General features: G+C 43.9%; 17 protein-coding genes and 3 long non-coding RNA genes across 46 annotated transcripts; 10 read left to right on the forward strand and 10 right to left on the reverse strand.

Annotated features, from left to right (window-relative positions):
• The first annotated feature begins 1379 nt into the window (after positions 1 to 1379).
• Positions 1380 to 13007, forward strand: phf11 (PHD finger protein 11). 3 transcript variants are annotated; one of them, XM_077537507.1, is made up of 13 exons: positions 1380 to 1543; positions 2456 to 2560; positions 2632 to 2765; positions 2837 to 2874; positions 2952 to 3028; positions 4792 to 4814; positions 7709 to 7764; positions 7944 to 8023; positions 8440 to 8527; positions 9562 to 9696; positions 9780 to 9851; positions 10270 to 10367; positions 10458 to 13007. In XM_077537507.1, the coding sequence occupies exons 1-12, from the start codon at positions 1433 to 1435 to the stop codon at positions 10344 to 10346; spliced, it is 996 nt and encodes a 331-aa protein (XP_077393633.1). In that variant the 5' UTR covers positions 1380 to 1432; the 3' UTR covers positions 10347 to 10367; positions 10458 to 13007. The 3 variants fall into 3 exon arrangements, with proteins under 3 accessions (XP_077393633.1, XP_077393634.1, XP_077393632.1); XM_077537508.1 differs by having other exon boundaries at positions 2456 to 2539; XM_077537506.1 differs by lacking the exons at positions 1380 to 1543; positions 2456 to 2560; positions 2632 to 2765; ... (1 more) ...; positions 2952 to 3028; positions 4792 to 4814 and adding an exon at positions 5131 to 6822.
• Positions 12371 to 26326, reverse strand: rcbtb1 (regulator of chromosome condensation (RCC1) and BTB (POZ) domain containing protein 1). 2 transcript variants are annotated; one of them, XM_077537504.1, is made up of 12 exons: positions 26116 to 26326; positions 23979 to 24191; positions 23522 to 23672; positions 23289 to 23449; positions 19004 to 19162; positions 18823 to 18930; positions 18596 to 18738; positions 16708 to 16898; positions 16526 to 16652; positions 16291 to 16442; positions 16094 to 16224; positions 12371 to 16026 (listed from the first exon to the last, which is right to left on the reverse strand). In XM_077537504.1, exons 2-12 carry the CDS (start codon positions 24102 to 24104, stop codon positions 15886 to 15888), a joined length of 1590 nt encoding a protein of 529 aa, XP_077393630.1. In that variant the 5' UTR covers positions 24105 to 24191; positions 26116 to 26326; the 3' UTR covers positions 12371 to 15885. The 2 variants fall into 2 exon arrangements, with proteins under 2 accessions (XP_077393630.1, XP_077393631.1); XM_077537505.1 differs by lacking the exon at positions 26116 to 26326 and having other exon boundaries at positions 23574 to 23672; positions 23979 to 24023.
• Positions 26327 to 27981: 1655 nt separating this feature from the next.
• Positions 27982 to 32738, forward strand: LOC144030492 (uncharacterized). 2 transcript variants are annotated; one of them, XM_077536855.1, is made up of 4 exons: positions 27982 to 28200; positions 28754 to 30293; positions 30419 to 30735; positions 32105 to 32738. In XM_077536855.1, the coding sequence occupies exons 2-4, from the start codon at positions 29587 to 29589 to the stop codon at positions 32458 to 32460; spliced, it is 1380 nt and encodes a 459-aa protein (XP_077392981.1). In that variant the 5' UTR covers positions 27982 to 28200; positions 28754 to 29586; the 3' UTR covers positions 32461 to 32738. The 2 variants fall into 2 exon arrangements, with proteins under 2 accessions (XP_077392981.1, XP_077392982.1); XM_077536856.1 differs by having other exon boundaries at positions 28754 to 28913.
• A 3524-nt stretch (positions 32739 to 36262) lies between these two features.
• kpna3 (karyopherin alpha 3 (importin alpha 4)) lies at positions 36263 to 57377 on the reverse strand. The gene is made up of 17 exons (XM_077536323.1): positions 57158 to 57377; positions 49563 to 49607; positions 47595 to 47684; positions 45863 to 45892; positions 45721 to 45773; positions 45543 to 45638; positions 45094 to 45179; positions 44158 to 44244; positions 43634 to 43803; positions 43370 to 43414; positions 42596 to 42727; positions 42382 to 42510; positions 40047 to 40151; positions 39835 to 39906; positions 39505 to 39667; positions 39328 to 39422; positions 36263 to 38341 (listed from the first exon to the last, which is right to left on the reverse strand). The coding sequence occupies exons 1-17, from the start codon at positions 57224 to 57226 to the stop codon at positions 38246 to 38248; spliced, it is 1563 nt and encodes a 520-aa protein (XP_077392449.1). The 5' UTR covers positions 57227 to 57377; the 3' UTR covers positions 36263 to 38245.
• Positions 57378 to 60472: 3095 nt separating this feature from the next.
• On the reverse strand, positions 60473 to 66447 carry spryd7b (SPRY domain containing 7b). Of its 3 annotated transcripts, none has more exons than XM_077536796.1 (6): positions 66409 to 66447; positions 65680 to 65725; positions 64887 to 65003; positions 63872 to 64038; positions 62884 to 62986; positions 60473 to 61349 (listed from the first exon to the last, which is right to left on the reverse strand). In XM_077536796.1, exons 1-6 carry the CDS (start codon positions 66430 to 66432, stop codon positions 61252 to 61254), a joined length of 555 nt encoding a protein of 184 aa, XP_077392922.1. In that variant the 5' UTR covers positions 66433 to 66447; the 3' UTR covers positions 60473 to 61251. The 3 variants fall into 3 exon arrangements, with proteins under 3 accessions (XP_077392922.1, XP_077392924.1, XP_077392923.1); XM_077536798.1 differs by lacking the exon at positions 66409 to 66447 and adding an exon at positions 65888 to 66180; XM_077536797.1 differs by lacking the exons at positions 65680 to 65725; positions 66409 to 66447 and adding an exon at positions 65466 to 65633.
• On the forward strand, positions 65831 to 68503 carry trim13 (tripartite motif containing 13). Of its 5 annotated transcripts, none has more exons than XM_077536794.1 (3): positions 65831 to 66341; positions 66740 to 66831; positions 67163 to 68503. In XM_077536794.1, exon 3 carries the CDS (start codon positions 67172 to 67174, stop codon positions 68324 to 68326), a length of 1155 nt encoding a protein of 384 aa, XP_077392920.1. In that variant the 5' UTR covers positions 65831 to 66341; positions 66740 to 66831; positions 67163 to 67171; the 3' UTR covers positions 68327 to 68503. The 5 variants fall into 5 exon arrangements, with proteins under 5 accessions (XP_077392920.1, XP_077392921.1, XP_077392916.1 ...); XM_077536790.1 differs by having other exon boundaries at positions 65836 to 66341; positions 67148 to 68503; XM_077536792.1 differs by lacking the exon at positions 65831 to 66341 and adding an exon at positions 66398 to 66565.
• Positions 68504 to 135412: 66909 nt separating this feature from the next.
• Positions 135413 to 137569, forward strand: gdf3 (growth differentiation factor 3). Its single transcript, XM_077536893.1, has 3 exons — positions 135413 to 135541; positions 135973 to 136311; positions 136645 to 137569. Exons 2-3 carry the CDS (start codon positions 136035 to 136037, stop codon positions 137475 to 137477), a joined length of 1110 nt encoding a protein of 369 aa, XP_077393019.1. The 5' UTR covers positions 135413 to 135541; positions 135973 to 136034; the 3' UTR covers positions 137478 to 137569.
• A 1304-nt stretch (positions 137570 to 138873) lies between these two features.
• On the forward strand, positions 138874 to 144026 carry LOC144030987 (alpha-2,8-sialyltransferase 8E-like). 4 transcript variants are annotated; one of them, XM_077537663.1, is made up of 8 exons: positions 138874 to 138892; positions 138982 to 139095; positions 139217 to 139231; positions 140658 to 140781; positions 141649 to 141699; positions 141805 to 141943; positions 142451 to 142656; positions 143255 to 144026. In XM_077537663.1, exons 4-8 carry the CDS (start codon positions 140684 to 140686, stop codon positions 143733 to 143735), a joined length of 975 nt encoding a protein of 324 aa, XP_077393789.1. In that variant the 5' UTR covers positions 138874 to 138892; positions 138982 to 139095; positions 139217 to 139231; positions 140658 to 140683; the 3' UTR covers positions 143736 to 144026. The 4 variants fall into 4 exon arrangements, with proteins under 4 accessions (XP_077393789.1, XP_077393788.1, XP_077393790.1 ...); XM_077537662.1 differs by lacking the exon at positions 138874 to 138892 and having other exon boundaries at positions 138903 to 139095; XM_077537664.1 differs by lacking the exons at positions 138874 to 138892; positions 139217 to 139231 and having other exon boundaries at positions 138903 to 139095.
• LOC144030988 (uncharacterized) lies at positions 139782 to 147063 on the reverse strand. 3 transcript variants are annotated; one of them, XR_013287400.1, is made up of 5 exons: positions 146682 to 147063; positions 146208 to 146301; positions 142429 to 142524; positions 141678 to 141866; positions 139782 to 140116 (listed from the first exon to the last, which is right to left on the reverse strand). It is a non-coding gene; the product is annotated as an uncharacterized LOC144030988 (long non-coding RNA). The 3 variants fall into 3 exon arrangements; XR_013287401.1 differs by lacking the exon at positions 146208 to 146301; XR_013287399.1 differs by lacking the exons at positions 139782 to 140116; positions 141678 to 141866; positions 142429 to 142524 and adding an exon at positions 145219 to 145697.
• LOC144030986 (uncharacterized) lies at positions 146849 to 152647 on the forward strand. Its single transcript, XM_077537661.1, has 9 exons — positions 146849 to 146865; positions 147224 to 147417; positions 148388 to 148533; positions 148781 to 148911; positions 150343 to 150467; positions 151092 to 151342; positions 151558 to 151646; positions 151712 to 151910; positions 152194 to 152647. Coding segments are annotated over exons 1-9 (1284 nt in total). The 5' UTR covers positions 146849 to 146863; the 3' UTR covers positions 152341 to 152647.
• Positions 152648 to 156218: 3571 nt separating this feature from the next.
• LOC144030984 (ecto-NOX disulfide-thiol exchanger 1-like) lies at positions 156219 to 174209 on the reverse strand. 6 transcript variants are annotated; one of them, XM_077537654.1, is made up of 15 exons: positions 173227 to 174208; positions 172331 to 172425; positions 170537 to 170712; positions 166258 to 166312; positions 165906 to 166028; positions 164514 to 164639; positions 163239 to 163445; positions 162359 to 162595; positions 161396 to 161608; positions 160374 to 160480; positions 159871 to 159973; positions 159704 to 159792; positions 158793 to 158907; positions 158596 to 158681; positions 156219 to 157286 (listed from the first exon to the last, which is right to left on the reverse strand). In XM_077537654.1, the coding sequence occupies exons 4-15, from the start codon at positions 166286 to 166288 to the stop codon at positions 157155 to 157157; spliced, it is 1569 nt and encodes a 522-aa protein (XP_077393780.1). In that variant the 5' UTR covers positions 166289 to 166312; positions 170537 to 170712; positions 172331 to 172425; positions 173227 to 174208; the 3' UTR covers positions 156219 to 157154. The 6 variants fall into 6 exon arrangements, with proteins under 6 accessions (XP_077393780.1, XP_077393782.1, XP_077393779.1 ...); XM_077537656.1 differs by having other exon boundaries at positions 165906 to 166025; positions 172331 to 174208; XM_077537653.1 differs by having other exon boundaries at positions 172331 to 174208.
• Positions 173288 to 177274, forward strand: lacc1 (laccase (multicopper oxidoreductase) domain containing 1). Its single transcript, XM_077537660.1, has 5 exons — positions 173288 to 174059; positions 175248 to 175426; positions 175492 to 175657; positions 176326 to 176542; positions 176809 to 177274. Exons 1-5 carry the CDS (start codon positions 173465 to 173467, stop codon positions 177008 to 177010), a joined length of 1359 nt encoding a protein of 452 aa, XP_077393786.1. The 5' UTR covers positions 173288 to 173464; the 3' UTR covers positions 177011 to 177274.
• LOC144030983 (TGF-beta receptor type-2-like) lies at positions 176688 to 185611 on the reverse strand. Its single transcript, XM_077537652.1, is given in 9 exon segments — positions 176688 to 177839; positions 178572 to 178699; positions 178774 to 178915; positions 179169 to 179306; positions 180172 to 180327; positions 180429 to 180862; positions 181054 to 181268; positions 181400 to 181559; positions 185399 to 185611. Coding segments are annotated over 9 exon segments (1572 nt in total). The 5' UTR covers positions 185448 to 185611; the 3' UTR covers positions 176688 to 177689.
• A 564-nt stretch (positions 185612 to 186175) lies between these two features.
• Positions 186176 to 205119, reverse strand: itgav (integrin, alpha V). Its single transcript, XM_077536409.1, has 32 exons — positions 204609 to 205119; positions 202380 to 202510; positions 201231 to 201322; positions 199591 to 199705; positions 199455 to 199516; positions 199339 to 199387; positions 198079 to 198201; positions 197962 to 198006; positions 196895 to 196938; positions 196756 to 196812; positions 196415 to 196467; positions 196273 to 196348; positions 196083 to 196212; positions 195912 to 196009; positions 194502 to 194595; positions 194375 to 194420; positions 194186 to 194293; positions 194044 to 194099; positions 192468 to 192622; positions 192021 to 192158; positions 191882 to 191949; positions 191663 to 191807; positions 189880 to 189972; positions 189632 to 189711; positions 189472 to 189552; positions 189056 to 189161; positions 188767 to 188925; positions 188574 to 188699; positions 188389 to 188502; positions 188219 to 188326; positions 188017 to 188136; positions 186176 to 187018 (listed from the first exon to the last, which is right to left on the reverse strand). The coding sequence occupies exons 1-32, from the start codon at positions 204791 to 204793 to the stop codon at positions 186926 to 186928; spliced, it is 3150 nt and encodes a 1049-aa protein (XP_077392535.1). The 5' UTR covers positions 204794 to 205119; the 3' UTR covers positions 186176 to 186925.
• A 3026-nt stretch (positions 205120 to 208145) lies between these two features.
• gtdc1 (glycosyltransferase-like domain containing 1) lies at positions 208146 to 214258 on the reverse strand. 5 transcript variants are annotated; one of them, XM_077537008.1, is made up of 10 exons: positions 213933 to 214180; positions 213094 to 213191; positions 212702 to 212895; positions 212455 to 212622; positions 212214 to 212390; positions 211087 to 211221; positions 210359 to 210676; positions 210189 to 210259; positions 209393 to 209484; positions 208146 to 209095 (listed from the first exon to the last, which is right to left on the reverse strand). In XM_077537008.1, exons 2-10 carry the CDS (start codon positions 213151 to 213153, stop codon positions 209030 to 209032), a joined length of 1281 nt encoding a protein of 426 aa, XP_077393134.1. In that variant the 5' UTR covers positions 213154 to 213191; positions 213933 to 214180; the 3' UTR covers positions 208146 to 209029. The 5 variants fall into 5 exon arrangements, with proteins under 5 accessions (XP_077393134.1, XP_077393136.1, XP_077393135.1 ...); XM_077537010.1 differs by lacking the exon at positions 213933 to 214180 and adding an exon at positions 213312 to 213926; XM_077537009.1 differs by lacking the exon at positions 213933 to 214180 and adding an exon at positions 213308 to 213926.
• A 420-nt stretch (positions 214259 to 214678) lies between these two features.
• On the reverse strand, positions 214679 to 228183 carry LOC144030905 (zinc finger E-box-binding homeobox 2-like). Of its 2 annotated transcripts, none has more exons than XM_077537571.1 (7): positions 227923 to 228183; positions 224676 to 224744; positions 222697 to 222860; positions 219768 to 219867; positions 217741 to 219389; positions 217251 to 217347; positions 214679 to 216288 (listed from the first exon to the last, which is right to left on the reverse strand). In XM_077537571.1, the coding sequence occupies exons 1-7, from the start codon at positions 227978 to 227980 to the stop codon at positions 215930 to 215932; spliced, it is 2496 nt and encodes an 831-aa protein (XP_077393697.1). In that variant the 5' UTR covers positions 227981 to 228183; the 3' UTR covers positions 214679 to 215929. The 2 variants fall into 2 exon arrangements, with proteins under 2 accessions (XP_077393697.1, XP_077393696.1); XM_077537570.1 differs by having other exon boundaries at positions 217173 to 217347.
• Positions 228184 to 229573: 1390 nt separating this feature from the next.
• Positions 229574 to 233621, forward strand: LOC144030203 (uncharacterized). Its single transcript, XR_013287210.1, has 3 exons — positions 229574 to 229869; positions 232950 to 233014; positions 233568 to 233621. It is a non-coding gene; the product is annotated as an uncharacterized LOC144030203 (long non-coding RNA).
• A 5792-nt stretch (positions 233622 to 239413) lies between these two features.
• Positions 239414 to 389958, forward strand: ttn.1 (titin, tandem duplicate 1). Its single transcript, XM_077537616.1, has 200 exons — positions 239414 to 239504; positions 241982 to 242185; positions 242909 to 243196; positions 243827 to 243864; positions 244399 to 244574; positions 244956 to 245106; positions 245666 to 245728; positions 245809 to 246070; positions 247257 to 247311; positions 247399 to 247581; positions 248613 to 248755; positions 249359 to 249501; positions 249986 to 250216; positions 250658 to 250899; positions 251612 to 251856; positions 252776 to 252940; positions 253016 to 253184; positions 254125 to 255821; positions 256591 to 256872; positions 257169 to 257435; positions 257845 to 258117; positions 258223 to 258486; positions 258837 to 259097; positions 259218 to 259478; positions 259769 to 260032; positions 260953 to 261213; positions 262104 to 262364; positions 263027 to 263287; positions 263409 to 263550; positions 263624 to 263792; positions 264048 to 264279; positions 264507 to 264791; positions 265268 to 265381; positions 265497 to 265685; positions 267555 to 267998; positions 269747 to 270211; positions 270457 to 270507; positions 270718 to 274344; positions 274616 to 274906; positions 274973 to 275073; positions 276210 to 276540; positions 276632 to 276757; positions 277518 to 277794; positions 277961 to 278144; positions 278762 to 278842; positions 279276 to 279543; positions 280363 to 280665; positions 281633 to 282808; positions 283110 to 283175; positions 283312 to 283386; positions 283544 to 283615; positions 283756 to 283809; positions 283957 to 283992; positions 284126 to 285493; positions 286817 to 287560; positions 287986 to 288036; positions 288288 to 288686; positions 290098 to 290376; positions 291311 to 291580; positions 291647 to 291786; positions 292118 to 292244; positions 292367 to 292633; positions 292743 to 293009; positions 293199 to 293462; positions 293527 to 293666; positions 293757 to 293883; positions 294726 to 294992; positions 295240 to 295506; positions 298009 to 298275; positions 299613 to 299752; positions 299897 to 300023; positions 300128 to 300270; positions 302236 to 302359; positions 302430 to 302696; positions 303347 to 303444; positions 303522 to 303690; positions 304185 to 304454; positions 304536 to 304802; positions 304889 to 305167; positions 305251 to 305659; positions 305735 to 305859; positions 305934 to 306200; positions 306287 to 306556; positions 306621 to 306920; positions 307001 to 307303; positions 307383 to 307570; positions 307646 to 307760; positions 307841 to 308128; positions 308220 to 308371; positions 308524 to 308671; positions 309825 to 310002; positions 310081 to 310202; positions 310322 to 310609; positions 310787 to 311083; positions 311170 to 311356; positions 311444 to 311559; positions 311638 to 311937; positions 312851 to 313150; positions 313257 to 313362; positions 313481 to 313677; positions 313744 to 314052; positions 314127 to 314405; positions 314906 to 315205; positions 315276 to 315578; positions 315704 to 315900; positions 315977 to 316160; positions 316311 to 316613; positions 317383 to 317682; positions 317994 to 318112; positions 318247 to 318424; positions 318516 to 318800; positions 318902 to 319195; positions 319282 to 319581; positions 319674 to 319855; positions 319993 to 320122; positions 320205 to 320395; positions 320493 to 320922; positions 321063 to 321368; positions 321443 to 321624; positions 321718 to 321847; positions 321946 to 322097; positions 322247 to 322394; positions 322468 to 322633; positions 322717 to 322868; positions 322957 to 323253; positions 323416 to 323715; positions 323794 to 324108; positions 324195 to 324343; positions 324519 to 324669; positions 324745 to 325026; positions 325132 to 325434; positions 325543 to 325845; positions 325924 to 326205; positions 326411 to 326598; positions 326677 to 326788; positions 327591 to 327893; positions 327975 to 328283; positions 328396 to 328677; positions 328800 to 329099; positions 329789 to 330082; positions 330173 to 333142; positions 333225 to 333545; positions 333648 to 333932; positions 334021 to 334326; positions 334441 to 334608; positions 335209 to 335427; positions 335516 to 335791; positions 335873 to 336172; positions 336370 to 336672; positions 336759 to 337058; positions 337160 to 337447; positions 337536 to 337838; positions 337966 to 338268; positions 338349 to 338654; positions 340088 to 340375; positions 340513 to 340803; positions 340889 to 341176; positions 341288 to 341570; positions 341652 to 341959; positions 342043 to 342147; positions 342233 to 342430; positions 342515 to 342811; positions 342899 to 343489; positions 343592 to 343894; positions 344002 to 361302; positions 361387 to 361683; positions 361867 to 362454; positions 362542 to 362844; positions 362925 to 363221; positions 363339 to 363626; positions 363727 to 364032; positions 364144 to 364446; positions 364522 to 364827; positions 364910 to 366673; positions 366783 to 367076; positions 367159 to 367443; positions 367535 to 367834; positions 367944 to 370010; positions 370102 to 370404; positions 370481 to 370786; positions 371128 to 371418; positions 371502 to 371801; positions 372577 to 372882; positions 373022 to 373324; positions 373500 to 373781; positions 373907 to 374500; positions 374608 to 374895; positions 375497 to 375796; positions 375878 to 376180; positions 376312 to 376614; positions 376708 to 377292; positions 377377 to 377679; positions 377856 to 378155; positions 378252 to 378827; positions 378920 to 379225; positions 379311 to 379916; positions 380030 to 385173; positions 385238 to 385418; positions 385472 to 385693; positions 388733 to 389958. The coding sequence occupies exons 1-200, from the start codon at positions 239414 to 239416 to the stop codon at positions 389023 to 389025; spliced, it is 84528 nt and encodes a 28175-aa protein (XP_077393742.1). The 3' UTR covers positions 389026 to 389958.
• Positions 389959 to 391769: 1811 nt separating this feature from the next.
• Positions 391770 to 408792, forward strand: LOC144030619 (kinesin heavy chain-like). 2 transcript variants are annotated; one of them, XM_077537063.1, is made up of 25 exons: positions 391778 to 392137; positions 394062 to 394149; positions 396262 to 396335; positions 396413 to 396517; positions 398360 to 398408; positions 398872 to 398927; positions 398996 to 399083; positions 399153 to 399277; positions 399352 to 399456; positions 400495 to 400643; positions 400907 to 401055; positions 401770 to 401939; positions 402011 to 402079; positions 402143 to 402349; positions 402430 to 402576; positions 402694 to 402882; positions 403759 to 403876; positions 404360 to 404436; positions 405557 to 405666; positions 405745 to 405846; positions 405914 to 405974; positions 406057 to 406125; positions 406191 to 406298; positions 407356 to 407572; positions 407641 to 408792. In XM_077537063.1, the coding sequence occupies exons 1-25, from the start codon at positions 391991 to 391993 to the stop codon at positions 407841 to 407843; spliced, it is 2982 nt and encodes a 993-aa protein (XP_077393189.1). In that variant the 5' UTR covers positions 391778 to 391990; the 3' UTR covers positions 407844 to 408792. The 2 variants fall into 2 exon arrangements, with proteins under 2 accessions (XP_077393190.1, XP_077393189.1); XM_077537064.1 differs by lacking the exons at positions 407356 to 407572; positions 407641 to 408792 and adding an exon at positions 406548 to 407314 and having other exon boundaries at positions 391770 to 392137.
• Positions 391836 to 392642, reverse strand: LOC144030623 (uncharacterized). The gene is made up of 2 exons (XR_013287304.1): positions 392363 to 392642; positions 391836 to 392131 (listed from the first exon to the last, which is right to left on the reverse strand). It is a non-coding gene; the product is annotated as an uncharacterized LOC144030623 (long non-coding RNA).
• Positions 408793 to 410743: the final 1951 nt, after the last annotated feature.

Here is a 410743-nt window from a genome sequence, read left to right on the forward strand (position 1 = left end):
TAAATAGGTGCGTTATAATTTTCTGTATAAAAGTTGAAATGTATGCTGAAGGAAAATATCAACTAAATTGTCAATTTAGTCGACTAAAATTGCTCTTTTTTTGTTGACTAAAATTGGATTAGAACTAAAATACAATCAGATGACTAAATTCTGACTAAAACTTCAATTAATTTTAGTCAAATAAGACAGTACCTAAAATTAGTTCAAATTCCTTGTCAAAATTAACACAATCGTCATTTATTTTTTATTAAATCTTCCTGTCTGTGGTTTATGATTTATCAGTTGGAGTAAGATAATATTCTTTTCATGGATTGTTATGTTTTCACATACAGTTGAATGATCCTGTTCACTGGAAAAGGTGCGTTGGAGCAGGAAAACATCCAAAACCTGCAGGACTCTGGCCCTCGAGGACCGAGTTTGGACACCAATGTTCTAGAGGCTTTGCAGATTGTTTAATTTTTTACAACTATTTGATTATATTTCCAGCAGTTTTCAGAAAGTACAAATAAGTAAACTATGGAGAAGAAATATTGATGTATTGATTGAAATATTGGTTCAACTATGACAGAGCGTTTGAAAAAGAATATTACTTGATTAATCTGTTAATGTATCTTGCTAAGTGTTATATTTATAACTGTAAATGTGCAAAATCAAAGCCTTTTTTTTCTGTTTATGAAAGAGATTGATTTATATTTTCAGTCCATTTCTACTTCCAAAAATAAGAAGGCTGTCAAGACCTTGATTTTCTGTTCTCATTTTGGTATTTTTAATGTTTCTTAGTTTAAGACCCCTGGCAACTTTTATTTTATTTTATTATTGTTATCTTTTCTTTTTTCCCCTTTTTCTTTACTGTTTGTGCGATGATGATTTTTTTGTTTTGTATTTGACATGTTTGGCTTTTACAATTTGGTCAATAAAGTTATTTAAAAAAAAACAAACGACACGATTATGCGACGGCCATGTTGGCAGGGGCGACGTTATCATCAAAGGCATTAAACTTAAATTCAAATCATAACTTGCTCATTTTCACCTTATTTTGATGAGGGTTTTTATTATTATTATTATTATTATTATTATTATTATTATTATTATTATTATTATTATTATTGTTTCAGCAATACAGAATGAAGAAAAGGGAAAACATCATTTATTTTTACTTATTACTGCCACACATAATAGTAAAAGGCGTTTTGTGCAACAGTATGTTGCACATATGCAGGCATGCATCCCTTTCCTATGATCAACACACGCACACACACAAGCGCGAACGTCTCTGCCCCGACTAGCTTAGCATAGCCGCAGGCATGTGGTTCAAAAGGGGCGTGTCTATCTAGTATGAGGCTGAGCATAGTTTACGACAGGTCGGCAGTGGGCGCGAGAGCTAACGTTTCAAATAGAAGCAAAACGAAAGTGTGTTGGACTACCGGTTAAAATGCATCCCAGTCAGAAGTTAGTCTGCGTGCTTTGTCAAAGGGCAGGAGAGACGGAAATAACCGCCGCACTGTTAACCAAAGACGATGTCACGGCCCACCAGAACTGTTTGGTAAATATGACAAATGCTCAACAAGTGTGTGATTCTGTTAGCATTCACAAGGAAGAAAAGTTCGCTAAGTGTCATATATCAGGAAAAGACTCGGCTTCTTCATTCATTTACCTATATGTCTATTATTTCCCCGAGCTAAATAAATGTTAGGCGAATTATTAACCTTAGAGAAATTTACATTTTGACACATTTTGTATTAGGTTACTGTTTTAAGTTATAACTATATATTGTTGTTTTGGTTTTGGTTTTTTTTAAATCAAATTCGACAAGTTACATGAAATTGGTGGGTATTCGTACTGCACATTGCTGTGAAGAATTACATTTAGTTTCTTGACTGCTGATGCAGCACACAGGGGAAATATAAATTATGACAGGATGTGGGCTGCATAACTTTGTGTCCACCCACTGACCTGGTGTCCACCCCACTGATCTGAATATATGGTTGGATAGCCGACAGGCCAAGACTTTTGAAGCCACTTAGCACTTTAGCTAAATATGTATAATATATGCCACAGGGAATTCAGTCAGGTGTTGCCTTGAGCCGGCAAGGGCGCGCTCTCCTCTCTCCTTTCCTGAAAAGCTGGAAGGCGTTCTCGTGGTCAAAGCATACTTAACATCCACTTGTTGACTTTTTGGGGAAGTGGTTCTGTTCCAAGCAAATGCAAAATATGACTTTCATTGCCATTATAACGGGAAGTGGGTGTTACAAAATACTGAAGAGGAAGTGGCTCGCTCACAGACATATTGTCAAAAATAAGCAGCTAATGATGATGTTTCATTTTAAACTTGATGCATGGGAAGATAATCGTAACCCTCTCCATACTAAGCTACTAAAAATAAATACATTTTCCATAATGTCTCCCCTATAAGCGTAATTACTAAACCTCATTGTTGTTTTTTTCTGCGTGGCAGTTGTTCTCTTCAGGTATTTACTGCAAGGATTCACCTCTGTTTGACGACCTCTTCGGTTTTGACGTGGATGATGTGAGGAACGAGGTGAAACGTGGAAGCAAATTGGTAGTTAAAACAATATTTTCTTAATAAAAACAAATCAACAGCACTTGAATATGATCAATTATTTCTTTCAGCTGTGTACCAAGTGTAGAAGAAAAGGTGCCACGGTCGGTTGTGAGGTGAGCAGATGCAAGAAATGCTACCACTACCCTTGCGCTATGGAAGACGTGGCCAAAAGCGTTGTGGATAACGCCAAAGGCAAATATGTGTGAGTCCAGTCAGCGTTTGCTGGTGTTCATCCACAAGATAAAATAACAAATGTTTTTGTACACCGGTCAGGCTGTTTTGCTTCAAACACAGCACACATGAACAACAGAGTAAGTCCTGGCCATCCGCCTTTGCATTGTGAACTGAATTTAACACGATTATAAAGGAATGTGTTTTTATTCAATAGGAAATGGTGACTCATCCTCGGATGAATATGATGTTGTCCCGTCTGGATCAGCAACTAAATCAAGTTCTGCAACTAAGGTTAGTTGGTTAGATTGACACTTAAATACTGATGCACTTTTATTCACATTACACAAATACTGCACAATTTAATGTGCTCTAACACAGGAATATTTCAAATATTGTATTATTGAAGAATATACTGTATAAATAAGATAAACTATCAAAGTCACAACATAAATTTTCTTTTCAATATGCTCTATGCGCCCCCACTAATCTAAACAAGACAATTTGATTAATATTAAAATGAATTAAGCAGTAAAATCAACCTGTTTTTGTCCATCTCTACAGAGGGCCAAAGATGTTATATATTAAAATTAAATACAAAATATATATATTTTTGTAGTTTTTATTTACATATATATATATATATATATATATATATATATATATATATATATATATATATATATATATATATATATATATATATATATATATATATATATATATATATGTGTGTGTGTGTGTGTAAATAAAAACTACAAAAATATATACATATTTTGTATTTAATTTTTGAATTGTATTTTTATATCTGTTTTTATTTACACTTTTATTTATTTATTTTTAGCATTTAAAAAAATATATACATATATTTTTATTTTTATTTATTTATTTTTTTGGTCCTCCATATATCTCAGGCAGCCATTTTGTAACTTGCTGTCAGCTGAAAATGACATCGCTGTTGCTCAGGTAATGACCAACCACGGCTCACCTGATTTCTGGGTTTGGTCATCAACATGATATTGGCAAGTTGAGCCGTTGGTTTAAAAAAAAAAAAAAAAAAAAAAAGTAATCATTAAAGATTCAAAAACACTTGAATATGAACAATTAAACCTGGTGAGCCGTGATTGGTCTTTACTTGACACACATACACTATGATGCCATTTTGTGATGATTAACTTCAGTCCTACCACCCTGAACACGTGAATCCATATGCATTGTGGATTATGTTATGTTTGCCTGTGGTCTTCAGTACTGTATTTTCATGTTTTGGATATATTTTCTTACTCGGAAAAGCATTTGATTACACTTTTTCTTTTTTTTTCACGCATTTATAGAAAAGCACACTGTTCTCTATCGTTGTGGCAAAACCAGGAGAAGTTATCAACCATTTCCGACTTGTATCCAGGTTAAATGTGACTGGGGGAAATCAAAGACGTGTTGTACAAATAATCAAGCTGGTTTTTGGTGCAAAAAGCAGAGACATATTTGTATAGTGCAATCTACAGACTACGTCGGTAATACTTGCCGTTGCGTGATGACGTCAGTTTTTAAAGGTGGAATTGAATTAGTTTGAAACAGCCTTGTAAAGATGTACCTGAAGGTGCGACTCTTGTTTTCGGTTGCCCCATTAATGCTGCATTTTGGAATGATCTTGAAAATTATCAAACGTGCAAAACAAAATACAGAAATGCATTTGGTTTGGACAGGAAAAAAAATTATCACTCTTATGCACCTCAACGTCGTTTGCAATCAAAGAAGTACCGTAAGTTTGTATAAGCTGTTAGCAGTGTTGTAGCGATTAGCGAGTGTTATTTAGCGTCTGAAGACTGACAATGGACGAACACGCGAATATTGCATCGGTTTCTTCACCAAAAGCAACCTCCCAGTCCATGAGACATGCAAAATGGCGGGCAACTTTGAAGTCTGTTTCGCCCATGCTGAAAAAAGTTCATGTACTCGGGACCCAGCTCGTCTCGATTTGTTGAGCACTCATTTCTATTTTTTTTATTTATTTATGATTTTCATGTTTTTACTCTGCCTCCCCCTTTTTAAAACAGAGACAGTTGATTCTCACTGACATGTAAGTGTTTCTAAAACTAGTTTTGTTTTGTTTTTTTCCTGTATGTGTGCTGTGTGATATATCGCAATGCATGGCCTGGCATGCTCGCTTGCAATCAGTTTAACACAGGGGTGGGCAACACTTGGTCTTGTAGATCATATCCAAACCACGGGACCATGTCGCCTATAATGCAATTCTCAAAAATAATATACCCTGATGGGAACTGTTATTAAAAAAAAAACAAAAAACATTTAAACCAAATATTCATAACATATAATGAGAATATGTCCATAGAGGACTTTAGGGAAAAGGTTCCCCACCCCTGCGTTTAATATCTTTGCATTAATATAGCATGAAGGGCACTGCTAATGTTTTCTCCAGATCTCCAACAGTTTACATAAAATTAAAGCCACAACCTTTGTTTCTTACTGACTGATATGAAATCAGACTTAAACTTTTCTGTTTTACGTCAAATAGTTATTTTTTCACTTTGCTAAATGCCAGAATGTGACTTTTTTCAGTATTGGTTTTTATTGCATTTTTATTTTCATGTGATTTGCAACAAATCACATGGTTAGCCGTGTGAGTAAACTGTGCTGCTGTAAACTGAGGCAGACAAATTCTTCAACTGTAACTACCAGTTCCAGTGAGGCGGCTGGGGTTGATAGGCCTTTTCTCACCTGAAGTTCGCTGATGCTGATTGCTGACCCAACTGTAGTAATTCCATAAATGAAATCAACATGCTTTTTTTTTTTTTTTTTTTTTTAATATTAACTCATCTTTTCAATTTTATCTACCTAACTGATCAATCATCATTGATCTTTTACCGCGCTGGGCAATTTTTTTTTGCCTTGACATATCAGAAAATGTTAAATACAGTATTCAGTTCATTTATTGTACTGCAAAAGACACTCATAACAAAGGAAAAAGTAACTACACAGTAATATTTTCTTAAAGGCTTAAATAATGCTAACAAAAAAATAATATTGCGACTTTAGTTCTAATATTTTCAGGCCATGGGTAGAGATGAGACACATCATATTTAAATTATGGCAGTACTTGACGACACCACATGGCATTTTTATTGCAAAATAGACCAGAAAACAACTAAAATTGAACAGTCCCATGTTACTGCAGGGTCACAGTGATTAAGTACATTGTTCAAAATTTGTCAAGATAGCGCTGCTTACAGTATGTCATCATGTTGATACTTAATAGTTTTTTTTTTAAAAATCCCAGGGAATTTGATTCCATTAATATTTGCACTAATATTTACGTCGAATCGAAGGAAGGATAATGATCAGTAGCTGGTGGTTTTGACTGTTCTATACTCCAGTCCGATAGGTGGCGATAATGCATGTTAAACGCTGGTTTGCAAACCGCACAATAAACTCAAGAAGAATCTTTCCGGCTTCGGCGACCCCCTGTACTACACCTGGCTGGAGCTGAGTAAACACGTGCTTTTTTTGTGTGCTTACTGGAGCCGTGAAAGAAGTAGTCGCGGAGAAACAAACATGGGGAAGGGAGTGGAAATTTTAAATGGACATTTTTATTTTAAAATTCTTCCAGACGGCGAAATCGACAAAAGAAAAGCTTTTTGTAGGCACTGCAATATTGGCTTGAGTTACCACCGGAGTACATCCAGTCTGAGATACCACCTGAATGCATTGCATACCGTTGATGTCAGAAATCCATATAGGGAAACAACGGGTGAACCCAATCTTTGGCTGACTCCGTTAGATGAAACGTGTGGGATAACGACAGAGAAACAAAGGCACGAGGATCTAACAAATGCCATAGCGAAGTGGTTAGCTACAGACTGCAGGCCGATTAGTGTTGTGGACGATGTCGGTCTGAGAAACGTTTTTAGAATCGCAACAAATGACCGCAAGTATGAGATTCCCTCAAGACACACCATAACAAAAAGACTACACATGTTGTATGAAGACGAGAGGACCGCAAAAAAGACAACTTCACATGAAGAGAGGACCGCAAAAGAGGCAACTTCACAACATGCACCCTCTGAAAGGTTGGGTTTTCTTTCACTGGTCATATTGTACCGAAGAAGACAACTTCTGTTCCCCGACAAAAGTAAAATGTTACCAACTAATTTGATATTGTCTTGGAATTGTATATATTTTTTTAGATGCTGTGAACGAACGCCACACGTTTTGCCGACGTTAGGTGCCCAACAAATAGCCTGACGTAAAATTAAGCACCGAACAGCGTGCCAAAACGCAGTAGTAATAGGGAATTTGCGACAATCATTCTTCCCAATCTTTTTTTTCTCTCCATTGTTTTCCCATTAAAAAAAAAAAAAAAAACTGAATGAAAACGTTGTCGAATAACCCGGTGGTGGTGCTATGCAGCTATGTCATAACGCGACGACTCTCTTGTAATCATAATCACGGATTTCTTATGCAAGTCCGTAGTAATAATGCAGTTATATTTTAGGAGACAACAGAAGTTAGAAGATTTAGATTCAGAAGATTTAATATCCTGGCAGTGTCGCGGTTTGACATATCAGTGAGTCCTTATAGAAATAAAGGTCTTTGTTCACAATTATGTCATTGTTTAAATGAAATTTTATGCAGTAAAAGTACTCGTAGATTGCAATTAGTGAATACTCGTACTGTTGTCGGGACAAAAAATATCAAACATCCCCAATCGTGTATAACAATGTGATTAATTTTCTTTGCTCTCGTGGATTATCGAGATTAAAACATTTAATCGCACATGCATGTATACTACCTTAGACCACGGTGACCCCCGCCCCCCAGCCCCACCCCCCAAAAAAAGAAAAAGAAAAAAAAAACAGTGCAGACCTTTACCCAATGGTCTACAGATACTGAAAGTGGGTAACATAAGTATAGAAAGAATTGTTTATGAATTGTTGCAACATGTGTGTGTTGCAGGCAAGCCAGCATGTCCTCCAAAAAAAGGAAGGTTATGTCAGATTCGTCAAGTTCAGGTTGTGGCTTTTTCAATTTCCTATACTGTAACCATAGTACTTTGCTTTGAAATTGTCCTCTGCCACTGTGACGCTCTGGTGTCCCTCAGGGATGCAGAGTCCCCCTGCCCCTTCTTTTGCAACAGTTGAGGGCATTATGTCGCCATGTTAATTGGATGCCATACCTTTTTCTTCCACAGGTGATGACGGGCCCCCTCAAATTTTAGCCCCCATTGAGGATTCCGATTTAGATGAAAGTTTCAACTTAAAGCCGTGGCAAGTGAGTAGTGTAATTTTAATGGCAGCTTCATTTGAAGATGACATTTATTGACGTAACATCCTTTCATTTCCTTTTCTTTTTCCTGCACTTTGGTCAGCGTGTCAGGTATGGTCATGAACACTAGGGAAGCTATGGAAAAGGATTATGTAAATAAGAGACAAAGAAGAAATTAGTGTGAGACAGTGAGGGGGGGAAAGTAGGTGAAACTGCATGACTGCTATGTTTCACTTCTACATGTTACGGAATACGTATGTGTGCTGAGGTACAAACAAAGATGAAATAGATCAGCTTCTTGCCAAACAAGGTTCTAAGTGTCAGCCTTAAACACACGATAGAATTCATAAAAGAATTTGTCGCAAAGTTTGCAACTGGTTTCCCTCTTCTCAGTTGTTGTTCTAATGCAGATGTTCCCGCAGGATGCCGATTCCCAAAGTCTGCTTAATCCTGAGGAGACGGCCACCGGGATGCCATCCGCCAGTGTGACAGAGGTGAAAGTTGAGAAAGGTAGAGTTCTGGGTAGAGATTTTTACCACGTTTTTTATCTGTATTTTTATTTATTTTTTTAGGCAAAAAAATAAATAATGAAATGGTACAATAAATTCAGAGAGAGAAAAAAAAACGTTTTTCCTTCCCCCCTCCCAAATACTGTTGGCGATATTTAAAAAAGATCACAATATTGTAAAAAGAAGAGCTCATACTAAAAAAAAAAAGCACAATATTGTGCTTTTGTGCATAACAACAATGCATATAAACCACTTACTATCTCTAATAACAATATTGAGGCACTTACTTGCTAATGCAAGCACACATTGATCGCTTCACAAGCAAATTAGGTTCCCCTTCATCTGACAATTAGCATAGATTTTAAACATAGAAGGCCAAAACATCCCTAATAAAAATTTAATTGCACTAATAAAATAGCCACTAGAGGGTGCTAGATCTGCAAATCAACCTGACTTTAACAGATGTGTTCCTTTTAAATATTGTGAACATGACAACGACGATATTGTGGCAGTTTTAATATCACGATATCACAATATTGCCCTTATCGTGACATTCCTAGTAAGCATATAATTCATACATGTACGTTAGGCAAGTTGTAAAATGTCTGAAGTCCTTTTGTTTGTTTAACAAATTTAAAACAATAAATAATAAATTACTAAGTACTGTAAATGTATAGGATCAAGTGCTGAGAAACGTTTCTTGGGAGGAGCAATATGGTGGCCTCGCGACTTTAAAAGTCTTGGCCTATCGGCTATTCAGATCACTGGTTTGTCGTCTTTGCTGATTGTTCTTCTCCGATTTCGGTTAACTCCCTATGGCAGCGCTACAGTGCCACTCCAGACTTGTCATATATAAGTCTTGAGACGGTTCTGTCTGTACAAGATTTGTTTCAGCAACGAAGCCAGCTTTGCTTCTGTATAAACAGGGCCTTGGTTTCCTGCCGGTTGATTAGAAGCACCTGTGGCCATAGCCAAATTTGAATTTGGCACCTCGGTATACCAAAACACCTGACGACCAAATGTAACATGTCACAGAGCCCAGCTTGGACGCTGCCACCTTCTGGAGACACTGCAACACGGCGGGATGCACGGACGCCATCTTCAGCGATTTCCTCACCAACATGACGGACGTCTCCCAGAGGATCCAGCAGGAGCAGGCCAGCCAGGAAGGTGAGCGGCGCATGTCGATGGGAGCGTTCGATGGCTTCGCGGCAGGCGTGACAAAGACGCGTGTCGTGTCGTTGTCTCTGCAGATTTCGACGTGGCGTTCAAAGTTATGATGGCTTCTGGGAAAATGACACAGCTGCTGAGAAAACAGCTCAAAGGTGACGTGGTTGAGATGTTAGCGACATGAAGTGCAACATGAGACTTCATCCACATTGCTATTTTCACATTCATTAAAATTTGTTTTTGCCCTCATAATTATAACTTTTAAAATGTTTTATTTCAAGCACATTTCAGAAAATCCAAAGACACTGAATAAAAAATTTGTGATTGATAACATGCACAGAAAAGGAGTAAAATTACCGTAGTTTCTGTAATTTTTGTAATATTATCCTCAGTTATGTTTTACCCAATTATGAATTTAATTACTTGCAGAAATTTTAGGAATTAATTTAGCTTGTTTTTGTTTTTTTTAAATCAGGCTTTTAATTTAGTATGACTTTCTTTTTTTTTTTATGTATGCATTTTTCAATGCCATTATGGCTTAATGTCACAATGTCCCTTTTGTGGTTTTGATAGAGATGGAGCAGAAACACGTGTTGGCGCAAAAGTCAGTGGCAACGATGCAGCAAGTCATGTCTTTGCTGAGGAGTTGATCGCCTCTTTGCTGCATTACGGTAAACAACGCATGTCTCATTTCAAATGTTTGACATGAGCATTTTTAGCATCCTATCGTCACTGCCATCTTTCTGTGTGTTTACTTCCAGAGCTTGTTTACATCACTGACCCCTGTCAAGAAACTATTTGGTCCTCGCTTGAAAACTCATCCTACAAACTTTATGGGGCTCGCTGCAGAATAGAATGGACTAGTTTGCGCAAGGAAGGATTGCGTTTCTGTATTCCTCTCGCACAATCTGCTTTGTAACATTTCCACACATCACACCTGGGGTCCTTTTCACAAAGCAGGTTTAGTGAGTCTGTTGACCCTGAAATGCAGGAAACTGTTTTCCATTTCAGAAAGAGAGGTAAGTGAAACCAGAGGAAAAGAGGTAACTCTAGCCTGTTTCATAAAAAGAAGTAACTTAAACTCTCGGTCAGTTACCGTAGTAACAGAGTCCATGAACCTAACCTGATCGTAAAAGGTTTATCACAATAACCCTCGGATTTCTCTGTCTCCGCCTCCTTTCAGCCACACACGACATTTCATTTCCTCATTCATTCAGTCAGGTGGTGAATTTGGGTGGAACATAGTCCGTTATTTAAAAAAAAAAAAAGAAGAAAATCAATAGGCCTATATTAAAACACTTTTTTTCATGAAGTCCTTTTGACAAATGATCCCGTTGATGAAGGTGCGCTCGAAAATAGAAAAGGAGAATTGTTGAACCAAATTAAGATTACAAATTGAATTGTTAACTAACAATGAAATTGCTTCAATTGGCAACATATAATTGAATTAAATTTCAGTAAATACATGAAGATTAATTATGAATTAATTAAACTTAATAAATTCACTTTGGATGAACACATTGAATAACATGATTGAATTAAATAAACCAAAGTGAATATGTTATGTTTAATTATGAGTTCATTCTGGATTAATTTAATTCAAGTGAATATATTAAGTTAAATGAACTCATAATTAATGAAACTTAATATATTCACTTTGAATTGATTTAATTCAATTGTGTGTTGCAAATTAGCAACAGCATAGTTGTGCAGAGAATTAAATAGTTGTCATGATGTAGTTGACCAGACAGTCATTGATGCGGTCTTTTTACTGTGGTGGTAACTCCGAATGGAACGACTCTGAGTTGATCAAACAAACTCAAATCAGCTGTCCTGGAACCGAAAATGCAGAGTTTCCTATCTTAGGGTAGGTCAACTCGCTGTTCAGGGTTAGTCTGTTTGTTGAACCTGCTTTGTGAAATGGAACCCTCAACTCCATCTGTTGCACACCTCGTTGACTTGAACATTTTCTCTCTTGCTCTCTGGAAAAATATCCTTTGGTGTTCCCGTAGGCACATTTGGTCAATCCAAATAATTTATTTTGTGGTTCCTCTGCCTTTTTATTTTTGTTGTAATTGGTAATTCAATATATTATTATTACTAATAGAAATCATACACATAACTTGTTTTTTTAACAATTGTCAGTACTGCAGAAAAAGAAAGAAAAAGGCATTTGTGTACTGCTGTAGATGAGGGAGATTATCTTGAATACAGCAATCAGTTATTTGCAAAGTCTAAAATGATAAATGAAAGATATTGCGGAACTTCAAATAGTGCAACTTCAATAGGAAGCCAGGAAAACATTATGACCAACAATTTTAAGAGACATGGCAAATTGTTGAATCAAAAAATGCCTGACTACAATAAAAAAAAAAAAAAAAAAAAAAAAAGTGTAATAATAGAGTGAAACTATGGAACGGGGCTGAGTATGGAGCTGAAAGCTGTAAACATCAACCAGTTTAAAAACAAATACACTCAAATGATCTTTTCAAAATAGGACGAAGTAGTTTCAATATGAATGTATTTTATTACTATATGGAACAAAGAAATGTATACTTGTATCAAAAAGTGTATGTCCCCTTTGGCCTACTGTTTTTTTTGTATTTTTGTCACACTTGAATGTTTCCCATCAAATACAGTAACTGTAAATATCAGTCACACAAGTACAACATGCCATTTTTTAAATGACGTTTTTTATTAAGTGAGAAAAAAAAAATCCAAATCTACATGGCCTTGTGTGAAGAAGTGATTGTGGGCCACAATCTTCAGCCGCAACTGCAATTGTGCATTTTCTTGAAGTGGCAATGTGTCTTTGACATCTCTGGAGATATTTTGGTCCACTCTTCCTTGCAGAATTTCTCAAATTCGGCAACATTGGAAGGTTTTCCAGCATCAACAAACAGCCTTTGAAAGGTTATGCCACCGCATTTCAAGCAGATTCAGGTCTGAGCTTTGACTAGACTACCCAACAATATTTCCCCTTTGATTTTGGATATGTATTTTTTTTTAATACCAAAAAAGGAGAATGTTATCCTTGAGAAATTAGTGTTTACTTTTATTGTATTTGAATGGTTATATTTGTTTTGTATATGGTAGGTTTTTTCTTTCCTTAATAGCCAAGATATCACTGATACTGTACATTTGTGTTACCGTGTAAAATATTACCGTACACATATTGACATTCATATAAAGTAATATAGTATCATGAGGTAGTGCTTTTACTTCATCCTACTTTTTATTTGGAATATGTACAACTTTTTGTTTTTTTGTTTTTGCCATGTTCAAAATAAAGAATAGAATTAAAAAATAAATTCAGATTCTGTTTAATGGTGTAAATAAATGCTCCAAATCTACTTTATGACCTTTTTAAAATAATGGAGTCTTGTTTCTTTTTGACAAAACACACAAACAAAAATAGTATGTATTAATTTCATATCTGGTAGAATGTTCTGTGTAAGGACGCTGCCAATTTTAGCAGAGGGTGGGGTGTCCAAAATATGACATAGGCCATTATGTTAAAAGGGTGACGATTTGTAACCCATTACTATAAAAATGACAAATGCAAAAATTACACATGCAAATATTTCCAGATATCTGCAATTCAGTAAATAATGACTATGAATGATATCAACCTTTGACCTGATCGTTCAGATGTCATTTGGTGCCAACAATGCTACCCTCGTAATCTGGAGATGGACCAATATAGGGGGCGGGGCCCTGTTGTAAAACTGGCCATTTTGTTGTGTTCAAAAGAGAACGGGATTCACACCTACTTCAGGTGGTCTGGTCCTTGCAGGTCACTTATCCTGCATGTTTTAGATGTTTCCCTCCTCCAACACACCTGATTCAAATAATCATCTTATCAAGCTCCAGAGAAGCCTGATAAGGAACCTAAAAATGTGAATCACGTGTTGGGAGGGAAACTTCTAAAACATGCACGATAACAACAAAATTATAACGTAACAAAAGTAATACTATACAAATGACAACTATAAAAATGGTCCAGTTAAATTCCTAAGTAAATAAATATGAGGAAATTGAATATTTCTTTCTTTGCCTCTTGTAACAGACCAAACGTGTGATAAACTGAGGTTCAATCTTGAAGTCAGTGCTGTGCATGTAAAAGTGTATAGAAAGCCAGCTGAAGGTTTTTGGACTGTTGCACTCTTTTCCCTGACTAGTAAGACCCTCAAGCTTTTTATTGGTAACCCACTGGCCGTTCAATATTCGTCTTAAGGCAACTCTGCTGTACTAGGATACTATTAACATAACCGCTTGGATATCAAATGTATGCTCAAAAACATGGAAATCTGGGCATTTGATATCCTAATTTGAATTATGTATGAAAACGAGTGCGCCTCAAAAAAAATAAAACAAGTTAAGCAGTTTGAGCACTTATTCAAGATCCTTCATATCCACCGTAAGATCTGTATACTCCTTGTCTTCAGTTCGAAAAAGTTAACGGACAAAGTGATGTTAGAACTATAGACTACTTAAAGGGATAGTGTGTAGGATTTTGTGCCATCTAGTGATAAACTAAAAGAATGCAAATGAAGCACACGCAATACAAGGTGCCTCAGAGAGATGACACTTTGACAGGCTACCACGATTACTACACTCGCAAAGTTCTTCTCCGGGTATCCGGAGCAGAAGTGTGGCAGCGAAACATGTCGGCCTCCTGGAAGGCACGGCGCAGCCTATGTAATCTTAACGACTAAAAATAGACCTACGATTGTATTTTTAAAAATGAACATTGATGTAATAGAACATATATTTTTTGCAGATAATTGAAATTAAGTCTTTGATCGCCAAAAATGTTGTATGACGTATGCTAAAATCCTAATGAATGCCGCCATAAATATTAATTGACGTTTACTGTTTTTGTGGGTTATTTTTTATTTTATATTTTTTTCTCAATGGGTAGTGCAACGTCTTTGTGCAGCACTGCCTTGTGAATTGGGCTTGTAAAAAAAAAAAAAAAAAAAATAATAATAATAATATATAAAAAAAAAAAAAAAAAAACAGCCACTAACTATGGCCAGCATTGTATCTCTTTTCAGTGGGATCACTATATCGCAAATTACAATGAAACATGACTGATCAAATCAAATAACATTTTCAAGGATTACAAAATTTATCAAAGAATTCACAGAGCGCCACTAAACAAAAAATATTAGTGTCAAAGTCACTATTTTGCACACAATGTATCTTTTCTCAATTTTCGTTCAATGTCACTCAAATGACCTATTTTCAAATGGTCATTACTAAAGAACAGAATAAGGTAGAAACATCCTTTTTTTCTAATGAAAGAATGGAATGAGATATTTCATTTGGTACCCACATTGTATATGTAGTAAAAACACACAATATACTGTTTGATTTTAAAGACGAGTTAAAATGCTCAAAATCGGCTAGCGCTGTCAGGGTTGTTTTTTGGATAATGTGCGGCAGTCAAAGAGTTAATTGTGGTATTTTCTTAAATATTAGTTCACCACTAGATAGCGCGAAATACCACACACTGTCACTTTAAATGTTTAATTATTAGGAAAAAAAACATGTTACTCAAACCCTTTTTATTCAAATTGCTACCCTTCTGGATTAAAAAAAAAAAAAAAAAAAAAAGTCAGCAAATAGATGGGGAAAATACATATGGAATCAGCTTGTTTACCAATCAGATGTAAAACAAACACCCGAATCAGACCAAAACCTGCTGTATTATAAAATATAATTACTGTAGCCAACTGTTAAATTAAGTCCTCACACCTTTGAGAACTTTTCAGAGCAACATGAAAATGTAAAAGATAAAATACCCGAAAATGGTGAAAATGACTTAAGGGGAAAAAAAAAAAAAAAAAGTTAATCACTGCATCTTTAACTTTGTGTTTAGACTGAGCATTAATTTGCTGGGTGCTAATTTTCATTTAAAATTCAGAACACTGATAGGATATCAAATGCTGAAACAGCTTGACAAGCCGTTTGAGCTTGTACGAGTACGTGGCTCTTAAGATGGATATGGCATAAATGCTCAAACAACTTTCCAAATAAGTGTTAGGGAAGACATTTGTATCAGCCCACATTGGTCTTAAGCGAAAAGTAGAAAAAGTGCTTCAAGTTCCTTGGTCATTTGAATAATGCACATCTTTGAAATCGGAAGAAATGTTTTTTTTTTTTGAATGACTAATTTCCGGGTCAGTACTTGAAGGCGCCGTAGCGGCTGGCTCGACATATGAAGGCCTTGAGCATGTCGCCATCCATCTGGCTGAAGGCGTCCGTCTGTGTCACTTTAGTCAGGTGGTTGATGCAAAACTTGAAGCAGAAATCCTCCAGATCCTGACAAACAATTGAAATATTACGGTACTCATTTTCTTTTTTTAAACCCGAGTGCACAAAGGCTGACCTCGGCATCGTAGCGCATGGCGGCCGACAGCAGCGTGAAGGCGTTCTCCACCGCGATGCCGTTCTTGATGATGTGCTGGCACAGACGATTCAGACGGTCCTCGCAGTACGACGTGGCCAGGTCCATAAGTTCTGCGCACGGAACAACACTTCAGTTCACAAACGGAGACCGTCCGCGTCCGCGTTTCAGTCTCTGACCGATGGCGTCCTCCGGCAGCACGTCCACGTTGTCGGTGTAGAGGAACTTCAGGAAGGAGCGATACACCGGGAAGGAGAACTGGTCGATTTCAATCACATCCTTCTTGTCTTCGATCCAGTGCGACTGGAACATGGAGCGGAAGTGTTCACACCTGAAGCGGCACGCATAACGGGATCACACCATTTACAAGACAAATGCCATCTTCTTCTTCTGTCACCCTGAAGCAAGTCTGACCTGATCTTGAGAAATGCTTTGTGGACATGGATGTATTTGCCGTCCACGCAGAACTTGAGGTCGGCCGTCCCCGGGTTGTCAAACTGCTTCTTGACAGACTGAGCCACCGTCAGGAAGTCGTCAAACTCTGAAAGAAGACGCGCGAGAATAGAATCCTTTTCAGTGCGTCCGTGAGGTCTCACCCTTGGACAGAAGCCTCCACGTGACCGGGGGCGTGGCAAAGCAGGCGAAGACGTCGTCGGTGCAGGTGAAGTGCGTGAGGTGGGGCAGCAGGATGGACTGCCCCCGGCACTGGCCCCACATGTACACCTGGCCGCTCCGCGTCTTGGCGGCTGACGTGTGCGTGGAGTGACAGGCGGCCACCTCCACGATCCTGAAGAGTAGACAGAAACAGGAGGGACGCCGTCAATTTAAAAAAAAAAAAAAAAAAATGAAATTGAAATGTGGACTCATCAGACCACAGCACATTTTTTTCCTATTTGCGTCAGCCTATCACAAATGTGCGCAGGCTCAGAGAGTATTAATACATATTTGGCAGAGTTCCCCAATTCTGGTCCTCAAGATCTGGAGTCCTGCAGCTTTTATATGTTTCCATCCACAAGCACACCTGATCCATAATAATCAGTTCATCAACATGCCTGATACCAATCCTGATCTTTAGTATCAGTTGCGTTGGTAGGAGGAAACATCTCAAACCGGTAAGACTGCGGCCCTTGAGGCTCTGTAGGCCCTCTCCTGTGAATCTCATATATATATATATATATATATATATATATATATATATATATATATATATATATATATATATATATATATATATATATATATATATATATATATATATATATATAAATTAATGACTAAATAAAAAATGAATAAATTAATATTAAAAAAGTCAGTGTCCAAGTTTTTAAGTCAGGGAAAAGAGATGAAACGTAAGATGAAAGTTTAAAAAAAAGAAAAAAAAATGCCAAAAATGCCAGAGAACTGAATTTAAAAAAAAATGCTGAAAAGAAAATGCTCAAAGTAACCATGAAATGTACACAAACAAAAGAAAGCAGAAAATTACCTTAAAATGTCTTTAGAATTTCCAGAAAGTCAGAAAACAAATGTTTTGTTTGTTTTTTTAAAAGGCACAAAAGAAAATGTTACAAGAATTATAAAATGTCCAAAAACCAAAGAAGAAATCCCAAAAATGACCATAAAATGTCCACAGAATTGCAAAGTCAGAAAATTGATAGTACAAATGCCAGAAAATAAATGTACCGGTAGTAGTAGTAGTAATAATAATAATAATAATAATAATAATAATAATAATAATAATAATAATAATAATAATGCAAAATAAATTTTTGAAAAAAAAAGTTTTTATTTTTAAGCTATGATGTGTCCACTACAGAGGACATTTTTTTAAACTTAAATGCTAGGCTCAAATACAGTTAAAATAATCCAAACAACACTTTAATGTGTTCTCAAGAGTCCTATAGAAAACATGCTAACAACATTTAAAGCCTAAATTTGTTCAATAAAAAGTGTTATACATTTACTTTTCCTCTTCCCTAAAAAGTGCTTGCATTGAGGGAAGCCATTTTCTTTTACGATGCAATCAAAAGTAGCAAAGCCCCACCCCCTACACATTTGGTATCATTGGAAAGCTTTGAATGTCCTATATAGAGCACACAAGGAGGTAATTCAATCGTATGCACTGGGTGGGAGATATTCAGGTTTAAAAGGGTCCACTACAGAGGACAAATTTGAATTGCTGGTAGTCAGGATGCGACATGCAGAAATGTCTAAAAATGTATGAAAAATTATAGACGCACAAAAAAAAAATGGAAGACGAAAGGTAGAAGAAAATGTATTGGAGGCTGCATTTTTTTTTTTTATTACGGTGCAGCTCTTGGGCTCGAATGACATTAAACTAACACACTCTTTCCTTGATCTCAATGTTAAATATTTTGTGGCTCCAGGCAGATTTTTGTTTATTTATTTGGCCTGAAATGTCTTTTGACAGTCAAGGTTGCTGAGCACTGAACCAGTGAGAAATAATAAAGGAGATGTTTCTCGCACCTTCCTTTATCGCTCATAATCTGCACGGGGACCAATTGGTTGATCTTGTTGCCTGTGCCTAGTTGTCCGTATGTGTTGGAGCCCCACGCGTACAGCACGCCTTCATCCGTCAGCGCCAACGTATGCGCATACCCGCACACGATCTGGAGTGGGAACACCAACAACCAACTTTAGGCACACGTTAAAAGGATGAAGATGTTGGCTTGAAATGATTGTGGCTCACTCACCTGTTGTACGTATATAGCAGGCAATTCCAAAATTCGGCAGGGAGACAGCTGGTTGCTGGTATTCCCAATTCCCAGCTGTCCGTTCGTATTGTTGCCCCAACCGTACACCTGCCCAAACGGTCGGGTGAGCGCGTCAGACCCGAACAACGTTCCAACGGAAGCACAAATGCGTCGTCGTCACCTCGCCGTTGTCCACCAACGCTATGGACCAGTTCTGGCCACAGACGATGCTGACCACCTTCTTTTTCTCAAGGTAGTAGGGAATGAGGCGCGGGTAAGACTGAAGGGCCATGTTACCGGTGCCCAGCTGGCCGCAGTTGTTGTAACCCCACGTCACCACCTGACAGGAAGGGGGAGGACAAGAGGAGTCACGTTATTGGGTCTACCTGTACAGATAAAAAATACAATAAAATAATGACTGTGAAATCTCATGTGAAATCTATAATACATGCGATCAATTTTTTTTAATTGGTTTTAGTTTTAGAAAGATTGACATTTAAGACAATTAATTGATAATTCATTTTAGGAAGTCAAGCAGGCTTTGCATTTATTCTCGAAGAAAAGTGAAACAAGCTTGTTTACTGCTAATAGTGCCTAATTTTCTGAATGTTTTCTGAGATTTGAAATCTGTCTACTTTAGATTGTCTTTTTGAATTAATTTCAGTAGTTTTGTAAAATTGTTATGTTTGCAAGTATGCCTTGACTGTAGTTGTCATCTGTTTTGTGTTGATGGGGAGGCATGACTGACAGACTGACTGATGGAAATAACGCATGTAGCACTTTAGTGTGAAGTACAGAGCACTTTCTCTTGTTTTTATTGTTAGTTAGCTGGAATGGTTTTTAGCTACAGTATTTATTATGTATGTTTTTTTTTATGTATTGGTTTTAATGCCTTTTTTTTTTTTAACTTGCTCATATGCCATTGAATTGCCCCTCGGGGACAAATAAAGTGTTTTTGAATTGAATTGACAAGTTTGACTTCTTTCTGCCTCCTATCATTTCTTTTTTTGAAAGAATTAAATAATTCAATTAAATGAACTTTGCCCATATATTTTGAACAATGAAACAATGTGACGTGACGTCAGCAGCCATTTTGCATTTGAGTGAGCCTGGTTTGTTAAAAAGTGATCAACCTTTTTGCATCAGTATGCGCAGAGTCATTTTTGTCTCTTGACAATTGCAAACATTTCTATTTCCACAATGCAAGTCTTCATTTCCATGATGCATTATATATATTGCTTTCTCCTGTGACTAGCATACAAACCAGGCATATTGTTGTAGTACCTAAACACATTTTATCACATTTTCAATTTAAAATAATCCTCACAAATCAAATAGCGGCAATCCAAAGTCCAATGCTTTTTAATGAGCGGCGGAAAAATGCTGCATTCGAGGAATTGTATCAGTTCCGACTTCAAAGCTTTCGAGGCAAACATAAATACAAGACACGTTTACGTGACGACGTGATTTGGAATGACTGTGTTAACCAGAACAACAAAGAATTTATGGAAATCAGCCATCTTTGTTGTTTACATTTGCTTTGACGGCAAAACTTGGACACCGAGTGGGACAAATCACACTTGAAAGTACAAACCCTCCTCGAATGTAGCACGAGGCCACCATTTTGACTTGCGATGTAATTTCTGATAAGATGCTAATTAGGGCTGAAGGATTATGGAAAATAATTGCGATTTTTTTTTTTTTTTTTTACCAAAAACGGCGATTGCGATATCATGTGCAATTATTTTTTTCAAAGTCCTTTTCAATTATTATTTTTTTACCCAAGAAAAAGTTAATTATAATAAACAATATCTGAGCTATTATATATTACAGGATCTTCAGATAAAGGCAAATGAAGCCTTTTAATATCAGTTGTTTTTTTTTCTACTAGTTACAATTTAACACTCAACATATCCAACTTTTCATGTTGCATGAAACATGACATGTAAACACTCTATTTATAAATAAATAAATTCAGTATGCGTATTAAAAAAATCAAATAAAAGTCACTTCAGTCACTAAACTCATACATGCTAAAGTGCAGGCAAAGTAAAATTATATGATTATATGACGTAACATGTCCGATTTGATTTAAGAAAACACTAGCATTCTGTAGCAATCCTTGTGGGTGGGTCACGGGTAGGGGTGTTAAAAAAAAATCGATTCGGCGATATATCGCGATACTACATCGCGCGATTCTCGAATCGATTCAATAATCGGCAGAATCGATTTTTTTTTTTTTTTTTTTTAGGATTCACACCTTGAGCATGGAAGAATGTTATATGAACGGCACATTAAGCCTTAATATTTTTATTTTAATGCTGTTCAAATGTGAAACAGATTGCAAACTGTTTGTGTACAGTGGCTCACGGTTATAAGCCTCAAGTTTTAGATAAATATATTCATACAAATCTTACAGTGTACATGTACAAATTTACTGATAGTATTTTCTAAATTTGAATGGAAAAAAATCGCAACAATCGACTTATAAATTCGTATCGGGATTAATCGGTATCGAATCGTGACCATTCGTATCGGGATTAATCGGTATCGAATCGAATCGTGACCTGTGAATCGTGATACGAATCGAATCGTCAGGTACTAGGCAATTCACACCCCTAGTCACGGGTTGGGTAGTTTCCTATGGTCTGGACGGTCCATGAAGGCAACACAGGATTTGTTTTGGTATGCTAAGCACGTTCAGAGCTGTTGTGTTCTGGCGTGGCTGCAGCTGACAGAAAGAGTTAAAGAGTTGTTTGTTCACCGCTTGGCCTATTTAGTTCACCAACGCTACAACACATGTACATTAAAAGTTGCTACGACGACGGCGGCGGCATCTAAACGGTGAGTAATGACAACCAATAATTTCGTCCCTCCTAATCTTCATTCATGAACTCGAACGACACAACATATGGCCATATACAGACCTATATAGCCTCAAAATATAGGGCAACTAAAATTTTATGAGGGCGGCACGGTAGTCGAGTGGTTAGCACGTCCGCTTCCCAGTTCTGAGGTCTCCGGTTCGAGTCCTGGCTCGGACCTTCCTGGGTGGAGTTTGCATGTTCTCCCCGTGCCCGCGTGGGTCTTCTCCGGGTACTCCGGTCTCCTCCCACATTCCAAAGACATGCATGGTAGGTTGATTGGGCGCTCTGAATTGTCCCTAGGTGTGCGTGTGAGTGTGGATGGTTGTTCGTCTCTGTGTGCCCTGCGATTGGTTGGCAACCAGTCCAGGGTGTCCCCCGCCTACTGCCCAGAGCCAGCTGAGATAGGCGCCAGCAGCCCCCGCGACCCTTGTGAGGAATAAGCGGTCAAGAAAATGGATGGATAAAATTTTATGAGCCGCTGTCGCACTCTTGTGTGTACAGTACAATCAGTTTACAAAACGGCAGCCGAAAAGTCATAACTCACAACGGTGAAGTGCTGTTTTAAAACCAACCTCAAACAGATTAAAATGTTAGACACTCATCTCGAGGTCTCATGAGAAAAAAAAAAAAAGTTCACTCACCAAAATGACGTGCACTTACGGCGCTCGACTTTAGTTACAGCAGTGACGGTCCTGCTCCCCCATTCTTTCCCTCCTTCCGCTCATTTCAATGAGTATTTAAACCGCAGCTTTCCGCGATTACGTAGTCGCATAATGTCAAACCGCGGTTTAACCGCAAATGCAATTAATCATACAGCCCTAATGCTAATCATGGAGCTGCCACCAGGCACTTTTAGGGCTGTGAAATTCATTTAAATTTAACTACAATTTCACTTATTAGACTTCACAATTACAATATCAACATTAGCATAAAAAAAAACAATAATACTAATTTTGAGTTGTTTAAATTTATACATTTTCCACCTTTTTAATACATTTTGCTTTATCTAAAAGGAACTTGCATAATTATAGTGTTTCAAAGAATTGTATTTGTCTTAATATTTTTTATGTTCAAACATTTTCTTGTTTTGCACCAAAAAAAAAAAAAAAGTAATTTATTCCCCAAAAAATAGTGATGATTAATATTTTCATCATAATCAAGCAGCCCTAACAGTTACTGTATAACAACAATGTAAGCGTAATTAAGTAGATTTTTTTTTAATGTCCTTAATTAGCGATTGAACCCGATTTCACAATGACTTTGTGTTGTTGACGTTAGTGCTTTTGTGGTTTGCAAGACACAGCAAGGACAGTGGCTCAAAAAAAAAAAAAAAAAAATGTTTAGGCAGCAGTTACGCTGCCGAGAATAACTTCAAATTAAATGCGACCAAGGCACAAATGCTCACCACAGCTTTTATAAAAATGTTATTTTTATTATTTAGTTTAGTGTATAGTACAGTGGAATGATTTTATAGCCATTGAGTATAAACATTTGCCCACAATTGCACAATTGATTCATTTTTTTGGATGTCACCAGAATTCTGGATATGACGATTGATCAAGTAATATGCTCGTAGTCTACACAAATAAAAGATCCTACCTCTCCAAGTTCACTGAGTGCCATCGAGTGGTGAGAGCCGCAGGCCACCTCGACCACTTTGTTGTTGAACGGACTAACCAACACGGGCGCTAGCACTTGGTTGGCGTTCCCGTTCCCCAGCTGGCTGTAGCCATTGTGCCCCCATGTAAACAGCTCACCGTCTGAAACCACAAAAGATCAAGATGAGTTGCGGCATCGCGACAGTTGACATGAGGACGACACGTTGGCGATACCCTCGGTGGCCAGCAGCACGTGCGGGCCGCTGCCGTAGCTCATGCTGATCACCTTTCTGCCGCTCAGTAAGTCCAGCTTCTTGGCTACGATAGTGCTCTGGCTGTCTCCAGTGCCCAAGCAGTTACTGCTGTTGAGCCCAAACACATAAACCTGCAACGCTCGGAGCAAATCAGACAATAAGAGATTACAGATTATGCAAACAAATAGCCACATTCATTGTTTGTGTTCAAATATCCGTGACAGGGTTCTAAAACTTTGCCTAACAATGCTAACTTAGCATGTTAACTGGAACTGTGTTTTCCATCAACGTTAGCATTAAAAGGTAGCAGTATAACCATTAGCATGACAACTGTGTTTTCCATTCCATGAGCTACTCTTAAGGTAAGATTGTTAATCACACAAGGTATAATTCTCTTTTTTCTATATACTTAGTTTGAGAGTAAATTCTCCACTCACCTCATCGTCACTGGTGATGAAGAGGGCCTCATTGCCGGACGCACCAAAAACACACACTTTACTTATGGAGGCCCGCTCCTGGGGCTTCAACAGATTGAAGAGGGGCCATTTTGCCACATCCACCATTTTGTCAGCTCAGCTGGCTGTGGGGAACGGTGCAACCCTCAGACAGAGGCCAACAGAGGGAGGCCCGGCAGGTGAAAGGCGCCTGTGCTGCAAACAGAAAAATGTCTCAATATATTTACAATAAACAACCATGCACAGATGAGCGTGGAAAAAGAACACAGAAGGGGTCAGCTGATCGGACCACAGATCAAACAAGAACGAAAGCGCTCACATGACAAACATTACTTTTAGAATACTGTATTTATATTTTAAATTCACTGCCTTTGACAAGTATACTTGTCAATTGTATTTTTTAGAGCGGGGATAAATGGGGGCTAATCTGACAATGCTCCACAGTAAATGTCAAACTTGGAAACAACTTTACTGATGCCCAACCACCGGTAGATGACATCATTGCCCCATTTTATACGAAATAAACACAGTTTCAGAGTCCATGAGAGGAGAAATGGCTGTATTTTGGCAAACCACATTTTTCTACTGTCAATTATAAAAGAACGGGAAGGGAGAAAATGTCTATTCTGTCATTTGGTAGATTTGGTTTATATAAAATTATTGAACGTAATATCACATGGGTATTGAAAATTTTGAAATTTTCAAAATGGCTGGCAGTGAATGAGTTAAAGTAAAAAAAAATAATGTAGCGGGAAATTTCAGTGTTCTAGGGAGCTGGAACGGATTACTGACATTTTATTTCAAAGGGGAACATGTATTTTATATAACGTCGCCATAGAACGACTCTTAAAGGGATACTTTACTTATTTAGCCATTTTTGGCAGTCAAACATTAATATTTTGCCTATAATAAACTTGATGTTTTCATTATTTTTCACGTACAATTAGTACCTTTAAAAACATATTTTGCAACTTGCTGTTGACTGAAAATGACATCACAAGGGCTTAGGTAACCAATCACAGCTCAGCTTGTGAATGTCACATGACCAAACCTAGAAAACAGGTGAGCTGTGATTGGTTACCTGAGCCCTTGTGATGTCATTTTCAGTCGACAGCAAGTTGCAAAATGTGTTTTTAAAGGTACTAATTAACATGCAAAAATAATGAAAGTATCAAATAGACAAAATATTAACTTTTTATAATGGGCTAAATAAGTGAAGTATCCCCCACTGTAGTAATAAAAAAAAATGTTGCAATATGGCTTGTCTGTAGTGCAGATTTTCAGCTATGGTTTGAATGCTAAACACAGGCAAAAGCAGTTCAATAAACATTATGTTTTCACCGTGTAAAAGGACATTTGCATTGTGGAAATATCCGAACTGCCAGGATGTTCGGAATTGTGAATCAAGTAGTAGCTCTTCGCATTAATTATAATTAGTAGCCAGAAGCAAGAGGTACTGTTACAAAAAGGATGGTGACCTGAATGTACTGAATTTGTGAAAATTTCACAGAGGGAGCCATCCCAAAGGGATCAATAAAATCAAGTCTAAGTCTAAGTCTAAGTCTAAGTTAATTGGGCGCTCCGAATTGTCCCAAGGTGTGCTTGTGCGTGTGGATGGTTGTTTGTCTTTGTGTGCCTTGCGATTGGCTGGCGACCAGTTCAGGCTGTACCCCGCCTACTACCCATAGCCAGCAGGGATAGGCTACAGCACCCCCCGCGACCCTTGGTGAGGAGCAAGCGGTTCAGAAAATGGATGTATGGATGGATGGATTAATGAATTTGACTGTATTCACATACGATCCCTTGTAGTCTTGCATGGTAGCGGGACACCGTTAGCGGATGTAGCTAAAAACACAAGCTGTTTGCGTTTGGGATTAGAAAAATATATATACATTTCCACGTCTTTGGCACGCACGCCGTCTATCTATGATGACAGGGGTGGGAGACAATTGGCCATTGTTACGAAAACACTATTCAGCAAACCGGCTGACACCGCAAGGCAAAAGAAAAAAGCCACTGACCGAGGGAGCAGTTGCTAGACTCATCCGCTCGCAAAGCGCCGGCTATGCTAGCTAGCTACTTAGCAGTCAACGAAGACTTGTTTTCGCCAAAAACTTACCTGTTGCAAATGTGCGCGTGAAGCCGCGGGCTCTAGGGAATCGGGTCTTAGGCTACGTTCTCACTTGCAGGGCGTGATGCCCAATTCGGAGTTTTTTGTTTGTTAAATCCAATCTTTTTATTTCACATTACAAAAACAAATGCGACTTCAAGGCGAACGCAACGCGTCGGTGATGTGACCCGCATGCGCAAAAAAGAGCACACGTCGAGTGACGTGTACCCAAAACAAACGTTACGTTGCAGAGTTTACGGAAGTATTAAAAAAAAAAAAAAAAAAGTTTACAAAGCCAATAGACATCTCTGGTGTGACGTCACGTTTTTATTTAAAAAATGTGGTGCAATAGATGTTTTTGTTAAGGCGCCAGTTAAAGTATCAAAAGTTTCATCAGCAGGTTTTGTTGTATTGAAACTGATTTATAAGCATAACTTTACTCCACATTCTGTTCCTATCTGGAGTAATAGATTTATCCTAGTGAAAAGAAAACCTTTGTTTTATCACGATTGGGTATTTGGTCGATCTTGCACTTAATGGATATAAGAGGAGAATTTCTTAGTTTTGATGATTTTGTCACTAAATTTGTTTTAAGATGTACAAAACAACAATATTCAGGGGTAATACATGCTACACCACAAGCTATGGTAAACATAGTGAAAGGAATGTTACTTTTTGACCAAAGAATACAATACCTACGATTCCATCACTCTTTATTGATGAGGTTCATTTTATCGATAACAAATGTACGAATATTGTTTTACGTGGTGGCCTCACACCCAAAATATTTGTATTGCCTATAAAAAGAGAAAATTTGTTAAAAGAATATACTCAAGAAATTAGTGTTAGAATTAGAACCCGTATCTTACTCTATACCCATATCACCGAAAGCTAAAGAAACACATTTTAGGGTGATGAATGATGTTTATCCTTGTGGGGAGTTGTTGAATCAGAGGTTTAAGGTTGAACAAATTTGCTGTGCCTTTTGTGGCTGTGATAATGAGACTTCGGAACATTTGTTTTTTTTTGAATGTGTGTATACCAGGATATTTTGGGAAGCATTTCAGAGCTGGATTTCAGAGGAGGACAATAATTCACCCACATTGGACTTCAGAGGAGGACAATAATTCACCCACATATTGGACTTCAGAGGAGGACAATAATTCACCCACACTGGACTTCAAGAATATTAAGTTTGGGATAGTAATACAAGACAGAAAAAAAGGAAATGATGCTCAATACTTTGATAATAAATGCAAAACAGTTTATTCACAGATGTAGATTTATCAAATGTCAACCTTTGTTTTTGATTTTTTTTTTATAAGGAAATTGAAGAGTTTGCAAGGACATTGAGAAGGATTAAGACGAAGCTAGCCTTTTTGGTATTTGATAACTTGAAGAAATTACTGTCTGATTAGACATTTTTAAATTTTTGTTTGTTTCGTTTAGTTTTGTTTTTCTTTTCCTTCTTTTTTTCTATTTTCTTCTTTTTTATTGTCTTGTTCGACAACACGGTTCTGTTTTGTGTGCTCATCAGTTTGATATGGATGTTTGTTGATTTTGGAATTAATAAAGGAATTTTAAAAAAGAAAAAAAGTGTGACGTCACGTTTACCACACAATACTTTTTACTTTTACTTGAGTAGATGTGTGAAGAAGGATCGCTACTGTTACTCCGCTATATTTGGCTACACTAAAGACGTTACTTTATTTTCTCAATTTTTCATTATCTTTACGAGACGCCAACCACGGTTCTGCCACATGACTGCGTTTCACCAATCAGACGTAGCAACAATAATCAAATGATGACTCCTAACATTCTACCAATCAGACGTAACAATGCAGTCACATGACGACAGGCGCCTGAAATGCTGTTTTTTGCATTGAGAACATGGCAGCAGCGGAGGCAGCAGTTTCCGAAACTGGCTCAGAAGAAAACGAAGCCGAACATCCTTGGCCTCATATAATAAACATGTTTATCTTACACGCCGTGCGGAATAACAGCTTTATAATGCGGTGTCTTATGTGTCTGCCGAAACAAACGGACATTTTGGCATATAAAAATTCCACATCGAACCTGAGGGAACATGTCGCGGTAAGTTTGACCAGAATTCTCTTTTTGCTGTATTTAGGCAGGCATTTGTCTTGTTAAGTGTTGAAAATGACCTTTTCACATAGACTTTTTTTGCAAACACTTTCTTAACTGTTCCCATAAACGAAACCGATCACGATACATGTTATATGGAGGCATGAATTGGCGGTAGTCACTCAGTGTCACAAATTATTAACAGTAAAGATAGTTTTGGTAGCTGATAAACAGTTGACTCCATGTAGTGCCAGTACCTGGTACGAAAACACATCAACGTTTAGCTGTACTTATTTAATGCAGCAATGTTAGCATATGTAAACATAAAAGATTTAGGTTAAAATGTGCATATTTCTAATTGTTCTGCTGGATGGGTATTTATTTCCTGAAAATTAGCGACCACAATATTTTCAGTGTACACTCAGATTTAATACATTAATCATCAGAAATCTTACTCTAATATAGTCAACTTAATTTAACTTTGCAAATTGAACTGAACGTGTGATTTCAATGGCTTACTCGCCTGTAAACTCATAGCCTGATGTTTTATGTGTGCCAACAGAGGGTTCACCCCAACAAAATGAAGACTTTTACAGATATAATAGAGTCCAACAGAAAACGACAGTCCTCTACTCTCAGTCATCTCAGTCAGCCCTCAGTCATCTACTGAACCACCTAAGAAGGACACACAACTCACAGAATTCCTAACTGACTCTCGGCGGGTAACACAGGCAACTTTTGATAAGCTTGTAATAACATTTGTATGTGAGGCCAGCCAACCATTTTCTGTTGTTGAGACAATGTCCTTCAAGAATATGATGGAAACCTTGCAACCTCACTGTACAGTAATGACAAGGCGAACATTATGCTTCGAAATACGGGAGGCTGCAAAGAACATGAAAAGCATAATCATAAAAAAGCTGAGTGCTGTGGACTATGTTGCTACCACAACAGACTGCTGGTCTGCCAGACAACGTAGTTACTTGGGAGTCACCTGCCACTGGATAGATGATGCCTCTTTAGAGAGGCATTCCGCTGCTTTGGCTTGTCGACCTCTTAAGACTGCCATTGACGGAAAAAGACGTCAAATAATGCATTTTTGCTGGGCTGGCAGTGAATGTGTTAAACACAATGTGCCAATATATTTTGTGATTATATTGCAGCCTCCTTTTTTCCTTTTTTTTTTTTTTTTTTTTTAAGGCAAATGTTGCTTAAAAATCCATCAATTTTGGTTACATCTCATCTTAAGTCATTGACTGCCATTGACGGAAAAAGACGTCAAATAATGCATTTTTGCTGGGCTGGCAGTGAATGTGTTAAACACAATGTGCCAATATATTTTGTGATTATATTGAAGCCTCCTTTTTTCCTTTTTTTTTTTTTTTTTTAAGGCAAATGTTGCTTAAAAATCCATCAATTTTGGTTACATCTCATCTTAAGTCATTGACTGCCATTGACGGAAAAAGACGTCAAATAATGCATTTTTGCTGGGCTGGCAGTGAATGTGTTAAAGGCTCACCCACATTTGATGTTGTTGCTGCAGCATTAGAGGAAATACATTCTGAGTATCACATCAGAAATAAAGTCACCAGGACAACAACAGACAGCGGTTCAAACATCTTGAAAGCGTTTCGGCTATATGCTGAGGAGAAAGAAGAAGCCCCTGATGGACAGGATGATGGAGAGTCTATCCTTGATGATGCAGCACAAGAAAATGAGTTTGAGGTTGAGCATCAAGATGTGACTTCTATTCTGAATGACAACACAGGTCTTGAGTACCAACTTCCAAGACACCAAAAGTGTGCATGTCATCTCCTCAATCTCATCTTAACAGTCGACACCACCAATGCTGGAGCTGCCAATGAAACATACAAAAGACTGTCTCGAGCTGCTTTTGCAAAATGTCATGCTTCGTGGAATAAAACCAGCAGGCCAACCATGGATTATATAAGAGTGGACCGCGAGTACAAGCTGAAGCTTCTTCGATGGGGTCAGACCCGTTGGGACTCCCTGTTCCTTTTTGTGGAAAGGGTTGTGCGCATTCAGAAAAAGCGAGGAGAGGAAGCGATTTGCAGTGTTTGCACAGCATTAAAGATAAAGATGTATGTTTACAACACTTCTAATGTTTAGACATAGACAACAATTGATGTTTGAATGCACAGTAAATACATTGCACTACAAATACCTATGAGTTTTTGTTTTGTTTTTTATGATGCACCTATTTTAGGTTCAATCACGCAGAAATGGGATTTTTGGCTGAGTACACTGCTGTGATGAAGCCTGTTGTCCTGGCCCTTAACCTCCTCCAAGACCAATCATCTGTGCACATGGGCTTCTTGCTGCCAACACTTTACCAGTTACAGGAGGACCTGAAGAGGCTGGAGCCATCTTGCAAAATATGTGGACCTCTTGTTGGTGCCCTGCGGGAAGGAATCCAGAAACGTTTCGGAGATGTCATGAAAGAACCTGAGCTGATTGCAGCAGCAATACTCCTACCAAGTTTACGAACTTCCTGGACCACAGACGAGAGCATTATCAAAGCTGGTAATAGGGCTGCACGATATTGGAAAAACATTCGATATGCGATATCAATATTATTGCAATATTTAACATGTACCTAAAAACAATGGCATTTTTATTATCTAATGAAAGAATTACATTTCTTTTATGTGGCAAAATAATCACACTCAGTATTCTTAATTCATTGTAATTACCTCTCAATAATGTTCACCTATTAGATGGCAATGCACATTTTCGTTAAGTACACTGCGTTCCAACTATGTTTTGCATTTGCATTATTAGGGTTGGAAAACCCATGGAACTAGGGGCGTGGAAACCAAATAAAAAGAGAGGGCGAGGAGGGGATTTTTTTCAAAGAGTGCAGTAGTGAATTGTATCAGTCAGTTCCTCTCCTGTAGGGGTGGGCGATATGACGATATTAGATCGTTAAGAACTTTAATGTGTTGACGATCTCATAAAGCTGACAGATCGGCGTCCACATTGCCCACAAGCGCACCTACGAGAATTTGTAAAATACGCGGACGAGCAAACGCTGTCGTAAACAGTGTTTTCTACTTTCCAATTCTGTGTTTTATTTACTTTGCTAACACATCCCAAACTGTTTTTGTCAATAGTTTATTGAGGAAAAAACATGTTCAACTTCTATTGTGGTTTTAACTAGTGCTGTTCATACACCGTTGGCACTCTTTACTGCCTCCTGCAGTCTGGGAGAATATCGACCACAGCTGCAATAATTGCACTATTTCAATTGAAACCTGTTTAGAAAGCTTAGTTGGCTTAAGATGTCTGTTGTTTTTTTTCTTTTAGGGTTTTATATACATTGTAAATATATTTCAAAATTTACAAAAATGTTCAGAAATGTGAAGTTTAGTCTAAAAATAAGTTTAAAAAAATGTGATAAAATTGAGATCGTGAATTTTTTTCAAAGAATCGTGATATGACATTTTTACCATATCGCCCACCCCTACTCTCCTCTCTCCTCGCGAGCTTTGAACTGACTGTCTTCTCTCCTTTTTTGTCATGTTTAGTAAATGTCAAACAGGTAAACCTAACAGTCTGACTGGTCAAATTCAGATAAAAGCACAACATTCCATATCAAACTTATTGCATGTCTTTGCGATATGCATATTGCATAGGCCAATAGCGATATTGATATTTTTTTATATATATTGTGGAGCCCTAGCTGGTAAATATGCTGGTTTCTGAATTCACTTGTGAGCTGCAAGACACTGATGAATGATCACAGTGTGTCAATGACAAAACCACAGGGTGGCAAGAGTTCAAATCTTAGTGAAGCCTTTTGTGTCAAACAGCAGCTTGGCAGCATATGCAGTAGAAAAAGTGAGAATAATGCACATACCTATGCATTTTTAAAATGTTTCTTTTTCCCCAGGCCTTGATTTCATCAGAAATCACCTAGACACAGAGCTGGAAGAGGTCAGCGCAAGCAGCAGCCTTTCTGATGAAGATGACTTCATTGCATCCATGGAATCAGGAAAACCAGATGCAGGAGAACTTGAGAGGTACCTTTCATGTACATCCACTGCAGGTGTGGATCTATTGCAAACATTTCCTCACATCAAGAAGCTTTCACTCAAAATCAACACTGGCCTTCCTGCATCTGCAGCCTGTGAGAGACAAGTTTTTAGTCATGCAGGGCTACTGTTTACAGCTCGACGGTCACAGCTTCACGACAAGAATCTTGAGAGTCAACTACTACTGAAGCTTAACCGTGACTTCACTGAGTGAAGCACAAGCATGTTTTTACCAAACATTTATATACACACACACACACACACACACACACTTTTTACTAGTTAATTGAGCTCTCTGGCATGTACACAAACGGCCATATTAAGTTGTTTTATACAGTTAAAACATTGAATAGATTTGGAAAATTGTTATTGTTAATGTGTTATTTTGTAAAAACAAAACGTGTTTTTTCTTTTGAAGATACCAGAATTTGCACATAGTTTTTTTGTCTGTCTGATTACATTGTTTTTAAAAAATAAATCAATGTTCAAGCAGTTACTCAGTACTTGAGTATTCTTTTCAGCGAATACTTTTTTTGTTTTTTTACTGATTTTTTTGGTGACCAATTTTTACTTTTACTGGAGTAATATTATTTTGAAGTAACGCTACTCTACCCAGTCCTGAAAATACTGTATGATCCTGTCACATCCTCCACCTCCCATGTCTAAATTTCATGTTCAGTTTGGTTAGTTTGAACTGGCAATAAAAGCCTGCGGCCTCCGCCCCATTTAGTCAAATCGAGGTCAACAAGATGGGCCAGTCATCTAAAACAAAACATGTTTTAGTACATACAACAGAAGTCCACTGTACAAATTAAAAATACTACACTTGCAATGTAGTAATATTCAATAGTATATTTTATTTTATTTCTTATACTGCTGAGAAAATACATGATATGGCAGGTCTTACCAAGACCCTGTTGCATTAAATTTTTGTTTCTTGCTATTTATCATTTAAAGACTTTCTGGAATTGTTGCAAACACATTTCACTTTACTCTTAATATTTCTACTTATACTTCTTAATTGTCCAATTTCAGTTTTATCGTTTAAGTTCTCATAATTTTCTTGCAACTGTCATTTTTCCCCTTGTAATATTTTAATTGCTTTTTTTTTTTTTTTTTTTAAATAACATGACATTCTTATTGTAACATTTTATGTATTAACATTGCCCCCCCCCCCATCTGTACTTCAATTTGGATTTTTTTATTCTTTCACGTGCAAATGACAACACTTGCAAGCGCTGAAGGACCCATCGGCTTGAACAGCAGGTTTTTATTTTGCTTCGGATCAGAAACACAGGTCATGTCCTGAGGGTGCCATGAGAAGAAATGCTATGAAAAATCCCCCTTGAATGAGGTACGTGGCAATGATGGCTTGTGGTGATGGGAGAGGGCAAACAAGTACGAAAATTGCGCTTGCATCACCAGCGTGTGAGGTCACATGTAACATCTGACGTGCTAATACTCCATTACAAAGATTTCCAAAATGTGGGGCGCTGCACCTTGAGAAAAATAAGAATAAAGAAAATCTTCTTTTTTTTTTTAAACTTGTAACATTAAACTAATTCAACCGTTTTCAATTTAAGAGAGATGTCAAACCAAACATTTTCTTAATTTAATCTGAATATATTTTATGCAGCCCCACTAGTCAAAACATCCCCCCCATCTCAGGGGGTGGCTATTTTGCTGTTGACTGAAATGACATCACAGCTGCTGAGGAAACGACCCATCACGGCTCACCTGTTTTTGGAAGTTGAGCTGTGATTGGTTGTTACCTGAGCAACTGTGATGTCATTTTCAGTCAACAGAAAGTGGCACCCCATGGATGGATAAAAACATGTTTTTATTTTTGTATTTTTTTTTTTTATCATGCTTAAGAGTTCAGATTTTTGGCCATGAATCTGTATTGCATCCTCTCCTCGAGTAGTGTGCGATCAGCCCTGACAGCGTTCCATGATACCAGTTCTGGTCTGGTTTTGGTCGAGAGTAAAGTAGTCCGGCAAGTTGGGTTGGGATCACGGAAATAAAGCGTTTTTTTCTTCTAAAAACAATTTGTGTTAAAAAAAAAGTGGTACATTTGCATAAAAAAACTTCACCCTAAAAAAAGAAAAAAGTCAAGACTCCATTACCGCCGGGCACTATTTTTCTGTTCGTTCGCATCACTGCACGACGCGCTGCATACAGCTAATAGACGTGCGCTAATCTACAAGTTGTCTTTTCGAAGGTGCGCCCATCAGCTGTATGCAGCGCGTCTATCAGCTGTATGGAGGGCACCGAGCAGCGATACGAACGAACAGAAAAATAGTGCCCGGCGTTAATGGAGACTGACTTTTATTAAGGGCGAAGTTTTGTGATGCAAATGTATCACTCTTTTGAACACTTAATTGTTTTTAGAAGAAAAACTACTTTCCTCTCGACCAAAACAGGACCAGAACTTGAGTCACGGAACGCTGTCAGGGATCAAGTCCATGCTGATCGCACACTACTAGAGGTGAGGATACAATACATATTCATGTCCAAAAATCCACACTATCCCTTTAACTCAAATTCTACAAATTGTGTTTTGACGAGTGAGGGCACATACAACATATTACTGTAAAAAACATTTTGTGGTTGACTTGATGGAGAACAGCCATTTTGGGTTTGAACTTTCCCACACGTTAAAAACCATTTTCTGAATCCATTAGTTTTAAAAATCAACAAAACGACAAAAACAAAAGGCACCGTGACTATTTTTTTTTCCAACTCACATTTGTCTTTAATATGCACAGGAGTTGAAAGCATCAATGAGCCACCTTAAAGAGAAGAGAGTTCAATCTAAAATTTATAAAAAGATATAAACAATCAGAGGCCAAAACGCTGTCTGTTGCTTTTCTTCTAGTATTCATTTAAAACAACTTTTTTTTTTTTCCTTTCAAGAGCAAGTAAAAATCTTGCAACAAACATAAGCTTGTATCCAATGTGGGTACAAGACAAACATAATTGTAAATCTTTAAAGTGGCTCGGTCTAGTCTGCTAGGTCATGACTGTACACCCTTTTCTCTAGATTTTTTTTGTTCCGTTATAAACAACTAGCACACATCCCTTCCCCTAATTAACCCTCCCCCAGCAGTTGTGATCAGGCCCTCTCAGTAGTTAGCAGCCGACCAGAGGAGTATTTAGTCTCGGGAGACAGAGCACATCATCAGCCCGACACCACTACGAAGAGAACAAAAAAACAAACAAAAAAGTCTGTTCCAATTATTAATAACCAGCATCACAATACATATGCAAGTCAAAACTAAAAACAAAAGAAATATTGCTTCAACAAGAAGAAAAAAAAAAGCCTCGGCAGCTATCTTAGACAGCGAGGTCATCATTGCTGTCATCCATCAAACGAGTGTCAGCTGCAGCAGCTTTTTACAGGCTTCATGTCAATATACTTATATATATTTATATTCAATAGACGGCAAGGAGAGATACACATCACATTTTTGTTTTGTACAAGTGTTCAAATCAAGTGAGCGAGATCTTCGGCCAAGAGTGGCGACGTAGTACTGTGAAGGTGCGCCTTCCCCTCCACCAAAGTCGTTTTGATTTTTGTTAGTGAGCAACAAATCCTGTCGACAAACCAGGCCGCATTCAAAAGGAACTAAAGAAAACTACCAAAACAAGAGTTAAAAAAAACAAAACAAAACAATAATGTCAAAATATGAGTATTAATGTAATTTGCTGAACAGTTGTAGTGATTTCAGGAGAAAAATGTTACGAGAATAAAGCGATTTGATATGGACAAATACCACTTTTCTTTGAAGCCATACTGTTGGGTAGGGAAAGAATATTTTGCATAACATCCAAATATTGTCCCAGATATCTGCTAATCTTTTCTTGTAACATAACATTACATTTTCCCCTCATAATATTGCAACATGTTCTTTGCTTTTGTTGTGTCACTTCACCACTTTTTCCACCCAAACAGAATTCTAGGTCCCCCCTCAATATTCAACTTTTTATTTTAATTTTTTTTTAAACTCTCCCCGTCTAATATTGCTAATACTGCTGATATTGCTTTAATCCCAGAATAGAATGTGAAACAGAAACTGTCGGAATGCTAGGAGACATTCGAGAATAGTTTTGAGTTTTACTTGGAAAAAGTTCAACATACAACTATAAACAAATTTGGACTTTTTTTATGCTGAACATTTTTACTTTATTACAACTTTTCTCTGAATAAAATGGCTTACTTCTTGACTTTTTATGTAATTTACATTCTTTTATAAGTTGCACTGTTAGACTAGTAGGACTATTTTGAGTAAAAAAAAAAAAAAAAGTTATAATTTTCGTATTGAGAATACAGTCCAAATCCAACGAAAATAGAAACGATTTTGATAGGGAAAAAAAGATGTATTACGAAAAAATGATAGGACTTTTTATTACAATATTACCATTTCATTCTAGTAGGTTTTCTTTCAACAGTATTGCCTTATATAGTTTTCCAACCTTTCCCCTTTTGATTTTAGGTGACTATTGGAATAGCTAGATTAATTTAAAAAGTCCACATTTTACAACTATTACTTGTACCTTTTACTTTATTCTCATAAATTAAAATAAAATGTTTTGCCACAGTTGTAATCGCACAAGAACAAAGTTGAAATGCTAAAAGGTACGAGAAGACAATTACTCTTAAAAAAAAGAAAACACTACGAAATTTGTACAACTTATACGCATAAAATTCTGACTAAATTTGTGAACCCTTACACTGTCTTCTCTTTTTTTGTAATGTTCCGACTTTTTGTTTCTTGTGGCTTTTTTCTCTTAACTCCCATTTCCTGTGACTGACCTTTTTTTCTCTCTCTTCCCCCCCGAGTGGCCCTAGCACTTTGTCCTACTCATAAGACTAAAACATGGCGAAGGTCCAAACAAAACGCAATTGCAAGCTCCAACCAGAAGTAACCATATCATCAACTAAAACTAAAACACACTTAAAAAAAAAGATCAGATTCAATTGAGGTTGGTTTTAGCAAATTTGGGTATAACTCCCCCCCTGACCCCCACCACCACCAACTTATACATTTCACATTGCAGGGGAATCATGAGCAAATAGGACGTCCAGTGCGGTCCAGTCCGAGGGGGAGACATTACAGCGGACACAGGAAGTCTCAGCACTTCCCGGTTACCTCTTTTCTTACTCTGCCGAGTCCTCCTCAGCAGGTAGTTCAGTTCCAAACAGGGGAAAAAAATAAAAATGATGGCAGTTACTTCACTTTAGTGGGGAAGGGCTGGGGGGGATGCGCCATTGAAATAATTCAATTAAAGTCACATTAAAAAAAAAGAAAAAAAAGAAAAAGTGACATCATGGAAGTCCCGTCAAGTCTTTCAGCCACCATTTAGAGCCCTTTCGCCCTCAGTGGAGTGGGGAGTGAAGGGGTGGGGATTTGTTAATCATGGCTTAGCTTTGCAATGTGTGAGGGAGGGTTACTTGGAGGGAGGGGGTGGGGCTTGCAGGAACCTGTGTGACCCTACATGGGTGTGTTTGTATGTCAAGGGTGTGATGGAGAGAGGGCACAAAAACAAGTTTAAAAAAACAAAAAAAAACAGCAGTATTTCTCCCCCATTTGTGTGATATAACGACTTCCGACTACTAACTAGCGTGTGCTTGTGTACATTTTGGCAATTACACGTTGCCGTTGATGCCGTTCCATCCTTCGTGTTTTCTGGTGTGTGATATGTCGAAGCAAAAAAATCAGGGTGCCAGATGGTGGCGAGGTGTTACCATTAAAAAAAAAAAATACAAAAAAACAATAACAACCCCCACAGTGCAGAGGTGGTGGTGGGGGCCATAAATCCCCCAGTGGTGACTGTGTGTATCCATGTTGAAGTCAATCCTTCCATATAAGGTCGCCAGATTTGAGGAGAAATAAATGAATGTGGTTGTGGGGAGGAGGGGAGTGGAGATTACAGAGTACCCGTGCAGCTGGTTGAAGCAAACATCCTGGCTTTTTTTTTTTTTTTGTCTTCTTTTCTCAGAAATTGAACTCCTTTGTTTGCATGTTGGAAGCGGGGTCGAAGTTGAAGGTTCCTCCTTGAGTGCTTTCTGGGATCAGGCTCGAATCTTCGATCTGAAAGGAGGAGAGGAAAGCCACAGTGAGCTCCCACGTGATTGGAAGAAGAATCTAGCAGCTAAAATGACCGTGGACATCAAGCAGTACGGTTCAGTTCACAAAAATTCCCTTAGTAAACTGGACCAAAACAATTAATTTCTTGTTGTAGTAGCATTTAAAAATGTAGAAAATATAGTATGCTAGTTTAGGTTGGCACAACACTGTTGCTGTCCACTGATTGATCATGTTTTCAAAAATAAGGGCTGGTCACGTAATTTTCAGATAATCAGTACTGGATTTAAAAAAAATAAAAAATAATCTGTGTAAAAAATGGTAAATGTTTTTTCATGTTCAATTGTTCTGAAGTGTTAAATGTTCAAAATGTATTTTTTGTGTTAGCAAAAGCATTCAATTCAGCATATTTATAGTATTTTGTTGAGCTAATACAAAGAAAACAACTTTGAAGTTGTTCATCTGTCAACCATTATTTTACTGATGTTTTAAGTTTTGACTTCTTTAACGTTATATAAAACAACTCACCTGTTTTGCCAGCTGCTGCTTGTTGCTACTTAAGTTCTTGTTACAACAAAATATATCTTCTGTTATAGTCAACCTTTACATCATACAAAACTACAGTATGCCAGTTGAGACTATACATCAGCAAATATGGTTATGTAACCTTGCTCTCGCAAGATGAATTCTTTTGAATTGAATTGAATTTTGAATTGATTTTTTTTTTTTATTTAATGGGGAAAAAGCATTTTACAAAATAAATGAAGACACTTTATCCTAAACGGCTATATTAGACATTTAGAATTTGTTTTTTTATGGGGAAAAGCATTTTACAAAATGAAGACAGAGTATTTATTTATTTATTTATTCATTTTGTTGATCTGTGGCTCAAATCCGTAATCCGATCCAAACCGTGACTTTTGTGATCCCGTTGCACCGCTAATAATAATAATAAAAACGTGTGGATTTTGATGGCTTTGTGTGAAACTTACGTCATCTCCTGAAAAGTACTGATCAATAATCTCAAAGGCTAGCTTGTAGATATCCTCATTTTCATGTTGCTGCAAGCTTTCAATCTTCTCCAAACCTGAGAAATTGGGAGAGAGAAGTCACGTGAGGGTGGGAAAGTACAAGGCAAAGCAAATCACAAAATGCCGCGCGCCACACACCTCCGCACTCCTCGATGATCTCGGCGATGGTGCTGGCTTCGTCGCCCGCCATGATGAGGATGTTCTTGAGGCCGTCCAGGACCACCTGCACGACCTGGGGGTCCTTCACCAGCATCAGGTTACAGAAGGGAGGGATGACGTTCTTCTCCACCAGGTACTCCACCTACACAGACACACCGCAGCCATACTAAGAATTACAACTTATGTGCTTACAAAAGTGGAAGGTCAGCCAGCATAGCCTATGAAGCGATCCTTGAAGAGTAACTTCAAGAGTTCAATTGAGTTACACGCTCCATCTTAAAGACGGGTCATTGTTTTAAAATAGCTCACCTGGTCTTTCCTTCCACTGATGGTGAGGTTGCTGATGGCCCACGCTGCCTCCTTCTGAGTGCCAAAGTCCCCCTGTGGAGAGGCAGGCTGTCACTATGATGTGTGTGACATGTTCATTCCTATCACTCCAATCAGCAGAGTGCAGTTGGTTCAACAGACTACAGCAATAATACTTCAATCCGTGACCAAATTTGGAATATAACAAAAGAAACCTGAGCCAGTTGGTGAATGATCATGGGGATGAGGCCAGCATCGATCACAGCCTGGACCTGCTGCTGATTCCCAGCTGTAATGTTGGACAGGAACCACACTGCTTCCTACAAACCACAAAAAAAAAAAAAAATTCTTATGTACAACAGGTTTTGTGCATAGATATCAGCAAATCTATTTTAAAGCTTTTTAATGCAACTTAAAACTAATTTAATACCCATGTTGTATTGCATAAACACACAAATATATATATTATAGGGTATATATTAGGGCTGTCACTCAATTACTATTTTTAATCATTATTAATGACGATTTCGATAGTTAATCACGTTTAATCACAAATTAATCACATTATCTGTTTTAAATGTACAATAACTCTTGACATAAAAGTTGATAAATATGGTTCCCAAATATAAATGTGGTATTCATTAATACAGTCATTTTATGCAAAGTAAAGTTATTTGAAGTAAAAAAAAAAAAAAAAAAGATATACTAAACAGTAGGGGTGGGAATCTCTGACATGAAGCCGATTCGATATGTATCTCGATGCCCAGGTTGCGATTCGATTGAAAAACGATATCTTTCAGAGCAGATTGGTTCGATACGGTTCAATTAAGTTTGGGAACGATACGATTTTCAATTCGATACGATTCTTTTCAATCAAAACTTATGTGCGGGCTTACATGATTTAAGCATGAGTGAGCGAGTGAGTGAGTTTGCAAAAGGCTGATAATTTAATTTGAAATATAAATATTTAACCTTTAAAAAGACAACAACACAAACACAATATGTGCACAGTGTGAAGTATTTCAGAAACATAAAAATTTGAGACATGAAATAAACCTACCGTCCAGCCAAAACAAATATGAAGCCACCTTATAGAACAATAAATCTATCAAACACATTTTGACCACTTAATATATCCAAAAATATTGCCCTTCCCTTTTATCAACAAGTTTTTATTATGCCATCACATTCATTTTTGGTTAATGCATGACATTTTTTTTCCTTTTTTCTTTTAATCTGAGACACGATGATGACCACGGAATCACCATTGTATGTTTTGTTTTTTGGGCTGTCGTTCATTTTGAGTTTGATGACGTAATTGCGGGCACGTCTCAGTTCTCCTATCTGCTGCTCATGCTAGTTGTAGACATTGACAGGGAGCCACAAACTGAGAAATGAGACGCTTGTAGAGTGCTTTTAGCTTAGCTTTAGGATATACCTGTGTGAAATTTGAATCCATGCATTGGATCGTCACGGGAGTTATTCTTTTGGGTCGCGTGCAGTACCCACACCGAGACATACAAGAGCACCGAGAGGACTCGACAGCCATGGGAAATATCGAGATGCACGGCACAGGCTTCTGCTACTGTCTTCAGCTGCATGTTGTCACTCGCTGAGCGCGCGCGCGCACACTATCCTGTGCTGTGTCACGAGCCCGGCGTTGACGGTGGGCCCCCCCAAAAGGTGCGTAATGTCTTTGCATTATGTTTATAACATCCGGGGAATGAAGCGTCTATGAGTGCTACTTTGCTAGCTCTCTGTAAACACGGAAGTAGCTTGAATAGTGATGCTACTGAAACGTAAACAAAACAAGTAGAGCACGGCGTAGAGCTCTTGCTCTTGTTATGAAAACCATAAAGCCTCACTCGCAACCGATTCACAGCCACGTGATTTACGGTCCACAGCTTTACAAGCAATGTATCGAAGGATTCCCGGCGGATTTTGTATCGACTGACGAGTCTGCTACCGGTCGTTTAGCTCCCCTTTACGAACGATGATCCGGTCAAATCGTTTTTTGTCCCACCCCTACTAAACAGTTAAAAGGAGGGTGAAACATTGAGTCATAGATTTGTGTTAAGGTAGTTTTCTGACACGAGATGAGATTAGAGTTTCATGACATTTTTTTTTTTTTTTTTTTTTCAAATTCACAGTAATTGTTATTTGGAACATGAAGCAACTCATGGACTACAGGCTATTTAGGTCATTGTAAATTATAACTAGTCACCAGTCCTGACGAATATGTATATTTTTATCACATGTATTTATACTAAATTGTGTTATAGTGCCTCCTTGCACAACATTGTATGTTAAATAAAGCATGAAAAACAATGCTTTTACATCAATTGGATTAAAAACATTTAATTCCTCTGGACAATGTATTTAATGCCATTTAAGGCCTTAATTTCAGCTAAATCTAATGACTTTTTAATGACCGGCGGAGACCCTCCCTGTTTACACACACAAGCGCTACCTAATGTCAGAGCATGCAAAGGTAACAATCCGTTGTGTGAAAGAAAAGCTCCTATTCTGTTACGTCTTTCCTTGTAGTACCTTATTGATCTTTTCTTTAGGGTGTGTGAGTAAGTTGGGGAAGTATCTGAGGACCTCGCAGTTGAGAACAACTTGCGTCTGCTCGTCAGTGCCGGTGACGATGTTTCCCACCGCTCGCAGAGCCGCCGTCTACACGTTGAGACACAGCAAGGGCAATATTTATTTATCCTATTATCAAGCAGTTTAATTTTGTCATCTGAGTCTGGAGTCTCACCTGCACTTTCACCTCCTGGTGGCTGAGGAGAGGCACGAGAAGCGGAACGACACCAGAGTCGATGACCATCTGGATCTGCTCGTTGCCACCGTCCGTTAGGTAGGACAATGCCCAGACTGTGTCAACAAGGATCTAAACGCATACAATATCAACAACAAATTAAGACAGTTACACACCGAACATATACATATTGAGTTCTCCGTTAAAGGGACAGTACACACAACAGTATTACAAGATGTAAAAAATAAATAAATAAATAAAATGTCACCAATTGAATGTCGCGCTTTCTAGTGTGCCCGCCTTGGCCACATGGGGGCAGTGTAACACACAGACAGACTGCACAATGAGGCATTATGAATCCCACTTGAGTCCGAGGCAGGATATGCAGTCAATCATATTTGCAGCTGCGCATACCCTGCCTAGAACTCAAGTGGCCTTCATAATAAAGCTTCAAAGCCCCTCTAACATCATTAGTACAGCACTAATATTAGTTGCTCTACGTGGAGGATAAATACTGTCAGTGTAAATTTTCCTGCAGGATTTGTTTCAATATGTTGCTTTCAGGAATAATTTGCTTGAGTGAAGTGAGTTAAGTTGAATTCACTGCCACCATACAGCATTCGTATCTCAAGCTTGAACTGGCAAGGAAGAGCAATCAAATAATGTTAAAAATGAACCAAAAATAAAAAGCGCAACTCTAAAAAATAAATAATAATAAAAAAAAAACTATACAAGTCGGACTTTGGAATATAACCACCCTTGCTTGCTACTTACATTTATGTCCGTGTGATGTATTAGCACACACAGGGCAGGCAAAATCTGTGTAGGAGGGCAGAGAGAGAGAGAGTGAAGAGCAGATTAGGAATGGGCTGAATGAAGTGGGAGGAGTCATTTCATCAAAATATGAAGGCAAAACGAGGCAGTGAATAGAAAACAACAAAGAGGAAGTAGCCGTCAAGAGTCAGGGTTCAAATGCTGCAACAAACTCCCCCGAGGTGGGACATGACGATCTTTGTGTGACTTATTCAAGCATCTTACCTCTTGCACCGTCTCCATGGGCGGAGGCGGGTCCTTATTGCGGCAGAGGTTGACGATGACCCACGTGACGTTGCGCAGGAAGGTGATGGGGATCGAAGGGTCAATGAAGGAGAGCAGTGGCTTGACCACGCCCAGGGAGATGACGTAGTCCCTGCACTGTGGCCCATCACCTGGACAGTGGAGGTTCAAAGGTCACACTCGCTCAATGACAATTTCAAGTGTTTACTCCGTTACGTTCTTTATCTGCATATATATTTTTTAATCCTTCACTCACTAAGTTTGAGCACTAGAAATGGGCTTTATATTATACCAAAAAAGTTTCTGAAATTTTGCAACAATATTTTTTATATAGTATACAAAATTCTTGATTGCTAGTTACGGGTAGCGCCAATTATTTACACTAGTTTTTTCCTTGACTAATATTGGGGAGGGAACAATATTTAAAGTACTTGTTGAATTAAATTAAATTAAATTAAAAAGATACTAAAAAAATATTGATTTTACTATTTGAACAGTCTACTGACCTATAATGTTTCCAAGAGCCCAAACAGCTTGTTCACATACGTTCTGATGAGGCGAGCGGAGCAGTCGCAAGAACAGTGGCACTGCACCTGAAGAAACACACGTCAACCTTGAGCACTCAGAAACAAAAGCATCGACCACATCATATTGCAGCAGCCAAAATCAAAAGCGCAAAAACTATCAAAAAAGAAAACTAGGGAGAGGCACAGCAAACAATCAGTCAATTCCTTTATTAAGAATTTTGTGACATCATGTATTGTCTATAAAAGGGATCACTAACGTGAACGTGGGAATCCGATGCCCCAAAGACCACATGGGTTGTCGAACAGCCTGCTCTAAAAATAGATCACCAGTAACTGGACATTGTGATTTATGAGCAATATTGTATACGTAATCATTTGAAAATGTTAACATTTGCAACGATTTATACCAATAATAGGGATGTCCCGATCACATTTTTTTGCACCCGAGTCCGAGTCACCTAATTTTGAGGATCTGCCGATACCGAGTCCCGATCCAATTTCTCGGCAAAGTATTAAGGAGGGGGGAAAAAAGTGCTTCAATTATTTATTTATTTTTTTGGAACAAAACCATCCCAGTAATTATTTTTTTTTTGGGGGGGGGGGGGGGGGGGGGGGGGGGGGCACAATCATATTTCTAAACAATATGCCACAGTCTCTCGTGTATATTCTGATGCACTTAATCGGCTAGGAGATCAAGAATTGGTCAAAACAAAACAAAATGACATATCCGCTCTCCCGGCCTTAAAGGGAGAAGCGCGGTCATGTGCTCCCGGTCTTTATGTGATGAGGTTTTGTGAACAAATTGTAGAGTCTAGATGAAATATCAGCAAAAACAAAACAGGTTTGCCAGGCAGTCAGCAGGCAAACACAAATAGCTGGGGAACACTGAGAGGGGTGGGTGTCGGGTCAACTTACTGGATTTAACCACAGCTTGAGTCTGTGCTGACGTCCCCGAGGCAATATTGGTCAGGGCCCAAGCTGCCTCAAACTGAAGAGAGGGGCTGTGGCGACATCAACACACAGTTAGGGGGACATTTGTTGTTTGGCAAACAGCAGGGGGAGGTTGACAAAAGGCAGAAAATTGTGCCAAAAGACAAACAAGCAATCCTGTATTGACCAAAGTAACCGCAACGGGTGCTCTATGTTAACATGACACTAGTTAGCCACCCCTCCTTTAAATTCTTCCAGTCCAGCTATTCCTTCTCTCATCCACAACGAAGACGAGGTCCTGGGAATTCTGGACCTCTGAAAGGGAGAATTGCTGTTATATTTGGCCTGGTCCTGCCAACTGGCCGCCGCATTTCCTCAACACTCACACATAAGCACGCTAATAACTCACATTGACTTCAATGTTTCAAACTCACTTGTCATCTCGTTCCAGGCAATTGACTAAAATGGGCAGGATGCCAGACTTTATCAAGTCATCAATGGGGGGGTTTCTGTCGCTGGAGAGCAATTTTCTGACAGACACAAGAAACACGCTCATGTTAAAAATTAACTGGTGTCACAACATGTACTGGCACCTCTGTGTGAATGTGTCACCTGGCCGCCTGCACGGCGCTGAGCTGGATGACTGCATTGTCACTGGTGGCATTCTCAGAGTGGGAGGAAAGAAGAGGGGTGTCATTGACAAACACGAGACGTCTCACGTGTACGTTTGACATGAAAGTAGGCCGGGTATTACCTGTAAGATGGCATCAAGCGTAACATTTTGCTGCAAAAAAAGGGGGGTGGGGTGGGGGGGACAAAAGATATTAAAGCAGGGATTCTCAAATTGTGGCGTGTGTTGTTTAACTCGCATGCAAACATGTATTGTTGTTCTTTCCGATTAAAACATTTTGATTGTTTTTTTGTTTTTTTTTACATGATTTAACATGATAACCATTATGGGCTCTAAACAGGCGTTTTTAGGATGAGTGCAGAGGAGAAGGGTTGCATCAACTCTGTCTGTATGTTGATGCTGTAAAATTTTTGGCAAAGGCTATATTAGAGAGCTGCCATCAAGGTCAAATGAAACTTGTGATTCCCATGCCTTTAAAAGAGGGAATCAGTCAAAGCCAATTTTAATTGTTTATATTATACCATCGCTGTCTGATGACAGTGTATGTTACATTAAAAATCTCACCATTTGCCATTTCTGCATGGGTGACTTGATTTGTCAATAAAATTACTAAAAAAAAAAAAAAAAACCTTCTATTCAAAGTCAGCAATAATTTGAGATCACCCCGAAAATAACTCATATTTGATATTTACATTTTTGAAGAACTACTTCAGCCTTATATGTACAGTTGTGCTTGAATGTTTACACACTAGGGGTATGCAAACTTATGAGTGCACTGTATGGTAAGAAAAATATTTGTAAGTGTCCATAAAATCCAAAACACTGTGTCAATTGTTTTGATATCATTAGAGGTTGAAGTTGACATGCGTAGATATGCACTTGTGAATTTTGGTGACGAATCATAGTATTTTTGTGCCATTAATTTATTTGCTCCCAAAAACATATAATGTATATATATATATATATATATATATATATATATATATATATATATATATATATATATATATATATATATATATATAATATGTTCTATTTTAAATGCATTAAGTGTCCTAAAGACGTAATTATACATTTTTTCATATATTTTTTTTTATGCTAGATCATACAGAAGGCTTTGGTGCAGTCTTTTAACTGCAGAGAATGGGTGGAGAATGGTAGTAATTACAAAAACGATCAGCAGGTGGCAGCAGTGTATAAGAGATCAACCAGGGCCATGTTGCAAACAAGCTGTTTCCCAGCAATTGCTGCAAAAACAGAAACAGATAGAAATATACTTTTTTTCCTGATAAAAGAAGAGACTTTAAATCTTTCTTTTGATAGGTTCCATGTTTTTTATAGTAATAGAACACAATATTCTGTGGGCCTGGCAAAATCAGTCAAAATCCAGTAAAACGGGATCTGAGATGGTTGCTTAAAGTGAAAATGGCTGGGAGTGAATGAGTTAAACAACATTTAACTTTAGTACATGTACAGTTGTGCTCATATGTTTACACACCCCTTAGGTATGTAAACTTACAAACAACTGTATATAATTTGAATTGGCGCCAAGGGAGATGGTTGTTTACAACACGGCATTATATAAACTGTGTTTTGATTGTTTCTCTGCAAACTTAAAATCTCAAACTTATAATGTAATTTTGTCAAGTGGGCACGGCTCAAATTTTTTTTTTTTTGTAAGGCATAGACAATGCCACAGTTCTTTCATTATTATTCAGTAAAATGGTGGACACTGAAATGACAGGGCCTCTGCTGTTTGCTGCAATCAATTAGTGCAGTCAATTTGCCTCGATTGCTTTATGAGGCAACTAATCAAAAATCAATTCCACATAATTGAGAATTGATCATCGTTTACCCCTTTGAAATCTGAGTCCACGTCAGAGTCCTCCAGACTTTCTTCCTGTGGGACGTTTCTCTTCTTCAGTAGGTGTTCGTCTCGTTTGTTCTGGCAAGGGGAACACAAGAAGTCATGAAAGGATGAGTGGGGGTGGAATGCGTTAATGCGTTCATGAATTCTTAAACGCCACAGCAAATGCAGGCCATCCTCAAAGAAACTGCTCTTTTTTTTTTTGCCTGGGGTACATGAGACGTCACAGTTGGAAGTTCCAAAAATATGAGCCTGCATCCTAATTGACTAACACAACACACACAGCCTCTACCGGTAGGAGGAGATTCCCTTGGCCTACATTCTCGTGCATCATGCCGCTCTGCGTCAGCGATGACTAATCAGCCTACTGCACTGTTTTGGTCCTGACCCGATCCGGCTATGTGGAATGTGCTAGACGCCAGACCACCACCTCAGCACTGCTTAGCCATGACGCTTTCATGTTTCTGTCACACGCCCGCTGCTCATTAAGTCCAAGTGCTTACTGACACACTTGTGCTGCCAATGCACACTCTATGACTTGTTTTTACTACAATTAACCAGCTGTTCTATACACCAAAATGGGTTGATGTAGGGAAGGTGACTTGAGTTCACCTGCTCCGCTCTGTAAGATCACACTGGGACAAATACACCGTTTGCAATTTGACCTGCCTTAACGAACAACATGCATTGACACAACGCAGCGTAAGACTCGAGTCCTTTTGTTGACATTTCATATAAACTGTTGCTAGCGCACTCTGATAGCATGATGCAGCAATTGCATGATCAATTTGAAATGTTCGAAAATACATGGAAAACTTGACAATATCAAAGTAACCAGGGGGCAAAACTTATAGAAAAGCCTTTGAACACAAATTAGATACAGTAATGTTTTTGTTTTTTTTGTTTTAAACAAAACAAAAAAGAAATGAAAAGAAAAAACTTGGATAGGCACCAATTCACCTATAGAAAATGGATGGATGGGAAAAAGTAACATAAATAAGTAATCACAAGTACAGCAAATGGACATACTTAATTACAAGTCTTACGTAACAAAACTTTTGTTTATTTTGTCGCCATACTTGAAGTTCCTATCTCGAGATCCAATTCAGACATTTCAATAAAAAAAATGTGATATTTAACTAGGGTTGTGCAATTGCTCGAATTTTCAATTACAGTTATTACATTCCACAATTGCAAAATCAGCATAATTGTAAAAAAAAAAAAAAAAGATTACCCGTAATACTAATTTTTATTTATTTATTTTTTGTACCAAAAAATAAATCAGCGTCCTACTGCACAGTGCACATGCTACACTCCAACTTCAACTTTCTGCCAACATAAATAAATAAATAAATATTATTATAAATAATTATTATAATAAATTGTTTGGTCCAAAAGGAACTTCCATAATTACAGTGTTTCTATTTTTTTATTGATCTTGAATATTTTTAAATCTTTAAACACTGTCGTTTTATAGCAAATAATTGTTTGAATAATCATAATTTCAATTATTGCCAAAATAATCGTGATTATTATTTCTCCCACAATCGAGCAGACCTACATTTAACCTTCAACAAAAATAAAAAATAAAAAAAAAATAAAAAAATGAAATCCTTTCTTCTTTTTTCTGGCTCTCTATCACAGTGGCTTGAAGGCAAGAATTGCGCTTTCAGAAGATGTTGTGATTCTTTTGGCTGAGATGCAACCTGTTGACAGATGCGTTTCCTTCCTTATAAAGTTTGGCGCCTCAGTGACAGGTAGTCATGAGTAATACAACGGCAGCATCGGTCACCAGACTTTTTCTTAAAGTGATATGCACACTGACATAAGGCTGACTCTTATAGATGTTACCGGACTCATCACTATTAAAAGAGCATCTTGGAGATGACAGGTTTCCACCTTTGAGGTGCCCCTTTACCTTCTTTGGTCATTTGCGTGTGTGTATGTGATTCTCACCTTTCTCAACTCCACCGTCACCTCATTCCGATGCCTTCGCATAGTCTGCAAGGAGGGAAAAATAAAGCACAGTTTAGGATAAATTGCCCGAAGAAGTGAACTCAACGTGGATAGGAAGTGCTATGTCAGAAACACAAAGCCCGTCAACATTGACCTATCCAGCGTAGCCGAACTGTTATTGAGCCAAGCCACCCATTTTACATTACAAAAATCTCACAGCACACCACTATTACACCAAAAATGTAACGATGATCTCGTCCCAAGTCACAACTCACAAATTTAGCTACTCACGATATTCACGGCACCCTGGTTGGGAATCACTGACCTACATATTGTTCAGTAGAAGGAGTACTTTGGGAAACGTTTCAAAGCTTTTTATAGTGAATGTGGATAAACCGTCTCGTTTGGGGATTCTTGTGGGTCACTATTTTATAATTCAGTGAGTGGTCAATAACACCTGAGAGCGAGCATTTGTTATAGCACAGAAGTGAGAAGAGACAAGTTGGAGCAATTGCTGTATTTGTGCATCTGTTGGCGTTTGCCGTTTCAGATCTTGTGACTCTTTCAAACGGTTCATGTTGCCTTCCCAAATAGCCTCTTGCATAACATCCTCAGAGTCAAAGCTCAGGAGGCTACAGAGGTGCCTCCCCACAAAGTAACTGAGCAACATAAAACAAGACTAAATTAATTGATGAGAAAATTGGTCAATGAAAACAAACAACGATTAATGTGTCAGTGTCAAAAGAAACCCCCCTTTTCCCCCCAGAAATGCACAGGGGCTAACCCTCTTGGCGGTCAAACAATCCATAGAAAGACACGGAGGGAGCATCGTTTTTGGTGAACGATTCGTCTAAACATCACAAATGTACCAAAAAACGTCCATAGTTATCATAGTTACTGCGACACACTAGAACCAGCCATTCTTAGCAAAAGCTGGATTTGCTTGGAGGGAAAGATCCGTATCTTCTTTCACCATCGGCCTGGTCAAAGCAAGCCACAACGTTCCCCCAAGTAACTTATCACAATATTTTAAATTATCTCCTTGTGAAGAAGAGCGCCTACACATGGGAGGACTTTGACGCCATCAAGAGCCTGGATTCTTCGAACTATTTTGTGTCTGGATGGGTGAAGGATGTCGGCTGCGTTCAACACGACAATGTTTGTCTCGTAGCAGCAAAAGTATGTTCGATTTATCTTTTGGTTGCCACGGGTTACTGGTGTAAAACGTTATTCATGAAATCGTTAGTGTCCGGATAAACTCGTCTTGCTGTATGTCCGCGGCGCCTCCCGGAGGGCAAAAATCCCATAACAAATGAATGTAGAGAGCTTGATTTTCGGCGAGCCTTTTCGTTAAAAGGTGGGAAATATGTCAAGTGTCATTAAAAACGTCCCGAGTAGGACACTACATTACTGTGAATTATTGAAACCAGTCGTTTGGAGCCTCTAGCTACAAAAGAATGGAGTTTGTTGGGGGGCAAAGTGGAAGTGGAAGCCTAAGGTACGTGTTATTTTTAGTTGAAACAATGTCAATCACTACTTTCATGGTGTAAATTGTCATTCATTAAATCATTTGTGTCCGTTCGAGTATCGAAGTCTTCGAGCTATCGTAGCTTGCTAGCTGCTAACAGACCGCACGTCGTTTACTACACATTCCTCAGCAGAACTCAAGCCCGAGTTAAAGTGTTAATTGTAATAATCGTGTTAAATCGTTAACTTTTTGTTCAAAATGACTTGAATAGTTGTGCAAAAAAAATAAAGTATGATTGTTTCACTAAAGATAATATGGCCAATTCATCACGTCTGCCTCGAATTTACAATCAGAGGTTAATGTTATGACCAGCTGTATATGAAAAAGAAAAACTACCTGATGTAAAATGATCTGAGCATATCCTCGTACTTTTTGTGGGTGCAAAGCAGTTGCGTCGTAGTTTTGCTCGCAGTCGCGCTAGCCATCATGCTTGTCTTTCACTCCTCACCGTCTTCTGTCTGGTTTAGAATCGCTGCCGGCAGCCGAAGGAATTATCTTATCTCTGTTTGAGCTATTAGAGCATCCGTCAGCTGCGCACAAGTTCACCATAGCATTGGTAGTTGATGTATCAACTGTTTGACCTACTTTCTAGCTCACACTGATTGTTTTCTAATTCACTCGCACGCCCTGACCACCACCGCTAGGGGCGCACTTCGTGACGTCACACTGGAAGGGTCTATTGTGTGAAAACAGAATTAATTGCAGTGTCCATTCATCTATTAGGTTTGTTTGTTCAAACAAATCGCCGCTTATTGGTTTTGTCCTGCCCTAAACAACACCTGATTGGTCCGACCTAAAAAAGGTCGGCTGCAAACGTATCAGCGGGAGTGGTACAAGATGTATTCTCCGGAGTTTGTGAACTCACAAATACCAAGGCAACAGAAAACTGAAATGAAACTGACAAATATGTTTACCATAACAATACCGGGGTTTCCCCCAGTGCTTTAAAAGCCTGGCGGGCCGCCTGGCTTTTTTCTTGTCCCCCACCAGGCTAAGCGACACCCCCACACCAGGCGTAGCAAACTTTCTGAGGGGGGAAACCCTAATGACTAGGGGTGTTAAAAAAATCGATTCGGCGATATATTGCGATACTACATCGCGCGATTCTCGAATCGATTCAATAATTGGCAAAATCGTTTTTGTTTTTTTGTTTTTTTTTTTTAGGATTCACACCTTAAGCATGGAAGAATGTTATATGAACGGAACATTAAGCCTTAATATTTTATTTCAATGCTGTTCAAACATGAAACAAATTACAACCTCTATAAGACTGAAATTTCAGATAAATAAATAATACATTTTCATATAAATCTTACACTCTACAAGCTTACTGATTAGTATTTTCTAAATTTGAATGAAAAAAAATCGCAACAATCGACTTATAAATTCGTATCGGGATTAATCGGTATCGAATCGAATCGTGACCTGTGAATCGTGATACGAATCGAATCGTCAGGTACTAGGCAATTCACACCCATACTAATGACCATAATTATCATCATATATGATCATAAGAGGTAGCATTCAGCTCAGTTCTGAGCTTTCTTCAAATAATGTTTACCTCTGTTGTTCAAAGAAATAAACAATTAAAGTAAATGATTAATCAAATCATCTCACGATAATGAGAAAACCACGCCGCACTGAACAAACATCAGTCACAGCAAAACATGCTGACTACACAACAATGAAGGAGAATGAGGGTGTGCTTCATTTACTTCTCTGCATACAGCCCCAGTTTTACACAACAAGAAAACCGACTGCTATAGCAACACAGACACTATGGAGCATCCACAGTTAAGGTATAACAACGGGTAAGCTAATGTTAGCATGTGGGTGGATCCTCTATGACCAGCCTAAGTTTATGTCACTCATATGCGATCCACTTGCCCTTGGAGACTACATTGACCAGGTATGAAAAATAGTTCCTTGTATTATCTGTTATAGCTCTGTCACAAACTAATCTTTTTATAATCGATTATCCAATAGGTTATTTTAGCGATTGATACGCGTCCGTCAGCAACAAACGTCCGTGCAAAATATTGGTTACAGCAACTTGCGGGAACTGCAAATATGGTTTTTACAATGATCAAAATAGTTTTGAGGCATACATTTTTGTGTCGACCAATTTTTGTGATTGACACAACCGAGTTGGTTGACTTCATTTCCCAGTTCTAATGTGGAAGGTACTATTTTGTATTCAGGCATGGTAGTAAGAACGGTTCCATCTCAACTTGAATTCACTGTAGCATTAAATTAAAGAGGAAAAAAAGCACTCTACTAAAAGTGAAAATATTTAATGCATTTTTTTTTTTTTTAAATTGTCCATTCGTGAGCTTGCACTAGCAGGACTTTTCCTGGTTCAGTTCGGCCCACAAGAAGATGGGATTGTACCAGTTTTGATTCTGCAACAGGGAGAAAGGTCTCACTGTGACTCAAATGACAAACAAGCAATAGATCTCGCCAACGAGTCAAGTTAAGTCAAGTCAAGTGTGGAGGGCAGTGGGCGCCATCAGATTTGTGGTCGTTTTCTGGTCTGGTTTTTGGCTAGTAAGCAAGTTTTTGTTCATTTCAAGCAGTGGATCACGTTTTTGTTACAGTAATGTACCTATTTTATAAAATTTATGAAGGTTTGAACATTTAGAAAATGTAAATGCATCAATGAGAAAAGTGTATGGTGAGGGGTTTTAGATACTTCAAAGATTTATAATAAATGTAAAACATAAAGCTAACTACTTTGCGGGTTTCATTTATTACGGGTATTTTTTGGAACTTAACCCCAGCGGAAAACGAGGAAACACTGTACATCAGACTCACGGTGTATTTTCATCAACAATAAAGTTTTGCATGGTTTATAAATCATGCTTGTGGAACTAAATGGTAAAAATGTCAATAAAAAGTCAAACTTCTTTTTGACAATTTAGTTTACAGTAACATGTTTTTAACCACTAAGTAGTGACATGCTTCTGTAAAAGTGCAACGTGCCAAAAAACATAACTTATTTTGAAAAGCAAATGAGGAAATAATGTCTTCAATGGCCGCTCGCCTCTTGCTTTTATACTTTTCCGTCCCCGCGTGACGTTCTATGACTGCTTTGCCCTGACTGCTCACATCCACATCATACCGGCAAAGTGTGCAGAAACCGTGAAAGGATTCTCAACTGCTTTTGGCCAGGAAATTGTGCACTTTCATCCAGTCAATATTAAAAGATGTCCGGCATTTTTGCTAGCACTGCCCATTTGCTGCTGTCAAAGAAGACGGCGAGGAAATAATGCAGTCAGATAGCCACACGTGGAGCTTTGTTTACATTCATTGAACCAATGATATACGAGATTGTTAACTGAAGCTACTCTTGGCCAATCACAGACCAGTTGTGACAAACGTGGGGCAGGACTGAAGTTGGGTCACATAAACTCAACCATTCATTTTCTTTAAGAGGACGACAAACCAGCATCCTGCTTAGGGTTGCACAGGACACAAGGGAATTAAGCATTTCAACATATTTGAGAGGCTCACAATATGACCTATAGTATACAGTAATAGATATTACCGAATTGTACACAACGCTGCATTCATGGTTGGATAGTTCATTCAAATTGTTAATGGTCTGCTGCTATGGAATTTCTGCAGGCAATGATATTACATTATTTATGTTCAACCACCGGGAAAGATTAGTTTTGCGTGTACGTTTTGCTTTTTCTTTGGCTTCTTTTGCATGACCAGCCAGGCAGGGTGTTACGTGGTTTTATGATAGCATCAGCGAGACACTGGAACAGAGGATTTAGTTTAGCTTCTTTAGCTATATCAAAGTGGTCAATAACAGTGTCAATCAAAATTGAGTGTTACTATCTACTTGGTGATACTTGCAATTAGCGAGAACTGATATTAGGTATCGAAACGATACCTTATTTCGAGGTACTCTCAAGATTTTTCACAATGGGCAGGAATCACTGTCTGGGCCTGCACATTCGGGTTTGGTCGGTGTAGTATTCGCAACTGTCATAAAACTAACTGTATTTCTTTCTTTGTTCACTTTATCGAAAGCGCAGCACACAGTGCCTGATGTTACATTTCTTTGTCGTGCATTCTTCTTCTTCTATCTAAGTAATGTATGTCATTTCGTCTTTGACCCCCAGTGTTCAGAGTGATGCGGCATCAATGAATTAAACTGAGATGGCAAACTTGTGTTGCCAAAACTCTGGTAAATTGGGTGGTATTCCTCACTAGCTCTTGAAGCGCAGGACGTGTAAAAAAAAATCATCAAATTTCAACAAAGTTATTTTATCCATTTTAATGGAGGACGAAAAAAATTAGATAGTTCCGATTGACAACCTGAAATTCTGAGCATTTCAACAATAGTAAATTAAATAAATGCTAGTTGCCGTTAATTACATAAGGATAAAATGCTATTGTGTAATATAGAGGTCATAAGGCTGCACGATATTGGAAAAAAAATGACATCTATAAGTTGTTTTTTTGCAATTTTTTTGTACTCAAATTTAGAAAATACTAATCAGTAAACTTGCACATTTGCACATAAAATATTAAGGCTTAATGTTCCATTATTGTAATATTCTTCCATGCTTAATGTGTGGCTCTAACTCTAAGAGGTTTTATTGAATATTTCTATCAAAAATGGATATTTAAAAATCGATTCAGCCGCATATTGAATGGATACAAGAATTGCGCATTGTAATATTGCAATATATTGGCGAATCAATTTCTTTTTTAAAAAACACCCCTACCTTTAATAATGCATTTTGCCACTTGCTGGCTTCTGAAAATAACATCACATGTGTTCAGGACACAGGTAACAACCAATCATGGCTCAGCTTGCGAACCTCAAATGACCTATCCCAGAAAACAGGTGACCCATGATTGGTTGTTACCTGAGCAACTGTGATGTCATTTTCAATTGACAGCAAGTAGTAAAATGTTATTTTATAGGTATTAATTGTACATAATAATGAAGTAATCAAATTAATTATTGACAAAATTAACTTTTACTGCTGTAAATGGCTAAATAAGAGTCCCTTATAAAGTTCATCATATTGTTGGTTTCTGTGTTTATCAAGCTTTCCAATGATACTAACTAGACAAGATAAAGACTAAGAAAGTTATGAAAGTTTAAAACCGCTTCAATTTAAAAATAAAATAAAGTAAAAAAATAAAAAATTAAAAAAAAAAGTCTCACCCAAAGCCCCCCTTATTGACTTTGCATGTCGTGGCGGGGCATAAACGTGTACAATTTCTTTAGAAGAGTCATAACTTTCGTAATATTTGTCTCACGAAAATGACGAAAATGATACCTATATCACAGGCATCGTCTGGAAATGGAGTGGTGACCGCATGTAAATCAATTTATAATTGTACACTACACAAACCTGTACAGTACAATATAGTATAAAGAATATCACTGTTTAAAATACAGAAACATCCGCATGAATGTAACCGTAGCGTCACAACATGTGATTAATGCTTAATCCCGAGGCTCGCTTTAGCTAGCTCACCTGGCTAGCTCAGAAGGAAGGGCGCGTTTGGATTTTTACCAACTTGGTGTTTGCAGTTCGAATAGCGACCACGACAAATGTATGCACGCACGCACGCCGATCAAATGTTCGGATTTCGAGCCGCTCGGTAATAAACTGTACGAACGTGAGGATCACTCCTCCAACCCGGCCCGCCCTTCGAGTGAGCCACCGGTGTCCCAGCCGACTAGCAAGCAGCGTTAGCCGACACTGACAGTTAGCTCCATCGCCAAGCCTACGATTTGCTCAGTTCCATCCCAATATGTCGCCATTTCCATTCAGTAGCAACGCTACCAGCAAAGCGACGATAATCCTACTCGGTCGACATGCGTGAAAATATCCAAATGGCAGGCCAAAGAAGGAACACTTTTTGACAGCGAACTCCACATGCTATCCGAGGTTAGCTCGCTTGGAGCCGGGGCCGGGCTGCTGCTACTGCTGCCGATACTCCTCCTCCTCCTCCTTTGAGCGAGGCCCAAAGAGAGCCGCTTGAAAACGACTCAAATGACCCACGAAGTCGTCGCACAGAGTCGCCGGCTCACCTCGACATCGCGCCCCTTGTTCTTAAAGCTCTTGATGCGGTGGTTTTCCAAGCCGGCGTTGTCTGCCATGTCTGTGCTCGTGAGTGTAGAGGCGGGAGGTGCGGAGGGGGAGTTCTCCGGCTTTCGGGATCTCCTCGAGATGAGGCTCAGGCACGGCAGCTCGTGTCCTGCTTCTCCTACTTGCTGCTGCTGCTGCTGCTGAGCTCCAGAGTACTGGGCGGGCGGGTGACGTCACAAGTCACATGACGGAAGTGGGCGGATTTGCGGGTGTTTGACGCCATGGTGCGTTTAAAATCTACAGTAAAAAAGACAACTTCGTAAAAACTTAAAAATATTTTTTGCATTTTTGGTGATTACAAATTTATTTTTATGATGTCCAATATTAGTATCACGTTATTTTCTTTACTATTTTAATTTTTTTAAATAACAAAAAAAATATATTTGTTCTGGCGGCACGGTAATTAAGTGGTTAGCATGTCCGCCTCCCAGTTCTGAGGACTCGGGTTCGAGTCCAGGCTCCGGCCTTCCTGGGTGGAGTTTGCTTGTTCTCCCCGTTCCCGCGTGGGTCTTCTCCGGGTACTCCGGTCTCCTCCCACATTCCAAAGACATGCATGGCAGGTTAATTGGGTGCTCCAAATTGTCCCTAGGTGTGCTTGTGAGTGTGGATGGTTGTTTGTCTCTGTGTGCCCTGCGATTGGCTGGCAACCAGTCCAGGGTGTCCCCCGCCTACTGCCCAGAGCCAGCTGAGATAGGCGCCAGCACCCCCCGTGACCCTTGTGAGGAATAAGCGGTCAAGAAAATGGATGGATATATTTGTTCTTAACATTGGAGAGAAAAGCATAATAATAGTACTGTACTGATGTGGGGCTATTTAATCAAAAGTTTTTAAGTTCAGAAAAAAAAAATTAACATAAGTCATTATTCATCATCTACCGCTTATCCGGGGTCGGGTCTTGGGGGCAGGAGCTTTAGCAGGGAAGCCCGTCTCCCCGGCCACTTCAACCAGCTCAACCGGCAGCATCCCAAGGCGTTCCCAGGCCAGCCGAGAGACATCATCTCTCCAGCGTATCCTGGGTCATCCCCGGGGCCTCCCGCCGGTGGTACATGCCCGGAACACCTCCACACGGAGGCGTCCAGGAGGCATCCGAGCCAGATACCCGAGCCACCTCCGCTGGCTCCTCTCAACGCGGAGGAGCAGCGGCTCGACTCTGAGTCCCTCCCGGATGACCGAGCTTCTCACCCTATCTCTAAGGGAGAGCCCGGACACCCTGCGGAGGAAACTCATTTCGGCCGCTTGTATCCGGGATCTCGTTTCTTTCGGTCACTACCCACAGCTCGTGGCCATAGGTGAGGGTTGGAACGTAGATCGACTGGTAAATCGAGAGCTTTGCCTTTTGGCTCAGCTCTTTCTAGACCACAACGGACCGATACAGAGTCCGCATCACTGCAGACGCTGCACGGATCCCAAGATACTTGAATTCCTCGAGTTGGGGCAGGATCTCATCCCCGACCCGAAGACGGCACTCCACCCTTTTCCTACAGAGGACCATGGTCTCAGATTCGGAAGTGCTGATCTTCATCTCAACCGCTTCACACTCGGCTGCGAACCGCTCCAGTGAGAGTTGTGAGGTCACGGCTTGATGAAGCCAACAGCACCACATCATCTGCAACGAGCAGAGATACAATGCTGAGGCCACCAAACCGGACACCCTCAATGCCTCGGCTGCACCTAAAATTCTGTCCATAAAAGTTATGAACAGAATCGGTGACAAAGGGCAACCTCGGCGGTGTCCAAACCTCACTGGAAACTAATCCGACTTACTGCCGGCAATGCGGACCAAACTCTGACACCGGTCGTACAGGGACCGAACAGCCCGTATTAGGGGGCTCAGTACCTCGTACTCCCGAAGCACGTACCCCCACAGGACTCCCAGAGGGACACGGTCGAACGCCTTCTCCAAGCCCACAAAACACGTGGACTGGATGAGCGAACTTCCATGCACCCTCGAGGATCCTGCCAAGGGTGTAAAGCTGGTCCGCTGTTCCACAGCCAGGACGAAAACCACACTGCTCCACCTGAATGATAGATTCCACTTCCCGACAGACCCTCTCTCCAGCACCTCGGAATAGACCTTACCAGGGAGGCTGAGGAGTGTTATCGCTCTATAGTTGGAACACACCCTCTGGTCCCACTTTTTAAAAAGGGGGGATCACCACCCCGGTTTGCCAATCTAGAGGCACTGTCCCCGATGTCCATGCGATGTTGTAGAGGCGTGTCAACCACACATCCAGAGTCTTCAGGTCTTCAGGAACACCGGGCGGATCTCATCCACCCCCTGCGCCCTGCTACCGAGGAGCTTTCCTACCACCTCAGTGACTTCGACCCCAGAGATAGGAGAGCCCACCTCAGAGTCCCCGGACTCTGCTTCCTCAAAGGAAGACGTGTCGGTAGAATTGAGGAGGTCTTCGAAGTATTCTCCCCACCGACTGACTCATGACGTCCCAAGTTGAGGTCAGCAGCACCCCATCCCCACGATACACAGTGTTGATGGTGCACTGCTTTCCTCATTATTGTTGTTATATGGTAATTTGAAATAATAGTTTCCTTTTATTACAGAAAATGCCCCCCCCCCCCCCCCCCCCCCCCACACACACACTTGACTGAGAAGTATTTTTCTGTTTTGTGTAATTTTCCAAGACCTTTCCATTGGATAGAAAGGCATAGTAGGACTGTTTTTGTTTTTTTAATCCAAAAGTTGTTTTTTGTGTGCATGTGTGTGTGCGGTAATATAACAAGTTGCTTCATATGGCTGTCTTTTATATGAGAATTCCGTTGCTTTTTGGTGCTTTTCTGTCCAGTTAAACAATGTTATACTTGTTATTTAAAAAAACACATTTTTCCTTTTATTGAGTTGAGAGAGTAGCAGCAGTATTTTTTAATTTTTATCTTTTTAATCAAAATATTCACAATTTAGTCATAGTTTTTTTGCAATTTAAAAAAATATTAGTTGGACAAAAACATGTTTCATGTTAATGTTCTTAAAATATTTGCATTCAAACTGAAATGTTTTTTGTCAAAAAAAAAAAAGAAGTTTTTTTTTATTTATCTGATGGTAGTAATTTTTGCTTTGGGTAATAGAACATAAAGTTGGCGTACAAAAATGTAGATGAGCATAAATTAATGGAGCAATAATAAATGTGTATGAGCATAAATTGAATAAATATAGCATAAATCAATGCACACGGCCCGTAAAAAAAAAAATCTCCCTACAATGAATAGTATTAGAAAGAAAACAAAAAAACAAATACTAATGATTCCTGCAGACACAAACGTTTAATCAATCAACAGTATTTGGATTTGCTTGTACAATCAAAACATTGTTAGTGCAAACAAAGACAAGAACATTGCTGGAAACTTCAGCAGCAAACCTGCAACAATATGAATCTTATATTCAGAGCCGAGCGGCACCACTTGTGATAATATTCATACTGAAGAATAAATATGCCATAAAAGGTTTCAAGATATACATATCAGGAAGAGGGTCTCAGGAGGTGTTTGTAGAAATGACTCGTCATTCCAATCTCAATATCGAGTAAATTACGTCATTTCATAACATATCACGACAAAAACAAAAATTGCCATATATTTGGTTTGGATGATGAACCTCATGAATTCAGGCAACTCAAAAATCATCAATCCATAATAGAAACGATCTGTGAATAAAATAAATACAATTACATGTCAGTGCAGGCCTTTTTAAACCATTACACATTCAAGAACATAAACAGAGGAATCCCCAGAAATGGCTTGAGATTCTGATATTCACTTTTGGGAATCCAGAATGGAAATCTAGGAGGCTACTGGAAGTATTACAATTGATCATGAATCCTGACTGGATCATTCTCCCCACTACCAACAGCCGTTGTATATGCGGACAATCAAAACAAAACATCCAAATCCTTCGGGGACAACTCATAAGATCATTCAGGAACAACGGAGCGGGATCGGCCAGAGATAATATCCAATCACAAATCTAAAGATTACATGTGACACGGTACGTGAGGGTGACGACGACAATGATAAAGGCGCTGGTTTAGAAGATTTGTTGTTCAAAGAGGATCTTCTCGAATCCTTGTGGAGGCGTGTGGTAGAAGTCACTGAACTGGCAGTCTAAGATGGCGCTGTCGTCCACTGCAACGGCAAACAAACAATCAAACAAACAAAACATTGTGACAAAAAAACTTAAGTGTGTCAACATTTGACAACACAAAATTGGTGGTGCAGGTTTAGTAGCTGTGACAAAACGTAAAAAATTTCTTTCCATAATGTTTTGTCAAAAGTGAACAGTGAAAAATAAAACCAAGTTAAATTAATAAAAAGCTAATTTAATGAAAAATAATCACAAATATTTAAAATAAATTTGTAATATATTTTCCACAGTGCAAGTACTCTTGCAAAGAACACACGTTAATTCAATGTAAACTTAATTTCATTTAAAATAATGACATTTAAATAAAGGTGTGAAATTTCACTTGATATTTTAAAACAGTAAAATACTTCCCTGAAATGTGCATGTTAACAAAAAGTGTAGGTTAAAAATCTAATGCCAAATAAAGTTAAATCCAGATTTAATCAAAGTTGTACATTTGCTGGCGCCGTGTAAATTTAATCCTTTAACCCATTAAGGCCTAAAGCGCCTGCCAAAACATGTCTCTGTTATTTTAATAGAATTCAATCACAACTTTCTTCTGTACTCACTTTAAGTGTGTACGCCATGGATGTACGGCACCACACTGCCCCCAAGAGGCCAAAATGCACAGAAACAGTCAATATCTGTTCTGTTTTTTCAGTTACTATTATTTTAGTTTATTCTATTCTTATTTCACTTATTTTTATTTTGTCATTGTCCTTTCAAGTTATATTATAAAATTGATATTTCAAGGATTCAAAGACTTTATTTTCTCAAAATTCAAGGATGCAAACATCCAAGGATTTTTTTTTCTTTTTGTCTTAACACATGAAATACAATCCCTGAGGTCCCAGGTTAGCCCAGTAAGTCACAAGACTTGTGAAAATAACAAACGATAAAAATAAGAAAAGAAAAGGTTAAGGCTGTACAGCAGTTGTAAAAAAGTAAGAATGGTTTTATTATTGACACAAATCTATACAATAACCTTGTATACTTTAATTTTTATATACGGACTTGTCATTCAACTCAGAGAATATTAATTGCTAAAGTAAAAGGAATTGGGGAAGGGGGTAATTTTATGCATTATATATATTTTTAATAAATATTTGGCAGATTAATCTGTATTTTCTTTTCTGGCAAAAATCTGTATCGGCCTAAAAAAAAAATGCATATCCAGTTTCCCGGTCTTAAAAGGCGAAGCACGGTCACACGCTCCCAGCTTTAATGGGTTAAAATGTGCAGACACTCACGTGAGGTCAGATTTGTTGTGCTTGATTTGAAGGAAATGTTGAATCCTTTCAAATTGGATGTAAGATGACAGCCGTAAAAAAAAAAAAAAAAAAAAAAACTGACAACATTATATTATACTGTAGTGAATAATTAATTTCTAAGTATGTAAGACATGCAAATAATTATGTTACGATGTACCACAACCAACAGAAAAGCAAAGGTTGCCCCAATGCGGCACTTCAAACTTCTGTCAAAAGGACTCTGTCAAAAATGTCTGATATTCTCCACAAGTGACAATGCACTTACCATAAACAACGGGGTACACAGTGCCTCGTATCCCCGATGCGGGACAATGCATGTTCTTTCCATTCAGATACAAGTTCATCTCCACATGATCATACGTGATGCCCTGGGGATGACATGATTTGAAGCATTGGGTACCACGTTGCAAATTATTTATACTTTCTCACAATGCATGCATATCCAATGTTTTCAATGCATAGTTGATGACAATGCCCTAGTGTCAAACGTACGGTCCGTGGGCCAGATCAGTCCCATCAGGGTGTCCAATCTGACCGGTGGGGCTAGTGAAGACATGAGCTGCAATTTTTAAACAAAATTAACTGTTGTTGCTAATTTTATCTACCAGAGGCGACACTGACAACCACTGAAAAGACATTAAGACATTTTCTCATGACATAATCTCTCAAGGCACATTATTCTGCCGTGGTACCCTGACTGGGAATCTCTGCTCTAGATGATGTCTCCATAATCTTGAACATATTATTATTAAAATAAAATAAAATAAAATAAAATAAAATAAAATAAAATAAAATAAAATAAAATAAAAACCTCATAGTTTAATTTGACTGTGGTATGTGCCCAAGAAAAGCATTGTCATATACGCCCACAAGGTATCACATCATTTTTAAACTGCAGCTCCCTCTGCTGGACTGGTGGGTCACTGCCCACAAATGAAGCAGACTGTCAAAGCTGAAAACAAATTCTGAACTGTTTCTATTAATTTTTTTTTTTTTTTAAATTGTTGTTACATTGTTACAAAACGTTCAATGTCCTAAATTACTATTACTTCCTCAACAGTAATGTATTTGTTTATAATTATGTATAATTGTGTTGCTTGCCCCATCCGCACTTCTCATCCTGTCACTTTGCTGGATATAAGCATATCGTAATCTCAGGACTAACACGTAGATCAAAATCGTGGCATTTTCATTTACGACGAGGTTAGTACTTCATTTATAAATACATAAACACGTTTCCAAATGGCACTCACCACTATGTCGCCCTCTTGAGGGAGATTGTTGGCAGGCAGGCGGTTCTTCTCTTCGCCGTTGTAGACGACACAGCCGTCATGTCTCAGGACGAGGCTGTTGGAGTCTCGGCCTAAAGGCACTTGATTGAGATTGGCTTTCTGCGTGGCCACGCCCACTCCCCACACACCTTGGAATATGAGCACAACAGACAGGAAAATCAGTCAATCACTGTGGATGGTACAGCAGACCCTTAAAAATCAAATAACCAAAAATGTCTGAAAAACAATTTTCTAACTGGTTCTAAATAAGAAATATGTCATTTTATAAACATTAACAAAAATATTCCTATTTGCACATTAATTGATACAATTGTAGGGCTAAAAGGTCGCACAAAAACGCAATTGTAATATTGATATGCTGATGACTGTGTATAAAGTCCCACAAACAAGTCCCCCTTCTTCACCGGATGAGCTCCTCTTTCCTCTTTCTCCGTTGTTAGTTATTGATTAATGATCAAGTCAATGACAAAAGAACGAAACATACACAGAAAAGCCAAATATGATTTGCATTGATATAGAGATTCACCTTCTGGCTATATACACCCGTAGCACATTTGACTTCAAAATTTGTTATTTTCCTGCTTTGCAAAAACATATTCATACATTTACACGTGTCAAATGGGGATTTCCACATTTGCGGCCCCTTCCCAAGGTTTCTTATTTGTCCTGATGTTTTTTTCCCCCTTGCCTTCTTGTGGTTAGATCAGTGGATGTCGTTAATATTTGTCAAGTGTGGGCTGTGGCCATGTGAAGCCCTTTGAGATTCTTTTGTCTAGTCAAAAAGTCACTTCCATGTAAGTTAGTCTTCTGGGCTTCCTTGGGGCTACAGTGGTAAACAAAAAAACAGAAAACAAAAAAGCAAAAAACACTACCTGTACAGTAAATAAATGATCAACAAATTGACCAGCATCAAACAAAGGTTGCACACACAACAACAACAAAATGAATGCTCTACATTCAATAGGTGAGGACTCACCAGTGGACTGGATCTTGAATTCAAAATAACTTTTGTTCTGGTGGAGAGGAGCGTTGGCCAGGCACGCTCCAGTGCCACATATCCTCCGGCCACTCTTCACTATGACAACATCTGTGCCTGCGATACAAAAGAGACAATCAGTCACTCCATCGGAATGCCTTTAAAACAAATGACAACTTAAGCAGTATCATTATTAAATGGCCCATAGGTGCGAATGTGTCTGTGAATGGTTGTCCTGCAATTGTACCCTGCCTTTCGCCCAAAGTCAGATGCGATGTGTCCAACACACCCGTGACCCTAATCAGGGTAGGCAGCATAGAAGATGGTGGATGGATAATTTAACGGGGAAATAGCAAGCAAAACTATAATCACAAAGAAAATATGTTCCCGATAAGGCAAACATTTGAGACGTCCAAATACATCCATGACGAGAAACGGCAGTTCAACGTGCTTAAAAGTGGAATCTGACTGAAAGCATTAAATATGAACAGGATGCTAGTGACAAGTTAGCTGAGGAGCAAAACACGCACGCGAATTTAGTGGCACGTCGGCATAAAAACCCACGAAAACGTAATTTACCCATGCGATGAGTATCTAACTGAACCGTGGGCATTTCTTTAAGCTGGATATGTCCCGATCCTCCATCGCCGCAGCAGTTTAGACAACACGTAAACATCGCCGCCATCTTTTACGCAAAAAACATTCAGCACCACTTCCGGAAACCGTCCATATATGAGGCCATTTCAAACCACAGCGACACCCCGAGGCGTAAATCGGAGTTACATCAACCTACCGCCCATCCAATCACAGTGGCAAGTTGGAACGGTAGGCAGTTGCTCCTGATGGCATGGAAACAAGGGAAGAAAAAAATCAGGGTCAAAATTTCCCACACGTGACTTTGTGACTATTGGATATAGCTGTTACATAACCATGTGTGGGTTACAAAGTGAGTTTGAAAGTAATGGGCAAATAAGAACGCTATCTGGGAATTCTGTACTTACACCTACTGCCAGCTCACTTTACAGCACTAACACGAGGATTGCGTCACAAAGTACTAATTCATAAAGACAACAATGCACAGTTTTTGATTGGAGTCCGCACACATCTACCACCATTTAAACGGGGAAGTCGACCTAAAAACTTTTTTTGTTTTACAATATGTTCTATGCAGTCCTATTAGTATAAACACGTATTCTGATTAATATTGCATTTGTGGAATCTGAGTTAAGTAGCAAAATTCAGCCGTTTTTATCCATCTTGTTGGGGGAGCTCATTTGTCCAAATGCCTTTTTCTTTGCTTTTGCCACTTTAAAGTCATGCATCGATTCTTTAGCTAACAGCCTATCAGTGATCAAATGCCACCCAAGGCCAACTTCATTTTGCATACACTCAACCAGGTCATTGAACTTATTGATGACAGCTGGTGTGTTTGCATCGTGCAGGATATCGTGACAGGTGAGCGTTTAAGCGTTGTTTGGTTTAATTTGCATATTTCATCACAATGTCGCACATGAACACGCACGTAGTGACAGAAGTAGGGCAGCATGAGAATGTGCACGACGCTAAAGTGGGGCTTAAACCCAAGTTGACAGTTTTTCCACGCTATGGCGTTTTGCATGGCAACAGTCCTTCCCGCCCCTTTACGTCACGCAGGGAACGTCGGCAAAAAGGCATCATTGGTAATAAACGTAAAAATGGTTATGAATGTATGTAAATTTGCATTTAAAAAATACATTCATTGTACATGTGTTTGTCGTAATTGACTAATTTGTATATTCGGTTATTATTTGAACAAAGATGAATTGGTGTTTGTTGTGTGTTTTATTATTATTTTCCGAACCTGGCGCGGAAAGGGTTGAACTTGAACCCGGAAGTATGTTGATGAAGTCTGCTCGGCAACAAGCGCCATGATTGCGTCGTAGAGCGCGCGTCTACACAGCAGCTGGTGAGTGAGCTATGCCTTTTTCTTTTTTTTAGCCCGCTTGTTACTATGCGCTCGCTAAATGTGCCACGGACACCGCGACGGGCTTCGTGACATCGATTGTCCGTCCACGGCGATGCTTTTCAGGGCTCGACGTCGGTCTGGGTTGTTTTTGACGCGTCCATTTTGATTTTTCAAAATTCATTTGGCCGAATGTTACGTGGCGTTCGACGTCTTGCCAGCGGAGACGGCATGTCACGCCATGCAAATGAGTTCCACTGTGGGGAAGCTCCAACGTGACACCTACTTTTTTTTTTTTTTTTTTTTTCCCTTTCTTGAGTGTGTGTGTTGACAGGAGCCCAACATGGAGCAGCTGGAGGAGGAGCTGACGTGCCCGATCTGCTGCGGTCTCTTCGAGGACCCCCGCGTCCTGCTCTGCTCGCACAGCTTCTGCCGAAGGTGTTTGGAGGCTCTCCTGGAGCCCCCCAGGGGTTCGTCTTTCTCCAGGTCGCCGTTCAGGTGCCCGACGTGCCGCAAGGAGAGCCCGCACAACGGCGCCAACAGCCTGCAGGTCAACTACTCCCTCCGCGGCATCGTGGAGAAGTACGCCCGGCTCAAGGTGGCGCCCAAGACGGGCGTGTGCGCCCACCACACGGCGCAGCCGCTCAACATGTTCTGCGCCACCGACCTGAGGCTCATCTGCGGCTGCTGCGCGACCGCCGACGAGCACCGGGGTCACCGCTTCTGCTCCCTGGAGGAGGCGTACGAGCGGGAGAGGCGCGCCTTCGAGGAACTGCTGCGCGGCGCGGAGGGCTGGCCGAGCGCGGGTGCCCTCGCCCGCCTGGAGACGCTGCGAGCCACCAAGAAGACGGCGCTTCAGGCGGTCAACGAGGACGCGCAGCGGGCGAGCGACTACTTCGACAAGTTGGCGGCCGCGCTGGAGAGCAAGAAGGGCGAGATCCTGTGCGACTTCGAGACGCACAGGCTGGCCGTCATGCAGGCGTACGACCCGGAGATAACGCGGCTGCGCGACACGCTGGACCGCCAGCGGAGCGCACTGACCGCGGCGGAGGCGTTCCGCGGCGTCACGGAGCCGCTCGGCTTCCTGCAGCACATGCACGACTTCCGACAAACGCTAGCGGCTCTGAAGGAGGAGGAAGAGAAGAAGGAGAAGCAGGAGACGCCTCCCGCTCGGACACCGCCGGAAGTCGGGCCGCTCGACGTCAAAAAGTGGGACGCTGTGAGGCTGGGTGACGTCGATAAAATGACGGTGCCCCAAGAGAGGTGGGAGGCGGCGGCTGGGAGGTCGCGCCGGTACAGGTGCTGGCTCGCCCTTGTCTTCTTGGCGTGGGGTCTCTTCTTGTTGACGTCCACGCTGATGTTTGTGGTGCCCGAAGCGGTGGCGGTGGCGGCGGCAGCCCGCGAGCACCTGTGTGAGGTGACCGGCGCATCCACGCGGGTCGTGGGCAATTTCATAGACACGGCTGTCACTTACATTGGCAGCTGTACGTTGATTTAATTGAAGAATAGAGCGTTTTTTATTTTTTTAAAAACACGTTTCTTCTTCGGAGATCACCTTTAAAACTCTACAGCCTGGATGCAAAATAAGTACATTCATTTCTTATACACTAATTATGTTCCCTTTTTCCCCATTCTTTAAGGTCTTGCCAAATAAAAGACAATCACACATTTTCAATGCTTGCTTGAATTAAATTGGATGTTACAATTGATTTTTAAAACAATATGTATGTATTCATCCACGCATGCATTTTCAAGGTGACACTCGTTTCATAATGTGGGATGCTTGAAATATCAAGAAACGAGGGTTGCAAAAACGTCATGAAAGCAGAAAAAGGCAGCTATCTTCCTCAGAAGTCATAGTTAACGTTAAAAATAATTGGTGATTAATTTACAAAAAAAAGAAAAAAGTCAGCTTTCTTCCAAGCCATAGTTAACGTTAAAAATATATTTGTGATTCATTTGCCAAAAAAATAAATAAATAAATACTATCTTCCCCACGAGCCACAACTAACGTTAAAAATATATTAATTTGTCTAATAGTCTATATCAAAATATGACACGTGGAAAAATTGCTTGGCCTTGTTGGTCATGCCTTATTCATTTGAAGTATAAACAAATGGCGGAAAAAATCACATCAAAGTATTTTTTTTGTTATATAATGCAATATGTTTTTCTTCTAATTACGTGGACGTGGTTTAGTATTTCTAAATACAATCTGAGGTTCCGTGATGTCAGCAGTGACACAAGCACACACACTCAAATATAGATGTTTATATATAGACCTCTGTTGCCAGGCAAATATAGCATGGAAATATACACACCACGTTTTACATTAATATTTAATATTCTAGTGGGACTTAAAATATAAATGGATATAAAACAATGCAAGAGTTTTTTTGTTTTGTTTTGGGGGGTTTTGCCCCTAAAAACAAACATGAATTATCGCATGGCGCTCAATGCACTTCAGAGATGATTAATAGAAACGTCAGCGAATTAAACAGAAAGTAAATATCTAAAACTATTTAGCAACAAATCACACTTTACACGCATTACATGACATCAAAGTCCTCCACAATCTCGTTTATGCCATTATTCACCATGTTGTGCCTTACATCACAGCGCACGATTAATTCTTGAACATGCTTTCCCAACAAATTGAGTGCAATAGCAAAACTACAGATTATAAATGCAGGACGTTGATTTCCTTCATGTCGCAATAATGCTGTCATGAGGTCCTTTTATAAGAACTTCCTCTTTAAATTCGCAATTACTGCGACGGGAAAAAAAAACACAAATAGGACCAAACAATTAATTTAGAATTAATATGAGAAAAAAAAAATCACCTGTATGTATACAGCGAGCAATTCTGTAAATGTATTTTTTAAAGGCCAAAATGAGGCCTGGATGCGCGTGGTCACGTGCAATTTCCCTCTTTATTCAGCACCACAAAAATGTGGTCCTTTTATTACTATTCGTGTCACATTAAGTCGAAAAAGACAAGAAAAACACCAAATGTATAGTATATAAAACTGGTCGCATGCACCTGTGGGGGGAAAAAAGGTTGCGACAAGTTGCCGTGCATGCATTAAAAAAAAGTCTGGCCAACACTTTCAATTCATGAACAACTATATGAATTAAAACCATAAATGCAAAAGCACAAAACAAAATACATCTAAAGCACGTATACGTTATTAAAAGCGATCTCTATATTAAAACCGTGAAAATTGGTCGTTCAGATAATTCTAGTGCGGGCGGGGAACCTTTTTCGAAGAGGCCATTTCAGTTTTTAATGAGTCAATGACTAAATTTACGGCGAGAGAAAAAAGAAAAAAGCTTTCGTACTCAAACAAATGTTCACTATCACATATTATGAGGACTTGTGGGTTTAAGTTTATCTGCATTTTTTTTGTGGCGTTAACGGAATGAGCCCAAAAGTATGGGACTGCTCACAAAACGTTGGACTGGAAGCCAGAACAGATCATAATTGAGCAGGGACGTAATGCCTTCTTGATTCTGTTGTAATAAGGCATTTGTACTATATTTCCTCTAACAATCGCCAGCAGGGTGATTTATTCACTCAACTGCTGTATTTTCGTAGCAGTAAAAATATTAGGGGTATGTTACAATTGATGGCAAGTTTCAAACATGGTAAGGCGACTATTATGGTAGAATGGGTGAAACAAATTAGTCCTAAACATGGACATACAACATGGTGGTGGAGCATTAAAGACCATCTCTGCATGTGTAAGATCATCTTTAACTCCACACAGGAAACTTGCTTTTCTATTTTTGTACCTCTTTTTTGGTTAGCAATAAAGTTCAAATGGGCTTCACGGTCATTATTCATATATCAACAATAGCTCCTATGAACTGATTATTATTATTATTACTATTATTATTTTTGATTGTTGGGAAAAGGGAAGTGTCTAATTCATAAGTGGAATAGTTTCTATTAAAAGTGGAAATATGAGGACATCAAAGACAAGACAACATCTGAATTCAGCATGTTTATTCATGGGAAACATTACTATGTTTAATAACAGGGTCTACTCCGATGGATGCGTTTGCCAGTGAGTGGTCATCTTTGCTTCAGCAGCACGATCAATACTGGAGACTTCGGCTGAGAGAGTCCACTCCAATATTTACGTGCTGCTACAGTCAAGTGACCTGGGCCGGTATACGCTACAAGTGAAGCGGCGGAGTGATGGGAGGTCTTCGCTGGAGGTGCCGGATAGGACGAGCGGGTCGGGCTTCACTGTGGCAGCACGGTATGGCCTGCATCTCAGTGTAACCCACAAACCATTCCGTGCTGCTACGGCACTGCCACAACAGTCGGCGTCTGCTTGAGCACAGTTGACACGCTTGTGTGGGGCCTCCAATCACGTGATGGCCTGAAACACACAATGACAAAATGGCATCAGTTACAAAATAGTTTAAAGTAGTACAAAAGTTCAGTTTGAACTACTGTCATGTAGGGGTGTTAAAAAAAATCAATTCGGCGATATATCGCGATACAACATCGCGCGATTCTTGAATCGATTCAATAATCGGCTGAATCGTTTTTTTTTTTTTTGTTTTTTTTAGGATTCACACCTTGAGCATGGAAGAATGTTATATGAACGGAACATTCAGCCTCAATATTTTATTTCAATGCTGTTCAAACATGAAACAAATTACAACCTCTATAAGACTGAAATTTCAGATAAATAAATAATACATTTTCATATAAATCTTACACTACAAGCTTACTGATTAGTATTTTCTAAATTTGAATGAAAAAAAATCGCAACAATCGACTTATAAATTCGTATCGGGATTAATCGGTATCGAATCGAATCGTGACCTGTGAATCGTGATACGAATCGAATCGTCAGGTACTAGGCAATTCACATCCCTACTGTCATGCATCGAGTCAAACGAGATAGCGTTTCATAATCGCAGTTCAGCATTCACAAATTGTGTCGTTTTTTTTGGGATCATTTATTTGCAAAAATGCTCATATATGTGCTTTATTTGCCGAATAGATTAAAAATAGTGCTTTGGTGCACCAAACTATATTGAAATGAGGGGAGGAGCTTCATTTCCTTAGGCCATAGCCTTGTCTAATAGAAAAAAAAAAGTGCTTTACTGCCATTTTACAAACCTTTTTAAATGTACCCGTCACCACTTGATGAGAGCTCACTGTAGGTGTGTTTTTACTTTTTCTTTGGCTTTTTCCTATCATATTCCAGAAGGGATCACTTAAATGCGGTAGTTGCAATGAAAGGAAAGCGATGCAAAGGAAGCAGCTGCACATTGGAAGGTTAAACATGACAATATGGAGCACTCTGCCATTGAAGTGTTTTGTTTTTATGTTTTAACATTAACAGTGGTTAGCTCATTACACATGCATGATGGTTAAGAATGTTAAAAATTAATTATTAATTCACTCAGTCACATTCAAGCGTCACCATACTGTACGAGTGTTAGAGGAAGAGAAGCTAAAACTAAAAAATATGCAAGCAGATTTGTATTTTTGTTTGATCAAGTTTGAGAATATTTCAAATGCTTGCAAACATTCATATTTAGCCTTTGTAAAGATTTTTTTCATGTTTTAACATTAACAATAATTTTTACAGATTGTTAAAATGGTACTGAAAACAATGCCTATTGACCCAAACAATTTCCTATGACAAAAAATATATATATATGAAAGCAGAGGTAAATCAAAACCCTTAAATATATCCCAAACGTTTCTCTGTAATTATTCATTTGCAAATGACCTTACTATAGGATAGATTTCATTGGTCAATGTAATATATGTAATGCAATGTTGGACGAGTTCTGGTAGAGTCATGTGACAAATTTCCAATGCACATGACATTTCAAGCTGCTTACAGTGTGTGCAAATGTGTCTCAAGTGCTGCCAAAAAAAGGATAAATGGGAAAAATATGCTATTTAGTTGTACAATTAAATTCCCCCCTCCTTCCACTCCTATAAGATAGTCGGTACTCTACAGCTCACTACAGAGTTTAAAAAAAAAAAAAGAATGGAAAAAAAAAAGAAAAAAAGCCGGGTCTATCTACATATGATATGCACTTGACTATGAAGACGCCTTTACGGAACAGTAAACCAATAACGCTTGTCGAGTGAGTGAGGCTGTGCTGTTACCAGCAGAGGTCTCAATGGACCTGAAATGAAGAGTCATTTTCAATAGACTTGATAATATCATCCTCTCCAACACACGCCAATGCAGGGCCAGTGCAAATGGATTCACAAGATCATAACTGCACATAACTTTCACTTAAGAAAGTCAAGGCCAACATTTCGACGTGTTGCAATTCAAGTACTATGAATGCAAGTAGTTCACGCATACACACTTTGTAAAATGATCATCAAGCAGGCGCATCATTTCTTGGCAAATAGATTTTTCATTCTTGTTATGTCCCGTTTGTTTATGTACAATTGAAGTCAATGTGACATGTTTGTCTTGATTTGACTGAAATGCTCCGGGTCTAACATTTTGAGTGGTGGCCAAGTTATATATATATTTTTAATATAAAATCTCAAGTTAGAGTTTGTTTCATATTTAGAGCCTTTATATATAGTGAGTAGTTTGACTTTATTTCAGCTTTATAATCTTGTGGTTAACATGCCTTTATACTAGCATGTCTTTAGAATGGTGACAGTCCGAGTATGGAACAAATGAATTGACTTTACATTGTTTCCGATTGCAATTCCATCAAGCAAAAGGTACCCACCTCCCTCTCCTGCTATTTCCCATGTCATAGATATTACAAAAGAAGAACCTTAACCGTCCAAGTCAGGATAATGAGTCTGCAAAACAATTGTGCTTTCTTTGTTAATTTCTTTTTCAATCCCAGAGGAGTGTTCCTATTATGGAGTCGAACCTCTCCCTAATTTGTCCCTGCCAGCCTTTTCAGGAAGCATGTCCAGACATGTCAGCCTTTGAGGCCGAGCCCTTTTAAGCCATTTACTACAGCTTCTGCTCGCCACTCAAAGGCCTCAAAGAGTCACCTGACCCCGCAGGTCAAGGGTCAAGTAACCCTCCGCACTCAGTTTGCGGGGTGGTGACATCGACGTTGTATGTCGTCTCCGGGAGCAAATGGGTTCGACTTCGCCTGTTTTCATCACGGCACAGGAATGAAAGGAAAGTTCAGTGATGGCAGTCGTAAAAATGTGTCAGAAATAGACTACACATCAATCTTCAACAAATTCATATATCCATACATCCATTTTCCAAACCGCTTATTCCTCACAAGAATAGTTCTTTTTTTTCCTATTTAGACTGGAACTTCACATGTCCTATAATTCAGAATTTGATGACAAATTTTGAATTGGGAAACTGACCCACTTTCATGCCGAGGTCATGCATGAGAACATCTAAAGTTATTAGGGCTGGGAATCTTTGACTGGCTCACGATTCGATTCGATTACGATTTTTGGGTCTACTATTCGATTCAGAATCGATTTACGATTCTCGATTCAAACGATTTTCAATTCAAAATTATTTGATTGACAAATGATTTCTGCTTCAATTTACATATATGCACAACATTGTCATGATCTACTCCAGTCTGCTTTGCAAGACAAAATGACAAATAGAGACATTAAAGTGTCTTTTTTTGTTTTTGTTTAAACATTTATTAATTTTGTATTGCAAGTGCCTTTTTCCACAAAACAGCATGTGGGCTACAACTGCCTTTCCCCCTTTTTCTTCATTTCTAATTTAAATAAAATCGATTTTTGGATATTAAATATCGATTTGATTCGATTAATAAATGAGAATCTCGATTCTTTTATGAATCGATTTTTTGGCACACCCCTAAAATTTATGTACTTAAAATTGGCCTTTTAATGTTTAATGTTGGGTGCGATTATTTGATAGAAACGATAGGATAAATGATTAAAAAAAAATTTTTAATAGTGACAGTCCTATATTATATTCAAACTGACTGGAGGATGGCATGAGTCTGTTTCTCTGTTCCTCAGAGATTTGATTTTATGCAAAAAAGATGTAGATATGGAACAGCACCTGCTACCGATTGAAAGCCATTCAGAAAAGGAATAAGCATGTAATTACTAAAATATGCTAACACACACACATCAACTACTTATCGGCAGTAAGCTCTCAGTCCTGTGACTTTAACAGCGCCAGTGATAGAAAGATGAATGAATGCGACATCATATTGCTTCATTATAAGGCACGTTTTCATGACTTTTTCTGCATCAAACACTACAATGTGTCTTTGGCTTTTGTATACTGCGAGACTGTTAAATTAAACAATAAAAACAGCAACTTTTTTACTTACAGCCAGCTTCAGAGTGAAGATGACTCTTTAGTTGAATAACATCACACATGCACAGAGTTTAAAAAAGAAGGGTGGAGGGGAGGGGGGTGTCATTGTGCTGCAACGGCTTACAAAATTCACGATATCTTTTCTTTTTTTTTCTTTTTTTATCAGGCCTTTTCATTACATTTCCCCCCCAAATTAATCAATGAATTATATCATTTGTACTCTTTATTAAAAATGTTTTTTTCAGGTAATTTTGACTTATGACTTGAACACTAACTTTAGTGAAATTATAATCGGGTGAGTTATAAAGAGGGCCCGACCAATTAATCAGCCGCCGATTATAATCAGCCGATTATTGGCCTTCAAGCATCGGCCAAAACTAGGGGTGCACCGATCGATCGGCCGGCCGATTTATCGGCCCCGACTTCCTTAATTTTAGAAGATCGGTGATCGGCCGATCCCTTAAAAATAAACCGATCTTTTCCACCAATCTCATCTCCCTCTTCCGAGGTCGGAAAAAGTCAGCCTCTGTCCTCTTCTGCTGAGATGACTAATAGGATTTTCATTTTTATTTGAGAGAAGTACTTTATGTGCAGTTAAAACAACCCATTTGTATTTTTCGCCAATATTGTTCATTGTTTTCCAGTAAAAGAAGATTGGAACACTGAAGGTATATGCTGCTTGTAATGAAAAAAATCGGTATCTGCAAAAATCGGGATCGGCAGGTCAAACGTTTTAAAAGATCAGAGATCGGTGATTGGCCGGAACATTGTGATCGGTGCACCCGTAGCCAAAACAATCGGCCAATTGGGCCAAATATTTTCCCCTTCAAACGTTACGGAAGAAAAATCAAGTCTTCGACGCTGTGAAAGTACACTGAATGCACCATTTTGCTTGCGTAGCATTAGTAACTAGCAAGTGTTTAGCGTGTTATTCTGGTAATTCTGTTGTCCCTAAGCATCATTTAAGTTGTTCAATGACACCGCAGTTGGAGTTAACTGTAAAACTAAATACACAACATTCAGAATTACAGCCACTCTATATTTAAATACAAAACATGCTTTGTTTTAAAAACATCACTAGCATAGCGCTAACAGGAAATTAGCAGATGCTAACAGGAAGTTAGCATCGACTTCGGGAGTGTTTTTCCTTGCTACCTTTAAAAAACTAAAAATAAAAATATTCACACACCAAGTAACATATACATACAGGTAATAATGTACATTTGTGATCAAAAGTTTACATACACAAGCTTCTGGTTGAATATTTGACCACTCCTGTTGACAGAATTGGTGCAGTTCATTTAAATTTGTTGGCTTGCTTACATTAACTTGTTACCTTAACACTGTCTACATGTTTCCAATGGGGTTTAAGTCAGGACTTTGGGAAGGCCATTCTAAAACCTTAATACTAGCCTGATTTAGCCATTCCATTTACCACTTTTGATGTTTGATTGGGTCATTGTGCTGTTGGAACACCCAACTGTGCCCAAGTCCCAACCTCTGAGCTGATGATTTTGGAACAAAATGGAGTATCCATTCCTTGAAGTACTCCATCAGAGAAAAAACAGTGTTATAGAAATAACTGGAAGCTCAGGAGAACTATATTATGTTGTGTATGTGTAAGTGTATGTCAACTTTTGATCACAACTGGAATATTTACAGGCATTGTTCCTACTAATCTGTAAAAAAAAAAAAAAAACACACAAAAAAACAAAACAAAAAACGTGTATGTTAATAAAGTTCAATCCCAACTCTCTTCAATATTTTTTCCCCTTAATTTAATTGTGTATCTTTATGCATCCACTGTGCCATACTGATCTATGAAACCAAGGTGCATACAGCAGGTATTTATTCTTTTTTATTTTTATTTTACTTTTTTGGTAGTTCTTCTAAGTTATACAGTATACAAAGTTGAGTTTTGGTAGCTGAATAAAAACCAAGTTTTGAAATAAATGAAAAATTGTGTTTAGTAAAGCAACACTAAGGAACTTTCAGTTTACGTTGATTATGGTGGCGCCATATGGACAAAAGCGTTATTGTTATGTCTGAAAGAAGACCACATTTCCTATGAGGACAATGTGCATTGCGTCGTTTTTTGTTGTTGTTTTTTTTAAGATCACACCAGTGAGTAAACCCTTGTTGTTTTTTTGACTCCTCAGACAAAACTTTTTAGTTGTTTTGTAGCTTCTACCAAGAAAGCAGTAATCGTGCGATCAAATTGGCTTCCATCTTTGTAACAAATGGGGAAACAGGGACGTGACGTATGCCATAAAGCATTCAGCATATTTGTAGTTTTTTCTGTGACAGTGTTCCAAGCATCCTCCTCAAAGCTGCTTCGTGCAAGTAAAAATGATACAGACCCCCTCAGGCCATGGCAAAGGTACCATTCAACTAGTTTTAAGTCGATGTTTCATCAGAAGTGTTACGAAAACATTTTATTAAGGTTGAAAAGTTCCTTAGTGCTACTTTAATCACCAATAAAAAAATAATTGTGATTATTATTATTTTGATTTTATGATTATTTTTATTATTGTTATTTTCCCTGCTATCAGTGACTGATGCAGTGTGTCAAGGTCATTTGATCAAATTCACCATTAAAATATTCGTCACTGCTATCCGTCGTGTCCGATAAATATTAACAACTTCATTTACAAGTTCATTTTGTTCCCTGACCATAATGTAAACGTTTTAAAGTAATATAACTACACCGGCGTCCGTCTACCGTAAACATCATGAGCACCTCCTACAGAACAGCGAGGTCTTGCGAGACGGGACATTCCGAGAATTGCGCCTCAGAAGCAAAACTCTCTTCAATGGAAAAACCGACAATTGGAAATTGTACTTTATCGAAATAGTACAATATTGCTTTCATTTTTGCGAAAAGGGTAATGGAAACGCACCTATTGTCTGTTTTATGTTTAAACATCAACTACAAAAGGCAGTAAACAACTTGAAGCAAGCATTTGGCGTCTTTTTTTATTTTTTTGGTGAAGAATCTGCTATCTGTGGTGAAGTTTGCTGCCACCATTTCGTAATCTAAGCTTGCCTGCAAGCCGAATTGTCACAGTACTTGTGAGTTCATAAACAACCGATAATGCAGCTAGTACCGAGCCCATTGCGTTTCACCGAGCCAAACCACTGGTGGTTCAGACCAATCACAAAGCAAGTGTGTTTGGGGGCGGGCTATAATGGCTGTGACGAAAACAAGGGGCCACAAACAAAACAACATCGCGACACCGGTGTATGCTGCAATTAATTCTGTTCAGGCAGAATTACCCACAGTTTCACTTTGGAAAGAAGAACAGCGAGAGGCACTTGGTGCAATTTTAGCTGGTATAGATGTTTGTGATTTTTATTTATTTATTTATTTATTTATTTTTTAATAACTACATTGACAGTTACGACATTTTCATCCGTTGGAATGATTGGTCAAAACAAAAATTTATATCAGTATTTTCTTCACACTTAATGAATGTAAACTTATTATTATGCTTAAGCAAAACTTACAACCCCCACCAACAAGTTTTCTCTACATTACTTCCATGGTGTATTGTAATATGTTGTTCTTCCGAGACCAATATATTCATTTTGCAAAGTTCCCACCTTCATTGTTTTTACAATAACTGCAACAATAGCACTGAATTAGTATACCCATATAGTCCAAATGAGTTTACTTTTCAAACTGACCAAATGTTTCAGTTATACAATGTATGAAGATGACAAGCAAACCTCGACCAGTGGGGAAGGTACTTATTAGAGATAGACCGATAATCGGTCGGGCCGATAATCGGGGCCGATATTTGACATATTGGTACATATCGGTATCGGTCTGTTTTATTAATCTGACGGCCGATATGAGCGATCCATTTAAAACTCCGTCTTTTCGCTTCGAATGCAGCCCAGAGCGTCTCTGTCTGTTATGGAGTCCAACTCCAGCAATGTAACGCCCATAGCAGCATTTGATTGGTTAGCCGTGCAAGAGCCAGAACCAATCAGTATTGTATGCCGTGTATCACAGTAGCCGGTCACACACGCACCCACAACGCGAGACACATGCTTCGAAGGTAAGTTAAAAGAGAAGAGACTCCGCCGATCGTTTCACCATGATAAGCTAAACACATTGAATTATGTTGTGTATTAAATGCAATATATGAATGGAGCTGCATTGCCTTGCATTGAATCCCCGCTAGCTAACAGTGGTGTGTTCAGCTTAGCATGTAGGCTAACACCCAGTAGTTAATTCGCTACTTGAACTACTCAGGGAGGGAATCACACACATTTTCACTTAATTAAGTAAATAATGTTTGTTAGAAAGGTTCCAAATATTAACAGTTGTCATTATTATATTGTCTAGTTCCATGTTAAGAGTAGAGTAACGTCATTATATTTACCTCTCGTGACGCACACATTGCATTCTGGGTCACGTCCACTACTTGTTGCATAGCGGTTATTATGCAGTGAGATGCCACAGTGACACTAAATAGCGTTTAGTTACTTTATATTGTGTTTATTTGTCGCACTGGTTTGCCATTGTGTGCCTTAAGCTTCGACGTCGATTTGATTGACAGCTCGTTGTGCACCTCGTTAAAGTCCGCTCCGTAACTAATTAAGTGTCTCAAACACCGTTTAACTACACGAACGTGTTCTCTTCCGTATGTTTGGCATTAGTAGAGAAGTGCACTAAAGTATAGTGTGCTTATTTGCTCGTTTTGTCTCTCTTTTCACGTCATGTCTGCCGTCATTTGGGACATTATGCTCTCAATGGATGCCACTAATATGTAACATCTACAGCCGTAGTCGGCTGCAATTAATGTTCAGTGATGTAATTTCGTTACGTGCATCATACTTTGAATAATGAGCTCATGTTTGGTGTGTTGTATAACTTTCTCGTGTGTTAGTAACTATTCATGTGGACAGCTAAGACAGTGCTTGTTAATGTGAATTAGCAATGTTGCAACCCAGTTATTATTTAGACAAGTACATCTGTGCCATTAAGTGATACAGTACAGTACAGTAGTGAGAGAATAGTGTGCCCATATACACACACGTGTCTATAAGTGTAAAACACATTAAACAGCAGAAAGTGGCAGCGGTCCACCGCAACAATGTCTGTTTAACCAAGTTATTCTTACTATTATTATAACCAAGTTATTTTACTCGACCTTTTTCTGCGTTGATTGGGGCATCCTAAGTGGCACTAAACTACATGATGAAGTGTCTTTTGACAGTTCTCTTGTAGAGAGGAGTAGCATGATATTGCTGTTCTTGATTTAAGATCCTCAGCTTATCAATACTGTCTATATGGTAACAATAACAATAATCATAATAAGGTCTACAAGAACTGTATGGTGTTCAGGGATGAATAGTTTTTCTCATGGAATTTTTTTTTTTTTTTTTTTTTTGCTGTAGTAATAAGTAATGCCACAGCTGATGCACATTTTGAATGACAGGGTTCCTCCTATTACTTCAAAATATAAAAATATAACATTTATAGAATAAAACTACAAGTATCCCAAATGCTATAAAAGGTAATGTCACATTGGCCCCCACATTTAACTCCCCCCGCCACCAACGTCTTATTGCAGATAGAAGGATGTAAAATGAAAAGTGCAGTGTGAGAATCCATTGTAAAGAACGGTTAGGGTTTGCATTATTCAAAAATTTGGTGCCAACATTTTAACTTTTACTGCAAATGAATATCGGCTTCAAATATCGGTTATCTGCCTCCTTGACTACCGATAATCGGAATCGGTATCGGCCCTGAAAAAAGCATATCGGTCTATCTCTAGTACTTATCCAATTTGAGGACTGAAATTTGGTAATTTTATTGAACACACAAAATTAACACTGTGGTTCAATTCACCAAACACTCCTAGAGAGGTGCTGAAAAGGGCTGATGTGGCAGAAATGCAAAATGCAATGAGAACGCATCTTGCTCCACTGTGATAGTGTTACCTCAAACGACCTACAATGGAAGGGATTCACTGACACAGCTTATGTAGACCCCCCCCCCTCCCACCCAATAAATAAATAACAAGAAGCACACCAAATGACACATCTACTTCCTCTCAGAAATATCTTAATTAAAATTTAAAAACAGACAATTGTTTATCAGATGCCACCTAATCACAAACAATAAATGATGATTTTGTTTTTTTTATAAATAAAAATAACTAGATGCACATAAATACAATATGAACTCTCAGTTATTAATAAAATTGTAATTAAAAAAAAACTAGAAGCATGTCAATTACAAACAAAGTCAGTGCTATGTAGTGTTCAATTACATAGTAGATTCTAGTTTTGTTGAGGTAAGTTAACTCTTCAGACATATTTCATTATGTTCCATTATGTTAACCTTGTCCACAGCGAATGTTCCTATTATTTCAGCAAAAGGAAGAAAAAAAAAATGTAAAAAAAAAAAAAAAAATGTTGTTATAATGATATGCTTGTACAACTTTCTGTGTATAATGGCAACAACAAAACTACAATCATTTCAATTGAGATTAACAAGAACATAAGAGGACGGCCTGCTACTTCCACTATCACAGCACTCGTCTACGAGGGAGGTGGTATACAAACATGACAACTTGTCCTGTACCTAGTACTAATGTAAGACAGACGTCGGCCAAAACAGGGCGTAAACTTTGTGCTGAGCGGTGCAGAAAGGAGGAAGAGTTACGGGGTGGGGTGTACAGTATGTGAAGGATGGGGATCACAACACATGTGAGCATGAGGGGGAAGAAGAAGAGAAGACGCACCAAGAAACGCGGGCTTGCGGTGGGGGTGGGAGTCCATTTTGCCGGAGGGGTCATGGAAGAAGAGAGAGTGATGAGTCACATAATGTCACACAGTCTCAAACGGCACCACGACGCTCGACAAAGACTGATGTAAAAAAAATAAAAAAATTAAAAAAATAGCAGAGAACAGGTAGCCAAACTGGAATACCACCACAACAGTTTTAATAGTCATTGAACTAAAGCATTAATAATCATCTAGTCATTTGAATAGACACACACACACACACCCAAAAGTCAAACAAAGCGTGCCGTGGAGTTCAAACAATCATCATACGAGCATCTAAGGATTAACTTCTTAAGTGTTTTTTTCTCCCTTTGGATATTTTCTTTTGTGTACCACTGTAAAGAGGAAAAATGTAAAAATCATAATAGGGAAATTACTCTGATTATTCAGTACAATTTTAACAACACTATTTTTTTATGGGTCCACAAACACCTTCCTGCTCTCTCTGCTTATTATGTAGCATCAAAGGCTGTGCAAGTTGTACGTTATTCTAATCTTTTAATACAGGGCTAAAAAAAAGGGAAAAAAAAATATGGCAACGGTTTGGCCTTAGATCAACAGTATTCCCAATTTCCCACTAGTATGCCACTTGGGAATTTAGATCAAATATCGGAGCAGATAATAAAGATCTATGATGGTGGCTGTATGACACTGGAACAGATCCATTCACTTCACATTATTTCCAATGGTGGGGGGAGAAATATTTTGAAATTCCAAAACCTGGAAGTCAACCAACAAGCAACATGTTTTAATGATTACCTACCAACCATCCATTTTCTTGTCTTTTTATTGTTTTGTGTCTGTTGTGCTCTTTATACTGTATGTGTTACATACTGTATACTACAAGATAACACATGATACTTTTATGCTGAAAATATTTGATAACCTTGCTTTGCAAAAGCTATATTAACCAGCATACACACAGAAAGTGATACACGAGGCTACTGGATTACTACATGATGTATTTAGGGGTGTGAATTGCCTAGTACCTGACGATTCGATTCGTATCACGATTCACAGGTCACGATTCGATTCGATACCGATTAATCCCGATACGAATTTATAAGTCGATTGTTGCGATTTTTTTTCATTCAAATTTAGAAAATACTCATCAGTAAGCTTGTAGAGTGTAAGATTTATATGAAAATGTATTATTTATTTATCTGAAATTTCAGTCTTATAGAGGTTGTAATTTGTTTCATGTTTGAACAGCATTGAAATAAAATATTAAGGCTTAATGTTCCGTTCATATAACATTCTTCCATGCTTAAGGTGTGAATCCTAAAAAAAACAAAAAAAACAACAAAAAAAAAATAGATTTTGCCGATTATTGAATCGATTCGAGAATCGCGCGATGTAGTATCGCGATATATCGCCGAATCGATTTTTTTTTTTTAACACCCCTAGATGTATTATTATTACTAAGGGCTTTGATGATACTATTACTATTTGATACATATTCTTCACAAGATTAGACCTGATGTTTCAAAGCAAAAAATGACAAACCCAAAGCAACAGATTGTGTCGAACTGAGAATAATATTGTTAATATTGAGTGACTCTGGCAGATTTGAAGACCACTGCTGGCTCGGCTGGGAACAACAACAACTGCCCAGCAGTTCATCAGAAGGATTTGAAGGATTTAAATATATGTACGGCATCATAATTCAAGTCATTTAATTGCCTAAGATTGCTACTGCTATTGTTTTGAAGTACATAGTCATAGACAGTGGTTTCACAGCTGCACTAGATTTCTAAAATCATGTGAACGTTACACTGGAGCATGACAGCACACACAAGGGTGCACGTGAGGGAGTAAAATGAATGTCATTTAAAGTTGCCTGGCCATCTTTTTTTTTTTTTTTTTGTTTTTTTTGTTTTTTTGGTAGGGTGAGTCCATGTGAATCCCCCCACCCCCCACAAAATATCAGATTTTACACTACAGTAATTTCCTCCTCCACATGCTTTTATGCTCTGCTAGGGGAGACGAATTACCCTCCATATCGCATTAAGTCATTTGCAGTACACTAAAGAAAAAAAACTTTTAAAAATTGATTTTTCTTAAATCCATACAAACTGAGTCAAAGTATAATTCTACAAATATTATTTTAAAAAGACTGACAACAACAACCACTCAAATCTATGCAATTCCATAAAAAGACAGAAAGGCCTACGATTATATAACATATTAAACCGATCCCCCTTTAGACGCTGGGCTAGGCAAACTAAAGCCCACGGGCCATATAAGGCCCGGCAGAGCATTTAATCCGCCCGGTGTACTATTCTACAAACAATTACAATTTCAGAGGCAGATTACTACCAGATAAATGCTCATACTTTATAACAAGAATAAACATTTGCTCAGATATTTCATAAAAACTATAATGGCTCCTGATAGGAAGGAGGATAAAATGGAGGGGATGGTTATATAATTGCAATTACACGTTTGTAGCATTCAAAAGTGAATTTTACTCTTCAGCCAATGGTTTTGAGTAATGGTGTTAGAGAAAACATTTTTTTAGATCTTTTTTTTTTTTTTTTATCTGAATACCGCAGGGGAAGTCATGCCAGTGGCATATAAGATAAAATTATTAGGAGCTATTTGGATGAACAAAGCACCCCAGGCAGGGTAATACAACAAATATATGTATGTGTAAAGATCACAGGGGAGGATTAATACATATTAATCAACGTCAACGATGAACTTTTCCATTCAATGGTCACATGAGACCCAAAGCGGGGGTAAAGCAGTCACATTTCAATAACAAAATGCGACTTTTGTCTTGTCAGGAGTCACCACAGCAAATCACTTCCAATACATGTTTTGGTGCAGTTTTTACACTAGATGCCCTTCCTGACAAAATCCATACATTTTTCTTTTTTTAAATCCAGGAATCCAGGTTTTGGACTGGCTGCAGCTGGTAATCAGGTCACTGACCGTAAATCAACTTCACCCTATCTGCATATACACCACTATACACCACCACTGCTATTTTAACAGTAAAACAACAAGAAATAAAACTACTACTCAAAATGCAATAGACCATTGTAAGATGATTAGTTTATTACAACAAATCTTCATTGATTTGCAAAGAAACTGGTGTTTGTTTTTTTAATGGTTAAATCTTGCCCAGGGGTCACCATCTTCGATGCTTGAGGGCCCTTTTCATGCATGTTTTAGGTTTCCCCCTTCCTCAACACACCTCATTCAAATGATCAGCTCATAAGCAAGCTCTGCAGAACCCTGGCTGAAACTATCCTGATCATTTCAACCAGACGTGTTGGAGGAGAGAAACATCTAAAACATGCAGGGAAAGGGACTCTCGAGGACTGGAGTTGGTCACCCTGATCAAGCCTTATCATTTTTTTCCCCCCTACAGCCTATAATGTATTTAATCGTACTATGTTTTTACACTTTAACCATTCAATAACAAAAGTACATTTAAACATATATTTTTTTTTAGAAAAAATGCAACAAATTGCAGAATTCTTAATAATGCATATACTATTCAGTTATTTACAATAAATCAATTAACCAATTATCCAACAATACAAATTAATTTAAACCAATTTGTCAGGAAAAATGCTAATTTAATGCAACAATTACATAATTCTCAATAATGTATATGATCAGTGGGCCGCGTGTGGCCCCCAGGCCATACTTTGCACACCCATGTCATAACACATTCTGACTATGCAAATAGCACACAAGTATTTTTTCTGACGCATTTAAAATGGCTAATGTTGAGTACTGGGGTGACTATCGTTTATAAAAAAAAAATAAAATAAAAAAAAAAGGAAAGAAAAAAAAGCCACTTTTGCTGACCCTGTCTGCGGTTGTGCGTTTTCCCTCCTAAAAGTGAGTGGAGGTTCCGGGCGCATTTGTTGACACTGCGCGGCTCCATGCGAGCGAGCTTGGCAGCTGTGTGCACCTCCCGATCAAACTGGCACCGAAAAAAAAAAAAATAAAAAATAAAAAAAATAATAAAAAAAAGAGGTCCAACTTTTGATTCAAAACTTTCACGAATACACTTCCCCGTCGAATACACGCAACCGCGCCCGCAATTCGGGTAGAGAAAAAAAAATACTCGGTGGAAAATGGAGCGCTGTGTTTTGCGCGTTCCTGCCGTGCCCCCACCCGCGCCACCCCTCGCTCCCGATGGATGCCAACACGCTAAGCTAACGTGCTAGTAGCTACGAAACTGGGCAAAAAAAAAAAGACTAACGTCTCCTCCACCGCGGTCGCCCTCCTGCTTCCAACACTCCCACCCCCAACTCCTCCGTCAAAACTCAAAATTAAAATGTCGTGCGGCGGCAATTACCTCTCTTTTCCTTCGGTACGCCGCTTCTTCTTCTCTCGCCCCGTCACAGAAACTATTTTATCATCCATACAAGAAGGCAAAGAAGCGGCGGTGGTGGCTGTTCTGTGTCTGTTACGTCCGCAGCATCCTGCTGTAAAAACACAGCAGCTGCTCGGGCGGTCGCTGCTCACTCGAAAATGGCGCCGAAAGATACACTCCTCATTCAAATTCGACAGACTCTGCCAGCCCTCCTATTGGCTGGCGGCGGGCAGCAGCGCTCGTCGCTGATTGGTCCGCTTGGAAACGTACTCTCGAGGCGAGCGAGAGACGAAGAGTGAGGGAGAGGGAAAGGGAGAGAGAGGAAAAAGAGAGAGCGAGCGAGCAAGGGAGAGGTTAACCCTTTCTGAGCCTCAACGACTTTTGCACGAACCCAACTCGGTTTATATGCACAGGGCCATCGCCGACGTTTTATATTTAGTATAGAGTAGTGATTCATCTACTCTAAATAAGGTATCAAAAAGAAGAAAACGCACTGCCCCACCAGGTGGCACTGCTTTTCTTACTCTCTCATAAACGTTTAATATTTAACATAGAGCCCTTTTCAAAGGAAAAAAAAATAAGGTATTGACTTAACGGCATAAAGATCACCTTACCACAAGACGGTACTCAGGTCGAGTCTACCCCTAACATAACAGTGTACTTTATATAAACATACAGTCATGGCATAATTAAATACAATTAAAGAATGCTTCAATTCAGTGAACATTGTGGTGCTTCTTCTGGTGTGTGCTTGGCCACCTGGGGGCAGTATAATACAGACAGTGAAAATCACAGCAAAATTAGCTGTTCTTTGCGGAGGATAAAGAATCTATGGCTGAGTATTGTCATATATCTACACGTATACTCCATGAGTTGTGTAAAAATGTCCGTTTTTAAGTGTTGTAACACCATGACACTGATACTATTTGTTTTCCTGCCTATTCCATTTTGTATTGTTAGTTAGCCATAAGCTTAAAGCTGCTCTATGTAGCAATTTGCCCAAAAATATCTTTCCAATAGCCTTTTTATTTGATCATGTATGACTCAAACAACTTCTAATTGGCAGAATAACACCTTAGCTGTTCACAATGGATACTCTTGCAAGCTTCTGGCCAATAGTTTTCAGACTGGATTCAGATTAGTATTTCCTGCCCTATGTCGGCGGATGTGACGTCATGTGCATGTGCATGTGCATGTGAAGAAGCCAGTGTGCAGTTTCACTTTTTGGCCACATGTGGCAGTAGCGATTTGAAATTCCATTTCCTGCATTGAACCAATTTAAGATAAACTGAATTGTTGACCAACTTAAAAAAAATGTTTCAATTGGTAACACACGATTGAATTAAGATAGTCCAAAGTGAATATATTACGTTTAATTATTTGTGAGTTAATTTAACTTAATACTTTGGATTGGAGTGACTTTCGATTAACTTAATTCAGCTGAATAAAGTTTAATGAACTCATAATTACATTAATAAATTTGTAATGTTAAATTGGTTCAACATTTCTCCTTTTAAGAGTGAAGGACATATGCTGTCAGAATGGTCCATTTTTCACCAACAAGCTCACTATATGTAGCTTTTTCCTCAAGAAAATGAAACTGGCATTCATTTTCAATGCTATCAATCAGTTTGGTTAGAGTTTCAGTCGTGATGGGCGGATCGATCCAAATATCAATATTATCCATACCAAGTCAGTATCAATATTGGCTCGAAACTGGCTCTATAATATCGATCTAGTAGTTTAGTTTCAGTTTAGTTTCGGTTTGCTGCGGTTTGGTCAAACAGATAACAGGCATGTCACAGCAAGCACAGCCATATGCGAAACCTAACAGGAAGCCCCCTCTCCGTCCTCCCCTCCTGTGTTTAGTATGACTGAGTTCATACTAAAACAAGCACAATATTGTAATAATAACATAAATATTATTATTATGTTTGATTATTATTATGTTATTATTACTGTTATGTTTTTAATGCACGCACACATTGATTTCCTCCACATATTGACTTGCTTTACGTTTCCTTTCATTTGACAATTAGTGTCGATTTTAGACATAGAAGGGCCAAAACATGCCTAATGTAAATTAAATCACACTAAAAAAAACTAGCCAACAGAGGGTGCTATAACTGCACAAATGGAAATCAACCTGACTTTTTGAAAAGATGTGCTGCATTTAAATATTGTGAACATGGTAACGACAATATTGTGGCAGTTTTAATATCACGATCGATCACATCGATCTTCGTATGTCACATGGCTGTAAAACGGCTGTTCTGATTCATGTAGTGATGCATGTAAATAGCAATCAGAATAGATGATCATGTCACATGTAAACAGCCTTTTTATTCCGTTTGGCCATTTGGTTTCATTCTAATCAGAACACAAGGCTCTATGACTAATATGACGATTCAGTTTGAGCGCAACCTCAGACAGTTTCACTGGTCAGATGTGACGAGACTCTCGGTAAATGTATTGATGCCATGAAGTTCATTCGTAAAAATCCATAAATTAACCGTGACACATTTACATTGCAGGGTTCAAAGCATGGGGAAAAAAGTAGAAGCTTGTAGTGCAGAAATTACATGGGAAGAGGCCCTTGAAAAAGTAATGGCATATTAAATCGCAATCGTAAATTTTATTTATTTATTTTTTTTTGGGGGGGGGCAATGATATTGTTTTTTACATTCGTTCAGCCTTAAAGTACTGCACACTCATCATGTATGAAATTAAACACAACGTCAAAACAATTAAAATATTTTGCTTCCTGCCTTTTTCTGAAAATGTGCCTGTGATCAACAGGTTTTTTTGCACTGCTGCCCTACTATTACGTAGAATTGGGCCATATTTGCATAATAACCCTAACCTTGCTCTGCAAGATGAATTCTCGCGGTATTTGTGAGTTCACAAACACCCGAGAATACATCTTGTACCGAGCCCGTTGAGTTCGCTGGTGTTTCTGACCAATCACAGAGCGACATTGTGTTTGGGGGCGGGATATGTAGCGGTGACAAAACCAGGAAGTGCAGACACCGTGGAAAACAAAGTAGTCTAATATGGATGAATGGACGCTGCAATTAATTCTGTTCTTGCAGAATTACTCACTGTTTAATTGTCTCAGTGTACATTCACATGACTGGAATGAGTTTAGTAGCCAAAAAAATTGAATAATTTTTTTAACGCCCTAAAATTATTATTATTTTTTTCTTATATGCAAAGATTTATTGCTTGATTAAAAAAAAAAAAAAAAACTGGTGATAAAGCACAATCCTGCATCAAAAGTCTGGGTTAGTTTCTTAATTTAATTGAGATAATTGAGATTTAATGTCAGCACTTTATTGCTGACAAATCGTGCCGGGGGCCATGTGTAGCTTGGGTATCTTGGCTTGTCACTCCCACAGCTGAGTCAGTGGTACAGGCGAGACGGGCATGTCCAAACTTAACACGCTATAGCACATTGAAAAATAAAGCACACTCAGTATCAGTCGGTCATCCTGTCAATGGATGATGCAGTTGATATTGAAGCACAGACCCGTCACCAGAAATAAATTGTAGGGGGGGCATTACCTTTTTTGGGGGGGGCACACTTTATCAACCTAAATCTAATGTTCATCAGGTTGAACAGCGGCATTGTGACAACTGCAAAAGTGTTCAGAAATATTTTCTGTCACTTAAAAGCGGCAGTTCATTCTGAAATCTCAAAGACAAACTGAAAAAAAAATGTGTCGTTCATTTTGCATTTATTCAACTCACAAGTTCATTTGAAACAAATCCACTCGTCACTTCTGTAAACAATTATGTCCGAATGAATGACTGCAACCCAGCCCCTTCTATCTGGAATTGGCTAGCAGTTGCCTTCATTTGCGTGATGGATTAGGGCTGTACGATATGGACAAAATTTCCTTTCATTTTTGCCAGACATCTCTATTCTTTGATCTTTGACTCAGCATGAGACTTCACATCATTTTACTTTTTTTATGGTGCCTTCTGTATTTTGTGTTATTTTATTTCTACACTTGTACAGATTTTTTTTTTTTGTATTTTATTTGCGTGTATACTTATCTACTTATATTTACTCTAATTAATTTTATTTTGTGTTATTTTTAGGGCTGTCAAAGTTAAAGCGTTAATAGATTAATTAATCACAGAAAAATGTCGCATTAATCACGTATTAACGCAGATTAATCGCACTATTTTTTTTTTTTTACCGCACTTGAGCCTTAAACGTAACCGCGGGTGGTTCCATTGAAGGCTGCGCGGGTCCGTGATTAGGTCAATGCACGGCATTTCCTACGCCTGTTGTTCCAAAATGAGCGGGGAGACTCCAGTTGGTGTGCTCGGTGGTAAATTTCGCTTTAAAAAACACCCCAACGGGACTTTAGATTAAACAAAAGTAATTTCTGTTTAATTAATAATTGCTTAATTGCACACAATTGATATGATGCTGTTACGTTTTGAACAATACACGCATGCATGCAATTGCGTACATGCATTTAATCAATGTTTGCAAATGACATTCAGATAATAAAATGCGTTAATGTCAAAATATTACGGTATTTTGTATTTATTTTTATATTAAGCAAATAATTTAGCTGATTAATCGTGATTAATCAAAATTAAAAAGTGTGATTAATCAGATTAAAAATTTTAATCGTTTGACAGCACTAGTTATTTTATTTCACTTGTGTCTACTAAAAGACTAATTTCTATTCCATGCACAGCACTTTGTACGCAGCAATTGATGTTTTAAAGTGATTTAGAAATAAGGTTGAGTTATGTCGATGATATACAGAAACAACATATGGGTTCAGTGAAAAACTAAGCAGAATATCAATCCAAAAAGATGTGTAAAGTGTTTTTTTTAATTAGAACTTAGTGACAGTCATCAACTTGAACAAACTTGGCAATAAAAAAAGAATTCAACTCACATTGTACTGCAACTGCTTTAGTGATAAATAATTTTATGCTCCTTAGTTGTTGTTGTGTATGTGTGACTGCTTGGGTCTGTTAACCGCATACTGTGTGTATTGCTACAATTCATCCGTGCTGTGTGGCTTGACTAATTAAAATAAAAGTTTGACACTCACTTGTAAACGTAACCAGTGGACTCAGGATTCCCAATGTCAACTGTGTCATCCTGGATCAAGGTTTGGCGTTTGGTGGCTCCCATTAAAGCGGCACGACGTGCTCACTGCTCAGTCTTTGTCCCAGCGCCAGCCGGCAAATGCGCACTATCTACCCGGAAGTAGATTTGGCTAAGGCACGTCTGCAGAGCGCGCGTCTCCCCCCCGCCCCACCCCATCCCTCCTGATCCGGATTGTCATTGGTCTGCTTAGTTGTCAATCACAGCCAAACTTGAAAGGAGGTATGTGGTTGGCTGGCACGCCATGCTTTACTTAAAACAGAAGACGCAAGTTTACGTGACTGATAGGACGAATACTTGGTGAGTCATCTTGCTAGGGCGGGCACGGCTGACTGACAGGGCGGGCACGGACCCCCAAGGCCCGCCCATGGCGACGGGTCCGTTGAAGCAGCTTCCCAAAAGTAAATGTTACAACAGTCAGAGTAGGCTGCTGTTGAATTGTAGACAAAACAGGAAATCTGGAGACAAATTTTGGAGCACAGAGAGACATTTTGAGCGCAAGTTTAATCTTTTAAAGAAGGTGTGGGGAACCTTCAGCCTACGAGAGTATTTGATAAGGCCCGCCAATGTAATTCTAAAAATAATTCCAGAGGAGGTTGGCACAGGCATATGTTTATGACTTTATTCTTGTACAATTATAACATTTCCTCTTAATAAACACAACTTTATTGTCAGAAAATTCCTTTTTTTTCTCTCTCTCTCTCTTAAAAATCGGACTATTCTTATGTGAGTTATACAACTTTTCATTACATTACATTACAGCACGGTGGTTGACTGGTTAGCACGTCCGCCTCCAAGTACTGAGGATTCGGGTTCGAGTCCAGGCTCCTGCCTTCCTGGGTGGAGTTTGCATGTTCTCCCCATGCCTGCGTGGGTCTTCTCCGGGTACTCCGGTCTCCTCCCACATACCAAAGACATGCATGGCAGGTTGATTGGGCGCTCCGAATTGTCCCTATAGGTGCGCTTGTGAGTGTGGATGGTTGTTCGTCTCTGTGTGCCATGTGATTGGCTGGCAACCAGTTCAGGGTGTACCCTGCCTACTGCCCATAACCAGCTAAGATAGGCTCCAGCACCCCCCACGACCCTTGTGAGGAGCAAGCGGTTCAGAAAATGGATGGATGGACTTTACATTGCTGGCGTCAGGCCGAAACCTTAGACCTCCTAAATAGTCACTTTTCAGGAGACCCCGAAAACGGCATGTTTGCTCAGCCAAGAGAGCAAGCCATTTTCAGCACTTTAGATAGCTCAGTAATGAGTAAAAATAACACCCACACGTGTGGACTGACTAATAGCATAGATTTGTGAAAAAATATTAAAGCTCCAGTGTGTAATAAGTGACCACTAGATGTCGTTATAGCATAGAATACAGCCGAAATTCATACATTTAGATGTACGCAGAAGCATGCAAACTACGGTGGCTCAGAGAGTCCCAACTTCCAAAGCCCAGCAAGTGACGCCAAAAGACTGAGTGAGCCGGATTTAGCAGCTAACAAGAACGGCTAGCGGGAGAAGCTCGTATAAAAAAAAAAGCTAGTAAAATCTTGGGAGAGCAAAGCAGAAAGTGACAAACGACGGGAGCCCGAATTGCGGGACTCAGTGATGACCACCTGCAGGACCCAGCTGTGGAAGGTAAGCGGCGGTCGACCCATTGGATCCGAAACTTGATGCATGCACCACCAGAGCTAACAATTCATATTGTCCTTTGGGCATCCGTAGCAGGAAGATGGCGGTGAAAATTGCAGCCTCTAGTAAGATGAGACTACAGTCATGTAAAATAATTAGTGATTACCAGACCTATGATTTTGTTAAATTCATTTGCTCCCAAAAACGCATAAATATGTTTTATTTTATATGTTTAGTGTCCCAAAGACGTATTTATACGTTTTTTTGTTTTTTTTGTTGTTTTTTTATGCTAGAGCATACAGAAGTCTTTGATGCAGCCTCACAACTGCAAAGAACGGTTGCACAAATGGTAGTTATTACACAAACGGCCAACAGGTGGCAGCAGAGCAAAAGAGATCAACCAGAGCCATGTTGAAAAAAAATGTCAATTACTCACAATTCGAAATAGATTTGTGAAAAATGATTAAACTTCGCTATATTCTAATGCTAATTGCTGCAAAACGGAAACAGATAGAAAAAAAAGATAGAAATATACTGTTTTTTCCTGATGAAAGAAGAGACTTCAATCTTTCTTTTGATAGGTCCATGTTTTTATAGCAATAGAGCACAATATTTTGTGGCCCTTTCAAAGATATCCGGGAGCAAACGGGATTGCTTCTGTGAAAATGGCTGGGAGCGAATGAGCTATAAAAAAAAAAAAAATTATGCGATACAATTTTTTTTTTTGTAATCTGTTTTTAGAATGAATGAATTATTAGTACGCCACTAGATGGCGCTATGGATCACTAACTCTATCTTTAAAGTTATTAAATTGTGATTTACAGTTTTGGCCATTTTTATGGCACAATTTAGGTATATGCAAGAGATGAGTATCTATTTTTTTTTTTCTAAAACATTTTAAACTGCTGAAATTACAACTGCGGGCAAGAAGTCAGAAGGTGCCCATTGTGCGTGTGTGTGTGTATGCTGTTGTAAAATGGACAATGGGACGAGGAGGTGGGGGAAAAAAAAAAGTCACTTGTTTACAGATAAACTGGTTTGCACAGGAAGCCAGCAAGGAGGAGCTCTGTGTTGTTAAACAGACATGTGGAGAGGCAGCGATGAGCCAGCAAAAACACCATACGGAAGAGCAACATAACGCTCACACGCGCACGTACACACTGTACATACACGTGCCTGCAGTCATATCTTTGAATCCACATTGGCACCACTTGCATATCAGAGCAGGAGAGTTTCATGTAAAAAGCCCCCCTTCCCCGCCCCCAGCGATTACACTGTGTCCACTCTCTATAAGTGACATTAACAAGGGCCGCTGTACGCCTCGGTGTCACTACGTTGAAAATGAACAAGATTAAAAGACCCTGGAGGTCGCGGGTGCCTGACAGTAGCCGGGCAGAGCGAACACTACTACTACACAGTCCGTCCCGCATTGTGTCAGCATCACATGAGCGCACACCGCCTTCCATTAAGCAGGAGATCCTTATGACTCACGAAAACACAAGTCACATGCCACTACACAAATGAACCATGCTACTCAGACGGAGCGCTTTATCCGTTGCCGCTATTTTGCAGGCCAAAACAAAACTGCATCGCCCCTGCGCTTGTCTCCCGCTATGTGCCAGCCTGAAAGGAGCCAGTGTTGTGTATCATTTTTTTCAATGTACAGTAGTGAGTGCTCAGCCACAAAGTCAGCATGCAAATGCGAATTCTTACTTCAATATAATCAGATTTGATGTCGTAAGTCTGCTTTGCGTGTTTGGGTGTCACACTCTTCTGCTTCTTAATATTCGAAGAGTGGGGGAGTTTCAGTGACCTTCACAACATCACTAGATATGGATGGGAAAAAAATCAGCATACAACTTTATTTTATTAACATTATGATGATTTTCTCTGCAAAAAAATACTTTAGGATTGACCTTTTTTTGTCATAAAATCACTTTTTTCTTGTCACGTTTCCGACTTTTAAAAAAAATAATAATAATAAATGTGACAATGCACTGTTCTGAGGTTGGGGGTTTGAATCGAATTTCCGGCCTTCTTGAGTGGTGTTTGCATGGTTGCTTGCTGGGTTTTCTCTTGGTACGTGGACTTCTTCCCACATTTCAAAAAGTATGCTTTGTTGGTCAATTAAAACTCGAAGTAGTCCCGAGGTGTGAATCTGACTGGAAATGATTGATTGTCTATACAGTATGTGCACTGTGATTGGCTGCTGACCAATCCATGCCAGGTGGGAGAGGCTCCAATACTCTTGCTACCTATTGGGGCTATAGAATGTGGATGGATGGATGGATGACTTTTTATCTTAAACTCATAACACATTAATCTAATAAGTTTACTTTTTTTCTAGTAATATTTAAAAAAAAATCAAAAATTCCACTGATGATATTACAATGTTTTTCTTAAAAAATAAATAAATAAATAAAAGTCTTTATTTTTGTAAGATTGTGACTTTTTTCCTCAAATTTTCCTGACAAACATGCCTTCCTTTTTTTCGGGCATACAATAGAATTAGAGATTACTCTGTTGGTTTGATTTGTTTGGTTCAGGCAGGTTTATAATTATAATTTTCATTTTTGAATTAAGTTAAATTATTTTTTAGAACAGGTTTGTTTGTTTTTTTTTGGGGGGGGGGTTGTTTCTTTATTATTATTAGTTTTCGGTTTTCTTTTTAGAAAATGCTTTGTTTTAGTTAGTTTTTTATTAGATTTAGTAAATGCTTATTTTCAGTGTACAGTTATTCCGTGTGCAAAATTGGGGAAAACAAACAAACAAACAAACAAACAAACAAACAAACAAACAAACAAGCCCCGCTTCTAAGGTGGATTTGTGGCTTCAATTCCTCTTGAGAATGAGAAGTATTAAACCTGGTTGCACTGTGTACAATTTTTTTTTGTATACGTATATATAGCTGTATGCTTATATTCATATATGAACCAAAAAAAGGAGAGTTGTTACCTAGTGTCGCATTTCGGGATGAGGTAGGAGCCATCTGTCAACTACGAGTGATGTAATTTGGTGGGGCTTTTTTATTGGATGATGAGAGTGATATTTTTTTATTTTTTTTTTACTTTAGTTATTTCGTTTTTGTTAACTAAAATTTGGTTGGTCACGTGTAAGCGCTAACTTCTAAGGCCTGGTTCACACCAAACAATAGGACCAAGACCACTTTGAAAGAAATTTTCACAACCAAGAGTGGTCTTCATCATCATTCATCAGTTGTGTTTGTTTGTATGTATTAATGTGAACAGCTGTTACACTTATTTTTTATTTTATTTTATTTTTTTTAACACATATATAGCAGTCAAGAATGTTTCTTGCATTTAATAAACATTTTGCAATAGGAAAAGTTTATCTCTGGAAAATGTGTTTGTCAATTAGGACAAAACAACACATCTTTGGGTGAAACTTTGGTAGTTCCTCGTGCAATTTCTCCTTGCGTGCACTGGCACAAAGGCGGCCCACTTGTTACAACACTGCTAAATATTCACCGCAAATGAGCAACACATTAGCGCGGCTTATTCGCCTTTCTTGGTCTTTAGAGAACACAAAGATCCCCGCTGAGGACTTTAGTGAGACCCTCCATTGATGTCTCCTTGGCTCCCCTCCCCCCTCCCTCTCTGAGACATCTGTAGCAGCTGCCCCCTTGTGCTCCTGTCAGCAGGCCAGTGTGTGCATGTGTGCGTCTACACACGCTATAGTGGAGGTGGGGTTGTCTGCGAGGTTAGAGCTGGGCGTGCTATCACACCTCCCCCTTTGGAGAGGTCCAGCCTGCACACTTGTGGGACATCACATTCATCAATGGCTAATAGTCTCGAGCAGGTCACCCTGAAAACACTACAGGGGCCTTTGACCTCTTCTTACAAGCGAGCCCCGCGAGGTGGTCCTATGCCGGGCACCGTATATGTACAAAAACAAACAAAAAATAATTTCCAGCAAAAACAAAACGGTGCTTTTACTTCATCCCGTGACAAATACACAGTGTAACATCAAGTCAGGGTGCTCCTAAACACAAGTCACATGCTGGGTCTGCGTGTTCAAATACTACAGCACAACAAGCCCTTCTCACTGACACGTTCACACACTACAAGGGGAAGCTAGTAGATTTTTTTTTTCATACAAATAAAGGTTCTTTCCACACTCAGGTTTTGTCAGCTTCTACTGAGAGGGATTCAAAGGACAACAGAAATGAAGATGATGATAATGGAGGGCAAAGTTTCCCCCTAATCAAACTGTTGATTTAGCTGTAATTAATTACTATACAGTGGACTCTGCACAGCTATTTTTTGCAGAGAGCATTTTTGGGGATTTATTGTTTTTCCCAATGCCTTTACAGTGAGCATAATTACGGGTCCAAAGTATAAACAGGCCCGACGGGTTACACGAACGACAGTTATTAACTGTTATAAAATTGGCAATAATTGTCTGGATCGGCTCACAAAGAACTGATGTAGACCACAACTCACACCCAGGCGCTCACATGAAGACTACCTGGCCAACCGCAATCCAGTTCTTGGTGTTACTCATCAGGCTATGCCCCTTAGTGGCACACATCTAACACAATGAATGAAACAACATGCACAGTATCAACACGGCTATATAAAACCTGCTAACTACTAATTCCTGCAGCATCTATAAAACACTAGAAGACAGTATAGTTCCCTCTCCAGTACAAGTCTGTCAAGTGTCCTCAGAGGAGGAATATTTCTACATTACAGTTAACCTCGTTTTACACTCAAAATGAGAATTCAAATCTCCTGTATCATTAGGAATGGTTTATGATGGCAGCAGTTTTATTAATTGACTTTACGTGAGCCTGTGGGAAAAGTTTGTTTTGAATTTAAAACTTGGACGCCAACTTGAATTACAGAAAGGATTTTGTTCCACTTTGGAGGTTCCACCATACAAGCACTGCGCATTAAGAACAAATACATCAGAAAGTTCTGCGGGAGGTGTAACTCCTCTCAGACATCGTTTCAAAACTTCAACTGATTTATTTGAGTTTAAAATCTCCAAAATGGAAGTTTACACCCTTGTGTGCTTCCATGCGTCTGAGGATTAACCAGCAAGTATCAGGCTGTTTGTCATGACGTTCATCAGGAGGACGTGCGCCAAAGAAGAGGAGGAGGGGGAGGTACGTGTCGAAGTTTACGAGATAAATGTGAACATCAAGTTCTGCGGGAATAACGGAATCAGTGACCTCGGTGGAGGTCTGCTCTCTCTGGATGCACTTCCAGTTCTCTTGCGGGTTTGACGCGAGTTATAAATAATCTTTCAATAGCTCACTTTGTCCATTACGTTTTAGCCTAAATTAGACATCTGTGTTTAGGTCATGACATGCAATATTTGTTTTGCAGCCCATAGAGCATCTAAAAAAAAAAATCCTGTTTTAATGTTGCTCCAAGCCCAGAAACCATTTACAAGCTAAACTGACACACCCGGTTTTATTGTAAGTGAAAGCGTACGCTCCTTTTGAAATCACTCAGCGGCATCATCGTCACGTTTGAAAACACTTCACTTGATTATTTGAGCTTTTTCATATTAAAACACATGCTGACATCATTGTATATTTACTTTTTTTTTCTTTGAAGGACTGCCCAATGTAAGAGCCCAGCTTCTAATTAGGGACTGTATGCAGTTATGATAATAGCATGATGTCATTCTGCGTCAAAGCAAACCTAATAGGATTCCTGTAGCCAGTCATAATGACTCCATGAAATGATCAGTCCATATGAATTGCTGCAAATGAGCAGCTAATACAACCAATATTCACTGCTATATTTTATAAAGATGCAAAAATAAACATAGTTGATGTTTAACTAAGAGTCACAACATTTAGGTAAACTCAATAGCTTATATGAATAAAAACTTTCTAACACTGCAGGCATTGTAATGACACTTATGGGCTAAATTGTGTTTACCGTCTGTGAAAGAGGATGTACTGCTAAATTGAAAAAAAAAAAAAAAAAAAAAAAAGCATATGTAAATGGTGGAAATGTGGGTTTTAGGTTTAAAAAAATAAGAGCATGATAGAAATTTGCAAATATTGTGTTTACTGTTTCTAAATAATTTGTTACATGCTGATATATTGCGAATGAATGATGGTGATGTTGACATTCTATTTTTTTTATTATTATTTGGAAATATTGGTATGAAGTTAAAAAAATGACTACATATCAATAGTGACACTTCTGGGGTAAATTGCTTTTTGTCTATAAAAGTCTACAGTGCTTTAGTAATAAATAATAAGAGGCTGGTAATCTGTAACTTGGATTTTCATTTGAGTTTGAGTTTTGAATTTGAGTTTTGAATAAACTAACAAACAAACAAACAAAAAAGACACTAGTGTCAAACTCAAGGCCTGGGCGGCAGATTTGTCCCACGACATCATACAGTATTATGTGGCCCATGAAAGCAAATCCTTTGTCTTGACCTTATGTTTTGTTACGTCAACATCTGTAAAGCACTGTCTCCAAACATTTGAGAAATTATTTATTTTTACTCAGTTGGCCCTATTTTCATGCCCAGCGCAAGTCTAGCGGCTAGTGCAAAGTGCAGTCTAACCGCGCATGGGTGGAGTTTTCTTTTTTCTTTTTGTATTTTCATACATGGGAGCTACTAGGGGCATTTGCACTGTTGTGGGAGTGAACACAGCTGTCTTAATTTCCAGCCAATGGAAGCGGCTTCTCGCTTTACCTTTAAATTCAGCACAGGAGAGGCACGCGGTCTACATGGTGTCAAGGACTCGCTGGAGTCCAAGCAGAAGATCAGCGGGCGCAAATAACATTTAATAGACATTTCAAGAAGATTACCACATGTGGATGATGCAAAGTTGGCTGATGTAAAATGAGCACGTAGTGACCGCCTTCCAAACGTGATTGTGCGTCCGCGTGTGACAATACCCCACCCACAGTTGTTCAGCGGTCGGGGGGGTACTTTTCAAAAGATAGCAAGTAAATAATTTGTTCAATTAATTTATTGCTATAATAATTAAGAGGAATTGATGTACTCTGTTGTCATATTTGTGAATGAAACGCCTACCTACGCCTTGATCAAATCCACCAAAATTGTTACACCACCTGCGCAACAACTTAGACCTGTTTTACCTAGTCTACTTTCTGTCACCAAATTGACAGGTGCACTGGGGCCATGTAAAATAAAACGCCCTTGGTCCGCCTGAACACCCAGAAAGGTTTGTGAAAATGTCTAAATGCGGTAAACTTACCCCGGCAAACAAGCATATTTTGTTATAAACCTCCATTTTCCCTGACTTCTGTTTTTAAAATAATATTTCATTTATTCATTATTTCTAACTTGACTTCTTATTTCAAACCTGGTTATCCATCAATTTGATGTAAGAATTTGATGAGGTAATAATAATCTTATTATAAAGACCTCAAGGGAAACTATAACTACAATATGACCCCTGACAAAATTTTGTTTTACACCTCTATGCAATATTGACACTATAACAAAAGTTTTGGTATAACGTGTGTGCCTTGTGTAAAAGAAAAAATAAAGCCATCAATAAATGCTGATAAGATGCTGACAATCTCTAATTTAGATATTAGATTAATTAGAAAATGTATTTAAAATGATACATGTGAAATAAATTGTGTTTTAATGCAACTCAAGCTGCCCTAACCAACAACAAACAAATCCATTCATTGTCTTCTTCCCGGACTACAAATTGAGAGCCACTGCGGAAGTCCCTCCTTCTCATCTCCAGGCCAGTACCTGGATGATGTAACCCCCTTTCCAAATATAGCGTGTTGCCGATGGCTGGCCGACTCTACCATTGGCCGTGGCGTCTGTCAATCACGTGACGTCACCTCGGTCGTGTTATTATTGTAAACAGCCCCGCTCTAAAGTGCTCCTCTCCCTCCACCGACGCTCCGCGTAGCCGACTACTCCTCGAGAGCCCCTTCCTTTGTTCGCGAAAACACCGACACGACGCAAATACTGACCGGCACCGCAAAGTTTCACGCACAGTTTCGAATCACGAACACCAAGAGGAATGATTTTTAAGAAAAGGTTGTTTGTTGCGTGTCGATATTGGAGCTCACGAGAGCGACCGTTTGTAAGCCGGCGAGTGCTGCTGGCGTGATTGACAATAACAAACGAAAAGCAAAAGAATTTAAACTACAAGTTCAACTCGTTTGGACATTGTCATTCTCTGTTATGTGCGGTGCATGCGAACACAACAAACAAACAAAAATTGAACGGGGCTGCGTGTTAAAATAATTAAAAACAAAAAGGTGCAACTTGTCATTCAGCACACGGAGTTGTCATACACTTTATCCTCAAATCGACACTTCGAAAAGTTAATAACAATATTAATAACACTAACAGTACTTACTTGAGCTATTGGATGCTTTGGTGGAGTGCTCGCTCCGCATCTTGCCTCTCCGCTGGGGTGACACCCTCCACGGCCGCCGTTCGCCGCTTCCTCCCCGGCAAGTTGAGTTGACAACACGCTCCCATTCTGCTGACTGGCGGGCAAGTGCAGCTTCAGCAATGCTTCGAGGAAGTTGTCCCTTTTGTTCCACTATTTTGCCTTGCGTCAATATTGCGAAAAAAAAAAGAGGAGGGTGGGGGTGGACGTGGAGGAGGAGGAGAAGGAGGGTGGTGATGGTGCTGGGGAGGCGGTGACACCTCCCTCCCCGCTCGCCTGCGTGTAAGAAGCAGCAAAACAACAAACAAAAAAGGGCAAACAAACACACAGGAGAGTTCACAATGAACGCAACACTGCTTTTATCATATTAACGCCGGTTGTGCGCATGTGTGGGACAACGAGGTACAAGGTGCCGAGGTCGGACGCAGTTGCGCGCAACCGGGCAGCGAACGCACCACCGTCGTTCATACCCCGGTTGTGTTACTCCAACAAAACTTTATGATGGGATAAAGGATGGCTGTGGGAACCATACGGCAAGTAACGCCTTGCCTTCACTTCCCCAAACGAGGAGTCCTCAATTGGGGAAGTCGAGAGAGCGAGCGAGAGAGAAACAAACTCGCGTTTCCCATTTTCGTTTGTGTGGCGTTCACGTTTCCCGGGGTTGCTCCCCTCCCAACTTACAACTTCTCGTATCGGCACCAAGTTTAATTGGGTCAATTTGGCACTCAAGTTGGGAGCGTCACTGAGAACAACAAACGCGTGTTTCCGGAATCTCTTTGCGTGCACACGCAAGGTGAACAGAGACGGCTTATAAGCAGAAATAGGATCATGTGGGTTCATCGGATAAAAGAGTGAAACGCGCCACCCCCTCCCTCGTCTATATGGTCTTACAGTGGCGTTGCGTCAGGAAGTTGCTGGAGTCACTGAGGTCACTCGTCATCAAGACATAACTCAAGGCTTCCTCTTCAACTACGGCGTCCATACGATAAGTAGCGCACTAATAGCTAGCATCATTTTCTAAATACAAGATGGGAGTTACAAGCGCCTGTAACCAATAATAAATAAATGAATTCAACAAGCACACTCAATAACTTTACAACTATCACACACACAAAAATAAAATAAATATTAAAAAAAAAAAAATGCTATGTTGTTTCCATAACCCACGTCGCTGGGTAGCCAAGGATTTTTGACATTGGATTTTGACCCACCAGATTGGGTAGAAAATTGGATTTAAGCAGGCTGAAGCTGGCTGGATGACTCAGTGGGTAACACCGCTGACTTTGGACACAATTATCAGGGTTCAAGTCCTCTTCGGGGCGAACAACCCGCCCATTGTGTCAGGAGGGGCATCTGGTGTAAAAACTGTGCCAAACATATGCGAGTGTTGTGCTGCAGTGAATACTCAGATTACCACCTATCAACAATAAATTCAGAATAAAGGAGAAAAGGGAGAGATTCAAACCCTGAAATTTAGGACTGCGAGGCAAATGTGATAAGCACTAGGTCCCCATTCTGCCCACAATCGCTGACTTTTGATTTTTATTTTATTTTTTAAAGCAATAACCCATAAATTAATTACATGAAATGAAAATTCATGTAACTTCTTCTTATTATTCTTCTTTCCACATGACAACCATTCTCCTGTAGAATGTTACACTATGGTGAAAAGTGCAATCAACTGTCACTCTGTCATCAACTCGGGCCACCATCCAAGATCAACATCATCCCCTCATTTATTAACTTGATGGATCACATGTCAAATAAGAGCTTATTGATGCGAACATCCTCTTGTGTGTTACGTTTACATTTGGGATATACGACTATCAGTGGTACTTGGCCATGTCCTGAAGTGGGTCATCCGAGAATCCTGCTTGGTGATTCAGAACATCGCTGCCCTCACAACTACACAAAGAAGAAGACAGAAAAAAGTTCTGTTCCTCACTTGCCAGATAATTAGAGACTATTTGCCCTATTTGGCCTCTTAAATAAACAGTTGGCCTTTTAGTGGTGAGTTACAAATTACACAAAAGGATCACCGAACCTCCCTGATTGTGCTTTTAATGGAAAATTGTTGTTGTGTGCTTTTAATGGAAAATTGTTGGTTGGTTAAAGGTCCTAACTTTTATATTTTGTAAAAATACCAAAGATTGAAAGTTGAAATTGTATCTTACTGTTTTTTTGTTTTGTTTTTTTAACCACACTTATTCCAAAGGAAGAAATATCTAATAATGTAAACAATGTATATACATATATATTAAATAAAAAATACAAATAAAATATAATGAACAAATGAAATATTAAACACTTAACATGGGGGTTAAATCAAACGCAGAGGAGATTGTATTGTAGGAAACTAAATGAATGAGTGGTGCTATCTTGCATCACAGGGTACGGTCGCACATAAAGCGGATAAGCTGACACACATACACGCTCACTCACTGCACAATGGTATACGCACAAAAAGCGGCCCACATTTACAAGGCACTTATGGGTCACTATCCACAGAGACAGCGCGTGGTCTTGTGATAACTCCCTTGTCCCATAAGGTATAGCACAATCGAACCTAACATGCAACACAGAAGCCTCTTTTCACCAGAATCTCGTCGGATTTTGTACAAAAATGTGTTCTAATCAGGACAAAAATGCAATATTGTATGGGCAACTTGAAATTCCTTAAAAAAAAAAAAAAAGAAGAAGAAGAAAATGCAGTGCTTCAAAGGGATGAGAAAAGTGTTTAATGGCATTTTACTTCAATCTAACTATAATACAACCACATAGACAAACTAGACTAAGTGCATTTTCTGGAGAAATTGTTGGGGAATGCTGAAAGCTGAATGCTAAGATTTGAATGCATGTAGAATGCTGATGAAGTAAATTGAGAGAAACAAACTGTGCCACTGAGCAGTATCAGACACCTGGTAATGATGATAAGTTGTAGGTATTACAGGTATGGAAGTGGGCGTGTAAAGTGATACTTATAAAAAGTTCAATGTCTGTCCCATTGAAAATGAATGGGGAAAAGTTGATATCAAACGTTAAATTGTGCAAATACTGTAAGTAATGTGGAATCAGACAATATATACCCCAGGAGGTATCATTATTTAAGCTAGTTGAAATTTGAACAGTATAAATTGGAAGTATTATGAGGGAGTTGTTACGCAGAAAAAAAAAAGTGTGGAGAATAAAAATCACATTAACATATGTGGGAATGCTTCAGTAATGCCATCTGTTGGATCCGGTGGGGCATTGCTCTACTTACCTTCTGCAATGCAAAATTGCCACAAAATTGCTCTACCGCACAATACAGCAGAAAAAGGACATGTATGTACAACAGGAACTTATATGGATGACTAACATACAGGACAATGGAAAATTTCACAATGGAATTACAGCACTTCTCTGTATTACATGTAAAACACCATCTGCTGCCCTGAAATGCACTGAACTTCTTTCTAAACTATCAGTAGATATAATGTTGAACTTCAACAGTAGGATAAAGCATGAATACCGTGATTAAATGGAATACGATGTCCTATTTGAGTCTCAATTGGTCTCAGGCACCAGTTAGCATGCTCACGCTAGCATCATAAAGAATCGCAGAGCAGAACACACAATGGACGGCTGCAGCTTGCTCATGAGTGAGGCTTATGACTAACATCGGAAGAGAGTAGGTGGACGCCCGTGCCAATGCAGCCAAACCAATGTTGAAGCTAATAGAGCACTGGAGTAAGAGGAAACTGACGGCTATACCACAAATAGTAGTACACGTGCGTATAAACATTTACATCTTCACGAGCATGTTAGCAAGTCATTTTTAAGAACTTTACACTTTCAACCTCCAAAATGTTATTGTGGTGAAAGCGACATTTTGTTTTCTAGTTGAAAACTGCTCCATGCAAAGCAGATGCTAAAATTCCTTGATCAAAGTGGAAAATATTGCCGAGCGCTATATTTGCATGTGTTAGTTAACAGAAGGCTAGCAGGCTGTCACAGTGGTTGGCACAGGGGTTGCCAACGTGATGTCCACGGGCACCAGGATGCCCTCAAAGACCACAAGTAGCCCCCGGGCATGTTCGAAAACTGGCTCACTAGTGATGGGGCATTGTGATTTTCTAGGAATGTTGTATAAGTAATTCCTGGAAAATTTAAACAATGCAAGAGATTCACTGAAATAAAGTGTTACATATTGGTATTTATCTGTTTCCGAATTAGTGTAAGATATCATCAAATCTTTTTAGAATTGATTATCCTATCGATGATTCCATTGATTACGATGACAACTCCCATTTTGAGGCAGGTTTTTTTGTGTCGAGCAATTTTTGTCGTTGACTTAGTCGAGCTAATCGATTATTTCCCCCCAGCCCGAATAATAGCTTATGAATACTGCAGTGCTTCTAAATTATTATTTGTTATGTCCCCCTTGGGGGTTGGTGCATTTTTGCTGGTTGGTCTGCCATCGGGAGAATTCTTTCTACTCACACTTTTGGAGATTGCTATCCACCCCCCTTTTGAGGATAGAAAATTTATTTTTAGTTTTCAAAATAAAGTTTTTCGTTTAAAAGAGTCCCATGTAAACAAACAGCCCCTTAACTCATTCGCTCCCAGCCATTTTCACAGAAGCAATCCCGTTCGCTCCCGGCTGTTTTACTGAATTTTGACTGATTTTGCAAGGCCCACAGAATATTGTGCTCTATTGCTATAAAAACTTCAAAACAAAGATGAAAGTCTCTTCTTTCATCAGGAAAAAAAGTACATTTCTATCTGTTTCCGTTTTGCAGCAATTAGCGTTAGAATATAGCTAAGGTTAATAAATTTTCACAAATCTATTTAGAATTGTGAGTAATTGAGCTTTTTTTCAACATGGCCCTGGTTAATCTCCTTTGCTCTGCTGCCACCTTCTGGCTGTTTGTGTAATAACTACCATTTCTGCAACTGCTCTTTGCAGTTGAGAGGCTGCATTAAAGCCTTTTATATGCTCTAGCATCAAAACACACACACAAAAATAACGTATAAATACGTCTTTGGTACACTTAAAACATTTTAAAAAAACATATTTATACGTTTTTGGGAGCAAATGAGTTTTAATATAAAGTAAGGGTGAATAAACTTTTGATTTCTTATTTGTGTTTGTTTGCAGTTCACAAATTCTTATAATTCGTTTTTCAGTTTCCAAATCGTTGTCATGTTAACGGAAAGCCAAAACATTTTTCCCCACTGTTTTACTTGAAACGACCCCAAGGAAACAGCTCCTTAATTCCTCTGACTAAATTTGAAAAAAAAAAAAAAAAAAAAAAAAACTGGATTGGCACATTTGTCTTTGATGTCAAGCAGGCCACATTTTTGTAATTGAAGGGAATTGGAAGTTTCCCTTTTCAAGCTCATTGTTGTGTAAACCAATCACTCATTTTTAGTTGAATGGAAAACACCTTAAGTCCCCTGATAAAGTTGGGGAAGTAATTGGTGATGCGCCATATTGGTGTCTGTTCGTTAACAGGCCACCAAAACTCATGTGGTGGTCTGGCGTGCAAGCACAAAGTGTAAACTGAAATGGGTTGATTCTGATTCTGTCCCGCACTTATCAATGCTTGTGTGTCACAATCACCCCCCAAAAAACTGTTCAAAAACTGACACTCGGCGCGAAACGGAGTACAGCAGCTCCATCTCCTCTGGTTATTTTGCTTAATCCGTGGCACCGACTCATGATCCCTCCCTCATTCCCTTCCTATCTCTCATCCCTGCTTCTCTCTGTCCCACACTGCGTGCCTCTCTATTTATACTGTTGAGTCAGTTTGACACTGACGGTCATGGCACACGGCGATAAGAAATACTGAATCATCCTGGGCGAAAAAAAAAAAAAAATCCGACACTCTCGTGTGTTTTCTGAAAGCCGACGTGTGCCGAGCGGAATGTTCTCAGCATCTTCCCGACATGGGGGAATGGGATGCTGGCTGTGAAGGTGTCAGGAATGGCGGGAGCACAGTGTGGAGCACAGCACAGCCAAGTGGACGACAATGGAAACATGCAGAGACACAGGTGTTCCTACCGACACAATCAGAATCAGAATCCTCTTTTGTCAGTGTGTTGATCTTGGATGCCTGAGTGAGGCCCTTAAATCACATACAAACCGTGTGACGTGTCTATGTGTGAGGTGGATAATGTGATGTGTTTGCATGATGTATGTGTTTTGTGTGCAGTGCCGCCGGTATTGATTCTCTTGCACTCTCGCTGCACTCGAGCATACTTCCCTCAGGACGGCAGCGCCAAATGGAATAACACTCCTCAAAAGAGACCAACGAGGAACGAGGCGGCCCGTCTAGTCAACAAAAGAGCGGGAAAATCCACCGTAAAAGTCACCTTTTCAAACCACATTGTCCCTTTATTCCCCATTCCCCTCCTTCTTTTACTCACTGGAGGATGCTAAACCATCAGGTCTCTTGGCTCCACTCCATGGGATGATGTCATTGTAGATGACATCACCATGCAGACACACACCCTCCCTCCCACCTTAATTTTTTTTTCCCTGAGAGGGAAGGTTCTGTTTGACACACACCCGTGATACCACAAGCCAAACTGCCCTGTTAGCACAAGCACTTGGATTGAGAAGACACACACACACACACAAAGGAGGTGTGGTGAAAGACTACGAGAGAGGGGGAGGGGCAATCACGGTATAAGTTAGTCTAATTACACAAGACTGGTGGAACCATGCGACCACAAAGCACACACTGTCATTAAGATTCAAACCAGTACGTTGTTAACATGCTTCTATTTGCAACGCCACTGTCTGGTGTCGAATTACGATAGGCAAATTAGGCTTCCAAGAGTGGTTTGTCAAGGTCTTTCTTTCTTTCTTTCTTTCTTTCTTTCTAACATCCATATGACAAATATGGGAAGAAAGTGGCAAGCTCAGCACTGTCTGCATTTTCACTAAATTGGACTGCAAATCTAATTACTTAACAGTTTGTTTAATCAACGGCAAAAACAAACAAGGGTAAATGGGGGTTTTACACAGGTTTATGTGCGGGGATATTTCTTGCCGACAACTGTAAAACCGTACCATTATTAGATAAAAATGACCTATAATGTATAATATGACCCTTTTAGGCAGAGCTAGGCAAGCATTTTTCCCCTCCTCTTTGCGGACTTAAAGATGTGTAAAAGGGGATGAATGGCAAATCGAGTAAAGCTGCCAAACAAAAACAATGTTAACAAAAGTTTTTTTTTTTTTTTTTTTTTTTTTTGTTGTTGTCAGGTTGCATGTTAGCTGGCAATTTCTTGGTTCATGCACCATTCTCGATGAAGTTATTCAGTACTACCCTATATTTGAGTAGTATTTGTGTGATAGCAGGCTACTTCCTGGTTCACAGAAAATAAGACGATGTCATCAGTGTATCATTTTTGTGTTTGCTGGCAGGCAACTTCCTGGTTCATTGAGGACAACGAAAAACGACTGATTCACACCATTTTTGATTTGGCAGAAGGTGGAATGTTTGTGAATTATCGGCAAATAAGAGAACATTTGTTTCTCAAAAGTGCAATTAAAAGTGTTTTAGTGAATTATGCATTGCTGCATTTTGTGTTTGTTAGCAGGTTACTTCCTGGGTACGTCTTTTGTATTGCACAAGAACTGACTGCGCATGTCAAACTTTTAACAAAATCTATACTGCCGTTATCTTGAACTAGATGTTTTGTCATGACACAACCAGAGAGTTAAAAAAATAAAAATAAATAAATAAATTATCCTACTCATCTGAAAACAGATATTCATCCTTCATCCATCCATTTTCTTGACCGCTTATCCCTCACAAGGGTCGCAGGGGGTGCTGGAGCCTATCTCAGCTGGCTTTGGACAGTAGGCGGGATACACCCTGGACTGGTCGCCAGCCAATCGCAGGTCACACAGAGACGAACAACCATCCACACTCGCAAGCACACCTGGTGCCAATTCGGAGCGCTCAATTAACCTGCCACGCATGTCTTTGGAATGTGGGAGGAGATCAGAGTGCCCGGAGAAGATAGATATACATCACATTTTAAATATTTTTATTATAACATTTAAATGTTTTCACTTTTATCCTTTTCAAAGTGACTAAAAGTGCCAAGTTTACTGACTAGCCGCCCACTAATCATTAAAGAATTGAGAAATTTGAAGGACAAATTATTTAAAAATGTGTTCACACGTTTTGGGGATTGAATGTGTTTGTGCCATTTTTCTCAGATTTCAAGTGTTCTTAATTGAAAGACAAGTGCAGGTCTCAGCAGGGCTTCAATGCATTGATTCACCAATTTGGTCAGGCGATGATGTCAGGAACCGGGTTATGGATGTTGGGTAGTTGGAAGAGGTGATATGTGAACAATGCTAATACTTTGGCTTGAAATATTACAGGATATCAAATGATAGTAAAATAATAATGCGACTAATGCTTGAAAAACCTTATCAAGCCGAGAGGCCTGCCTAGCTTGTCTCCCCTCCCACACACACACATACACACAACAGAGCTAAGGCAGCCATCTTGCTTTTAAGCCTTTTACCCAGCAGGAAGTGCACACATCTAAATGCAGTAGCCATACCTGGCCAGTGGGGGCATACTAAACATAAAATTACCACGATGGTCAAACCTTCAAAACAAAGCAGAACTAACACAAAGTTACAACTTGGACAAATGCTTATTTAAACTTAACTCATCTTAACCTCTTTACAAATTCATTAACTTATTAATTCCAAGCCCCCTTCGCGATAATGGCTCCAACAGAATGAGTTAAGTGTTGTGTGTAGTTTGAGGAGGGGAAACAGAATTTATATCATTTCAAAATAAAACTTTAAGGCTTCAAAAGTGAAATGCTTTGAACAATTTCAGGACGTACTGTAGATGACAAAAGTATTGTAGGCTTCTACCAAAATATCGATTACAGCAATATCACCGTGTCGTGAAAGTAATTGTAAGAAAAATCAGATGCGCTGTGATTCCAAACCAAATGTAGACGTACCACAGACTGATTTCCGTGGTATTGATTATCGCGTTATATCGTTCCATTATTGTTTGCAAAATAATTAGAGCTGTCAAACGATTATTTTTTAATCAGATTAATCACATCTTAGAATTTTGATTAATTATGATTAATCACTGATTTAAAAAGGCTTTTTTCCCCAACATATTTTGCCCGCTAAATTTGAAGCGCACCTGTTATGTGTTAATTTTTTCGACATTTAATGTTATGAGGACATCTTCAAAAATTTATATCCACTGCACACGCTCGTCCTGCTTTTTCTAATTAATTAATTATTAGCATAATTTAAATTGGGAAAAAATGACCTATGGCATATGTAAACATTTATTAAATGCTTTACTTTCATGCATGTAGTTATGTTTATTGCTCAAACTCCAACAGCTACCTTTCACGTAACCATCCGCTGTTGGCTAAAAAGGATCATCTGCGGTCAAAATTAATAGTGTGATTAATCTGTGGTAATACAATGATTAATGCGCTAATATTTTGTGATTAATTAATTAGTTAATGCTTTAACTTTGACAGCACTAAAAATAATGTCATGAAATCTATCTTGATATTACTAAAATCGTACCGGAAGTGACTTCTGTTATTCCCTCCCTCAAATGACACTACCATCTGAAACCACACAAGCCTTACTACAAACCGGTTAAACATTCTTAGCAAAGTATTGCAATTACATTAATAGCGCAACCAAGTGAGTTTTTTTTTTTTTTTTTTTGTTGCTGTTGTGACGATCCAATTTCCTTTAGAGCAACTTGTTGAGGAGTGCTGACCCGCTCCACCAACACATTTGTGTCATGACTAATTTAGTAGAAAGATCCTTCTCACCCTCTCGTCTCAGCGCACCAGAGGCACGCCTGGCCTTTATGGAGCACACTTGGCACGCTGGGAGTCGATGATGTCATCCGGGTGAATGGGCTTAACAACATGGGGATCAGCAAAGTGTGAAGACGGCAGGGACATGATGAGCAGGCGGAGATATTCCGGCTGTCCGTTCAGCAACAATAACAACATTTTGCTGCGTTTCCTGGGACACTGGTCCTAAATTACATTTTGCGAGGCTCAAAATATTGAGGCATGATTGCAGGTTTTCATAGGCGCTGCCGAAGGAGGTCTGGAGAGTGGTTTCGACTCTGCCCGGTTTTACACTGAAAAAGACAACCAATGCCGATGAAATGGTAGGATCTGATATTTAGGTATCAATACCTAGCATTTACTCCATTAATAAAACGTATCGAGAAAAGTGAGTTTTTGTGGTAATATTCGAGGACACCTGGTTGGTAGCTGGTTAACGTAATAAGTTCAGCAGATATGTATTGCTGCTAACTAAATTCTCCAAAAGCTAATTGATACTTTTAGGCATGTGTTAGGCAAGGTGAAAAACAAACAAACAAAAATCTTAATCTACATTAAAAGTCTTTACTTGTTGAAGGTGGCAGGAAAATTACATATACATAAATATACATATATACGTGAGCTGTCAAATGATTATTTAAAAAAAAATCAGATTTTTAGAATTTTGATTAATAAGGATTAATCACTTAATTGAAAAGGCCAATTTTAAAGAGCACCTGTTGTGTATATATATATATATATATTTTACATTTAATGTTATGAGGGGCCTTCAAAAAAATTTTATCCACCGCACACTCGTCCTCTTTTTCTAATCAGTTAATTACTTGCATAATTTAAAATCGGAAAAAAATAACCCCCAGTAGTTTGGCATAAACAAATATTCTGAATGTCATACACAAACATTTATTAAATGTTTTACTTTAATGCTTGTAGTTATGTTTATTGCTCAAACACAACCTGTGCTACCGTTAACGTAGCCATCCACAGTCACGCTCAAGGATCATCTGCGGTCAGAATTAATAGTGTGATAAATCTGCTTTAATACACAATTAATGATATATTTTTTTGTGATTAATTAGTTAACGCTTGAGTGCTTTCGTTCGCCTGTGTATTTATGCAGCACAACTGCAACATGCAATTATCTAGCTAGCTTTGCCTACACCACAAACATGTCTTACCCTCAGATAGTCTGCTGTTGTGGCTGCATTAGAGTGCCTCGTTGTTTAGACGAGTGTGAATATGTCAAGCAGACAAAGGCGGAAGAGCAAGGAGAGGGAAAATAGTTGTTTTTAAAGTCTTGACTTTGACAAGTAGCATGTGGACCAGGGCTTTGGCAGGTGTGGCCGCTTTAGAGTGCCTCGTTGCGCGCTGCAAGAAAGGCAAAAGATCAAGGAGGGTGGAATTTTCGAGAAAAAAAAAGTTTGACTTGATCCTTAACTCATTCACTCCCAAAAACGTATTTATACGTTTTTTTTTTTTTGTTTTTTTTGTTTTTTTTTTTTTTTAAATGCTAGAGCTTACAGAAGGCTTTGATGCAGCTTCAGACCTGAAAAGGTCGCTTAAAGCAATGGTAGTTATTACAAAAAACGGCCAGCAGGTGGCAACAGAGTATAAGAGAGCAGCACGGACCATGTTGCAACAAGCTCTTTTTCCCAGTGTTCTCAACAGATTTTTGAATAATGATGAAACGTGGCTATATTCTAATGCTAATTGCTGCAAAACATAAACAGATAAAAATATATCTCTTTTTTTTTCCCTGATGAAAGAAGAGACTAATCTTTCTTTTGGTAGGGTCCATGTTTTTATAGCAATAGAACACAATATCCTGTGGGCATTGCAAAATCAGTCAAAAACAAACAAACAATAAAACAGTGAAAACACCAGGGAGTGAATGAGTTAATGAACTAGCAGCCATTTTTCCAAGTCACATTAGTGGTATATAATTGACAGTTGAACGGGGTTGGATTTTTGAAGCCTCTTTTTAAATACTTGATATTTTTTAATCATTCAAATTTTGCAAGGGTACTGACAACACTCTTCTATGAGGGCTATTAAATTCAGATGACATTTATTTTCCCTTTCCAGAGACTTTAAGCTGAAAACAGCGTTTTCCTTCAAATGAATTAAAAACAAGCACTAATATTAATTAAGGTCACTTAAGAAGACAGCTAGGTGAAAAAAACACCAGTTGTTGTGGTGCATTCTGGGACTTAAATTTTCACTGCTACTCATACCTGTGTGACATGACAAAATATTTCCTGCAAGGTACTGTATATAGTCTTCCTTTTGTCTAAAAACGGCAATGGTACACAACCGGTTTTACTGCAGCTGAAGGCAAATGATTTGCTGAGTTGTGGGATGTCAATGTCTGTGCTATTCCTGAATGGTGAGGTTTGCAGCGTTGGTCATGGAGTTAACTCATCTGCCCGGTGAGTGTAGGCCAGGACCCCCGTCATTTCCACCTGCTCTTGCCTCCAGAGGAGATGGGGGGCGTAAAGGGGGGGGATAAAATTAGATGATGATCGAAGCTCAGCCGCAAAAGCAGATATCCTCCAGATTGGTGGGGCCGTCATCTTTCTTGCCAAGCATACAGGGAAGGCATGACAACAAATGTGTGCCCGCTTAAGTCCTTCTATACACTGAAAATAAGGTGCGGCCATCTACGCTTGATAAACATCTTTATACATCAAAGACTCTTTTTTTTTTTTTTTTTTTTTTTTTTTTTTTTTGGTCATCAATTGGAAACTCAATGCAGATAGCGGTCCGCCCAAAGTCTCCCCCCAATCCACTTTAGATAAATGTTTGCTCATGCAGGAATTGTTCAGTCTTTACATTCAACACAGTAATGGACAGTGTTAACACTTTACTAATTTGGCCCTCATTAACTCATTCACTCCCTGGTGTTTTCACTGTTTTATTGTTTGTTTGTTTTTTGACTGATTTTGCAATGCCCACAGGATATTGTGTTCTATTGCTATAAAAACATGGACCCTACCAAAAGAAAGATTAGTCTCTTCTTTCATCAGGGAAAAAAAAAAAGATATATTTTTATCTGTTTATGTTTTGCAGCAATTAGCATTAGAATATAGCCACGTTTCATCATTATTCAAAAATCTGTTGAGAACACTGGGAAAAAGAGCTTGTTGCAACAAGGTCCGTGCTGCTCTCTTATACTCTGTTGCCACCTGCTGGCCGTTTTTTGTAATAACTACCATTGCTTTAAGCGACCTTTTCAGGTCTGAAGCTGCATCAAAGCCTTCTGTAAGCTCTAGCATTTAAAAAACAAAAAAACAAAAAAAAAAAAAAAACACGTATAAATACGTTTTTGGGAGTGAATGAGTTAAAGTAATGACATTTTTTTAGATTTGAGTCAGAGAAAATGTTATGTCCCTCCAAACTGACAGCTACTGTTTTAAATGATCATTTCATCTTATCATACTGTGCTTTTTTTCTTTCCTTTCTTATGTTTTTATTGCTGTGCTTGTTTGAGACAAATAAAAATCAAATTGTTGGTTGGTAGTATTATGTAAAATTACCGAGAGATTTAAATCTGGAGAGGAGAAGAAGGGGACAGAAGGTAGAAAAAGACAGAGAAATGCAGTTTTATTGTTCATAACTCAGAATTTTACCTTTTTCTTCTTCCAGTGTGGCAACAATTTCAATATTATGAATTTGAGCACTGAAAAAAAAAATAAAAGGGAAAAAAAAAGTTTTCATCATAATGTCATGACTGTATTTTTGTAATTTGAGATTTTTTATTGATATTATTTTATTCTTAAATTATAACTTTCCCGCTAATATTACATTATTCCCATAATATTATAAGGTTTTATTATGACTTTATTCTATATACATACTTTTCATTGTGTAACTATTTTTTCCTGAGAAAATACTAAACATTACTTTGTGTATTCTTGAATCGACTTTTCCCTACAATTTTAGATTTTTATTTTTTTTTATCATAATATCAAACTGTTATTCTTGTAAGATCACAAATAATATTATGACTTGCACCTTGAATGAATTCACTAGTTTTTACAATATTTTGACAACCACTGTCTGTTAAACTTTTGTTTTTAATTTAATTAATTAATTTAATTATATAAAATCACAATATCATTTCATGCAATAATTTTTTTCCTTAAATATTATAACTTCATTCCCATAAGGTTAAGGTACACATTTTTCCTTCTAAGTGCACAATGTTTCTATCATGCCATTTGAACTTTTTTTCTGGAATTATTCCTACTTTCTTCATAATATTTACAATTAATTCTTGCAACATAAGGCATTTTTTCATCAAATATTTCAATTAAAATGTATTACTTACCTAGTTTCGCCCTGATGATGCTTGGTATAGTATACATCCAGATGTTAAAGTCCTCTTTGCACTATTTTTTTTCTTCTTTTTTTTAATGGGCAGGAAGCCGTCCTCAACACATGTGGTGTTGTACTCAGTGGAATGGTCATTTACGAAAGCTCACGTACTACAAACCACAGAAAATTAACACAGTGAGTTACTTTTAAAAAGGTTTGATCTGATTTGGTTTAAAGTCTAATTGAACGTTACATGTTTTCCTGGCATGGTCTAATATGAGAAGCTGTGGCCTGGCTTCTGTCAGAATGTTTACAAGCGTATTATTGGACATATTTAGTTCTAGATGGGGTTGCTCGCTTTATTTGTTCTGAGGCCAAATGACATCCTTATCGCATCTGTTGTATGTTTGTCTTGTTTATATCACGACTCGGGCTCCTTGAGTGTGTGTGTGCGGGTGCGCGTGTGTGTGTTGGTGTGTGCAGTCAAGCCTAAAAGCATTTAAGCGGGAACGGGAGAGGGTCTGGAATGGTGGGATGACATCATTGTCCATGATGTCATTTCTTCAGGGTGACTTTGGCACATGTGAGCTCGGCTGGTGAGGTCACATGTTCACTCAATATGCAATCCCTAATTGACAACAGCTCAGCAGCTCATCATCACGTCGAACTGAAATGACACAATTACAGGAGTGTTACAGGTGATATTATTGAAATGCAATTAAAGAAAGGTTCGGATTGAATGTAAAAATGATGCTGTTAAACAATAGGGGAAGTGTTGCAAGTTATTTGTTGCAGATGTTTGGTAAATGTCATAAATGCAAGAACAAATCAAAACTATCACTTTTTCTATATTTTCAAGTAATAAATATAAAATATCAAATGTTAGCAAAGTATTGTTTTAGTGAGTAAAAATAATGCAATAATTATGATCATCCAAATACTTGTTTTGCTTTTTTTTTTGGCTTGCATTAAAATGTGTAACTAACCTATTTTACTGACATACTTAAAAATAGTTAATCAATAATAATTATCAATCATTTTTTTTCCCATCAAAGAAGCACGTATAATAAGTATACAGGGTCACAAAGTTCCTTTAGAAATATTAATTTTTCATGAGCTGCACATTGCATAGAATACAGTACTGTATAAGCAAACAAACACAAAGGTGCATGCCATCTAGATAAACAACCTCAATAACCAAAGCTCCAATGTCAAATAATTTAAATACATAATTAATAAATTTCCAGTCATGTTGTGATGTTACGAATTTTACTTATAGTATGCAACATAACCTAATTTATTTGACCCTTCTCAATATAAAATGAAAATCAGTGATGTGGTAATATTTCATGAAATTAGTCACACTCTGTTTGCCTGCCAGTGGAATAAATAATAACACCCTATGACAAGTTGTGTACTGTAAAAAAAAACAAACATTTGGAGTGGAAAATATTACAGTGATAACAGCTCTCAGTATGATACAATTCACTTCTGCAGCACTGCTTGAAACATGTCACCGGCAAAAAATGAGGGAACAATGTATACAGAATAAAAAATAAATAAATAAATAAAATAAAAAAACATTCCCATAAGTGCCTTAACTCAGTAAAGGTTGGTGAAAACAGAAGTATGGTGCATTTGTAAAGTATTAACACATTTTATGTTGAAGCCTCTTCACAAAATGGAATAAATATTTTTTTGTCCCCAAAATTCAACACACAACAGCCCATAATGACAACGTGATTCCACCAAACACAGCACCAGTCATTCACGCCAAAGAGTTCAATAATCTTTGTCTCGTCAGACCGGGACTTTTTTTTTCTTCTTCTTCTCATAATCTGACAGTCTTTCAGGCTTCTGTCTGGCCACTCAAACAAACAAGCCTGATTGGTGGAGTGCTGCAGAGATGATTGTCCTTCTGGAACGTTCTCCTCTCGCCACAGCTGGAACGCTGACAGCGTGACCATCGGGTTTTGGTCACCTTCCTGACTTTAAAGATGCATTGTGGAGTTTAAAATGTTAAAGATTTTTTTGCTCCACCAATGCCCAGATGAGTACAAAGAGCCCTGACATTTTAACTGCGACTGCGCTGATCAGCGTGTATCATCTCTTTAGTGTGCGAAGGTGTATTCCTTTCCAAATCATGTCCAATCAACTTCATTTACCGCTGGTGGACTCAAAAACTCGAATTTCTAGGAAGCTCTCAATGATGATGAGTTGTAACATGATGCGCCTAAGCTCAATTTTGAGCTCTGAGGCAAAGACTGTGAATACGCATACATGTTTTTTTCTTATGTTTTTCCATTGCCATGTTTGGTTATGTGTAGAATTTAGAGGAAAAAAATGAATTTATTTCATTATGAAATGAGGCTGTAACATAATGTGGAAAAGGTGAAGCGCTGAGACGACTTTCCGGATGCACTGTTGAACATCTCTACATGCAATAAGTTTTGGAAACCTGACTAGAATGACATTGCCATATGGGGAGCGTGCAGGTGTCGAACTGCCGAAAAGGAGCTAACATTGCATTAGAAGCGGTAAAGAATTCAAGATCTGCGTCACATGAGCTGTACAAGAGGAGCTGCTGAATAGCTTGGCAGCAAAATTTAATACCAAGCAGTTATGAGTTAAAGGTTGGAGGCAGACATTTGTGTGTTGAATTATTGTGATTGACTTGACAAAAAAAAAAAAAATCGCCAATCTTTATATAAACATTAAGAACCATGACGTTTTTCTTTTTCAGCTTAACCAAGAAAAACTGATGTAATTGTTTTCAGCAGATGATTGCCGTTTAAAAAAAACAAACACTTGAAGTCAGTGCCTTATGGGGATCCACTAAACTTTCAGCAATCATATCAAATCAATCACTTAAACGGTAGTTGACCAGCTGAAAAACATATCCAGTCTGAAGGGTTACATGCTCCAAGCAGATCAGCAGAAGCTTTTCCATGTTTTTATCTCCAGCAGACTTGATTGCTATGATGGTCTTCTGAATTGACTCCCTCAAAACAGCATGAAACAACTGCAACTTATTCAGAACGCGGAAGCTCGAGTTCTAACCAGAATAAAGAGATCAGAACATAAAGGCTTTACACTGGCTCTCAGTCAGCTGTAGAATAGATTTTAAAATTATGCTACTGTTCTATAAATCACTGAAATAGTATACAGGTAATTGAATATAGCATAACTTTTGGAAAATCTTGTTGAACCCATTTTATGACTTCAACGGCCCCTTTGTAGACACCAAAGGACGATGATGTAATGCCAGAGAGTTCATGTATTTTTAATTATATAACATATTTCACACACAAGGTAACCCTAATGTGATTTACATAATTATCAGTACAACATTAAAAAGCATTTAAAAACAAAGAACTGAATACATTTATGTAAAAAAAAAAATAAAAAAAAAATAATAACAGTCGACTTAGTAAAATGATTAAAAAGTAGAGTGCAATCAAACTTTTTGAAAAATTAAGTTGCAGATGTATGTCTTGCATCCCTTTTAAAGACGTCTTACCATAAATAAAAAAAAAAGAGTGTTAAAAGACATTAACCAATGAAAAAGGTCAAAACAATGACAAATATATCAACTTTGATCAATGGAGTTGTTGTCATGAAGTGACATATTATTCCTTATTGACAATCCTCCTTTTGAAAAGTGTTCCAAAAATTTTTTTTTAAAAATGCCCAAATGTAATCCTTTGATTCTAGTAGAGCTGAGATGGGGTCAGCTGAGGTCTTGGATACAGTAATCAGAAATTTTGTTCAACTTTAGAGCAGTATTTTTCAAAAAATTTACAATTGCACAATCTGAGGAGTGTTCTATTTTAGAGGTTCTTTGTGTTTTAAAGCAGCTATATGGAGGACTTCCCCAAAAATATCTTATCAATAGCCTTTTTATTTGACCTTTTATGACTAAAACGTGTTCTAATTAGTAGATCAACATCTTAGCTGTTCACAACGTGTACTCCGACAAGCCTCTCGCCAATATTTTTCTGGAAGCATCCGGTCCGATTTGTTCGAATTTCCCGCCTTTTGTCTGTGGATGTGACGTCAAGTGCGTTCTCGTTCATTGTTTCCTGGAGTTGCGCCCCAAACACTCGCAGTTACTCCGTGGAAGGCTAAAATATATATATATATATATATATATATATATATATATATATATATATATATATATATATATATATATATATATGAAAACAATGTCATATGTCATGTGCCACGAAAAAAAAATCTAAATTTGATAGTGACCGACGCCGCAGTCTCCCTAACTACATATTGATGTCGGAATGAGATCCAATTAGTTGACGTCATTTGCACGTCATTTTGGAGTACAGTACAGAACTGGTCTTCGACCGACCAATGCAATATGATTTGCACGTCTGCTGGACGTCAATTGTTTAGTGGCATTCCGTGAATTGATGATTGACAGAAGTGGCCAGCTTTGTATAACTTTATAAAACATCTTACCTCTGAAAATACTTCTGAAAACATTTGAAGAGTCTTCAGTAATGAGGTCGTGCACGTACGAGCGTGCGGTTTGTTTTCGACCACAGGTGGCAGTAGCGATTTGAAATGTTAAATCTTCCATATAACCGCTTTAATCCCATAAATATACCTGTATATATGTAATTTGGATTAACCCCTAAATGAATTGAATAAATGCATCAGTGCATTAGCAAGCGCTCTCTCACGCGCATGCAAACACACGCATGGACCGCTCGAAGCAAGACCATCTATTCTCATTAGTACCCTGTTGCAGTCTGCAGAAGCCAAACTGACCGTGTGCCAATGTAATAAACTTCCTGCCATTACCTCATCGACATGATATCACACCGGTGTCTCATAGTGATGACATCACACTAGCAGACAGGCTAAATATATGGCCTTTAGCCTTGAAAAGTCAAGGACGAAATGCAGACGAATCTCAAGATTGGACCGTCTTGTTGAGTTATTTTCAGTTTATGAAGGCACATTGTTTTGATTTTTAAGTTTGCCTTCCATTGTTTAAATGGTGATTGTTCAACCTTTATCGTCACGGACGGTGACGGCAGCTTTTTAATGTATTCATTTTTGTTGACTGAGGTGAATGTTCGCTGATGTGCAGCCTTTACTGCAGAGGTGTCCAAACTTTTCATTTGAGGGCCACATACAGAAACTCAGAAGGACGCAAGGGCCACATAATGTTATGAAGAGAAATTGTGTTTAGTCCTAAAAATTGTACAAATAATTTATTTGTGCTTTTGCATATTTAGAAAAATGCTACAGTATATAAACCAATTTATTTGTAATATGGCAGTAGGGTTATTATAGTTTGGGAATTTTTCATTTTATTTTTTATTTTATTTTGAGTTTTTTTTTTTAATTTAGTGAGTTTTAATTAGTTTTCAGGGTGGTTCTGTTAGTTTTAGTTCTTTAATAAATGCTTAGTTTTAGTTTAGTTAGGTTCAGTATTAGTTTTATTTTTTTTATTTTTATTTTTTTTATTTTATTTTTTATTACTTGTGCGCAATATTGAAGAAAAAAAAACATGGGCGCAACGTCATTATTCTGGTTTATATCAAAATAAATCTACTAAAAATCACATTTAAAAATCATCCCCAAAGGCTCATGCATTAAATTAATTACCAAAAACTAAAATGAAGGACATTTTTGCTATAATTATAGTTTTATTTTAGTTAGTTTTGTAAACAAAATGTAGTTTCAGTTAGTTTTCTTTTTTTTTTAAAGCATTTTCGTTTTTATTTTATTTTGTTAACGAAATTGTTTTGAATTTTAGTTTTTTCGCTAGTTTTAGTTAAATAAAATAAACTTTAATAGCACTTGTGTATTTCGACACCCTCCCTTCTTACTTTGACCATCTCCAAACATTTTTGTTTTTATTTTATTTGAACTGACTCAAATGCCATTTTTAGCATGGCGCGGGCCACTAAAAAATGGACGTCGGGCCGCAAATGGCCCCCGGGCCGTACTTTGGACACCACTGCTTTACTGCATCGCTTAAAAATGATTGCGTTTAGAAGTCAATGGGTTTACTGACTACCCGCTAATACCTTTAGACTTGTTTTTAAGTTCAGTTGGGGAAAAAAATGACAGTTTTGACATAAAAAGCATAGATCCATCACAAGAACAATTTCACTAAAAGACTTATTTGAGTGGTTATTTTATGAAGCTGCTCCACCCATCCATCTTGTGAGGTAAGTTAAAGCCAATACATCTGGTACATGTCTCTGCTGCGGACATACTAGGCCTTTTCCTTGGACATATCATTTAGTATTTTGGCCTGTCACTCTCATCCACGGTCTGTTTTTCTCTTCAGACACCAGAACCTAAGAAGATGTAAAAAGGATTCCAGCGAAAAAGATACTTCACGTTATCCCCTCGGCATCGTTTGCAAAAGACGTGAAGACAGAGGTTTGGGATTAGAAACTTCAACGGCGCTATGAAAAGGTTTATCTGGGCAGTGGAAAAATGAAGTATTACATGAGTATACACGGGTAATACTGCACATACGGTGACATGTGTGCACTCATTTTAATAGACTTTTTTTTCTTAGTGTCCCAACGCACAGAGGAATGAGCCTACGGCTCTTGAAGAGGTCTGGATGATCATTTGAACTATTTGACTGCTAAACGTTATCAACCCCGTTTTGAGCATTTTAACTCATCTTACAAGGTAAACAGAATATTGTGCGCTATGACTACATAAACATGGTGGATACCACATGAAAGATCGCATTCCATTCTTTCATTAGGTAAAAAAGTATAGTTATACTTTATTCCGTTCTTTAGTAATCACCAATTGAAAATAGGTTATTTGAGCGACATTGAGTGAAAATAAGCTTTTTGTGGAAAAAATTTTATGCACAACAGTGACTTCAACACTAATATTTTTTGTCGAGTGACGCTCTGTGAATTAGATTTAATGTGACAAAGGCTTTGATCCTTCACACCATCCTTGAAAACCTTCTATTTGTCAAGCTAGGGGCGTGGGATGGAGGACCCAAATGCAGGGAGCAACAGAAGCAGGGATGCAGTCAAAATAGGGGATTTAATTAAGAAAATAAGGCAAACAAGGTAGTTGGCAAAAAATAACAATATTAACAAGGTCCAAAAACATAACCTAAAGCAACCAGAAACATGAGCTCAACATGGCATGGCATGGGTGTGACAGCGACAATGACTCCACAAGAACTGAAAGAAAGCAGGGAGCTAAATACACATGGTAACGAGTAAGGACGTAACGATATCCAAACATCACGATACGATATTATCACGATATGAAGGTCACGATACGATAATTTTCACGATATTGTGGGGGCGTTGGCGATATTTAAAAAAGATCACAATATTGTAAAAAGAGAGCACATACTAAAAAAAAATCACAATATTGTGCCTTTGTACATAACGGCAATGCATATAAACCACCTACAATCTCTAATAATATGGAGGCACTTATTTACTAATGCAAGCACACATTGATCGCTTCACAAGCAAATTAGGTTCCCCTTCATCTGACAGCGTAGATTTTATACATAGAAGGCCAAAACATCCCTAATCAAAATTAAATTGCACTAATAAAATAACCACTAGAGGGTGCTAGAACTGCACAAATGGGAATCAACCTGACTTTTTTTGACAGATGTGTTCCTTTTAAATATTGTCAACATGACGACGACGATATTGTGTCAGTTTTAATATCACGATATTGCCCTTATCGTGACATCCCTAGTAACGAGCCAACGAGAGACACCTGGGCAAGACACTAGTGGCTTGGGGAGCTGATTGGGCAACACAAGGGAGCGGGTAACACACACAGGTGGACGAGGTTAACTATGACGAGACATTGACAAAAAGAGATACACAAGGAAAACATGACCCATAAACAAAACCAAAACACAGACCATGACATCTATTTAATTAGTCTTCCATTCTTTAAAATCTAATTAAAATTGATATAGGTGAATAGGTGAAAGTGGTCAGAATCACAGATTAACATGTCAGGGCATAGTTCAATGGCTGAACTGCACCTAATCAAAAGGGTGAGATGCTTTAACTGTGAACTGCCTATAAGTGGAAGCGCTACTACTAAAATGGAACACTTTCCCAACTGCCTAACAACTCCTGATGAACGTTTCCTGCATTGACGGAACCTTAACGATCAGAGGCAGGGATACTGTAAATGAACTGGAATTCTGAGGTCTCTTAAACAAACAAATAAACACATATCATACACAAAAAGTCCTTATTCTAATTACAGCTCTGGATATGTGCTGAGCAGTCTCTAATTTCTCCCCGAGCAGAGAGACTCGCAAAGCCGTCTGCGGCCGACCGTCAGTCGGCAGATGTAATTACTGCATCATCTATGGTCGCTGCGAGCCTACAGTGAGAGCGGGAGGCAGTGAAGGACGGGGAGATTGATCCTTGTAAACAATAATTAGGGTTGTAGACGCTGTATTGGGGGGGACGTCCACTTGGTGGGACATGGTGCGAAGGGAAAAGGAAAAGATGGGCTGAGGGAAGATGTGAGAAAGGACAGGATGCCAAAGTTTGTACCACATTACAAGAATTGGGAATTTTATCTTAGGGTTTTGAAATTAATCAAAATTCAATTACAATTTCAACAAGACTAAGTGCAATTTCTGGAGAAATTGTGTGGGAATGCTGAAAGCTGAATGCTAAGATTTGAATGCATGTGGAATGCTTATGAAGTAAATTGAGAGATAAACTATGAAATTATAACCTCCTGGTTACTGGACAATGCGCTTTACCAATTGTGTATCAGACACCTGGTAATGATGATAAGTTATATGGATGGAAGTGGGCATGGAAAGTGATACTTATAAAAAGTTAAATGTCTGCCCCATTGAAAATGAATAGGGAAAAGTTGATATTAAATGTTAAATTGTGCAAATACTGTAACTAGTAACGTTGAATCAGACGATATATAACCCAGGAGGTATGACTTTTTGAAGCTAGTTGAAATTTGAACAATGTAAATTGGAAGTATTATGTAGGAGTTGTTACGTGGCCAAAAATTGTGGAGAATAAAAATCACAATAACATATGTGGGAATGCTTCATCATTCCCACAATTATTACACTCCACAATTACAAAATCAGCATAATCGTAAAAAAATTACTCATACTAATTTTTGAGTTCTATGTATACATTTGCACCTTTTTAAAATTTTAAAATAACAAATAAATTTTGCTTCATCCAAAATTAACTTGCGTAATTCTAGTGTTTCAAAGAATTGTATTTGTGTTTATTATTTTGTATTTGTTTTTTTAAGTTGAGACATTTTCTTGTTTTGTACCAAAAAACTCGTCCTACTACACAGTGCACATGCTGAACTCCAACTTCAGGTTTTTGCCAACATAAATATATAAATATATATTATTATAAATATATATTATTATAAATTCTGTTTGGTCCAAAAGGAACTTAGTTAATTATAGTGTTTCTATTTTTTTTTACATTGGTCTTAATATTTTTAAATGCTTAAATGTTTTCTTGTTTTGAACCAAAAAATAATTGTTTGAATAATTGAAAAAAATAATTGCTTGAATAATTATGATTTCAATTATTGCAAAAACAATTGTGATGACTATTTTTTTCATATTATTCCCATATTGGTCTAATAGCTTTTGAATCATTGGCTATACTGTACTGCAATCATTCTCTACAAACTCTACTCACCTGCTGATTAATGGTGGTCAGAATTTGATGTCAGCCAAGACCTCATGTGGCTCCTTTTGTAGCTTTTATTAATTGTAATGGGATAGCACATCTGAGGCATAGCCCTACTTCTTTCTGGCGTACAATATATCCAAAGACAATAAGTGAGTATAAAGTTGCAGATTTTCAAAATGATCACAGTGCCACAGTGTTGTCACTCCCATGTAAAAACATGGCTACACTATAACTATGTGGTTGGTAGCAACATTTAGATTCAATACGTGTATAATTTTTGGTTTTGAGACTTTTTTTTATTTATTTTTTAACCAAATGAAATAACATTCAGCCAATTCGGGGCCGAATTTAATCAGGTGTTGCGGCTCAGTTTGGATATGGGTCATGAAAGCAAATGGAATCGGATATTCCTCGATCGGAATCAGGAGGTTTTGAAATCATACAAACTGCAATAAAGAGAGAGATTGGATATACAACACCCTGAATGCTGGGATGCTCACACTTGTGTCATTGATTCTAGGGATGTAACAATAAGGGCAGTATCGTGATATTAAAACTGCCACAATATCGTCCTCATCATGTTCACAATATTTAAAAGCAACACACCTGTTTAAAAAAAAAAGTCAGGTTGTTTTCCATTTGTGCAGTTCTAACACCCTTTTGTTGCTAGTTTTTTAGTGCAATTTAATTTTCATTAGTGTTGTTTTGGCCCTTCTATGTTTAAAATCCAATGGTCAGATGAAGGGGAACGTACTATTCTTGTGAACAGAGTCAATATGTGAAGGAAGTCAATGTGTGCGTGCATTAACAAGTAAGCGCCTCAGTATTAAATGTTATTAAAGATTGTAGGAGGCTTATATGCATTTCTGTTATGTACAAAAGCACAATATTGTGGGTTTTTATTTTAGTATGACCTAATTTTTTTCCCAATATTGTGACCTTTTTTAAATATTGCCAACCTCACCACAAGCTTGTGATAATTATCGTATCATGAGTTTCATATTGTGATAATATCGTATCGTGATGTTTGTATATGGTTACATTCCTAATTGATTCTATTCAGCAAATTCTAACATAGTTTTCGGATACGGGTCAGTTATGTAAGTATGTACAGTATGTAAATAGACCAAAAACTAAATCGGCTATAGTAAACCAATATATCGCTGACGTTGGGACAAAACCTCATAAGTCATAATTTGGCAAATTCCATATATATATATATATATATATATATATATATATATATATATATATATATATATATATATATATATATATATATAATTATTATTATTATTATTTTATTTTATTTTTTTTCCAAAAATGTATACTACTGGTCCGTCCACACGTGTGAATGTTATTTTTACAAATTACTGATCAAACTAAAGTGTTGACTTGCTCTCTTTGATGATGTAATTTTAATGGTCATTGACAATTCAAACAGTTTCCTGATTAATAACAAAAAAAAAAAAAAAAACATAAAAAACAACTTGTTTTCCAATAGCAAAATTGAGATAAAGCCCACAAGAAGAGATACTGGAGTCCTGGCATCAGACACTGCAGCCACGGAAATAGCATTGAGCCAGAGGCCTCCCACAGAGCAACTGATGCTGGGAATTAGGAGTCACCACTTTCGGGTTGGTGTGTAAGGGGTGGGGGGGATTAGGAATTTACGGGAAGAAGTATCTCTCAAGTGAGACGATTGCCGAAAAAGAAAAAAACAACAACGTGGGAGCGTGCAAAGCATGAAGCACAACATCTTCCAAGTGAGCGAATGGCATTACACGGATTTTTGCATTCCCGACATTCCTCGCCGCTGCATTTCCAGTCAGCGGCGAGCCATGCTTGTTTCCAATGCTATGACATCACCCGGGGGTTCCGCTCTGCCTTCCACGTTCTGCCTGCCGCTCGCTCAACAATCCCACCCATATTTGGAAGTGAGAGGAAGGGAATCCCAGCTGATGACTCAAGGCCCCGGCTGCCAATGGGAATTCACTCCACATCTGTTTTTCAGTGTAAGGATGAATGTGTGTGCGTTTGTGTTATTGCTGTCAAAGTTAAAGCGTTAACTAATTAATAAATCACAAAAAATTATCGCATTAATCATTGTATTACCACAGATTAATCACACTTAATTTTGACCGCAGATGATCCTTTTTCGCCGACAGTGGATGGTTACATTAAAGGTAGCTGTTGGAGTTTGAGCAATAAACATAACTACATGCATTAAAGTACAGCATTTAATAAATGTTTACCCCCTGCTTATATAATGATGCATTTGAAGCAGATATGCTGCTTAAAGAGATACTTCACTTATTTAGCCCATTATAGCAATAAAAAGTTAATATTTTTTCTATAATTAATTTGATACTTTCACTATTTTTCCACATACAAATAGTACCTTTAAAAACACATTTTGCAACTTGCTGTCGACTGAAAATGACATCACAAGGGCTCAGGTAACCAATCACAGCTCACTTGTTTTCTAGGTTTGGTCATGTGACATTCACAAGCTGAGCTGTGATTGGTTACCTGAGCACATTGTGATGTCATTTTCAGTCGACAGCAAGTTGCAAAAGGTGTTTTTAAAGGTACTAATTGTACATGAAAAATAATGAAAATATCCAATTTATTATAGGCACTATATTAATGTTTGACTGCCAAAAATGGCTAAATAAGTAAAGTATCCCTTTAAAGTGGAAGTCAACCTTAAACATTTCTTAACAATAATATGTTATATGTGACCTCACAAGTCTAAACATGACATTCTGATTAATGTTACATTTGTGGAATATGAGTTATGGAACAATATCCAGCCGTTTTTATCCATCTCAGAGGACGGCCATTTTGCCACTTGCTGTAAACTGAAGATGACATCAATAGCGGGGTTTACAGCCATTTTTATTCAAGAAATGCAAAAATACACCTGAATCGAAATGCTAGATTTGAAAAAGGACCCAAAATTCGAAAAAAAAAAAAAAAAAAAAAAGTTTTTACGCTTGGAGGCGGTGGATTTTGAAACGTACTGAAAAAAGGAGAATACAAATTTTAGCTATGGAAACAGGTTTTGCGAATAAATGCTGACAAGGCTGGATACATGTAGCACGTTTTGAACAGATATTACGTCACATGTAGGTTTGCAGTCACAAAGCAATGGTGGACAATATAGCAGTGGCGAGCGGTCATAATAAGCTTATTAATGCGGTGCATGCCCACATGCCCAAGCCCTTCAGCCCTTCAATAAAATCATTGAAATTGTTTTATTTATTTTTTATTTTTTTGAAAGTCGACAGCGGATAATTGGCACGCACGAACCATCGCGATAAACGCGTCTCTCGCGAGAGGAAGCTCCGCTTTGTAAACCGGAAGGCCAACAGCTTGCGCACATGCGCAATGAGAAATAAAGTTGTGTTAGTCCGAGAGGTGGTTTCTGCACGTGCACTTTTGAATGGCAAAAAGGCTGACAGTTGAGCTGCATGCCTGACAACGTGCATACGCATAATTAGAAATGCCAGATTTCATGCCCGAGGAGTCTCCAGCGTTCTCGTCAGTCCTCCGCGGTCCTCCAGGAATACTCCAGCGAGAATATAATTTCAAGTGGTCATCCAACTGGAGTAATCATAACGAAAACGGGGAAGAATTTTGTCCCTCACTTTCAAGAAAGGACATACGAGAAGCATCAATAGCTAGCTGGCTGTCCACAGGTGAGCAAACTTTATTGTTAGTTGAAACCTCTTGCGGCTCTTCTCCGATGTCATTTATTTCCTTCTCCCGGGTTGAACCCACATCATGGTAACGAGCCACTTCTGAATTCTGTAAATTCCAACGAATTGGCAAATTGTGATTTTGTCATTTCACGCACCACGGAGCTGGTTACATTACAGTGTGTGCGTATCAACCTGCGTCAGTCCTGAATATTTCCGCTTTAATTTTATAGATACACAGCAGTATAAAATAATTATTAAATAATATAAATAAATAATAAAGAAAAATACCCCAAATTTGTGACACTTCAGCATGCCCACTCGAAAATGTCACTGCTCGCCACTGCAATATAGTAAGGTATGTTTGGGGAGAGGGTTAACAAAACAGAAATCTTTTTTTAATTACTTAAAGAAGCGAATATTGATGCAATTCTAGATGGAAAACAACAATGTAACGCTACGGTTTATCAAGAAATACAAACACAAACTCATACAACGTCACTTCCTGTTCTTCTACTTCGTTTAAATTACTGGTGGATCACATATATATGGTGTATACAGCCACCTATAGTGGCGGAGTCCACTCTCAATATTCGCAAAAGAAGAACAGATGGAGACGGGCATAAGTCACGTCCATTTTCAGTAAGTTCGCTTAAAACATTTGACACAATTGGATGGTAACCCCACTACTGTTGCTCAGGGCTCAAGGAAATGACCAATCACAGCTCACCTCTTTCTGAAGCTGCGTTGGGATTGGTTGTTACCTGAGACCTGAGCAACATTGATGTCATCTTCAGTCGACAGCAAGTGGCAAAATGGCCGCCCCCTGAGATGGATACAAAAAGGCTGGATTTTACTGCTTAACTCATATTCCACTAACGCAATATTAACCAGAATGCCATATTTAGATTAAAGGGGCTGCATAGAACATATTAGTGTCAATTATTTATTTTTTTTGGTGGGGGGGGGGGGTCGACTTCTCATTTAAAATAGTCTATATTCATTCAAACAAAATCATTTTACATTGTCGGAGAATGCAAAGCTTTAGGACTGAAGGCTTTGCTTGTGTCAACATTGAAAGTTGGATTCAGGTTTATGAAGCAACACCAAGATCTAAATTTGGATACGCATTGTTAACGTCTGCGTGCTGATGACAGAAGACACGGGTCTCTGGGGTTGTGTGTGGTCCGGGCTATCAGAAAAGGCTGCTGTTGTTCTCCCTGGCAGCCAGACACGCACACGCGCTCCCTCAAGCAGGCCCGAGAAAGAAAGAAAGCTTTCATGGAATATTCTCTTTAGCCGCACAGTCAAGTCGCATATGATACTCCCAGGACCCATAAAACAAGTTATTCACAGACAATATCGCGCCCACGCTCTGTTTGCCTCGGACTACAGGCGGCATAAATTCGGATTTCAACAAGGGATTGGGTGTTCTGAGAAAACGTTGCTAAAATCGGTGATTGGGCCTCTAAGGCAACTTCATTCTTACATCAAAAAGTCAGTGAGGGATGCACACTGAAAAACACGGTATCCACAAATATAATGCATTGGTACCTTGAACAAGTTAAGGACCTGATGTCACGAATGATGTCATTTCCACTAATATCAATCTTTTTTTTTTTTGGTAAAGAACTAAGTACCCTGAGAATGTCCCGTTTTCATTGCCAAAGTCGATATACCACCATGTCTTGGTGTGACATCAGAATTAGAGATCAGATCCCAGTGTGGTGTATTTGTTAGTCCAAAACTACAGAAAATAAAAGCTCCTTTCAGCTCGCAAAGAATTATTTTACCCTTTTGTCCTCAAAAACGATAATGGCGAGAGAATAAAAATGTTAGAAGTGAAGAAGAATGCACACCAGCAGTTATCGTGACTCCAGGCTCCAGGTGCCCGTTTGTTTATGGCGATCCCAACATACTAATTTGATCAGTGGCATATAGGAACAAGCTTATATGTGACACCAGAAGGCAGGTTCAGTTAATGCCACACTGACCATATTTTCCGCACTATAAGGCACACCTAAAAGCCTTCAAATTTTTTCAAAAGCTTTATATGCGCCTTATAATCCAGTGCGCCTTATATATGGATCAATATTGAGCCGCCACAGGTCTCGCTGTCAAGACGCGATCGGTGACCCTGCACGATCAGTGACGCGCATGCGCAGAAGATCCCGCCATCTTGGATCGCTAGCTAATACTAATACTTTACCTCAGAGGAAATAATAAAACAGCTGTTTATTCATTTTGGGAATGAATGGAGTTGTCAGAAACTGGTTTGTAATCTATTAATAAAGTTTGACTGACCTATCTGACTGTTTTGTTGACATTCCCTTTTGCATCTAATGGATGCATAACGTAACCCCAGCCTTATATATGGAAAATGTTTTAAAATATGTCATTCATTGAAGGTGCGCCTTATAATGCGGTGCACCTTATAGTGCGGAAATTATGGTAAGTTTCCATTGGATGTTTTGACATTTATGGCCACTGAGCAAACTAGTACAATTATGGACTTGAAGTGTTTTAAAGTACATCAACATAGTTAAACTTTACAGAATGTTCTGATTTGCGTACAAATTTGGGAAATGTCACCACCATAAGAGTGGGACTCCGAGTGTTTTGGTGCCTAGTTGGATATAAAGTTAAGTAGTCGTAGTAAGTAGAGATGTAACGATAACGGCAATATCGTGATATCGCGATATTAAAAATGCCACACTCTATCGCCGTTGTTAGGTCACGATATTAAAAGCAGCACATCTGTTAAAAAAGTCGGGTGGATTTCCATTTATGCAGTTCTAGCACCCTCTGGTGGCTAGTTTTTTTTTTAGTGCAGTTTAATTTTCGTATGGCACGTTTTAGCCCTTAGCAAGTAAATGCCTCAATATTAAGTGTTATTAGAGACTGTAGGTTGTTTATATGCATTGCTGTAATGTACAAAAGCACAATATTAGGTTTTTTTTTTTTGTAGTATGAGCTCTTTTTTTTAACAATGTTGTGACCTTTTTTTTTGTATCGCCAACCTCCCCACAATATGATAATTATCGTATTGTGATGTTTGGATATCGTTCCATCCCTAGTAATCAGTATGTGGATGAAGTGTTGCTTGTGCTCAGCCATGTTTAGCGCCGATACTGGTCTTGCCTTTTTTTTCCATTCCCATATAGGCTCTCAGCCGGACTAGTTTGTGCTATCAACATTTTTACTGAATGCATTGCCTGAATAATTAAGAGATCATATGCTGATCATCTATACCAGGGGTGGCGAGATCCGGTCCTCGAGGGCCGCAGTCCTGCAGGTTTTGGATATTTCCCTTCTTCAACACAGCTGATTCATGATCAGCTCATCAGCAAGCTCTGCAGAAGCCCGATAACGAGCCTGTTAATTGGAATCAGCTGCACTACGAGTAGGGAAATCTATAAAACCTGCAGGACTCCGGCCCTCGAGGACCGCAGTTTGCCACCCCTGATCTATACTAAATTATGCTCCCGACTTCGGGAATGAATGGAAACCGGCGTTTTGTTGTTCCCAAGGTGTGCAAGTCATTTTTAAAAGCAACGGCGGCTTAGGAGCGTTTAGAAAAGGGGGGAATAAAAACGTTCAAATAAACGCGTGACACGAAACCTGCTGCAACAAATAGGAAAATTATGACCAGAAGTAGGAGACGGGAGCACAGTCGGTTCTAAGTGAGAGCACTCAAGAATAACATGGATATAGGCGTAGTAAAAAATAAAAATAAAAAAAAAAATATATATATATATATATATATATATATATTAATGTGTCACTTTCTGTATCTGTGGAGCAAAAAAAAAAAAAAGTTCTACAAACCTAAAATAGTCTGAGGGACCCCCGCAGAATTTTATAAAAAGGGATGACACAGCTTACAATCATCTATTAGGCAGGAAAACACACATCATGCATCCTACACATGGAGCACACACAGAAACAAATGAATGGTGCAGCTGGGGGAAGAAGAGAAAAAAAACAAGTGACTCATTTGACCCATAGAAAACCAACAGGGAATTAACAGTCATATCCTGGGCTGAGTGAGAGAGCAAGCACCCTTAAGATGATAAATAACGATGCATTCTATTATTATTTACCAAGATTGCCTTTCATTTCAGAACAAAAGAATGTACAATACAATTTCTTTGTCCCCCACCCAGGGTTCACACCATGTTTGCATTTTTTCCAAACTACGGCCATCTTTTTTTTCTCCATAGACTAAAATGAAGATTTGATACGGACCGTGTTGTCCGCCTGAATAGTACAACAGTACAATCCTTATTCTACACTGCGTGGGAAGGCAAGAGAAGTGAAGTTGTTTCTCATCTCTCAATTCCTTTCTCAACCAGTCACACAGCATCAAGTCCGATTTGTACAGAATGCTTCTGTTCTGGTTGCAAATGTGGAGACAATTATTATGCTGCCACCAAGTACAGACGCATGCAGAGGCGATTCTTGTCACAAGCCATGCAGCGAAACTGTTTGGGGCCCCCAAGCCAGTGGCTTGGAATGGGCGCCATCTAGTGGCTCACTACAGTGTAGTGGCAGTTGCATTTTGAAAGCTCCATTTATTCGGCTGCAAATCGTACAAAAATAACGACGAGGAGCTATTCATCTGGGTTGTGTATGTTAATGTGAAATAAAAACGTTTACTCTTCATATTTTGTTTTGTTAATTAATTTAAGTAATGATAAAACACTGGTTAAAAAGGGGGCCACCAACAGACCTCAGAGACGGATGCATTCTAGTGGGATACAGGGCCACTGACCACCCCAAAATCCTGAAAAAATCATTGGACCTCATTCACTAACAGCATGTAATTGCGTATGCACAAATTTCTTCTTAAATTCTGCGCATGTGCAGGTCAATACCTTGTTGCAATGGCATTATAGGGAAAAAAAAAACATCAAATGTTTTTAGCATTTGGCCAATTTTTTACCAATACGCTTGCACGGCTTTACCAATACATTTGAACAAATTTGCAGTACTTTCGAGCAATGTAGGCTCGTCAAAACTGTTTACTTCATATTGGAAGTTCCATGCGCCATCATATTTAATATTTGTTTTATAACATCAATAATTTTGTTTGTTTTCACAAGAGAGTTTTGATTTTGACTTTTGAGAAATGCACAATTAACATTCATGAAATAATATTACAGTAGATCTGTTTCTTCATTAAAAAAATAAAAATAAAATCAATTTAGCTTTGTTAGAAGACCATTCAATCAATTTAAATTATGTTTAAACTAGGGTGGTGTCAAAATTAGTGCATTGATTTTGAGTTAATTTAAAGTTGCTTTAACACATCACCTTCCTTACTTGGAAAGCCTGAATTCCAGTCGCAACACAGCAGGCACGTCCACGTGCAAAATTTAGCAGTAATACATTTAATCATAATGCACATATTTGCGGAGACTGGGGTCAAGTTGTATTTTACAATTTCAAAAATGTGTAGAATTTCACAAGTTACTTCATGTAAAAGATTACATAGCTCTTAACTCATTCACTCCCAGCCATTTTCACAGAAGCAATCCCGTTCGCTCACGGCCGTTTTACTGGATTTTGACTGATTTTGCAAGGCCCACAGAATATTGTTTTCTATTGCTATAAAACATGGAACCTGTCAAAAGAAAGATTAAAGTCTCTTCTTTCATCAGAAAAAAAAAGTAAGTTTCTATCTGTTTCCGTTTTGCAGCAATTGGCATTAGAAGAGAGCTAAGTTTCATCAGTTTTCACAAACCTATTTAAAATTGTAAGTAATTTAGCTTTTTTTCTAGATGGCCCTGGTTGATCTCCTTTGCTCTGCTGCCACCTGCTGGCCGTTTGTGTAATAACTATCATTTCTGCAACCGTTCTTTGCAGTTGAGCGGCTGCATCTGTATGCTCTAGCATAAAACAAACAAACAAAAAAACTTATAAATACGTCTTTGGGACACTTAAAACATAAAAAAAACGTATTTACACGTTATTGGGAGCAAATGAGTTAATATGGAAAGAAAAATGCACTGAGCTGTCACCGTCTTACAAATGCAACTATGCCACCTAGTGGCAGATTAATGACCTTAACACAAGTCAATATCACACTCGTTTTTTTGCAGTACAGTACATATTTTTAATTTTAACTTAATTTTGTGAATTATTATGAAATTACTGTGTCAATGATTAAAAGATGCAGCACATTTCTATTATTTTAACATTTTTCCAGTTTAATGTTTAATGTGTTCCAGTTTAATGTAACAAGAGTATAAAAACGTGGAAAACAATGTATTGTACATTTTGTTGTACATTTAGAACAGATATAAAATTTGTGATTAATCGTGAGTTAACTATTGAAGTTATGAGACTAATTATGATTAAAAATTTGCAGAGGTGGGGTTGCGAGTGTTGGAACGCGGCCAGCAGTGGCCGGAAACGGCGTTGATGTGTAGAACCCGGAAGGCCGTGGCATCTACCCCATTGCATGCCTCTCAGGCTAAGCTCCTGCTGCCCGCTTGCTTATTCACTTGTGCAATAAAAGGTAGTAATTTAGTAGTCTTGCGAAGTGGGGTCTGCCTGAGGCACCATCGTAAACATGCTTCAAAATCGTTACATTCTTTTAGTTCACCACTAGCTGGCATTAATAAATTATATATATTGTAACTTTTAAGTTAAAAATAAAAAGTTATTAAACAATTTTTTTTTAACTTGTTTTAACATTGTGGCGCTCATTTCCCTAAATGATGGTGGGGGAAAAAAAAAAAGTTTAAAAATGGGATGACAATGCTATTTTAATCAATGGTATTAACTTGGCATTTGTATTATATTTTCTCACTTCGTCTGAATATTGGCCCTAGTTTTATCTAGAATTAGAATCTGTGACTCTTGAGCTCAAGGAACTGATAAAAAGTTTAGAAAACAAACAAAAGTCTTCCCTTCCCCCTCCCTCTAACACTATCTTATCGATCACAGCGGGAGGTCGCGCCATTTAAATCAAACGCTCGCGCGCGCAGCTGGGCCAGTCGTCACGCTGAATGAAGAACAACATGCGTGCCCTCCTGCTTCTCATCCTGGTCGGCGTGGACGCTGTCCCCCAGGAGCGGCGTCTCCTCGGCGCCCTGGGCCTCTCCGAGCGTCCGGCCGCCGCCGCCGACGGACTCACCGGGTCGCGGTCCCGGCGCCTCGAAGTCCCTCCGGCCCTGTGGAAGATGTTCCGGAGGTCGAAGCGCGTCCAAGCCGACGGGGGCGAGCCGTGCACGGTGTCCGAGTACGGCGTCCGTGGCAACATCATCAGATATGTGCAAGACCAAGGTAGTGGCACCAAGTCCATGTTGTTGTGTGGCTACAGACAAATGTAATTTATTAGCATGTTTGTTTTGTGTGTATATCCACATGTAGGCTACCTCAGTTGAGTCTGTGTTCCAAATATTTGTTTATCTGTGTGTGTTTGTGTCTCTGTTTTGTTTGTGTGTCCGTGATATATGTCCCTGTCACCATGTCTCTGCATGTTTGTGAATTGTGTGTCTTTGTCGGTTTGTGTGCTAATGCTAAAGTGTATGTGTAAGCACATGTTTAGCCACCTATGTTTGGGTGTCTATGTCCATTTGTGTGTGTAATTTAATTCCTGTGCGTGTGTGCATGCAGGCGGTGTAGTTCCGGGTTCCGACATGGTGTGCCCAGGCTGCGTGGACCAGCATCTGTTTTTCAATCTAGCTGCCCTCGAGTCATCGGAAGTCTTGTCTCTGGCCCAACTGCATGTCAACTTCCTGTGGCGGTCCGGGCCCAGGGGCTCGGGGAGGACAGCGACCCTCCTGCAAAGCGGTCCCACCATCAGTGCCGTTCTGTACAAGGTGGTCCGGCCCACGCTGAAAGGTGCCGACCCACGGGCCAATCGCCGCCTCCTCCTATCCCAGTCTGTCCGGCCGGGCCAGGAAGGGGTGTCGGTGACCTTGGACGTCACCTCGCTGGCAGAGTCCTGGCGCCGCCCGGCGCGCAATTACGGTCTGCTTCTGGAACTGCGGCCTCTGGACTCTGACCTGGGTCAGTCCTGGGCGGCGCCACCTGTGCAGGCCTCGCTGGTGGCGGTGTCGCTACACCCGCAGCAGTGCCGAACCCGGCAGCGGAGGAGCATCGACGACGCCCCGCCCCCTGTGTCGCCCAGCAACATTTGCAAGGCCCGACGTCTCTACGTGGACTTCAAGGACGTCGGCTGGCAGGATTGGATCATCGCACCGCAGGGTTACTTGGCAAACTACTGCCACGGCGAGTGCCCCTTCCCGCTCAGCGACAGCTTGAACAGCACCAACCACGCCATCCTGCAAACTCTGGTTCACTCGCTGGACCCGGGAAGCACCCCTCAGCCGTGCTGCGTGCCCGTCCGCTTCTCGCCCATCTCCATGCTCTACTATGACAACAACGACAACGTGGTGCTGCGCCACTACCAGGACATGGTGGTGGATGAATGCGGATGCCGATGATGAAAAGGCTCCCGTACCCCTCCACTCAAAGGCCTCGCTGCCAATTGTCAACTGCCCATTTTTAAATGATGCCAATAAAGTTTTGAATAAAATATTGGGAAAGTTGGAAATTTTTAATAGACAAGAACTTTGTGAAACAGAAATTATTCTCATTTGCTCTCAAAAACGTATAAATCCATTCTATTTTAAATGTAGTGTCTCCCAAAGACATATTTACACGTTTTTTTTTTTTTTTTGTTTTTTTTTTTTTTTTTTTAATGTTGGAGCATACAGAAGGCTTTGATACAGCCTCTCAAAGGCAGAGAACTGGTGGAAAAAAATGGTAGTAAATACAAAAAACATCCAGCAGGTGGCAGCAGAGTATAAGATCAACCAGAGCCGTGTTGAAAACAAATTCTAAGCAGATTTGTGAATAATGATGAAACTTAGCTATATTCTAATGCGAATTGCTGCAAAACGGAAACATAGAAATAGACTTTTTTTTTTTTTTTTTTTTTTTTTTTTTTCCCCCCCTCTCTCCTCTGATGAAAGAAGAGACTCTAATGTTGCTTTTGGTAGGTTTGGCAGGTGTTTTTATAGCAATAGAACACAATATTCTGTGGGTCTTGCAAAATCAGTGAGCGAAGAGGGTTGCTTCAGTGAAAATGGCTGAGAGGGAAAGCGTTCATTATCAGCATCAATATTTAGCATTTTGCAAAACATTATTGGCCCTTTAAAAAAAAAAATAAAAAATCTGACTGCTGATAGAATAAAAATAAAATAGTGCTAACTTTGTAAGTTAAGTTATTTAAATCTTTACTTAACTTTATAAGAGATGCTGCTGACTTGGAAACTATTTCCCCCCTTTTTTTTGTTTGAAATTAAAACAAATAAATGTGAAAATTTAACATGTCAGATTTTGAAATTTAGGGAAACGCTTTACTATAGATCAGGGAGTTATTTTCTTAAGTCTTCTTTTAACTTTTTAAGACATGCGCAGATGATTCTGGGTAGTTTAACTTTGTGTTAGGAATTTAAAACAAATGTTTCTAAGATTTTATAAAAACATTTTGCAAATCAGACATGTTTTAATTCACTAAACAAGACATTTCACCAAAGTTAAGAGTTGGAGTTTGTATTTTATTTATTTATTTTTTGAAATTTTGATGCCAGTATTTCCTTTCGAGTGAAAATAAATATCGGCTCCAAATCTCTCTCTCTCTCTCTCTCCCTCCTCCTCCCCCCCTCCCTCCCTCCCTTCCTTCTGCGACGGTGCGACGCAAAGGCTGCACCTACGATATTTATGCCACTGACGTGCAAGTACTCCAACGTGGCCCGGGTTGCGAGGGCCCTTTATTATTATTATTATTATTATTTTTATTTATTTATTTTTATTAACTTTTTTGACGCAACAAAGAAGCGGCGTGCCCGACGTGGTATGAAAAAGACAACATCAACACGCGATCAAAACATTCTATTAGTATTTACGATACATTATTATTAAATGAGTCTACATTGCATAAAGGCACTGGTGCATGTCACAACTTTTAATCGCCGACGCAGTCTGCATGGGTGAAGGAGCATGCAGTGTAGCCTGCTCCACCGGGGTATCGCGGTTGCATCGCCGGCTCGAGTTCAAGTATGTGAATGTAGCAATTTGAATTAAAAGTAGACAACTATTCATTAAGAAAACGATCCTGTATAATATCTCTGTCTCTTTGGATGACAATTCGCCGGTAACCGGACCGATGACAACATAGCTTCTGCTCCAGAAGGTATAGGATGACTGTTCTGTTACTTCCCTGCTGACTGGTGTGTTTCGACTTTTTTGGTTGCTATGTCTGTCCATCCATCCATCCATCCATCCATTAGCGGATTCGCTTATCCTCAGAATATTTATATAAATCAGTTGTGAATTACTGTATGTCTGCACTGAAAAAAAAAAAAAAAGGATTTTGTGACCTTGTAGATATTACCTTGGTTTCATTTTTTTTCAAGTATTCACAGTTAATTAAAAACATTAGGTATATTTCAATGTGATACTTGTTTTCTTCTGTGTAATGTATATACAGCAAATTTTGTAATACATCCATCCATGCATTTACTACCGCTTATCCGAATAATTGTAAAACATTTTGAATTAAATTAATAATTAAGATTTACTCAGTTAACGTGTTTAATTTTCGAAGTGCTAAAAACGAGTAAATTTTACTCGAGAGAGAGAGAGAAGTTTCAATATTTGGACATGTTTAAATGCTTAACATACATTATAATGCACGTTGTATATAATTGTACATTATTTATGTACACTAACCACTAATATATTAGTGTGCTTTTATTAATTTAATCATTATTGAATTATTTTTCCTGCTGAATGCCATTCAGGAAACAGATAATTTTTACTTGTGTATTATTCAGTTAATGTCTTGCTTAACACCCAAGTAAACATTTAAACTGTATAATTTGTCATTTCAATTTATTTTCAACAAAGACTGAAACTTCAAGTTTTCATTTTGTGTTTCCTTGCAATTTGGTTAATTTATTATACATACATCCATCCATCCATCCATTTTCTGAACCGCTTGCTCCTCACAAGGGTCGCAGGGGGTGCTGGAGCCTATCTCAGCTGGCTCTGGGCAGTAGGCAGGGGACACCCTGAACTGGTTACCAACCAATCACAGGGCACATAGAGACAATGTAATAATGTTTAACAGATTCATAAAAGCGCTGAAAAAAAGCAACACAACTACTGTATATGATGTAGTAGTAAATTAAGAACATCTCTTTAAATTCAAAGAAAAGAGCTGTCTGACCGGTTGACGTTATTTTATTATTTAAATCTAATGTACACAAAAGCCAAGGACATAGTATAGTGTTTAATGCAGAAAACTCCCACAAAACATTTTCCTAATATGATCGATGCTGTAGACGAGTTATGACAGAATCCGAATGTATTATACTGTGAGATAAATTAAATTAAAATGTATTGACAAGTCTGATTCTTTTGTTCTTTCATTTAAGTTGTAGTGAGGTTTATTATTATTATTATTAGTTTATTTATTGAGTGTGCCATTGTTCTTAAATGTGTTTGGGGCACACGTTAATTAATCTGATAGAGTAACTTTGTTAAGTACAGGTCAATTTTATTTCAATTTTAAGTTCAATACATTTGAATTTGTTTGCTTTCAAACATTTATTTAGATTCCTGACACAGTGAATCAGTGAGCATGATGAGGAGACGCATGGACTGGGTGTGTTCCTTCTTTTTCTGCCTGATCATCATCATCGTCATCTTCTGGCATGTCGGTTCCATGAACAACTGGAGGTATGCTCCTCCCATCGCTTTTGTTCCATTATACTGTATAGTGTCTGTCACATAAGTTATACTCCATCCATCTGTCCATCCTTTACCCAAACCACTCATCATCACGAGGGTCACGGGCGTGCTGGAGCCTATCCCAGCTGTCTTTGGGCACTAGGTGTCATGTCTGGGTTAAGTTTGAATTCATGACCTGTTAAGTTGGGAGGTCAAGTGTCTGTTTTGAACTGATGTAACAGTGATATAAACATCTAGCTTCAACTGGTTTTAGGCTGTGTGTTGTCAACCCTTTATCCTCTATGTGATGTAGATAGATTGCCATGGTGACTGGTGGAAGATCTTTTTAGAGTGGTGGTGCACGAGCTTAACTCCACGTGAAATTACTCTGCGTTGATCAAACTAACTCAAAACAGCTGTCCTTCAACCGAAACGCAGAGGGGTATATTCACTAAAGGTTTGCATTGCCTTTGCACGCCGCTAACCGGTAAAAATGGAGCAATCCGGAGCGCCTAATTCACTAAACACACGCAGATGGGTAAATCCGTCACTAAGTGTGCTGCCAACGAGATTGCGAGATTGAGTTTCTTATCTCAGGGTAGGTCAACTCACTGTTCAGGATTAGTCTCAGAATTTGTTAAACCTGCTTTGTTAAATGGACCCCTGGTAAAGCTCTATATAAATGCACTCTATTTAGCATTATGATCAAATTGGATTTTTCATTCTTTCTCTCTCTACACATATATACATACATACACACACATATATATATATATATATATATATACATATATAAAATGTAAGAAAAGAATGCATGTTTTATTTATATGTAACATGTCTCTCTTTCGTGTGTCTACATTTCATGATAACGTTTAGCACCGTGCCCCTTCAAAAACAAATCCTACCTGATCCAGCTGCGGACTTCCGGTGAGTGCAAACACTTGCACAAGAGGTCTCGCTTTTTCTTGCCATAGCAAGGCAGACAAAGCTGACATGCAAGGCAGCCTAAAACTACTGTTGGTGATGTCGCAGCTCCAACCTGAGTAACTGGACTCACGGGGTCGAGATGGCCATCATCACACAGGAGAACACACCTGTGGGAACCGTGATTAACTACTTAGACGACTGGATGCTGACCGTGACGCCGGATAGCCTCAAAACCTTTGTGAAGGTACACTGATAAATGTAAAATAAAGAATAAATTTAAACAACAAACAAACAAACAAACAACAAACCAATACATTGCTCCTATATTTGAAACAAAATTGTACCTGAATAAAATGTTTAAAAGAAAAACAAAATCTGAAAGATTAAATGCAGTAAAAGTTAAAACACCATTGAACTGTAAATTCTGTACCAAATAAAAAAAATTATATATATATATATATATATATATATATATATATATATATATATATATATATATATATATATATATATATATATATAAATAATCACAATAACGTAATTAAAACACACTTAAACTTCAAAAACAAAACATTTTTCAAAGCTAAAGTTCTCCAAATAAAGCTCGCCATTTGTCACTCCCAATTGAAAATGACCATGAAACTGTGAAATACAAGAAAATGTCACATCCAGGACCTTGCTGCTCATCTCTACAGTATGGAAATAACACATTGTGAAAACAACACTGACCTTGATGTGCACTGATTTCCAGAAGCATCCGTTCTCCAAGACGATGTACGACAATTGCTCCGTGGTCGGCAACGGAGGCATCTTGATCGACAGCGGCTGCGGAGAAACGATTGACTCGGCTCAGTTCGTGATTAGGTGCAATCTACCGCCGCTGGACGACGTGTACGCCAAAGATGTAGGCGTCAGGACGGACCTCGTCACGGCCAACCTCGACGTCTTCGAACGCAAGTAATTCTGATGGCATCTTTTCTTGTCACTTCTGCTTGTAAGGATTTCCAAAGAGGAAATATTGGAAATATAAGTAATCCTTTCTATGGTGGCCATCTTAAAAGTTACCTGCACAAGCTGTATAATTAGTTAGATTTCAACATTGTCGTCAAAGTGTAGAAATAACCGCACTGTTGGTTGTGAGCTTCACAATTGTACAACTTCTGATGTGTTCAACAATACTGCTTGGTTTGTTGTGATTCTATTGTGATCGACGATTTGGTCATCCTCCCCCATTCTAGTTAGTTATAGCAGATAGGAGGATAGTGGCCTCGGGAGACAAAACCGGACAAAAGACAACATAAACACCCAAAACTAAACCAAAATCCAGCCCTCCAAAACAGAAACATGACAGCGGCTTGGTTTTACCGGTAGCTTGATAAAAGTGCTGCTCAATTGCAAGGTCTGGCAGATGGACAAAATCTTGATGTGTGTGTTAGTTAGCAGCCACTTGTGCACCATATTACTCATCATGAGATGATTTTAGACTTCTGTGTCTCTGAGGATCAGTGGGCATCTTTTGTTGTCACTAATCCCACCAGCGCTTTCCCCCCCACAGGTACGAGTCTCTGTCGGGCTTGGGACCACAGCAGAAATTTGTGGAAGCAGTCCAGATCTACGGGAAGGCCCTGATGCTCCTTCATACCTTCTCCTACCGCTCCTGCACACAAGTGTCAATACGAGCGGCCCGCACCCTGGAAGACTTCAACAGTCCCATCCGTGCCATCTCATTCAACCCCAACTACGTGCGCAATGTGTCCCGGTTCTGGGATGCCAAAGGTCTCAACAACTATCAGCCCACCACGGGCATATTAATGGCCAGTCTGGCTCTGGAGCTGTGCTCCGAAGTTCACCTGTACGGTTTCTGGCCCTTTGACAAACACCCGGACGGACACATTCTCACCGAGCACTACTACGATGATCTCAAACGCTTACCCGTGCATAACATGCCCATAGAGTTTAAACTGCTGTCCACGCTGGGCAAGCAGGGTGTGCTCAGGCTTCACCTGGAGGCTTGTCCACCCAAGGAAAGTGCCTGACTCTTTTGCGCTGGGGAAATTTTTAAGATTTCATCATTTCTCTGCTTCATTTACAGCATAGCATTTTTGACTAACACCAGTTCTTGATGTTAGTATAAAATATTCAATCATTCATTCATTATTATTATTATTATCATCAAATAGAATTAAACAAGGGGTTAATAGGGTACACAAGAGTGACTTTTTTTCTGATCCTTTTGGAGCACTGCTACATGTGTTTTTAATTTGTTTTGTTTATCTATTTTTTTTTATTTATTTGGCCTTCAAAATAAACTATTCATTCAGTTTGAATCTGATTGGTTAATGCTGAACGCCACCACATCAGAGGGTGTGCACATTTGTGCTAGCTTCCATCCATTCTCTGCACCTGTGATTCTCAACGAGTGGGTCGGGACCCAAAAGTGGGTCGCGGACAGCTTACATAAAAATCCTGCAACTTTATTAATTCTTCACATATTACCATGAACTTTCAGACAATACTAATTTTAGCCTCTATACTGTTGGTCATTGCCATTATTCACTATTAATTTGGCATTTATTAGCCCTTTAATGTGAACATTAGCGTCTGTTGATTCGCCATATAGGTTCCAAGTGCCAGATGACATTTTTGAGTGCCAAGGATAGCTTCTCAGAAAACTGGTATTTTTAGAGATTCGGAAATCAATTTCTTCCTTCATTAATCCTCAAAATGCAGTTTTAGCCCCTATGATTTAATGAAATAACTCAAATAGCCTACACATATTATTCAGTAAGTGATGTTTGAAAAGGGGTATCAAAATGCTAAGGTACTTTAGTTTTGCTAACATGCGCTGACACGGTACAAGCTAGCATCTGTTACAAATCCATCTAAATTGCACTTTTTATCCGCAATCAACAGTATGTCTCCAGGTTTCATTTGCCTAGAATTGTCCTTAAACTGGATAATTAACTACCTAGCTAACTAGCAAGCTGACTGGCTAGAAAATTAGCCAGTAAGCTAGCAAACCATCTCCATGAACTGACACCTTACCGTTGTGGAGAGGTTTGTGTGACCAAATGATCCTAGGAGGTATGTTGTCTGGGGTTTTATACCCCTGGCAGGGTCGCACATGGCAAAAAGGTCGGAGGTGAGGGGTCAGACAAAGCACGTCTCAAACGAACCCTGTAGCGAGTGAAATAAATGGACTGCCGTTTCCCTTGCCCAGATGCAGGCCTTCCTGTGGAGCCAGGTCTGGAGGTGGGGCTCGTTGATGAGCGCCAGGTGGCAATACCTTGTCCTCGAGTATCATATCCAGCCTGTTTTCCATGTCGCCCATAGCCAACACAGCTGAGGGTTATCAGGATTCATGGCATGCAGAGCTTGCTAATTAGCTGATCATATGAAACACCTGTGTTGGCTGGATAAGGGGAGAACCACTGGTCAAGGGAAACAGCTGAGATTAAAATGTCTTTTCCCCAAAATCAATTGTGATAGACAGCGTCACTGCGTCAGGGGAACTGAAAACTGGATTGGAGATATTTTATATTTGCAACGAACACAATGCGTTTGTACGACATGGAGCTTTAGCGCCCTCTGCTGTAAACCAAAATACAGGGTATCATCAGGTTTAATAAAGGTGTTACATGCTATTGCTAAAGCTGAGTTCCAGCATCAGTGTGCGCTAAAATTCTAAATAGGCTACTAAAAAGATCAAAACATGCGTAATTATTATTATTATTTTTTAATTCGAGTCCAGGCTCCGGCCTTCCTAGGTGGAGTTTGCATGTTCTCCCCATGCCTGCGTGGTCTTCTCCGGGTACTCCAGTCTCCTCCCACATTCCAAAGACATGGTTGTCAGGTTAGTTGGGCGCTCTCAAATGTCCCGAGGTGTGCTTGTGCGTGTGGATGGTTGTTCGTCTCTGTGTGCCCTGTGATTGGCTGGCAACCAGTCCAGGGTGTACCCCGTCTACTGTCCAAAGCCAGCTGAGATAGGTTCCAGCCACCTTTGTGAAGAATAAACAGTCAAGAAAATTGATGGATTATCCAAGTTAATATATTATAGTTTGATTAATTAAGAGGTCATTAAGTTTAATTAATTGAGTTAATTAAACTTAATGTATTAGATTTGGATGAATTTAATTCAGTTGTGTTACACTCTAAAAAGAGAATTATTCAACCAATTTAAGATTAAAAATTGAATTGTTGACCAACTTAATAAAATTGCTTTAATTGGCAACACGATTTAACTAAATTCATCCGAGATTGAACTAAATTAACACAAAGTGAATAACTGAAGCATTGAAGCAGTTTTATTAAATTGGTCAACAATTCAATGTGTAATCTTAAACAATTCTTCAACAACAATCTTCAACAATTCTCTTTTCAGAGTGCAGTTGAAACAATTCTATTGGGGAGGCTATTATGCTGGCTCATGGAAGGTGTATACACTACACAGGATGGTGTATCGATCAGAATACAGGAGAATGCGTTATGGTGGTTTGTTGATTCTTTACTGGTTATTCAGGAGATGAGGGTACAGGTGGAGACAATGAGGTCGAGACAAGCGGGTTGAAGCAACAGGTGAAATGGATGTAGATGAAACAGAGTCTGAAATATCAGAATAACAATAATAAGGGGATGCACAATATTTAGATGTCACACAAATTATACAATGACATGACTAATAAGTATTTTTATGCCTTAGAAACTCCATAAAGGACAAACACAAAGAAAACATTGCCCACGCAATAGGTATTATATTTATACTGCTCAAAATGACCTACTACAGTCATTTAGAATTCACTTGAATGCACGTAAATGTTTTACTGGTCTAACCAATAACAGTAAAAAAGCCAGTTGGTAATGGCGACTGTTACAGAACTGTAGCGTCCCGCGGTTCACTTCTAAACTCCGTATATAGCCATCGAAACTAGCACACAAGTTGGAAATACACATAAACAATGCAACAATAAACATTTCTGACTTACTTTGTGGTCATGAACTCTGTCAAACGAAACTACGTACAACGTGATCAATCCGACTGCTACAGCACCGCTGTAGCCACCTGCTCTCTACTGAACTGAACTGCGCATGCACGCCCGACACATCGTCATACGTAATCGCGTAGTCACATGCCATGGGGAGGCACAACAATACAAAGTTCTGATTCATGTAAATAAACACTCAACAATAATACACTATTTCTAGGAGCCTTTTGTACAAATTCATTTAAGTTGGTCAACAATTATCCTTTAGAGTTCATAGCTAAGGTGTTCGTCACTACCAGATTGATCATTACTATTTGTTTGATGTGTTTTGTTTTGTTTTCTTCTTTTTGTTTACATATTGGAACTGTGCTACAACACTAAGTGTATGAAAAGTAACGAGTTTTGGCTGTGCTCGTCTTCAAAGCTTTGAAATGACGTCACACAAGTTTTTTTTGTTAGGTTGGACTGTACGTTTTTTTCTTTTATCTTTTTTTTTTCTCCCTTCCGTCTTTTTGTGACGTGGTATCGTGATCTGGAGACAGGAGGGCCTGGGAGCAGCAACGCAGTCAACAAGTTGATCCCCTGCTGCTGAGTCTGCTCCTGCTCTTCGCTGCTTGTCTCCAGTTGCTGCTGCGTTCGTTTCCGTCCGAGGGGGCACACAGTCGAGTCAAAGTTCCGAACATGAGGATTACAGTCACTTTCTTTGTCAACTTTGTCCTTGGGTGGACTTGTTCAGGTGAGAATGTACTTAACCTACTTAATTGACTTTGGATGAAAAATGGCTTTTCCCCCCGCTGTACTTTGTCTAAAAGTCCAATGAAGACTTAATTCAGAGGTCAACTCTATCATTGAGGTTTTCCTTTAAAACGGACTCAATGTTAGCTCTTTCGACTTTTTAATGGCAAAGGAATATATCATCGAAAGATCAGCAATTTTGAATTTTATTATAGAATTAACAAAAAACAAAAAAAATCACATATCGTGCACTGGCACACAAGTACGCGTCATGGAGACGCAACACGTAACCTACGTCACAAAGCTCGTCTTGTAAGCACTTTTCCTATATGTTCTGTTATCACATGAACCAATTGTAATTTGTTTCTTTTTAGTAACTTCGGTGTTTTGTTGGTGCATTTTTCGCCCATGGCTGCATGGGAAGCACTGGGAGCACGCAACTCTGGCTACAGTTATTAATGCTCTAAATTCCGATTTTCAATCGAACACACCGTCACAGTTCGAACGAGTCTTTTAACACACAATAAAATGTTTGCTCAATTTGAAAGAACATTCAGTTGTTTTCTAACTTCTCTCCTTAGCTAGATGCTTGACATGTGTACTCAATAGCTGAATTGAAATACTTTCAAATACACATGTCAATTGCTACATCTTTGTTTAGATCTTAGCCAACATTAATTATTTATTTATTACATTTTTTGGTTCCCGTCCCCCCAGTTCTAAAATACCATCTGTGCAAACTATGCATAGGCCTTGCCTGGTGGATCGGGGTCATATACTGTATTAGAAGTGTCTGTGCCCCATGTGACCTTAATTGTCCCATGTCGCTCCCTGAGGGCGCCACGTGAAATGGCTGAGATGTTGTCATTGCTGCAAGACAATCCCCTGGACTATAATTTTTCCTACATGTGCAATGAAAGAGATCATGCGTGGTGGATGTTGGTGTGTTTCTCATCGTGTTGTTTTTCCAGCGCTGTCCAAATGTCCGGCAGACTGGCGGCGCTACAAGGATCACTGTTACTACTTCTCAAACGACTATCAGAGGTGGCGAGAAGCTCTAAACATTTGTTACTCCAAGGGAGGCCTCCTGACCAGCATTTGGGACAGAAATGAGCAGGTGACGCATCCAACTCTCGCTCTCTCTACCCTATCTAATCTCTCTACTCGCTTTCTCTTTATTTTTTTCTCGCAATCTTTATCAATCGTGCCCTCTCTTGTTTTCTGTCTCCCATTCTCTCAATTTAATTCTTTTATTTATTTTATTTTATTTTTTTACTTACTGTTTACTTACTGTCTGTCTTAGGCGGTTTCAGTGTGAACCAGGCTCATGGAAAAGTGCCTTTTACTCTCTACCATTCTTTCAGAACTGGTTGCTTTCACAAGTTAACAGGGACGCGGTCAACTGGATCGGCCTGTTTCGTCCTTGGAATCATCATGCAGAAAAGTGGCATTGGTGGCAGTGGGTGGACGGAACGTTTTACTTTAAAGCAGTGTCGTAAGTGCCATTCCTTTACTCAGTGCTTGGAGCATGAAAAATCTATGTGCTTGAAATCTGTTCTGGGAGATGTCACCAAATTACTGATTATGGATTATTTTTCTGGATGAGGTTTATTTCAGATTTTGTTGTATGAATTGCGGAGCAATCCCGTGTCTGTTCAAATAATGACATGTTGATTTGACAGTGTAATAATAATCAGTGTCGTTTTCATCCCGGCAGTACAGCAATTATATGTAAGCGCACAAATCAAAACGATGTGGCCAGGGTCCACTTTCTGACATATTAGCACAGCTGAGGTGTCACCAGAGTAGTTTTAAGCCATGCATTACTTACTGCTCAGTTGTTGCTACAGATATTGATGATTACAATGCCAACTTTAAAGGACAACTGCATGCACGTTTTACAAGAATAAGGTCAACTTCTTATAGAATACAGGGAGTCGTCGAGTTACGGTGGAGTTTCGACTTAAAAAGGGATAGTTCGTTTTTTTTTTTTTTTTACATGAATCTGTATTTCATCCTCACCTCCAGTGTGTGCGATCAGCACTGACTTACCTCTGACAGCATTCTGTGAGACGAGTTCTGGTCCGGTGTTGGACGAGAGGGAAAATAGTCCAGCAAGTTGACTGGGGTCACGGGGGAAGGAAAGCGTTTTTCCTTCTAAAAACTATTTGTGTTCAAAAGAGTGATACATCTGCACACTAAACTCCTTTCTGAAAAAAAAGTCAGACACCATAACCGCCGGACACTATTTTTCTGTTCGTTCGTATCACTGCGCGTCGCCCTGTAGACAGCTGATAGACGCGCTGCAGACAGCTGATCCGCGCGCCTTCTGCCTTCGGAAAGACAAACAACTTGTAGATTAGTGCGCGTCTTATCAGCTGTCTACGGGGCGACGCACAGGGATACAAACGAACAGAAAAGTAGTGCCCGGCGGTAATGGCGTCTGACTTTCTTCAGAAATGAGTATTGTGATGCAAATGTATCACTCTTTTGAACACAAATTGTTTTTAGAAGAAAAACGCTTTATTTCGGTGACCCCAGTCAACTTGCTGGACTATTTTCCTCTCGCCCAACACCGGACCAGAACTCGTCTCACAGAACGCTGTCAGGGCTAAGTCACTGATGATCGCACACACTGGAGGTGAGGAGGAAATTGAGATTCATGTCAAGAAATCCAAACTATCCCTTTAAGGTCGAGTGCGCCTTAACTCGAGGGCTCGCTGTATTGAAACAAAATTCAAAGGAGGAAACATTGCAAGATGAAAGTCGGATTTTCTTGAGAAAATGATCATCACTGGCATTTGTCAAGACCAAATTTGTATTGAGGAGAACGTCTGTTTCATGAGGCGAACAGGAAGTGCAATTGCTATCCATCAAGGCAGGCTGCCGGCTAATTCCTTGTGTGAAAGTTTGTTGCCCGTTTCAGACAATGGGCTTCTGGTTATCCGGACTCAAGAGAAAGAAACGGATACTGTGCTGCAATGCAGCAAAGTGGCTGGGACAACAAGGACTGCAACTGGTACCTGGCCTACATCTGCAAGCGCCCTGTGGGTGAGTCCACACCTAATCGATTTGTGGCTGCGTTGCCTTAGCGTCTCGCTACAACGATGTGATTGCTAAGTTAGTAATGAGACGTCCCAGCAAAGTAGGACTCGTTCTTTTTTCCTGACACTTTCTTTCTTTTCTTTTGAGGAGCTTGAGACTGGATTCCTGGTCCATTCCAATCCAAATCAATGTGTTGCCACATTGACCTTGAAAAAGTGATAACTTAGGTGCTTTGCTAATTATGTGCTTTTAAAAGTAACTAAGTTACTTTCATAGTTACATTCAGCAGATACAGACAACCCAGCTTAACATAAAAAAAATTACACCGGGTTTTGTCACTTAATTGAAAGTACATTTTTGAATTTAGACTATTTGGCATCAAGCAGATGATCAAGGGCCCCCAAACAGTTTACTTGTTAATTTACCTCTTGATTGTTTATTCATAGGTTACTTTGGAAGCATGACTTCTTCATGCATGCCATCAAATGATTGCTTAGTAATTGCCAGAGTTCTTTTGAAGTCTTGTCATCCAGCTGATGGCAACTAGACTCTGCTACTTTGTAAATGACAAACATTTGCATGTCTGCTCGTGCTCTGTCCTTTCAAATGGATTGTTTTGTTTCCCTGCAGACGAGACCCCATGCCCTGCCTGTCCTCAATGCCCTGATTGTCGCTGCAACTTTCAACCAGTTCCTTGTCCTAATTTTACCTGCCCCCCTCTTACCTGTCCCACCTCCCCCGCCCCCTCCTACCTACGGATGTCGACCACCGCTCCACCGACCAATCGGGAGCCCGAGATCTGCACAAGCTCGGCCAGTGGGATAGCGTGTTCCTCTCGCAACGTCACATGCTCGTGCCTGCTCCCCATGCTTGCCAACTCGGTGAGTTGATGGTTTTTGCTGTGACTGTTGAATAGCATTTTAAGATGCCCGTGTTGTAAGTAAGATGACCTTATTCAGGTCATCTTGGGAAATAACTGTTCATATTGTCCACAAAAAGGATCGTATTATTATTATTATTATTATTATTATTTTATTGTATATTGTTTTTTCCGAATGAAATAATTGTCATATTTTTCTCAATTGTGCGTGCACAGCAAGGCGGATTAAGGGCTGCACTCGACGACGGTCTCAGCGTGAACCGCCGCATCGTCATCAGAGGACGAGCCAATCCCCAAGCAGAGAAGTAATAGGCCACGCCCTGACCCCTCCCCAGCCTGTTACCACAACGACTACATGTTTGTGCCGCAGGCTCGTCGTCAACCTGCTGGTGCGCGACCACGACGACAATCACGATGGCGAGGATGACGACGCGACGGCTCTGCACCTGAGGGTCAACTTTGAAAGCAGAACCATCGTGCTCAACTCCAGGGTGGACGACTCGTGGGGTGAAAAGCGGCAGGAGAACTTTCCAGAACAACGCCCCTTTGGACCAGGACTCGACTTCAAGGTCACACCACTTGATCCAAATGAATGTGGACATCCGCACTTTTACTCCCTTCAGCCTGTCAAATTATTAGAACAATCACCACTATATTTGGAAACTTTTTCTGTCATCTATGTTAAGGCCTAGCTTCCATCCATTATCTACCGCTTAATCCGGGGTCGGGTGTAATCCATGCAAAGGTTGAAGTGGGTCTAAGTCGAGATGTCCACATATGCTAATGTAAACCTGTAGAAACTGTACAATTACTACTGATTGAGTACTTAATTTCTGACTTTTCCCCGTCCAGATTGTCATCTGGTATGACGCCGACGCTTTCCGCCTGACCTTCAATGACATCCACCAGATGCATTACAAATATCAAGTTGAAGACCTGCAAAGCATCAAGTGGCTGGAGGTGTGGTCTGCGTTGCTGACTGGTATCCAGCTGATGTGACATCGGCATCCGAATGCTGCTTCCTGCCTGTTTGACCACTTCCTGTGTGTGGATGTCAAATAGCTAATTAGCAATTAGCTTAATTCTTTTACTACTCATTGTTGCCACCTTTTGTTGTTTCTCACTGTAGCTTAGCGATACAACGATAACATCCAGCGGTACAACTTCACGTCATGGAAGCCACACTACGATTGTGGTATAATAAGAATTGTGTTCCAATTAGTTAATTTCCACTTGTGTGTTTTGAAGTGATAAACTAAAACGTGTTAGAACAATAATAAAAGTGAACATTGAACATTTCAGTAAAGCCTGGTACACATTTTTTTCAAATCTTAAGAATTTTTTTTAATCTTTGTCACATTCTCCTCCTCCCGCAAACTGTCCCCCCCCCCCCCCCCCCTCCCACCCTCAAAATTGCCACGGTCTCTTTTTCTTCAAAGGCCCAGTCTGCCGGTTTCACTCAGGAAAATGCACTTTTTAAATACAGGATTTAAACAAATCACCACCAAAGATTAACAAACACAGATGTGTAGACTGAGAGAAAGTTATAGTGTGTACATCCTGTATTTAAAAAGTGCATTTTCCTGAGTGAATCTGGCAGACAGCGCCTTTAATCATGATTGGGCTTGGAAATGATCGGTAATTTACATCTGTTCATCTTAAAAACGTGTTACTGCATTCACAAAAATCAATACCCTCTCTCCAGAGATTTCTGCAAATTAGGGGTAGTGTTTGAATAATACATATCTTGCCAACTCATAATAGAGATGATGGTATAGCTTTCACAATTTGATTTTTCTTGGCACACTGGGTTGGAAATTTCTCAGACAAAACATGTCAAATACTTCCATCCATTTTCTGAACCGCTTGCTCCTCACAAGGGTCGCGAGGGGTGATGGAGCCTATCCCAGCTGGCTATGGGCAGTAGGCGGGGAACACCCTCAACTGGTTGCCAGCAAGTCGCAGATATTGTTAAATACTTCATTTAAAAGATGGCCAGCTACCCATATACACACACCTTTGGAAAACCAATCTTTGCCCCAAAAAAAAAAAAAGCCTTTGCACTTGACTTTCAATGAAGATTGAAATGTTTGAAAAACGGCAAGAATCACACATCTAGGCTACATTATGAAATCTTTTTAAAAGTCTGACAATTGTTTTGCTGCCAGCTTTCTTTAACGTCTTGACAGTCCATTTGCCATTTCTTTGCATTGCAATGGAGGCCACACAGCGAGCAATACCAAATGTGCCCATAAGATGGAGCCAGCCGTGCGCCATTATTAAAGCCAGCCGGCAGGCAGGAGAACAACCAGCTGGTGGTCGAGTCAAACGTGTTGTTGCCTTGAGGTCCCGGGCCGCATTCTGAAGCACTCGGCTGAGAAGCCGAACAAGTGAGAAAATGTGGCGGACGAGAGAGATGTCCGAAAAATCTCATTTCCTGGTGGGATATGCTCACAAAAGAACATTCTTTTGTTCGAAACGTGACTTTTCTCCAAGGAGTTTGGTGTTGTGTCCACAATACAACCTTTTCCAATCATATCCTCGTTTTAAAATTTCGTTTTAATATTTACTCAGTTTCTTTTTATCCTTTGTGGTGCCATTTTCTGCCAAATGAGTTTGATTTGCAATCAGGCCAAAGCAAACTTGGATGCTACTTATACTTTCCCTCCGACTTGAGAAACAGGCACCAAAGCAAAAGTCATTTTTATTGACAAGTTTGAAAGCAGTCAGCAATCAGACGCGACTTTCACAGGAAGTGACGTCAATAGGCAAATGAGCACCACCATTTTCCTTTGTGTGTTATGCTATATATTTCTCTTAAAGAAGTCAAGCCCCCACCAAAAAAAATAAATAAATTCTTGCCAATAATATGTTGAATGCAGTATTGTGATGAATATTGCATGTGTGGAACACAGCTGACTCAATCAGTAAGCCTGATAAGTTGATAACGCTCACGTTCATCCAATCAGGTGTGTTGGTGAAGGGTGACGTGGCTTCCTTAATCCTGCAGCTATAAGGTAACAATTGGAAATGTTGCTTTCTTCGGGACGTATTGACAGGTGCGTTATGTGCAAAAATATCCTTGACAATCACCTTTTTATTTGACCATTTATTTTATTTATTCAATTTGACCATTTATGACTCAAACATCTTTTCATGAGCAGACAAAACACATAAGCTGTTGACAACGGGAACTCCTGAAATCAAAAATCCATTCCAGACTGGATTCAGGTTGGAATTCCATAACTCTTCCTTGATTGATTAATTAATTGATTGATTGAAGCACACCAAAGCAGCGCTTTGTTCTGCGGAAGCAGAACGGGAGGCTCCCATAGAAAGTATATAGGACCCTTGATGACAGAAAAATGCCAACGGGTGCAAAACAATGTGGCAGTAGCACTAAAAACAACAGGTAAAGACAAGTCTACACAGGCAGCAAACAATTGTCAAAAAGATTCTCACAAACATTCGTGATTGTTAAAAAGGTCTTTACAGCAACCACATCACTCCAAAAGAGTCACACGAGTAGATACCACCCACCAGCCAAAACCATATTGCACCTTGCGCAATAAAAACTTAACATTTCAAGAAAAAGTCTCATTGGCTACAAAGAGAAAAGGCCCATAAAATAAATTAATGGGGGGAAGGGGGCGCAACAGTGACGCCCAACTCCCGATTGGGAACTCCGACAAAAGACAAACATTTGTCACTTGGCTGAATCAAAACAATCCTCTTATGAATCATAATGAAAGAAATCATGTCAACCTTTTGGACAATCATCCCCCCAAGAGTGCTTGCTAACTTGCTTCAAAAGAGTTACACAAGTAAAAGGCCAAATTGTCAGTGCAAAATATCAAGTTGCAGAGTAATTAGTAACGTCATGACAAGAAATGAAATGCAAATATTTACCGTCCCTGACAGTTGCGTCACCGACGAGTTTGCAAATGTTGTCAAGGTAGCACACAACAATCTCGACGAAAATTGTTTGCTGTTATTTTTGCTTCGGGCCAAATGCGCACCTGCAGCAATCAAACAATCAATTTGGCGTCTAATGAGTGCCACTCCCTCCTGCCCCAGGTCTCACAAGACCTGAAATTCGCCCCCAGGTCCTAAAGCCCACCACTCAAATGAGCAACACTTTGTCTGGAATGAAATATGCGTGCCGAGAAAAAAATCCAAAGTTTGAGGAGAAGGTTTACACTTGCAGTGTCGCCGGAATCATATCAGGCATATAGCCTATCAGGCGTTTTTTTTTTTTTTTTTGAACTTACATTTTATGGAGTTATTTTTTTTCAACTATCAGGCGTTTTTTTAATTTTAATTTTTTAATGTATTACGGCACCCCTAAATGGACATGGGAGAAGAAAGAAAAAATGGAAATATTTTTCTCGTCCAGAAGAGAAACTTTCTTGTTAGAACGAGAAAGCAGTATGCGTGCGTGGGAGACCTTCTTACTCAAAGTTTCACATCCTAACGAGAAACATCTTTCCATTTTTTTCCCTCCCTTTAGGGGCTCCGTAATGTATAGTCAAGCTTTTTTTTTTTCCAAAACCATTGTTATCGCCTCGGCCCCCAATGGAAAACCGGGGCTCCCTTTTGTCATCCTGGGGGCGGGCGGAAGGCCGAGGCCAGAAGTTGGCCTGCAGCTTACCTGCCGGGTTGTCGGTTAGGCAGGTGCACCAGGTCCCCTTCAGGCGTCCAATCAGCAAGCGAGCAAAACCCCTTCAAACAATTTTCATCGTGCAATCATTCGGAACAAATGACACCAAACATACGAGTGGACTGAGCAAAAGCTGAAATATTTGAAAAATAGGACACTTGCCAAATTGGGACGAGAGCAGCTTTCGACCAACAATTATGTACTTGACTTCTTGAAATGATTTTTCAATGCACATTTTTATTCATCAAACCTTTTGACAGCGTTTGGTCTGTAAAGGATTCCTTTTCTAGCTTGGACAACAACCGTGAGTGAGGAGGTCTTGACATGGGTCCTGTGCCCAAAACACTGCAAACAGGCAAACAGACAGAACAGATGTTCCATAGAAGGGGTCAGAATTGTTTGTTCCAAAATAAGTAATCAATTCCATAAACGCACGCGGTTTTTGATGTGATATTTCTACTTGTCAAGTGGGGATGATGAAACCTCTTCAAGCCATTCGCAATCATTTTGCAGAAATTAGGAAAAGATGGGATTTTCCCAAAGGAGATGAAAAGGCCCCTCCCACAATGCGTCCTCGTCTGGTGATCCCAATGAAGAAGTGAGCAGCAACAAAAGTTGCAAAGCGGCTGGCAGATGAGTTTGCTTGCAAAGATAGGCGTGACGGGCGTCGTGACCGGCAGCACAGCGCACGCACCCACACGGAGGCACGGATGGCTCTTACTAAGTGTACGCCCGCCCGCCCGCCGACGTGCCCATGTGCACGGCTGGATGCTAGCCGGAAATGCTCTCAATACCAGCACTTGGCCATCGGTTAAGATGATCGCCAAGATAGACAAACTGGAAACAAATGAATTGGGGCTTCCTAGAAAATCACAATGGGCCATCACTGCTGCACTTTCTTTTTTGCCAACAGGATGCACGTCACGTTTCCTTTCATTCAAGTCGAGCGCGCCACAATTCAGGCCAACGTGCAAGAAAAAAAAAAGTTGCCACACGCACGTCAAAATTGCACACAAAATGGACGCTCCTTCCGCAACGCAGCGCAACAAAGTGCAGCAAATCACAACGGACGTTTTTAGCCGGCTAGCGTGACGGTCCCAGCGGCGGGCGGGCAAGCAAACGTCGGTCGGCTGAGCGAGCGTCGGATGCCGCCTCATCCGGACTGGAGGCTGTCAAAGGCGCAGAACTTCCAGCGCTTCTCCAACGTGGCGCCGACGCCGCTCAGCTCCTGGCGGAACATGAGGGGCAGGCGGACCATAAGGCTCTCCAGCTCACTTGACGACACCTGGCACACACACACACAAACACGCAAACTTACTGTCAGCTTTCATGGATGTGTTTTGGTCAGCTTGTGCCTGCGCTTGCTTGCATGTATGTGTGTGTGTGTGTGTGTGTTTGTGTGTGCGTGCGTGGGTACCCAGTAGAAAAAGTCCACCAATTGGAATGTAAAAATGGGTGGAAGAAATTGAAGGAAGCTCCACCAGAATCATGTTTACGACAGTCAGTATCCGGACTTTTTTTGCAGACGCACGCACTGCACAGGAAATTAATGAGCTGATTGGAGCCAACAGGCAGCTGGGCTCCACTTGGACTGATGGGCTGTGTCATAAGATATATCTATATCTATATCCATACATACATACATACATACATATGTATACTAATGTGGACGGGACTCTATAGTGATGGAGGTGTGAGGGGAGAAGGTGTGACATTGCGAGTCAGCCACGCACTCTCGATTGTTGAAGTATCGTCTGTAAGTGACTTGAAAGACATGATGACTTGTGGAATGTCGATGGAATGACGTCACGTACGTGCCAACTAAAGGTCAGTTGGGGTTTGTTGACCTTAAATGGTCATCACTAGCGCGCTACAGCTAATTGCGATTGCAAAGTATTTGGCAATTGTGTTGGTGTCATGCATACGAGTACGTTCCATCCACTCAATGCAAATCCCACTCAACCGTCGTGGATTCCCCCCAAAAGTATTGTTATTCAGTCGAATAATCGATAGCTTCATTGATTTGAAAAAGATTGGACCTAACGATAATGGCAATATCGTGATATTAAAACTGCCACAATATTGTCGTCATCGTCATGTTCACGATATTTAAAAGCTACACATCTGTTAAAAAAAAGTCAGGTTGATTTCCATTTGTGCAGTTATAGCACCCTCCGGTGGCTAGTTTTTTTAGTGGTTTAATTTTCATTAGGGATGTTTTGGCCCTTCTATATTTAAAATCACTAATTGTCATTTGAAGGGGAATGTAATATACTTGTGAATATGTGGAAGAACTCAATTTGGGCTTGCATTAGATGATAAGTGCCACAATATGAAGTGCTATTTGAGATTGGAGGTAGTTTATATGTATTGCTGTCATATACAAAAGCACAATATCGTGCTTTTTTTTTTTTTTTCTTTTTTAGTACGAGCTCTTTTTTTTTTTACAATATTGTGGCCTATTTTAAATATCGCCAACCTCTTCACAATATCGGGATAATTATCGTATTGTGAGCTTCATATCGTAATAATATCGTATTGTGATATTTGGATATCGTTAAATCCCTAGTGTCAACGTGTGTGTATTGTGGTACCTGCGAGTCGAGCGTGCGCACGTATGAGCACAAGTATTCCAGGTTGGCCCCGAAGGGATGAACGTGCAGGAAAGCCGACACGACGCCTCAAGAAAAAAGCAAAGAAAAGACGTCACCGTGTCATCAACAAGAGTGTGACGGCTGCTGCAGAATGACATTTGCATACCAATCAGCATCTCATTTGCATACGGCCTTACCCAGGAGCAGAGCCTCCTTCTCCGACACCAGGACACTGCCTCCGGCTCCGCCTCCTGGGCCGCAGCCTCCTCCTCTTGTCTCTCGGTCGGCGTACGAGCAGTGAAATGCGCTGACCTAAAAGACGTGCGCGCCCGTCACTCGCTTGAAGCCTCGTTTGCACAAGTGCGCCACCGATCCACGCCTGATCACGGCCAGCGACGTTCAGGCTTTTCCGTCCCTCCCGCGTGTCTCCCACCTCCAGCACGCTCAATTGCGTCCGTGTGACAACTCGCTTGTTTCCGCGGCGCGTCAGCTCCTGCTCATAAATGTGGAATGACAGGACGCTACGCACGCCAACGTATGAACATCCGCACGCACGTGTTACAGGTTGACTGTTTGCCTCATATGCGCTAACGCAGCTGAGCTTATATTTTCACTTGCAGTCTGTCCTTAACATTTCAATTTGACAAACAAACGCTCACTTTTTCCTTTCATAGCCCCAAATGAGGGTCCCCAATTAGCATGTCCGCTAGCGCTGATCGACATTTCACTGATCGCATGTCGCGAAAGGTTAGCAAACAAATGCTAGCTAATGCTAGTGAACTTGTTGCACTAGCAGGGGCTAACCTTGCATCCATGAGAGCGCGAAAAAGACGACTCGCCCACGGCCAAAATCACAATTTCCTTTTTTGCATACTTTACAGCAGGCTACATGTGGATTAGACAGAGCGAGAGAGAGAGAGAGAGAGAGAGAGAGAGAGAGAGAGAGAGAGTTTTGTTTGTTGTCCCCCCCCCCAACACGTCTTGCAAGGCATTCGAATGGATTGATTTGCATTTTGAAGGATTCCACAAACTGGAGAAACGCATCAAATGTTGGCCTCAAACACTTTTTGGAGACGTCAGTCAAGTGGAAGGCGGGCAGAAGACGTACCTGTTGCACTGGCAGCAGACACGTGCCAGCTTCCAACCTCTGTGGCTCCGCCTCCTTCCTCAGAAGCTCCTCCTCCTCCTCAAAGGCATCTGGCCAACACACGTGTCAGTGTGCGCGGGTACACACGCACACACACGCAAATACACGCAGGACGACGTCGGGCTCACCATCTTCTTGTGCGCACATCATCTTCATCTTCTTCTGGAAAGGCCCTTCATCATCCTCTTCCTCATCCTGACGTCTGAGGGCTGACACCTCCTCACTGTCGACCTGACACAACGGCAACACTCGATCATCACCATCATCCTCATGTCATGACTTTTTTTTTTTTTTTTTTTTTCAAGCACTCATTCACTCTCCCAGGCGGAGAAGCGAACCCACACCAACCGGCACCGAAGGCAAGTGACGGTTCCACTCCTCCACCTGGAGCCCCCATTGTCATGACTTTCATCATCATCATCTTCACTTTCATCACCTTCATCCTCGTCCTCGCCATCATCATACCTTTGGTTTCACCGCACCATCATGATTACCATTTGGCGCATGCACATGTCTGCCTGTCGAGGGGTCAGGGGGCGGGGTTCGGGGACAGGGTCGGGGACAACTCATCCACCCACCGTGACGGTGGTCTCCGGAGGGCGTTCATTTGTTTGTTTGTCCGGCTACTAACCTGGCACTGCCTGGTCCATACGTCAATGTTCTTGCGCTGAGCTTTGCTGAAGCGGTCCCGAGACTTTTGTCGGCCCGACGCCACCAACACGGACCACACCTGCTCCACTTGGGCCCGACACAGGGAGGAGGGGGGGGGTGACACGTCAACAATCCATTGACCCCGGACCGGGCCTCCGCTGCGTACTTGCAAATGGACAACTGTGGCTGTGTGTACTTGCGCACGACAATACTTACTGTACACGTGCAAACACACTTCAACTTCCATGGGGAAGTTGCGTGACGTGTCATGTGACTGACAGCAACTTCCACTCGCAAGACTTTCTTTCTTTACTTGACACGTAACAGATGGATGCACAGATGATCAACACAATGAACAAATGGACGGATGCACGTCTGATGCGCCCAAGTATGCAACATACATTTTATATATATATATATATATATATATATATATATATATATATATATAAATTGCATCATTCCTGCTTGCATTGAATTGCATTTGCATACAACTCTGAGAAGGCAAGCATGTTTTGCTCACAAATGGTAAGTACATTTAGCAAAATAATACTTTTCCTTTCAACATAAATAAAATGAGTTATTATCCGTCCAAACAATTACTAAGCCTATTTAACCTTATTAAAAAAAAAAAAAAAAAAAAAAAAAAAAAAATGAAATGGAAATTCACCTATTGTGGGTCGGCATGGAACACAGCAACCGTGAAAAGGGAAACAACCCTACATATGTATTATATATATATATATATATGATACTTTTTTTTTTTTTAATGCAAGAAAAAGTGACCACTGTTAAGACCTCTTTTTAAGGGTAAAGGCTTGCTTTTACTGTTTAGCTTTCAATTGGGTTATGGTCAAGGTTAGGCTAAGGAATGGGGGGAGGCAATCATTTTGGGTGGTTGGGGTTCGGGGGAGGGGCTGGGTAATGCATGATGTCAATGAGAGGGCCCCACAAAGATAGCAACGTGAGGATGTGTGTGCGTGCATGCGTGCGTATTCTCACATTGCGCGAGGATGTTGTCGAGCGCGGCTCGGAAGTCGCTCTTGGCTTTGTTGAGGTTGCGTTGTTGCTGGCGCGCGTCCCTGCGCAGTCGGCGCGCGTGCGCGTTGGCGCTTTGTACGAGCGCGTAGACATGGTTGGCGCCGACGCGGTCGACTTCGCCGCCGTCCAGCCAACACAAAAGAACCGACGCCGCCCAGCTGAAGCCATGCTTGTCTATCGGAAAACACACACAAGTGCTTTTTCTTTGGCTTTTTTCCCGGCGAAAAGACGCGTGGGCGTACACGAGTCCTTAAGTGGTCCATGCGCCGCTTCCGTCACGGGAGCTTGCATGTGGACAAACGTGCAAATGTTCCCGCTGGGGCTTGTGCTCATTTGTGCGCCCGTCACACCACGTGCTCTCATTTCAATGACAACGGGCGCAACCAGGCGAAGGCGTGAGCAAGCGAGCGAGCGGCATTAGGGAGCTTTTAGGAGCCTTTCAGATGTGCGTGCGCCGCCCCATCAAAAGCTTCTAAAGCTTGCCAGCCGCCGCCGATGCAGATTAGCCACGCGTTACAACACAGCGTACAAAACACAACACATGCACGTGCGATTGATTGTGCACGCACACAATTGACTTGACGGAAGCTTTTGTGCCGATCGACTGCTAGCAATCGGACGCTCTGCTACCTTCGTCATCATGCCGCCACTCGTGAAGGAGGACTGCCTTGTCTTACGAGATCAGGGGTGTCTCATTACAGTCCCGGAGGGTCCTGCAGGTTTGAGACGTTTTCCTCCTCCAACACGGCTGATTTGGATGGTAAGGGTCATGATCCGGCGTTTGCTGAAGAGGTGTGACTATGACTCAGGTGTGTTGGAGAAGGGAAACATGTCAAATGTGCAGGCAAGTCCCAAAGAAGCTGGATTGGCCACCCCTGTACTCGATGGTCAATCCCCCGTTCACCAACGCCGGTCTCGCCTCACCTTTCAAGCGCTCGGCCAACATGGCCGCCTCGTGCTCCGAGAAGCGCGGCATGAGCGTCGGGGAGGCCGATGTCGGCGGGGGCAAGGCCTCGTCCCGATGCTGATGTCGTTTTTCTCGCTCTCGTAGTCTCTGTTTGCACTCCCATTCGTACAAGTCGTCCCGAGCCTGAGCAAAGTCCACGTGGATCTTGCCCGAGTCTTTCTTGTCCGTGCCCGAGGCCACGTGAAGGCGGTAACCTGGCCAGGGAAAATACAAACGTTAGCATCCAGGAGAGCAAAGTGCTCTGCATGGAAGAGAGCAAACAGCTTTTCAGCAAGCGCTTCTCAAGAAGAAGAAGCGCTTCCCATTCCCATCCCCGCCACTGACGAGCGAGCGAGCGAACGAGCGCTTGTTATGACGGATGCCGGTTGCCTACTTGGGAGTTTCCCCAAGCGACGCACGATCGTCAGAGTCAACACACGTCCACATTTAACTGAAAATATTTTGCAAACAACGTGGACAACAATAAAAGCGGAAATCATGTTTTTGTTCCCATCAGGTGGGTCCAAATCAGTTGTTGTCATGCGCATGGTCTGATCCGCATCCCGACTTTAGCCGTTGACTATCGTTTGACGCGCGTGCGTGCACGAGCTCATCTTGCTTGCAACAGATTGGAGCAACTGAAGTCCGACGCGACATTCCGGCCAAAGCAACCGGCTGACGTACACATCCTGCCTGGGACAGCAAAACAAAACTTCTCACATTTGGGCAACACTCGCTTCCTGCTTCAACTCCTTTTTTTTTTTTTTTTTTTCAAGCTCTACAACGTGGAAGGCAAGTTTACTACATTGCATGCTAGCTTGCGCTCATACAGACGTGTGTGCGTGCGTGTGACGTCACCTGACAGGCCGAGCGCTGCGTCCACCATGAACTCGTCGCTGAATCTAATGTGGCAAAAGTTCTTCTTGCTCTTGCGCAATGCGACGATGTCGCCGCAGGGGCTGAAGACTTCCCTGATGATGTCATCACCGGCGTTCTCCGGAAGCCCGCCCACAAACACCGTCTTGCATCCGGGAGGGCGTGGCCGGGTGGACGGTGGGGGCAGGTCTAGGATGAGCCAGCGTCACCATCGTTATTATGAACAACACAAATGTTAAGATCGTCAAAAGTGGAGATGATTGTAATATCGTTCGTGACAGCATAGAAGACGATCGTCATCACAAGATTCGTGATGATTGCAATACACAACGACGCTGTGCACCATTGTGAAGCCACTGAGATGCAAACTGGCCGCCAAGTAAAACAAAATCAAATCCCAAGTTTGAGCTCGAGTGTGACGAGCATGTTGTCGCATGTGCGGGCGTCACACGAATCACTGCGGCGTGTGATGGCGAACGGATGTCGACGGATATTCGCCAGCACGCCTGAAAATTGTCAACAGCTGTCAATAGGAACAAAACAAAATCGTCACATTAACGTCACCTTCAGGCAGCCCGCTTCCCTTTCATTCATTCATTCATTCATTCATTCATTCATTCATTCGTTCATTCATCCATCCATCCATTAATTCGTGTTTCCATTTGTTGAATGTTGAAATGGCTTGAAGAAACGTGAAGGCCGACGGACGCTCGCACAAGAAACTTTTTGTGCTTTGAAACTCCTTTGGCGAAGTTTTGCTAGCGAATGCGAACGTCACAAGTTGACTTTTGACTTGAGCGTTTGTTGAAGGTTGCAAACGCTTGTGACGACGTTCGCCAGACGCTTGCAAACTGTTCTGACACTCGCTAGCAAATGTTGAACATGTTGTAAGTTGATTTTTGCCCATCTTGATTGAAGTTGGCAGGTGAGAGCCAACACTGAATTTGTGTTCATTTCCAACTGCCAGAAATTGCTGGAAATTGTCGAGTGCAAAAGAAGAAGAAATGGATGTGAAGCTTCTAAATGTGCCGTGTGATCAAGTGAAATTTGATAGAAGTTCGGTGAAAATAATGCTGACGGACGACTAGGCTTCAGTCGACTGTGAAATAATGACGGATGGACAGACGGACGGCCGTCCTTGCCGCTGACAAGTGACAGTGCCACAAAATGGACTCACGACGCGTTGCTGTCATGTTGCACTCGAGTTAATGTGGCCTGGCATGCTCGCGGTCGTTCGGCGGCGGTTGTGCTCCTTACTGGGATTCTGTGGGAAGAGGGTGCATCGGTTGTGTCGGATGATCTCCTTGACGCTCGCCGGCCCGACGTCGGAGGGGTTGGCAGGCGCGGTCGCCGGGGCCTCGGACCTCGCCGGCAGCACGCGAGCTGACGAGTGAGAAAAAGGTGACACAAACGGGCAAAAAAAACAAGCAGCCACTTCCTTTTAGGTGCCACACAAGACGAGAATAATTCAGAGCGAAGAGACGGCGGCAAACGAAGAGGTGGATGAAATCGTCCGCCGGCGCTGAAACAAGAAAAAGACAAAAGCAAAAAAAAAAAAAAAAAAGGAGGCGGCATGCTGGCAGGAGAAAAAGGCCAAAAACAAGTGGCGGGAAGATAAACGAGGCGTCCCACAAAGAGCGAAAGGCTCGCTCGCCACGCCGGCGCTAATGATGACGAGCGAGCGGTCGCCGCAAAACACGCGGCGAGCGTTCATCAACACGCTGCGTGCGATAACCCCGACAGCTCAATTACTGCCGTTTGCAGCCGCCGTCACGTCACAACATCGTCAGCACGAGAATACGACAGGATGAATTCAAGACAACAAGATGAATGCAAAAAAAATGAGAACACAAACAATCACATGCAAATGGACTACAATCTTTATCCTCGGCAAACAACAAACGGAAAAAAAATACCCACAATAAGTAGTGTAGTTATGGTTGACATTTCTTGTAAATGTTTGAAAAATGTTTGAAGGCTGCAAAAGCCCTCACCACAACTTGATATACTTTTCTCATTGAGGATTTACGTTCTCATATTTCTCTCCTTTAAATCAATGTTCAAACCTTCATAAATTTGATCAAATAGGCACATTAATGTAAAAAAAAAAATGCATGCAAAATTGCACTCAAGAAATCGGCAAAACAGCAAGAGGGCAAAAAGTGAAGCGTGTTATAGCGAGGGAAGATTGTTTTGGAAGTTGACCGGAAGGAATGTTTGCAGGTGAATCTGCGGAAGTCGCAGTTGAAAGTCCTGCTTCTTCATTTCCTTCATTCGAGACGACAAACTTTTTTTTTTTTTGCACTCAAGCTGAAACTTTTCACTTCGAGTGAGCTGCGTGAGCTCTCGTGCAAATGTCACAAAATTGCATCCGACCTGTTCAGGTGTCGCATCGTCACAGGCGCCGGCAGGCCGCTTCGCTTCCCGTCCAATTAGCTTCTTTGACGGATTCATTAGCGAGATCCGAGGGAGGAGGCGGTGGCGGCGGCGAGGCGTGCGACGCGCGACACCTTTTGGATGGTGTTCGCTTTGACGACGACAAAAACATCTGAGCGGGCTCGTTAGCCGACGTGAATATTCATGAGCGGGCCTCGCCGGCGCACAACAAACAAACTCAAAATCAACGACGGCCGTCAATCAAAAGTGTACCTAATGAAGTGGCCGGTGTGCACAGGAAGTTGGACGCCAACAGTTGCTGCGGCAACACCGAGGTCACGCCCATGGGCGGCGCCCATGCAGAGCGGGCCGACACGCCGTTGGCTGCCGCTGCTGCTGTGTGGAAGTACACACACACGCACGCACGTGAGACACACATTCACAACTGCTGACGCACAACAGATTCACACTCACACAAATGACAACAAACTTGCACACACCCCATTGTGAACAACACACATGTACGTATATACACAAACACGTGCATCCATGTATACACACACAAATACACACACATGCACATGTCCCACACACGCATACCCATTTTGCAAGGTGTCGGACGTACCTGCAGCCAGGGCGCTCACGTGTGATGTCATCGATGAACGCCAAACATCAGCAAGCTTCACACAAAAACAAGAAGAAGAAGACGTCTTATGAAGATGATGAATTTCAATTGGCCAATCAGTGGCCATGCACGTCCATTCAAAATGGACGTGCCCCGACGTCGCGCATCTGCCAATGGGGTGGATGCCAGGGAGGAGGCGGGACTTCAGACTTGCAGGTTTCACACAACACATTTCCGGGGCATTTCCGGTTTCGAATTGCGACGCGTGTGGGTGATGTCCTGTTACTTACGCTTATGCCTTGTTGGAACGCGGCCAGCAGTGGCCAGAAACAAAGGCGAGATGTGAAATGGCAGCATTCACCCTGTGGAGCGAGCGGTCGCCTCCATCCTGACTGGGCGCCTGACAAACGTCAGCCATTTTGCTTTGAACCTCTTCTAGTCAAATGTGAAGGAAAAGTAGAATGTGTGAAAAGACGCACACACTTCTTTTTGCTTCCTTACACACGCACACACATTGCAGTCCAGGAAATGTGTGTGCGTGCGCCCATCCGTGAGATTGGACGGCAATTAGGCTTCATTAGCCGCTGCCCTCCAGCCGCTCATTTGTGGCCGCTAACGGCTAACGGGCAGCCGCAGGAGCCAAAAGATGAAAGCAAGACGCTGGTGGCCATTTTGTCATCTCCCTCCTTGTGGCGGGCGGCCTTGCGCCATCACGCAATGGGAGGAGCCATGTGGCTCCACCCAACTGGGGGCAGGCTTCACTTCCACAACGTCTGATGCCCATATAAGGGAGAGCCCTGATGACGGACGGACGAGTCTGCAGTTTGCTGTTTGATTTGGTTTGGTTTATTTGTTCATTTTTACCATATCGCCCACCCCTTGGGGCAGGCAATCGTTTTTCATGCTTGAGGTTAGGGAAAGATGCATGTGCGCGTGTGTGAAGTGGCAGATGGCACAGCAAGAAACACAGAAGGGTGCGAGCGAGTCAAGTGTGGCGTCCCGTTCACAAAAATGTTCATCACCAATTTCATCAACAAGCAGAAAAAAAAACATGGATCAACAAGATGCAAATCAAGTGCTCCCTAAATGGGAAGAAGCCCGTTTTGGTTGACGTGCATCCGGTCTTGGGTTGGGCGGATGCCCGCCCAAGAAGGTCGAATTGTTGCAAAAGTCTCCCTGTCGTGCTCAAGCGACAAAACCAACGAGCGACTTGAGCCCTTGCAAACGTGTCGGAAGATGCGGAAGCGGCAAAAACGACACGCTCAAGTCAAGATGGAGGCCGAAGCCTCAAATGGCCGTCTATTCACCTGTGCCTCACCTGAAAAGCTACAAAATGGCCGCCAGCCAGGACTTGCGCAATCAATCAATCAATCCTCTCCTTTCTCCTTGCATCCAAGTAACAAAACAAAACACAAAAGTGTCCTGCAATTTGATGATGACAAATGAAAGGCAAGAAAATGTCCGCCAGGAAACAAGCGAAATTGTGGTTAGTGAGCGCGGCGCGCCAAATGAGAAGTGACAGCGTGCACACGCGCTTGATGAAGGCTGGCGTGTGTGCGCGTTTGCCGACTGACGGGCGGAAGCGGCGCGCCGCTGTTCCTGTCGTGTCGCGTTAGCGTCAAGCTAAAGCGTCGACCCAGCTCGCCTCGCATCGGCGCTCGCAGGCGCCGCCGGCCTGACCCGCCGCCGCCGACACGCCTGTCGCCTCCTCGCCGTTCATCTCGCCTTGTCACGCCACGCGCGCACACGCACACACACACAGATCTATGCATTAAGAGTGAGAAATACACATAATGTGTGTGTATAAGGAATGTGACGGGAGGAGGAGGAGCCAATGGGAGGTGGGAGGACACGTCAAGGTTAAGCAAGCTCATCAATTATTCATCACACATGCAAAATGGTGGCAAAAGCATCTAATTGCAATTTTTGTTCCCAACATTGCAATTGTTCTTTAAAGGTGACTTTTTCCTATGACGATGATGATGACAATGATGACGATGATGATGACAATGATGACGATGATGATGAAGGCATCCTGTTGGACAGCATCACTTTTTTCATCCTCCATGTTTGAGTTTGCTTTGAAATTGTGAAGCGCACGTGACACATGCAAAAAAGAAACAACAAAAATCCCATTTGGATGCTTATGTGCCGTTTGGGAAGCTCCCAAATTTCCCATTGGCCACCTCGCCCATTTTGGAAGAAAAAAAAAAAAAAGCAGCACAAAATAAATCAAATAAAAAAAAAAATACTTATGTCCTTGACCTTATCTTAAACGTGAAGAGGAAAAGATTTTGATGTCATCATCATCATCATCATCCTCATCCTCTACACCGCACCAACATTTTGTGCAGGCTGCAAATGCACACGTGCACACGCGCAAGTGTGCGAGCGCGTGTGGCTGGCCGCTCGCCAGCGCGGCGGCGGCAGCGATGCTCCGTCAGTGCTGGTGCACACAATGCAGCACATACATCAGGATGGGAGGAGGGGGAGGGGCCAGGAGGAAAAGAGAGGTGGGGGGGGGGCAGTAAATGGAGCCAGGGCAGCAGGCGAGCAGAAAAGAGGTGAAAAAATAAACAAGATGGACGCCGAGCAGGACAAAAAACGACAGCGGGAGAAAAACGAGCACCTTGCAAGTGCAAGCGCACACGCACACACACGTTTGTGTTTGTGTGCTGTCTGATATGATCATAAGGGAATGTTGAAAATGTTTTCCTGCAAAAAAAAAAAAAAAAAGGAGCTGACCAGCACACTATGCTTGACAGCTCTCAGCCATTTGGCTCCGCCTCTTTGCAGGCGCCATATCAAAGTGATGGATATTGACGATGATGAAGGTTTCGTGGTTCGTTATGCTAATGAGGCGCTTGTTTCCAAAAGGAAAGGTCGCCCGCATTGTTGCCGTGACACCGCCACAACTTGTTGGCAACACAGACCACGCCCGCTTGTCATGTCATCTGCGGCGTGGGAGACGTCTGTCGCCGAGGGGGTGGGGCTTGTCACCTACGTCAAGCAACATCAATCAACAGCAACACATGCGTGTGCACGTACACATACACAAAACACACTTGCACTGCGCTCTTCAAAACGTACAATTGTACGTGAACGCACCACAACGTGGCAAATTTGGCATATTTTCAAAGACGACTTTCTCAGCGGAGACAACTTTTCAACATGGCCGATTCGTGGATGCTGACCAAATTAAAACCCTTAAAAGGTCGGCTGGAAGATTGTTTTTCAATCTGCGCTATCAGCTAGCGTACATAATTCAGCTTACAAGTCATTATTTGACACTTTCGCTGCTAAGACCACAATCTAGCTCGCTAGCTAGCAGGCTGTTAGCCACGTGCATTTTTTTTGTTTTGTTTTTTTAAGGAGCACAACAACGTGAACACGACTCAGTCGGAATGACGACTTTCCCACGTAGCGCTCGCTCATCTTTCCCACAAATTGGCTCTTTGCTTCCAAAAGGTCAAGGGTCAAAGTTCCTCCTCACACTTCTTTTTCTTTCTGCGTAGATTGCCATTGCGGCAAATACTCAAACGTCATCATGTGGTTCGGTCCCTCGCAATGCACAATACATGCCAGCCATTGACACTTTACCGCTTTCACATCATTTGGACGTGATCGGCGCCGTTTCCGTTTGGACGACGTTTGCAGGGACGGACGGGACACTCTTGATTTTTTTACAGTATTTCTTCACTCACGAGCTCACGCACACACACAAATATGGCCTCCCAGGTGGGGAAGCAACCCCACCCACGGCACCTACATGCAAGTCATGTGACGCTCGCACCACCCACAGCACATTTTTTTGCTTTTTAGATGACGTCACATGTGCACGCACGTCACGTCCCCGACGTACATGTGCACGTCACCTGTACGTGTGCGTGCTTGTTGCTCCTCAAAACGCTGAAAAAGCAAAAAAAATCTATATATATATTTGGACATTTGGAGCCCGCACGCGTTTCCATCAACACTTGAAAGCGTCAACATGAAAAAGGAAAACTTGAGGAAAAGCTTGAAAAAACAAAGATAGCAAATGTTCAATGCATGTATGTTGACAAGTCAATGTTGGAAATGCGAATTCAACATTTAAAAAAAAAATTGCTACTTTGCATAAAACAGGCGCTGTGCGTGCGCGTGCACGTACTCATGGAAAGCAGCGGTGCGCGCGCAGCGAAGAGGAATTGGAAGAGGAGCGCGCGGCCGACTCTCATTCAATGAGACGTTCATTGATGACGTCAAAAATCTTTTTTTGTTTTTGTTTTTTGCTTCTTACCTCCGCCAGGGACGCAACGTCGTTGAGATGAGGATGAAGATGAAGCGCGGAAACAGGAGCTTCCGCCGTGGAGGGGCTGCGCGCGTGCGCACGTCTGCCCGCCCGCCCATGCGCGTCCCCGAGGCGCCGCCGCGCATCCTCACGGAGACGTCGAAGCTTGTCGAGCGCGCACAAATCTGACAAGGAAGGAATGAAAGAAGCTCAAGTACAGCGCTGTCTTTTTGTCTGGCTTTTCATTCAGCGTGCTCCTCGCGGGATTTTCCTCCTTTCCTCATATTTACATAAACATATTTATTTGACTTATTGTATTTCAGTATTTTATTGACTGTTTTTTTAAGGGTTGGTTTTACTCGATTGTATTTGCATGATCAAATGTGCTGCAGAAAGAAAGTGGATTGGATCATCATCATCGTCTTTATGTTTTTGTCTGTACTGCCATTTTCAGGAAGAATTGAAACAAAAAATGTTTTCCACATTTGGACTTGTTTGAACAACAACAAGTGAACAATCATCAGCTGCACTTCAAAAACTACAGCAAGGGATCTTTGATACCACTTTTTTTCAGACCGATACCAGTTCAAGTACACGCTTGAGTAGTCACAGATACCAAGTAGCCTACCAGTAGTACTTTGATACATACAATTTGTGCCCCCCAAAAAACTGACAGCTCATTTGATAGAATAAAGCTCTTTTTTTTTTCCTTCAAAGTGCATGAAATGAACGTTCATTTTCTATTTTTTAAAACTTCATTCACAACAAAACATCAATGGACATTTGACAAGTAAACAGCGTTGACACATAATTTTTAAGTTATAAAAGGGAACAAAAGAATGAATTCCCTTTTCATCTGCAATTTGCCACGTCAACGCAACATTTCACATTCTTCTTATTTGCCAAACAGCAACAGCACTGACATCAGCAGTACCTTCAGATAAGTAAGGATGAGTATCGGCCCCATGCCCATACATGCTTTCGGTACTTATCCATCACTCATAATAACAACAACAACAACAACAACAACAACAACGATAAGAAGAAGCCAGTCGAGTCCAAAGCAATTAGAGTACAAACACACTCACAAGTCAAGTCATCAATCATCATTTTGTGCTGCTTGGATTGATTTGCCTTACGACTGGACAACAAAATGGATTTCCAGGAGAAAAAAAAAAAAAAAAGAGGATATATTGCCCTTTAAAAAAACAAAAAAAACAAAAACTGCAGGTGCATATCAGGCGTAATTCGGATTTCCATTTGCCTAAATTATCAACTGGACTTGCGCAATGAATGAATGAACGAATGAACGAATGAATGGCAAGCGGCATGTTGCTGCTTGGCATTGATAGCGTTGCAGGTTCTCATCCCATTGACACGCTTGAGCAATGCGCCAATTGTGACGCTAGCTTTGCGCTAATGTAGCATGCTAGCATGAAAAGCAGGTCAGCCACATGTTGACTTTACACTCTATCGCTTCAAAAGGCAGACAATCGCAATTAGCAGCATCAACTTGCAGAAGGACTTGGTCTGTTTTTGTTTTTTAGCTTAAAGTGGAGGGAAGGAAGGAAAGAAGGAAGGCTGGCCAGTCCGTTAAAGCAATTCCTTCCCGTTGCATGTTGACCACGTTAGCTTCTTGACGTCGTCTTACAATCAGCAAATAAACCGCAGGTGCAAAGCGATACAATCAAATACAGATACTAAAAGCCCAAGAAGAAGTAACAGAAAAAAAGCAAAGAAAAAGGAATTCGGTTGGCCTGACGAGAAGGAGAGAGTAAAAGAAACGCAAAGGAGCGAGCTCACCCTTCACGATGGTGGCGGGCGCCTATCCATCCCTTGTTCACTCCCTCCATCGCCGGCCCAACGCTCGCTCGACGGGAGGTCGGACTAACAGGAAGCTCGAAAAAAAAAAAAAAAAATGACAACATTAGCAAACAGATCTTCTTGAAAGGGGAAGTCAACCTTCAACATTTCTTTATCTTCCATGTCAATAATTTGGAAAGATTGTGTTAATAATTTATGGAGTTCATTAAGAAGCACCATTTGGATCCATCTGGGGTGGGAGGGGGAGGGAGGGCAGCCATTTTGACACTTGCTGTCGTTTGAAGATAACATCATGGTTGCCCTGGCAACGCCCAATCAGAGCTCACCTATTCTTGTCAGGAATGTTTTGGGGTTTTTTTTGAACGGATGGAAAGTTTTGGGTGTGCGTGCGTGACAAACGAGCCTTGCATGCTCTTGTGCTGGACAAACGTCAACTCTTACCTTGTTGGCGAAAGCGGCAAAACTTGTTGGAGTACAAATAGTTCAGTCGTGAGCCAAGCTGGCATGACCAGCAGCGAACACATGAACACACCTGCTGTCATTGGCTTGCTTCAGGTGCGGCTTGCGCAACAACGAACAGCTCCAACAAAATGCGTAAGAAGAGAAAGAAGGTGCAAAATGTGCGCGCAGTCGTCCTGCGCCATGTCAAATACGTCAAAGTGCAAGTTAGCTTTTGTTTTTTGTTTGGTTCCCCCCCCCCGGCCTTGGAAAGGGAACGAGGTCCGAGTGGACCGGAGCGGATTTTGGCCGCAACACAAGTGATATTTGGCGCCTCCTTCTGGTGGCTCGTTACCATAACAGGCCACAGACAGACATTAGCAAATATGAAAGTAAATCCCAAACAGATGATTATACATTTTGCCGTCTTTGCTTACTCGTGAGCGGGCGCTGAGTGACGCGTGTCCACTTTGAAAACTCGTCTTTGATTCGGAATGCTGTCATTTTTTTTTTTCATAGCTATTCCATTCACTTTGATCGCTTTTGGTTTTATTGGCCTATTTCCTTGTCAATAAGTGATTTTGTGAATCAGGGAGCGATCGCTGCTTTTGCTGGCCAATCAAGTGGAGTTGAGTTTGATGATCCGCATTCGCGTGGACTTTGACGGGGCGTCAAATGGCGGAAGAGGAAGCGAAAGTTTGCTCCTCTTTTTTTGTTTGGTACCACCGGCGCGCGTCCGCCCGCTCGGGTTCGCCGCTTGGACTCGCTGGTTCGACGCGCGTCATGAGCGCGACGTCGGCGGTGCTGCTGGATCTCGCGCACGCGTGCGGCTGCGGCTGCAGCGAGCGGCTGTTCCGCGAGGAGGCGGCCGCCGCCGCGCACGCGCATCTCTTCGTGCTGTGCGCGGGCACGGCCGGCGGCGACGTCGCGGAGGCGGCGGTCCGCGCGTGGAGCGGCGCGGGCGCGCGCGTGCTGCTCAACTGGCGCGCCAGCGCCGCGTGCGTGTACCGGCTGAAGCGGGCGGCGGACGAGGCGGGCGCGCTCTCGCTGCGCGTCATCACCAGCCCGCGGGGGCGCGCGCGGCTGCTCGGCTACCAGCGCGCGCTCTTCACGGCCCTCTACACGTTCACGTACCGGCTGGGCTGCGACGGCGGCGGCGCCGACGACGCACCTGCGGGCCGCGAGGTGGAGGATGACGTCGGCGCCCTGCTGCGGTCGCTTCCGGCGGTGGGCGGCGCCATCCGCGTGCTGACGTCGTCGCTGATCCCAGGTGAGCCTTCCTTCCTCGCGTCATGTCAAATCCTGGTCTGGCCCGGCCCGCTTCCTTCCACCTCATGCGTCACGTGATCAACGCACTTTCCAGTCTGCTTTTCACTGGGACGCTCCTCTCGTGGAGCAGCCTGTACTCACGCGCAATCTTTTCCAGTGCGGAAGACCTTTTTTTTTTTTTTTGGTGTGTGTGTGTCCACTTCCTCTGACGTCACTTGTTCTCTCTCTTTTTTTCTTTTGTCAATTCTGTTGAAGAGGGCCACTTGAGTGCAAGTTCCCAAACTTTTTAGGCTCGCTTGTGTACCACCAAAACCTCGCAAGACAATTCTTCCATGAAATTCTTTTCAATTTGTTTCAATTTGAACTTGTAATTTGTAATTTATTGTTTTCACTTCAAACATCAAAACAATTTGAAAATAAATCAAGATGTGCCTGACAAGTTAGCACCAAAAAAACAAACAAAAAACAACTGCAGTTAAACCGTCAATTGTGGAGAGTCTATGCCACGGGTTCCGTGATTTTGCACATTAGTTTGGTTCTGGTCCGGGTTGCGAAGCCGCAACCGAAGGGCACAAAGTCGGAAGCACAAGTATTTTGATGCAGCCCACACGTCGCAAACAGAACCGAAACCAAAGCTCATGTGCAAAAACAGTCCCGCCTCTTCCGTGGCATATACCCCATTGGACTCAATTTTGAGTGGGACCAAATCTACTCGCTTTTCGAGTAAAACCCCCGAGGTGGGCGTGGCCATTGACTGGAATTGATGATTGATGGAAGTGGCCACCTTTTGGCGTCTGCTTCAGCATTTTCAGCCAATTGCTTGATAACGGCAAGCCTCACAAAAATATCGAGAAGGAGCGTGTGTTTGTGTAGTCAGTCTGCCGTGTTGTTGTGGATCTGACGGAAGCGTGTGCGTGCGTGCGTGCGTGTTGTCCAAACAAGGACTTGATCTTGAGCAGCTTTGTGGAGTCCAGCAGGTCCACAAAGTGCAAACCTGATGGCTTCTTCTACTCAGCTGGTTTACCTACCAGTTGAGTAGAAGAACCTTCATGTGGCTCAAGACAACCTGCATGTGGCACGGTCTGGACCTGGTCTGGATTCCGCAACGCAGGTCTTGACACGTATCGGGAACAAGACAGGATAAAAGGACTTGACAGTTGTTGACTTCCTATCTTTGTGTGTGCGTCAGACTGCTTCGGCCACGGCTTCAGTACGCGTGGCGGCGGCGTGTCGCGCGTGCCCACCTTGTCCTCGTTGAACCTGTTCAGCAGCCCCAGGCGGCAGGACTCGGCGGCCCTGGTCCAAGAGAACCGGCGCCGTCTGGCCCTTCACGCCGGATTCTCCCCGCGCCCGCTTCACTTGCTCAAGGTGAGTCGTCTTCGTTGGCGCCTTGCGGCTCTTGTGACGACGTCGAGCCGACTGTCGCGGCGCAGGTGGAGCACGGCAGCGGCGTGTGGCTGTTGGGGACGAAAGAGCCCGAGCGCTACGATGCGGCCGTGACGGACCGGCCGGGACGGGTCCTGGCCGCGCCGGGCGCCGACTGCGTCCCCATCCTCTTCGCCGATCCCGTGGCCAGAGCGGTGGGCGTGGCGCATGCAGGTAGGCCAGGCCACACGCGTCCGAAGGGTCTTGGGAGGCAACATGCACGCCGGTCGCGAAATGATTTGTCTTTTGCAACAAAAGAAAACTGGTGCTGGTGCAGTCCGATCAAGTCTTGTCGCAGCAACCGATGACAGACGCTGGCTCGCAACCACGATGCTCCTCTGGTTTTGCATGCCTCTCTCAGCCAACACAGCTGAGGATGGTCATCGGGCTGATTTGCTGCTGGTTTGAAACACCCGTGTTGGCTGAGGGAGACATGGAAAACAGGCTGGTTCGGGGTGCTCGAGGATCAGGTTTGAAAACACTATTGGAAGACAGACGGTGGTTCTCAACCCGTCTACCTCTGGGACGCCCGTTTTCCAGCCAACTAATCAGCCTGATGACCATCCTCAGCTGTGTTGTCTGAGGGAGGGAGACCGGATAGGGGTACTCCAGGACCGGGCTTGAGAACCTCCGTTGTAAAACAAGTAGGCTAGTCCACTTGCAATCCTGAGGAAGAAACGAGCTGGAAAAGATTGACAAGCGGCGTCCGTCCAATGTTAGCCTGCATGCTAGCAAACATGCTAATCAACATTCTGGATGTTATTTGGATATGATGACAAAGTTAGCATGTTGCTAAAACTGGTTGAGTGCAAGGACGCTAAGCTAAGCGTCCACCCTTTTAGGCTGGAGAGGAACGCTGCTGGGCGTGGCCACGGCCACAGTGTCGGCCATGACGACGGCGCTGGGCTGCGTGCGCACTAACATCCTGGTTGTGCTGGGCCCCTCGGTGGGCCCGTGCTGCTTCACGCTGGAGCCAGAGCAGGCCGCCCGCTTCCGGCCCGAGTGCGTCCGCCGGACGCCCGCATGCCCGCCCAACGTCGACTTGCGACTGGCCAACAGGTGAGGACCTTGCTCCTCCTCTTCCTGCTCTTGGTGTTTATTCCTCTTGCTGGCGCTGATCCTCATCCTGCCCTTCTGCTGCTCCCTCACCCTCTTCCTGACCCTCTTCCCACTTTCCGTCCCTCGTCCCGATGCTCCTCCTGCACTCGTGCGTCCAAAGGCGAGGGAGGATGGGGATTGTTGGAGCCCCCAATCCCCCAATCCTCGCCGTCTTCGTCCCTCTCAGTGACCAGTGTCCCGTGTGTGTGCGTGCGTGCATTTGTCAGGCTGCAGCTGCAGGAGGCGGGCATCCCGCCGCATCACATCCAGGATGACGTCGGCGTGGCGCCATGCACATCATGCCACCCGCGAGACTTCTTCTCCCACCTGCGGGACGGGCCCCACTTTGGCACCCAGGTGGGCTTCGTGTGGATCAAGGAGGAGGCGGGAGCGCCGGCCGCCGCCTCGGAACCCCGCCCCCAACGTTAGACTGAAAAGAGACCATCTTCAATCATTTCTTTCAACAATTTCATTCTTCTTCACGTTTCATTCAAAAAAACTTTTTTGCCATCATGTCACATGCATTCCTTTGGCTACTATCATGCACATGATTATTATTATTATTATTATTATTTGAATCATCTCGATTTTTTTTTAATCACATCCTCAATTGTTTTCAAACGTGAAATTTTCCTCTCGTTTTGTTTTTTAATGTCATTGTTGATTTTATTATATCAATTTTGGTATGAAAAAGTGTTTCTTGTGTGTTATTATTATTATTTTTTTTGCTTTGAATACTGACATGATCATTTTTCATCAGGTCTATGTTGATTTGACATCTTTACTTTGAAATGAGTTTTTTTTTTTCATAATGTTGATTTCACTTCATCTTTTTTGTTTATTTTCAAGGTCTCTATTTATTTCTGATTTTATTTTGTTGTACTTGAAAGAAGGAAAGGTGTTTCCATTTTGACGGCGCTTTTGACTTTGGTGCGCACGCGCGTGCCGACTTGCCGCTCACGTGACAGCACCTGGTCAAAAGGTATCGAGAGAGCCGTGGTGCGCGCCGGCGCGATGACGTCATCGCCGTTGATGATGGCGTTGCCACGGAGACTAGCCCCTCCTCCCACCGAGTGCAAAAGTACGGCTGCTGGAGTAGCGACGTCCTTCAACACGGCGGGTCTTCCTCTTCCTCTTCCGGTTTCTGTTCCCGCCTGGCGAGGGCGCACATTCGCTCCAGCACACAGTGCGCGGTCAGACGTGCCTCGGGGTCGTGGTCCCAACACTCGGACACCGTCTGCCAGTAGACGCGCATCCCCTACACGACAGTCGTGTTACGTTAGCACCACACTTATTATACTTTGGGAAGTTTGCTGTTTACTTTATTTGGAGTTTTGTTTTTTTTAAATTGAGTTTTAATCCGTTTTCAGGGTACATCAGTTAGTTTTTATTCATTTGAGTTATTTAATAAATGCTTAGTTTTAGTTAGTTTCAGTATTAGTTTTAGTTTTTTCAATTCCTCACAAGGGTCGCGGGGGCTGCTGGCGCCTATCTCAGCTGGCTCTGGGCAGTAGGCGGGGGACACCCTGGACTGGTTGCCAACCAATCGCAGGGGCTCAATATTTAAAAAAAAAAAAAAAAAAAAAACAGCATGGGAGCGACATCATCTTTTGGTGCTTTTCTATTGGCTGCTGCTGGATGATGATGTCATGTCTGTGACACACTTGCAAACGTCGTTTTTCCGGTTCCTATCAAAATGAATTGACTTGAAATCACATTAAAAATCATCCCCAAAGGCTCATGCATTCAATTGATGAACAAAGACTAAAACCAAATACATTTTTACTATCATGATTATAGTTAGTTTTAGTTCATTTTTTAAACATCAAATATAGTTACAGTTAGATTTTGTGTTTAAAAAAGCCTTTTTGTTTTTATTTTATTTTGTTAATGAAATTGTTTTTTAAATTTTTTTCGTTAGTTTTAGTTTAGTCATTGAAATAACCTCGGTTAGCATGTTAGCATGGATCGCCACCACCGCCGTGCTTACCTGATGGCGCGTCCAATTGGGTGGGATGTCGGGACGGCGGTGCCCCCCGATGACCAAATGGCGCATAACGTCCACGCGCGGACGCTCGCCGACAGTGCCGCTGAACGGTGGCGAGTAGCTGGCCACCTCTGCGAGCGCAGACAAAAACAAAGATGAATGTCGGGTGGGCGTGTCCTCGGCGAGGTCCTATCGGCGCTTTTACCTCCGATGGCTCGGCATCGCGAGGCCATCTCCCAGAGGACCAGCGCCATGGAGTACACGTCCATCTGCTTGAAGGACTCGCCGTCCTCCAGGTTGACGCGCGACTCCAGCGCCTCGGGCGACATGTAGCGCGCCGTGCCCACCTGACAACACGCGGGACGGAGCGTTAGCATCTTGGGACAGCCTGTCCAACTTCCGTCGGCATGCGCTTGCAAGCGGAAAGGGGATTTTGCAACCCCCCCAAACGGATCCAAATTATTTGATCATGTGACAAGACGAAGGCAAGCAAAACTAGCAGCAGCATGCACAAAACATTTGCTTTTCTGCTGCAATCCAATCAGGAGTTGTAGGTGTCAAAGTGGATCGGCACGGCGCCCACTCGCCGCTAACACTGACCTGTCGTCGCCGGGCCAAGTCTTGGGCGTGGAGACCGTCGTGGAGGCGGATGGCCAGGCCCAAGTCGCACAAGGTGACGTCGCCGTCGTCCTTCAGCAGAACGTTGCGACTCTTCACGTCGCCGTGAGCCACCGCCACCTCAAACGCAAGACACGCCCCTTTCACTGACATGTGCAGCAAGACTGCAACAACATAACTTCAGTAAGGGGGGTAAACAGTTTCAGCCCCTGGATGGCAAACATTTGGACAAAAGATGTGCTCTTGCGCCTTTTTCTAAACCCTTTTCTCATTGGAGGGCGAGTGACACAACAACAAAGCGGCATCACGTGCAAGGAGACATTTTTTGTCCTTTTCACAACAACTGTCATCTGATTGTCAAAACAAGTTTGGTGTGCTCATCGTTCCAAAATTGCTCGATCAGATCCATCAAAGCAAATGTTGACCACTCACTGAATTTGTCTGCGTGGACTTGATTATTTTTCATCACCCACGCATGTCCCGCCCCCAAACACAATGCCGCTTTGTAATTGGTCGGCCTCGCTACAAGATGGATTCTCGGGGCTTGCTCAACTCACAAGAGTTCCTTCTGCTTGCACGCATGGTCAGCAAAAGTGTGCAGTTAGCCCGTGTTGTGCCATCTAGTGGTGACTTGTGAAATTTCAACAGTCTGTGCAAGTTCCCAGTTTGGAATCCCAGTTTTGGAAAAAATGGTCTGTAGGGCCCTCTACAGCAGGACATTCAGCTAACAAAATTGTGTGGCCAGCCCGAGACAACGAAAAAGTCGAGTGTATGGCTGGCACTTGATTGGCCATCAAACCCGTGTCTGACCATCAGCTTTTCCTAACATACAGCAACAAGCGCAGGCAACATCTTGTCGCGCGTCTGTCTTGTCTCCATCAATGGCGTGAGTTTGTGTGTGGCAGCACCTCAACGCGTTTTACGAGCGAAGGACGGAGGCCCACCTATGGTCAACCCGTGTCGGACGCTAACGAACGTGCGTTACCTTGGCCGTGTCACAGTGCAGGTGCGCCAGTCCTCGTGCCAGGCCGGTCGCCATAGTAACCAGCCGCTTCCAGTCCAGCACGTTGGCCCTCAGGAAGTCTTGCAGGTTGCCCAGCCTGTGATAGGCCAGCAGCAGCTAGTAGGCTCCGCCCCTCACCTGTTGAGCGGCAGATGTCCATTAGCGTGTTTGACTAGCATGCTTCTAGGCACATTTGGTCTTATCGTCATGCAACATGTATGTATGTCGTGACAAGTCACCTCCGCTCCCAAGAACTGGATGACGTTGCGGTGGCGCATTCCGCCATCGGCCAAGATGGCGCCCTCGTGCCTCCAAGAGGCCACCAGCGCGGCAGGAAAAACCTTCACCGCCACGACCGAGCCTCCGTCCAGACCCTCGTCCAGGAGCCTGGCCCGCCACACTTGCGCAAAACCTCCGCCGCCCACCGCCACCTCCAGGCGGACGTCCGGCACAGGCGCGCTAGACGGGGCTGCCGTCCTGAGAAGGTCCGCAGTGGTTTCTCCAACCCAATCGGGCCCAGGCAACGCGGTCGGTGGCCCCAAAGTTCCCTTTTTACGAGAGCGGCGTGTGCAAGCCCCGCAGATGGCAGAGACGATGACGAGCACCAGGACGGCCAGGACCAGGCTGACCAGGACCACCACGATCACGTCTTTGTCCCGTGCAGAAGACAAATCTGAAGAGATGAACTACATTCGTGATGTCATCATGACACATCAGCTATGTCCTGCGTTAGTATGTTTATTAGCTAGCGTCTTCTATGTTCATTATCATTTTTGCTAGCATGCTTATTGGTGAGTTTGCTGGCATAGGTGGCTAACATTGGCTAAAGCTAGCATGTTCATGTACACGCGTCGTGTAGCTCACCGTTAGCGTTACGACGGAAGATGAGTTTGTCGTTGCACTCGTGCTGCCCGCGGCAAGCGCACGCCTTCACGCTGCCGTCCGTCGGCGTCGCTCCAGTCATGTGACACTCGTGGGACGTGGAGTTGAGCACAAGCTCCGCCCCCTCTACACCGTCCAATGGCAGCGCGGGATTGTGACACATGGTGCGCACAGACACGCTGGCTTTTGTTTCGCGCCTACACACAAAAGATGCCGCCGCTGCGTTTTTAGCATGCTAACATGCTAATAGCTGGCGATGATGTTTGCGCACGTATCGGGAAAGCAGGGCCACTGGAATGATGTGGCGTGTATTAGCATGTTAGCTCACCAGAGGGCCACGCAGATGTCGTGCGGGGAGGCGCAGAAGGAGGACAAGGAGCAGTTGGAGAAGCAGACGCGGTGGGCGCGGCGGTCCGCGCACATGGGACGGCTGGCGTCGCACCACATGCACACATTGAAGTTAAGATGGCCGCAAAACGCCACCGCCACTAACCGCAAGAGCAACAACGTTAGTCAAGAGCGAAGATTAGCAAGTGAACATCAACACATCCGCTCGACAACAGTGCCAACATCTTGCGGCAGATGCAACTTGACCACTTCTCGTCTCCTGGCGGCGCTCTCGGCCCTGACACACTTTCAAGTTCAATTGTTTCACATCATCTTCTTGTGGATGTTTTTCCTGCTTCTTGCCTTTTGCCCAGCACTCGTGACGATGGGTTGTCTTTGACTGCTCTTGCCAAGTGCCAAGCGGCTCTTGTGACCGGTCAGAAGTGGAATGGTGCAGGACGAGCATGTGAGAAGTTGCCGGCTGTGACGTGCAGGTGACTTCCTCCCCGCCAGTCCGATGGGGACTGATGTCTTTTCTTGACCTTTTTGGGGGTGGTCTGCTGAAGCCGAGCTGAACGTGTTGCCTTTTATTTCTGTCTTCTTCTTTCTGCTCATTGCCGTCATCAATTTGGCAGAGTCGTGTGGCAGGTTACCCGCAAGCCCGATGGGACCTTCAAGAAAAGCAGGACAATTGAAATTCCATGTTGACGGAATTTCTGACAGCCGCCAAGGATGCCAAGCCGGCCTTTTCCCAAAGAGCGCCGTCCTCCGTTCTTGACCGTCTTGCAGGACGCCCGCTCGTGTGCCTTGTGGGCTGGCAGCGACTGACGATGTGACAGGTTTAGTAACCAGCTCAAAGATTTGGCAGCGAATCCAGCAAATGTGGATTTCTGCACAGAAACACAAAGTACTCGTTGACTCACCACCAATCGGCGCTGATGTAAGCAATTATGGAGGCACAACTGGAGAAGATGCGATTGGGTGGAGGGAGTGGATTGGTCGACAGGTGGAAACGAGTGGAAACACAAACGATAGATGCGGGAAGGAAACCGTGAACACAAGCAAAAGCAAACGGCAGACAACGATGACGGATTTGGAAGCCAAAACCCGATTAGAGACTTGAGCTGGACTATTGCGCGGCTGCAACCTTTCCACGGACTCGGGCTCCTCTAGGGCCCGTGTCCTTCACGTGATTGATGTTTCCCTCCTCCAATACAGCTGATTCAAATGGTCAGGATGGTGATGAGGCTTCTGCGGTGCCTCATTTGATTCAGATGCGTTGAAGAGGGAATCATGGAAAGCATCCAGCACGGGCAGTGCCCTGCCGACTGGATTTGGAGCCCTTTGGTCACAGGTTTGACTTTTGTGCAGTCAAACGCAGCAGCCATATGACATATTGCAACACCTCGTTTCGCTTCGGTGGTGTTCCTGCACGGATGTAGTGAAGAGCGGCAAAGAACAAGCAAGCGTTTTGGATCCAGCTCAACTTGTTGGGCTGAGCCATCTTTCGGACAAGACTTTCTGTTGTCTTCTGCCCGTCGATGAAAAGCAATTGACAAGTGCACGGATGACGGATTAATTTTTGAGTCACTTAGTTACTTTGACAATAAAGTAATCAGTAAAGTAACTACATTACCTTTTTTTAGGAGTAATCAGTAATCACATTACTTTTTCAAGTAATCTGTGACAACACTGAACGAGGCACACCTGGAGGAGACGCGAGTGGGTGGACTGGAAGAGTCTCCTCGCTGCCCGACATCCGTCCCACTTTGCTCCACTTTTGGCCTTTGGCCCAGCGGGATCATCTTTAGTCCCAAGACATTTGACTGGTGTCATTGAAATGTCCATTTTCTTGCGGGTTGAATTCATGTTTGTGCATCACGCTCAGGTCGGTCGTTTTTTTTTTTTTTAACTCCATCTTGTGAACACGTTTGTTTCTTCTTCAAGGTTCCATTTCTTTCTTGATTGGTGGGTGTCCTTTTTAAATGTTTTCCCCTTGTGGTCTGTTGCGAGTTGTTTGTTGTCGTGCGTCTGCTGCAACTTGACTCGTCTTTGATGCGCGTCAGCTTTCATCGGCTTTTCTTTCTTTTGTCAGACATTTCAAGAGCGCTTGTTTGTTTTGATGACTGCTCGTTATTGGGATTGAACGGCAGTTTTTGTGCCTTCAAATTTGTTTTTGTGGAGAAGCTGGCCCATGTGGACTCTCTTCTGGGCTCACAAGCATCCTGGAACTTCTTCTTCAGCACATTGATGTGTCCCACTTTGTCCTTCTTCTACTTGTGCGCACACTCACACACAGGCCTGTCTTGTCTGTTGGTCAGAGGGGAGCGACTGGCACTGAATTGCACAAAAACGTGTGTGTTCATGATGTGAATGTCATGTTTTGCTGGGGTGAGTGGATGAGGGTGGACCCAAGGACAAGTGGACACAGACGTGAAACAGGATTTAAGAACCAAAGGGGACACTTTATTGAAACGAGTTAGGATAGGTGAGGGGACGAGGACATGACATGGAGTGACTGTACTGGGCAAGAGGACTTGGACAGGACATGGCATGACTGGACTAGGCAAGAGGACGAAGACAGGACACACTTGGCTTGACGTGGACAGACTTGGCATGATGTGGACTGCCTTGGCTGCACCGACTTGGGCAGACGTGGACAGCCTTGACAGGACAGACTTGGAAGGATGTGGACAGACTTAGCAGAACGAGGGAGAGACACTTGGCTTGGAAACGTGGGGAAGACTAATGCTGCATTCGAGGATCGTCTGAAGTCGGACTTTTCCAAGCTCAAGGGGGCGTTCCCGTACACACTTCCTGGTTTGAACTCGGAAATTCCACTTGCGAAGTTGGAAGGGAAAAAAAAAAAAAAAAAAAAAAAAAAAAGGACCCTGACTTCACCGGCGGACTACAATGTGACATCACTCTGAATGGCAAAACACAATTTACTCGAGTATAAAACTAGATTGCTTTTTCATTAATAAATATTAACCATAACCATAACTTAATGTAATGCAACGTATGTGACAGTATTGCCACTATATCCCTGCATTAAATTATACGGTAAACTGTATGGAATGCTTATGAAATAAGATTAAAACAATAACTGAAGCAAAATTGCAAAAAAAAGTAGTTTTCTGGAGGTCAAATTGAGTTTTGAGGACCAAAATAAAAATTTTCTCCCTATCCGCCATTTTGGTCGTTTACTTTCACCTCGAACACTTTGAGGTCGGAACTGGGAAGTTTCAACTTGAATATTTCCGACTTCCGACCATCCTCGAATGCAGCATGAGACGAGGGAAACTTGACAGGAACTGAAAAAACTAAACACTGGGTTAACTAGACTGAGCTGAGGGATAACTTAACACACAACTTGGCATAGTTGAAAACAACTGCCAGCCTCTTAACCACAACTTCAGCATGGTCCCCTGACATAGACAATGATCCCACACACACACAAGACAAAGCCCACAGCCTAAATACACCAACACTAATGAGAAACACAATAGGGAGAGGGCCCTGATTGATCAACTCACACTGGGAAAGGGAATGACACACAGGTGGACCTAATCAGACATAACAAGACAGGGGAAACACAGGAACACAAGACAAATACACACTCACCAAAATAAAAAACCCAACTCAAACAAAACTGAAACATATCAGTGAAACGTTGTTTTTTTTGTCCTATCCAGTTGCCAGCGTTTGCATGTGTGACATGAAACGAGGCGAGCTCTCATCTCCACTTTTGTACATTCGCCGTGCACCAGAGCGCTCGTGTCCTCACAGAGCCGAGGACGTCGGCGGCTCGGTCGTCGTGTCGCGCATCGGATGAACGGATGCGCTACGCGTTTACTGGCAAGCCAGCAATGAAGGCAGACGCAAAGTCCACAAACGTTGACTGACGCCACTTTTATCCCGAGGGTAAAAAAAGTTGAGAAGGCGCGTCAGAACAACACAGCAACAACAAGAACAAAAATAGATAAGACACACAACTCACAGATGATGATGATGATGATGATGATTATGATGGTTTTCTTTCTCCACATGATGAAGAGGATTCAAGTGAAGATGTACAAATAACGCCGCCGTGTGTGTCCAGCTGTTTTTCATCCAGATGTGAGCAAGCCCCGCCCACACGGCCAGCCATTGGTTTGGCGATGTGACGAGCGCCACCCTAGTGGCTCAGTGACATCGACACAAGTCTGCAAGAGAGCTCATCACTAACATGAGCAGTTGGAAAAGTAAAAGCAACAAAACAACTTCACATTTCTGTCCTGTTGTTCTGTATAGAAATCATATATTACCGTTTTTTTTTTCATGGACATTGCTATGCTTCGAAAGACTTCCAAACTTTTTGTGGGGCCAGGTTGGGCGTGAGATGACTTTCATTTGTGCTACTTTGCTTCTCTCTGCTGGCCATTTAGCGTCATTGTTTTGTTTTGTTTTTTCCTTGCTGGAGAACTTGTCACGACGCCTCCAGCTCATCATTTGCTCTCGCTCGTTAACTTTCAAAAACGGGGGAAAAAAAAAAAAAAAAAAAAGTTTTCAAGCGAATTAAGGCAGCAAGACATCTCATTCAACTTTGTCGTTTGCCAGCTGTCCATTTGTGTACAATACAATTATGTCAAGGCCAAATGACAAGTTGAAGTAGGAGGACACGTGAGCGCAAAGTGTTGACAATGGAGTTTATTTTCAACAGCTGTCCATTTGTGTACAATACAATTATGTCAAGGCCAAATGACAAGTTGAAGTAGGAGGACACGTGAGCGCAAAGTGTTGACAATGGAGTTTATTTTCAAAGTCAAGTGACAACAACAGATCCATCGGCATCAAAGAAGAAAAAAATTCCACTTTTGGCATCCGACCGGCTTTTCTGCCGCCACCGACATTCAGTGCACCAAACGCTTTTGATAGCATAGACACAAAAAACAAATACAAAAACCACCTAAGAGATTGAAGGCCGATGGTAACAGGAAGTAGCCTGTTGCAGTGTGAGTCGTACCTCAACAACACCATTAGCCTAGCAAGCTAGCTTGCCCATGAGCAAGGTCAAGTATGTGTCTGCTAGCTAGCAAGTGATAAAAACAAAACAAAACAAAAAAAACAATAAATATTAAAGTGTAACTAAAGCAGACGTCTTTTTATTTTGAGTGAGCAAGATATTTTATGTGGCAGAAATGTTAAGACAGATCTGCAAATGGTGGCCTGCAGTTGTTTTTTTTGTTTTTGTAAGTCAGCGACAGCATTTGGAGAAATGTAAAAGACGTTTTGACATCTTGGTTTTAGTTGAACTTGAAAAGAGTTGTTCGAAAGCAAGTTTAGCAAAGAGCAGCAGCTAGCTAGAACCGCGATGACGACAAGCTGAGCTTAGCATGGAGGTTAGCGGTGGCATTAGCGGTAAGTCTGTGCGGATGCCAACAAAGTGCAAGGGGTCCGTGACGGCTCGATGCGCTCGCGACGCTAAGCTAGATTAGGTTAGGTTGGCTAGGCTGGGCTGGGCTACGCTAAACGAGGTTAGGCTAGGTTAGGTGTCGGTGTTTCCGTTCTCCTCGGGTTGCAGATGCTCCTTCTCCAGGCAGTCCTCCTGCGGGGGGCGCACTCGCTTGAAGAAGCCCAGCTGGACGCACACATGACACACAGCCGTTATTGGCACGTCTCATGCACTCACACACACGCAATGAACACCTTCAAACACGTCAGCAAGTGTTGCTGCTTGCTTTTCACGCCAGCCCCCAAAATGGATGCGAACATTTCAACTGTGCTCTTATGAAATCGTCATCATCATTATCAGTCCACTTTTGAGTGACAACCCGATCGTAACATCCCGAAAGCACGCCTTGTCATTTTGTGTGCTAACCCAAAGTCCCCATCGAGAGGCGCCCGCCACTGGGCAAGCATCTTGTGGCTTGGTGAGGGTGTGCATGCATTTGCGCTTTCCAAAAAGACAAGAAAAAGAAGTCGCACATTGGACACATTTAGGAACGCCAAATTGAAAAAAAGTGATGGGACTTCAAAGCAAATACATGTTGTGTCATCTGCAGTCACAACATTTTTGTCATTTGTATCCAAAATGTTGCTTTGTGCAAATTGCAGTTTGCTCGCCCAGCAAAAGTTTTGCTTTTGAAAAAGGAAGATGTTGTTGACAAGATCAACTTCAAAATCTGAAAAGGACTTCAATGTCTTGCTCCACTCTTATATTCAAGTTGTGCCCGTCCTAACAACAACATGACTCGTCAGCAACACGTTGTCGTCTTGAAATCAACTTCAATTGATGATTACGGACGATTAAAATAAAATAATGAACTTTGTGTTGACATTGTATCATTATGGCACCTGATGCCAGCATTCAACGGCAGCTCCAGCGCCTCCAATGCTAATGTGGCTAGCGTTGCTAATGCTAATCAAGAAGCTTTTGATGGCTTTTGCAACTTTGAAGCTGACACGCTTGGCGTGCTCATCACTTTTCAACTAAGCGGCCCATTTAGCTGGCAAAATGGCCACCGTGGTTTTCACGCCACATACACCAAAAACATATTTGGAGGATGTCTGTTAAGCACACTTTCAATGTAAGTTGATGAAAAAGATCCCTGGTTGAGTGTGTAAGGTTGATCTGACCTTGTACATGATGAAGATGAGCAGCGCCAGCAGCAGCAGGCCAGCCAGCACGGCCAGTGCCACCACCCAGGCCGGCACGGGCTGGGGCGCATCCGCCACCCACAGCACCGACACGCTCACCTGCCCAAGGTAACAAGGAATGAAGACACGTCGCCGGCGGAGGGAGGAGAGCGAGCGAGCGAGGGCGGTGGGCGGGGCTTACGCTGGTGCTGTTGGATGGCAGCGTGACAGGAATCTTCTTGTAGGGCATCTGGATGACGTTGAAGGAGGCGTCCGACACAAACACGTATGAGCGATTCTCGCTCTCCGCCTGCACGCACACACAATCGGGTCACGCTGTCCTCCAGCTTGTGCGTGCGTGCGCTCACTTACTCTCAGGAAGTTGTTGACGTCCAATCGCGAGTAGATGAAGACGATGGCGTTCTTCTTCCTCTCCAGACGGCCCACCTGGCAGCGGAGCTTGACGCAGGCCGCCGTGCCGCAGTCCTGCACACGCGTGCGCGCACGTCAGACCGCCGTCAACACGCCCGCTGTTGATGTCGGACGGGCGCTTTTACCAGCTTGATGAGGTCGTCGGTGGCGGCATCCGGCGTGTCCACGTCGCGCTTGCGTACACGTTTGCGTCCTTCCGTCTGGCCATCTCTGCCGCTGGCGTTTCTCAGCTCCGCCGACGGACTTTGGAACTGGCAGCCGGCGAACAAAACGCAATTGTTAAGCTGTCTGCGGCAATTGAGAGCAAGGCGGCCTTACAGTGACGTTGCGCCAGTTGAGCGTGACGTCGGTGGAGCAGTTGACGGGTCCTTCCGTGTCCACGTGTGTGATGTAGAGCAGCGAGACGTTGTTGGCGCCGTACGGCCATGCCACCTCCAGCGACGACAGACTCAGCGTGCTCGGACCGCCGTTCAGCAGCTGACCGGCAAAAACACAAACTCAGCCGTCAAGCCATATTATTCAGGAAAGTCCTCACATTGTCCACAATCACTTGCGGTAAAGATCAACTTTGCGCAAATCAAACGGCGACTGGCAAACGTCCTCCTACCTCGTACACGTGCACAATTTGTGGACCGATGTCATCGCCGGTGAGCGGCGGAACTTTGGCTTGCCAGTTGGCCATGGGAAGCAGCAGCTGACCGGGAGACGACGTGCTGAAAACACGCACATTGTACATATACATCAAGTCTGCACACCTCTGTTGAAATGTCAGCTTTCGGTGATCTAAAATTAAAAAAAAAGAAGAAAAAAAAGAAATCACCAAATGTGACGTGAGACTGACGTGAATGCGTGATTGCAAAACTTTTACCATCCATTTGATGCCGTCCAAGAAGCCAACTAGAACAGCTGAACTTTATACGGGCTGATGTTGGCTCCCTCCGCTCCCCCGTCAAGAGGGTGTGCACAGTTGTGCAAGCCATTTTTTTTTTTTTTGCTTTCGGGTGTGTTGACTTTTGCACTTACCCTCGTATGGAGACTTGGGCGACAACAATCAGTCTGGTGACACTGGACACTCTGGCGCTGGTGCTGTTGAACTGGTTGGAGCTGCAAACACGATACAAGCAACCATTTGCCAGCAACTCGCATTTTGCAATCGAGTTTTGCTCTCGTGTTTTGCTCTCACCTGACCATCTGCAGGTCAAAGCGCACGTCCGTGTCGTCCTCGGACAGCTGCTGGACGCTGAAGCGCAGCTCAGCCAGCACCTACACAAATGCAAAAGAGTTGTTTCTGGTCAAGCAGCACATTTTCAAACAAGTCCACTTGAAAAAGAAAGCAGGCAGGCAGGCCAGTGTCCTTCTGGAGTGATTTCAATGAGGAAGGAAGAAAAAAACGTGACGATGGAGGATTTTTTTGTTGTTGTTGCGTCTGACCTTGGTTCCGCCCTTCATGGGGTTTCCAAGGTCGCACACCACCATCTTGGTCTGGTTCTCCTTCTTGTAGGCGCACGATAGCCGGCTCAGCGTCTGCCGGCACAGGAAGGGACACATCAGCGCCATCAACTCGGGCACACCCATTTCCAAATGGCCCGTGAAAAATAAGCACGCAAAGGGCAAAGGTCACTTCCTGCAGTCGTTTCCGTGGCGCTCACAGCAAAAGTTGACGTTGCGATTCGCCAAACGTGATTTACTTCTGTAGCAAAAGGATGGCAACAACCACTATCATTCGGCCATTTTGCGTCTCAGCGAGCGGCCGAGGTTTGCGTGAGTCAATGATGTTGTTTTCCCGTCAGGGTTGCTTCAAGGTGGCAAAGATGCCCGCAAACAGTTTGAAGGTGCTGACTGGGACGGAGCTGCTGCGTTCAGACACTTGAGCACACAGACGCTCGCGCGCATCATAAGTTCAACACTCATTCATTCCACCATTTGTGTTCAATCAACACATAGGACAGCACACTCCTCTCAGCCGTTTGCCAGTCGCAGTTGAGCGACTGTCGTCTTGAAGAGTACATTTACACACAAGTCCACAACATGTTGCAGCCGACATGGGGTCAGCAACCCGGAAGTACGGAAATACGGCTCTTTTGTTGCCATTCCAAAGTCAGGTGACTCAAAAGTTTGTATTTGATCAATAACGTGCTTTTTGTCATCATTTAGGAGTAGACAATGTGGGATTATATTATATGAAAATCTACTGACTACCGAAATGATGAAAATGCCTTGTGAAGGAAATAATATGGGGTAGATGCCACAGACGTCCGACTTGTGGGTTTCCACACATCACTGCTGGCTGCGTTCCAACACTCGCACCCCCACCCCCATGCTCCAATGGGCGAGAGAGACACATTACACACTCGCACCCGTCGATGGGAACACGCAACCGAGGGGCACAAAGTCCAAAGCGCAAGTATTGGGACGCGGCCCACATGGTGCAAACTGGAACCGGAAACAAAGCTGATGTGCAAAAACACACAAGTCTGAAGTCCCACCTCCTCTGTGGCATATACCCTATTGAAATATAGATATGAAATGGTAGCATGTGATGGCCAGGGGGAGGGGCTAGGCAAACAAAAAGAGCCCTTGTTCAAAGATTCAGTTCGGAGATGTTGAGGAGGAAGGAGTGGAAACGTGTACATATTAGACAACTCAACCTTTGGATGTTACTGACAAACTACATTCAGTGTTTTTGTCAATCGATTTTTTGGAAATAGTATTTTGGACCTTTTTGACTGGGTTTTGGAACTTTTTTGGAAATGTCCACTATTGCTGCACTGTGCGAGGTTTTGCACAATAAATCACATTGGTACAAATGTATTATTTTTTTGACTAAGCCATTTATTTGGAGGAGGTTTAAAAAGAACACTGTCAATTGAAATGCAAAACGTATTTCAAGGCAAACCGCGGCAGCAGCAAACATTCAAATGTTATTCATGTGATTTGAGAAGGGCCGTTGTAAGACCTTTGCTCAATTCAACAGGCAATGACCTTTGACCTGCAAGACTTTTGGACCAGCACCACCGCCACTGATCCTCTCAAGCGTCTTGGCGTTGCCATCTCACCGCCCTCGGGCTGGCATTGCCATCCAACATCACGTGAGGAGAGGCAGCAAATCGGCAAAGCGCTTCCGCCTCCAGATGGCGCCATTCATCCACTTTTGACTTTCCAACTCGAATGGGGAAAGTCCAGCGGCAAGTGACAGCCCGAGCAGCCTCCTTACCTGACTGCGCACCACGCCGGTGAAGTCGGCCTGCTGCGGCGGAAAGACGTGCAGCTCCGCCTCATAGGCGCCCTCGCCGCGGTTCTCCGCCACGATCTCCAGCGTCAGCGCGTTGTCGTCGCCGATGGCCATCTCGGAACGGTCGCTGGCGAGAACGCGCAACGCGCATTTACAGACAGCTGCCCGTCACTTCTTTTCATTATGGCGGCGGCGTCACACCTCTGGACCGAAAGCCGCAGGTCCGGTTTGCAGACGTTGTCGTCGCCGCAGTCCAGCAGGATGTGAGCCTGGAGCCGGTGGACGCACGAGGAAGACGTCAAACCAGGAGTGCCGAGGGTCTTCCGGCGGCGGCGGTTACCTGTCGGGTGACGTTGGTGGGCGTGGCCAGGTCCAGGACGGGCAGCAGGCCATTGGGGTCTCGGGCGCGCTGGTAGTCCAACGTGTACTCCAGAACCACCGAGATGGGCGTGATCTTGTCGCGGAAGTCGCGGTCATCCTGCCGCCAAAAACGCAACGGGACGCCGTTCAACATTGTCTCGCTTCATACACAAATTCCTTTCCATCTTTTCATTTAATTTCAAAGTCACAATGATTATTGGCACAGTGATTGTCTGCACAAATGTTTTCCAAAGTAAAAGCCGATGCTTGCAAAGCTCTTATTTTGTAAGGTGATGGCTTTCGCAGAGAAACAAAGCAACAGGAGGCCATTTGACATTTGCCACCATTTGTGACAATCAATTCAATTGAAAATTGATTTGTTGTGGATGAAGCAGAAATGTGAATTTTGCAGCGCCAGCGATCGTACCCTGAGGAAGACGTGCTGCTCCTCGCAGGCGGGGCCGCCACCGTTGCTCAGACTCACGTTCTTGGCGTAGCTGACGCTCCGTCCGTGCAGGAAGAGAACTCGCTTGGCAGCTTCCTTCTGCTTCAGGCGGTCCAGGAGCACGTCCACGCCGAATGCTGCCCGTCGACAACAAAGCCGAGCGTCACGCGACAGGAAGTAGAAAAGGCCGGCGGGAAGTGACCACACCCCCAAGAGGAAGGAGGCACCGTCAATTCTTTCAACCGATGACCGTAACTTTTTGTTTTCCGCATGCTACAAATGAAAAAAGATGGTGATGTGGTATTGGCAGAGGACGACGTAGCAAATTGGCCACGTGGAGTTGCACCTTTTGCTCATTTGTCAACGCTCGTCACGTCAGACATTGTGAAAATCCCAGCTTGCCATTCAACTCATTCACTGTTAGGACCCAAGACAATCCAAAAATGAATGACTTCAATAGATTTACTGTCCGTCTGACATTCACTTTGTCGTGACATTCTGACAATGCACATGGCACATTTTTTGTTTTGTTGCAGAAAATCTCCATTTTCATGCAAACGTTCAAGGACCAAACGGCAAACAAATGATCAAACGCGTCACGCGCCGTTAGCGACGCTTCAACTAATGCGAGTCACGTGCAGTGCGATGGCGTTTGTGCTTGTGATGGATCAACTTTTTTTTGTTTGCGCATTCATCAACATCACAATCTGACAATCAAGCTTCACTTTGTGCAGCGGCGAGAGTCACAACACAAGCCTCTGATAATCAATTCAAACTAGCAGCCTTCAATGTCGAGCCAAACTAGCCGTTAGCTTGTAGCTAACTCTTTTGGACTTGTGTGCTAGCGTACACATTTATTTCTCACCGCTGATATCAATCAATTCAAACTAGCAGCGATCAATGTTGAGTCAAATTAGCAATTAGCTTTAAGAAAACTTTTTTGACGTGTCTGCTAGCGTCTGCATTTACTTCTCACCGCTGATATCAATTAATTCAAACGAGCAGCCATCAATGTCGAGTCATATTAGCCGTTAGCTTGAGGCTAACTCTTTTGGACTTGTCTGCTAGTGTCCGCGTTTATTTCTCGCCACTGCTATCAATCAATTCAAACTAGCATCACCCAATGCTGAGTCACCAATGTTGACTCAAATTAGCAATTAGCTTTAAGCTAACTTTTTGGACTTGTCTGCTAGCGTCTGCATTTACTTCTCCCCGCTGATATCAATCAACTCAATCGAGCAGCGATCAATGTTGAGTCAAGTTAGTCATTAGCTTGCAACTAACTTTTGGACTACTTTGCTAGAGTCCGTGTAGCTTCCACAGCAACGCCAGCGTCATCTTCTCTGCTGGAGGAAGCCACCCAAACATAATCGCAATAATCCAACAAACATTTTTGCTTGTTGTCAACTTTTTTGGACAATGTGCCCCAAAAGCTGTAAGGGTTGTTGGTCATCGCTGATGCAGGTAGCACCCCATAATGATAGTGCAGGCCAATCCACGCAACAGGAAGTAGAAAATACAAGCAGGAAGTGACAAATAGACAGAACCAATGACTCACTGAGGGAGGCGGGCGCCCCTGGCCCGCTGGCCTTCAGGCAGTACTTGATCTTGAAGCTGCAGATGGACAGCCGGCGTGCAGGCACGGTTAGGGCAGGACGGACAGACGCAGCGGTCAAACAGCCAGCCATTCAATCACTCACCAGGACACGGATGCGCCCGACCCAGGCAGAATGCAGCTCTTGTCGTCCGGGTTGATGATCTGCGGGCTGACGTCCAACGTGGCGTTGACGCTGATCACCGGCCGCGCTCTGCACGCACAAACCAACGTTGACTTGTTGGACATGAGGGAAGGGCCGGCGCGTGTCATTCGAGCGCCTTCCGGATATTACCTGTACAACACGGCCCGGTCGGCTCCAAACACTCCCACCAGTAAATCTGTCACAAACATTTACAGGTTGTCAATGTCTCATTGCAGCCACTTTGCGTGAATGCGCGCGTGTGCGTGCGCACGTGTACCTGGGTAGCCGTTGCGGTCTATGTCCGTGTTTCCCGTCATGGAGTAGCCGAAGCTGGCGGGCATGTAACTGGACGCCCATTTGCCCTGCAGGACCTGCCCACACGCACGCACACACACACACACACACACACACACACACACACACACACACACACACCAACTAAGATAAGATCTAGGCTAGTTAGTTTCGATGCTAACAGCTACAAACAAAAGCTCGTTTGCAGATGAGCTTCCGATTCAAATGCACGTCATGTGCACTCCAATATTCCAAACATAAGTGTCATCCTTTCACGTTCATATCTTGGAATTTCAATCAGAAAATCATCTTCAATCAAATCATCTTTTTTTTTTTTTTTTTGCACGTCTCAGTAGATATTGAGCTTCTTTCACCAGTTCATGTGAGAAGGCAAGTTGGAGGCACGCCCCTCCACCATGCATGGCATCATTCCACATTCGATATGAGCGGCCTGTGTCGCTCAAACATGATTCTCATAAATATTCCATTTGCTTGTCAAAAGGGAGCGGAGCGTGGCCTTTTCTTTTCTAAGACAGGGATCTGCAACCTGTACCTCTCCCTGTCAATCGCGAGGAAAAAAATTTTAAAAATATGTTTTTTACCTAAAATATTCTTTAAATGAACTCATGAAACTTTTTAAAATGACATAATAATGTACAAAAAAAACAACCCTAACATTTCCAAAAACAAAAGAAGGCAGAAGATTTTCCACAAAAAAAAAGTCAGAAAAAAAATGTTACAAAAATAAATAAGAAGTATCCAAAAACAAAAGAAGAATTACCATAAAATGTAAACAATTTGCCAAAAAAAAGTCAGAAAAATACATTTTAAGAAAAGTAGAAAAGAAAACGTTTGAACAAAATAGAATGTCCAAAAACACAAGAAACGTCCCAAAATTGATTAAAAAAAAAAAAAAGTCAGAATGCTGCTGTCCTATTTTTGTGTGGTGCAGCTCTAGTTAGGGCTCTCAGTATATTAGACCAGTGTTTCTCAATTCTGGTCCTCAGGCCCCCCTAGCCAGCCTGTTTTCCATGTCTCCCAATTGCAACGCAGGTGAGGATCGTTATCAGGCTTTTCCAGAGCTGGCTGATTTGCTGTCATTGGAATCAGCTGCATTGGGAATTGGGAGACATGGAAAACATCCTGGCTAGGGGGGCCTGACGACCGGAATTGAGCAACACTGTATTAGACTAACACCAACACCCGCTGCTTTCCTTCATCACCATTTGAAAAAGGTTCAGGGCGGTTCTTGTGACAGGAAAGCTTGCCGAGCTCCAAGACAAACGGAGCAGTCGGGTGGCGACAGACTTGAATGAATGACAACATCCGCAGTCAATTTCCGTCTTACGCACTTTTTTATATATTTCTATATAAATTATATAAAAACTTGTACCTGCGAGGGCGCCTGTGATGGGCCCTGAGGACCGCCGTTGTGGATGTACACCTGGCCCAGGTGCTCCGGACCACCGTAGGGGGCTGAGACGGCCACGTCTGGAAAAACACACGAGGCATCACGAAGTGCACTTGCATGTGCGTGTGCAAGTGCGCATCCGTGCGTGCATGCCATTGTATCCGTCCATGTTGAGATCTCCGAGAGCGGCGATGGACGATCCGTATCGGGCGTACACTTGGGTGCCGATCAGCATTTGTGGAGGCTGGAAGGAGAATCCTCCTCGACCCAAGAACACGCACACCTGGACACGCCGTCAACAATCAACACCAGGTGATGACGTGCGTGCATGCATGTTTCTTACCTGTCCCAGCTCCCTCAGCTTGCCGTCAGAGCCTCGGTCCATGAAAAGGGGCGCGCCCACCAGCAGGTCCAGCAAACTGAGCGCACAAGCGTCACTGTAACGTCAACACGCACACGCACACATACACACGTGCGACACTCACCCATCCTGGTTGACGTCGCTGGCAGCGACCGAGTGTCCAAAGTAGGCGGCCATCTTGAAGGGACAGATCCAGATCGGACGACATGAGCTCAAGCGCACGCAACACAAACACAAGTGCCGCGCATTTCACTTTCTTCTCATCACATTTTCTCCTCAAAAACATCACATCGATGCTTGTGCGTGCAAAAGATCCAACAAGAGCAACGTTTTTTCAAAGACTACAAGATCAAAATGAAACTTATTCAATCACACGTGGAACGAACGAGCACCTTTAAAAGTGCGGTCCGAATGTGCGGCCGTTTGGTCAAGGAGACACGGCGGCAAAGGAAAGCGCTCGCTCACCTGACTTCCTGTGAAGTTGACCATGGACTCCATGTTGTTGCCATTGAAGATGTTCACCTGAAAGACGACACCGGCCACGTCAACGCACGCTGGCAAACAAACGGCAAACATAAACAGGACGTGCGTGTGTGTGACTCACATAACCCAGCGCCTTGTCCCCGCGCGGCACACCCGTCACGTAATCTGAAACATCAATCAATCAATCAATCAATCAATTCGCTCCAAAACAAATTCAACGTTCGTCCTGGTCGGATGGCTGCCATCGTGAGGGTGGCAGGAAGGCAAAAAACGACAAAGGTGCTTCATTCGGCATTTTACGTTACAAAAACGATCCACGTGTGATTGTGGCTGTCATGGCAGAAGCTGCAAAACAACCAAAAAGTTTTGTCTGACCAGCAGACACTGATCTCTCTCTCTCTATCTCTATCTCTATCTATATATATATATATATATATATATATATATATATATATATATATATATATATATATATATATATATATATACATACATATACACACATATATATATATAAAGGGCTTCTTCAAAGCAGCACATACCGTCCTCTTATTCATTTTATTAATATTTTTTCTTATTAAAAAAATAGTGACCACCACGTCTCTGGCCTTTAAGTAACTGCCTCCAAGCTGTATATGTCTCATCTGTATGTATAGCATATAGTAGTCTGCTTGTGAGGTAGGAGGAGCAAGATGGCTGCCCTGTCGCTTCAACGGCTTGCACTGGCGTGTATGGGCTAGCGGCTATTCAGATATATATACAGGCCAGTGGAAGCAGAGATGAAAAATCCAGATCCAGGAAGTAAAAAGCCTACCACATGCAGCTTGGCTTTTGCGACACATGCTTGTAATCAACCGGCATGGCAAACGAGGTCAGTACATGCAGCTCCTGTGGCCAAAAATAAAACTTTTGACTTTCTTGACCGGCTTTTCCAATCTCTGCTGAGGAGACAGACCAAAAGACAAATGGAAGCCGGCCGCATAAAAGGAGCATCAAGGAACAAGTGTGTGCTTCTCCTCCTACAGGCAAAACACGAGCGAGCGAGCGAGCATTTTTCTGCAAAATCAAGCAAAAGTTGCTTGCAACTTTCATTTGGAGTCGTGCAGACTGGACCGATGGCAGGTGAGCCGGCGCGGCTCATGTGGGGGCCAAACGCCAACAAAATGTCCCCTGGAGGCAATGTGTTACCTTCTTTCCCGTCCTGGTTGAAGTCTCCCACCGTCACTGAATATCCTGGCCAAGAAAGGAGACGTGTCGTGAGCCCGTGCTTACTTTCTTGGTGCAGATCGACGCCATTTTGTTTACCGAGGTAGCTGTCGTCGTATTGGGCGCTGGCCGACTTGGTGGCAAGCGTGTTTCCGTATGGGTTGATGAACTTCTTGTCGAATCTGGCAAAGATTTCAGACACGTCGTCCGATATCAGCTGACCTGCGAGTGGAAAGACAAAAAAATAAATAAATAAAAAATAGTGACCGTGAAGGTCAACATTTGGAAATGTGCTGCCATCATTTGTCCCTCCTCACCACAAGGAGGCAAAGGTTCAACATGACATTTCCCTGGAAATCACCATGTCCCATCATTAGAAGAGGCCCGCTCGTCCTGTTGATCTCGGGGACGAGCGCGTTGACGAGAGGCTCGTCGGCGGCGAGTTCCCCACAACCACAAGTGGAAAAACTTCCATTTCTTACATGCTTTCTGTTGCAAAGCAAAAAGCTGTGCTTTGAGGTTTCGCCCTCTTGTGGGTGGACTTGGACAAGCCCTGCCTGCGGGGGTCAAAGGTGAGAGGCCAACGGTTCGAGTCAAGAAGCGGCCGCCCGACATTCCAGACAGCGCCCGCCTCTCACCTGGCGTGCACGTCTGGACTTGACTCGTCTGGCCAATCATGACTAAGCCAGCGAGCGCTTCTCCGACTCGTCACATGTGCAGACTTGACTCAAGGGCACACACACGCCCACTTTTTTTTTGTTGACTTGCCAATTGCAACACAAGAGCACAAAATGTCTCCCAGAAACGTTCAAATGTTTCTAATCGGGTCCATCCACGAAATCATGTGATTCTCAGCTCATCAAGAACAACATCTTTGAGCTGTTGACTGAATTGCTCATTTCAATATCATCTTCATACAAATGACAAAATCATGCACACAATTTCTTCTTTTTCATCTTGTCTGAAAATGGATGGAATGTCGGATGGGGACTCGGCATCGGCAGGTACTCCAAATCCAATGTGATGATGGGGACCTTTGTGAAAAGTTGAAAGTCACCTATCTTGGAGAAGTGACAAATGTTTGCTGATGTTTGACTTGTAGCTGTGAAGCAAAAGCGGTCGGCACCAACAAGGTGAGCTCAGGTCGGAACCAAAAGCAAAAGCAACAATTTCCCTTGTCAAGCGTGATGGAGTGACAAACGTGAGGAACAATTTGAAGGACGTTGGCACTTCTCTTCTGCCGCGCTGCCACCCAGTGGACAAAGTAAGAGGCAGCGGGCAGGACAAGCGTTCATTCGATTCCGGCGGCCAATCAGAAGGCAAATAAAGTGAAGGTGAAAAGCGGCTGATGTCACCCACCTTGCCAGTAGAAGCTTCCGGGTCCTCCCACTACCACTCGTTTGTCCATCTGAAACACACACAAGTCCCGTTAGCACCTTGGCTGGTTAGCACGCTGGCTGACTGGCTCTGCCCACCTTGAGGAAGTCGGCGCTGAAGCCCGCCTGGCAGAAGCCCTGCCCCTCCGGAGAGTTGGCGCCTGCACGGGGTAAAAAAGAAAACATCAGCACACCATTGGTGGACGGTGGCAGCGGCGGCGAAACAGGATCGCACTTGATCGACAGGGCGAATATTCCACCACCGTGTCGTCTTTCTTCAGGAAACACGTTCCCACCGGCTCGCGCTCAGACACGCCGAAGGTCGACCACTGGTAGAGCGGCGCGCACGCCTGCACACACACACACACACACACACACACACACACACACACACACACACACACACACACACACACACACACAAACAAAAACGCTTGAATGTTGGCCTGACAATCGCACAAGAAAGATTCTCAACATCAACATCAACATGACGTGGCCAGTTGGTGGCACTCATGTCGCATTTCACATTCAAACGCTTTGGACTAATTCACTTTTTTTCTGATCAGACATTTGTCAGGGATGTAATATTTGATAGGAACTTTGACCGGTTGGTTTATCTTGAATGATTGTTATAATAATAATAATAATAATAATAATAATGATAAGCAAGAGACTGCCTATTCTCCATTGAACGATTTAGTATCTGGCAGAAAGATTGCGTGCACAGCTGTTATATCAGTCTTACCTGCTGAACACGGAACAAGGCTTGCCCCACTCAAACCGGTCACTAGTCTTATACTACCTTGGCCGTTGACCCCAAGCCCAGCTTACGTGAAAATATGTGACCTGATGGTCTTCACTGGTTTATTCTGCTGAATAAATGTATAATGAATAAATAGATAGGAAGGCGCCAAGCCAGGACAGTTCACAGCAACCCAACGGCCCAGCTCAAGTCACCGATACAGGCCTCATCGAACAGGGGAGCCAAAACGATTGCATCCAAACACCCCAGCATGAAGGGGACCTCTTTCTTCTGACTCACATCAGATGATGCCATCTGAGATGATGCCATCTGAGATGATGCCAGATAATCAGATGATGCCAGATAATCACTTTTCTTCACACAAATTTCCTGATTGATTGATCAAAGTGATCATCTTCATCTTAAGGCTTACTCTCAAGTCTAGAAAAAAATTGATTGATTGGATCGTGTTGATTTCCAGACACGCTCACAAATGTTCATGCTAATAAATGTGTTGCCACAGTTAGCTTGAAAAAGAATAACTGACTTCCTTGACTGAAGACTTGACTTTGCAAAATCACGTCAAAGTAACTTCAAGTCAGATGACCATCAACAGATGACGACAATCTGACTGAACACAAAAAGGACTTTTTAACACAGACCTTTAAGAACATCCATCCATCCATTTTCTTGACCGCTTATTCCTCACAAGGGTCGCGGGGTGTGCTGGAGCCTATTTCAGCTGGCTTTTGGCCGGGGTAGACCCTGGACTGGTTGCCAGCCAATCGCAGGGCACACATAGATGAACAACCATCCACACTCACAAGCACACGTAGGGACAATTCGGAGCGCCCAATTAACATGCCATGCACATCTTTGGAATGTGGGAGGAGACCGGAGTGCCCGGAGAAGACCCACGCGGGCACGGGGAGAGCAGACAAACTTCACCCAGGAAGGCCGGAGCCTGGACTCGAACCCGAGTCCTCAGAACTGGGAGGCGGACGTGCTAACCAGTCCTCCATCGTGCCGCCCCTTTAAGAACACATTTTCTTTTTTTCATTCAAATTGGAATGAACGAATGACGAAGAAAGGATTGTTCGAGTGGCTGCAACAGTTGCGAGAGTGCGACTTACCAGGATGTGCTCGCCGTCTGAGCGCACCGAGGCGCCAAACCACTGCTTGGATTTGAACTCCATCTGCTCACCGTCCGCGTTCTTCCTGTCACCTGCAAAAAAACAGAGTCGGCCAACCGTCACACTTTGGAAAGTCCCGCCCTCAAGGCGCAGCAATGTAACCTTCTTTGATGGGCCTGTCCAGGGAAGTCCACCATTTTGGTTTGGAGCCCACATTTTGAGGCTCATTTGGCTCAGTGGCGTTTACAACAAAAAAAAAAAAAAAAAAGCGTGAAATGGAAAGTTTCACATCCATATTGAATTTGTGCGTTTTAGGGCTGCAGCTAACAACAATTGATTTTTTTATTCATGCTGTCATTGAAAATCGGGAAATGATTTCAAATGGACAGTTTGGAAAACGCAATGCAGGGCCACTCGTGCATCCGGCTGTTTCAAGCAGACGCCTGCATTTTTGGGGCAGAGTCCAAGTTGTCACGCGGCAAAGACAAATTCGTGCCGCTATGAGCAAGCCTTCAAAATGAAAATTTGTTCAGACTTGAGCTCCAAAAATGGCACAAGAGTTGAACTGCTCACTTCCTCTTATACTGTGACGCACGCACACGCAGCAATAATCCCAGATAATTCTGTTGAATCATGCAGGCAACAAACAAAGACTCTTTCTTTTTGCAAGACACGCCCAATCCGCCGACTTCCTGTGACAAAAAAACTGTCAATCATTTGCACCGTCCGTCCCTGTCAACAAACAACAACAACAACAAAACAGTTGAGCACTTCATTTTGGCCAAAGTGACAAGTGGAACATGTCCTTCCTTCAACAGATAAGAAGGCAAGTGAAGGATCTGCGGAAGTTTGGCTTGAGTGACGGACGGACAGAAAAGAACGTATGTGACCATGGTGACAAACGTTCCATGTGACGGAGGAAGTTGAAGGACGTTTGATTATCTTGTTGGCCTTGGAAGAATACACACACACAAAAAAAAATGCTTGGGGATTTCTTGCTCACCTAGCATGGGACACATTTGCTCAAGTTGAAAGAAAAACAGATTTTTTTTTTTTTTTTTTATACAAACTGAACGATGTGTAAACGGGCCCGCTGAAAATGTCACAAGCTCCATCATTCAAACGTTTTTGTTGTAGTTGCGAGCGTACCTGAGGAGTCGAAGAGGAGCTGGCGGCAGGAGGAGGCGTCGTGGGCGGCCCAGGGGCAGCTGAAGACGGCCCCCCGCTCCACAACATCGCCCGACGTGTTGGCCCGCGGTGCTCCGATCAGCACGTCTGACCTGAGCAAAGGGCACGTGACACGTTACAATCGTCAACACTCACGAGAAAGCCGCCCTTGCGTCTGCTGCAACAGTCGCCATCAGCGCAAAAACTTGCTTCTTCAATATGTCAAGTGGAGGTGAAAAATAAACACACGGCAACAAGTCATTTTCCAAACCAAGTCTTTCCTTGCCAATGTCACTTTTTGGGAAACACACGCATGACACAGCCGCGTCTTCCTCAGGTACCACTTCAACTTCCATCCACCCATTTTCTTGACTGCTTATTCCACACAAGGGTCGTGGGGGTGCTGGAGCCTATCTCAACTGGCTTTGTGCAGTAGGCAGGGTACACCCTGAACTGATTGCCAGCCAATCGCAGGGCACACAGAGACGAACAACCATCCACTCACAAGCACACCTAGGGACAATTCGGAGCGCCCAGTTAACCTGCCATGCATGTCTTTGGAATGTGGTTGGAGAGCGGAGTACCCGGAGAAGACCTACCACTTCAACTTCTTCCTGCCAATTGGGACGGGACAAAATCAAACGTTCATTGGGGGGTTTACTGGGAAGGATGCTTTCTTTTTTTTCTTTTTTTTTTCCTTGTATGTAACTGACCTCCCAAACAGGAGCGGTACGGGAGTGCCAATCATTGTCAACAGGAGCAGGAGGCTCGGACAGGACAGGAGTCATTTTAACTCATTCACTGCCTTTGACAAGTATACTTGTCAATTGTATTTTTTAGAGCGGTGCTAAATGGGGGCGAATCTGAGCATGCTCCACTGTAAATATCAAACTTGGAAACAACTTTACTGATGCCCAACCACCGGTAGATGACATCATTGCCCCATTTTATAGGAAATAAACACAGTTTCAGAGTCCATGGGAGAAATGGCTGTATTTTGGCAAACCTACATTTTTCTGCTGTCAATTATAAAAGAACGGGACGGGACAAAAAGTAGGGAGTCTATTCTGTTATTTGGTAGATTCGGTTTATATATAATTATTGAATGTAATATCACGTGAGTATTGGAAATGTAAAAATTTTCTATAATGACTGGCAGTGAATGAGTTTTAAGGGAGTCTTTTTTTTTTTTTTTTTGATCAGGGAGTGGGATGAGATGATGGAATGGACGGGAGCAAAAAGGCAGTCCAATGCCACCCTCTCGTGAATACCAACACCAGGTATCAATCAATACCCGGCCTTATTGCAAGGTATTTGGGCTGCACAGTATATCGAAAAAATATCGATATCGCGATATTGGCCCTTGCAATATGCATATCGCAAAGGCATGCAATAAGTTTTATATGGAATTTTATGCTTTTTATATGAATTTGACCAGTCAGATGCTAACTAAAACGTGCAGCGCCATTCAATAGTTGAAAATTATCAAGACATAATTACAATTAATTAACTAAGATTACATTAAGGTTGCTTATTTTGCCACATGAAAATTTTTTTTCTTTCATTAGGTAATAAAAATGAAATTTCTTTAGGTACATGTTAAATATCGCAATAATATCGATATCGCTATGTTCAGCAAGTATATCGCATATGTTTCCAATATCGTGCAGCCCTACAAGGTATCACTATACTCTCAATCTCTTGTGGCTGTTTTATGATGAGGAATTAGAAAATGTGAAAATTGAGATATATAGAGGTGTTTTTGGGGGGGAAGCTTATGTATCAAGAGGTGTCGGTGACTCATGATGAGTACTCCATTGGAAAAAATAAATAAATAAATAAATAAATAAATAAAAAAGCAATGACCATCAACAACCCCCCCCCCCCAACCAGCTGAGGCAAGTTGGAAAGCGTGCCTCTCGTCATGTGCCCAATTTTGGGCACGATTTTAACGGAAGTGAAGCGAAGTTTTCCCCAGATATTGGCGCGCATGCGCATAACAAGCCTGCCTGCCTCTCCTTCGGGTGGGGAATCGGGAATCAGAGCGAGCGAGCGAGCTTCCCCAAGCGCCTCCAAAAGCGCTTTGTTTGCTCCCTCCCTCCTCAACTTCAACTTCAACTTCGGTCAAGTTGAGCACACAAAAGCGCGACAACTTGTTGCCAGCAACCCGCAATGTTCCGAAAGGGAGGAACAAGCAGCAGCCTTTCTTACTGTTGGTTGTTGGGAGCTTTGAAGAAGTCCACCGAGAAGCCGAAGTAGCTGCCCGGTGGGCCGTCGTACACCGACGGCCGCTCGGCGTCCAAGTTGAACGAGGCTCCGCGCCGCGCGAGTGTGAGCGCGAGCACGAGCAGCACCGCCGGCGACGCCGGGGGGCGACCGCAGCGCCCCGCTGCCATAGCCCACCGGGGGGAAGGGGAGGGAGAATGCTGGAGTGGAGCTTTGGAGAACTTTCGTCGGCTGGCTGGCTCACGAGCTAGCGCGCGTCCTTCTCGAACGTTCCGCAGGCGGACGTCGTCGTCTCCGTTTTGGCGTCCGTGCGCCGGCGTGACGAGGCGGTCGCCTGCCGGGTCGTCGGATATTAGTGGAGGTCGGAGGAGCGGCAGGGGCACCCTGGAACAGCGGACGAAGATGTCTGTTTGCGCGACGTGCGCGTGCTCGCGAGACGTCTGACCCCAGAGCAGGCAGGGAAACGAGCTGTGACGTCACTCGGCGTCCGCCTACTCCCCGTCAAAATAAATCCTTGCCCACTCTTCACAATAAAACACCGTTCACAGCTTCCTCCATAGGCAGATACTCTACTTATGTCAAAATGACAATAAAAACACAAAACAAAACCATTTATTATTACATATATACACACACACATAATACATTTAAATTAGTTATTATAGTTCAAGTTACTGTAAAAAGTGTCACAAAAAAGCCAACATTTATTTATGAGACATGACAATTTCAAATTTTGACATATAAGTAGAAAGGATGCTATTTTTCCTCCCTTCGCTTTGCTCAAAGTCAATGTTGATGATGAGGATGCAACACTTGACTTACCAAGACGGAAGTGACGACACATAAGAATTTCAAATTAAACCACTGTTTGTTCGTAATCACTCTTGATAAAAAAAAAACAAAAACAAAAACGTACACATTATGTCAGGTTTCAACCTATCTATAGTATTGTGTATGTGAAGTGTTCATAATGTATCTATGGGGTATATGCCACGGAAGAGACGGGACTGTTTTTGCATATCAGTTTGTTTCCGGTTCGTTTTGCGACTTGTGGGCTGCGTCAAAAATACTTGTGCTTCCGACTTCGTGCCCCTCGGTTGCGCGTTCGCAACCCGGACCAGAAACAAACTGATGTGCAAAATCACGTCCCTCCTCTTCCGTGGCATATACTAGTGATGGCAAAATGAAGCCCCGTAAAGCAATGAAGCCCTGCAGTGAAATGCTTCACACACACGTAGGGGCTTCAAGATGATTCATTTCCTCGACTACGCCATCATGTGGACAGAAAAATGTATAACATGCTTGGTGCATGCAATAAAATGGTGGGGTGTAAATCATGCTCTAAATACAAAAGAATATATATTTGAAGAGTGTTTTAACATGAATTGTTCTGTTACTTTGTCTATGTTTGTGCTTATGCAACAAGTGAAAATGTGAAATAAGGAGGTAAATAAAGTGCTTATTCATTTTTATTTAAAAACAATATTTTTTCCGAAGTTTTTGGACTCAGGCGGTTTGTTTGTTTTTGCAGAGAATTTCACCTGCTTTGGAAAAAAAAAACTCTTTCACATGTTACTGATGAAGCAGGGGTGCATCGATATGAGATAGCAAGTTTGTATAGAATTGGACGCGTATATTTCTGTGATTCCCAGTACTGAAGGGGACTTTCAACTGTGAACAGAAAAATGTGAATTTTATGTGTTGTCACATTTTATTTTATTTTATTATTGGAATCTGTTAAAATAGTACCGTAATTACAGTGCATTACCTTCTAAGGTGAGATCTGCTCAAAGTGCTACAGTCCCAAACAAGGGAAAATCTCTTTCTTGCTGGTTCCATCGCAAAAATAAGCTCGTCAAATCGAATGCCAAAAGCAAAAAAAGTAGCGCAATAAGGGACCGGAAAACAGAAAAAGTGAAGGGGAACCCATAGCGTTTCTTTGCCGCTTTCATTTCGAACTACACTCAAACCTAGCGAATCATTTCCTGAATCAGTCACGTGGTACACCTGCTTCGTGGGGCTTCAAACGTCACCACGTACGTCATCAACACACACATTGACACGCCGTTCATGAACCACTCATCTACATTACTCGGCACACGCTTCAGGGATTCGACCCAAGAAGCACATCACTAGCATATACCCTAATTTCTGCCTGTGTAAATTTGCTTCAAATAAAATAAGCAGTTCCCGCTAATGCCAGAAGAGGGCGCCATTGCCCTGTGACAAGCGCCCGTTGTTGTTCATCCGCGCCACAAACTAATTAGCGTCACAACAGCAAGCACTTGGACATAACCAACAAAAATGCAATCATAACAATACTAATATACGTTTTTATTTTCAAATCAGCGGCTAGCCAACAGCGGGGCTAATGCTAAATGTTTAGCATGTGATGTTCCTAATCAAGCGTCCGGTGGGCCGTCAGCTTGATGAGGCCGCGATGAACTTTGACCTCAATTGACCTGGGTGTTGATGACGTGTCTGTCTGTCTGTAAGTCTGTCTGTCGTCGTGCTGGCGGGATTATTTGCGATGAGGTCGTAATTCCGCTTTAATCTGCTTTGAGGCGCCAAGTGGAATTTTTTGATGAGCGGCAAATCCTCCGAAAGCAAAACTTTGCCGTCGTCACCTTCCGTTGCACACAAGACAAGACAAAACGAAAAAGGGATCCTCCGCACACCCCTTTCAAAATACACGACTTGTGCTTGGGGACCAGTTGTGGCCACTCATGCTCAGTAATTAATGAGGCTGTGACTGACACATTCTCTTCCCCTTTCTTTAGTGTTTTATGTCAGGGTATGTATGTATGGTCTCGTGAGACCCGAGCAAATAATGAACTTCATTGTTTGCATCAACCATTCCGAGTATATATAATATCTTACTATCACGACTTTAGTAGCACTTGGAAAGATACCTTATGATAGATAATTTAGTCACATTCTTACATACGAAATCTGCATTTATTTATTTTGTTTGACACAATCTTTAAATATACAAATATGGCAGTAAAAAAAAAAAAATCAAATAAATACAAGACGTGAAGGTGAGGTAGAAAACCATTACGGGCTTTTCAAGGACCTCACCCCCTAAGAATAATAAACTAACATTTTCATAACAAAAATATGCTACCAATCCTATATATAGTCTCAACCAATATATCCTCAAAGTAACTCTGCTAGAAAAAATAATTCCATGGCAGTACACATATTAAATACGATACAATCAGTCAAGTTTCTGCAGCACCAAATCTCTTGGACATGAAAGCTTCCTTAAGTTTCATTTGATATTTACATCAAGAGATGGAATCTGTTACTAATTGTGAATTTGTATTCAATGAAAAGTGACCTCGAGATGCTGTAAGCACAAATTGTCTGCTTGAATATGAATGAACTTGAAAGTTTCAAATAAAAAATTTTTTGAGGCAAGTGTGAACCCCATGCACTTCAATTTGAAAAGAAATATACATATTTCAAGATGAACAAAAGTGGAGCGGTTGGGGCATATGTACCAATCTGACAAACGGCTTTTGCAGCAGAACACTTTTATGAAGATACGTACAAAAAGTACTGGCCCATACAATATTACAACAGGTGAGTTATGGATCAACTATACTATAATACAACGTTCAAAACAAGATGAATGTACAAACGTACCAATTTTCCGAATGATCCCACCGACATTTAGTTACCTTATTACAAGCAAAGCTAATATGCTCTTTCCAAGTCGGTTCCTCATTAATGAGTATGTGAAAAAATCTGGTTGATTTCGACACATTTAGAGGTATTTGATACTTATTGGTGCAAGCGGATGCCACACACATGCTGCTATTTCGGCCAGAGAGGAAGAAAAGAACGTGAAAAGTACACAGTGGAAAAGTCAACGTATTCAATTTTACTGTAGGTGTGGCAACGCAAGATGGCCGCCGCCGGAGCTCCGTACCGGTGCGTACTTCAAACACTGCGACGAGCATTCTAAGTATGCAGTTGGTCTTTTTTTGGGTGGGGGGGGGGTTGTTATCTGTAATGTCGTTTAGGAGGAACGTCAAGTGCAAAGGTCAACATGACAACAAATACGCTGCTCAACAGTTACTTTTCATTCCTGGACAAAACATTTTCATGATTTAAAAAAAAAAAAAAAAAAAAAGAATACATATATTTAATGAATACATATATTTTATATATTTGGTGACACCCTCAATGACAATGATAGTGCCTCTAACAACAATAAAATCATTTGGCCAAATTTGAATTTGAGCAAATTGTGACATGTGAGGTTCCAACCTCACCGACGTCAGTAAATTGCCAATTGTGAAAGGGGAAAAGTTTTTGTTTTTTGTACTTGCCGGCCAATCACCTTTCTTGATGATCACATGATCAAAGAGGAAGCACTTGCATAGAAGAGCGTCAGCTCACGTGCTGAGCAGACGTTGGTAAGCCCCCTTGAGGACGTCCCACGAGAAACGAGATGTGTCCACCTGCAAACAAAATGTCACATGACTGGCACGCTCCGGATTGACACGACATTTTTGCTTTGTGCTGCTACAGCGCATCTTTCTTTTCTTTTTCCAAATCATTCTCACAACTGAAATCAAACGACGATGATTCATCTTGACTCACGATGGCGGAGCTGCAAAAAAATGTCAAGTGGCCACCTCTGCCAGTCAGGACATCACAAGCTGTTCTCATCAGAAATGGTGACCTCTGACCTTTGCTCTAAAGTTCAATTCTTGTGGGTGTATGGGTGTGCGTGTGTGTGTGTGTGTGCACGATACCTTGAGTGTGTGCGTGCGCACCCGTCTTGGCTGGATGCAGAAGTTACGCAACTTCTTGAGTAGCTGCTGCGGAGTGGCGTACAGGTACTCCGCTGGGGGAAAAAAGGGGGCGGGGTCATTTCAGGTCATCGCCATCGGCTGGCTGGACAGCTCCTCATGTGGGCGGGGCTAACAATGAGTGTGTGTGTGTGTGTGTCCTTGTCACTGATCTGAATATATGACTGGCTAGCCGATTGGCCAAGCCTCGAGGTGGCGAGGCGGCCATATTGCGCCTCCTAAGAAACCTTTCTCGCCTTACCCCCCATACATTTACAGTACCCAAATTGGAGAAAATTTGAGACAGTACTTTGTAGAAACAGTTTTCAATTTATTAAACATAAACAAGAGGACTTCTGACATTTTACAACATGCCTAAATTACATGTATAAATGATATGCTTCATGATGTTTACAGGAGGAAACTTGTATATTTTTATGTAAGAATTTTAAGTGTAATTGAACAAAAGATGCCTCTGCCAAATATAATATTGGGGTCTAAGGAACTGAGCCATAAAAGAAAAGGGGTCCTTCAAAACCGGACAGACCATCCACTCGTTATTTTTTTTTTTTTTTACTTGTTAAAAAATAGTTAGCACCACGCCAAACCCTCCACCCCACCCCACCCCCACCCCTATACTAAGTGCCAACCAGCTGTATATGTCTCATCTGTACATGTAAACGTTTTGTCATCTCGCGAGATAGGAGGAGCAAGATGGCCGTCCTGTGACATAATATATTGAGATCAGTGGTGCTTGTACCTGGGAAGATTTCAGGGTAGACTAAAGCTTTGGGGCACAGAGGGTAACAACCACAGTGCACCGCCTCCAACCTGAACACGCACATACAATTATTGCTGATGGTTTTGACGAGGGCCCACAAGTATGTGAAAGGTTGTGAAGTGGCCAGATGAGTGTGCGTGTGGTCTCACATGGCGACGCCGAAGAACTCGTGTCGCGCGGTGGACAGCACCAGGTCGGCCTGGCACAGAACCTTCAGGTACCGCTCTCGGCACGCCAGCCCGCCCCAGTGGAGCACGTGCGGCTCCAGCGCAGGTCGGCAGCGGGAAAACACTTCTGGAAAATGACACAAGCGCATGCAGCAAACGCGCACGCCTTCATGTGTGCACATGTGCTTGCCTGGCACGTCGGTGAAGGTTTCCCCGAGTACGGACAAGCGGAAGTCCAGTCCTTCTTCTTTCAACTTCAACATGGTGCTGAGGAACAACTCGGGATCCTTGTCATGCTCCCTACACGCATGCACGCAAAAACTGATGAGTTTGGAAGCGAGCGTGATGAATAATTGGTGACGCTTGGTTGAGTGCAATGGCGGCGGCGTGGTGGCTAACGTGAGCCCACCGGCCCGCGAGTATCCAGGCCAGCGTCAGATTAGCGGCAAAGATGAGAAGAAGATGAAGTCTGGCGTGGGCTAATCCTAATTTCAGCTCAATAAAAGCGCCGGCGGTGGCGGCGGCAGCTGTAATCCAGCTGTGTTTTGCTGAGTTGCGAGCCGATTAGGGCGCCCCCGCCTGTGCTGCTGACATGAGAGGACGACAAAAACACGGCCTGCCGCCGCCGCCTAATCTCATTGGCGGACGTTGCTCACCTGCGCACGCCAGCGCTCAAATGTGGCGGCCATCTTTTGTTATCAATGTTTTACCAGCGATGAGGCCAAACGATGTGCAGCGGAGTCCCGGGAGAGTCGGGGCGGGTCTGCGGCGTCGTGACATCATCGGCGTGTGTCGGCGTCGCTGCTGCCGGGACTTCTGGCGGGAGTTTGTTTCTGGGAAGCAGCCTGAAAACAGCAACGTGCGAGCATGCACACACACACACACACACACACACACACACACACACAAATTATGACACGTATGTCAAGAATTTCAGGCAACATGTCCAAATAATCAAACGACAAAATCAAAGTAAATCCAGCAGGCAACGTCGAGTCTCAAATGAATATTTGTTGCCTTTTGTCAGCCAAAATGTTTTTGTGTGAGACAATTTACAAAAGAGATGAAAATGTTCTTTTCCTGGAAGTTGCGTGGACCTTCCAGCCGCCACTGCACGTTCATCTCCGTGCACGCAGCAGGTGGGTGGGCCGGCGTGTTGTTTGAACACGCACGCACGCCACCTGTGCTCAACGAGGGTAGCGCATTCACGAGGTTCATACTTCATATGAAGCCACGCCATCACTTTATACCTTCTCATCCTTTTCACACTCATCTGCAAACACGTATTGTTTTGGCTTGACGGACGGCCTCCTTCAATTCGGACCAATTGGAAAAAACAAACGGACAGCCAGGTGCTGTGGCACGTGCACACACACAACACACGTGGCAGGAACGCATACACACATACACAAATGAGCACAAGGATGATGATGTGTGTGTGTAACAACTTGAGTGGAATACCTCATCCTGGCTGACAAGCTCCACATGCGCGCGCACACACACACACACGTGAGGATGAGGATGTTGTGTGATGAGGTGCGGGATTAAGGAGGATGAAGGTGCTCAGCAGATGTTTTTGCGATTAAACTTGATCTTCTTTGATTAAAGAGCAAACAAGTGAGGCGGGAGGATAAGACGCGCGCGTCACACGCCGATGATGTCAGTGGCGGAGACAAACGCAGGACGAGCGAGCATGCGACCGGCGCTGAATCCCTCCCTGGTCAAACTCAGAAGCGGACGTGAAAAGTTGCGATTGGTTCGAACATCCCCAGCCAAGTAACCGACCAACCAATGTGGCGTCCGCGCACGCACGTCCCATGTTGATGATGTCACTGACCTACCAACGTCAGCCAAGTGCAGTGGGAAATGAAGAACGTGACACTTGGGCCGGATGACAGCCAGCAGGTCTTGGGGGGGCCGCCAGTCCGGGATCTTGTTGAGGAAGGGCGCCAAGTTGGACAGGAAGGAGTCCATGTTGAAGGCGGAGTTGAAGACCACCACGTCCGCCACCAGGCTGCCAACAAGACGTCACACGTGACCCACGTGATGTGCAGCCCAGCCAAGAACTCGACGCTTACCACGACAGAATCTGGTTGTAGCCGTACTGGAAGTCCCGATCCTGCTCCCTGCGTCGTGGGTACACCAACTGGTTCTCGTGGAAGTACACAACCTTTTTTAACCGGGCCAGATCGGGTCGAAGGGCTACCAGCTCGCACAGGTTCAGAACCGAACTGCAGAACAGAACCCTGCCGGCCACAGGAGACGCAGAAGCCAAAGTCAAATTCCAGGCAGTTTCCAGAACCTGGCCCACCAAGCGTGACCCACCTGTAGGTCGGGTTGGGCGGCACCTTTTGGCTGAAGTCCAGCGCCGAGGTTCGGGCCCTCCAGTGCCACTTCTTGGCCGGCGCGGTGAAGGCCACGCACGAGTCCAGGTGGGCGCTCAGCAGGTCCAGCAGCTGCTTGTGGGAACCCCCGTAGAAGGGTTCCAGGAGCAGGACCCGGGCGGGAGGGGGCGCGGCCTGAGCATGAAGACGGGAAAGTGATTGACGGGCGGGCGGCGGACGACTCCATTAGGGACACAATGGCCATGTCATTTGCGGCGGCGGCGGCGTATCTGCAGACGCAAATGAGGCGGCCTATCGGCTCCACCCTCGCTCGTCATTACGGCGGCCATTGTGCCCACAAATTCACAAACGATAACATCCGCGTCACGTCACCTCCTCCAAGCGCGCGCGCCCATTGTTTGGCTCCCATGTGCCAAGGTCGCGGGAGGTCATCAACGCCGGAGGCCATGGCGGACGGCGCGCTTGTCATTCTGGGACAGCAATGACGGAAAATGATGGAAGGTCATTGTTGGCGCTCAGGCAACAATGTGGCTCAACGGATGAACTTGAAAAGTTAGCCATACAAAGGCAAATACCGCACACTCACTCACTCAACTTGTCTTGGCTCAAATCAGCCCAAAACCCCTCAAGGTGTGATTATCAGCCAGGTGCGGGGACGAGTGAGCAAATTTGTGAGAAGATTATTCCATTCAACCTGGCTTCAATCAGCCTGTTTTTGTCCCCACCAAAATGTCCGACACTCCAATGTTGCCTACATTGTCCTGCAACACGGATGGGCAACTGGCGGGCCACAAGAGTGTGCTGTGCTGTGGCTGTGTGTGTGGCATCAGCCTTTTAAAAACAGAATTGACACTCGGGAAAAAAAGAAAAGAAAAAAAAGGTCCCAGGTAAAATTCTAACCCTCTTTGACTTCACATGAAGACCAGCGTCTAGAGTCTTCGTGTGTTACGGCTTGAACACATCCGAACTTCCACTTCGACTTTGTGCCAGGAAAATAAATCATCTCATAATATTTGTACGACTGAATTGGCTGATGCTTGTGGTCTCCCATCAATCAAATTACGTGATCAAAAACTACCATCTGACCACACTGAGGTGCTTGCAAGTTATCGATAATAGAAAATCAGTCAATCTTGGCACCCTCCAAGACAAAGTCTTCCAAGCACACACACAGACACACAAAACTGCTTTTCATTCCACTGATGCCTCACCCGAACCGGGTTCAAATGTGTCCAAAAGAGTCGTCTGGCTCTTTACAGGACACTTGTCGCTTCGCTTGGCTCAGCAAGGTTAGCACGTCGGTTAGCCGCGTTAGCTTGTGTACAGCTGCCTGGGTCCTATGTAACAGTGAGCAACAAAAGTCCAGCGACGCCAGACAACAAAACACTTGAGCCGGCTGGACGCGAGGAGCTAACGGCTAACTCATAGGAATCAAGATTTATGACAAGACAACACACACGCGAGCACGCACCTGTGATTCCATTCTGCTGGCGTGACTGCCTTCCGTCTACGTGACGTGTGACGTCATGGCGTCAGGCCTTGACGCTGATGACATGATAGTGATGAGCGATACTATCTTTAAATTGTTTATTGATTTTTGTATCTGGTATGTATGCAAGACGTATTCTTAAATGTAAAGATGTGTTGAACTGTGTTAATAAAAGCGTTAAAAAAAAATGAGTGACTTTTTTTTAAATGTTTTAGTTTCCCTGTTTTTTGTGTGTAATTTATAAGTCGGTAAATAAAGAATTGTTAAAATAAAAATAAAAACTTTCCTTAAAAAAAAAAGAAAAAAGGCAAGGATGAGCGATGACGTAACATCCACATGTGACGGTGATTTTGTGTGTGCGTGTGTGTGTGTGTGTGTGTGTGTGTGTGTTACACAGCTTAATTTCTGAATAGTCATAAAAAAACACCTTCAATTGAACATTAGTTTAATAACTGCAGTAGCTTCTTTCTTTCTTTCTTTCTTTCTTTCTTTCTTTCTTTCTTTCTTTCTTTCTTTCTTTTTACAGTCACACATTAGTTCGAGAAGCAATACATTTCATTTCAATCAAATAAATACAGATGGAGTGGACTTCATTCAAACAAGTCCATCATTTAGGTTTCATTTGACCGCTCAAAAAACGTGAAGTCTTGCACACAAAATTGGGGTTTCAATGATAATGGCCAAGTAGCCGATGAGCACTTGGGTTTTCATATTAGCACGTTAGCATGCCAAAAGTGTGCGTCTCTCATTGCGATTCCAAAAGGAGCACATGGAAGATTTCCGAGCTTGAAAAAAATGTGACCTGTCGTTCAATGCAGGCGAAATGAGACAAACTGCTGGTGATAGGATTGGCTTGAGTGGTCCAAGGTGACAAGTTTGCTCCACAAGCGAAAGGATGGTACGACTCACAAAATCCCTCCATGTGACTGTGAACCAGAAGAGGAGGGAGTAATGGACTGGATCAAACAACTTTGTATTTTGTTGATCAATTATTAGCTTTTGTCAGTGACAAAACAAATCCAAGAATTGTTTTTCAATGAAAAACATTCTTGCAAGGTGTCAAATTTGAATGTCAGCATTTTGGGAAGCCGGCAATGTCACATGTCACAATGTCACATTATGTGCAACTTTTTTCCAATCCGAGCCCAGACAGAAGTCGAATGTGCGAGCGATCCAACGCGACTGGACGCTCATCATCAGAAGACGACACAATTGTCCAACAAATCAGACGGCGGACAAAGGCGCAGAAAAGAATACGAGGTGAAATGAGAAGCGGAAGAAAACGTTGCAGAAAATCATTGAGATTGACGTCAGGACTGAGAGCTACACCAGGAAGCGGCCATATTGGCTTCGGTAGATACACGACGGTCATGTTTGACGGACACGTTTGTTCACATTACAAGCTGCGACTTGGGATCAAACAGCTGCAGGATGAACGTAGCCTCAATCCTCGCAAACTCAGCACCGGCCCGAGTCGAGCCTAGCTAAAAGGGCCAAGCTTAGCGTAGCCTAGCTTCACTTAGCTTAGCTTAGCTTTACTTTGTTGAGCTTGTCTTAGTTTCGTTTAGCTTGGACGTCAGCGGCATTGAGCAGACCAACAGTCCATGGGATCTGACTGGAGTGTTCGGTCCAGCCGGGACTTGACTTGACATCAGGAAAACTCGCCTGACACCCCCCCCAAGTGCAAACGTTGTGAAATGAAAAACAGTCCGTTTGTGATTAGCGGTGCAAACGGGGATCCTGCTCGCCAGCGGAGTCCGTCTGGACCTCCTCCTCCTCCCCGAAAGCTTGCGCCTCCGCCGTCAAGACAGGACCGGAGCGGGCCAGTCCGATGGGGTGGTCCGGGTCGACGGGGTGGTCCGCCGGTAGGCGTTGGGTCCGCCTCTCCTGGGCCTCCCTCTTGCAGTAGGAGTAGCGATGGTTCATGTGCTGCGAGTACGAGCCCGAGTGCGAGAAGCGCTTGCCGCATTTGTCGCACTGGTAGGGTTTTTCTCCCGAGTGCAGACGCGAGTGCTCGATCAGGTGGTGCTTGTGCTTGAAGGCCTTCTGGCAGACATCGCAGTGGTGGGGACGCTTGCCTGCATCAGGACACACACATGCATGCACGCTCAACACGACTCTCGCAAGGAACATTGACACACAAGACTTCACACCAAAAGCAACTAAATCACCTAAACTACAACTGAAAAAAACATTTTCCTCCCCAAAATCAAACAAAATCAAGAGTGCTTTCCAAAAACAAACACAAACTGAAACTACATTTTACGTTTAAAAAACAAACTCGAATTAGAGTAGAAATGCCCTTTGTTTTTGTCTGCCCATTCTTTTCATATCTGAGTCTTTTCAATTCGTGGAGGAAGAGCCAACAGTCATCTGGAAATCTGAGTTGACTTACTTTATTACAATGACCTTCTTTTTGGGGGGGAACTCAACAAATATTACGTACTGGAAGTAAAACTAATAGAAGTCATGTTCGACTCTGAAATGAGACTTGACTCTTTCCAACATCATTCTCATACACGCATTGTTAACACGTAACTCAAGATTCTTCCAAATGTGACTCAGAAATGACTGGACTCTTAAATCCATCTGTTTGAACCATGACTCTTATATGACTCTTAAGCCTGACTCTTTGAATCATGACTCCTCAATGGGACACATATGTGATACGTATGTTATGAATGAATTCTTACTCATGGCTCATGTGACTCATGTTAGCTTATACAAACACGACTCTTTTCTAACATGGTTCTTATTCATATATCTGTTAACCACGTGGCCCTTTTAAAAAAGATTCTTTCAAATGTGACTCGACTCTTCGAAATCCGTCTGTTTGAACCATGACTCTTATGTGACTCTTTAAAATCTAATTACTGCAGGTAACTTTGACATCGGAATGGGAATGGGGAGTGAGACATGAATGTTTTTGGCGCATGAAAGATGATAAAACTATGGAATGTACCTGTGTGCTCATATTTGTGTCTTAGGAGGGAACTGGTCTTCTGGAATGTTTTGTGGCACAAGTCGCAGGCGTACGTACCGCTCGCAGTGCCACTCGCAGTCTTCGCTTTTGACTCGCTTTCTGTCAGCTGCTCCGCACCTGACAGGTAATCCGGAGACCCGTCCAACAGCGACCTCTATCACACACATACACGCATATGCACGCACACGCACGCACAGACACACACGCGCAGAATGATAATCCCACACCTGTTGACAAGGAGACACCTTCTGGATCCCCTTGCCCCCGTGTCCCCCACCCGCTATGATCCCAAGTCTGGACAGAGCTTAGGTCTGCAGACCTGCGTTTAAAGCAACGCCCTAATACAGCCCCGCCAAGCTTCTCCCCCGCCCCCCCGGACCTCCCACCGCCCCATCCTACACGCTCTTCACTCTTCAACTATTAGCCAAATGCAAGTATCATTCCAAACAGAGGAAAAGGCAACGGAAACAAAAAAACTGCTTTCCAAAATTCACACACACCAAACACTTCCATGAGTAAAGGTGCCAAGGTAAGTTCAAAGCCGCACCTGGAAGGTTGCTTTCCACGGTTTTTTCCTGGCGTGCGGTTTGTCGGCAAAGGTGGATGCCCCGCTAGCGTAAGTGTACGCCATTTGGGGTATGAAGTTCATGATGTCCATGTCCAGGACTGGGTACTGGGCAGGAGACATGAACGTCGGCGGAGAGAAGGTGGCGTGCGGAGGAAGGGACTGATAGACCGGACTTGCCATTGAGGGATTGATCCCAAACGTGGCACTTTTTTCCAACTGATGGCAGTTTATGCTGCCTTCAGAGTCCAGGAACTCTTTCTTGATGTCAAGCAGGCCTACGGCTCCTGAAGTCTGTCCTGGGACACCTTGATTGCCTCTAGGTTCCAGTTTGAGACCGTTGGAGCTGCTTCTCATGGTGAATTGGTGTGCCAGATGTTTGGGCACAGAAAGATCGAGCGGCGTATCGGCGTGAAGGTCCTCCAAGACCAGACTGTTTGGCGTGTAGGAGCTACTCTGTGATTGTTTGGAGGACGAGGATGATAAGTTGAGCGGTGACCGACTATTGTGGTCCAAAGGGTCGGGTGTTCTCTCCCCTGGACTGTTTGACGTGAACTGTCCCCGGACGGCATCACTGTTTGACAGCATTGGTGAGCATCTCAAGATCTGGTGCAGTTCTGATCCGCCGCCCTTGGGAGGACTGGGAATCTGCTGAGTGAACCAGTCCCGAACAAACTCTTGCGGAAGGCCCACAGCCAATGAAATCTTGATCAGTTCCTCTGAGTCGGGCTCCATGTTCATGGCCCAGTTAGTCTGCATGACTGACGAGTGATCCTTGTAAGGGGTTCTGGGGCTGGTGCAAGGCTCCTTAGTGGACACGGGCCATTCCGAGGACTCCAAACCTGGACTGAGCCCGGCAGGCTGTAGAACTGCTTGGATGTCTTTGTTCATCTTGCACAGGTAGCGCTCATGTTGATGTAGCGGAATGGGTCCTGGGAAAGTCTCCTTGCAGAACTGACAAGACAAGACTGAGCAGGATTCCTCTTTGGACAGGTTTGTCTGTTTGGTCTTGTGTTGTATGTTTTGGTCCAACTCACCCTTTGCCTGGTTGACCAACTCCAGGGTGTCGTCCATGAAGCTCCGAGTGGTGCTGCTGCGTAGATTATTCTCCTCCATCTGGGCTCCGAGCTCCTTCATGTAAGTTCTGAGTTTGGAAACCTCCTCTGGCTTGCTGTACACCTTTTGTCGGCACATCTTGTGGACATCGTTTTGGCTCTCCAGAGTCCTCGGTAGAAGGAAGTCTATGTCCAATTTTTCCAGCCGGCTGTTGGAAATGAACCCGTTTGTGTAGAGCCCAGGTACCTTTGGTCTGCCAGGTCTGCCAAAGCTATGCCGAGAGGCCATCATAAGCCCATAATCCAGGCTGGAGTCTGTTGTCTCATATTGGACGTGGAGGCGGTTTTGCTGGCACACTCTGCCGTTTTCCAGCTTGTGGCGGAGCCGGGCCAGGGCGGGGGCCAGGCAGGGGGCACCGGGCAACGACCTGGAGCAATTAGCAGCGGAGCCGACCCTCTGCGGACGTCGGTGGAGACCCGTTGGCCCGACGCACTTCCTGCTGCTGATGTGGGAACTGTACGAGCCCGAGTGGGAGAAGCGCTTCTTGCAGTTGGAGCACTCGTACGGTTTTTCACCTGGAAGCCGGCCACAAAACAAGACAAGGGGAAAAGAAGAAGACGTTAGAGGCTGTCCTCCAAACGGCCACACAGGCCTCATCATCTTTTAGTGCGGCACTCCACCTCTCAACAAACAGCTCATCCCTTTACCACTACAGCTTCTGTCCTTTCAACTCCAAGTGTAGCTTGTACACCTTTTGAACTTCACTTGCTGTTCTTCTAACTAGCAACTTCCTACCTTTAGTACGATGCCTCCCGCCTACCCTTGGAAGTGCACTTTCTGTCTTTTCAATGAAAATGGATGCACTACTTTTGAAAGCAGCACCGCCGCCGCTGCCGCCGCCAACCTTTTGCACGGCACATCCCCTGCCCAACTGATAAGAAGGCGCCACCTACCGCTGTGGATGCGCAGGTGCTCCTTCAGGTGATGTTTGTACTTGAAGGCTTTTCCACACTGGCTGCACTTGAACTTTCGGTTGACGACTCCGTTCGGCAGCTGCGCACGCAGGCACGCCCACAAGAAATACAAAAGTGAAAGAAAACAGGAAAAAGCTGAAGTCAAACAAGTGCCACTAAAAGTGAGTTGAATTACAAATGATTGAAAATGAAATGTCTCTTTGGAACAAAATGTGTATCAAATGGTTGGAATCAAAGTGAGCGAACATTTCAGCCTTTCTTCCTGCTGCACTGACTCACGCCACGCGGTGCAGACCTCAGAGTTGGGACCGAGAGACTCGTTCCGCTTCTCTCGCTTTTTTATTCTCGATATTTTTGGACATTTTACCAGCACTGCTTTCCGTAGCAATGCTGAAATCTCGCCTGAAGATCTATTTGTGCACTTTTGTGCAGTTACTGAGTCTCTGGCCCTCCCTGAGCACCTGAGGTGAATTTTGGCCTGTTTTACGCCCTCTCCTTCCCCCCACCTCTCCAGTCGCTCGGCGGCCATGATGTTGATGATGTTGCTGTCTGGATTCTGCAGCGAGATCTGACGTAGACCACTTTCCACAAAGCGTCGCCGTGGAGGACTCTGCGCCGTTCAAATATCGGGTTCGGGGTTGAGGAAGAACCCTTTACACCAAGTGCGGTGCGCATTCAAAGAACTTTTTTAGTTGTCATTGTACAACGTCACATCACAACATGTGGTAAATGTTGCCCACTGGGCATCTGGTGCAGCCTGCTCATCATGCCGGGGGGTGGAGGACTGGGGACCCTTTTGCCTCCGTGCTTGACACTCAGCATTTCGGGTTGGAATTGTGCAAAATGGCTCCTGTTGCTGCTGCTCGCCGCTCCTTTGGTGGATGGGTCAAACGCAGAGAGCGAATTTCAAACCACATAGATAGGTGTGACCACTTAGATAGGTGTGACAATCGGTGATACTTTAACCTTCTTTTTTCTCTCCGCCAATGAGTTTTCCTCAGCATTGCTTTGCCGTTTTGGTTGGGGCTCCAATCAGTTGATTTTTTGTCAACGGGGCCTTTGGAACCCTTTCAGGTTATGTGACATCCAAATCAACTTGACTTGACTTGCAAGAAATTGAAGGGAAGGTTTAGTTCCAAATGAGAATGAGAGAAACGGAAACAAACGTGAAGAATGAATAAAACAAGTTGAACACCAAGAAGTTAAAAGCGTTTGAATGAAGTAGACGTCGCAAAGGAAACGCTTGCTGCTGTTTGGGGGATTTGGATTCCTTTTAAGCACAGTCGGCCATCTGGGTGGCTTTTAAGCTTCATGGCTGTGTGTGTGTGTGTGCGTCTTTGTGTGTTTTGACTGATTTGATGGGGGGTTTTTTCAGTGAATGAAATGTGTGTTGCTAGTGTCAGGTCATGTAGTAATAGTAACAACCCAAACACGTACACCCTAAGATTCGATTGGTAAAAAAAAAAAAGGGTTCCATTTGACCAATCTCACTGGTAGTGATGTGTCCGACAGATCCATTGCTTCAAACAAGCACTCTAGAATGGTCAGCGTTTTCAAGCAATATGAAATATTGGTGATTGGGCCAACCAATACAAGAGATTTGCTTCATCTGTGTTTGAGGCTGACATTTTTTTTCAGAAAAAAAGTACCACTGACTGTCACAGCCACCTAGGCGGGGTGAAATTTGTTCTCCGCGTTTGATCCATCCCCTGAGGGAGTGAGCGGTGAGCAGCAGCAGCAGGGCCACACTTGCTGGGGGATCATTTGGTGATCGGACCCCCCAATTCCATCATGCCAAGTGTCAACTTCGGCAAATGGGTGCCATTTTGATAGTCTTTGGTATGACCCGGCCAAGGACTGAACACACGACCTCCCAGTCTCAGGGCGGACACTGGACCACTAGGTCACAGAGCTGCTCATGCCTCGTCATCAATCAAGACACACAATTACATTTTGAAACACAATATATTGTAATCGCTTATGATAATTAATATATATACATTTAGAATGCAATAAACATTTCCAAATGATGTATCTAGGCTTACTTTCTATTGTCACCAATTTCATTGGTTGTTTGGCTAACCAATAAAATTTTCATGCCCGTAACCACCCGGAAAAAAATGTCAATACAATATGAGCTCAACTAACAAGATTGATTGTTTTGTTTTTTTGTTTGTTTGTTTTTTCTTTGTTTTTTACCAATCCATTTTTAGTGTGTAACAATAGTAGTACTTGTAAAATGCTTACTGCTTATTGATAGTACAGAATGGGTGGTCATATCATCATAGTACTCACTTTACTATTTATAGTAGTACAAGTAGTGGTACTACTATTAGTAGCAACACTAGCAGAACAAATACAATACAAATACAAGTTGTAGTCGTATTGGTGTTAGTAATAGTGTTAGTATTTGTTATGGTGGAAGTACCAGAAATGTAATAATAATAATAATAATAATAATAATACAACAACAATAATAATAATAATAATAATAATAATAATAATAATAATAATAATAATAATAATAATAATAATAATGTTATTCTTAAAATAATAATATTCTCATACAAATAATAAAATAAAGTAATAGTTGCAGCAATTAACATTTTATTATTATTATTATTATTATTATTATTAGTATTATTATTATTATTATTATTATTATTAGTATTATTATTATTATCTTCATGATATTAGGAGTGTCAGTTAATCATAGCTGTATTACTTGTCGCAGAAAAATAATAGCAGGGATGGAGGTTTATATTAGTAGTGGGAATGCTGGAGGTAGCAGTACTATTCCTACTAGTACTAGCTATTAGTAGCATGACTTGTAGGGGTATTGGTCATATTACTCGTATCAAAACTGGTCGTAGTATGTGTTCTTCGTGGAGCTCCGGTTGCTGCTGACCTGTTCTCTGATTGGCTTCTGCGTGGTCACATGACTTTGGATCTCTGCCTCCCCGCCGTTGTTGCGGTGGGCGTCCGGGCCCAAATGCTCCGCCCCCTCGTCTGGGTCTGCCGGATAGATGACGGCCGTGTCGCTGCTCCAAAGGTACTCGTGTGGCGGTGAGCCTGAAAGCGGCACAAAAACTTTCAGCCCAAACAAATGGGCCAGCCCAAGTCCACGTTGGCTGACAAAAGTCCAAACTTTCCCTTCCTCGTCCAAATGTGCCTGCCTCCCTTCTTCATCTGATGCCGTACACATTTTTTTTGGTGATGGACACACACCCGCTTTGAGGTCTTTTGGCAGCCACTGGCGAGTTGGGGACACACATTGGAACTTACTATCTGGGCAAGTTTGAAAATATTCATTTTGGCAAGCAAACGTCAGTGTTGTCAAATTGTATCACGTGACAGCGGTCATCTGCGTTAGACGATTCCACTTGCCACCAATTTGGATACGTCATCTCAGTTTGCATTTTCACTTTCCTGCACAATATCCAATTTATCATACATAAATCTTTTGGGTATTCTCGGTTCGCTAAGCCTAAAAGAAAGACAAAAGAAGCATGTTAATGTTAGCTTAGGATGCTAATGCTAGGTTAGCATGTTAATGCTAATGCTAATGTTAGCTGAGCATGCTAACTTAGCATTAGCATGTCAAACTTAGCATTAGCATGACAAACTAGCATTAGCATGCTAACTTAGCATTAGCATGCTAAGCTAACATTAGCATTAACATTCTAACTTAACATTAGCATGCTAACTTAGCATTAGCATGCTAACTTAGCATTAGCATGCTAACTTAGCATTAGCATTAGCATGCTAACTTAGCATTAGCATGACAAACTAGCATTAGCATGCTAACTTAGCATTAGCATGCTAAGCTAACATTAGCATTAGCATGCTAACCTAACATTAGCATTAGCATGCTAAGTTAACATTAGCATGCTAAGTTAACATTAGCATGCTAACTTAACATTAGCATGCTAACTTAGCATTAGCATGCTAACTTAACATTAGCATGCTCAGCTAACATTAGCATGCTAACTTAGCACTAGCATGCTCACTTCCTGTTGAAATCAGGTCACTTCCTGTTGAAGTCGGGTCACTTCCTGTTGATATTAGGTCACTTCCTATTGAAATTCCAGGTATTTATTTATTTATTTTTATGTCTTGGGTTTCCACTTATTTATTTATTTATTTATTTAGCAGAAAACCCTCCCAGCGACACTTGACGCTAACAAGCGTTGAGAAGGTGAACTTAAAAAAAAATCAGAAATGGACTTCAGCAGCAACTCGTCTTCAAATCGATAATAATAATTACAGGCGTGAAAAAAATTGTGCTTGATTGTGCTGACATTTTGTATTATACGCCACCTGATGCCAGCATTTTAACTCCAGCGCCTCCAACGCTAATGTAGCTAGCATCGCTAATGCTAATGCTAATCAAGAGGCATTTGATAGTTTTTGAAAGGCGTAAATGTGATTTTTGATGCTGATCACTTTTCAACGAAGCGGTCCATTTGCCAGCTGGCTGGCAAAATGGCGACCGTGGTTTTGACGTCACCTCGTCCCATACAACACAAATCCATTTGGAGGAGGTCTGATCAGCACGCTTTACATGGAAGTTCAAACAAAAAAAGTTGCTGATCTAAAAATGAAAAATGTATTTTGTTTTCCAACTTAGAATGCAATGAAGCATAAACAAAAAAAAAAGAAGTTTTTCCTTTGATGCAAATATTTTCAGTCGGATGTCCGACTAGCAAGCAATTGTCTAGCCGCCGCGCAAAAAGTTTTCTGGAAAGATGTCGGTTGCGTCACTTTCTCTTGTCTTGACCTTTTTTTTTTTTTTTTCCGCTGCAGTGCAGTGTTCATGTCTTGCAAAATGCGCTTGCCACAAATGTTGACATATTGGTGGAGGTGCGTGTTGCCATGGCGACTCACCAAGCGTCTCTTCGTCTTCACTTTGTCCGTCTTGTTGCTGTCGCGCCGTCGTGATGATGTCATCCAATACTGCGGAGGGGGGAGGGGCTTATTTACAATATAGCATCACAGCACTGCAAAAATCAGAATATTGTCATTTTTGGAGCATGACTGTATGTTAATGAATGTGTGTCATGCTTTCATGGGTGTGCGTGCGTGTGTGTGTGTTGGTGCGTGAATGCGCGTGCGCGTGTTCATGTTCCGGGAAGGTTTGCAGAAGTGAAAGTGCTGACGCAGGAAGTGTGAAAAAGTTGAAGTCATCATCTTCCTGTCAGGTGACCACTCTTGACGTCCAATCATGATCACACAACAATCGAGTGGACGCTGGACAATACCAGTACGAGTACTTAAGTTTTGAATAGTGAACGATACTGACACCAAATACCGTTTTGAGGAAAGCGCGACATATCCCAAAATGGCATTTTTCCTTAGAATGTTCGATTCTGCTCCTTTCCAATTTCTACGTCCTGATCCCAAAACGGCCACAAGATGGCGGCCAATCCTGCCATCAGCCACCATCTGCCGTTACCAATACCATCAATAAATAATCGTCGCACTGAAAATGTCTGCCTGGAAGCTCCGCCGCCAGAAACACGTTTGTGTCGCCAGCAACCACGTGACAGGAATTTGATTGATCCCCATCATCTCATTGACTTGTGGATGGAGGGAGGAGGCGGAGCCAACATGCAAATACAAATAAAGAAAACAAAGCGATTGGGCTGGCCAACACGTGCATCAACTTGGGCCACGTCAGCCAATGGCAGCGCAGCAGCAAGTCGGAGTGGGTCATGTGTGTGCGTGCGTGTGTGCGCGCGTGTGTGTGTATGTGTGATTGATTGACCTCCTTCCGCCCGCCTGTCACATGCTATGATGCTAACACATGCTAACAGTGTTAGCATCAGCACCGGCCGCCTTCACATGCTAACATGACAAAGTTGCACCAAAACAAAAAACAGGCTGAAGGGGCGGGTCAACACTCCTCATTCTTTTGTGGTTGACAGCCACGCTGACTGCTCGGCATTCTTCCATAGTGGGGGGCCGATTGTGGGGGTCATACATCTCACATGTTGTATTGGCAAACAGGACCCATGCTAACCACGTTTGACAGGAACACTGATCTGAATATATGACTGTCTAGCCGATGGGCCAAGACTTTTGAGGTGGCAAGGCGGCCATATTGCTCCTGCCAAGAAACATACCATTTACATGATACAAATTGGAGAACATTTGAGACATTACTTAGACTAAACAGTTTTAAAAAATTTTTTAACATAAACAAGAGGACTTCAGGCATTTTACAACTTGCCTTAAATACATGTGCAAATGATATGCTTAATGATGTTTAGTACAGGAGGAAATTAATTCTAATTTTTTAAATTCAAGAAAGTTTAATTGAACAAAAGATGCCTCTGCCAAATTGAATATTGGGGTTGAAGGAACTGCGCGATTAAGAGTGGACAGAGTGGACATCCATAACATACTGTCCATTTACATGTTAATTTATTTTATTTTTTTTAACTTGTTAAAAAATAGTGAGCACCCCGGCGTAAACCCTCACCCCACCTATACAGGTCAGTGGGCGTGACACACAAAAGACAAACTGCGACGAGGAAGAAGAACTCGAGCTACAAGTCTTGACGAGGACTTGAGACTGGGACTGCAACTGCTGACAAGGACTTTGAATGAATTGAAACTCATCCGTGCACTTTGGACTGGTTAGCCGACTAGGATGCTGACTAGGACGCTGGACTAGTTTGGACGGGTAATGATGACTCCTTCACCCAGCTATTGATTGTTGGGTGTGCGTGCATGTGCGTGTGACCTTGCCGGAGGAGCTCAGCCAATCAAAGCCATTTGTATGAGTGAAAAAGTGGAGGGGCCATTGTTGCCATGTACTTGAGCCGCCATTATCATCGTCATCATCAAATCGGGTTGAGGAAAGTTTTGTCGTCATTTTGGCCGGCAACGCCTCAAAAGTCAAACGTTGCCTGACGTGACGTCACATGTTCAACGACAACTTCATGCAAAACTTTTGGCTTTTTTTTTTCTTTTATTTATTGTGTGTGCAACTTCTGCCCAGGTGGAAAATTGCTCCTCTTGTCCTCACTCGTGACTGGGCCGATAATCGGCGCCGATATTCATCAAGGGCCAACGTGAAGGCCAATCAAGCGAGCGGCGAATGCTTGCGAACGTAGCACATTTTGTCTTTTGGTCAGCATTTGTAAGATGCTCGCGATAACTTTTCTATTTGTGCACAAACGCCCTGCGATCGGCTGGCAACCAGTCCAGGGTGTCCCCCGCCTACTGCCCAGAACCAGCTGAGATAGGCGCCAGCAACCCCCGCGACCCTTGTGAGGAATAAGCGGTCAAGAAAATGGATGGATGGATGGATTTGTGCACAAACATGTTGAGATCATTTTTCACTGTCTGGCTGCAAACATCTTTTCTCGAAACTTCTTACAGACCAACCGTGACAAAAACAATCCCAAATGAGGTACGTTCGCATACATTTGTCACTCAGTCACATATGAGGAACGTTTCATGGAAGGATTTCATTCTATTTCCACTTGACTTTTCAAAAGATGAACTCTCTACACTTTTTACTTTTTTTTTTTTTTTAATCATGATAAAAATGATGTTGACGTTTTGAAAAACTTTATGTAGCAGTAGAAAACTTTAGTGTGAGTGGTTTTATAGTTTTGAATTTAGCTGAACACATGCTGATAATCCCGCAAGATGCAATTTTTCAAGGATTCCATTTTTCTTGTTTCTTTTTCAAATGAAAGGTGTTGAACATTTGAAAAGTAATTTTAGTAAACACAATTCATTCACAAAGTTAATTTTAAAAAACAAATATTGGCTTGAAATATTGATAATCGTATTAGCCCTGAAAAAATCAACATTACATCTCTCTATCACTAGTCGTCACCTGTCACATTGCCGACTGCACTAGTAGCACATCCAACAAATAACTCCACGCATACTAGGATGTGTGATGTTAACCCTCTCACACGCACGCGCGCACACACACGCACACACAAGACATCGTCATGCCAGGAAGTTGTTGTTGTTGAATCGAACGGTTTGTGAAATAATTCCACTTTGGTCAACTTTTTGCAGTTTGTATTTGAAGTGTGAAGATGAAGTGCAGAGCGCGCGCGTGCACGTTTCCTTGGTCGCGACGTGTGCGTGCGTGCACGTCTCTTACCGTCGTTCCTGCGCGGGTTGGCTTGTTTTCTCCTCTGGAAGCGCGCGCGCTCCTCCATTTCTGCTGCTCCAAAGACGCGCGCGCCCGTGCGCGCATGCACGCACTGGGCCGAGCCCGAACGCCCGCTCGCTGCCGACGGTAGCGCCGGTACCGGGAGCTCCGGCAGCTTTGGGTCCGCGCGGGTCCCGTGACGAGCGCACGCGAGCGTCCCCTTCCCTTTGGCCTCGGTCCGGTGCAGAGCGCGCTCACACCCGCCCGCCCGCCTCCACGACGCCCGAACAATGAGGGCGGACCGCGGACCGCACCCCGGCGGGGCTCCCACCCACCCACATCGCCCCACCCACTCCTCACAGCCACCACAGCACCCGCGCGAGCAGAGGAGGGGGGGGGGGGGTGGGGGGGGGGGGGGGTCACGGCGGACACGGTGCAGGTCATTTTGAGGCTGTGACGTCACAGCCGACGCAGCAAGTTGACACGGCAGAGCTACCTGAGTGACGTCACAGTGGACGCGAATGCACCTACCGGATGGGAAGTATTATGATTATTATTAGCGTTATTATTTGAACTATCATGTATTTCTTTGATTATGATGATGAAATCCTTGGCAGGACGCACACGAGCCGCATTTTGTTTTTCTCGGGGGGGGGGGGGGGTGAATAGGGGTAGGCTGAGAAACGAATCCATTTTCATCACTTTATGGATTTGTTTTCATTGTTTTGTTCCACTTCCAGCACAAGCAACATAACACAACAAAAGAGTTGATTGGGATGAATCCTAAGCAGCAAAAGAACAAAAGGCATCAAGTGCGCTTGCTGAACATAAGTTATGCCATCTTTGTGGGTGAACTCAGCAGGCAGGCTACTATACTGGCACCAAGATGCTCACGTTATGTCACATGACAGGAAAGGGCGTGGCCCGCCTTCAGCGGCTTGAGTGACAGGCCTCGGCCGCATGTCGCTTCCTGCCCGTGCTCGGTCCGGACCAGATAGCGAGCCGGCAGGAAGCGCACGTCCAATATGTCAAAAACAGAAAAAAGACCTTCAGTTATTTGTAAACTGAAGAGGGGAAAAAAACGTTTGTTTTAAAATAGAGGGAAGATGTGGCCACTAATTGTTCAAAAAGAACTTTTCAATTGTCTGAAAAAGACAGTTTTTCCTCCTCTCACCCAAAAAGACTTGCAAGAGAAGGAGACAAGCTTGAAAATAAAGGCAGCCAGGACAGGCACGCACGCCTCTTGTGTCATGGTCTGGGTTGGGTTTTGGTTAGTGTCTTTATTTGACTTTTGTCCCGGTTCAGGTTTAGTTTGGGTTTTGTGTTTATCCTCATGTTTCTTTAAGATTCAGCCATGATCTGGTTTTTTTCGTCCTTGTATGCCTCCCTAGTCTTGCCAAGCATTATGTCCACCTGCTCTGGGTGGAGAAGTAGAACCGTCATTACCTTTGGTGCCAGTTGACATGGGTTCGCTTCCCCACCTGGGAGACCACGTTTGTTTGTGTGAGTGAGTGAAAAAAAAAAAAGTTCTGTGTTTTGGCCTGCCCTTCCTCATGTGTCAACCAATCAGCACCCTCTGCCCCTTGTGTCTTGCCCAGGTGTGTCTCGTGTCAATTAATGTGTGTGTGTGTATATTTAGGCCCTTGTCTCCCCTCTGCCCGTGTGGATCCATTGTTATTATTTCCTCCTGACACGCTGCCGGATTTTTGCCCCATAGTTACTCTCAAGTTTGCCTTCCCTGACTTGGTTCCTTGTTTCTGACCAGTACCTCGTTTACTTCCTTGTTTTTGTTCTATGAAATCCCTTTTTGGCTTCGCCTCTGCCTCCTTGCCCTGCTTCCCTGCATTTGGGTCCACCACCACACCTCAATCGTGACATCTTGATTGTCAAGCAGAGAAAGGAGCGAGTGCGATCAGCGAGCGCACTGGATGCAGATGAGCCGCAAAGTCCAGACAGGTACAACGCACTAGACACCATTCAGAAATACGAAGACTGACAAACAGCACAGAAATGAAGACTCCACAAAATGACACATCATCATCACTCCAAAATAAGCTCACCTAGCAACTGCATGGTCAAAGGGGACAGCAGAAGAGCAAAACATGTCAATGACTCCAAAAGTCACAACATGAGCACAAACAAAAAAATAAAAAATAAAACGAGAAAGTGGCACTTTTGGCTGAAATCATTCATTTGTCACATTCCTTTTGTCTCCAAACATGCAACTTTTTGAAAAAGGATTTTTTTAAAAAACGTATTTTTTTTCTGGGCTGGAAAAGAAAGATTTTTTTTTTGTTGTTGTCCACACTTGACTCTGCCAAGTCAGGGAACATTTTTAATTTTTGTTGTTGTTGCTGTATATCTTTCACATGTGAGCAGATGTGACAGCAGTTGATTTTCTCGGGTCGAGATGCTTGTGGCGTGACCCCGCATCAGGAGGGACTGCCCCCCGGTGTGGTACCCACCCGCCCCCATTCCCTCCAGCGAGTGTGCGTTGCACATCTGGCTCGAGTGCCTCATGGTCCGCCGTTGAAGCGAGTCAACGGCGCGCTGCATTTGTCACGACGGCTTACGTCGTTTGCGGCAACCGATGACAGTGTCCGTTTTTGTCCTCGTCAGTGCGCCGGCAACTAGCTTGATAGCTAGCTAGCTACCTGGCAAGATTTGCAATAAGTGGAGTCGAGCCACCAGGTCGGGATCAGCGACTTCCGTGTCAACAAACGGGGATCCGGGGTGGGCAGGGGTCTGACCATCTGTCCCGGACTTCCCGCTGGGAAAGTCGGCAGGGGGGACAAGGCTGATGGAGGCGCGCAGCTAATCCAGATGAGCTCCTAAAGTGAGAGCAGGTCGCGGCGGGGGGCCGCTCACGTCATCGCCACGGCAACGGCAGCCATGTCCAGAGGAACGGCACTTTGAGGACACTTGCTAACCTTCCAATCATCGCAATGTTGCCAATCAAATGTGGGGTTAGGATTAGGGTTAGCGTCATCACCACCTGCCCGGCCACGTCGGCCTGCCGCCTAGTCACCAAAATGGCCATAAGAGCACCTGCGCTGCTTTCTGCCCCAAATTGTCAAAATGTCCACCACAGAACACGCCCTTGCTATGCCGCAACGCCAAATTGGTCCACACAAATCACCATGCACCAGCACGTCTGCATGTGCTGTCCGCCAAAACGGAGGTCCAAATGATAGCAAAACGCCACTGAAGGAAGGCGAGGTTGGAGAAGGCAGCGGTTGAAACTCCTTCAAGTGAAACAGTGCCCGCCAGCCAGCGAGCCAGCAAGCGAGCCAGCATTGACACCAAGAAGCTTCATGTGCCAACCGCTTGCCTCATTGCCGGCAGATTGGAGAAAAGGCCACCAGCGGGCCACTCTGTCAAACCGGCAGCGCGCGGGGAACCGGGGAGGGGGTACACCGCTACGGTTGTCATGGGAAGCCCGGCGCCGTCGTCACGCGGCCCCGCTCTGACAGAGACGCCTCAATGGATGCTTTGTGTCGGGAAGACCGGCAGGGTCCGGATGCGCCATACCGGCAGGGACCCGACGCAGTCCAACGGAAACTGGCAAGCGTCCTGACGGTCTATCGCCGTCCTGTCCACCGAGCGTTGGAGATGAAATGTCCTTTCATAACTCAAGCAGAGTAACACGAATGCATGCACATATATAAAGTATATATGTATAAAGTATACAATAATCTACTCTGCCACAGTACTCAAAAGTTGTTTGAAATTAGAAACTGTCCTTATGATATAAGGGGTACAAGTGTATACAAAAAACCCAAAACAAGAACAAATATTAAGCAAAGGTGTGTCTCCGTTAAAGGAGTTAATTTGTGGAATAACTTGGGAACCGAACTGAAAAGATGTAATTCACTTGTTGAATTTAAAAGAATGTTTAAAAGTAAAATTCAATATTATTATTTAAATCAGATATAAGTTAAGAAGATTGTAGAAATGATTTATTCATTTACTTATTTTTCTTTGATGTATTAATATGAGTGTAATGAAATTTGTATATATGTGTGTTACTAGTGTATTTTTATTTCTATTTTTAATTTATTTTTTTATACGAGTAGCATTATATTTTCTTTTATTAAAAATGTAATTTATTATAAATAAGTGATAGGATATGAAGAATAAGGGGTAGGACTGGATAAGTTTTCAACTTCTTCCTACTCCCTTGAACATATACATAGATATTTATTGGATGTTTCTTTTATTTTATTTTATTTTATTTTTTTTACTTTTAACTTTGTGTTTATATAATTATACGTGTATATGTGCATATGTTCAATAAACTTCAAACTTCAAACTTCAAACTTCACAACAATCCAAATTTGGAGGACGTGCATGGCCTGGGAGCAGCAAGGCCTTAATCATCATAATAATAATGCCTCAGATTTCTGTCATGCTTTTCTGGACACTCGTGAAAGACGCTTTACAACGGACACATGATTGATTCAGGATCAGGTCTTGTCTGGAATCACGATGAGCGGACCCTCGCGGCTGCAGCCAGACGGCAGCCATCTTACGTTGCCATTCAAGTGTTGGTGCCGGGAACTTTTGCGCTCGGTGTGGTGTCACGAGCCTCGCAAAGAGCCGAGCTGACGGTTTTCATGGCCCAGGATCATCTCACAACGTTTCAACGGGACTGACAGACGTGGGCGTGACATTTCCTTTCACTTGATTGCTGACATGACATCATGACAACATGATGCAGACCAATCTTGAAGTAGCACCTGGAGATATACCTTAGAACAGTGAGTCTTCAAGGCGAGCGCCATCTAGTGGGCCGCAAAGGAATTTTTGGTTTTGTTACTGTGGCCCGCAACGGCCACAGGCAGCTTTCAATTGTAGCTTTGGGTATTTTTACACCCCCCCACCCCCACCGCGCTTCCCTTGTAGAAACAAAAATGTGTCCACACTGCCTCTAGTTTTCCTACCAGGCTGAAATTTTGCAGTTATTTGTTCACAAATACTATCCATCTTGTACTGCTCTGTTTGCAACCCACCTTTTTTTTAATTTTTTTTTTTAGGTCGGACCAATCAGGCGTTGTTTAAGGCGGGGCATGCAGATGTGATGAAAGAAGGACGTGCAGAGGTAACATGGACGAATGGATGCTGCAATTAACTCATTAGCTCCCAAAAACGTATAAATACGTCATATTTTAAATGTTTTTAGTGTCCCAAAGACGTATTTATACATTTTTGTTGTTGTTGTTTTTTTATGCCAGAGCATAGAGAAGGCTTTCATGCAGTCTCTCTACTGCAGAAAATGGTTGAGTGGCAGCAGAGTATAAGAGATCAACCAGGCCATGTTAAAACAAGCTGATTTCCCCACAGTTCTAAGCAGAATTGTGAATAATGATGAAACTTAGCTATGTTCTATTGCAAATTGCTGCACAGCGGAAACAGATAGGAATATACTTTTTTTTCCTGAAAAAAGAAGAGACGCTAATCTCTCTTTTGGATGGTTCCATATTTTTATAGCAATAGAACATAGTATTTCGCGGGCCTTGCAAAATCAGTCAAAATCCAGGAAAACACTTCAGTGAAAATGGTTGGGAGTGAATGAGTTAATTGTGTTGTTGCAGAATGACTCACCGTTTACTTGTTGAATGTTGAACAGCGAGAGGGACTTCATGCATTTCTAGCTGGCAAACATGTTCGTGCTTCATTTTCTTCGACGAGAACGAAGAAGACATTTTCATCTGTGGCCGTGATTGGTCAAAACAAACATGCATGATGCCGCATCGTCCAATCAGCTGGAAGTATTGAACAGCATGTCCCGCCTTTCCCGAGCAAATCCTCATGGAGCAGTCCCAGGTTGATATTGTGAAGAACTCCCTTGAGTCAATCACATTGATCAATCTGCTTACACGACCTCCTTTGTTTAAAAAAAAAAACAACAACAAAAAAACACCTACATAAACGACACAAAACGGAGAAGATAATTCCGGAATTCTTTGCTTGTTGGGCATCTTATTGGGTGTCAGTGTTTACACATCAATAAATGTCATTGATGACCGCATTGTATCATGTCATTTCACAATGATTTTATAAACCTTAACGAGTTTTAATTTAGTCATTCATTACAAACAATAATAAGTCAAGATAAATCATCATTTATGAATGTGCCCCGAAGCACTTTTTACAGGAAAGGTTGTTTGTGCCCCAAATAAAAAAGCTTCGAAGAGAAAAAGAAAAGTATTTCTCTTGTCAATATGTCGTTCACGTAGAGCTTCTTCTTGCTGTCATTTTCGCCAAAACGCCGCAGAGAAATTCAAGTTGAGGCGAACTTCGTGAGTGAGTGGCAACATAAGATGGCCGCCGGTTGCCTCACTTCTCTCAACGGTGATTAGGCGCCATTGATGATCCCGTCACTGAAGTGAACTCAGTGGATTGGATTGGAAAGGAAATGGATTTCCCAGGCGAGCCGCTTTGCTTTGCGGCTTGGCTTTGGCTCCCTCTGGTGGCCATTTGTGCTCCTTACCTTTGTTTCCATGTCATGGCTGGACTTCAGTCGCTTTTTCAGGTGTCCAAATATCAAATCAAACGTGTTTCTTTTCCAACGTTCAAACAAGGTGCTTGAAGGGGTGAAAGCAACAAGGATGCAGGAAGGCCCGCCTCCCTTCCCACATGACCAATCGCGATTCCTCTCTCCTCAAGCCTTGGAGGAGTTTTGAGGGGTTTGGATGAGGGGATCTTTTTGCTTTTTTGGCCTTCCCACTTGTCTTGCTTTGACGTTTTGCTTGCAATGTGTGACTGTGGTCTCTCCTGGCTCAACGTGTCTGCTGAGTGGCCTTTCAAGCAACCGTGAAGCTGCAGATGAAGATGAAGAGGCCTGCTCTGTGACCCCCCCCCATCACCACTTGCTGTATCTCCATAACATAAGTGTCAGTCATCAATGTATTGGCTTGATCAGTTGTGGCTTCCACAATATCCCATGATGCCCTCTTGCGCGTCAGCCGGGCCAATGAGAAGTCTCGGGGGCGGGGGCACCGGTAGACCCCCTCCCCTCCCGGTATAAGAAGGTGAGGGCGAGTGCGGCCCCCCCTGAGCACTTTTCATTCCCAGCCTGCCTCGGCTGGAGGACTACACGGGGGGTGTAGTTTGGTCTTTCGGGGGCGTCCTGCGATCGGCAAGGACAAATTCGGACCGTCGGGAAGCTGCTCGGCTTCATCGGGGGGGGGGGCTCCGTCCCAACACCAGCGGGCAGCCTTTCACGTGAGTAACAAACGGACCCCCGTGACATTTGGGCAACGTTTGGCTGATTTGAGGCTCAGGCCGCAACTTTGACAAAAACCCAAAATAGCTTGGGTGAGGGAGGGGGCACGATGGGGTGGGGGTCGGGGGGGAGTCTCAGCTGGGGGCCCATGGCTTTTTAAGGGAATCGTCAGTGAGTGCATGCACAAATGCGCCACATGCTGCCTGTCAATCCAAATCTATTTTGAGCCAGCGACCGACGCCTGCTTTGGCTTTGGCCTTCTCGCGTGGTCGACATCGACAGGTGACGCGGCGGCGCCATTGCAAGTCCACTCCACAAAAATCCAGTTGAGTGGACCCGAGTGCGTCCGCAGTCAGCCTCGCAGTTCCGAGGTCCATTCGGGCCCCATGATCGGACGGCGACCGGTCTGGGGCGTAAGATAAACAGCAGAAGAAAAATGACGTCATCTGAGGTGAATGAAAAAAGTTGATTGGCGAATTGAATTGATTTGATGGGGAAGACATTCAAAACGGTACTTTGTGCCATCGTCGTGACTTCAGCAGCAAATCACAAAACCAAATCCACCCAAGGACGGATGAGACTTGAGCACGTCACTAATCAATTGAGACCTTTTGATTTGTGTTAAAGCAACAGGAAGTGATGTCGTCTTTTTGATTCCACCCTGCTTTCAAATCTTCTTCCACATCGGGAATGGAAGACTGCATGTGTGTGTGCGCGCGTGTTGGTCTGGTTGTGGTTTGACAGCTCGGTGGCCTCCTTCAGCTGCTGCAGTCCGTCACCTCTTGCCTGCTATTTATAACATGCTGGTGTTGGTGGGGGGTGTCAGTCTGCGGACTTTCAGCTGTCACACTCGTCTGCCAGCCAACAACTCGTGACACTTTTTACAAAAGTGGATCAAAAAGTCCAATTTGCGCTTGTCGGACCTCATCACGTTCATCGCAACAAAACCAGGACGACAATCACAACTGTTTGTAATCGCAACAATCGGCGGCCTCCCCTCCCAAAAAAGTAAAAGACAACAAGTCCAAAAATAGCAAAAGTCGCAGCAGCGTTGCGCAAACGACTTTGGAAAGTCGTCAGTTCGGAAATACGTGCCGAGCAAAAACCGAGGCAAGAACTGCACAGGCGAGCACCTAATTCCACTTGACATTGATTACACCGCAAAGGGCAAGCCAGACCAAGTCCAGAAACCCGGTCAAGGATTTGCTGGACTGCAACAAGCCAGACCAAATTGACGAACAAAACAAGTCAAAGGAATTGGAAAAAAAAAAGTTTTTGAAAAGGCCTTCACGAAAAGCAAAAGTGAGTGAAAGTACATCTTCATCTTCCTTCCATTTGCAAGTGTCACTCAAACTCAATCGAATTCAGGAAAAAATGTTTTTGACAATAAATATCATATGTGAGTTTTCGGGGTTCTTATGAAATGTTTTGAACTAAAACATTTGTAAAATAATGTTCAATTTTTCAATAAAAAAATGACATTAAAATCTTGTTAATTTGTTAATCCAGCTATTAAAAAAAAACATACTCAAACTATAAAAAACTAGTCAAGGCAAGTTTATAATCACACAAAAAGTCTCAAAGGGCTTCACATGCCCACAGTTGACAAATAGCAACGACAACACCTGATCAAGCCACAGAGGGCAAGAAAAAAACTTAAAAAAAAAAAAAAAAAACATCAGGGAAAAACAAAAGGGAAACCTTGAGAAGGGTCGGCAGATGTGGTAATCCCCCTTCCAGGATGAGCAGGCTACGATGGGCAACAATTGACATAGTTTATGATACTAAAAATTAGTACTAGAATAGTGCAAAAGTCCATTGAGGAAGTTGAAGCACTGCAAGAAGACGTTGTCAGGGAAGTGGGTCATCATCCAAAACTAGCCCGGTCAATTAGGGCAGCTATCTCCATGGCAGCAACTTCAAGGTAATGGTCCACCCCGGACCTCAAACCGACCAACCAGTGTCGAACCCGTAAAACAGCATCCAAACGGTCACTGACACCCAACTCCCTCCCGGATTTGACGACCATTTTTTGCCAGCTTTTCCGTGGGTGACGTCGCCGTAGCATCGCAACTTGCGCACTGAATTTCAAGTGTGCCCATACAGACAGACAGACAGCCGGCGCATCGGCTGGCTTGCCCGTCACATATTTTCTCACATTTGTTGTCATTGCCACAGAAAACAATAAAATGTTATCAGTCAACCGCTTGGCTAATTTGGATTCCTTTTTCATTTTTTCAAAAGGCCTCCATTTAGTTTTCAGCAGCTTCGGGATTTGTTTCAGCTTTTTTTTGTTTGTTTGTTTGTTTAATATATGAACCATTAGTGGAGTGCCAGAGTAACAAAACAAAAGACTTTTGTGTAATAGATAGTTTGGACAAACTCAGCCAGTGGCGTGTCCAGCTACCTAGCACCAAATTGTTTGGAATGCCGTGGTTCGAAACCTGGACCAAAGTATAAACGGTGCTTATAAAGGGCTAAATTGGGCGCGGCGTGGCTCAGTGGTATGGTGTTCGTCTCCCAATACAGAGGTTGTGGGTTCGATCCCATGCAATTGTGACCACGTCGAAGCATCCTTGAGCAAGATACTGAACCACCAATTGCTCCTGATGCTGTGTGATCAGTATAGGTGAATGGGTAGTCAAAATGTGAAGTGCTTTGAGGGCCTTGTAAGGTGGAAATGCGCTATATAAATGAAGTGCCATTTGCCATTTAAATTGATGCAAATGAGCACATTAAAGTCCACGTTGTACTGGGAAAGCTTCCTGGCAAGGGAACGCCAGCGGTACGTTACAAAAATGGAACTGATCGGCGGGATCCCTTCTAGATCCCTTCATAAGACGGAAGATCACACCAGCCAGTGGTCACATACTTCTCAATGGCAAGAGTGTGTATACCTTTCAACAGCGAAAGGCATATCAATCAATGGAGGCAATCAAGCAGAACGCATGACCGTCAACTTCAATGTTCCCGCCGTGTCTTGCGTAATCGGGCGATAATGTGGCATTAAAAATGACAAGCACACAGAAAGTGTGCTCAACAGAGAAGTAGAAAGAGAGGTGGACTTCCTTTGACTGAACTCATCGTCCACTCCCATAGCATCTGCTATCACGTTCCATGCGGCATCCTGTTTTAAGTTGTCCTTATAAAAAGGATGTGCCGTGTCATATCTAATTTTGTTGCTTTCCACCTCGATTATAAATCTCTCCTCGTCCATGTTCGCCGGTGTTTAAACAGTGAATTAAGCGTTAAGCATTATTGCTGACATGATTGTGAAATAGGATCTGGTGAATATTTTATTCTGATAAGTAACCGCAATTTTTATTTTGAAACTGCATCGATATTCCTGTCCCGCTCGATGTGTTCTGTGCTGATATGCCATTTGATGGATAGAAAATTGGTCTATCTGTGCGGCGGGCTCCGGCACAACGCAGCTGAGCCGCAGTCGATCCGCAACGCACACGCAGCCGTGTCATTTGAACAAACTGATCGATTGGAAAACGAATCGGCTGCGCCGCCGCAACGCAACGAAGACGCAACGCACACGCATGCGGTGTAATACCGTGGTAAGAAGGAGCCAACATGAGTGCGTGTTTGGCATGAGCAGGAAGACCAAGTTTTTATTTCCTCCACACGTTACCGGGGGTAAAAAACACAATAACATTTATTTGTATTATTTCTGTGGAATTTAATGTTGAGGGTTCTTTCCTGCAAATAAGGAGCTTGTCAGAAAAAAAAAATAAATAAATCACACAAATCCAAGAAGAGAAGCCTCATGAGCTGAACTTGGAAAAGTGAAAGTCAAGTCAAGTCAAGTCAAGTCAAGTTTATTTCTTTAGCCCTTAATCACACAAACATCTCAAAGGGCTTCACATGCCCACATTGAGAAATACCAATGACATCCCCTGATCAAACCACAAAGGGGCAAGGAAAAGCTAAAAAAAAAATAAAAAAAAATCAGGGAAAAAAAAAAGCGAAACCTTGAGAACGGGCCGCAGATGTGGTAATCCCCCTTCCAGGATGAGCAGGCAGCAACGGATGCCGAATGGGCACCAATTTAAATACATACGTTTGTCATACAAAACATTCATAATTAGAATAGTGCAAAGTAGTCCGAAGGCTTCATGTGGCCATCACGGCTCGCTAGTCACGACGAGAACTAGTTTGAAGTGCAAAGATGAGAAGGCATCCCACGCCGTAGCCACAATGTGAGCGTTTTGTCTCGTTTGCTGACCTGCAGGCTGCCAAGCCAACAAGAAGGAGAAGAAGATGATGTCGACACAAGCACCGACTTTCACGCAGCCGCTGCAGAGCGTCGTGGCACTAGAGGGTAGTGCCGCCTCGTTCCAGGCGCAAGTGAGCGGTAAGACCCGTCACGACCGTCCGCCCATGACACAAGCGCCATGTCCAAAATGTCTGACACTAAAATGAGGCCTTGCAAGTCCTCATGTAGCGAAACAGTCCTGGAGGGATTCAAATACTTCAACTTCTTCAAGTGATGTCATTACTCGACAGAATACCACCACAAAGTTACCAAAATACATTTACAAAATACTAGGAATGGGACCATATCCAAACATCGCGATACGATGTTATGAACCTCCCGGTACGATCATGATCCCGATATTGTAAGGAGGTTGGCGATACAAAACAAACTCACGATGCTGGACAAAAAGTTTGAGTTTGAGTTTAGTTTATTGAAAAGACATTGTGCAGTAACATTAAAAAGATGGCTGATCAGATTTAGCACAATGCTAGTTTCCATCTGTAGTCCTCATAAAATTAAATTACATAAAAGCTAAAAATTACATACAAACAAAATACGAAGTACCAAATTACATTCAACCAACATATGAAGTACCAGATACGTAGCACAGCATTATTAAATTACAAATCTTGTAAAAAGGGGCAAAATTATACAAAACAGCAATTGAAAAATCTATAACAAGCATAAAATACATAAATCGTAGAGGTGGTGGTCGTACTCTGTTCGCTATTGAAGCAACAACAGTTATACTTATGACTGTGTCCTTCAGACGGTACCCACGAGGGTATCGTCTAATGGATGTGTACCCATGTACTAGAAATGTGAACAGGACTGATGTTCAAGGAGCCAGCCTTTGACTGCATGTGAAAAGCTGTACAAATTGGTGTTGTTTTTGATATGGCCGGGGAGCCCGTTCCACTCTTGAATAGCTTTATAAGAAAAAACTGACTGAAAGACTTTCTTTTTGGGATGTTGCAATCGCCCCTCACTGCAGATCGGGACACCCTGTTTGTTGATTGTGAGCGCAGATGTACAAATGTTTTTAATGGGGTAGGACCTGCATCATTAAGAATTTCACCAAAGTCACCACATTGTTAAGAAAGCACAATATTGGAAAAAAGAAGCACAATATTGTGTTTGTGACAAAGAAATTGGTTTGGCCAGTCGTGTCATTTGAAATGTCATCAGGGTGAGGTTGTGACAGGTTATGTTTCCCTTCATCTGGTGATTAGCATGGGTCCAAAAGGTCAGTGGCCAAAACATGCCTCATTGAAAAGAAAGTGTACTCAACTCATCAAACTAAGCAGCAGATCAGGATTTTGTAACTGCACAAACGGAAACAAAAATACGTGCTGCTTTTAATATGGTAACATGACCACGATATTGTGGCAGTTCGCCATTGTCATGGTTTGGCTTCGCTGTCATGTTTTTCTTCTTCTTGATCACGTCCACCTGTGCTTGTCATTCCGGTGGTCCCTTGTGTCAACCAATCAGCCACGTGTATCTTGTCCAGGTGTCTCTCGTCTCATCTCGTCTGCTTTTTTTCAGTCCTTGTCGTGTCTGCTTTCATGTTTCGAGCTGCCACAATGTCACGTCTTCATCTTCATGGAGTTCACTTACTTTACTCGATTGTTTGGGACTTTTATTTATTCAGTATTCCAGTACCTGGGCGGCACGGTGGAGAGTGGTTAGCACATCTGCCTCCCAGAGCTGAGGACGCAAGATCGAGTCCAGGCTCCGGCCTTCCTGGGTGGTTTGCATGTTCTCCCCGTGCCCTCGTGGGTCTTCTCCGGGTACTCCGGTCTCCTCCCACATTCCAAAGACATGCATGACAGGTTAATTGGGCGCTCCGAATTGTCCCTAGGTGTGCTTGTGAGTGTGAGCGGTTGTTCGTCTGTGTGCCCTGCGATTGGCTGGCAACCAGTTAAGGTGTGCCCCGCCTACTGCCCAAATACAGCTGGGATAGGCTCCAGCACCCCCGCGACCCTTACAATAAACACAATACTTCAAGAAAGGTTGTACAAATTGGATCTGAACACAGCCTTCTAACTGATGAAATGCAAATGTTGAAACCAGCAGACAGCTTCGGTGTACTTCAGACCGTGCCCTACATTCAGTACCCTTTCATTCAGTGGTTTCTTGGCAGACCACAAGAGGGAGCCCACGGACCCCCAGTGGTACTTAACTCGTACCAGTCGTAGCAAAACACTGGACCATACACTTGACTAAAAAGTTCACTCATGACGAGGGAGTGGTCAATCATCTTTGGCTCGTCCTGACAAGCCTTTAGGGAGGAACACTCATGTACAGTAGTTGCAAAGTCGCATCATTTCAACAATTGGCCAGAAGCGGATGAAGGTCCTATCTGATGAACAAAAGATGTTGCCGTCAGATATATTTGAAGAGGTAAGTTGGAAATCTACAAAATGGGACAAAGCAACACAAACTCAAATGGTCAGCAGGCTTCACCACATTTTCACGTATTCAAGCAAACTGCAGAACTTATGCAAACACAAAGGCAACTTTTCTAGTTAGCGAGCGCCATGTGAGTCCACTTCCTGTCTGGCCTCCAGGCACTCCGGTTCCCGAGGTGTCGTGGTTTCGTGATGGCCAGGTCCTGTCGGCCGCCGCGTTGCCCGGCGTTCAGATCTCATTCAGCGACGGCCACGCTGTTCTGAGCATCGACGCCGTCAACGCCGCGCACAGCGGGAGGTTTTCCATCCGGGCCACCAACGGAGCCGGACAAGCCACCAGCACCGCCGAACTCCACGTCACAGGTGAGAGCCAGTCGACTCTGGTCAAAGTCCTCATTATCTTCAAGACCTTGGGCTATGACCTCGTCGAGGCTACCTTACACAGCTCGACTTGTCTTCAACGATTCATTGCCTTCAAAACCACAGCAGTCAGTATGGCTTTCAAGACACCAGCTAGTTTGTTACTCCTTATTCCTCCAAGACCTCAGACGTTAACATCTCGGACTCATGCGATATCCCTCTCAAGACCTCAGGTAGTCTTTTCTCCTCATCTTCTTCAAGGCCTCAGATAGTCTAAGTCAGTGGTGCCCAAGTTGGGTCCTCAAGAGCCCCTATCCAGCCGGTTTTCCATGTTTCTCTCCACCAACACACCTGATTCATGATCAGGATCGTTAGCAGGCTTCTGCAAAGCTTTCTGACGACCTGATCATTAGATTCAGCTGCGTTGAAAGAGGGAGAGATGGAAAAAAAGACTGGATAGGGGCTCTCGACGACCCAACTTGGGCACCACTGGTCTAAGTCCTCAGACTGACTTCACACCCCCTTCAAGACTCTAGGTACTTTTTTCTCTTCATCTTCAATATCTTAAGGTAGCCTTTAAGTCCTCAGACTGACTCGACAGGCTCTTCAAAACTCCAGTTAGTGTTGAAGAACTCTTTGTTCCCCTCAAGACCTGTACAGATCCAATCTACATCTAGCTCAGGACTGAGGCGCAGTGTTTGAAATGTGAATCTCGTCCCCTTGCAGCAGAGACATCGCCTCCCAGTTTCCTTCAGAGACTTCAGAGCTCGACGGTGCCGCAGGGGAGCCAGGTGAAACTGGCCATCCGAGTCACCGGCATCCCGTCGCCCGCCGTCACGTTCTACCGAGAGGGAGCCGAGATCCAGAGCTCGGCCGACTTCACCATCGTCCAGGACGGAGACGCCTACAGTCTGCTGATCGCCGAGGCCTTCCCGGAAGACTCTGGGACGTACTCGGTGATGGCCACCAACTGCAGCGGCCGGGCCACGTCCAGCGCAGAGCTGCTGGTTCACGGTCAGTGTCTGCAGTGTCATAAGTTCTGCATTGGTTCACAGCGGCAAAACCTATTCTTCCCCAAACATCGTTTTCACAGGATATTGGGCTTTGGAGTGAAATTTCAGGATGAAGCCAAAATGCACTATGACTATTACAAGCCAACAAAATATCGCTGTCCTGTGAAAAACACTTATGTCCATTTTTTTAACGTTTTTGAAATGCCTGCATTCCGTTTCATCCCATAAACGTAAAAATGTCAAAAAATGACAAAAATGTGTTTTTCACAGGACAGCGACGTTAACCTCATCTTTAGTAAACCTTTGTGCAGTTTTCAAACAGGAAGTGACAGTTGAGCGTCACAAGGTGCAACCACCTGTTTTCAACAGAAAAACTGCAAGACTCGCAGAAAGGCAAGCGAATGTCGTGATTGCAAATTTCCATGGATCCATCATCTGCTGTAAATTTTAATCATTCATCACCTTGAACAGGAAGTTCTGCAAAAAGTCCTGAAAAGTTTAGGGAAGGTCACCTGTAAAGGTTAAAGGGCATTTTAAATCACTTTGGTATTTTGATGCACGGAACAGGAGCCGAGCCGTGGAGCTGCTTGGGGTTAACTTTAAAACTTTTGTCCGTTTTGTGAACATGCAGGCGAGGAAGTCATCCCGGCCAAGAAAACCAAGACCCTGGTTTCCAGCTCACAGGTTTCTGGCTCACAGATGAGTGGGCAGAGTAGAGTTGAGCAGGTACAGAAACTCATTCATGGTCCTGTCCAGTCTGTGTGTCTTTTTGGTCAACCAGGTGTTCAGAAATGGAAAAATAACAAATTCAATTTCAAGCCAGTCCAACTCTGCTGGTTCCAAGCCGCTAAGACTTGGAATCAGGAAGGGCATCTGTTCGTAGAACGTAGGCCAAAATGTCATCTGGCCAAATGGGGGAAAACTGGAAAGAGGAAGATCAAAAATACCAAACGGAAAAATGGGCTGCAAGACTCAATCACATTTTAACTTGTTCGATTAGATCTCTTCATGATTCCCAAACCAATCAGTCAACAGTTTCATGTTTTGAGTTTAAGAGTCAAGTGAAGTTGGGAAAAAGGAATGATGCACAGATGTCATTGAGCCGAGTCAGGTGATGGCATCTCGTTTCATTTTGCATAAATGTGGCTTCCCCTGCAGATAATGGATGCCAGTTACCAGAGCATGGCCACCATGGAGATGCAGGTGGAGGGCGCGGAGCTGACGCAGCTCCTGGCCCACAAAAGTGCACCCAGAGCGGCTCCCGAACCCGCGAGCTCGTCGCCCACTCCTCCGTCAGCTGTCGCCTGGGCGACGGCAGACCGGCAGCGGTCGATCTCGCCTGTCAGACGCGTCCAAGCGCCCATGTACGCGCTCGGCAGGTAGGGTTCAAAGATGATAGCTTTAGGGGAGTCAAGGCTGGGAGGCTTGACCACCTTCAGTAATCCAAGATCCATTTGGATCATCTCCCAAAGAAAAAGAATACCACAAAACCCTTTGACATCCAAAGTGAAGACAACACTGCATTTCTATTTTTTTTTCTTAACCAATGTTTGTATAAAAAGAAAACTGTCGTTGCACTCATGAAATCGATAAACTGCTACCAAAACTTCTTTCTGCATTGAAAGTTTGAATTCTCGCTTTCGCTGTCATGGAGCTGGACTGCAATTTGCGGCTTATCCGGATGATCCTCGTCGGTTGACGTCGCTCGGTGCCAAATGTTGTGTCTTTGTGACTCATAAGAATGCGGTTGTCACTTTCAGGGTCATCATGTCCGAGACGGGAACACTCCAGGTAGGCGGCGACCCTGATGTCCTTCCCCCCTGGAAGCAGGCGGGCTTCCTGACCGAGGCCAGCTACGGCAGCAGCGCGGCCCACCTGGACCAGGACCAGCAGCTCATCTGCGTCACACAGGTGAAAGAATCTTTGACACAATTGTTGCTCTCATTTTGCCAAGAGTTGAGATGTCATTTTGGAGGGAGGCCAGGTGGCCTTCTCTCTCTGGTCCTGATTTTCAGGCTCCTCAGACTACGCGGCGCCATTATTATGCTTTGTTTGGTTGTGCTGCGGCTACACGATCCGCTCTTGTTCGTCTCCTCAGGGGAATTTGTTCAAGGCTTTTTCTAGATGTTGTTAATGTCACAAAAGCATTTCATTCATGAATCTTTCCAGTTTAGATGGTGAAGTCTCGCAATGTGACTTTAGAGTAATCAAACATGGCGGAGCAGTGGCCATAGTTTGTGCTTTGGTTTTAGCAGGAAAAAGCATCAAAAAGAAAGATGTTGTTGGTCCAAGAAGTGGAGACAGTGCCATAACTGATTTGATAGACTGCTTAGACTGTTTCCTGATTTGTGTGAAAGTCGCTGGACATCTGTTCACATTCTCACCTCACCTCCACATTGACGTTTGCGGGGGTGAAGAAGTTGAATCTGATGCTTGGATGGATTTGTCTCCCAAACGTCGTCCTATCCAGGTGGTGGAAGAAGCTGCGGCAACTCCCTCCGGTCATGGCGTGCTCCCGCCCGTATTGATTTCTGTGAGTCCATCCCGTTGTCACTCTGCGCTGCTTGAAATTGGAAGCGTGGTACACGGGGTTGGTTGTTCTCTCGTTTTCAGGCTTTGAAGAACACGAATGTGAGCGAAGGCGAGTGCGTGACGCTGGAGTGCCAGATCGGCGGCCAGCCTGCCCCCGTCATCATGTGGTTCCGAGAGGACTACAAGATCGAGAGCTCGGCGGACTTCCAGATCAGCTACGACCGTGACGGCTGCGCCCGGTTGCTGATCCGCGAAGCTTTCGCAGAGGACAGCGGACGCTTCACCTGCACCGCCACCAATGAGGCGGGAACCCTCAGCACTTCCTGCTACCTGCTCGTCCAGGGTCAGTCCAGCCGCGGTCTAGTCACGTTCGCTCGCGGGCTTGCTATCTCATCTTGTTCAAATGTGCTCCTCGCGGTTGGATGACATTTCAACGACAGGCATGAAAAAACAAGTCAAATCAAAAATGTTATCAGGAAACTTTATGGCCGTAAGTGTATGTACTGTTCAAGTCTGGACAAATACAAGAAATATAAAAAACAACAACAACAACAACAACTCATTTTTCCACCATTGAAGATGAGCAAGGAATACGCTGAGGTTGGGGTAGCCATGACAAGCTCTTTACAACTTGTCAAGTGGTCTAGGCCAGGGGTCAGCAAGCTTTCCTGTCTTGAGTAATTTGAGGCCAAACAAAATCAACAAAAATGTGCAAAACTATTTTTTTCAGATTGTGATGAAGGAAACATTGTGTTAGCGTAATGCACTAAGGGGGCAAGGGGACCCTAATTCGAGCTGCACCACAACACAAAAATATGACAGCAGCACCAATCCAACATACACATTCATTTGCTTTCACCTTTCCCATTTGGATTTTTTCCCCCCAGATTTAGTTTTTCATACATGTTTAAACTTTTATGCCTTTCTGTCAAATTTCTGACATTTTTTGGCAATTTTTATGGGCAAATTATGGTTATTATATTTTCTGCCTCTCTTCCTCCTTGCTTTTTGGACATTTTTCTTTTCTGCCATTTTTGCTATAAATTTTCCGACATTTTGGGAATTTTGTAGACATTTTTATGATCATTTCTGGGATTTCTTCTTTTGTTTTTTTGGTCATTTTATGGTTCAATTTGAAACATTTTCTTTCCTGCCTTTCTTAAAATCAATTTTATGACTTTTTGGGGAATTTTGTAGACATTTCATGTTAATTTTCTGTCTTTCTTCTTTTATTATTATTACATTTTATGGTTACCTTGTGGATGTTTTCTTTTTAATCAATTGTTTTTGTTTTTTTTGCAATTTCATGGGCATTTTGACATTTTCTGCCTTTACTCCAGGTAATTTTTAAGACCTCTACCTTTCGTCTCTTTTTTTTTTTTCTGACAACTTAAAAATGATTTATTTTTTGAATATTGAATTAATCATTTTTTTCGACATCTTGCTAGCTTTTGTGAACTGAAAAATGGCAATAACGTGAGATTTTCATTGCAACTCTTGCCAGTTCTGACAGAGAATTTGCCTTTCAGTGTCTGAGGACATCGAGAGCCGCGAGGATGTCGCCGAGGAAGCCGAAGAGAAACTGTGAGTTGATGGCCGCGAGCTTTCTCGAGCGCCGCCGTCCCGCTGACCCACGCTCAAATGTATGTGCAGACTAACTGAAGAAGAAAGCATGTCCCAGTTGAGCGCGGTTGAGTCCGAGTCCTGCGCCACGGCTCCTTTCTTCATCAAGACTCCCGGCGTCCAGAAGCTGGTGGAGGGAGCGAGTGTCGTTTTTGAATGCCAAGTCGGGGGAAGCCCCAAACCGCACATCATCTGGAAGAAGGGCGGCGTCCCGCTCATCAGCGGGTACAGGTTGGTCATCGCCCAACTCAACTTTGAACCACTAGGCAGGCATGCTTGGATTTTACAACGCTTCAAATGTCGTTTTTTTTTGCTTCAGGTTTGAACTCACATCAATTCTTGTCATTTTCTTTCCATTTGAATTGCCATTTGTTTGCAACACCTTCAGGAAGGAATTTTGTCAATGATTTAGTCAGTAGCAGCTTTTTATTGTGAAATTGCTCATGGTGCAGTAGGAGGGAGCTTCCCCTCATTCACTTCTTCACTACTTCATGGGCTCGAAGTCATGAGAAGTTATACACACTTGTGAAAAAACAAACTTATCAACTTTCAACTTTAAAACAAGTGAAATGATTTGGGGGTGCAATCATCTCACTGTCATTGCATCCGTGAAGTTGGTCTTTCTCCACAAAGTGCATAATGCAGCTCACTGGTAAATATTGCTATATTTTCTTTGGAATGGATGCATTTCATTGGTCAACTCCTTTTTTAGAACAGGCCCACAGGCTACTCGTGTGCTCCTTGTGGGTTCACAAGATGATGTCGGTGACCCCCTATGTCCAATTAAATTCTTCCATTTAATGTCGACTGCTTAGTTGTTGTTGTTTTTTTGCCTCATTGGAGTACAGTAAGCCCTTAAACACCCATTTGGGGAAATACCAATATTACATACAGTAAATGCGCCCCTTCTCCAAAAATGGATACGTGATGTCACCTGCTAGCTAGAAAACAACAACAAAACAAAACTTGCAATGTTGAGTGTGTAATGAAAGACATTTGACTTTGATTTTATGATTCGTTCCAGCAAATGACAAGGAACTGATTTACAATTTTCACGACTTTCAAATGGCCAAAAGTCACCACAAAAAGCTAAAAGGTACAATTTTGATGTCAAAAATATATTCTTGATCTTTAAAGAGCCTGAGCTGGAAAATGACAAAATCAGACAAAAGAATTTTGATTGTAAAATTCCAAACTATGGAGCAGCATGGAGCCCACAAGGTGAATGTCAGCATTGTGACAAGATGTCGACTGTCTTGCAGATACAAAGTTGCCTACCAGAAGGACAGCGGCGTGTGCCACTTGCTGATCTCCATGACCTTTTCTGACGATGCCGGAGAATACGTCATCTTTGCCAGGAACCAGCTGGGAGAGGCGTCCGCCACCGCCAGGCTGCTGGAGGAAGGTCCGTCCCACAGACGAACCTTGGTTGGCGCTAACCGGCAAAGGTTGACTTTAGCCAACTGGGCTGTTGTGGTTTGTTGAAGTTATTCCATTCCAAAGGCTTCTAAATTTGGAGGTTGGAGACTCCCTGTTTATGTCTTTGGTGGAGGTGGTCCCAAACGACTTTGGCTCATTGGCAGATTGTTGCTGTTGCCACGCGTGTCTAGTGAAGGAGCATTTTGGATGCCAAGCGATTGTTGAGCCGCCTGCCGGTTTAATGGCTCCTTCGTGGCCATCTTCCCCTTGGCGAGAGACAATCTTTGGGAAGCTGTAAGCAAAGTAGGCAAAGGGATGGTGTAAATCTCCTTTCTAGTTTCTCGCCTCTTTTGAACTGCGACCATCACAACTCCTGTCGTGACCACCCCAACCAGGGACATAAATAGCAGTAGCACATCTCAAACTTGCAAGTGAAAAAAGCCAAACGTCTCCTTGCAGCCAGTAGCTTCCGTTCAGCCTTTTCTGATAGCCACAACCCGGATTAAGCAACTGTCCACACGGACATGTTGCTGTTCCTTCAGCCGGTTGAGCCTTTGCAAGTGAAGCTGTTGAAACTTGTCCCCTTCAGATGAATATGAAGCCTACCTGAAAAAACAGGACGTGTCCTTCAAGGCGGCAGTGGAAGCGCCGGTGCTGGAGCCCCTGGTCGCAGACGTTGCCCCCACCATGACCTCGATGGACAAGATGATCACCACCATTATCTCTGGACAGGTAGCACCGTCCACTTGTCTTTCGCACTCCTGGCAAGTTTGGACTGGATGAAGAAGGTTTTCCTCCAATTCGAAGTCTCTCTTTGTTTGTCTGACAATTTATTTTTATTTTTTTGGGGGTGGGGTTGGGGGGTGTCAGAATGTCATTGGGGACACGTGATGGCGGTGTGAATGGATTGGAAAAAAATGCTCTTCATCAGTCCACAATGTTAGCAAATCCATGGGAAGGGATTTTAATGGCATAAAAGCTTGAGTCAGCACGAGCAGGCTTTGTTTTCTTCTTTCACTTTCAAAGTTCATAAAGGAAGGAAACATTTTTTGTTTTGTTTTTTGGAAACAGGTACTACACGTACAATAAACCTAATCTAAATTTTTACTGAGGTACATTTCTGATTGTACTTTTGGACTTGTATTGAGATACTCGTATCTCTAGGCAAGCAGCAGCAGTTGATATGAGATGTTTTTTTCTGGATTTTGGCACGCAGGATTTCCATCTGTCCATCCTGGAGCAGCGCCTCATCCAGGAGATGGAGCTCAGCATCCTGAGGATCACTTACGGAGAGCTGTTGGCGGACGATGGCGAGCAGGCGGCCAGCTGCGGCGCAGACCAGGAGCCTATGCCGCCCACCTTTGACACGCTGGTGAAAAACTACCGCATCGTGGAGGGGATGGGCGTCACCTTCCACTGCAGGATGTTCGGCGTGCCGTTGCCCAAGGTCAGCACACTTGAAGTAGCAACGTTTGCCAAAAGTGACCATCCGCTTGGAATGGCATAAAAACTTGGGAAAATGTAATGAAAGCTTGGGAGAGATTGGAAAGTTTCCTTTTTGGGGAATGTTTTTGCTCGATTTTGCCTATAAACACTCTTAAAAAAAAAAAAAAAGTGCCAAAATGGCTCTCAATGAGAGGAAAACAATGTGTAGTTGTCATGGCTTTCAATTAGCCACAATGTCCAATGTGATGTAACTGAAATTTTGAAAAAAGCGCAAGCTGGCAATGACAGGATCTGACGTTTATGACATTTGCATCGACACATATTAAAAATAAGGACGTAAGTTGGACGGAAATTATGATGGTAGATCCTAAAGGGTTCAGCTGTCATCCCTGGATCATGCATCAAACGTCAGGAGACGCGTAACAAAATGTGCTTTTGACAGATCGCTTGGTTCAAAGACGGACAGCGCATCCGTGCCGGCGGACGCTACCTGGTGGAGGTTCTTCAGGACGGACGTGCCAGCCTGCGATTGCCCGTGGTTCTGCCTGAGGACGAGGGCGTGTACAGCGCCTTGGCCAGCAACGTGAAGGGAAATGCCGTCAGTTCCGGAAAGCTCTATGTGGAAGCTTGCGAGAGCGTGTCCCCCCAGACATACACGCCGCAGGCAGCCGTGCAGAGGATCCGGTACGTCCGAGTTCAGGCTGACAGAAAACTGCAAGCAAGAGCGGGCGCTTCAGCTTCTGTTTGGGAAACGCTATGTGAAGCAGTAAACATAATCGAAGAAAAAAAATGGGCAAAATCTCAGCTTGGTGTTCTCGAACACAATGCAAAACCAATTTGTGTCGTATCAAAACTTTCCATTGAACTGATTTACTTGACGTATTTTTCATATATTGGAGAAACTCACGTCGATCTCAATGTCCTTTTCATTTCCAGACAGTTACCGCTCAAGTTGTGTTGTGCTACTCACGTAGCAGTTCAGCCTTTCCAAGTCCATTTTGATCCACTGCCAAAAACTAGCGTAATCTTTTTCAACGCCAAAAACTAGCGTCGTCTTCTTCGACGTCAAAAACTAATGTCGTCTTCTTTGCCCCCTCGATGGCCATTAACAAAAAAAAAGAAGAAAAAAACACAATACTTAAGCGCTTAAAAGAAGAGGATTATACTCCAGAAAATCCGGAAATACAGTTCGGCAGTTGTAAACTTTTGGAGCTGGCCTTGTTTAATTTTATTGTTGGAATACGTTGCAGCCAATAAAAAAAATGTCCGTCAGGGCAAACTTTGACAGCTCTGTTGTAGATGATCCTTCATGAGTCCTTTTGATGATGTGGGATGTGATTTGAGTTTGATGCTGTCAATCCAATCCATTGAAACATGTTTTGTTGTTGTTGTTAAGGTCTACGTCTCCTCGCTCGCTGAGCCGCTCACCGGAACCTTCCCTCAGTCGCTCCCCCAGCCGTTCTCCCGCACGCTCTCCAGCCCGAAGGCTGGACGACATGGGCGAGGCTCATCTGGACAGACTCTACAAGCCCGTCTTCGTGGTGAAGCCCGTCTCGTCGAAATGCTCCGAAGGGCAAACTGCCAGATTTGACCTCAAGGTGGTGGGCAGACCGATGCCAGACACGTACTGGTTCCGCAACGGTGAGTGGCAAACAAATCGATGGTTCTTCATGTAACACATACTAGAGGCCGTTTTACCACTAGACCAGGCCCTGGTTGGCCCCGGATGTTCGTGTTTCCATTGGACTTTTTCAGAGCCGAAGGATTACAATGGAACCCCCTTTTAGAACCGTGTCATAGGTGATTCTGAAGTGCTGGTTGTCTGTGGGGCCGAGTGGGCCCGTGCCATCGCTGTCATCTGATTGGCCAACAGCAATACAGCGAGCAACTCCGTAGCACACGCCAATTTACTGGTTTTATGTGAGCAAGGCAGAGGCACTCGGCGGCAGTTCGCCGGGTCCTGTGTTCCCATTCACTTGACGAGCGCTCCAACTGCAACCCAGATCCCCGTCGATCCCCCCAGCCCATGGTTGACGATCCCGCCACGGAGACGGCGGCTTTGCAGGCCACCGGAGTGCGTTGGACGCTGGAGATTGAGGATGACTAGCCGTTGACTCGGAGAGTTGGCCAAATGAATGGCACTGAGCGCTCCATTCAGAATGAATGAGCACTACGTGCCGGTTGTGAAATCAGCTTTTTTCGTCTATATGTGAACGCTTGTGTGCGTTTGATGGTCTGTACTTTGCGCCGTGGCCACATCATGCAGTGGAAAATCATATTTTGAATCCCGGCAAAAACAGCAGCCGAGACTTGCGCCTTGTGAAATGTTATGGCAGTTCCGCAAACGCTGCAAAGTGTACAAACTTGGACAGTTCATTTGATCCCGCCCTCATCCTGCCGCACGCCTCTTGTACCTGAAATGAAACAGAGGCCGTCCGGTTTGTTCCGGGCGATGCGGTGTCACGTCATTCGGGTCTAGTGGAAAAGTGACTACACTTTTGCACTCGTGAACATTTTCTGATGATGATGACTTGGCACGTGTGCATGCACTGTTCCACAGGCCAACAAGTGGTCAGTGATTACACCCACAAGATCGTAATTAAAGAGGACGGTACTCAGTCCCTGATCATCACTCCGGCCATGCCGAACGACTCGGGCGAGTGGACGGTGGTCTCTCAGAACAGAGCTGGACGCTCATCCATCTCAGTCACGCTCACCGTCGATGGTAAGAATAGCTAGCCTGCCGCTAGTTTTGGATGTTGGTGATGCTTCAGTTTTTCATGATCTGCTTGTTTTCCAGCCAAAGAAGCTTTGGTGCGTCCACAGTTCATCGAGAGGCTGAGGAACATTAGCGTGAAGCAAGGAACTCTGGTTGAACTGGCAGTCAGAGCCATCGGGAACCCATTGCCAGAGATCGTGTGGCTCAAAAATAGCGACATTGTCACGCCTCACAAGCATCCACATATCAAGTATGTCCTATGATACTTGCCCTGCTGGTTGAAATTCTAGAAAATATATATAAACTCGTCACAAAAACTTTGTGACATTGGCGTTTGGAGAGATCATTTCAAGTGAACTAAAATGCACCATAACAGGAATTTTGCTCTTCCGCTTGTTGCTGTCGAATGTGCAAAAGTTATTCAAACATTCAACAGTTGACCGTCGGGGTGGGTGATATGGCCTAAAAATCATATCACGATATTTCAAAGAAATTTGCTGTGACGATATTTTTGACGATATTGGTAATAATTACTGAACAATAGATTTGTGATTGACACTTCAGAATAATAGCACTTTTATTGCGGCAACAATATTTAAGCCACCATTTTTTTCCAGAATTGAAATGTAAACAAAGTGCAAATATACCAATTGTAATGGAATAAAATGGGAATAAAAACAGGCCAGATAGTGTTTACCCTGTGAATTATAACATAACTGCTTGCAAATGCAATAAAAGCATATACCTTCAGAAGTCAGTGGCAAATTGCATGAGTCAAAAAAGTCCATTATTTTCTCCTGTGTGGTTGAGCCTCATGTTGTTGTGGGGGGGTCGCCAATGATACAGTAGCAGCCAGTTTGTGGCGTCATGCTTCGTACATCGCAGGCAAGTTTATTGTTAAAAAAAAAATGGTTTTCCCACTGCGATTCTTTTGGCAGTGGTTATTTCTGCCGCAACCGGCGGCAACCTTCCTCGAGCGTTATTTTAAATTAAGTTCACCTGTAAAAGATTGAGTGAATTTTAGCTTCATCATGAAATTTCATTCCAAAATCGAATATCCTGGACATTTTTGTGATTAAGTACCAAAAACGTGAGGATCAAAGCAAGTTGCTGTCACTATTTGTGAAATAGCAATAAAAGGATCAAATAAAAGGGAGGAAACAAGTGCTGACATGACAATTATGTTTCAGGATTGAAGCAAGCAGAGGCGGAGCAACATTCCAGATCCCGTCTGCGTCAAGCTCCGACAGCGCCTGGTACACAGCTACGGCCATTAACAAAGCTGGAAGGGACACCACCCGTTGCAGAGTCAACGTGGAGATGGAGTACACTGTGCCAGAGCCAGAGAGGAAGCTCATTATTCCCAAAGGAACTTACAAGGCCAAAGAGATCGCCCCTCCCGAGCTGGAGCCCCTGCATCTCCGCTACGGCCAAGAGCAGTGGGAGGAGGGAGACCTCTACGACAAAGAGAAGCAGCAGAAGCCGCAATTCAAGAAGAAGCTGACCTCCGTTCGAATGAAGAAGTTCGGCCCCGCCCACTTTGAGTGCAGGCTGACCCCCATCGGCGACCCCACCATGGTGGTGGAGTGGCTCCATGACAGCAAGCCCCTGGAGGCCGCTAACCGGCTGCGCATGGTCAATGAATTTGGCTACTGCAGTCTGGACTACGAGGTGGCGTACGCGCGAGACAGCGGCATCATCACCTGCAGAGCCGCCAACAAGTTCGGAGTGGACCAGAACTCGGCCACCCTCATCGTCAAGGACGAGAAGGGTCTGGTTGAGGAGAGCCAGCTGCCAGAGGGAAGGATAGGAGCGCACAGGATCGAAGAGATGGAGCGCATGGCTCATGAGGGCGGACCCGCAGGGGTCAGCGCAGACGAGGGGACCGAAAAGACCAAACCCGAAATTGTCCTCCTTCCCGATCCGGCCCGAGTGCTGGAAGGCGACATCGCCCGATTCCGTTGCAGAGTGACCGGTTACCCCTTGCCCAAGGTCAACTGGTACCTCAACGGGCAACTTATTCGCAAGAGCAAGCGCTACCGACTACGTTACGACGGCATTTACTACCTGGAGATTGTTGACATCAAGTCTTACGATTCAGGTGAGGTCAAGGTGGTTGCGGACAACAACCTCGGCTCTACTGAGCACACAGTTAAACTGGAGATTGAGCAGAAGGAGGACTTCCGGACGCATCTTCGCCGGGCTCCTGAGCCTAAGCCAGCCGAGACTCTACCGGAACCTGGAAGAACTCCATTTGAGGTGGTGAAGGTGGAGCAAGCGCCAGAAGAAAATCAACAGAAAGAGATAATCAAGCTCAAGAAAGCCCAGAGGATTGTTCATGAAAAAGCCACCGAGGAGTCGGAGGAGTTGAGGAGCAAGTTCAAGCGCAGGACTGAAGAGGGCTATTACGAGTCTATCACTGCCGTTGAGCTCAAGTCTCGTAAGAGAGACGACTCCTATGAGGATCTTCTGAGGAAGACAAAGGAAGACCTTCTTCATCGAGCCAAAGAGAAGGAGGAGGAAGAGAAGAAAAAAGAGGAAGAACGACGCAAAATAACTGTCAAACAACTCAAACCGGAAAGGGTCAAGCTCTCAGTGAGCATGGAAGCTCCCAAAATCCTGGAGCGCATCACAAGTCAGACAGCGGCACGAGGTGATGAAGTCAAGTTCAGAGTCCGAGTCGTCGGCAGACCAGAACCAGAGTGCCAATGGTTCAAGAATGGCGTTGAACTGGAGAAGACTGAGCGGCTTTATTGGTTCTGGCCCGAAGACCACGTGTGTGAGCTCGTGATCAGAGATGTGAGGGCGGAGGACTCGGCGAGCATCATGGTCAAAGCCGTCAACTCGGCCGGCGAGACCTCCAGTCACGCTTTCCTCCTGGTACAAGGTAAGACTCACTGTAGGTCTTTTTGAAACATCTTCCTTAGCAACAAAAGCACAGAATCTTTGAAGATCTAAAGGTCTGATGTCGTCACAACACAAAAAGCGGGCGGTAAACTCCATGTTGACTCTCATATTTTGTGTCCGTGCTCTAATTGGTTTCACTGTGTAACATTTAGGAGAGCGCCACAAGACAAAATGAAGCTTGAAGCGTTAGTGAAAATGGTACAAACATTACTGAATTACAGAAAGGATCTCTCTTGCTCCGATCGAAGAAAAACAAAAGCCATGTTTTTTTTTATTATTTGACTCATCCTAAGTTTGTGCACATTTGAAGAAGCTGCCCATCACGTGTGCGTGATGTTTCAAATTTGGCACAGCTCACCTGATAATCTCTAGAAGAGGCCCGTACCAATTGCTACAATACGCTTTAGTGGAAGTGCGGACTTTTGTCACAGATGCCTGGCCAAGACGGCAGCCTCTAGTTCCAAAATGGCATTGTCGTATGTGTCAGCCATTTTTTTCCCCTGGCATTTCAAAAAATGGTTTTCATAAGTGTCCTTTGTCTCTGCGGCCTCCACCTCGCCAAAATAGCCCCTGTCATGGTTTTGTCCAGCTGTGCCGGTTTGTGAATTTCAAAACACAAAATCAGCCACAGCAATGCACACCAGGTTTGGTCAATGACATTGTGCATGTTAAATTGGTCTATTTTCATACACTCTGTTTTTGCTGGCACAAACCTTCATGACACAAAACTTTCGTTTTGGTTCCTGCAGCAAAACAAGTCATCACCTTCACACAGACGTTGGACGACATCAATGCCAAGGAGAAAGACACCATGGCCACGTTTGAGTGTGAAACCAACGAGCCCTTCGTCAAGGTCAAATGGTTGAAGAACAACGCAGAAATCTTCTCTGGAGACAAGTTCAGGATGCACTCAGACAGGAAAGTCCACTTCTTGTCTGTGCTCATGCTGGAAGTGAAAGACGGCGGCGAATATTCCTGTGTGATCGCAGACGACGACCACGTCAGAACCAGCGCCGAGCTGAACGTTGAAGGTGGGTTGGCTCAATGAGATGTACAACGGACTATCTCACAAAAGTCGGCACACCACTTGAATTTTTCTGTAAATATATGATACAGTCTTTTCATGGGAGACAGCATTGAAAACGATTGATGTTTTGCTACAATTTAAAGTAGTCAGTGCACAGTTCATCTAAACGTGCAAGTTCCCTGTCAAAAGTTCTCAAGTTGCCCCCTGAAAAGACAGAATCTTGACATAAACACTTACTTTTGTGAGCTAGCATGTAGCGCGATGGATGGATGGAACACAAGTATGATGTGGGACCAACAGGAGCCCCGCTGGAGATCCTGAAAACCCTCGAGAATGCTGAGGTGCCAGAGACCTACTCGGGAGAGTTTGAGTGCGAGGTTTCCCGCGAGGATGCCGAGGGCACGTGGTTCTTCGGAGACAAACAGCTGTCCCCGAGCAACAAGCACGTCATCTCATCGCGGCGCGGACGTCACAGCCTGTCTGTCAAAGACGTCAACAAGGCCGACCAGGGACGATATTCCTTCGCAGTGGGCGACTTGAAGACACATGCATCCCTCAAGATGAAATGTGAGTCCGAGAGATGTCTTGACAATCTCTTCTAAAGTTTTGCCCTTCTGGTTCACATCATCGCAGGTCATTTTTCAGCTCTTCAACATTCACATACAATTTTTTTTTTAATTTCTACACAAAGTGTTTTCTGTAGTGCCTTGTACAAGTTACACTATACTGAAACCGTTGCTAACTCCGCAATGTGTAGATTCGTCTTTATTGTTAACTTGATTTGAATTATTGCGCCACACTTTGCTCTCTTAATTGGACCATGGGGATCAAACTGAAAATGAGGCTCTGGGTGGCGAGGTGGACTATGCTTGTTTGCGCGTGTGTATGTGTGTGAGTGGATATGTGTGTGGGTGTTTGGGAAAAAAAAAACAAAAAAAAAGAAACTCAAAGTGACTGGGCACGTTTCCTGTTTCAGTCCGCCCGGTGACTCTGATACAGCCCCTCGGTGATTTGACTGTCTGCGAGGGGGACATTGCTCAGATGGAGGTCAAGTTCTCGCAGGGGAACGTGGAAGGTACCTGGATGAAGGACGGACAAGCTGTACCCATCTCGGACCGGGTGCATGTGATTATCGACAAACAGATCCACAAGCTCCTAATTGAGGACACCAGGAAGGACGACTTTGGCGTTTACTCCTTTGCAGTTCCCACTCAGGGGATCTGCACCACTGCAAAGCTGAATATCCGCAGTAAGTCACGATTGCGGCGCATGGCTAATGGTGTTGCACTCTGGTCTCACTGCAGTTTTTCATGCACTTTGCCAAATAATGCACCAATGGTGTCTCGCATTGCAGCTATCGGCATCCTGATCCCACTGAGGGACATGAGCGCAGTTGAAGGCACTAAGACTGTTCTGGAGGCCAAGATCTCGGCTCAGGACATCAGCTCGGTCAAGTGGTACCAAAACGACAAACCGATGACGCCCAGTGACCGGGTTCAGATGGTGGCCAAGGGAGCCAAGCAACGCCTGGTCTTCAATCGGACCTTCGCCTCAGATGAAGGTCACTACAAGTTGGTGGTTGGCCGAGCCGACACCAGCTGCAGATTATCTGTGCAGAGTAAGTCGGGCAAACAATTTCTTGCTCGTTGACTCAGTTGTTTTAACCCTTGTTCTTTGTCGGGCAAGTTGAAATTTTGTGATGTTGATTTAGGCATTCAAGTACCAGCGGTTTTGTAGTGGAAGTGGAACTCCCATTTATTGCTGGGATACGTTCCTAACCCGCCCACAATATAAATTCACAATATAGACCAGATAAACAAACTGCCGCAAACGGCTGGCGGCCATTCCAGGGTGTATTCCAAAGACAACTGGGATAGGCTCCAGCTCCAGCCGTGACCCGAATGAGGATAAGTGTCATAGAAAAATCGATGGACAATAATAGCTCTGGACTGTTTGGTGTGTGTGCAGCCGTCCAAATCATGGTCCCGATGAAGGACAAAACATGCGCTGAGTCGGAGAACGTGACTTTTGAAGTTGAAGTGTCTCACCCTGGTATCGACGCCTTCTGGACTTTCAAGAGGCAGCCGCTCAAAGCAGGAAGCAAATACAAGATGGAGTCCAAGAACACGTTACACACTCTGACAGTCCTAAATGCCATGAAGGACGAGGAGGGCGAGTACACCTTCGCTGCCGGCGAGAAAACATGCAACGCTTTGCTCACCGTCTCAGGTATGTCAGATGTGCTTGCTTTGCTGAGCGTGTGTGGGAGATAGATGGGGTGGGATTTTGGCAAGTCCACACATGACTGGACTGGGTGCGGTGGAGCTGACGGTAATCTCCTGCTACCAGGGGGCGCTATCAAGAAGCCTCTTCAGGACTTGGTGGTAGCCGACTCGCAGACTGCCGAGCTGGTGTGCGAGGTCGCAAACCCGTCCGTGGAAGGCAAGTGGCTGAAAGACGGCCAGCCCGTGGACTTCAACGATAACGTGCTGAGTCAGGTGAACGGGTGCGTCAGAAGCCTCGTCATCGTCATCACCAAAGCCAGTGACATTGGCGAGTACACGTACCAGATCGCAAGCTCCAAGACCTCGGCCAATCTCAAAGTCGAAGGTAACTCCTTATAAACAAATGATACTATGGTATTTAGAGTGGCAGTGGATAGTTGGTGGCGTGAAATATTTTCTTCTTCCGAGGGGGTAAGTAACTAATAATAGAGAAGCGCTGCCCTTGCCCTAGATGGGTGGATGGACAGACAGACAGATAGACAGACAGAAACACAGACCTTAGACCCACTTATTGACGGATAGCAGCCCAATTGACCCAGGTTAGCTTAGGCCAGGAAAGTGAAAATGTTTGGTCCAGTCCAATGCTGGGACTAAACCTCTGCGTTTCTTCCACAGCCGTGAAGGTCAGGAAGACTCTGAAGAACTTGAATGTGGTTGAGACACAAGACGCCGTGTTCAGCCTGGAGCTGACACACGAAAACGTGAGGGGAGCCCAGTGGATAAAGAACGGCGTGGAGATCAAGCAAAGCGACAAGTACCAGATCAGTGTCAGTGGCACTGTGCACACCTTGAAGATCAACAACTGCTCTTCTCAGGACGAGTCCGTTTATTCTTTCAAGTTGGGGAAACTGTCGGCCAACGCCAGGTTGAACGTTGAAAGTAAGCACTTGAGAGATGCATGAAGGACAACTGGTCAGGACATCACCCTTTCTCCCAGGTGGCAAAAAGCAAAGCGTTCTGCGACGGTTCCCAGTCTATCCCTCTAGAAGTGGTTCCTACGTCTTCCCATCTTCTCTGATCAACTTTTCAAGACATCCACTCCATTTATCCGCCTCACCCACAGGTCCCACTGGATCAGTTTGGATTTTGGAAGGCGACACCGTCAATGAGTGCTTTCCACATCCACACAGTTCAAATCCAGGTCCTAACCTTCTTGCTGGAGTTTGCGTGACTCTCCCTTATGTTTGTGTAGGTTTTCTCCAGGAACTCAGTCCTCTTGGTACTTACGAGTGGCTGTTGAGCTGAACTGAAGACCATGACAAAACTTGTATTTGAAGTTGCATTGCCAGATCCACCCACAAAGGTTTAGATATTCATCTAGCAGTATCAGTTGGTGAGGACGGTAAATGGGAGTGGATGTCTCAAATAGTAGGACAGTGAAGATGGCAAGACTGCCTGGTGGGCAGTAGCCAAGCCACTTCTGAAGGGACTGACTGTGAGCCGAACCTCATCGTGACAGCGAGATGAGTTTGAGTTTCACAAACACAAACGTCAATAAATTGGCCAATGGTCCGGTCAAAAGTCTTTCACTTTACATCACATCTATTTTTGAATCCACTTCGAGCTGAAATGTAAGTTGCAGAAATTGATTTCAGGTAACATCTTCTTTCGACGGACACTTTACACATTCAAAATACATCAGTCAAGAAGACTTCATTCAAGTCATAATTCAGGCCATTTTCGCAATGCTGCCTTTGTCAAATGACGTACAGTTTACTACTCAGAGTTGAGTTGAGCAACTGGAAATATGAGAAGTCTCGCGTTTGAATTCTTGTGATCACGCCAAATGTTCCTCACAGCCATCAAGATCCTGAAGAAGCCCAAGGATGTCACGTCGCTCCTGGGAGCCGCTGCCATTTTCGAGCTGGGCATCTCGGAGGACAACGTTCCCGTCACGTGGCTGTTCAATAACTCGGAGCTAAAGACCAACGAACACTACAGGATGACCTCAGAGAAGAAGACGCACAAACTGGTGGTCCAGGATGTGGATGGCAGCAAAGCGGGGGAGTACACTGCAGTGGTCGGTCATCTACACTGCAGCGCTCACCTCACCGTTGAGTGTAAGTGACCGCACGACCCGATGCCTGAATGCCACCGTGAAATGTGGTCAACACCCGTGTAGACGCGAAGACGACATTTGCCGTCACTGAAATGCTGCTCAGTCTGAAAATTTAAGAGTTCGAGACTAACTAGCCAGCTGAGCGCACAGGCTATTTAATTTCTCCCACTCCGTAGGTGTGGTCATTTCACTTCAATAAGGCTTCTTCAATGAAGATTATCTTGACGAAGCTCCTTTATCAGAGTCTGAATCACAATAGCTTTAGTCTCATTGTACCATAGGATGCAATTAAATGGAACAGACAGAGGAAAACACTGACCAACACAAGAGATACAGATCGCGAGTCCGCCGGGTCGCCTTTTACAGCACCATGCTTCGCACAGATGAAATGTACAAATATAAGAGAGGGGGAGGTGGAAAAAACCAACCCCAGATGAAAATCCTGTGAGGGGAGCACAGTATGGATTTGGGGGGGAAAAAAACCTCAGCAAACAATCACACCCGACAGAATGTGGCCATGCTAACACACGTCTGTACGACCTTGTTTCCTTTCACGGACCTACGCAGGAAGAATGGAGCCAATGATCATGACAAGGATCCTTTGCGGCCGTGTACGCTCACGTTTGGGCTGGGCTGGATAGCTGAACCACATCCATCTTTGACAAATTAAGCGCTGTCGGGTCGTGTCCATCACAAAATTCTCAGATCAAACGTCCAAAACAGATTCATGAAACTCTGTTACACAGTCAGTTGACCAGTTCGGTTCGGCATGGCAGTGGCATGAACCTCGCATGAAGTGCGACATAACGGGGCGAACAATTCATCTTCTGTTTTGATGCAAAACAAACTTCAGCATAAGCTTAGTTAGCATTAGCATTGGTTGCTCCACAGCTCTTCGCGTGACCAAACCCCTGGAGAGCGCATCGGTGGCCGAGACCCAGGAGGCCACCTTGGAGTGCGAAGTGTCCCACTTCAACGTGCCGTCCATCTGGCTGAAAAACGGCGTGGAGATCCAGATGAGCGACAAGTTCCGCATGGTGGTGCTGGGAAAACTCCACCAACTGAAGATCATCAACACCAGCAGGGACGACTCAGCTGAGTACACCTTCGTGTGTGGCAACGACCACGTGTCCGCCACGCTCACCGTCAGCCGTAAGTCAGTGAACATATGCCTCCGTTGATTTGTCGTCCACAACAAAGATGGGAAAAGTACTGACATTTTATACTTAAGTAAAAAAAAAAAAAAAAAAAGTACTAGCGTAAAAATACTCACTCAAATAATTACTCAAGTAAAAGTAAAAAAGTACAGGCTCTGAAATGTACTTGATGAGTAAAAGTAAAAAGTATTTTTACTGGATGTTTCCTCCTCCGTCAATTTGAAGAATTAGCTAACGGGGCAAAACTGCATTTTTTGGCATGGGTTGACATCGGCCAGTTGGCTCTCTGACTTGTGCGGCGTCGAGTACACAGTATTGAGTCTCACTCGCGCATGTTGCTGGTTCACTTCCTTTCTGACATGATTGAACCTTCTTTTCGTATTATAAAGTGTCAGTCTGCAGCATTCATTACATTCAACAGAGCAAAAATGTGCAACAGTTTGGACAATCATGGCACGGAAACACACCTACATTATGTTTCATGTGACCTGAGGCCCGAACAATTCTAATGAGAACTATATTGGTTGGATCCAAGGCAGTTTTTTAGATGAGTTTTCTGATTCTCTTATCGTTTGAGGGATTTTGTTCTAAGAGAAGCCATGAAAGCTGCTGGCGATTCCTTCACATCATTTCTTGGATTTTGTGGGCATTTTTCAGCCATCCACATCTCGGCCATGCTTCAAGACATCAACGCTCAGGAGAAGGACACGGTCACGTTTGAGGTGAAGGTCAACCACGACGGAATCTCCTCCAAATGGCTGAAGAACGGCGCGCCGATACGTTCCAGTGACAGGTGCCAGGTTCGCTGCAAGCAGCAAACACACACGCTCAGCATCAGGAACGTTCACTTCGGAGACAGCGCTGAGTACGCTTTTCTGGCGGGACAGGCGTACACCGCCGCAAAGCTCTGCGTGGAGGGTAAGCAAACCAACGAAGACAGACAAATGGACCGTTGCCAACCGACTGCCGGACTGGATGGACGAAGGAAATTGATTGTGTTGGTCTAACTGAAAGTCAACATTTTATTTTTTTGTGTCAGCTCGTGTGGTTGAATTCAGCAAACACTTGAAGGACTTGAAAGTCACGGAGAAGAAGAGGGCAACATTTGAATGTGAGGTTTCCGAAGCAAACGTGCAGGTGATGTGGATGAAGGACGGTCAGGAACTGGAGACGTCTGACCGGTAAGTCAGTGCAAATTTCCTCTGAGCAAACACAAATGGCACAAACGCCAGCTGAAAAGATTTTTCCTCGCAGATACAAGATCACCTCCGAGACGTTTGTGCACCGCTTGGTTTTGCCATCCGTCCGTATGTCTGACTCCGGAGAGTACTCTGCCGTGGCCGGCTCCAGCGTGTCCAAGGGGAACCTGGCGGTGGAGGGACGAGACATCAAGATCTCGGAGCCCGCCAGTAAAAACGTGACTGTGAGTCCAAACTAGTGTTGTCCTCTTCTACGTCAAAAACGAGCTGCACTTCAAATTGGTAAAAGAAAATAAATAAGTGAACGGTAAGTATTTCTGTCTCGCTGTCAAGAAAAAGGAGAAAAGAAGTCTTACTCACAAATCGAGAGCTTAGTGCTGCCTGGCCTGCCACGATTGCTTAAAAATGGCCGACATTGCCAAGCAGGTGTGTGGCCGTTTTGTCGGAAAGGTGGTCATTTTTCTATGGACTTGTTTTAGGTTGTGGAGAGAGAAAGAGCCACGTTGGAGTTTGAAGTGAGCGAGGATGACGTGGAAGGTCGCTGGCTGCGCAACGGGTTAGAGATCGAGCTGTCGGTGGACCCGCGCTTCAGCTACGTCACCATCAAGAAGCTGCACCGCCTCACCTTGGCTGAAACCTACCAGAGTGACGCCGGCGAGTACACCTTTGTCGCCGGAAGGAACGCCAGCTCCGTCAGCCTTCACGTGCGACGTAAGCGCGCCTCTTGAAATCTACCGTATGGCCAATGGATGCATTTTCACTCGGTTAGCTTCAATCAATCACAAATTCCAGGATCTAACTGAAAAGTCGTTGGGTGAAGCCGCAGCTTATCGCGTCAGGAGAAAGACAATGTTCAACTAAAGAAACTTGGTGGACGTTTTTTTTTTTCCCCAGCCCGACCGAGTAGCCAGCCTAACACTCCTCCTTGCTTTGTCCAGTCCCCGAACCCCCTCAGGTGGTCCGGCCCATGCAGGCCCAGACGGTGAAATCGGGCAAATCGGTTCGCTTCTCGGTGCGGGTGAGCGGTCTCCCGCGACCTCAGGTGACCTGGTACCGGGGCTCCCAGGCTCTGGCCAGCAGCGCCACCTGCAAGTTCCTGCACGACGAAGACGAGTACACGCTGCTGTTGCTGGAGGTTTTCCCGGAGGACGCCGCCGTCTACAGCTGCGAGGTTAAAAATGACTGTGGAGAGGCCACCAGCTCCGCGTCACTGCATGTGGAAGGTTCGTTCCCCGTCCGGCGCACGGGATCTTGTTGTAACTTTGGGAGACCCTGGGGGAAATGGATTATGGGCTAGGATGCAACCCAGAAATAATCTAAATAAATAAACTAAAAAAGTTGCCTTAGGAAAGGTGAAAAGATAAGCTGTCCACTTCCAAAAGGGTGGCGAGCATGTTACGCAGTCTGATGGCAGAATTTAACAACAGACAACCATTCTAGAATTTACAGGATTATTACAAATAGTTCAACTGAGAATTATATGCAATTTTCTGGTCCTTACTATTAGCATAGCAAGCATTAAAGATGCATGAACCGGGCAAAGGTTCCACAAAACTGTTCAATTGGTGCTGTGACCCGATTCTTCTCCGTTATAGGTCACACATTTTGGGAAGACTGCTAAGTAAAAATGCCAATTCCAGTTAGGATCAGCACTTGAGCTGACAGTGATTTGAAGTGCTTTTGTTTTCTTGTCTTGCAGTTCCTGAAGAAAGCGCATCCCAGGTGTCTGCCCCGGTCCTGCTTTCGCCCATGAGAAGCGTCCTGGTGACAGCGGGGCATTCAGCCCAGCTGGAGTGCACCATCTCCGGGGAAAGTAAGATGAAACCTGCATGCATTTCCTCTCACCGTTCATCGTCCGGACTTAATTAATGAGACTTAATTACTGTAGACCATAGCATCTTGATGGTATGCCACCCCTCCTGGTGCAGATTTGCAAGTCAGCTGGTTGTGCAACGACTCAGAGCTCAGCCAATCAGAGGTCTTTAAGATGTCCCGATTTGGAGATGTTTGCCAGTTGAGCATTTCCCGAGTGGCCTTCGAGCACGAAGGAGAGTACTCGTGTGTTGCCAGGAACTCGGGTGGAATGGTCATGTGTGAAGCCAGTCTCAATGTTGACGGTAAGTTCTTGGCATGAAGACCTAAACGGCTAACCACAGTAACACCCGTCTGTCCCTGCTACTCTTCAGACAAGCACTTTGAGCATTTAGCCCATATCCTCGATATATGGCTGTTGGAAGTTCTAAGTCAATCCAGAGCACCAGTAGCATATTGACCAAACATCCAAACAGCTTAAGCTCGTACTCGTGAGGATAAAGTATCCTAGTACATGCATGGACTTTCAGCTGTTTTTGACTATCCATATGCATTTTTTGTGGTCGCCTACAAAAAGAGAATGATGTGACTTATTACTGAAGATTGTAGATTAAGGCTGTACACCTACCATGTACAATTACTACCTTCATATATTTCATCCAGTACTGTTTTGGTCACAGCATGTGTTAGTAGGCTGCATGTGCATGTCTCATGTCCATGTGCATGCTGGTTTCTGGACAAGTGTTCTCTGCAATTTGGTGCTAGACTTTTGGCTGAATGCCCTACATAAATGGCTGATTTTAGGAAATGTAATTTATCTATTTTTTCTCAATGACATTTAAAATCAGTATGCATCGTTAACAAGTCAGCACATCAGGCAGCTGATGTGGGTCAAATTATCACCAGTCCAATAAGACATTTTATTCTAGAGGAAACTTGTCATCGACACAGCTAAACAACAAGACAAAGTCCTACTTGTCCTTCTTGGACACCATGATGTCATGTGATGCCACGTGATGTCATAATTATGTGATGTCATGGCCTGTCATGTGATGCAATTTCATGTCTCATCACGTGTGGTGCAGATACAGGCCCTGTCCAAATACTCACACTTGCACCCTTGTCCCCCTCAATTGTGCGTTCCCGTTGATGGGTGCAAGGGTGGAGGGTGTCTCTGTTCTCCAAACTGCAATGTTGCCCTGCTACGCCCTGCCCCCTTCACACCCTTGTTCCACAATTTATGTTTTACCCACAATTCATTGCGGAGTTGCCCAGAGTAGGAAAATGGCAGCGTTCGATGGTAATTTTCAAGTCTAAGTATCGAAGTATTATTCGTGTTCTCATTTGCGCATGTGCTTTTTAAATTGAGCGTTTAACGTCACCTACATAGTTTGTTGTAGTGTATTTGCCATACTTGGCGACCTTCTGTGTATGCACCGTAGGTCATGCAGGGGCCGTAAATAAATCCTTCTCAAATCCAACCGTGGTACCATAGCTGCCGTCAACTAGGATTTTATTTTACTATTACGTTACTGTAGTTTTGATGATCATTCTAAGCAGCAAAATTGCTGAAAGAAAAAACACTGCTGCAATGCAATCGAATGTAGCGGCGTAAGTCGATGACGTCACACGCACCATTTCAAGTCTGCAATTTTCACATGCTTGTAATCTCGAACACTACCTGCACCTCTACTAAGTGTGCACCTGTAGGGTGTAGTACAGGTATTGAGACAGGGCAATATATAGCTTACAGGATACGTCATGTATTGTCATACGATGTGAAGTCATGTCTTGTCATGTGATGATGTGAAGTCACATCATGTCTTGTCCCCGTGCGTGCCCGCTTTGGATTGTTTCATCTCAAAGGTACAGTTTGTCGCCCTAACTGGAACCCAAGAGTCCTCGTTTGGGCCATGACGTGGCTTTTGCGCGCTTGGTACATGTGCAGCTTCTCCCCCCTGAACAAACTGTACCTTCCACGTTCAGATGTTTGCAGCATGGCTGAAAAGCAAATAGAGGTTTGTCAACCTGACATGTTCTCCTTTTTCCTGATCTCCAGTCAAGTGCGCCCCCTTCCTTCCTTAGCTCACTGATCCAAGCAGATCCGCTCCGTCGAAGAAGTGTCCGCAATCGTGTGTGTTGACCTAAACCTTGTACTCTTTCTTACTGCCCAGATGAAAACGCCTTAGCTAGCACGCCAAGCACTTTGGCTGAGGCTAAGCTAAGTCAAAGGCTGGAGACTCAGAGCCTCACTGAGTTTACCAAGTCCTACTCCGAGAGCTCCTGCGTTTCTTGGCGGATGGTAGAGAGCTCAGAACACACCATTCAAATCCAAGCGCCCCTGAAGCCCCAACTGCTGACAGAGCTGCGTGACGTCCGCGTGAAAAGCGGCGAGATGGCCGAGTTCACCTGCTCGTTTGACGGGCAGCCATTCATCGGGGTGGTTTGGGATCATAATGGCCAGAACCTGCTCAGGGAGCGGGCCAAGAGCTCTCAGAGCGGCGGACTCTTGTCCCTGGTCATCCAGGGCGTGAGTCTGGCCGACCAGGGCGTGTACCGCTGCACCGCCACCAACCGTCACGGCCACAACAGCTCATCTGCTCGCCTCACCGTGGAAGGTGCTTTCTCTTTCTTTTCTCACACGGCCTTGCCTATCTCAAACCTCCACCTGCTTCCTGCCCGCCTCTCTTGAGTCTCGCAAAGTTTTGATCTCCTTCACACCGCCATGCCTTGCTAACCTCATCCACCCACCCTACTGATCCTGTTAACATGTTAACGTGCCACTGAAACGATGATGTGTTTGTAACAAGTGTAAATGTAGCATTGGAGGCTGGATATGTGTCCCTACGAACCGCTGACAGGCTTGGCCCAGAATGTTTTGAACCAATCAGTGTGTGTTGGGGCCTTGGGGAGGAGGGGGGCTTTGCGTTGCTTCTGGGTGGCAGAACGCGAGCGACTCCAGCTAAGCAGAAAAGATTGTTTGTTTTTTGCAAGTCACTAAAAGAAATGCTCAATGCTAGATTAGGCACACATGACACAACTATGCTACAACTACCACCTCCAAGGTTGAGGCAGTTTATTTAGTCCTGTCCTCCCATTAATGAACCTGTCCTTCACTGATCATGTTAACTATGACCAGGGTTGGGGAATCCAGCAGGTCCAGAAAGTAAAAACCCTGAAACAGATTGGCTTCAGCCACAGGTGCTTCTACTTCAGCAGGTGGAGATGAGCTCATTTACCTGCCAGTTGAGTAGAAGCACCTGTGACGAAAGCCAATCTGTGGCAGGGTTCGTCATTTCTGGACCTGCCGGATTCCCCAACCCGACTATGACATTAAGATGGGAAAAGTACGAGATTAAAAGTACAGTTTCTTGTGTTAAAAACAACTTTGGGAAAAGTAAAAGCATTCACTCAAATAATTACTCAAGTAAAAGTAAAAAAGTACAGGTTCCAAAATATGTAAATATGAAAAATGCACTTGATGAGTAAAAGTAAAAAGTATTTTTTTTCCTGACGTATACACCATATACATAATTTGAAGGATTAGCTAATGGGAGTATCACTCCGTCATGTTGCTGGTTCCTCAGTCCACCCCTCGCTGACATGATTGGGCCTTCTTTCATATTGTTAGCTGGTCGTCTGCAGGGTTTATTATGTCGTTCAAATAATCCTCTGTAGTGGCAAAGTGTGTTGTGTTCATATTTCCGGGTTGTTCTAATCTAGCCAATTGCACGTCATGTCATAGCTTGATGTCGAGTCAAACACAAGCTGTGATGTAAAGGACCCGGTGTATGTAACGCTTCATATGATCGGAAACACTGACGGCTGCTTTTTCTCCCAGGTCTATGATCTTCATCGTTTTCATGCATTTAAAACAAAAGTAACAAACCCGTTTTGAAAGTAATCGAGTAAAAAGTACATACGTTAAAACTGTAATGGATAAAAGTAAAAGTAGTCTAAAAAAATAAATACTCAGTAAAGTACAAAGTACTGGGGGAAAAAAAACGACCCAAGCACTACTTTGTTACTTGCCATCTGCTTTTCAATCACCTTAATGTGGAAATGTTTGAACTCCAGTAGTAACATCTTGTTTCGTTCAAATGGTGCGTCACACATTCAAAGTACGACCATAGGGAAGATGGTTCGGCATCTATGGTCTCTTGCCACCCAGAATAATGCTAAACTGTCGTGTGTGGGTTGATAACAAGCGTGAGAGTCATTGACATTGACATAGTTGATAACAAGTCAAAGTATGACAGGCCCATATGTGTTGATAACAATTGCGAGACTGTCAGATCTAAAGTGTTTTTAACAAGCAGACTACTATGACCCCTAATGACTCTCCCTAACTATGATTCTTACCCAGCTAAAGAGGCAAATGTCAAAGGCGAGTGCACCATCGCAACAGATTCTGTGCACGCGGCCTCACGGGCAGACAGGGAGATCACAAAAGATTCTCCCGAGGGCCCAGCCCAGAACAAGACTGCGGATAAGCCGGGATCCCTGCCTCCGTACTCGCAGCTGTACTTCATGAACAGCTTTCCCGACATCCATCTGTGCAGCCGGCCCGACTTCCTGATCCAGATCCCCCGAGAGCTGCTGGTGCACAACCGCAGCCCCCCGCTGCATTGCGTTATGAAGGGGCTTCCCAGTCCGATTGCCATTTGGCTTTACGGACGCTTGAATGTTGTGTGCGGTTCTGCGTCCTACTCTCACAAACGTGACGGCCCCCTGTGCTCTATGACTGTTAAGAAGTTGGGACCCGGACAAGGGGGGCCTCTGTCTTTCAAAACTTCGGCCGAGGATGTTGAGTGCGGCTTGATGACCAAAGGTTGGCATCTGCATGCTTTCGTTGGCATTCTTACACACTGTTTTGCACCTACACTGCCAGCATTTCTTCAAGGCATAGGAGCGCTCCAATGTTTGGCGCCGCTCGGTTACTTGTCAATCAGAAGAATGAATCCACAACTGTTATGGATGCACTACGTGTTACTGATGCTTGCACTCTTGCACTACATGAGAGACGATGTGACATCGCCGAAATGGTTTTCATTTACTGCGTTTGTGCCATTGCAGTTACCGTGGAAGAGACAGCACCTGCAATCCAGGTCCTGGAGGAAGTCTCAGGTAAAATACTTTTGCGTTCCCTTATGATTTCATGTGATGAATATGCTCTGCTGAAATTTACTCTACTCAAGTTTCAACAACTCCTGTGTTATGCTTACAAATGCTTGAAAAGGATACATACAACTTGTGGGAAACAGTACTTGTATTTATTGTTTACGTTCCACTTGAGCTTAGTTATCTATGCCGTAATATTCTCATTATTCCACTCAGCCTTCTCTAGCGCCACCATCACAATGGAAGAGGAAGAAACCCCTCGGTCGTACTTTTCTGATGTTAAGCCCCCAGACAAAACAATAACACTTGAACTCCAGCCAGAGTCCAAATTCTCCTCCAGTATTTTGGAAAAGGCGAAACAAAAGCCAGTTTTCCTCAGCAAACTTTCTCCTCCAGCAGCTGTGACTGTTGGAGAAAAGGCTTCTTTTAGCGTCAAAGTGCAAGGCTTTCCTGAGCCCACCGTTCGCTGGTCCCACAATGGGCAGACCATCAGCACTTCCTCTGTCTACACATGCGTTCGCGAGCGAGATGAGTGTTTTTTGATTATTGACAGAGTTGAAGTGGAGTTAGAAGGAGAGTACTCCTGCAGTGTCAGCAATTGCTTTGGGGAGGAAACGTGCACTTCCTATCTGCATGTTCAGGTGAAGGAACCACTGACGGCAGAGAGCCTCGAGAGAGAGTGGGGCAACCCTCCTGTCTTTTCCAAAATGATTGCGTCTGTTCAGCTACGCCAGGGAGCTCACGCGTCCTTCAGGTACACCGTGACAGGGGATCCTCGGCCCGAGGTGAGCTGGCTCAAAGGCAGCCTTCACATTGTGCCGAGCAACTTGTACATCATCGTCAACAGCCCAGACGGATCAGGCGTCCTCACCATTAAGAGTGTCAAGCAGGTGGACGTAGCCGTCTATACCTGTCGGGCTTTCAACCAGTTTGGTGAAGCCACTTGCAGCGCTCAGCTATCAGTGTTTGGCCAAAAAAATGAAGACGACTTGGTTAGGAAAACTAAAGCTTTGACAGTGTCTACACCCAAAGAAACTACAGAATCCAAATTGTGGCAGAAATATAGTTGGTCGGATCAGATGATGTACAACCTCGCTACTGAGACCCGGCAACTTATTGCCAGTGAGGAGGTGGAAATCCTCCTAGAGCCTGACATTTATGTGGGCACCGCTCACTGCCAGCGGATCATCCAGCAGGCAGCGGTACTACAGTCCCGAGAGATCAGTGAGCGTGTTTGCATGGCTCCCAGCCATCCGCCTTGTGCTTCTATTATTCCTGTGAAGACGCTCCATGCAGCAACTTTCGTATCGTCAGTTCAGGAGAGGCAGAAGATCACAGAGCGGCACTCTGAATGCATTCTCAGCCCTGAGGTCGTTGAACTTGACTTTGCCAAAGAGCAGCGCTCACAGCTGCAGTCTGCCACAACTGAGCAACTCCTGCAACTTAGCACAGTGAGTGCCCAGACAATGGCTGAGCACATTCCACAATATGTTGAGACCTTGACTGAGCCCAGGCAGCTTGTTAGCAGTTACTCAGTCGAGACCACTCTACCGCTCCTCGATGTAACTTCTTCTTTATCTCGCTGGCCAGAGCAGGAGAGAAGTTTCAAGGTTATTGAGGGGCTTAAGATTTTGTACTCGGCTCAGTCGACTGAACAATTGCCAATCACAGAAAGACGCTGTGAGCCTCTGCCAGTAGAAGCAGATACCAAAGCTTTGATTGTCAAAGAGCCACACCAGGCATCGCTTGCGCCGCTTAACACATCATTGCTGCCTATGAGGAAAGAGCTTTCGTTGGAAACGTACGTGACAGAACAGGAGACCGCCATCCGTCCGAGAAAAGACAGGGTCTACAGCTCAGCTGTCACTGCTGAAGAAAAATATTTACTCAAGGGTGATTGCTTAGGACAGGTGGCAGCTATAGTGTCCTCTCCAAGTCTGCGGCCACTGCCGCAGGGAGAAATACTCCTGAATCTTCAGCTTATCAGCAGTCAGGTTGTTTTACAGTCGGAAGGCAAATGCAGCAGCGAAAAGCCTTCAATAGAGCACGCAGATGTGAGGGCCAGACCCACTTTTCTTCACATCGTAACTCAGCAAGAGCAGAGGCCTGTTGTTTGTGAGGCTATTGCAGAGTTCTCATCCCAGATGGATTCTGAGTCCATCCAGGTCAATAAAGAGCTTCCACCAACACAATATCTCCAGTCCATCGATTCCTTATCAGTTTTGCAAAAAGAAGGCATGCTTACCATAAGCAAACCCACCCAGCAGGTGGCAGTTCAGAAGCAGGAGAAAGCTCAAAGACATGCGGCACTCTCACAGGAGGGAAGGGAGTTCACGGCTGACTTCCACAAAGATCTGGAGGTGTCTTCTTCTGGGATTCAGTCCCAATCAGTTACAGAGCCTGAGCTTTCAAGGAAACTGGTCATTTCCTCCCAGGCTGTGCTTTTACCAAAGGAAACACCTTTGCCAACAGCATTGAAACCGCAAAGAGCACAAGTTCAGAAAGAGGACTGCTGGAATATTTTACATTCAGCAAATGTTACAGACATCCAGGCTCCGGTGGACGGTCATACCACTTGCCTTAAAACTGAACGACAATTCCAGACTACGGTGAGAACTGAGCCCAAGATTCCCAAAAAGCCTATTTTCATAGAAGAGAAGGCAGTTGCAAATGAGAGCTGTATTGTTTTAGAAGCTGCCGAGCAGGACTTTGCAGTCCCGATCCAGGAAGGCCAATCAGTGAGACAGTCGGTATTGCTTCAGGAAAAAAACATCTTTACTCGGGAGCAGTCCAGTGAGATGCAAACATCTCAAGGATTAACTGCAAGTGTCTATACCCAACCTGAAAGTGCTCTCTTTGGCCCTGGTTGTCAGGAATCCCAGACTTTAGTGAAAGAACTGAACTTTGTCATTCAAATGCCCAAAGAGTCGCGTTTGGATATTCGCCATCATCTCAGAGATGCTCTTCAGTCTTGTGTAGCCAGTCAGCACCTGATGTTTCTCGCTGACGCCGTTGGCCGTTTGGAGGCTCTTGACATTCAGGAGATAAATGTTCAAAAGGAGCCAAAAGGGGTTGTACATTCATACCTGATTACATCCCCCAGTGTTCTCATGGAGCTCACACTGGTTTTCCAAGGTGAATACCTGCAGAGAGCCGAGCTCCGTTCAGAACTTCAGCTCGCTCTTCATGCTTTAGTCTTGCAGGAGCAGCAAAGTCTGGTATCAGAGCGACCAGGTTTCATGCACATCAACAAGCCTCAGAAGGTGCTAATGTGCTCAGAACGCTCTCAAGAACGCTTCTCGTCAGTGGTGGACACGGTGATGGTGGAAGAGATGGTTGCTGGGATATCTGCAGTTGTTTGTGACTCCGCTCCCATCAAGATGGAAACAATATTCCCCAAAGCAACAATTCAGAGTCAGAGAACAGTCCATGAAGTGACTGAATCCGCCTCAGTGCCAGCCAGCCAGACTCCTCACTTGGAACATGTAGACACACTTTCTCCCAAGGAGGAAACTGTTTCTGAGGACATCGTATTCAGCGAGGCCTCTGATAGTGTAGCAGGTTGTCCACTTGTCATTGCTTCTTTGGATGAGATTTGTGCTGAGGAAAACAACAAGGTGGTCATGGCTTCCTCCATCAAGTATGCCGCTAGCGTTACCTGGTTTATCAATGGACACTTGATCCAATCTGGCACAGAGTTCATGTGTTTGAGAGACCAGGACATATACACACTGACTATCAAGAGCGTTGTGAAAGAGAGGCATCAAGGCGAGTATGTCTGTGAGGCGGCCAATGAAGCTGGGAAGACCACAACACGGACAAGACTCAAAGTTGTCTCAAGAGGTTTGGATGATGGCCACTTCTTTGAAATCATCGACTAACCTCAGACATACAGACTGCCACTTGAAAACCTCAATGTTTGAGGCTCCTCAACTTTCTCTTCATCCGTCATCACCTTCACCTTTCCGGCCCATTCTCCCTCTGCATGCCTTCATCTAATGTCATTTTCCTCCTCAGAATGACATGTCCCTTTCCAGGTTCACCCGCCTGTATTGCTGTTTTCTCAAGTCTTCTTGTTGATCAACTCGGTATTTACTCTTTCCTTTCTTTTCAGTGCTCCAAACGGCAATGCCTGTGTTCAAGCACCCCATGGTACCTGTGGAGATCATTGCGGGCAACACTGCTAGGTTTGAGTGTGAAACCGGCGATGCCAGCGAAGTCAGCTTCATGTGGTCCAAAGACGGAAGGCTCATCAATGAGGGAGAGCGCTTCAGAATTATCAGTAGCATGACTACTTCCTCTCTGGAGGTCTTGCACGCCACCAAAGACGATGCTGGCGAGTACAGCTGCAAGGCTTCCAACAGGCACGGCAGTGACGAATGCTCGTCCGCACTCAACGTGACAGGTAACCAATCTGCTCCATAGTGACAGTCCTGCTAATATGTTTCTCTTTTTTCCTTAATTCTGATAGATAAACAAATCCCTCCCAGCTTTGTTACTAAACCCAAGCCTCAGAGCGTTTATGTTGGGAAGAGCACAATGGTTGAGCATGTTATGTCAGGGATAAGATGGGTCTTAAACAAATACAAACAATCACAATCAATTCTCCGTTACACTTTTCTCTACAGGAGAGTGCACAATCGTGTCTGATACAACTTCTGACTGGAGGACAAGACATGCTAATTGGCATGCTAATTCTTAAAAACAAAAACAAAAAAAACAACAAAAAACAGACAGCAGGTGACAGCAGAGTTTTAGAGATCAGCCAGGGTCGTGTTGAAGGAGAGGTCCCTCCCACTGTTTTTTTTCTTCGTGCATTGGAATTTTCATAAAACATCCTGTAGCTATTTTCTCATGCTGATTGCTCAGAATGAAAAAAAGTAAGGTACATTTTTTTCCTGCTGAAAGAAGAGTGTCTAATCTTCTTTTGCTAGGCTCCATGTTTAGATAGCAATGGAACACAATATTGTGTGGGCCAAATGCAGTCAAACGGTTGGTATTGAGGGGCTTGCTCAAGTGTAAATGGCTAATGAGTTAATGTGGCAAATGTATTCATTATTTTTATGGTGATATCTCGCATTCACGGCTTTCAACCTAAACTCATCTTGGAAAGTTGTTGTCGAGAATCCATCTTGTTACCGAGCCCTCAGGTTTTCTCTGAGTTGCACCAATGGTGGGTTGGACCAATCACAAAGTAATATGCAGCTGTCACCAAATCAAGAAGCGACGAGGCCGTGGGAAACAAACCAACCAAACATGGCGACAGTGGTGGACGAACACCTTTAAATCTGTTTTGGCAAAATTAGCCTCACTCCTTTTTGAAAGAAGAGCAGGAAGAGGCGCTTTGTGCATTTTTAGCTAGTAAAGACGTTTGTGCTTTTTTTTTTTTTTAGCTACAATGACAATGACGGCGATATTTTCATCCATTGTGTGATTGGTCAAAACAAAAGGTTGGTAGCTGTGCACAAATTGTACAAGGTGCACAAAGTATTGTACCAAATGCCCCGCTTCTCCCGAACAGATCCCACGTGCAGTCTCATATTGATATTGTGGATAACTCCTTTGAGTGATGCTCCATCAGTCTGGCTCTTGCCAAATAAAAAAGAACAGAGAGGAAAATCAAAACAATAGCCGGTCAAGCTGAGCTAGCAAACGTGAACTAAATCATCTTGCCGACGTACGGCTGAGGTCCTTCTCCAAGAAGTCAGTCAGTCCATTTGATGTGCTGCTGTTGTTCACTTGCTCTTTCAGAAAGCACAAAGCCTCCGAAATTCGACATTCCGCTGCAGCCGGTGATGCTGAGCGAGGGCGATCTTTTGACGCTCAAATGTCACGTGGAAGGCACTCCTCCACTCACCATCACTTGGATGAAGGACCGGATGGATCTGAAGTCTAGCTCCAGCACAAAGATCACGTTTGTGAATGGAACACCTTGTGTGGAAATCAGCCAGGCGACCAAAACGGCGGCGGGAGATTATCTGTGCAAGGCCAGCAACTCTGCTGGGACAGACTTCTGCAAGGCAAAGGTCACCGTCAAAGGTATTGATTGTGATGAAAGTTTGGATGACGGATTTCATGCCTTCCAACCACACTGACTACTTTTGCTACTCGCCTCACTTACTTTCTCTAGTCAAAGAAACCCAGGCCATCCCCGACGTCTCTGCTCCTGCCCCCGCCACCGCTGCACCCGCCCCCGTGAAACGTCTGGACAAGCTTTTCTTCATCGAAGAACCAAAGAGTGTTTCTGTCATCGAGAGTAAGTCGGTCCAAAAATTGTCCATCACATCACTGACAGAAGATTTGGATGTGCTCACCGCCTGCTGCTGCTCCTCCTGCTCACAAATACTTAAGTACCTGGGACAAAACCTTATAACGTGACAAATCAAATGAAACGGAGTCTGCAATTTCATTCAGAATCGATTTTTGATTCAAAATGATTTGAATGGCAATCATTTCTGCTTCAATCAATAGATGAGCAAAGAATGTTGTCAATTCCTCATTATTGCTATGCTTTAGTTCAGTGCTGAGTTTTGTGTAGACATTTTATATCCTTTCTGAATCATAGTAAATGAGAATCGTGTTATCAGAATCGTTTTTTGGGCACACCTCTATTAATCATCTCAGTCATTTACAGGAGTACGCAGAGTCCTCACATGTGAAATAGTAATAATAATGTAAAAAAGCCTTGACAAAAAAAATCATGCTCCACTCATAAACCACCAAATTTGAATGAATGCAACTGGATTTTTCTTGGTTGTTAAAGATCCACATTTAATCCAAAATGCTGCTGAAGTTCTAATTCTTTTGTTGTGGCGTCCTCATATTAATGTCTCTGATGGTTCATGGTCACATGGGGTTGTTGTTGCCGATTGCCTTTTGGATTAATGATTAAAAAAAATCTTCAACAAGCAAGACAAATCCAGTTGCTTTGATTCCATTTTGCGGATGCTCATGACCTGGATGACCGCCAGTCTTCCAAACATCTCATCGAACGTCATGTTGTTGTTTGACCGCAGAGGGCTCGGCCACCTTTATCGCCAAGATCGGAGGCGAGCCCATCCCCAGCGTCAAGTGGATGAAGGGCAAGTGGAGGCAGATCACCCCTGGCGGTCGCATCTCCATTGAGCACAAGGGCCACGAGGCCAAACTGGAGATCCGGGAGGTGACCAAATCGGACTCGGGCCAGTATCGCTGCGTGGCCTCAAACAAGCACGGCGAAATCGAGTGCAGTGTTGAGATGGGGGTGACCAAAAAAGAAGAAGCGGCGGAGGAGATCAGGATCCTGCTGAAGAAGTCAGTTATCCCACTTTAGAAATCAATGATGTTCTGTCTTGTGTTTCTGTGGTGACAACTGTCACATTTTGGCACACATGCGCTGTACTGTACTGAACAGACAGCACATATCAGGTCAGGTGCATGGTGCGATGTCACCTAAAATGTTTCCTCGTGTGTGTCCTAGGACTCCCTCAAAGCAGAAGAGTCCCCAAAAAGAAGGAGAGATCAACATAGTGGAGTTGCTCCGAGGTCAAGAGCCCAAAGACTACGAGAAGATTCTGAGGGAGCACGGAATCCATGACTACCGAGCTATCCTCCAGGCGGTGGAGCTCCTCAAGCAGGAGAGGGAGATGGAAGCTGGAAAAGTGGTGAGGGTTTCCTGTCAGCTTGTCCAATGAGTATGTTTTGCTATCTAGGGATGTTACGCTAAGGACCAGTCTGCCGATATAGTCAAACTCAAGGTGATTTCTTGACCAGCTGTATTATTTCTTCTTGATGCTGGAAGGGATTGCGTCGGATCGTGGAAGCTGGGCTGGGCTAGGCCTGGTTACTACTTGAATGGGAGAGCAACTGAGAATACCAGATACTTACTTTGCCTATGGCAATCCAATTGAACTCAGTCCCAAGCTTGGATAAAGAGGGAGAGTTGAAGTCAGAAAGGTCATTAAAAAAATAAAATAAAAATAAAAAAACCTACGTCAGCATTTAATCCCCAAAAAAGGCGACACTGAAAAGCAGAGGAAGAATCTATGACTCCCACCAGGGGTGTCTACTTTTTTCTAAAAATAAATCAATAAATACTTTTCCCTGGCGGTCAAATTGGGACTAGTCTGCGGTCTACCAGTCGACCACGATTGACTGGTTGGGACTTCCTGACTTGCACGTTCTCCTTGGCCGATCTATGAATTGTGTCTGTAGTGTCTACTTGCTGCTCTTCTACAGAATGTATGCATTGAGATCACGTGATTGTTGTTTTCTCTAACAGGAGGTGCAACGTGGTGACCCGGTTGAAGAAGAAGATCTGGCCCGCCTCATCCAGCAGCTGGGGGGACGCGTGGACACTGAGGTAAAAGTGCAAAAGATCTTTTCAAGTTATCCACATAACCCTGTATGCAGACACATTGATCATGATTTATTTCTCTTTCTGACATGTTGATTTGTTTGCTTTTCTTACCTAGTACTAACTCATAGAACCCCAAGGCTAACAGACTTAAAGGCTACCTCAAACTGGGACTTTATCAACTGAATGCTCTGGCACGCTGTACTTTATAAAGCCATTTGCTAGGACATATAAATGTCTTGTTTTTATTGTGTATTTCTTGTTAGCTACTATCTCAGAGGACAACAAATGAAAACTTGCGTCCTAATAAATTAGGCCCATTTACAAACTATATTTGATCTGTTAATTTGCAAATGAAATAAAAAATAAACATGAGCCAGAATGCCACCGTAGTAATCTCCGACTGATAAAATCATTCAAAGCGGTTCTGAACCCACAGCCTGTCACCGTCATTGAGGACATCCGTGACCAGACCACATCTGAAAACAAGAGTGCTACGTTTGACTGCCGGATCAGGATCAACTACCCGGAGATCACGCTGACCTGGTACAAAGGAACGCAGAAATTGGAGAATGGCAACAAATACAGCATCAGCAGCGATGGTGAATGCCACAAACTGAAGATCCACGACTGCCAGGCCAAAGATCAGGGCGACTACCGGGTGGTCTGCGGTCCTCACATCTCCAACGCCAAGCTCAGCCTCTCTGGTAAGACCCTATTTATCTCAAAACACCTTCACACAGGTCTTTGACCTCCTGCTTCAGTCATTGGTCTTTGGTCCAGGTCTTCGCCAGAGCTTGTCTTCAGATGAGAAAGGAAACTTTTCCTTAATGCATGCGTAATTCTAAAAATGCTCTTCAAATTTTCTTTCTTACACCACTTTGACTCACTGAGTTGAGGTCATATATGCTGAAGACGAGGGTAACGAACTCAACACTCAATCTCCTGGGCCACTTTATCTGATTTGTTTGTCTTATGAAGCTGTGCTGATCTATAAAAACACCCAACGAACCTTAATTTAGATGACTGCATTTGGCCTTGGCAGCTTTAATATGAGCTTTCTCCTTCTTTCAACTTCCCAAAGTTGACAGGACGCCAGAGGAGACACCCTCTGCACCTGAAGCTCGGGCTGCCACTCCACCAAAAGGTATCTGCAAAAATCTGCTAAATGTTCTTCCTTGCTCTTGTCACTTTTGTCATATTGCGACACATCCCTTGCTCCTGAAAAGTCAAATGAGTGCCAATATTTTAAAGAAGCTGAGACCATGAAGGCAGCGACGATGGTTACGGCGATGCCTCCACAAGAGAAACAGCTGGTCTCCAAAGGTAAAGATATTCCAAATAATAACTTTTGACATCTTTTGAGCCTTCACTTCAAAAAGTGTTTTGTTTGTCTCGAGTCTTACTGGGTTGTGTTGAACGTTGATATTAGTCTGTCAATATTTCTTTCTTTTTTTTTGTATTCATTTACATCCGTCTTGAATGGCACAAGTCACTGAAGTCATTTGTCTTTTTGAACCTTGAAGAGCTAGACAGAAACGCAGCCTCACAACATGAAACTGCACCTCAGCCTCAAGGTGAACCACAACTAGAACTTGAACCAAAACCTGGACCAGAAATTGAAACAGAGCCTGAAGCAGAACGTGAAGTGGTGGTGACCGCACAGGTCGCTGTGGATCATTTTGTAGACCGGCCATATTCTGTGCCTCTGGAGGCTCCAAAAGACACCATGGCTGAGTCCAAAGCAGCGCCACTGGAAGAGAAAGATGAATTTGCAGCACCCAAGCTAGAGCCTTCTAAGAAAAGGAGGGAGGATTCTAAAGTGAAAGGTAACATCTCTTGACCTGTCTTAATTTGGTTACCTTCTTTAGTTGCCCTAGCTTTAGCTGCTTATGGGTGCGTACTAACACTGACAACATTTGCACTCTTCTTGAAGTCATACTTCTTTTGCCTTGAAGTTGTGATCTTAAACTGGAGTTTCAACAACGTTTAAAAAGTCTTAACCCGTAGGCATTATTGTGACCTGTTTTGGGCTTTTTGATGGTTATGACCGAGTCATTTCAAAATAAGATAGGGCCGACGGGTTTTAAGTGGCAAAAGCACCCAACTAAAAGAAACGTCTCTAAATTTTAACAACCCCAACGCTGAAACGCTGGTTGGTGTGCGCGTATGTGTGCTGTGCATTCATTAGAGTGCTTCTCGGCTCTTTCAAATGAATGATCTTTAAAATCTTTTCGAAGTGATCCTAGGAACAAGACCATCTGAAGCCATCAATGAGAGGCCCCCCAAAACATCTCTTTTGCATCCTCACGATGAGCCACAAGAACCCAAGTATCTTCCAGCAAAATTAAAGCACATTCACGAAGAAGCCAATAAGATTGAAGACCACTCCGGAATGATGATGGAAGTCCCAAAGATTCCAGAAACATCCACAACAAAAGAAAAGTCCCCACAAGCAACTGAAGCAGAACAAAGTCCACAGTTTGAGGAACAGAACCTCACTCGTACAGCTCATCTGCAAGCAAAAGATTCAAAGAGACCAAAGCAAACACTTGAACCTGAAAAGCCTCAGCAACAAGGTAGCTGAGCTATGTAACGAATCTTCAGTCATTCATTGCAATATTTGTTTGTGTGTCACATACGAGTGTGTGTATCACGTATGTTCTACTGTATAATATATGTAAATCACCTGTGCATGCTCTAAAATGTCATATTTTGTCTCTTTGTCACTTTCTTCTTGGCCACCGCTCAATGGTGCAAATCTTCCGTCTTGGCTGAACGTGAAAAATAATCCAGCCGGTCTTGAGGCTGAGCTCCAAGCTGAAGATGAGTTTTCCTTCAAGGGGGTTAAAGGAGAAAAGTTGGATCACCAAGTTGGGACATTTGACAATAAGACAAAGAAAAAGGGCGATCTTCCCGCCAGGAACCGGGCCGAGACCCTTGTCGAAATGGAGTCCACAGAAAAAATGGACAAACTTGTTGAGCATGAAGACACCTTCCGTCATGTTCCCGAAATAGACAGTAAACTTCCGCCAAGGACAGGTCTTGCATCCTACAAAGAACAGTTGCAAGGACATCAATTCAAGGAGGTTATTGAAACAAGAGAATCATTACACAAAGAAATAACACAAGCGAGTCGGCATGTTGATTCTGTTGGCGTGAGAGGCTTTCATCCTTCCAAACAACTATTGAAGTTACAGAGTTCACTTCAAGAGACAAAAACAGCAGTCACAGAGATGATGACTCATGACGTTTCCTCAAAAAACAAAGTTTCTGTCAAATCCGCAGAGGCAGAGAAACAGGTAGAAACTCATCAAGCAGAGGTGAGCAGGAATCGTGACCAAGATCTGAATGCTCTCAATCTGAATGACATATATCAGGAGTTAATAACAATCAGGAGTGAACATGCCTTAACTGCAGAAACAAGTCAACTAGAAGAAGTTGCAGTTGTTCATAAAATAGAGAAAGAAGAATGGAAAGAGGCTAAAGTGCCAAGCGCAGAGAAGAAGAAAGTAAATCAAGTGTCAGACGAGCAGATGGAAGCTGATCAGTTCCAAGCCAGAGTCCTCCCCACCTCCCAAGACTTAATTAACTATCTGACCGAAGTGCCTCGTGATGACTTTGCACATCTCGACAAATCAACTCCTCCGACGGACAGAGAAATGGTGCCGTCTTGCACAGAAAACCCTCCTTCTCAAAAGTCTGCAGTTGATCAAGCTCGAAAGGACAAAGCTTCGGCGGCAAGCAATATTTCTTTCGAAGAAGCACGACGACCCCTTCGACAAGACGCTTGGCCCGAAGTAGTTGCACCACAGCAGAAAGCTCCAAAATCTGAGATTGCTTTTTCTTCTCCACCAAAAACATCTGCCAACTGTGGTGATTCTCTTGATCAAGTGAAAAGGGACCCAACATTTGCCAGACAAGAGGGCAGGACGTGTAAACAAGTCAAGGAAACACAGACACTTCGTCAAGGTATATTGTTTAAGCTCCAACTTCCTCAAAGACTCATCAAGCTCACAGTTGATGTGTGTCACCTTCTTCTTCTTCTTCTCTTACCAGCACAAACTAAACACCTTTGTCATCTTGTAATAATCTTCCGTTTGCCCATCTTTACGCTGTCCCGCTCAATGCGATGCTTTAACAAAAGACCTTGTTGTTGTGTGCTCCACGCTGTTCATCACAATGAAGTGGCTCCGGTCTGGACTAAGCTTGTTGTTTCATGGGTGTGATCCTGGCTTTTTTTGTTTGTTTGTTCCTCATGCATTTCCTCCAGAAGAGAAATCATCTGTGGCTACATCTTCACCTCCTGCTGCTGCAGAGATGTGCTCACCGCCTTCAGGTAGTGTCTTCTGGTCGGTTAAGGGTCTTTCTGGCTTGTTCACGTTGGTCTTTTCCCTCACTTGCTAGGGTTTTGTTTTCAACTGACTTGTTGGTGTCCTGTCTCGGTATGCTTCATCTCTTGGTATCTTCCTCAGTCTCTCCTCCAGAGAAGAAAACATGGAAAGCCTCAGTTCCCTCAGCTATAGAGGGCCAAGTGACTCCTCCTTCAGGTACACTTCCTTCTTCAAACACTGCCATATAAAATTAAAAAAAAAAAAAAAAACAAACCTGCTATAGCTTCACTTACAGGAGTTTGCCTTCTTCTGCATATCCATTTCCTGCCTTGTGTTTTCTGGGTGTGACCTTTTGTTATGTCCTACCTTCAAGTATCTCCTCCAGAGGAGAAGGAAGTGTTTGCTCCTGCACCAAAGCCACCAGCAGAAGTCATCCCTTCCACAGGTAGCATCACTGAGTGTCTGCCGTCCATATTCTTTCACTTCCTTTGTCTTTCCATTCAAACATCTCTGGTGCTTGATCTTAAGTCTTAACATGTGATTCATGGTTTTGCATTTCTTGTTGTCATCGGTCTTGCTCTGCAGAGGAGAAACCTTCTCCAGCAGCTCCCATCTTGAAGCAAGTGTCTCCACCTGAAGGTAAATTTTTCTTTCACCCAGCTGGCGACTGAACCGCTAAAATATGTTATGCTGATGCAATGAACCTTGAAATGTCTTGACGTATTCTCCAAATGAACTATTTGAAAATGTGACTTATTGATACTGATGTCATTTGACCTCTTGCAGACAAGGAACCGGTTAAGGCTCCTGGACCAACTAAAGGTATACTGACCTTTTTCTTTGTATGCATAAGAATTCAAATGGATTATTTACTGTATGAATAGTGTGTTTGTCACTTAGTCCTGAGTTTATATCCATTTGTAACACATCAAACTATCTGCTGCCAAAAACACAGCACCAACTGTATTGAGTCCACTTCAAGAGACAAAAACATCAGCGGCACAGAAGGTGAAGTGTAAAGTTACCTCAGCAACAGAAGCCAAGGCCGTCAGCTTGAGGAAAATTCCAGTAAAAGCTGCAGTGGCTGAGAAAACAGTAGAAACTCATCAGGCAAAAGTTAGCAGGCATTTTGACCAAGAACTCAACAATCACAGCCTTCGTGACAGAGAGGATCGGGAGTTGATCACAATCACAAGAAGTGAGCACGTCTTCATGTCAGGAGAAGAAACGGGTCATCTTGAGCTTTGTCAGGAACATGAGGAAGTTGCAGTTGTTGATAAAATGGAGGGAAAACCGACGAGAGAGACAAATTCGCTAAGCACAGATAAGAATGTAACTAAAATGCCTGATGAGCAGGTAAAAGAGGATCCTGTTGAAGTGTCAGGCCGTCCTGTGTCCAAAGACCTGATAAGATTACAGACTTCACTCGAAGAGACAAAAGCAGTGACACCGAAAACGCAGCGTGAAATTAGCTCAATGACCAAAGGCAAGGACGCAGAAGCCAAGGTCGTCAGCTTGAAGAAAGTTCCAGTAAAACCTGCAGTGGCAGAAGAACAAGTAGAAACTCATCAGGCAGACATAAGCAGGCATTGGGACCAAGAACTCAACGATCACAATCTGCACGACAGAGAGGATCGGGAGTTAATAACAATCAGGAGTGAACAACTCTTCACTTCACTTCAAAAAACAAGTCAACTTGAAGAGGTTGCAGTTGTTGAAAAAATTGAGAATGAAAAACTGATAGAGACAAATGTGCTTAGCACAGATAATAGGACTATAACAAAAATGTCAGATGAGCAGATAAAAGTTGATCATGTTGAAGTGACAAGTCTTCCTCCCTCCAAAGAACTGATAAAGTCAAAGAGTGCGCTTCCAGAAACAAAAGCAACAGCTACACAAAATATAAAGCCTAAAGTTACCTCAAAAACCAAAGATGAAGAGGCTGAAGTCGAGGTCATTAGATTGGACAAAGTTCCAGTAAAATCTGTGGCGGCTGGGAAGGAAGTAGAAATTCATCAGGCAGAAGTGAGCAGGCATTTTGATCAAGAACTCAACGTTCACAGTCTGCATGACAGAGAGTATCGGGAGTTAATAACAATCAAAAGTGAACGCGTCTTCACTTCAGAAGAAATAAGTAAACATGACATTTGCCGAGAACATGAAGAGGTTGCAGTTGTTGAAAGAATTGAGAAAGAAAAACTGATAGACAAAAATGTGCTTAGCACAGATAGGACTACAATGAAAATGTCAGATGAGCAGATAAAAGTTGATCTTGTTGAAGTGACAAGCCTTCCTCCCTCCAAAGAACTGATGAAGTCAGAGAGTGCGTTTCAAGAAACAAAAGCAACAGTTCCACAAAAAATAAAGCCGAAAGTTACCTCAAAAACCAAAGATGAAGAGGCAGAAGCCGAGGTCAGATTGGAGCACGTTCCAATGAAGTCTGCGGTGGCTGGGAAAGAAGTAGAAACTCATCAGGCAGAAGTGAATAGGCATTTTGACCAAGAACAAAACATTCACAGTCTGCATGACAGAGAGGATCGGGAGTTAATAACAAACAGGAGTGAACACCTCTTCACTTCAGAAGAAACAAGTCATCTTGAGATTTGCCGAGAACATGAAGAGGTTGCAGCTGTTGAACAAATTGAGAAAGAAAAACTGATAGAGACAAATGTACTTAGCACAGATAGGAGGATTATAACAATAATGTCAGATGAACAGATAAAAGCTGATCCTGTTGAAGTGACAAGTCTTACGCCCTCCAAAGAACTGATAAAGTCAAAGAGTGCGCTTCCAGAAACAAAAGCAACAGCTATACAAAAAGTAAAGCGTAAAGTTACCTCGAAAACCAGAGATGAGGAGGCAGGAGCCGAGGTAATCAGATTGGACAAAGTTCCAGTAAAATCTGTGGCGGCTGGGAAGCAAGTAGAAACTCATCAGGGAGAACTGACCAGGCTTCTCGACCAGGAACTCAACATTCACAGTCTGCATGAAAGAGAAGATCAGGAGTTAACAACAATCGGTAAGAGTGAACATGTCTTCAGTATCTTCACTCCAGCAGAAAACAAAAATCAACTTCAGCTTTGCAATGAAGCCGACGAGGTTGTAGTTGTCTTTAAAATGGACAAAGAAAAATTTAAATTGAGACAACTTCTAAGCATGGATAAGAAAAAAGGAACTGAAGTGCCAGGTGAGCAAACAGAATCTAAAACAATTCCAAAACAAACACAAAATATTAAACTCGAGGGATGTCCCAGCAAGCCAAAAGACGAACTCAGTCACAAGGATGAAGATGACACCAAAGTTACTAAACCTGATGATGTGAAGCATAAAGACTTAACAGGAAGTACAAGTGAACAAGTCTTTATGCCGTATCCAGAGATGTCAAAAACCCTGATAGCAGCTGTAGAGGTACTGGATGGACAGGCCAAAGTAGAGGTACATGAACCCAATGTGCCCACAAAGACAAAAGAGAAAGAGGAGCTTGAGACAGTAACTGTGAAATATTTGAAAGAGGAGGAAGCTGAACATATAAAAGTAAAGACTTCAAACGGACACCGTCTTGTCAAGACCCATCAACTAGCCATTGATGAAAAGGTCACAAAAGTTGAAGATACTACTGTCGCACGTCCACATCCCGCTCCATCAGATGAAGGCGAGGTGCAGGACCAAGTGAAGCTTCCATTAAAACTGGAAGAAAAAGTGTCGGACAAAGAGAAAAAGCATATGGATGCAAAAACTCAGAGTCACATGCCAAGACACAAACTCTGCACAGATCTTAAGCAAGACCGAGAAAATCCTGCAAGAGAAGACCAAAAGGACCAGGATCCAGATGGCGTAGCCAAGAAATTCAGTCCCCTAGTGAAGAAAGCTGAAGACAAAACTTCACAAAGACAAACAGATACCGTCAAGACTAGTGCCAAACTCAAGGGTACTCCATCACCTGGACAGAGAAGAGAAAAGGGTGAAGGTGAGCAGGACTTCAAGCCCAAGAAGCAGCTGAAAAAGGCTGAACAAAAAGAGAACTTGTCACCCAAGGCTGACAAGCCGAAACCAAAGGACCAAGTCACCATCGGAACAATCACTTCTGCTGAGAACGTTCACCAAATTTCAAAATCAGCTTCACCACAAGTTCTAGAAATTCTTAAGGAACCTTGCCTTCAGGAGACCTCTCAAGCAGATAAACCCGACAAGGTGAGGCTTCCCCTTGTGAAGGAGGTCTCGCCGAGAGCTGTGCAGGTGAAGAAAGTTCCCACCCAGCTAGAGGAGGAGGTGTTCGAGGATGAGATCGATGAGGAGATCTGGACCTGGGAGCTGGTCCCCTCTGAGGACTGGCAAGGTGAAGGGATGGATGGGGCGCGGGAAACTCCAGGCCCTCCTGACAGCCAACAAGGTGAGGTAACATCCAGAAAACTGGAGACGCTGTCGGCAACCCAACTACCGGCACCCATCTTACCAGCACCCACTAGCAGAGCCCCCTACTGGCACCTCCTACCAGCACCTCCCTTACCAGCAACCTGTCCAGCACTGTCACACCTTTAGATTACTCATCTAATCCTCATTGCACTCTCTCAAGTCACCTGATTCATTAATTCACATGAAGGCATGATCACGTGATTCATAAATTTTGTCATCATGATCCCCATCATCATCATCATCATCCCTTTTCTATTCCAGAGTTCCTCAAACCAAACGGACAATTTTGTTGTCCTCCCTCACTGAACATCTTGAAAGCATTGTTGTTGAGGAGAATAATTTGACTGTTGGAAAAGCAAAAGATAATATTGTGACAGGAAATTTTTTCCATGACTTGTCCAGATGGCAAACCAGCAGAGGAAGCTCCCAAAGGACGTGGACGAGGATTTGGCGGTGAGAATTGATTGGCTTCTACGTTAAGTGTTTGTGATCTTATTGGATGAGTTGTGTTTACAAAAGTTAAAATATCTCCCCCTGTTCTTTTTTTTTGCCTGTTCTTGTTTTGGTCTTTGTCTTCTTCCATAAGTCTTTGTTCTAAACTCTTCACTCTTTGTAGTGATTTAATTAATGTTGCCTATTTTCCCCCTCACTTTCTGCTGCTGACCGGAATTAATTCTGAAGCCATTTTATTTCTGCTTTTGCAGTGAGACTAACGCCCTCTCCTGGTGATGGCGGTCGGGGTCGTGGTCTGAGGCCTGGTGGAAAAGGCCCTTCGCCTCCAGAAGAACCTTTTGGAGGATTCAAACTCAAAGCCGTCCCACTGAAGTTCATCAAAAAGCTGGAGGATATCGTGCTCCAGGAGGCAGAGTCCATCGGCTCTTCGGCTGTGTTCGAGTGCCAGGTGTCGCCGTCCACCGCCATCACATCATGGATGAAGGATGGCGGGAACCTGCGCGAGGGCCCCAAGTACAAGTTAACTTCAGACGGCAAGGATCGCAAGATGATGGTCAAAGACGTGCAGTTGTCAGACACCGGCGAGTACACCTGTGTTGCCAGGAACGCTGGCAAGGAAATCACCTGCACTGCTAAACTCATTGTTGAAGGTGAGCTCGCCAATCTTCTAATTCTTTCAACTTTGGAAGAGAAGTGTACAAAGTACCCGTCCTACCAAAAGGTTACATTCCAAAAGGCTCTTCATGTCTTTAATTGTTCCTTAGGCCATTATTTAAGCATTTTTTGTAATTCTCACTACATATTTCTTTACCTCAGTTCTTTCTTTCTCTCATTGATTGTCCATTGGCATCTTTAAGACAATACACTCTCAGTAGTTTACAGCATGGGTCCCCAACCAGACCAGTACCGGGTTACCAGTACCGAATTATACAGGGAGTCCTCGAGTTACGGCCTAGTTCCGTTCCTACACTGGCGATGTAACATCGATTTTCGACTTAAGTCGGATTTCAACGTTAAAGTTGATATTTACATTAACATACTTTGTACAGTAATTTAAAAAAAAAAAAAAAAAAAAAAAAAAGTGCGCATACATTCATTGCTGACGGATGGCAGAGCGGAGCTTATTCAAACTTAAAAATGGAAATGTGACGCGCCTGATGGCGAGCCGACCTGCTCGATGGACGTCCATTGCTGCTTTAAAATTGCGCGGTCACTGCGGAAATTAACAAAAAAGAATGTGCTACGGACGAGGCACAGGCGCCGTAAAGTTGAAACGACGTAGGTTGCACACGACGTAACTTGAGGACTCCCTGTATTGCTCATTAGAGTCTAAAAGAAGTTCTATATTGAAAATCACGTTTATCTGATTATGTCTCGGTCAATCAGGCGGACAAAAGTAGGCTAGCAGGCTAGCAAAAATGAGTGGGGGGAAAAGGGGGAAAAGGCCAAATAATGAGACAGAAGAATTTAGAAATAAAATCGAAAAGAAGCCTACCACTTCCAAGCTGTATTTAAGAGAAAATGTCAGCTGTCCCATTTAATTTTGAAGTTTATTGCTGGTTGACTTGCAGATGTAAACCGTTCTGCATAAATGTCGTGACAGGCTTGAAGATTTGGCAATGAATTTTTCAAAACTGCTTCTGCACGCCTGCCATTAAAAGGCAACCCTTTGGGGTTTTTGCAAAGACATTTGTTGACCCCAAAAGGGGATGGGACCATCCCAATGACAGTTGCATGCCTCCCACTAAGAACAGCAATGACATTCAGATTAATGGTGGAGCAGTATGTTGAATATTCAGGCATTTGTTTTCACTTGTTTCTGGGGACTGCCGGCATAAGGGTTTTAATGGTCAAATGAGATTGTCATAAAATGGTCTTACCATTGACGACTAGGTGAGAGGGTCATCAATCTGATAGTCTGTGGTCAATGAGCTTTCTTGAATAGCAGAGGAGGTTTTTGAGGGAGCAGGCGATGGTCGGAGGCAGGGTTCTTTTTTTCTTAAGAAAACAGGAATGTTATTCAATTGAATATTTGCATTCCAAGTTGATGTCCTTGTTCAGAGTTGCCCGTGAAGTGGGTCAAAGAGTTGGAAGCAGAGACGTCGTGCACCAAGGGTCAGCCCATGTACTTGACCTGTGAGCTCAACAAGGAGAGGGACGTCATCTGGAAGCGGGACGGCGTCAAACTGAAGACTACAGCCGGGAAGTTGGCCATCAATATCATCGGCTTGCAGCACGCCGTCACCATCCAGAACGCCATTGAGGGAGACAGCGGCCTCTACTCATGCGAGGTGGACGCACCGGATGGCATCAAGACCAGCACCAACGTCAAAGTCACCGGTAAGGAACACGCCAAACGGTCAACATTGACCAACTTGCAAATGTGTCCGTCAAAAGTACATCTTGAAAAAATGATGAAAAATCAAACCCTTTCTATGCTGTCGTCGTATACAAAGAAACAATGTTAATGCAGTCGATGGCAGTGGCTCGCATCTCTGTCTTATTTGTGTTATTTTTGCAATTGTTTTGGAATTCCGTCAATATTGACGGATGGTCCGTTAGTCGGCCAATGACGGATGCCCATTTTGAATGACGGCTAACATTGACGGACGGCCATTTCGCTGAGGAATGACGGATTGTCCATTACATTACGGTTCAGCTTGAAATATTGACGGATTGGCGATGACGGACGCTAAGACTCAAGCTCACAAGCGAGCCTTTGTGGCACCTGCTTTGTTTGCGGGGTGCACGGACAACGGCAAGAAATCAAGATTCAGGCACAACTAACGACACTTTCCCGATACTGGATTTTTATCTACAGTATATTTTGTTCCTCACAAAAATGAGTACATCTCTCATAGTTTTGTAAATATGTGATTCTCTTTTCATGGGATGATGACACTAAAGAACCAACACTTTGCTACAATGTAAAGTGGCCCGTGTACAAGAGTGTACGTTTACTGCCCTCTCAAAATAAGTCAATAAACAGACATTAAACAGCTGGCAACAAATGTGAGTACACCACCAACTGAAACTGTTCAAATTGGGCCCAATTAGCCACTTTTTTTGCTCAACATGCACATCTTTGGAACGCAGAAAACCAAGTACTTCAGCAGATAATCAAATTTGATTGCACGCTTTGTTTTGAAGCGAGCTGAACGGTGGTCAATGCCAGGCTTCCCAGACCCGCTTTCTTTCTTTCAAGAAAGTGGGTGTGGCTAGGCCAGGCTAGGCAGCACAGATGGATGAAATCTTGTCAACCTTTTTTGCTCAGAGGTGATCAAAGACTGGTTGGTGAAGCCCCTGAGGGACCAGCATGTGAAACCCAGATCCAGCGCCACCTTCAGGTGTCAACTCTTCAAGGACACGCCCAACTGGAAGTGGCTCAAAGGCGAGACGGAGCTCACGCCCTCCGACAAGGTGGAGATCAGCAAAGACGGCGTCACCATGATGCTCACTATCAACAACTGTCAGCCGGACGACGTGTCGGAATACACCTTCGCCGTGGAGGATCGCAAATACGTGGCCAAACTGACTCTGGGAGGTGCGTAGGAGGCACAAGTCAAGCGCGTTCATCTTCACGAATGACGTTTTTGATGTGCTTGGTCAGAACGTGAGGCAGAAATCTTGAAGCCGTTGGCCAGCGTGGAAGTGGTGGAAAAGGAAGAAGCCAACTTTGACACGGAAATCTCAGAGGACGACGTCATCGGCGAATGGAAACTTCAGGGACAAGTGCTGAGCCGCTCTCCGGTAAGTCACGTCTTTGTGGTCTTTGTCTTATCGGCCCGCCATCTTCATGTTGTCAAAGGTCACTGCAGTCAATCACTTGCGTGATACTTGCATTTAAAATCCAAAAACAAATATAAAGAAAGTTGAACATTACACAATGTCATATTTGTATTTGTTATTATTATTCATGTCAAAAATAGGGTTAGGGTAAATTACTTGTCAGGGCGTGGGGCTCAGTGCAAAAAGTTTATCCATCCCTGCACTTGAGGGAGTTTCTTAAGAAGTAATTGGGTCAGCTGGTTAGACTTATCAATTCTGTTTCATGGCGAACACCGTTGATGGTATTTTTCAGACATGCGACATCAAAGCCGATGGGACCAAACGTTTCCTGACCTTGAAGAATGTCCAGTTGGAACAAGCAGGCGAAGTGTCCTACCAGGCTTTAAATGCCATAACCAGCGCCATGCTCACCGTCAAAGGTACGCCCACAATCCCAAATGTGTGTGTGTGTGCGTGCACGCGCGCGTGATGGTGAGCATTTGCAGAAGATGCTTGGACAGAAAACGTGTCAATAACCCAACGAATGTTTGAAACCTCGCAGAAATCGAAATGGGCTTTGTGGAGCCTCTGAAGGACATTTCGGTTCCTGAAAAGAAACAAGGTAAATTTGAGTGCACCCTCACCAAGGAGGTGTCCAAGGTGATGTGGTTCAGGGGCACGGAAATTGTGACCCCGGGCCCCAAATATGAGATCATTGACGACGGAATCAAACACATGCTGATCATAAACAGCTGTGAGTTTGATGACGAGTCGGACTACACCATTGAGGTTATGGATCAGAAATCCACCGCTCGACTATTGGTGGAAGGTAAGTCCCGTGACCGCTCACTTTTGTCGTGGTTTCCGCCCAAAGCTGTGGTTCAAGCGGGCCCCCCTCTTTCTCTTTAACGAATGCGGACGCTCCTGCTCTATTCCAGGCTTAAGGCTTAAGATTGTCAGGTCACTGGAGGACCAGACGGTCAAAGAAGGTAAAACGGCTCGCTTTGAGCTGGAGCTGACTCACGACGACATCCCGGTGGTCTGGTACCGGAATGAAGTCAAGCTCCATGTGAGCAGAACGGTGATCGCGCACGTGGAAGGAAAGAAACACATTCTTGAAATGAGGATGGTGACGCTCGATGATACCTGCCAGATTAAGGCAGAGGCCAAAGGCATAAGCTCGCTGGCAAAGCTGACAGTCATAGGTAATGTCACTTGTCTTTTCCTCTCTCTTCTCTTGTGTTTCTTTGCACGTGGAGGGGGGGTGACAATCAGTGGTTCTCTGCAGAGGACAGTGGAAGGATGGGGTCCGCCATAAGACCCATCTGTGGCAGGCAGTTTTTGTACCTTCACTATGACTCCTGTAAATTGACGAATCCATGGTGTTGTTCCAGAGGGCGACGCCGTGTTTATAGTCAAACTCCAAGACTACACGGCCACCGAGAAAGACCAGATCTCTCTAGACTGTGAGCTCAACAAAGACGTCCCCGTCATTTGGTATCACGAACAGGAGGAGATGATCGCGTCCAAGACAGTGCTGATCAAGTCCGAGGCGAATCGGAGGTCTTTGGTCATGAGGAAGGTGGAGCTGAGCAATAAAGGAAAGTACACCTGCGATTGTGGGACAGACAAGACGGTAGCCGACCTCACCGTTGAAGGTAAAACTAAACGTCGATCGACTTTTGTCTCGGCCGAGCATCTTCACGTTTGGCGTCTGTGTAGCTCGCGTCATCAAACTGCTTCGACCCATTTACGGCGTGGAGCTCTTTGACGGAGAAACGGCTCGTTTCGAGGCAGAGATCTCTGAGGACGATGTCCACGGCCAGTGGATGCTGAATGGAGAAGTCCTGACCGCTTCCCCTGTGAGCGCCTCTTTCACCAACTCGTCAAATCCGCTTCTTTGTTGTCTGAGTGTCGTTGCTTATTGAGTGGCCCATTTTTTAATCGGGCAGGATGTGGACATCATTGAAGAGGGAGGCAAGCACACACTGATCCTGTATAACTGCAAAGTGCCCATGAGCGGCGAGGTGACATATGCCGCTGGCAACGCCAAATGTGCTGCCCACCTGAAAGTCAAAGGTGAACTACGTTCCAGGGTTACACCAAGTCTCTTTACATTAACAATACAAAAATAATAATTATGGCAAGGGGACTATTCTTTGTTATTGAAGACTTTTCACAGTTAATCCAAAAGATATCTTCTGAAGTCGACTCTGTGAAATTCGACTCCAGAGTCTTCAGTATTCCTGAAGCAGATGATGTTGGCTTCGATGCCGTCGATTTCCATTTCCTTTTTTTTTTTTTTTTTTTTTTTTTTTTTGCAATTCTGGTCACAAAGTTTGAATTTCCACGTTGTACTCCAACCTCATGGTTCCCTTTGGTGTTCATTCATCACTAAATCAAGAGGCTCAGGGGCCATTGAGCAATGATTCAATGTCAAAACATTCTTTAAAATGAAGTTAAGAGCAAAAGTTGGGAAAAAAATAAAATAAATAAAAACTGATTGAGGGACTAATAGAAAGCTGATTTTTTTTTTTTTTTTCTAAAGACTTCTGACAATGGCATAAATGAACAGCTTTCATGAATTGAATAAAATCTTTGGTTGAAAGGTGAAAGGTCTTCAAACTAAAGGTCAAAACTAGAGAAGCCGAATGGATGAAACATTTTCAACTTATTCAGAACCACAGAAGCCGATTGTAAGATAAGCATGTACAACCCTTAACTCTGACCCCCCAACAGTTGCCTTCATTCACCTTTTGTCCATTTTTGCTACCTGGATGACTTAGAATCCCCGCAGACATTTTAACTGAAAAGCCACCTGGCGCTTTGAGGTCCTTTTGAAGGATGGTGTCCGTTCCTTCTTACTAACCTGACTGTGACGGCACTTGCGCTGATCTTTCTTTCTCCTCCCGGTTGGTCAGAGCTTCCTCTCAACTTCCTGACGCCGCTGAACGACGTGCATGTGTTCGAGAAGGACGCTGCCAGATTTGAGCTGGAAGTGTCCAGAGCGCCCAAGTCTTTCCGCTGGCTGAAGGGTTCGCTGGAGCTGCAGAGCGATGACAAGTACGAGATGATCCAAGACGGGAACTTGTATGTTCTGCTGCTCCGCTCAGCCACCTACGACGATGAGGACAAGTTCATGTTTGAAGCAGAAGACAAGAGGACCAGCGGCAATCTGGTCATAAAAGGTCAGCCATTGCCTTATCCGCACTTAAAATCCAGCTGAGGCACGGATCACACTTCCGAACGTGACCAACAAACACATGCTGATCATAAACAGCTGTGAGTTTGATGACGAGTCGGACTACACCATTGAGGTTATGGATTTGGCTCGTCGCTGCTCCACTCGATTGGACGTGCCAAAACAGGATCACAGAAACGGAGGCGAGCTTCGCTTAGCGGATAAGGTACTAAACCGTTGCTCTCTCACCACAGGAATCCGCCTGGAGTTTGTCAAACCCATCAAGGACGTGACGGTGAAGGAACGCGAAACGGCCGAGTTCAGTGTGGAACTCTCGCACGAAAACATCCCAGTGGTTTGGTACAAGAACGACGTGCGACTTCACCCCAGCAAGGTGGTCCACATGACGGACCACGGCACAGTTCACATGCTGGCGCTCAAGGAGGTCGCTCTTGATGACACGGCCATGATCAGGGTGGAGGCCGCAGACAAGAGCGTCAGCGCCATGCTCACAGTCATCGGTTAGTACTTTTTGCCGTCTTCTTTCTTCTTTCTGCTGGCCAGGACCAGCTGAGCGGCTGAACCAACTAGTGGGATAGTTGACTGAGGTGGCGACCGAGACAAAGACATTATTGAGACTTGAGAGTATCGAAACTAAGACATGACCAAGGCAGAACTTTGGGGAAAATTGACGGGGCCAGCCCCGCATGATTGTGTCCCCACAGCAGGAGTCTTCCCCACAGGGCTACTTACAGGGACTTATACGTAGCCGAACGGAGGTCCTACTCGAGGGATACTCCTGGTACTCGGTTGGCCCCGAAAAGCTCCCGGTCGGGCACCGGCGCTGACTGGCCAAAGTTTTTAATTAGTATAAAAATATCTTCCTCTTGTATCCATTGTGACGACGACGTATTCTCGGCTAAGCACTCTTCCACAAAAAGAATTCTCCTATTAACCCTTTGTCCATTTTCTTTCCACTCACTGTTAGCCTTTTCGAATTCTTCATCTTGAACGACGTCTCCGCTCACTCAAACCATCCATGTCATGTACCCAAACATAAAAAGCAGAAAAACGACAACTGCCTCATCTCCTTCAATGTTTTCCTCTTTCCTCATTGTTGTTGCACAGGAGAAACCGTCTCACAGCCATTTCGTCGTACTTTGCAGTGGCGACACGGCCACGAGGGCGCTGACAGAGGACGTAAAAGTCCCAATCCTCTCACTTAACCCAAATTTCCTGCAGTGGAAAGGGGACGCAAGACTTTTGGGCCTGCATACTGCATGTTTCTCACTGCTCTCAGTAGTACCGGCCTGGTCTCAACCGGTCTTGATCAAAAATCCAGAGTCCGCTGTGTCCGAAACCGAGTCAAGACAGAGTAAAAATGTCTTCCATTCCCAGATGAGACTGAGACTCTTAGAAAGTAGTCTTGAGACCAAGACCAATCCCGAACTGCAACACTAGTATTTTGAGCACGGCCACCTCGTTCAAATCAAAAGTGCAGAAAACTACATTGGTGCCTTAGGCGCGTGGAAATATTTATGTCAAATCCTCAAGCAAGCCATCAACAAATTCAGCATATGTCACGATGGACAATCTGCTGTTGCGTCTGCTTACACAATCAAACGTAGACAAGCCATGGGACATCTGTAACCTCTTCCGGTCAAAATGAACACTTAGTGTCACGCTCCTCTCTACCGTCGTGCAATGAGTCAGAGGGAGAAGCTTGGCTGAGTGATTGAGAGCGTGAGCAAGCTTGTGCCTTGAAGTTTGAGCAATGATTTGTGAAAGAAAAAAAAATTAATATTGGCACACAGTGAGTTGAGAAAAACAATCAGTATCATCGATTGATTAGTTAGCGTCAACTCCACTATCATCACCTTGGTGCCGACAAAGATGTGGTTAACCCCTAGTCAGGATTTCATGCCCTTTTTTTTTCAGGCTTCAACTTTTGGGAGCCACACCGCCAGTAGCAAAACTCTACGAGTAACTCACCCCCAAAAGAGTTACTGTATTTTCTAGACTATAAAGTGCATCGGGTTATAAGCTGCCCCACCGAGAAGGATCGCTATATGAGAGCGGCCAGGGGCCATCATGCGGCCGGCCAGGAAAAAGGTGGCGGCGGTGGGCCGCGCGGTGCGGGGATCGTGCTGGCGAAAGTGTAGCCCCCCACCTGCCGCCCCTTCCTTCGCCCCACCATCTCGCCCTCTCCGCTTTCCCGCCGGTGCCAGACCTCGCAACCCCTTCGTTGTGCACATTGGCCGCAGGGGTCAGAGGGCATGGAAAATGTAGAGCTTTACAGTCCGCAAAATACGGTACAATTGCCTAAAGAAGCTACAAGATGGCGGCAAAGCTCATTTCTCTAATATAAGATACAGCCTAACTAAACCACGGTCCTACCCGCATTTCAACATAGTTCCATGGCACAAAAATGCCACAAAATGATGCCAAATTCCTACTTTTTATTACTTTGGCCTGAAAGCAAAAAACACCCCCGCCCCAAAAGAAAGAAAGGCAGTTACTGAATCGAAAATAAGCAGGGGAAGGTTGTATGACAAACCCTCTCAATTTCAGCAAATTGGAAGGAATGGGTTAAACACTTCAAATGATTGAAAGTGACTGTTTAACATGTTCTTTAGCGCGCAATCTCTCGCTGTCAAGAAATATGATAGGGGGTAAGGGTTAACCTAACCCTAAAATACTGTAACATCACTTTAGGGGAAAAAAAAGATGACTCCCGCTCAAGCTGTTATTTGTCACTCCAGTTGATATCTGGAAAGCTGAACGTGAAAACAAGAGACAGTTCAACATTGTTGTACATTCTGTTCAAGCAAACCGTATCCTGCCGTCAAACAAGTTAGCTAGCGTAACACCATAGATGGAAAATAGCATATATATCAGGGCACCCCCGCGAACAGGTAAACTTGTCAATGCCAAATGGGCTATCAGATTTTAGGCGTACCAAAGGCACTTGTTTGATGACTTACTTGCTCCACCCCAACCTCCAAAACATGTCCTTCCCTCAGAGGGTGACCCATACTTCACCAGCAAGCTGCAGAACCACACAGCGGTGGAGAAGGACAAAGTGAAGCTGGTGTGTGAACTGAGCAAGGCGGTGGCAGATGTCAAATGGTTCAAGGATGGGAAGGAGCTCACGCCCTCCAAGAACATCAGCATCAGCACAGACGGCAAAAAGCGGATATTGATGATCCGCAAGGCCGAGATGAGCGACGCCGGCGAATACGCATGCGACTGTGGCTCAGACAGAACCGACGCACATCTCACAATTGAAGGTAAGGGCAAATCTACCCTCGGACCCCCAACTCTTCCAGTTCAAGGATGGTTCCTTGAACTCGTTCATCTCAAGTTCATCAACTCGGTCACAATTCCAACGGAACTTAGAGTATTTCTGCCACATGAATGCTTTTATAAGCCCCCTCGTTCGGGCATCTGTCAATTGTTATTGAACAGCGCTTCATATTGTTCGAGTGCCAGATTTTTAATGAGTTGGGATGGGATAAGCATTTTAGTTGGCAACTTAAGGCACCGATACTCTCTATCTGCCGCACGCGTTATGAAAATTTTGTTGCGATCACCACAGTCGGGAAGTCTACATTGGTTGGCGACGAACCGTGACTGTTTGTTAGTCCCTGGTAGACATGAAAGCATTTAAAGGGGGAATAGATTGAACCTAGAAAAACCCTCAGCACATACAACATATTACCAGACATTTACAACAAAACACAAGACTTGCACATGTGAGAGGCAGGGGTGGGTGGCGCGGAGTGGTGTGACAACACCAGTCACTGACTAGCAGTCACAGAAGGCAGGGAAGAGGTGAAGGAAAGCGTCCGACAGCATCTCTCCCTGGAGAAGGTCCAGATAACGGTTGTCTTGGGAACAGGCCCACAATAATAGCAGTTGACCTTGAGTTTATAGCTGGAGTTGCTCAAAGAGCAATAATTAGCCAAATTTAGCCATTAATTTTCCCAAGCCATACAACAGAATAGATAGACACACCATCTTCCATTTGTTCCAGGACTCCAGGGTGTATCCATCTGCAACCGTCCACTTGGAACTAGCCGGCTCTCCTACCCAGCTCATCAGATAAATTTTTTCAATTTGTGTCGAGAGACCAGTTGTCCAAATCCATGGTTAGTTTTGGAAGAAATGTAGCGGGAGGCTGGGGTAGTCATTAAAAGATAAGAGGCAGCAGGGAGCCTTCTGTGAGAGCCAAGTTAAACAAAAAAAATAATAATTAAAAATCCTACTTCAGTATGGTTATGACTTCAGCATTGAGCTAAGTACATGCTAGGGTTGTTATCTTTGAACTCGCGTAAAATGTTAGCACTGAGCTAACAGGTACATTCTCAGAAATGTTCATTAGCAAGCATGTGCTAGGGATGTTAGCCTTGAGCTAACAGTACACGTGAGATTGTTTGTGTTGAGCTAAAGGATCGTGTGAGAAGTTTAGCATCCACCTAAAAAGGTACTTGATCTTGTTTTTAGCTTTTGGAAGATTACCCGCTTGACTTCCTGATGCTTTTCAAGTCAAACGTTGAGAGTTGTTGGGTTTTTGTTTTTCCGATTCCTGACTGACGGTGTCCTCTTTCTGGTGCTTGTCCTCTAGAGCGCGACATCAAAATTGTGCGTCCCCTGTACAGCGTTGAGGTCACTGAGACGGAGACGGCCAAGTTTGAGACCGAGATTTCCGAGGACGACGTCGAGGCACACTGGAAGCTGAAAGGAGAAGATTTGCACCAGTCGGCAGTGAGTGTTGGCCTTGCCTTTACGTTTATCTCTATTTATCACGTATTGCACATAACCCTGCACTGGAGGCGGATTACAGTCATCAACTCTTGAAATAGTCAAGTCATGAATCAATTAAAAAGTCCAGCGTTTGTTTGCCGTCAGGATGTGGAGATCAAGGCGGAGGGCCTCAAACATATTCTCATCCTGTACAACGTACGTATGGACATGGCGGGAGGCGTGGACTTCTCAGCCGGCAACGCCAAATCAAGCGCTCAGCTGCGAGTCAAAGGTGAGCTGACAAAACCAGAGAGCCAATGACAGCGGGCATTCCGGTCGGACAATCTTATCTGAAGAGATTGGACGCTGAGCTGCGCCCTCGCTCGCTGTCCTCAGCTCGAGTCATCAGCCTGCTGCGGCCGCTGAAGGACGTGACAGTGACGGCCGGACAGAAGGCCACCTTCCTGTGCGAGCTGTCCTACGAAGGCATCGTGGTAGACTGGTTCCTCTCTGGGAACAAGATGGAGCCTGGCGAGCGGGTAGGAACATTTATTTTTTTCATTTGATGCAGTGTCAAACGCGTCTCAAACAACATCTGTGCTTGCTTTGTCTCTGTGGTCTGCACTGAAGTTAAAAATAACAGCCTAATCTCTCAGAGCCCCTCAAGGCTCCCTAATATGGAGCTTCAGTCTCCAGGAAGTCAAACGCCTTTTGCGACACGACTTTGTGATACTGTGCATGTTCAACATTATTGTGACACTTTTCACCTGAAACATGAAAAAGTTCTTTTTAACCTTCAACTCTCAAAACTTCAAATTCAAACTGAAATTACAAGTCTGACACTGTCAAATCTTGAACTGTAAACTAAGTACAAATTGAACCTGAGCCTCCTTAAGTTTAATGAAAAATATACTAACAACTTTGACTTTTAAAACTCTCTAACTTATAACTGATATTGAAACTAACCCTCTTTCACTTTAATAGACCTAACTTTAATCTCATTGACTACGTTTACATGCAGTCAATAATAACCCTTTCAAAAGCCAAATATTGGCAGTATTCGGGTTTTGAAAGGCCACCCGCACAAAACCGCTCATATTCCGTTTTTTAAAAACCAGTATAAATCCCCTGGATTACTCGTTTTCTAATATTTGGTCCTATAAACGCGTATCTGAATATTCCGTTTGAACAAAACATTGGTTTCTATCTATCTGCAAGGAATCTTGGTCTTTTGAGTACAGCAGGAATGTCCAAACTAAAAACTCGCTTAGCCAGCTGCCTAAATTGAAGAAAGATGGATTTGACAACACAACCAATTTGCCGGTCCAATTGAAAATTACTGTCCAATTTCAAACCCAAGTTCAAGACCGTTGGCTTAAGATTAGGCGATTGGATATGATTCGTTTTCAGTACCGATACATATAGCCTATACTTTGTGTTATTTTTTTTGTTGGTTTGGGCTTTTTGTTTATTTGAAATTTGTATGTGTTTTGTTCATACGTTATCAGTCATAACAAATGACATTACTTTATTTTTATGGTGTGTAAAAGGGTATGTAAAAGCGTACAGTTGACGTGAACTTCAGACCAGCCACATGACATCCATGTGTGTGAGCGCTCCTCCCTGATTCCTCCTTGCCCCCGACTCGGTCCACCATTCAGGTGCCCTGATGACCTGACTTGTTTCAGCTGTGGTGATTCATGGCCACAGGTTGAAAGGCTTGCTGTCTGACTGTCCGTTCGTGTGTGTTTGTCCTTCGTTCATTTGTTTTAGTTAGCTAGCCAGCCCCTATACTGTACTTCTTGTGTGTTTGTTTGTTCCACTGTCCTTCATTTTAGTCCTGGTCATTTTATCCCCACTATTCATTCGTATGACTTTGCCGTAAATGTGTTAGTTCATCCGTCGTTCTCATTATTCATTCGATGTTGCACTAGGGCAGTTGGAAGGTTGGGAGAGTGGCCCAACATTCAGGAGCATTGGGTCTGTTCCGTTTTGTGTAGTGTTGAGCGTGTGTTCCGTCATTTGGTGCCCCACCCCGTCATGTCCGCCCGTTTTTGTTCAAGTGTACCCCTTCTCCCAACCGATCCGGCCAAACATCAACCTCGTGCCCCTGGCACGTAACGGATGTCATTTATCGATACCCAGTCCATACTTGTGAGAGTAACGCGATGTCAAGACCACACAATCGATATGGCCATCACTAATAAAAACATGTCTAGGCTCTACATTCCTTAACCGTACAGTCTCTCCTTTTAAGTTGGTGTTGAAACTAAAAGTGTAACTTGACATTCTTTAAATAACCTTAAACTCCATAACGAAGTGCAGCCCAAATCCTTTTGGTAGTCTGGACTTCAAAGCTAAGAGTATTTGACCGGCTTCGTGCCGGTGAGGTGATGTGTCTTTGTCGAACAGTCCGTCCGGTACGTCAGCCACAAACTGGCATTCTTGCAACTAAAGGGGACATACATGTATGTGGCTGTCTTTGCTTGGTTTCTGTCGTGCAGGTCACGACTCGAGCAGATGGGCGAATTCACGCTCTGATGATAAAGGATGTGAAGTTGTCGGAGGCAGGCCAAGTCAGATTGACTGCCAAGGACTTCCAGACTCAGGCTCAGCTCATTGTCAGAGGTAAAATCCTACTGCTAGCCTCTGGTGTGTTGTGTGCGCTCAGCGCTGACGTTTGTTGTGTGCCCTACAGAGCCTCCGGTGGAGTTCACCAAGCCTCTGGAGGACCAAACGGTGGAGGAGGAGACCACCGCCATGCTGGAGTGTGAGGTCTCCAGAGAGAACGCAGAAGTTGAATGGTTCAAGGAAGGACAGGAGATCCGCAAGACCAAGAAATATGACATCATCGTCGATGGTCGAAAGAGAGTACTGGTGATCCACGACTGCAACCTGGAGGACATTAAGACGTACACATGTGATGCCAAGGACGCTAAGACTTCCTGCTTCCTTGATGTCATACGTAAGGATTGTTGTGGAATTTACCAAATTTCATTTTCTGAGCTTCATCATGTAATATTCCAGTTAGAACTGGGTGCCACACATGGACTCCTCACCGGCATGTTCACCCTGGTCTAGTTAGTCACAATGCAATTTTTCAGACATTCATATTGTCTGTGGATGCTATATCAGGGATACATGTGCACTTTAGGCAGAATAGAACTACAGGTCCTGCAGAGCGCCGAGTACAGGTGTTGGCAAACTGGGTCCTCGTGCGCCGGAGCCCTGCAGATTTTGGACGATTCCCTTCTCCAACACAGCTGATATATGACCAGGTCATCAGCAAACTCTACATAAGCCTGATAACGATTCTGTTGATTGGAATCAGCTGCGTTGGAGCAGGGAAACATCCAAAACCTGTAGGACTGCGGCCCTCCAGGACCAGGTTTTCCCACCACTGGTCTAGTAGGTGGATGTCACAACCAGACACCTGTGGCCCAGTGAGGCTGAACCTTGAGAACCTTGTTAACCTTGAGATTGGAAAAAACGCAAAAGGAATGAATAACATGTCATGAATAAAGTAATGATCGTAGCAGTTCAATTTCCATTAAAAGGATGAAATCCTCTCGTGTTTCAGGAGCAAAATCTTTTGTGTTTATTTTGTGTCATCAGTGCCTCAAGTGGAGTTTTTCAAGCCTCTGCAAGATGTTGAGGTCAGAGAGAAAGAATCTGCCAAGTTTGAATGTGAAGTGTCCCGCGAGTCCGCCAAGGTTTGAAATTCCATGAAAGGTTTGGTTTGCTTTGATCACGACTGCTTGAGCGACGTTTGCCGAATGTGATCCCGCAGGTTTGCTGGTTCAAGGATGGCCGTGAGATAAGGAAAGGAAAGAAGTATGAGATCATAGCCAAGGGGGTTCAGAGGATCCTGATCATCCACAAGTCTATGATGGATGACGAGGCGGAATATGAGTGTGACGCCAAAACAGCGAAGAGCTCCGGCATGTTGACCGTCATTGGTGAGGCATCCGACCCTTGATGGCTTCTGTTCAGCGGGATTCGGTTTCCAAGAAAATAGCAAAACAAGTTACTTTGTAGTCAGATCATTTGTTACCTGAATTGACCGGAATTGATCTCCACAGTGTCCACAAGTGGAGTGTTAGTCAAATAAGCCGCAGACTTACATGGGGTGTTACCTGTAAGAAGATTCTAAAATCTTCAAACAAAACCTTTGTTTTTGTTTTAAAAGTGGTACCACCAAAATCAGTATTTCGTTCAACAAGTCACTTACTCAAATTCAAGATTTCTTGAGGAACAAGTCTGCAAGCGTTCAGGTTGTCCAGCACCAAGTTTGCGGTCAGGGCTCACCCAGCATTGCTAACTTACGACAACCCTAGGATCCTCTTCAGGTCGCTGTTTACTTACATTCCATCTTATGGACTTGGCACCATGTTTTGGCCTCTAGTGACATTCTTGAATCTTTCTCATCCCCAAAGAATTTGTTTCTTTACAGAGGAGGCTGCCTGGTTCACCAAGAACCTTTCCAACGTGGAAGGCACCGAGACAGACAGCGTTAAGATGATCTGCGAGGTGTCCAAGCCTGGGGCAGAGGTCACCTGGTACCAAGGAGACAGAGAGCTCCCGGAGGGCGGACGCTATGAGCAGATGGTGGATGGACGTAAAAGAATCCTGATCATCCAAGACTTGAGGATGGAAGATGCTGGCGAATACAACTGTCGACTGAGCCCTAGTGTCAAGACAGCCGCTGTCCTGAAGCTGAATGGTGCAAATGCATCCAGTTCAGAACTTGCTCTGACAAGAGTGAAAGAATAACAATGATGACCTCCTTCTGCTTTCTTTCCAGAACTTGCAGCACAGTTCATTGCCAAACCACAGAACCAGCAAGTTGTGGAAGGCGAGAAGGCCCAGTTTGTCTGCTCAGTCTCCAAAGAACCCTACGAGGTGAAATGGTTCAGAGGAGAGAAGGAGGTTGAAAGCGGGGACAAATATGAGATTGTCAGTGAGGGAAAGAGACGAGCTCTTGTTGTGAAAAACTGTGAGATGAAGGATGAGGGGGGCTACGTAGTCGTCATTGGCAGCGTTCGAGCCTCCGCTGATCTGTTAGTGATTGGTGAGACTCACTCCATTCACACATGCATATTATTATCCCAGACTGTTTGACCACAGTTGTGACCAACAGTCTGTCTTCAATTGCAGAAAAACTGAGGATCATCACACCCATCAGAGACACGGAAGTAAAAGAAGGAAGCGAGATTGTCTTCAACTGCGAGACAAACATGGAGGGAGCGAAGGCCAAATGGCTGAAGAACCAGGAGCCCATATTTGACAGCAACAAGTACATGGTGACCCAGAGGGACAATGTCTTCTCCCTGAGGATTCGGGACGCCCGCAAGGTCGACGAGGCCGAATATACCGTGGGCGTGACAAATCACAGAGGAGAGCACGTCAAGTGCTCAGCCCACGCTAAAGTTACTGGTACAAGATAAAATCCACACAAACACAAAACACCTACACTGAGTAGAAATCGCTATTCATAAAATGTAACATTCAATCTACAGAGGAGAAGCTAAAGTTCCTGGTGCCCATTGAGGACATTGAAACTCAGGAAAAGAAGACCATCAGTTTTGCATGCAAGGTGAACCGGCCCAAGTCGACTGTGAGGTGGCTGAAGGCTGGCCAGGAGGTGGAGCTCAGCAAACGCATCATCTACCGAAGCGAAGGCCTCAACCACACGCTGACCATCAAGGACTGCATCATGGAGGACGAGGGCGAGTATAGTGCTGAGGTCGGAGATGACAAATGTGTTGCTGAATTGATCATCACCGAGGCGCCCACAGACTTCACCGCACAGCTCAAAGACCAGACGGTCACTGAGTTTGAGGATGCAGAGTTCACCTGCAAGTTGTCCAAAGAGAAGGCCACCGTCAAGTGGTACAGGAACGGCCGAGAGATTCGAGAAGGGCCGAGGTACCGGACCACTCCTGACTTCATGATCATTGTCTTGTTCCAAGCATATTTTATGGCGCCTGCTTGTCCCTGCAGATATCTCATGGAGAGAGAAGGCAAGACATGCAGACTCGTCGTCAAGGTGTGCAGACCGGATGACGAATGTGAATACGCCTGTGGCATGGAAGAGAAGAGGACCAGAGCAAGACTATTTGTTGAAGGTACGTTTTGTTTCATTCCTTCCAAATAGTGCAACTCCCTTTTGATATCTCACGTCACGTATTGACTCCAACAGAAATCCCTGTGGAGATCATCAGACCGCCTCAGGACACTTTGGAGCCTCCTGGCTCAGACGTGGTCTTTGAGGTGGAGCTCAACAAGGACAGAGTGGAGGTGAAGTGGATGAGAAACAACATGATCATCATTCAGGGAGACAAATACCAGATGATCAGCGAGGGTAAAGTTCACAGACTGCAGGTGTGTGAGGTCCGACCTCGAGACCAGGGCGAGTACAGGGTTGTCGCCAAAGACAAAGATGCTCGAGCTAAGTTGGAGTTGGCGGGTGAGGCACACAACACCATTGTGATTTAGTCTGCAATCATCCATGCAGGAGCATCCAGAAAATATGAAACTTCTGTTTTTTTGCAGCTCCTCCAAAGATTAAAACCACAGACCAGAACCTGATAACAGATGCTGGCAAGCCCTTCGTCATTACAGTACCCTACGACGCCTACCCTCGGGCAGATGTAGAGTGGTTTTTCGACAGTGTAAGTCTCCCTGTCCAGAACATTGACACCTCAGTCGACAAGACTGTGTATCGCCTTAAAAGCCCCAGCAAAGCAGACCAGGGCAGGTACAAGGTGGCCATCAAGAACAAGCATGGAGAGGGAGAGGCCTTCATTAACCTGGACGTGATTGGTGAGATTCAACGGATTTGTTGACTTTCATGATGAATTTTTAACGTCATATTGGTGCTTGGCAGATGTGCCTGGACCCGTCAAGAACCTGAGGGTGACAGACACTGTCGACGGTGAAGTCAGTTTGGCGTGGGAGGAGCCTGAGAGTGACGGCGGGAGCAAAATATTATCGTATACGGTAGAGAGGCGCGATGTGAAGCGTAAGACGTGGACAGTGGCAACAGACCGTGCAGATGCGCCGGAGTATTGTGTTAGTGGCCTCCAAAAGGACTCCTGGTACCTGTTCAGAGTCTGTGCCAGAAATCGTGTTGGGAGTGGACCCCACGTTGTCACTGAAGATGCCGTCCAGGCCAAGAATAAATTTGGTGAGCTGGCAGGCATGTGATGGATATATCACATATGCTTTCCACATCAAAACCCTACTAAAGCGGTTGTCTTCCATCAGATGTTCCTGATGCTCCGGAGAGTGTGGCTGTCAGTGAGGTGAACAGATTTGGTGCCACCATCATCTGGGAGCCTCCTGTGTTTGACGGCGGCTCAGAGATCACCGGCTATGTGATCGAGCTCCGTGACAGGACTTCAGTCAAATGGGAGGCTTCCATGTTCTGTGGGGCCGGCGAACGCTCGGCCATTCTCAATGACGTGGTCGAGAACAAGGAGTACATCTTCAGAGTGCGAGCTGAGAACAAGGCCGGCATTGGCAAACCCAGCCCGGCCACCAAACCTGTCAAGATCATGGATCCCATCGGTGGGTGATCTTTGACACTGGTGACCATTTCTGGCGATGCCGTCCAATCTCATTTTCCTGGAACCTGAATGTGTTACAGAGAGGCCAAGCCCACCCCTCAACCTGAACTTCAATGACCAGACCAAAGAGGCTGTCACGCTCACCTGGGAGACGCCTGCCAGCAATGGCGGCAGCATGATCACCGGCTACATCATTGAGAAGAGTGAGGATGGCACAGACAAGTGGCTTCGCTGCAATGCTAGATTATGTCCAGACCTCTCCTACAGGGTATGGAAGAGCTCCGCTTAAACCAAATTGTCTCGTTTTGTTTAGAATCTCAGCAAAGTGACTGGTTTTGTTTAGGTTTCGGGACTGAAGCATGGTTCTAAGTACCTTTACAGAGTTTGTGCTGAGAATGCCGCCGGTATCTCCGATCCAGCTGAGCAACTCGGCCCACTTCTTGCTGACGATCCTCACGGTACAAAAATTTGAGCCAAAAAGATTCCGCTTCAATTTGGGCTGCTCATTGAAATCCATCTTGTGCTTGTCTTCTGACAGTGGGTCCAACCTTGGACCTGAGTGCCTTCAGGAAAGCCTTGGAAGTCATTGTCCCTCAGCCTCTCGCTATCAGAGTTCCTATCACTGGATACCCGACCCCGAGCTCCAAATGGACGTTTGAAGAGAAGGAGCTGACGTCGGGAGACGAACGTGTCTCTATGCTTACAAAGCCCTCATTCACCGAGCTAAAAGTTGCGCCAAGTGTCCGTCCAGACAAAGGAACCTACACCCTACAGCTGGAAAACGATATGTCCTCTGTCTCTGGAGATATTGACGTCAATGTTATCGGTAGGCGTCACAGCATTGCGGTCAGTTTTTTGGGGGTTTTTTTTGGGGGGGGAGGGTAAGGTTCACTTATATTTCTTGATTACTTACCCAGCATGCCCCAGTGCTCCAAAAGACTTCAAGGTGGCTGAGGTGACCAGACACCATGTCCACCTGATGTGGGATGCTCCTGAGCATGACGGAGGAAGTCCTGTCACACACTACCAGATCGAGAAGAGAGAAGTCTCGCGAAAGACCTGGGCTAAGGTACACAAGTGTTTTTGTTGTTGTTTTGTATTTCACAGGCAGTACAGTACGCCCGTCTCCTCTCTATTTGTGAAATACGCAGTGGTCCAATGAGTGTACAGTATATGCCCATCCAGCTTCTTCTTTCTGTTATCTTTGGTGTTGGATGGCAGGTGGCCACAGGAGTCCTCGACCTTGAGCATACGGTGACAGATGTCATTGAAGGGAAGGAATACCTGTTCAGTGTTGCTGCTTGCAATAAATGTGGCCCGGGAGAACCGGCCTACATCGAAGACCCCGTCAACGTCTCTTCTCCTGCCAGTGAGTGATGATCCCTGTAATACCGTTCACCCGTGAAAAGGCATATTCTCCCGTGTGCTTAACTCAGAAAAGGCGCACCTTTTTGAATGCGCAGATTCATGAAATGTGCGCACTCTCAGTAGAGCCAACTTAAAATGTTCCCTGACAAGTCTGGCGGTATGTGTGATGCCTGTCGCGTTTGTCAACACTCCGGAGTGCTCAACCCAGCAGCAGTGGCCGTCGGCAAAGCACGCACATCCTCTTCTTTCAACACTCCAGCTAAAAAACTACGTGAGCGCCAGTTTGCCTTTTTGTAGAAAGTGCCGTTACTAGCTGCTGATGTTAAAGCACCCCGTATCTCACGAAATGGTGCGGCCTTGCGAGAGTAACAGCAGTTTCACAATGACTGCGGTACATATCGGAGCCGTGTAACTTAGTATAACCTCTGGATCCACTACACAAGTTCATTTCATATTTCAAGTCTGACATATTTCCAAATGGATCTCTGCGTAATTCACGTCTCAGGAAAAGTCCATGATCCAGAAATGAGGGAAACTCTCAGACTTGACCGATTCATGACTCTTTAGCAGTTGGCAGATTACGCATGGTTTGCATGTGTCCGAAGTAGGGGTGTTAAAAAAAATCGATTCGGCGATATATCGCGATACTACATCGCGCGATTCTCGAATCGATTCAATAAGGGCAGAATCGATTTTTTTTTTTTTTAGGATTCACACCTTGAGCATGGAAGAATGTTATATGAACGTAATGAATATAAGCCTTAATATTTTATTTTAATGCTGTTCAAACATGAAACAGATTACAACCTCTATAAGACTGAAATTTCAGATAAATAAATAATACATTTTCATATAAATCTTACACTCTACAAGCTTACTGATTAGTATTTTCTAAATTTGAATGAAAAAAAATCGCAACAATCGACTTATAAATTCGTATCGGGATTAATCGGTATCGAATCGAATCGTGACCTGTGAATCGTGATACGAATCGAATCGTCAGGTACTAGGCAATTCACACCCCTAGTCCGAAGCATAGACTGGATAATCACCGTACCTTGAAAGTGCATATGAGAAAGTGACTTGCACACGAACAGGAGAATATGCCGAAGAAGCAATGAGTTTGATGATGAGTTTGTACAACCTTGCTTCAGCTGTACCCGATCCTCCTGAGAATCTTAAGTGGAGAGACAAGAGCAGCAAGGGCATCTTCCTGTCCTGGGAGCCTCCAAAATATGATGGTGGCTCCCAGATCAAAGGTTATGTGGTGGATAAGTGCCAACGTGGAACTGACAAGTGGGAACCCTGCTCTGATCCCATTCAAGAGCTGAAGTAGGTCTTTGCAACATTCCTGGGCTTATTTCTGATGTGTGTTTGTGTTCTTATCTAATCTGATCTTTGCACTACCAGGTTCCAGGTGACTGGTCTGATTGAGGGACAGTGGTATGCCTACAGAGTCCGAGCTGTCAACAAATTAGGAGCCAGTCGGCCTTGCAGGGCTACTGACGATATCCAGGCTGTTGATGCTAAAGGTGGGCCTGAGTGGACTTGTGGTGAAGCCTGTATTTAATATCCAAGAGTCGGACGGTTTCAGATCATGTGAAATCAGCTTGAATATTATTGTTGTTGACTTTCTTCAAATACTCAACAGAACCTCCAGAGATTCAGCTAGACGTGAAGTTGTTAGCTGGTATCACTGCCAGAGCCGGCAGCAAAATTGAACTCCCTGCCGACATCAAAGGAAAGCCAGATCCCCGTGTCAAGTGGACCAAGGCTGACCTGGTCCTGCGGCCTGATGAGCGTGTTGTCATCGACACACAGCCAGGACACTCCAAGTTGTCTATTGCCAACACAACCAGAGGCGACACCGCCACCTACATAATTGAAGCCGTCAACACCTGCGGACGAGCGACTGCTACCGTCGAAGTCAACATCCTCGGTGTGTGTCATGTTGTTGTTGCTGTTAGCTCGGCCATGCCAAGCAACTCTCTTTAGATTTGCTTGGATGTTCGTAACTGGATGTATTCCAAAAAATACAGACAAGTATTCTTATTTTAGAAATGCGTGTTCCTGAAATTTAGACTTGACCTGAGTTTGCCTGCTCTGTCCTGCTCAGACAAACCCGGCCCACCCGCTGCCTTTGACATCACTGAAATCACCAACGAGTCTTGTCTCTTGGCCTGGAACCCACCAAGGGATGACGGTGGCTCACCTGTTACCAACTACATAGTGGAGAGTCGCAAGGCTGATAAAGAGGAGTGGACCAAGCTGTCAACCACAGTTAAATACACCACTTTCAAGGCCTGCAAGCTCACCGCATTCATGGAGTATGTCTTCAGGATCAGTGCTGAAAACCAGTATGGCGTTGGAGAACCTGCCGAGCACAGGCCGATTACTGCAAAGTATTCATTTGGTGAGACTGAAGTTTTGACCTTCCGTCCTTTTTTAATGGATTCCCTCGCAATATCCAATACCACCTTCTGCTGTGTGTCTTTTTAGATCCGCCAGGCCCTCCATCCAGAGTCACTCCCTCGGACATTTCCAAGGATGGCGTGACTCTCAACTGGCTTGAGCCAGACGAGGATGGTGGCAGTCCAATTACCGGCTATTGGGTGGAGAAGTTTGATCCCGACAGCGATAAATGGATCAGATGCAACAAGCTGCCAATCAAGGACACCAGCTTCAGGTTACCTAACATTTCATTTCAATCGCTTGCCGACAGACTTTTTTTTTTTTTTTTTCCTTTTTAACGCCGCAAGATATTTGATAACAGGGTGAAAGGACTCCCTACGAAGAAGAAGTACCGGTTCAGGGTCCTGGCTGAAAATCTAGCTGGAACTGGAAGACCAAGCACAGAAACAGATCCAGTCTTGATCAAAGACCCCATTGGTATGCTATAGTGCAAGAATCTATGCAGAGTCCAACCCGCCATCCATATGAGTTACAAATCAACACTGTCTTCCTCAGATCCTCCATGGGCTCCTGGCAAACCTGTGATCCGTGACATTGGCAAGACTTCTGCCGTACTGGCGTGGACAAGGCCCGAGCATGATGGCGGAGCTAAGATTGAAGGCTACGTCATCGAGTTGCAGAAAAGCGGAAGCGATGAGTGGATTCGCATTGCAGAGGACATTGCCCAGACTGAACACCAGCTCAAGGGCCTGATGGAGAAGCAGGAGTATACCTTCCGGGTTAAGGCTGTTAACAAAGCCGGCGAGAGCGAACCCAGCGAGCCATCTGACTCTGTGGTCTGCAAGGAGAGACTCTGTAAGTGACGGATACAAGCTGAAAGTAACAGTCACATACAAAACCATATTTAATCCTAAAAATGCTGGGATCTCCACTTGTGCAGTTCCAAGGTTGTTTACTCACGAAGATTGAACAAGGTCGTTGAAACAAATTCCCTTCTTACTTCCTTTGGCTGTGGCCACAAAAGTTGAGAGTAGTCAACAGGACTCTTCTTGATTATTGACGATGATTTGGCTTGAATGCAAAAGGCATTTTCAGTTTTAGGTGTGGAGTTCTCATAATGGTGACTGAGGTGGGTATGTCTGATTGTGGTCAAACGGTGGATATTTTTTGCTGTTGGTAGGTGTGGCCGCTGAAGGAGCAGATTATCCTTCCAGCTGCTAGAATGCATCATTCGTGGCCACTTTTCCCATAGATCACAGAGATCATCGTTTGGGGAGATTGTTTGAAGCAGGCAGTGAGTGGTGTCATAAACTTCCTTCTCCGTTTAGAGAATTGACACCGTAATTTGACATTTGTGGCTTCTTTCACATCTCGTTCAAACCAATGGTCCTCTTGCTCCAGATTTTGGACATTACTGTCCCTTTAAATGAAGTACTGGTTCTCGACCAAAGGAGGCTGTGCTCCTATTTTGTGCTGTACATTTGTCTAGGGGTAGCTTTCTCAGTTTGCATTGTTTTCCTCACTACACTGTGCCACTAAACAACATTGATGAATTTTCTTTTGGGGATTTTGTCCTTGGGATGAACCAACTTTATTATCTCAGCTGTTGAGGAAAGAAAATCTGTGTAACTTCTTGTCAGTCTCAGATACTTGGACAGAGCTGACTCTATTTGAGGATTTCAAACCAAACCAACCATATGAAGTATAATCCTGTCAAAAGCCTGGTGTCGTAGTTGAAAGCAAACATCTCCCTGTTGTCATGTGACAGACCCCCCATCTGCGCCTCAGTGGCTGGATGTGGCCAACATCACCAAGATGAACGCGGATCTCAAATGGCAGGAGCCCAGCAGCGACGGAGGCTCGCCCATCACCAACTACGTGGTGGAGAAGAGAGACGTACGGCGGAAGGCTTGGCAGACTGTTGACACCACCGTCAAGGAGCTCAAATACACGGTGACACCGCTCAATGAAGGCTCGCTGTATGTATTCCGCGTAGCTGCTGAAAACGCAGTAGGCCTGGGCGAATTCTGCGAGCTGGAGGATGCTGTGCTTGCCAAAGACACTTTCAGTAAGCGCTGCCTTTGCTCTTGTTTGACCCAATTTGTTTTGACATTCAGCCCGTCCAAACATGTGCCTTTTAGCCACACGCTAATGTCAACGGGATTTCTCTGCAGCTACTCCCGGACCTCCTTACGCTCTGACTGTAATGGAGGTCACCAAGAGACATGTGGAGCTGAAATGGGAAGCTCCAAAAAGCCACGGCGGTAGACCCATCACCAGGTAAGATCCTAGACACGACATTTGAAGTGATGTCCATTATGTGAGGCTTGCTAGATTCAAAAGTGAAGGTCAATCTTGTTGTCTTGTCTTGGTGTTCATATTGCTTGTAACCTGGCAGGTATGTGATTGAGAAGAAGGACAAACTGGGGACTCGTTGGCTGAAGTGCTGCAAGACTCCAGACAAGCAAACTCAGTTCAAGGTGACCGATGTGGACGAGGGCTCAGAGGTGCAGTTCCAAGTGCGGGCAGAAAATGAGGCAGGGGTTGGAGAACCCAGTGAACCCACCGAGATCCTTACCATTGAAGATCCTACTAGTAAGTCACATTTGTGCTCTCCGGTTCAGCATCAGAATCAACATGGTGGTCGGTCTTTGTCTTCAGGTGCACCATCTCCTCCCTTGGAGGTGACTGTCCCGGATAGCAGCAGGGAGCACATCAATGTGTCGTGGAAGCCGCCTGTCAAGGACGGCGGCTCCCCAATTATCGGCTACCACGTGGAGGTGGCTGAGGCTCGTCCGGAACTGAAGTGGCTCAGGGTCAACAGCAGACCAATCAAAGACCTTAAGTTTAAAATCGAGGATGGAATCAAACCAGACAAGAAGTACGTCATCAGGGTTCGTGCCGTTAATGCCATCGGCGTAGGCGATCCCTCCGAGATCTCTGACAAGGTCTTTACCAAAGATCCGGACTGTAAGTATGAGAAGAATGTGCTGTAAAATCTACTGCCACTTTGTATACTCAAACTGCTACTACCTAATCCCAAGGTGCCCCAAGCATGGCGTTGGACACAGAGGATGTGGTGGTGGTGGAGGGAGAGAAGCTGCACCTGAACGTTCCCTACAAGGGCATCCCGACGCCACAGATGGTGTGGCAGAAGGACACGGTGGAATGCAAGAAAGACGAGCGGCTCTCCATGACTGTGGAGATGAACAGTGCTCACCTAGAACTGCTCAGATGCACACGTTCTGACGCCGGCGTCTATGCCATCACCCTCACAAACAGCCTGGGGACTGCCAGTGGAAACATCAATGTCAAAGTCATTGGTATGTTGCTGTCACCATTTGACCAAATAATCATTACATTGTATTTTGAGTGCCTTTAATGGTGCTCGAGGTAACGCTACAGGGTTAAAAGAAGAACTCAACATGAAGAAATAAATAAAGCAAAAAAGTAGTATAAAACAAAAAAATCAGTCTGACCCAACCATTTACAAATCAATATGCCCCTTAAGAGTTGTGTTTTGAATGTGATCTGAATTGCTAATGTGAGGTGGGTGAGTCTTTCAAAGGTGGGTGCGAGGCTGAGTGAGTGAAGGCCCTCAGCACCTTCGCGCGGGCAGGGGAAGGATATAAGAAGTTGAAGAGACAAAAAGGGGAATGGTTGTGTTCATGTGAAGGTGGTCGATGAGATCGTGAGGGTTCAGCATATTCATGGCTTTCAAAGAGAGCAATTGAGTGGTGCTATCGTTTGTGGAGAGGGATGGACTTTGACGGCAGATCACACTTGAGGAAAATTATGCCTGCCTCTTCATAATCTCGCACAGGGCTTCCTGGGCAGTGCAAAGACATCAGCTCCAGCGATGTCACCAAGAACTCCTGTAAGATCAGCTGGGAAGCACCCGAGGATGATGGCGGGACACCGGTTCTTAGTTATACGCTGGAACGCCGCGAAGCCTCCAAGAAGACTTACGTGCCTGTCATGTCAGGAGAGAATGTTCTAGGCCGTGCGGTCAAAGACTTGTATGTTAACTGTGAGTACTACTTCCGGGTCAAGGCCCTCAACAAGGTGGGCGCTGGAGCATACCTGGAGTTGCGAAACCCTGTCATCATAGAGGAGATCAAGCGTAAGTAAATCTGCATGAGGTCCACTTGGCCAATGTGCAAAGTCGAATTAAAGAGTCATCCATTTTACAGAGAAACCAGATCCACCAATCCAAGTAGAAGCCCTTGAGCCTACATCCAAATCCATCACCATCACTTGGAAAGCTCCCGATTACGACGGTGGCTGCCCGATCCAAGGCTACATTGTGGAGAAAATGGAGAAGGACAGCGACCGGTATGAGAGGGTTACCCCTAGCCTGGTCCCGGGTTTCTCCCATGTGGTGACGGGTCTGAAGGAGGACATGGAATATCAGTTCAGGGTCCGAGCCGAGAACGCCGCCGGAATCAGTGAACCGTCTAGAAGCACACAAGCCATCCGTGCCGCCGACCCCGTCGGTACGTTTTGCAAACAATTTCACTTGACTTGATGCACGTGTCAAATATTTGTGATAGGATCCTCAAGTTATGTCACAACTAAATGTTTCATACTTGAATTTGAGATTCCTTTGTATTTTTTTCAGAAAAACCTTCAGTCACCCTGCATGCCTATGCGCAGTCTGGTTTGTGCATTAAGAAGGGCCAAGAGATTCGCATCGATGCGAACATCTCAGGCTCGCCTTACCCGAAGGTCACCTGGATGAGGAACAATGAGGACGTCACCAAAGAGCCCGTCAAGAAGGTTGTGCCACTGGTTAAGAGGAAGAAGACCAAGGCCAAGGTTGGTTTGGTGACAGCAGTAAAGTCAGTTTCATGCACTGTGGTTTATTTGGGCTTGGTATGATTCTTTCTCCCAGGTTTTTGAAGCCCAAGAAGAGTTTGTGACACCACTGCGTGAGCGCCTCGGTTTGGACCAGACAAAGAAGGGTCAATCCGCTTTGATGATCCGAGAGGCAATCAGAGCGGACCACGGCAACTTCACCATCCAGGTTGAGAACATTCACGGTGTTGCCAGTGCCTCTTGTGTCGTCAACGTCCTTGGTAAGTTTTATCTTTGAGTAAGTGTGTTAAATTGTGTCTCAAAAATGGAAGAAAAAAAAAAATATTTTTGGGATGCCGCTTTGAGTGCTAAACCAAGCTGAACTGAAAATATTTAGTGAGCCCCGATACCCGTAATCTTTTGTGCGACAGACAAACCCGGTCCGCCTGTCAACTTCACCTTTGATGACATCAGGAACACCTCAGTGGTGTGCAACTGGGAGCCTCCTGAGGATGACGGTGGAAGCGAAATCCTCAACTACATCCTGGAGAAAAAAGATAACAAGAATGATGACATTGGCTGGATCACCATTACCTCCACCTTGAAGGGTGTCAGCTTCCCTGTCACCAAACTGATTGAAGGGAAGGAGTACATCTTCAAAGTTAGCGCAGAGAACAAATTTGGATGTGGACCACCTTTGATCTCTGAACCGCTGGTTGCCAAAAACCAGTTTGGTGAGTGCATTATGATAATCTGAGGTTTTAATATGTCTTCTTTTATGGTACGTTTTACAGAACACAAAAAATCAGAATCTCAAATCTTTGAATATTTACGAGGGATGTGCATCTCTCCAATGAAAGACGATTTGATGCATATTTCGACACATGGGGAGCAATACGATTCAAGGGTGTTTTAATTTCAAAGTGGAAGCATATGATGCCATCAGTTTCTTGTTGTTCTTACATGCGTCTGAAAGAACTTGGCAGTCCTGTAAATAGGGCATTTCCTTCCAGGCAATATCTCTCTCCAAAACAATAACACTTCTATACAAATCTCGATATATTTTCAATTGCAACAATTTGATGCGGTGGCATTCGATGCACTGCGATTGGCTGGCAACCAGTCCAGGGTGTACCCCGCCTACTGCCCAGAGCCAGCTGAGATAGGCGCCAGCACCCCCCGCGACCCTTGTGGGGAATAAGCGGCCAAGAAAATGGATGGATGGCATTCGACGCACTCACATTTTTTTCAATCAAAGCCAATCTTCTGATACAAATCGTTTTTTGTTACACTCCTATTGATTAATATTGAATAAATGAATAAAGACAAACAAGCTTATGATTGAATTGTAGTGAAGTGTAAAAATGTGCCAGTGAAAAGACTTGAGAACTGGAGTGATATGTTCTGATCTCTTTACGGGTCACAACCCAAGCTGCAGCGTTGAGAATGTGCTGCTGCTGTTTGAGGGAGCCTGGTCTAACTTTGTCACTCATTTGACATCAGATCCACCCGATGCACCCAACACCCCAAGAGTTCACGAAGTCACTGCAAGCTCCGCCCACATCTCTTGGCACGAGCCAAAGGATAATGGCAGTCCCATTCTGGGCTACTGGATTGAGAGGAAAGAAGTAAACAGCAAATACTGGACTCGAGTCAATCGCGTTCTCCTCAACTCTCTGGAAGTGAAAGCTAGCGGCCTGATGGAGGGACTCACCTACATCTTCAGGGTGTGTGCCGAGAACCTGGCAGGGCCCGGACCTTTCAGTGAGCCCACGGACCGCATAGTTGCTATGGACGCCATCCGTAAGTCACCCAGCTGTGGAATTTAGCAACCACCTGCCACTAACCCCGTATACGTAGCCCTGTTACAGATTGTTGAGGTTTCCTTACTTGTGAATGCAAATATTAGTGTCATACCACAAAACATTGTTTCACAGGGAGTGATACTTACTAGATTATAATTTTGTTCAATGCCAGCAGCACAATATTGAATGAAGCCCTTATTAGCATTACAGCCACTTTCACATACTTACATTTATAGATGTAAGTCTTGTATTCATGTATGGTAACCCCATGTCTGGATTGGCCACAATCTTCACTTCACTTCACTTCAGTGCCTCCTGGCCCTCCAATACCATGGATCGTAGACACCGGGAAAGACTCAGTCATCGTGGCGTGGAAGCCGCCTTTGTACAATGGAGGAGGGGACATCCTGGGCTATCACGTTGAGAAGGTTAGGCTCATGATGTTGCATTGTTTTTTTATGTGGCTGCTAAACGACAGCCTACAAAGACCGGAAAGTATTCTGGATGATCCCTGACGCAGGAGCCATTCGGAGCTAAATCTCTCTTTCTGTATTGACATCAGGTGGTGGCCGGGGAGAAGAACTGGACCCGCAGCACGGAGTTCAGGTGCAAGGAGCTGACCTACACAGTCACAGGTCTGACTGATGGAACTGATTACTACATTAGAGTCATCGCCGTCAACGATGCAGGCCCTGGAGCCCCCGGAGTCACAGACCCTGTCACTGTCAAGGAGCCTCAAGGTACAAGCACATGGCAGAGTTTATGCATGTTGCTTGCAAATCTCTCGTTGTCATCTTAAACATACACTTTATCATTTACTGTGGCCTTCAGAACCTCCTGCCGTTGACTTCGACGTGTCCGTGAAGAATGGCGTCATGATCAAGGCCGGCGAGTCACTGAAGCTTCCTGCCGTGGTGACTGGCCGCCCACAGCCTGAGGTCAAATGGGCCAAAGATGATGCGGAAATTGACAAGGAGAGAATGATTGTGGAGACTGATGGCAAGAACAGCAGTCTCTTCATCAAGAATGCAGTAAGGGCAGATCATGGCCAGTACAAGATTTCAGGCACCAACAGCAGTGGGACTACGGCTGCCGAAACCAAAGTTGACGTCATGGGTCAGTGTCATTCATTTGACGAGTCATTTCTTTAGAAATGATGCTAGTGCTGATTTTTGTTTTGATCACGTATATTTTTGGGGGGATTTCGTTTCGTGCAGATGTCCCGGGGCCTGTCGTGGACTTGAAGACTGTGACCGTCACCAAGAAGAACATCACCCTCACCTGGTCCGATCCTCTGGACAACGGTGGCAGTGATATCGTTGGCTACGAGGTCCAGAGAAAAGATGCCAAGATGAAGCTCTTCCGCCAGCCCATTGAGGTGGCGGCCTGCAAATGCGACGTCCAGGGACTGCTGGGGGGCGAGGAATACGATTTTAGGGTCATTGCCAGAAATAAGTATGGGGATGGAGCTCCAGCAGACCTTGGGCCCATTCTAGCTGAGGATCCCAAAGGTGCTGCCACATATTTCCACAAATGAAATGACTTGCCGCAGTTGGACATTTATGACTGAAACTCTTCCGACGGTCTTTCCCTACAGGTATACCATCTGCTCCTGAGAAGCTGCACTACATTGACAGAAGCAAGAATACCATCACCCTGGCGTGGCAGCCACCACGCAATGATGGTGGTAGCCCCATCATTGGCTACTACGTAGAGAAGATGAGATCTGACGGTAACGAGTTTGAGGTGGCCAACCACAAGGTGTTTACCAAGTGCCATGGTGTCGTTGAGAACTTGTCAGAGAACCAGGAGTACGAGTTCCAAGTCAAAGCCGTGAATGAGGTTGGGGTTGGTGCTCCATCCAAGCCCATAACAGCCAAGGTTCAGGATGATGAAAGTATGTGACGTAAAGCAATTGTCAAATGTTTTGACAAGTGAAACAAAACAACCGTTGCAATGAATGAAAAATGTCACCCTTTGATTTCACAGTTGCACCAGTTATTACAATTCTCAAGTACTTCAAGAGTAACGCCATCATTGTAAAGAGAGGCGGCGCCGTCGACATACCAGCTGAGGTGAAGGGACTTCCTCTACCTGCAATCAAGTGGATGAAGGACAATGAGTTGATAGACAAATGTGACAAAGAGAAGATGACGCTGGAAACTGAGGAGGTGAGAAATGCATTCTTTCTATGTTAGCAGCACATTTAGCGCTTCTATGCGTACAGCTCCTTGATTGACTTTTCATGTTCCCTAATGAAGGGGAATGTCCTGACATTGGATGTTGTTTGCTAACTCTTCAATACCAGGTGAATCGCATGACACTGAGGACAACCATTTCCATGCCTGAAACCATCAGGCAGGATAAAGGCAATTATAAACTTGTAGCCGAAAACAGTTACGGCAAAGCTCACCACATCATCCGCGTAGAGATCCTTGGTACGAACACATTAGGAGGCAGGAGGGACTGCTTGACCCGAATGAGTGTCACTTGCCTGACATGATGTCTTCTTCTTCGCAGACCGCCCTCTTCCCCCAAGGAACATTGTGGTCTCTGACATCAAGGCGGACTCCTGCTACCTGACCTGGGATGCCCCGGAAGACAACGGAGGCAGTGAGATCACCAACTATGTAATCGAGCACAGGGATGCCAGCAAGAAGAAATCCGACTTTGAGGCACTGACCTCCAACCTCATTGATCGTCGCTATGGGGTGAATACTATTGCATGCACGCTGACCTGATGGAAGATGAGGTGCAGTAATGTGACCTATTGTTCATACGCTTATGGTCTGGTATTTGTCCACTCAGGTCTACAAACTGAATATGAATGGTAGCTACCAATTCAGAATCAGGGCGGAGAACAAATACGGTGTCAGTGACGGCTGTGACTCGGAGAAGGTAGATCTCAAGGATCCATTTGGACTCCCTGGACCTCCACGAAACCCCAGGATCATCGCTGCCACATCAAACACAATGACTCTGACCTGGGATCCTCCGCTAGACAACGGCGGCTCCACCATACAAGGCTACTGGCTAGAGAAGAGGGAACGTGGAGCTGTGTACTGGGGGCGTGTTAATCGGTGCCCGGTTACCAAACCAGCCGTGAAGACACTGCAGTACACTGTTCTCAAGCTCATCGAAGGAACAGAATACCAGTTCAGGGTGGCGGCATGCAATGCTGCCGGGATCGGGCCACCGAGCGAGTCAACAGAGTGCCGCTTCGCTGTGGATCCATGCAGTGAGTCTTGACCTTTCTCTGAAGCTGAAAATTTGTTTCATGTTGTGAGTTAGAAAAGGCTGCAAGTTTAGGCCGGTTTCGGCAGCCCTGAAGTTGAATTGGTTGCACACAATGAAATTTTGATCTTTTCTGGTGCTCAGGCCCTCCTACTGCACCTGGATCTCCTGCGGTCAAAGACAAGACCAAGAACAGCGTCACACTCACCTGGAGTCCCCCAGACAGGGACGGCGGCAGCCCCATCAAGGGTTACATCATTGAGGTCCATGAGGAAGGGTCCCCTGATTGGAGAAGGGTGAATCCTGGTGACAAACTCCACCCATCCACTGAGATGACCATCCCCGACCTGAAAGAAGGCAAGAAATGCAAGTTCAGGATCTACGCTGTGAATGCTGCAGGCAATTCTGAACCTGCCAGGACTGCAGACATCCTTGTTCAGGACATCCTCGGTAAGAATTGTGTGACTTTTTTTTTTTTTTTAACCTCACAAAGCTGTTTCAATCTTCCACTGTCTGTCCTCCAGTTGAGCCGACACTATCTCTGGATGTGAATGCTCAAGACCTGCTGAACTGCAGGGCTGGAACCACCATCAGGATCCCCGCCACCATCAGTGGGCGTCCAGTACCTAAAGTATCCTGGACCTTTGATGGAACAGCCGAGACCGAAAAGAAAAATGAACTTCATATACTTCCTATCGACTCAGAGGTAAAATGACACTGACGACGACCAGTATAAGCTTTCTTGAAGACGAGCACATCAACCCAAGAGGCATTGCTAGACTGCTTGTCCTCACTGTAGATTCACTCCACCGACACAACCTCCGTTATCATCATTCCTGAGAGCAAAATTAACCACGCTGGCCGCTACATCATCAATGCAGAGAGCCCAGCCGGACACAAAGTAGTCAAAGTGCGAGTCAACGTCCTCGGTGCGTAACATAAGTCGCTCAACCCATACTGACTTTTCACTATCAAAAGCAACTTTGTTAAAATGTCACAAAATGTCAATTTTTCAATGGGGCCATAGATCTTCCAGGACCTCCTCGGGACCCGAAGGTGAGCGATGTCACCAGAGGCACTTGCCGACTCACCTGGAAAGCTCCAGAGAATGATGGAGGAGACAGGGTGAAAAGCTACTTCATTGAGAAGAAGACTGTGGTGGGAAAAGCCTGGACAAAGGTGAAGCACATCTTATCTGATAATATGCTGTCATGTATTCTGTTAACTAATGATGGCCATGTAGACAAACAAATGAGATCCAAAAAACACGAAGGACACAACACAAAGTGAGTGACTCAACTTTCTCTACCCTGATCTCATCCACTCAGGTGAATTCATCCTGTGCCACACAGTCTCTGGTGGTCCCGGACCTGATCGAAGGCCAGGAATACCTGTTCCGCATCCGTGCCGAGAATCGGTTTGGTTTTGGGCCCTATGTGACGACCACTGAGGGAACCACAGCCAGAGATCCTATCCGTACGTCAGTGTTATGTTTAAGGCTGTGCTATATTTTTGGGACTTGCAACTGAGTAGTTCCCTGTGCTTTCAGATCCTCCAGATCCTCCAACCCGGCTTAAGATTGAGAGTGTGAGGAAGGGCACAGTCACCCTCACGTGGAAGGCTCCTAAAAACGATGGTGGATCACCTGTCACTCACTATAGTGTTGACCTACTCTGCTGGGGTGCCAGCGGCACCCAAAAAGAGTCCTGGAGGAGGTAAACCTTCATCTTAAAGCCCAATACAGCTGTTTGTTGGATATGAGGTCGGCCCAGTTTTAAACTTTGACTACTGGCTGCAGGTGTAACAGAAGAGACATTGATATCACAAGCTTTAAGGTGGAGGACCTGACACAGGGTGATGAATACGAGTTTAGAGTGGTTGCTTACAACCAGGCGGGACCCAGCCGACCATCTTCCACTGCTGGGCCTATTCTCATTCAGGACCAGACCTGTAAGAACAACAACAAGAAGTGGAAACATTCATTTTCATGGAGTTGCCATTTGACTGTTCCTATTCTAACATTGCACCGCACTTCCAGGTGCCCCATCCATTGAGCTAAAGGAGTTCATGGAGGCCGAGCAAGGCAATGACATTAGCATTGTGGCCAGGATACGTGGCTGCCCATTCCCTACGCTCACTTGGTACAAGGCCCCACCCCACAAATCCGAAAATAAGGCGGAGATCTGCTACGACGAGCATATCAACAAGATGGTGTCTGATGACAGCTGCACACTATTGATACAGCAGGGCAAGCGTCCCGACACTGGCCTTTACACGCTTGTGGCCTCCAACAGCCTTGGCAAAGCATCCAAGGAGATGAGGCTCAATGTGCTTGGTAAGCTCGAGGGCAGCACTGCTGGTCTGCTTGTGATTTGGGATAGAAAAGCTAGAGAGTGTTTTATTACTTTCGGGCAATCCAGACCACCTTTTGTTGCCCAGTTTTTAAACTTTGTCATCAAATGTTGGCATGCCTTATGACATGCCGTTGTTCCTCCAGGTCGTCCTGGTCCTCCCTCTGCTCCCATTAAGTTTGAGGAGATCGGGGCAGAGAGGATCACTCTCTCCTGGTTGCCACCCAAGGATGACGGGGGCTCCAAAGTCACCAATTATGTCATCTGGAGGCGTGTGGCGAATAGAAATACCTGGGTGCCCGTCACCAGTGAGCCCAAAGAACGCATCTGGACAGTGGAAAACCTGATGGAGGGCCACGAGTATGTTTTCCGCATCATGGCCCAGAACAAGTATGGAGTCGGTGAACCGCTAGACAGTGATCCAGAGGTGGCCAAAAACCTCTACAGTAAGTCAATTTATTCTCACATGGGGTACAGTTCCAAACTGCTGCGACCACATGAAAAAGTGTCCTTGTGTTCTGCAGCTGTACCTGGCCAATGTGAGAAGCCAACTGTGTCCAGCATCACCCTGGACTCCATGACTGTGACTTGGGAGGAGCCCGAGGACGACGGTGGCTCACCAATCACTGGTTACTGGCTGGAGCGCAAGGAGACCACTGGGAAACGCTGGACACGTGTCACCCGTGACCCGATCCGTCCCATAGGCCTGGGTGAATCGTTTAGAGTAAGCGGACTCATTGAAGGTTCTGAGTACATCTTCAGAGTTACAGCCATCAACGCTGCAGGACCTGGACTCCCCAGTGTCCCGACTGATCCCATCTTTGCCAGAGATTCCATCTGTAAGCGCTCACAGACACCCCGTGCAGTCAAATAAACCAAAACCAGTAGATTTGTCTTTCAAAGAACGATGCTCTCTTTTCCCTAGCCCCACCCTCTCCTCCAACACCAAAGGTTTCAGATTGGACAAGGTCCACCGTGGATCTGGAATGGATCCCCCCGCTGAAGGATGGAGGCTCCAAAATTATCGGCTACTGGGTGGAGTACAAGCAGGAGGGCACCGAGGCTTGGGTCAAGGTGACAAAAAAAAAAAAAAAAAAGCTGTTCCAACAAAATGGAATTAGACGCTTTCCAATTCATCTTTAGGAGCTCCCCCAAACTACTAGAAGAAGAGATTTTTAAAATACATGATCACGATGATGCATGGTTTCTTCCTCCTCCAATGGACAACGGTCACATTTTTTTTTTCCAGGCCAAGGACACTGAAATACGTGGCACCCGTTTTGTGATTGCTGGTCTGAAGACTGGCGGTCAGTACAGGTTCAGGGTCATGGCCTTCAACCTTGCCGGTGTCAGTGAACCAGGTGAAGTGCTCGAGGTGCTGGAGCTCAACGACAGAAATGGTAAGTGCATCGTAAAGAGCAGAAGCACTGTGGTCCAACAATCCTTTTGTGATTTCATGGAACTTTTCTCTTCAGTTGCCCCTGAGGTTGATTTGGATGCCTCGGTGAAGGAAAGGATAGTGGTCCACGCCGGTGGGGTGATCCGGATCATCTGTTACGTGTCAGGCCAGCCATCGCCAGAAGTCACCTGGAGCAGGGATGGAATGGCACTACCCCCAGAGGCGAAGGTGGAGACAACAGCCATCAGCTCATCTTTGGTCATCAAAGCATGTACAAGAAGGCATCTCGGCATCTACACGCTGACTGCAAAGAATGCTGCAGGGGAGAAGAAGAAGAATGTCACTGTGGAAGTGCTGGGTGAGAGGTTACGCACCATCACTTGATATGTAGTGCTTAGGAACTGTCAGTACACTTTGGGCTGGACTTAATTCATTTCAATTCCTTTGGTTTCTTCCCCAACAGATGTTCCGGGGCCCGTTGGCATCCCCATGATTGCAGAGAACTTGAGCAACGATTCCTGCAAGATCAACTGGTACTACCCAGACAGCGATGGCGGTTCTCCCATTAGCAACTACGTGATCGAGAAGCGCGAGGCCGAGCGAAAGGCCTGGACATCGCTCTCATTCACCGCCGGCAGACAGAATGCCGTGGCTACTGGCCTCACCTCAGGCAAGGGTTATTTCTTCAGAGTTGCCGCTGAGAATGCCATTGGCATCGGACCCTTCATGGAGACAGTAGCCGAGCTCATCATCAAGGAACCGTTGAGTAAGTCAACAGCAAGTGTGAATGAAACAAACTCGTTCAAATGAAATCAAATCAAGTCCTCCTAAGAATCATAAAACAAAACACTCGGCGTGTCTCATGTATGTTCAGGTGTGCCTGACCGACCCGAGGACCTCGAGGTGACCAAGGTCACAAAAGATTTGATCAGCGTTACATGGAAAGCGCCGAAGTTTGACGGTGGCTCTGAGATCGTTAGGTACATCCTGGAGGCTCGTTTGATTGGCAAAGACAAGTTCACTCGATTGACCAAGGAAAAGCTGATGGAGAGGAAGTACACTTTTGACGGACTGAAGGAGGGCGACACCTTCGAATTCCGGGTTAGCGCTGTCAACGAGGTTGGGCCGGGTAAACCGTCATTCTGCTCCAAACCGGTCACCTGCAGGGATGAACTCGGTAAGCTTCATGTCATTAACCCGTTCCGGTAGGCCATTTGAAGAACTCAACTGAGTACCTTTACCTTACCTGGTCCAGAGCCACCGACTATCGAGCTAGACTTCCGTGAGAAGCTCATCGTCCGTGTCGGCGAGAGCTTCCTACTGCAGGGTCGCTACACTGGCAAGCCTTCTCCGTCCATCGTGTGGTACCACAATGACGAGGAGCTGAAGGCCGACAAGCACATCATGTTCAAGAATACACTGACCACAATGTCGTTGGGTGTGATGAAGGCACAGCGCCACCACAGCGGCCGATACGTGGTGGTGGTGGAGAACAGCACCGGCTCCAGGAAGGGAGTCTGCAATGTCACAGTTGTCGGTACGAACTTGACCTTCATATTTACAACTGCCATTTGACAAGAGCCATTTGTCAAAGACCAAAGCATCATATTTGGGGAAATACGATGTCAAAGTGTGTGTGAAGGAGGCAACTCAAAAAAAAATATAAAAAAAAATCATCCATGTCATTGTGTTAGCAGATTACTGGTTTAGTAGAGTGATTGTTGTGACCGTTGTCTATGCAGATCGTCCATCTCCTCCTGTGGGTCCGGTTGTCTTTGAGGAGGTGCACCGTGAGTACATGGTGATCTCTTGGAAACCTCCTCTGGACAGCGGTGGCGTTGAAATTTCCAACTACATCATTGAGAAAAGGGATGCCAACAGAGAAATGTGGATCACTGTCACTTCAGCAAACACTAAGACCACATGCAAGGTTTGGCGCACGTGAATTAGTCTTGAAATATTTATGAGGATGTGGATGCAAGACTTATGTGTTTTTTCATCATTTCAGATCACCAAACTGACGGAGGGCAGGGAGTACATCATGAGGATCTCTGCTGAGAACATGTACGGTATCAGTGACCCGCTGGACTCTGAGGAGATGAGAGCCAAAGACCGCTTCAGTGAGTTCTTTACACAGGGCAACTCAACTCAACTCAACTTTATTTATAAAGCGCTTTAAGAACAGGCATTGCTGTATACAAAGTGCTGTACATAAACATCAGTTTTGCAGTAAACAAGAACAAAGCAAACATTTTGAAGTGCGAATACAGGTTTGTTTGTTTTTTGTTTGTTTTTTGTTTTTTTTTACAAGTAAATACATTATACATCAGTGAACAAATAAGAAGTAGAGAATAAAGAGATAAATAAATACATAAATAAGTAGACTAAACATCAAACTCATCACACCACAAAACACCAAGAACAAGTCTCATGTTGGGCCAAAAGCCAAAGAATACAGATGTGTTTTAAGACGTCTTTTAAAAGAGGATAACAAGGGGGACTGCCTAATATTTAGTGGTAGGTCGTTCCAAAGGGAGGGACCAGCAACAGCAAAGGCTCGCTCTCCTCTAAGCCTCCGCTTAGCCCTCGGTACCTCCAAGTGACTCTGGTCTGCTGATCTGAGGCACCTGGCAGGTGTGTAGGGCTGCAAGAGCTCGGCGAGATAAGGTGGGGCAAGACCATTGAGAGATTTGAAAACAAAGAGAAGAATCTTAAAATTGATTCTAGACTTTCTAAAGCTCACTACGAAATCCGTTGTTGCAACTGTTATTTCTGAGGCATTTCACATTTCAAATAGACTGAAACCAGTGTCACCGAATATTCCAGCTTTACAATGTGACTGGCATTAAACAGTCAACTTTGTGGCCACCAGGCAAAATGAAGTTTCAAATGACTAATATATCACTACATTTTGGTCTGCAGGAGTTCCAGAGGCTCCTGAGATGCCAACTGTCAGGGAGGTCTATGCTACCAACGCACTGGTGTCCTGGAACCGGCCTCGTGATGGAGGAAAGCCCATCACCAACTATATACTGGAGAAGAAGGAGCCCACTGCAAAGAGGTGGTCAAGGGCAACAAGAGAACATTTGTACCCTGCTACTCAGTATAGAGTCCAGGACCTGGTGGAGGGTTGTGAATATGAGTTCCGTGTGATGGCTGAAAATGAGCTGGGAATCGGAGACCCGAGTGAACCCTCAAAGCCCATTCTTGCCAAAGATCCCATTGGTTAGTGTGACGAAAGCAAACAGACCTCATCGGACTGCAATCACATCATATAACATCATACATGTGCTCCATTTTGTACAGTGCGGCCTAGTCCTCCAGTAACCCCCGAGGCCTACGACAAGACAAAAGACTCTGTGAGTCTTAAGTGGCAGATGCCCCGCCATGACGGAAAAGGACGAATATTCGGCTATCTCGTAGAGTACCAGAAGCCTGGTGCAATAGACTGGATTCAGGCGAATGAGCGTCCAGAGCAGTGCCCTGATCTGCACTATGTAGTGACAGGCCTGCGTGACGGCCAAGAGTACGCCTTCAGGATCTACACTGTTAATGCTGCAGGCAAATCTGACCCAGCATATGTCAAACAGACCATCACGGTCCATGACAGACTGGGTATGACGATCTAACTTCTGTTTATTTGTCTGTCTGTCTGTCTACTTTGTATACCACTTGTGCTGAGCACCAATAAGCTGTGCATTCAGTTCATTCCTGCTTCCCACTGCAGAGGCACCAGAGTTGCTGCTGGATGCCAACATGGCGCGTGACCATCTAGCCATGTTGGGCACCGACATCACCTTGAGTGCCACAATCAAGGGCGTGCCCACACCCACCGTCAGCTGGAAGAAAAACGATGGAGAAATGCCAGCTCATATCACTGTTGCTGTCACATCCACTGGCAGTAAAATCTTCATTCCCAAGTGCGTCCGTCCCGACTCCGGCAACTACACTCTCACGGTGGAAAATGCTGCTGGAAAGAAAACGGCCACAGTTGCTGTTCTGGTTCTGAGTGAGTCGAGAAGATAAATATGTGTGATTGAGATGCTGTTTTCTAATTTCTTTTTCTACCCTAAGTTTGAACAACATTTATTCAGCTCAACTTTAATTCCTTTCCACCCCAAACCCTTTCAGACAAACCAACGCCTCCAAGAGACTTGGTGGTCTCTGAGGTGACCAGCGAGTCTGCCTACCTGACGTGGAAAGCTCCGGAGGACAACGGTGGTGCGGTTATCTCCCATTATGTTGTGGAGAAGAAAGATGTCGCTGCTGAGCAGTGGGTGCCAGTCTCTGCAGCCAATAAGAAGCGGAGTTTGATGGCCATGTATCTGATGGAAGGAATCCAGTACCTGTTCAGAGTGGCAGCAGAAAACCAGTTTGGCAGGAGTGATTACGTTATCACAAAGACTCCCATCAAAGCTGTTGATCCTCTCTGTGAGTGCCATGCTGTGTTTTCTCTTTACACCACTACCTTGAATTATGAGTTTGATTTACTTCTAACTGAATTTACTCATGGTTCAAATAATTTTCCTCCATGAATGTAGTTGAAATGCCATTAATTTGTTCCACCACCCCTTAAAAAAATGTTTTGCCGTATTTTGAATCAAGAACAGCACGATATTGTGTGAAAACAATAAGGGAATAGAATAAGAATAGAATGACAAGGAATAAACAGGTTTTATAAAGTATAATTACTATGAATACTTGAGAATTTATGTGTTGGATGTGTGGCTGTATGGGGCACGGCCTAGTGAGTGATGTCAGGCGCTGGAGTCGGGTTGGCCAGATGGTCTGTGTGCGGGCGTCTGGGTTAGGGTTTGGCTGTTTGTCTCATTCAATAAACGGCTGGAAGTGCATCAGAGACTGTGGCTCTCCTTAGCACAAAGCAAGGGCGTTACAGTTCTTTGACTGTTCCAATTTTTTTTTTTTCACTTCACTCGAGTGAAGCATAACTTAAATTTCGGCTTGCAACACACAAAAAAAAAAATTGACCAAGCGATGGCTTGTAACATAAAAGGCTTCATTGGTAAATTTGGGACAATTAAGTCAAGGTTACTACCGTATCATGCATACAATCCCTAACATCAAGAGCAACAGATTAAACATCTGTCCTTCCTATTTAGATCCACCTGGCCCCCCAAAGAACTTACACCATACTGATGCAGACAAGACAGAGGTGTGGTTAGAGTGGGAGTGGCCTGATCGCACCGGCGGAAGTGAAATCACAGGCTTCATCATTGAGTACCAGGAGGAGAATCAGGCGGACTGGGTTCCCTACAAGACTGTCAGCAGTAACCAGGTGCATGTGACTGGTCTGAGGGAAGGCAAGACCTACCGGTTCCGGGCAAAGGCTCAGAACGCTATCGGCGTGAGTCGTCCTGACACCACCGTTCCTGTCACCTGTCAGGAAAAGACATGTAAGATGTCATAGGTTGGGACTAAAAAAAAAAACATCTACACAAGTGTTTCATTGATATGCCTGACACAGGTTCTTTTTTGTCTTTCAGTACCACCCACTATTGAAGTTGATGTGAAGCTTATTGAGGGTGTTGCTGTTAAGGCTGGCAGCACTATTGTACTGCCTGCCAAGATGAAGGGGATCCCCGACCCCACTGCCAAGTGGATGACAGATGGCAAGGAAATCGCATCAGAAGGTCACTATAAGATTGAATCCACTGGTACCACCACCACTCTCACCATACCAGAGTGCAAGAGAGAAGACACTGGGGAATACAGCCTCACTGTGTCCAACCCTACAGGCAGCAAGACTGTCGCGCTGCACGTCACTGTGCTCTATCTTCCAGGTGCACCCATTGGACCCATCAACATCTTAGAAGTAACCCCTGATCATATGATGATACAATGGAGGCCACCCAAGGATGATGGCGGAACACCCATCACCAACTATGTGGTTGAAAAGAAAGATGTGAAGAAGTCATGGGAGCCATGGTCAGTCGTGAGCTCCAGCGGTATCAGCACCAAAGCCAAGGTGTCGCGCCTGGAGAAGGGTCGCGAGTACATTATTCGTATCCGCGCCGAGAACAAGGTCGGAATTGGTGCCGGGCTTGAGAGTCCTCCAACCATTGCCAAGCACATGTTTAACCCTCCCGGACCCCCAGGCCTCCCAGTGTGCTCTGATATCACAGAAAATGCTGTGACAGTGCAGTGGTCCCTGCCTGACCATGATGGAGGCAGTCCTATCAGTGGCTATGTGGTTGAACGCCGAGAGATGACAGGCAAGTGGATCCGTGTCAACAAAACTCCTGTGCTGGATCTCAGATACAGAGTTTCGGGACTCTTTGAAGGAAACAGCTATGAGTTCAGAGTGTTTGCTGAGAACATTGCTGGGATCAGCGAGCCGTCCCTCACCTCTGATCCCATCAAGGCCACCCGGCCCATCACCAAGCCGGGACCTCCTGTAAATCTTAAACTAAAGGACTGGAGCAAGTCTTATGCGGATATCTGCTGGATCAAACCGACAAGAGATGGTGGCAGTCCTATTCTGGGCTATGTTGTTGAGATTCAGAAGTCAGGATCTGCTCAGTGGGACAGGATCAACAAGGAGCTGATCAAAATATGTGCCTACAGAGTACAAGGTCTCATTGAAGGTATGGAATACAGAGTCCGTATCAGAGCCGCAAACAAGGTCGGAGAGAGTGAACCCCGGGAGCTGAGCGAGACCATCTTGGCAAAGGACATTCTCGTTCCGCCAGAGGTTTTTGTTGATGCATCATGCCGTGACTCTCTGACTGTAAGGGCAGGCCAGATCATCAGTTTGATCACAAGAGTTAAGGGCAGACCTGACCCAGAGATCACATGGACCAAGGATGCCAGAGCCTTGTCCCGAGACAAGCGCACTGTGTTGAACAACCACTATCCTCTGTGTGAATTGGTCATCAATGATGCTGTCAGGTCCGACTATGGCAAATACTCCATTGTCGCCAAGAACAGCAGTGGACAGGCACAAGCCACTATTATTGTCAATGTACTGGACACACCAGGAGCTTGTCAGAATATAAAGGTGGCTTACGTGACCAAGAACTCTTGCATGGTGTCCTGGGAGAACCCCGAGGACAATGGAGGCACAGAGATCACCCAGTACATTATTGAGTGCCGTCAACCAAGCCAGAGGGGATGGACGGTAGTTTCCAATGACTGTACAAAGCGTCTGATGAAGGCGCCTCTGTCGGAGGGTTGTGAATACTTCTTCCGTGTTAGCGCTGAAAACAAGATTGGTGTTGGAACGCCCACCGAGACCAAGACAGCTGTGCTGGCAGTTGACCCCATTGAGAAACCTGGTGAACCAATCGACTTCCATATATCAGAGATTGGCAAGACCTTCTGCTTCCTCAAATGGAAAAAGCCTGACTACGATGGAGGCAGTCGTAACCTGGGTTACCACGTGGAGAAGAAGCCAAAGGGGGCTGAAGAGTGGGAAAGACTTCATAAGGGTGCAATCAAAGAGACTTACTTCATGGCTGACAGGTGCATTGAAAACCAGGTCTACCAGTTCAGAGTTCAGACGAAAAATGAGGGCGGTGAAAGCAAATGGGTGACCACGGCTGAAGTCCTAGTCAAGGAGCAGCTTGTACAACCAGAGATCAAGATCAAACTGGATGGAACCCTTGTGGTGAGGGCCGGGGACTCAATTCCCATTGAGGCAATGGTCAAGGGAAAACCCCAGCCTGATGTCAAATGGACCAAGGATGATGGCACTGAAGAGATCAAAAAGGGCCCCAGGCTTCAGATTGAAACCGGTGTCGACTTCTCAAAGTTGCTTCTGACTTCCGCTCGGCGTACGGACAGTGGCAAATATGTTGTCAGTGCCGCCAACAGTGCAGGAACATGCTCCGCACATGCCAAGGTCAATGTATTGGACAGACCCGGTCCGGTTAGAGATCTCAAGGTGTCGGGCGTGACCATAGACAGGTGCCATTTGGCATGGAACATCCCAGAGGATGATGGAGGCTGTGAGATCTACAACTACATCATTGAGAAATGTGACACCAAGAGGGGTGTCTGGTCCGTCCACTCAAATGCCGTCATCACCAACAAGGCCAACGTGACTCGTCTCATTGAGGGAAATGAATATATCTTCAGAGTTCGTGCAGAGAATAAAATGGGTCCTGGCCCTGCAGTGGAAAGTGAGGCCATTGTAGCTGGCACAAAATTTAGTGTCCCGGGAGCACCCGAAGCACCAGAAGTCACAAAAATTTCCAAGGAGGAGATGACAGTGAAGTGGTCAGAGCCTGACACAGATGGTGGAAAGCCAGTCACCGGTTACCTGTTGGAAAAGAAGGAGGAGCATGCTGTAAGGTGGTCCACCGTTAACAAGGACGCCGTGCCAACAACTCACTTCACTGTAATAGGATTGCTGCCCCTGCACGAATACCAATACAGAGTGAAAGCTGTCAATGAAATTGGTGTCGGCAGTGCAAGCAAACCCTCGCGTGCTGTTACAGCTAAGGACGCAATTGGTATGCCACTGCTAGTAGTTTTCTGTTAGCCACCTCTTAGTATTGGTTTTGCACAACTTCACCTTTGTGTGTTTTCTTACAGAGCCTCCTGCACCTCCCACTAACCTGAAGGTCATGGACAGCACCAAGTCCTCTGTAACTCTAGGCTGGACCAAGCCTGTGTCCGATGGTGGAGCACCCATCATCGGCTATGTTGTTGAGATGAGGGTGAAGGGAAGTGGCAAGAAAGGAGATGACAGCTGGAAACGCTGCAATGTGGCTGCTCAGCTTGTCTTCTGTGAGTTCACGGTCACAAGTCTGGACGAGAAGCTTCTGTATGACTTTAGAGTGTCGGCTCAGAATCAGGTGGGCATGAGCCTGCCCTGTGATCTGGGGGCAGCTGTGAATCCCAAGGAGATACTTGGTGAGGATTGTTTTGGTTACCCGCTACACTAAGTTGACTGTACACTGTGTTCTGTATGGTATAAATTGACATTTCTATGAATACTTGCTTTGGTTTTAACAGAGGCACCAGAGATTGAATTGGATGCCAACTTAAAACAGGGACTAACAGTCAGAGCTGGTTGTCCCATCAGACTGTGTGCTACCATCAGAGGTAGACCACCTCCCAAAGTCATTTGGAGGAGGATGGGCATCGATAATGTAGTCAGGAAAGGTCATGTTGACCTCATCGACACCATGACCTTCTTGGTTATTCCTGATAGCACACGTAATGACTCTGGCAAATACTGTTTGACTGTGCAGAGTGCTGCTGGAGAAAAGGCCGTGTTTGTCAACGTTAAGGTCCTTGGTATGTACTGCCTTCTGCCATCACAACTCTGGTCTTGTTTTGCTGGACGTAAAAACAAACTTACATCTGTTCCCCCATCACTAAAAAGACACCCCAGGGCCTGTGATGAATCTGGAGGCCTCTGACATTAGACAGACGTCAGCAATGCTGTCTTGGAGTCCTCCGGAAGTTGATGGTGGCAGTGAGATTACTCACTATATCGTTGAAAAGCGGGAAATTGATCGTAAGACGTGGGCAACAGTCAAGGCCCAAGTTGAGAAAGACAAGGTTCCCTTCAAGGTCAGCGGTCTCGTGCCAGGCACAGAGTACTACTTCAGAGTGACTGCTGTCAACGAATATGGCTCAGGTGTTCCCCGGGCGTCACCTACTTCCTATCTAGCCTCTGATCCTGTCAGTAAGTATGACTACTTGGTCTCACAATGACAAATGAGCCCTGAGACATTGCCGATGTTTACTTTCCTATCCCATATTCATTGGTCATAATAAAGCACCTGTTTTCTTTGTCCAGGCAAACCTGATCCTTGTGAGAAAATTGAAATTCTAGAGATCACAAAGAACAGTGCCACAATTGGCTGGGTGAAGCCTGCAAGGGATGGCGGGGCCAAGATTGACGGTTATGTGATTGAGTACACTGAGGTCAAACCTCCACCTCAACCCTCAGCTCCAGTGGAGGTTTGTGATTTTGATGCATTTTTGCTTCTTGTTGACAACTTCCAATGATCTTTTTTAAAGAAGTGTTCAGATCTTGCTAAATTTATTTGTTGATGAAAGTGTTGCGTGCCAGGGTGTGTCGTCAGGAATTCACACTGCGGTCTACCTCACATATACCTCCATAAACTCTAGTTGGGCCAGAATTCAGCTGCCCGCATCCTAACTCAAACTCCCCCCCACCCAACCAGTCCTCCACCAGCTCCATTGGCTCCCATTCAATTCAAAATCCTTCTGTTAGCATTCAAGGCCATCCTCAGAAACTTAAACTCTTTCACACAATTTAAATCACAACTCAAAACATACTTGTTTAAAACTGCCTACCCAACTTGAATGCCTTTGCACTCACACCAGCCAACCCCCCATTTATTTTTTAACCGTTTTAATATTTGCACGTCGTCCTTGCGTGTCTAGACAGGCGCCTATAAATATAATGCATTGTTATTTTTCTTCTTCTTCTTATTATTATTATTATTATTATTATTAATAATAATAATAATAATATTATTATTATTATTGTTATTATCATCATCATCATCATCATCATCATCTCAAATGCAGATCCCAGTAGAAGGGAAAGCTGCCCCAGCTCCACTTATGAAGGAGGCGGCTGGGCAGCCTGAGAGGGAGGTTTGGAATGCCTATACCACTGTGAAGGGATTGAGCATTAGCATCAGTGGCCTGAAAGAGGGCAAGAGGTACAAGTTCAGAGTGGCTGCCAAGAACATCATGGGTTTGAGCTTGTTCACAGAGACCAGGGAGCCAATTGAGATCAAGGAACAGATGTGTAAGTTCCAACATCAGATCAAAGATTGAAAATGAAATAAATATGAAAAGTATTCACATTTATTGACTCCCCTGTCTGCTCCCCCCAGTGGAGCCAAAGATCATAATGCCAGACATGGTCAGTGAAAGAGCTGGAGCCAAACTCAGGGTTGAGGCTGTCGTTTCTGGAAAACCTCCTCCAACCTGCAAGTGGATGTGTGGCGATGTACCACTGGTCTCTTCAAGCCGTCTGGCCGTGCACCATTCTGGCAATTTGTGTGTCTTGATCATAAAGGATGTCTCAAGGACAGACAGCGGAGAGTACAGCCTTGTGGCCGAAAACAGCTCTGCAAAGGTGGTCCAGCCTCTCAAGATTATCATCAGAGGTCAGTGTCTATGTTTTCTCTATTCGCAGTAAATAACATATTGCATGGTTAGTTGACAGTGTTGATCCGTGCGTATTGTAGATATTCCTGGACCTCCCCGAGGTCCCGTGGAGATCAGTGACATTGACTCGGATGCCTGCTCTCTATCCTGGAGCCAACCACTGGAGGACGGAGGCAGCAAAATCACTAATTACCTGGTGGAGAAATGCGATGTCAGTAGAGGTGACTGGGTGAGCGCCGTCTCCTCCTGCCAGAAGACGAGCTGCAGGCTGGGCAAACTCATTCCCGGGAAAGAGTATGCGTTCCGCATCCGCGCTGAGAACCGCTATGGGGTGTCGGACCCCATCCAGTCTGATAGGATGGTTGCCAAGTTCCCCTTTGGTAGGTTTCATTTCTTCAGGGAAGGAAATCATTTCCCCATGAATTGATGATTGATTGATGATGGTCTGTTAACTATAAGCTACTATATTCTTAAGGGGGGAATGGGTAGGGTATGTTACAGCTGGTGAAAATCATCACATGGCCATTGAATGTCAAAGTCGTTCATTTGACAGAAATAATGTTTTCATTATCACCAGATGTCCCCGGTGAACCTCTTAACTGTCAAATCAACAAGACTAACAAGGACTGCATGTTTGTGGCCTGGGATAAGCCAGAGAGTGATGGCGGCAGCCCCATCACAGGTTACTACATTGAGCGCAAAGAAAGAAACAGCCTCCTCTGGGTGAAGGCCAACGACACTGTTGTACGCACCACCGAGTACCCCTGTGCTGGCCTGATTGAGGGCCTGGAGTACACCTTTAGGGTGTCAGCCATCAACCGTGCTGGACAGGGCAAGCCAAGCAAGAAGACTGATTTTGTAACTGCCAGAACACCCATGGGTGGGTTCCTGATCAATTCCTATGCAATTAAGTGTTGAACAAATTCACCTCTGTTCCACTTTCTCATCTACATCATTGTGTCTCAGATACCCCTGGGAAACCAGAAGTCGTCGATATGACCAAGAACTCTGTAACTCTTGTTTGGGGCCGACCCAAGAACGACGGTGGCAGCAAGATCATCGGCTACTATGTAGAGGCCATGCGGGTGCCTGGAGACATATGGGTGCGTTGTAACACCGTTTGCCAGAACGTCCCGAGGGAGGAGTACACTGTGACAGGCCTGGAGCGAGACCTGCGGTACCAGTTCAGAGTAATTGCCAAAACAGCTGTCAACATTAGCAAACCCTCAGAGCCCACAGACCCAATACTGGTCTGTGCTGAGAATGGTGAGGGGGACACACCTAAATGAAAATGTATTTATTTATTTTTTTAATGTTCAACTAACTTGAAGTTGGGTGATAAACTCGGGTCCTGTCATTTCCTACAGTGCCCCCAAGGGTAGAACTTAATGCCAGGATGCAGAAGGGTTTGAAGGTGAAGGCCGGAGCCTCAGTTCTCCTGGAGGCCGAAGTTTTTGGTAAACCAATGCCAAAAGTCACGTGGAAGAGAGGTGATGATTGTCTGAGGTCAAGTGAAGGGCAGGTCATCACGCAACAGAGACACCAGTTCCAATTGGAGATGCTGTCAGTCACCAAAGAGCACACTGGAGTCTACACCATCCTTGCAGAGAATGCCAGTGGCTCCAAGACCGCTGAAATTCATGTTACCATTTTGGGTGATTACTTTTGGGCCCTATACAATTTGTGTGTTTGCTTTGATTAGTGACGACCGATGATGCATTGGGAATTTGTGTCTTTGTGTAGATGTGCCTGGTCCACCTGCCAGTTCCAAATACACTGAAGTGTTTGCCAACAGAATAAAGTTATCCTGGGAGCCACCACTGAAGGATGGTGGAGCCCCTGTTACTAACTATATTTTGGACAAGCGTGAGACCAGCCGGGCCACCTGGGCTCAGGTCTCCTCAAAGATCAAGGGTGTAAATCTTGAAATAAATGTGGAGAAGCTGATCGAGGGTCACGAATACCAGTTCCGAATCCGTGCTGAGAACACGTGGGGAGTTGGAGACAGTCTCATCACTGCCCCCGTCATTGCCAAGAACCCATTCAGTGAGTGTGGCCTTATATTGGCAGCATAGTTATGCCGATATTGGTCATGTGTGGAAAATATTCCCTTTATTCACATAAATACCATTTGAATGTCTCAACTAAAAGTGACGATGTATTTATGTACCAGCTGTCCCAGGTCCCTGTGAGGCCCCACTGATTACCAATGTCACCAAGGATGCTATGACAGTGAGCTGGAAGGAGCCCACTGATGATGGCAAGTCCGCCATTCTGGGCTACATGCTCGAGAAGAAGGAAACCAAGGAGATGAACTGGACCAAGACCAACAGGAAGCCCTTAATGGAAAGGACCTTTGATGTCACAGGCCTTAGTGAGGGTGTCGAATATGAATTCAGAGTCATTGCTGTTAATGTGGCAGGACTTGGAAAACCCAGTGAGCCCTCAGAGGCCACCACAGCACAAAATCCCATCAGTGAGTTTCATGAACTCTAAAAGTTGATTTTGTTTATTGGTACTTGTTTCTAAGAAGTGGAACAAAATTCACTTCTACAGCTCCTCCTGGCCCGGTGCTGAACCCATGTGTGACTGACACGACCTACAGCACCCTAAGCCTCAGCTGGAATGCTCCGGCCGACAATGGTGGAAGCCCAATCTTGGGTTACCTGGTGGAGTGCAGGAGGACAGACACAGCAGATTGGATCAGATGCAATGTTCCAAGGAACTTGCAGGACACCAGCTACACCATCCAAAACCTCATACACAAGGCTGAGTACCAGTGTCGTATCACCGCTGTCAACAAGGCTGGCTTCGGTGAACCAGTTCAAGTGCCCGGCAAGCACATTGCAAAAGACATCATAGGTAGGTTTTCTTCTCTACAATGTTCTCTCATTTATGTGTGAAGAAGTTGCATGCGGGATAACTAATCATAACAAGTTCATGTGGACTGTGCAGATTTTTAAAATTGTAACCAGGTATGCCGGTATCGCGTTACAATTTCCAGACTAGTAGTTATAGTTGCGACTCTGCATTTTCTGCGGTTATAATAAGTTTGTTGAATGATTGATGAAATGTCCTGGTTACAATCAAACGTCTCAATTTTCGTGAAAGTTCGGCGTGTGGGTGTGCATGACGAGGAGTGGCTAAGCTTAGCTTCTGCTGCACTTTGTCGCTTCTAGTCTGTTCCATGGGGGAAAACTACATTATGCTGTTTCAAAGAGCTATATGTCACACAGAGACAGTCCACTAGGTAACAGCTACACTAGCTAGTTGCAATCACCTCTACCATAGTAAAAAAATAAATAAATGAATTGCAATTTTTAAATAGAGGATTCTTGTCCCTGGTCAAAAAAATGGACTGACTAGAAATTAAAGACATGGAATAGAATACAAGATATAATCTGTGGAACAAACATATAGACTACGTATACTAGAAACAAGTAATACAAATAATAATAAGACATTTTCACATAGTCTGAGACTGGCTCTTGTTGACCAGTAAACACTTCCACACAATGAATAATGGTGAAGGCTAACTTCCAATAAAGTAATGGCAAAACCGGTTGTAATTTTCATGTTGATTGTAACTGCCGAATATAACAAATAAAGTCACTTTTAATCCGACTTGGTTACTTTCAGAAACCAGTCATCAGTAAAGTAAGTTACTTTGAATATAAAATAATCAGTAAAGTAATTGACTCTTTTAAGGCGGCAATACTGATTGTAACATTACCTCAATAACATTACTCGGTCAGCATATTTCCATCTACGTAACAATCTCTTACCTCTCATGCCATTGCCCTTCTTGTTCACAGTTTAATTACCTCCCGCATTTACTACTGTAATTCACTTCTGTATGGCCTTCCCAATAAATACCTTCATAAACTTCAACTCCTCCCACTAAAATACCCCTCATCCTCATCCGCTCAACAACTCCACTGGCTCCCCATTAAACAAAGACTTCATTGCGAACTTCTTCTCCTCACTTTCAAAGCTCCACATGACATATCAGACCTCCTTCACTGCTACTCCTGCTCGTTCATGCTCCTCCTCATCCAGCGTGCAACTCCATGTTCCCCGTGTTGGCCTCGCCACTATGGGCTGCAGATCATTCAATCACTCTGCTCCCAAGCTCTCGAACTCCCTCCCTCCGGACCTTCGTGCCACCGACTCCTTCCCACTCTTCAAAACTAAACTTAAAACCTACCTGTTCGGGTTGTTCTATGATCTAAATATCTGTTCTATCTTTTGGAAGTTAGTGGGAATACTTGATGATATATTTGATGATCTCCTAGTACCCCCTGAGGCGGAGCTGAGTGCTAAGCTGAAGGAGGGCCTCGAGCTGCGAGCTGGTAGCACCATGAGGCTTCATGCCACAATCAAGGGTCGCCCCACGCCCAAGGTCATCTGGGCAAAGATGAACAGCAACATCAAGGACCGCCAAGGCATCATCATTAAGTCCTCAAAAAGTGACACCAATATGGTGGTGGAGAATGTCAACAGATACGATGCAGGCAAATATGTTCTCAACCTGGAGAGTGTGGCTGGCATGAAAATGTACACCATCATTGTCAAGGTTCTTGGTAAGAAAGCTTTTCTCCTTCTTGACCTCAGTGTCATTGTTGAATCAGCAGTAAAAGCACAATTATTAAAACAAAAAATGAACATTTGGAGAAAACCCTCACTTTCTTTTCATTTGTTTTGTTTTTGTTTGTTTTAGACACTCCCGGGCCACCAGTTAACCTAGTGGTGAAAGAGGCCACCAAGGACAGTGCCTCCATGTACTGGGACGCTCCTCTCCTAGACGGTGGCTATGAAGTCACCCACTATATCGTGGAGAAGCGTGACACTGAGAGGAAGGCCTGGTCTACAGTCTCTAACAACTGTACCAAGACGGCTTTGAAGGTGTCAGACTTGAATGCCGGACGGTCCTACTACTTCAGAGTGTCAGCCGTAAATCAGCTTGGCGCTGGAGAGTGCTGCGAGACCCCTGACTCAGTCAGAGCCTCTGGTGGGTATAATGAGAACATTTCCAGATGCTTTATTCTCTTTCATTTCACTGCCCACTGCTCACCATTCCTTTTCTACTCATACAGAGGAGCCTGGTCCTGTAATGGACTTCAAGACATTGTTGGTTACCAAGGACTCTTGTACTCTCAGCTGGAAGAAACCTCTGACTGATGGTGGCAGCCGCATTATCTGTTATGTGCTTGGAGTTCTCAATGGTGATGACAAGTACAAGGAGTTGATGAGGTCCAAGAACATGCAGTACAGTGCCAAAGATCTGGTAGAGGGTAAAGAGTACAAATACAGTGTGAAAGCTGTGAATGACACTGGGGAGAGTGCTGCCAGGGAGCTGACAGTAGTTGCAAAGGACCAACTCAGTAAGCAGAAATATTCACACGGGATTATTTTTCCTGTAGTTCCCTTATCAACACTACTTGCTTGGATTTGTATCTTGTCATTGTCATGTATTGTGACACTCCTTTTTACAGTTCACCCCACTTGTGACTTGAGGGACCTTCCCGACATGTGTTACATTGCCAAAGAGGGTAGTACAGTGCGTCTGAAGATTCCAATCATGGGCAAACCAACACCCAAGGTGACCTGGAAGAAGGGAGAGGATGAAGACTTGACAGACACTGGACGTGTTTGCGCAGAATCCACTGCAGTCAACACCACTCTACTGATCAGGGATTGCCAGAGGAGTGATGCCTCAAAATACACAATCACCCTGAGGAATAGTGCTGGCAGCAAAGAGTCCACCATTTTCATCAGGTTGCATTCAGATGCCTTTATGGATGCATTGTCCTGCTTTTGTGGTCTTTCTGTCCGGTGACAACCAGATTTTTCTTTCAGGGTGGTGGGAAAGCCCGGCATCCCTGTAGGACCTATCAAGTTCAAGGACATAACTGCTGATGGCGCCACATTGAAGTGGGCGGCACCAAAAGATGACGGGGGCTCAGACATCACAAACTACATTCTTGAGAAGAGGGACTCTATCACCAATATGTGGGTGACTGTTTCTTCGACGGTGGACAAGAACACCATGAGGGTAACTGGTCTCCACGAGGGCACAGAATATATTTTCAGAGTCTGTGCTGAGAACAAGTATGGCGTTGGAGAGGGGCTTAAGTCGGAGCCTGTGATTGCAAAACATCCATTCAGTAAGTATCTGCAACTTGCATTTTTTTTCTTTTGCCTGAACAACTTTCACCTGCCTATCTGCAATGTCTGTGCTTTTCTCCAGATGTTCCAGACGCGCCTCCGCCACCTCAGGTCATGAGTATGCGCCATGACTCTGCTTACCTTGCCTGGTCGGACCCCAGGAAGACCGGAGGGTCTCCCATCACAGGTACGGCCGTGAGAGAGCGAAGTACATGCTACTTTTCCCATGTCATCACATTTACTATCTCCTTAACCACAAAAACAATGCACAGGGTATCACGCTGAGTTCAAGGAGCGGAATAGTTTGTTGTGGAAGAGGTCAAGCCCAACTGCCTTGCGAATGAAGGAACACAAGGTGACCGGGCTGACCGAAGGCCTTGAGTACGAGTTCAGGGTAATGGCGATTAATTTGGCTGGCATTGGCAGACCAAGTCTTCCCACTGATTCACAAGTTGCCCTTGATCCAATTGGTAAGGGTATCACATGTGAGGATCAATGAAATTTAGCACTGGAAAGGTTGGTTTTGCTACATGAAAGATCCTGTTTGTGTTCAGATGCTCCCGGCAAACCGGACGTAATCAGCGTCACCAGAAGCACGGTGACTCTTCAGTGGGCTGAACCACAGTTTGACGGTGGCCACAGGCTAACTGGTTACATAGTGGAGAGGCGTGACCTTCCTTCTAAGATCTGGGTGAAGGCCAACAGTGTGAATGTTGTGGAACCCGCATACACAGTCACGGATCTCCAGGAGGGCTGCAAATATGAGTTCAGGATACGAGCAAAGAATGCAGCCGGTGCACTTAGTCCGCCGTCCGACCAGACGGATACTATTATCTGCGTCGATGAATATGGTGATTTGGTTTGATTCAATTGTCACACTTGCTTCCTGAGTTAAAGTTGCGTGGTTTGTAATCCTGTTTCTTTTCTTTTTCCAAAAGCTTCACCAACCATTACAATTGATGCTCAGGTGAAGGAGGCCGGTGTGACAGTCAGAGCTGGGGAGACCATAGTGGTGACTGCCACAAGTATTCTTGGAAAGCCCACCCCGACCTCTTGCTGGTCTAAAGGGGGAAAGTACTTGAAGCCCTCAGACATCGTTAATATTGAGAGCACTGCATCCTCCTCCACTCTGTCAGTAAAATACGCCACTAGGAAGGACACCGGGGATTATGTCATCACAGCAAGCAATCCCTTTGGCGTGAAGGAGGAAACGGTTAAGGTGAAAGTGCTGGATGTTCCCGCGGCTCCTGGTCCCATTGAATGCAGCGGCGTCTCATTAGAGAAGGTCACCCTGACATGGGCACCCTCACCCGAGGACGGAGGGTCTCCTATCAAATACTACACACTGGAGAAGAGGGAAACCAGTCGCCTTCTCTGGACAATTCTAGAAGAGAAGGTCATTGACTGTCATTACGTGGCCACCAAACTCATCCAGGACAACGAGTATATCTTCAGAGTATCAGCTGTGAACCAGTATGGCAGCAGTGAGCCAGCACACTCTCAGCCTGTCAAGATGGCCGATAGATTTGGTATGTATCAGTTCAGCCTACTGAGAACATTCTATGTACTGTATTTAGTTACAGTCAAACTAAACATGATGCTTTTTATCCTTATGACCTTTATGTTTGTAGGTCCTCCTGGGCCACCATCGAAACCAGATGTTGAAAAAGTTGATGGGCACTCGGCTACGGTGACATGGAGAAGACCCACTGAAGATGGTGGAAGTGATATCATTGGTTACTGCGTTGAGAAGAAGGAGAAAAAGGCAATGAGGTGGATGAGGGCCTCCAAGAAACCCATTGTTGAGCTCAGCTACGTTGTCACTGGATTGACTGAAGGTTTACAGTACGAGTTCCGTATTCTTGCTGAGAACAGAGCTGGCTTTGGAGAGCCAAGTGAACCATCTATGCCAGTCACAACAGTCATTGCTACCTGTGAGTAAAAATAACCCCCCCCCCCAAAAAAAAGAAGCCTATGAAAATTATATATTAATATATAGTATCATGTGTGTAGTAAAAGCAGACTTTATGGCTTTTTGCAGATGTTCCTGGACCGCCAGTAAATCCAAGGGTTACAGATACGACCAAGACCACTGCCACTCTTAACTGGGGAAAACCATTGGATAACGGTGGGCTAGATATCACTGGCTATGTGATTGAGCACAGAAAAGAAGGAACAGAGGAGTGGATTAAGGACACACCGTCGTCTATGCTTAGAATCACAGAGTTTGTCGTTCCGGGGCTGGAAAACACAAGCAAATACCACTTCAGAATTAGTGCAGTAAATGCTAAGGGCACAGGTAAACCCGCTCAAACTGAGGAACTGGTTGAAGTAGTGGAGCATGCAGCTGCACCTGATTTGGAATTGGACATTGAGCTGAGGAAAACTCTTGTTGTCAGAGCCGGTTGTTCCATTCGCCTCTTTGTGCCCATCAAGGGGCGCCCTACGCCGACAGTAACATGGACCAAAGAGGGCGGTCCTGTACCTCGTGCCGTCATTGACAGCACAGAGTCATTTACAATGCTGATCATTCCTGAAAGCACACGGATCGATGGCGGTAAATACGAGCTTATCCTCGAAAATGCTGCTGGAAAAAAGACAGCAAATATTCATGTAAGGGTTCTGGACTCACCCGGGCCACCTCTCAACCTAAAACCAGTCCAAATAGATAAAGAATCAATTGTCCTTCGTTGGGAGATGCCTCTCATCGATGGTGGCGCCAAAATCACAAATTACATTATTGAGAAGAGAGAATCAACGCGCAAGGCTTTTGCCACTGTTGTCACAAACTGTCCAACAACTTCAGTCAAGATCGGTGATCTGGGTGAAGGCTGCGAGTACTACTTCAGGGTGTCTGCTGAGAACGAATTTGGTGTTGGTGAAGCAGTTGAAACTCCAGATCCTATTCGTGCCTCCCAGGCACCAAGTCCTCCTGAAAGCATAATCCCCACTGATATCACCAAGAACAGTGTGAGCCTGGCCTGGACCAAACCCAAGCATGATGGTGGAAGCAGGCTGACGGGATATGTCCTTGAAGCCCTGAAGAGAGGAACTGATCAATGGGCCCATGTAACAAGCCTCAAGAACATGGACTTCACTGTGAAGAATCTCAATGAGAATGAAGAATACACCTTCCGTGTGATGGCAGTCAACCGCTCGGGAAGAAGTGCTCCACGCGAGAGCAAGCCTATCGTTGTCAAGGATTCGACCTCCCCGCCAGAGTTTGATCTGCGTGGTGTATGTCAGTCTACTGTTATTGCTAAAGCCGGAGAGGACATCAAGGTTGAGATTCCTGTGATGGGGCGTCCCCGGCCAGTGGTCACCTGGCAGAAGGATGGAGCTGCCTTGAAGCTCACCCAGAGGACTAACGTGGAGACGACTCCTGCGACTGTTATCCTCACCATCAATGAATGCAGCAGAGCAGACAGCGGAGTGTACACCATGACCGGAAAGAACATTGTTGGTTCTGTGACTGACAACATCTTTGTCAGAGTGCACGATGTCCCGGGGCCACCCAAAGGACCGATTACAATTATTGAAATCTCGCGTACCTACTGTATTTTTGCATGGGATGCTCCAGAGAACGATGGGGGTGTTCCAATTAACAATTACGTGGTTGAGATCAGAGACACCACCACCCAGACTTGGACAGAGCTAACTTCCACGGCCATTCGCACCATGTTTAAAGCCACACGTTTAACGACTGGCTCTGAGTACCAGTTCAGAGTTAAGGCAAAGAACCGATATGGCGTAGGACCTCCCATAACCTCTGAGTCAGTAGTGGCTGCATATCCATTCAAAGTTCCCGGGCCGCCTGGTACACCCTATGTTGTGGCGTTCACCAAAGACTCCATAACAGTTGGCTGGAATGAACCTGTGACTGATGGTGGAAATGAAGTCATTGGATACCACGTCGAGAGAAAAGAACGAAGTAGCATCATGTGGCAAAAAATCAGCAAGGGCCTTGTGAAAGGAAATGTGCTGAAATCTAATGGGCTTGAAGATGGAGCCGCCTATGAGTTCCGCGTTACGGCAGAAAACATGGCTGGAATTGGCAAGCCCAGCAAAGCTTCCGAACCAATCATGGCCTTGGACCCTGTGGATCCCCCAGGTCAGCCATTGCCTGTTTTTGTTACAAAAAATGTTATCACCATTAAGTGGACAAAGCCCAAGTATGATGGCGGATTCAAAATCACTGGCTACATGGTGGAGAAGAGAGAACTCCCCGCTGGTCGATGGATCAGAGCAAACTTTACTAACATAATTGAGACAACATTCACCGTGAGTGGCTTGACTCAAGATGCATCTTATGAGTTCCGTGTCATGGCAAGAAACTCAGCAGGAGCTGTGAGTGCACCATCTAACCCCTCGGACCCCATTGCATGCAAGGATAGCATCATTGAGCCACGCATCATGGTGGATGCCATCTTTAAGGACGTACTTCTTCTGAAGGCAGGAGAGTCCTTCAAGCTTGAAGCTGACATTGCTGGTCAACCAACCCCATCCATGGTTTGGACCAAGAATGAGAAAGACGTTGAGAACACTTTGAAACTGGACGTTAAATTCAGTGAACTGACAACTACCCTGAGCAACAAAGACTCCATAAGAGCAGATGGGGGAGAATTTGTTTTGACTGCCACAAATGTTGGTGGCTTCGCTAAGCACATCTTTAGAGTGAAAGTACTGGATAGACCCGGCCCACCAGTTGGACCTCTTGCGGTGTCAAATGTCACAGCTGACAATTGTTTACTGAAATGGGCCCCGCCTCTAGATGACGGTGGTGCCAAGATTGAAGGATACATCATTGAGAAGCGGGAATCAAGCAGACTGGTTTGGACCAATGTTGCTTCAGACCTGCAGGTTACAGAACATAAGGTGACTAAGCTTCTTAAAGGAAATGAGTACATCTTCAGAGTTATGGCGGTCAACAAATATGGAAATGGTGAACCTCTTGATTCGGAGCCCATTATTGCCGAAAATCCATACAAGGTTCCGGATGTGCCTGAGAATCCCGAGGTCACTGCTGTCACCAAAGATTCAATGGTCGTTATGTGGCAGGTGCCAAAGAGTGATGGTGGAACACCAATCACAAACTACAACATTGAAAGGAAAGACCGGCTAGGCCTCCGCTGGGTCAAGTGCAACAAGAGGAAGGTCAAAGATCTGCAATTCAAGGTAACAGGTCTTGTTGTTGGACATGAATATGAATTCAGGATCATTGCGGAGAATGCTGCTGGTCTCAGTGCACCAAGCCTCTCCAGTCCATTCTATAAGGCTAGTGACGCATTGTACAAACCTGGCCCTCCGTGCAACCCCAGAATCCTGGATACAACCAAGTCATCTGTTACTGTGGCCTGGAACAAACCGGCCTATGATGGAGGCTCTGACATCACTGGTTATATTGTTGAGTACTGCATTGCATCTGAAAAGGAGGAGGAGTGGACAATTGTGACCCCCAAGGAAGGCCTACTTTCTACCTCGTTCACAATTGTCAATTTGACAGAGGGTCAGGAGTATAAAATCAACATCTCTGCTATTAATGGCGAAGGAATTGGTGAGCCTGCATCCATACCTGGCAACGCCAAGGCTGAGGACAGACTCCTGCCCCCAGAGCTTGATTTGGACGCAGAACTCTGCAAAGTGGTCACTCTGCGAGCTTGCTGCACACTTAGACTGTTTGTTCCTATCAGAGGCAGACCCGCTCCCCAGGCGAAGTGGACCAAGGAGGACGGTGAACCTGTCGAGAGAGCCACTATTGACACCACAACATCATACACGTCCCTTGTCATTGGAAATGTCAACAGATTTGACACTGGAAAGTATAACCTCACAGTTGAGAACAGTTCTGGCTCTAAGACAGCAACAGTCCAAGTCAGAGTACTTGACACTCCAAGTGCTCCACAGAATCTGAAGATTGCCGGTGTAACAAAACAGTCTGTCACACTAACTTGGGATCCACCAGCAAACAATGGTGCAGTTAAGATTAAGAACTACATTGTTGAAAAGCGTGAGTCCACAAGAAAGGCTTACGCCACGGTCAGCACCATGTGCCATCACACCACCTTTACTGTCGAGCAGCTCCTCGAAGGATGCAACTATTACTTCAGAGTTTTAGCAGAGAATGAATATGGCATTGGCCTGCCCATTGAGACTGGTGAATCAATTAAAGTGTCTGAGAAACCCCAACCTCCTGGCAAAATCAGTCTGAAGGACGTTACTAAGAATAGTGTTACACTCTCGTGGGAGAAGCCAGAGCATGATGGTGGAAGCAGAGTCGGCTGTTACGTTGTGGAGGTCCAACCTAAAGGTGTAGATAAATGGACACAGGCTGTGATTGTTAAAGAAACAGAAGCTACTGTTGGTGGCCTCAACGCAGGTGAAGAATACATGTTCCGTGTCGCAGCAAGAAACGAGAAGGGAACAAGTGACCCTCGGCAGATAGGCGTGCCTGTCATTGTGAAAGATCTTGTCATTTCACCCGCTGTCAAAATGTTGTTCAAAACATACAGTGTGTTGGCAGGAGAAGACCTGACAGTCGAGGTTCCGTTTGTAGCCCGTCCCAAAGCAGCTGTCTCCTGGCTCAAAGATGGGCAGCCACTTAAGAGAACAACTAGAGTAAACTTTGGTGCAACAGAAGCAATGTTGAACCTCAGCATAAAAGAGGCATCCAAAGATGACTTTGGCCAATATCATGTTACAGTTGGCAACACAGCAGGGGAGGCAACAGCAGACATCAGCATTGTTGTCCTGGACAAACCTGGTCAGCCAGGTGGTCCAGTTAAGGTTGAAGAGGTCACTTCTGACAGTGTGACCATTTCCTGGAACCCACCAGAGTATGATGGCGGATGTACAATCAAAAACTATATCGTGGAGAAGAGAGACACGTCCACAACTACCTGGATGATCGTGTCGCCAAAACTTGCAAGGACCAAAGTTAAAGCAGGCCGACTGAAGACTGGCTCAGAATATCAATTTAGAATCACAGCGGAAAACAGATATGGGAAAGGCCCGGCTCTTCAATCAGAGTCTATTGTAGCTCAGTATCCATACAAGCTTCCAGGACCACCAGGAACACCCTCCATTGCTGGATGCACAAAGGACAGCATGGTGGTGGCATGGAATGAACCTGTAAATGATGGAGGCAGTGCTATCTTGGGCTACCATCTAGAGCGCAAGGAAAGAACCAGCATCCTCTGGGTCAAACTGAACAAATCTCTTATTAAAGACCAAACCTTCAAAACCACGGGCCTGGAACCAGGAATGGAATATGAGTACAGAGTTTATGCTGAAAACATTGTGGGCATCGGCAAAGTCAGCAAAGTGTCCGAAGGTCACGTCGCCAGAGATCCTTGTGACCCTCCAGGTACACCTGAGGCAACGAGGATTACGAGGGATTCGGTTCACCTCACTTGGACAAAGCCAGAGTACGATGGTGGTGCCAAGATTACAGGCTACATGGTGGAAAAGAAGGAGCTCCCCGAAGGCCGTTGGTTGAAGGCTAACTTCACTAATGTCATAGAGACAGAATATGTTGCAACTGGCCTCGTGCAGGATAAACAGTATGAGTTCCGCGTTATTGCGAGAAATGCTTCAGGTGTCTTCAGTCTCCCCTCTTACAGCACTGGCCCCATCACCGCCAGGGATGAGATTGAGCCCCCTCGTGTCAGCATTGACCCCGAGTACACGCAGACTATTGTGGTAAAAGCAGGAGACAATTTTAAAATCGATGCAGATGTCCACGGCAAGCCATTGCCCTCTATAACTTGGTTGAAAGGAGAGCAGGAGCTGGGAAACACGATCCACAGAGAGATTAAGAACACAGCGACCCATGCCTGTGTCACTATAAAGGAAGCTAAACTTTCTGACGGAGGTGCCTATACTCTCCTACTGAAAAATCCGGGAGGAGAAAAGGCTTTACAGGTGAATGTGGTCATTTTGGATAAACCTGGAGAACCACAAGGACCTCTTACTGTAACAGATATAACAAAAGACCAATGCTGTCTTTCATGGCGAGCACCGATACAAGACGGCGGTAGCAAAATATCTCACTACATCGTGGAAAGGAGGGAAACCAGTAGACTGGTCTGGACTATTGTGGATCAAAAAGTGCCAAACACCTGCCACAAGGTGACAAAGCTTCTGGAAGGCAATGAGTACATCTTCAGAGTCCAAGCTGTAAATGAGTTTGGTAATAGTGCACCACTTGCATCCGAGCCAGTAATAATAAAAGATCCTTACACAACCCCTGGATCACCCAAAGGCTTGGAGATCACAGATGTGAAAAAGGATTCAATGGTGCTCACATGGGAAGCTCCCACTGAGATTGGAGGCAGTCCTATCACCACATATATCGTTGAAAAGCATGACAAAGAAGGTGTACGGTGGACGAGATGCAACAGGCAAGCCGTGTTAGACTTGACTTTCAAGGTCACAGGTCTCCTGGAAAGCCACAGTTATGAATTCAGGGTTTCAGCAGAGAACTCTGTGGGTGTCGGTGAGCCTACTTCTCTAACGGTATACTACAAAGCCCTCGACCCGGTCTTCAGGCCTGGTCCGCCACAAAACCCGAGAGTTACAGACACAACCAGATCTTCAGTATTTCTGTCATGGAGCAAACCTCTCTTTGACGGTGGCTCAGAGATCCAGGGATACATCATCGAGTGCTGCACTTCCACCCAGCAAGTCGCAGCTGGTGAGGCTGCAGAGGTGCCTGCCACAGATGCACCTGCAGAGGATTGGATCATGTGCACACCACCAACAGGTGTCAAGAAGACAAAATTTGAAGTTGCAAACCTTAAAGAAAATCAGGCTTACAAATTTAGAGTGTGTGCTTGCAACAAGGTTGGGGTTGGCGAGCATGCCGATGTTGCTGGAGCAGTGGTTGCCCAGGACAGAGCAGACGAACCGGACCTTGACATTGACCCAGAACTGAGAAAGATTGTGACAATAAAGGCTGGACTTTCACTTCGCCTCTTTATTCCAATCAAGGGAAGACCCACTCCTAGCATCAAGTGGGACAAAGATGGTGCTCCACTTAAGGACAAGGCTCAAGTTGAAGTGACCAGCAGTTACACAGCCCTCGTGATTGACCAGATGAGCAGAGCTGATAGTGGGAAATACACCATCACTGCTGAGAATTCTAGTGGAACTAAATCTGCATTTGTTGTCGTTCGAGTTCTCGACACACCGAGTGCTCCTGTAAATCTGACAGTGAAAGAAATTACAAATCAGTCTGTGACACTTACTTGGGAAGTACCTCTATTAGACGGTGGTTTCAAAATCAAAAACTATATTGTGGAAAAGAGAGAGACTACCCGCAAAACGTATGCTGCCGTGGTAACAAATTGCCATGCTCTTTCATGGAAGATTGAGCCACTCCAGGAGGGTTGCAGTTATTATTTCAGAGTTCTTGCTGAGAATGCACACGGGATTGGTCTGCCCGCAGTAACTGCTGACCCACTTAAGGTTTCAGATGTGCCGCAAGCTCCCAGGAGCTTGACTGTTACAGATCAAACAAATACGAGCATCTCTTTGGCCTGGGAACATCCAGAATATGATGGTGGCAGCAGAGTCATCCAGTACTTGCTTGAGGTACAGCTTAAGGGCCAAGAGAAGTGGTCTGGTGTTAACACATACAAAACAATGGAGACAACCGTTTCCAATCTGAACCCAGGGGCGGAATACCTGTTCCGAGTTACAGCAATAAATGACAAGGGGAAAAGTGACCCCAAAGTCCTTTCTGGTCACGTCATTACGAAGAACTTGATGTTTGAGCCCGATGTTCGACCGACTTTTAGCAGCTACAGTGTCCATGTAGGTAAAGATCTAATAATTGAAGTGCCAATCTTTGGACGCCCCAAACCAACAATAGCTTGGACCAAAGATGGAGCACCTCTGAAGTTCACAACCCGAGTGAACATTCACAACACCCAGACTCATACAAGTCTGAGCATTAAGGAGGCAGCAGGTGACGATGGAGGCATGTACAGCATTACTGCCACTAACTCTGCTGGAAAGAAAGAAGCCACTATTGAAGTCATAGTACTTGACAAGCCTGGACCCCCATCTGGCCCAGTGAGATTTGATGAAATCACAACGCAGAGTGTGACTATTTCATGGGAGCCACCAAAACACAATGGTGGTTGTCAGATTTCAAACTACATTGTGCAGAAAAGGGATACTGTATCAACAACGTGGGAAAATGTCAATAATAACTGTGCCAGAACCACAATCAAAGTCCCCAGACTGAAGACTGGAGCCGAGTACCAGTTCAGGATCATTGCTCAGAACCGGTACGGGAAGAGTCATGGCCTTGATTCATCTGCTGTTGTTGCTCAGTACCCATATAGAGAACCCGGCCCACCAGGCACACCTTTCATCTCCTCACTCTCAAGAGATCACCAGATTGTGGAGTGGCACGAACCCATCTCGGACGGAGGCAGTCCGGTCCTCGGCTACCATCTCGAAAGAAAGGAGAGGAATAGTATTCTGTGGGTCAAAATAAATAAGACACTCATTCGTGAGCCTAATTACAAGAGCCACCCCTTAGAGGAAGGCATTGAATATGAATACCGGGTGTACGCTGAAAATATCGTCAGCATTGGACGGTGCAGTAAGGTTTCAGAAGGTTGCGTGGCTAGAGACCCATGCGATCCTCCTGGTACACCAGAAGCTATCCATGTGACCAAGGATACCATTGTTATCCAGTGGACAAAACCGGAATATGATGGTGGCAGTAATATAACTGGCTACCTTGTGGAAAGGCGTGACTTGCCCGAAGGCCGTTGGGTGAGGGCAAACTTCACTAATGTGATTGAGACCCAGTTTGCTGCCACTGGCTTAACGGAAAATTCCCAGTACGACTTTAGAGTAATGGCCAAAAATGCTGTTGGCACCATCAGCAAGCCATCGTACAACAGTGGACCGGTCACTGCGAGCGACAGGATCGAGGCGCCTAAATTCTCCATTGACCCTGCATTCACCAAGACCATTGTCGTCAATGCGGGAGAGTCGTTCAAACTGGATGCAGATGTTCGTGGCAAACCACTCCCAGCAATGCAGTGGTTCAAGGATGATGTTCCAATCGAAAATACACTCAGGCTTGAGTTAAAAAATACAGAAAATCATGCACTGATAGTCATTAAGGACTCTGTGAGAATTGACAGCGGAATGTACATGCTCCAGCTAACAAACGAGGCAGGTACTGAAACTGTACCATTCAAAGTGGTGGTCTTGGACAAACCCAGCCCCTGCGAGGGACCCCTTCACATTGCTGGGGTAGCTGAGGATAGATGCTCATTAGTGTGGGGTGCTCCTTTACACGATGGTGGAAATCCCATTACGCATTACATCATTGAAAGGAGAGAGACGAGCCGTCTAGCTTGGACTTTAGTTTCTTCCAGCTGCACCACCACATGTTACAAAGTCACCAACTTGTTGGAAAGCAATGAGTACATGTTCCGTGTTATGGCGGTCAACAATTATGGCATGAGCAGCCCCCTGGAGTCTTGTGCAGTGGTTATGAAGACTCCTTTTGTCCTTCCTGGTCCGCCTCACATTGAAGATGTAACCAACATTACTCAAGATAGCATGACAGTTACTTGGACTGCCCCAGAGTCTGATGGTGGCAGTGAAATTTCAAATTATGTAGTTGAAAAGAAGGACAGAGCGGGACTTAAATGGACCAGATGCAACAGACAGAATGTCACTGACCTTTCCTTCAGAGTAACGGGCCTAACCACCGGCCACGAGTACGAGTTCAGAGTGGCTGCTGAGAACGTTGTTGGCTTTGGAGAGCACAGTCTACCAAGCTCTTACTACAAGGCCTGCAATCCCAAGTTCAAACCTGGGTCCCCTGCATATGTCAACGTCGTTGACTCCACACGGAGCTCCATCACGGTGTTGTGGGGCAAGCCACTGTCTGATGGTGGTAGCACCATTCAAGGATATATTGTTGAAGTCTGCAAGGCTGAGGAAGAAGAATGGACCATGGTTACTCCCCCCACCGGCTTGCGTGTTAACAAATATGAGATCCCCAAACTGACAGAGGGTCAGGAATATAAGATCCAGGTGTGCGCTCTGAACAAACTTGGAGTTGGTGAGCCCGCCATTCTCTCGGGAACTGCCAAACCAGAAGAAAGGCATGAGCCACCACAGATTCACTTGGATTCTGAGCTGAGAAAGGGAATAACTGTGAAGGCCGGTGGATCGGTTAGGATCCGTATTCCATTCAAGGGCAGACCAACACCTGAGATTAAGTGGCTTAAGGATGAGAAAAATCTGACAGAAAAGGCAGTGGTTGAAAAGAGTCTCGTCTTCACACAGCTGTCCATTGACTCTTGTGACAGATGTGATTCAGGAAAATACACTTTAACCCTGACCAACAGCAGTGGGTCTGTGTCTGAGTTTGTTACTGTTAAAGTCCTTGATACACCAGGAGCCCCACAGAACCTTGTTGTGAAAGATGTTAGGAAGGACTCGGTCACTCTTGTCTGGGATGCACCACTAATAGATGGGGGTTCTAAAATTAAGAACTATGTCATTGACAAGCGTGAGTCAACCAGGAAGGCTTATGCAAATGTCTCGACCAAATCCACAAAGACAACATTCAAGGTTGAGAATTTGATTGAGGGTGCTATGTATTACTTCAGAGTCATGGCTGAGAATGAGTATGGCGTTGGCCAAGCAATTGAAACAAAGACAGCGTCAAAGGTGTCCGAGGTACCACTTCCTGTCGGAAACATCTCTCTCGTCGATGTCACCAAAGCCAGCGTGTCACTGGCCTGGGAAAAACCTGAGCATGATGGCGGGAGCAGGATTGGTGGCTACCTCATTGAGATGCAGCCTAAGGGTACAGATAAGTGGGGTGTCGCCACAAATACAAAGACATGCGAGGGCACTGTCACGGGCCTCACCAGTGGTACGGAATATCTGTTCCGTATTGTTGCTTATAATGAGAAGGGAAAGAGTGAGCCAAAGGCACTTGCAGCACCCGTTGTTGCCAGTGACATGACCTTGGATCCAAGCATTAAGATGCAGTTCAACACTTACAGTGTGTTGGCAGGAAAAGACCTGACCTTGACGTTCCCTGTACTTGGCAGGCCCAAACCTAAAGTCACCTGGACAAAGGATGGTCAGCTCCTGAAGGTGACCTCCAGAGTCAACGTGGTGAATACTCTTACAACAACCGGGATTCAGATAACTGAAGCGTGCAAGGAAGACTTTGGAAAATATTCAGTTACAGTGAGCAATACTGTGGGAACATTTACTGACAACATGGACATCATTATTCTCGACAAGCCTGGTCCACCAAGCGGTCCACTTAAAGTTGTTGAGGTGAGCAACACTTTTGTCCACCTCTCATGGGAACCTCCAGAGTACAAGGGCGGATGCCAGGTGAAGCATTATATTGTAGAAAAGCGAGAGACAACAGGCAATACGTGGCAATCGGTCATCACACAGCTAGCTAGGACAGCTTTCAAAGTGACCAAGCTGACGACAGGTGTGGAATACCAGTTCAGGGTCATTGCTGAAAACCGATATGGAAAAGGTCCTCCTCTAGACTCCAAGGCTATTGTTGTCCAGTACCCATACAAGCCACCAGGCCCCCCTGGAACACCATATATCAAATCTGCAACTAAGGAGATGATGATCATTGAATGGAATGAGCCAGTCAATGACGGTGGAAGTGCTGTTATCGGATACCATCTGGAGAGCAAAGAGAGGAGCAGTATCCTGTGGAACAAACTGAACAAAATACTCATCACTGATACTCAGTTCAAGATCTGTAATCTCGAAGAAGGATTCGGATACGAGTTTAGAGTTTATGCTGAAAATATTGTTGGCGTCGGCAGATGCAGTAAAGTCTCTGAGTCCTTTGTTGCTCGTGATCCATGTGACCCGCCTGGTGCTCCAGAGGCTGTCACCATTTCTAAAAACTTCATCATTATCAGTTGGACAAAGCCTCAGTATGATGGCGGCAGCAAAGTCAATGGCTATATTGTTGAAAAGAAAGACCTTGCCTCCCCCGATAAGCGTTGGGTTAGAGAAAACTTTACAAATATCATGGACACTGAATATAAGATCAGCGGCCTAGCCGAAAATGAGCAATACGAATTCAGGGTCATTGCCAGAAATGCAGCTGGCGTCTTCAGCGATCCATCTGACAGCTCTGGACCAATAACTGCTACTGATGAAATAGAGCCACCAAGGGCCTCAATGGACCCCAAGTACAAAGATGTTATTGTTGTCAATGCTGGAGAACATTTAACTCTTGATGCTGACATCCACGGGAAACCACTTCCTGATGTGGTCTGGCTCAAGGAAGGCAAGGATATGGACAAAGCTCTGCGCATTGAAGTGAAAAACACTCAAAAACGTGCTGCCATGACTATCAAGGATGTGACCAAATTGGACAGTGGGCACTATGAACTTGTGCTCAAAAACCTTGGTGGAACAAAAGCCTTCCCAATCACAGTCAAAGTCCTTGACAAACCCGGAAAACCCACAGGACCCTTGAAGGTAACGGGAATCATGGCGGACAGATGCAACCTCGCCTGGTCAGAGCCATCCCTGGACGGGGGTGCTAATATCACTCACTATATCCTGGAGAAGCGGGAGACCAGCAGCTTATCCTGGACAGTGGCCGCTGCCAATATCCAGACTCAGTATTACAAGCTAACAAACCTGCTTGCAGGGAATGAATACATTTTACGAGTCAGGGCTGTTAACAAATACGGTATTGGTGATTATCTTGAGAGTGAGCCCATCATTGCACGCAATCCATACAAACCCCCGAGTGCTCCTGGAACACCAGAGGCAAGTCAGATCACGAAAGATTCAATAGTTCTGTCGTGGTCAGCTCCAGAAGAGACTGGCGGGGCAGATATTGAAGGCTATCACCTAGAAAAACGAGACAAGGACAGTGTCCGATGGACAAAATGCAACAGACAAAAACTGACAGACACTCACTTCAAAGTGACAGGACTGATGACTGATCACTTTTACGAGTTCCGCGTTGCAGCTGAGAATGAGGCTGGAATGGGAGACTCCAGTGAAGTGTCCCTACTTTATAGAGCCTGTGATGCCACAAAACCTCCAGGACCCCCACACCATCCCAGAGTAATAGACTACACAAAGTCATCCGTCTCTCTTTCTTGGGGCAAGCCTGAGTTTGATGGCGGCACCTATATCAAGGGCTACATAGTTGAAATGCGAGAGCATACACCAGTACCACAATCAACAGAGGAGGTAGAAGTCGCCCCGGCAGTAGACACACCCGTCGAAAAAGAGTGGACTGTATGCACGCCACCTTCTGGCATCCAGGCTACTAAACTTACCATCACAGATTTAAAAGAATTACAGGAATATCAGTTCCGCGTCTGTGCCATCAATTCAGAGGGAGTGGGTGAGGCTGCTTATGCCCACGGCACGGTGGTTGCTGTGGATAGGGTCGAAGCACCGGAGATTGAGCTTGATGCTGACCTCAGAAAGGTAGTATCTGTACGTGCTGGTGGTACTTTGCGTCTGTTTGTAACCATCAGAGGAAGGCCAGAACCTACTGTAAAATGGGAAAAACTTGACGGTACTCTCACAGCTCGGGCTGCAATTGACACCACCAGCTCGTACACCATGATTGTAATTGACAATGTTAACCGCTGGGACAGTGGCAAATACTCACTCACCTTGGAGAACAGCAGTGGTTCAAAGTCTGCAATTGTCTCGGTGAGAATTTTGGATACGCCAAGTGCACCGCAGAATTTCACTGTGAAGGATCTCAAAAAGGATTCCGTAACGCTTGTCTGGGATACACCACTCACCGACGGTGGGTCTAAAATCACCAACTACATCGTTGAGAAGAGAGAGTCTGTCCGGAAAGCCTACACTACTGTAACAAGCAACTGCATAGCCAACACATTCAAGATTGAAGAGTTGCCCGAGGGTGGCATTTTCTACTTCAGGGTTTGTGCTGTTAATAAATATGGCCAAGGACTGATGGTTGAAACCAAAGAAATTAAAGTGTCTGAAGTGCCCCTGCCACCAAGCAATGTAACTCTTGTTGATGTGACTAAAACCAGCGTTTCACTCTCATGGGACAAACCTGCACACGATGGTGGTAGTAAAGTCATCTGCTACAATGTGGAATTCAAGCCCAAGCGTGGTGAAAAATGGGGTACAGCTTGCACAGTCAAGGTACTAGAGGCAACCATTCCTAACCTGACTCCCAACGAAAGCTACCTATTCAGAGTTGTTGCAATCAACGAAAAGGGAAAGAGTGAGCCCAAGGAGCTTGGTTTGCCCGTGATTGCAAAGGATGTGGCAATTGAGCCATCTGTCAACTTGTTATTCACAACATACAGCGTGAAGGCCGGAGATGACCTGACTGTTGAGGTTCCAGTGAGAGGCAGACCTAAGCCTGTTGTCTCATGGAAGAGGGATGGTCTTCCTGTGAAGCAAACTTCTTCGGTTACAATTTTAAACACGGCAACCTCATCCAAGATTCTTATTAAGCAGGCTGCTCGGGATCATGTTGGCAAGTATGAGATCACCCTGGCCAATACTGCGGGAACAGTAACGTCACATCTAAGCATAGTTGTCCTGGATAAACCAAGTCCACCGACGAGCATTAAGGTGGGCGCTGTGACCGCTGACAGCATCACACTTTACTGGTCTCCACCAGAATACGATGGCGGCTGCTCCATAAGTAACTATATTGTTGAGAAGAGAGATACCAACACACAAGAGTGGCAAATGGCTGCAAGCAGTGTGGCCAGAACCGCTTACACGGCCGGCCGCCTGACGCACGGTGCAGAATACCAATTCCGCATCTATGCAGTCAACCGTTATGGAAAGAGTGCACATTTAGATTCTCCTGCAATTACAGCTCAGTACACCTTTAAGCAACCTGGACCTCCTTCCACACCTGCAGTTAAGCTTGCTACCAAGTCTTACATGGTGGTGACCTGGAACGAGCCTGTCAATGATGGGGGAAGTCCCGTTCTTGGCTATCACCTAGAGCGGAAGGAGCGCGCTAGCATTCTTTGGACCAAGATGAACAGAGTAATGATCAAGGATTCCGAATACAAAGTCAGTGGTATAGAAGAGGGTATGATGTATGAATATCGTGTCTATGCTGAAAATATTGCTGGCATCGGTAAATGCAGCAAGGCCTGCGAAGCGGTAGCGGCAAGAGATCCATGTGATCCTCCAGGAGCCCCCGTTGTTACTGCTATTAGCAGAACATCTGTGTCCTTGTCTTGGGACAAACCAGAGTATGATGGTGGTGCCAAGGTGTCTGGATACATCATTGAAAGCAGAGATCTTCCAGAAGGTCGCTGGACAAGGTGCAATTTCACCAATGTGCCTGAGACTCACTATCATGTTACAGGCCTTACAGAGGACAGCCAATATGATTTCCGTGTCATTGCTAAGAATGCCGTGGGATTGTTCAGTGAACCGTCTGACAGTACTGGCCCGATCACTGTCAAGGATGATGTAGAGCTGCCACGCGTCATGATGGATGTGAAATACAGAGAGACAATATTTGTGAAAGCAGGAGAAACTTTGAAGATTCATGCTGACATCGCAGGCCGCCCTGCACCAGTCATTGCCTGGAGCAAAGACGGCAGTGAGATTATGGTTCGAGCAAAAATCCAGGTTGTTTCGACAGATACTGGTACCTCAGTGACTGTGAAAGACTGCATCAGAAGAGACTCTGGTCAATATGTACTCACTCTCCGCAACATTGCTGGGACCGTGACCATGCCAATAAATTGTGTCATTCTGGATAAATCAGGACCTCCTGCAGGACCTCTGCAGATTACGGGTCTCACAGGGGAGGAATGCACTCTGTCATGGGGTCCACCTCAGGAGCCCGGCGGTGCTGAGATCACACACTATGTTGTTGAGAAGCGTGAGACCAGCCGCTTGGCCTGGACACTAGTGAAGGGCGATGTCACCAAAACATACTTTACTGTCAGGGGACTGCTGAAGGGCAATGAATATATCTTCAGGGTTTTGGTCATTAACAAGTTTGGAAGTGGTGAGGCTTTGGAGAGTGAGGCTGTCAAGATCACGGATCCATACACTTTTGCCACAGCTCCTCTTAACGTTGATGTCACTGACATTACTGGAGATTCAATGACTCTCGTGTGGTGCAAACCAATAAGTGATGGAGGCAGTCCAATCACAGGCTATGTGATCGAGCGCCGCGAGAAGACCGGCATGCACTGGATCCGTGTCAATAAAGATTCCGTCACTGAATGTACCACAGCAGCAACAAAACTGCGTAAGGGTTGCGAGTATGAGTTCAGGGTTTATGCTGAAAATGCTGCTGGTCTGAGCCCTCCAAGTGAATCCTCTGCTTCATTTAGAGCAGTCGATCCTCTGGCTGTTCCAGCTCCTCCATCCAAGCCCAAGATTGTGAATTCAACCAAGGACAGTGTGTCCATTGTTTGGAAACCACCTATTGATAACGGAGGTGCTCCTATTCTTGGATATAGTGTAGAATACAGGGACTACGTTCGCAAACCAGTACCGCTGGTGGCGGAAGGTGAGGAGGAATATGAAGAAGGGGAAGAGGAAGAACCAGAGTCACCAGAAGAACTGAAGAGATGGGTTGAGGCCATTCCACTTACCAAAAGCTTGGAGTTCACAATTACTGGACTCAAATCTGGCATGGAATATGAATTCTGTGTTAAAGCAATAAACAAAGTTGGAACCAGTGTGCGCAGTCGCTATTCTGATGCAGTTGCAGCAGTGGAAAGGACTGTAGAGCCAGCATTCAATGTGGACATTGAGATGCGCAAAGTCCTTGTGGTTCAGCACGGCACAGCATTTACCCTCAATGTTTCATTCCATGGTAAACCTGTTCCCTCGGTGCAATGGGCCAAGGAGGGCACAGATCTGAAGGCGAGAGGAACAATTGATTCAACAAACTCCAGAACTTCACTGACCATCGAAAAGTCAACAAGAAATGATTCTGGGGAATACTGTGTCAGTATTGAATCACCATTAGGAAAAGCAACATTACCTTTAGTTGTCAAGGTGCTTGACTCTCCCGGACCCCCAGTCAATGTCAAAGTTTCAGCAGTAACCAGGGACTCCGCAACCCTCACTTGGCAAGCGCCTGAGAACGATGGTGGCGATGCAGTGAAGGCCTACCACATTGAAAAGCGCGAGGCCAGTAAAAAGGCCTGGGTTTCTGTCACAACTAACTGCCATGCATTGACTTACAAAGTGGAAGACCTGCTGGAAGGAGCCATCTATTACTTCAGAGTTATCGGAGAGAATGAACATGGAGTGGGAGTACCACGGGAAGCAAAGGCTGGCACAAAGATTACAGGTAAGGTTCAGTCAGATCGCGTTTCATTTCATGATGTTCACATAAGAGAACTCATTCAATGGTCCATTTTTTTTGGTGTCACAGAGGTGCCGAGCGTCCCCATGAAACTCGGAGTTGCAAATGTCACTAAAGACAGTGTGACAATTGCCTGGACACGTCCCGAGTATGATGGTGGTAGTAGAGTGAAAGCTTACCTCATTGATGCTCTGGAAAAGGGACAGACCAAATGGGTCAAGTGTGCCACAGTGAGGACCATGAGCCACACCATAAAAAGCCTTAGGGAAGGTGCAGAGTACTTCTTCAGAGTGCGAGCTGAGAACCATGCTGGACTAAGTGAACCAAAAGAGATGATCGTACCGGTTATCGTCAAGGAACTTCATGGTAATTTATCTTACATCTCTGCGAATGTATGGATGCTGCCGCACACAATGCACATTGCTGCAACTCCAGTATATATTGTATGTAACACAAAATTTTTGCCATAGAAGGAGCTTGCTTTCAGTATACTGTCTTCTTTAAGTTTGCTTTGTGTTACTCATCATAGTTTTGCTTGAATTTCAACAGAGGCTCCAGAGTTTGATCTGAAGAACTACCCCAAGAATACTGTTTATGTAAGAGCTGGAGCCAACCTTACCTTTGATATTCCACTGACTGGCAAGCCAATGCCGAAAGTGACTCTGTCCAAGAACAATGCTGTCATCAAGGGATCCAAAAGACTATTGACCGAAGTCACTCCTGACAGCTTAACTATCACCCTGAATGAAAGCATGGCAAGCGATGCTGGAAAATACGAAGTAACCGCTTCAAACCCCGGTGGTGCTACCAAGATATTCATGAACGTCATTGTACTGGATAGACCTGGACCCCCTGTTGGACCTGTGGAGATTGGAGAGGTTGGAGAGACTACAGTCTACTTGAAATGGGCTCCTCCAGAATACGATGGAGGCAGCCCTGTCACCAATTATGTCATCATGAAACGGGAAACTAGCACTCCTACCTGGGCGGAGGTGTCAACTAACATTGCAAGAAGCGAAATGAAGGTGATGAAGCTGACCAAAGGGGAGGAGTATCAGTTCAGAATTAAGGCTCAGAACCGCTATGGTGTCAGCGACTACATTGACAGCAAGTCAGTTATGATCAAGCTTCCATTCAGTAAGTCAATGTGACCTCATAGTTTTATTACAGTTAACCAAACAACTTTCAAATGTACCATTATACAGTATGCTATTTTTATTCCAGCCTTCCCTGGACCCCCATCCACCCCTTGGGTTAGTTTTGTGTGTAGAGATAACCTGACTGTATGCTGGAACGAACCGGTAAGCGACGGCGGGAGTCCCGTGACCGGATATCATCTTCAGATGAAGGAAAGGAGCAGTATCCTCTGGCAAAAGATGAATAAAACAGCAATACCAGGAAACCAGTTCCGGGTCACCAATATCTGCCCAGGTCTCATCTATGAGTTCAAGGTGGCAGCTGAAAATGCTGCTGGTATCGGAAAGATGAGCAAGACGTCTGAAGAAGTGCTGGCTATTGACGCATGTGGTAAGTAGAACTTGTCATTCCTATCGACGGCCCTTCCCTTTAGCAAATACAATTTGTCACACCTAAATTCTCAACGACAGAGCCTCCTGCAAATGTCCATGTCACCGAAGTCACAAAGAACTCAGTCAGCCTGGCCTGGCAGAGGCCACCGTACGATGGCGGAAGCAAGATCACCGGCTATAGTGTGGAGAGGAGGGAAGCACCCAGTGGCAGATGGGTGAAGGCTAACTTCACAAATATCCTTGAGATGGGCTTCACAGTGTCTGGGCTGAACCAGGACGAGTCTTATGAGTTCAGGGTGTATACAAAGAATGCTGTCGGGTCTGTCAGTAACCCTTCTCTTATTGCTGGCCCAGTCGCTTGTATTGATGCATGTGGTGAGTGCTCATTTTCATTCCTTCTCATATCACTGTGATTAGATGTGTAAAAACAAACAAACATAAAAACAAAACAACAACACACATTTAAAATGTTATCAATATATTGTTGGGTAGGTGCTCCAGCCATTGACCTTCCTCCAGAGTATTTGGATGTAGTTCAGTACAAAGCTGGAACTTCAGTTAAAATCAGAGTAGGATTCATCGCCAAACCTCAGCCAGGCATCGAGTGGCTGAAAAATGGAAAGGAACTTGTAGCTTCTTCTTCCTTGTGTGTGGAAAGCACAACCGACTCGTCAGCCATCCTGATCAAGGATGCGACCCGCCAGCACACTGGCTCGTATGAGATCAAGATAAAAAATATCTTGGGCTCAGCAAGTGCCACAATTGCGGTTGAAATCCTCGGTAATTTGACAACGTTTCTTTCTTTTCTCACGTTTGAAAAGTTTCCTCTCATCCCTCAGTTCTTTTTGTAAAAACATGGTTCTTTTTTATCCTTCCTTAGACAAACCCGGACCCCCAGCCGGCAGCATTAATTTCACCCTCGTTACAGCAGACAGAATCACCTTCCGTTGGGAGCCTGTATGTGAGGGTGACACTGGAGGTTCTAAGGTGACGCACTACGTTGTCGAGAGGCGTGAAACCAGCAGAGTGGTCTGGTCGACAGTTTCAGAGCGGCACGAGCAGACGTACATCTCTGTCGGCAAACTGGTGCGAGGAAATGAATACGTGTTCCGCGTCATGGCTGTTAACAAGTTTGGCGTGGGAGTGCCACTGGAGTCAGAGGCTGTTGTTGCAAAGAATGCTTTTGGTAAACTTATTTTCACTTTAGGTTCAATAATCAAGCAACTCTTGTTTGTTCTCCTTTGCCCAATCACGTGAAACAAACGCATCACACATCTGTTTTGTGCATTTCCATCAGTAACTCCGGGTCAGCCACATACACCTGAGGTGAACATCATCACCAAGACTACCATGGTGGTAGAATGGGAAAGCCCAGGTGTGGATGGGGGTAGCACAGTTACTGGCTACTACCTGGAGAGACGTGACAAGAAGAGTTTGCGCTGGATCCGAGTTTACAAAGACCCAGTTTCTGACAACAAACAGACTGTTTACCATCTGACTGAAGGAAATGAGTACCAGTATCGTGTCTGTGCCATTAACAAGGCCGGAGAAGGACCATTCTCTGATGTATCCGACTTCTATAAGGCCGCAGATCCTATTGGTAAGTGATCAAAGACCCTGCTTCCAAAATGAGAATCAAGGCTCGCCTGTGCCTATAAATTCACTTGACTTACAGATGCTCCAGATGAGCCTTGCAAGTTGAAGGTGATGGATTCCACAAAGACCTCTATCACATTGGGCTGGTCCAAGCCAGAGTGGAATGGAGGCAGTGAGGTGACCAGCTACATGGTGGAGAAACTTGTGGAGGGAGAGGAAGATTGGGCAATGGTTACTTCAAAGGGAGAAGTCAAGATGACCGAATACACCGTACATGACTTAAAGCCAGACGCTAACTACTTCTTCCGAGTTTCTGCTGTCAACTCTGCCGGCCGTGGAGAACCTCTGCAGATGACTGAACCTGTACAGGCTAAAGATATTCTGGGTAAGTGACTTGCAGACTTGAGGAACAACTTCCTTCCTTTTGTTTTGTTTTGTCTGCGATGAACGAAACATTATTTTCACAGAGGAAGCCCAGATTGACTCTGATGTTGCCATGAGAACTCACTACATTGTGAAGGCCGGCAAGGATGTGGAGCTCTGTGTTCCTGTGAAGGGTCGACCGTCTCCCGAGGCTTCCTGGAGCAAAGGGGATATATGCATCGACAACAATCCCTCTTATGAATTCCACCAGTCTGACACCACCGCAGTCCTCGTTATGCGTGAAGTCACCAAGCTCGACACGGGAAAATATACGGTCAAGATTGAGAATGGTGTAGGAGAGCCCAAGACACTAACCTTGTCCGTCAAGGTCCAGGACTCTCCAGCTCAATGCAGGAACTTGACCCTGAAAGACGTAACACGTGGCAAAGTCACCCTTTGCTGGGAGACCCCACTCCTCGATGGTGGTGCTGAAATCACCAACTACATTGTTGAGAAGAGGGACTCTTCAAAGAGATCGTACTCTGCAGTAACAAGCAAATGCACCGAGACACACTGCACGATTGAAGATCTCTCTGAAAAGACATCCTACTTGTTCCGTGTACTAGCAGAGAATGAGAATGGTGTTGGTGAACCATGCGAAACACTTGAACCGGTAAAGGCTACAGAGACTCCCGGACCAGTCAAAGACGTTTCTATGAAGGATTCCTCTAAGACCTCTGTCACACTGCAGTGGCTAAAGCCTGATTACGATGGCGGCAGCATCATCTGTGACTACATAATTGAAAAGAAAGTCGCAGATGAGGACTGGACACTGGGAGGAACGAGTCGACACTGTGAGTTTGAGGTCAAAAAACTAAAGGAGCACTCCAGCGTGTTGTTTAGAGTCGCTGCTCGAAATGAGAAAGGTCAGGGTGACTTTGTGAAAACAGGGCCGATCAAGGTCATTGACTATGTTATAACACCAGAGGCGAGCCTTGCAGACTACCCAGATGGAAGAATCTGTGTTCGCTTAGGTCACAATGTCCATATTGAGCTGCCTTACAAAGGTAAACCTAAACCAGCGGTCATGTGGCTGAAGGACAACCTTCCTCTGAAGGAAAGCGATCAAATCCGCTTTAAGAAAACAGACAACAAAGCCACGCTAATGATCAAGAATGTGAAGAAAGAGAATGAGGGTAAATTCACACTTACTCTTGACAACAACATCAACAGAAAGTCCTTCCATATCCACGTCATTACCCTCGGACCCCCATCGAAGCCCATTGGACCCATCCGCCTCGATGAAGTAAGAGCAGAAAGCATCATGATCTCCTGGGATGAGCCCAACGATGACGGCGGTGGAGACATCAACTGCTATACTGTAGAGAAGCGTGACACCTCTCAGCCTGACTGGAAGATGGCTTGTTCCAGGGTGGAGGGAACTCAGTTCAGAGTGGCCAACTTGGTCAAAGAAGTCCAGTATCAGTTTAGAGTGTGTGCAGAGAACAGATATGGTGTCAGTGAACCCCTGGTCTCTCAGATGGTAATTGCCAAGCATCAGTTCAGGCCCCCAGGCCCACCAGGCAGGCCTGTGGTGTATAACATCACCAATGATGGCATGACAATCCAGTGGTGGAAGCCCAACTATGACGGTGGTACCCCCATCCAGGGCTTCCATGTGGAGAAAAGGGAAAAGAACAGCATCATATGGCAGAAGGTGAACGTGGTGCTCATCAAAGAAACTGATTACAGGGTCCTGGGTCTCATTGAAGGCCTCGAGTATTCGTTCAGAGTGTACGCACAGAATGATGCTGGCTGCAGCCGAATGAGTGATGAGAGCAAGCCAATCATGGCTGTCAGTCCTGTTGGTGAGTTCCGACTCTGTCCATAGACTTCCACATAGCTTATGATGAGATTACTCATTGAAAAATAAGTGCTTTGGCAAGACAAATTATAAACGTGACTTCTGTCTTTCAGATCCTCCAGGCCAGCCCGACTACACTGACGTGACTAGTGACTCGATCACGCTGAAGTGGGATGCACCTAAACGTGACGGAGGTAGCAAGATTACTGGTTACAACATTGAGAAACGACAGGGTGAGGGTCGTTGGTTTAAAGCCAACTTGACTGATGTCCACGACTGCCAGCACACTGTGACTGGTTTGACAATGAATGAGCGCTATGAGTTCAGGGTGATTGCCAGAAATGCCTTTGGTGTCGTCAGCCCCCCGTCCAACTCATCTGGTTTGATTGTGGTCAGAAGCGAGAATGGTAAGTTAAGATAAGCCAGCGATAGCCCAGAGTAGGAGATCAAATGATTAGCAATTACTTATTGCCTTTTCTTCCAAACCAGCTGCCCCTCACATCGAATTTGGCCCGGAGTATTTTGAAGGTTTGACTGTCAAAGCCTGTGACAATATTCGGGTTAAGGTGGCCATCACTGGACGGCCTGTTCCCAAGGTGGTCTGGTACAGAGACGGTGTGGAAATCACCAAAAAGATGATGGATATTATCACTGTTCCTGGATACAGTACTCTTTTCATCAGAGATGCTGACCGTACTCACAGCGGTCTCTACACTGTTGAAGCGACTAATGGATCGGGCAGCAAAAAGGAGGCTCTTCTGGTACAAGTACAAGGTGTGCAGTTGTCGCAGTCATATTACAGTATATATTTTTAACAAATGATTTACTGCTTCTAACTTGACTGGAACTCTGTATTGTGATGCAGACACACCTGGAGAACCAGTAGGACCCATCACGTTTAGCAACATCTCAGAGGGCAGATGCACTCTTTCCTGGAATCCACCAGAGAACAATGGCTGCTCAGAAATTTCACATTATATAATTGAGAAGCGCGAAACATCCAAGATCTCTTGGGCATTAGTGTCTGATGACTGTCACGAGTGCACGTTCACTGCAACCAAACTCGTTAAGATCAATGAGTACCAGTTCAGGGTCTCAGCTGTCAACAAGTTTGGCGTTGGCAGACCGTTGGAATCCTGCCCTATTATTGCACAGCTGCAATACAGTAAGTCAAAACATTGCCATTTTTCATTTGAAGAAATGTTTTTTTTTTTTTGTTTTTTTTTTTTTTTTTGGGGGTCTTCACAACTTTTCCATTCACAATTTCTTCCCAGCTACCCCCGATTCTCCAGGCACTCCAGATGCCACTGAGGTCACAGGGGAAAGCATAACTTTGGCCTGGACTCCTCCGAAATCTGATGGAGGAAATCCCATTCATTACTACATTCTGGAAAAACGAGAGAAGAAGACTGTCCGGTTCTACAAAGTGCTTTCAAAGAAACCCATCACTGAATGTGCTCACAAGGTTTCTCATCTCACTGAGGATATGGAGTATGAGTTTCGGGTTATGGCTGTGAATGATGCCGGTATTGGAGCTTCCAGCAATATCTCCTTGCCCATTAAAGCTGTTGAGCCAAAGGATATCCCCTGTGCTCCATCTGTGGTCTGTGTATCCGACTCCACAAATACCTCTATCAGTCTGGAATGGAGCAAGCCTGCAGATGACGGAGGTTCTGACATCTTGGGCTACATTGTGGAGATGGTTAAGGGCGATGAGCTTGACTGGAATAGAGTAAATGAAGAGCTGGTGGCCGAAACAGAGTACACAGTGACTGGTCTACACACTGGGGTTGAGTACAAGTTCCGTGTTGCTGCCGTAAATCAAGTGGGACGAGGTGAGGCCATGGCAACTCTAGAACCGGCTCAAGCCATTGACAGACTCACACCACCACAGGTGGATATTGATGCCAGCTTCAAGCAAACACATATTGTCAAGGCTGGAGGTTCAGTGAAATTAAGTATCCAATTCAGGGGGAAGCCTGTCCCTGTTGCCACCTGGTTGAAAGAAGAAGGAGAACTGGGTGTGATGTCAGAGGTCACAACTGCAGAGGGCAGCAGTACTCTACATATTGAAAAGTGCTCTCGAAATGATTCGGGCAAATACACTGTAAACTTGGAGAACAGCAGTGGTAGTAAGGCCATGACTTTCACTGTGAAAGTCATGGACACTCCTGGAGCTCCTCAGGCTTTAGGCTTCCAACATGTGTCCAGAGGCACAGTCACACTTGCCTGGCAACCTCCGCTTAATGATGGCGGAGCGCGAATCCACCACTATATTGTTGAAAGGCGTGAGGCAACCCGTCGCACTTGGCAACAGTCTGGAGGCAAATGCACTCAGAATATGATGAAAATCCAGGACCTCCTGGAGGGAGTGCCATACTTCTTCAGGGTATCTGCAGAGAACGAGCATGGTGTTGGTGAGGTCATGGAGACGACAGAGCCTGTCATGGCCACTGCCGAGCCAGCGCCGCCAAAGAGATTGGACATTGTGGACACAACAGACAGCTCGGTGTCACTGAGCTGGCTGAAGCCGGAGCACGATGGTGGAAGCCGTGTCCAGTGCTATGTCATCGAAGTAAGGCGCAGCGGGACGGATAAATGGTTTGTGGTTGGCAACACCAAGAACCTCTCTTACACAGTTGAAAAGCTCAATAAGGGTGATGAGTATCACTTCCGTGTGAAAGCTGAGAATGAGTCTGGCCACAGCAGGCCCAGGGAAAATCCAGCCCGAGTGTTGGTCAAAGAGCCTCAAATTGAACCGGCAGCTGATCTCAGTGAGATCACCAATCAGCTGATCACATGCACATCGGGCGGCATCTTTACAATTGATGTTCCTATTAGCGGGAGACCTACTCCCAAGGTAGGTTGGAGGCTGGAGGAGATGAGGCTAAAAAACTCTGAAAGAGTTTCCATTCAAGTAACTAAAGACAGAACCAGCATATCAGTCAAAGATGCCATGAGGGGTGATGGTGGAAAATACTACCTGACCCTGGAGAATATTGCCGGAACAAAGACCTTTACTATTGACGTCAATGTTATCGGTAGACCCAATCCTCCAGCGGGGCCTGTTGAAATTTCAAATATCACCTCCGATTCCTGTGTCATTGGCTGGAATGCGCCGGAGGATGATGGCGGCACTGACATTACCAACTACATTGTGGAGAAGCGTGAATCTGGTTCCACTGCCTGGCAGCTGATCAACTCCAGTGTGAAGCGCACGTCTCTCCATGTCAGTCATCTGACCAAGTACATGCAATACACCTTCAGGGTATCTGCCGAGAACAGATTTGGTGTAAGTAAAACGACAGAGTCGGATACCATCGTTGCAGAGCATCCTTACAGTAAGTACAATTCCGAAATCTGAATAACAAATAACACTTTTGATCATAAAAGTCATGAATCACAAACAAACTTCACATTTGACTGTTATAGCACCTCCTGGAGCCCCAACAAGGCCATCCGTCTTTAATATCTCTGCCAACACAATGACCTTGAAGTGGGAGGAGCCTTATCACGATGGCGGCAGCAAGGTGACAGGTTACTGGATTGAGAAGAAAGAGAGAAATAATATTCTCTGGGTGAGGGAAAACAAGATCCCATGCTTCGAGTGCTTCTATAAGGCGGAAGACCTTGTTGAAGGTCTAGAGTACCAGTTCCGAGTTTATGCCATGAACAGTGCTGGTCTGAGCAAGGCCAGTGAAGCCTCCAAAGGAGCAGTCACCCAAAACCCCGTTGGTGAGTATTGCTTGTCCCGCAAGCGTTGATCACTGCCGACCTATTAACTAACACAAGTCGACATCTACGTTTTTAGATCCACCAAGTAAGCCAGAAGTGACAAATGTAACCAGGACCACAGTGTCGCTCAAATGGTTGGCTCCGCTCAATGACGGTGGCAGTCCAATTGTAGGATACATTATTGAACGTAAACCATACACTCCGACTGGCGAGGGCCGCTGGCTCAAGTGTAACTACACCAACGTGACAGACACATTCTACACTGTGACCGCCTTGGGAGAAGGAGAACCCTATGAGTTCAGAGTCATTGCCAAGAATGCCAACCAAGTCTTCAGCAGCCCATCAGATTCCACTGGCTCTGTGCAGTGCAAGACAGACTTTGGTAAGCTACTTTAGTTTTTTGTGAATAAGTACGGTTAATGGTGTGCACTTTCGCACTTTTATCTACACAAAATGGTGTTCAAAGGGTACATTCATACACTAATGGGAGGGTGCTGCCATGCAAGGCGCTGCCAAGTGTACTGGGAGAAATTGGCGTTCAGTATCTTTCTTGCACAAGGACACTCCCACATGGATGAAGTTGAGGACTGAATAACAAACCTTCGGGTTGGAAGACGACCACTCTACCACTGAGCCATGCTGCCCCTAAGACCAAATGTCACATGTGCCAAATATCCAGGCTGACCGCGCAGCTGTAACTAGTGTGTTTTTATATTACAACAGAACCTCCAAAGGCTCAGCTGGACGGCAAACTCCTGTCTGAAGTTGTTACGGTGAGAGCTGGGTCAGATCTGGTTCTCGATGCCACAGTGGGTGGCAGGCCTGAGCCCAAAGCGTTCTGGGCCAAGGGCAACAGAGAACTGGAGTTATGTGAGAAGTACCACCTGCAATACACATCCAAACGGGCAATGGCCATCATCAAGTTCTGTGACAGAGATGATACCGGAAAGTATATTCTCACGGTGAAGAACGTGAGTGGAACAAAGACTGCTGAAGTCAATGTCAAAGTACTTGGTGAGTAGAGGTGCATTCTATTGAAAATCAAAATACGTTTCAGACTAGAAGACGACTAACAAGACAATATTGACTGTTTCTAGACACCCCGGGAGTGTGTGACGGCAGCATCGAGATTAGCAAGATAACAGTGGAGTCGTGTACTCTGAGCTGGAAGCCTCCTTTGGAGGATGGCGGTGATGAGGTGTCCCACTACCTTGTGGAGAGGAGAGACACCAATAGACTGCACTGGGTCTTCATGCACGCTGAGTGCAAGGAGCTGACCTGCAACATCACCGGACTTTTCAAGAACACGGAATATGTGTTCAGAGTCCGGGGAATTAACAAATATGGCCCTGGAGTCCCCCTTGTCTCAGAGCCCATGGTCGCTAGAAACACTTTCAGTGAGTGTACCCGTCCAACCGCTGTCAAATTCGTGTGATATACTTTTCTCCAGTTCAAAGTCTCTCTGTGCGGGGTCAGGCCAGCTTCGATTCGAAGTCAAATCAGCCGCCTCAACCAGGGAAAATTTCAAAATAAAAGCTATATAAGTCATTGATATCCATGTACAATATTACTTGTTTGGCTTTTATTTTTAAGTTCACCCTCACTGCGCATTGCAGGAGAGCTGCGAGCTTTGGCGTTTAGCACCGTGTTGCTGCGCCGTGGCTTTGACGATCCAAAATATGCCCTCGCGCGGTCTGTGGCACAAAAAAAAAAAGAGAGTGAACAGCGGTCGGCTGCTCTAGAGAACGGCGCTATCCCAGGCATACTGAAGTCAGAAGTGGTGAATTCATTTTTCGAATGGGCCATACAACTCACTTGGGTTAAATATGAATTTAATGTCTTTTTATAAAACAGTCAATTGTATGGTTTTAATAAGCTGCCATCTAGCCCCGGTATAAGTATGTTGTTGTAAAAAATATAAATGTTAAAACAAACTAAACAAACAGAGAAGTTCATTCATTTTTACTAAAATAACTTCTATACACATTAACGATAGCAATAAACCCTGCCCAGAGGTGCCATAAATCCAAGTTCATCCATGAAGTTGGTTGATTTGGCACCAAACAAAAACCCCTGGTGCTCATTTGAGAACCATGCAAAAATGTTGATGTCGACCCCTGATGATGACATCAGCCTGCTGTAGTTGTTGATTTCAATCTTAACGTCTTACAGCTGTGCCAACTCCACCTGGTGCACCTGAGATCCTGGTGTCTGGAAAGGACTTTGCGACCATTGAGTGGCTGAAGCCCGAGAGTGATGGCGGCAGTCCGTTGGTCCACTATCTGGTTGAAAGGCGGGAGAAGAAGAGTGCCCGCTGGGTGAAGGTGAACTGGAGTGGGGCACACCTCGACACGACACTGAAGGTGTCCGGTTTGACCCAAGGCAACATATACCAGTTCAGGGTGACGGCCATCAATAAGGCTGGAGAGAGCGAACCTAGTGAGGTTTCTCTGTATGTTGTCTGCAGAGAGCCAACATGTAAGTCCACTATGATCCCAGTACCCCATCAAACAATAATAGATTGGTGAATTCATTTAATTGGTGACAGGCTAGTTTTGCATCTAATCAATCTTGACCACCGAGGGCGGTTTTTAAGCTTGCTCTTCTCCCGTCTTAGGTACTCCCTCTCCGCCCTCTGTACCTCGTATCACTGACACCCATGCTGACAGCATTACCTTGGCTTGGTCTCGCCCTGTGGAAGATGGAGGAGCTGATGTGCTGGGCTACTTACTGGAAATGCAGGAAGCTGGAACAGAGGAGTGGATAAAGGCCCATGAGAAGACACTGCGTACTTCAGAACACACGGTGACCGGACTTTGTTCGGGCAAGAAGTATCGCTTCAGAGTAGCCGGCATCAACATCAATGGCACTGGAGACTTCAGTGAGCACTGTGCTGAAACGGAGCCAGTGGAGAGAATTGGTATGTTGCCCATTCCATTGTAATCATTTCATTTTCTCTAAAGCGCTGGAAGAAAGAAAAGGCTCAACTTGTCAAATGTGCAAGCCAATAGAGTTTAGAGTAATATTTGGTGTGGCGCTTGTTGCCCATGCATAGCAATTCAACACCCTAAATCATTATTACTTTGACCCAATAGAAACACCAGACTTAGAGCTCCACGATGACCTGAAGAAAACCATCTGCTTGCGTGCCGGCGGTTGTCTGCGCCTCTTTGTAAAGATTACTGGCCGTCCTGCTCCGACAATCACTTGGAGCAAGGAAGGTGTTGACCTTAACAACCGAGGCTTCATAGAGGTCGCCCACAAGTCAACCACACTCATCATTGATAAGGTCCACCGATATGATGCTGGAAAATACACGCTGGTGGCTGAGAACTCTGCTGGGAAGCAGGAAGTGTCTATTCTGGTCAAAGTCTATGGTAAGCGGATAACCATATCATAGTTCATGTTGTAAAAAAAAAAAAAAATAAATAAAAATCTATACGTCACTATTCTGAGTATTTAGGAGAGGCTGTATGTAAAATGTAAACTTTTATAATTGTAGACACACCGGGACCAACGGGACCAATCAAGATCAAGGAACTGACCAAAGACTATGCCACCATCTCTTGGGATGCCCCGACGGTGGACGGCGGCGCTCCTGTCAATAATTATATTATTGAGAGGCGCGAGGCTTCCATGAGAGCCTACAAAACGGTGACTTCCAAGTGCAGCAAGACATCCTTCAAGATTGACGGCCTGATGGAGGGCATGCTGTACTACTTCCGAGTCCTACCTGAAAACATTTATGGTATCGGTGAGTCTCGCGAGACATCCGACGTCATCCTGGTTTGCGAGGTGCCTCAGCCGCCGCGCAAATTTGAGGTGATCGACGTCACCAAGACCACTGTTTCCTTGGGCTGGGAGAAACCTGAGCATGACGGAGGCAGCAGGGTGACCGGTTACATAGTAGAGGCCTGCAAGTTCGGTAATGACAAGTGGATGAGGGTGGCCTCGCTCAAGCTAACTGACTTTGAACACACCATTGAGAAGCTGAATGAGAAGGAACAGTACTTGTTCAGAATCAAAGCCATCAACAGTCGAGGTGCCAGTGAAGCAAAGGAGCTTGTGACACCTGTGACTGTACAAGAACAAAGAGGTGAGCAGTCAGTCAAAGCATTTTTTTCTTACTCGCTTGAGGATCAAGCGTGAGATTAAACTTTTTTTTTTTTTTCTTAACCTTTTCTAAACATTTTTTTCTTCTAGTGATGCCTGAAGTTGATTTCACCAGCCTTCCCCAGAAAAGCATCAATGTTATGGCCGGAAAAACACTGGAGCTGAACCTACCAATCATTGGCAGGCCTCCCCCATCTTGCTTATGGTTCTTTGGTGAAAATAGGATCAAAATCACAGACCGTGTCAAGATCCAGAGCACTGGCAAGTTTTCCAAACTAACCGTTTCCGACACAACCATTGATGACACCGGAAACTACACTTTGGAGTTGAAGAACACTGTTGGCTTTACCAGCGAGGTCATCAAGGCCGTCATTCTCTGTAAGGAATCCCCCGCAGATGACCATCATGTTTGATTTGTTAAGATATGTCAAGATGAAATATGGACAGAGGTGGGTAGAGTAGCCAAAAATTCTACTCAAGTAAGAGTACTGTCAATAGATGATAGATTATCCAATAAGATTAGCTTTATTGTTGAGGGGCAGATGGGCTGAAGCTCTTCGGACATGTGTCGATGCAGCAATAAACGAACAAAACAAAAAAATGTCCGATCGTACTATATGTTTATGAACACTTCAATTTTCCAGTAACATGAAACCAGTAAAGTACAGTGGAACCTCGGAGTTGGAATTCATACAAAAAAGACTGCGTGCGCTCATGTGGTGCCTTGCTTTGTTTGATTGGTGTCCAAGCAGTAAATCTCGCCGACACCAAAAAACGGAAGCAGCTAATGGAGTAAAAGTACCTGTTCTTCAAAACATATATACGCCAATAAAAGTATGTTGCATCAAAACTCTGGCAAGTACAATTTATTGCAAAAGTTACTTGTATGTAGCACGTTACTCCCCACCTCTGACACTGAACCTGATTTTATACAGCTAAAGAAGTGTGGTTTGAAAGATTTTTTTGCATTTGTTCTTAGCCAAGCCTGACGAACCAAAAGGACCAATCAGATTTGATGAGATTGACGCCACCACAGTCACCTGTAGCTGGGATCCTCCAGCCAGAGACGGCGGAGCTCCTGTCACCGGCTATGTGGTAGAGCAACGAGATGCCCACAGACCAGGCTGGGTGCCGGTTTCTGCCTCGGTCAGCCGACCCACCTTCAAATTTGAGAACCTGATTGAGGGAGATGAATACGTCTTCCGTGCGGCTGCTGTGAATCGCTACGGAACCGGAGAATTCTTGCAGTCTGACATTGTCACCTGCCGGAGCTTGACAAGTAATGGCTACTTTTTTATTCCCATAAACACGTGTGGTCATAACCCTTGACACATGCTAACATGCTCTGCCTCCTTCACAGATGTGTCTGGATCTCCTGGCCGACCGACCGTTTTCGATGTTTCACGTGACGGCATGACTGTTGCCTGGAACCCACCAGAAGAGGACGGTGGGCTGGAGGTTTCTGGTTATATCATTGAGCGCAAAGAAGTCAGGTCTGACAGATGGGTGCGTGCTAACAAGAATCCCGTCACCATGAATAGATACCGCTCGACAGAGCTAATTGAAGGCTTGGAGTACGAGCACAGAATCATTGCTATCAATGCCCGCGGACTAAGCAAACCAAGTTTGCCTTCCAAACCAGCTGTGGCATCAGATCCCATTGGTGAGAGGCCAAGACAAACCAAATGAAAAGTCTTTGTTTCTGTATTTTGTCAAGTATAAAAAAATGTTTTGATTCGTTTCACAAAATCAGTGTAATCCATGAAAACTGAAATATATTTCTGTCCTGGTCAGATCCACCTGGTTGCCCGCAGAACCCTCGGATCACAGAAACCACCAAGTCGTCTGTATCACTGGCTTGGAGTCCCCCCGATGATGAGGGAGATGCGAGAGTGGATGGCTACCTCATTGAGATGCAGAAGGTGGGCACCGTGGCTTGGCTCAAATGCAACACCACGCCCTCTCTGATCTGCGAGTACACATTGACCAGCATGCCACAAGGAGAGGAGTTCAAATTTCGAGTACTGGCCTGCAATGCAGGCGGCTCTGGCGAGCCTGCCGAAGTTCCTGGAACTGTCACCATCACAGAGATGCTTGGTAAGCGCACACAAGAATGCGTGCCGTCAATGTGTTGTTTTTATGGAAGTAAATGAAAAGTAACGGTTGCATTTCTGCACTTTGTTTCGACAGAATCTCCCGATTTTGAGCTTGAGCTGAAATATAAAGATGTGTACGTAGTCCGTTACGGTGGGGTGGTCCGGCTCTCTCTTCCCATCAAGGGTAAACCTCACCCGACCTGCTCCTGGTCAAAGGACAGCGGGGCAGTGTCAGCCAAGGCCATGGTGGCTTACACGGAAGACACCAGTGAACTGGTGATCAAAGGAGCCGAGAGGAGTGACTCTGGTGTGTATGAGCTTCTTCTGGAAAATAAAGTTGGCAAGAAGAAGGCCCAAATCAAGGTCAATGTCATTGGCCGTCCAAGTGCTCCAGTAGGACCTTTAACATTTGAGGAAATCCAGGCCACTTCTGTTAAGTTGTCCTGGAAAGTGCCCACCGATGACGGCGGTGCACAGATTCTCGGGTACATCGTTGAAAGAAGAGAGGTTACCAGAAATGCGTGGTACACTGTGGACAGCAGGGTTACTGATAATCAATTGGTTGTCAAGGGCCTAAATGAAGGAATAGAGTATCACTTTAAGGTTACTGCTGAGAACGCTTTTGGTATTGGGCCATCTCTGAAGTCGGAGCAACCGCTGGTGCCCAAGACTCCACTTTGTAAGTATTCTTGTTTTCGCCGTCATGTGACAGAATTTACTCACCAGCCTTTGATGAGCCGGGAAAATCTCGTTTGCAAAACAGGTCCACCAGAACCTTCCAGCACACCACCGGAAATCATGGATGTCACCAAAAGCTCTGTGGCACTGGCATGGTCCAGGCCAAAGGATGATGGAGGTTCTTCCATCATGGGATATTTCATTGAGTATAAGGAGGTGTCCGCGGAGCAATGGTCTCGTCATCCCACCAGGATTTCCTCCACCATGTTTACCCTGTCTGGACTCAAAGCAAACGCAGACTATCACTTCCGCATTTTTGCTGTCAATGACATTGGCGTGAGTGAGGCTGGACCTGTGTCAGACTCCGTCACGTGTAAAGATCCATTCGGTGAGTCACTATATTTGAGGCAAGTGAAAAGCATGAATTGGATGATTAACCAATTAGCTACTTTTGCTTCCAAAGACATGCCCTCCAATTTGTACAAAAAAATTATAATCGCTTGTCTCGATCACTCCCTTTTGATGAAGGCATCTGACTTTGTTTTGCTTGTTTGTACCTTGCAGATAAGCCAAGCCAGCCAGGTGAAATTGATACAACAACCGTGACGAACAACTTGATAGCCATTCGCTGGCAAACTCCAGAGTGTGATGGTGGAAAAGAGGTCCTGGGTTATTGGGTGGAATACAGGAAGTCCACTGAAAGCAGCTGGAAGAAATGCAACAAGGAGAGGCTGAAAGAACAGGAGTTCACCATGCGTGGTCTGGCTGAAGCTACCGAATATGAGTTCAGAGTGTTTGCTGAGAATGAGACTGGAATAAGCAGACCTCGACGGACAGCGACGTGCATCAAGACTAAACTGAGTGGTGCGTGTCCTGACAGTTGATATGAAAGTTGGCACAAAACGAGTCACCTGTTAACATTTGATACATTGTGTATTTCTCTGCTTGCAATTGATATAGTTGAAACAAAACCAAGTCTGAGGAAGGATATGGATGAAGTCACAGAGAAGCTGGGACAGCCTGCTGTAATGAAGTGCCAGATCATTGGCCGGCCTGTTCCTGAGATCAGGTGGTACCACGCGGGCAAGGAGATTGTCCAGTCCCGCAAATACGAAATGAGCTCTGATGGCCGCAACCACTCCCTTTCCATCATGACTGACCAACAAGAGGATGAGGGAAAATACACCTGTAAGGCTACCAATGACGCCGGAGAAGCAGAAACCACAGGAGTTCTCGTACTGGAAGCTGCTCCATCGTTCCATCCCGACTACCCATTGAAGAGCACATACTACGCTGGCCTGGGGACAACCCTGCGCATCCACGCTGTGTACATTGGGCGTCCGGAGCCAAAGATTATGTGGCTCCAAGAAGCCAAGACCCTGGAGAACTCAGAGGACATCAGTATCGAGACCACAGAGCATTATACCCACCTCATTATCAAGAATGTGCAGCGCAGAATCCATGGAGGAAAATACAGGATCCGACTGCACAACCACTTTGGCAGGGCCGACACCGCGTTCAATGTTGAAATCTATGGTATGTTTTGTCATCACGCCTCAGTGAACGAGCTCTAGGTCTGCCTTTGTGTGTGCTATTAAATCCTCTACACGTTAACCCTTTGTTTGCAGACAAACCTGACGTCCCTCAGGGTCCCATTGTTCTGGAGGCCCTCCTAAAGAACTCGGTCATCATCAGCTGGAAGCTTCCCAAGGACGACGGCGGCTGCATGATTACCAACTACATTGTGGAGAAGCGCGAGGACAAGGAAGGAATCGAGTGGGAATTGGTGTCATCGTCCATCAACAGCACATCCTGTCGCGTGCCCAACCTTATCGACAGCGCTGGATACTTTTTCCGCGTATACGCCCAGAATCGCTATGGCAACAGCGAGCCACTTGAACTCGACACCCCGATCCTCATTAAGAGCCAACTGGGTTTGTTCAATCCACAAGATAGTACTCAACAAAAAATCAGGTAAAATGTTACCTGTTATACTAACAAAGCATTTCTTGTCCACAGAGAGACCATCACCGCCCCAGGCAATTGTTGTTTCTGGAATCACCAAGGACTCCTGTGTGGTTTCCTGGAAGCCTCCACTCAGTGACGGCGGCTCCAAAATCAAGAGCTACTGCCTTGAGAAAAAGCAAAAGAAGGATAAGTGGGAATGGGGTGAATGGATGCCCGTGACTACAGATGAGATCAAACAGACAGTCTTTTCCGTCAAACGCTTGTCAGAGGGCATCGAACACGTATTCCGAGTGAAGTGCGAGAACCTTGGAGGACAAAGTGACTACAGTGAGGAAAGTGATTGCTTTGTTCCCGCCATGGCCGTTGATGTCCGAGCGCCCGCCTTCAAGGAGGAGCTGAGGAACCTGAGTGTCAAACACAAGAGCAATGCTACACTTGTCTGCAAGATCACAGGTCAGCCAAAACCAGTGATCAAATGGTTCAGAAGAGGAAAAGAGATCCATTCGGATGGAAAGAAGATCAAGATTCAAGAATTCAAGGGAGGTTACCACCAACTGGTCGTCGTTGAGGCTGACGAGGAAGACTCTACTGTGTACCAGATCAGAGCCACCAACCAAGGAGGTTCCATCTGTGCGACCGTCTCTCTGGATGTTGAAAGTAAGTATATTTTGCACAACAGACAATATATCAAACGTGAAAAAAATAGTCTATAACCACTTCCCGGAAACAACAGTTGTTCTCAACAATGACATGTTTTTCTCTGTTATCAGTTCCTGCAAAGATCCACCTTCCCAAGAACCTAAAGGACAAAGAAGCAATTCCCGCCCTGCGTGGAGAAATGGTCAATATTAAGATACCCTTTGGTGGCAAGCCAGATCCTGTCATCACATGGCAGAAGGGACAAGATCTTATCGACAGCAATGGCCACTACCAGGTCATTGTCACGCGATCGTTCACTTCTTTGGTGTTCCCCAACGGCGTGGAGAAGAAGGATGCTGGATTCTACATTGTCTGTGCTAAAAACAGATTTGGAATTGACCAGCAAACGGTTGAGCTGGATGTGGCAGATGTGCCTGATCCTCCACGTGGTATAAAAGCCAGCGATGTCTCTCGAGACTCTGTCGCACTTAACTGGATTGCACCAGCAAATGATGGTGGCAGCCGGGTGATCAGTTACATTATTGAAAAGTGCCCCACCACAGCTGAGCGATGGGAGCGTGTTGTGCAATCTCGTGACACCCGCTACACTGTTATCAATCTCTTTGGGGGAACAAGCTATCAGTTTAGAGTCATCGCTGAGAACAAGTTTGGACAGAGTGCACCGTCTGAGACCAGCGGACCTGTCATGACAAAGGAGGACAAATCCAGAGTTCTTCTCTATGACAGGGAGGTTGACGATACGGGACACGTTCCCAAAAGCAAAGCCCAGCACTCGGATGCAAAGAATCTGTATAACAAATTTGCTATTGCAGAAGAACTGGGAAGAGGTCAGTTTGGTATTGTCCACCGCTGTGTGAGCATCAGTTCTCAGAAGACTTACATGGCTAAATTTTACAAAGTCAGGAGTGCAGATCAGACAATCGTTAAGAAGGAGATAGCGACTCTGAACCTGGCTAAGCACACAAACTTCCTCCTGCTCCACGAGTCATTCGATAGCCCGGAGGAGCTGGTAATGATCTATGACTTCATCTCAGGCGTTGACATCTTTGAGCGTCTCAACACGGCGGAGTTTGAGCTCAATGAGCGAGTGATTGCCAATTACATTCGGCAGATCTGCTCAGCTCTTGAATTTCTGCACAGTCAGAGCTATGGACATTTTGATATCAGGCCTGAGAACATCATCTACACAACAAGAACCGGCTCAAATGTAAAAATCATTGAGTTGGGCCAGTGCAGACACCTGACCCCTGGAGACCAAATCAAAATCCAATACACCACTGCGGAGTACGCGGCCCCTGAGATCCACCAGTGTGACATGGTGAGCACTGTGACTGACATGTGGTCAGTTGGCGTCCTGTCCTATGTGCTCCTCTGCGGACTCAATCCATTCACGGCTGAAACCAACCAGCAGATGATCGACAACATTTCAAACGCGGCCTATAGCTATGACGACGAGTCCTTCAAGCAGGTCAGTGTCGAAGCACTAGACTTCACAGACCGCTTAATGACGAAGGAACGTAGGCATCGTATGACCGCTGCTGAGGCACTGGCACACCCATGGTTGTCGGCTCCTGCAGAAAATCTGAGCGCCAGAACCATCCAGAGCAGCAGACACAAGAGATATTACCAGACAATGATGAAGAAAGAATGGAGCACTGTGGTGTCTGCAGCACGCGTGGCCAGCGGTGGCTCAATTAGGTCCCAGCGAGGCGTGTTAATCGCCAAGGTGAAGATCGCGCCGTTTGAACACGGACCTGTCGGAGGCCAGGTCGGACATTTGGTGGCCAGCGAGGGCGACAGTGTGAAGTTCATCTGCAATATTGACAACTATGACAGCGCCACTGAAGTCACTTGGTATTGTGGTGTCAGGCAATTGGAAGCTAGTGACAAGTACACAATTTATTATGAGGATGGTCTGGCTGTGATCACAATCACCAAGGTGACGAGGGCTGACGATGGCACGTATAGATGCAAGGTTGTCAATGAGTATGGTGAGGACAGTGCCTATGCAGAGCTGTTTGTCAACGGTGTCAGGTCGTACCGTGACTTCTTCACGACTCGCGTGGTCAAGAGGACAAAGCGTCGTATTGACACTGCCAGAATGCTTCAGAAGCCACCGGAGTTTACCTTTCCTCTGGTTAACCATACAGCATACCTTGGAGAGGATGTGCGCTTCGGTGTTACCATCACCGTTCACCCTGAGCCCCGTGTCACATGGCACAAATCTGGACAAAAGCTGATCCCTGGAGAGGATGACAAAAAGTATACCTTCATCAGCGACACAGGCCTGTATCAGCTTATTATCCACAGCGTTGACGATGACGATGATGCAGAATACAGCGTGGTAGCCCGCAACAGGTATGGCGACGACAGCTGCAAGGCCCGCCTTACTGTGGTTCCTAGACCAAAACCAGCAGACCTCACCCTAAGGCCCATGTTCAAACGCCTTCTTGCCAACATCGAGTGCAGAGAGGGCCAGAATGTTCGCTTTGAAATCAGAGTTTCAGGCCACCCGGCACTCAAGTGGGAAAAGGATGGTGCACCCATAGCCTTTGGGCCATCTATCGAACTTGTCCATGAAGGCTTGGATTATTTCATTCTTCATGTGAGAGACACACTGCCTGAAGACTCTGGCGTGTACAGAGTGACTGCAACCAATTCTGCTGGATCTGCCAGTTGCCAGGCAACACTAAAAGTGGAACGTGTCACTCATGTAAAGAAAGATTATGAGAGCAGCCAAAAGGAGCAAGAAAGTGTGACTCAAAAGGAGGAACTGGACAAAAAGGTGAGGCTGCATCAGATATTGTCAGACACCGTCGTCTTACCGTTACCTCCTGCAGCAGTGCAGGCTGTCAGGGAAGCAGCAACCATGTTTAAACCTGCTGTGACGACTAAACGGGCTGAAAAGTCTGAGGCTGAAAAACAGAAAGAAAAAGAGGAGAGAAAGAAACGGGCCGATGAGAAAAGACTACGCATGCCGTACGATGTACCTGCGCCGCGGGTCATGAACCCGGCTGTGCTCGAAGAGGACATGGAAATCAAACACTTCAAGCCACTCTCGGATATGAAGTGGTACAAGATTCTTAGAGATCAATATGAATTCCCAGAGCCCATGGAGAAAATCAAGCAGAAGAGGATGAAACGTATTCGTCTCTCCAGGTGGGAGCAGTTCTATGAGGTGCCTATCAGGATCAAAGACCAGTACAAGCCAAAGTGGCGCATCCCGTTCATGACTCTGGACGATTTAGAGACGGTGAGGCCTTCAAGGTACCACCGCGCAGTTTCCCCAGAGATGGACGTCTACCACAGGATCAGAAGAAGGTCACTGGGTGACCTGTCAGATGAAGAGCTGCTACTGCCGGTGAAGGAGTATCTATCCATGAAGAGAACTGAGGAGGAGAGGCTTCGCCTGGAGGGAGAACTGGAGCTCGGTTACTCCGCTTCTCCGCCCAGCCTCAGCCCGGTTCGCTTTGAGCTGTCAGCGCTGCGCCCTTCATCACCTGTACGAGTCTACAGCGATGATGATGAAGAGGCAGAAGCTGCGCAAAGGTACGATTCGTACCGAATTCCATCCAAATATGAAGCCGGACCCAGCTTTATTGAACTGCGGCAGCGCCATGACAAAGCCACATACAAACCTCCCAGACAGAAGCAAAGGTTATACGAGGAGAGAGAGGATCAGGAGTTGCTGCGACCTCACACAACCGCTCAGAGAATCTCCTCCTACAAGAGTGAACTACAACACATGGAGTTTGAGGAGAAGACTAGAAGTTTGAAAAAGGAGACAGTCGCCTCTGTTGCAAAAGCTTCCGAGAGCGTTGAATCAGTGCATCTGACACTTTTTGCTTCTGAATATATTCCTAAGCCCATTAAGAAGCTCTGGACACCTGAACCGGAGATGAAAGGTCCTTCCTCAGAAAAGGTTGCCAAAACAGAGACAACTTTGCCCAGAGTAGATTTTCTTTCCAGGTATGAGGAGCGAAAGCAGACTCTCAGGTCGGAGCGGAGATCTGTGGAGAGAACATTGGAAGCCCCTTTTAGTCTCGACCACCTGCCACGCATTAGCATCCGCTTGCGATCGCATCGCGTTGCCTTCGGTTCCAGCACCAGCTTCACCCTGAATGTCCAGGCCAAACCTGAGCCCAGAGTCAAGTGGTTCCATAATGGAAAAGAGATTCAACCAAGCAGCAAACACCACATGAGCAACATCAGTGGACTTCTGACTCTCCACATCAACAACTGTGTGTCTGAAGATGCGGGAACATATTCTGTGGTGTGCAGGAACATCAAAGGAGAGACTTCAGACAGTGCCACATTAGACGTAGCAGCAGAATATGCTGCCTTCTCTCCCACCCAGCGGGATGAGGAACCGCCATCCTCCCATTTCCCAGACATGGCCAAAACTGAGGTGTACCACATCTCAGCAGCAGCAGCAGTCAAGGAAACGGTGGCGGAAACTGTGAAAAAAACCGTAACTGTTGTCGAAAAGGAAAGAGCAAAGCCTACGGTGCCTGCAAAGATCTTAACAAGACCTCAGTGTCTGAGTGTTGAGGAGGGAAGTCTTGCCAGATTCCTATGCGATGTGGATGGTGACCCAGCGCCTTCCATTTTGTGGCTTCATGAGGGAGCAGCTCTGGGTTCCTCTAGCCATCACCACATTGTCTCTTCGCAGTTCAGCTCCTCTTTGGAGATTTCTTCTGTTCAGACATCCGATGAAGGAAACTACGCTTTAATTGTGGAAAATGCTGGTGGCACAGAAGAAGCCTATTTTACTCTGACTATTCGCAAGTCTGAGTCCAAGCGCAAAGTCGTGGTCTCTCCTCGAGTCACCTCTCCTGAAGCCAAGTCCCCCGAACCTGGCAAAACCCCACAGAGAATCAAGTCTCCCGAGCCACTCAAGTCTCCTCTGAGGGTCAAGTCTCCAGTCTCGCCAAAGTCCCCCACTGCAAAATCCCCACCTCCATCTGTTCAGGCAGCCAGAGTGAAGTCACCAGTTTCACCCAAGTCCCCCACTGCAAAATCGCCGCCTCCATCTGTCAGTCCAATCAAATCACCAAAGCGAGTCATGTCACCAACGGTGGGAAAGAAGTCACCTGCTCCTGTTGACTTGGAGCAGCTCAAATGTGGGACGCCACCTCACTTCCTGTTGCAACCCCGATCCCAAAATGTGGACGAGGGACAAAATGTGAAATTCACCTGCGAGATTGCGGGTGAACCTTTCCCAGACGTGGAGTGGTTTAAAGACAACTTGACTGTGAGTATTTGTGTTTGTCTCTGCTTTAACAACACAACCTACACGTCATCGTTCTCTCTCGCAGTTGTCGGCTACATCCAACATCAGGATGACCTCGACCAACAGCGTGTACACTCTGGAGATTCGTCAAGCAAGACCGGCAGACAGCGGCAAATACACCATCAAGGCCAAAAACCAGCTTGGCCAGTGTTCCGCCACATCCTCCCTCAATGTCATCAGTAAGTCATTTGTGCTTGAACAATGTTGTAAGGGAGATCTTCAAACAAGTCACGCGCACGTGTTCTTTGCATTCTTACAGCTGACGGTGAGGAAGCAACACAAATAATGAGAAGCATGGAACAAAGAACTGAAGCTTTCTCGGCCTCTTCACTTCACATGAAGGCAGCATCATCGATGCAGGCCAGCGCTTTCAGCTCCATTGAGACTAGCGATCAAATCATGCAAATGTCTGCTCAATCGCATGTGGAAACCTCCTCCTCCTCCTTCTCACAAAGGAGCCACGTCAGCGGAACGCAAATGGGTGAGCTGGATGTTTGTTCCTCAGTCGCGAATGAAAATTTTACCTTGCCTGCAGGCTGAATTCTCGCGCTATTTGTGTGTTCTCAAACCACCGAGACAACAGGATGTTCCAAAATGGTTGACCCCATTCTAAATGCCCATATCTCGGAAACTACTTGATGGATCTTAATGAAACTAAATACACTTTATGTTGAAGGTCATAAGAAGTTTTATTGGTTAAATTTACAAAGAAAAGCAACAAATATTTGTTGGTTCTCTGACAGATTTTCATAAATGTTCAATATGAGCGCCGCCTGTGACTCTGAACACGTCGAGTCGGTAATCGAGCTCGTGCCAAAAAGGGCCCTTTTCTTGACATTTTTGGTGCCAAGTCCTAATTTGTTTTGTAGTTGGTGCCTTCTTTGCAAAATTTGTAAAGAAAGCACGCTGCATTGTCTTCAGTGACTGAGTCCGAGCATACTCTAACATGCAAAATGCCTTTTCTTTTGAAGTGAACGGCATTTCTTAACCTGAAAAGATAGAAATGCCAAACGTTACACACAAAAACTTGAAACGTTTCTACACAAGCTGTAAAAATTTGAGGTCATTCCAACGAAAATTGTCAAAATTATTGGCCTCCGAAATGGAGTCAACCATTTTGGAACACGCTGTACATCTTGTCACGAGCCCGCCTATCACAACGCAACAGTGTGTTTGGGGGCGGGATATGCGGCTGTGACCAAAACAAGAAGCGCCGAGGCCGTGGGAAACAAGCAAACCAAACGTCACCGGCGGACAAATGCACGGACGCTCCAATTGATTCTCGATAATCGGCTTGATTCCAAAATCAGCGTTGTGTTATTGAAGAGGCCGTGGTCATTTGGTCATTCACTCAAGTATAGCTGTGGCAAATTAATACTCTAATCATAATTTGCAGACTCAAATCAGATCCAATTGTGTGACGTCACAGGAATCGGCATTTTCTTGAGTGGAATCTCGGAGTTAATTGATATTGCACTTCACTCGAGAGTTCTCCGCAAAATCCATCTGGTACCACTCCACGGTAATTTGCTCGGGAAAGGCGGGACATTCTGTACAATAATTGGAGCTGATTGGACGATGTGGCATTGTACACGTTTGTTTTAACCAATCACGGCCACGGATAAAAATGTCATCTTTGTTCTTGTCGAGTGGGGGGTTAAAGACGAACATGTTACCACCTAGATATACACGAAGCGCCTCTCGCTGTTCAACATTCAACAAGGAAACGGTGAGTATATCTGCAAGAACGGAGTTAATTGTAGCGTCCAGTCGTCCATGTTAGGTTTGTTTTTTAGCCCCGGCGTCGGCGCTGGCTTTCTGGTTTCGTCACAGTTGCATGTCCCGTCCTAAACACAATGTCGCTCTGTGACCGAACCACCAGCGGTGCGGATCGGTGGAAATCAACGGGCTCGGTACAAGATGTATTCTCCGGAGTTTGTGAACTCACAAATACCGCCAGAATTCATCTTGCGAGAGCAAGGTTACCTCGGAGTTGGAACTCATACAAATGGAACTTTGACAAAAAATCAATTGGATGGCGTCACACATGAAGGCCAAACGGGTAGCCGAGTCAAGCCGAGCAACATCAAACGAACACGTGACGGTAGTCGAGACGAGCCGCCGCTCATTTAGAGTCAGGCAGTCTGCGCGTGAAAACTCTCATGGGGCTCTGTCAAGAAGAGCTTGGACTGTATTGAAATTTCAGGGAACTGGCGGAAGCAGCTCATCTGCTCAAGCCAAAGCGTGTCCAGACACAGCTGAATGAACAATGCGGCTTTAATTGTCCAACTGTGCAAAGCTTCAAGACTTCCTCCGTTCGCTTGACATTATTTGCTCTCTTTTCATTCCTCTTCTCACGATCATTTGGCCACGTATATCGTCGGAGCACGCAGTCATAACTACTGGTCAATGGACTCTGTACATTGCTTTCGTAGGTCCTTTAGCTGTTCAACAATGTCCCTGATATAAAACAGCACACGCAAGGACCCCAATTAACAATATGCTTGATGGAAAATACACAAACTGGGCACTGAACTAAAGTATGCATTAACATAGCAATAATGGAATAGTCTCCCACTCAATGTTAAAGGAGCCACCTCCACTGCAATTTTTTAAAATCCCATCTTACAACAGACCTTTTTACTAAGTACCTTAGCACAGTTTAGTCTTTGACTGTTTCCTCAATGTCCTGTTGTGATTATTATTATTTTTAATCCATCCATCCATCCATCCATCCATCCATCCATCCATCCATCCATCCATCCATCCATTTTCTTAACCGCTTTCTCCTCACAAGCCTATCCCAGCTGACTTTGGGCAGTAGGCGGGGTACATCCTGAACTGGTCGCCAGCCAATCGTACACAGAGACAAACATCCATCCACACGCACAAGCACACCTATGGACAATTCAGATTGTTCAATTAACCTGCCATGCATGTCTTTGGAATGTGGGATGAGACCGGAGTACCCGGACAAGACCCACGCAGGCATGGGGAGAACATGCAAACTCCACCCAGGAAGGCCGAAGCCTGGACTCGATCTAGCATTCTCAGAACTGGGAGGAGGACCTGCTAACCACTCATCCACTGTGCCGCCCTAATATTTTTAAGTGTGATTTTATTGTGCGTGATTTTTATTGGAAAGTGTATTGGGTTTTTAGAGGTTACGGTACCACTGATTGTCACACCCATCTAAGTGGGGTGAAGTTGGTTCTCCACATTTGACCCAGCCACTGACGGAGCGGTTAGCAGCAGCAGGGGCTTGCGCTCGCTCGGGGATCATTTGGTGATCGAACCCCCCAATTCCAACCCGTAATGCTAGGTGTCAAATGGTTCCCATTTTTATAGTCTTTAGTATATGACCCGGCTGGGGATTGACTCCACGACCTCCCAGTCACAGGGCGGACACTCTACCGCTATCCACTGAGCTGCCCATGTTCCATGGTGATTTTGCACTGTTAACAAACCGATGGATGGATGGAAACAAGTCAAGTGTCTTTAACCCGGCTGCTCTTCGCAGGCACAGCGCCCCAGATCACGTCTCTTCCTGAGAACATGGACGCCGCAGTTGGCAAGCCTCTGACAGTGACCGGGATGTTCTTTGGGGAGCCCGCCCCATCTGTGCAGTGGCTGCGCTCAGGCCGGAGCCTTCCCGGCGGGGACGAGCGTTACCGCGTTGACAATGCGGCCGACGTTTCCACGCTGGTGATTGTCGCGGTACAGGAGAGCGACGGCGGCGTGTATATGCTCCGACTTTCCAACGAACTCGGCTCCGCCTCTGCGACTGTCAACGTTCGGGTCCGATCGATGTAAAAGAAAATTGCATGACAACAAAGCCCCCGCCCCCCATTTCCCTCATTGGTAATCATTTGTTCCTTGAATAAGCAACAAGAATTTACACCGATTTTATCTTCTTGTAAATAAGAACTTTTTTGTTTTTTGTTTTTTTTTTGTACCAAACTTGACGTTCATTGATTGCCAAACTCAAGTCTCCACTTGTTTTCCAATGTGATGACACTTTTGCAGTGACATGTACATAATGTATATAGCCGGTTTTGACGGTTATAGGGAATGTATGCATTGTTATTTATGACAAGAATGAAGTGAAGGAAGGAAAGCAAATGCGCTTGAACAGGAGAAAGTCCCGCCTGGAACGAATATCCCGCTCGGTGCAGAAACTCCAAAACGGTGCGCCTCAACGCTACGTTGACGTCTAAGATTGCCTCGGCAGGTGGAGCGTCTCCCTGCTGACGATAACTCAACATCAAAAAGAAACCTTGTTTTTTTGGGAACGGTGTCGCTATTACGATTTCCCGCGAGCGTTAAGACCGCGAGCGCCGCTTGCGTCACCCTCGCGTAAGCGGCGTGACCGGGTCTTGCGCTCGCTCGGACCGACCGCGTCGTACCAACGATTGATTTGATGACGGTGTGAGAGCGCGAGTGGCCTGCGCTCTCTCACCTTTTGACGTAGGAGCGCTGCTTCTGGCATGGGACGGCCCCTCGGGGACGTCCCCTGGCCGGCCGCTGGACTCGGTCCTGCTGGACTCGGCTGTGCAGAAGCAGCGCCATCTCTTGGAGGATGGCTCATTAGCGTGTTTGTGTGTGTTGTAGCTTCTAGTCCGGGTTGACTTCTCTGCCACGGTGACTCCATCTTTTGTGGGACGTCTTTGGTTGTTTTTTTTTCTTCTTTCGTCCTCCTTGAGTGTTTTCCTGTTTTTGATTTAATAAAGCATGATTTCAGCACCACTTCCTGGATTTTACGCTCATTTTTACCTTCCAAATACAAACATGAGGGGGCTCTGATTATTCACAAAATCATTTGCTCTGCTAGTCCAGCTTGGCAGCCAATTTTGTCCCAATGGGTTTTGCTTTCATTTCTGACATAATGCAGACTAGGGCTGCTCGATAAATCGATTTTGAACCGTAACTATCTTTTTTGGTTAAAACGATTCCACCGGTTTCTAATAGCAGAGAAGCAGAGCTTTATGACGTTACCAAATGCATTACGGCAGCTGGCAGATTGCCACGTATGGAGGCGGTGGAAGCGGTGGGTGAGAGGAAAGTGACGCATAAGACAGGTCATTACCTGCATGTTTTTCAAATCAGAAAAATTGGGCGCGGCCCTCTACCAATGCCCAAATGAATACAAATTGCCCTGACTTTTTTTTTTTCCCTCCAACTGTGATTAGCTCATCTCTTCCTTTCAGCGTAGAATGCTGTAGGCGAACACGTGGCGTTTCCTCTTCCCTTTTTCTTCAGTTCTTTTGCAGCTTGTGCCATGGCAACAGTAATTGTGTGCTGAGGTTTGAAATAAGGTTTTAACTATTTATTCAGATCGAGAGGCAGAAACTAAGAGAGCGGTACACAGAAATAGTTGGACAGTAATCCGGCAAACCACACACAATTCTCAGCCTGCACCCACCGACAGTGAATCGTAAAGGACTAAAGAACGACCTCACATAGGTCCCCGACATCACCTAAAGGATTAAAGATTGACATCACGAACATCACGTTTTGTAAACAGACACTTGTTACATCAGTACCTAAACAGACACATAACAGGTCATGAATTCTGGCGTATGCGACCCAGGCCATGACAGTAATTGCTCACAGACCATATTTGTATTGATGGATCCGAACACGATGATCCTTCTGGCGATCTCCCTATGTTGTTTTGATACACAAAAAGAGTTAACCTTACTGTTTGTTCTGTAAATTGCCATAAAGTAAAAAAAATAAAATCGCGCATAGACGGGGCTCAAATCAACTTCTGTCTTTGCAACAAATGGGCAAAGGGGTGATTGGGAGTTTGGAGCAAACTTGCATCATACAATACTATTATATAGACGGATAAGCAATAGATGTCAAGAGAAATAAAGAGATAGTTGGATAGAAAAATTGTAGATATCTAAATTTAAAAAAAATCAAAATACTAAAATATATGGAGATGAATCGAATGATAGGAAAAGATATCAATCTCAAATGAAGCCAGAGACCGATCAATCAGTAAATATTATCCAAAAATTCCCTTCGTTGTTTTTCCCTATATGCAAATTCCCTACGCAAACCTTGAATTTTGAAATCATCATATTTTTTTTTCCTTATTTGTTTCGACTTTTTTCCCTACCTAGTATTGAAATTGAATTCAGTTTCTATAGCAACAAATTACAAGAGAAGATGCAAACGTTATTTTCAAAGACCACCTAAACCCACATAAGAAGGAACATTGAGCAGACTAAAACCAATGCATTATGGCATAAAAAAAAACAACAACAACATTGATTTGATACCTCAAACTGTTCATTCCAGCCCCCAAAAATTTCACTTAAGTCAGTCGTCGATTTAGGACAAATCTTTCTTCATCTATCTATGCCAGCGTGATTTGACAGACACTTATATTATTATATACACTTATATATTATATTACTAATATTGTATTTAAAATGATTTAAGATTTAAAAAAAAAAAAAAAAAAAAAAAAAAAAACATACACATACACAATTGTATGAGATGTCAGAAAGTACACAACTGACGTGTATCCAGTGTTTTGGTTGCCGTAATATTTTTTTTTTCCCAACTTCCAATTCTTGGCCCACTGGAGCTCACCGCGAGTGTCGTCTTCATTTGAGAGCTGCGCACACATGCATGCAGCGAGAGGACTGCATGTCCCACAATTCCTAGCGGGCTTGGCCGCTTCTGGATGCTGATTGCTGACGACGCCTCGAATCCACAAGACGCCAGTCAGATTTGATTGCAGGCGAGGATTTCGGTGTCGAGGATGTCGGGCGCGGCCGAGGGCGGCTCGTCATGCGGCTTGTGCGGAGTGAAGGTGATGTGCCGCTTCCGGCCGCTGAACGAGGCGGAGAGGAGCCGCGGAGACAAGTCCGTCCCCAAATTCAACGGCGACGACACGGTGGTGCTGGCGGTAAGTGCAAGCAAGCAAGCAAGGAAGGAATTCAGTAAGCAAAGCATGCAGAGCACAATTAAGCCTCTCCACACCAACATCATGTCACGCCTTTACAAACATTCACTGACCAATGCTTGATCAATATAGATGCGTTTTTTTTGTTGTTTTTTTGCTTTCCTGCCAGGGTAAACAAAGGCGGATGCGCGTACACACACACACACGCACGCACGCCCATGAGCTTACGTTGTCATGGTTACAGCACACTGCACGTTGAACGTTGATTGCCTTGATTGGTCGTGACCCCGCCTTGTACAGCCGCAACAATATTGATTGATTGTTGGTGTCATTTCTTGCAAGCAAATGGTTCCGTTTCATTCAAGTCACTCAAACGGTACTATTTTTGTATTTGGGAAGAAGAAGACAACCAAAAGATGCAAAAAAAACAAAAACAAAACAAACCCTGTGAATAAAAAAAGAAATTCAACAAAGGAAACTGGTCCATTTGCCTTCATTCAACCTTTGCTGATCCAGTGGTGTCAAAGTCAGGTCCTCGAGGGCCTGAGTCCTGCATGTTTTCAAGGGTTCCCACGTTCAACACAGCTGATTCATATCTAAGCTCATCAACAAGCTCTGCAGGAGCCTGACAATGATCCTGATGATCAAATCAGGTGTGTTGGAGTAGAGAAACCTCAAAAACATGCAGGATTCAGGCCCTAAAGGACCGGATTCTGACCCGTGATCTAGGCAGATGCCAGATAGAGAAAAAAAAATAGCCTTGCCATGTTTTCCTAGGAGGACCAAAAATGCCTAAATGAATAAATACGGATATACAATTAAAAAAATAAATTCAAACAAGTTATATCAACGTAAATAAACAAAACATAAATAAAAGTACATTTGAAGACGCATAGAACCGCCCCCTCATTTGAATAACATTTCATGCTGACAACTTCTGAAGCATGACTATGAGAGCAGCGTTTTTATTTGTTGATATATATATATATATATATATATATATATATATATATATATATATATATATATATATATTATATTTATTGTTGTATTTATTTTTGGCATTTGTGTATTTATTTTCATTTTGTAAATCTCGTTTTTATTTTAGTGAAACTAAAACTAACGAAAAAACAAACTAAAATTCAACAAACAATTTCATTAATGAAATAAAATAAGGAAAATGCTTTTTCAAAAACGAAAGCTAACTGAAACTACATTTGATGTTTACAAAACGAACTAAAATTAACTAATTATAGCAAAAATGTCCTTTGTTTTCGTCTTTGGTCATAAATTTTTAATGCATGAGCCTTTGGGGATGATTTGAAATGTGATTTGAAGTCGATTTATTTTGATATTAACCGCCGGTATAAGGACATTTGAAAGTGTGTCACACAGAAGTGACGTCATCTCTCAGCAGCCAATAGAAAAGCACCAAAAGATGACGTCGCTCCCAATATTGTGCACAAGTAGTATGCATTTTTTTTAAACTAAAACTAATACTAAAATTAAACTAAAAGGAAGCATTTATTAAATAACAAAAAATTAATAACAGAACCACCCTGAAAACTAATTAAAACTAACTCAATTTAAAAAAACAAAACTCAAAACGAAATCAAATGAAAATTCCAAAACAATAATAACCCTGTGTATGTATAATATATTTTTTATGTTTTTATTTATTTATTTTTATAACCGTGTTATTTATTTATTTATTTGTTTGATTTTTGTCATTTTTGGCCCGCCGTTGTTTTCTTGTTGGACTGGGCAAACAAAAGGTTGGTAGGAACTAAATAAGCCCTCCCAGCCGTCCCCTTGGAATCAGACACTTTTCAGCATTGGCACAATAAATTGTCATGTGAATTGCATAGTGGAGGAGTCCCAATCACGATGCAGGTCTTATTTTGATGGGGCGCTTCCTGCGTTTCAGGGGAAGCCTTACGTGTTTGACCGAGTTCTGGCTCCCAACAGCGAGCAGCTGCAAGTCTACGAAACTTGCGCCCGCCACATCGTCAAAGGTGAGACCCGAATGGGCTGGCGCTCCGACGCTTGGCATGTTTGCCGCAGTCTTCAGGTTGGGGCTTCGAATCCGGCAGGCCCGTGAGGACAAGCGCTATGCGAAACGTATGCAAGAGAGTGCATCCGAATGACGGACGAGTCTCCCATCACTGACGTCATCGCGTTGCTCCTCTCGTCACAGACTAGTTGAGAGCGCCCCTCCTGGTCGGAGGCAAGCGGTGCACTCGGTTTTGCTACATGATGTCATTTATACTGTTGGCGTACCTTTTTTTTTTAACTTCACACAAAAATTAGCTTTTTAATTAAATAGATGAACAATTTTCCTCCACATGCAGAAAATGCAAATGAGAATCAGTCATTAAAAAAGAAAAATTTTGATAGTAAAATCATGTTTGAGCTGAGCTCGCATCAACTTCCTTAAAAATTAGGGCTGTCAAAGTTAAAGCGTTAATAGATTAATTAATCATAGAAAAAAGTTAAATTAATCACATATTAACGCATATTAATCGCACTATTTTTTTGGACCGCACTTGAGCCTTGAACGTAACCGCGGATGGTTCCATTGAAGGCTGCACAGGTCGGTGATTAGGTCAATGCACGGCATTTCCTATGCCTGTTGTTCCAAAATGAGCGGGGTGACTCCAGTTGGTGTGCTCGGTGGTAAATTTCGCTTTCAAAAACACCCCGTCGGGACATTAGATAAAACAAAAGTAATTTCCGTTTAATTAATTGCTGAATTGCACCCAATTGTTATGATGCTGTTACGTTTTGAACAATACACGCATGCATGCAATTGCGTACATGCATTTAATCAATGTTTGCAAATGACATTCAGATAATAAAATGCGTTAATGTCAAAATATTACAGTATTTTGTATTTATTTTATATTATGCAAATACGCGAGCAATTTAGCTGATTAATCGTGATTAATCAAAATTTAAAAGTGTGATTAATCAGATTAAAAAATTTAATCGTTTGACAGCACTATTAAAAATATAATGTACAGCAATTATGGTTTATGGTGGACATTAAAACCATGGCGAGCAACAGAGAATTTGACATTTCATGTCTGCTTTTCAATGCGCTACATAAATAACGATGACTTGACCACCCATCAAGCAGTGCAACAGATACTTGCCGGGTGCAGGTCTTGTTTTTGTCCACTTGGGGTCGCCAGTCAAGTCTGACTTTGAAAGTTGAACGTGACGTGCAAGCAGGAGTGAAAAGTAGGAGGCGTACTGTCAGCTGCAGTTTCTTCCTGGTTGTTGAATGAAATGGCAGCCGACTGACGCCGTTTCTTTCCTTTCTCTCCAGTTTGACTTTGGCCTCTATGACGTTGAACGCGAGTTGAATAGTGTGGATATAACTAATCATTATTATCTTTTGGGGATGAACATTATTAAACACCAATAAAAACACTCTACACTATATGGTTAATCATCGTGATTAGTATTAGCATACTAGCTATCATAGATGGTAAAGAACACCAGATGTATTGTGCGTGCTGTGAGAAGATTGAACTAAGTAACATTGTCACAGGGCGGCCATCTTGGGACAGGGCTGCTCGATCATTCATAACATTACAGTCAATGGAGAACGAACTTTGAAATTGAAACTCTCCCAAAATCTTACCCGATTTTCATTTTTGTTGTTACAGATGACATAAACAACTATGCTGCGTTAAAAAAAAATCTGCAATTTAAAAATCATATCCACGTTAATAAGGTTTGTAATAAAGCAATCAATTTGTAAATCCGTCCCGAATTCAGCAAGTGTTTAAGTAAGTCATCCAACGATAGCACAGCAAACCAAACCAGAGCACAGTTCTGTCCTCAGTTGGCCGACGCTGCCGACTCCACCTTGGGCCATCTACAGTAGTGTTCTTATGCTAGCTCAAGTAAACAAACATGAACCACTAACCAGTTCACACATACGCCATTACATTGACATGAGCTCAATTGAGTTGATAAAACTACCAATTATTTATTATGAGTATCAGCAAAAAAATTAGCCTATGCTAAACAGTTCGTAATTAGCATTAGCACACCTGCAATTACAGTTAAGTTAAACAAACACGAACATTTGGTTGACACATGCATGTGCCTTTCAGATGTGTTGGGCGGTTACAACGGAACCATCTTCGCGTACGGCCAGACGTCGTCAGGAAAGACGCACACCATGGAGGTGAGCCACCAAAGCGGCGGCGAAGCGCTTGCTAGCCGGTCGGCCGGCATGGCTCAAAACGCTTGTGTGTGTTTCAGGGGCAGCTTCACGACCCTCGGCTGATGGGAATCATTCCTCGCATCGCCAGCGACATCTTTGACCACATCTACTCCATGGACGAGAACTTGGAATTCCACATTAAGGTGATGAGTCGCACCAGAGCGATACCACAATTCGTCAGACGTTTTTCTTCCAAGTGAGGTCCAAAGCGTCACATGGGCTGGTAGGGCAGCCCATGTGCCCTTCCTTCAAGCGCTCCCTTTGTTTGATGTTTTCCGAGCATTTTCCCATCATGGCTGGATTTGGGTCTTCGCGACGTGGCCAGATCTGCTTTGGACCGTGAGGGGAACCACGGCTGCCGGATCCATCCCCCCATTTCTGGACTCAGTTATCAAGATTCAAAGTTCAGCGGCTGGCAAGAGTCGATCCACGTGCCCGAGCTAGACGGGAGTCTGTTTTATAACCAATGAACCATTTCTAGACAAATCGTTTTTGGTCTTGGCCGAGACTGCCGGACTCGGCTGTGGAATGACCTTACTGTACTTTCACCCCATCAGATCTGAGCGCAACTGGAGGTTTCGGCGGCCACAGCCGATATCTACAGTTAAAATTTATGTCAATGCGTAATCTTGACTTGATAGAAGCACACTTTGGAAACTTAGCAAAGGTGTGCCTCAGATAATTTAGGTGCTCCGTCATTTGCCAGCGGCCGGGATGTTCGTCCGTCATCGGCACTCCGTCAACAGTAGTTTAAAGCGATACACCACTTATTAATCATTTTCCAGTATTGGATTAGGCATTGTGTACAAAGAATAAAAGTGCAAATATCTCTGGCATATTATTCCCTGAATTTTATTTTAAACCGATTAAGTATGAGAATTCAAACGTACCATGGTGAATGCCATGTTCCTGGTCACTTTCGCTCATTTCAATGGAATGGAATTTGCTGAAAAATGAGCAAGAAAAAGACGTCTTCCATCCCAAATACTGTTCAGAGTCAAGTCCTCAATGCGACCGGTTTCATGTCATTCCGTATGGGGGGTGGCCGCTCCTAATGTGGGCTAAAGTGTGCTTAGCATACGACATGTAGCTTAGCCTAGCATAGTACAAGTCACCCGGATGTTTACCGTCCACTTTGACTCGCCGGGGGCTGGATCTGCCAGTTTTATCCGACTTTCGGTTGGAAACAAATATTTGGCGAGTCCTCCGTGAAGAAGGGTTTCTTTGCTGTCAAGCGAAATTCCACCTTTGATGTCCGCCTTGGGACGCATTCATTCCTCGTGAGTTCTTTGTTGTCATTCATTTAATGTGTATTTTACGTACGCGATACGTCGCGATGATCACGTGACTGTCCAAAATGCCCGATAAAGTACTTAATGCAAAAATATTCATACAAAGTGCTATCAAATCATCATTGCTCAACATAAAGTGGCAATTTTTTCAGGGAAGAGTTGAAACTTAACAAAATAGCTGGTTAGTTTTTCATAAGTCTTGTGTTCTTTCGTCAGATCTTCCTATTTTTTTCATCATCATCATCTTCATCATCATTTTCTTCTTCATCAAGCATCACCTTCATCTTTGTCGTCTTAACTGTGAGCCAATAAGAATGCAGTGTGTCTGATGCCGATAGGTCAACTGACAGCCAGCTTCCTTTACAAGCTCAGGAAAAACAAAAACAAAAGTTTCAGGCGCAGAGTCTGGCGAGCGAGGACGTTGGCCCATCTGCTGAGTGGAGGGACTTGCCAGCACTTGCCAAATTTATGGAACTGGACTGTAACGACTGACCGATGAGCGCAACGACAAGTTGTCAGCCGTTGAACTTGACATGACATGATTGAGTAGCCGACGTAACAACAGAAACGCTGACGTCTCCCACAATGATTGATATGCATGGATACATGACTAATTAATGCTTATGTTTACGCTGATTTATTTGTATTTTCTGCCTAAGTGTATTGTGCTGAAGTCCCCGCTTCTGTCTGCAGGTTTCCTACTTTGAGATCTATTTGGATAAAATCCGAGACTTGCTGGACGGTAAGCAAAATGGACTTTGAAACTTTGTAACGTTTGCATTATACAAGTATACGACTACAATATTTTGCACGCAGTCCAGAATGTGCTTGAAATGGGTTGAAAACATATTTGCCGCGGGCCCGTTGTAAAACAGCTCACCAGTTGATGGCACCTTGTCACTTCCGAGGAATGTTGTCAAAGAGATCAACATTGGATTGATTTGTCTGATTCCCAATTGCTGTGAGAAATCATTAAGATGATCAGCGTCTTCACTTCAATGAATGATTCCTAAAAACATTTTTGCTGGTTTGAGATTTTTGATCAATGCGTTTGCAACTGGTCGGCCTTGGCATGAACCACTTTGAACAAGGTTGCCGAGTCCTGGCGTAGATGTTTTGTGTTGTTTTCTTCTCTCAGTTTGGCTTTGTGTGATTCATTTATTGTTCTTCTAGTAGTCGTTTATTAATATTTCCCACTATTTTAGTTTCCAAGACCAACTTGGCTGTTCACGAGGACAGAAACAGAGTTCCATTCGTAAAGGTAAGATTGCGCGGTGGTTGCCGCAGTCTTACGCTCGCAACGGTCACTTGAGTTTGTGCAACCATCAGGGATGTACGGAGCGCTTCGTTTCCAGTCCGGAGGAGGTCATGGACGTCATCGACGAGGGAAAAGCCAATCGACATGTCGCCGTTACAAGTACGACGGCATCATCACGTGTTGCAGTCCCGTGTTCTTGCAGAGTCCAACGTATTGTTGTGCCGGCAGACATGAACGAGCACAGCTCTCGCAGTCACAGCATTTTCCTGATCAGCATCAAGCAGGAGAACGTGGAGACGGAGACCAAGCTGTCAGGAAAACTTTACCTGGTGGACCTGGCGGGCAGCGAGAAGGTTGCTTGGCCTTAGGTTTACGTCTCCGGTCTGAGCTCCCTCCTCGCCCACTGACCATGCGTGTGCTCCCCCAGGTCAGCAAGACTGGAGCGGAGGGCGCGGTTTTGGATGAAGCCAAAAACATCAACAAGTCTCTGTCCGCTCTGGGGAACGTCATTGCCGCGCTAAGCGAGGGAACGGTCAGTGACTCACTTCCTGATGTCCTGACAGCCCTGTCGCCAAAATCCGTAACTTGATCGCAACAAAACAATTAGGGCTGTCAATTATCAAATCTTTTTAGAATCAGTTATTCCATTGAATATTAAAAAACACTTTGTGGATCCGTGAAGATTGTTGAAAAAGGCAGCGAGTAGACTCCCCGATGCTTAGCAAGTCTTCTTTCATGTAAGTAACACCCCAATTCACACTGACTGCAGAAAGCACGCGGTGCATTTTCTGTATGGCGGCCGTACGGATGCCGCAAATAGAACGCATTCAAGTCTATGTGTCAATTCACACCAGCTGCGGTGCGGAACGGATACGGCAATGCGGAAGGTTTCCGCAAGCGTTCTATTTTTTCTGGATGCCGCATGGATTTTCATGAAGCTGAAAGCTGAAGAAATGACACAACCGGGCGTCTTGCATCAAGGTCAATCCGGTATATTTCAAAATAAAACCGTTTGAAAACTCGTTTTTTTGGGAGAGAAGCTAGCTAACCACGTAGCATGACGTGAGTTGGACATTTAACACAAAAAATGAGCTCAGAATAAATTAAACATGACAAAATAACATGATTTAAACACAAAACGTACTTACCCATAGTAGAAGAGCCATGGTCGAAGTCCCAGAAGTAATGTCCAAAAAGCATAATCGTTTGACAACAGGCAAGTGCGGCTATTGTTTACAAAATAGGACTATAATACACGGTTGTTATGGCATGAACTCTTGTGGTCTGGCAGGTGCACATTTCTGGACACGCAACGCACGTGGTGTGAATTGCTGTCCCATGCAGATGCCGTACGGAAAACGCACCACGGCTGTTCCACAGTCGGTGTAAATTGGGTGTCAGCAGTTGTCAGAAAGAAAAATGACAAAGATAATACTCGGGAGTATCATCGATGCTATCAGTTGCATTGATTCCATCTCATAACAAGCGTTGGTGGAATGCAAAAGTTCATTTGGACTTTTTTTGCTTCAAATAACAGGAAGCGATGTTTTTGTTTTTTGTGTTTCTGTAGAAAAGTCACGTTCCTTACCGGGACAGTAAAATGACCCGAATCCTGCAAGACTCTCTGGGAGGAAACTGCAGAACCACCATCATCATCTGTTGCTCGCCATCAGTTTACAACGAGGCAGAAACCAAGTCCACGCTAATGTTTGGACAGAGGTTCGCAGTGCCGCTACATCAATGGTATCCAAACTTGGTCCTCGAGGACCGGAGTCATGCAGGTTTCGGATGTTTCCCACCTGAAGCTCTTCATAAGCCCGATAACGATACTGTTGACTGGAAACAGGTGCGTTGGAGCAGGGAAACATCCAAAACCCGCGGGACTCCGGCACTGCAGGACCGAGTTTGAACACCACTGAGTTACATCGTTCACTTTTGCTGGTAGTCCAACAAGACTTCAAAGCATCCCTGCTTGTCTTCAGGGCAAAGACCATCAAGAACACAGTGTCGGTCAACCTGGAACTGACGGCTGAAGAATGGAAGAAGAAGTACGAGAAGGAGAAGGAGAAGACTCGTAGTATGAACGTCACAATCCAGAAATTGGAGAGTGAGTTGAAACGCTGGAGAAAAGGTGAGGAAAGCTTTTGTTCCAGGTTCAAGACTCAGAAGAGTCAAATCCTGAATTACAAACTGATACAACAGATGCTGAGTTGGTTTAGGCTCAGAATCAGAATCAAATTTATTGGCCAAGTAATAATCCTATCCATCCATCCATCCCATCCATCCATCCTCTTCCGCTTATCCAGCGTGGGGTTGTGGTTCACTTCTGCCAGAGGTGGAATTTGAAACCCCTTTTGACAGTGCGCTCTGCCAGGCATGTCGTGCAGACCCTCACATTCTGTTTGGGTCTGTCGGGTCGGACCGGCAGCTCCTCTCTCCAGCTCGTCCCCTCGCTCCACCTGACTGTCTAAGACATGTGGACACAAATCTTTATGACACGACACGAAGTCAGTCAAGGAACTGCAGCCTAGGCCAAGTGCACTTTTGGTCAAAGGCAAAGGAAGACATGTCATGGCGCTTCCACCCTTCCCTCCTCATGCACTGTGATAAATTGGCGTGTTGATTTTCCCTGCTTTTCCTTTTTAAGCCACTGCCACTACCTGTTTTTTCTGTAGCCCTCACAAAAACATAACAGGTATCTCTTTGAACAGAGCACTTCTCAGTTGCCCCCACCCGCCCTGGTGCTTGTTTTGGTGGCACAGCTGAGTGAGGAGGCGCACCTTGCTCACGTCAGCCATCTCGTCGTTGAGCTCTATTTTCATCAGAATCGGTGTTTCATCTCCAGGTGAGGCTGTACCTGTGGCGGAGCAGCAGCAGCCGAGCAGCAAAGCCAAGAAGAGCAGCAGCGATGCAATGATTGACAGCTCGGCACCAGCCCCCCTTCCTCTGTCAGATGAGGAGAAGACGCAATATGAGACCCTTATCGCAGACCTGTACCATCAGCTGGATGAAAAGGTCAGGTTGGGATGCTTTGCAGTTGACTGGTCGAGGGAAGCCGCTGTGACCCTTATTCGTTTGTGGATTAGGATGAAGAACTCAACCATCAAAGTCAGACCGTGGAAACTATGAAGCAGCAGCTCACAGATCAGGGCGAGGTGAGTCTTGTTGCGTTGTCTTTGTGTTCCTAACCTTTATCCTGTACAATCTTCTTCCTCTAGATGTTGGTGTCCATGTATCAGGACTACCAGCGTGTGCAGGAGGAAATGTCGCGTCTGCAGAGGGACAACGACTCGGCCAAAGAAGAAGTGAAGGAGGTCCTTCAGGCCTTGGAGGAACTTGCGGTGAACTATGACCACAAGTGCCAGGAGGTGGAGAGCAAGAGTTGCTGCAACCAGCAGCTGAATGAGGAACTTGCCCACAAAACTGTAAGTCAGACTTGAGAATGCCTCAACGTGGATGTTGAAGCGCAAGTGGATGGATACTTGTCTGCCGCTATGTGCTTCAGGTCAGTCTGGAGGAAATCCACAGGGAACTGCTGGCACTGCAGGATCTCAGCAGTCATCACAAGAAGAGATCAGCAGACATGCTCAGTCTTCTCCTAAGAGATCTCAGCGACATCGGGGCCGCTCTCGGCACCACCGAGCTCAAAACGGTATGACGTCAACCGTGCTCAAAGCCATCGTCCTCATAAACGTTGGAGATGGACCGCCAGGAAGCTTTCGGAGGGCGCGTGCCAATGAGCCTTTTTTCGCCGTGTGCGTGCCTGAAGGTGACCGAGACCAGCAGAATGTTGGAGGACGAGTTCACCGCAGCTCGTCTCTACGTCACTAAGACCAAGTCGGAAGTGAAGGCGCTGCTGAGTCGCAGTAAGCAGATGGAGTTCAGCTTGGCACAGAACATCAACAAGATGGAAGCCAACGACAAGGAGCTCAGTGCCAGCCAGATCACCATCTCGCAGGTCAGTTGATCACACTATAAAATATTTTTCAAATAGATGAACCGATTGATTATTCCATCGAATAAAAATGAATAAAAATTACATTTGTTTTTGTTAATCCACTAAAAATTGAACGGAAATTGAATTGAGTGGATATAGCTACTCTTCTGTACATAATGCATTATTGAACACCAACACAATTAGCCTATGCTAAATGATTTGCGATTTGCTCTAGCGCGCTAGCGATGAGCATTTAACGTAAACAAACACTAACCACCAGACACTTAACTACCAATTATTTATTATGAGCATTATTAAACATCAACAAAATTAGCCTATGCTAAACAGTTTGCAATCATGATTAGCATTAGCACTCTAGCGATTACATTTAAGTTAAACAAACACTAACATTTCATTCACATATGTGTCTAGACATGACACGTGATCGTGTCTTAAAAGTCACTTATAGACGATGCTTCAACAAGCCAATGAGTAAACGACTGAAGCTGAGCTGCCTCTTAAGCTACAATGAGCTCAATAACTTCCTGTCCACTGCGTGCGTTTGCAAAAAAGGTCCGTGTAGAGACATGGACGGCAGCGCAAACATGGGTCCAGTGGAGCTTTTTTCATTTTGAATCTACCATTTCTTCTTTTTAAGTCAATTTTAGTCGACTTAGTCGACTTTTCTCCCCCCACTATTTACTTCATGACAATCTTCAAAAGTTTTGCGGCTCCAAACAAATTTTTGATGATTTATTGTCTCTTTTGAGCTGCTTTAGAGAGACTTGTTTCTGGGCAGGATTTGGGGGGAATTGTAAATTGGACGAGCTTGGGCCATTCATGGGTTTTTTGTAGCTTTCGAACCACCAATCGACGGCTTGTCCGTGTCGTTTGTAGCTGGAGCTGAAGACGGTGTCGCTAATGGACGACCTTCACAAGATGGAGCAAAGCAAACGGCAGCTGGAGGAAAGTCAGGACGCTCTGATGGAGGAAGTCGCGAAACTTCATGCTCAAGGTCAGTGCTCGTCACATCTCTGCTTTTCTGGCCTATATGGCCTTCAAATGAAATCGGCACAAAAAATGTTTGGCTTTCCCGTCTTTGATTTGCTTTTTTTCCCCTCCAAATATCAAGAATGTTTTTTCGCAGCTTAACATAGACCAAACCGACACCTACAAATATGAAAACATTTTCTTTATTTGAACACCCCTAGAAAATGACAAGACCCCTTAGTTAGTAGTGCACACCATGGGGAGTAGTGTGCACATTCAGACACAGCCATAGACTATTGTGGCCATAGTCTGCAAGTGACTTTTAAGACACTGTTGCAAGTGTCATATAGACATAATGATGTATGTGTCAAACTAAATGTTACTATATAAATCTGATGTATTATTATTCTAATGTTTGGTTACCTTAAATGTCATTGTGTGTGCAGCTAATCATGATTGCTAACATTTAGCGCAGGCTAATTTTGTTGAGGCCTGCCACATGTTGCAGATCAATTGCAGCAGGTGAGCGTGATGGACAAAGAGAAAGAGCACATGACCCAACTGAAGGACGCTGTGGACATGAAGGTAACACGTGGCTTGAAAATTCCTGAGCAACATCATATCTGCATTGCATGCTTAAAAAAAACAAACAAAAAAAATGCAGTAAATCCGGGGATAGTCATCTGTGAAAAACCCGCAAAATATTGAGGTACAACCCGAGGTAATGTATGAGTTGTGTTATATTAGGACTCTTAATGATGAGATAATGACTTGAGCTAGGCCGTTGTGTCGCTGCTATTTGTCCTTGCTTGGCGCCTTTCTATCTGTCTTCATTCTGACACGTATCCAGTACAAACCAGTTAAGGCCATCTGGTCACACATTCTCACATGAGGAGCCTGAGCCGTTCGCCCATGTGGGCGGACGGCCTAGACAGTATAAGCGTAGGGACGAGTTTGAATACATCAGTTCCTCTTCCGCATACTAATAGAAGAGGGCTCCGCAGCTATCTTTCTGGCATCCAGTAAATATTTCAACTGAGAACATGCAGTCTTCTGGTTATTACTGTTAGTATAATATCGTGAGCATTAAGATACAGGAACCAGTGAAAGTTCCCACCCAGGAATTTACAGTTATGGACCCAAATGAAAATCCGTCCGGGATGGAGTGTATCTGCAATAAGTGAAGTGCAAGAGAGCACTATATAAATCAAGTTGAGTAAAATGGCAAATTGTGTTACGCCAAAGGTGTGGTGGTGGACCCAAATGCAGGGAAGCAGGGCGAGGAGGCAAAGAATGCGGTCCAAAAAAATGTTTAATAAACAATAACGAGGAGGCAAAAATGAGCTACAAACTAAGAAACCAAAACTACAAAATCCAAAATGGTAAAACGAGACAAGGAACAGAATCGGCAGCATGACCTCCCTGAAAAAAAAGACAATGAACCGACACAGACAGAGGGGAGACAAGAGACTAAAGACACACACTAATTGACACAACGAGACACAGCTGGGCAAGACACAAGTGGCAGAGGGTGCTGATTGGTTGACACATTGGGAGGGGTGGACATACTCAGGTTTAACGAGACAGGGGAAGCCCACAAGGGCACCATAACAAAACACAGACCACAACAAGAAAAAATCAGACAAAATCAAACCAAACCACGACAAATTTTGTTTGCAAATGGAAAGCCGGGTGTGATTTTCAGAGAACGCTGGAGGAACAGATGGAGAACCATCGAGACGTCCACCAAAAACAGTTGTCCCGCCTCCGAGACGAGATTGAGCAAAGGCGACGAATCAACGAGCAGCTTAGAGAGTACGCAAAACATATCCGGATACGATTGCGGTGTCAAAACGAGCTCCCGTGGCCAAACTGTCGAGCTGTTTCTTTCAGCTCGAACGAAACGCTGCAGCTGGACGTGCGAAAGCTTCAAGCCGAGCTGCATCATCTGACGCGGGAAGAGCGCCTCAAAGACGACAAACTTCAAAAACTCATGTGGGTTTTTTGTCATCCATCCCCCTCGGAATCCTCCTCTTGGCCTAAGCTTCTCTGGCGTTTTCAGGTCCCTGGAGGAAAAGAGGCGGCAAGCCAAGGAGGACCTGCAGGGTCTAGAAGAGACTGTGGTTTGTGCTTGGACCGGCTGACATCCGACCTCTCGTCAAACCTGACCCGTACGTACTGACCTTTCTCCGTCTTGTCTGACAGCTCAAAGAATTGGAGACGCTCAGCAAGCTGAGGAAATTCTTCATCCAGGATATCAGCAGTCGCTTCAGGGTAACTGCCGAGTGGCGCCGTCCGGCGTCTGGCTTTGGTTTTTGCTCGGCTAACTTGTTCAACAGTGTCCGGACGGCGAGGACGACGAGGGCGGCGGCGGCAGCCTGGCTCAGAGGCAACGGATCGTCTTTCTGGAGAACACTTTGGAGCAGCTGAGTAAAGTCCATAAACAGGTGAAACTTGTTTTTTGCACATGAACGCGGCTTTCTTTTGGTGCACGTCTCGTTTAGCATGTTTGTCAATTTGCTCGTTGTGCCACGTCTCAATAGACGTTGAGGCATATTCGATTGCGTGCCCCCAGCCTATCTGGTGACCAAAAGTAACTTGGAACGGTTCGAGTTGACATTGACATTGAGTATCATGTAAAGTGCTATAAAAAATGTGATGTCCTCGGGGACCACTATTCAGCCCGTTTCCTACAGTCAACACAGGTGATTCCTATGATCAGCTCATCAGCAAGCTCTGGAGAAGCCTAATAACCATCCTCACCTGTCTTGGCCATGAGAGACAAGGAAAACAGACTGGAGGATCAGGGTTAAGGACAAGGTTGATGTACACTACAATTGAATATGAGTGTGAAATGTCAAATAGTTTTGGGATCATAGTCTGGCCTATAGTTTCAGCAGTATGGTTGAAGCTAAACACGGACAGTTATTAACTCATTCACTCCCAGCAGCCATTTTGAGTGAAGCAACCCCCTTCAACTCCGGCTGTTTCAAGTATATTTCTATCTGTTTCCGTTTTGCAGCAATCAGCATTAGAATATAGCTAAGTTTCATCATTATTCACATTCCTGGTGAAAACAATGAAAAAAAGAGCTTGTTTTAACATGGCCCTGGTTGATCTCTTAGTCTGCTGCCACCTGCTGGCTGTTTTTAATAACTACCATTGGTTGAACCGTTCTGTGCAGTTGAGCGGCTGCATCAAAGCCCTCTGTATGATCAAACATAGAAAAACAGAAAAAAACAACAACGTATAAATACATCTTTGGGACACTTAAAACTGTTAAAATAGAACACATTTCTACGTTTTTGGGCGCAAATGAGTTAAGGTTGGTTGTGATTTTTTTTTTTTTTTTTTTTTTATATATATTGGCGTCAGGTCTTGATCCCCCAGCTCCACAAATCTTAAGGGTTGACTTTACATCATAGTGTAATCATGTGAATTTCCTCACGGCGGGTGCTTGAAATCAGTCCAATGGACCTCAAGTGTGACCTTTGGTCCTCGTAGCTGGTGGGAGACAACGCCGACCTTCGCTGCGAGCTGCCCAAGCTGGAGAAACGTTTCCGGGCGACGGCCGAGAGGGTGAAATCCCTAGAGGGCGCTCTGAGGGGCGCCAAGGAGGCGGCGGCCAGAGACCGCAAGCGGTACCAGCAGGAAGTGGAACGTATCAAAGAGGCAGTCCGCTTCAAGAACACGGCCAGGAGGGCACACTCGGCGCAAATAGGCAAGTTCCCGAAACGCTCCTGACAAAATCGTGTCTGTCCGCTGACAGGAATAACATGTTGTCCGCAGCCAAACCCATCCGAGCCGGACATCAGCAGCATCAGCAGCAGTCCCATTCCGTCCGAGGGGGCGGGGCTGCTGTCGTTCCGCGTCTTCACTCGCTCCACACAAAGTCGGCAAAGCCCCAGCAAGTCGACCAGACTGGGACACGGACAGACCAGGTTGCAGGTCCCGGCGCTGGTGCTGGTGAAGAGCCGGTGTCGCACAGATGAAGGCGCTCATCTAATCCGCTTGCGCATTCCGTGACAGCCGCTTGAAATATGATGACATAAACGGCAATATTGCCTTATCCATCCATCCGTTAACTGGAGCTTTATTGCAGCTGTCTTCGGGATATTGCCATATTAAAATTGCCACCGTATCGTCATTGTCATGCCATGATAGCAGCACATCTGTGAAAGGGATACTTGACTCAATCAGCCATTTTCAGTCGTAAAAAGTTCATATTTTGTCTCTAATTAATCTTGTAACTTCATTATTTTTTATGCACAATTAATACCTTTAAAAATTCATTGTTCTACTTGCTGTCGACTGATGATGACATCACCAGTGCTGACTGAGGAAGTAGGTAACAACCAAACATGGCACAGTTTACGGACCAAACCCAGAAAACAGGTGAGCCGGATTGGCTGTTACCTACTTCCTCAGTCAGCACAGGTGATGTCATAATCAGTCAACGGCAAGTATACAAAATAGTTTTGAAAGGTATTAATTGTACATTAAAAATAATGAATATGAACTTTTCACTGCTGAAAATTGTTCAATGAGTCAAGTATCCCTTTCAAAAGGCCAGCTTGATTGAGTTGCATTTGTGCAGTTCCAGTACCCTCTGCTGGTTAGTTTCTATTAGTGCAGTTGCATTTGAACTGAGCCCGCTTTTTTGGCTCCCCACGCCAATGTACAGTAAGCTGGCAATAGATTGTCCAGATTGATGATTGTGATTGACTCGGGGGATTTTGCCACAATATCAATATAGGACTGCTCCATGCACGGTGATTTGCTGGGGAAAGGTGGGAGATTCAGTAAAATACTTGCAGCTGATTGGACGATGCGCCAACTTGTGCATGCCTACCAAATTTTTGTTTTGACCGATCCTGGCAACGAATGTGAACGCTGTATGGAAGCCGGAACATCTTTACCAAGTAAAAATGCTCAAAGCGCCTCTCTTGTGTTTTTCCAAAAAGGATACAGAGAACACAGTTGCAGCGTCCATGCATTTGGGTCGTTGTTTGTTTTTAACAAAAAATAGGTAATTAAATATTCTGTAATGTCAGAGTCCAAATTTTTAGTTGGCAGAAAGAGGAGGGTAGATAAAATGTTTTTTTTTTTTTTTTTAAATTACCGGTACTAGGGGTGTGAATTGCCTCGTACCTGACGATTCGATTCGTATCACGATTCACAGGTCACGATTCGATTCGATACCGATTAATCCCGATACGAATTTATAAGTCGATTGTTGCGATTTTTTTTCATTCAAATTTAGAAAATACTAATCAGTAAGCTTGTAGAGTGTAAGATTTATATGAAAATGTATTATTTATTTATCTGAAATTTCAGTCTTATAGAGGTTGTAATCTGTTTCATGTTTAAACAGCATTAAAATAAAATATTAAGGCTTAATGTTCCGTTCATATAACATTCTTCCATGCTTAAGGTGTGAATCGTAAAAAAAAAAAAAAAAAAAAAAAAAATCGATTTTGCCTATTATTGAATCGATTCGAGAATCGCGCGATGTAGTATCGCGATATATCGCCGAATCGATTTTTTTTTAACACCCCTAACCGGTACCTAAAAAAGTAACCATAAAATGTCCAAAAACAAAAGAAGAAATTGTCAAAATGACCATAATTGTACAAATACATTGCCAAATGTTAGAAAATTGATAGCAAAAATGCAGGAAAATAATGAACAAAAAATAGCCATAAAGTGTCCCCCCCAAAAAAGGAACAAAGCAGAAATTCCATAACATTGACAAAAATGTCATATTTAACAGAAAAACAGAAAAGTCTAAAAATCTATGAAAAAAACGTTAGTATGAAAAATTACTCCCTGACCACAGACAAAAAATGAAAATAAAACTACAAATCTGCAAATGAACGTGTAAATACTGGATGCTTGTGTTATGTTTGTGTTGTGGAGCCAGCAGCTCTAATTAGGGCCCTTTTGACGAATAAAAACGCAGAAATGGTTTCCTTCATCACAATCTGAAAAATATTAGGCGGCAGGATCCAACACATTTTTGCTCATTTATTTGGCTTCAAATCACTCTCATAAATGAGTCTTACAAGCCAATATTTTTTTCAACCTCTGCGTCAAAAAAACATGATTTTTCACCCGCTTGAGCCCAATACAGCATTATTGTCAACAGGCCTTATTTCTGCTGTTATTGTGTACAAAAATACAACATTGTGATTTGTTTCCAACGTGAGCATGTTTTTTTTTCTTTTTAAAATATTGTGAGTTTTTATCGAGTATTGTAAGCTTTTTCGATATGGGCGACCTCCCCGCAATATGGTGATAATGAGCGTTTGGATATGGTTACATCCCAAGTTTGGACTGACTCTGTGATGTGCAAAATTGGATGGAGTACGACACATTCAAGTTATGCTAGAGCTTGGCACGATCGTCATTCCATCCATCCATCCATTTTCCTGACCGCTTATTCCTCACAAGGGTCGCGGGAGGTGCTGGAGCCTATCTCAGCTGGCTATGGGCAGTAGGCGGTGTACACCTGAACTGGTTGACAACCAATTGCAGGGCACACGGAGACGAGAGGGGAAAGTGAAAATGAAGTCAGTCCCATGGTGGAATGCACAATCCATGACTCGATTTGTAATCACCAGAAAACGCAAGCATCCATCTTGTGTTCCAAATGGACCTCGTGCACGCCGTAACGGTCGATTTGTGTTGATATTTGTGTGTGTCATTTCTTTGCGTTGAAGTAGTTGCGTCTTTTTCTCACTCCTTTACATCAACGTATAAAAATCGTGCATTTCCTTGGTGGTAAACAGTTCAGTTTATCATGTAAATGTCAAACATTTGATACTGTCATTGACTTGCTTCTCACGATGTGAAGGAATGTTTGTTTGAATAAAGACAAAAGTGTTGTTGT

The sequence above is a fragment of the Festucalex cinctus genome, chromosome 11 (genome assembly GCF_051991245.1).
Source record: "Festucalex cinctus isolate MCC-2025b chromosome 11, RoL_Fcin_1.0, whole genome shotgun sequence".
Classification (NCBI taxonomy): domain Eukaryota; kingdom Metazoa; phylum Chordata; class Actinopteri; order Syngnathiformes; family Syngnathidae; genus Festucalex; species Festucalex cinctus.

Coding starts and splice junctions, on each gene's coding strand:
- gtdc1 (XM_077537008.1), bottom strand. CDS start 213,153: ATGACCTCCCGCGACCTTGGCACATGGGAGCCAAACAATGGGCGCGCG. Junction 210,677..211,086: donor ATCGTTTGGCCTCATCGCTG/GTAAAACATTGA, acceptor GCATGCGTGTAG/GGAGCATGACAAGGATCCCG. Junction 210,260..210,358: donor GAGTTCTTCGGCGTCGCCAT/GTGAGACCACAC, acceptor GTGCGTGTTCAG/GTTGGAGGCGGTGCACTGTG.
- kpna3 (XM_077536323.1), bottom strand. CDS start 57,226: ATGGCAGACAACGCCGGCTTGGAAAACCACCGCATCAAGAGCTTTAAG. Junction 39,907..40,046: donor TCATTCACCAACTGGCTCAG/GTTTCTTTTGTT, acceptor GCCTCTCCACAG/GGGGACTTTGGCACTCAGAA. Junction 38,342..39,327: donor AGTACTTTTCAGGAGATGAC/GTAAGTTTCACA, acceptor TCCTCCTTTCAG/ATCGAAGATTCGAGCCTGAT.
- LOC144030987 (XM_077537663.1), top strand. CDS start 140,684: ATGATGAGGAGACGCATGGACTGGGTGTGTTCCTTCTTTTTCTGCCTG. Junction 141,700..141,804: donor GATCCAGCTGCGGACTTCCG/GTGAGTGCAAAC, acceptor GTGATGTCGCAG/CTCCAACCTGAGTAACTGGA. Junction 141,944..142,450: donor GCCTCAAAACCTTTGTGAAG/GTACACTGATAA, acceptor ACTGATTTCCAG/AAGCATCCGTTCTCCAAGAC.
- LOC144030905 (XM_077537570.1), bottom strand. CDS start 227,980: ATGGAGGAGCGCGCGCGCTTCCAGAGGAGAAAACAAGCCAACCCGCGC. Junction 222,861..224,675: donor TGAAGACGAAGAGACGCTTG/GTGAGTCGCCAT, acceptor TGCCGCTTTCAG/GCTCACCGCCACACGAGTAC. Junction 216,289..217,172: donor ACACAAATATGAGCACACAG/GTACATTCCATA, acceptor GTCCTGATGCAG/GCAAGCGTCCCCACCACTGC.
- LOC144030984 (XM_077537654.1), bottom strand. CDS start 166,288: ATGACATCACACGTGAGCGCCCTGGCTGCAG. Junction 164,640..165,905: donor CACACCGGCCACTTCATTAG/GTACACTTTTGA, acceptor CTCACTCGTCAG/CTCGCGTGCTGCCGGCGAGG. Junction 159,974..160,373: donor TATGGACCAGGCAGTGCCAG/GTTAGTAGCCGG, acceptor CCGTTGTGTCAG/GTCGACAGTGAGGAGGTGTC.
- phf11 (XM_077537506.1), top strand. CDS start 6,308: ATGGGGAAGGGAGTGGAAATTTTAAATGGACATTTTTATTTTAAAATT. Junction 6,823..7,708: donor CAACATGCACCCTCTGAAAG/GTTGGGTTTTCT, acceptor TGTGTGTTGCAG/GCAAGCCAGCATGTCCTCCA. Junction 9,697..9,779: donor GGAGCAGGCCAGCCAGGAAG/GTGAGCGGCGCA, acceptor TTGTCTCTGCAG/ATTTCGACGTGGCGTTCAAA.
- lacc1 (XM_077537660.1), top strand. CDS start 173,465: ATGGCGGAAGAGGAAGCGAAAGTTTGCTCCTCTTTTTTTGTTTGGTAC. Junction 175,427..175,491: donor GCCCGCTTCACTTGCTCAAG/GTGAGTCGTCTT, acceptor GTCGCGGCGCAG/GTGGAGCACGGCAGCGGCGT. Junction 176,543..176,808: donor GACTTGCGACTGGCCAACAG/GTGAGGACCTTG, acceptor TGCATTTGTCAG/GCTGCAGCTGCAGGAGGCGG.
- ttn.1 (XM_077537616.1), top strand. CDS start 239,414: ATGTCGACACAAGCACCGACTTTCACGCAGCCGCTGCAGAGCGTCGTG. Junction 336,173..336,369: donor GGTTGCCAAGTTCCCCTTTG/GTAGGTTTCATT, acceptor CATTATCACCAG/ATGTCCCCGGTGAACCTCTT. Junction 376,615..376,707: donor CACCATCACAGAGATGCTTG/GTAAGCGCACAC, acceptor TTGTTTCGACAG/AATCTCCCGATTTTGAGCTT.
- itgav (XM_077536409.1), bottom strand. CDS start 204,793: ATGGCAGCGGGGCGCTGCGGTCGCCCCCCGGCGTCGCCGGCGGTGCTG. Junction 192,159..192,467: donor AGCAGCACGTCTTCCTCAGG/GTACGATCGCTG, acceptor TTTTGGCGGCAG/GATGACCGCGACTTCCGCGA. Junction 188,503..188,573: donor CCGACGACCTCATCAAGCTG/GTAAAAGCGCCC, acceptor ACGCGTGTGCAG/GACTGCGGCACGGCGGCCTG.
- gdf3 (XM_077536893.1), top strand. CDS start 136,035: ATGAAGAACAACATGCGTGCCCTCCTGCTTCTCATCCTGGTCGGCGTG. Junction 136,312..136,644: donor CAGATATGTGCAAGACCAAG/GTAGTGGCACCA, acceptor GTGTGCATGCAG/GCGGTGTAGTTCCGGGTTCC.
- LOC144030986 (XM_077537661.1), top strand. Junction 151,343..151,557: donor TCCCCATGCTTGCCAACTCG/GTGAGTTGATGG, acceptor GTGCGTGCACAG/CAAGGCGGATTAAGGGCTGC. Junction 151,911..152,193: donor GACCAGGACTCGACTTCAAG/GTCACACCACTT, acceptor TTCCCCGTCCAG/ATTGTCATCTGGTATGACGC.
- trim13 (XM_077536794.1), top strand. CDS start 67,172: ATGGAGCAGCTGGAGGAGGAGCTGACGTGCCCGATCTGCTGCGGTCTC.
- spryd7b (XM_077536797.1), bottom strand. CDS start 65,571: ATGGCGGCGATGTTTACGTGTTGTCTAAACTGCTGCGGCGATGGAGGA. Junction 64,039..64,886: donor ATTCAAGATCCAGTCCACTG/GTGAGTCCTCAC, acceptor TCATATTCCAAG/GTGTGTGGGGAGTGGGCGTG. Junction 62,987..63,871: donor CTCAAGAGGGCGACATAGTG/GTGAGTGCCATT, acceptor TGTCATCCCCAG/GGCATCACGTATGATCATGT.
- LOC144030619 (XM_077537063.1), top strand. CDS start 391,991: ATGTCGGGCGCGGCCGAGGGCGGCTCGTCATGCGGCTTGTGCGGAGTG. Junction 398,409..398,871: donor AATCCGAGACTTGCTGGACG/GTAAGCAAAATG, acceptor CCACTATTTTAG/TTTCCAAGACCAACTTGGCT. Junction 402,883..403,758: donor GCCAGATCACCATCTCGCAG/GTCAGTTGATCA, acceptor TGTCGTTTGTAG/CTGGAGCTGAAGACGGTGTC.
- rcbtb1 (XM_077537504.1), bottom strand. CDS start 24,104: ATGGTGGATGTGGCAAAATGGCCCCTCTTCAATCTGTTGAAGCCCCAG. Junction 23,450..23,521: donor CGTGCTGCTGGCCACCGAGG/GTATCGCCAACG, acceptor TTGTGGTTTCAG/ACGGTGAGCTGTTTACATGG. Junction 16,443..16,525: donor AAAGCATTTCTCAAGATCAG/GTCAGACTTGCT, acceptor GTGCCGCTTCAG/GTGTGAACACTTCCGCTCCA.
- LOC144030492 (XM_077536855.1), top strand. CDS start 29,587: ATGTTGCTTAAAAATCCATCAATTTTGGTTACATCTCATCTTAAGTCA. Junction 30,294..30,418: donor ACAGCATTAAAGATAAAGAT/GTATGTTTACAA, acceptor CACCTATTTTAG/GTTCAATCACGCAGAAATGG. Junction 30,736..32,104: donor CGAGAGCATTATCAAAGCTG/GTAATAGGGCTG, acceptor CTTTTTCCCCAG/GCCTTGATTTCATCAGAAAT.